Source organism: Parambassis ranga, chromosome 12, assembly GCF_900634625.1.
Source record: "Parambassis ranga chromosome 12, fParRan2.1, whole genome shotgun sequence".
NCBI classification, from domain to species: domain Eukaryota; kingdom Metazoa; phylum Chordata; class Actinopteri; family Ambassidae; genus Parambassis; species Parambassis ranga.
In genome coordinates, this window is record NC_041032.1 from 7230304 (window position 1) to 7792182 (window position 561879).

Consider the following 561879-nt stretch of genomic DNA (forward strand, 5'->3'; position numbering starts at 1 on the left):
GGCAACTTGGCCTGATGGGTGGCTCCACAGCTGTACATGAGTGATTCTTTAAGGGGCTGTGGTAAGAGGAGGTAAGAATTTTCATGGTATGAGTGGTTAAAAACCATTGTCTTACTGAACTTTAAGAAGAAACATACTATAGCATGTTTTTGGCTTTTGACGTGTACATTTATGACACATGATGTCAAGAAATATATTGCCCCCGACCCTAACGACCTACTGCATCATGCAACACCATGAAGCATGGGTCTCAAACTTGCGGCCAATATTTTGTGGCCCCCCACTTGACATCAAAGTTTAGTGTTAGTGCGGCCTGCACATTTTTCTCACACACACTTATTTGCTGAGGCTTGCCCTGTGTGTTTTATATTGTTTTATCACTTATGGGCTACCATAGCTCAGGCACGAGACAGCTTCTGGTGGTGTTTGTTGACAAGTTAGCCAACTTGGTCAGGTGGTTGGAATGCGATTATCTAAGAAGTTCTGAGGTTCTATGTTCTGAATAACTGTTCATGTTCTGACCTGTTTTTAATAAAGATTGAGAAGATTGGACCAGTTGTACTTTTTTTTGAAATATTTGAAACCTTTTTTTGTGGATTACTTGATGTGGCCCAGCCTCACCCAGACTCTACCCCCAGCGGCTCCCCAGGTACATTGAGTTTGAGACCCCTGCAATAAAGTGACTCACATAAGGCCTAAAATTTCATTTAAGGACATGGCACGTGGTTGTTGACATGGTCTCTGAGTAGAAGCCTAAAGGTGATCAGAACATTTACAGAGTAAAGTGTAAAAGGAGTGATACAACATAATTGACAAAACATGTAATAAAAGTTCAGGACTGTTTTTCCCGAATGTACGCATATCTTACGCAGCTCATACTCAATAAGTTAAATATATATAAAATATATAAAAATGCAATAACTCTTGAGAAATGGCTTGGCTCTGCACAGAGACACACAAACCATGAAGAGAGAGTTCTGTGATCTGTGATACCCTAAATGCAGGAGCAGATAGTGAAGCTCAGAGATGCTTCTCTGCATGAAAACCTGCCACACATTGTATCTGACCACACCTGCTGTCAACAAACAACCTCTGCCACCATACAAAACCACAAAAGGTAAGTGTTTGAGTCTGAACAGATTTTGTGTGGAGTATCACTTTAACCTCATGAAAAATGATTTATTGTCTTGCCCCCTCACTCGATTACATTGTTTGTACAAAGCAGCGAGCATATGGTGTCTCTACACAGCTGATGCTGTTGGGAATATTCAGCTGAAGAATTCATTTAACACACCGGTTCAACTCTCTGTGACAGGCGTGAAAGCGGGTTTCGCACCGTAGAGTAAAAGCGATGGAGGTGAAGTTAAGCTGTAATGCTCTGTGGCAAATTGATTATATATGAGCTGCAATGAGGTACCTGTTCAGAGTATTGACTGGGAGACAGTTGGAGTCTGTTCAGTCCAAAGTAAGCAGGCGAGCTGGCTCGGCTTTAATGAACTGACAAACATTTAGAGCCCCGAATCCTAAATCAACCCGTAGCCCACGTGGGTGGAATAATAAGACAAGAGTTCAAGGTAGATTTTCTTTATCTGGTTCATCTAATTGTTTAAGTGTCACATGAGTTGTGTGGCCACATACTGCTTTCTCTATCCTTGCCTTTTTAATTCCTCTCACAGAGAAAATTGGAACTTGGTGTTTCAAGGTAATTCGGTATTACACAAATGCCTCTTTGAATCTCATTTTAGGTTTCCCAGTCTGTTGAGCTAACATGCTTTGTCATACAAATAATGTCTCCAAATGGCTTCTGTAATTTGTTATGCAGTGCAATTTGTTTGTTGCCCAGCTTTGTGAAAATGACATGCACATTATTCTTCCCATTCTGTTTTAGAGCAACATTGACAGGCACAGATGTGAGATACATTGAGTGCATTAAGCCTCCAGCCGCAACGCTTTCTCTTCTTCCTTCACCATCACCAACAGCTTGGGAGAAATGATCACTTGTGAGGATTGGTGCCGGATGCTGCAAGGCATCATATAGACGGACTAGTAATGAGGATATGATTCCACAGTCCACCACCTGGGCTGGGAGAGGATGGGTAAGAGGGAGGGTGGAGGGGGGGGGGGGCTGAGTGAAAGGAAGACAGGGATAAGAAGATGAGAGGGGAACTGAAGGAGGATATAATGGTGTTTGTGTGGAGCCACAGTTCCCCAGGCTCTGTCTGGACCCAGAGGCAATAGAAGTAGCATCTGCTCTGGGCTGCAGGAGAGGCAGAACATAACGCCGAGGAGAATGAAAAAAACACTATTGATTAAATCCATCAATTTATCCTGTTTATCGTACTGTGTTTTGCTACAGTAGTAATTATAGCACAGAAATGAGAAGTTAACCAGTCACATGGGTATCTGATGTATCTGTCTTATACATCAGATACCCATGTGACTGGTTAACTTCTCATTTAAGAGGAGTGCGTATTAATATGTGGCAATAACAATCAAGCAGCGGTGCTTTATTCCCTTTCAGCTACAGGAGCACAGGGGAGGTCATGCACGGGTTCTGCTGACAGGATAATGTGTCTCCATTGAAAGGCTTTAATATACTACACATACTCATGATAGATTGCTACTGCACATGCATATCGTTTACAGAAGAAGCATAGATAAGAGATGATGGTATAGTATAAGATGCCAATATGGATGAAAATATCAGATGAAATACTGACTGTCAAAGACAATTAGTGGATTTTTTTAATGGCCTGTGTGGCCTGTGATGATAAAGAGATCAGTGTCCATAGCAACAGTCTGGTATGTATAGAATTCCTATTCTATTCCTCATAAATTAAATCACAGAATGCCATAATTAAGGACTAAATTCATAAACTACAGCATGCTGAGTTATTAAACAATGAGTTAAGCATGTCACTCCAAAGACGTGACTCCACTAACCATTGGTACAAGATAGCAGCAGAGTTAAAGCACCAAAGAAAAGAAAACTTAACCAAAAAGACTTAGAGAATAGAATAGAATAGAATAGATAGGTTCCTCAGGGAAATTCTTGATATCAAGGTGAAGGTGTCTGTGTTCTAGTATAGAATGGTCAACGTCAAAGGGGTCATCATTATCTCAGTGAGAAACAGAAACTAAGAAAGAATGTCAAGCAATGTCAGACTATTTTTGGATACATGATCTTCCCAAAATATTCCATATACTGTATTTTCCGGACTACAGGTCGCACCAGCCAAAAAAAATGCGTAATGAAGAAGAAAAAAAGAAAAAGAAAAAAAAAGCAATCAGTCGCACCTGAGTATATAAGTCGCATACCCAGCCAAAGGATGAAAAAAAGTGCTACAGTAACTGTTAGTATAGAGACAGACAAGCTCAACCTCTAATTCGGTACAGACATTCCTCTCTGTCCACATTTAGGTAGGATTTATTTAAACATTTATGTTAGAGCTGCTGTGATAAACGGCTCAGAGCATGAACACATGATCAAGTGAGCAAACACTGGAAATACTGTAATCACTACTGCCTACAGGGAGTCAATCAGTCAGAAGATCCTGAGGCCGGCGCCTAAGCAGCTGAATATAGCTGAATAAATCACCTGGAATAAAGTCAGGTCTGCATTTTCTGGTTTTCATTCTTCAAAACGACACAAAGAAAACAAGAGTAGCAGTGATGATTAAGCACACTGTAGTCAGATATCTGATAGATGAGAGAGAGGGCAGAGATGCCCGGCGCTACACAAACAGCTGATGTAAAATGTGGGGAACCAAGCCAGAAGGCTGTGGAAGTCCTGATCACCGTTGTTGTTGGCGAAGTGTTCAGCCATGACAACCATGTGCTGCCCTCCATTTCTTTTCTCCTTTTCAGTACAGTTGTATCATTTCTGTCTGCCCCCTGGCAGCACAGCAGCTGCCCCTGTCACAAACTGATTTATGAGTTAATTCTGCTGTCACTGATGCATATTTGAAATCTCCTTTTAATAGAAGCTAGAGATCAGACGTTTGATTGCTGCGTAATTACATCTTTAGAACTGCAAAATGTTAAGATGCAAACATAAATTGTGTTCACCATATAGAACACTGACATTTCAGTGTTTCTAACAAGAAGGCGAGCAGGCTGCAGCGTATCACAAACAGAAAACTTGCATCAGACAAAATGACAGCAACATCTATCATTAAACTGCATTACAAAGAGCCCCCATATGTGTCTGTGTTACACACGCAAATCCACCATGTTCTCTTTGATCAAGCAATGCGCTAAATTGAAATATCATTTCTAACAGCTGTTCTGCACACATTTGTCCTCTGACTTGGACATGATGCGCTGCCTGTCCGGTCACATTCAACCGTTAACCTCCAGAGCTGAGAATTCAAGCCAGCATGAAAGAGCCAAGCTATGGCCACCATGACAGCCAAGAAAATGGCAGACAAGGTTGTAGCAGATGGGAGAAGTAGATCTGGTCTGTTGCTATACAATTCTTCAACACTGTATGACAGTCATTGTTTGTCAAAGTTAAGTACTACTAGATAGTAGACAGTAATCTTAAAGCCATTGAGTGCCACACACTGTAGATGCCTGTTATTTCAACACATACTGTAGCAGTACTGTACGTACAGCCACATGCAGGATGGAAGATTAAGGTAAAACCCAGCTGGCATTTCCCTGTTACACTCTTGACATCTGACATCTTTGCAGCAGAAGAGACATGAAACAGACAGACCTAAAAAAGATATAAAACTCCTTCATATCAGCTGGGTGTCAGATGAAACGGAAAAAATAAGACTAGCATTCTGTGTTTTTTTTTCTCGAACTGTCATTTTTTTTTTCCAAAAGTTTCTTTACAATTCACTGAACATTGTTATTTCAATGTTTTTTTTCCGTGTGTGGATTGCCTCTTCTTTTCACTTTATATGTTTGCAGTAATCACTGCCGTTCACTGTCTCAACATGCACTTGAAATGTTGAAGACAGAGACATTATCTGCTTTTTCTCTGCTTCAAAATGTCCCTTATATTTTTATTGCAGTGTCCACCCTCTTTATGAACTTAAGTAACTTAGAAAGAACTACAAAAACCTACACATTGATGGCAGGGTAGGATACGTGTTTGCCTCCACAGGGGCCTGTAAGGCAGTCGAAAAGGTGTCAGAAAGCACCCAGAGGGATTTGGGCTCATATTTGTTTGACAGCATCACACTGTTCCCTGCAGAAATCTCACTGATGCATTCATGCTGTGAAAATCCTATTCTACTTTATCACAAAGAATCTGTGTCCAGGTGAGGCCTTCTATATATATAAAGTAACACCTTTGTCAGGTTCTTGGAAACAATGCACACTTGGTGAGTTATTGTACAGAAAGTACACAATGACTGATGAACTTCACATGATGCTTGGCTGGTATTGGCAGGCTAAGATTGTGCTGCACTGTTACCTGAGCACCAGTTTCAGGCAGGATGGATGAGTAAATCCACTCTGTGTGCTGCTGGCTCCTGCAAACAGCAGGCCGCAACCAGTGGTGGAGGAAGTACTGAAGCTTGGTACATAGGTAAAAGTACAATTACCCAGCAAAATATATACTTAAGTAAAAGTAGAAGTGCTACATCAAACCATCCTACTTAAGTAAAAGTCTTACGTACTTACTTTTAAATGTACTTAAAGTATTAAAAGTAAAAGTACTCATGCACCGAATATATATGATTGATTTACATTGAAAAGGATCTGAACAGATTAAAATAATCAAAGACATCATCTTATAATTAAAATTGACAATGTGTAGTTAATGTACATGTTCAGTCCAGAAGCAGCTATGGACAGGTCTGTGTGTCATGAGGATGGATCTGTGTTAGCAGACAGTAGCTAACTAGTTAGCTAACTGAGCCAGAGCACCGGCATCATGACTGAGGCACATCATAGAAACACAGCTGGCAGCCTGACACCACCTCCATGCAGAGTCTGACCTCACATCAGTCCAGCACTGTGTTCATCAAATGGAACAACTACAAACACTGTAGAAATGTAGTGGAGTAGAAAGTACAGATAATAGCTGCAAAATAGAGTAAAAGTATAAAGTATGCACTATTATTTTTACTCAAGTAAAGTATAAAAACATAAAAATGTACTTAAGTACAGTAACAAAGTACAAATACTTGTACTTAAAGTTTCTTTAGTAATTCATTTTCTGTCTTCAATCTAGTCCGTCTACCTTATTATCATCATGTGTGTCCTCATATACCTCTAAATATATTAGTGTCTGTGTATGGAGCTGATTCAGCGTAACTGAAACAATCATTTGTGTAAACAACATCAGTGTACATCCCTGTCCAAGAAAAAACGTTCCAAGCAATTTGCTTGGCTTGGTTTTGTGTGAGAGCAAGTATTAAATTGTAAACAACCAGACCTGTTATTTTGTCTACCCTCTGATTTCTATATTAAGACCTTTATTTGAAAAGGAAAATATAGATGAATGCCAATTTTATTGTCATCATACTAATACACAGGTAAACGGCGTATTCTCATCACCACATCACATTGCACACAACACGCTGCACCACTGAAGACAAATATCTTTTGACCTGCTTTCAACCCATGTGAATGACCACTGATATCAAACGTGTCTCTACCCTCTCTCTGTTTCTTCTCGCTCTCTCCGCTGTTTGTCTCCCTCTCTCCCTCCCTAATGAGCTCCGTCTATCTCTCTGTACTTCAGATGAAATGATATTCTAAGCATCTTAATTACGCTGCGAGTTGTGGAGAAGTATGCAGAAAACAACTATGAGCACAGTTTCTGAAGGTTTATATATCGTATGCATACATCCAGCAATACTGTCAAACTATATCTCCGAACGTTGTTAACATTCATGTTCCCCTCATGGCCACAAAATTAAGTGGGACAGTCTTAATGGCACATGGCAGCATTTGTTATATTTCTCCACAGGCAGATCACTAATGGTTTTTCTTTGATAAACCTTATTAATATACAGAAGTGGCTTATGAATTAACATTGACGGTGGCCCATTTCCTCTTGATCATCTTACTCTCTATCTCTGCCTGTTCTGGTTTTAAAGTGAATCTTCAAATTGTGACTTTTGAAGTTTAACAAGCTATGCTCATTAATTTAGCAGTTCTACGGTGCCCTCGAAGTCACATTGTGAATCCGGAGATGAAATTTAGTGCGAGGCATCCGATCATCAAACCAAAAAAATACAAAAAAAATCCATTACATGAGCTTGCAGAAAGCAAATAGCATAACAAAAAGATGTTAAACACACAAACGCCACACCTTCCTATGCTTCAAACGATTTATTATGGTGAGAATGAGCAACAAGTTTTGGTGCACATGTGATGGCACTTTCAATAATATGAACATGACAGGCTGATATGAATTTAATGACAGGTGTCAAATGAATGAAAGGGAAAGGACGCCTACAGTATTAAATCCTAACTCACGCCTTCCATGCTGTCCTGCTCTACGATGGCCTCCTCAGCTAAAGTTGATCGCACAGGCTGTCGCTGCCTTGGCTATAAGTGTGAAGATAGACTTGTGCAAATATTACAGTGTGCCTTGCATGACTCTTGGGTGCGAATCCAGCAGACACACAAGCTAATAATAACAACACTGACAACAGAGTTGGCATTTCCTCCTGCTGTCATTCCATTGTTTTTTTTTTTTCTTTTTGTGTCTGACAGCTTTCCTCACATGGGTGATTCGTAAGTCTGTGATCACAAACTGCTTTCAAAATCTGATCAGGCAGAGGTCACATCTCCATGCATATTTATGACGACAGTGAAGTGTGACTACTGGCTGTCACCTATGTTTCGCTCATTGGCACCAGCGTGAATGTAAAACATAGCTTTGAAATCTAGTTTTTGAATGTGCTTACAGCAGCACACCCTCATACATTAATCAGAGAATTTGGTTGAGTGTCGGTGACATATCACATATGACAGTGAGCTGTAAACATGTTTATTTCTGCTGGAAAGTTGAGCATTTTAACACAGAGTTCTTTAGGGATTTACTTGCTTTTGAAGACTCAAGTGGCCTTTTGAGGTTTTTGGCGCTTCCATGTTGGCTTCATTTCTCAGCTCCGGAGGTTATCGCTTGGCATTTACTCCCATAGGAGCGCACATAGTTACATAAACACCAGTCATTTCAAAGGCCTTCAAAAAAAGATGAGGTTTTCCCATGATATTTACAGTCAGCTTGTGAAACTTCCTTCTTTTGTCCTTGATTGTCGTGTTCTCACTGATGTCCAAATTATGAACGCAATTCAGATTTAAAGGCAATAATGATACTACTGTGATGATCTGAATCTTAAACATTTGGGTCCTTGCACTTAGAAAATAAGAGGAGATTAACCTTAGATGAAATGGAGAAAAAAGATGAAGAAGAAGTAGGCAGAGCGGGTGGAGAAGTGAGGAATACAAAGATGCATTGTGCTTCCCATTTTTTACTCAGGGGAACAAATGAATAATTGATAAAAGAAAGAATTAATGTGAGGGCGGGCAATGATGTATATTTCCACAGCACATAATTACATTAAAGTTTAAATTGGATGTGTTAATAAAGCATTCATTAAAATGAAATGCAATACTTGTAAATGTTTATCATTTACTTTGTTTTAGCTTCTATAAGGCATCGGGCAGAGTTGGTGCTTTTCCTGTAAACACTAATGTCAGGCCGGGTTGAGCATGCAAAGGTGCTGGACTGTGCAGTGATTTCATTATACTAACCAATTGCCATGATAACCTCTGTGTTCTGAGACATGATGCATGTTGTAAATAGAAACACAAATTTAGCCCTTGAACATCAGCAACAAGCTTCCGTCAACGTGCACAGTACAGTCCTTATTCGTTTTTAATTGCAGTCATAGATCTTTGTCTAAGTTCAGGAGCTTCATTCTTTGAAAACTGATTTTGTTTGTGGCCCTCAAAACACTTCCAGGACATCAACAACAACTGCAGATACAGTCACCTTGGTGGTGGGAGCAGGTGCCCCTGATCTCGCTGTCAATGTTCCCTCAGAACCACTCCTACATTTTATTTGGGGAGTTGTTTTTTATCACGCTGCAGCATCTCATCCAGGTTATGTATGCAGATTTACTGCTGCACTTACAAGTCGAGATGTTGTTGCTACAGCTAAAGATTGTCACTGTATGTGAGGCCACTGATAGAAAGTCTTTACATCACACTCAACAGTCAATAGGTCCAAATCTAAAAACAGCTCAAGTCAATCTGAATCGGGTCAGGGTTCAATTGGCCCTTTATACTGCAGAAAGGTCTTGGAGCAGAGGTGAGAGCATTAGAACATGTAGTGTGTGTGTGTGTGTGTGTGTGCATTTTACAAATGTGTGTAAGACTCGGTAGAATTGGCTATTATACAGCTACATTCACAGAGTGACTGAGTGACAGGACAGACCGGGAACCATTGACACTGTGTGTGAGAAATGACTTGTAATAGACTATTACTGCACAAGAACTCATCTCCAGCACCTTGCCTCTGGGATTCTCACCACAGTAAGAGAATACAAAATACAGAGAGAGAGAGAGAGAGAGAGAGAGAGAGAGAGAGAGCAAGATTGAGATTGATTGACTGGCAGCAAAAGGTAAAGATACCAGGTATCAGAGACGGACAAAAAGTCTTAAGAGGGTTGTTGCCGGGTTGGAGGGAGTTAGAGGGATTACATTGCCTTTTAAAGGGAAGAAAGAGATCTCTACACTGGGCACAGCATATATAGATAATTCTAGGGCTTATTTACCACCATGTTCACCCTGTTCTAAGGCCAGAGGTATAGATTCACAAAGCTTCGAGTGAAATTTAAAAATTCTTTTGAAAAGCCTTTGAAGCCATTCAAACAGCACGCATTTTAAAAATAAAATTAATACCAAACTACTCAGGAATCATCAAAGCCTGTGAGATTCTTCTTATTTTTTTACAATTTAACTGGATGTCTTTGGACACTGGACTTCTCTTTATTCATTTCTTTTAAAAAAATAAAAAATTCAAAAGCGTAATGGGTCTTTGATGAAAATGTTTGGCAGTTAGTGGAGCGTAAGTCCTACTAGTTATACACAGCTTGATTTTGTAAAAAAGATTTGTACACTAAGAGAAAACAAATAAAAGATCTGGATAGCAAAAGTCAACATTTCTAAAAGTCAAACACATCAGAACATTTCAACCAACATAGCCACAAAAGTCCAAGTAATGAGGTAGGTTTGGGATGGTAGCGGTCTATGCAATGCAGTGGACGTCGACTCACATGTCCAGGGTTTGAGTCCCCTTCACACCACAAGATGTTTTGTTTTCACCTGTGGTAAGTTTTGTTTTTACCCATGTCTAAATGTGGCATAAAAAACACGGTTAAGCTTAAGGATTAAAAACAGGGTAAGGGGTTAGGTAAAGATCATCTTAAAATGCATGATTTTATAATATTAAACAGATTTGACAAGGAGAATCGCTTCTGTGCCGTTGCCATTTTTGGCTGCCATTGCGACGAGTCCTCCCCGTAAACGCATAGCACCGTGTATTTTCCATGTAAGGATGGGTTGAGATTTTCAATACACAATTATTGTGGCTAGAAGAATTACCCCCGTAAATAACCAAAACAGAGCACCACATCACCGTGCTCAATGTCCGGTTATTCCTTATCCCACGGCTGTTTTCTTCAGCCTTACATGCTCGCACTGGTGGATTGTGCTGACCATTAAACCTAAAACCATTGCAGAGCAGAGGCATTCACAGTGGGCAGCTTTCTCCTGCCTGACTGAGAGTCTGTCCCACAGTGTCTGTGAGTGTCAGCTGCAACACAAGTGAGATTCCTAATGGCAAACCATCAGAGCAAATCATCAGAGAACCCTTTTACCTGGCTGCGATCCTATAAGCGTCTTATTCTTCCTGCTTCTCTGACAATTGTGAAATAAAGGAAGTAATTAAAAGAACGACACCATGAAAACATGGACATATAGTGGATGCATTTCACATGTAGTGTAAAATGTCTGATGTTTTCCCATCTTTCTACACTCAGTGATCAATAATACATTTTCAGTACTTTACTGGAACCCCTCTGGCAGCAATTACAGCTTCAGCTTTTCTCAGATGAGTTTGGTTTATCTCATTCATTCTGGCACATCCTCTCGAGCTCAAGTCAGACCGGATGATGAGCAAACCACCATCTTCAGCTCTCTGTGAGGCTTAAGTCTCAGCTTTGGATGAGCCACCCAAGGAGAGTCAAGACATTTCACCGGTAGCCAGAGGGTCCTGGCCTGCTATACACAGTCAACCTGACCAGCCATTGTGACAACACAGCAGGAATGAGCTGACAGACCACTCAGTATGCATGCACAAGACACGACTCTTGCCCCAGTGCTCCTGTGTGAGGATGCACATACCAAAATGTCTCTTGGCAATGCTCATAATAAATGTCTGATTCCAAATATTCCCATTTGCAGACATACTTTTATAGATAAAATGAGGCTGTATCATGTAAGGTTGTGTAAACCTCAGACGTCCATTATGTAGTGACAAGTACATAGTCACTCTGACATGGTGCAAAGACCCATAGTGTTATCATGGGACTAACTTTTATGTAACTTTGACAAAGCTCATTATATCACAACGCCTTTCTTCCAGATCATGAGCAGGAGAAGTTACAGACAAGGATGCGTGTAAGAATGCGCATACAAATTAGACATGCTGACAATAACGCAAATGAGATGATGTTAATTGTGATGAATTATGTGCTGATGTCTTTAAACAATCCATCTGGAAAGTAAACTCTCAAACGCCTGACTCCTGTATTAACAGTAACATTATTGACTGTGCCTGTCACCTGGGATGACCTCCCACAGGGCAGGAGGACACAGTTAATAGTGGATGGGAGCATGTGAATGCATAATGTAGCAAGCTTCTCCTCTTTTTAAAGAAAGTACAAACTGGGTGAGGAACATGGTTGATTTATACTTTCCTCTACTATTCTACCTGCATCTATTCGTGCAGGCCCCCAAGTAAACAATAACAGCCCAATATGATCATGCCCATACTGAGATATTCTCAAACTAGTCAAGTCCAATGGCAACAATCTACCCTAAACCTTAAACACAATTGCTCTCACAAACAAAAACAAGAACTTTAAACCTAATATTAAAAGCAGTGGTGGCAGCGCTGCCATTTTTAACATAAAAAAACTGGAAGCTGGTTCCATCTGAGAGGAGCCTAATACCACGTTTAATGGTCACTCTCCTTAGCATTCAACTGGCAAAATCTGGGGTTTATTAAATCATAAGGCAGCCACAAGAAGCACAGCAGCTAGCTAACCACAGTTATTCATCACAAAAAAGTTCACAGCAAGACTAATGGAACAATGAGGAGCAGCCACAGTGAGCTGTAAGAGATGAGGTGCTGCAGGCAACTGACTGCTCAGAGAGGAAACCATCTGCAGTGTAACATACTGAGCTCCTACAGTACAGTGCTTGAGCAATGCATGGTATGAAACCAGATCTTTATTGCTCCTTGTTGTAGAGGTTAAATAATAATAATAATAAAAAAATAAGATACATTGAATTGAATGTTATTACAACAGACTACAATAAACTATTCAAAGTTGTTGGCATGTTTGGATATGGGAAGAGTCCAATAACAACCAGAGAGGGCAGCTGCAATCACTTTGAGAGAAAGTACACAATAATAATAATTTCATTGTGATGCTGTTTCATTGTTGTGTCCATACAATACTGCATACATGAACATGCAAACTCATCAAGGCAACCCACTCATGTGTGAATGCTGAAATTGTGTTTTGTCTCTAGGTGCACTGCTCTCTGCATTTGTGTATGTGCTCTGTTTACAGTAAGTAATTATCTTGTTTTAACCATGTAGCACATATGTTGTGCTTCGGGTCCTTCTCAATGCCAGAGAATCATTTGGAGTGACATGATAATAATGAAAATAAAGCATTCATCGGATCAAGTGCATATTGTTTAGCTACACACAATATTTATTAATAGCTTTCTTTGTTTCTTCTCTTACATTTTAGAGTAAACAGACAGATAAGCGATAAAAGACATTTTCCTGTATCTAGCTGATTTTTTTTTTAGTTCAGGAACTCATAAACCTAGATTCAAAACTGTGCTGCAAACAACAAGCAGACTGTGACAGTAACAAAACCTGTCTGCCAATATTCCGAAAATCTGTCCATGTTAGCACGATAGAAGGCAAAACAAAACGATGCCAGGGCCCTGTCAGTTCGCATAATGATGATAAGAAAACAAAAAAAATGGCAGCTGGTCTTCCATCAGTGTCTTGATATCAGACAGCCATCTGTATGGGGAGTGATGCAGCGTGTCTGGTTCCACTCTCCCTGCTAGTTATTCCTCTGCTCAGGTATTTACTTTCTACAAAATGATCAAGGATTTGATTGCTGGTGCAGGAACACCAGAATTTTAATACAGAGGTGGAGTTTGTGAGTGGACACCATCTTTTAATTCACCCATCCTTTTCTTAAAAAGTAGCTACACTGTGGCTTTTAATATTCCACATCTGGAATTCATATTTTAATGCACTGTGGAAAGTTAGATTTGGCTAACACAATGTCTATGAGATTTTAATGGTTGTTCTTTTCTACTAGATTGCCCACTCCATCATGACTTTTCCCTACAATATTAACAGTGTGTTAAACATCACTGCTGTCAATGGTTATAGCCTGCAGTATCACACTGAGCTGATGAAGGAGGGCCTATCAGCAAACAGCAAAAAGCCAGCCAGGAAAATCACAGGGGTTGAAGAAAAGTCTGATATTAATCTGTGGAAATCATCATCAGCAACATTAAATAATAATGTGTGGAAACAACTCATTTGTTAACATGTGGTGTAAAGATAGGAGATAGGTATAATAATGTCATCAGGAATTTGCATCATGGGAGACTGGTGTTACTTTCCAACACCAGGATATCTTATCAGGATATCTACGTCATTTTTTGTCTGTCCCTCATAAATCCCTGACTTCAAATCACTGGAGAAGCACCTAGCTGTATTGAATCAAACTAATTTAATAATCATGATTATTGTTTTGATGATTTTATCTACTTTATCTATACTTTATCAATAAGGAACAAATCTTCTTCCACAAAGCCAGACATGTTGCACTGCCATATATCTACAGGAGCCCAGAATGGACAAACCAACTACTGCCTACAGAGAGGGCTTTTCACCTGGTGGACACAGAGGTGGGCCTTTGTATCCTTTTGTATTAGTATACAACAGAGCAATAAAGAGAAAACATTGATATATTGATATCGGTCATATACCTCTCATCCTACGTCTTGATGTTTCTGTGTTGTTTATCTCCTTCTTGGCGACTCCTTGTGTAACATATGGTTCTACTTCTTCATCTCTCTGTCCCTCTTGTATTCTCTTTGAGCTTCTTCTCTTATTTTTCCTCCTTTTCACTCAGTATGTCCGTTCTCAGTTTCTCACTAAGAGCCCCACCAGCAGCTTTCCTCACAAAATGAGCAGATAATGAGACACGCTGTGCCAGGGTTGGCCACCGTGTCACCGTCTCCTTCCTGTCTACTCAGCATTTGGGATTATGTTAATTGCTATGCTGCCTCTATGTCCCCTCCAAATGTAGGACACAGACAGACATGCATACACACACAGAATAGAAACAGTAAACGTTTACTTACTCACTCTGAGTGTGTGTGTGTGTGTGTGTGTGTGTACAGCCAGCCTCTCTCTCTCTCTCCCTGGGTCACTAATGCAACCATTGGAACTTGCCCATGCCTTCCATTTCACAAAAGGCAAGTGTTTATCCAGTGTTTACAACCTGCTCATCCCTTCACTTTCTGAAGACACTGTCTTCTCAGTGTCACTTTTTTCAGTCATTTCAGAGTGCGTGACTTCTGTGTGTGTGTATGGTGTTTTGTGTCGAGCAGTCACACAGATGAGAAAAGACAAGCCCTTTAGTTCTCATTTCTATTCTATTAATTATATAAAATGACTGCTAGAGCAGATGAACTTTCTGCAGACCATGTGTGTTAACACTCCCAATCCAACAGATAGAGGATGTGGGAAATATCTAGTAGTGCTATTCAATATTACCACATTGACTCTGGGCTGTGAGCATGACACTGTTTCACTTAACAATTCATACAGGGGGATGTGATGGATCATAAAGGAATGGATTGATATCATATTCTTAAAATCCTTTCAACTTTTTATAGGCATTGTTTAAAATATAACAACTGTAACACATCATCTCATCTCAATTAATGGCTGTTCGGTGGATGGGTGTTTTATCTAAAGATGTCTGTGCTAGCAATAACAATGTGGCAAGAGGGTCGACTTTGATATGAAAGTTTTTGATGATTGCTAATTAATTTGCATGGTGTTGAAGTTATGTTGATGTGTGTAAATATGACTTAAATGTGCTTGCAGTAGAGTTTCTCCTGTTTAATTTGATATGCAATATGTTTATTATTTTTACATGGTTAGTACCTTGTTTTATGGCTTTTTATGTTGGGTGCATGCAAAAGCCCCTGAAGATGGGGGCTGTGGGGTTGAGAACACTCATAATTAATAGCTTGTTGTGTGTGACTTATAGAAAAATACGGCAATAAAAACTGAATGATTATTGAACCTGTACATGTGAATATTTCATGTATGCCCATAGGCCTAAAATGATGGCGCCACATGACTGTACATACAGTATACAGCCTGTGAACTGTACTCGTGATGCCAGATAGCACACTTACACTTACACCCTTACACACACAAAGTTTTGAAGAGCACATGCACTGAAGCAGAAAATTGGCAGGAACGTGAGAGGTTTGTTCAGATATGATCTATGAGATGAAGCAGTGAAGCTTGTCACTCCATATAATCTAACATGACAGCACCAACTCTAGCCACCCCTAATCCATTAATCACACAAAAACAGTCTCACGCAGACACACATTGTTATGCACCCAAACATGAATTCCCACAAGAGCAAAGAAACTCACATAAAGTCACTCCAGGGCAATTAACTGATAAAAACCCTACCTGTAAATAGAATCATTTCTTATATCCGGAATAATCAATGCTAACATCACATAAAGTAAAACTTTTGTCTAGTCCCTGCACTATCCAAACACCATTACTTACAGTGAGCAATGAGCAACCCTGGTAAACTTACTCACAGCTCAGCTGTAAAATGCATCTTAATTACTAGAAAATTACTTCTTAACAACTCAAATCCTTCTATGTACTCAAACCTGCAATTATACAAAATTATGTAAATGTGTAATTCTACTTCCTGGTGGGATTTTTCATTCTAAAACAAACCAGATGTATGTTCAGATAAAACGAGAAGCAAATTTCAAAGATTTCAAAGGTGGTATAATTGCACAGAAACTCAATAGGAGGATAACAAAGAACACAAAAAGATTAACTCTGAATGTACTATGGTATGAAATGAGTCAAAGTTTGTGAATTGGAAATGCATGAGCAATACTTGCACTTGAACTGTATGACTGAGATGTAATTGGAAGAGTTGGGGTTACAGCACTAGTCTCAAAATGCCCCATATGCCAGACCTGTTCTGTTTGCAGATGCGAGATGTAAGTGCCCTCTTTTAGCCTTTTTCTGGGGTCAGTGCACGGTAGATATCACAGCTGAGGCTTCTTTGCCTTCATGAATACGATAGTAACACTGTCTCTCAAACTGAATGACAGGAGAACTTGAATAACCTCCACGTCAGCAATGGCTCAGTAGACTGATGCATTTTTGATCATAACACGAATAGCTGCAGAATTGTGTTCAGGTTAGTTAGCGTGCTGGTTAGGTAACAGGAGCAGGAATTTTTTGTTGATGAATCAGGACTCATCTGACTCAGCTGAAGTGTGAGTGCTGCAGCTTCAACAATAGCGTGAGTCAACATTTTCAGCACTGAGGAGATGATGATGAAATATAGGGTCAGGTAGGTGAATGGCCTTAGGTTCTGCAGATTGAAAATTCCCTCTGAAAATGGAGACAACTTCACTTTTAAAGACTTTCCTTTGATGGATACAGATGCTGCACATACAGAGGTACTTTACCTTTTGGAGTTTGGCAATTCCCCCTGCACAGCAGAGAAAGCAGCAGGATGCAATTGTGCACTCAGCCTTCAAAAAAACATGAGCTGTGAGCTGACTATCATCTGTGACTCCAGAGAGACCCACATTTAGTGTAAAGGAAGTTCACAGAAATACAGACAACTTTTTTTAGGAAAGAGGCTCGGGGCATTCAAACTGAAAACTATTCATTTCCACAATAGCCAACACATTGTGGAATACTGAACAGCTACCCAGCTGCTGCAAAGCAATATAAATTGTATATAAAATAAAAACTTTTCTATTATCAGGTACAAAAAAATCCAGTACAAGAAAAGACAGTGATCTACACACATTCAACTTGAAGGGGTCTTGGCCCATGAAGTCATCCTGGCTGGATGGCTACGTTAAAGTTTGTTAAAGTTTATTTCACACTAAGTGCCTCAATTAACATCATGAATGGAATTTAGAAACCAAAAAGAACTTTCCTGCAGAGAGCTGACACCCCTCAGTGGGGAAACTTTGACCTCTTCTAACAGCAACAACTGAATTCAAATGTATAAAAGTTCTAGACTGGTAGACAGAGCCCTCACAGACTGAGACTTTATGTATTCAGGTGTTGACTAAAGTGCTCAAAATGGATACGTGAGTTCACAAAGGAGCAGAGGTGCGAGACTGCAAAGGAGGAGATGAATGTGACAGCCTCTCAGCTGCATTCTTTCCCACTGGCACCAGTAATGCAAAATAAGAAACAGAGAGCTGTCAGCAAACAGGTACATTTTACACTATAAAATAATTTGTGATATATTGAGTAATTATGAACCACCGTGCACAAAAGCACCTGTTAAGCTGAGCATAACATCATTAGCATAACAATAACCATTTTTAAAAGACAAGCAAATACAACATATAAGTATGATAAGTATAAAAAGGGCAAAGAAGAAGTAAAAAAGGGTAAAAAAAATGTGATTAAAAATAGAAAAAACAGCACAGCATTCTAGAATACAACTCGTCTAAAGCATAAAAACCACATAAAGATAATGGGATGATATTATTTAACTACCACTCCCAATGACTACACACAATCCTCCCATTCTGTTGTTTGTACAATGTTAGATACCATGCTACATAATCAGAATCCAGATCAGTCAACCCATTAAGCTGCTAATGAAGGCTCAGCTGCTCTTTAACCACCTGATTAGCAGCGTTATATAGGAAATACTGGGAACAGTCCAACCATCTTTGCACCTCCTACTGCCCAAGTTATGGTTTAATAAGCATTTTTATATCTTCAGGGTTATCGTCTGGTCTATCTGTTTCTAATCTGTTAGACTGTGTGCTCTATATATGATAATAATACCAAATATCAAAGAGTTATTTGCAACAAACAATAAAACACTGCTGACAGAGTGTCAGATTGAAGACAATATCATAAATTTTCTTGTAAGCAGGGAGTAATGTGTGAAGTGTCTTCCTATTGATTTCTTCGCAGCCCTGTGTCTCCTCACCTCCATTACCTCAGGCCACCATTTATCTTTTGGCCAAAGAGGTCAATGCAAGACCAGCAAACCAAAGAGTCATCTAAGTATATTTACACCGATGATTCAAAAGTTGATTTTAAGATCTTCCATGTCCTTAAAGAAAGGTTCAGTCTCAACTGGAGACTGCTCCACATCAAACAGAGCTAGAGATGAATGCTTGGCATGCAGTGCTTCCTCTTCCTCATCTGCTCCTGTCCAGGGAGAGTATCCAAGTGAGGGTTTGAAAGAAATGGTTGAAAGAGAATGATGAGAAAAGATGAGAAAGGTTGTGTGAGCAGGGGTAGGAAGATAAGGGATGAGATCATTATTCTACTTTTTTAGAATTAGGGAAATATAATAATTGTTTAAGAATAAAACATCAGAGCCAAAAGTGATACCTTCAACTGAGAGAAGCAGCAAACTGTCACCTTTGAGAAGCTGCAACAGGCCAGTGGTTGTTGTTTTTATGTTTTTTTTCTTTACTTTTCACGTTTGAGCAGAATTCTGCTCCGTTCTGACAAAACCTCCGGGTCTGGACAGAGCTTGGTGAAAAGGAGCAGACACCAGAAGGTGATTTGTTTGTCTTTGAGGCATTGTGCTAAGCACCAACCACTTTCTGGTGGCACCCCAAGGGACTAGTGAGATGAGGAAGAAGGCCCTCTAAGCCTGGATTGGACAAAGCACACTTGAGCAGCAGAGAGGTGCTGCCAAGGAGGAGAAGCTGCAGCTGCAGTATTTGCCCCTATCTAGTTACATAATGCAGAACATGCTTCCAAACTACCGGAAATTTCTAATGCCCCCCTTCGAATTCTCAAGCGTATCATACAATCTGAACAAGTTTGGGTTAGTTATTTTCTAATCAAGACTTCATTTCCACTTATTAGTAGATTTCTGGAGAGTTAAGAGGCTAAAGCTATGCCTGTCAGGATCTATCCTCTTGAGTGATACGGTGTGTGGTGAGTGAGCAGGCAGCCGTGACTGTACATGTGCATGTGTGTATTCAGGCATACTGTATAATCCTTTAATAAATGTTTGTGCTACTGGGAGACACGTCATTCTGCTAACCTTGCTGTTACTGTCCTTATGTGGCCTCAAGGTTGTCAGATTCTGTTCAAAAGCTTCTTTGTTTGAGGCAGAAATGTTGAAATAGGGTAAGTGCAGGGCACAGCAGATCTCATTTGGTGTCGTTAACTTCATTGCTATAGTTAAGTTAGGATATTGTGTGAACATTAGCAAAGTTTTAATGATTTTGGCAACATTTTTTAATCTGACTGAATCCTAAATTCAATCCTAATCCTAAATCTGATGCCATTTGCAAGCTAACTACATTTCCAGCCACAAAAAAATGACGTCATATCTGAAGAGACTTTGTATGTGACTTTGTAAGTGTTGACAACAACAAACCGACTGGACATCCATGTCAAAAGTGGCATACAATCCCTTTATCAACATGAAAAAAACATCACATTTCAGTGATAATACACCTGCCAGATTCACATGGTTAAGTTTATCTTAATGCATTATATTCAGGTAGTGCCCACTGTTTACATGAGGGGAATATGTGACTGTATTGCCTGTCATCATCCAAATATGGAACTGATACAGACGCAAAAGTCAGAATATGGAAGTAAGTTGGGGATGGAGGGGGTATATGCAACATGGCAGACTTTGTCTCAGAAGTCGGAGGTTCAACTCCCCTTGACACCTTATTTTGTTTTCACATGGTGTTAAGTTTAATTTATGCAGTGTATAAATACGGCCTTGTCAGTTAACAGTAATACATTTATTTGACACTATATTGGAACCCAACAGAGGGTAAAGCCTGACACATTTCCCACTGTGTGTGAACTCATTGTGTGGAAGTTTATTCACACAAAGAAAAAGGTATAACCTCTTCTTCCTTTTTCTTACCTTATTTGACACTTTCTCTGACTGGGAGAGTAGGAGACAGACAAATTGGACTGTAAACATGTTCAAAGTCCTGTCACTCAACAAAGCCGGTTTGCTCTGAAGTCGGTGAAGAGTCTCACTGGCTTTAATTCCACTTCACTCCACCAGGCACCATGAATATTACAGGTTTGATGTTTAGTTTCTCCACCAAGTTAGTTTCTTGTTTTTGCTCCCTGAGGCTACAATTTTTGACACTGCTGGACCACAGCTTGCCAATGCAAAAAGTTTGGATTACACTGAAATTAGGGTTTTCTCAATATATAGCAGATACAGTTCTAATATTGAGCCTGTTTATTTGGCTTCTTGTTAAACGATCTTTATTGTTATTCAATGTAAATAAACTGCTTTTTAAAAATGTTCTGGAAATCACATCTATCATATTTCTATTCTAATGGTGCACATAGAATAGTGTGTAGTTAATACAGGAGTGTAATTATGCATGTTGTATTTGGCACCAACACACAACAAGACACACACAAAAAGCTGAATTAGCACAGTGATCTTCAACACAAATGAAAGCTTCTGTCTGATGTACACTGAGGTTAATAGGATGGTGCCACTGAATGGATTACAATGTGGTCAGCAGCCAAGGAGTCGCCATTCAAATTGTGTTTACTTAGTTTTTTTTTTTTTAATTTAGAGTAAAGTACTTTACTTAATGAGAATATTGTATATATTTTCTCCTGCTCTTAGCCTGGTAAACAGCTGCATGCCATTAAGAATGGACAGTAGCAGAGCTCTTACTGTTAAGTGAGATAGACTGTTCAAGGTAGCCACTCGATTATTGATCACTCCTGTAGTCTAAACTCTCATATATAAAACAGATGAGCAGTGCGCAGTTTTCGATTCCCATGTTAGCTTCTCCAGTTTTTGTCCTGTTCCAAAGGCCTCAGACGCTGTTTCTTACATGGTATCATTCTTCACACATGTCAAACCTTAGCTCCTTTCAATACCAAATGTAAGAGCCTCTTTACATTCTGTTCTGCAGGACAACTGCATGTATGAATGAACAGAATACAAATGAGTATTATTCTGCTCCGTCTTCACTTATACCCTCCTTCCTGGCCATACCATTTATCAAAAGGATGTGTGAGGTGACCAATGACAAACACAGGATCCACATGGCCTGGGGGGAGGGGGGGTGCACACTGTCAGCGTGGGTGACTGAATACGTGCAGTGAGGTTCTCTATTCATGCTACAACATCTTCAGCTGCATTGTTTTAAGAAGATTCAATGATCTGTCATTAACCTTTCTAACCTTACACAAATTATGGTTTCTGTCCAGTAATTCCACAACAAAGGCCTAAAAAAAGCATGAGATGACCAAGAATCTCTAGTGACTTGTGTGAACTTGTGACCATTGCCTAAAATAAAACAAATAAAAAAATAACAAATAAAACCATCCAAGACAGAAATCACAGCTTATACATACAATCACCTATTTAAGGAGTACCAGGCCAAAACTGTGAAGAAGATAGAAATAGATTGGAAATATGAAGGGAGATCACAGTGTAATCCCTGCCACAAGGTGAAAGCAGAGAGGAGGATGGAAATCAGAATTAGCTCCTCATCCCTCTGGGTCATAAAAGTATCACTTTGGGTGTTTGTATCAGCCAAAGTTACTGCTGACACTGATCTGAGACACAGACACCTAACCAGACAGCAATGAGACCCAAACTGATCCAGAGTGTTTAACATTCTTTGGATCGCTCTGGGACTTATTTCGAGCCCAAAGACAATGAAAGCCTAATAGGGTTTCAGAGGGAGGCAAACTTAGTTTCAATCAGCATCACAAAAACCAAAGTAAACAAAAGCAATTAGAGTAATTAGTGGTGGTTAAACTGAGCTGAACGCACACAACACTGCCATCTTCAGGTAAAACCCACCCACACAGCAAGGCTAGATTCTGATTCTCGCTTTGGATGTAAGAGGTCCCCGGTTAAATTCCGGGATACGCCCATTCATCATCCACTAAAACTCCAGCTATGATTGACATGACATCAACATGGGATTTATTTTATAGAGTTAGACAACAGCAACAGCTCTTCACATGTATTCCCAATACATGTGAAGAGTTATGAACAATGGATTTTGATTTAGTACAATAATGTGGATATTATGGAACCGACAGCTAAACTCCCACATAATGGCAAAGACGGCCAGTGGCTTTGAGGTTGTGTGGCTGCCAGTAGCACAAGAAACACTGCACTGATAGAGACGTGTTTCACTAAAAAGGCTGCTTCTAACATGACAATCCAAAAACCACCATATTAAAGAAACAGCTCCACACTCCACTATCCTGAACCTCCCTGAAATGTCATACTGTGTATGAGTGAGTTAAAGATTTCAGTCCTTTTCAGTGCTGTCACAGCTGTGATCAGCGATGCTTCCAGAAGTCGATGAGGTTCATCTGCTGCAAACCTACTGCACCTTGTCAATGTCCGTCAGTCTTGGATACCAGAGGAGCCCTGAGCCACACTTCATGGCTTTCTGTTATCATTTGCCTCAGCTGAAAATGTTAGAATGTGCTTAAAGAGTGCACATCCTCCTGGAGCATCTCGAAAGAGGATCAAGTCCTGCTTTGTAAGTGCACGGAGAGAAAGCTGTCCATGTTGCAGTGACAGTTGGTGAGGTTGTCAATTATCCAGTGAGAGCACAATGTATCATAACAAGGGACTTGCTTGTATTAATGAGATTTAAAACCAGGACATCCTCTGAGGTTTCATCAGCGAGAAGTTTAAGTCTCCATAGTGTGTCACACTGTGATTTAGAGTTTAAGGTCGACAGAGTCAGCTCTGTTGACCTGATTTTCTCAGGCAGTGTGTGTTTCATAACTCCAGGGCTCTCACCTCTAGCTTTCAGCCACATTATGGATCTGAGTCTTCAGACCAGGAGGTCATATTTGAATGATGGATGGAAAGGCCAGGAAGAGGAAATTCAACACTGAGATCTTAAAACCAGCTCAACATGGAGGTTAAAAAAGGTATGATGTCTCTTCTCTTGGTTCTACATTGGCAAAGAAAGGAATATACATATATAAATATATATATATATATTACAGAATACTGCAAGGCAAAATGGTTCCTAAATCTGATTTCTCATTTATTTGACTGTATAATTAAAACATGGCAGGTGATTAATGCCCCAGGTGTAAGATGGAGGACACATACTAATAAATAAATAGAGAACATCTGCAAAGGAAGCAGCTAGAAAACCAAACTTTAATCAAACTGATTTTTTTCCCCTCTTATCTCCTTATAAAAGCTCTTATCTTTTTATTTAGATCTGTGCAGGATGTCCTTCTTTCAAAGTAAAAATGTCAGTATTTTTGATGTGATTTTCTTTAGTTAAGTACAATACCAATAGCAAAGGAAGAAAGTCACCCTTTTGGCACATTGGAGCCTTGTAATGTAAAATAACCGAGTTTGTGTCATTTCTCTTCATTTCCTTCCTAATCATCCTCCTCCAGGTTTGTTCTGCAGCTATTCGTCATTTGGAGCCTTCAACTACAATACATCATGATAAATTATGAAAATTACTGTGAAAGCCTAGATGGAAGAAAAGCTATACTGTCCCCTTGTTGTCCTTGTGAAACTCAAATGAAAGCACAAGAAATTCAGCAATTTCCTGCAATGGATGAAATCCTGAGCCATTTACATAAATGGTGTTCGCAGCTTGTTATAAACGGTAATGAATCCAGTTTGAGTAAGAGGCTAAAGAGAGCCTGTGTACCTTTCTGTACTAAATCTGTAGTTCTAGCAGGAAAAACAAGCATTTAAAAAAAATCATTTAATCTAATTACTTATGTCTAATTATATAGAATAGCACATATAATCAGGCACTGTATGTGTATCATTATTGATAACCATTTAGTAAATTATATAGATAAGAGAGAAACCGCTACTCACAACAAACAAAGTGAAACAGATAGAAAGTCCAATAACAGCTTTCATCTCCTCAACATCAAGGCTGTTGATATCTGCCTCTGCCCTCCAGCGTGACTGAGGCCAACATAGCATTTTGCTGATTTATTTTTCTGTATACAGCATCACAGGGTAGATTTGGCCGCATACTTGCAGCCAGACTTATTCCACATTCACATCACATTCTGATACGGCGTAAACAGAGACCTTGCGACGTGGCCTTGCTTTTGTAATTTAGACTGTATGTCTCCTTAAATAGGACGTGATAAATGACAAGGCATCAGAATAAGGTTGCTGGTTGCTTACTTTAATAAGAAATGATTAGATGTCATGTTGGCGAGTTCCCATTTTACTTCAGCTAAATATTCTTTTTTCTTAATAACTGTGCAGTGCTTCATATTTACTGTGACTTCAGGTAAGATAAGAAGAGTCTTGTAATTATTAACATAGTGACATAACGCAGTGAATGCAATTCAATCCACACAATTGCAAGAATGGCAGAGAAGTTAATGTGTGTGCTCTGGTGAAGAACACCCAAGGATACTACTAATGTTAATCAGAACAAATGAATGTAGTTCATGGTTTATTTAAGTATCTTTTCTGATGATAGCGCTTTCAAGAAGTAGTTGGTAGACTGGAGTCAGTGGGGTGACTGTGAGCTACTGTTTACAAACTCAGCTTAGTGAATCAGAAACACAGCAAGTCTCCTTGTATCCACCACAAGGCCAGAGAGAGATGTGACACTTCAGCATAATATATCCTTTAAAAACAAACAGCCTTATGAGAATGGGTGACACTGATGTTAATGAAAGTGTTCTAAAGATTCTTAACTGCAGCTCTAACCCAACAATACTACATTGATTTGATAGGTTGTTAAGTTGAAGCTCTATCCAACCTTCAAATAATGGTTGAAAATAAATACATTTAATCAATGACTCACAAAACAACATGTATGACAGACACCTATTCCATCTACAAAAAGCTTTTCTGCCATTTTCCTGGCTAACATGCTCCCAGATTTTACATATACTTAGTTAGTTCACACTGGAAGTATTTTCAAGTCTAGCTATCGCACACGTGTGTCTGCGCTCAATCCGGCTTGTTTGTTGTCCTCCAAACCGCTAGGTGGCGCCTCGTGATATACACACTCCGTTGTGTGCGCATGCGAAGTGCGTTTTTTTCATCCCGTGTTGCTCTTTCCTTCATTTTTTTTTGGTTCAAAAAGCAGTTTATTCTGTTGTAGTCGAAAATAAACTCGGGGAGAAGCTGTCGTAGTTCAACGGTTGTTCACATATGGCTTTTGTACAAGACCTGGACACTGTCCCCGTGAACCAGAAGTTTTATCAAGTCGCTAGCGGGATTCGCTAACCGCATTTGCGTTCAGACCTTAGCCAGATATAAGCCAATCCGGCTAAATCCACCTACGAGAGGTGGACTGAAATCAATCCGGATACATCCAGATTTGCGTTGTTCATACCCAGAAAAAAACTATCCGGATATATCCAAAAATGGCCCGAACCCCTCTCTAGCCGGATTGATTTCCCCAGTGTGAAGGTACATTCACGCAGGCACACACACACCAACCGTCTTTGCTAGGCGCCCTGTACATGATCTGCTGTTTAGAACTGTGATCTAATTCTATTACATTTTCATTCTGTAATAGAGGTACTGATTGATCATATTTTTATGAAACAAGACTAACATAAAAAGTGAGCATGTAAAAAAACCCTTAAAGTCTTAATTGGTTCTTTTAAGTGAATACAGCCTCAAAATGCTTCACATGACCAGGCTAATTAGAGAATCTGCTGTGCCAAATGTGCCAGTGTGGATGGGTTTAAGTAATTATCTCTAGAAATGTGTTCAGACAACATATCTTCCTTTTCCCTGCTTCCCACATTCACCCCATGAAGCATTTGTCAGATTTTTGCAGCAGCGAAAAGCAAGATTAACAAAACAAAAAGTCAGTGTGTTGACTAATTAGGTTATTAATTGTGACTCATTTATTAGTAATTAACACACATTAATCCGGAGCATCAAAGTTTATGGACTTGTTATTTGCTTATTCTCTGCTGACATTTAATGATCATAAGTGTAGAATTTTGACAAAAAAAGTAATTTGAGATATTGAATTTTGGTTTCTTTGCAGCTGTAAAAAGGTTGTATTCAGGGGCATAAAATGTTTTATCTCAACTGGAAACTGTCATTCTCTTGTCTAGGTAAGTTCTCTGTGAGATGCCGGAGGTCATTCTGGGAAATATAGGAAGTCAATAACTGAGGCAGAAGTAGACAAGAGATAAAGTGGATAAAAAATACACATATATTACACTGTCTTATCACAAACAACTCTGGAATACCCTGGACATCCCTGATTTATTATATTTACCATTGGAAGACGTGCCCCTGACTTTTCCATTTTACAGCAAAGCCTTGGTTGAGTTTCTACTTTTTTTTTCAGATGTGGGAACTCTGAGCTGAGTCTTAGCCCTGATCATGTCATTTCACACTACATTAAACTACAGCGTTACATAATTATACCAGATCCAGCTTTTAATTATGAAAGAGACAACAATTATGATCATAAACTTCTACCTGTCTGGTTAATTAAGATGGCATTACAATTAACTAACAGTGCTGGACAAAATCATAGCATACCTCAGGATGGAATTTTAATACATAATAAAAAAGTCTCATTTAAAAATAGCAATGTGGGGAGCGGAGTTGCCCGGTGCCAGGAGTATAGGAGCAGCAGAGGTGTGGATACATTGAATTATGCAAGCTTTTGTGAAAGAGAGAGAGAAAGGGCTAAAATGGTGTTTCAGAGGATTCTCTTTCACTGACAAACACATGTATCATTCCCTGATTGTGCTTTAATGCCAGGTGATAGTCATACTTCTAGTCATCTCTGCATCGATAAGTTTACACAGACCGTTTGCCTGTAACATATTACAGCTGGACTTCCACCCCCCCACTGGGTTCCTGCTGCTGCTTCACCAGGGACTCATCATCAGCGATGTAGCAAAATTGCTTCCCAGCTGCCTGCCTCCCTACTCCTGGGTGTACCAGTCCACGAAATCACTGCTAAGCACTGCTGAGCCTGCCAGCAAGCATGCATTATTGATTTACATTGAAAACTCTTAACAAGAAAAAGTGTAGGCCCGTTACTGCTCCACATCATGGGGGATCATGGCATCAAAACAGGCAGGTTTGGTTGCTACATTTCCTCTGCGGCCACTGCTGGATATTAATAATAATAAAAAAGTAATAAAAGTATTTAAATTTTTCATTTTTTCATTTTTTTATTGCTAATATGTAATTCAAATCACCCCAATTTTAACATTTAATTAATCATTTATACCTCGACAAAACTATAATTTAGATATTCTATATTCTATAACCAGGATTCAAAAGAACAAATATAATATATAATAACTTTTTCATGACGGCACAGAAAGCAGTTTAAAGACTAAGCTTATATATAGTGCCACTATACAAAAAAGTATCCCTGCAGTCAACCTCTGGTATTACAATGACTCAACAATCTCCATCACTGTTATCCAACAGAGCCACATTGTCTTGGATATAGAGGCTGGAAGAAGAATGCTGGCAGAGAGTCTTGGCTGGTATGTCTGTACTTTAGCTTTAGACTAGACAGATTGCTAATTAGTAATTACCAGCTCATTATAGCCTGGGCAGGACACAGGCCAAAAACAACAAAATTACCTATGAGAGATATTGCAGGTGTTGCCAGGGACGGTAAAAGACTGTGTACAGGAAAAACCAGCTATGTAAAACTCATTTATGAGAAGCTTACAATGTTTTCATAAAGCATAAAAAAAACATATTTTGCGTAGTGTCGTCATCACAAAAACACTCAATCCTGTCTATTGCCGACTCAAACACAGAGAAAAGTGTGTGATCTGCTTAAATTGCACAGTTGACAAGTTGTTATTACATTTAGGACTTAAAAAAATAAAGTGTAATTTAGTTGAACTATGCTGAGAAACAGATTTTCATAGTTAAAGGGCAGAGGGAAGAGAAAATGCACTTCCAAGATTTAGATTCTAATGTTAGAGGGACCTCTAGTGGTCAAAACATGTACACCCAGTGATAGGACAAAGTAAAAAAAAATACTATGAAAAGTATATTTTATTATTGTGTAACAAACATGCATTAAGCATTTACTGAACAACAGCAATGCAGTGCAGCAATTACAAAGTTATGTTGAATAGTTGTGTTAAAGCCTGTATGAGGACAACTCACACCTTATTGATCAGTACGAATTACCCTATAAGACTTAAGGAGATGCTCATAAAGTAAAAAGTAAAAATTAAGAATAAACATCATCATACACTAACTGAACACTAGTTTAGGTTTGGTCCAATTTTATGTTTTTACAATCAGGATCTTCCGCCTGATAAGGACATGAATTATTAGCTTTGAACAGGTGACAGTGAGGTGAGATAAAGTCGACGCCAGTTTGTAGAGCAAACATCCCCATTTTCCTTTTACTAGCATAAAGGGACAATGTGGGTAGATGTTAGACACATATAGCCACAACACAGCTGTATCACAGCTGCCATAAAACTTTAAGTTTAACATCAACTTGCATGCAAAATTATGGACAAACTTGTTATTTAAAATTTATTATTACCTTTAGGCATGGCTGTGTTGCTTTGTGTAAAACTGTGGGGTGTGCACAGATAAAAAAAAAGTATCTTTGAACATGAGTTATTGGCCCAGCATTAACAATATGTAGATTTATCAGTGCTTTGCTAATTTGTACACCTGAATCTAATTCATTTTATTGGCTGCAGCTGTGTCCCGCCCCTACTGTGATTAAGGGTCTGCCAAATACATATTGACACAGAAGTGTGGGGATGTGCTTTTAGTAAGTCAGCATACAGAGAGCAAAAGTGCTTACATTCATTTTTAAAATGCAGGTGAATTTCTAGTGACTGTGTAATACTTTACAGTTGGTACTGGTGCTGGTGTTTATTCCATGTTTGTCTTAAAGTCATTTCATAAGGATAATAACCAGAACCCCTATAGTATTATTAAGCTGAATAGGCCTATCATTATACTTACATTTTCTGCATTACCATGTTGCAACTTGTAAATATTTAACACTGCATTAAATTATAAAGCAGATTAGAAAACTAGTAGTAACTGGGTGTTTTAACCAAGCCTGAACCAATAAGTATGGTTGTTTGTTTCTCTATAACTGCCCATCACCAACTTCATTGACTAGTTAAGCATATCCAGTATACCACAACTACTTGTGAAATACAATGTAGAGCTTTGCTTTAGCTGATCTGGGTTCAGCAGGATAGGAGGGAAAAGTGGTTGTAAGACCCTATAATCTGGTTAATCAACGGTTTGCAACCTAAGTAATACATGTGTTTAGTAGTGCACTTTCCCTAGGGCCTTGTCATCCAACCACACAGTGATCCCTTAATCTTCCATAAATACGAAGCCACTGTTACATCAGACGCTCCATCAATAGAAGAAAAGATCTGCCCCACTGTGTATCAAAATATGGTCAGATAACTATAAACGGTCACACAAACTGAGGTTAGCTATAAATCAGTTTAAACATTTGAATTACCGTAAAATTAAAAATTAGTTAGAATATTTATTTTTTGTCATATCTTACCAATATTTTGTATAAGCAGACACAGTCCTTTATCTCACAGATTACTGTTAAAGAATATGAAGTGTAGTAGTGTTTGTTTTCCATTGCTGCAGTGATAAGTATATCTGCAATCCTCCCCCACAGAAACTTATTCCACTGACTGTGAGAAACTCTGGTGTCACAGCTGTTTCCTTAAGCCTTCTGGCCTATGACTTTGTGAGGAATAATTTCACTGTTAAGGACTTGTTAAGGACTTTCAAGGAAACACACAGAGGCAAAAAAAAAATCAAAACACCACATTCTTGGACCAGGTAGGAAGAAGGCAAAATTGAAATAACAAATGAGCCATTTCCAACAAACAAAATCAAAATCCTCATCCAATAACAAATCAAACAAGTTCCTAATCTGCTTCATTTGTTCACAACTGTTCCTCCTATGCTGTTTCCAGTAAAAGAATACAAACTCAACATCCATTTCTATGCTGACCATGCTGGCTTCTATGAGCAGTTACTGGTTGTCATGTTTGAATACAAGCAGCGCACGCTTCAATTTGAGATCATGCACCACTTGGAGGTCACATATCCAACATCCACATACCCAATTAAAACAGCCTCCACAGAAATCACACAACTCCAGGACTACTGCCAGATAAAGAAGACAAAGGTACAACCTACTGAATGTAAAATAATTCACAGTGTGCCCTGTGTTCTCTGTTGTTCCACTCTCTGCAGTTCGTTGTTGCCTGAGCCATTAATATTCTTGAAAAAGGCCCGGAGATATACATAACTTCAAGGAAGCAGACAGGTCTGTGTTGTCTGATTACACCACTTTCATTGAGAGGACGAAGTTGATCAGTCCTAAATGTTACTTGTACAACCAGCTGAGAAGTCAATATCAAACAAACCCATCATTAATCTTTACAAAAACACAATGTGTGTTTTCTGTTCTCCAAAGCTCTATGCATAAACTAGTATGTATGCATTAATAATGTAGATAAATTTGCATGTGAGGGATGTTTTTTTTTGGCTTGTTTATGGAAATTGCCAACTATGAGAGAAAGTAAAGCTCCAAAATAAATTCCTAGTTTGTTTGTATAGCTTTGGATAATTCAAAGTAAAAACCAACATATTCTGTTGTTTATTTTCTGGAGAAAAAAGTATATATAAATATAAATATGTTCTTTTTTTGTGTGCTGACAGATGGCTAAAATCAAAAAATGTCTTTCAGACAGACAAAGATCTCATTAAGGAGAATTTAGAGAATGTGGTGGTATGTAAGTTGTCTGTTGTGAGCAGGTGTTTGAGAAATTAGTTACACCCAAACATACATCAACTTTGTGTTTTTACAGGTTGGCACTGTGGAACACTTTCAGGGGAATGAGGTCAAGGTGATTCTGGTGTCTACAGTGCGCAGCTATCTCAAACTTAAGCCTTCTGGCCTTTGACTTGGTGGGGAGTCATTTCACTGTTAAGCACTGTGACAGTCTCTGTGGCAGAGAGTCAAAAAGTTTTTTTTTTCTTATAAAGCTGTTTGCTATGAGAGCAAATCACAATTATACATGCACACTTACTGACACTAAAGAATTTAGGTTAGGTTTATCCATTACTGCTCAGCATGGCATTACACTCAGTTATGAAGAGGAGGAAGACCTATTGTCTTTTATGCAGACACTTCTTGAGTGGTAAGAAGCACAATTACAGTACTACATGCCTGTCAACTTACAAGTGCATCTGTTTAACTATGTACTACATTCTATAGTAAAAAGTGAGGCAGCAACAGCTGGAGCCCGAGGGACCAACACATTAATCTTAAGATCCAGTATTTGTCATCACAATAAGCATCTTCACTTAGCATTTCTTATTGTTTACTTTGCTGGTTGCACAGTTAAATAAGAAGCCTGAAATCCTTAATAATATTGTAATAATAGCTGTGTTACAACATACTACATAATAATAAACCAATACTAAACAACAACAAAACTGCTAAGGAAATGTAACAGTGTGTAAAAATGTAGCAACACTTGAGAAGTGGTTCAGCTGTTAATAAAGTATTTAAAAATAATCTGATATTGACGGTTATGGTGACAGTAAAAAGCAAAATTACAGCTGGCTAAATATAAACTACACAATTACAAAATGAGGGTGGAAGAAGAAGCTGGAGAAACCCACGAAATAACATCCAAATAGCAAAGAACTGATAATGTACTACAAGTAGATGAGATTACTTTAATTAGGTAACACCAGACAAAGAAGTATGTTCAAGCTACTTCATTAATAATCTTGTGTTAATCCATGTTTTATATGCTATCAGTCAGAGCAATTTCACTGGTGTGTATATATATATATATATATATATATATATATATATATATATATATATGTGTGTGTGTGTGTGTATATATATATATATGTATATATATATATATGTATGTACACAGTTTGTGAGAGCCCAGAACTGTGTGTCTGACCTGCTCACCTGTAACACGGGTGCCCCTCAGGGGACCGTCCTGGCCCCCTTTCTCTTCACCCTCTACACGTCGGACTTCAGACACAACACTGACGGCTGTGTGCTGCAGAAGTTCTCTGATGTCACTGCGATTGTTGGTCTCATCAGAGATGACGATGACGCGGAGTACAGAGGACTGACGCAGAACTTTGTGGACTGGTGTCAGCGAAACCACCTCCTGATCAATGCAGGGAAAACCAAGGAGATGGTGGTGGACTTTCGCAGACGACACTCAGCCCCCCCCTTACCGGTGAACATCCAGGGAATGGACATTGAGCAGGTGGACTCTTACAAATACCTGGGTGTTCACCTCAACAACAAACTGGACTGGACTCACAACACAGACGCACTGTACAGGAAGGGCCAGAGCAGGCTCTACCTGCTGAGGAGACTGCGGTCTTTTGGAGTGAAAGGGGCACTCCTGAAGACCTTTTATGACTCTGTGGTGGCATCAGTCATCATGTATGGTGTGGTCTGCTGGAACAGCAGCATCACTGAGAGGGAGAGGAAGAAGCTGGACAGAGTCATCAGGAAGTCCAGCTCTGTCCTGGGCTGCTCTCTGGACTCAGTGCAGGAGGTGGGTGACAGGAGGGTCCTGGCAAAACTAACATCCATGCTGGACAATGAGTCCCACCCCCTGCAGGACACCCTGTCAGCCCTGCAGAGCAGCTTCAGTGGGAGACTGCTCCACCCTCGGTGTGTGAAGGAGAGATACAGAAGGTCTTTCCTTCCTGCTGCTGTCAGACTCTATAATAAACACTTCTGATAGGAGCAATACTTACACACCACAGTGTGCTTTTATTTTACTGTTATTTATTTAGTTGCACTATGTACAGTTTATATACCATTTCTACCTCCACTCACCTGTGCAATAACTGTTAAATATGTAAACTGTTTATAATGTATATATCTTTTATTGGTAGCCTATTTTATATTGTATATATCTTTTTCCTAACTTATCCCTTGCTGTCTGTATGCCGTTGCAAAAATGCAATTTCCCCATTGTGGGACTAATAAAGGTTTCTTAATCTTAATCTTAATCTTAATTTGTATATGTGTATATATATATATATAGTAGTATATTCCTTAAATATATATCCTTTAGAATGTATTTTGTTTTTGTCCCCTTTTAAACATTTATGTCCCTTCCAGGATCCCGTAGTAAAGATGACTCATTTTCCAGTGATCTGATTGGACAGTAGTGGTAGGTCTGTTTTCAGGTAAAAGTTTGCGTCGCCAAAGGCAATAACGCTCCCAAATTACACGGGGTAAAATTACGTTGCTACAAGATGTTTATTTAAAACAACTTAGTGGTTTAAGGTGTGACAGCTGTATCTGTAGTTTGGTGAGTAGCAGCGTCTTTGTTTGCGGAGTCTGACGGGCCGCGCCCGTACGTGCCCGCGCCTTTTATTACACAGGTGCTCTCGGTGACCTCATCTCACAGGAGGACATACGGCAGGTGAGGTGTTGGCTTATCATACACAGTGACCGTAACATAACGTGTGTGTCTTGTTTTCTAAGTTTGCATGATAATAAGGACCGCGCAGCAACAGGTGTTATCAACAGCAACCTAAAGGTAAAGATGCTGCATAGATGCGGAAGGCAAAATGGTTAACGCATCCACCTTCCAGCGCCAGAGGCTCTATCAGGACAACTTTTTGCCTAGAACCGTCAATGAAACACGTTTAAGTGTCTGTTTATCTGGTTTAAAATGCGGCGTTTTCAAACTAACTTGATACATTTCCTCTCTTCTAGGCCGCCAGCAGCAGCTGTTGAATCATATGACAGATATATCAAAGTCAACATGGAGGATTTTTTCCAAACGGTAAAGTTCACACTGCTTGGGGCTGCAGGGCAGGTGAAACAACTGTGGTTCAAAATAATGTGATGAATAAAATTCCACTGTTTGAGGGTTTACTTAAAAAAATAATTTAATAGGACATTTCAACAAATTTATAGGCAAAACTAAAACCTAGAACATATACAGCCAGTTGTCTAGAACTGTCATTTTAAGTTATGTGTGTGTGTGTGTAGGTGGGGGAGGTCAGAAGCCTCATAGAGAAAATCTCCTGCCAGACAGATGAAGTGGAGATGAGGCATAGTGCCATCCTCTCCTCTACAAACCAAGACAAGAGTAAGTGCTGCATATGTTTTGTTTTTCCTCATCATGTGTCAAATTTACTGAGACCTAAATGGAAAAATAGAAGTTTGCCTTCGCTGTAAACTCCTTCAGGGCGTACAACACTGACAAAACAAACAGAACTTTAACAGCCTTTGTCAAACACACCTGTTTCTGTTTGTAGAGAAGACACTGTGTGAAGTACTGATATGCTGTTATATAGAACCATGTTTCATGTAATTTCTGACTAAAATTAAGCTACAGAATCACACTACATACCCCCGTGAAAATAGTATCAGTACATCCACCAGCCTAACATGATTGTTATTTAGTCATGTTAATCTTGGATTAACTAAATTCTGCTTAAATAATGTGGTCATGTCATTGTTTTTTGCAAACAAAGATCAGCTGGAGCTACTGAACAACGAGGCAAAGAAGAACGCCAACTTGGTCCGAGCAAAGCTAAAATGTAGGTACATGTAGGTATATTTATTAGTATGTGGGGCATCAGACTTCCTCATACTGAGACTGTGTAGTTCCTTACACAGGATTTGACTTGCAAATTAATAGACTGCTGTAGAGTGAAGTGTGAAGTAATCACAATCACTAAATTATACACTGCTATATACTCTTAGTTTTGTTTTTTTAAGGTTTAAACTTGTTTTGTCTCATACTTTGTTTTTTAGCAATGCAGAAGAACTGGCCTGTGGATGAGAACAGGATTAGTTCATCAGTAATCCAACGCATTCAGAAGAACCAGGTCTGAAAGTGTTCTGTAATAAGAGAGTTACTTAGTGATGTCCAACTGTGTATTACTCAGAGATTAGTACTCTGAGAGGCACTCCATCTTTACACAGTAGATGAAATCATTACAGACAGCAGCCTCTTTATGGGATTGATGTTTACATTGATTCATGTTAATCTGTCTTTCAGTAATCTTATTTTGAACTCTGCTGACTCTGTTTCCCCCAGCACTCACATCTGACACGCTGGTTTTCTGAAGTCATGAGGAGGTACCATAAAGCACAAACCTCCTTCAGAGAAAAATGCAAAGCGCAAATTCAGAGACAACTGGAAATTGGTGAGTTGCTAAAAGCAAATGGAAGCAAAACATAAGCACTGGTTCCTCCTTTCATTTGGGTCAGCAAAAATAGAAACACCAGGATCTTATCACAGCAGCACAGTTACTTTGTTTTGGGTATAGTAGAGCCTCTGTTCATTTTTCACAAGACAGAAAAATTGTAGAGCATTACAAAATACTGTGTTTTTTTATAATACCTGTGCTTCTATAATAATCAGGTAGAATGTTGGGGAGTAATTGCGCCACCCTGTGGTGTGCTTCTGAAGTTAGAACTTGTAATGGTTGCCATGGCAGCACAATAATGTTGTCCATTAGGAGGAGCATGTGATGACTGCCTCTGCAAAAATGGCACCACCATTATCACCTTATACTTTGCCTCTTTTCTGATTATGAGATTTCTCTTCAGATTACTAAATGTTTTAAGACGTTTAGGATGAACAACTTTCTCTACTGTGGGAATTATCTTATTTCAAACTGAGTACAACATGCTAAAACCTCATCTGTTCTGTGTCTTTCAGTGAATAAAGTGACTACAGATGAAGAGTTGGAGGAGATGCTACACCGTGACAATCTGGCCATCTTCATATCTGATGTTAGTGTAATTTCTAATGCAATGATTAATACCATCTTCGACAATTATTGATCCCTGACATATGCAGGTAAATTAAGGTTGGTGATTGTAAAAACAACTTTTCCTTTCACAGATTAACTCTGACAACCAGATTTCAAGCCAAGCACTGACTGAAATTGAATGCCGTCATCAAGACATTATGTGCCTCGAATTGAGCATCAAAGAGCTGCATGAGATATTTGCTGACACTGCCATGCTGTTGGAGATTCAGGTAAAGCATTTACCTTATTTGAAAATGGTTGTTGAGAACTGTTCTTAAGGAATACTCATAGATCAAAACCTGTGTTTTTCTTCCACCAGGGGGAGCTCATCAACAACATAGAAAAGAATGTCACAAGCGCTGCTGAATATGTAGAGGTCTCAAAGGCAGAAACCAATAAAGCTGTCGCATACAAGAAGAACCGGTACAAGATAGCGTCACTGCCAAGCTTCTTCAAGACATTCAAGAAAGAAACCACAGCTAAAACCACCGCAGACCAAAACACCTCTGATTTAAACCACAGCTGAACTTCTGAACCTGTATCAACTGCACCAAATATCCTGATCAGCATGAAAGACTTTCATGTGACCATCAGTGGTGGTCTAACATTCAGACTGATGTTTCAGTCTAATAGGATTAATCTAGCCAAAGGACATTAAAATACAAGCACATAAAATGTCTCACCAGACTCTCAAAATTAATTGATTCAGAACAGTTATTTTTCATGCAAAAATAATCCCTGGTTGATTTGACTCAGTCAGCCAGCAGGTGGCATAGCAACCTTACTGTAGATGCAGTTTCCAAACCCATCTTCCTCTCTGCTGTCCTCCTGAATTCTGGCGGTCTTTGTGTCTGTGATACTGCACTGATATGTTTTTTATTATATAATATCTCATTGTGCTAATCCAAGAAGAAATTTGTATGAAATAATCAAGATCATGTCAATCCTGTAATAAATGTGAAGAATGGTACATTACATTATTAAGTTACTTTAAGGTGACATAAATGAAGGAAGAGGACAGATTATAGATAATATGCGAAGTTCAAAGAGGTCCTGATAATATCGAGTGTGTGAGGATATAGTAATAAAGTCAAGTTGTAACATATGATGTACAAAACTTTTAGAGGACACCACTCCCATCAGGACAGATATATCATCCAGATTAAGGCAATAAATTTGCATGAATCTGTTCTGTCGAAGGGGACAGGTGCACCCTCACAGTGCCAGAAAACTGCCCCTTGTGTGAGAGTATATCTTTAAAAATTATTCTGTGGCTCACTCTTTCCTGCATCATGGGAGCTGTGCCAGGATGAACCCATTGACTTATCTCAGACAGAGTTGCTCGCTCTCTTTATCCGCCTCCCCCCCTCCGTTCCTCCTGTATTAGATTTCACAGCACCTTTTGCGCTTTGCTGAAACCACTGATTTCCAAATGGGAACCGAAGAAAAAAGGGAGTGAGAGATAAGGATGACAACGTAATTTTAAGACAAGAAGACCAGGAGGAAACTCAAACAGAGACAGATGTACATAAAAATATGGTTTCTTTATTGGTTGTGCCAGGGTGGTGGGACCCATAAAAATAGGTCTTGATTGCAATTTAAAAGGGCTGAGTGACTTGTGACTGCATAAAACCACAAGGGCCTGACTGTCCGCTTGGATTAACAGGTCATTCCTCTATTTGCTGTTTAAACAAACAGGAGGCTAATGTGCTGAAAGTGGCTTTCCTCCAAAAGAGCCATTAAAGAGTTGGAATGGACTACAAGGATGGACAAATAGATAGGTGGGAAAGGCTGAAGGACAAAAGGGAACAGTCTGTTTTTCTGCCTCCTCATGGAGCCTCCACATCAGGCTTACTTCTTGACTTTGCCCTGGGCAGCCACAGCCTCCATGGCTTTCTTTACAGTTTCCTCATCACCCAGGAAAGACATGGGCTTAACAGGCTTCAGGTCTGCATCCAGCTCATATACGATTGGGATTCCAGTGGGAAGGTTCAGCTCCATAATTGCTGCATCAGACATACCTGGACAGACCAGACAGGCAGACATAGAGATCAGCAGAAAGAACAGAGGGAATGTAATTGATACAATGTAAATTTGTCTGGAGCCTAACTATGTAGACAGGAAGGACAATCGTCTTACATAATCAAAGTAGTAAGCTGAGCAAGTTTTCTTCATGTCTCTATTTTAATTTTATTTCAGATATATGATCTTCTTCTCTTACTCACTCCCATATCTGACATTTACTGTTGCACCTGAGGCCCTCTGGATGTATAATTTCCTTATTCATGTCTGACCACTCCTTGAAAAACCACAACCTTTCTACATAAAGGTCATGACTGTAATGGGAACCTATCTCATGACCTCTCACGTCCCTGAGTTCTGGTTCCTGCATGCTATTTATATGCACTGTAATCCACAACTGTGTGTGTGTCTGTGTAAAGACAACTGTCTGACTGTGACTACACAGGTCTTGCCTTGCATGCAAATGCAGTTTGATTTGACATCAAATCGAATACATTTTTCAGGATTTTAAGTGCTAATCACAACAGACATTTATGGTTTTTCTTCTTTTCTGCTCACCTTCCAAGTGTTTGACGATGCCACGTAGGCTGTTGCCGTGGGCAGCAATGATGACATTCTTCCCAGCTTTGATTTCAGGAGCAATAACTTCATTCCAGAAAGGCAGGGCACGGGCGATGGTGTCCTTCAGTGACTCACATGTGGGCAGCTCACCGGGCTTCAGGTTCTTGTAGCGCCGAGACTAGAAGAAAAGGTAGTTCACTTACACAACTGCTGTTACATAACACACAAGAGGGTTAAGCAAACAATAGCATTTCTTTACATTTGTTTATGATAAAAACCTACTTTATATTTTAATTGGTTAATGCTTTAATAGTTTGTTGTTTTTTTTAAATTTAGCTAACAATCTTTTTTCAGGATCCTCACCTCACTGATGATTTTGTGGTAAGGGTGGTCCTTATCCATGGTTGGAGGTGGGATGTCAAAGGAACGACGCCAGATCTTCACCTGCTCCTCGCCGTGCTTTTCAGCCGTCTCTGCCTTGTTGAGTCCAGTGAGGCCTCCATAGTGGCGCTCATTCAGACGCCAAGTGCGAATCACAGGCAGCCACATTTGGTCTGTGCCCTCCATGATGGTCCACAGGGTCTTGATGGCACGCTTCAGCACAGAGGTGTAGCAGATATCAAACTTCATGCCTGCGTCCTTGATAGCCTGGGCTCCGCGCTTCGCCTCCTCCATACCCTTCTCACTGAGGTCAGCATCGAACCAGCCGCAGAAGCGGTTCTCTTGGTTCCAGGAACTCTCTCCATGGCGCACAATAACCAGACGATGGACGGCAGTCATGCTTAACAGTGTTTCTCCTGGGTTTAATCTAAACCAGACACAGTGCCCTCAGCCCTTCTAAGTTGCACAAACACACACACTGGCTGACCAACAGTGAGCCCAAGCCAGCATACCACACTCTTTTTATAGCTACTGGGGTAGTGACTGTGCATAGCAGACAGGCCTTCTTTACTTTCTGCCTGTAAGGGGCTTTCATGCTGTGATGGACATGCAAGGCAGACCAATGCAAACAGCACTCTGCCAGGCTGGTGGGACAGGCTGCGAAGGCCAGAGGTCAGATATTGGGCCAAAATAGCAACTTGACTTTTAAACTGACATCTGTGCAACAAAAGTGTAAAGATCAGAGTTGGCTGCAAAAGAGCCTGACACTGAGATGAACAGGTTCATCACTGGCAGAAAAACATGTACACTGTAGAGTGTGAGGAGTTATTTCCTTTGAGCAAATATTACACTTGCTCACAGGGCTTTTGTTGTGTGGTACAACAATGAGAGTAAGGGCTCATGTGGGTTGACCATTTTACAACACTGGGAAGATTTCAGTCAAAATATTGCCAAACACCTGAGTTGACAGTTTCATTCAGCTGCTTACTGTAAATGTTACTTGTTAGTGCCAAGAAAGGTGATGCAGATGATACTACTAAACGATTTTTTAAGAAGTAAGAGAAGGGTAAAGAGAGATACTAGAAAGTAGGAAGTTCAATGAGCATAAAAAAGGTGTTTAAAATCGACCTAAAGTTCTTGACGTGAAACATGAAGCCATCATGACAGCAGCGACATTTATGTTGTTATTTCAGTTTATCACCTCTAGGTGATGCTCTAGTATTATACAGACAAGTCACAACTTTACAGTTATCACAGTTTCTGTGAGAAAATTGTAAATCAACATATTTAATGTTGCTACTTACACAAACTAAAACTGGCAGGACCACATCAATAAACTGATTCTTTTTGTGTCTTGAATTAATTCAAAATGCCTAATGACCCATGCAGAAATATGATAAACGGTATATGCCACCGAGACAAGTGACTGAAGTCAAATATTTTGCAGGATCTTTAGTGAAATGTGATCCCTGGAAGCAGAAATGCACTGAAGCTTACGGTACATACATAAAAGAGCTGATGAAGCTTGGAAACTGAGCTCTAAAGCTGTAAGGGAAAGTCGATGTCTCCTGCCTCTCACAATGATCCATAGGAAATACAATAGTGCAAAAATATAATATTAATGGAACTCCAGGCCTGATGCCAACCTGCATCATGTGACCATGACACTAGGGTCATGCAGAACTAAAAATAAAACAATGGATTCATCCTGATAATGAACCATTTTAACAAACACACTACTTAGCACCAAAGAACTGACTGACAAGGTTCCACAGCGAGTGCTCAACAAACTACTATGACCAATTGACCTGTTTAAGGCAAAACAACACCTAATAAATAGATATGCTTATTGGACTGGAAGTAATAGTGGTCAAAAACAGATTTATGCAGATTAAGAAACACCTATAAACCTATAAAGCAAACTCACTCAGCAGGTGAAATATGGTTAATTAAGGCTGGAAAGCATGGAGTGCAGTTGCCTGTTTTTGCCTAAAGTGTAATGTTGTAATCATTTTATCCCTAATACTGGAAATGCCTAGACATGTTACAAGTATTAGTGGATAAGTTTTAATGCTAATTTGTCTCACAGAGAAGAAAAGCAACAACTTGGAAATTAGGATTATAAATGATTTAATCAGGCTGGGAGAGAAAAGCTAATGATCTACTTTCTCTGTTTCATTTCCCCGGGTCCCTTAAGCATCTTGTCTGCCAAAAAAATCGCTCTGGTGCAGATTGTCAGACTGCTGCTAGGGTGGGAAAAAGTGTACACAAGGGAGTTTGTGTGATCACAACTGTTACGATGACTCAGCCTGCAGCAGAGTCCATGCAGTTACCACTAAAGTCCCCTACCTCCTAACCCTGCCTGCCTGCCTGCCTGCCTGCCTGAATGCCTGCCTGCCTGCCTCACTTTAGTTTGGGCACAGAATTGCCTATAATTACTGGGGGGGAGTCTTTGCCGCAAAGGCAAAACACGCAAGCAACACACGCTCTAGATCAGTCACACCAAAAAAAAATTTAAAATAATAAATAAAATACACAGATATTGCTGCAGAAACTGCATTTATGCATTGAGCTGGAAGAAAAGACAGGTCCAGGACACACACACACACACACACACTCACTAGTTACACACAAAAAGAAATTGCCTGTCAGCAACTAGGTGTAATTGACCTGCCTGTGTACCTGTGCTGCAGATGAGAGGTACTGTTTGTCTTTTATGGAACAGGAGACAACAACCTGACAGAAAGCTCAGTGACTTTTCTATCCACTGGCTATCTATTTTTTGAGAAGTGATATAGTAGGGAAACATCCTTTGTCATAAACTACTGCAAATTTATAACATCACCAATGCAATGCTGTGTTCTCAAGGTGAGCACAACCCTTTGTTTCGACCCATAGCATGAGCTCCGACAGCGTATGCATTTAGACAGCCTTTCTGCCCACTTTAAATTTCTACACAATATAATAGAAAAGAGCAGAGTGTATTCATACAAATAGGTATACTATTTTTCTCCAGTCTTTACTATATAGTGCTATCATTTTATTGTATTAGTAGTAATAATTGTTCCTAGATAATCAGAATTTTGTTGCTCTGTACAAAATGTAACCGCTTACCTTTTATTTGGGTGGGATGGTATCTCTGGAGGTCTTTTGAGGTCACAGCTGTAGTTCTGCTCTACACCAGAAGGAGACATGCTGTGTCATGATTGTTAAATCAGGACATACCCTTCTCTTTCCTGCAGTGAAAGTATGTTTAAGCCATGTTGTTTCACTTACATACACAATTCATAAAATATGGACCTCCTAACAAAATTCACCAGCATCACCGAGGGCGGTGGTATAAGGTTTCATGTTAAAAATCACAGTGGGTGAATTTATATATATATATATTTATTAAAGACTTTTTATGTGTTTGCTGCACTGTGAAAAGAGTAGCTGTTTAGAAGTGGTTTAGTTCAAAATCACTGTTATACCAAAATCAGGACAGACACACACTCATTTTCCTCCCACACTTATTCCCATGGTTCCTCTCTCATTTCTTGCTGTTGCAGAGTAAGGCTATTGAGCCTTCATTGTCAGACTGAGGAAAGCGCTTGCGTCAGACTGCACCCTCCTGCTATAAAAGCAGAGGCTGCTGCAGCAGCAAGCAGTTGAGGCTTAAACCTGAGCCCTTCATACACCTCCTCACACACACAACGAGGAGAGGGAGAACAACCTTTCCTCCCAGTTCGCAGCCATGAGTAGCATCGGATATGACCCCTACTACTCCACCTCGTCGTACAGACACTTCTATGTTGAGCCTGCCCCTCGTCTGGTGACCAGAGGGAGGACCCACTCCACCTACTCTTCCTATGCACCCCCAAGGTCTTCTTCTCGTCTGCAGTACTCCTCTCCTGGCCGGGTGCTGTTCTCCTCTACTTCACCTGCATCTTCTTTAGAGCTGGAACTCAGCCAGGCTGCCCAGATCAGCTCTGAGTTTCGAGCTGTACGCACACAGGAGCGCAGCCAGCTGCAAGACCTTAACGACCGCTTTGCCGGCTTCATAGAGAGAGTGCGTGAGCTAGAACAGCAGAACCGTGCTTTGGAGGCAGAGCTGCTGCTGCTGAGGCAAAAGCACACAGAGCCCTCCCGCCTGAGAGCACTGTACGAGCAAGAGGCCCGCTCCCTGAGGGCAGCTGTGGATGAAGCCCGAGCAGAACAGCAGGCTGTCCTAGGCCAGAGAGAGCGTCTGGAACAAACTCTGAGTGCCCTGCAAGGACGATATGAAGAGGAGGTATTGGCTCGTGAAGAAGCGGAGGGCAGGCTTATGGAGGCCCGTCGTGAAGCTGACCAGGCTGCCTTAGCCAAGGCTGAGCTGGAGAAGAGTGTTGAAACTCTGCTGGAGGAGTTGGCCTTCCTAAAGAAGATTCATGAGGGAGAGGTGGCTGAGCTCCAGGCCCAAATCCAGCTGGGAGTCCAGGTGGCTGTGGAATCTGAGGCTGCCACTCCAGACCTCTCTGGAGCTCTCAGGGATATCCGGTCCCAGTATGAGAGGCTGGCTGCAAGGAACATGCAAGCAGCTGAGGAGTGGTTCAGAGGGAAGGTGGGCTCCCTGACTGAAACCGTGGCCCAGCACAGTGATGCAGTTAGAAGCTCGAAGGATGAAGCAGGTGAATATCGACGCCAGCTGCAAGCCCGACTGCTGGAGATTGATGCATGCAGAGGACTCAATGAATCCCTGGAGAAACAGCTACATGAGATGGAGGAGAAGCAGAGTGCAGAAATAGCTGCTATGCAGGTCAGTGAAGGTGTCGTAGTTCTCCTCTAATTCCTTTGTTATGCCCTGGAAATCTATTTATATTTAAGGATTGTTGGCCTATTTAGGCCAACAATCCTTAAATATTACTTGAGGCTTTCTTTTTATCAGATTTCCTGTCATTATGTCCTTGTGTCATTGTGACTTGTATGACAAAACACTTGACTCCTATTGGCTTCTATTTAGGACACCATTGGGGAGTTGGAGAATGAGCTGGGGGGCACCAAACAGGAAATGGCACGCTACCTAAAAGAATATCAGGACCTTCTGAATGTCAAGATGGCTCTGGACATTGAGATTGCTGCATACAGGTGAAGATGAGAAACTTTGATATTAATTTGATATTATTATTGTTGAGCTGAATGGCTGGTTTGTGCAATATTGGCTATTTTATTGTCTGTGGTTTTAATTTATTTAACCTGGATATACCATAACATTTACATTACATGTTTTTAGGATAGCATAGAATAAAAGGAGGATGTTATGCTGCCCTTTTTGGTATATGGAGCTCTCATCTACTCAAGTATTCATCCCGTGTGTTTTCACCAACCTCAACAGGAAGCTCCTGGAAGGGGAGGAGTCCCGTTTCAGTGTAGGAATGGCTGGGGGGGTGTCCTCCTTGTATAGCCACACTTATTCAGCTCCCTCCTTCAGCCGACCCGTCTTCTCTAGCTTAAGCTCTGGCACCTCCTACTTGATGACATCACGCCTGCTCAGCTCCAGCGTCAGTACCACTGAGGGAATCATCTCTGCCAGTCACACCCAACAAGCAGAGGCCAGCCCACCTGGAGAAGAGGAGGAGGAGGAAGAGGAGGTAGACGAGGAAGAGCAGGAGAAGGAAGAGGAGGGAGGAGAAGAGACAGAGGAGAAAGGGGAGGAGGAGGAGGAGAAGGAAGAGGAGGAGGGAGGAGAGGAGGAAGAAAAAGAGAAAGAAGATGATGAAGAAGAAGCTAAGGAAGGAGATGAAGAGGCTAAGGAGGGAGAAGAGGGTTGGTGCATGTTTCTTAATCAAATTCTGTGATTATGCAAATTATTAACAATTATGATTGACTGACTATAAATAATTAAACACTATCTTTTGATACAGGTGGTGATGAGGAGGAGCAGAAAGAAGAGGTAGCAGAAGCTGCTGGTGATGAGGGGGATAAAGAGGACAAAGGTGAAGAAGAGGACACTGAAGTCAAAGAGGAAACGAAGAAAGAAGAAGAAAAAGCAGAAGAAGTCGATGACAAAGATGAGGATGCAAAGGATGAAGGAAAAGAAGAGGAAGAAGAAGCTAAAAAGAGTGAAGAGAAAGAAGACAAGGCTGACACCAAGAAAGAAGCCAAAGCTGACGACAAAGACGTCAAAGCTGCCCCGAAAAAAGACGAAAAAGCCGATGCCAAAAAGGAAGAAAAAGCAGCCAAGCCTGAACCTACTGACGAGAAAAGCACAACGGGTAAAAAGTAAACCAGCAGCCTCAGTAAACCTCGTTCAGAACTGTCCATGTGCAAACCATATATCAATAACCAGTAGAGGTACCAGCGCTATCCTCTCAAATTTGCTTGTTAACATGGTGCTCAATAAAAAAGTCAGATAGCCATTTACAGCTACAAATCAAGGTTAACTGCTTGCCAATATCCAGAGCAATCCATAAAGTTCTGGCTGCACACTTCGTGGTGAGTGTATATGTGTAACTGTTGAATGCACAAATGAATGAGAAAGGTTCAGAGGTGAAATAAAAGATTCTCATAGCTATGTTGTGTCACAGTGTTATAATTTAAAGTTTAACCCAGAAACAACACATGTTTTACAGCTCGTGTCTTGGGGCACCTGTTGCTTGACACAGGTTTTGGAGAGGGGTGAGGATGTCACATTATTTATCCCACATGATCTGACAGGTTACAGTGACTGCACTGTCACAACATTGGTTCTCAGTGTCCTCCTGTGTCCTCCTGTTATAGTGAGTCCTGCTGTGTTTTAGATATTTCTGAGAATTTTGAAAGCATAAATACAAACAAAACTGATGAGCTATAAACATCTAGCCTTAATACACTTTTGCTAGGCTCACCTATACTGATGACATGACTTAATAGCTATGCTAATGATAACAAGCTTTTAAAAAACATATTTAGATGACATTATATAAATATAATATTGCATTTTGTTGCAGAAATTAGCATATCAAAAATGTTTTATCACAAAAGCAAAACAATTGAACTTACCGTGACAGTGGTGTTACTTCCTGCTTTTAGCTTCATTGAACTCTCCCCTTCCAGACAGAACAGAGCATAAAGGAAGCTACACCCTGCGTGCTTAACTCAATGTGACGCAGGATTTATGATTCCACTTTCCAGCGGCCTGGCATTTAACAGGTAAGTTTACTGCGTAACATTCCAGAAACTTCATAAATTTGCAAATGTGCACATCTGAATGCAGCTGAGCTTAGCTAGCATTAGAAACCTAGCAAACACACGTGTCCACTAGATGAGCGTAACTTCCGGGTTCGGTAACCCGACAGATCCATGGGATTCACCTGGCACACCACTGATTCACTGATTGACTCACCGGACACAGGCGATTCAACGTGAATCAAAATCAAGTGTTGCCATTAGGTGTCACCGTCGAGTCTCTGATTCAGTGAACAATCTGCACATGCGTAGAGCTGACGAGTCGCATCGGGTTCGGTAACTCGGCGGATTCATGGGATTTACCTGACACACCACCGCTGATTCACTTAACACAGGAGGTCAAGCGTGAATGATACTTAAGGGTGAAACCGGCCCAGGCACAAGTACCTTAGGGCATTGTGGTTTGGCATGGGATCTTAAAAAGCTTGGGGAACATGAAGATGTCTTTGCAGAGTCTGCATTAAATTCCAAACTGTTGAGCATGTGTTGATGGACTGCTGGATATATAAAGATCAGAGAGAGCAATTATTTTCTGCTCTACTGGAAACTGGAATTAGCAGAATATCACTGTGATGAATGTTAAATCCATCTGAAAACAGGAGTTCTCTTCCTCTGAAATGGATGCGCATAAATCGAGCCATTACCAAACCTGACCTGTGAGAGGCAGCAATATGCCATATGGCATCTAGTCTGCCGGAAATAAAGAAGAAGAAGAAGAAGGCCCGAACCAAAACCGGGTTCATGTGACCTACGTGCCTAATGTAAGTGTAAGTGTAATTGTTGGGATTATTCTGAACTCATTGTTGCAGTATTGATATAATTCTGATCACATTTAGAGTAGGTATTTATTATATCTATCGTTTTTGTATCACACTGGCTGTTTAAATCCATTTGATAATTTAAATCCATTTGTGTGCACTGGTATCCCATGTCATTTAGGCATTGTCACACACAGAGACTCAAAAATCCACGGAGTGACAAGTTTTTTTTGGCAATTAGGCAACACTAATTCAAGTGACTCATATGACTTACTGATCTGGATCAGTTTAGTGAGTGAATCAGAGGAACCTGAACCCACAAAAAGATCCAGATGTACCACTACTATTCAGGTTAACGTAAAACAGCATAAAAACAACCCAACATTTTTATAAATGGTAATTAAATTTAATTACTATAAAGGTAGGGTAGGAGATTTCCTTCTGATGCACTTTTTGTTAAATTAGTGTAACTTCTCTTTACAATCCGATAGCAACCGAGTTCGGCAGATAGTTAAGAATATGAATCATCTGTGGAAGCTATAAAACGCTAAAAACATCAGCCAATCCTCCGGGTGGACCCTGCACGGAGTATTGGCTGGTTGTCACTCTCTTCCTGCTCTGCGCGCACCAGAGAGGTACATGCATGATGGCCGAAGTCACAGACCGCAGCTCGTCTTCAGGTAATGCGCGTCCATGTGATTGGGAGGCGTGGCTTCGGGGTGAGCTCCGAGAGAAAGGGGCGTGTGTTTACTTTCGAAATCTGGCTGACTCTCACTGAGTTTTCTAAATCTTCTACCCTACCTTTAAACTCTCAACATAACTTTTATTTATCACTAATACCTATGTATAAATGCAAACCACATTGGAATAGAATGATAATAATAAAATGACAAGAGACAGTGCTTTAACTTCTTTATGACATTTATTGAGCAAATGCTGCTGGGAAATCGTTCATGATGAGTAAAGTCATGGGATTGCAAACAGTAGCACCTCATTTATTTCTGTATTTAAATTCAAGTCCATCCTATGCGTACAAGAATGCACATGTCTACGCATTTATAGATATATATTCTTTGTCAATTGCACTCAGGTAAACATAACAGACACTGATAAAAAGCATGTTTAAGGCTAGGAGTTTCTTCAGGTTTGTTAAGCTTTAACTGCTTCAGTTACTAGTTGAAATATGGTCATGTGTTTATCTTATCGCTGCCCCGTTTCTTTCTTCTCTGTAAGTTTGTGTATTAATTATTATTAGTTTCTTTTTGGCTCAGTTGGTGTCTTCACATGTCAAGTAAGGCTTCTTCAGTAGAGTACATGTCTGCTTTGAGGACCATCCTCACCTGCCTGCTCCCCTCATCCCTCCCCCCACCCCCCCGTTCCCATTTTACTTAAACTCAAAATTCTTCTCAGCGTTTAAATGATTTTCACTCGCCCACCCGTATTGCATTTGTTCCTTTTACACATTTACTCTTTTTACAGTGTATTTCTACCAAACATACAGATAAGAGAGGAAATGACTCCCCTCCCCTGAGCTAGCATGCAGAGACCCCCCCGCTCCCTCCCACCCATGAAGTCACCCATGAACTGCAGAAACAAAGGAAAAAGAGAATAAAATGTCTCGGGTGCTTGCTCCTGACTGCGTCCGCAGTGAAGCCCATTTAAAGCTTTCACTCAACATGCAGTTTTGAAATTTGTAGCATTTAAGTTTTGGCTTGTTTCTATGACTTTTTTGTATGTTTGAGAGTCGTTATCTTTAATACATGGCTCTAGCTGTATGAATTTGTTATGTCTTGTGTTGATTGCTTGTCAGCTTCTCTCCTCCCGTCTCCCCGTCCTCCTCTTCCTCCACTTGTGCCAAATGAGCCACTTGGATCCTGCTCAGTCAGCCTCTGTCACCTGCTTGATGGACTGGGTGGACTGCTTCTCAGTCTTCTTGGTGGAGACTAGCTTCTCCTCCTGCACCTCCTCCACCTCCTTCACTGTTTCAGTCACAGTGATGGATTTGGTGACGTGCTTGGACCCATCCTCTCCTGTGGTGATGGTCTCCACTGTCTTGGTAATCACCACCTTCTGGCTGCCATCTTCCTTAACGGGGCTCTCATCTACGCCGTTAGCGATCACATCACCTTCTTTGCCCTCATCCTTCTCTTTTTCTTCAGGGCTGCTCTTGTCTATGTCCCCATTCATGGCAACATCCTTCTTTTCTACTTTCTTCTCTTCTGTTGAGGCACTCTTCTTCTCTGATTTGTCTTCAGCAGCTTTAGGAGCCTCGGTCTTGGTGATCTCTTTCTTTGGGGACTCAGCTTTCGGGGAACTAGGCTTAGGGGATCCAGCCTTTGGTGAGCCTTCTTTGGGAGATTCAGGTTTAGGTGAGCCTTCTTTGGGAGATTCAGGTTTAGGTGATTCAGACTTGGGGGAGCCAGGTTTGGGGGAATCAGACTTTGGAGAACCAGGTTTTGATCCATCAGTTTTGGCAGCCTCTTCCTTTTGGGCCTCTGGCTTTGATGCCTCAGTCTTGGGAGCTTCTGCCTTGGCTACAGCTTTGTCTGATTTGTCATCTGCTTTCTCATCTTTTGACTTCTTCTCATCTTCTTTTTTGCCTTTGTCAGCATCCTCCTTTTCCTCTTTCTCATCTCCACTTTTAGATGCCTTGTCACTACCTGCCTTTTCATCCTGATCGCCGCCCTCTTCTTCGTCAGCAGCAGCTTCCTCCTCTCCTCCGCTGCCCTCTTTGTCTCCTGCCTTCTCTTTGTCAGGAGAGGCTTTAGACTCTGAAGCTTTGGAGCACAATACTGTCTCCTCAACTTCCTCCTCCCCCTCTTCCTCTCCTCCTTCCTCTCCTTCATCACCTCCCTCAGCATCACCCCCCTTTTCTCCCTCATCCTCTCCCTCTCCTTCGCCTTCTTCTTCTTTGTCCCCCTCCTCACCACCTTCTCCCTCGCCCTCATCTTCCTCATCACCACCATCCTCCTCTTCCTCCTTAGCAGGTGCGCTAGCGCTAACTTTGGCTTCAGTGGCTGCTACGACTTCCTCTTCTTCTCCTCCCTCTTCGTCTTCTCCACCTTCTCCCTCTTCACCCTCACCTTCTGCATCCTCTCCCTCTCCATCCTCCTTTCCTTCTTCCTCCTCTCCCTCCTCTTCACCTTCTTCTGGCGCAGAGGACAGCTCTTGTGCAATCTCTGCAAGGGCCTCATCCATGTCAGACTTGTCATCCTCTACCCTGGTCTCCTCAATGATCTCTTCCACAAACTTGTGCTGCACTTTAAGTTTGGGGGCCTCTGATTTAGACTTTGAGATTTTGGTGGAGGTGACCTGGCGATAAGGAAAAGTGCTAAAGTGGGTCTCCTCACCTTCAAGAAGTTTCCTGGTGAGACAGTAAATGTATATATTACAATTTTAAAACCCATACTGAAGAGAATAATTGTGGGATGTTGTTGCTATATTTACCTATATGCAGCAATCTCAATGTCCAAGGCCATCTTGACATTGAGCAGGTCCTGGTACTCACGCAGGTGGCGAGCCATCTCCCATTTAGTGCTCTTAAGCTCATTATCCAGCTGGTGAATTGTCTCCTGAGGAAACAAACAGCAAACACAATAAAACAGGGTTGATTAAATACAGCATAATGCAGCATAAAATTCTCATCTGCAGAGTCATGCCAGCAATTAACCGCTGCAGTGAAATCCAGCCCATTTTAATTCAGCTCTCTTTTATTCTCCAAGGCCGTCGCTCTAATAAATTCTGACGCAATACAGTTTTCTAGATATCTCGTATGCCTCTGTTTCAAGGGCAGCCTCCACACTTTTTCAATACACCCCCACCCCCTCCCAAAAACTCTCAGTGGTATGATGCAAGGACAGAGCCAATGAAGGCATCGACCCATGTCTCTGACTCAGCAAGAGAGAGAGAGAGGGGGAGAGAGAGAGAGACAGACTGCTGCAGTCTGCATTTCTTAACACTTGGAAATCCAGTGAGCTTGTAAAGAAACTCACAGTACTTACAGTCATTATGCACCAGAAAATTAAACAATAAAAAAAAAAAAAAAAACATAAGGAAAGTTTTTCCCCTCAAATAAAGTCCTTCTGATCTAAACTGCGTCATTATTGCAAAAAAAAAAAAAGATCCTAACATACAGCAAACTAACAGCATTCTGAAGAAAAACACACATATTAAAAGGTGTATTCAGCGACCAGGGGGTTTTCCTACCTGCAGGCTGGCCAGATCACTGTTGTGGCGGTCCTCAATTTCATTCAGCTGTCTCTCCAGTGAGTCTCTTGTCCCGCGCACGGACTCCAGCTCCACCGTCTTGGACTGCAGCTGGCGGCGGTAGTCTGCTATCTCATCCCTTGCGGACTTTATGGCGTCCTTGTTCTGCTCCGCAGCCTCGGTAAGCTTGGCGTAGCGGCACATGAACCAGTTCTCCACCTGCTGCAGGTTCTGGTTGGAGTGACCCTCCAGCTCGCAGCGGATCTCGCGGAGAGCCTCGGTGATGTCCGCCTTCTGGAGGTCTCTCCTCTCCACGGTCACCTGAGACGCCTGAATCTGGGCGATGAGATCGCTCACCTCTTCCTCGTGGTTGTTGCGGATGAAGGCGATCTCATCCTGCAGCGACTGAACTTTCTTCTCCAACTCAGACTTCACCAACTCCGAGTCGCCCATGTCCTTCTTCAGGACGCGGATTATTGCCTCCGTCTCCTCTCGGATGCGAGCTTCTTCGTCAAAGCGGTCCCTGAGCCGCTGGATGTCCTCATCGATATGGTCAGTGTCGAGCTGGATTTGCGCCTTGTCATGGTGGATCTGCTCCAGCACCGAGCGCAGCTCCTGCAGCTCCTGGTTGTAAAGGTCGTCCAGCTGGCAGCGCGACACCTGCTTCTGCCGCAGTGCCTGGATCTCGTCCTCGATCTGCTTGTTCTGCTGCTCCAGGTAGTGCACCTTGTCAATGTAAACAGCAAAGCGGTCGTTGAGCCCTTGAAGTTGCTCTTTCTCATTAGATCGCTTGTAGTCTCCGTTCAGGAGGGAGGTTTGACTATAATCAGCGCTGTCGGCGGAGCTGAGCACCGTGGAGCTGTATGCTCGGGACACCGGCACATTCACGCTTCTCTTATAAGAAGTGGTCATAGTGGAGCCAGGGCTTGCCCGGGACCAGGACTGAGAGCGAAAACCGCTAGAAGGGCTGCTTCCGGAGCGGCTGTAGCCATAGCCGGTCGTTCTGGTATCCATAACTCTCCTGAAGGGACTCGCTATAGTGTCCACCGGGTAACTCATCCGGTCAGACTAACCGTATAGTGGATGGTGCGCAGGAATGGAGGGGGACGGTGCAGGAGGCGTAGAGGCGTGCGGCGAGAGTGTGTATGTGGGGGTGTGTGTGTGTTATGTATGTATGTGTGTGTGTGCAGGTGAGGGGTGTACGGCTCTCACAGCGTGTGAGATCTGCTCCGTCTGCTCCTTATATATCTGCGGCTCTGTCGCTAACAAGGCAAATCCAAGCACTTTTGTTTCGTCCATTGATGGAAGAGAGGGGAGGGCGCATCCCCCTCAGGCCCGCAGCTAATGGTCCAGGGTCCCGGTCAGTCCGAACCACGTGGACACGTGGGTGTCCGATTTAAAGTAAACGGGCACAGACAGACAGATGATAGATAGATAGATAGATAGATAGATAGATAGATAGATAGATAGATAGATAGATAGATATTTTGTCAAAGTGTGTGATGTTGAGTGAGATCAGCACCACGGACAGCGACTAGCATCATTAAGATGGATTTTTTTGGGGGGTGGGTAAACAAGTGGTTTTCACATATTGAAGTGAATTTCTATCACAATCACTACATGACATCAGCTTCATGTTTCTGCTCAATAGTGCTGACACAAAGTCTATAGTTGTTGTGTTTGCCTGTCATTTTAAATTAAGATGCATCTTTTCTTCTAATTCTCCTTAAATTTAAAGACAGTTATTACAATATTATTTATTGTGAGTGTCAACATTTTTAGTCTTTCTTCTAAGATCAATTTAATTTAGGTGATAGATTTTTTTGCTTGGTCATTCTTTGGGAGGTTGGAATTAAGACATTTTATACATTTCTTATTTCACTGCAAAATCCATTCTAATTACTAAAAAATGAATTCGTCATTTTAAATAGCATGCGTCCCCAAAACTGGACTATTAAGAAAATTATGCGTATGTAGGTGAAAAGTTGTAATATCTTTAGGTTTTCCTTCTGAGAGAGTATCTCTTCAGTGATCTGTCTTTGCTGGGTGCAAAGCTATCCATGCATTAGATGAGACATGAACCCCCCCAACCCCAAACAGTGCAACCTCACCCTGTGTGTGTGTTTGAGCTGCCTGTCTGGCTTCACCAAAGGTCTATTGAGCTCCTATCAATCACGATGCTTCTCTCAAATATTGGATGACTTTGGTCAATTTGAATCGATTACCAATGCTTGGAGGTAATGTACCAAAACAGCTGCATCAGTGCTTATAAACATCATTGTTAGGTGCATTCAATTCTGCCAAAATCACCCACACGTCCGTCTACAGGTACAGCCACGCTGAAAGTCACTCAAAGTGAATGCACACAGCAACTACGCAGCACAGCTTTGCAGATATATTGCATATACTGAAGTGGCTCTTCCTCACAGATAATAATAATCATCTATCTAAATTTTCATGTCTTCCCTCATTGGCTTTCTGCTGCAAGCTTTAGTCACACACAGAGCAAATGCATCAAGCATGGCCAATTTTAGATTGCTCCAGAGACAGAAAGGCAGACAGAGAGAGAGAGAGAGAAATAGAGTGCTAGACAGAGAGGGAGAGACGGTCACAGTGACTTTCTCATCCTGTGTGTGCGTCAGCCTATTTTCAGTGCTAACATGTAGTGTAAATTATTATTACATCCTAGGAGCCACACCCAGATTCTCCCTGCTTGCTGACGTTAGTGTCCTTGACTGCTGTCCTGTGACTTTTCTGTTCAGGCCTGTTTCTGGCTGCTGGATCTCGAGATATTATTTTTCACTGTCAGGCTGTTCGCTCAGAAGATGGAGGTGCTTTTGGATGCCCTACCAAGGCGGCGGTGGCGTGATGTACATAATGGAGTAAGGGTGCGTGGGGGTGGGCAAAAACAGGGAAGTCATTCAACATCAGTTCTGGGCTCCAGCGCACTGCAGAACAGTTGGAGTGTTTTCAAATGGCACTGCAGTAGAAACAGGCTCTAACAAGCAGATAAGCCTATATCCAAGTCAGCCCCCTGTCTGTCCTATAGGCCGCAGCCTGCAGGGACCTGTATACAAAGTGCACTTCCCTTTGAATGAGGTCAAGGCATAGGCATCTTTAGGTGGCCGAGTGCAGAACCATGTTGTTATATATACTGCAAAGTCAGCATGACCTCTTATTCAACTGGTACACTGCTGAGTAACACGTATGAGTAGCAGTATTGCAATATTTGGTAGTAATGGACCAATAGGAAAATAAAACTAACATGATGTCATAGGCCAAAAGCGCTATTGAGTTACTGATCTGTATATATATATATATATATATATATATATATATATATATATATATATATATATATATATATATATATATATATATATATATATATATATATATTTGCTTTATCAAACATTCAATGCAACTTGTGTCATGCTCATAAGGACAAGCTGAATGGCGTGAGCCAGTGAACAGGAAGGACACGAGACAAGAGACGAATGCAGAGAGCTTTAATTAAGATTTATGTTGGTGATTCTTTGCTAATTGCTCACATGCCCTCACAAGTATGCAACTTGCATACATGTGTGTGTGGTGTTGGGGTGGGCCAGGCCAGACACTTGATGATCCATGTTGCTGCTTGATGTCATTGCACACACCGTACACATTGTGTTATTTAATATAAGTAAAAGTTTCTGTCTTTCTGTCTGTTTATCCATATCTATATTTTGTGTATTCAGTCATCCATTCTCCTTCTTTCACATTCTGTTGTTTCCATCTGGTCTTCCTCCATTACTTTGTCTGGCTCCCTCCCTCCCAGACGCTGTAACGATTGCCTCTTGTTGTTCAGCATGATAGCATTATTGCTTTTTTGCCGTCTGAAATATTAGCATCCATCTGCTACATCTGGCATCAGTTATCAAGCAGCATTATCACGCAGGTGTCCTCCACATCATAATGTATGTAAACACGCCAAGGTCATAGCGACATACTGTATACCTTCATGTCCCATTGCACCAGAAGCAGCCAGTGTGCTTGATGCTCTGGAATAATGAAAATAATAAAATACTGTCGAGTGATCGTCTAAAATATGATGCTAGCAATTTGAAATCGTTGGTTTAAATAATTCCCAGCTTAAATTACATAGTCTGTTGTTCATGTGTGTCAGTGTACACATTTGCATATCTCCACATCACAGACACATGGATCATTACTGGAGGATTTACATTATTGCACGTTCAGCTCCTGTTTGAGGTTTGTTGTATATTGATTAACATGTTTTTCAGAGGATTTTTTTCTGATGCACTCACCAAGGGAATGAGTGTGTGGGGGTTGTATTTTGGGTTAAGAAAAAAAAAACAGTTGTGTGGCCATTTAGGCTTTGTGAACAGCCAACATAATAACATTGTATGTTTTATTATTTATATATATCTGTTTGTTTGTAGCTGTAGTCATTTTTGTCCGAGGGCATTTGAGCTTTACGCGGTATAACCTTGGAAACTGATGTTACAATAGTTTAAAATCTTCTAAACGGAATGTGTTTCAAAGACTTCTTTAGTACCAAGTGTAGAAATTCACATTTTAAAGTGAAAACAAACCACAAGTCAGCATCAGAGTCTGTAGAAAGAGTGACTCATTACTTATTTCTGAAACAATCCTACGTTGTGCTGGAGCTTAAAGCTTCCGACTGCAGCACTCTGCAGAGGTTAAAGCTCTTGCTCACCTCCAGAGATGGATGGGTGAGAGGTGTAAGGGTAAAAGGATCAGATGGTGAGGTAAGCAGGGTGTGACAGCTTGTAGATGGGCTGTATGGGGTGTTATTAGTGGGAGGTCTGGAGGCGGTGATGTCACATATAGTGGCAGGGCATAAAAAAAGAGCATCAACAGTGGAAGGGGGGGGGGGGGGGTGCATAGGGGAACAAAAAGGGAGGGGATCTGCAGTTTATCTGCAATGCATCAGTAGCTGCCCCCTCTCTCCCTCTCTCTCTCCCTGCCTCCCCCTCTGTCTTCCTATCACTTTCTGAGTGTGTAGATCGACCAGATGTGTTATCTTTTCTCATAGGTGATCCTCTGTGGATGGTCACAAAGCCACAGGAATAACACTGTTACACATTCTGTTCACACTGGAGGACTGGCTGGCGTAAACCCAAGAAACTGTTATGTTACACACATCGATCCATTACAACACACACACACACACACACACATACATAAGCAAGCTATCAGACTGGGCTTGTTGTTGCCCCACAGGTCTCAGGAGTTAAAATTCTAATAATTAATCCTAAGGAATTCCTAATCAGTATAAATTATGTCCACAAATCAATAATGGAAATAACACTGGAAAATAAGCTCTAGCATAACAAATGAGAAGCAACCTGTAATTTAGCAAGTTACATATATTTCAGTAGAACGTCTTCAACAGCAGCCTGTCAATAAAACATAAACATTAGCTTCAATCTCAGCACCTTCTAATACAGTTACGCAACGGAGTATATGGCAAATAAAGTGGGGAGAGGTGTATAAATCTGTCAGCCCGCTGAGTAAATGTGTACACACACACACAGTCTTAATATTCTACTGAACTGTTTCCTTATGTCCCAGTGATGAAAATACAAACTCATTTTCTTGTTGCTTTACCAGTGATTTATACTGCTGTTTACACTCTCTGCAGCATTCCATACTAAGATAAATGAATTAGAGTCAAGTGTGATTTCCAGACTGCTTATTCATGCTATATATTATATTAACATTTGCTCTGATCTTCAGTTAGACCACCATCGGTTACCATGAGAGGGTTTTTTACTGAGATCCAGGTGATGTTTATAGTTGTACAGTGAGGAGCAGTACGATTAGCATGAGCTTGGTCTTCATCTCAGAGTAGCAGCCTTTGTATATCATTATTGTTATTATCATTATTTATATCTTCAAGCCTACTGACATATTGGAAGCCATACATTTATACTACAAGTCCACATTCTATACATTTCCAGCTAGTAGCTTATACACATAAATATACCACCAAAGCAGGTGCTGCATGGGGGCCAGTGGTGGGCCATGTTCTTTTATATGTATTGCTTTCATTATAGAAACTTACAGCACTGCCTTCAGCAGTGTCCTCTTCCTGACGAGGTGAACCCTTGTGTCAGCACGCATTGTGAGGCTGCATACCTTGTCAATATGTCCCTGCCCCAAAGTCAACCAGAGAAATTCATTTACACATGTTGTCGTTTGCAAACATGGCATCCCATCCCCCACACAGGCCTGAGGTGGTGCAGCTCTTCAGGGTCAAGACAGACACGCACGGTAGATCAGATCGGTGTCTTTTTTTTTCTCTGTTCTTCACACAAGCTGACAAGTCCTTGCTTCATGATGAGTCTTAAAATAATTAAAGCTGTGTTAGCAACTTTTGTTGTTTGAGGGATGAAGCAAAAGATCAGCGGAGGCCACACTGAACTGAATTACCCCACTGAGGATGAGCAGAGACCCATATTTAATTATTTCTTCACTGCTGAGTTTTTCCAAAGTCCTTCACCCGAACATTTTAGGCATTTTTAAAGAGAGAAACCAGGTAGACCAATCCAGTATCCAGGTGGGTTGGACCCAGGCAAGTCATTCTTACGATCTGAAGGATTCTATATAATGCCAACCCATTTAATAAAGCTATGTAAAGGCAATTTTATGACATAAAACATGTCACTGATATTTAATTTTTAGTCATCTATCTCCAATATCCTGGATCATCCATAAAGCTTTGGCACCTTGTTTTTAATCTGCAGAGTCACTCATCCCCCTCCTTCTCTGCAACCCGCCTCCCTCCCTCCTCCTCTGCTGTCTCCACCTACACAGAAGCAGATTCACCGTCTCTTTTTTTATGTCTCCATCATTTTTTAAGACTTTTTAATGCCATGCCCTCTCAAAATCGCCACATTATCAGCGCTTGAAGTTCAGTGTCATCGATGTTTCTGTGGCAACACGGCAAAGGAAAAAAAAAGTGAAAAGGAGAATTTAAAGGACATTTGAAGGTGTTTAGTTTTTCACATGTCATTTTAATGAGTGACATGTTAAGCATACAATGACGTATTGACCCTAAACCCATAGAGAAATCTTTTTTTTGTCTATCCACAAAAAAAGATAAAATCTTATACAGTCTTTATTGTCTTGCTGTTTGAATTGTAATATATTGGTATTAGTTTGTACCTTGTTTGAATGCCTGTACAGGTAACAAACAGTTGGACTCAGTAACACAGGCTGAATCACTGACCAGAATATATAGGTATAGCTATTAAGAAAGATGAGAAAACTGCTTCACTTTTCTAAAGAAATCTCGTTAAAGCAACTCTTAAAGCACAAAAGAATGGCGAATTCTGATTATTTGGTTTCAGCATATTAAACATCTATTTTTACCTCGGTTTGTCCTTTGCCTTCATAAACTCTCTTATAAATCTGTGTTTTTTTGTTTTTGTTTTGGCTGGGGAGCTCCATGTAAAGAATAAACAGAGGTAAAATTCTCACTAAATATGAATTGTACTGTCAAGAGATTATAGGCAAACACTGATAGAGCGGATGCGGTGTTGTAACACAAACATTTCAGTAGGACTGCTGCATATTTCTGCTGGTGCATGGGAATCTTTACACGAGCTAATATCTGCACACTCTGTATCTGCTAAAGTACCACTTAGCATGAGTCTGTATTGTGTTTACAGAAGAGTGTGCCGGAACGAAACTTCACAAAACGTGTGTATATGTGAACTGTGTGTAAAACAGGAGGACAGAAAAGTGAAAGTGTTGAGGTCTGCCTCGGGTTATTTTAAGCTCTTCTGTTAAGCTATTTCTCCTAGACTTGTAAAGCAATTGCTGTGGAGGCAGACAGAGGTGCAGAGAGGACAGTGGAGTCATGCTGCAGAGGCTGAGCTGCAGAATCATGATACAGCTGAATTAGGGAGGGAGAGAGGAGGGTGGGGAGGGGAGGGGGAGCAAAGAGAGTGAGGTAGAGGTCTGTGAAGAGGCTTTGGGGTTTAGAAAGGTGGGTTTTGATGTGTGTGTGTGTGTGTGTATGCTCTGGGGATGCTAACTATCCATTTGAAACTTATTACGTAACTATATCTGTTGCTGCGGCACAGCAGAGGACTGTTGCAGTGAGGGGGGGGGGGGGTGCTGCTGCACTCCACAAGTCCTCGTCTACAATATTTACAAATTGGTCATGGCTAGAAGAAAATAAAGGTCATCATTAAAAGGACTGAGTGGAGGGATGGAGTAGATTGTTACTAAGAGCGACTTTTTTTGCAAATTCGCAGTTTTTTGTCTATTTGATTGACTCATGTCCTCTTTTCATACTTGATTTAGCTCACTGTACCACCTGCAAAATGTTGATTCACAGAGCTGAAACTGAAATCGATGCCAAGATGAGTGTTGACAGTGTACCAAAATAGTAAAGCTGTGAAAGAAAACAATGAAGAGATAAGAACTTACAGGCCCTTACATTTTACACACTTTAACTAGAAATAAAGTAAACATGATTCAGTGGTGTTGTTATGAGGGGTTTTTGAGAGTCTGTGGGCAGAGTAGAAGCATCCCTACTAGCCTAAAATCAAACCCTCAGGTTAGAGCTTAAACTTTGTGTTCAGAGCTAAGGTTTAGGGATAGTTTGTTGCTTTATGACAGTGTTTGGGTTTCATGTTGTGTTCTTTATGCCGGTGACTGACAGTTATTCCCATGGTAAGCAAGTTAAAAGCCATAGATGACGGCTGAAGTGGAAAAACGCCTCTCTGTCTGTCTCCCTTTGTCTCCATGTCTCTCTCTGTCTGTGCTCCTTTTGTTCTTCTCACCTCTCTCTCTCTCTCTCTCTCTCTCTCTCTAGGCTCCTATATGATTAATAGTAGCTAAATAAATAAAAATAAAAAATAAATAAATAATAAAAACAAACTTGAGGCAATTGCACATATTGTAAAAATTTCAATTTTGTATTTCAAAGTGCTTTTCACACAGTCTATTTTTACCTCATGCAGCATTGTCTTTGCACTTATTCTTTGTACCATGCTGTGCTACTTTTTGAGCTCAGCTTCTGCAGCATTACGACACTGCTTTACATGTTTCGCTTGTTGAGCGGAGAGCTCACTGTAGTCTACCCAGTATACGTGCTCTCAGTCAGGACAAACTGCCATGAGCAGAGATGCATTAGGGGAAAGGAGGGAAAGGCGGATGGATGGACAGAAGGAGGGGGGGGGGGCTGCCTCCTTAATGGAGATGACTCATGGTCGTTGGAGCCTTACATCAGCTCTGTGCCTCAGCTTACATGAAAATCCTTGAAGCTAGTTTTTTTTGGAAATGAATAAATCTTGCTTTACACCCGATCTCACAAGCACCCCAGTTTGCCATTGTAAACTGCACATTACTTTTAGATTAAATTCAATTTTAATGATTTATATCTGTGCTCCATTGTTTGCCATTGTTTTCCTTCAGGGATAGTGAGTCTAAATATAAACTTACTGCAGCTGTTTAGCATTTCAACTTACTGTAGAGAAACTCTCAATCTGAAACAGGGCTGATTTACTTTTTACTTGTTTCAGTTGCACTAATTCTGATCCTTTCCAGATTTTGAACATTTTTTTATCCTTTAAAGTCTACTCTAGTATACCGTAATGCAGAGTAGTATCACGGATGAGTAAGCCGTCTCTTTGGTTTGGGTCGTGAAACTCAGGAGTCACTCAACCCCAGCTAGTGAATGGCAAAGACTGAGCTTAACTTTGCATTTTTCATGAGACTGTCACCAGCTGCAGAAAACTGCTGTGCACCAGAAAAAAAATGTGGGTGTGTGTGGAAGGAGAGTTTGAAGAGTAGCTCTGCAAGAAAGCTGTATACATCAGATTCAATAATCAGGACAGGAATGTAATTAAGTTCAGGCTCAGAGACAACATTTCGGTGCATGCACACTCATTTTTTTGTTTGTGTGGAAGAAGACTGGCAGAAAGGGAAAAAATCTCAGGCTTCCCTCCCTCGGGCAGCATGGCTGACTCACTCTGATGTCTCAGAATGCTTTGTCTTAGCCATGAGAGACCTTTCATCAGCATATTTTCTTTCCTCTGAAGAGTGAGAAGGGGTTGAGGATGTGAGGTGTGTGTGTGTGTGTGTGTTGTTGGGTGTTTATGAATTTTTGGATGTGGCAAGCATGAAGTTTCTTCCCTACTTTGTTGTTCTTTGCAACTTTGATGTTTTTGCCCCACCCATAGGAGGATTGCGTAGATTTAACTCTTCAGAGTCAGAACTTTAAACTTGACTGTGTTTGAGGTCAGCCAGTATATGCTTACACCTATGTTTCCCTAAGTTGCATATTGAACAGCTATATCCGAGCATCCAGGGAATGACCGTAAGTGCAGGGACATACAGTATATGAACTATATATGTATATATAGACAATTCATTCTAACACGAGTCCACTGTGAGCCTTGGTTTAGCTCAGGAGATCTCATCAATATTTAAACAGTCAGTAGTGAAGCAGGTCTGATGCAGTCAGGCAGCAATGCTACGAACCGTGAATTATAAACTACTGTATCAATTCACACAGTCACTGTTTCTGTTAGCTTGTGTTTAATTAAAGACTCAGAGTCGTCTGAGAAATATGAATTTACTTTCATCTTAGTGAAGTTCAGAAATACAAATGAAATCATTTACTTGCTTTATTTCACTGCAGGATCAGATGTCATGTATCAGATTTCATATGTTTACCTTTGCTGCCTTACAGCATTGATAGTTTGTCAGTCCTGGATTACACTGCCAGTGTAGAAAATACAAAACATTAAGTAAAAAAAGAAAAAGTTCAAGTCTGCACAGCCCCATTGATAAATTATTATTTTTAATTTATACAGCTTGAGGAGTTAATGCAAGTAGTCTTATCAAAATGTAGGCTTAGCCATATGTGCATGTCTGTTCAAGTTTCTTCTGTACAATTTGTAATATTAATTTTTACACTAGCAAATATTAAAATGAAGTTAAGGCAGAACATGTAGTGTGACAAAAAGCAACTTTCAAATGCGAAAACATCCTAAACAAAACCATAAATTTACCAACATTTTGTACATCTTTTATCCAACTCCTAACTCAGTATCTCCCTCTTTGGCTGCATTTCTCTCTCTCTCCTTTTACACACTTTCATCCCTCTCTTACTTGCATTGCATCTGTTTCTGTCTCAGTCTTGTTTCCTTTGAAAGCAAAAACAGCACCATTATCAATTACTCCCTGTCTCCTGCACCAAACCCCCCCTGCAGACACAGCACATTTTTCTGGCCTGGAGTGAGAAACCAAAGAGAGAGAGGCGGAAAGACAAGATCAGAAAAGGACGAAGAAAGAGAGACATGGGGAGAGAGGTAGAGAAAGTATGAAAATAGAAAGAGATAGGTGGATACATATAGTGAAGGGGCAAAAATCCTTACAGTATTAAACAGTATATTAAGTTTATTAAGGTGGGTGGTGATAAAGGACATATACTTGCCCATTATGGCTTTATATATTACAGTGTGACAGCTGGACTCAGTGTGCGTGCTTGGGATGTCCTCCTTTGACCTAGCCATTAAACAGAGGCAGGATTGCAGGATGTGCTGGTGATCATCATTACTGTGGCTTCAACAGGACTGTGAGCATATGAAGATTTAATGTCCCTTATCCCAGGTCCAGTTATTGATAATTTAATAAGCACACTTACTCTAGTCTTGCTGCATTAGGGAAAAATGCAAACGATGACAAAGCACTACATGAATTCAAGTCCAACTAGAAGCAGACATGTTTGCTTACTATAGCACACATTTTATATTGTCACTGAGTCGACATAAACACGCTATCTCAGTAAACTTTACTGCATTACTGTCTGTATGAAATAAGACTGAATGGCAGCATATGGAACTTTGCCAGGTTTAGTAGAGTATTATCCAGGGAGCGAACACTGGAGAGCAGAGTACATTGGTTTATTCTTAGCCAAGCATAGACCAAAAGCATTCTCTCCACATATGAGATTAGCTTCTCCAGCACATCAGAACACAGATCAAGTGTTGGATGTTTTTTTTTTGTGAGACATCAACATCACTTTATAAAAGCCCTTCTTCTTCTGTTCTTAAAAAAGCCATTCTTCTTCTTCTTCTTCTGCTCTAGAAAACCCTTCTTCTTCTTCTTTTGCTCTAAAAAAGTCCTTCGTCTTCATGTTGCAGATTTGATTGCTAACTTTATTATATCTCTGATAAACCAGACAAGGTTGCCTTTGGCATGACATTATTATGCGGATGTTTTTTTGTCTTATTTGGAATAATGTAAGTAAAACTCTGCATATTTGTTAGCTAAACGCCTACATAAAGTAATGGTATTATATGTCAAATAACCCCTGCACAGTATTATGTCAGATAATATATCCTGCTGATCATCTGTTTTGCTGGGAAAGTCTGACTTCAAGGAGTTACTCATTGGTATAGGTGGCACATAGAGGAGAAAAGGAATATACACTTGAGACATAAGCAAGATGTTTCCACATCAAAGGATTTTTTTTCCTTTTAAAAGCTTCATGCAATTCATCTAACACTCTCCCCTGCACCTCAAGCCTCTCCTCTGCCTTTTTCAGCTTCCTTCCCTGGGCTGAGCCAACGCCCAGTTGCTGCAGTGCAGCTCGCTTCCCCACTTTTCACCCCTCCCACCCCCACCCTCTCTCTCTCTCGCTCTCACTCTCTCTTTTTTTAAACAACCAGCTCAAATCTGCGTTGCCCTATAACCAAAAAAAATGTGTTTTGATTTAAGAAACTTTGTTTTAAGGATGTGACTCATCTTGACTATTAAATATGTGTAAAAGAAACAATGCGACGGACAAAAATAACATTAAACACCCTCCCTGCCCTCCCTTCCTTATGAACTTAATGACCCTAAACAGATTTATTCAGATAATCTGATAGCCTCAGCGTGTGTTTAATTTGTTAGGAAGGTTTGGGTTTTTTTTCCCAGACTTTAATAACTTTGCACTGTGTTATCCCAGAAGAACTGTTAACAGTATTATGTAAGTCCAAATGGAACCGGAGGGAGTGATTGAAAAGTGAGCAAGTTTAGATTGCATCTTCTGAGGGGGGATGAGGCCATCAAAATGAGCGAGGAATAGTTTGGGAGGTGGATTAATGATAGAAAAGGCCACGAAGAAACTCTCCAGACAGCAGCATGGGTGTCTCCCATTTATGCCCAAGACAGATATGCATGTTGCCCATAGGTTAAAGAGTGGTTGAAGCTAAGGAAGATGGGTGATTCCAAGGAATAAGCCAGCGACATGTGCCGGTACCCACTTGTCACTCAAAGGCAGGTTTCATGGCTGAGGAAAAAACATTTTCCACAGCAAATAGTAACTTTTTAACAAGGAGGTCTGAGAAGACTGAGACATTTTTAGAGCCAGCCTCAAGTGGCCATTTGCGGAACTGTTAAAAAAAAAAAACACACACACAAAAACCAAACCACAAATGTGTAGCAAAAACTGTTACATGGCAGCGTAACTATGCCAGATTACAGTCATGACAAACTCACAAAATCATCTAAGGGCTTTTTAGCATCTGTAATTGTTTTGGTTGTTCAACTGTGACACACCAGGTTGTGTCCAGACGCAGCAGACAGACGGATACCACTTTGTAATCTCACAGCTGTGCAAGAGTAAGAGCTCCTGTTGCTTTTAGCAGATATGATGATGGGGTCATGTCTTCATCTTGTCCTATCTTATCCATCATATCTTATTATATCACATTCCATCAAGCGCTGTCCACTCTCATGGCATTATGCCAGGTGGCATCATGCTGCAGCATGACATAAAATGACGATTATAGCGACAGGCGCCTGCTTTGTCATACAATGGCCGTCTTCGGAACAGGATCAGACCTCTACAGCTGTACCTCCTAATCTATGGAACAAGCTGTTTGCCGTTGCAGTTTGCACATACTGCAAAGCAAACACATTTACTGTAATGTTACTCTTGTTAAAAAAAAAAAAAGAAAAGGAAAAAAGCTGAATCAATGCCTATTGATTAGGAGCAAAGCGAGACCTGTCCTCAAGTACTCTGCGCTGCTCTCTCAGGTCTTGCCTGTAATCCTAGCCTCAGAGGTCAGCGAAATTCCCGGCATGTTGAATGAGGGGAGGCTGAAGCTCCACAGTGAAAAGACTTGTGTTTTTAATATGCACCTTTTAATGTGTCATATTTTTCTACAAACGTTTACAACGTGTGCTGTTGGAAGGTGTAAGTTTTAGGAGACAATAAATAAAGCTGATAAATATACAAGCTCTACCATCATCAGCTGCTTTCTGAAATGGCTTTGACAATGAAAAAGGAGACTGTATTCTAACCAGTGCAGAAGTGCTATGTGTGTAAGCCTCCTCATCAGCATTTCAGACGCAAAGAGAGAAAGTTTGCATTATTCTTCTCCTGGACAGGAAGCTGCTCTGCAGTATTGTGGTGTCTTGGCTTCAGCAGGGGTGACTCTGAAATAATTTTTGGGCATCTGCCAGTTGCTCTTCGCCCCCCCTATCCCCCCGAAGCACTTTGATACTCACAGAGTGGGTTTAGCATGCCCAGCTCTAATGATCAATGGTTCCTAATGGAGGAGAGGTCACGCACAGCACAATTCTGTTCTTTTTTTCTGGAGCAATTTTCTTTATGGAAGGATAAATGAATTGAATCAATTAAAGCAATCTAATTTTTATGATCCATTCAAATGTGACTAGTCAACCCGAGAATATCTTGTAAAAGTTTCTAAACTTTTTCTTGACTTCTCTTGACATTCTTTATTCTGATGTTTTAGGTTCCCGGTTCGATTCTAACTGGGGCCTTTCTGTGTGGAGTTTGTACGTTCTCCCTGTGCCTGTGTGGGTTTTCTCTGGGTGCTCCACCTTCCTCCCACATTCGTTAGGTTAATTGGTGTCTCTAAATTGCCAGTAGGTGTGAGTGTGAGTGTGAATGGTTGTCTGTCTGTGCATGTTGCCCTGTGATGGACTGGTGACCTGTCCAGGGTGTACCTCACCTCTCACCTGTAGCTAGCAATGTGATAGGCCCCTGTCCCCCCATGACCCTGCACTGCAGGACAAAGCGGGTTCAGATGATGGATGGATGGATGTATTCTGTCGCACTGAATGATCAATGTCAGTCCGATGTAAAAATTAGTCATTATATTGCTAAGAAAACGGCAAAATGGTTGCATGTCTAATGCTTTGAAAGGGTCTGCTGACACCTCATCAGTCATCTTTTCATTACATGCTTTTGCTGCCAAGTCAAGCATCGAAAAAACAAAAAGGATGATCATATATTATGCATGTATTTTATAGTATATATGCATGTTTTCATTAATTTAATAGATCTATACCAGATCATAACTAATTCATATGTTATATTGGATTTAGAGAAATTACTGTGGACAAATATAACTGTAAATCACAGTTCCTGCCAAACAATAGTTTTGCATAACCCTGTCTTTTTCCTAAGCTATCTATACCTATCACTTTATATTTAACAAATGTTAAATATAGGTTTAGAATGTAAAGCACACCACCCCATTGTCCTGTGGTGCAGCAGCTGAAATGCTGAGCAGACTAAAAAGCTTGTGTATCTGCATTGGTACCCTTATACACCAATATGCTGTTTCTATCCTGCTGAGCACCATTTAACGGAGCCAGCAGTGCAGTTCTACAAACAGTTACCTCATACTTCATAGTCATGCTAAGAGTCCTCATCAGTTACAGTCTGTTATAACATTATCACAGCATCCCTGCACACCTATATTCTTTTTAAATTTGTATTTCTATGTCCCTACTTCAGTTTAAAGCACCATATGTTATTTGGCATTGGGTCTTACATCCATGATGAAACCAGTGGTTTGTGAGGTGGGAGATAAAATGTATGTTATTCTGGGATTGTTGCTTGCTTTTTGTTGTCCTGTGAGGAGTGTTAAATTGTGTATTCCTGCTTTCTTCTGTCCTGCGTGATAAAGAAGTTTGTTGAAACTTTGCTGACACCTGGTGGTATAAGTATGATAAAGCACCAGGACACAAGTAACTTAGAAAGCTAAGAAATACTAAGAAATACATTGCAGTTAAACACACTGAAACTCTGGATAAAGGTGCATTTGCATCTTTTTTATGAAGCTTAAATGTTTAGATTTTTAACGGCATCAATAAACTACAAACTGTAATTCCCATTATCATTTAGAAAAAGATAATTTAATCTACCTGAAACAAGCAGTTAATCTTACAAGAACAGCATGTACAGAATGGTTACATCAAGGTGAACAGAAAGACGTGCCCTTCCTTTTAACACCCCCTTTTCTTGTTTCATGGCTGTAGATGGCTCTTTATGTTGGACAGAACAGTGCTGGCTGAGGCCCAGAATGTTTTTTTTTCTGCTGAGAGAAGTGCAAGTCATTGTCAAGGGCAAAGACCAACAAACACACAGTCTGTGTTGGAAGTTGGGCCAGATGGCACGTGGCACACCTGGAAAGACACTGTGAACTAGGAGGTCATTTCAGGGACTTTGTGTACATCCCCATCATATTTAGTATACTATTATATTAAATAATATTATATTATATTATAAGTGGCAAAACAAACACAGAACTGATAGGAATACTATTAAAAAAACAATAAAACAAAGAACAAGAGAAGTGCTACCACATGCTTCCTGTTAAACAGAACTAGGGTAGGTTCTCTATAACACACAGCTGTTAAGTTCTCTTTCTCTTTGGATACATCTCTGTTCATTATCCTGTGTATTTGTAGTACCTAAACAGAGATGTATCCAAAGAGAAAGAGAACTTAACAGTTGTGTTATAGAGAACCTACCCTAGTTCTGTTTAACAGGAAGCATGTGGTAGCAATAGCAACCTCTTGCCACCTGATGGTGCTACGACACAGTGAAGGCAAGAAAGCTGAAGATGTCTCTGTGTAGTTTGAAGCGTGAATCGTGAATCACCATCCAGTGGAAGCAGTCTAATCTACTCAAGAATGTAGAGCGTGACATGCTGGCTGTAAATATTATACTTTCACGTTGCAACATACATCACTTGATAAACCTCTGTAGCTAAATAAAGCCAATGTGTAATTCAATTCTGTAGCTGCACCTTTAATTTACTCCTCACATCCTGCACTGCTAAAGTGTTAAACAGTTTATTTATGGCCATGCTATGTCCTTGGGAATCTTCTACTGCGTGCTAAACATTCCCAAAAGCACTTAGGAGGAAATTGGATGAGTGCCTTTATTTTGCTTATGAAATATGTAACACTACGTCCAAAGATATTAGAAGGGCTTACACAGCAGACAGTTTGAGCAGCTAAAAATATTCTTTTGACAACTCCCTTTAGTTCTTGTGCTTGGTTTGTATCTGGACTTTATGTGTAGCTGTCTCTGAGATCAGTTTAGAGTCGAGTTTTGCTGAAAATCTTTAGACTTTAGTCTGAATGTCAAGTTCATTTAAAGGTGTGGATGCTGCTGCACATGAGTCTGAAAAAGTGCCGCTTCATCATTTTCTATATTTGGCACACACACATAGTGACATCGCTGTTGTGAGCAGATTTGGAGTGTGTGTCAGAATGGTTACATGACACAGAGTGTCCTGATCTGATTAATGTAACTAATCTATAATATATAATAACATATATACATCAAAGATGATGAGGCAGCATAAAGACAACCTGAAACTGAACTCCCACTGTGCTTTATTCACTTCATTGTCTAAATGCCTGCCTGCCTGCCAGACACTACTCGACACATAACAAAATAAACCTCTAAGGAAGCATCAATCTGGTGCCCAGCAACCCTTTACCTATTCAACTTCTACGATATGTACACATCTGTCAGTCAGCAGTCATCCCTCTGAGGGTAGAAGTAGCCTAGTTTGTCTAACAGCTATTCCAGAGGTGGACATGGCAAACATTGTGTTTATTACATTTAACTTAATCGCATCAAACACAGTGAAATACAGACTTAAATGAATGCACATTTAAAATATATAACTCACAAATACAAGAATCAGGGCTAATGTCTGCTTTCAGATACGGGCACAGCGATTATGAATGATTTTCATGCCATACTTTTGGCTTGATATTGATGTGGTGGTAATGCACTGGCAGATGGCCTATATTAATATGAAATGTGTGCATTCTTAGTCTCGTCACATGGTGTCTTTGTTGCAGACAGTGCTGCACTTTACATTACATTACATTAATTTGCAAGAAGATGATGTCGCAAGAGTGGAAGGGAGGAATAAATAAGCTAAAGAGAGAGAGAGAGAGAGAGAGAGAGTTTAATATCAAGTAGATCTGGCGCTGAACTGTAGTCAACAGATGGCAAATGTAGGATATGACTAGAATAAAAATGAATATTGACATTTGTTTTAGTAATTTTATGTGATTAACATACTTATTACATTAAAACAGAAAATAAATAAAACAACGTAAATTCCTGAATTAAAAACTATATAAAATGTATTCACAAATCAAAACATAGACCAGTCACTTTGTGTTACTGCTCTTGTTTACTCATCTGCGACTGACTTGCTGCATCAAACGTCCATGCAGACCCTTCTGATGTGATGGAAAAAGAAAGGTGGTGGAATGAAAGGGGAGAAAGAGGACATGCAGTTTTTATGAGGCGTTCATGTCAATGTTTTTTTTTTCTTCCCCCTTCTCTTCTGCTTCAGACACTAAAACATAAAGGAGGCAGGCTTGTAAAGATGCTATTATGTTTCCAAGCCACCTTTATATTAAGCCACTTAATGACAGAGCTATTGAAAGGGTCACCCCATAAGCTCTGAAATGCTTGAAATCAATTTCTCTCTTAAACAGGCTTCTATTCTCTCACTTCTTTTCTTTTTCTCCATCTGTTTCCAGGAGGGAGGTGCCATGGAAAAGCTGTGGTGAGAGAGAGAGAGAGAGAGAGGGAGAGAGGGAGAGGGAGAGACAGAAGGTGTGAGGGGAAAAAATCATTTGAAGGCACTCCACAGTCTTGGTGCCCTCATATTTTGTACCCCACTCATGGAAGATGCAAAAACAGCCGTTGTGTAAGAAGATAACAGAAAAGATAACTGGAGAAAGAGGCAGAGCGGCATGAAGAGGAGGACATTTGACAGATAAAAAGAGGGAGCTCTGCAGCAGGATCCCCACTGTGCTAAACACAGAACTGCGTGACTGGTCTCTGCAAGCAGAGGGAGAGGGAGGAGAGAGGAGAGAAGGGAGGAAGGTAGGAAAGAAAGAAGGGGGAGGGGAGGCAATTCAGTGCAGTACTAGCTGACTGGATGAGTAGCAGCCGTGGCACAGGCAGCAGCATCAGCACCACTAGCTGTAGCATCTTTCTTTGTAGCTGCTGGAGGCTGAAGTCTTGTGGCTGGCGTAGCATCCACATCGCCCACATAAAGAATATCTGGGCGCAGACGTTCCCACTGCTTGCCTTGCGCACACACACATGTCGTGGTGGCCACCAGAGAAGAGGTAGTAAGTGACGGTGGCTCGGGGGACAGAGGGACACAGGAAGAGGAAACGAGGGACGGCTGGTGGTAGTGCAAACAAGAGGAGGACTGGAGCAGCAGCAGCAGCAGCAGCAGCAGCAGTAGCAGCGGCACCATGGCGCAAGCCGCCAAGCAGCTCCGCAAGACCAAGGACCTCGCAGAGGCCGCCGCCCAGGAGCAGAGGGAGAAGGAGGAGGAAAAGATAAAAAAGAGGAATCGATCAAGGGACCGCAGACGCAAGGTATGGATGGCAGTCTCAAGAGACAGGGGAGGTGACAGTTATTCTTACATCCAACTGCCTGGCTCTCTGTGTCTCTCTCACCACCTCTCTCCCTCTCTATTGTGCATGATTAGTCAGGATGCAATTACACATGTATGATAACACAGTTGGTCTTATGGCCGCAGCTGGTGCATGTGCCTGTGTGTGTAGGTTAACCAGTCAGGCACATATGCTGTGGTACAGGCTGTGTCTGCTCTGTGAGATATTTAGCTTTGGGGGGGGGAGGCAAAGGAGGCTCATGATGACCATTGCCACTGATGGCCACTGAAAGTGTGACCACTATATGCTGTTGGTTAAATAAAAGGCGATGTCATCTCCTTTTTTTCGGTAGATCCCAGCCTTCCCTGGGTGCAGCTTATTCATATTAATGAAATGCAAGTTGAGTGTACGTCACATCCATGTATTTTTATGCAAGTAATCACATCTCCATTAATGTTCCTTGCATACTTTGCTCTCTCCCATTAAGCTGTCTTATTCTTAGATTTTGTGTCTTCCCCCATATTACAGTTTTTTTTTCATTGGGGGTGATATAAAATGGAGGGGGAAGATGGAGGTACACTCTAATAATAGATGCAGTATTAATGCATCTGTGTATCTTCTGGGGGTATGTTTGTGCTACAGGTATAGTTCAAAAGAGGAATCTATGGTCATTTTTTTATATGAAATCATTTATGTCAAATCATTTATGTTGTGTAGAGAATGAATGCTCACATATGTTGCCACAAACTAGGCAGAAATCATCCGGTATAGGCATGAGAGGTCTCATTCACCCCCTGCTTAACTTCTCTCCTGCACTCGTGTGCCATTAGGTGCACATTGTATTGAGGTTGTGATGCTATGCAGTGATTTCTGAAATGATTCTATAGTAGTGTGTGGAGGCTAAGTACCTTTGTTTTCTGTTGTATATCAGTTATGTGGTGAATGGACAGGCATTAATATATTTAATACAATACAATACAATACAATATCTAAATTGTAAAATTGAAATGTTTCCATAGCTACCTGTCAGCAACACCAGTGCTAGCAGTAAGTAATAGCTCCCTAGGGTCACAGCGGTAACATAAGCTGCTGATGTATGTGTGTGTTGCTTGACCTCAGTTAGTCAACTGGTCAAGTATTAGTTGGATAATGACAGTAGTAGCTGATGATAATGGTGAAATGAAATTTAAAAACTCAGTTGTTCACAGGCCTTCACACAACTCCTGCAGGCTGACTCTCATTGTAATAAATGGAAAACACTCTTGATTATTGACCTCAGATATTTACTTATTATAAGACATTCTTTTTTATACATACGTTATTCTGCAAATACCATTTTTATGTAGGTCAGTGTAGTAGTGTATATTGTGTGTAGTCATTATGGAGTTTTTTTCATTATTGGACAAATTATGCACAGCAACATGTGAGGGCCCATCTCTGCCTCAGTGCTTCTGACTGATTGGCCATCCCTCTCTCCCTTTACCTCAATCATCCACCATGCCTCTTCACTGTGCATCTCTGAATGTATCTTTTTTCCTCTAGTAGATCTTTGATATGCACCCGGAATGAGTGCAGAAGCAAGTCAGAGAAGACAGAGAGGAGAAAAAGAGGCCCAGGCAGGTCTTAATGTTCTCAGGATGTTAATTGGCTCCACTCGATGTAAATCAAACTCGGCAGTATGGGATCTCTCTTCCATCGCTCCTCCCTTTGATCAAAGGTTATCCACTAGAGTGCCAGCAGAGATTCTATCACAGCTCTGGACAGGCCGGACAGTAATGTAGTTAGGAAATCCTTATAGAAAGTAGCTCTGCTGGCTAAGGACTATACCATACATTTGCAGAATAGTTTGGGAAGGGACCTCTGTCATCTACTTCACCTCTCTCATCCATTTTCTAAACTCCTAATCTTTCCTGTCTCAGGAAAAATAAGAAAGCATATGTATATGTATGTGCATGTGGCACACTGAAATAAAATCTGCAGACTATAGAGCCACATCATTTGACATAAGATATGTCATCCAACGGGACAACCAGGTTTAAGGTTATTAATTCCCTCTTAAATTATTCATGTAATATGAATGAAGGTTTAACCGGTGGATGTGTCTGCTGAAATTAATGTGACACAATTATCTAGTGGGAACATGTATCACTTGGTTTTAAATTTTTGAAGCTACATAAACTCGCAGCTCTGCAGAGGTGTCTGGAGTGGAGACAGAACACGTAAATCAGATAAGCCTGACATCTCTGGCCTGGTATCAAGTTACTCAGGGAATTAACAACAAAGGTGACCTGCGGAGCCTTCTTGTAAACAAAAAAAAAGCTTTTTTGCATTCCATGTTACTCACCTCAAATACTAACAAACACACCAGATGCATGCCCTTACCCATAAAGCATCCCTTGCATTTCTTCTTCTCTGCTTTTGTAGCACACAGGTGCACAATTTGGCCTATAGCAGTAACCTCCTGGATGAAAAACTGCAGTACCTCCAAAATTTCATTCAAAGCTAGCTTCAGATACGAGTCTGCAATGCTAAAACAGCAAACATATATGTGAAATAACCATTTCTGATCTCTGTAGCTAAGTTCCCCCTGCGAAGGAAGGGTTTCCTGAGAGACTCAAAGTTAAGCCTGTGGTTGTTTTGTAAGTTGGCTGTCTTGTTGTTGTTGGCCACCCTAAGCTCTAAAAGCACTTTTCAGGTAACTGGTGAGCATTTTGTTATATAATATTTGATTTCAGTATATCAAAATATTGGCCTGGGTGTCCAATATGGTGGAACAGTATGAAGAAAACGTATAAAATCCCACCAGCGCAGGTTTGGTCTTTGTCTGAATGGTAGTAACAAACATGCAAATTGGTATTTAAGGTCCAATAAATTTGGATAATTGGAAACAAACAGTTCTTGGACTTTAGTCAACTAGATTGCACCGCATACCAATTGTCCATTTGGGTACATAATTACACAGATTTGATTAAAAGAAGAATGCATTGGTGTGATTTGTTCATGAAAATGCTCGGTCATCTTCAGAGTGCACTGGTGTCTTACATGGTTCACTCTCAGTTGTCTGTATCCAATGAGATCCACTAATATCTGCCAGGAAACCTCTTACCATCTCAGCGTGAGGCTTCTTGGGCCTGTGCATTTCCCTGTTTCCTCCAGGCTTGCACTTAATACAATGGGTCCAAAGATCTGTTAATGGATAGTGTGTGGTCTTTGTATGTATGTGTGTGCTTGTGCATGCTTTCAATTAGGGTTCTGTGTGTGTGTGTATTCGGCTATGTGCACATACAGTTTGTGTGCACGCATATGAGTGAGGCCTTCAGGGTATCTCATTCCACTTTTATGTAACCTTATGGATACACCACACTAATTAGCCAAATCTCTCTCTTCCCTTTCTTTGCCTCTCTGCCCGTTTTTTGTGTCCTCGTACACAAACAACACATGGGATAATGACATCAGACTTTTTCAGTGATGACAAACTTTGCTAATTAAAAGTTCTATCATCTGCACAGATAAATAAATCAGACATAATTTGGGTAGGGGGCAGAAATAGTCCTTGTTTGTGAATTTTTGTATTCCAGAGCTGTAGATGCAAATGAACTGGCCATTTAGATAAATCATTGCATTGCAGTGCAACCTCATCACACGGTTCTGCATCGATACCCATACCACTTTGAACTGCACTATCATTTACATTTTAATTGATATACTTAAGGACAGATTATTTAAAAGATGTGTGTAGATGTTTACAGTTTATTTTGGATACCTCCAAAACATAAAAACATACTCTGTCTCTTTAGATATGTGCTTAATGTAGTGTTTTCTTCCATGTTAATCACATTTACAGTGATCGATTAGCGGAAGCTGTCGAGATGTTTTGGAAACATTTAACTCGTATAAGCATAAGTCTGTTGGCTGGTGCCTTTTCATCCCCTTTAAGGGAAAGGGAGGGTAGGATGAGCCAAGGTCGAGCACAGCAAAGCAAAGCAGCACTCTGCCCAGCCCGAAGCAGCCACAGGCTATATTTACCTGGCAGCCTAGGATTACACTGCATCTGAGACCGGAGCTACCCATCCATCTATACACACACCACTAGTGTGTGCTATAGCCGAGCACCTGCTCTGATACTGTATCTGACGTTGCCCCGGATCTGTACCTGCTCAAACATCGTGGATGATTCCAGAATAGCAGCACGATGGCCGATATTTATCAGAGCTCTCCGAGGACTTATCTAGGACTCGACTATGTCACATAGTTTGATCTGGAGATCAAGATGATTATAGATAAGCACGCCTTGTCAGAGACCTTTGATGAATATCAGCAAAGTCATTTTGCTCTTTGCAAAATGCAGAAATGTTGGTTCTCACTGTGGGTTTGTTTTCCTGGTGTTTGAATAGAACAATGTGAGTATTCTTTTTTGAAACATTAGATCAATCTGCAAAAACAGTTACAGCTCATCTGCTAGCTCGCAGTGCTAATCAGAGCATTCATCACTATTGTTAGCAAGGCCAACCAGTGTGAAGTACTGGCATCTAGAGGGAGGGGCCGCAGCTGTAAATCTTTCAGCAAAGTGTATTGTGGTCCTGAGGTCACCCAGCAGGCGGTCTCAGGTGACTGATGTTACCATGGTGATTAGAGTTTGACAGTGCACATGGAGTGTATGATAAAGAGATGAGGAGAGGAGATGAATGAGGCCATGCTTTGCTTGGTGATGAGAAATCCAACTTGCTCTACAGACTCTGTATGTAGATGCTGAATTAATTTCCAGATTTGTCTGAAATGCATTTTACCTCCTAAGTAGTTAACATTTCTCATCAAAAGAAACATCTGAAAGTTACAAAACACATCTAATTTTCATCATTGACCTACATACAGATATACCTCACACTAATTGTGCATTTCACTTATCACAGGCCATTAGCCAAATCATGTGAGCACTGTTAATCCCAAAGAATCATTAGAGGAAAAGTGAAAGTGATGCAGACTGGCACAATGCCACTGATATTCAGACAGAGAGCACACACACACACACACACACACACATACTATAGCTGGCCATTATGTAATGGAATTAGTGCTCCTGAAGGTTTACATGGATCATGTGGCCTGCAGAAGCCCACTAATGCACTGAAGCAGCCACTCTGACTCCATCATGCTCCCTTGCTGGTCTAAACACATTTTACAGTAAGGGTGTGCTGACTAATGGACACAATGCTTGATCAAAAATCAGGGAGATATTGCACTATGTACATATGGCACACTCATAGTACACACCTAATTCTTGATATGTTTTAATTGTGAATATCATAGAGAATTAGGGTCATACAGATATGTAGCTGCAGTTTTTGGCATGGTGTGATGGACAGGAAGTTTATTCCATACTCTGAAGCATGCAATTGGTTGATTGGCTTTGGGCGTGCATGCATGTGTCTATGTGTGTGCACATAGTAAGGAGCGGTGTCATGTGTCACTGGGATTGCGGTCTGATGGCAGATGTAATGGCTCCTCTCTCTTCAGGCTCATCACTCTCTGCTGCTCAGAGCGATGAGAACCAATCTCTGCTGCTGGTGGGCATCACTCATGTACACACACACACACACACACACACACATCCAGGTAAAATCAACTGGATTAGGTCAATACTGTAAATAGTATTGGTTGTGAATTGAATAGAAAAAAAAAGCAAAAATATAACATCAGCAGTTTCCCAAACATCCCTGCCAAGACCAGCTGCCATTCATTCACTGATATCACTTCACACTCTCTGATCCGAGAGAGCCTGCATCAGCACTGGGTGATGGCAGCTTGGCTGGGAACAAGACAGCTAGGGGAGACAGCTCGAAGCAGACTCAGTATTTCTCTTCACTTGACTCTAAATCCGTGTCATCCTTCTGCTACTTTGTTCCTTTTCAGTATAATTCTTCCCCCTTTCCCCCCCACTGAGTGTGATCTTGTGTTTCTGGCTGTAAATATGTCATTGTGGCTGTTGCACGTATGTAGAAAAAAAAACAGAAAAAGATACCAAGCTGCTGCCTGTTTTCTTCCTTTATACTCCTGTCCTGTCTACTGTGCCGAGGCATTGAGTTAGAAAATCTACGCAGCACTTGTATAAATACTTCATTGCTAATTCAATTTTAAACTCTTAGGTGGAAGAAGGGGGACGTGTAGCAATGGTTTGTTCATCTGCTCTGCCCTCAATGCTTTTCACTTCCAGCTCCATCTTTCTGTCTGCTTACTACTGTATCTGTTTCTCTGCACCCTTTCCTCTTTGTTCCTCCTCTCTTTTTCCTTCTCCCCCTACCTCTCTGTCCTTCCATTGCTTTGTCTCCTTACCCCATCCAGGCCTAAAAATACTTTCTTGTTTATCTCAATTTCAATAAGAGCATTCTATCTCAGTGTAGCCTCTATATATAATTTGCTCCAATAGCAAGAAGTAGATTTTGTGCTTCTTGTCAAACTTGTACCTTTCAGTGGTTACATAAGCACAGCAATATGATCAGGAGCCCAAAGAGACACACGCCAGGGTCCTCCTCCCAAAAGTCTGCATTCACAAGTGATTGGAGGGCTTTCTCTCACAAAGTGGACCCACTTCCACTGCAGACCTGGCTACTATCAACTGTGTATAGAAACATGATGTGTTGCCATGTTTGTCGTGACATTCATTAGTATTTCATTTCATATATGGGCAGCATCAGTGTATGAAAATAATCTTCTTTTACATGTGTGTCTGAATGCTTCACAGCTGTGTTGCTATTGACTAGTAAGGATGCACCACACCATACCAAATGTTAATTTATTGCTCAGTGTGCGGATCCAGTCTCATTATCTGACATGGAGATTTTTTTGTTTGCCATTTTTCCCCTGTCTTCTATCCTTCCACATGTCTGCTTCCATCCATCCATCTACCCATCTCTTTATCCTCCCCTTACACCACAGAGATATTGGACATTGATCCAGTATTGATATCTGTTATTTGACAAACTCAGACCAAGGGGCCATGGGACACATTTATTCATTGTGTACTCTCACAGTCATTCTTCTCATTTCACTTAAAATGTGTAGCTGTAAATAATACTAAAGCACACATCATCTATAGGACACATGTCCATTTGATTTCTTAGCACAAGAAAGGCTAAATATGCTAAATGTTAACACCATCCTGTGAGTGACAAAACATGATTTTCTGTCACTCAGATGATCATCGAGTTAGCATGAGCACAGGAACAGATGGCAGCGTAATATTGCTTTGAAGGCCCAGAGTGGGTGTGTTTTCATCATTTCAACCCTTCAACCCTTCACTTGTACTGTTTCCAAAATAACTGTGAAGCCAAAGAAGCTCTAAATTATAAAACAGCAGACGGCATGATGCAGATGAATCTTGCGTCCTCCCTGAAGATTTATCTTTATCTTGGCATCTCGTCCTCTGTTTTGTTTATTTCCTGTTAGATTGTGTTACTGAATTCACAAGAGCGTACGGCAGAGTAACACAGAGACCCTCAGAAATCCAGACATCCTCTGCTGAGTCAGTCAGAGTCAGAGCTGCGTGGTTGGTTAGCAAAAAGGCTAGTCTTTGAGTATCTCACTTTGTCAAACTGCACAGGCAACCTTGAATTATTGATTTATTGCATGTGTGTCTTGAATTTTTGCACCCTTTTCTCTGCCTGAGACACACAGAAACTGAGCTGTGTTGTACATCTATGACTCACACAAGCAAAAAATATTAGTGGCCTGATTGTAATGAAACAGTCTGACTCGGCTGTTTTAAGGCCTTATGAGTGACACGGTGGCTGCTGGCTCCGCACCAGCAGTCCCATGGGGAAGTCCAAGGTGAAAAGGAGCAATGCACAGCCTCTCCAGTATGCATGCAGCATACAGTAAACACACGCCTTAATCCTAAACCTGGGTTTAGTCTGCATCATTACCATTCAGAGGCATCACTAGCAGATGCATGCTGAAATTTCAAGTGATTGATTAGACTATAATTTGCATCACCCACAGGAAATAGAGAAAAAACAAGTTGGCACATAATCTTTGTGTCAGTTTACAAATCTGTGTCTGGTTGCTGTATTTGCCTGGGGACCGTTCTGGGTTTAACCCTTTTGAGGCCTTAGGCTTGACCTTTTGGTCATCTTGTTTGTTGTTTTCACTTTTACATAAATTATTAATTAGAAGTAGAATTCTTTATACATAGGTTATCCTCAAAAGTAGATGCTCATGTTTTCAATTTGAAAAGTTTGTTCCAGTGTAAAAGGTCAGTCTGTTTAAGTGTCCAAAACGATGAAATATGAGTCTTGCTTTCAAAAACAGTGATCTGCTCTCAGGTAATACAATCCCCAAAAAGCACCTGGTGAAGGCTGAGGACGACTGATGGTGCTCTGAATGAAGACCAACCTTCTACAAATGCAGTGTGTCGGCTTGTCTAGCCCATATTTTTAGCCCTCCCTGGTGCATAGGGTTTATTATAGCATGAGCTCAATGACTTCTCATTGTGGCATCATGTGACATTGTCATGCTGCCACCCAATTTGCATCAGGGTTCGCCGGTTTGTGAGATATGTGGACTCATATTATTTGTAAAATTTAACTGTTAAATCTCTGTAAGTAGCGAGATAATCTGAAGAATGTGGTGCCAGAAGCTGTCTGATTTCTGCTGAAAAGTATTGACTAATTGCATGTGAGCAGGCTCAGAGGGCAAAAGAAGCAGCAGCGCCACCCCCATTATAATGCCATCTGAAAAAAAACACTAATCTTGCACAAACAAAACATCATTTCTCAACTCTTGTCATGTCTCAAGTTGCCTATCAGACTGTAAACAATGAGTGATACATGGAACAAGCAGTCCTGGCCCTGACAGCCATTGTTTTGATATCTACTGGGTACTACAGAAGCCCAGAAACACTTACTGCTGCTGAGAGCTGATGGTTCCCAGACTGATGTTGACTTATGCTGAGAGGCATTTTGTTTATTCTGTATTCTGACTTCTTCTCTGGTAATGCCACTGTGATCTTAGACTTGAGCCATGGCACCATGCTACTCTATTTAATATGCTAATGAGTTCAGATCAGGATTTATTTAGCATTCCAGTTTCTCTCATTTCCTCACTCTCTGACTCTCAGATTTAGGCAAAAAAATACATTTTGCTTGGTTTTTATTGCAGGAGGCACTTTCTGTATTGTTAAATTAACGGGCCGTACTTTAACCCCTACCAGACCTTGTGTTTTAGGGCTGACCCTGGTATCAGAAGCTCCCTGCTTTGATGAATAGCTCCTTGTGGGCTAAAAAAAAAGCCACTTGTGAAGCTGTGCAGAATGCTGAATCATAAGGTGATGGCTCTATTGACTGGCCCCGGGGAGCAGTCACAATCCCCTGAAATTCATCACATCAGCAATGGAAATTTTGCAGCACCATTTTTCTTTTTTTTCCCTGGCATGTTAATAAGATTTGCCACTGTGATTCTGCTTTTATAAGTGGTGATTATGTTTCTTAATACAATATTAATTTTAATTTGAAGTCTTTTCCACTATATTTTATTCTGAGTTTAACCATTAAAATGATAGATTTGTTTTAAACTAACATTATGTTGAGGCCTTAAAGAAATGAAGACAGGGCTTGACACTCTATTAATGTCATTGCTGTATCTCTGCTATTTTTAGAAGCAGTAATTGTCATAATACACATAGCTGCCGTGCCCCCTGTGATACTGCATCATGTCTTATGTTCGTCCTCTGTGACTTTTCATCCACCATGCTCCATCATCCCCTCTGTACTCCCATCCTTCTTTGAGCATGTTGCGTACTGGTATGACTCTACACCTACTGTGTGATTAGTGATGACCTGCTGTCACTGACACAGACATTCACAGTGGGGCCACCTCATTCAGTGCTCAGTCTACAGCTTACAGCTGCTATACCTATGCACAGACATGCATAGGGGCATGACAGGGCAGGTCTATTTCATATTACTAAGAATATATCACTGTATGGTTTTTAACACGCATGTAACATGTAGCGTGTAAGGCTCAAACTGTTTTCTCCTTGCCTTTTGTGAAATTTGAAACCATTCTTGAGTGTGTATGCATCTTCTAAATTGTGAAAGGAAGTGAATTGTATTAAGTGGATTTGTATCCCCAGCAGTGCTGATTCCTGGAGATTAGCTTTTAGGGCTGAGTGTGGTTTTACACATGAGGAATCAGTGGTCTACATTTGTGGTGGAAGAATGACATTTAAATACGACTGTGGAACCTTTTGAATAAACTGTGTGGTCAGGAGCTGGTCTGTGGACTGGGCACTCTTTGACCAGTGTGACGTGATTTGTGTCTTGCTTCATGAACGGTACAAACAGTGGGTACAACATATTGCACTGAGCTGACACGTGCAGGCCTGTATGTGTTGGGAGTCTTTACATCCTGCAGTGAGAGGCATATGTCAGCTTCTGTGACTGCCTGTTGGCATCTGAAGGCAACGTAGCACATTACACTGTGTATATATGCATGCATGACTGCACTTGAGTGCACAGGTACACTTTGTGTAAATGCGTGCATATGAACCTGTACATTTTTTCAGGCCCACATACATATGAAGACACATGTGTTTGTCTTGTTCATGTTCCTGCTGGTGTGAGTTAGTATGTGTCAGCTCCAGAGCCCTCTGCAGTCCTGAATCATGACACGGGTGATTTGGTATTCAGTCATTCAACTTCACGAGAGTCAGTCATCCAACACCCATCGCCCTGGCACCCCCCCCCCCCCAGACCATCTATCTCACCGCAGTCACAGATACTCTCACATCTAACATTCAACTGTGCCTTTAGCAACTGAGTCACACTGCAATGACATTATAGTGACAACCCTCTTTTGAGTTCATTTACTTGTTTAATGTAGCTGTTGTTAGGTTTGGGATATTGATCCTTTGTTTGTTTGTATGCCTGAAGTGTTTATGTAATTAGCATGCACAATTTATTCTTTCCTTTTCTCCTGGGATAGGCTCCAGCCCCCTGTGACCCTGCACTGCAGGACGAAGTGGGTTCATAGATAATGGATGGATGGCTGGAGGTTACAATAGGCCTTTTGTTATAGTGACTGTTGATCTCTTTTCCATCTTATTTTCTGGACTTCATCAATGATTCGTTTTCATATAATATTAAATAATAGATTGAGGGGAGCAGTTGTTCATTGTTTGCATGATTGGCAGTTCAGTCTCCGGCTGTTCTGTGTGTCAGAGTGTCCTTGAGCAAGACCAGAGAACCTCTTAGTTGCTCAGACTTGGTCAAGATACTTATGGAAATGTAGAGATATGTTTCTATGTGACAATTTGCCAACGTACTGTAAAATATATCTTTAGACAGGATGCACCAAAGCCCATAGGCCCATAGGCATCAACCTCCGTCTTGGCCTGAGATCACCTCAAAATGAACAGATGACAGATGGAGGGTGGAGTGATAAACTGACGCTGCTGAAACTAGAAGTGTGACAACAGTGTATCATCTGCTGGGACAGCAGAAGCTTTATGTGTTTTTATGCAGGATTGTTTTGAGAAGATGAGAAAAACAGAATATCTTTTTTTCATTGATGTCCTGCCGTCTCATTCAGCTCAGCACCAACTGACAGATGATGCAGACAGGCTATGTTTATAGGCTGAATCACTGTGTTTACAGACATTATCAGTCGAGAACGCGTCGAGTCATGGAGTTTAAACCGGTCTAGTGTGATGATTATGCAAATCTCCTTTCATCTAGAAAATCACTGACCTTGCCTGAGTGTCTTTGAGCAAGACACTGCACCCCCAGCAGCCCCAGAGGTGCTGCTCTGTATCTGACCATGACCTCTGACTCCTCTCCGTCGAGAGAGTGGAAGCAAAAAGGAAATGTCTCAGTGGGGATTCATTGCTCTAAGACATCCATTTCTCCCATCACACAGATAGGTTGCTTTAACACGTGACTTCTCTCACATCCCATTTCTTTCCATCTTCCTTGATTGCACCTGACCTCTATTTCTCAATGCGTTCCACAAGACTTTTACAGCACATTTGTTTCCACTTCCACGTCCTTTCATGCAGGCTCAGTGGTGTAGCCACCCCTTACAGCCCCCAAAACAGAAGTCTGCTTTGTAAACTGAGATTAGCAGCATGTGTGATGTTATTATCCTATGTTTCTTGTCTATTCAGCATGGTCCTGTTTAAAAAAAGGCACTCACGCAGAGGACAAAGGTGGATGTAGTGTACGCATGCTGACTGACAGGCTGGTAAATAGATGATAATTTAAAAAAAATCCTGATTTTTACAGTGTATTAAGTGTCCTGTAGCTTAATGTTAATCAGTGTGTCATTGTTAGATGGACTTGTGTTAGCAGAGAGTAGCTAACAAGTTAGCAACCTAATGAGCCAGAGCACCAGCATCATGATTGAGGGACAACACAGCACACCTTCACGCTTCATCCACATCCAGTCCGGCATTAGGTACAGTCCTATGTACAGTTTATTAACATGGCCCCAAAACTTCTGTGTTGTTTAAAGATCTTGTAATAACATTAAGAGATCTCACTCCTTCGATTATTCATGCTACCTCATACACACACAAACATGCAGTGATGCGGGGGATCAGGACAGAGTGGGACATCTGTGTTATTAGATCTTTGCAGCACTGCGAGATGATAGAAACATGTTTGAAAGGCATGCAGGCTCTGCTGCTGCAAACCCTATCAAAACTACCTCTTCTCTGCCGGCTGCCATGCTGCTTAAATGCGTCTCTGTCTGATACAGGTGAGCCCACTTTGAACTACGGGTACCCAGGGGGGTGCGTCGGTCTGTGGTAAAATTGATTTTCATAAAAGACCTTAAGCACAAATTCAAATTAATCAATAAAATCGATTGATCATCACCCCCACCCCCACCCCCTCCTGTTCTCTCCTCTGTACTGTATGTCCTTCCTGTCTCCCTTCTCCTTGCCTATCCATCACTCCTGATCCTCCCTTTGCTGACTCCCTCTGTCACAATGATTGTATATTGGCGTTATGGGAGGTAGTGCAGTCATTGGCCATGTGAAGCTGAGTGCTTTGCATTAGTTATGCACACATGACTTTCAGACATAGAGGCTCCCAGCCTCTCTCTGTCTTCCCTCACACAGCCTTGCTTTTAACATCTTCCATCCTCTCAGTTTTTGGAGTTTGGCACTTCTTTAATGCACCATTTATGAGTTAGATTTTCTGTTTTCATGAAGGACCTTTATAGTTTAAAATACAGTCGTATTAAACCAAGCGTTTGGAAGAAAGACGGAAATATGCATTTCAGGTCAGTCACACCATCGTGGGTGATCATCAAATGTTTTATAGCACCAACCACTCAAACCTGATTGGGCAATCACAGGCTGCAGTGAACCAGGGGAACTTTTTTCAGATGAGCCACAAGCCTCATGTAAGAATGTATAAATGAGGAACATGATTGTCTCAGATTGAAAGCGAAAAGTGAAAAATGATGCCAGATGCACACTGAGAATGAGTATAGCACTTTTTCATTGGGTATTCTTAAAAGTATGGTTATCTGCTTGTCTGTATATTGCTTTACACAGACACATACAATTCACCGTATCGATATCCACATACAGTCATCATTACTAAGGAGTGCCTTTATTGATTTTTCTTCTACACCATACATTACCTAAACAAATGGAGCATTTCCATTAGGTGAGAATGTGCCTGACAGCTGCAAGTTAGTTCAACCAACTTTCATTCATTGTCACACCAAAATTGATTATTATTGCTTTAATACGTACTGAATCTTGAGGTACAGTGACCTACATTACAGCCTGATTTTAATGGCGTCATTCTGTGCACGCAACACCCTGTTTGAGTGTTAGTTCATCCCTGAATTCCTTTGTGACACAGTACTTCCTGCGCTCTATTAAAATGTGTTTTTCTGATATCAGGTGTGCTGGCAGGGCGCTTGACTTCGGTTCTGATACTGAGACGGGGCAGAGAGCCCAGAATGTCAACACACACACACACACAGTGGTGACGTCAGGAGCAGACTCTGAGGGACAGCACTACCCAGCATGCTTTGCTAGTAGCATTTCTGCAGTGCTCATAAATATTGAAAGGTTATGAAAAGAGAGAGAGAAAGAGAGGAGGCAGACTGAGAGGGTGAGAGAGAAAAAAGAGAGGCTTCACAAAGCTATAACAAAAGTGTGACAGCTAGAAAGGAACAAGAGAGAGAGAGAGAGAGAAGTTAAAGGAGCAGTGACAAGAATGAGTGGGTAGAAGTGTAGCAGAGCAAATGAAGACGTGCTTGTGAATCCAGGAGTTCAGGGCTGCCTCACCTTGTCAATTTATTGTTCTCTTTTTTTCTCTGTGCCGCGGGCAGCAGCATGTAATAGAGTATTAAAGAAAAAGGGAAGTCATGGAGAGGCAGAACCAGGTGGAGGTGCAATTTCAAACAGGAAATGGGACAAGCCGAAAACAGGAGACAGTAGTTTTAACATGAGTAAAATTTCAGTAGCATGTGTAATGATGATAATATGATTATAATCACAGCAGTAGGCAGGCTGTGCAATATGAATCATGTACATATGTGTGTGCAGTAAGTAGGATTTCTTGTGTTTTTAGTATGTTCGCTGCTAGCATTGTCAATAGCAGCATGCAGGAGGTATGTGTCTGTGTAAGATGTGCATTTAGTCAGGCATCGATATATATATATATTTATAAAAAATGAGGGAAAGCATGCTTGATTGTAATGGGTTGCAGAAGCAGTGGCCTGACGGAGTCTATAAATATTTCAGAGGCTCTGTTTTAGTGCAGCAACAGAGAAGACAACAGGAAGATCCTCGTTTTGATGTGTCTCATCATTTCAGGGGAAAAATAGAATTTAGTGAGAGGCAAAATATGCTCATCGTTTAATCTTTTATTCGGTCTTTCTTTCACTGTTCTTCTTATTTTTAAGATGAAGGGGCAACTAAACTCCAGATGAACACTCCTGTACGAGCAAATGTTAGATTGGTCTACTGGGCTATAGGCCAGTGATGGAAACTAAATGCTTTGACTGGGACATAAGCTGTGTGCACAGACACTTACAGTTTGGAGCAGCAGTTGTTTGGTAGGTGTTTGTTCAATCTGTGCTGTGCAGTCCTGATTAATTAGCATGTGGATTTATTTGATATCAAACATCTTTATGAACGACCCTCATTAGAAAGCTCTGTGCATATGATTAACTAGCATACAAGCTAATCTGACATCTGAGTAACTGTTAGCCCTCTGAGCTGAAGGGCTGTCTTTCTTTGTGCAATCTAAAGTTTCAAAAAGCCAAGCTACAAAGTGTTTCTCAGTGCATTCTGCACTTGTGTGTATAAATCTAGCTAAATTTCAGTCTGGCTGTCATCTCTTCAGGAACAGGAATGTACGCACAGGCCTGTATCTGCTCTCCTCTGACACTCTGACCATCCGTCCATCAATACTGGATCAACTCCCACTCCGTAGTGCCTGCGGTACTATTGATTTTTCATTCTGGAGGCCGTGACTTCATCTTGCCCAGCATAGGCATGCTGTTCAATTGATCCTCATTTCCCTGGGTGGATATGTAAAAAATATGTCACCCCACTAATGAAGTGATCCTACTAATTTAATGTTTTACACTTAGTATTTTCAAAAGATTATGTAGCTCTTCTCTTGCTAGTTTACTTTCATTTATTGACATAGAATGATGTTGGGAGTTAAACTGATATTACTTTTGTTCATTAATCAGCCTGACCTTTACCAATATAATCCATCCATCCATCTATTATCTGAACCCGCTTTGTCCTACAGTTCAGGGTCATGGGGGGCTGGAGCCTAGCCCAGCTATAAGTTCATGTTTAATTGTAACACTTGAAGAGCAGAAAAGCACACAAACAAGGATGTATGACTGAAAAAGTCAGTAGTCAAGTACATCAAATTTTCTCATATTTTCATCACCATCTTTTATGAGCTTCACTGGGTCCTTCTACTAAGATTATACACATACCCACTAAAAGTAAATTATTATCATAAGGCCCCCTATAGGCCTGTGCTGCTCGCAGCAGTCACGATGCCAGGTGTGGAGGTTTCTTCGTCTTTGTAAAACAACTCGCCCATATGGCTTGTGCATATGTTACTGCATCTAATTCTACTTATTGCTGTACAATATGAACATACAGATTGTTGTTGTTTTTATGGTGCTCATATCTATGTGCTGCACTTGTCAACCAGGGCCTGCGAGGCTTCTCGTCTTGAAAATCATGTGTGCCGACGCTTTGTGTGTAAATCTACCCCCCTGCTCTGCTTTGTTATATTTTGCGGCCGTCCCTGTTTTCAGTGTGTGTGTGTGTGCCTGGGAATCTGTCTTCTGTGGTGGAAGTGGGTCTTTGTTTAAACCCATGAGGGTTCATTACTGTGATCCATCTCCCTCCCTGTTGGTGCCAGCGCTAACATACTGTGGCGTCTGTGCCGCTATTTTTAGTTTGGGTTTTGTGCGTGTGTTTGAAGGTAATTTGTCTTCATATGTATTCTTTTATTATTATGTGAATAGACCACTATTTTTCTATCCCCAGTAGTAATCAGCTTCTGTACCACCAGTATTTATCATAATAGATTCAAAATGTGCTGCTTCAGCCTCTATAGCACCTGGCCTCTTAGCTAATCTCATTGAAAAGATCGACAGTAACATGTGTCTCTCTTTCTCCCACACTAACCTATAATTGGGAGACAAACTGTAATGAGGTTGAGCAATTTATGTTGAAATAATGAGAAATTTGTCTTGGAATAGACTTAATGAGTGGACATGAGTGTTTAAATATTTTTGGCGTTCAAATTATATATAATTTGTTTTTCATTGTTATGTGAACATATGTTCTACAGTCTCTGTGTGTATAATTTTACCATAAAATAAAAATTTGAAAATGAAGTTTAAGTCTTAAAAAAACTAAAAACAGTCCCACATGTAGAAAAAATGTAAGAGTCCTCCTGTGTCCATTTCAGCCTCCTACTAGAATAAAACAGATCAAAGAAGTCAGCATCTCACAGTTATAGATTCTTTACTGTTATACTAACACATTTTACGCCGTCGCCCTGTGTTTCTGTGACACGTTCCGATGTGAGACTGTATATTCCTACAAGCCACCTACCAAGTTACAGTGTGAAACGAGATGAGATGCATGTTGAACTGTGAGGAGAAGTCTCAACTTGAAGTGACACAAGGACTCATTTCAAAATGAGAAGTGACAGGAGCTGTCACTACAATAAGTACACATATCCAGCGTTATGCCAATGACTTCTGTCAGAGGAGGCCCACGGTGCAGGAAATCTTCAAAAGCTTCCAGGATAGAGGGTTCACGGTGCCGTGACTGGCTGTCATACAGAAATCTGTTACATATGGAAATGTTGCCAGACCAGCTTAAATATAATTTTAAATATAATGTCTCGCTTGTGTCAACATTGTCATGCAAACTTTGCATACATGCTGCCTGGTCTGCTTCTTTCATTAACTGTGTGGTGGTGTGGTGCGTTGAGTTTTAAGCTCTTGTGGCTCATTTCTCCTGCAGTATTGTGGCTTCTGAGAGGTTTGTGCTGGAGCCCGAGGATTATGGTTCCATAATAAGACAGTAAATACAATCCCTGCACTCTTTGTTTGTGTTTGACCATCAGGGGCATCATGGGATTCTTGAGCCACAGCCTCAGAGTGAATACAAACACATTGACTTTCCTTTGTTACATCACATTTGTAGATTTGATTTTGAGAGAGAATCAACATAACATACTAGCTTATAAGTTACTTGCAGTGGCAGTATGGTATGCTCAAACAAATTGTGGTGTCTCATTGCAAATTGACCTTGGTTGGTTTTGTTTATGTTGTTTATTTCCACAGTGGAGAATTACTAAAAATAAAACACTGCACATGAAAGTTGAGCATTAATGTTAACATGTAGTCCTCCAGCTTGATGGGTAAATGTTTGAAGCTGAAATGTGCCCTAGGGTGGAGAACTTCGGTTACTCTTCGTTTAGTCCTGTGAAATTTGAAATAGGAAAAAAAGCCTACACAGAAATAAGCAGTAGGAGAGAGAAAATAGGGACGTGCAGGTTTGAGTGTGTGCAGTGACGGGTTTGAGTAATTTGATTATCTAGTGTAAATGACAGGATGATTACAAGTAAAGGAGAAGAATGAAGAGAAGGAGGAAAGGAGCAGTTAAAAAAAAAAGTAGGAACTATAGAGGCAGCAGTGCAACGTGGAGGAAAATGGATTCCAGCCCGACAGCAACAACAACAAGTTTCTGGATGGTAGTGCAGGATTTTTCATTTTCTGCTAAATGTGGCTCATGTTGTCTTTTCAATACTTTCTCTCTCTCTCACACACACAAATATAAACTGACCAACATTCATAAACAAATACATATTGCAGATTATAAATGCACATAGAAAACTGGTTCATGAAGAAGAGTCATGGGGAAGAGGAGAAGGAGGAGGGATGCAGGTGGAGATCAGTAATACAGCTCATGAACACACTGCAGCACAAAAGAATGGAAACATCAAAGAAGCGAACTGTGAAGTCTGAAATGGCTTTTGGCTCTAAAATGAAAGTCCGACATATAATAAATACATGCAGCCAACACACACACAACAGCTTCAAAAGCTGCATTGTGAGGACAAGAGGAGCGTTAAGTTAACAAGTTACCATAATAAATAGAAGCACTTAGTTTTCCACATTAAGGGCATTAACATTCAACACACATTGGGTTGTTATGCAGGAAAGGCTACTGTCACTGACACTGTTTGAAATCTCTCAGTTCTCTTATGTGGAGTCAAGGCTAGTGCTCATACTCAAAGCAAAGACACCAGATAGTGACTATTTTAGGAAGAAGAATTGATAATAGGCCACTAGTTCCCAACACAAACTGGACAATGTATTTACAAAAACAAAAATCAATGACTACAGATGGCATTAACCCATCTTCACAGTCTGATCTAGGAGACTGAGGTTCATCTTTGTGTCTTAATGTGCTTTGTGTACCTTGTTGGTCCATCACTGTAGTGTTAGCACTTAAATGTATGCATGATTGTACTTGTGTTTATTTGCTGTGTCACTTTAAACGCTGCTGTTTTATTGGATTTTATAATATTGTTAATATGAATTATGGTTGACCAAGAGTTGATTTGCCATATTTTACTACACTGGCATATTCACAGTGATCTTGAGTCATGTAAAAAAAAAGTAAACAAACAAAACATCTGAAGAAACCTATATGTTTGTTGTGACTAGTTACAGGTTTGCTCATATGGCCCATTTATGTAAGATGACTCAGAGTATTCCATGAGGACGTGACAGAGGAGAGGCTGCATGTGACAAGAATATAATGGGGACAAATGAGAATGAAAAACAGGGAGTGAATTCAGCAGTGGTGAAATATATGGAGGAGGTTGTTCAAAAGAAGAAGAAAAAAAAAGAAGCTTGCATGTTTGCTGGATTAAAATCTAATGTGTTTTTTTTTACAACAATACAGATTGTTGGTCCCTGAACATAGAGAGATGTGAGAAGAAAAGAAAATATGACTCAGTAATTTGAGAAGGGCTTGTGCATCTTTCAGCAGTTAAGTATAATTAAACCACGTGGGAATAACAGCTCCAACAGATCAGTAATTTTGCAGGTGACAGGAGGTGGAGCAGGAGCAGGAGGTGGGTCAGGAGCACACAGCATTTCCCTTTCAGGGCATTGGAAATGTCTCATTGTGCAGGTCAGTTGTATTACACTATTGGCTGATGAATGAATTCAGAGGTGGGCGTATAAACACGTTCAAGCACAAACCACAGGAGCTTTCCTGCCTGAGATCACACAGGCAGACAGTGGAGTGCTATGAATGCCTGCCAAACAAAAGTGTGGGCGTAACTCGCCTGAAAGGAGTCTGACATTTAAAGGCTCTTACAGAGGGCAGGGAAACCAATGACTCCACAGTAGTATCATATTTCCTGCATGCTGCCTTGTGTCTTGCCTTAGAGTGATGTTATAGTATTATGATGGATTTAGATAGGCAGCCTGACTTGGGCTTTTAGTGTAAGTACATCCTGATACTGAGGTGTTAATATTGAGAGCATATGTGTGGATCTGCTGTATGTTTCAGGCCATTTATACTGGTACAGATGCAGTGCAGTGTAACCTTGGTAGTGGGCTAAGGCGTGGTTGTGTTTTACATTCTGTGTTTACCTGCATGTTCTCTCCGTTACTCCCGCAGGCAGATGCAGCCACCAGTTTTTTGCGTGCAGCTCGTTCAGGGAACTTGGACAAGGCTCTGGATCACATCAAGAATGGGATTGACATCAACATAGCTAATCAAGTAAGATCGTTTCCAAGATCTTAAAATCTGCTTGTGTGTGTGTTTGTGTGTCAAAAGGGTGCCACCCACACATTTCAATTAACAAAACACCAAATTAAATTGTGGCTTATATTAAATCCATTACAACGTTCAGTCAGTATTCACATTGATTAACAAACAGAGCACCTACACAGCAATACATAAGCTAAGGAGCACACAACATGAATTCTTACTTAGTATCAATGCCTGATATTATACTTTATGTTCACTGAAATGCATTCTGGGAAAAAGTCAACCATCTGTGAGTCAGTAGGACTGCAGTGGATACTGTAGTAGCAGAACAAGAGTTTTATGGCTTTATAGTTGTTAATGTTTCTCTGGAGAAATTCACAGAAATTCATGACTCTATGTGCTGTATGTCTGAGACCACCCTCAGGTCCAGTAGTTCATTACTTGCCCACAGGCACCATATTAAAAAAAGTTTTGTCTGGTTGCAGTGGAACAAAATAGAAAGTGAAAGTGAAATATTACTCCAAGAGTTTAACCACTCTCCTTGGAATAATATATGTGGCCAGTTACAAACGGTGCCTGTGCAGTCCTACAACTTTTTTTTTTAGTTCCAGCCTGATTCCTGACAGTAAAAAGCTCAATAAGTTCAAAAGTCACATGATCATTTATTTTGCCAAGCTTCGAGCTATGTACCCCACCTCTCACCTGTAGATAGCTAGGATAGGCACCAGCCCCCTGGACAAGCAGGTTCAGATGATGGATGGATGGATGGATGGATGGATGGATGCCTGCCTGCCTGCCTGCCTGCCTGCCTGCCTGCCTGCCTGCCTCTTTTGGAGAAACGTTTGGCGGACCCCCCCCCCCCCCCCCCCCCCCCAAACACTGTGGGAATAACAAAAGGCTTTCACCGCAATTATGATTATGAAACATGTTGAACAGAGAATGGTGTTATATTCAAGTGAGAAAGACCACATGTTTGCAGAGTTTGGTTCTCAGAGGTACACACCACATAAAGTTATCTCACAGTATTCTCAATGGAAGGCTGTTTTTGCAGACTCAGCTAAGGACGAAAAAGAAAAGACCAAAAAAGAAAATTAAAAATTCATTGCTCTTAGACCCCCCTGATTCTCTGTCTTTGTGTAAAGTAGTGTAGATAAATAATTTAGTATATTAGATTATGGTTTCCTCAATCTGCATGCCCACTGTCTGCTCTCTTACAGCATGTTGCATCAGGATCACAACACAACAAATCCAGGCAATTAAATATGCAGGGACACAATAATGAATGTTTGTGGCTGTGGCTTGGTCGCAGTGTGTTATATCTAGGACGGTTGTGTGGTGGCACGATGTCAGTGAATGAATGGATTAAAACCCTCTCGCTGATATCCAAACTGTTATGCCTCCCAGTATGTGTTGTACTTAACACAACACATGCACCAGAGAGATAAGGAGACACAGAAGATAGATGACTATTAAAACAACAGGAAGGTTTTACAGGTTTTAGTTAATGTCTCGGTATGAAGAGCTATCAGCTAAATAATAACCTTCGATAAGATCTGCAATAATTACATTTAAGATCCAGAACTAACTGTGATAAATGTCCTAACATGGGTAATTTACCTCAATTTCCTGCTGCCTTTTTGTTTTGTTTATGATGATATTGATGGAGGTTTTTTTTTGTCTCATGGCTGAAGCAAGGGCAGAGATGATATTTATTTTTATATGTGATTTATGTGATTCTGCAGCAATAACCTGTCCTTGATATAGCTGCAATCCTTCAGCCATGGTGTCCTCTGACTCTCACTCTCTGACCCTCATGTATTCAGATATCTAACTTTCCTTCCATCATTGTGCAATTGCCTGTGTGGCTGTGTATACAGGTCCTGATTGTTTATATAGAGGAAGTAGATTAAAATCAAAGTTAGTAACAGTAAAAACTCTGTTTTAATCAGATGTGTAAGAACAGGCCTTAATTTTCACAGTGTTTTTAGTTGCCACTGATCCTCGGCGTGTTTCCTACCTCCATGTGCGCATGCTTGCAGAGAGGCTGTGCTCCCCATTTGAATTGACTGACACTGCAGTATGATGTGAAACTGGAGAAGAGTGTGGCTCACTGAGACTCCTGGTGGCCAGTTTGATAGCAGCATCTAAGTCTTTAAGACAGACACAAGAGGACAGACAGACAATCAGACAGACAATGCAGAGATTAAACAGTTGTCTGCCACCAACCACCCCCACCACTCCTTACTCATCAGTCTCGGTCCTCTCATGCTGTCGCTGTGGCTTTATCAGCTATTTTTAGAGGTACAGTAAGTAGACGAGTGGTGTTCTGCACAGCTGGAGAAGATGGGCATATGTTACAGTCCTCTTAGGAGTGTGAGACAGAAGGATACAGTTTCTCTCTCTCTCTCTCTGCTTGTTCTTCCTGAATTTCTGTCAGTAAAGAAGATGCATTTAGTACAGTTGAAGTATGGGTCTGAGCAGCAGCAGAAGTCAAACACATTGAGAATACTAAATAAGGGCAAATCTGAAAGGTCATGAGGTACTTAAATGTTCAGGACTGAGGCAAAGACCACTTCTAAAGGCCAAGGAGAGGACGGGGACATGTGTGATTACAGTACTTATTCTACCGCTGGTGCAATAGTGTTGGCAAACTCAAGCTAGTAAACACATTTCTGGTTTATCCCATATATTTGTTCTGTTAAACTCTAACTGAATCTCTCTGTGTTCTTCTAAGAATGGTCTTAACGGGTTACACCTGGCCTCCAAAGAAGGTCATGTCAAGATGGTCTTGGAGCTACTACATTCTGGCATTGAGCTGGAAGCCACAACAAAGGTATTTTTTTCTCTCTCTATGCTGCTATGCTTCTTAACTCAAACACTTGAACGTTCCCCATAATCTGTGAGCCTTTTAACATGGCAGGGGAGCTGCTGGTCAGCACTAGCTCATGACCTAGACAATCTAAAAGTGGTGAAGGCTTTGTTGAGTATCAGTCCTGAATCCTTTCACTGCTGGGTCTTCGTATATCTAACATACATAAAAAAACACATGCACACAGAAAAATGATCCAGGTTTCAAAGATCCTCCACTGGCTAGATGGATTTCAGTGTTGAGTCCGCAGTGTGGAGATCAAGACCATTAGGCTGTGATAATTGTCCTCTCATTCACTTTAATTTTCTTCTCTGTGTGACCTCCAGAAAGGGAACACTGCTCTCCACATCGCAGCGCTGGCAGGCCAGGAGAAAGTGGTGGCTGAGCTTGTCCACTATGGTGCCAATGTTAATGCCCAGTCACATGTGAGTCATCAAACAAGGATGGATGAGAAGTTAAACATCTTAATGGTGTTGTAATATGTAACTATACATTATGTATATATGTCCTAACAGAAAGGGTTCAGTCCTCTCTACATGGCAGCACAGGAGAACCATTTAGAGGTGGTGAAGTTCCTGCTTGAGAACGGTGCCAATCAGAGTCTCCCAACAGAGGTATGTGTGTCTCTAACAGGCTGCTTAATTATTCTGTCTGAGGCTGTCCTGACCAGCCACACTGATGATGAGTAATTGCATCCTCAAACATTAGGAGTGTCTGAGCTGTGAGATAAATAAAGTGCCAGGAGTGTGAAAATCATGCCATCAAGTTGTCTGCTGCTGTTTTAGTTTTTTTTTTTTAATAACCATGAAAAGCCACAGCTGGTCCCAATTCATTCTTTTTATGCACCAAAGACATTTTATCAGGAAAAGGTATTATAACTCTACTCAGATCTGCTTAAAGAATATAATATCACCTAGAACACGCTTGCTCCCTTTAACCTGCCTCATAATCATTTCCTTTTTTATATCCTATTCTTACTTGCTCCCCTCTTAACCCTGTCACAATTATGACCTAGTGGAAATTCTTCCAGTGTATTACAGTTGGAGTTAGCACATTCTGCATATCATTTGAAAGTACACAGTCTGAATTTTCATACCGTTTTAAGCAACATATGGTCAATAATAAAAACCTGTCCTGATTAACCTCCTCTGTTTCTCAGGATGGCTTCACTCCTCTCGCGGTGGCCCTTCAGCAGGGCCACGAGAACGTCGTGGCACTGCTCATCAACTACGGCACCAAAGGCAAAGTCCGCCTCCCCGCACTGCACATCGCTGCACGAAACGACGACACGCGCACCGCCGCAGTCCTCCTGCAGAACGACCCCAACGCTGATGTACTCAGCAAGGTACATAGTTACTAAAGTGTGTGTGTGTGTGTGTGTGTGTGTGTGTGTGCCATCACAATGCAGCTAAATGTAAATAATTCTATTAATGAGTAATAAATCATTTTGTTACTATAATTTCCTGAATTGTGTGTAATCTGTCTAATGATCTTGACCCTGTTATTCTGTAGTGATATAAATAGATTATAATTGTCCCTTTTATGCTTGTGTGTCTTTCTCTGCAGACTGGTTTCACACCTCTCCACATTGCAGCTCACTATGAAAATATGAGTGTAGCACAGCTGCTGCTCAACAGAGGAGCCAATGTAAACTTCACCCCCAAGGTCAGTTCATGTTAAGAGAGTTAAGGGAATAATATAATAATAACATGAACACATTGTACCTGTATGTTTATGAACAATACATGTAGCTACCCATTCTACTTTTGTTGTGTTGAGAGATACCCCCTTTGTTACCCCTGCTTCTCTAGAATGGCATCACACCCCTTCATATAGCCTCCCGGAGGGGCAATGTGATGATGGTGAGACTCCTGCTGGACAGAGGAGCACAGATTGATGCCAAAACTAAGGTAGTGTGCAGCCCAAATGTTCAATGTTGTTCTGTCTATGCATGCTTAATATTGTCCTATTATATACTGGATTTGTATGTTTCTGTTTAACATGTTGTTAACACCTCCTCCTCTGTCTTTCTTTGTCTCTTTCTTTGCAGGATGAGCTCACTCCTCTCCACTGTGCAGCCAGGAATGGTCACGTTCGCATCATTGAGATCCTGCTGGAACACGGTGCTCCCATCCAGGCTAAAACCAAGGTTGATGAATTCAGTGAAATGCTGCATTCACTCTGGCTGTCTTTTGAAGCCTGTAATCACCGATCATCAAGGCTTCTTGTTAAATGCTGAGTTTAACTTCTAGAATCTAGTACTTAGCGAATTAAATCAAATTAATGACTTTGATAACTAATGACTCTCTTGTCACATGAACGTGCCAAGATTATCCACACGTAATTGTAACACTGTTAATTATAATTTCACCCCCGTACAGAATGGTCTGTCCCCCATCCACATGGCAGCTCAGGGGGATCACATGGACTGTGTCAGGCAGCTCCTGCAATACAATGCTGAGATTGATGATATCACACTGGACCATTTAACCCCTCTTCATGTAGCAGCCCACTGTGGCCACCATCGCATGGCCAAAGTTCTACTGGACAAGGGAGCCAAAGCAAACGCACGTGCTCTGGTGAGTGACATGTACTTGCATGTTAAATGTTTAAGTACAGTCTATGCTGCTTGTTTGTTTTAAAAAGAGGTTATTTGTGGCAATTTTTGCTTTACGGTTCCCTCTGAAATTATGATTATAGTTAAATGATTGATAAACTTATAGAGAGTCTTTGTACGTAAAGATCCCAAACTCTCAGGGATATTGATATATGTGTGTTCTAGTTGTGAACTATTTCCTCCTCCTGTGTCTCCAGAATGGCTTCACACCTCTTCATATTGCCTGCAAGAAGAACCACATGCGGTCCATGGACCTGCTGCTCAAGCACTCTGCTTCCTTAGAAGCTGTCACAGAGGTGAGACAGTGTGACCGCGAGGGAGAGACTGAGATGAACAAATATCCACTCTGATGTAAAAGAACTCATGAAGCAGTCTCTTTTTGTGTGTGTGACAGATTACCGTATATTATATGAGTGACATCTATCTTAATATCTTGAAAACTGACCGACTTTAAAACCAATCTGCTGGCACCATCACTGAGAACAGTCATGTCACCCGGTCACATGTAACTAATGACCTGACCTTTGTAGATGTTGAGTTTCTCTTTTCTCTTTGTGTGCACAGTCTGGTCTGACTCCGCTCCATGTGGCATCGTTCATGGGTCATCTAAACATTGTAAAGAACCTGCTTCAAAGAGGAGCCTCACCTAATGCTTCCAATGTGGTGAGAACTATTGCTTTCTTATAAATCCCGCCAGGTGTCATAGCCTGAGGTGCCACTTGGCAGCAGGCAGGGGAAGGCAGCTGCATGGGGGTCAGTCAGGCTCCCCTGAAGTGCTATGAAACCCTAAACTACAGCCATAACAAGATTTGAAATGTTGAAATGTGCTACAATGTACTTTAAGTGATTGGTTTGTGTATTTTTCTTCATCAGAAAGTGGAGACACCCCTCCACATGGCCTCCAGAGCAGGACACTGTGAAGTGGCTCAGTTCCTGCTGCAGAATGCAGCACAAGTGGACGCCAAGGCTAAGGTACAAGCTGCTTTATTTGTCACAATATTCAGTCAGTCCACATAAACTAGTTTAAAACATGAGTTAACCTCCATTTCTCCACTCTGTGTGCTCAGGATGACCAGACCCCCCTACACTGTGCGGCCCGCATGGGCCACAAGGAGCTTGTCAAGCTGCTCCTGGAACACAAGTCCAGCCCTGACTCGGCTACAACTGCAGGTCACACACCCTTACACATCGCTGCACGTGAAGGACATGTCCACACCATTCGAATTCTACTGGATGCTGGAGCACAGCAAATCAAGATGACAAAGGTAGAGTAGAAATCTCTCAGCGAAGTCCACAAAAAAGTGAATGCTTCTTAATGAACTTTTGGTATGGTAAACATCTCTCCGTGTACTTTTTCCCCTGTTGAGCAGAAAGGTTTCACTCCCCTTCATGTGGCTTCTAAATATGGAAAGGTGGACGTAGCAGAACTCCTTCTGGAGAGAGGAGCCAATCCTAATGCAGCTGGCAAGGTGAGACGGTCTGTGCACCAGAAACAACGAAGCAGACTTAACTAGCCTGTGAGAAGCAGGATTTTATTTTAGTTCGCCAGATTACCATGGTATGTGTTTCATATATTTATGTCTGTGTGTGGTGTTATATATGTGTACATGTGTATGTGTGTGATTAACAGAACGGTCTGACACCCCTTCATGTGGCCGTCCATCACAACAACCTGGATGTTGTAAAACTCCTGGTCAGCAAGGGAGGATCTGCACACAGCACTGCCAGAGTAAGATCGGCACTATGTTGGCAGACCAATATAATGCCGGACACAACATGCCACCCCGTCAATTTAAACAAAAATACACAAAACAGGTCAAAAAAGTGTGTGACACCTCACTTTAACGGTGATGTAAAATTCTACATGGACAGTTCTTAGAGGAGCAATGCCCACTCTGGTTTGTGTCCTATTTTCTCTCTGCAGAACGGCTACACCCCCCTGCACATAGCGGCCAAGCAGAACCAGATGGAAGTGGCCAGTTGTCTTCTTCAGAACGGAGCGACACCCAATGCAGAATCCCTCCAAGGCATCACGCCCCTACACCTGGCTTCACAGGAGGGAAGGCCTGATATGGTGGCTCTGCTCATCTCCAAACAGGCCAACGTAAATCTAGGCAACAAGGTGCAGTCCTGGAGTAGATCCCAGAAAGTAATATTTGATGGATGTATCTTTCCTTCTTCAGAATAAATTGATAACTCACTCTTTCTGTCCTTCAGAACGGCCTGACTCCTCTGCATCTTGTAGCACAAGAGGGTCATGTGGGTATTGCTGACACGTTGGTCAAACAGGGTGCCTCTGTTTATGCTGCTTCACGGGTAAAACACACCACACTGGTTTAACAAAACGTTTAAAAATGATGTCCAAACATGACAACATATGCTAACAATGAAGCTGCTGTCTCCTTCTCCCAGATGGGCTACACACCCCTTCATGTGGCCTGTCACTATGGCAACATCAAGATGGTGAAGTTCCTTCTGCAGCAGCAGGCTCATGTTAACAGCAAGACGAGGGTAACATTCCATGTCATCACTTTTTTTTTTTATAATCTCATCGATGGAAACGTTGCTCTTTCATCTGACTCCTATTTTTGTGTCTCCAGATGGGTTACACACCTCTGCACCAGGCAGCTCAGCAGGGCCATACAGACATTGTTACCCTATTATTGAAACACGGAGCCCAGCCCAATGAGATCACTACGGTGAGACACTGCATAACCTTGCTCCAACACTCAACATTCACATGGTATTTTCTCTTAGGAACCAGAAATGTGTGTCTATTTTAGAGACGTTCCTCTGAGAACATGTTCTCTTTTTAAGCTTATCACCACTAAACCATAATTATTACAGTGTATGAAAATAATCTTTTCCATTGACAAAATGACAAAATGTTGTTTTTGTGTCAAACTGGTTAAAGCTATGCAGACTTTTTAGTAATGTTTCTCATCCATCTTTCTGTAGAATGGGACATCTCCCTTGGGCATTGCTAAGCGGCTGGGTTACATCTCTGTCATAGATGTGCTTAAGCTGGTTACAGAGGAGTCCGTCTCCACGGTGAGCAATACATCATGCATGGTTCACATGCGCACACCAAGAAGTAGCCTTGACACGCCATGACTCAGATCTTCAGTCCTGTCTTAATCACGCTCAGCTTCCTCACCTTCTTTCAAATTCATTTGCTTCCTGTGTGCCTCCTCACAGATCACCACAGAGAAGCATCGGATGAGTTTTCCAGAGACAGTTGATGAGATTTTGGATGTTTCAGAGGATGAAGGTAGGCTATCTGGTAAAACTCTGTACATCTTGGATCATTTTGTTTTCAGCCCTGATTTGCTATTTTGCTAGACGAAGACTGTATGGGAAGCACACGGACATATTGACATGTGGCTGTTTATAACACCTTTTCTTTCCATTTGTTTTGTAGGGGTTGCCCAGCTAACGTTAGGTAGGATTGTGTCTGTATCTCTCTGCCTTGTCCGGTCCGGTGGCTATAGTGAACTTGTTCCTTCATTGCCAATTGCACTTTTCTCATTTTCTCTGTCTGTCACTAATTGTCTTTCTAATCAGTTCTATTCTCAACTCCAGCAATGTTTACTAGTCTTCTCATCTTTTATTCTCTCCAACGTGTTCAGAGATTTATTTATAAAAAAAAAAAAAAAAAAAAAGTGTCCGTTTTTCATCAGCATGTAGTCACAACATTTTCCTTTTATCAGCGTATCTGTTTGTGGGCTTATTGTTGACAGAACTCCAATATTTCTGCATTTTTAAAAGACAAATGACTCCAACTTTTCCAAATTAGCATTGCTGTCACATTTGCCTTTTAGAGCCTAATTGATCCATAAACTGATTAAACACATGCTGTGCTGCAGCTGCGGCTCTCTCCTGAAAACAACACGCACAGTTGCTGTTTATGCAGCAGCATTTATGCTTAAAAAAAATGAATTAGAATTAAATTACTACAATTATTTAAAAAAATAAATATTTGGAGCTTCATTTCTTGTTGTTACGTAAACTTAATTTAATTACTTTTTTCCTTTAACATTTTTCTGTTTTCCTAAACAGCTAATGGATGTCAAACTGTCTGTGATCATCTCTGTCTCGTATTGTGTTTACTATTGGTATTATTTCAGTCTCATTCCTATTTATTAATTGAGGTATTTTCTCCTACACAGAAACAACCATCACCACATGTGATTTCATCTTTAATGGGCATGCTCACTAAAAAAAGCTGTCACCAGGTGCCTTGCAGTTTGCCGTCCATGCAGTGTCCTCAACTGTGTTTAATACTCACTGTCTTTACCAGTCTTCTTTCACTCCTTTGGTTTCCATCAGCTCTGGTTGTTGTTGGTTTGACCGCATTGCTTGGACTAAAAATTTGAAAAAGCTCTGTGGCCTTTTTTTTTTCCTGTGATGTCATGAAGGGATGGGAAGGATAGAGGTGTAATGATCTGAATTATTTGATTTGAAGGGAAAGAATGTTTAAAAAAAACAGAACAAAAGTCAAAAATTTTATTGGCAGATATTTTGCCTTGATTTAGCTTGTGTAGTTCAGATGATCATCCTTTTTTGGCCCGTATTCCCCTGTTCTCATCCTTTTCTTTCTTAACTCCTTATGTGCTTTTTTTGCAACCTGTTCTTTTACCAGATTTTTTTTTTGCCTCTTCTTCCACCTCCCTTACCGCTTTATTTTTCCCCACAGGAGACGAGTTGCTGGGGATGGACGGCGCGCGCTATTTGAAGCTTGATGACTTCAAGGACCAGGATGATGACTTTCTCTCCCCAAAGAAGACCCTCAGAGACTTTGAGGGTGGCATGGGTACCACGTAAGTATATCATGAGCAGACCAGCTGCTAAATTAAGGCTTTTGGCCTGGTTTTGATTTATTTTTAAGAATAATAGCCATGTAAAATGTGACGGATCTTTCTTTTTTTAAGATAAAATTCTTCTTCTTCTATCGCAGGCCCTATTCTCCTGCTATTCCCAGGATCCCATGTGTGTCACCAGAGACAGTTTTGCTGGATCAGGTATGCTTAACTCATTTACAGAGTGAATTTTAGGCAAACATGACCTTGACAACTAAAATTTATTGGGGCAGCAAGATACTTGTAGTAGTATGTTATGATTTCTGCTATTGTCTTTTAGTTGATTTGCTTTCGCCCTGTTTCTTTCATTTCACTGTCTTATCTCTTCTCTGTCCATTCCTACCATTTTTCTCTAGCTGCATCTTTTCAGTCGTGGTTATTTAACTACCTCCCGGTTTTTCACAGCTTGTCTCCCTTTGTCTCTCTTTCTCTCTGACCTCAGCACACCCCCATTCCTTTGCCAAAAGAGTATGATGAAGATTCTCTTATCCCAAGCAGTCCAGCTACAGAGACATCAGACAATGTCAGCCCTGTAGCCAGCCCTATTCACACTGGGTGAGCTTTTTGTCCTCTTTGGATTGTTATTACATTTTGGCAGACTAGAGACAAAGTACTCAAAATGTGTGTACATACACTTTTATAACACCTATACGGTATATACAGCGAAAGCTATATCATAGCATTATAGTCATGCTTAGTCATAATTAAAATGTGAGTCACACAGTCAGTCAGCATTTAAGAAGTAGACATTAAAGTGAGGGATGAAAGATGAGAGTCAGCCCGTCAGTCACACACAGTCATTTGTAGTAAAGGTGCTGCTGTCTAATCCAGGATCAAACAGCTATTTCTTTTTTTTGGTCTGTCATTCTTGAACTTTGCAGTCACTCCACATGCTCTGTTTTTCCCTGCATTGCTGAGACAAGCAAATGAAAAGTGCACCAGGCAGTAAATTGACGTCCTCTTCATGAATAACATAATGCATAAACTGATCAATTCCAAACACTGCTAAATGAACCGCAAATGTTTCCTGTGTTGTATTTGTTGTTACATTCACTTCATTAGTATGAGCTCTGAATGTAGTTTTTATTAAACCCCTGCGACTTCCTCAGCTTCCTGGTGAGTTTTATGGTGGATGCTCGAGGTGGCTCCATGCGGGGCAGCAGACACCACGGCCTGCGTGTGATCATCCCTCCTCGAACCTGCGCTGCACCTACACGTATTACTTGCCGTCTCGTCAAGCCCCAGAAACTGACCACACCTCCTCCGCTGGTGGAGGGGGAGGGCCTCGCCAGCCGGATCATCTCCCTGGGTCCATCCAGTATGCAGTTTCTTGGGTGAGTCAAACATGGACTTAGTTAGCTTACTGTATTTGATTATAACATGTCCCTATGCTTGTTTCAACCTGTATTTAACATTATTTCCACAGACCTGTCATAGTGGAAATCCCTCACTTTGCCTCACTGGGCCGAGGTGACCGAGAGCTTGTGGTCCTCCGTAGTGAAAATGGTTCTGTGTGGAAGGAACACCGCAATCGCTATGGCGACGAAGTGCTGGAGACTATTCTGAATGGCATGGATGAAGGTCAGTGTGATGATGATGGATGTCACTGTTCATGAGGCTTTGCAGATAAGTCAGTCTTAATCTTGATGTATGACCCTGGAAATACATAGCAGGAGTGTTTTTTTTTCAATGTTTGTGTTCTCTGTTTTACGTCTTCACAGACCTAGAGAGTCACGAAGAGCTTGAGAAAAAGAGAATCCGTCGAATCATCTCCACCGACTTCCCCCTGTACTTCGCTGTAGTGTCTCGCATTCAGCAGGAGAGTGATGTCATCGGCCCGGAGGGCGGCCGGCTGACCAGTAAACTGGTGCCACACGTCGAGGCCATCTTCCCAGAAACTGCTGTCACCAAGAGAGTGAGGCTGGGGCTACAGGTAGGAATAGTAATGAAAAACAAAAGGGAATAGCTGTTGTGCAGATCCACACTTTTTCATAAGAATCTCAAAACAACAGCTGCCTTACCCGTGGCCTCGCTGTTTGTTTGTGGATGCATAACACACTGAGAGGCATTAACTTTAACTACTTATAAATTAGCATTTGCAACACGTGTTGTCGGTCCTGCCAAACAGGAGCTTTTGGCAAATGTGCGACAGACTGTTACTCATCCAGACCTCCACAGACACACATATGGGAAGTTGGCAAACACTCATGCTGACTATCCGTTTTCACTCAAACACCACCGCTTGGCTTTGTTTTCCATGACAGAGAGATTATGATGGATTATAGGCTCTTCATTTCAGTTGTTTTGGTCACTTCAGCATGTTTACGTTGTTGTCAGGACACTGATGTAAGGAAATGGCATGGAATCTTGCTTTACCTTAAGCTGGTCTGTTTATGTTTTTCCTTTTTATCCAGCCATCCATCACTCCTCAGTTGCCTGATTTAAGTTGTGAGCCACACTGACCGAGCTGAAGCACTGATCTGAGCTGGGTCAGGTGTGAAATATGAATTTGTTGCATGCGTGAGTATGGCAGTGAGTTTGATGCTTTAAGATGTTGCATGTTTTTTTCCTTTTGCACCTTGCCTATGCCCTTTTGGATTTAAATGCAACGCTTTGCTTCAAGTTATCCTTCACATTTTTATGTACTCAGCCATTTTCAGCTCGCGTCCTTTAAACCGTGTTGTCTGCATCTTATCAATGAGTTTTGTCCCTCACCACTTTTTAACTCAGGCACAACCCATCCCTGATGAATTGCTGACAAGGCAGCTTGGTAACCAGGCAACCTTCAGCCCCGTGGTTACCATCGAACCACGCCGACGCAAATTTCACCGTCCAATTGGATTGCGCATTCCTTTACCGCCGTCTTGGAGGGAGAGTCCTCGTGATGCTGGCGAGGGTGATACCACCAGCTTGCGCCTCCTCTGCAGTGTCATCGGTAGGATTAACTTGACATTTTTCCCCCCTGTACTTCCATATGGGAATCTGTGAAATTGGTCACATGATGCAGTTGTTGTGTCACAGGTGGAACGGCACCAGCTCAGTGGGAGGACATCACTGGAACTACCAAACTGATGTACGCCAACAACTGTGCCAATTTTACCACCAATGTGTCTGCAAGGTGAGCAACTCAGCAGCAGTTAAGACACATGTAGGAGTCCGCTCTCCTTCACAACTCCTGTTGAACACACCTGAATATTATCATTATCTTCTTCGTCTCCCTTATCCAGATTCTGGCTGGCAGATTGTCCACGTACAGCTGAGGCAGTGACCTTTGCCAACCTGCTATACCGGGAGCTGATGGCCGTTCCATACATGGCCAAGTTTGTTATTTTTGCCAAGATGAATGAAGCACGGGAAGGACGCTTGCGTTGTTACTGCATGACCGATGACAAGATGGACAAAACTCTGGAGCTGCATGAAAACTTCACTGAAGTGGCTCGCAGTCGAGATATTGAGGTCAGAGTTAAGTCAGATTATACTGAAGATAATCAGATTAGATTATCGATACTCATGGTTGAATAGGACAGATGATGTTAGACTTTATGTGATATATTAATACTCATTGTCCATTTGCAGCTGCAGAAGCTGTATTTTTAGTCTGTGGAGCTGTACAGTGTCCAGCTGACCTACAGGTTTAACCTTCAGTATTTCCTAGACAGATGTGTTCCATTGTACCAGGGTGATGCACGAATATATTAGCCTATAGTTTTACAACTTTCAGTACTTAGCATGTTGCAGCCATAATCGTGACAAAAGCACAACCATGGCACAGCCACAGTGTCAGCTGTTTAACCTCAAGGCCTCAAATGCAGCTGCAGTCAGCAGGACAGCTGGTGACTCAGCCCCTTTAGTTTAGTGTTTTTAGTGCAGTGGTGCTGGAATATCCACAGCTGAGGACTCATCGTATCATAATGCATCTTAGACTGTCCCCAGGGGTCAGAGGGGTTTTTATTTGAGGACATCTTAGTCCATTTAAGGCATTATCTTTCCACAGAAATCATTATTGCGGTTCCTGTAAACATCTTAAATATTAAAGGACGATAGTATGTCTCATCATGTTGGACATTTTTTACAGCTAATGGAGGGCATGCCGCTGCACCTGGAGTGTTCTGGGAACCTGGTGCCCATCCGGAAGGCCACTCAGCAGCCTCGTAGCTTCAGCTTCCAGGCCTTCAGAGATAACAGACTTCCTGTGTCTGTCAAGGTCTGTCCCCATTCAACTGTTCATATATGCCTGCCCCTCTTTCACTTACCATGTGTGCATAGAGTATTTGGCTTCAATTTTACGTGTCAAGGAGCCATCAGTTCAGAACCTGCTGATCACCAGAAATTCTCACTGTTAGCATGTTAATGTACTCATAACAGTCCAGCTCTCTCTCTCTCTCTCTCTCTCTCTGTTCTCATTCAGTACACCACTACAATAAAAACACAGCTGCAGAAATAGAGTCTTATATATTCATAAAGTATGAAGGAAATGTAGATGTCTATCATTGTCGAATCATTATTTCTTAACAAAACAAGAAGTAAAACAAGAAATAAAATGATATTTTTACATTTTATTCTTGCACGTGTGACAATAAACACCCACTGCCTTAGTCCTTCTTCTTAATCACATTTATTCATTTGATTTTTCTGCATTTTAATAACCCTCTAGATGATATATCTGTTCTCATACTGTGCATATATATGTTCCTGTTCATGTCTGCCCTGTGACCATATTTCTGTGTTTTACACTTTTGTTTCTCAAGTACTGTCAGCGTCTCTCTTTCTCCGTCCATGTGTGCTAGTCATTGTGATGTACAGTACTGTTCAGTATCAGCTAGATGATTACTTTCAGCTGAACATCAAACAACTTACCTAATTTGCTGTCGACTTTCCTGGGTAATTGTTTGCATGTCCTGTGACTCCCTCACTTTCTTTGCCTGCCTTCCTATCTTGCGGCCTTGCCTGTCTGTATGTGTCTGTCTCACTGTCTTTCTTTCTCTCTCTCACGGTCACTCTGTTACTGTCTGGTCTGACAGATGTCCAGGTAAAATGTGCAGGTAAATCTCTCCCTATCGCCTGCCTGTGGACTGCTTCCATCCCTGTTTCCCCCCCTGCTTCTCCTCCCATGTTAACTGCGCCACAAAACTCGAGACACTGTGGAGGGATCTAATACCTGTGTTGGTCTGTTTTCTCTTCCTCCTCCTTGCTCTCTCTTTTTCTATGTGTCTTTACTTCTCTTCTCTCTCTGTCACTACATTATTTCTCTTCTTTTTTTCTTTCTCCGTATCCTTCCTCTGCTCTTTCTCTTCCTCCATTTCTCATGGTGTAACTGTAGGTCAGAGATAGTAACAAGGATGCTGCAGGTTTTTTGTCATTTTTGCGGAAGTGCACCAAATATGAGGACACGCAGCACGTACTGTGCAACCTAAACATAACCATGCCACCTTGTGTCAAGGTAAGGACACAAAAACATACATAATAAGAAACTCATATTGTATTAATTTTACATGTGAACTCTTCAAACCTTTTTTTAGGTTGTTGGAAGTGAGGAACGAAGACGAACTTTAACCCCTCTCGCCCTGAGAGAGCGGTACAGCGCGCTGAATGAGCCCGGTGTAGGTGAGTCCTCACTGCCTAACATTCAGCCCTCTCCTGAGAAACATGCAGCAGAGACGGGCGCTGAATGTTGCACTGCCCCTTTTACCCACAGCCCCTGCTTCTTACTCTGCCCCCTCTACTCTCCCTTATCTGTCTCGCGTGCACGCATGGCACAAAGACTGAGCCTTGGATGCAATGCACTGCTCCACAGTATGCCCCCAGAGTTACTTGCAGTGCATTTTAGAGGAAATCAGATTGAATGTGTGAGCAGAAGACTATAGCAGCAGTTCCCAACATGAACCAAACTGGCTCCAAGGCACACGGCAACTTTTCTGTCCTGAGTGTCCTGGTAGCTCTGACAGTCAATGAATGAGTTCTGTGATTGGTTTTGCATGGCGCTGGTATCTCCACTGCGATTTCCAACGGCATGGCGGCAGATACTGTCAGCAAATGCACTGTAGCTTAGCACTGAGAATGGGCAGGAGCTCGCAGTGGAGCTAGACAGAGGAGTCCTTACACTGGCCTGTGGTAAAGGAACACAGACAACATGACCATTCTAGTTTAAATGATGCTTATGGTGGGTGGGGAACCACCGAGGGAAAGGCCTTTTCTGTCTATCAAGTACACAGCGCTGCTACATTGCACCTCAGTACCTCTGTAATGATTAATGAATGCTACTGTGGTTATTGGGACTAGCACCTGAATGAACCCCAAATTCTAACCTCCCCCCCCATAATGAGAATTGTATGGATAAAAGCAATGTGGTGGGTGTTAATCATTTTCTCCTACAGAGCAGTGCTCTTTCTAAGGTAAGTATTTGTACTAATCTTATAGCAGATGAAGCCAGTGTCATGTCTTTGATCTTGTAAATGATATGTTATGTATGGAGGATATTCTTTATATTTGGACAGTCCAGTCTGTAAATAAATAATAAATAAATAAAAAAGTCTTCCATGACACTGGCTTTGAATGCATCGTTGCTAGTTTCTAAACTGGCTGTTTTCATCTTCTTCTTTTTAGCTACAGTGAACGCCATGGAAAGGACCGAGATAAAAATCAACATCATCTCTGAACAGCTGGGTCTGAGCTGGGCAGGTTAGTAAGGAGCATTTGCAGCAAAACATGGAATTACAATCTGGAACTGCTGTGGTTTTTCTGTAATGAGTCATATATCTTCAAACATCAGAAATAGGCACTCGCATTTTGTATTGATATATTCATTCATTTTTATGATGCTTTCAGTGTAAAATGATTACTCAATTTTTGTAATTTCATTATAACCCAGGCAATTTTTCTTTTTTTTTCAGAGTTGGCTCGAGAGCTTCAGTTTGGTGTGGACGACATCAACAGAATCCGTGTGGAGAATCCAAACTCCCTGCTGGACCAGAGCTCTGCCCTGCTCAACCTGTGGGCTAGCAGAGAGGGCAAAAGAGCAAAAAGTGAGTCCAATAGAAAGGAATGGCTTTGCTCTCATGTGTTTATTTACCAAATTTCAAATTCTTGGCTGAATGCTAATATTTCTTCCTTTCATTGATGCTTTTCTACCCTCTGATTTTCTGTGATTCTCCTGTTTGTGTCACACCCCTCCTCTGCTGCCCCCCTATTTGTCTCTCTGTCATCCTCCATGTCTACTTCAGTGGAGAGCCTGTACTCAGCTCTAAGGAACATTGATCGTGCAGACATTGTAACCTCTCTTGAAGCTCAGGCTCCACAACCAGCACCCGTTTCTTGGAGGAGGGTGCCTGCCGACTGGGTGACCGCGACTCCACCCTGCTGTCCCCCAGTGTCATTAATGGTAAGACACACATCAACAATAACACACAGACGAGACTCAAATTAATGTATTAATGTATCAAAATTACCCCTCAACTATTAAAACCCAGTGAATTTTATGGTGAGGCTAATATTAAACTTGTAGTAGCATTCACCACAAGTGCTAAGACACAAATCATAAACACAAAAGGATGACATTAATGTGGTCTGATGCTTACGTAAACAGATGTATTGACCACCATAGCTAATATAGCCATCACTGCTCAAAACATAAGACAGAATTCTCCAGTACAACCAGGTGAGCTGTGTTGTTTACTTTTCCTCCTCCCTGCTTCCGTTGAGTCTGGGTAACAGCCATTGTGCCTTGTCTCTGTTGCCCCACAAGAGATCACGGACACGAGGCCATCACGCCTAATGCACAAGCCTCGAGTTATTAGACCCCCGTTTTTCAGAAGGGGTAAGTTGAAGGGAGCTTGGGCTGCATGGTGGTTTGCTGCTCATGACATGTACATGATGAGGATGATGATGATGAGTCTCAAATGGTGTTTTTGAGGACTGAGGAATGGTGTCATTCTTCCACCATAAACCCAGCCTTTTGCAGCATGCACTAACATTGCTGTGCATTCCTCACTGGGGCACAAGTCATTTTATTTTTTTAGTTGCACTTTTTTACACCTCATACATGAGCCCTGAACATGATGGTTCTTATATTACTTATATGAGAGATGAGGATGTAAGAGAGTAAATGAGACATCAAAAGGCCAAACATTTAATATACTGTAGGGGTAATTCCTCTTGTTCTATTAATGAGATTGTTTAGAGGACAGATGGATGTGTGTGTGTGTGTGTGTCTGGGATGGATGCACTAGTTAAAAGTAGTACACAGATGTGTACAGATGACAGTGTGCTCTGGGCCTTCATACCTTGTTTCTATCTTTCTCTATCTTTCCGGAGAACAAGACAAAATTTCACCTGTCCCATTATGCTTGATTGACAGCAGGCATTGTCACGTCACTGCAGTGTCCTAGCAGTCATGAAATTTTGTCTTCTCCTCAGGCCTCCTATTTTTCTGTCTTTTTTTTTTCTCTGAACCTGTGACATGTCATATCTGCTGCCCAGTCGCCCCCTGCTCCTCTTCCTCCTCCTCCTCCTCTTCCTCCTCCTCCTCCTCCCTTTTCCTGCTCTTCTTCCTAACAGCTCTTCCTGTCCGACCTCTGACCTCATATGACCTCATGTTGACCTCTGGGCCTCCTCTTCTCTTGTCATCTTATTTTCCCGCGCTCTCCTCCCTCGTTTCAGTCGAGCGGGGACCCTCTCCTCCTCTTTAAATCCAGCTCTGTGTGTGTACTACAGTTTGTGCACGTGCATGCTGCATGACTTGCTGTTACTGTATCTGTGTGTGTGTGTGTTTCAGACCTGGGCTTTAGGAAGCAGAAATTTTTCATCAGTCAGTGAAAGACATTTTCTTTATTCAGCTTGCAAGGAATTATATTTTTATGTTCACTTATTTATATTTAACATATTTTATACTTAAATAAAGTATCTGTTTCTACACAAAAAAACACCTTGACAGATAAATTGAGTTTAGCATAACAGTTTTTAAAATACTGTAAAAACTCATTTTACCCAGGTCTACCCTAGATGACAACATGTACAGAGACGTGTGTGTGTGTGTGTGTGTGGAGTTTCATGAAAAAAATAGTTTAAAAGTTTGTTGTTTGTTGTTTTTTGATTATGACATCTTTATGTGCATGGCATGCTTTCAATGTATGAAGTTATCCTCACATTGTAAAATGTTTTTTCTCTGTTCAATGGGTGTATTTCACTCTTGTTTTTTTTTTAATGCTCTATTAACAAACAACTGTTTTTGTTCTTTTCCTGTAAAATAAATGGTGTGTTTTCTTTAAATGCTGCTAATGCTGCATACTGTAGCACATAATGTTCAACGTACAGAGTTGATGTGATGTCGTGTCTTTCATTCATGGGCAAAATAAGTAATTGTAGTGATAGTCCCAGGGTCTGAGAAATGCCACTGACTCTTCTATGGGGAAAATAAAATTAATATGGATGAATATTAATAAGAAATATCATTAAGATGATTTTATGTTTCTTATATTGGCACATAGTGTAACAGTCCGTCAGTTGTTTTGCCCCTGTCTGATGACAGACTCACTGTTAGGTTTGTCTGAACATTATCTGCAAGCAGGGGTATTGCTGTGAGGTGTGTACGTTTGCGTATTGGTTTGTGTGTGTGTTGGTGTGTGTGACGTGTTCTATACTGAGCCTCACTTTTGAGCTAAAATTCTGTGTCTTCATCTGTTTTTTAAAAATATTGCAGCGTTGTACGCTTGTGTGTGGTGAAGTGAGTAGCGTGCTGTGCAGTGTGTGTTCATTTCTTTTGTTGTGCCATGACAATCTGTGGAGTGGATTTGTGCTTTCACTACATGTCTTTGCCTTTGACACACCTGTGTGTGCGTGCTTGTGTTTAAACAGCAGGAGTGAAGGGAAGGGAGATAACCCAGATTCACCTAACTCATTCTAACCCTCATTCTAATTCTGACTCATTCCTCCCTGTTCACCTCATTCTGATGCCACCTCTCACCATCCTGGCCCTGTACCATCCCAGAAATACACACACACACACACGCTTACCCACGCAATGGTCCATTAGCACATAAACTCTGAGAGACAGTTACTCACACAGTAAAGAGGTATTTTCACCCATCGTTACAGTTACTGTGCAGAGCTATAAAGGACATAAATCTATCATGAAACATTTAACATGAACAAAATACAGTTTAGACTTTTTTTATTTTAGTTGTTTATGCTGGATCTTAATAGATATTTATAGGATAGTTTCTGCAGAATTACATAATGTACAGCAGTGTATCAATATGTGCAGACCATGATGTTGTGTTAACATTTACCATTCAGTACAGTGATACAGTAAATGATCAATCTTTTAAGTTAATCCCTAACCCTTGTTATACCTTTTATGTGCTTATTTTTGCCAACCTCTTTGCTCTTAGATTTATTAAATAACTGTGTTTTCTACAGGATTTGACTGCAAACGTAAACATCAGAACAAATATGATGGGTGAAATGTTTCTTTACTGTTTGATTTTGCCTTGTTTCATTCATCTAAAACTCGGGCGGTGCAGCAATATCTTAAAAAACATCTTACCCACATTATGCTCTGATTAACCCCCAATCCAAACAGCCACAAGTGCCAAAATCAGATCAATTCCTTCTGATTCTTTAAAAGAGTAAATTCTGATAATAAGTATTTATCACATCTTAAAAAAAAGGAAAAACAGGCTAATAAAGCAATAGGGTTCGAATTCAGGAAAACAAACTTTACTTATTATTCATTAAAGAATTTATCATACACTTTTACACTATTAAGGGATACTATCTCTTATCTGTCCAAAAAATAGGCAGATTTTGTGTTAAATAAGCTCAATATGATGTATGACTGTGTGTCTTTGTATGTCTGTGTCCTAGTCTTGTTACACTCTTGGTAATCGAAACAATGAACAAAACTTTATGATAAATATTCACATGCAATTGATATTCAAGTCCAAGTAAATTAAAAGGGACTGATGTCATTTTAAATGTGTGTGTGTGTGTGTGTGTGTGTGTGTGTGCACATTTATGTACATGTGCCTGCGTGCGTGCGTGTGTTTGGATGTGTGGCGTACAGACATATAAATGCATGAATGTGGAGAATGCATCAGCAGTAACTTGCATTTTCTTCTGCCGAAGCTGCAAAATGCTGCTGACTCTCACCCAGGGACAAAGGGTTGGGACGATGATTAGATGTCTGATTACAGCTTTGGTCGGAATAGTTTGCAAATTTACATCAACCTTTACCCTGATTGGAGAGTGATTCACGTCTGATTGTTTGTCAGTCAGTCTTCCCTGACTGCTCTGAAAGATAATTGGAATATCTTTCCCTGTTGTTATTGAGATCTCTTAGCCCCCCCCCCCCAAAAAAAATTATCGTGCCAACCCATGTGTGACTCTACACTGACCTTTGTTTTCTCTTATGAAGGAACCGCTACAGTATGTTCTGCAGCTTCACTTTCTCAAACGAGAGCCTTGCATCAATCACCTCACAGACAGCAGATGATAACACCAAAACCACTTTGACCCTTACCTCACACACATTTTGCTGTGTCCCAATGACAGTGGCCTACACTATGAAGATTATTTATATCTTAATTAGGCAAAGTAACAGCAGAAAATAATAATGCTGTATTTACTCAACAATCTCAATACTCAATTATCAACTACACTCCTGGTATATTGGGACATGGCTCAACCCCACTGTTTCCCTTATAGGCTAGAGAAACAGTCGACCCACCACCTCCCCCCTCCCTGTCCTCCCGGCTGTGCCTGCTTGGTGTTAGTCTTTCTCTTGTCTCGCCCCTGTCTTCCCTCTAGGTTATGGGCTGGTGCAAGAGGAGCTTCTGTCCCCGGCCTCCATGCAATACAGCTTGCCTTCTCCACTGGGGGTGGAGCCCTACTGGCAGGAAGTCTCCAGCCTGGAGTGCGCGCCCATTGCAACGACGGAGGAGGACACTTTAATGGAGATGTCGGACGTTCAGGTGTGGCCGGCAGGGGTCAGCCCCTCGCTTGTTACGGTGGAGGACTCGTCACTGGAGGGCAGCAGTCGTGCTGATGACTCGGAAGGCGCCACGCTCTCCTTACCCTGTAGCTTGGGGCGCCCAGGCAGTGGGGCCAGCGGGGCCAGCGGTTCTATCATGGAGCTGGAGGAAGAAGAGGAGGAGGAGGAGGAGGAAGGAGAGGTTGAGGAGGAGGAGGCGCCACAGGAGCCAGCAAGCGTACTGGCGGAAAGGGACAGGGTGAGGGCAAGTGGCGCCGTGCCCAAGGTCAATCTAAATGGGCAGCTGGGAGGTCAGAGGTCGGACGCGAGGAGAGGGGAGGCTGTGGCAGTAGGAGGAGGAACAAAAGGAGGAGGTGTAGGTCTGGGCTCAGTGGAAGGCATTTCTGTTGTTGCAGGCCAGCAGGTGTATGCTCAGAGGTGTGAGATGACGGGACTGAGCCGGGCATCCGAACACAACGGAGACAACCGGTAAGCTCGTCATATGTGTTTGGTGTCTGCTGTCAGCACACAGAATAACTGTTAACATTTCTGCCGTGTTGTTTGTTTTTGTGTGTGTCCTTTTTTTCCTGTGTTCTGCCTTACAGAATGGTTGGAGGTGGAGCATTTCAACCCTACCTACCAGACAGGGACTCCCTGCAGGGCTGGGTGGGCTCAGTGTCATCGGGACCTGACGGCAGCGTGCCAAGCTTTCATGTGGCCCAGGAGGCTCTGCTGACTCCGGTGTGTGACACGGGTTACTCTCATGTGCTGCGTGGGCGCCTGCTGCAGGGCACACAGCCCTTTGACAAGGGGCTGGGCTTCTCTCACCACGATGCAGGCCTGCGAGCCTGGAAACAGGAGCACAGGCGGGGCCAGGTCAGGTTGCCACGCCAACCAACCGCCGCTTCCTGCGCCTGGAGAGGGGGAAACATCTTTATTTTTTTTTTTTGAATAATCAAATCAGACAACTCATGTTGTCTGATTTGAACAACATAAGTTGAAAAACACTGATTATCCTGAAGTCATTCAGTTTGAGTTTTGATTGCAGTCATTGGCAGGTTTAGACAACAATCATCAAGACTGATGATTGATCATTTTGATCGTGTCATAGAATGACGACTAGAGTGATGTATTGTGAGGCGCTACACATCAATGGAAATAATCAGCCTCTATGTTAAACATTTCAGATTTCTATAACAAAATTGTTATTTATATATGATTGTGTCACTTTTTAACAGAGAGAGGAGAAGGGGACTCTGCTGCTGAGGCACAGTTCTGGACGAACGCGGAACTGTCATTGCTAGAAAGGGCGTAAGCTGTGTATATCACTCTGCTGAGTCACACACAACTGTAAACATGAGCAGGCAGCTTTTCTACTGTCACTCAAACTGGCACACAGGGTGGGAAATTAACAGTAGCCACCAGCCGAAGTGTTTTAAACATATTCAAACAAATGCGATTCAGACTTGATTCTAGAAAATTGGCGACAACCTTAACGTAAACCAGTGACGGGTGGTGAAAGTGGAGCCGCAGTGTCTGGGCGGTGGACACACAAGTTAGTTTCCTGCTCTGGTTTCATGTAGAGGCTTCAGCAGTTAACCGGTCCGAGTGTTGTTTCCCTCCTCCCTCCCTCCCTCCTTGCTCCAGGTGGGGGTGGATGTGAGAAAGGGCGCTCAGTCAGGGCAGCGCACCAGTCTGCGGAGAATTAAACACTGAAATACACATACTACCCAGTCCTCCAGGTATGGGACACATGACAAGCACTTGTGCATCCCAGTGCTTGGATAGAAGCCACCTATTAAGACTTATAGTCCCTATTAGTCCCTCACATCCACTTCTGTTTATTGATTAGAACCCAAGGTTTATCATTAAGTTTAATTTTTATTTTTAAAGCCTGTGTTTGTGTATATTTTTGCATTACTGAATTAATTTCTGTTTCCTAGGATCGGAAATCCACTGCCAAACCATCCTCCACAAAACCACGACCAGACCGCAGAGGAAAATGAGCAGAGAGGAGACGACAACAATGAAGTGGAAACTAACAAATGTCAAAACAGAATCATCCTCAAACCTGTGACCATGGAGCACCACCAAACAAAGAAGAGGAGAAAAAAAACTTGTAGTTTTATAATATTTGTAAAGAAAAAAAATCAACTACACTTAAGGCATGATGATACTTTTTATAAAAAAAAAACAAAAACAAAATGTTAAATGTTAAAACAACTAAGAAAAAAAAGCAACAAAGTGCTTCCTGTGAACTGTAATCGCATGATGACTGCTGGTGCATGCCCTTTGACCTTTTGAACTGTCATTATCTACAAACTGAAGGGGTACAAGGTACGGGGCTGGCCCACACATGGGGCACAGGCCTTTTTAAGGACCTTATTCCCTCCCCCCCCCAGCTGGAGTGGTTTGTCAGTGAGTCCAATAACACTACAGCCAAAAAAAAAGAGCCTCATTGGAAGGTTGTGTAAACAGCTAAGCCTCTGCTGAGCCTACTGATGCTTCTATCACTGGATCCTTTCCCCTCTATTATTCTCAATGTAATATATGCACTCTATGCTACGTGGACACGTGTCGGTGTGTGTATGTGTGCGTGCGCGTGTATTCTTCTCTAACCGCATGTGTTTCTTGCTTCCGGCTTGGCGCTGAGCCCTGCCCCAATTGGCTTGTTGTCCCTGTGATGTCACGGCGTGCTCAGTGCCGGAATGAGAAAGCCGCTGTGCTCCCCCTGCTTGTGAGTTTCTTGTCTGCGTGTGCCGACGTATTTTTTCCTTGCTTCTTGTTGTTTTCTTTGGAACCTTTGGATTTCGACATCATTTGACTCTGACGGAATCTCCATCTCCACCCCTTTTTCCCCCCTCTGGTTTTTTTTTTGGGGGGGGGTGTTCTCAGACAACGGGAATGTTTTCTTTGGTTGCTTGATTGCATTGCGCAGCAGCTCTACAACACAAACGCTTGACTTCCCCCCTCTCCTGTGACCTTTTCTACGTTCTTCCATTGTCCTTCCTACTACTGTGTGTTATCTTGATTCACAATCTTTATCAGTAGCCTCAGTCTATATGCAGTAAAAATCACAAGCATCTCCCATCAGCACCTACAGGTCCTCCATCCAGTGTTTAAAACTTTTCGTGCACCCTCTTTTATCTGTTTGCTGTAGAGCCTCCCTGTCAGGTTTTTTAGGTCATTCATTTGAATGAAGAGGAGAGTCCAAATAGGATGTAATCATGTGGAGGATTTTACCACTACTACAGCATGTAATTGTGATGGGAAGTGTGCAGACAGGCAGCACTGTGATTGTCTTAATATTACGCTGACCCCAGACTCGTGAACTGTCAACACGCTATATTCATATAGGGACAAGCAAAGGCACACACATACACACCTATAAGGACATATCCAGAAACACACACGGTTAAATAAGTATTGCCTCGTCAGAGTTTTTGAAGTTTGCCGCAGCAATAATACCTAAATAGAACGAGAGACGGAGGGTTTAGAGAGAGAAAAAAAAGGCAAAAGGTCTGAACTCCTCAGTGATGATAGTAACTCCAGCATTTGAGTTTGGCATTGCAGCTGTGCCTGTATCTGACCTTGAGGTAAATGAGTCAGAAAGGACGTGCTTGCTGGTGCAGGATCCGATGACTCAGCTGTAGGAGTGTGGGACTGACTGTGGAGGCCTCAGAGGGTTTGTTTGTTTTTCAGCACTTAACGTAGCAAAAATACAAAAAACCAGGATATATCCACTTTAATACCTGTTTAAGAGGTTTGCTGCTGCCATAAGGTGGAATCCACCTGACTTTGTTTTCTGTCATTGTGAGTAATTTAAGTTGTTCACGCTGGCATCGCTGTCTGTTGTTCATCATCTGAAACACTTTATGCAGAAACCTGACGGCAGCACCATGAAGGGGGATCTTTCATAGTAGCACTCATTTCTTTAGAGAATCAGAACACACTATTTATCCCATAAGTACTGTAAATGCTATTGTAGCCTGAACGAATGAGACACAAAATGAATGAATGAACACATCACACAATGCACATATATTTCCCATGCTCAGTCTGTGCACGAGAACCTCATCTGATATAGCACATGTTTTCTACATATCACGTTTTCCACTGTTGCTCCACTCAGGTTTTCAGTTCTGCACTTTGTCAGAAACAAAATGTTTGGTTTTTGTTTTAATTTCAGAGTTCTCCTCTCAGTGATGAGTTTGGTGTTGAGGGCCGTTTAGTAGGGGGTAGGATGAGCGTGCATGAGTGTGTCTTCGATGGATGTATGAAGCAGGGTGTGTTTGTTTTAATGTGTGTAAGTTCATTCTCTGATTCACATAAGACCAAATAGGAGTATGGAGTGTGTGGTCGGTAACCACATGTCTTCTTAAACATCCTCTCTGGTGCTCAGCTACTGGGGGGTGGACAAGTGACGCCTCTGTTGAGTTTATCTAAATTTCTTTTTTAAATATACCAAACAGTTTATGGATGACGGAGATCAATGGCTCAGTCTTATTTATTAATTTTAATTTAAATTCTTGTACTGTATCAGCACGGGAGAGATAAATTTAAGGTATTTTTAAGAAAATACATTACTTAATCCCATGTTAAAGTTATAATCCTTAAGGTTAAAGATGTAAAAGGCATAAAGATGTAAAAGGCATAGAAATGGATGCATCCTTTAATCATACTGATTTAGATGGCTGAAGGAGCTTTAAAGTAGTAGTTACTTTTCTTTTGTATGTGAGGAAAGCTTTGACCATTATTATTATTATTATCAGTAATAATACATGGGTGATGACAAATAATTTCTGAAGTGGTGGCTACTGTATAGCCCTTTTACCCTCTTAAATTCAAATCAAATACACATTTTATTTGGAATAATTTTAGAATTTTCAAAAATTACATTTCTGGCTGGTTGGATTCTACTGAAACATGTAGCTCTTTCACTCAACCTGGAGGAACACTGGCAGGAATAGCCTTTCATCTTCACCTTCAAAGTATGTTTGCTGCCCCCTAGAGGTCAAGACATACCTATACAGACAGACTATTATTAGTAAAACACACTTGTGTTTAGCAGGACTGAATTCTTAAGGATCATAGCTTTGATTTGATGTTTTCTCTTAGTAGCTTACAGACAAGGTGTCAGTCATGTTTCTGATCTTTAAATCTTTAACACTCCACTAAGTGAAGTGATGTATTAAGTCGTTTTATGTTCTGCGGAGGTGCAATTTTTACATGATTTTACGTAATTTGGAATTACCATCTGAATTACAGTAATCAGTGATCATCTGTTTGTGACAACAGTATATGTGTGTGTGTGTGTGTGGTGATGCTTGATTCCAAACCTAGTTGGATCGGAGGGAAGAAGAACAAGAGAGAGAGAGCATTTTTACCGGGCATGTGACTAGTGAGGACGTGTAACCTATGACAATGTATTAAAAAAAAAAAAAAAAAAGACTATTGTAAAATTTTAACTGTTGCAAAGAATAGAGATCACTTATACTCCTTTAGAATGGATACATGACAATGTAAACGCAATATCATATTACTCTATCCTAAGGAATGCAACTGCGCACATGCACAAAAAAAAAGATGTTTTTATGAAAATATATGTATAAATATATGACAAAATATATTTAATTAGAATGCTATGCACCCTCATAGAGTTGTTATGGATGTTCTTTAAGCATTATCTAGACTAGGCCGACACCCACATCATGGGGAATGTAGAGGCTTTGTAGCTATGACCACTTGTTTTCTTTTCTTTTGTATTGTCCTGGAGAGAGGATAAACAAACGTGAATATGTATACAAGCCTTTCAAACTGAATCATTCTGACATGAAGATATGTATAGATCATCTTACCCTGTACACCAGCTCAAACCATTTACAAGACTTAATAAACAAAGATGTGACATAAATGTGGTGTCTTGTTTTTAAAAATGTGAAGTTATTGCTGCCTTTTATATTTTATTTAGCATTTTATTTATTTTATTTAGCATTTATTAGTAGTGCAATTTGTTTTAGATATATATTTGTATTAATTTTAATTTGTGCACTCTGAGTTTTATTGATATTATTATCATTGTTGTTGTTGTTTTATCTTCATTATCGTGTTTGCAAATCGGATCATGGGATCAAAAACTACAACTTCCTCTCTCCTGTGACGCCCCCTGCTTCCAGCCAATCGCAGCTCCCCCTTCCACGTGTTCCTCCGTAGGAAGTCTCTGGGTTGTTTTGGGTTCGCTCAGACCACGTGGAGGCACAAGGTAGCTTCTGTGGTCGGACTGCAGCTTCGCAAACAAACAGAACTTCAGCCTGCCGCCTGTGGTGTTTTGTTTTTGTTTGTTTGTTTTTTTTAGTAGCACAAACCGAGGAAAAGATGTCAGCGGGAAGTCAGACAACCAGGAGCCGGGAAATACCAGCCGTCAGGCGGATCGCCATCCACGATGCTGCTCACATGCCCCAGGAGTACTCCTCGACTCCCGGAGGAACTCTGTTCAGCACCACGCCAGGAGGTAATATATATATATATATATACAAGGCGAAAGTTAGACTGAAATAACAACAAATAACAGTTAATATGTGCACAGACATGATGATTATAAGCCAGACAGACACTTTACAGGCTGAGCCATAGGATAAACCTGCACTGTAGCCATGTTAGTACACTTACAGTGTCTCTGACCAAGAGTAAACTCCTAAAAACTGTGACTTGAAATGGTTTTTAGGCCACAGTTTAAAGAGCTGAAGTTTGTGACTGGTGAAAACACTTCATGGTATGGGAATCACGTCTGTCCTGTTAATGTTTGACATCATCTTGTAGGCTAAAGACCACCACAAATAAAACAAATCTGCTCCAGGTCCACTCCTGCCTACACACTGTCCTCAGTATACATGCATGCAGTAGCTTTATTTTGTGCATGACCCTGCTTGCTGCAGAAAGTTTTACATGAATGAAACGATAAGATCTGAGTGAGTACGTGTCGCCCTGCAGCTCACACAGTCACTGTATAGTCAAATATACCACTCTACACAGTCACATCCTATTTATAGTCTTGCTTTTACAGCAGCGTGTTTACTAAATGTGAGCTCTGTTAGACCACACCAGTTGTATTCAAGAAGTACAAGGCCCTTAAATTATAATTGCATCATATCTTATAATCACAGCCTATCTCTTCTGTGACTATATAAAACCTTTACACACACCAAAATTAAAGAAACCAGTGTGAAAAACAGGGGGGGGGTACCGTAATATAGTTATTGCTTTGAAAGAGCTTCCAACACACTTGTTGTTGAGTTATTATGCTGAGGCCTTGGGAAACTTCCAGAGTGGTGATAAAAGCAGAGAAGCTTGTGAGAAACATGCCGCATAAGCACATGTCCATTCCAACTGATACTGTGTCCTGTAACAGTAACAGGTGGGACAGATAAAACTGAATTAGGTCACTGGAGTTGTATGAGCGTCACTGAAAACAATAAAAATACATTATTGATATGGAACAGTTCACAAAATCCACGGTTCGGTTTTGAGGTCACGATTTACAGTTCGGTTCAGTTTATGTTGTTTTTCTATGTTTTTTTACACTACCATAGATCAGCATAAAATATATGGCGTAATTATTTAAACCATATTAAACCATTAAACCATATTTAAGAATCGGTTATTACCATTGTGTTGCTGCTGTAGCCCCATTCTGTCACTGCTTGAGATGCTCCAGTGTTGCCAACTCCTCTGTAAGAAAATTAGCTATTGGCTCTCCAACTTAATTACATCATAGCATAATTTGCATAATTGAAAGTGTACACATGTTGACACATTAGTCACCGGTATGAATGACACAATAGTTTTAGGTGTAGTTTGAAATTTGCCCATGTGTATATGAATGTTATATAATAGGCACAATATTGAATGCTTCCTGTGCATTGGCTGCAGGTACCAGAATCATCTATGACAGGAAATTCCTCCTGCAGTGTCGGACGTCTCCCCTGACTCGTACGCCCCCCAACCTGCCTGACATCCCAGGAGTCACCATGCCGCTCAAACCAGACGCCAGTGACACAAAGCAGCCTAAACAGGCACGCATCAATAATGCTGAGCACAGTGCACATACAGAAGAGAGTGCAGGTAACCATTTCTGCACACAGTATCATGTACTTTACTTTTTGTGTGTATCCCTTTACCTAATATGTTTGCTTTTCTTTTTTAGGGGAGGATGCCCAGTTTGAAATGGACATCTAAAGAAAAGTCGGCTGTATGCATAAAAATCATCCTGTTTACTGTGATTAAAAAAGAAAACAAACAAAAGAATAAACAACAGCAGAGAAGTCCTGCCTCACTCAGCAATCTGCTCTCAGATATATTCTGAACAAAACTACTGTGTATTTTTGTCATGCCTATAAATGTTGCTCTCTAACTTCCTACACTTTGATGAAACTTGACTTTGTATAATCTGTGATGTATTTGACATATAAGTAAGTCAAATCTTTGTTAAATATGAAATACTTTATGGGATTTGACGAATTTTATGACTTTACATACATGTCTAATTTTTTACACTAATAAACAATATTGATCTTCATTCTTTGTAGTTGACAATCCGTGCAGTAACCAAATGTGGCCACTTGGCGGCAGCAGAGGCAAACATCATTCCCATCAAGTTTTTCCTTGCCTCACCTGACTAAAAGTTGGCAGCTTATTTGTTAATACATACTACAAATATTGTAATAAAAAAACAAGAGACACTTTTTGAAGATAAGAAATAATTTATTGTATTAGCAATAACAATACAAATACAAATGAGTCAATGTGACCCAAACATCTCTGTAAAATCAAAGCGCTTACACCATCCTGACATTTGCATAAAACAGTTTGTACATAGGGGTTAGTGTGTACAGCTGTTCCTGAGAATATTCTAGTGCTTCAGTAAATTTGTTAATCCTTGATTCAATAAGCAGGATACACTGCTTTCTTTCATGCCATGCATCACAGCAGCAGCCTCTGTCCCAGTGTTCATCTCTGTAAAGTGCCTGTGGAAGTGTATGTCCACGTTGTGCCTCTGAGCAGCTCAGATCTTGGGGCTGTTGCCTCCTCTTGGTTCAGTGCATACAGTCCCTCTGACCGTGTCTAAAAGGCTTTTCTTTCAGTGGCAACCACACTCCTCCACCACCATGTTCTCGTGATGCCGCATCACCATCTGACCGTTCTCATAATACAGCATGGACAGTGGTGCCAGGCGTGTGGGTACACAGGAGACACACGGCACCTTGTCTGGGTGATGAAGCTTCAGCAGGCTCTGGAGAGAGAGAAAAAAAAGGAAAATCAATGATTAGAACATACATTTTCAAATAGGATTTTAGAGTATGATCAGTTGGCATATTGTGGTCATGATGATGGACTGTAGTCTTACCTGCATGTATGCATGGTTAGTTGGGGTGAAAGTCTCATCCACTGGTGTAGGACAGCTCCCCTCACAGCGATAAGCATTGTAGCGCTTGGGATAAACAATCCACTCACTCCAGCCGATCTTCTCAAAGTCCACCCACATGTCCACCTTCCTGCAGAGAGGACCCTTTTTCTCCTCCTCTGTGACCTTGCTGGCAGGAGCAGCTCCAGCCACTCTCCTCCTCTGCTGCTGGGCGTGGTGGTGCCTGTTATCTCTGCGGCTCCTCGGCTTGGAGGCTGGCATCACCCGCTCCCTGTCCAGGCTGACGTACTTGGAGTGCTCTGCTGTGCGAATCAGAGTTGGCTGACTGTTTGGGTTCTGCCTTGAGAAGACGACCATCATGACCCTGTCAGCTGTAAGGTGCTGGATTCCCTCCTGCTCCACCACCTCAGCCTCCTCCATCTCCTCTGTGGAGGGTTCCTGCTGCAGCCAGCGACTGAGCATCTGTGTCATGTTGAACACCTTCCAGGAGGAAGGCGACACCATGGAGCTGGGGTGAGCTCTGAGGCGGCCCAGGAACATCTTGCTTTCTGAGCAGTCCTCGCCGGAGCAGTGTGGGTCCCTGTGGGAGTGGAAGATGTCAACAGAGGCACTGGGTGACTCAGCAAAGGCAGGAAGGCGGATGCGAAGCTGTGCCAGTTGGATGATGTCACTTGCAGACATGGAAGACAGGTCAAAGGTGACGGACCACCTCTTTCCAATCTGCTGGCAGCCTGAAAGAAATAATAAAAATATGTTAGCTTGATTCTGCAAAAGACGCATACACTTGCGCAGTAAGCTGAGATAAAAAGCCCTCCATGATTTAAATTATTATATTTTGACTTACTCTTAGCAACGAGGCTGACCACTGAGTCGGATTCGTGAAGATCTGTGTTAACCTCGTTCCTCTGGATCACGCTGGCAGACGGAGTCTTGACGCGGTCCTCAGTCAGCATGGTCCGGTAGAGCTGCATCATGTAGAGAGGCAGTCTGCCGGTCTGCTGTCGCTGCACGGTGCGCTTGGAATCGCCTGACCGAGCGTTCATCCCACGGAGCAGTGCGTCAGGGTGCATCCCATGGAAGAGCTGAGCTGTCATAGCCAAATCCACCAGGAGGAGAAGCGCAAAGGCGAAATCCACTGATAGTCCCTTCATAATTTCTAAGTGTGATGTTGTCTCTTGCTCAGGCAAATCCAAAATGCTGGAGGTGAGATGATGAGGCTCGGATTTTTATACCAACACGCCTCTCCCCTGACGTCCTTTGAAGAGAGCTGTCAAATGGTTAAAGGGCGTGTGTGATCCAAGACTTAGATGTGACAATATCGTTATGTATCGAAACCAAGAAGCCTTTGTAGTGGCAGAGGTGTGAAAACTGTAAAAGCCCATCACTGATTGTTGTTGTTTTGTATATTAGAGATCCCTTTGATAAGAAGCTATGACAATAATGTTAGTTAAGGAGATTACGAGCTGCACAACTGGGCTGTGATTAATTGGAAAGTAACACAAGAGTTAATCAGAAATCACTTTCTATGTTCGGAGGAAACCTGGGAAAACACGGGGGCAAGTTGAGGTCAATAATAGAGGAGGGGGGAGTGGTTATTTTCAGTGTTGAACATCATTTACTCTGACCTCTAATTCGATGACATGTGCCTGGAAGATTCATTTAATTTTACCATACTATAAATAAACTAGAAATCTGTTGCCCTTCATAATAAAAGTGTTTCGAAAAAGTGATATAAAGTAACCGAATCCTGTTTAAACATGAATTCATCCAGAAACCATTAAAACATCTTTTTAATACATTTAATCATCAATAAATCATTGTTGACAGTTTTTGGAGATATTGAATTCAAATATATCATCTGCATCACATCACATTGAAAGAACTGCCGTGATAATTGACAGCAACGGTGAAACACGCTGATGGCTGCCCATTCATAAGACAAACTGCACACTTGGCCTCAAAGGAGACAAGAAAGAGGTCCTGTGAAAATACAAAGCCTTTATTCTTTTGATGGGAATATGTGTCACTGATGTGAAATGAGACCAGGTATTTTAATGCTCTTTTATGTGGGGCACATCAAACACATTTTTTTAAAGATTTAAAAGGAAGAAAACACCAAAGAAAGACTTTGGATTAATTGATTATTTTGAAGTTTCAGTCAGATCATGGCATCAGAGTGGTATTATGTTGTATTCAGTGTAGCTCAATGGAAGGCTGTAACTTCTGTGGCAGCAAAGGCAACGAGACATACAATTCAACTTTTAATTAGGCCTATATGTCACCCATAGACTGCAAACTTCCGTTTTTTAAGAAAAAAGCCACCGTAAAGCTGTTGTGCCGTGCGTAAAAGCGCCGAGTCTATCCAAGTGCGCACGGCTTAATTTGCCACTAGGACAGTGTAATGATTAAGATCTATATTTCTCTTACACTTAAACTGGATGTGTTGCACGAGTCTTCGCGGCGAACACGCGCACGTTTTAGTGTAAAAAGCAATTATTGATCTCTGGATCTGTCTCTGCGCTTGTGCCAACATAATGAAATGAAAAAAGTAGTGATAAACAGGAATGTTCTGGGATGTCCGTTTTTCCTGATCAGAAGCTGCTGCATGCGCACCTGCAGCAGAGGAAGTCATTAAAGCGCTTCCTCTCAGCTGACGCTGTTTGTCCCAATTAGCCGCGCAGGACGACATGGAGTTGTCTCTGCTCGTTTGTTTGAATTTACTGGCGAGTCTGATATTTTCCGGAGGTAACGATATGTTTTTGAAATATGCACTTGTGAATATTCACACACCAGTGAAATACAAACGACGCGCGGCGTGGTGTGAACGTTTTCTTCGGTGGGCCTGCAGCCTGCGGTGTGGAATCCATTGATTCTGTTTAGTTGTGTTCGCCATCAGATAAATGTTCACTGTCACATCTTTCATAGGAAGCAAGAGTGAATATCTAATATGATTCATGTTCCCTTCTCACTTCCTAAGGTGGCTTTAATTCAAAAGTGGTTGAGGGGTTTACCATGTGCTTGGCATTTGTTCCATGTTCTCCTAATAAAGAGGTGTTTTCTCATTATTCATTGGAAGTGTATCATCACGCTATCCATATCAGTTTTATTGTTAACAAAGGGGTGTTTGCTTTTAATCCAGCCTGTGATTCTGACTGTTACTCTTAATGACTCCATCTTGTTTTTGCTTTGTACTTTTGGCTTTGTGTCGCTAGGACAAACTCTTGAGTGCCATCAAGGCCAGTGGCAGTGTGACGATGGAGGCTGCATCCCTAATGGGTGGAAATGTGATGGCCAAGGAGATTGTCTGGATGGTTCTGATGAAATAGACTGCACTGGTAGGTATTTCTCTCCCCACCTTAACTGTTAATTATAATTGCATGTGTTGCTTGGCTTGTTTTTTCCCCTACTAAAATTATAGAACAGAAGAAATTATAAATGACACACCCCTGCTGTCCCCAATACAGGGCCACCAGGTTCTATTGATTGTCCTCTGGGTCAGTTTCCTTGTGTGGATTCTGTTGGTTGTGTTGATGTGTCGGCCCGCTGCGATGGACAAAAGCAGTGTCCCACCGGCTCTGATGAGGAGAACTGTCCCGCCACTGAAGGCTGCCTGGACTCTGACTGGACTTGTCGAAACCGCATCTGTATCCCCAAAGAGCTGCACTGCAATGGGCAGAACGACTGCATGGACAACTCTGATGAAGAGGACTGTGGTGAGAAAGATGTGTAGCTCAGGTTCACGTTATGATTAAGATACTAACTGTGATTTATATGAAGCCTGTCTTGACACTGTGTATTAGTATAAAATGTTAGAGCCTGCATCTGTCCTCCTCACAGATCTGTGTGGTGAGAATGGCGTAAGGTGTCCTGAAGGGACGTGTGTGTCTGCAGCAGAGAGGTGTGATGGACAGGTTCACTGCTCCGATGGCAGCGATGAGCCCATAACTTGTGGTAAATGTGAAGAAATTACCTGTTAAAATGCAGCTTGTTTAAGTTCTGTCATGCTCACACTGAATTGATGCACTATATGTCAGGTCATATGTGTTCTATGAACAATGGAGGATGCAGCCATGTGTGTACTGATGAACCCTGGGGAGCTAGGTGTACCTGTCCTGCTGGATACAAGCTGTCTCCTAATGGAGCAGTGTGTGAAGGTATGAGGGGCATGAGGATGACTCATCCTAAAGCACTGTGGATTTATTATATGGAACCCCAGTAGTATTTTTATTTATTTTGTGCTTATGAAGCTAAAACTCACTCTCTCCTCAGATTTGGATGAATGTGCTGCACCTCTTTCTCCCTGTGTGCATCACTGCAGCAACACCATTGGATCCTACTACTGTCACTGCAGAGAGGGATTCAAACTTAATGGAAGCTCCACATGTCTGGCTTCAGGTAATGCAGGAACATTTTCTTTGTTTATCCCTCAGCTAATGTGCATATGAAAACAACACATAATATGCTTCCAGCTTCCAGTGTGCTGTTCCTGAGTCAGGGTAAATGCAGATAAGTCAGAATATTTTAACTAGCAAATCCTGGCAAGTGTTTAGATTTTAGTTTCATCCTGGAAAAAGATCAACACTAAAAGCCATGAAGCGACACGGACAAAAGATCATTAATATGTTAATGGTAACTTTGATGTGAACGAAAGTAAGAAGGAATAATTGATTCGACATCAAAAGGAGATCAAAGAAAGTGATATTGTCACCTGAAGGATAATTTTAGAGAACATGAGAAAAAACTTGTCACTGAGCTTTTATACACTTATCAGAGGAGAGGTGAAAATTCATTACATCTTTCTGACTCTGTGTATAGGTAACAATACTCAATTGCTGATGGTGCAGAGGAGAGCTTTAGGATTATTGAACGTGAAGTCTCGCCAGGTTGAAGCCATCCAGACCGCATGGTTTGACCCAGTGGCTCTGGCCTTTGACATTTCCAGAGGATGGTATTACTGGGCTGATACCCAAGGCAGCATTTACAAAAGAGGTGGAAGGCAAACCTGGACAGTCTATACTGGTTAGTTCACCCCAAACCTTTTTTTCCCTAAAAAAAAAAAAAAAAAAAAAAATCAAACCGTTCATTAAAGCATGTTGCTTTTTTTTAAAAAAAACAGGAGAGCCTGGAATCAAAGGTCTAGCTTGTGATTGGTTAAATGGATATCTGTTCTGGACCAATCAGAAAACGGAGTCAATCTACATGCAGGCAGCTGATGGGAAAAGTTTCACAACTCTGCTGAGCAAAAACATCAGGCCGTCAGAGCTGGTGCTTCTACCTGTGGAGAGGTTGGTTGTCTTTTTTTTTTTTTTTTTTTGTTTTTTACAGCGGGTGTGATACATTTTGCTGAAGGACAGTTCAGTTCAAATCACAAGAAATAAGCGTTTATATTAACTGTAACTGTTTTGTCTCCCAGCTTGATGTTCTGGATCAATGCTGGTCCAGGTGACAGGGTGACGTTGGAGAAGTCATGGATGGATGGGTCAGAAAGAAGCACTCTGGTGGTCATCACTGCTCAGTCAGCCCACAGCCTCACTGCTGACGTGGCTGCCAGGAGACTGTACTGGATCAGTGACTTCAAGAGGGTGAGTTGTCTGCATTCCCTCTCTGTCCAGTGAATGCTGACCTTTAAATGGTAAGACACAGGTGATAGGTTAAAAGCTTGTTGGTTCAATCAACTAATTATCAGCTAACACATTAATCCTACGTTCTAAACATGAACTTGTTTCCTTCAGTCTATAGAGACTGTAAAGGTGGATGGGACTGGTCGTACCTCGTTGACAGGACTATTCGGCACACAACCGGCTATTGGCCTGGCTGTGTTTGAAGGTTGGATGTACTTGGCTGATGTCAAAGGACTGTGGCAGGTTCCACAGAACCAACCAAGGCAAAAGAAATTTATTCTGAAAGCTGAACTGCCATTAATAGCAGCTTACCATGAGCTTCAGCAGCCTCAAGGTACAGTGTAAATTTGATGCTACTTGTTTTTTCCAGGGTTTTGAGTTGATAAATGTATAAGAGTATAAATATCCTTCTTGGTCCTCATAGCTCAGTTGTCATTGCTCAGGTTCTTCTGCTTGTGTGAAGACTCCATGTCATCTCTGCCAGCTGACTAAAGGAAACCCTCTTGGGTTCACCTGTGCTTGTCCAGTCTCCAAAGTGCTGTTACCCAGTGGAACATGTGAGAGTAGGTTTACCAAATCTTCATTTCATCTGTATCAAATGCAGCTTTTTTTCTACATTGCTACCATGACTTGAAAACTTGTCCCTTTTTTATAGTCCCATGGTGCTTTATAAATAAATGAAGTGGAAATGTGTCATTAAAATCTGTTTTTGTTCCACAGATCCACGGTTTATATATGCCACCAGTACAGACATTTACCTGTTGGAGTTCAGAGGCAAGGACTACACTGAAACACAGCTGTTTACCGCAGACGATGGCGTCCTGTCTTTTGATCTGGACTGGTACAGAGGCTGGCTGTACTGGGCCAACCATACTGGCCACGTCCAGCGCACCAGTCTGACCCAGGTCAAAACCGAGGTGGTCCAAACACCTTTGCCAGGTTGATGCATTTTCTTGGATTGGATTTTGCCATAGACGCTAGAATGGTCAAATTGACAGCAGTAGTTTCAACATTTCCTTTATGGATGCATCATTTCCTTATTAATTACTTAGTTGATAGATTCAATTTTATATCATTATCATATTGTTAACAAATGTTTCAGCTCTGTGTTTTATTGAATTATTTCTACAGTGGACCAACTGCTTTCTCTCTTTTTAGTTTGCCTCATAAACTTAGACCAGAGGAGTGGAAAGCTCTGCTGGGTGTCATGTGACCAAAACAGCATCGGCACCACCTCTGCTAATTACCCACAGCAGCTGTATAAAACAACGAAGAAGATTCAAGACTTGTACGTAGACTGGCTGAGAGGAGGCATCTTGTGGCTGGAGGATGAGCAAATCCTGAGCATGAGCGTGACCAGAGGCAAAGCCAAAAACCTGATCCAGCTGGCAGGAGGGGTCAGGGGGAACATCGCCTTCGACCTCAAGGCCAACAGTCTGCTCTGGAACTCAAAAAGGGGAGGTTAGTTCCATCCACCGGCCACTGATTAAAATGTGTTGGCATGCTTGTGTCAGCAGTGAGTGCCAGGAGTGAAGTGTTTGTCAAGTTTTGGTGGATTTCAGGTTTTTGCTCCAAGTTTAATTAACTGAAAGTAAAGTAGTTTCTTTAAAAAGAAGTACACGCTTGGTTTTTGTCACTTTTTATTGTTCAAAAATCCTTTAAAAGTACTAGTGATTACCACATTTGCCCTGATTGAATGGCTTTCCATGTCTCCTGTTCCAGGCTTGACAACACTGAGTTTGCTGCAAGAAAGAAGTCACCAAGCCGGAAGACGATGGAACATTTCAGGATCCATAGAAGCAGCCATTGAGCCTTTTCTGTTGTCCATGTCTGATGGCGTAATGTCTCTGTGGGATCGACGGAACGGGAACCTTATTCAAGATGTAACTGTGAGAGGCAATGTGTTCAGCATAATCGCTGCATTCGGGGATGTTCATCCAGGTCCGACCAGTTCATTTTTCCACAGAGGAAATGATGTATATGCTGAGTTGAAAAAAAAAATCTCTCATAATTCTTGTACTGTAATGTTTTTTCATAGTGCTCAGACCTGTACACTGCAGAGAACCATCTGTGTTGTGCCGACACTCGTCAGTTTGTCTCTCACAAGCCCAGCTGTGTGATGGGAAAAGAGACTGCCCTGATGGAGATGATGAGGAGTTTTGTGTTATCACATGTCCATCAAAAGGTAAAATGCCAATCCCATGTTAAATTTATGCTAAAATGCATCACTGACTTTTCTTGCTTCTTCTAGTTTCTAGCTTAAGTAATGAGCTTTTCTTGCTCTGTCAATCTCAGAGGATTTCAGGTGCAAGGACCGTAGGAATTGTATCTCCAAAAATCTGGTATGTGATGGCCGCTCTCATTGCCGTGATGGCTCAGATGAGGTTGACTGTCCAATCATTGCATCTCCTGCAACCCGGGCAACCACCCTGAAGTGTCGCACAGGATCAACACAATGCAAAGATGGCAGAGAGTGTGTTTTATACAGTCATGTGTGTGATGGAGAGAAGGACTGCGAAGATGGATCAGATGAACTGGGATGTGGTGAGTTTCTTTAGAGAAAAATTATTAGTCAAGTGTGTGGCTGTATGATGTATGTACTGTGTCCTTTTAGATGCCCCACAACAGACTACACAACAGATGATCTCCCTATCAAATGAAATGACGCCAGCTACCACAGCTCAGCCGGGCTGCCGCAGCCCGTCTGTCCTCTGTCCTTCTTCTCCTCACCTCTGCATTACTCCAAGCCAGTTGTGTGACGGGCATGAAGACTGCCCTGATGGTTCTGATGAAAAGTGTGTTAAAAGTTGTCCCTATAAGAGTAAGAAAAATTATTTCCCATCTGTTTTTAATAATAATTTATTGTAAAGATGTGTCATGGTGTCAAGATACAAAGGTTTAATGAAGCATTATTTTCCCTCATTAGCTGACTTTCTCTGCAAAGATCGTCAGAGCTGCGTCTCCAAGAATTTAGTGTGTGATGGCCGCTCGCATTGCCGTGATGGTTCAGATGAGGTTGACTGTCCAACCATTGCATCTCCTGCAACCCGGTCAACCACCCTGAAGTGTCGCACAGGATCAAAGCCATGCAGAGATGGCAGAGAGTGTGTTTTATACAGTCACGTCTGTGATGGAGAGAGAGACTGCAGAGATGGATCAGATGAAGAAGGATGTGGTGAGTTTCCTTAGAGAAAATCTTCCTTAATTAAAAAAAAAATGCACATTATTAGTCAAGTGTGAGGTTTTATGGTGTGTTATTACCGGTACTTATCTTTGAAAGAACTTTACACTGTATCCTTTTAGATACTACACAACAAATGATCTCCCCATCAAATGAAATAACACAAGCTACCACAGCTCAGCCGGGCTGCCGCAGCCCGTCTGTCCTCTGTCCTTCTTCTCCTCACCTCTGCATTTCTCCAAGCCAGTTGTGTGATGGGCATGAAGACTGCCCTGATGGTTCTGATGAAAAGTGTGTTAAAAGTTGTCCCTATAAGTGTAAGTAAAATGATTTTTACATCTGTTTTTTTAAGTATAACCACAGCTGACCACATAATTTATTGTAAAGATGTGTCTTGGTACAAAGGTTTAATGAAGCATTATTTTCCCTCATTAGCTGACTTTCTCTGCAAAGATCGTCAGAGCTGTGTCTCACCGAGTCTAGTGTGTGATGGCCGCTCTCATTGCCGTGATGGCTCGGATGAGGTTGACTGTCCAACTATTGCATCTCCTGCAACCCAGGCAACCACCCTGAAGTGTCGCACAGGATCAAAGCCATGCAGAGATGGCAGAGAGTGTGTTTTATACAGTCATGTGTGTGATGGAGAGAGGGACTGTGAAGATGGATCAGATGAACTGGGATGTGGTGAGTTTCCTTAGAGAAAATCTTCCTCAGTTAAAAAAACACACATTATTAGTCATGTGGCTGTATGATGTATGTACTGTGTCCTTTTAGATGCCCCACAACAGACTACACAACAGATGAGCTCCCTATCAAATGAAATGACGCCAGCTACCACAGCTCAGCCAGGCTGCCGCAGCCCGTCTGTCCTCTGTCCTTCTTCTCCTCACCTCTGCATTACTCCAAGCCAGTTGTGTGACGGGCATGAAGACTGCCCTGATGGTTCTGATGAAAAGTGTGTTAAAAGTTGTCCCTATAAGAGTAAGAAAAATTATTTCCCATCTGTTTTTAATAATAATTTATTGTAAAGATGTGTCAAGATATGATTTAACGACGCATTATTTTCCCTACTTAGCTGACTTTCTCTGCAAAGATCGTCAGAGCTGTGTCTCACCGAGTCTAGTGTGTGATGGTCGCTCTCATTGCCGTGATGGCTCGGATGAGGTGGGCTGTCCGAGTGTCACTCTTTCTGCAACTAGGAATGATGACTTTAAATGTCGTGTGGGTCTCAAACCTTGTAGAGATGGGACAGAATGTGTCCTTTTCAGTCACATCTGTGATGGAGAGAGAGACTGCAGAGATGGATCAGATGAAGAAGGATGCAGTGAGTCAGACTGTCCGTACCTAAATTTGCCTGCCTATTATATACCATTATACAGTTCAATGATAATGTAACTGCTGTGTTTAGATGCTTCTACAGAAAGTCCACGCCTGACTGAATCTCCATCACACACCAAGCCATTCTGTAGTAGTCCTTCAGCTTTGTGTCCCGATTCATCTGCCTGCATCAACCCGACACAGTTTTGTGATGGAAAAAGAGACTGCCTAGATGGCTCTGATGAGAACTGTGTGAAAAAGTGTGCTATAAGTAAGTAATCAAGGACTAATTCAGGTGCCCTCTGATCTCTTTACCATTAAATATTAATCTAATAAATCCTTTCCTCCATAGCTGATTTTCTCTGCAAGGACTGTAGGAGCTGTGTCTCTCAGAATCTGGTCTGTGATGGACACCCTCATTGTCGTGATGGATCAGATGAGGACAGCTGTCCCAGTGTGGCTCCTTCCTCATCTCAGGCTAATGTTTTAAAGTGCCTTATGGGCTCAAGACCCTGCAATGATGGCATGGAGTGTGTTTTATACAGCCATGTTTGTGATGGAGAGGACGACTGCAGGGATGGATCTGACGAACAGGGGTGCCCAAATACCTGCCAGCAAGGTAGTTCTAGTTTCAAATCTAGAACGTTTAATTACATCTTGGAAATACAATGCTGTAATTATAGTCTACCAACATATAACATCTGGTTTTTAGAACACTGATATACAGTATATTCTCCACACTAGGTGAGTTTCGGTGCTCCCATGGGAAAAAATGCATCCCTGAGACTCAGGTGTGCGATGGCAGGTCACAGTGCCAGGACCAGTCTGATGAACTGGACTGCCCGAAACGAACAAAGAGCTGTCAGCATCAGTGTGCTGATGGCAAGCGCTGCATCCCAAAGAAATTTCTTTGTGACGGAGAGAAAGACTGCCCAGATGGCTCAGATGAAGTAGGCTGCAGTAAGTCCACCTCACAGCTAATTCATTAAGTCATGATAATAAAATCCTATGCTGATATTTATTGGTCCAAATTTGAGTGGTGAATGTAGTCAACTATTTGCTTTCCAGACTCCGTCACTGCTGCACCACAGTCTCCTGTTCTCACTTCTACATCAGCATGCATCACTCCTTCAGTTCTGTGTCCAGGTTCAGCACTGTGTATCTCTCAACAACAGCTGTGTGACGGACAAAGAGACTGTCCTGATGGGTTTGATGAAAAAAGCTGTGTAGTCCAATGTGAAAATCCCAGTAAGAAAGAATCATTATGCAAAAGAAACAAATGCTTCCATCACACTTACACCTACTCTTTTGTGCTTCAGATGACTTCTTGTGCGGCGACCAGAGAAAATGCATCCCAAGGAGAGAAGTATGCGACGGTCGAGCCCATTGTCCAGATGGCTCAGATGAGAGGCAGTGTCAGTCAGCAGATCCTACTGCCACCTGTAAGCCAAGAAGTACAATACAGTGAAGCCACACGCCCCACCTATCCACCATTGTCATGTCCTACATAGTAAATCAAATGACTTGACAGTCTTTGTTCAGCTCAAAATCTAATCTGGTTGCTCTTATGATCAATTTGATCCACTATTCTTTTCTCTGCTAAGCTCCCACCAGTGTGTCTAATGCAAGATCAACACTGTTGAAGTGCCGCCCAGGTTACAAGCTCTGTAGGGATGGCCTAGACTGTGTCATGTACAGCCACCTGTGTGATGGAGAGAAGGACTGCAAAGACGGGTCAGATGAAGAAGGGTGTGCTACACAGTGCAAAGAAGGTTTGTCTTGGCTGCAGAGCCTTAAAATTTAGCTGAAGTAAGTGTGTAGAAGTGGGATAACTATATCTTTTAAGTCTATATTCTCACCTTCAGAGGAATTCCAGTGTTCTCACGGGAATAGATGCATCCAGCAAGCTCAGCTGTGTGACGGGCAGTATGACTGCCAGGACCAATCTGATGAAGCGGACTGCTCAGCTCTGAGTGAGGGCTGCCATCATCGCTGTGATAACAACACTCGCTGTGTTCCAGAGACCTTCCTGTGTGATGGAGAGAGAGACTGTGCCGATCGGTCGGATGAGGAGAAGTGTGGTGGGTGACACAACTTGGATCAACACAGTCGCAAACATACAAGGATCAGATGATTTCCATGGTGCCGTTTTCCTCTTCCCTGTAGTTGGTACCTGTTCAATTACCCAGTATCGGTGTGCTAGTGGTCAGTGCATTTCTGAGGCTCTGAGATGTGATGGATATGCTGACTGCGCCGACCGCACAGATGAGGCAGACTGCACAAGACCCCCGCACTGTCCGACACAGCTCCGATGCCCACACAGCCACGAGTGCTTACAGAAAAAGTGGCTCTGTGATGGCGAGGAGGACTGCAAAGACGGCTCAGATGAGAAGGTGAGGTAGTGTCTTTATCGAAGAGTAAATACTAGAATGTAGTGACGATAGTGTAACTGTTAGAATTTCTGTCCAGGACTGCAATACTCCTCCAGCAAAGTGCAGGGAATATCAGTGGCAGTGTGAAGACATCAGTCTGTGCATTCCACTCTCCTGGAGGTGTGATGGGAAGGAGGACTGTTACAGTGGCGTGGATGAGGACAAATGTGAGCATATTTTTAACGCATTGTATTGTGGCTTCTGTATGAATCCTGTTATATATGTTCTGGCCCGCTTTCACAGGCAGCCAGAGAAAATGCCCCTCTCACCTTTACCAGTGCGGCAGTGGAGAGTGTTTAGACCCCCATCTGGTGTGTAACAGCTTCACCAACTGTGCTGATGGCTCAGACGAAGGTGTGGGATGCGCTCAGCGTAACTGCTCCAGCCCATCAGCCCCTCAGTGCGACCATCACTGTGTCAGCACCCCATATGGAGCGGTTAGTGCGGAAATGATGTGGAACTGCATGCTCTTAGTCTTAAGCTTACCTCACTTTGTGTTTTAAAATAGAAAGTCAGGCAGTGCTGGTACATATTCTCAAATGTTTTTTAGTTATCTTCATTTATTACAGCTACAGAACAAGGCATCCAACTTGAAAGTGTCTCTCGGTTTTTGCAGAGATGCTACTGTGCTGCAGGTTTCAGACTGCAGCCCAGAACTCTGTCCTGTGTGGACATTGACGAGTGCAATTCATCGCCTCAGGCTGTATGCAGACACATTTGCGTGAACACCCATGGCTCCTACACCTGTCAGTGCCACCCTGGCTTTTACCTGGAGCCTGACAACAAAAGCTGCAAATCAGAAGGTTCTGCTGGACTGAGACAGTACCCCAAAATTTGCTCTTCATTTTTTGTGCAGTCGAATCAATTTAGGCTGCATACTGTGGAAAGACGTATTTACAATGTATATTTATTTCCATCTTTAGAGGAGCCTTTGCTTCTGGCATCTGTGCAGTCAGAGCTGTTGGTAATAGGAGTCCACCGTGGTGTCTTGCGTCTTTTGTCCTCTGCCAATCGGCCCGTCTTCTCACTGGATTATCACTGGGCTCAGCGGAGAGTTTACTGGCTGAGCCCAGACTACCTGAGCATCCGCTGGGCTGACATGAAAAACTCAAACAGCAAAGGGACACTGATTAAAGGTACGTCTCACATCACTGCCACAGATGTATAATCAGGTGCTATTTATTGTATCTTTTGTATTTGTGCATGTCCTCATATGCTTTTTTTTTTAGGCGTGAAGTCTGATTTCATCGCAGTGGATTGGATTGGTAATAATCTGTACTGGGTGAATGGACTGGTTGGTCAGATTCTAGCAGTGAAGCTCAGCAACACTGTAGTAAGTTCTCAGGACTACACTGTGGTTCTGGGTGAAGATCTGGAGCAGCCAAGCTCATTGGTCCTGCTGCCACACAAAGGGTAATGTTCTCAGCCTCGTATAAAAAAAAGAAAAAAGATTTTAACCCTGAATCTTTCATCATATCATAATCCATGCTCTCAGGTTGATGCTGTGGTCTGAGATCGGCAGCACACCTCAGATCGAGCGCTCTGGGATGGACGGTTCAAAGAGAAAGGTGGTGGTGAGCCGTGACCTGAGCTGGCCAGTCAGTTTGTCCTACGACTTCCTGGATAAGCGGGTGTACTGGGCTGATGAGAAGTTGCGCTGCATAGGTTCAGCATCTCTGGATGGAGACAACATTAAGGTAGAAAGATATTTGAAGGATGAACCACAAACAAAGTCACTTCAAATATGTTAGTGTTTGTGTAAGGAACATTTCTTACATCCTGTAATAGCGTCGCTATATTTGGCCTTCTTTTACTAGATCCTCCAGTTGGCTGAAACTCCAAGCCCCTTCTCAGTAGCAGTCTTCAATGATCGTGTTTTCTGGTCTGACACAAAGAGAAGAACAGTCCGCTCAGCTGATAAGAACACAGGCAAAGATCAAAAGGTTCTTCTGAAGAGACCAGGGCAGCCATTTGGACTGAAAGTGAGTTGGTCTTGTTTCCATCATTCTTGAAGACGCTTGTATTCTGTGAGGTTGCTCACCTGAAGGAAGCTGTAACAGCTTGATGTTCTCTCCCTAGCTGATGCATGCCCTTTCGCAGCCAACTGTATCCAGCCCCTGTGACCACCTACACTGCTCTCATCTGTGCCTCCTGGCTCCAGAAGTGAGAGGCAGATCTGGAGTACCAGCATCATCGGCCAATCCAGTACTGAGTGGACCCACAGCAGTTTGTAGATGCCCAAAGGGGTTGCTACTCTCCCAGGACAAGATCACCTGTTCTCTGCCAGAGGAGTCATCTTTCATCGTGCTCCTGTCTCAAAAGACAATCTATCAGGTGAATGTTCTTATTGCGATGTTAAAGCAGTCTGCAGGCGTTTGCTTCTGACAAACACTTTTAAAATGTGTCCTTTTATCTTCTAGATTAACCTGCACTCAATGCGTCATGGTGGTGTGTCTCTGAGGAAAATGCCAGATGGTCGGGTTTTGGACCTCCCAGGTGGAAATGAGGCCTCCGGACTGGACGTCTCCATGCAGAATCTTTCTTTTTATGTGTCTTATGCTGGACGAGGACCTGTGGATGTGCTGAAACTAAGCAGCTCCAGGTCCACACCAGGGCTAACACCTGCTGGACAGATACTAAAGCTGAAGGTATGATTTGTAAAAGCAAGTTATAACCCTATTCTGCCTTTAACAGAGTAAAATGGTGGAATTTTCAACCCTTTCTGACCCACAAGGATGGTACAGTCACAGCTATGGCGGTAGACTGGGTGACCTCCAACCTTTACTGGAGCAGCGCCGAGAGGCCAGATATCCACGCGACTTCCTGTTACGATGGTTACACCACATCACTGCTGCAAGGATCACTGATGGTAAACGGCACTGATTTCATCCCTCTATTTAATTTGGTCTTACATCATTTGCAGACAAATTAAATGAACATTTCTTATTCGTAAATAAAGCTTAGTATTCTGGAAACTGTTGTGTCTGTTTAGGAAACTACATCCATCGCGCTGCACCCATCCTCGGGCAGGCTTTGCTATGCAGCGGTTGTCATGGTGGGTGGCAAAAGTCAGATGGAGGTGTACTGCGCCTGGATGGATGGCCGTAACAAAGCAGTGCTGTGGAGGAAATCCAGCATCCCCACCTCCCTCGTCTTTTCCAACGATGGAACTGTGATCTACTGGGCTGACTCTGGTGAGCAGATTTCACATCCAACACAATGTCTTTAAGTGGGCTGTCTTGACTTCTTTTTCCCCTGTAGGTGAAGGAGTAATCAGCTCCATTGGAGTGGATGGATCGGGATACAAACAGTTCTATACTGGACCTGAGCTGCTTATCTCCTTCACACATACTGCCAACATCCTCCTCTGGGTCACCCTGGACAAAGGTAAGGATGGACACTGTGTCATGTAAATTAATGGAAACAGTTTATTAAGCTTCTCCAGAGGTGGTGGGTCAGCAGAATAACACTGGTGTGCATCAAAGCTGAAAACTTGCTACATGCTATGACATTATGAATTATAGCCAAAACTGTTTAAAGATTGGTTATACTCTACTTAGTCATATTTTTTTCCCTGTTCCTCTCCAGTAATCTATTCAAAGCAGCTAGCCCCTCCTCACCTTTACTTCATCTGCCTTCATCCCCTTTATGCAGCAGATGGCACCAGAGACTAATTACTTATTTAGTCAGCTTATTCTCAGCAATCTGTACGCTTTAAAAACCACCATCTTTTCTGCTCTCCATCAGGCCTGTTTCCCTCCAGTACATGAAATGTTTCCCCACTACTGATTTTTTTTTTTTTTTTTTTTTTTTTTTTTTTTTTTTTTGCACTTTAAAAATCTGCACAGCTGTTTGTGATCCCTTTTGATAAAAGTGTTGCTTTTCAACCCGTGTAGCTACAACAAAACTGTGGTTCAGCGACGGCCTCCAGCCTAAACAGCTGTGGTTTGAGACAAAGACCAGCGTCGTGGAAGTCAGAGCCTACAGCAATAACAGCCAGTCGGGTAGGTATCTGTAAACGCTTGTTGCTGTTTTTAAGCCTGACAGGAAGTAGGAAAGAGTGAACGCAGAACAGGCAGAATCTGAATAGGGAGCAGGAGCAGGTATCACTGTGACAATGACACCAAAAAAGTAATATAACACAACTCTAAGTTGCACAGACAATGCAAGAGAGTCTGTACCGTCATTACTTTGTCATGTTGATATCCAGTTAAAAGTCAATGTCTATAAGAATGATGATTGTATCGTACGTGTGAGGCATAAAGAGCCGTAGTAACCCATCTAACAGTCACTTGGTTGGACAATTTCCCAATCGCATTAGACATACAACTAACGTGTGGTCTAATTGTGTTTATTCATGACTGGTAGAATTGTGTGAAATCCCTTTTTATATAAAGACACATGGCAGTAGTTCCTTTAAGGTGTGTAATGCTATCCAACAGGCTTGCTGCAAACTGCCAGCTTAATGTGCAAAACGGGAGCGAGTCAAACTGGTCTGTTAGTCATAAATCAGGAAGTGCACCAACCACATGCTTAATATCTTCCCTTCGACTCTTCTTTCTCTTTGAGGGGAACGAACTGATAAAGTGTGTTATCGGACTCTGCAGGCAGCGTGAAAAGGCTCCCTTTGAGCTGAATAGATGGCAGTGATGTGATACCTGCAGGGAGATGGGGCTTGGCAAGCCGAGAGAAAACCCAGTCTGTGTGCTGCAGTGGGAGAGAGAGCAGTGTTGAATGGAAGTGACGCACACACTATAAAATCAGTTAACACTCCCTGTTAAGCCAAGGCTCACACTCTAGGAGTCTAAGCACATACAAGGAAACAATGGTATGCAGGGTTTTATTTTTCCATGTGATGCCATAATACTGTATGTTTGCAACATAGTCACATTAGACTGAGATTATTTTAACTAATCTGAATTAAAGGTTAAGAAAAAATTATCATCACACCCCCCATTTTAATCTTTTCCTCCAGGAAGCAATAGCTGCTCCAACAACAATGGCGGATGTGTCCACCTGTGCTTGCCCTATCCTGGGGGTCGGACGTGTAAATGTGGACAAGGCTTCTACAGCATCAGTGTAGCTTCCTGTGTCCCTCTCCCTCCCTGCCCATCTGGAGAAGAACCGTGCTTTGACAGCAGCAAGTGTATCAGCAGCAAGAAGTTCTGTGACGGACGCGTGGACTGTCCGGACCTGTCGGACGAACAGGACTGTGAGTTTCAAGCGGTGAGAGGTGATCTCAGCTTGGTTATGGTCCAAATAAAACCAATCGCTTCTTTATCTTTAGGCTCACAGTCAAACTCTGCCTCTTTTGGGACCAAGTCCAGCAATGGCCGTTCGTCGCAGCATTCCTCTTCTTCCTCCTATTCTTCCTCTGCCCAGAAGAATTATGTTATTCCAGTTGAAAAAGACACAGCATCCTGTGATCTCCAGCGCTGCAACAATCAAGGCAACTGCATCACAGAAGGTAAAGTCACTCGCTGTCAGTGTCTGGCAGGTTACAAAGGAGAGTTCTGTCAAGAGAAGGAAAGTGGACAAAGCCATGTGTCTGTGATCCTGGGCGTCTTCTGTCTTCTGGCGGTCCTGATGGCCGCTGCTTATATTTTCACTAAAAGGTAATGGGATTAAATTCAAATTTTCTGCACTACTGTTGATAATTTATAGCACTCATAGCCATGTAGAAAATAACAATGGCTTCTGTGACTTTAACAGGAGAGAGTTGGCATCTTATAGAAGCAGATCCACAGAGAAAGACACTCTGATGGCCAACATGGGCCTGCCCTGCGAACAATATGATTCTGACTCACAGGTAAAACACTCATGCCAGTAGGGAGGAACTTATGTGCATGAATTACAAGATATTTGTATGTTAATTGACCGGCTACTACTTTACTGCTGAAATCCAACTGTATTAACATTTAATGATGAATATGGAACTGCTGTAAGACATTTCTGTCATATGTATGTGGACCAAACTTCTGTTCAGTGGTCAGATTATATGTTAACCTTTTCTTCCCCGTTTAGGAGCTGGACTCTTCGGTAGACGCAAAGAACCTCCCACTACCATTAACCACTTTACAGCACAGTTAGATTATTTGACATGTGCTCTGCTGGTGTGGACTTTCTAGCAGCTCATAAATGCTTTTCACCGATTGTGGATTTTTAACATGCCGTGTCGACTGCCTTTGTTGTAATAAACAGAATACAAAGTCAACCAGCCTCTTGTGAGCTCATTGACAGAGAGTAACTTCTCTAAATTATCAAAGATAATTTTCTGCTCTAAAAAGTTGAAGATAATCCTCTGCTTACTAGGCCCGTTTCTGATTTGTTATTTTGAATCCCAGACCTGGAGCAGAAAGACTGCTCATAACCCTGTCTGTCACTTTCTGGATCTGCTGATCTTTCTGTGGAGTCTATATATATGTGTGTGAACAGTGTGTTGTTGTGTTATCTTACTAAAGCTGCTCTACTTGCGGTGTTGTCAGATTGGTGTTTATGCACTGATTACATGCCTGTGTTGTCTGAGCAGACTTACCCTAGACCAGGTAACCAGAATCCTACACTAGTCTGGCAATCGGATGCTTGCTTGTGTCCTTAATTTTATATTAATGTAATAAATTCCCCCCTATCTTATGTATTTCCACCTTTGTTTTTGATCATTTATCTGATCCTTTGAGTTTTAGGGCACACACTTCTAAATGCAAATCAAAAGTCTAATTTGCACCAAACAAATGCACGTATGGGCGGAGGTATGTGTGCTTAACAAGTCTGATACACGATCCTCTGGTCTCCGCCTTGTACTCCAGAGAGAAAGCAAACATGCTCTCTGTAGTGCCTTGTTACATATCTCCATATATGAAGAAGGTAATGCTCTTGAGGTAAGCTGTGTAGAGAATGCAGGGCTTAAGGATTGAAGTGAGAGGGCATCATTTAGATTATACTTAGTCAATAAGGATTTGCTCTAATTGCTCTTTAAATGTATCATTTTAACATTTAAAATGTGTTGTTCACTTAACTTGGGGAAAATTGTTCGTGTGGCTTTAGCCCCAAGAAAATTAATTTTAGTCTGGCGTTAAGCCTGGAAAGTGGGCTGTGATTGGCCTAGCTCTGCCTGAAGGTGACAAAATGCACCAGCTAGAAGAGCACTGGTCACTTAGACCCCTTTGATACAGTTCATACAGAAACAGGAGTAAACATGGAGTAATGGCTACTTCCTGTCATCTGTGATTGCCAAGAAATTAGGTCAGGTAACCAGGTTTTTTTTTTTTTTAATTTATATATGATCTACTTATTTTTTATGCATCTGGGGTTCAGTAAGGCTCACTGGCTGCTGCACTGTTTACTACGAGTGCTTGAAAGAATTGCTACCACACAAAAAAAGTTCTGACTTTTTTTTCCTGATTTTAAAAAAATTACCACAACTTTAACTGAGCACTGTGTGTACCTTTGTTTTGAAATTCACATGTTGCTTTTGATTGGCACTCTTCTTTCGATATCAACTTCCTCCTGTTGACTTGATGAAACTGTTTTGTGTATTGCCTGTAGACATGTTATGGACATGTTTGGTGGGCCTACATGCTATAGACTTAATTCATTTCAATACCCATCCCCCGGTTTACTGGAATAATAATTATCATCCTCAAAGTGGGAGGACATGTTCAGGCTAAATACCTCTGCAGCTTTGTTGTGTGTCTCCACCTAGATGCCCAGAACCACCTAAACCAGGAAGTGGTTCTACACTAGACTTCAGCTCTTATGTGTTGCAGCTTCTTTCAATGCATGAGATGAATTAATATAACTGTCTGCTCAGGATGAGTTTAAAAACAAAACCGTGGACCCTTTAGCAGCCACGCTGCAATGACCACAAGGAAATGACTGTGATTTGTGCTTGGTAAGAGCCGGTCAATGATCGGTTATGGTAACACAACAGAAAATATGAGCAGTTGTACTGGTATAATTTGTTGCTCAGTCTGGATTGCACAGCGTGACTCACATGCATGAATACCTGCATGTTACACATGTCAGCCCTGTCTGGTCTTGTCAGGTGAGTTCTGTTTCAACATGCCTCCTCATTCTCCTCCCTCCCCTCGCTGGTTTAACAAACAGCTCCAGTGTTTTAGACCTTAGGTAAGTGTGCACAAGGCACAAGGTACTTAATGTTTTTTTTTTTTATTACCTATCAAATATGACACACAAAGGAAACCTGTTTGTTCCCGGGGATGTCGGGGTGATACGTTTTGTGAGTCATAGTGAGTCAATAATTAAGTGTTCTTTCTGATGGAATGTTGTTGCAGGGATGTTATGTGTGTATTTGTTTATGCATGACTCAGCCCATGTGAAGATAAGCCAGATAAAAGGGAAAGTCAAGGAGATTGTATGTCTCGTGTGTGTGTGTGTGTGTGTGTATGATGGGGAGATAAAAAACAGACAGGTACTTACAGGTCTCAGCTTTCCTCCTCTCCCCTCCTTTTGCTGCAGACTCCCTCACTAGAAGAGGAACAAGAGCCAGGACATTGTATCACCTGACCCTCCCTGCAACAAGAAAGTGAAGATATATTTAGGACTGCCCTCTTTTTCTGTGAGTAAATGTTGCTTTTCTCATCATATGTTGCCTTCCTCGTTTACTGTGCCCTGAAGCCAATGTGGAATTTGTTGTTTCAGAGGGGAACCTGACAAACAAGATGCTTAGTTTGTCAAATTGCTGTATCCTCTAGTACAATCATTTTTGCAGTGCTTTTTTCACAGAGGGATTCTACATTAGGATGCGTTTGGTTTAGCAGCCACATTGGATTTATATGGGATGCAGTAAAAACAGAATTGCATTGTTCAGTATGGTAGCAATGACTGTGTGATGTTTAGGATCAGCATTTTATATAGATGATGATGCATCTTTGAGGGGACTTATTTGCTGATTGCAGCATCCGCTCCTGCTTATTCCTATGAGTTGTGTACTAATGTGTTGTATTTTTATTGTTTCTTTACTTTTTGGGTTACGTGTGATGATTTAATGTAATGTCATTTAATAATTAAAGATTTGTTTGTGAGTGGCTTCGCTTGACAAGCAGCTTCTCTCTGCAAGGAAGCTGTTTCTATTTATACACAATATCTTGTTATTTGTAGTTTAATCTGTACAAAAAATCAAATTTTTTGGACCTTAAGGATCTCTGATCATGCTTGGTTATTACACACTGAGCTGTAATTTGATATATTCACTGAGACGCTGAGGTAGAGCAGCACTAACTTCATCCAACATGTTTGTGAAGTCATAAAGATGGTCATGAAATATGATTAATAACAAAAAAAAACATTTCTGTGAACAAACTACGTCTGTACAGTCCTCATTGTTGAAGGAGTCCTGTGGTTTTCAGAGCAAACTGAGACATGGCTTACCCAACCCACCCTCAGGCCATTCATTGACACTTTTCCTCCTCTTGTTTACCTTCTGTGTTGTAGGGTGTGTCTGTCCGCTCATTCACCTCTCCTCTATTCTCTTTCCTCCCTCACTCCAGTGTGTTCATCATTCCCTCTTCCGAGATGACCACCCCTGTCCATGCTCCCCAACCAAGAGGCATTGATTACAGCCTGCCAAACTGTGGAGAGGTTCAGTGCAATGGCCGGGGCACATGTGTACCTCCTCCTCCCGGCGTTGGTGTAGATTTGATGTGCAACTGCAATTTGGGCTACCGGGGAGAGTTCTGTGAGGATACAGTGAACGGAGCCCTAAGCATCCCACTGACCCTGAGTGTGATTGGCATCATCATCGGCTTGCTGACCCTGGCTTTTGTTCTTGCAAAGTTGCGGCAAAAACAAAACAAGAGGAGGAGGAGAGAAGTGGCACAAATGGCTACAACATAGCTGTATAAAGTGCAAAAACTATGCCTGAGGTAAGCATGTCATTGATGTTCAGTCCCAAATACATTAGGACTATAAGTAATAAAACATATACTATAATCTCATAAATATTGATAGAGGGTTTTTCAAATATTTAATAGTGAATAAATTCTCTCATTCTTGTCCAGGCTGTGGTTCTGCAGACAGGGAAACCACTAAGCTTCCTTCAGCGGTCCTCTGAGGGGTTTACAGTGCAGTTTAAGTATTGCAAGCAGATCTACTTTTCTACCTTAATGGCTGACTTGTAGCTTCACCTGCCTGACTGCATCCCAGAAACTCAGATACTGAGCTGATAGACTGAAGGCTGATGGATCAGTGTGTTCTGTCCGCTCCTGCTGCAGGCCCTGCCCTGATTACACCCTCTGTTTAAGCTGTTACTGCCAAAGGATGAAAACGGGCTGACAGTACTGGAAACAAGCATAAATGACGGCATCACATCAAAACCAGAAGGGTTTAGAATACAAAATACAAATGTGTAGTACCAGAATGCCAGGATCTGTCTCTACTACAGATCCTGGCTACTACTAAATCCAAACCTTCCTTGATCACGTTTCTTCCATGCAAAAGTGTGTTTCCATAGACAGGCTGATTGTGATTTCTAACCCACAACATAATGCAAATCTTCACATACAGTATTGCTGCTCTCTACGAGGAAGGCTCCATTTGAATACAGCGAGAGCAGGGCTGATAAAATGACTTGAAGGAGTTCATACAGAATTTAATGATTTAAGGCAAATATCATTTGTTTAGGAAGAATTTTTTGCCAGTCCCTTCAATACAATCTAAGAACCAGACCAATTGATTTTGGCACTTATGAGGCTGTGTACCTCCAAATCTACACAGCAGGTATAGCAGGTATTTTATAATGCTATGCATCAGTACACCAATAATAACCACAAAAAGCAAGCACTTAGAAAGAAAATTAGAAAGTTGCATAGACCTATAGAAGATTGACTTCCTGATATATAAGAGGAGCATTTCTGTGTATAAATGAAGGTTGTGTGTGAACAGTTTGTCATTCTGCTCTGCATTTCATTTCTTAAAGTGACAGTAGCCTGGCCTAAACACCATCAGTTTAAATGTAGGTCAAACTGTTTTCACTATGTTTTTGTACTTTTGTTAATATGATTACTCTTTCTGTAAAGATGATGAAAAGATGGCTTCTCTTTCTAGTTTTTGTCACTTTTCTCTGGCTTATTTAAGAAAAAAACACATAATGCACTGTGCTCTTTAAAAACCCCTTTGAGCAAGCAGCTTTATTTAATTTTCTAACTTTTGTCTGTCAATTTGTTCCTAACCTTAAATGCACACACATTAACATCATAATATCAGCTTCAGTGTTTACCTAACTAAACTGACTTCTACCCTGAGTGTCTTTGAAACGTGAGGAAATATGTGTCTGATCCAATGAGAAACAGGAACGAGCTGACACGAGGGTGGCGGTGAGCTAGCTGTATTTTCTGATTCCAGACTTTCTGGTTTTGGATCTGTTGCATCATGGGTAATGTAGGCTTCAACATTTACGCTCTCTGTCTATATGCTGTGATTATGATTATGTTATTGCATTAACTTGTCAAACCTCACACTAGGACTGGTGCATTTGTAATAGTTTGATCCAAAGCACTGCATCCATATTAAAGGAGATAAAACATTAAGAGTTTAGCTGTTGCAGTAAAAAAAACATTGATTGGATTCTGAACCATAATGCAGCATGCCATTGTGCAGATCAGTTCAGGGTGCACAACTAAGAAAGAAAACAACTAACAATTTAAAACCTGGATGATCTGTCAAAAAAAGAGGGATAACAGGGTTGTCTACATTGTTGTGGTGCACCTGGAGGAGACTGACCACCAGGTGTCTCCCTACATGCACTACTCCAGTCATTCCAGGAGGGAGATCACTCTTCTGTGTCCTGTCCTGTATTTATTTTTACCCCTCCCTATGTTAAATGTTTGCCGGTCCCATGTTCCTCTTCCAAACATACAAGCATTTGTTATGCAGACTACCATCATGGTGGATGTATACCTCTGTCAGTTACAGCTTATATTTATGTCTGTCCAGATATTTATTTATTTAATCCCAAAAGACTTCCCAGGAACTCATAAAAGGAGGCATGACTGCTCAGTACAGTGTCGCCTTGTTTCAGAGGTAACACCAGTTTGAACTGAAGAGATAATGTTGTCAGAAGAATAAGCAGCTCCTTAGACCGGTCAGACTACATAGTCTGTATACTTACAAGTTTAACACAACAAACTGGGCGAGAGAAGGAAAATATTTCAATTGTAGCCTGTGTGTGTTTGATTAGTGTCTTTCACAGCACAGCAAAAAGCCATAACAAGGTTTACACAGACACACACATACACAGACATATAGTGCAAATTTAATAAACAGCACTTGTATCACAGAGTATATTGATCACTGTAGGGAGTTTCTTACAACAGCGTACAAGGTTGGCCATGATTTTAAAGTGCATGATTACAGTTTGTACAACAAAAAGAAGAAAGAAAAAAGGGGTTTTGCATTATAAAATGTACAAAGAAAAAATAAAACCTTCCTTAAAGTGTGGAAGATTTACTATATTGTATTTACATGTTTTAAGTATCCATTTCCTTCAGACTTATACAACTGATTTTGATCTGTGTTTCAATGTAATTCTTCATTTACTGGACTCCTTCACAGCAAGCTCCTTCCATTCTTTTTTACAATTACAATTTACATCACACCTTTGCCTTTATCTTAACAAGTATGCTGCACAAGGCACACAAATATAATGTATGTTATACTATTATTGTTATAGCTAGGCTATTTTTTTTTGCAGCCAAGGCCTTGTCACTCAAACATTACACACACTGTTCCATAAATACACGTATGCCCACTGATGGAGCACTGTTAACACTCTTTTAAAGTGATTCTCCTTCACTTCAGGTCATCATGGTGAGTTAACTGATACTATGTCATCTCTTACCGGGTAAATATTCCTTTTTGACAGTAGCCTACTTCTACATCAGTCAACAATGGGTGTAACTTCAAAAGTACTTTGTGGTGTCTCCTATACTACAATACTACATTGTGGTTTTCTTGGTTCCCTTTTGCAAGTGTCCCACTTCACGTCCCTTTCCTGTGCGTCTTGGAGCTTCTCATAGGTCTGCATCGTAGGGTCTGCCGTTGAAGGAGGTGTTGGTCGACCGGGCTGCGGGACTCTTGGCCCGTGGGAAGGACACGTCATCATCCAATGAGTCCTTGGAGTATGGGACGCTGCTGCTGACGCTGCTCCTGGCCCGGTCCAGGCTTGGCACGACAACGCGCCTAGGTGCCGGCTTCGGTTGGCGGCTCGTGACCTCTTCAATCCGCACCTCTCCTCGGTTCTTCCCTCCACAGCAGCGACAGATCCCGATGAACATGACGAATCCGCCCAGGACTTCAAATATCCCGCCGATATAGCCCAGGACGATGCAGTAGCCGACGCGCACATCTATGAGCGGCGTCACGGTTTTGACGTTAGTGAGGATGTGGGTGTACCAGGCAATGGGTATGATGGTCATTACGCCCGAGCAGAAGATCAGCAGTCCCCCCAGGCCGGCTACCGTCCAGTTAGGCCTGTCTCTCCAGCAGCGCACCCCCGGGATGGCCACTGCGAGCCCGAGTAGGGTAACGACGAGAGAGGCCACCATCAGGCCCTGAGCGATGTCTATGATCTGTTCGTTGAAGTATGTCGTGTCCTGCTGGTTGCACTGCCTCGATGAGGAGGTGGTGAAGGATTTGCAGATGTCCCAGATGCCTTGCTCGATGATCTGATCAGATGGGCTGTTAGGGACGCTGTGCAGAGTCCTCCAGTTTGGGGCCACGGTGGCAGTCAAGTCCAGGATCCAACCGCATGGAGCCATGACCATCCCAAAAATAAAGATGCCCGGAGTGCGCAAGGACATCCGGACCCACTCCTGCGCTGATCGCGGCATGTTTGCTGCTGCTGCTGTTGTTGATGACGCCTGCTTACAAACTCAGTGTATTAAATTCAACAGGAGCAGACGGGTTTTGACAGCCTCGGCAGCTGGTCTTTAAAAACAAGTCGGACTGAAACTTGGCAGTGGGCGTGGCTGTAGACTCACCTGTCTGCCGGCACAGTCCCCAAATAGGACAGGTGTGGCGCTCCGTGCACAGGCGGGCGGGGCAGCTTTTCATCCTTATACTTGCAGCAGCGAAGAAGGGGAGAGGGGAGTTTCGATGAGGCTGATCTGTCATGCAAATGTGTGATAGGCTTGACAGCAAGTAGTGATGTTGATTTTTTTTTTCAGTTCAAGGTCCCAGAGTGGCACTTCAGCAGTGAAAATAACAAAATAAATGAAAAGAAAATGTCAAAAAAAACAATTATAGGTCTTTTAACAATTGCAGTTTTTAAAACAGTCTCTAAGGTTCCCTAAACTAAGTCTAAGTCTAAGGTTACTGCATGAGACTGAACTATTTTTTCCTTATCATGGAGATTTTCCATCAGATTAACAGAACATGACATACTCAGAAATTGTTTTGGCTTCGGTTTGAAAAATGCCATTGTGGCTGTGTGGGAAGAATGTAGCAGCGCAGGAATCTCCTGTGAGCGGCTCAGATACCTTTCTGCCTCATTGTGTTTCTGTTCTTTTCATCCATCTCTCTGTTTATCTGTTTTCTTCCTGCTTATACCCTTCCTCCTCTCTCTATCTGATTTCCCCTACTCTCAGGTCAAGCTGATCATCCAAAGAAAGAAGACCTAATAAAGAAGGCGAGCTCATTGACCCCTGTAATGATAATCAAAGATGCACAGTTCTCTCGAAAGCAGCTGAGATGAGAGTGAAACCCACATCAATATTATTGATCCTAAAGGAAAGGTATTCAGAGGCTTAACAGATACTACAAGCCAGGGACGGATTATGAGTCAATGGGCCCCTGGACCCAGACCCCCCTATCCTTATTATTATTATTGACAATATATAATACTATACAATGCTACAGGACCCCATTATCATATAAACATAGTGCACAGGCTCGGGCTTCAGGGATCCCTGAACCCTTGGTCCCCTTGGTCTGGGCCCAGGATGATCAGCCCATGCAGTAATCCATCCCTGCTACAAGCTAAAGCCTTCTAGTGTTCATCACCCATATTATCTCATTTTATTCCTGCAGATATGTGCTTCAAGTTCAAACCTTTGAGACCTTCATGGTAGAAGCCATTCAGGTCGTTGTTGTTTTTGCTCTAAAATGTGTGTACTTTGACACACAAAGAGCCGTTGAAGAAGGAATGACAGGTATGTCAACCAACCGATCAGACACACTTTGCATACCAAGCCTCTGACACAGCAGTGTTGTGTAAATCGCCCTTTTTAAAAGCTGAATCACTGCTATAAACTTTGTGGTCACACTCAACAGCTGCCACTTCCGATCTGTATGTAAAAAAACAGTTATCACTAACACTAACACTATCTGTAGTATACACTGTTTGACAGGAAAAATGACATTATTACTATCCAAAATCATCAAGTGTGTGGGAGAGCTTTCAGGATTCATGTTTTAAATCATCAAGGTCGTCTCTCAGGCAGAGATTTTGGCTTTCAAAACAAAACTGTCTCTTAAAAAATACTCAGACTACTGCTGCTTCATCACAGACTGAAAATCTGCCACAGTTCCTCAAGTGTTTTTCATTCTCCATCATGGTGAATAAATTCCCTTTTTTAAAGCAGATTTAGAAGATCATATCAGTTTATGAATAACGTTTGTATTCTTTGATTCCATCTGAACTCATAGTTTTTCTAATCAGGCAATCGAGGTCACTGTGACCTCACAACACATTTCTCCAAACGTGGACTCAAGAATGAACTGATTAAAATTCAATGGTCAAAGTCATTGCCTATAACTCAGAGATGCATGAACTCATCTAGATGTGACATTTGTACTGCACACTGTTTGTTGCTTGTAATGTTTTTATAGGGTGAAATCGGTGATTCATAGTTCACCAACGACATGAATGTCACGTTCCACTGATGGAACTTCCTCATGTGCAGCAGCTCTCTTCCTTCAAGTGCTGGGTTCTCAGTATCAGCATAATATGTAAAAATTTCACATAATAATATATGAATTCATTTTAAACAGAATTGTCATACATCCACATTCTGATGAGTGAATAAAAGACCAAAACATGAAGAGAAAGCCTTGAAATGTTGACTGAATATAAGAGAGAGGCTGTGTTCATTGTACCACCAAATAAAACATTTAAGTCTAATCTTACAGGGCTTCTGCTACTATCTGGTGGCCAGTTAATGAAGCTACGGTAACATTTTGTCAGGAGAGCATCCGAGGCGTAGTTAGGTTTTCCAAGAATCTGCACCATGCTTCACTTGTTCAGTGTAAAAGAATGTTTAAATCTCTGGTTCAGTTTTGTTGTTTTCAGAGTGCTCTGCACCCTCAACACTCTCCACTAGGGGGCAGAACAGGCATTTCTAAACCAAGCAGCAACCATGAAAACTATATTGGCAATGTGGAAGTGTCTCAAAGTGCAATACCGCCGTTGGCCTGCAGGGCTTCAAAAACATTTCATGCACACATTGAACAAATATGCAGATATACATGTATGTGTGTATATATCCTATTGCTGCAGTATATAGCAATATACTATATTAGCTGGCATTACAGTTAAAGCCCAGTAAGTGCAGTAGTTCTTGTGCAGCATGACAAAGCAATGGTGGTACAGTGCATGAAGCTTTGGTTAGCCTTGAGCCCTGTAGGTGAGCGAGGGTCCCCTGGTTCCAATATGGAACCAAGGGGCGGGGCTTTGGGTCCCAAAAGTTCAAGATGGCGACCATTAAGTAAAGAAACGATGTTTTTGACACTCCACAATGGGCTAAAATGATTCATAATATTCCAGAGCCAGCAATATATATATAACAAACATCAGAGCTGGCTCTGACATACATAATGAATAAATAAAAAATAATAATTATTAATTTTACATCTTAATGTGGTTCTTTATTTAATTAAAAATATAATAAATACATATTTTGCTTTCAATTCCTAGAATAAAATCAAAAGGTATTTTTTTCGGCAAAACAATCAACAAACAAACGTGTGCAGTCTGAATAAGAAGCCCCATCATAAGATTTTAGTGAGAACACACATGAAGATGTTGCTACTTGGAGCCTTGCTCCAGGGTTTTGAGGTGCAGCCTAAACCAAGCGGAAGTTTGTCTTTTCTGGCAGGAAACTGTCAGCAGTGTTTTTGTTGCTAGTGGGGACTGTTGTGTTGTGAAAATGGCGACGCCTCGTCGCTCCTCTCAGCAGCAGCAGCAGCCAAGCACCCCGCCCCGCGGCTCCTCTCTCTCCGTTACCCCGCCTGGCTCTCCGCCTGCATCCAGCGACGATGCCACCTCGTCTCCTCGCGGAGCCGCCATGGAGAGCGCTCCTGACGGTGAGGTATCCCCGGCCTCTCCCACTACCACCTTCCCAGCTTCGGCCCTCTCCGCCAGTGGCAGCAGCAGCAGCACCAGCAGCTGCAGCACTAGTAGCAGCGCTAGCTCTCCGACCACCACCGAGGACAGCGGGACCAGTCCTGGCTCGACGCCTGATTCGGGCAGCGGAATCCCGGGCAGCAGCAGCAGCGTTGCTAATGGGGCTTTCAGGGATCTGTTTGAAGCCTGTCGAAACGGGGATGTTTCGAGGGTGAAGAAACTTGTGGATGCGGTGAATGTTAACGCTAAAGACATGGCTGGACGCAAATCAACACCCCTGCATTTCGCTGCAGGTAAAGCAAAGCATCTGGTAGACAGGACTTGTGTTAATATCAGCAGGTTGTGCAGCAGTAGAGCTGCATTTTATGAGGAGATGAGTAAACACGAGGCTTTACCACAAGAATCAGGATGATGCTAGCGCACACTGTCATGACATGCACCAACATTTTCAGTGCATCGTCCAAAATATTTCGGTTTCCTGTCTCATTCTCATTCCTGCCCTGTTGGAAAACCAGTAATTAATCAGCTGACTTCTCTATTTATTAATATATCATGATATCTAAGAATGTAAGCCGTGTACAGGTTCTTATACAACAAATCAAATGCAACATTTGAATAGAAGTAACGATTTTTTACATATTTGATCTGCTTCTGATAAAGTAGAAAGTAGTTATTTTTGGTTTTCAATTCATTTAGCAGTGCAGGAAAAAAGAAAAACACACACACACAGCTGTTTGTTTATACCCTCTGCCTTCTAATCCTTGTCAGCTTGAACAAGATGAAGAGATTCTCTGGAGTCACACTGTTTTATACTGAGGACAGAACAAGCTTTTCTTGTACAACTTTCCTAAAGCACTTAAAAAAAAAACAAAATACAAATAGAAATATTGATTCTATGTTCAGGATTAGTTTGGTGCTCTGTTTACTGAAGTAATTTTTCTGCTTTTGTCTCAGGTTTTGGGCGTAAAGATGTGGTAGATCACCTCCTTAAGACTGGCGCTAATGTGCACGCCCGAGACGATGGAGGTCTGATACCGCTACACAACGCCTGCTCCTTCGGTCATTCTGAGGTGGGACTTTACACAGTAACATTTTCATATGATTGTTTTTTTTTTTACTCAACAAGCCTCAAACAAAACACTTGTTGAAGTGCAGTGAAGTGTGTTTACATAGAAGCCATCAGCAAAAGATTATTCTGTCCAAACATGCAAATGTGTCCCGCCTCTGTAAACATTAATGTACACACTCATCCCTAAAGCTCACATTGAGAATATTGACTCTCATTCCTACTTTGATATATTTGGCTCATGCTGAAACGTCCTGCGGATGTTTGTGGATTATCTGTGATACTCTGTGTCCTTATGATCCGTGAACAACAGTTTCAGATGTTTTAGAGGCTCTCAGAGCTTTGTTGTAGGCCACTTGGTGATGTTAATGTAACTGTATAATCGAGGTGATGAATAGTATTTCTGATGAGAGATACTGAAACCAATCACCCAGACAATACACAGATGGAAAGTGGCCGTTTGGCTACTTACCAAGTGTCACTTAAACACATTTGGCAACATAAACTGTAGTAAGTGTGGCAACAAATTGGAGCAGAATACAACGTATGCTTTGAATTTATGCATATTTATTCCTTCAACATATTGTACTTTTACATCTTTACTGTATTTTTTGAATTGTGAATAGTGCACTACTGTAAATAAATGTACAGTACAGTGGCTCGACTTGTCTGGTTGGGTTCGACGTCACGTCTCGGATTGGATCTAATCTGGATGTGGTTTCATTTTTTTTTGTTGGTACTAAATACATAATAAATGCAAATGATGTGAATCTTGTTTTTAAGGTGGTGTCCTTGTTGCTCTGCCAAGGGGCTGACCCTAACGCTCGAGACAACTGGAACTACACGCCTCTACACGAAGCCGCCATTAAGGGCAAGATAGACGTCTGCATAGGTGAGCGTGCAGAAACACACTCGGCGGAAGTGTTATATCGAGAACTGTATAATTGCCCTGTGATGTGTGTGTGTGTGCATACCTTTCCAAAGTCACAACCTGGGCTTTTATATAATCACAAATTAATATTAGACACTATAAAATGCCCATTTGCCATTAAGTGTAAAGCAGCAAATAACCTATAAAGTGCATTTACTGTGTTACTGCTTACTGGTGTGACACACAGGGGACAAAAGTACAGCGGATTCCTTGTCATGCTGGATATTTAGTAGAGATGCACATGATGCAAGGTGATACTGATTCAGCCTTAAGGAAAATGTCTTTAATTGACACAGTTTTCTACACAGAAATAGCTGTAAGTGGGCTGCACAAAGAAAAGAACACTCATGTTTATGTATTGATTTATTGATTTTATTTCCCTGCTCGTTGTTGTGGGTGTATCTGCCCACAGTGAAACTGGTACACAGGCAGTTTTGATCAGCCACAGCAGAAACTTTCTCGATGAAGCAGGATATTTGTGCGATTTGAACGGCTGTGTGTGAACATAACATAGCACATAAGCCTGATACACTTTAAGCTTAATAAAAGCTTTAAGCTTTAAAAAAATCCATGTATCCGTCATTGATGTGGATTTTACATTTAAAAAGAACAGAGTCTATCTGCTGGATCCCTGAGGAACATATCAAGTAGACAAGATTCACAGTATGGAAACAGTCTGAAACAGTCTGAGCTATAAGTTAATTTTATTGATTGTTGTAGAAAAAAATGTCTTAGTGTGAATAAACATAAGAAATGGATAAAGTAATGGTAAAGTGAGAGCAACAGTGAGGGAGAGTTGTGTTGTTTTGGGCTCTGAAAAACTGCTTTGTGGTACAGTGATAAATCCTGAGTGCATCCTAAGTTGCTTATTGATTTAGCAGTAATTAGAAATCACATAAAAGTTGAGGTCTAACATGCTGGATAGAGTCAGAAGCTGATGCCAAGCTGAACTGTGCACTATGTTCTTGCAGAGACACTCGGTGTGGATACATAGTAAATGAAAAAGGTTAACCTAACTTGTCAATAAGAACTTGTGGCCTGTTGTAGACATATGATTATTCAAATACAAAATACTGTGGCTCTGATCCTTGTCTGTTATGGCCTGATCTTTCAGAGTTAGCAGGCGTTATAGGAGATGTTTAATGGATTGCCTTTAGTCCACAGTGTGTGGTCTCATGTGGGCATGTGCAGCTTAAACTGCTGTCACAAAGATTTTGATTGGTCCGTTTGTGAATATGAATGTTTCTACTTCCAGAAAATTAAGCCTGATAATAGCTGGTGGATGATAAATGCGTCATTGGTTTCTTGTTTAAAAAGAAAATACTTCTCAGGCCATATGGCAGTGTTTTTAGATGCAACTTTTAGCACCTTCACTGCTCCTCTTCTCAAGACACACATCTCCTGCGTGTCTTTCTTCTCTGGCACAAAGGAAAACTACACTGCTTGTTTCCACTCATCATTATTCTCCTGGGTTTTAATGTCCTTGACTACAGCAACAGGGATGTTTTTCAGAATTACTACATGATAATAAAAAAACACATTGGATAGCAATCATACTGTACGGGTCTGAATTAAAAATACTGATGATAAATGCGGTGCAATTTATTTTGTCAAAACAGATAATTAAGCAATTAATGTAGGTTTTACTATGGAAAACAAACTAATTTGCTTTGATTGGTGATAATCAATACTCTGTCAATAGCTATAAGGGCATTCTATTCCATAGTCAAATTACACCTTCCGTTTGTTTTTCTCGCTGTGAGCCACAAAATGCACACTGACTTTGTTTGGTTTGGTGTCCTAAACTGCACAAGCAGACCAGCACATGTAAACAAAAGTCACATGACGTGTAGTGGCTTGTTTATTGGACAGAGTTTTAGTAGCCTGTCACCCTGCCAGGTTTAAAGATTTAACAGCAGAATGAGCTTCGAATGAACTCGGATGCAGCTCATCGTGATGGACGCTCTGTCCTTTTTTGTGTGTAAGAAATTAATCTCTCATCAGTACCAGGCCTGCATCTTTTTAAGCTCCAGCTTTGGAGGCAAACATGTAATAAAACTTAGGATAAGGAAGGTCTGTAGAATTGAAAAGCAGCCAGATAAATGGCTTGGTGTCTAAAAACATTGAGAATGGCAGTTCTGTGCATGCAGGTTAATGAGTATAGATCACTGACCCTCCACCTTTTCTGGGTGGATGTTTACTTTCCCTTCCATTCTCCTTGTGTCAGTAATTATTGAGACTGAGATGGAATGATCTGTTATAATTACATCACAGACGGCAGGGTTGTTGGGTTTGAATAAACCATACTGACGTCTGTCTTCTTCTACCCTCCAGCTGCTTTTGTGGTTTGTTTACATGTCATGTGATTACACATCACAGCAGAGGTGGGACTGCTGTTTGTTTCTGGTTGGAATCCATGTGTTGATGTGTGAGATGTCTCGTTGCAGACCAGGGGTTATAAATCTAAAAAAATGCATTTAGTTTGATGGATGGAGACAGTTGCAGCAGTAAATCTAATACATATAGGGACTGCCCTAATGTAGGACCTATGCACTATGTTTTGTTTCATAAATTATAGACAGTGTTTTTAGGATTTGAAAAAACGAGTCAGTCAGTCTGTCACTTAAGAGCAACAACCACGTTATTTGCAGGTGTTTCATTTATTTTCTGCCGAGAAAATTCAGATGATATTATTCTAAACTTGGTAACCGCAAATGCTCTGCTGATCCGCTCATTTTTTACTGTGTTACAGGAAGTGGAATTTATTTTCCTCCAGAAAATAATAATATACAGTGCATCTTACTCCTTTGAAACAGTACTTGGAGAACATCGAGAAACCCTGGACGCCTCTTGAGTTCATTGCGCTCATTGATTGGTCACAGACATTGCAGACAGTTAGAAGATAACTGTTGCAAATCTGACATTGTCCCTGAAAACTAATCCTGTACAAAAAAAGGATTGGGGTTGCTCAGAGAGGGCTTTTGCAGGTATTAAAGGAAAGCCGCGTCCATAAAACTGAACACAGAATCAGATGCTGACGACTGTGAATGAATTAGAAACTGGTGCAGGCTAGATTTCAGAATTTATGAGCAGTTCAAACCTGTATGTGTGTGAGATTGTGTGGTTGACTGTCATTTCACCCTCTGCCTCAGTACGGTCTTTATTCATTCGCTACTGGGTGTCAGTGTCAGTGTGTGTATGTGAGATTGGTGCAGAGCTAAATCATATTTTTTGTCGAGGGGTGAGTGGGTGACTAAGGTCTGCATCAGTGCCTGGGCAGAGGCATGCACATGCATGTGCTCATGTATTCACAACATGCCGGGTTATCTCATCCTCTTCTCCTCTTCATGCAGGGTAGTTTGAAGTGTACATAAGTCATGGGGCATGTGTGCAGGGAGCTTCTCAGCAATCACAATAGTGGGAAGTGAGGTGGAGAGGAAGGCAGTGAGAGTATTGACATTAGTGCCCTCAAAAGAGCTAATTTACCAAAAAACTGAGCGCAGGGAGAGTTTGATATTCAGCTCATACCTGTTCAGCAGTCTCACAGCTCTCCTCTCCTCTCCTCTCCTCTCCTCTCCTCTCCTCTCCTCTCCTCTCCTCTCCTCTCCTCTCCTCTCCTCTCCTCTCCTCTCCTCTCCTCTCCTCTTCCTCTTCCTCTTCCTCTTCCTCTCCTCACCACCTTACAAGGTAAATAAAAGCATAGTGTAATTTTATGGTGTGGCTTGTTTGTGTAGCCAAACCAATCAACAGATGTGGGATGATTCTAGTTGAACATTATAAAAGCGGTTTGTTACCCTAACCAAATGTGTAAGTGAACAGGGAAGTTTAAGCCCAGCATACTGCGTGAAAGTTGTTGGTGACCTTATAACCACCATCCCCCTGTTTCAGGACTTTATACGACCTCAGCCAAATGGCGTATATCATTTTAGCCTCACTAAATATCACCTTATTCTGTCGTTTATGCATAGGGACGTGTTGTTCTTTTCCTTTCTCTTTGTTTCCTTCTGTCCTCTCTTCCTCACAGCCCAGCTCCCTTGTTTTGATTTTTCTCCCTACTTTTCGTCCTCTACCTCTCCTATCCTCTCTGACTCTCCCTCCCCCTCCTCCTCTCCTATTCCATCCTTCCCCCTCCTTTCCTCCCCTCTCTCATCTCGCTCTCCGCTGCATCGCTCAGTCAGTTGGAGAGGCGAGAGTCTCTCCACTCACACTGCCTGCCCGCCCGCCTCGTCGCTGTTGTTGTTGCTGCCGCTGCCGCCGCCGCCGCCTCTCTCTCGCTCACTCATTTTTAGTTGTCTTCTTAGCGTAATCACAGCCGTCCCTCCTGCGTCCATGGAAGTGTGATGTGTTCTATGAATTGTCACGTAGCTGTTTTGTTAGGTCTCCTGTTTTTCTGGCAGTGTGGTGTAGCGTAGCTTTCGCTGCTTTTGTTGTGGCATGTCTGTTTACATCAGCAGCATGGTTCGCAGGGCAGGGGCAGTCAGGGGCAGCCGAGGGAGCAGCGCTAGCAACAGAGGAGGAGCAGCTGGAGGAGGAGAGAAATGTGAACTTGCAGGAGAGCTGCCAGGAGAGCCAGGAGAGACAACCAGAGGAGGAGGAACAGGAGGGATAACAGAGGATCAAGTGGGAGAAAAAGGAGGAGGTCAGGAAAGAGCCATGTATGGAGCAGGATGTGGTTCAGCAGCAGTAGCAGCAGCAGGAGGAGGAGGAGCAGGAGGAGCAGGAGGTGGACTGGGAGGAGGTGTGTGTCGGGGAGTTTGCATGTCAGTCCAGGAGCTCAGCTACTGTCTGTGTCTGCCCTGTTGTTGTACAGTGTTACTGCAGCATGGAGCCGACCCCAACATCCGCAACACTGATGGCAAGTCCGCCCTGGACCTGGCTGAACCCTCTGCCAAGGCTGTGCTCACAGGTCAGTTCGCTGTCTGTCAAATGACACACACACACACACACACACAGTGACACACAGATGCATATTGCTTTTACCTGTCCGGTTCTCAGTGTCTTGTGTGCTTTCTGTGCTCCAGCTCTTTCCATGTACACAACTTTCAACCAGCATTCATCTCCTCATTTTGTGCAAGGCTGCAGGCAGCGTCACCTCTTTGTGCCTCCTCTATCTATCACGCTCTCGTTCATTTTTGTGAGGCAGTGCTGCTCATGTACTCACCATGTTTGTTATTCTGTCCTTGCATCCAACACTGTACACACACACACACACACACACACACACACACACACACACACCGGTCACTACATTTTTTTTCTCGTTCTTTCTAGTCAGAGGCATTTGTGTCTCTGCTTTTCTTTTTTGCTCTCATTTTTGTTTTATTTGACTGCTTTTGGCTGAGAGTGCACTCATTGATCAGACACTCAATAAACCACTGTCTGTTGTTTTTTTGGTGTGCTTGCCCTTCTGTTTTTTACTTCCTGTTCTTTTTTTCTCACCCTTCTTGGCAGAACACAACTGCAAATAATGAAAAAAAATATCAATACAGTTTGTGTCTATAAGAACTTTTGCACTATTACCTTCATTAGGTCTATCAGGTGGATGTAGGTCCCGGGCGAGCCATCATCACAATCATCAGATATTGAAAGCCAACATTTGTTTTTACAATCACATCATGGAAATCTCAACAGTCTGTAAAGGACTCTTTTTATTGCAGAATTCAATTCATACACATAATTGTTTCAGTGCAAACAAAATAAGTAAGTAAATAATGAAGTAATAGTCTTAAATTCAATCAAGAGTTGTAGTTATCCATATGGGACCCTGAAAGTTTGCAGTCATCCTTATTACTGGTTCTGTCATTGGCTCACAGGCTCATAAAGGCAGCATGGATCATTACACCTACTGGGGACACAGTTAAAGCCTTAAAATAAGGGCTAATTAAACATATATGTCTGTTAAATAAATCATTTTTTTTCAGTTTCTTCTTAATTGGACATCTGTTTGTACAGATTCTAATATTTTATCTTTATCTTTTGCTTAGCAAAGCTAATCTTCATCATTTCTCCATATCAGTGAGTGCTTACGTCACATTTCTTCATAATAAACAGATTGAAGAAAAGGTTTTTTTTTATTGAAGTTAGTCATGTTTGTTTTTGCAGCTGTGCATGAAGAGAATTTTAAATGGAATAGTTCACTATTCATTCTTACTTTCTGACTGCGTGTGTTGATGCAGACTCTAAATCAGTTTTTGCAACACTACTTCTATGTTTACACTGAATTACATCATCAATTCCCCCTTGTTCAGCCTCTGTGGTAAATGAGACAAATTTGGAGATACCATAGCGTGGAGCTGCGCAATGTCAAAACATGACAGTGAATATGAATGAGGCTGCTTGGTGCCAGAATTATTGAACGTATGTTTTTGCCACTGAAGCACCTTTCACACAGACTCAGGTCTGGTTGATGTCAACTGTGTCTGTTAGCACATGTACAGCGGGTGGCTGTCAGTGCAAGATATCCAGAGTAGCGACTGTGTTTTTACTTTGGGTGATTTTCTCATGGACTTAGCATTAAATATTTAAATATTTATTTATTTTTAGAGTCAGCGACGTTGCCCCTTGCTGGCCCGATCATTTACTTCGTTACCAAAATGAAATAGATCATTTATCAAATGATAACCGTATGCACGGGTCCTGAGCATGCGACAACATTGTTTTTGTAAACAGGGGGTGGCAAAAATGTCGGTTTAATAAAGGGTTAACTGGTGGAGCCTGCTACAACAGATCCTGGTGTCTTACAGTCACACAGTGTGACTGAGTACTTTCACTCAGATTAAGCAGATGGGTGTGTTTAGACATTTTAATGCAAAAGACAACAGTGTACAGCTTAACGTTTATCCTCCCATGTTTTAACATCTGCCGTTTCCACTGATGCATCCAGGTGAAGAAAAAACGTCGCTCCGTCACTCCTTCAGCATTCCGTCGGCGTTCACGAACACACTGATAGCGACCTGAATTATGTTTTTAATAGTAAACACTAATTACCAAAAATTATCGCTGTGCTACATTCTCTTTCCACCTCGTTCCATCCTGGAGGGATTCCACTGTAATTACTGTAGGAAGTGATGCATTTAATGCCACGCTCAGACAGTTTTATTACAGACTATATGGTCAGAGGAAATTTGAGCTTGGCCTCTTTAATGCTCTGTCCAGGAAAACCCTTTCAAGAGTGTAATTGTGAAGAATTGTGTGTTTGTTTATTTGTAGCTTATGTTTCTACAGCAATGTCCTGCCTGAGTCCTTTCCTTCCGTGTCCTTCTTTGTCTACGATTTAAAGGTTCTGCTCTATTCCTCCTCTCTGCCGCAGGCCAGCGCAAGCTTTCAGCTTCAGTCTGTGGTGATGGAAGTTTATATTGACCCATAAATTAGATATACTCCTCTGCCAAATCCAACAGGCGGCCTCTCACAAATGATAAACTGTTCCCTTTTAGCAGGAGATGTGGAAAAACAAAGAAAACTATGTTTTTTTTGTTTGTTTTTGTCAGACAACCCCTCACCCTGTTCTATTCACCCCTCACCCCTGTGTTCTAATCTGTGGGTTTGACTTGTTAGTTTACTCTGATGTTCCCCAGATGCAGGTTTGTACTGACAAAACAGAGGTTGCTGCTTCCAGTCTGTTGCGAGTATCAGACACTGATACTGTTCATATCCCAGCAGGGGGCTTGGCTGTACACGCACCACTGTGCTTCATAGAGTGTTTGACGGACGCTTGTTAGGAAAGATGCTGCACGCAGCGTTATTGATATATGTGATGGATTACATGACTCCTAATGTCTTGGTGTGTGATGCAATTAATGTGACTTGTCATTACTCAATGGTAATTTGGTAGTGCAAAAGCGTACATGATAGCAAGTTAATTGTATTGTTCTTATCAGGTTGTAAAGCAGGCTCCATGTGCGATAAGGCTATCACTAAATGGTCAGACACTCCCAGCTAATTTTGGATGACCCTCAGTGTTTATCAAATGCTGGAGTGAAGCTTGTTTGTTGGGCCTAGTTTAAAGTTCTGCATCAGTGTGAGGCATGTTGAGGAATACTACCGTACATTAATTTGCATGTGGTGATCAAGCAAAGTCATTTTCAGCACAACCTGGAGGCAGTGCTTTTTTTGGAAGGTGAATCAGAATGCTAATTCTGAGCAGCTTATTTAATCAATTATGCAGAGCTTTTGATGGACAAAGTGTTTCACATTCAATTCCCTCTAAAGCCAGTCAGCACTAGACATAAAGCAAGACTAACCTTTACCATGGCTTCAAGTGTCAAATAACAGGATGTGGAAGGTTAACTCTGTACCTATTTTTTTAATAACATTTGTAACCACAGGCTACAAGTAGTTGTTGCAACAGAGCACAGTTGTAGCAGGAAAATGTCTTGAGTGTGTTGACATTGGTCAATGCCTTTTTATGGCTTCAAAATCCAACTTTCACTTGTGTTTGATTCTTCAAATGTAGCTCTTCTCTGTTGCATATAGAAGGATCTGTTATCAGATGGATCATGAATAACATCACCTGTAACAACAACACAACCGTTTATAGTTACATATAGGGAGAAAATTCCTAATAAACCAACCAATCAGACCTCTACGTAGCAGCCCATTAAATGTTACCATCCAAATTCACTGAACAAAGAGCACTGTTCTACCTCCTGTGCTGTTTCCCACCACTGTCATCTTGTTTCAGATGCCACTGGCTAATTACTTAAACTACCTTTGCACTCAGTCATGTTTGTTTGACTGAAACTCTGAAAAGCTTTCATATCATCTCGGTTCAGTGTTTTGATCTCAGCGGCTTTAGATCTTCCCTTGAAAGCCACTTTTTAGAAAGGCTTACCTCCATTCATCGCACAGTCCCCTTGTGTAACACTGAACTGCTTTCCAGACTAATGATAAGCAATACTTTTAAAAACGTGCAATAAAATATTCCAGCTTTAAGACAAAAGTCTTGTGACTTAAAGCCACCAGCAAAAGTTTAAATTTAAAATCAAAAGCTTGTAATAGACCTTTAACAGACTGTCAATAATAATAATGGGAAGAAACGGACATTAACGATGTTAAAGCCCTAGTGGAGCTAACGTAGGAACACCAGGCTTTTTCTTTATATCCATCTTCCCTGATGTTGATGATTGATCTTTTTCTGGCCAGTCGTGATTAGGACACTCTCATCAAGTTGCGTCTGCCCTTGACAACTTTTCCTCGTGTCCTATCATTTCTCTGTCGCGTTCTTTTCCTGGCTCATCAATTACTGCGCTGTTTAATGAGCTTGCAAGTACAGCATGTGCTGCATCCAGCTTTCATCCTCGCACCGGCCTCAGTGCTCTCTTTGACACGTCGTCTATATTTTGTCCTCTCGCATCCTTGCTGTCTGTCACCATTTCAAGCTCTATACCAATCAGCCCCTCTCTTCTCCTTCCTGATGCTTGTCATTTATTCCCCCCTTTTTTTTTTGCTCATCACTTGAAAATGTCTCACACCGTCTCATCTTCTCAGTACTATGTACTTCACAGATATCACTGTAGAGTGTGCATAATTAAGCTGCATCACAGACATCAGCAAGACCCAAAAAATGTTTTTTACATTTAGTGTCAACTTCACAGCCAAAACATGGTGAAGTTACTGTAAGGACTAAGATGTTAGTCCACTAAATTTCCATGTGGGGCTTTGATTTTACTTGTTCTCAGTCTGCTAAAGGCAGTAAGGCACCTAACTTCTGGAGGTAAAGGATGTGCTAATCTCTCTTCTCTGGTAATAAGCTCTCATTGTTGATTTTGAGTGCATCTTTTGTATTAAGCTCTCAAAGCTTTGTTTGTTTTTATGCCTCAAAAACACAGTGTGCATAGACTTTGCAATGTAAATACACATGGATTTTTGTAAGAAACACCTGAAAGAAGGGGAAGCTTTATAGATGATTCCAGCTGGTATTCAAAACAGTCACGCCAATAATTATGCAAAATCTTATTATCTTATTTCTGCTGTGAAGTTGGACAATTTAACATGCAGGTCTGTCAGACTTTTGGAGACAGTTCTTGGAGGCCGCAGAAGGAACTGCGGAACACACTCCACCATTAAACAAAAATCTGGCATAAACTCTTGAACACAGTAAAAAGAAAAAAATAAATCAGAGTTTTATGTAAACAGTTATTTATATAAAATATAACAGAAAAACCAGTCATTTGAGAAGCTGCAGTTAGCAGCTTTGTGGCATTTTCACCTCATAGTCAAATGAATAATGGATTAATCCTCCCAGCTTTACAGACATTGTTTTCAAGGTATATTTTCTGTCTGAATGCTCCAGTATAAATTGACTTTTGCACTACCAAGGACATACTTTTGTGTCATCAGACTTCTTTAAATGCTGAATTTATCTGTGACAACATTCATTCTGAGGTGTGACTGGGGTTACAAACACCCACACACAGAAACCCACTTAAAGTGAACAGAAGTTTAAAATATCTGCCTGTAGCTGATGTCAAAGAGTTTTTTTTTTAATTGTATATCATTTGTATGCACAGGTTGCACAATACTAATAAAAAAACAGACAGAAAAACACTGTAAGGAATAAAGAGAGACGGAACAGAGGCGAGAACAGAGGGAATGAGAGTCCATTAGCTGCTATTAATTACCTCTGATTGGTATTCACAGACTAGCTGCTTCTGAGCCTCAGAGAGATCAATTCTCCACTCTGGACCTCCGTCAACACACACACCTACACACACTAAAAAGACACACTTATTCCTTTGGCCTTTCTTGTTTTAACTCTTGTTTGCGCTCACGCTCTTCACGTCTGACCTACAAAGATCTACTATGTGAATGGCAGCATTTGTTCTAGCACATAGACTTTGTCATATTTGATGACTCCCACTGCTGTCAATGTGACACATGCAAGGAAAACACACTTTCTTATTTAAACGTACCTCTGTGTAGGCTGCATTGTGTCATGCTGCTGTTTAATTGTACAATATTTGGCGGGTTTCAGTTTTTTGTATTATATTAAAAGCTCTTTGTAATTGTCCTCCTATGCTCCCGTCCTGACCTTGTTTGGGATGTGCCCAGCATTTCTTTTCAATAGTCTGTTCTCTTGGGTGAAGTAGAAGAAACTGAAGTGTTAAATGAAAGAAATTACTGCAGATAATCTGAACAAAAAAATCAGTGGACCTTGTAGTTTTACTAGCTGTCTTGCTCAATGCAGGTGTATTCCAATGTCAGCATCAGCTGAGCAATGTGAGTAAATCCATACAGAATCAGCCGATAATAGAATAGTTTGTAAGAGTAGACTCTAAGCAAAATGATAAATCTGTTAAATGTCGCTTTTTTCCCCCATTATCTTTCCTTAATGAAACCTATTATTTTTGCTAAAGCAATGACCCAGTTGCTCCACAACTGTCCCATTTTTTTTTTAAAATTGATTATTTTTCAGCCTTGGATGCTAATCAGTTACTTGAATTAAATAAACAGAACATTAGTCTTACTTAAATAACCACAATGTTCAAAATTGGCCTCAGAGGTGGATTCCAAGAAGTGGTTTGAACAAAATGTTCCAAACGGCAGAGAGCCTGGAAGATGTCACCCCCCCATTCCTATCGCATCCCTGGAGAGCCAGTCACTGTCACAACACAGAAGATGATTAACAAAATCCATGACATGATCTTAACCAATACATAACGCATTCATACATTGCCAAAGAGCTGGATACATCCCAGGAAAACGTGTCCATGGAGTTATCTACCAGAAACTCTGACTGAGAGGTCGGCTCACTGAGGTGTGAAACCCATGTCAGGGGACATTCTGTCATTTTTGAGGTGGATCCTGAGAGATTCTGCAGCAATCTGTAACCTTGTGTTAAGACTTGACTCCCAACTTGACATGAAAGAACAGTCAGAAGGGTGGAAACTCCCACTCAGAGAGCTAAATCAGTGGGTTCTGCAGTCCAGGTGATGACCTCTGTTTTCCAGGAAGGAAAAGTCTGTAGTGGACTACCTGAAAAGGGAGACACTTGTTTTGTCTCCAGCTCCTCAAAGCTGATGAGGTAAACTACTTTGAACAGCTGCACTTATTCTGAAGAAGAATCCGATGTGTCATCTTGTCACAGTTAGCTTTTCATCTCCTAGAATGAGTTACAGATACAATAATAGGGTTCCACTGACAAAGAAATGGTGGCTGCAGGGATGTGCTGATATGAGATGGACAGTAAAAAAAATGAATGAAAAGCCTTTCAATCGTTTTTGTATGGTATCCCTGTCGTCTTGTCGGAAGTGGAACTGTTACTAATCAGATTCTTTTCCTCTGCCAACCTGGTTTTCATCCCTTGAAATCAATTGGAGCTTGTGTCCACCCTGCACTGCTTTTCAAGGTAGCAGCACTCAACAGAAGCTTTAGGAAGTGCCGTAGAAAAAGAGCATAATGTACTTTGACAGAAATAGTGTTATGTGGCTTTCTATTAAGGTTTTGTTCCCACCATTCAGGGAACTGAGGACAACTGTCAGCAAACACTTCTAGTTCATTGTAAATAAAGAGAAAAAGAAATAGCTGCTTTGAGGAAAGGTCCGTGGCAGGCAGGCAGGCAGCTTTAACATAGCAGAAAATTAGCCTGTGAGCTCCCACACAGGCTGGCGGAAAATGATGAGAGATTTAAGAGAGCGACTGAGAACGACTGGGAGATGGAGAGGATGTGGGGAGGGGAAGGAACGCAAGTAAAATGCTGAGGAGAAAGAGCAAGGCAAGACGAAAGGAAAGGAAGCAAAGGGAACAACTACAGAGTGTGAAGAAAATGATGAAGATGCTTACTGGATCGGATGACAGATGGACAGAGAGATGAATAGATGCGACTTCAAATGCATATAAAGAAACTGAAAGACAGGAGAGGGGGGGTCATTGTGTGTATGTTAACAGCCTCATCACAAAGACAAAGAACTGCTGGCTGTACCTGCTCTGAAGGCTTCGCCCTATGAACGCACGCACGAGCAAAGCCAATCTGGCACCTGTGTGCACCTGTGAGTGTATGCGTGGGAGAGAAAGTGTGTTTCCCGTGGCTACAAGGCACAAGTGTGTTGCTTTGTACCCCTTATCAGTGACACGCTCATTGATTACCTTGATGACTGCTGTTCGATTGGTCCTCGGTGATGAATGAGCCTGATCCTTATTTCCCCTCAGACTCTCTTTCTGTCTCTGTCGTACGCACTTAAAGCTCACTACATTATTGTGTTTTGATGTCTTTGAATCTAAAGTGACCGAGCAACAGAATCAAAACAAAGTGACAGTTTTTCTTATTTTTATATATTGTGTTTGTGTGTGTGCGATGCACTTCCAAGGTTCACTCACCCATTGGGCCATTTTCCTGCAGCTGAAATTGCCTAGTTTTCCACATGGCTGCACAGCTTCCCAACACTGAGTAAGTTAGTGGACAGCAGTCGGCCAGTGTGCAGGAGTTAGACCGATAGAATTTGGTTAATGAACTCAAAAAAAGTAAGTACACACTAATCTGTTTCTCTTGGGTTCGTAAATTGTTTGGAAAAGTAGAAGGCTCAGAAGACACGAGCAAATGGCACTGTAAGTGCCATGAGTTTTGGGCTGTTGGTCCCCCACGATGCTAAAAAATGTTTACTGAAATCAAACGGATTGTAGCCTGATTTGCCTGCCAGGAATTGCTTTACACTTTCACAAGTAATTTTCTGTTAATAATTGAGGAGTGCAAATGAAAAATGAAGCTTGTTATCCTCGGGATAGGACCCGCTGAGAAATTGTTCTCCTAAACGCTTTAAGTGGGTCAAAAATAATGCAATAGCTATAAAACACAGAGAATATGTGCGGCTGCTGATTAAAGTTACAACATGTCCGTTGAGTGCTGCTATAATTTATTTTCATTATCTCTCATGAGTCACTGTGTTGAGCGGGGTGCGTGGTTGGCCAGCTGTGGATGACTGCTGACCACAGTTTGTTTTGTTCTTCCTTGGTTGTTGCGTGACTCTTGTTTGCGTGCAGCTACACCATGATCTAATCATATCCATACTCATTTGCCCACAGTCAACTTTGCTGTTGTTTATATTCCTGTGCATGTGAAGGAGGGGTCTATGCTCTGGCTTTAACTGTCCTTTGTGTTGTTTAAGACGGTCCATGCTGATGTGTTGTGGCTTTGTGACTTGACTCCTCATTAAAAATCATCAGCCTTTTTTAAGGAAAACCTTAACTTGTCATTATTAGCAGGAAAACTTTTTTAAGGTGCTCCACTGCAGCTATTAGAGGTAGCAGGTTAGGGGGGGGAACCTAAAATAGAAGGCCATGGAAGGCCTCAAGCAAGGAGCTCAATTCATTGATTTTACTGGACATTTAGGAAGGAAAAATCAGAGTATATTTCTGATATTGCCACAAGTATCTTATGATGCAAGGCAGGATTATTGACCTGTGCAGAAGGGGTTTATTTTGTCTTAAAACTTACTAGCAAAGACGTATTTACAGCGTGCCAGATATGTGCCATCATGGCAAAATAGGGACCTTAAAGGTAGGGTAGGAGACTTCATTCTGGTGCACTTTGTTAGTGTAACTTCTTTTTACAATCCGATAGCAACTGATTAGTTCAGAAGTTTCGCATTAAAACGAATAATATTAATCCTCTGTGGAAGCTATAAACCACCTCCGGGTGGACCCTGCGCAGAGTATTGGCTGGTTGCCACTCTCTTCCTGCTCTGCGTGCACCAGAGAGGTACGTGCATGATGGCCGAAGTCACAGACCGCAGCTCGTCTTCAGGTAATGCGCATCCATGTGATTGGGCTGGCGTGGCTTCGGGGTGAGCTCCGAGAGAAAGGGGCGTGTGTTTACTTTCGAAATCTGGCTGACTCTCACTGAGTTTTCAAAATCTCTTACCCTACCTTTAAGATTCTTTTCTGCAGCCATACCACGGTGGCAGCACATGTGTCTCTGTCTGTAGACAGATTTGGGCCTGAAACTTAGTTCAATCAAAATAATGTTTATAATTTATTTTGAAAGCTGCCTTACTTTGTTGTCTATAGGGTAGGTAACAATACAATACATTTTAGTGTAATAAGGTTATTTTCATGCATGTTGTGTCTTCCTGTAACAGTTGAATGGAAACGTCTTTTCACGGCATATGTTGTACAATTTTTGCCATTGATGAAGACATTTCACGATTCCGAAAAATTATGAAAGCCCTACCTAACAATGCCATGCTCACCTTTTGCTGTGAAGGGTAATTGCCTTAGAACGTCAATTTTAAACACAGTTTACACGGGGTGATTTGGCAGTGCCCACTCAAGTGCAGACGCATCCGAAGATAGATTACACGTTAGTGAGGTATACACACACAAATATCTATCTAGAGTTGAACTTTTACAAACCTCAGCGAAAACAGGTGCAAAAAAAAAAAAACACAATTAATGCAGAGCAGCCTGCTTTGGTGCACTATGCGAAGCAATTAATCAGACAGCATAAGTGGTGAGTGTGTATGTAAAGTAAACCGAGCCAGGCAGCAAAGTGCCCCAGCAACCTCTTTTATAAATTTCCATCCACTTTTTTTTTTCCTCTACTGCTTTGATTGGTTTCACTGTGCACAGATCCACTTACAACCTCAGCAGTTGCGACCTTGCTGAGGTTATAAGTGGATCGCTCAACTCCTGACTCAGAGCCCGTTGTTGTATAACAGCAGATAAACTGCTTCTGCAATAAATGATATTTGATTTAAGCACACAGCAACACACACAAACACACAGGCAGACAGCTGGGCACTGAGGCGACTCATGGTCCAGTCAGCATCGGTCAGCGTCATCTGTGCTTCTACAGCCACTTGGTACACACACACACACACACAGTATTCTTGGGCCTTGCCGCATGGATAAGATATATATAGGATCATGACTGTTTGACATTGACTTGTACTCACCTGTGCACAGCCCAGAAGTCACACACACACAGAGGTGCATCCACACACAGGCAAAGTGATACAGGCTTTCAAGCACACAAAAATTAGAATTCCAATAGTGATCGCTGGTGTCTACTGCACTCTGCGGAGGCAGTGACACTGAGACTCACACACAAACATACATAATATCATCATTCAGGAGGCAGCTAGCGTGTCCTGATCTTTAACATGTCCTTGTCTCTTCTGTTTGGAGTCAGCAGGATGGCCAACATCACACTCACACACACTCTCACTCACACTAAAAACGCATACAGCCATCCGTCCTATTCCACATAGTTGCATGTAATTTGTGCAGATGCTGTTAAACATGCATGAATGTTTTCTGATAAAAATGTGACATTTGAAGTATTTTGCTGACTCTCTGACTCAGTATCACTTATCGCGAATGAGCAGTCATGCTCCAGTGCAGTCTGGCTAAAAGGGAGCCGGCTGTTAGCATACTTTTTTTAATCCCGGTCCGTTAGTATGTGAACATATTTTTTTTTCTCGTCCATGTATCAAGATAAGCAAGATAGGCTTTTTCACCTTGATTTTCTGTTCATTAAAGAACCACATGTGGAATTTTGGACGTTTCTTTAGTGACTCCTAGTGGTTATATCAGACAAAAATATGAAATTACAAAATTTGCTTTACATACTTTTAGAATAATAGTTATGTCTATGTATTTTTGCCAACTTATTTTTTCTTTTATTGATAATTGCAAACAACATGAAGTCTCTGTTGTTACAATATTAGCATATTAAGATGTGTAGTTAAATATATTCATGCTCAACACTGCAAATAGCTGCTCTCATATCAGTGCACATCATTGTGCATCCATCCATTTTTCCTTAATGCCTCGTTAAATGGCTGATGAAATGAAGCTAATCTGTTATTGTTTTTACTTCATGTTTATTTGTGTGTGTAGGTGACTAATCAAAACTACTGAGTCACAGCTGGCTTATTATATTATTGCCTACATTTTACTCACACAATATATGTTTGCATTCAGGTGTCACTAGTCTGCTAACTTTTGAGACTACAAGTGAAAGGTGGTGTAACTACACTGAGGTACATATATTTATTTGTGAAGGGTGAGAAGTTTGGGAGGGAAACTAATGAAAGTTTTGTTGTTAAACAGCATGGCAGCACATAGAGGTTAATGTGACTGATAACCTCACCCACAGTTGTTATCAAAAGCTTTGAGCAAATAGCCTAGAAGCTTAATTTTAAACCAATCTTCAAAAAAAACAAAAGCTTAACATTTCAAGTGTGACAAATGTAAAAGAGTTCTGTTTATTTTTTCATTTGCTAAGAAATGTAATGGCATATTAGTCTTTGTCAAGAGGTACACACACACACACACACACACAAGCGTTGAAAGAAACAGGCAGATATCTGCGCAAGATGGTCACTAATAGACATTTTTCCATAGCGATGACACACATTAACATAATGCACAATGGCAGTGAGGACAGTGACTGTCAGGTGTGTAACAGAAGAATCTGTCTCAGCACATACATTGGTTCAGAACTACAGCCTCTAATTTAGTTTCTTGATCTCTGCTTACATTTTTCCTCTTTTTCTCTTTGTGTCATATTTTCCTATAGCTCTGCATGTCTCAGCCTCTCTCCATCTCCCCCCTTTTTCTTCTTCCTCTCTCTGTTCCGCCTTAGCCTCCCTAACACCAATTATACTGTGTCAAATCCATGCATGTCAGTTTCCAGATCCCTAATCATCCCTTCTCTCTTTCATCTGCAAATCCTTTGTTCCTCCCTCCTCCCCCTTTCCCTACTCTGTAACCTTTCTTCTTTGCTCCTCACCCTACCCCACCCTGCCGTCTGCTGTGTGTACACACAGCCCGTCCTCCTTGTCCTCTTTCCATTTATCCATATCGAAGTTACCTCTCTATCTTCCTTTGATTTTTTTTTCTTTTTTCATTTCCTGTTTCAATTTTATACTTCTTCTCTTTCAATAGCCACTCTTGGATATGAACTTGGTTGCATAAATATGCTGGTGTATCCGTGTTTGAATTATGCCTCACTTTTTAGTCAACACTGCAAAGGCTTCCTGCTAGGCTGGGCCTCGTAGAAATTCTTGTTTACACTGTTCACTGCGCTTCTTTGTTCTTGTAGTATTCCTCCATGCAACATTTAAAAGCCTGGCATCAAACACGCACTCTGTCTGTTCTGAGGATTGCTTTTTTAGTGAAGACACAGCTTAGCTAACAGGGTCCTGCTATCCAGCTGTGATAGCTGAAAATGCAATTATGAAACAGACCAATGGGGAAAAATAAGATCTTACATTTCAGTGACACATCCTGCATGGAATGTCCAGCCCATGACTGGTGTGATGATAACAACGCAATTTAATCGACACTCTAAAAAGCAAAACAAGACACCATTTGCTACCTGGTTGCTTCTTGTCTTTATTTGAAACTGAGGCTACATTGTACTACACTCCTAAAATATGGCACATCATGTAAAGTCGAACATGCCACAGGATAGAGACAGGGTCACTATACATTTAATGTTTTTTTATGTATGTATATCATGTGATAAAATGTAGATTTACATGGTTACATCTCTGCCTATTGTCCAAAAGTAAAGCCTAAATACCTTACTTATGAGTGCTAACAGCAGCTTGGTTACTCCATTGACTACTGACTGCGATGTTAGTTGTTATTTTTGTAGTCAACAACAATAACTAATTCAATATGAGTGTTTTGACAGAATGAACACATGAACACAGATTGGCATGAGAAAAATTTAGAGGAGTGTATTAAGGTTTTAGTTAAGTCTGTGTCCAGTCTGCTAATAGAGAGGAGGCGAGGTTAATGACCTATACTGCAGCCAGCAAACAGGGGGACAACCAGATGTTTTGGTCTCACTTTCGGGGAGCTGATATGACATCTATCGTCTGTGGCAAGGGTGATGTGATGGGTTTGAAACATGATGAGTCAGGAAAGGAGACTAGACTGTCAGACCCAGATGTAGATTATAGAAACCTTTCCAAAAAGTTATTTTACTGAACCTTGTAGTAATATAGCAAAAAGGCACGTTTTAAAAAAGAAAAACATGTAATTAAACTTTAATTAATGATAAATACTAAATGATTTTCACTCCATTTTGGGAGTATGGGGGTTGATAATAGAGGTTGACAATTATGCTACATCTAGATAAGATGCTTTTGAGTTGCACCTTGTTGGTTTTGGAGTATTGGGCTTATGTTTATATTATATTATATTATAATAATATAGATATATATATATATAATTATTGTGTTTATTGTTATAGACTAATCAGGTCTGTTTGTATTCATAATTATTTTATTTTGAAGTAAACAATAAAAAATCTTGTTTAGGTAATTTGATTGTTTAATTGTGCTGCCTTAAAGGAATTTTGTATCCAACAATATTGCAGATTTCATGTGCTTCCCCCTCCCATGGCTGTTTCCTAGGCAGAACAGACACATATGGGAAGGTGTTGTGACTGTAGTAGCAGGGAGGCAGGGCTAAGCGAGGGAGAGAGAGCCGGAGAGAGGGCGAGGGAGGTAGGGGGAGGGGTTTGTTTATTTCTGTTGTGTTTTTTTAATGGTAACTGCGCCTCCTGAGCCCACAGGAAGAAAAAAAAGCAGGGAGACGGATACAGAAAGAGGAGAGAGATGATGATGATGATGGAGAATGAGGGACGATCTTTAACAATATGAGCAGCATCCGAGACAAACGTGGCAAAAGAGAAGAAAAAAGGGATGGACGGACACACGGACGGATAGAGGCAGAGTGCGTGTCAGTCCAACGCTCGTCGCCCAAACAATGAACGTGCTGTGGTCGCTGCCGGCAACACATCGTCACGGCAACCGGAGCCAGAGGGGTGCGCACTGAGTGAGAATGGCAGAGAGAGAAAGAAGAGGAGGAGGAGGTGGAGGAGGAGGGAGGGGGGCAGGAGAGGGGGAGAGAGAGAGAGATAGATAGGAAGAAAGATGGTGTCTCCCCCCCGATAGATGTGTGCATGTGTGGGTCCTAACATGAAGGTTCCCTCTGCCTGATCATGTGTGTCTGTGTGTGGTTGATGTGTGTCAGTGGCCAGTTGTCTGACACTATGATCTTCTGTAACCATCTAGGTGAATACAAGAAGGATGAGCTGCTGGAGGCGGCAAGGTGAGTACCAGACTCTGCATGCTCTTTGTTTTGGTTTCCTCCCATCCTTTTGCGTCCTTGTGTTTCTTCCCACTTTGTTAACATGGGTTTATCTTCCCTGCTCACCTGTTCAGTTCTTTGCCTCCCTCTCATCCCATCATTCCCAGCTCCTCTCCTGTTGTTTCTGCTTTCCTACTGCTTCATGCTTCTCCTTGTCTCATCTTCTCTCGTTTCATCCCACTCCCCTGCTTTTTATAATTCCCCCTGTTTATCTCTTCAATCTCAAATCTCTTGTTCCTCATTTCCTGTATTTTTCCTCTTTCTCATCTCCTCTTGTGTTCTCTCGTTTTCTCCCTTTGTTGTATCTGTTTCCTTTCATTTCCTTTGCATTAACAGTAGATGTTCCTCTCCTCTCCTCCCCTTGTGATTTTTTTTTCTGCTCCCCCCTTGTTTGTCAAACACACACACTTCCAGCTCACACACTAAACAGGTGTTTCAGCTCTAGAGAGCTTGGTACTTGTGGGCCAGTGGCACTTGTGCTTTTTGGAGGCATGTTATGGTTGCAGGCAGTGCATGTGGACTCGAATAGCATTCGTACGGGATTGTGTGTGGGTGGCTGAATGCTTGATGCCTCAACACCCCCCACCTCACCCCTTTTTCAGCCACACACACACACACACAGAAGGAAGCAGCTGGCCTTGCACAGCGGTGCCTCAGTGTAGTCTGAGGTCAGTAGGCTGTTTAAATGTGAACTGTGAACCCACTGTGGCTCTCTCACAGCTGAGCCACTGCATGGCTGATCACACATATCATTTTTCAGAAGAAATTATTTTATAGTGTTGCAGTGTTTCAGTTAAATACCCACACACATCGTTTTGGGTAATTTCTCCACCTTTTTTTTATTTTTTATTTATGGGCTAGATAACATCCTGGCTGGAAGTGCTGGAAGAATAATAAGCAGAGTGAGTGAAATGGTTACACTTAGTCTGAGAGGAATGCAATGACTCAATGCATTGACAGGAAAAAGGGGCATTGTTAATGTATATGACGGTAAACAGCTACAAAGGCAAGGCAAATGTGTCCCTTTAAGGCCATCAGTGAGCTGACGACAAAGTCTGTTGCTTTTCTGGGAAATGGTATAAAGAGTTTAATGTTTCTAAAGCATCCTAAACTCTCCTCTGAGTTCTTACAGCTAAATAGAGAGTAGTAAGAAGTAAGAGTAATGCCTTGTCTCTGCTGGCAAACTGCTGCTAATCATAAATGGGCATGGCAAAGGTGATACCTTTTTTAATACTAATGAAACTCTTTAAACATTTAATTACATTAATTAAGGAATTAAATATCCCACCTCATGCTGCCACTGGAAAACATACACCTGTTCTTATTGGATCTGGTGTTATGTAAGGATGTAAACAACTTTGGTAAACACAGCAGAGGCCAGTGATTATATGCTACAACAGATATTATCACCACTACAATAGTTTTAATGTCTGAGCACTGCTTTAATGGACACAGATCTAATGTGTGGCTGTGGTGGTTAACAGTTGCTGAATTTACAGCTGGATTTGTGTCAATAAAAGAACAAAAATGGCATGTTATGTTCACATTGCTGCTTAATGCAGCTGATGATTACTGTTATGTTTTGTCTAAAAGCCACATTGATGTTTTTCCCACTACATTTAATGCAATTAACTATGAATATAACAATGAAGTACCCTATGCTGCCCACAGCTGCAGGGTGTAGCTTCCACTAACATAAGTGAGGTATCAATCTCTCCAGAAGAGCAAAAACAAGTTCATAATCTTATGCCTTTAATGTTTTAGGGTGATGGGTCCCAAATAATGTTGTCAAAATAAAGTAGAGGACAGAGAATGGGAAGGGTAATGGTGGAGAAAACAGGCAGGACTGAGCAGAAGGATGGAGAGGATGTGAATGTTTTTGGATGGAGACTGACAATTATAGAAACAAAGAGAAGGAAGGAGAGGCCCAACCAAAAAACCGGAGCAAAAAGGAAGAGAGTGAGCTGAGGGGAACATGGAAGAATAGGACAATAATCCTTTTTTTAACCATCTGACAGCTTCTTCCTTCACGGCTGTTACTGGGATTGGCCAGTGCCCTGGCAACACTTCCTGGTGGCCCTCCAATGCCAGGGCAGCGAGCCGAAGAACCAGGAAACAATGATAAACAACACAGACAAAATCTTAACTCCTCTATAGCCATTGCAGTCAGTTTACAGAACAATGCAGATACACAAACACACACAGTCCATCCATCCAGATATTTCTTTGTGTCAGTCTCGTCCTGCAGATGTCATTTCTCAGGATTTTCCCTTCAGTCTCAAGCTTCTTATCTCATTTTTCCTCATTTTCTCTCTCCCACTCTCTTGCTGAGAAACAGCACTAATCCTCTGTGGTGGTGGTTGTTTTTCTATCTAATGTGTGTGTTCATGTGTGTGTTACAGAAGTGGAAACGAGGAGAAGCTAATGGCATTGCTTACACCGCTCAACGTCAACTGCCATGCGAGCGACGGCCGCAAGGTAAAAAGCACAGGAAACATAAACGTAGTGATACAATAACAAGCTCATCACTGGCCTTTTCTGTTTGACTGCACCTCAGGAAAGTCATTATTTGTATTAAACCAACTAACTGGTGGATTTAGTTATTTATTTATTTATCATTTTTTAACCAGGGACCTGAAACAAATGCCATTATTGGGCAGCTGTGGGGGCCCTGACTATCAAATAATCCGAGCACTCACCAACAGGCATTAGCAGCCTTTCTTGGCTGTCAGTCATTAAAATGAATAGATGGAGACACAAACCCTTCAGTGAATAAATTAGTGCTTGTGCTGAACAATAGCAGCACATAGCAACATGCAGAACACTGTCAGACTCAGGGACAGCTCTTTTACTGCTCCTGAGAGACACACACACACACACAGATAATGGGGGAATAATTCACTTTGAAGAGTGTTTTTTCCCCACTTTTTTCATTTTTATTCAACTGATTGAGAAACATACAAAAAGTGGGAGATGCTCTCATGACTTGTATTTGCATATAATCATTTTTGTTCATGCATTAGTCTCGGGCGCACAGGAGTTGTAAAGATCTTGGTGTTTGCATAAAATGCAAATGATCGAATTCCTTCAGCTTCTTTGTAGTGAAACGCTTTCATACACAGATGGAAGAAGCCTTTTGTTTTGCAGCCCTTTATTAGGCTAGTTTCTTAAATATGTCTGTATTTCATTAAATATTCATGACTAAATTAGCAACAATTAAACCCAAGGTTCAGCATATTACTCTATATTAGTCTAATCTAACTGCCTGCCTAACTGTCTGACTGGATGTATGCTAGAAATGCAAAACAAGACCTGAAAGGACCTAAAGGACCGAAGCGACGCTTTCAATCAAACATATTTCATTAACATTTCACCAACTGAGTTCTTGAACTGAGTTACCTATAAAAAATCAGTCCGAATTTTGTATCATATGTGATCGTGACCAAAAAACTGGATGAATATTTTATCCTTTTTTAAGAAACTTAATTAAATGTTTGAAATTAACGGTGGGTTGACTGTATGGCCGTTTTGGAACAGCGGTAATACATCCATAAGGGAGCCAGGGACTGTCTAGTTAATTAAGAGCAACCCAAGTGTGGGTTCATTTCCACTGCAGCATGAAGCTTAACATATTGAAGTCAGTTTAGTGAAACAGAATGACAACCTACAGCTCCTCTGAGTCTCTTGTGTTGGTGACCTCCATCATTAGTGAATATTGTAATTGCAATTAAACTGTATGCTGTATTTAGCTGAAGGTTAAGTGAGAGTCAGCTGAGGTTTCAGTAGCAAGTTCATTCTGGTCACATTGCATTGCAAAAGGTAGACTGGGTCTTTAGGGTTTTTAAAAAAATACCCAGTATGCTAAATGAAATTCCAGGTGTAACATAAAGTGCACTGGCCTGCAGAGGAAATTGCTGTATCCTATCCTGTTCAAATTATTAGAAATTATTTTGTCACTCTCTGTGTGTGCATCCACAGGGAATCCTGAGCCTCCGGTTGAGCTTTGCTGCATTTCAGCAGCACGTCTGGCTTAAGAATGATCAGTCCCTCATATGACAAAATGTGTATTTTCTGCCCCTAGTTGAAGTTGTCTCTTTTTCCCCAATGTAATAGAAGTAAAGGTAGCTGGATTGTTTTATTTTATTTTTTTTCTTGAGAGCAGAATGAGATTGAAGCTCAACTGTGCAGCGTGAGGTCCCACTGTGGTTGTCCTTAGGTTTTAGTCAAAACATTTGTTCCCTATCAGTTTAGAAAAACTTCTGAAACAATATTTAGATTACCACATGAAAGTAAAACCCAAGTTATCCAGGTGCGGTGTCTCCATCTAGTGTATGTGGCCTCTGCTTTTTAATGTATTTTTCAAAGCAAAGTGAGCTTGCTGTATTTTACTGGTCACTAAACCAGAGCTCGTTGCAATTTATTGGTTGCTATGACAACTGTTGGGAAAACCAGTGAGCCAAAAGGGAGCCTTTTTACCCCACACTCTTAGTAACTGTCATCTAAATGCTCTAACAGCCTTGAGGAGGCTCTTTCCTCTAATTACGGGTACTTCGGCGTTGTTGATGATGCTCAGCTGCAGCTCATATTCATCATACCACTGCCATATCCATAATTCTGAGCAAACATCCTCTAGCTATTATCTGTGCAGGTGGCCTGCTGGGGTTGTGATACCCCGAGGGAAAACCGTGCAATTTAACATTCTTTGGAGATGCAGGAGAGAGATCGTTGAGAAAAGCTGAAATTTAATTAACCATATGCAGATGAAAGCAACCATATCCAGGATATCAAAAAACTCAGACTGATACCGAATGACCTGTCCTGCACAGTCTGTATTTGTAATGCTCTTTAATTGCTCAGACCGAAAGTGGTCATGCACACTAGATGAAATGGATTTTCACACCAGTGCAGTTTTCTCCTCGTTATGGTCATAGGAACATTTCATGTGGTACTGCTAACAGAAATTATTAAGTGGCTTCTGCTTGATAAGTATAGATACAGGGCGAACTTACACTTGTCAACTTTCTACATTCACTAATGCAACTAATGTGTGAACTAGATGAATCCAGAAAACATGCTAATGTACGCAGTTACATAACTACACACAGATGCAAACAACATGCAAATATATTAATAACAAAATCCATTTACATCTAAAACTCAGTCCTTGTCCTTATATAGGCACGTCAGACATATTTTGTGTCAAAATGTAATTATATAAATAAATTCGACATCTATCTTCACAAACGAGAAACCATCGCTAACAGTGCACACAGACAAATTGAGGATGCTAATGATAGTCACGGGCAAAACAGAGCGCGGCAGAGCCCTAATGATTGATAATAATGACTGTTCTTTTACATGTAAACAACAGCTACTTCCTTCTTTTTCATTCTCTCCCTCCTCTCCTACTTCGTGCTCTCTCAGTTTCAATTTAATTAGAAATGACACACTCTCATCCACACACACACACACACACACAGTCATACAAACAAACACAGATCTGAAGCATGAATGTTGATTGGAGCTGGCTGTTGGAGAATTAAAAAAAAGCTTTTGCTTGTGCATATCATACATGAGAAGGAGAGAGATACACTAGATAGTCAAAAGTGTGTGGACAGTGTAGAAGCAGGTGATTGGATTAATGAGCTGGCAGTTTCTGTCTGAGCCAGTTTTACTTATGTCAGGTTTGGCTGAAAGTTCCTGTTACTAACAACAAATAGCTTATCACCCTCAGTTAGGGTGTGCAGTCTTTATTTTTGTGCACACGCGCACACACACCCACACACAGCTGCGTCTGGCATGATCCCCTAATCCCTATATAACTCACAAGGGACTATTAGGACAATTTAAAAAAAAAAAAAACAGGAAGCAGAAACCATCACAGGAGCAGACAAGGATGAGCTGGTGAAGAGAAAAAGAAGCAGCGTCCAATATGTGGGCACAGTTTGGCTTGGGTTTACATGAAAAAGAGCAGGACAGAATCATAGCAATTACCAGCTGAAATGCTTCAGGTTATGCATGTATCCCTTTTCCCTCCGCAGCTCTTGTTTTAACACCCGTCTAAAGTAAAGCTGCCTCAGTGTATGAGTATATGTGTGCATGCACACTGAGATGATTGAGAACCTATCCGAGTGGGATATTATTAACACAGCTAAGTAGAGAGCATTAATAAGCTGCTTCTGTTGAAACCCACCACACAGGCCCATACACACACTTATCCACACACCTACCTTTGACATGGTTTCCTCCGGAAGAATGTCCATGCTTTCTGACTGCCCACTACACACTGCGATTTGTCATCTTTTTTTTTTCACCTCACAGATTGCTGTTCAGTTTTCAGGGAACATTTGAAGTTTTGTCCTGCATTTTTGTGTTGGATCCATAACTTACCAACGTGAATCCTCACCCACTCGTGCCCTTGTTGGCACGTATATCAAAGAAACAGACGACTGAAGAGCAAGGCTGAGATTCAGATTCACAGAGAGAGGAAAGAGAAAAGACTTTCATTGAAGCCCTGTTTAAATGTTGATTAAGAGAGCTCGTCCTGCTGAGAGCACCACGCTGACTGATGGTGTTTATCCTCCCCAATTTTAAAAAAACGTTGTGAAAAAAGTGAATTTTTCAGAAATAGAATAGTAGATCTTTGACTTTAGTTTTTTCTTATAAAGTCCTCCAGTATTTTTTATTATTTGAAGATCAAGTTGTAGTTCAGTTTGAGTCTAATAGTGTGTACTAGGAAAAAAAACTGAATAAATTAAGTAAAAACTATTTTCACTATGTACATGTGCAGCTACATTTGTACGGCCCTGATTTGCTTTCTATTGATGTAGACTATGTGCCAGTATGTGGCCTCTGTAGTAACATTAACACAACAGATAGAGGTGCATTTCATTCTGGAGTTGTTGTCTCAACTGAGCAATGGGCCTCAATGGGGACTCTGCTCAGTTATTAAGCTCTCATTTGTGGATCTCTTCTTCAATCCTGACTAGTCTGTAAAACAGAATATGGACTGCACTGGCTTATGTTAACAAATCCAGTCAAACATGTAGGTATGACTGTGAATTCAGCTTGAATGGAAGATTTTTCACAGCGGAATCAATGTGTCACTGGATACACCTGATCCAAGTGAGATTACCGGTACAGTACTGCCGCTCTGAGACATTACTGAACTGTTGTGATGATAAATAGGGTAGGAAAGGTTTTAATAAACCTTTGTCAGTGACAGATTTAACCATTGTGTTTTCATGAAAGCCTGTGGCATGTTGCTACTGAGGGAGATGTATTGTTTTGCTGGTGCACACACACACACCAACCTTTAAGCAATTAAATAATAAATGCACTCTAAGGAGCTTCTATACATAAGAGGCACAACCAGCCGTTCTATAGGGATGTTTTAAATAGCAATTGACAGACTCTGAAATGGCTGAGATGGAAAGTAAGAAAGACACTTTCTGTTGTTTTTGAAAAGTGTTTTTCTGAAGTTACTTTTCCAACTGCTGAGCTTTAAACTATCTACGGAGCCCCGAGTTCCTCGGAAAAAGTCAGCGTTTCTAGCTGGGAGGCAGAGCAGATAGACAGGTGATGACTGAGATATCTGTGTGTGTGTGTGTGTGTCTGACTGTGTGAGTGTGCACAGAGAGCCGAAGATGAGAAGACTAGCTGTAGGTTATTTATCTTCCAAGACACCAACTGGGCTGAGCTGTCAGCACATTATAGTGTGTGTGTGAGCATGTCAGTCAGAGGAATAGCACACAGATTTGCTAATATGTTTATTGATCCAGCCATCTGACACTACTCATCTTGTTAAAGCGTTCACCTACTGATGTGCAGGCCTGACCTGAGTGCTAAAGCAGCTGAAATCTAGTCAACACAAGACATAGGGGGGCGGTGAGGTTTTTAAAGTTATATTTTTGCTGCTGTGTTTTAAATGTTTGTTTTTTTTCTTTGGACATGTTTTAACAGCAGCTTACAGAGTTGGTACAGCTCTATAAGAAATTGGAGAACGTCGGATAAATGATTAAATTAAAGGTTATCTCAGTCCAATAAAACATATATTATTATCGTGTGCTTAAACTTTAAATGCAGCCTTCAGCAGTACCTCAGATACCTTAGAAATATGTTGTAGTCTGCAATGTGAAGCCAAGTCCTCATTATATACCTGAAACTTTCTACTGAGGAACTACAGAGACTGTGTTAGCATCCACAACTGACCTCTGCATTGTTAAAGCAATCCATGGCAATGACATCAAGTGAAGGGATAATGTGACATTATCCGGTCATTATTATGAATTTAACCCTGACAGACTGATGTCAGACTCTGCAGCTTATTACACAGATAATTACTAAAAGAATCAATTATTTTACACATATTGGTATATAATGAAATCTACCAGACTTCTTCTGCAGAATGCACACAGTCCTTCCTGGTGATCAAACAGTACTCTGTTGGGTTGCACTTGACCCAGCAGAATCAAGCATTTAGCTCTATGATAACACAGTAAATGGTATCTAAACCAGTTTAAACACAATAGGCCACATCTTAGATTTGAGTCAGATTATCCAAACCCACAGGCAGAATATATTTCTGGTTTTAGTTTTGTTTTAAGGTATAAAAAAATGTTGGACAATGTTGTTTTAGTGTTTAGTGGTAAGTGGGAGAGCAGTAAGTCTGAAACCTGCTGGGCAGTTAAAGAATAATAGCACACACTCTGAAACAACACCAAACAAAATGGTCCAAATGCATCCGTTCACCCTCCCCAATAGATCATGCCTTATTGCTATGGCAACTGCTGACAGCTAGCAGTCACCGTTGTCATGGGAACAGCTTGACAGGCCCGTAAAGAGAAGAGGAAGAGAGAGAGAGAGAGAGAGATGGATGTAAGAGAGGTTGGGGAGAAATGGAAACAAAGAAGGAACTAGCACACCATCAGATTACACACGCACACAGTGGTGTTTTTTGAATTTTTTTTATTTTAATTTATTCGTCACACTTTCTGTGATTATGTGGCTGCTCTTTGATGAATCTAATACCATTTTATAATGGACTCTGAGTTTGCAGTTTCATATTGGTGTGCATAAACTTAAATTAAAGGCCATAAAAGGGGTAAAAGGGGTGGCGAGGATGAAAGATTACGTGTGGTATTTTCTGTCTTGTTTTGAACCGACCCTATTGCATCTTTCTCCGCTTCCTGCCTCCTTCATCTTCTTCCCCTCCTCCACTCCAGACTCCCGTCCACCACACAGAGAACCTTTTAGATGATTAAAACTCAACAGAGTGGTTTCTTTTTTTTATTGCTATTGTTCAGTATCACTCTGCCACTCTAAGGGTTGATTGCTTTGAAATACAGTGTACTTGGTTTTTCACTTCTGGGAGTATAATTTGTTGAGTCTTTTAGTGGCGTGATGCTGAAGGACACGGGCAACAAAAAGAATCTGCATCCAGTCGATAGAGTAATTACTGGGTTCAACAAGTTAACAGTCACTCAAAAAACAACCACTGAACTGTATTTTAAGAAGAAAACCAGCCAATGAAACAAGGATAATGTTTCATTTGTACTAATTTAAAACACGCAGTATTACTCACCTACCAAATGATGTCATTTCTAGTAGCCTCTCTTATGCTGAAAATAGCAGTACACACAGCTAACGAGTGGTCATGGGAGTAAGTCCCTGTAAAAACAGCCAATGATGTGAGGTACAGATCCTGAATACGTTCTATACTCACGTAAGATGGAATATTTTTAGAGCAGGAAATTGTGTAAACAACCTAATCTGACCCTCATTTTTGCAGTATTGGCACCTGCAGTATTTTAACACTTATGCAAGCACATTTGAAAGCCTTCATTTTTCCTCATAGAGCTCCTGCTGCACTGTTGTGTGTCTTTGAAGAGATTTCATTAAAAGAAAGTCATCTTTTCCCTTTTTTATTCTCTTCTTTCTGAACAGGTACAAAATCTTTAGTTGTAAAATTTAGACTGGTAGAAAAAAAGGAGGAGGCAGCAACAAAGAGCGGATAAAGGATGGGTCAGGCGTCGATTATTAGCATGATTGGCTTGTGGCTCTAGAGGATAGAAGTTTCAGATTGAGCTTTGTGTGTGTTTTTTTTATGACTTCACTCCAAATAAGCTTCTGTGTAGAGGATTCAATAGGAGCTCAACTGAGCCAGTGATGGGTGTTATGTGAGGCAGCACACACACACACAGGGTTGACAGATTGAAGGAGGTGGAGCTCCAACCACCCAGTCTGACCCTGGCAAAGACATCACGGTGATGCAACAGCACATGCACATGTGTGTATGTATGAGGCCTAACTGATGACTCACTATTTGCTTTAAGATGTACCGAGGACCTGATTAAGGCTTTGCACTTTTGATTTATTTATATCCACAACAATTTGCAATAACGAGTACATGGGCACAGACACACACTGCATTTCAAATGAGGATGATGACTAACTGTGTACCATGTCCCGCTCCTTCCAAATGCTGCTGTCACATCCTGTAAATACGAGTGTACCATCTGTCCACCCAGCTCTGCCCTCTGCCTCTCTGCCTCGCTGCTGCTGCTTCTCTGCTGAACTCCTAAGTGAGCCACAGAAATAACTGAGGATGGATCTATTTTTTCAAGATGCCTCTGAAACTTGATCAATAGCATTAACAGGAGATGGGAATATAAAGATTTTTACAGAGATCTCACTTTGTAAACAATCTTCATATCTTCAGTGTTGCAAGTTTTGCATCACAGCTTATGAAATAATGTTGTAATCTGACTTTTTATCTCTGAGTGCCCTGTGAATGACCTCCTAAAGGGATGTATTTAGAAGAATGATATATGTACTGCTTATACTGTAGCATTTCTGAATGCTGCCATCATGTTGTGATTTCTGTGCCATTTTTGTTTTGTTATTATTTCACTTTATGTTTTGGCGACATTGTTAGCAGTTGACATCCCAAAAAATGCTGGTAAGTTCTTTGTTTTATGGCTGGCTTGCTCTGTGCAGATTGATGCACTCTTTTTTTGGGGGGGGGGGGGGGGTTGATGTGGATGCAGATCATGCTGAAGTTTTTGTTGTAAAGTTTGCAGTCTGTCGTACCACAGGAGCATCCAAATCCTTCAGACACAAGTCACAACCTTCCCTTCACATTCCCACTGCACCGTCAGCCTGCTGCCGCCCCTTCAGTCATTACCTGCCATTCTTCTCTCAGAGCATAATGCATGATGAGGAGACATCTTTAATGATTCACACCTGATCCCAGGTGATCGCCCAGAGAGGCATTATCTCATATTTAGTCAATTAACATGCTAATTCTCATTATATATGTATGCATATAGTTCATATCCATATGGAAAAAGATATATTTCAATATGGCTTACATGGCCCTTCTTTCTTAAGAAAAAAAAGTTAATCAGACAGGCAAGGTTATACCTCTCTTCTATGCCATCACCTCTTGGGACCTCTGAAGTGTAATATGTGCAATGCTGCTACCTCATGCATACGTTATTAGATTTGGGAGGAAGGTTGATGCCCTTTTCACACATGAGTCTAACTGTCATTCTGACATTTTCTCTCTCTCAGGCTTCATCTTTAACATTTTCATTTAGAGTTTGTTATTCCTTCACTGAAATTCGGCTTGCCTTTTATAGCCTCATTCTCCGAGGTGAATTGGCCAACCCTGAGTGATAGCTGTGATTCAGCTCTGTTTATCTTTTCTTTTTTTTTTCTGCTGCTTACCTACTACAAGCACTTGTTTCCAAAAATACCTCAGTTACCCTTCACAAGCTCTCGACCTCCTGTGGGACCTGAGAAACAGTTACAAAGACTTAAGGGGCTTTTTTGTTTTGTACCAGAAGGATTGCTTCAGTAATTAGTAGCTATTTGTAAGAGGAGACTATGGAGTAGCTGTTTGAGACACTCTTGGTATTTTTATTTAAAATGCAGCAGATGTGGCGTCACATAGTGTTTACAACTGCGAAGACTGAAGGTCTTTTTTCACTTCAGGAACTTAGGTGTGATTGTTGACAGGAACTCCTAATTGGCCCTTTCAGCCAATCTGTTTCCATTGTGGTGTAGGATCCAACAGACCCATGAGGTGACGAGATGATGAATCAATATCTCAACTTTATCTGCAGCGTAATAAGTCAAACTTTCTCTCTTCACTCGTCCATTCTCACTGTTCCTTTCTGTCTCCTCTACCTTTGTTTGTTTGTTTGGCTAGTTTGTTTGTCCTGCTTATGATCTTATTTTTAGTTGTTGTTTGACCAATCATCAGCTATACCCCACCTCAATGGGCATTTTTTTATTTTTCCCCCCTTAAAGAGTCCCTTAAGGGGGATATCTTACTGTACGAATGCCCTAAAAATCTGTCATAATGCATAAATAATGCACAAATGCATAAACCTACAATCAGTTTGTTCTCATTAGCCATTCTGGTGCTGTAGTATTAACACCTAGACATCAATCCAATACCAGAATAACTCAAATATATCTGAAGCAGGTAAAAAAAAATGAAATTGGAAATCAAAATATGGAAAACACTTCAGGAATAAGCAGCAAGTGTTTTTATTGCATAGATACACATTCCTGTAGTTTAAAGGGAACCATTGTTGGGTCAGCCTTTATGGATTTTTTGATTAACTCCTAGTCATACAGTCACTATGCAGTAAGCATCTTAGAGGCCATATACCATGTGTGAAAGGGACTTTGCTGCACTTTGTGGCATTTATCTCTGAAGCGTGCAAATGCAACACTTTGTTTTTGTCATAGTGTACTGCAGTATTTATAATATCTATTGACTGCATGCAGGCCCTTTAATCCCAGTCCTATTCACACTTTTCTGTATAGTACCTCCAGTGCTGTAAAATGACTTTTTATATCATCATGACTTAGAGGCAGGTTTTCCATTACTTTTTTTTAATGCAACAGATTCATTTTTGACTGAATAATGGGGACAGTCTCACTCATGTAACGTTTCTTCACCAGTTTGAGTGTCACTCCAGCTTTGAGAAAGAATGGCTGAGAGCATGTAGAAGAAATGCTGCATGAACTGCTGTGAAGCAATCTCATCTCGGTCCCATCTTAATGCATTCAGAGCTGCAGCTTTTCATCAGCGTTATGGAGGAAATTATAGTCAGACTTTGTTAAAGCAGACTGATTCGAGGGGTGGAAAAAGCCCTTTTCGCCTTACTTTAAGACTGTACAATCTGGCTGCTCACTGACAACATATCCACATATGCACTTCCTCAGAGCACTCTCTGTATACAGGAATGATAGTTATGAAATCATGATGATAGGCTGTCACACCGTCGAACGATGTGGACTAACATTTGTCCTCTTTTTTTCTCTCCCACTCTCTGTTCTCTCCTCTCTCTCTTTCTCTCTGTCTCCAGTCCACTCCACTCCACCTGGCAGCAGGATACAACAGGGTGAGGATAGTTCAGTTGTTGCTACAGCATGGAGCAGATGTTCACGCCAAGGACAAGGGGTAGGTGCAGCAAAAATGAACTGAATTAGTTTCCATATGATACGGTGCAACACGGATGTGGCTCCATATGATACTCTATTTTACCAAGTTAATGTGTTACATGTAGCTTTAAATGCAGATGAACTGCAGCTTCCTCTTCCGGGGGAAAGAGGGTTGTGGCGTTCATACCAGACAACCAATATTTAACATCAATGACATCATAAAGGGTTTCTCTTTTTGAAAACAGAAAGAAAAGAAACAGGTGGTGTTTTCTGATATTTTAGGAATCTTTAGAGACAGTGGTATATGTAAATTGCCTTAAAAAATTGTACTAATACTACATAATATGGCACACTTAAAAATAAACCTTCATTTATATATTTCAGTGGTCTGGTGCCTCTACACAACGCCTGCTCCTATGGACACTATGAAGTTACTGAGCTTCTGCTAAAGGTATGCATGCTATATGTATGTATGTATGTGTATATATATATATATATATATAATATATATATATATATATATATATATATATATATATATATATATGCAGGTAGTAGGGCTGGGCAATTAACCGAAAATATATCAAAACCGACATTTAGACCCTCTAACCGACGTAATTTTACTTGTGAGTAATTTGGTTATTACTTTTCTGTGATGTCCCATTGCTGTAAAAATTGAATCAAAGTGCTGTTACATATCCAGAGAACAGAGAAATCTGTTCGTGTTCCAGGCAAGAACAATAACAAACCACCAATAGATTTCTCTGTTCTAGTGGAGTACCGTAAAACTTCAAATAATAGCCGAGTCCTGAACTGACGCCGGTCCCTTTTACAGGCCGGGTCCGATTATGGATTTGGTCATATAAAGGCCGGCCTTAATTATAAGCCGGGTCTGATTTTCTCATAAGGTAGGGAGCAAATATATAACTATAAAAATATACGTTATATATAAACATAAACGACAACAAGAATTTATGCCAACGTGTGACGTTGTCATGGAGACACATAAACACACTCGCGTCAGCTACAGCCTGCCTTTGTTTATTGCAAGGGCCACTATATCGACAAAGAAAAAGAAGTACGATAGTAAATTTAAACTATCAGTTGTCAAATATGCAGAATAAAATTTAGCAGAAGCAGCGGCAGGACGTTTTTTTGAATGATCCAAAGAGGGTGAAAGAATGGAGTTAGTGAAGACCTGGAGGCAAAAAAAAGTAATAATCCTTCATTAATCGTTAATCATGGAAAAAGCTTCAATTAATCCTGATATCGATTTTAAGTAATATCGCCCAGCCCTAGTAGGTAGCGTGGTTCTGCTTTTTGGTGTCATAATTCCAGTGCAAACAAGAATACACACATTAAGCATACGTCAGACTGAGTTTCTTCTTTAATTCCCAGCACGGAGCATGTGTGAACGCCATGGATCTGTGGCAGTTCACTCCACTGCATGAAGCGGCATCTAAAAACCGAGTGGAGGTGTGCTCTCTGCTGCTGAGCCACGGGGCCGACCCAACACTCCTCAACTGCCACAGCAAGAGCTCCGTGGACATGGCACCCACCCCTGAGCTGAAGGAGAGACTTACATGTGAGTGTGGCTCTTTATTTAAACAAACCACAACAGCGTGCTGTATACGACTGAATGAATACATAGGGTGTTTTAAGAGGCTGTGTTGTTACAGCAGTCATGTGCGGAATTTATCTGATAAGTGAAACGTTGGAAAATGGTAATCTTGGATGATTTTGAAGGAACTAGAGGGGAAAAGGTGACACATTGATGGCCAGTAGTTCCACTTGCTTTTCAAATTCAAATCAGTTATGCTTCCTCTTGGTTCGTCATCTTCATAGCTCCTGCCTTTTAATTTCATTCTCTAGTCGTTCATTCATAAAAGAGCTGGCCTTCACCTCATGTGTGGATCAAACTGTTTTTTTAAAAGCTTTTCTGTTGAATTCCCTGAGTGTCCCATTCTGCTTTGATTTCAAGGTTTTTCATTTTTTTTTATAAAGATGTGCATTTAAATATTACAAAACTCTTCCACGTGTGACATTTAAAGTGATTTTAGTTATTATGACAAAACTTCAGTTGTGTAAATCGAGCATTTTAGAGATGCATGATATGTCAAATAAACAAGTTTAATTACTATTACTACGTGCGCTGTGAGCCATCTGTAGAATAGCACTCTGTCGTCATCACCTACGTGAGATTTGGTCTCCATATTCTTCACATTGACTGGTTTGCAGCATAGCAGTCATCTCTTTGTTTATTTTCTGTTGATTATAGGTTGAGAAAAATTAGAATTCTTCATCATTCTTTGTCTTGACCACGTCCCTTTGAAGATGTGACTTCTCTGTGGTGCCCATACCATTTATCTATATGTCTATGATCTATGATTATAAATGCTTGAATGCTGCTGCTCAGTCTGTAGATAATCTTGAATGAACTCCTTTTACGCAGCCTGAAATGCTACAGAAGCAAAATAGTTTGTAGTTTGTAATTTTCTGTCCCCCAGCGATAATTATTTGTTTCCACTCCAGCTCCATATACATAATCTTTCTGAAGTATTTCTATGCTGCAGGGTCAATGCAAGTGGTTGAATATGTTGCAGTAGTCGGGTGAGAATATATTTATATTGTTAATATTTTATGTGTGTGTGTTTGTGTATATGTTTTTAGATGAATTTAAGGGCCACTCACTGCTTCAAGCAGCTCGAGAGGCTGACATGGCCAAAGCCAAGAAGACCCTGGCACTGGAGATCATCAACTTCAAACACCCTCACACACACGAGACTGCACTGGTGAGATTTACAAATATTTTGTTGCCTCGGATTAACACACAGGTGTAATTTTGCTATGATTAATTGTGTGTGTGTGTGTCTTCTCTCTGTGTGTGTGTTTAAGCATTGTGCAGTAGCATCACCTCACCCGAAAAGGAAACAGGTGACAGAGCTGCTGTTGAGGAAAGGCGCCAACGTCAATGAGAAGAATAAAGAGTGAGTGCTGTTTTGTCTTTTCAATTCAAAGATTTATTTTCGAATATTTTTTTTTTAATTCGAAGATTATAATTGTACAGAGAAATTCAGTGGAGGATTTATGTGGTTCAAAGCAGACACATGACTGTTCAAATCCACATGAACACTCTTCTGACCAGAATAGAAGCAGAATAAAAACATCGTACACAAGGTTAATAGCTGTGAGTAATTGGACAGTGATTAGTCCTGTGGACCTGTGTTTACATGTGTTTTTAATATGGATGAATCACAGCTGAGCTGAAAATGGGCCACAGCAGCCTCACTGCTGAAAGCTACTGATTTGGTCAGTGACCATGGCGATTCAGTCAATTTGTTGATAAAAATTTGCTCAGTCACTACAGAGAGGCTCGTACTGACAGGGACAGCAGAGATGTTCGGGTTAATTGTAAGCCAACAGATGACGATGTGAATATGTAACGCTTATGTGACCACAGGGAAGCAGACATGCTGGTACAGGTTTTAATTATTTAACTTTGCAGCCCATAGAAAAGTATTACATTAGTGGAAAACAAAACAAAACTTTTACAAGTCATGTACAGTTCTTGCGGTATTGCACAGTAATGCCAAGTTGGCTTTTACCTCCAACCCAAATTAAAGATTGATAATCAGTAGGTATGTAATAATACACTAATATTTATTCAAACGTGAAAAGGAAAAAATAACAAAGACAAAATGATATTGAAAATGCATGTTTCTCTCCTCTCTCTTCCCTTCACTCTGTAGTTTCATGACTCCTCTCCATGTGGCAGCAGAACGGGCTCATAATGACATTATGGAAGTGCTACAGAAACATGGTGCAAAGGTAAATAATTCATCAGATTTGTAATATCCTGATTTTAATCCTCACCTTTCTCCATATACTTCAAGTTCACTTTCAGCCTATAAATAATATGAAATTATGCTCAATTTGAAGTCCAGCAGTTCAAAGAATGAATATAATTGTCCTAATCTAAAGGTCTTTGTGTTTGCAGGTCAATGCCCTGGACACACTGGGTCAGACCGCACTGCACCGTGCAGCACTGGCAGGCCACCTTCAGACCTGCAGGTTGTTGCTAGGATACGGGGCAGACGCCTCACTAGTGTCTCTGCAGGGCTTCACTGCTGCTCAAATGGGAAATGAAGCCGTTCAACAAATACTCAACGGTATACCAGCCTTTGTGTGTGTGTGTGTGTGTAAATGTGAGTAGGCAGGTGTGCAGATGTTGTGTTTTGGTTGCTATGCACCGGCTACAAATAGTAGAATAACAAGGATTCTTTTGTAAAGGTCAGTATTGACATTTTCAGACTGGAAGGTGCGGATTGGTGCATAGAGCCAACTCACCTACTCAGTGGAATGAGAAACTGCACATCACAATATATTTTGGCAGCATTTCCAGATTAAATGTGCCTGTAAACAAAATACGATACCTGTTTGCTCTTCCTCTCTGCAAAACCAACCTCAGAATGAAAGTTTGAAGATCTCTGTCTTCTCTTTAGGGGCACCTTTGGCTGTTGACTGTACATATTCATGTATTATATCCATTCACAAACAAACCATGTGTGTGTCATCACTGTGTCTATAGGCTACATTGCTAACAAGAAAATGTATGCCTGGTTTCATATCCATCTTTATACTCCTTTTTTGCCAGATACACTCTTAGATTGCATAACAGAATTGTCATGTTCTCTTTGTCTCCTGTGTTTTCGGCTCTGTAGAGAACGTCCCAGTGAGAAACTCTGATGTGGACTACAGACTTCTGGAAGCTGCTAAAGCCGGAGACCTGGACACTGTCAAGGTAGTTGACCAATAAAGGCTGATATTAAAGGGTTACAAGATATTTTCTTCAAACTCCTAATAGTGCCTTGTTTAGATATATGGAGAACAATGGGAAAAGAGGGGGGTTTCAGTAGACACGGCCTCAGTAGATTTGGTCTGTTCAATGACATTGATCAGGGGAAATCTAATAGAGCAGAAATCTTTAATTGCCTCATTAGGGGTTGGAAATAATATCCAGAAAATGACCCACAGTGCCTAAAGTTGCTACAGTCACAGCAACTCGTATAAAAACACAACAAATAGCTCCTAAAAGCAGTGCTACACAGAAGAGGGTGATGAAACACAGATGGAATAAAAACATTATACAAGCAAGTGGTCTATTTTTAACAGAAAATGTCCTGACCTTTGAGACTGTTTTTGTTGCTCTTATTGAGTCCTGGTCACAGTGATTTCTGTTAAATGTCAGGTGGCTATTGTTTGCTGTGCATTCAGTGTTTTGTTTTTTGTTGCCCTCATTGATTTTGATAAAAAATCTGCGTTTTTTTACTTTCTTGTTAAAGGCCACATTTTTCGTCCCTCAAGATTTTCACAGGCATCCTCTGCAGCTCATTTTTTTGCATTTATGGTATAAATCATAGTCAGTCATGATCTTATGTGCTTCTCTGTATAAATGTGAGGGCCTGGTAACATTTGCTCAGAGGTGCTTGACTGCTTACCCACACAGTCACAGGGCAGCTGTCAGCGTGATGCTTTGACAGGCTGGCAGAGGATCGTGGTGTCAGACTCTTTTATTTTTTTTTTCTTTACCTGATGCACAGGCCCGTCACATACAAATTGGGGTTAAACGTTTGACTCTGTTACTGATTGACAGGAATCGTTGGCCGATTGCTATCATCTGTTCAGATGTGGAGACATGATGGGTCAAATACTGAGACAAATTCAGCAGCCAGCAACGTTTTCCGTGTCTTCCAGAGCTGCACACCATTATTTCTGGCTTCATTATATAGAAGCTTAAACTACTTTGTGTTAATAGTATTGGTTTTCTGAATTTTTTTCAGAATGTGCTAGTAAAATCATTTTCCTTTAGGACTGTATGATACATTATTGCTGTTAATATGCACCAGATTCTCAGTTTAGATATGGTGAAGCAAAAAAAAAATGCAAAAAATGTATTGCGGATAGACTTCCTATTGTTTAACTAAGGAATTAATCGACTGCAGCTCTAAATTGGTTGCTGCTGATGTTGCCTAATACAGAGTCCTCTTTCCTCTGCACATTTGCACATCTAATCTCCATTTCGTCTGTGTGCAGAATTCATGGTCCACTCAACAAGTTTTTGCTGAAAGCAGCTTTCATAAACAGCAGCAGTTGATGTGAGGGATAATGGCTTCAGATTGTGGAATAGGGTGCCAGCAGGATGTTTTCAATTTATTTCCTATAGGAAAATATGCCAGAGAGAGAGAGAGTGGAAGCTTTAAAATAAATTTCCCCACAACTGAACTAAGGTGAAATAACAGAAAAACAGAAAGTGTTATTCTACCTGAACAGCAGGCCAAAGACCACAGGAGCTTTATTTGATCACATTCACTGCCCAAAAAACTTAATGTAACATCATATTTTACTGTGTAAATCATGGCGAATGTAGCTGCATTTTATTTATTTTCATATTAATGTTTCCTGCAGTCACTGTGTACGGCTCAGAATGTGAACTGTAGAGATCTGGAGGGACGGCACTCCACTCCTCTTCACTTTGCTGCTGGTTACAACAGAGTGTCAGTGGTGGAGTACCTGCTGCACCACGGGGCCGACGTGCACGCAAAGGACAAAGGGTGAGACACTCAAATGATGTGCCAAAAGAAAACATGGAGGCAGATTATAAGTTAACTCATCTGGAATCATTTTTAAATTCTCTTTTCCACAGTGGCCTGGTCCCCCTTCATAATGCCTGTTCATACGGTCACTATGAGGTGGCCGAGCTGCTGGTCAGACACGGAGCCTCGGTCAACGTGGCCGACTTGTGGAAATTCACACCACTGCATGAAGCTGCTGCAAAGGGCAAATACGAGATCTGCAAACTACTGCTGAAGGTTTGTCCTGTTTTTTTTTTTTTATAGGTACTAACCTGTTTTGGAGTGAAATATGTGGTGCTGTAAATAATGTGCGTTACTTACTCTGCACAAATCGACATTACAGATCAGATTTTATAGTCGCATCACAGGTCATATGAGTCATTTAACTGGGAAATCTAGATGGAAATATTCACTAAAAGATGGCACTCATCATTCTCTCTTGTCAACCCAGCTGAGATAAACTCCAATCATATTACAAAGCTGAAAACATGTATTGTGTAACACCGAGTCGTCATGCCTCTGTGAGTCTAAATGAGTCCTTTGAAATGTTGCCATTTCGCAGCTGAATGCGTTTTGTTTTTCCTATCACAAACACCTCCAGACAGGGTTACATCACCACTTTGTTGATGGCCATATGGGTCTGCATAAATTATTATTAGATCAACTCGCACAGGGTGCACAAATACACACACATGCAGAGACGGGGAGTAGCAGGGGGTATGTGTTTTTTCCAAGAGATGATTTAAGATATGAATTAATTATTTATTTATAATTATTTTATTATAAATTAAAATCTTATGTATCGTCATCACCAGTGTTGGGGAGTAACCAATTACATGTAACACGTAATTTAATTTCAAAACCGTAATTGTAATGGTACAGCGCCCCCTCTCCAAGTACTCTCCAAGTAGTCACTGACCATTTAGAGACTAAAATGGAGGAATGTTGCCGGTAAAAGTGTGATGATGCACTGATGATGGTAGAAGTGAGTGGGTTGTAGAGGGAGGACAGTGTTAAGAAAAGGTGACATCTCTTGTGGGGAAAAAAAGCTGCTTCTCAGTCTGACTGTGTGCAGGCACACCGAGGACTAGAGAACAAACATGTCCTGCCTGAGGAGAGGCAGTGAATGCAGTCAATAATGTAATACTGGATGTTACAGTGATCTAGTTTTGTATAAACTGATGGCAGCTCTGATAAAACTTTGCATTCATTAAGAAAGACATGCAAAATACTCCGTGCTTCTGGAAGAAGGATCACCTGCTTCTCTTTCATCTTTCAGTTTGGAGATGTTTATTCGACAATTAAGCAAATAAATAGATCCAGCTCTTGAAAATTTGAATGTTTTCTGGCGTTTTTAATAAAAAACAGACCTTTGATCAATTTAAATAATACTGATATGTGAGTCTATGGTGTAAATTATGCTGTTAGTCAGCATAGGTGAAAATATGCTTCTGTTGGAGACGCTGTTTTCTTTTTTCATGCACTGAGGAAGTCCTTTACCTGCTGCTGGTAACTGCCCTGTTTGGTCCTGTGATGGTTATGTAATCTGCATACTTTATGTTGCTACTGACTACAGTTATTTGTTGGAAACAAGGTGAGACGAGGACCCAGAATGCACCCTTGTGGTGTTCCAGGATATTCTCCACCAGTTGTGAGTCTGTGTTGACATTTGTATCTCTCCGTTTCTTCTTATTTATGGAGATGCTTACATTCGATAAGTAGGGTCTTGTATGGTCAAAATTCTCATGAATATCCAAAAAAAAAAACTGCCTTCATACCTTCATGTAACTCTATTACAAGTGCATCCTTGTCTGGTATAAACTCACAGTTTTAGTTCTATTCTGCTTAACTGGAAGCTGTCTTTATCACAGGGGCTATTGGGGATTGTCATCATAACATTATGCAGCAGCAGATTAAACGTTTTCAGCATGTGGGCCTTTTGTGTGCAGATAAATCCCACTTAGTGCTCTTAAAACAACTCTATAGTTCAGAGATACAGCAGCTCCCTCAGACCACGCTCCCATTGATCTGATGCTGGGTTCAGCTCTTATAATGAGAGGTCTGGATCTGAGGGTTAGAGATGCAGACAGATGATGGCTTGTCCATCATGGTGGGATGGTCCAAGCGGTAGTTTCTGTTTGTTTTGTTTTTTTGTCAATCCATATAGTGGTGAAAATTGGTTGTATTTTAAGCATGTGGTTGTGGCACGTGGCAATATCCTTATTTCTCCTTTAACAGAAATCACAGAGTGTTCCTACACGCTGGTGTTAATCTGACAGGGCCTCAGGATATAACTGTTCTCTGGCTTTGAATTGAACTGTTGTCCCCTTTTTTGTGCTGCATTTGTACTCCTTGAATAAAACTCAGATTCTGCATGGATCGTGTGGGATTTCCTTTGTTAGGAAAAATGTGTACAAGCATAATGTATGCCTGCTCAATTAAATCACAATCTGTCTTGTTAGCACTTGGCGTAAAACATGTGAACTTGTACGACTTATGATCTTGGCTGAGTCATCATCTTGCAGGAGACTAATTCTCGGTCTCACAGTGTGTGTGTGTGTGTGTGGGGGGGGGGGGGGATTTATGTCTGTAAAGTTTCTTTAGTTGACTTTTTTTCCCTTGTTTAATCATGAGAGCGTGTTAACTACTTATGATTGATACCCATTCCTTTTTCAGTTATTAGCCTTGTTAGCAGCATGGCTCCAGGGACAGTTATGCTTCATTACAGACTGAAATATTAATCAATGAATTGCTATCAGTAGATGTAGAGACATCTGTGGTTTCCAGAAGATGATCTAATCATTTAAGTCATTCTTTGACCTTCTCACTGATACCAGCATGTAGTTTATGGTTACATTTTTAAAATTGTAATGTCTCTGAAATTAGTTTCATATGTTCCGTCCTCCAGATAAACATCTTGAGGGGGAAAATCTTGATTTATTGTCTATGAAATGGCATTGTTGTGAATGAGATAATTATTCATAAAAATAGCTTTAAGATTCCAGCATTATTGATATATTATATTTTTTTTCTTTGTTTATATGCAAATGTACCCATTTTTTGCTATTCTAATTTTCCTAGATAGCGAATATGTCGTTGTGATTGGCAGCAAAGAGATAATAGAAACTGAGGAGGACAGGAAAAAAATCCTTACAAGGATGGGTTCAAAACGACTATAAAAAAGGGGGAATGCAGTGTTGAGGGATGCATAACGGACAGTTTCAGGCCAGCAGTGGATACCCAGGGGAGTGGTCCCGCAACATCCAATTTTAATGAGCGGATTTGAAATCTTACAATGAAAATGACAAGTTAAACCATAACCTAGGAGACAGCTGAGCGATGAAAATGTCTGCTTTCCCCTCATCCCTAGGGTGTGTGGTGTTTTCCACTTCACTGGACGTCCTCTCCTCACCTCTATACCTCCTCTCCTTTCTCCCTCTCTTCTGCTCTCCGGTGAATTGCCGTCATCCTCTACTCTTCACTCATCACTTGTCATCATCGCCTCCTTCTAAGTGAAACATGTCCGGCGGGATTTAAATGATTTGGGATTTTGAGGGCTGGTACTTTTCAGATTTAGCTGAAGGGTAGTGAATGATTTACAGTAACATTCATTGTTTTCAGTTTTGACAAAATGGTTATTCCAGATGTTTATTTACTAAATACTGTTACATGCATTCATGTTTGCATTTTGATCCCAAACACTGCACTGACAATACAGCAGACCCACATAACTCATATCTGTGTTTGTTTCCCCTCTCTCCAGCATGGAGCAGACCCCACTAAGAAGAACCGAGATGGAAACACTCCTCTGGACCTGGTGAAGGACGGGGACACTGACATCCAGGACCTGCTAAGAGGAGACGCCGCGCTGCTGGATGCTGCTAAGAAAGGCTGCCTGGCCAGGGTGCAGAAGCTGTGCAGCCCCGACAACATCAACTGTCGGGACACGCAGGGACGCAACTCGACTCCGCTGCACCTCGCAGGTAACACACAGAAACAAAAAGCTGTGACTTTGGGTGTAGAATATTAAATGGTGCCGGTCTCCATTATGCTCCATCATGTCAGTAAAATCCAACCTTGGATTTTGGCACAGTGCTCTGGCAGAGCAAGTCAATAAACACATTCAGGGCTGAGGACAAAAACACCTTGTTGATGCACGGGCCGTCTGATACAACTCGGCTTGTAATATTTTTTTTCAATTAAAACATTTACTGACTATCTGTATCCTCTGTTAAAATGGTAATCAAAAGATGCTAGTCCGGTTCACCTAGAGTGACCTTGGCTTTCACATGAAACTTTATACGATCTTTAAATCTTGATAGCGGAGATAATGTTTGTACCCTCAAAGGTACATAAACACACTTTTATGCATATATGCAGTATCTGCAATCACCGTGGCAGCATCCGTTTTCAGAGATAACAACTGATACACCATCCTACTCAAGCACCTCATAGGCATAAACACAAACACACACGAGTGCCTAATGAGATTCATGCAGATATAATCATCCATAAATTTACATCAAAACATTTCTTTCTCTCCGTATAAATCACAGACCGTTCTGCAAACTTGATGCACAAAATGGAACAAATGCAAATGTTGAAAGGGGAGCGTTAATTCTTTAGCTGCTCTAATATTCAATAATGGTGGTAAATGTTATCACAGTGAGGGTCTGTAATGAAACATTTTACTTTCTAGTGTATGTTTTCATACTTTCATTGCCAGTGTTTGTTTTTATAAATAGTGTGAATATACAGTGCATACTAATGCCACCTGTTCTCCCACTTTAAAGTTACAATTACACCACGCTGTTATGAATATAATCAGGATCTGTGTTTTGGAAGTAAAAGTCTTATTTGTTTCCACGTTTGTACGTAAGTAAAGACACTTTAATGGAGAGGAAAGTTCAGGTGTATAGGTGGCATGTATATATTGAAATATATATCTTGAATTTTTTAGAGTAAAACTTGTTTGATTGAGCTGCTGTTGTCAAAGTTGAAGCCAAATACCAAGCTACTCGCTGTTTTACTGGCAGTGTTTCCTCATTTATTCTGTATGATGAAACTGATTTGTCCCAGTTTTCTTTTGACAGAACTTCTTCTTCTCTACATTTATATGGGCTGTCTGGCTTTTTCTATGATGTTAAAACATACTGTATCTTAATTAGAAAATGTTTTTTGGCTTTGACTGCAGCTTTTAAAGTTAAGAGACTGTTAAGAAAACACTTTGAACGTCTGTAATTTCTTTCCATATCTGACCACTTAGACATACACCCACCAGCCCTCTGCCTTCATGTAGTTACTCATAAAAGGAAAAGATGATTATAAGTGCTGTCAAGCTGCAGCGAATGCAGGCTGACGTTCTCTCTTTATTTTTCCTCCTCTGATTACCTGACTATATTTCTGTTTCTGTCTCTCACCCTTGTCCTACAACACCTATGATGCTCTTTAGCTGGCTATAACAACCTGGAGGTAGCAGAATATCTGTTGGAGCATGGAGCCGATGTAAATGCACAAGACAAAGGAGGGCTGATACCTTTGCACAATGCTGCTTCATATGGGGTAAGACCCGCACACACACACACACACACACTACAACAGTCACACTGCAGTCTTTTAATTCTGGTTCAGTTTTATTTTGATATCTGTGCATGCATGTGATCTGCAGCCCGTGTCTCTGAATGGAACAGATCTGACAGCTAGTCAGCAGTCTGCTACTAAAAGAGTCATGAAACACGTGTTTGCATGAAAGCTTTATGAGCTGTGCATTTTACAAACACATACACACACACATACACATTCAAGGATCTCTGACTGTTATTCAAAAAACAACCTACACTGTGTTTGACACTGAGACAAGAGCTAGAGGCAGACAAAGAGGAAGCAGAACAGGAACAGAAGGAATGGGAGAACCAGTGGGGAAAACAAGAATCATGACGCACTCAATAATTTACAGATTCTGTTCCAGAGAATCTAACATTTTACATTTTTTTCTGATCACGATTTTATAAGCACTTATAACACTTCACACATTTGCTCTTGTTAAGTGCTTCAATTGCTGCTGTCTTTCTCTCTGCCAACCACCTCCTCATTCCTCTTATCTGATCTCATTTTTGTCTGTCCTAATCGCTGCGTTACATCTTTCCCATCTATTCCTCTTTTGCCTGCTTGTGCCTTTCTGCGCCTTTCTTAACCTGTACCTCTCTTCTTCACCCCTCTAGCACGTGGACATAGCCGCACTGTTGATAAAGTACAACACATGTGTAAATGCCACAGACAAGTGGGCGTTTACTCCCATTCACGAAGCAGCACAGAAAGGCCGGACCCAGCTCTGTGCTCTGTTGTTGGCCCACGGAGCTGACCCGACAATGAAGAACCAGGAGGGACAGACGCCGTTGGACTTGGCAACGGTATGAAAAACTTTGGTATTTTTAACCCATCGGTAGCCTCAGTGTCATCAGCTAAATTGTTGTTTGGTTGGTTTGCTTAAACATTCTGTAGTGGTTCACAATGAGAAAAGATTACTGCTTTGTAACTCCTATCTTCCTAATGAGGTCAACAGATAACTGTTGATTCTGAAATTCAAGATCTGATATGTATTAGTTTGATTTTATTGGCTAAGGTTATGTAACCCCCGACAAGCAGGTGACTCTACTGTACATTACATGAAAACATATTGTATAAATATGTAAGCAGTGGGGTGCAAAAAATGGATATAAACAGCACGTCTTTGTCTGCAGGCTGATGACATCAGAGCACTGTTGATTGACGCCATGCCACCAGATGCCCTGCCAAGCTGTTTAAAACCGCAGGCCACTGTGGTGAGTGTCCAGACACACAACAAATATTGCCAGAGGGCTTTCGGCTGATGAAATGTATATATATGTGTGTGTGTGTGTGTGTATATATATTGATTTTAAGTACTATCACCCAGCCCTACCCTCTTGGCCATATTATGTGTTTGCTAGTTGGAGTCACCACAGAAACATAGTTAGAACATTTAGAAAGTTTTTTTTAATAGAGTGGAAGTTTTAACCCTTTAAATAAATCTTCTCCATCTCGTTCCTTAGGTCAGCGCAAGTGTGGTGAGCACAGGTGCAACAGGCGGCGTGGTCATCTCTCCCTCTCCGTCCCCATCCTGCCTGTCAGCAGCCAGCAGCCTAGACAACCTGACCGCACCCCTCGGCGACATCATGGTGGCCGGGGCCACTGGCACCGCAGATGGAGCGTCAGGCTCCGACAGGAAAGAAGGAGAAAGTATGTACACAAACAAAACACATACAGGTTGTTTCTGGATGGTGTTTGTAAGAGTGGCAGCTGCTAAAAACATCCATTTGTCTCTGCAGATCTGCTCGACATGACCATCAACCAGTTCTTAAAGAGTCTGGGGCTGGAACACCTCAGAGACATCTTCCAGCGAGAGCAGGTAAACAAACACAATGTTGTTGTGTGTCTGCCAGGAAAAAGGGTGATAGGTGGCAAGAATACTTGTTTTGAAATTATCTTTATAAATAGTCTTTCTTGAGGCATAGCTTAAAGGACAGCAATTGCTATAAATCTACAAACCTAAAGGCTAATCTTAAATTCCCATCAGTAATTTGTCATCTGTATGATAACAGACCAAGCTAAGATGTTATTCTTGTAAACAAGCTGCTCAGTGTCTTTAGTAGTGAACAAAAGAAAAAGAGTAAAATGAGATGTTAACAGAGAAGGATGAAGATTATAAAGCAGAGACTGTTGAGGCAGAAGTGCATAGAGGACGGATAGGATGACAGAAAGAGAAGAAAACAGACGAGATGAGACGGAGAGAAACAGAAAGTGTAATTTGAAGGGTGACAGCGGGCTAAACATAGAAGACAGTGTGGGAACGATATGAAGGATGTGTGCGTTTCTTCCTGTGTGTATGAGTGTTAAATGTATTCTTGGTCTCCCTAAAGGGAAATGAGCTTTTATTAACATTCAGATTGAGAATGATTCAGAGTGATATCGAGGTGAAAGTCAGCTGGGTGTTAATGGGGAAAGTACATTCATGGTTCAGAAAGAGCATGAAGCAAACAATGATTCAGCTGATTTAATATGTACTTCTATTACTGTAAATATGTAACCACTGTGAACCATACATTTATTTGTTTATTCTCAAAAATCTGTTGACAAAGTGGTTTAATTAGATTTTCTAGAACATTTGGTGCCAGACAAGTTTCTATGCTGCTTATTTCTCCTTGAGTTAGTGTCTCAGTAAATTCCCAGCGGAGTATTTATAGGCTGTGATGATTTACACCTGTATCACCCATCACAGCAACACAGAGCACAGTTATCTCTGCCTCCAGGATGAATCTCATCTCTGCTCTCCCTGAACAAACTCAGAGAGCACAGATGACTTTGCTGTCATCAATTTGCATATCAATCACTTGATTGCTGCACATCTATTCATTGACCTTTTCTTCATGCCGCATCTGTTATTCATGGATATTTGTCAGATCCATTGTCTCTTCAGTATGTCTTAGATCATTGAACTCATCATTATTAATGCCTGGCAATATTCAACATTAGCTTTAGCATAGCCTGCTTTTACAATTTAACATAAGTGTGCGTACAGATAGGTATTTTCATATCAACTGACTATTGGAAGGAAGTGAATCTGATGTGACTCACTGGCTGTTTCTGGGCAGATTTCTCTAGATGTGCTGGCAGACATGGGTCACGAGGAGCTGAAAGAGATCGGCATCAATGCTTACGGTCACAGACACAAACTCATCAAGGGCATCGAGAGGCTGCTGGGAGGCCAGCAAGGTCAGTAAACTCAGAGACAGACAGACACACACTTACAGCATTAAGATTAACCTGGGCAGATTCAGCAGTTTATATCTATTGGCTTTATCAGCAGAAGGGTATTCAGTCATTTTCAGATTATGTTAAAATTAAATGTTAGGTTATGAAATGAAAAAGCATGTGGTTCAGACAGATTTCCACACACCTATCAATTTGATATGCAGGTAACAAGCTTAGCGTGGGGGAAAAAACAATTTGGACCGATTAATTCCCAGATTACATGTCCTCCTGTCAATAAAGACATCTGCCCTTACACTGAAATTCAGTCCAGATTATTTGTTTAGAGTTAGTGATTCAGTTTTAAACCACCAAACTGTTCACTCACAAACTTTTTTCTTACTCCCAAAGTCTAATCATTTAAAACTGTAACAGGCCATTTTAAATGTCAAACCTGTGTGGGGAAAACTATATCCTGAATTGTTAGAAATGCTATCCACACTTTATGATTAAACATAACAAAGCCTCACATTGGCTGAGATTACAAATAGTCCGGATATCTTAAAGGTCAGTGTCATCACTTTAAATTCGTGTTTTTACAGGGGCAAACCCGTACCTGACGTTCCACTGCTCCAGCCAGGGCACCGTGCTCATCGACCTGGCGCCGGACGACAAGGAGTTCCAGTCTGTGGAAGAGGAGGTACGCAAACACACCTTTACACACAACTTACACAGACATTTTCTGTAGGAGAATATATACATTTAAATGTGTGCCTGAGCATTATCAGTCATTTCTGCCATCTGGTTAAAGACACACAGTGTCACCACAGATACAGATTGAACATAGCCTCTGTGTCAGTAACTGCTCCACTGACTGTAATGCTCTTGTAAATGAGCAGCAGTGATTGAAGAAGACAGCAGAATGAGCAAAAATTAATGAGAACCGTCAGATCTTAACAGAAATTTAACAGGTAATTTCAACTGTAATTCTTACTTCAAGATTTGAAAAATGACTTACCTCAGGCCTGCACTTTGCTTTAGAAACAGTGGTACAGTAATGTGTGCAGTAATCCCTCCTTTCTTCCTCACAGCTACAGAGCACGATCAGAGAACACCGTGATGGAGGCAACGCAGGCGGAGTCTTCAGCCGCTACAACATCATTAAGGTGTGAACACATGCAGATAGCAGTTAACTTTAATCTGGATAATAAATAAGGAGCTTATGTTACTTTAACACTTGGTGTCATCCCTTCTTCTGTTCCTCCTCGTGGCTGCAGATTCAGAAGGTCGTGAATAAGAAGCTACGAGAGAGATACGCACACAGACAGAAGGAAATTGCAGATGAGAATCACAACCACCACAATGAGCGCATGCTTTTTCACGGTAAGTCAATACAGATGATAAAACATAGAACAGCATGGAGGCCATGGAGATGTATGCATAAGATCAGGCACCACCCCTGCTGGCAGAAGTGTTTTTGATTAAGTCCTCCCCTGCAGCTTTGGTCACTTTCTCTTAGCTGACGGAAGGAAAGTACAGTTTGGTCTTGTGCATCGAGGTTCAGAAATTTGCGTGCTCCGAGGTTACCTCCGCTTTAAACCGCAATGTTTTCAATCCAGCAGCCCGACTGTAAGCTTAAATGAGTCTCATTAATCTTCCGCCCCTTTCAACCTCGCGGCTTGCTTCCAAACACAAGCCGCAGGACTGCAGCCCCGCTCAGCTTCTTTAAAACTTTACACACTGTGGAGTAGAAAATCCCAAGATGGGTTCTCTGATGCTTGACACTTCTAAGATCATAGATTTTTCCTGTGATAATACTGAGTCAAATAATGTCTAGAGTCATTTTTGAATTGGTATTATTATTTCTGATACAGGTTCCACTGTCTGAAGCCGTTTGGTCCTTACAGAAAATGTCCCTATTTTTAGTGTGATTAACATAATTGCATCTTCTCCCACTTTTCTCCTGCCAGGCTCTCCCTTTATCAATGCGATCATCCATAAGGGCTTTGACGAGCGTCACGCCTACATCGGAGGTATGTTCGGCGCGGGCATCTATTTTGCAGAGAACTCCTCGAAAAGCAACCAGTACGTGTACGGGATTGGTGGAGGAACAGGATGTCCTACACATAAAGACCGATCCTGTTACGTGTGTCAAAGGCGAGACATGAGATTCATTTACCTTTTCTCCTCAGAAGCCTCAGAATTTTTTTTTTTTTTTTTTAAAGATGATCATTAACCTTTGTGTGTCTTTGTGCCTGCAGACAGATGCTGTTCTGCAGGGTGACGCTGGGTAAGTCGTTTCTTCAGTTTAGTGCGATGAAGATGGCCCACGCTCCACCCGGACATCACTCCGTTATAGGGCGACCCAGCGTCAATGGGCTGGCGTATGCAGAGTACGTCATCTACAGAGGAGAGCAGGTCAGCACACAAACATGCACAACACTTTTGTAATTAAAATTTTAAGTTATCTCATGGTCAGATGGTATTACTCACTCTTGCTTTCATGTATTCTTCATTCTTAGGCTTATCCAGAATACTTGATCACCTACCAGATTGTGAAGCCGGAGAGTTTGGCCGCGCCTGCTGCCACCGCTGAGCAGAAGTCATAAAACACAGCTGGTTCCAGACTGTAATGGAGATTAAGACTCATATGAGAGGACTAGAAACATTTCAAACCTCAGACTTAAAATTTAAATCTCCAGGGTTTGAAGTATGTGTCGACTGGGCAAGAGATGACCCTCAGAAACTGAAGTCCTGAATGTGTTGAAAAGGAGGATGAAGAGACGGTGTCTTTTAGTTTTGGGGTACAATACCTGTCCAGTCCAAAGCAGCCGAGATAGCAACATTTTTTTCGGTTATTAATTGGTTGTGGATGCGTACCAGTAAGCTAATTTGCAGACTTGATCTAGAAATTAAATTAATTACCACAGAACAGTCCAAACCCAAACACCTTTTTGCACTGCTCATGTATAATATGTTGTTTTAATATCATGTCCTTTTTTGGCTTTGTGCATCATCCTTAATAACAAAACAACACCCATAGGACACTTCCAGAGGCAGAAAGAACAGAACCACAGCACATTTTATGTTTCAGCTTGCCACATTTTAACCAGTGTGGCTAACTCAGAACGAGATACTGTGAAATGCGCGTGAACACAGATCAATAAAAGAGATTACTGTGGACAAATTCCCCAGGAGTCAATAAGCAAGAAGGCTAACCATACACTACACTATACACTGCTGCTACTGTCCAAAGAGGGACCATCCATCTTTTACAGCCACCAGACCGACCAAACATCATGCACATTCACTGACCATTGTTAATACCACATAAAATGTAAAGGGATATTTGGTCCAACATCTAAGAAAACATTGGCTCAGGCAGCCTGGATGTTTACTAAAACTTTCCATGTTTTTATCAGAACCACAAATGATTGTCGCCCAAAAAGACAGAAGATAAAAGTCAAGTTTCTCTGAGGTTTTCTTATGTAAAGGAAGAACTGAATGTATGAAGTCAAAGTTCTGATTTGAGGGGCAATTCTCCTTAAATTCACAGATTCACACAGCTCATCTACACTCACATCTTTAGCATTATTTTGTATGTTATTGTCTCTAAGATGGGCCCACATTCACCCTGTGTGGTTGTTTACATGAACCTGCTGCCTTCTCGCCCCTTTCTGCTCTGACTAATAGCCACTGATGCTCCCTAGTGGTACAATGAAGAAACTGTCTGTTTGTGCTGCCGAGCTGAAAGGTGCATCTGAAGTAGTAAATATCAGGAGAGCATTTATGTACGTTTTACAAAGCTGTTTGTCGAATTCTGAGCCATATTCCATTTGTGTTGTCTGACCTTCATCTTTTTATTTGATGTTTTTTTAAACTTTTATACTCCTGAATTCTGAATGTGAAATGTTTCACTCTATTGATATTTATACAACCAGATATCTGCAGGTTGACTGACTGACTCACCCACCATATACAAATGTCATGAGCACTCCTCACATTTTTCTGTTTATTATTATAAATTATGTTAAATAATGTCACTGCACATTACATGGGACCACGCACGATTTGAGTTATTTAGTTGTCACGTCTGATGTCTGTCAGTAGCACTGGTTGTATTTGAGCAGAAAACTGATGACACCTGACTGCTTGTTTTTACCTTGACTTTGCAGCAAGCAAGGTTTATCCCAATAATATAAACTATATGACACATTTCAGAAAAAAACGAATCAGTTAAAATTGGTGTAAATAAACAATGACTGAAGCAGGGATGAGGAAAAAACGTCATGTCGAAATGTCATCAAATGGAAAATTCAAGTTGCTGCTGTCATTATAAGGCCCCTATGTAAAGTTTTCTTCACAACAAACAGGTCTGTTTTATCACCTTTTGTTCTCCCTGATCAGCCTCAGCACACTGGATTCAGGTGATTGGTACATCACTGTTGGCTCTTTTGGTTTCTACAGAACGTGTGGAGTTTACAGCATTGACCTCATTAAGGTCGGCGGCACTGTGTGATTTATCATCACAGAGCGTTGTTTTAATTTAGACTGTAAATAAACTCCAGATGGGCCTTTTATCGGCTCTTTTATGGATGATTTTTTTTTCTTGGAAAGACTTTTCAAAGACTTTTTTTATGTGATAACTGTTCGAGTTATGTTCTAGCTGGTCTGTTTATTTGACTCAAGGGCCAGTCAGCCATCTTGTTGTAAATAGTATGGAGGGGGTGTGTGTGTGTGTATAAAGTCAATCCATACTTCACTTTCTGATCTGCCTTCGACTGAAAACTACCAATATAATTAACACATTTCCTCAGTTGTTTGACCTCCTGTTGTACAGAGCTGCCAATCAACTAACTCACAGAACAGAAACGACTTCACTCCTGTACAGAAGAAAATCCTTAATAAAAGAATTTAAAGTGTCTTCTTTGTGTTGGAATTCAGTTTACTTGTGAGTTACTACACAGGAAAATACAGCTTTGAATGAGCCACAATGCTGCCACCACTGAGCCAGCTAACTTTTTAACAACACAGCCGTCATTGTGTTTGAAACAATAGGCACTGACTCCTCAGCCCGCCCCACTGGGCAGATCTATTACAAAACTCTCACAAATCATCAGCTAAAAACTACATTTATTAATGCAACACTATTCTAACTACAGTATTGAGTGTGTTTTCTGTAGGTTAATGGTATCACCAAGTCTGAAACAATCCAAAACCATTTTAATGCTAGTGCAGCTTCACACTGTAACATACAAATTTCCCCACAAGAGGTCAGTCTGCTAACTGTGAAAGGGACAGTGTCACTGAGAAATTATAAACATATGAAGAGGAGGATTTTTTTTTCTCTTCTATTGGAATCTAAAGGTTTATTTGAAATTTTTCCAATAATAAAATAACACTATTAGGGCTACTATAATAACAATAACCAGACATAGATAGTAGCTACTACCTATGCACTGTGGTGTAGATCAGTCCAAATAATTTTTATCCAGCAGACTGCACAGCCAAAGGTTTTTTTTTTTTTTTTTTTTTTTAATTTGTAAGGTTATCTCTCACTTCACTAACACTTTCACTAACATAATATCAGCTTATCATCATAACCAAGTGGCTCAAAACCCCACACCCTAAAACTAATAAAAACCCTAATGATATATATATATATATATATTTTAAAAAGTATGTAAAGAAATTAATTTAATTATTGGGTCCATTTTTAGCCTTTCTGAAGTTAAATATATAGCCTATAGGTTGTTTTCATGCTTTACTCTTACAAATCTATGCAAAAACAAACAAACAAACATGGAAAAGGGCCAGGATTTAGTATGACCGAATAATTGCCGGTATCATTTTTTCTCTGTGACACTAGTCTATTTGTGACTAATGAGAGGGAATCACCAGGCATTAACCAGCTGTCATTCACAGAGTGCTGTTTCCCCTGAAAATACTGTACTGAAAATCTGTATATCTGAGAGACACGTAACAAAAACCTCTTCAACTGCAGCCAAACAAAACTGATGCAGTTTCTCCCTGCTTTGTTGCACCTTCATGATATCATATTTATGCTGAATGAGAGCAAGTGCATGTCATCACCAGAGGATGGCGCTGCACGCTAATATTCAAAAGAGTAGCAAATAAAGGTGATCACTCACTGTCTGGTACAGCAGCCTGATGTCACCGGGATTCTCCCGGCAATTGGGATGAGATGCCGTCCACACAGCGCGTCCTCTGGCCGGCAAACAACACACAGTCTTCCTTTTATTTTAACAGACTTCCCCGCTTCAGTTTGTGTTTTTACAACTACTTCGGTAAACTGCTAGTCAGCAACCAAAACGTGAACAAAGAAGGGGTTTTTAACAACGTAGAGTAGCTGCAGTCCTTTAACTGGCGCCACGCAGTTCAAAAGTTTGTCTCTTCCCCGACTCCCACTTCCGGTAATCAGCTAAATGCACTATGATGGGCGGGGACAAGCGGCGGCAGCCATGTTTCTTAAAGAGCCCCTACCATACATATTATAGCAGCGGTCTGCATGAATACATGAACAAAAACAAGAATTTTATAGCCTTAAATTCTGTAAGTAATGTATTAAGAGCCGCTGTCATTATGAAGCGACACTTGTGATGTCATCAATATTTGATTATATGAATCGTTAATTGATCCCAGAATGCCATTGACACATTTGTGAATACTGGTGATTGGTTTTTAAATTCACTCACTCACAAATACACAAAACCAGATACAAGTTAAGTAAGAACATTGTTTATTCAACAGTGGATTCTCAGTAATAAATAAATGCACAGATCATTCATTCCACAATAAAATCCAGGTGAAACTGTTTTGTTTTTTTCTCTATATATATATTTATATAAACGTCCAGGTGGTGGATTGATATTGCCATAATGGGTGATCGGACAGAGACACAGTCAATAAGAGATGGACTAACACAGAGAGGCAGACGAACAGACAGACAGACAGACAGATACAGACCACATAAATGTGTACAGTATTGCATTTTTCACTGATTGGCTCTTCTCTCTCTCTCTCTCTCTCTCCATGATGTGCAAATCATAAATAACAAATACAGTATTGCATCACTTCAAAGTGCTACAGAGATGGGGGCTGACAATCTCAAAAACAGAAATTATTGTTTTGTTTTGTGTGTATGTGTGTGTCTGGATTTAAAAGCCCCGGTGATTGGATTTTTTTTGCCTGTACTGTATGTCCATCCATGTGCTGAATAAATACAAATCTCAAATTGTGATGAAGTAAAATGATGTTTTCTTGTGTTGTCCTAAAAATGTTGTTGAATGCATGAATTAAAAGTGCTATACTATATCATGTATTTTGTGTATTTGCATTTTTTAACATTCTTTTTCATTTGAATGTCTATTTCAGCCCTGGGGGGAATTTTGCAGACAGTCTGCCGACAAAAAAAGAACTCAGAGGGACAGAATCTGCACTGCATGTGGTTAAAACGCTTTTAGAAGTCTGACCAACATTCAGTGATCTGTTATCTAGCAGCTACAAAAAGAAGAAGAGCACTACACTGTTAAAAAAAAACATGGGATACCTTTATGAAGAAGGCACGAACATCTGAAAGGACCAACAGCCAGTGGTGATGCACATTTTAGCCCATTATAGTATCTAAAACAATCATTTTTCTTTTCTCAAAAGGTTTGATTTTGGAAATAAGAATACATGATTCATAATGGATTAAAAAAGCCACCAGCACGGTCCTTTAAGTAGTTACTATCCTCCTGGGCTACTGTGCTATAATATCTGCACGCCGTTTTGCATCTCTTTTCCAGCCCTTTTACCCAAAATGACCTTTTTTTGTGTGTGTGTGTGTATCAGGGGCCTTGCAGAGGGGTTTCCCAATCTAGGGCCCTGGCCTTTATTTAGCATCTTATTTTATTTATTTAGCCTCTTCAGTGCAGAGTGGACGAGCGGAAGATGAGAGGCAGAGATGAGAGGATGAGGAGGAGGGAAGGAGGGGAGAATTATAAAAGGATGAAAAGGAGATGAGAGGAAGGTGTGTGTATGTGTGTGTGTGATGGCGGGGGCAGAGAGAGGAAGAGGACGTATGAAAGACAGGAAGCTCCGGTCGGATCGCCAGCAGAGCACCTGTCACTGAAGAGGCTCCTGCTTTCTATCACCGTCTCCTCCCCTCTTTTTTCCATCCATCTCTTTTGTCTGGCAACAGGAGGGACACCCAAAGGGGAAAGAGCGGGTGCTTAAAATTCCTCCTTCCTTCCTGTGTCCATCTCCTCTCCTAAAGACCTGTCGTTTCCATAGCAACAGCCCCTGTCTTCATACTGAGCTTATTCAGTCAGTAGTCATGAATGTGTGTGTGAGTGGGAGAGAGGCAGAGAAAAAGAGGGAGAGAGAGAGTTTTGCTGTCGCCTCTCTGTATCAGTGTGCCTCTGTGCGTGTTGTTGTTTTCAAGGAAGATGGTGTATCTTGAGTAAACATCAGTCCAACACTCCATCTGAACATGAATAAAAAGTCATTTAAAACCAGTTCATTTTTGGTCAGTCCGAAGAAATCTTGTTTTAAAATGGAAGGAGCGTTGGCTGGTTTGTGAACTTTAAAAAGTTTTTTTTTGTCAGTTCAGAATCAGGCACCGTGTCGCTTCTCACCTTCCCACCCTGGAAGCATGTACATACTGTGATGGTCTCTACGACCGTCAGCTCCACTAGCCAATGGCAGCCCAGCCTGTGCTCACTTAGTCTCAGCGGAACAGCCGTGATCGACTGTTCATCAGCAGCCGGGGGATGTTGTGATGGGACTGTGATGCAGGTAGGCGGGGTTCACCACAGAAACCGGGAAGTTAAAGATGAATGGAGAAGAGGGCGTGGCCGTCGTTGAGTTGGTGGTTGTCGTCGACTTGGGTCCGAGCAGCGGGCTTGCTGTGGCGGCCGCTTCTGCGGCGCATGAGGTGGCGAGGAGCTGCGACTCGAACTGCAGGAGCTGTCCCATAAAGCTGAAGTTGGGAGAGATAATGCTGCGGCGTCGGCGTACGAACTCGAATGCTTCGTCCAGACGCACCCGTTTCCTCTTCATCAGGTAGGCCAAGCAGATGGTAGCGGAGCGGGAGATCCCAGCTTGACAATGGACCAGAACTCGCCCACTGGAATCCCGCACTGAATCTAAAAAAACAGACAATATGAGATTTTTAATATATAATCCATTATATAAGCATTTCCATAAGTCAAGGTTGTTGGTTTCAGTTTATATTAAAGGACCAGTTTGTGGAATATTATGGCCTCTAGTGGTGAATTTACAGATTGAAACCAGTTTATTAACCCTTTCCTATTTAAAAATGGCTCTTCTTTAAGCTAACAGAAAATAAAACATTACACAATCTTGTATAAATAAAACTATTCCTATTCAAAGATTCCCCTGAATTCTGCATACTGGTACTTTAAATGTAAAAGAAGCCTGAGTTGAATTCCCTTTATAGCTGCAACTAGATTATTAATCTAATGGTTTCTGCTTCTCCAATATGGTTCTTTTAATCTGGACATTTTTGTTTTACACCTGAGAGAACCATCAGTTTTCAATCACTATTCAGCACAGACACACATTCACACCAACAAACCAAGTTACCAAGTATTCTTAAACACAACAGATGCACAGTGGCGCTGTGCTTCATTTCCTCCCCCCCCCTCCCCCCTGCACAGTCAAACCCGCTAACTAACCCCAAAGTGAGAAAGCAGCAGATCACGTTGAACTGAAACACACAAGTGCAAAATTTGAGTCATCAGTCTCTCCTTCACACATTCCCCCCTCTGTCCTATTTATGCTTCTGCCTCGAGATGCATGCTAAAACTTCATTACTGATAATAAAAAGATTTTAGGTAATAGTTTGATTAAACCATTTACAGTAATTCAATTTCCCATAACATTTTGCATCATTACTTGCACAGTCAAGATAATGGAGGTAATTTATGGGTTTTTTTAAAAAAAAATACATATGATGATGAATTAAATCTAATCTTTCTATGGCCTTGCCTCCAGTTGGATATAAAAATTAAAACTCAAACTCTTGCAGATTAACAGACAAAACAAAATGATCTGTGCCGTATCTCGCTGAATCTCTTTCTTTCACACACAGACAGATTTCAGGTAACTCCACCACAGCGTCTGTTCACTCAGTAACAGTGGATGAGTCAGACTCTGGTCCCACAGCAGCTAACTATGACGCATACCAGCACCTACACACAGACACGCACACACACACACATCACAAACATACACTGGCAGCACAGAAACCACACTTTTAGTCTATACGCACAGCATGGATATGCAAAGCTTAATCTATACACACAGACACAGGATCGTGTTGCAGAGAAATTATTGATGGGAATATTTGATTACGTCATTTGTTTGGTTCTTAGGCTTTGTGTCTCTTTAATATCATGTGCAATACCTTAAAACAAGAATTTGTCAAAATCCAATGAATTCAGAGTAATTTGTCATCATCTGCCTGCTACAGTGCACAGCAGCTCTCTAAAAGCTTCTTTCTGAGAAAAAAAATCCCAAGACCAGAAGATTTGGGATGTTTGGGATTATGTCAGAGATTAATAGGAGTGTTTATTAACACAAGCATGGGTGAGCCACTTTAAAAAAAAAAGAAATTCTAATGACATCAACAAATAATACAAAATAAGATTCAGTTTTACTGACAAATTGTGTCAACTGAAAAATATTCCAGGATTTTAATAATTTGAAAACTTGGATTAATTTGCCAACTAACTTGAGATTAATTAAAGGATTTATCGGGAGATTAATGAACACAACTTCAGAAGCAACAAAATATTCCACCAAATAATTTTAGTTAAAAACCGCATAACACACAACACACAAAAAAAGCACAATGACAAACACACACACATGCATGTCACACACTGACCTATGAACTCGATAGCCTCCAGGAACCAGCAGCTGATGTCCTCTTTGTGGTTGTCCTCCACAGGGATACATTTGTACTGGTAAGTCCCCTCAAAGTGGTTGGGACAGTCAGCGGACACATTCAGCAAGGCAGAGATGCCAATGGCGTCCAGAACCTCCTTCTTTGAAGCGTGGAGTGCACTGCCAAGGTAAAGGAACGGAAGGATCTCAACCGGACCACCCTGGATAGAGAGAACAGATGGGAGTATGATAATTAATTCATTTGTTTCTCAATTAATCAGCAGTGAAGACAGATTCCCTCTATTTATTTCACTGCACTACATCCTTTGACCCAAGTCGGCCATGTTGGAAAGACATAAATGTAAGCCAGCATACACGATGACACGAAGAAGACAAAGAACCCACTGTGTTAGTTAGCAGCAGAGGTCAGACACCAGATGACTTCAACATAAGGCGTGACCCCGCTTAAATATTTTGTTAATCACATCAGCCACGCTCCTCATCGGACAGGAGCAGCTTATTATCTGTGTGAATAATGCAAACTCATTCGATATGGGCCATTTAGTTTGTCAGAATCTGTTTGCAGCAGGGTTACTTTCACATATGGAAACACACACATCTCACTGCAGGGGCCGATGTGTCTGATCAACGTGCTGAAGTCTACAGCAGGAGGACGTTTTGCCTTTTCTCTCATGCAAACAGAGCAAAAACGCAGTAATATGTCAGTTTGACTCAGGGATGTGTGTTTGCAGCTGCTACTGTGTAAGTGCTGCTGCTCAATGCACACAGGAAGAGTGTTAACGGAGGACATAAACGGAAGAATCTGAAGGGCCATAAAATATCTGGGTTAGGTGTTTTTTTTAAATCATATCAAATATGATTTCATTAAATCATAAATGTACACACATGCTGGTGGGGAAAATATATTTGTACCCAGTGTATAAGTGGAGGTGCTGTTTCAATTTTATTTGGACTGAAAGGTCAGCCAGTCGGTAGTCCATATACCGGTAGTGCCACTTATTGACAAGAGCTGTGTCTGTTTATGTCACTGCTGCTGACGAACTCAGTACTAACACAGCGTCAGGAAATGATCAATACTGCTAAGAGATGTAATGTGAGAGTGGGGGTGGAAGAGAGGGAAACAGAGAGAGGGACTCGGCTTCTCACGCCGCTACTAGAAGTTGCAGTATTCTTCAAATTGAAACAAAAAAAAAGTAAAAACATTTGCATGTGACAGCACGGCAAGCATTTTTCGTAGAAATCACACACACACACACACACAGTCACTGAGTTTGTCTGTGTCTCCTCCCCTCTTGCGTTCCGGGGGAATTTGAGCCAAAAACACATGTGACCATGAGCATTGCATCAAATCTGCCAGGCTCAAAGACAACACATCACTGACCAACAAAAACAAGGCCACACAGGTCACAGGAAGTGATGCACATGTGAATCAATGGTAACTTTCCACGCCAGCTCATTAGAGGGTAGATGACTGATTTAAACAATAATTAATTACATTTTCACAACACTTTTTGCTGGTATGATCTGGAAGCCACATTTGAGGATTTACACAGGAAGTGTGGTTGAGAGAACAGTTGTGTTTGCACTCTGGGGCCTCAGTGTGTCAAACATAAGACCGACTGACAGTTTACCAATCAGGATATTAATTTATATATTAAATATCATTCTTAAAAGTTATTGCCTGTGTTACACCACCAAACACATGATATTCCTGCAGTTACTGTTTTGGATGAGGTTAGATTTAGTTACCTGGTCATTGTGTGGCGTTCCGCACGATGAGCAGGAAGAGTCGATGCTAGACTGGCTGGTGAGGGACGGTAAGGATTTGTTTTTTAAACAGAACTCTGGATACTCTGTGAAAAATCTGTCATATCCACCTATAATAAAGAGAGAGAGAGAGAGAGAGCGGGGAGGAAGAACATCAGTATCAACAACTGTTTTATTGTAAAGCACGGCAGATTAAATCCGCAACAGACTGGATAAACATTACAGAAATTGAAGCTATCTTTAAGGCCCGAATGCATTAAAAACATCACAGATGTATATGCAAAGGAAGCACAATCTGCACCAGGATGTTCTCTATTAAACCGACCCCTGACCTACTCTGTTCTGTGTCTACTAGCAGTGGATTTGAAAAACAATTTTCATCATCCCTCTGCTTTTACTTACACATCTGCAGCTTGACCGCTCGCCCTCCACACCTCAAGTATCAAATCAGATTTAGTAGGAAATGACATCTTTATTGCACTGAATGGCATCTGCATCATTAGGATGCACACGAGGGAAAAAAAATAGAAAGTGCGCCACAGCTTGCAGCAGCTTTGCTTTTCAGATTCCCCTGCAGTCTAAATATGAGGTGGTGGTGGGGGAAAGAGAAATCGAGTTTTCGAGATTTTACTGCATCCCATCAGAAATTTTACACAGAGGGCTACTTATGAAAAAAAAAAGGTCATGTGTGTCCTGTTAAGTCCCTCCGGTTTGATGTGGCTTCTACGCATCAGCATTACCTCATTCTATCAGCTCACAGTCATTGGTTCTGTGTGTGTAGCTGTGAGTGAGTGTGTGTAGCTGTGAGTGAGTGTGTGTATCCTTACAAAAAATACACAGGGGCATGGAAATAATTTTTCATTATAAGCCAATAATATTAATATCTATCAATCCATATAGTGTTTTTATTATTGGATCTGATTTTAAGTCTCAATGGGAATTATTAAATGATAACTAAATAAAATAGTAGAATATTCTAAGTAAATATGAGTAAATTCCAATTGCTATTATTCTATTTTTCCTGATTTTTGTGCTTATAATTTTGACATTTTAAGCATTAACACTGATTAAAACATAACTTGAATCCTGAACCATAAAGAGATGGTGTACCTTTGAGCAGGTATACGTCTGTGCCCGAGGCGTCCCTACACAGCGCGTTGAGCACCAGAGCCAAGGTGCTGTCCTCCTTCACCATGTCCGAATCCGGAGTCCTCTCATCGTACAGCACCACGGCGGAGTACATCCCACAGCGCAGGCGGCCCCGCACCTCCTCATCCCCGGCCAGTATCTGGTCCAGCCTCAGCACGGAGCCCTTTGCCCTGCGGCGGACGATAGTGTTACAGCGGGCGTTGACGGCGCCCCGGATGTGGCCGGCGCTGAAGGCGAGGAAGGAGCGGCAGTCCAGTAGCAGGCACTTAGCGCTGTCGTCCTTCAGGAGCCGCTTCAACACCGAGCAGTCCATCTCGCACAGATCCTCCATGGTATCGGGCTGTGTGTGTGTGTGTAAATATACTTCACTGTGGTCAATCTTTTCTCTCCCACCTCTCTCTGTGCTCCCACCACACTTCAAACCTGGAGAAGGCGCGGGGGTCCTGCTGTGGATTCCCTGTGCGCCTCTCCTCTATCCGCGCATCATGTCGCGCATTGTAACCGCACTACTGTTTATGTTCAGTCCGGTCACCTCTCCTTTCTTTCTCCCTCTGCCTGTCTGAGTGTTTCTCTTTCTCTTTTTCCTTTTTTTATGAATGGGTGCATCGCGTCACGGCGGAGGTGACGTCAACCAACAGCAGCCAATCAGAAAGTATCTAGTTTACCATGCCCTTTCCTCCTCTGTCGTTCATTCATAAAAAAAAGAGACAGACATCAATGAAAGGAAAGGCGATTAGATTGAAGATTAGAGCCCAAACAGAGGAGCTGGGCACATTGTTAGAGTAACCTTTTCCTTTGTTTAGCCTGGTAACTGTTTGTAACAGGCGTTATTGAGATCGTGAAATTCCCGCAGCCTATTAAAAAAATTCCACAGTGAAAAATACTAAAAAATCACTGTAAGTTTAAAACACAACTGTGGAATTAGCCACTGAGATTGTCAACACATTTTAGATTTTTTTTTTTTTGCTAATTGTATAATTTTTGCTAAAATAAATTCTCATAAATAAAAATATAGACCTATTATATTAAAAAAAATAAAAACTGTTGCTAGCCCTTGTGTTGTGTTGTTAAAAATTAGCAAGTAGCAAGAAGCTAAGCTACTAGCATAGCAAAGCATAGCTGACTACTATATGATTGTATTAGTGAAAAATGTGAAATGGACATAGCTGTGTCCATCATAAACACTAAACAGCTGCTTTATATATGTCATATGTATGTGGTTTCATGTAATTTACACTTCAGTACTTGAACAGCTGCTTTACCTATATCCCTCATGGCTGTGGTGGACTGCAGGTGGGAGTGCTTACGCAGTATGTGCACGCACGTGTGTGCGTTTGTATACGTCTGTGTGTGCATCTGTGTGTGTGGGTGTGTAATCCTACAAGCGGATGCAATTTGCATCTTCTATCACACAGCCTTAGTGAGCGTGCTCAGGTATTTGCATGTTGATCTCATTTCCATGGTTACAAGAGGAAAAGAGAGCAGTGCAGCAGACGATGACAGGAAGAAAATGCAGACACACTGACACAAACGGACCGAAAGCAGCTAAAGGAGACAGACAGACAGACAAAAAAATGTAATTTGTTTATGTATGGGTTAGGAGGGAAATAGTGTGTTTGAGTTACAGCTAGACAACCCATGAGAAAACTTTATGGTTTTATGATGCTTTTGAAATGTATATTGTGGTGAATATTATGTTGAATATTATTTGTGTTTAAAACAAATATTTGTACTCAGCAGTGAGCTACTACACTGTTTCCTACATTTCCCATAATGCAACTTTATGGTCTCGCTCGTCAGACCTTTTGTGCCTTTTAAAGCTTGTGAATTTTCCCTCAAGGCCAGGCAGAAATGATGACATCACTTGAATTATGTGTCAAGGTCAGAGTGACATTAGCAATTTTTCACATCTTTGCCACTCCATTGGAGGGATTGGAGTTTTAAAATATATTTATGTGATGGTAATGGTAGATGGATGATGAATACATACATGAAGAAAATGCATGCATGAACATCCTGGGTGGAAAAAGTTGGCATAAGCACTGCAGTAGGACTAAATTATAAATGAAAAGGACTGCGAATGTTAAGAGAGGTGAGAGAAGGTGAGATGGAAGACAGCGACAAGCAGAATGTGAAAGAGGAGGTAGAGATAAAAGGAGACAGAGAAGGAGAGGAGAGGAGGAAGCAAAGATGGATGACAAGACAAAGGAAGGGGTGATTACTTGCGTTGGACTGCAGCCTCTAGTCTAGTGTCCCATATTGAACACACATACACACAGACACACCATGCCGCATTACTATCAACCCTAAACAAATGCCTCCAACAGGCGGGATGGTGCTGCTGCCGTAGCAACAAGGGAATTGTGTGGGAGGGCGGAGAAAAGCAGACAGGGGGCTGTAAAGGGGATTGGCCAGAAAGTGACTCTGCGCTGATGTCATCCCTCCCTCCTTCCCTCCTCCTCCTCCTCCTCTGGTGTCCATCCATTCATCCCCTCGCATCACATCCCCCGGCTGAATGTCGTCATCTATCAATACAGTGAATGAGGAAACCAGAGAGAGAGAGAGAGAGAGGGAGAGAGACCGAAGGGGATGTCTTGGAAAACCTATCATCCTCATTCATTTATTTACTCCATCTCCCATCAGCCCTTATTATGTGTAATGCTGTACAGTAATACATGGCTGCAAATATAATAGAGACAGCTAGAGGATTGCTCTGTCCCTAACAATCAATACAGTAATAAAAGAATGTGTTTATGTAAAAGAGGAGCACAATCACATGGCAGCAAACAGCAAGGTAACAACGGCGTCAAACAATTTCCAGCTGTGCCTCAGGTCATCCATCACAAGGCCAGCTTCTCCTGTCCACACGTCAAAGTGTCCTTGAGAAAGACACTGAGTGATAGTAGCTCCTAATGGCAAGGCCAGCACCTTGAATCAAGTCTGTGTTCTCACATTTGTACACAAAACATGGAGCCAAGGCAAGAGGAGAAACGACTGGCCTAGCTCTGTCCAAGGGTCAGGCCATCACCAGCAAAAAGAGATTTAACAAATTAAAAATGCTTCGTTTGTTCTCCCCAGGTTCAGGAAAAGATCGTGGTTCAGATTAAAGCACTCATGTTACACACATTTCTTCTATCTGCTGCAAGCCCAGTCTATATAACTTCAAGAGGGTGCACAGCTATAAACAACAACTCAACTACTCTCTATTTTCTAGTGGGCTGATGAACAACCAACAGGACAGCAGGATCATTTAAACAACAATATAAACACCATAAAACACAACGCACACTCACAGACTGGTATCAGTGTGTATGATGCATACACACTCTAAATCTGTCCCTCTCTCTAATCTCATAATCCAGCGGTTAAGCCTTGACTGAGTGCTGCTACGTTTTCATGAATGAGTTTGTGTCATCTGTGAATATGAGCGTGTGTGTGCGTGACAGAGCACAGGGAGAGAGTGTTATGAGTGAGCTATAAAAAAAAGAGAATGACTACAGCATATGAGAGTAAAATTAAGACAGAGATGCTGTAAGGACACCAGAGAGAAAAAATAAATAGTAGAGGTGGAGAGAGAAAGAGGGCGGAGGAGAGGGAGAGAGAGAGAGGCAGGGTGAGTTAAGCAGCGGAAGTGGGCGAGTGGTGCCATGGGGGTTGTTACTCTGTTTGGAGCTGATCTATATTTTCTTTCAGACATGTTGATGCTCCAACTGCACAGGAAGGTTGAAATCATAAAAACACAACAGTACATTTTTCTAAACTGTTTTTTTCTTGTGTGTCAAACACAAAAGCACAGGGCAGAACTGATGTGTCTGTTAGAAATGTGACAATTTAGTGTGGATATTCACACCCTGTGAAGGCTGCAATTATAACCCATTAAATTAAACAGACACCTGTGTAGAAGAACCAAGACAAAACTACAATACAGTCAGCTCAGTATGTGGGTATGCCGAGTCTCCCATTCACTTCCTGTTGACACATTTAATGTCATGTCAGACTTTGCATACAAAACCTGCATTTACATAGGAGCCACCTTCAAATCTTTGTGTCTTTAAATAGTGTAAGAATATCATTACTATTCTGCCTTTATTTCAGATAGTTGTCCATCAAGGATGGTAGATGCTGCTATGACATCTGCAGCTTCTGAATCACTGTCTGTTTTTGGGCTGATCTAATGTTTGTCCAGAGCTGTTTGTGGAGTCTGTGTGGGTTAATGAGTAATAACAGGTCACCACCTACTTATCCACATTTCAATACAACTTACTAAACACACACACACACGCACACACAGGTCAGTGCACCCAATCCCTTCTTGTCTGGACCTCACATGCTAACCCTTGAGGCGGCTGTAGACACACACGTGCCTTATTGCTTGTTTACTCATACCAGTCTCCGTATTTGTACATTGTGTTGCCCACTTCCTTCATTCGCCTTCGACACAGACACAGTGAGTTGTGGAAATGATATGTTTATTTTTCAGTTAATCTTTTGTTTGTCTAAAGAAAACTAATGAAGAACAAATGGTGACCTAACGCACAAAACACTTACTCTTCATTTAAATGTGCCTTCATATTTTGAATAGTCAAAGCAGCACAGGATGAAACGGTGAGATCATATTCAAAGTTATTCATATTCTGCTCAAACATCAGTAATCTGGGTGTGCATGTGTGTATAGCCAAACATTCCTGTTAACGTCTATAACGTTCAAACGGCATTTTCAAACTATCCTGCTAGTACAAATATTGTGTTAGTTAATGAGAACAGGAGAGGAGTCTGTGATTATAGCCAGGAGGAAGCGCACGTTTTTTTTTCTCTTCCTGTAATAAATACTGTCTTCCAGTTTGGGCACGCATCCAATCTGCTTGCTTTAATATTTGGCAGTCTGGATAATATCAACAGGCTGGTGCTGGGATGCCAAAGACAGGTGATGATACAAGAAGTCATCATATTTGGATAACATTAAACAGAGCTTCTCTAATGTTAATGCTCACATTTGTGTAAAACGTATAGCGATAACAATGAGTAGGGATCACAAGTACGATATCTACATGGAATATGCAGAATGGAGGTGAAAGATGCTGATGCATGCAAGCTAAATAGTGTGTGTGGACAGTAAAAGAAGCACATGCCCCCATCATACCCCGCTGGCGAGGGAGGTAACACATCATGTTTGTCTAGCAAATATCACTGTATTGGTTTTTAACTGTCATTTTCATTCTCACATCTCAAGTTGGACTGAGTGATTCCTACTAATACATCTTGCATAGATACCAGTAACATGTTAGCAGCCCATCCTCATCAGGAGAACATGACATGCGGTCAACATTTTAGTCTTTGAAAATGGAAAGTGTGCACATTTCTCCGGTTGCATCTCTTTGTATTCATGGTGGCAGGGAGTCATCGCGATGGTAGCAAAAATGGCGGCCACGTGTTCCTAACCCCTTACCCTGTTTTTATGTCAGACTCTAATTAGTCATTATTTGTTTGCACAATTCAGCCATGATTAAAAACAAAACTTAGCAGCAGGAGAAACCAAAACAGGTCACAATGTCAGGGGGACTCAGACCTTGGACTCTTGAGCCCCCCCCTGCTGTGACTCCTTATTCAGAGTGCTGTGGTTGTATCATTCCCATGATGGGATGACATCTGGTAAAATATTCTGTTCGCATAAAAGTAAAATAATGTATTATAAAAATGTCAATATGTTCCAGTAGGAGTTGTAGAGCAGCATGACTGATAGTCCACAGGATAAGGATGCATGTTCACAAAGTTCACAAACTATGTATGATAAGGGTCAATATCCGGGATAAAGAAACAACAATCAATATTCTGTGGTTCAAGTATTTCGGTGCCAACAATTAGAACATATTAATGATCTTTTAAAAAAAATGTTTTTCATTTTTTATTCTTTACAACAGGATCAGCCGTTTTCAGTGTGTTTGTGAATGAATGACTGAATGAATGGAGGATTATCTGCAGTTCAAACAAAGCACGACTTGTGTGTGTCTGTCAGTCTGTTGACATTCACAGTCACAGGGATTAAAGACAGGAAACAAACTGATGAGTCCCTTTCCACATCTGCACACACACACACACACAGGCTCCATACAGTATGGCCCTTTACTTTTGCTGTTGGTAAACAAACCGTTCATTTAAGAATATGGATAATTAAACAGCGCTCAAACACACAATCTTGCACCCCATTCGTTAGTAAATGTGTGTCTGATCTGACACGCTTTCTGACGTCATCAGTCTGTCATGTTTTTGTTTGAGAGACTGTGACAGAGCCAGAAACTGTGGTTACTAAGGCAACGAGCAGGGCAAATACGACTGGCAATGACAGGTAGAGACGCACAAACACATATGTGCACACACTCACAAGTATATCAGTAAGTGTAATACTCCTGAAGCTCGCATATAAAGTGAATCAAACTGAACTCCTGTTGACCCATGCCTCATATAAAGTGCTCTTTTTGTGTATATTTTTTTTATCTGAAAACACGGCAGAAGAAGAGGAGACGAGAGGGTGGTGGTGGTGGTGGGTAGGAGGAGATGAATGGGGGAGGAATGAGAGGAAGCGGAGTGTCCTTGTTAATGTGACATAGTCACATTTAAGTGATTGAATTTCCTCTGTGTGAGTGTGCGTGTTTGTGTGTGAGTCAATTGACCAATTGCTTGACAGCCAACATGAGTGGAGTTACACAATGCAAAGCAGAGACATTTCCCTCCTCGCCTCCCTCTGATACCCGCTGGAGACTCAAAATGAATCTAGGGGCTCGAGTGGTTATCACAATTTGCCACAGCACAACACAACTGAATCACACTGTGGAGCAAGTGCATGTCAAGCTCGCTCCTCCTGCTGGCTTACTGTTCTCGTGTCTTACTCATATGTACAAAATATATAAAAGTCAAGATGAAATGTACGATTTTTACCGACCTCTTAACATTTACACCGGTAAACTGTCTTCTGTTTTTACACCTACACACCAAATTGATTTTTATAGCCTCACTACCACAGGGTAAATTTTGACATTAAAAATCTGCTTGTGGCATGTTGAGGAATTGGACTTGCAGCTGGAAGATAACAAATCTGAATCCACGGAGCGATAAAAATACTAAGACGATGGAGGCGAGAGCTGCAGAATCATGGCTCTGATGTAAGTGTTTTATTTTTAATGCTATGAATCAATGTTGTTTTTTCCAGCGCATACTGTCTAAGAAAAACCCACAGTGGTGTATAGGGCACCACTGAATCACCATGCAGAGAAGAGTTGATGAAAAGGTCATTGACGACTGTTTTCATAACCACATTTACATTCTGGGAAATCAAAGATATGGTGTCTTCAAATACATATCTATATTAGGCTAATCCGCTGCTAAACTAAGATATATATCATCCTGGGAATCATTAGCAATTGACATATACTGTATTAATGTGTAGCTTGATGCTATGGTGACAAGGTATAAAAACTGCACATGCATCTTAATTTAATTTCAGTAGTATTAAAATATGAATCAATGCACATTTTGATGTGTCTGGGATGTTATGTGAATGCATGCATTCCAGCATATTTTCAATTTTCATGGTGTTTAGACCCATGCTTCTGTGTACATGTTACATAATTTTATAATAAATCTATTGTCTGCATTTTCACATATAAATATAGTAAAATAATGAATCCCACATAAGCCATCATTACTACCCCTACTAATGATGGCTGTTTGCACTAAAACAACTCATTGCACATACCAGGTCAACTGTAATGGTCAAATTGCTCTCTCCTGTCACAGGTTATTGTGACCTCTTTCTGCAATCATAACTTCTTATCAGACCACTGAATGGTATTTTGTTTCAGAGTCTGATGTGCTGGACCTCTCAGCTGATCTCATTGTGTTGTGGCTGATATGATGTGATATTTTGCTCTTTTAAAGCACACTGCACTATCCTCTTTGACTTTACCATGGATACCCGATGTCTGTTTTTGCTGCAAGCGATGCTGCTCATGCCCTTTGCTTCAACACATTGTCTATAAATACCTGCCCCCTGGTTAAAGAGCGACTTTTGGACAATATTTACAGGCGGGTTAGATAAAGGATGTTGCATAATTTTAGGGGCAGGACCCAAAGATAGTCTGAGTGATTTTATTTTTTAAAGGTGACAGTGTTGTAGTCGTTTCAAGAGAAGTGCTTCAATATGCCTTGAGCTTTAATGGCACTGAAACCTGTGGTTGCCTGGAAACACTTGATAATATTTTGGGCCTACTACTGGGAATATTTCCAATCTACGCCGCTTTTGAGGTTCGCCTTGTTTATCATATCCAGGAGGACACTATGGTGGGCGGCTTGTTATGTCTTCAACTCTGCAAACCCCCCCCCCCCCCTCGAGGAACATACAAGAAAAGTTTGCTGGAACTCGCACTCTCAACTCCTACTCAGTCCATCAGCTGCAGCCAAACAGAGATCTTCCTCCACTCTCTAAAAATATGTGTTTTCTTTCTTTTTATTTATTTAGCTTTACATTCTTAGAACTGAAAGAGGACTTTTGCTGTCTCCAAATGTTCTAACTGCTGTTATATTCTCTAATTGTACAAAGACAAACATCTCCTCCCACGCTCCCACTGGGACACATTTTGAGGAGAAAAAAACAGCATGGAGGACGCACTGAAATATGAAACCTCACTAGCATAGAAGACATTAATTGGGTCTAATTACCTCAACAGCAGCTAATACAGTACTGTCTGTTTATGTGAATGAATGGCACTACGTGCATGGTCAGGAGTGAAAGGTGGACTGTTAGAAAAGTGTCCTGACCTCTTAATTCAAACTGTGTGAGCAGCAGCTAAAGCTGTAAAAAGAAACAGGCCTACTATTGTTGTCTCCATATCTGTGCGTGTTGGGCAGGCAGCTTTCCTAACAGCTGAGGATAAACATGCTTTTCACAGAGCTCTGTAACACCGAGCAAACAGCATAGATTTAGGGTAAGAATGCAGTGTGTGTGGATGTGGTCCGTGTCTGCTGGGCTGCTTGCTCACTGATAACTGATAAGATTTATCACTCTCTTATTATTTAGGTACTTGATACAAAAACTTTATTTACATTATCTGGTTTGTATTTGGCATCAATTCATGAAGAGAGTCCTGAAAATTTTACATTTTAAAAGTTTGAGTTAAAGCTACAGTGCACACATTTTGTCTCCCCCTACTGGCAGTGAGCATAATGACACAAATGCCTGATTAAAGATGAAAAGATGGGTAATATTTGTCTCTGCCTGTGGAATAAGAGCTACTAAATCAGCATCACAATAAGGGAGCGATCATCAGTTAATTTTGATTATGTAAGCAAGTCAGTCTTGGCGCCCATATACAAAGTATTAAAGGCAAAGAGTGATGTGCTTTCAGTAGTTCCCACTCCCTCATGTTCTACCTCCTCTTATTCTCCCATGCTGACGTCACAAGAGAGACAGACATTACCCCGACAGCTAAAAACAGGTCAAGTGTTGTTCCGTGATGTTGAAATTAATGACTGCAGTCCCAAAAGGGGGGTGGGGGGTATGGAGTGGCTGGGAGGGAGCTGTTACTCAACTCTACTTCTAACCACTCATCTGACTCCCTTCTTTCCTCTTCAGCTCACCCACTCTCACTCTCACAATACGATTGCAACATCATGGAAAAGCAACACTTGATTTTAATTTTGAAATTGTAATGGAGGAGGAGGACAGCTAGTCCTGAAATAGTCTGCATGCGTAGTGTCGGAAGTGCTTGGGTCAAAATCCTGCACGCAAAGATGTGACAGGATTAAAAGTAGCTGTTTTATTGTTTAACGTGACATTAATAAATTGTGTAGAACTATTGTTAGAAAGAGCCTTTTACTTTATTGGATTAGCTTCAATATGCAGGTTTGACTGTTGTTCACTGAAAAAGCAGACCAGTAATAAAGTAATATTTCCAAAATCTGACACTGAATGTGGATATTTTAACAGATTATTTACTAATGAGTGCCGGCCCTTCGTATGAAAGTGCATTGTGGTCTTTTTTCTTGCACAATTTACATCATCAACACAAACACTGATACATTGCACATCCTTAAGGATGAGGGAAGAAGTATTAAAAGAGGTGAAAACGGTCTACATGATGATGTCACTTTAGTCTTCTACTAGGTGTCTAATCAAGGCTAAGTCATATAGCTTCTGACATGAATGCATTCATTGCTACCATCTGAAGAGAGGAATTCCACGTGGCCATCAACAAGTCAGAGGAAGTTCATTAATATTTCGTGAAGCTGAACAACCAGAAACTAAAGTGATGCTTCTAGATGACCACCTCTCTTGTGAGATATGGAACCATTTGCTGCAATAAATGATAACATACTTGCATTCGGTGGAGTGGCGCTTAGAGGGCTCCTCCGGTGAATCCGAGGAGTGGCGCAGGGTTGAGCAGCAGAGGGAAGATAAATGAGACAATTAAACTGAGCTTGATGGCACCTCAGTGACTAATGGCTTTTCCTTCCTGCCTGTCTGAACACAGACAAACACAAGAGTAAGCAGCAGTAAGCAAGAGAAAGTGTGAGTGCTGTGTTGACAGGCACATGCTGTGTATTCTGACAGTTTGTGGCACACTTGTATGGCCTTTAAGTTCTACTCGGTGTTTAATTTTTAGTATTGTGATTCACAAGTAAATATGTCAGTTAAGTAGCATTTAGTTATCAATATAACATGTCAACCTGATGTGTGTGTGGTCGGGGGTAGGGTCTTCCTGCTTTTACTTCCTGTTGTATACACTATTACAGGCCAGCAGTCCACTGGGAGTGGACAGATACAACAGTCATGTGGTAATTAGCTCTGCTCATTAAAGCTGACCCCAGGCTTTGTTCTGCCATCTGGATACACTGTCCTACCTCCTGTCTGTCTGTCTGTCTGTGTGTGTGTGTGTGTGTGTGTGATTGACATAATTTCTCTTTGTACACAGTCCTGGTCACCACCTAGCGTGTTGTTTATTTCTCCCCTCCCTCTTACAGCTACTGATCTGTTCCTTCATAAAACATCATGTGGCAGACACATTGGCAGCTCTCTGTCCTTGGACAACAATAAGCCCTCATCTCTACAAACTGTGAATGTGATTGTGCGTCGTTCATCTGTCTGTTATAACCTCCCACGCTGTGAAAAACACACTGTGAATTGTACTGCAGCATCTTACCTACAGAATGAACACTTCAGCTTCCACTTAGCGAAGGAGAAAATATTCCACTACTGCTCATCACATTCTTGAAATTCATGCAACACAAACTCAGAAGCTCATTGTTTCAGGGTATGCTGTCAGCTGATTTTTAAATTATGTCTTAAAATGTGAAAGCACCATCTGGTGACTTTGCCAAACATGTTTCTAAACTCAGCAATAAGGTGTATTTACAATAGACAAAAACCCTAGTAACACCTACTAACACAAGGTTCTTGTCTTCAGTGGTCACTAAAAAATTATAATCTCCAGCTTAACTGGCATTATCCCATGGAGTTCATGTCGGCCCCTGTTGTATTATCTGCAAGGGTATTTTAAACTATATAAATACTCATTGTTTTTGGAACAACTAAGCAGCCGTAGGTACCGGCAAAGACGTGAAATCAAGGCCTTACGCCTGCCAGTGATCTAGACCTTTTAAAGCCATGTGTCCTCGTGTATAAGAGGATTCCCTGTAAGTTGCTTTTCCCCATCATAAATTGTGGCGAGCAGGAGCATCGGCTAATGGACATGTGCAATGAGTCATATAGCAGTCTGTTCAAAAGAAACTCATCTCTGCCAGATCCTCTGTGATGTATGTCGGTAGTGTGTGTGTGTATGTGTGTGTGTGTGAGAGAGAGAGACAGAGAGTGACACAAAGTAAGATGTACAATGCTGCAGCTTAGCTGAGTGTGTGTGTGTGACAGAGAGATGTGTGTGTGTGTAGACAGAAAACAGTGCAGCAAAGAAAACAGTGTTGTTCAGCATCTCTTCGCACACTGTAATTCAGTGTGTGGCAGCTCAGACTGAACAGACGTCTATTTAAAAAAAAAACACTACTCAGTACTCTCTCATATTATTATGTAATACAATAAAACACCATTGTTATTATTTAGATGTATTCCTAACTAAATGCTTTAAACTGGAAATAAGGTAAGAAAAATGCATTTAAAATTACAGAATATTTACCCTTTTGTTTAAATAAAACTATTGAAGCAACTATTTTTATTTATTTATTTGCAAAAAATATTTGCATGCACAATTCCAGAAGTTGCCACAGCATGCGATAAACATAAAAACCCATATACTTTGCATGACAGCAGAAAAGACAATCACTAATATTCAGTCTGTCAGTTGTAGATCAACTAAATAAAACTACTCTTCATCGATGTGGTAGGCAGTGTAACGTTTATGACCATTAGTCAAGGTATTTAAAATCCCTCTTCTGAAATGCCTTCTGGCATTGTTTACATGGGGTTCAGATGACGAGCCCAACTGAATGCTTTCAAAAATAACCAGGTTTGTGTGTGTGTGTATGTGCGTGTGTGTGAGACTTGCATACTAAAAGGAGGCAAGTCAGTGTCGGTATGACGAACTGTTGCTAAGCAGTGGTGGTTGCTAGGTGGTAGAAGGAGGGGGGGAGGGGAGACAGGTTTGCAGTCAGTGATGGAATCTGAGGGTTTACCTTGGTTTTCAAGTGTGCACGTGTCTGTGAATACTGATATCGCGGTGAGAAGAAAAGCAGTTTTACAGGTTGTTTCAGTGTCTGTTTACACCTTAATACTGATGAAATAGGGTCAATTTTAAAAAAAAAATGCTACGTATATGTCAGATTATAGCAGTTGAATTCAGGTGCAAATCTTTTTTTTAAGATGTAGCAATTTACTAATTGAAAAAGGCAGAACAATATCTGTCGAGCAGTGTCAGTCCCAACAATGGAAGATGACTCATTTATCTTTCATTGCAGTCATAAAGGAAAGCTGCAGAATATCTGGCAGAGGAACAGACAGTGAAACCGAAACCCTCCCTGCTTTCCCCAGGATGATTACGGTATTATAGGCAGCAGGGGGAACCTCTGAGTTTGCTGGCTTCCTTCTGCATGTGGGAAAGACATTTTCTAGTTTTCCCTGCACATTCTAGACAGGTACATTTGCTGATCAGAAGCAACACTGTGAATACCCTTAGCTGGTGCCAGAGTCGGTCTGATCCAGGCAGGAGAAGGAGACGGTGGGGGGGTTCGTGGGGCGAGACACAGGCAGCCATTTGTACTCGAGGTCCTGCGACGGGGGGTCCAAATGCCAGGCGTAGTGCTGTAACAGGTACGTGCACACTTCCTGATGACAAAATACACACACAAAAAAAAAATCTAGTGTGTTTTTAGTATCACTGAATTTACATAAACAAAAGTTACTTAAGAGTGAAGAGCTGTGGGGGTGTAAGTGACAATTTCCCAATTTTACAGCAGAGCAAAAACAAAATGTTAACGTAGAAGGCTCTTGGCAGAGCTGGAGCCTCCGCCAACGCTGAATCAGACTCCAACTTGCAAAGCTACAGCCTCCACAACACTTTACGCCTGTTTGTACGTGGCTTTCCAGGTTTAGAAATAGCAATGCATCACCTTTTAGTAGCCAAGTTTTAATGGAACATTGGGTCTTTTGGAGGCAGCAACAATTACTTTTAAACTCTTAAAATTAAAAACCAATTTTAATGTAGCACAGGCCTATTCACTACCTATTACATACTAAGAACACTTGGAGATCTATGACTGGGAACGTCATAGCCAGCATTCCTCATTGGCAATATCCTCCAGTCGCTGTGCTAACCAATCACATCCACCAACACGCACATACACATTTTTCCCTGCCTCCCTCCGCTTTATGAATGAAGATTTTCCCTGGTGGAGGGGGAGGAGCAGAATGAATGAATGAACGGGGAAAGACGGAGGGAGGATGGAAGCGAGCGAATGCAGGGAGGATGAGGAGAGTGGGGGTGGAGAGGAAAGAGGGCAGGGGGAAGGATGAAGAGAGGCGATGAGTCACACCTCTGACCTAGATCCCCGCGGTCTACTTTTTACTCTGGTCATGTACTCCTCTGCATGTGTGGTGGCATGTGCAAATGGTCGGCCTGCATAAAGCCAGTCAAATGCACCAGTCACAGTGACGGTTAGGCTCAACGCATGCTTCACAGCAAGCAACTCAAAATTAATACCTAAATTTAAAGACAGCATTGCATAATTGAGATACGGCATGTTATTATTTTTCAATACTAGTTTTATACACGTATACATACATTTTCATAATGAGAGCCCTCATAAGTTTAAATGAGGGCACCTTGTTGCTAAGGATGACATCATCTTTCCTAATCAAATCACTTAACTGCAATAACAGGGTGGCAATCTGTGTTAATGTACTATAATATTCAATAGAAAAAAATAGAAAAAACAATAGAAAAAAAATTGCATGTATGTTGTTCTGTTTCATCAAGGTAGCATCAACGCTTCTTTATACTGTTACAATACAATGACAAAGTTAAGCTGAATATTATCATTATGCATGAGCAGCTCTATGCTGTGGAGCTAATTTACAGCTGGCTGACTAATGAAAACAGCCTCACATCACCATCATGGCAAGCTGTTCACTGACTGGCAATGAGTAATGAGTTAATGAATAATACAGGAACATATTCATGTATGTATGTATGTATATCCATCCCAAGGACTGCGTGTGTGTGTTATTTGTGTTGAATTATCCATCACTGTTGCCATCTGGAAAGCTTGTGGTAACACCCCCATGTGTGTTTCGGTCTGTGCTCCTAAATAATCTGGGGAAAAAACATATAGATGGTGTCTTGGTGACTGTAATCTGCCAGCGTAGGTTAAATAACGTACTTTGAGCTTGTTGGGTAGAAACAGTCTGACACAACGGATGTGGACTGCTGAGATAAGCCTCTCATTGGCTGACTAGTGCAATCTGCTTTCTTCCTTCTGCTCTCTCATCTGGCCTTTACTGCTTATTCATTGAGAAAAAGCAGCAATAAGCAGCTGACCTGGTGCAACATGTGCCTGCTGGCTCCAAATAAAACAACTTTTTTTAAATTTTAAATATACAGTTATTTTATTTTTTATGTGTTCTAAAGGTAGGGTAGGAGATTTTATTCTGATGCACTTTTTGTTAAATTAGTGTAACTCTTCACAATCCGATTAGTTCGGTAGTTTCGCTTTAAAACGAAGAATATTAATCATCTGTGGAAGCTATAAAACGCAAAAAAACATCAGCCAATCCTACGAGGCGCACCTGCGCGTATAGTTGGCTGCTCTCCTCCTGCTCTGCGCGCATCAGAGAGGTACGTGCATGATGGCCGAAGTCACAGACTGGTTGGGAGGCGTGGATTCGGGGTGAACCGGAGAGAACTGGGCGTGTGTTTACTTTCAAAATCTGTCTGACTCTCACTTTTTCAAAATCTCCTACCCTACCTTTAAAATCAGTTCAAATCAAAACATTACTTTATTCTAAATGTTAATTCTAGATAGAGGATATCATCTGTGAAACACACTTGTGTAGATTTCCAGTTTAAATCTTGGGATTCTCTTCACACAGTAATTGCTGTCATGTTGGCGTCGCCCCCTTGACACTCTATTGTCAAGGCGCCCAGCATGCAGACCTGTTTCCGGAGAAAATGCTCCCACATGGGAAATAAATGCCTCCTTCCTGTTGTCACACCTGTAACACACCTGTTCTGGCTGTGTGTGTGCGTGTTATGTAGACAATTGTGGCTATGGTGAATGCCGCCATGGGGATTGGGAGGCGGGTAAAATGGGACAGCGAGTGCCCAGTTCTTTCCCTCTAGTTTAGCCAATAAACAAACACACACACACACTCGGCCAAGCATTTCATCATTCCCTTGAGTTGTGCTCTATTTACTGAATGTCTCTATTTTTTTCGTTGTGGGGAGGGTTAGATGCACCGAGCCCCGGCTGCCAGGCACAGCTGGCTCACTCTGAGAACACCAGTGCACTTCAGAGAATGGTCATTAACCTGATCTGCTAATTAAGCTCTGCTCACTCTCTAATAAACATATTACATTTCCTGCATCCTATGACAATAAAAGAATTCCTGGTAGAATACCCAGTTACACTTTATTTTCAAAAATAATAAAAAATAGAGTTGCCCAAATCCAAGACTCCCTTTTCAGCCCTATTGACCAACTCACTTGTTTTGGTTGTAGCCCACCAGGTCAACCCAATACCCAGGAGCCACCGCCCTGTTTGCCTTGGGAAATCAGACATTTTATCCTGACAACAGGAGATCACCAGACCTCATGGGTCCTTGTGCCTTAACAAGGCCATGAGGGCAGGGGATCCCCAAGGAGGAGCTGGAGGAAGCTGCTGGAAACAGGGAGACCTGCGTATCTCTGCTACCCCCTCAGTTAGTTGGCTGATAGCTGCTTTGGTTCACACTAAGATAATATCCAATCTAAATACCTCTATTTCTCACCGCTGATCTTCTAAATTTAGACCATATTTGACATTCATATCAGCTGAATCCACTGTTCTATCCCTGTAGGACAAACAGGAGCATCAACAGCAGATTTCTCTCCACAAGTGAATAAGAAGTTCTTAATATTAAATGCATAGCTGAGGTTGCTAAACCAAAAATATCTCAATACATCATAAAATGCATTTTTTTGTAAGACATAAAAAAACAACCTTCATGAAACTATCTTCGCTTAAACAAATGAGAAATGGTAATGATTTAAGTGTGTGTGTGTGTGTGTGTGTAGGGGTGAGTAAAGTCACCTTGAGGAAGACATTGGTAAGTTTAGCCCCGATGCAGCTCCTGGGCCCGCTGCCAAAGGAACACAGGAAGTGCTCCTGCCCTGCATTCCTGTGCATGTAAGAACGCACAGTTACATAAATGTTACATGTGTCGAAGAAATCACAGATGCACAAATCAATATTCTGACACAGACCATAAAATCTGTTGGGAGTTTTTTTTTTGAGGATTTTCTAGAACCAACGTGCCTGTATTCAGATGTGACATCATATGATGAAGACATGTGATCAAATCAGGCACTGTGGGCACAGTGTGGTATGTAAGTACTTTTTTTAAGCATGTAAGCATTTTTTACATGAGTTACAGCCCAAAATGTGATGTCTCAGTGACCTTTGACCCCCCCAGATTATTTAAACAATTCCATGTGTATTTTCCAGATCCCCTCTGAATCTTCCTCATATACTGTATATGACTGATCTTCACTCCAAGCTGGCTGCTGATTGAGAGACATGACACAACAGCATTTATTGTTCAATGATGCTTTTGACAATCAAAACTTCTCAAGATACTTTTTAGGTTTAAAATTAAAGACTACAAAACATAAAATTAAAAAGACCAGAGAAGAAGGCACCAAAACATTCTGACAGCCCGTCTCCCAGACTCCATCGCTGTCATGTGTATGTCTATCTATGTAACTTTCCAGTATAACACTCTAAAAATACACTTAAAATAAATGGATGCTGGTCATTTCCAGCTGTCAGGCAATAGCCTGCTGATGCAGACCATCTCATGTCTAATGCATCCTGTCTTCCTGAAACCTGAGCTCTGATTAAAGGCAAACAGGAAGCATTAGTGGTGTGTATCGTCTGGGTCCAGTGTGTCACACTCTGTGTGTGTGTGTGTGTATATTATTAGTGTTCTCACTAACATCTGTCTAATTATTTAATGTTCTTTTAGGTCCATCCTGAAACTCTAAGATGTGAAGTGAACAATGTAACACTGAGACGGGTAGTGAGAGAGGAAGCAGCAAAAAATATGCTGAGTGGATGGGAAGTGAATCAGAGAAGTATCATCTAGTCTACTGTGTAATTAATTTTTCTGCAATAAAGTATAATGAGAGAGCAGTTTGAAGCTTTGTGATGGAGCTCTGAGACCCAGGGGACACTTATATCATCATATTAGTTTGCATAGTGGATTTTGCTTTTTACTGAAGGATGAAAAATAGCTTTTAAACACTCAGACATCTTTTATTTCTGTCTGCATGTTGGTGAATGTGGAGTTCATTTGCAGAGAGAGTGTTGCAATGCTAGTGACCTAGAACATCAACAGAAATATATGTCTAACAGGGGACATAAAATATAACATAGTTTCATAGTAGGTGTGGGTTCATTGGTTGAGATATAATAACCTACCTTGTTAGGTTTAGAAAGCTGCTCACTTTCTCTTCTTCACTGCATTTGTATGCTGAGTGGTAGGATTTCTAAGAAATTAATTCCAACTTCAGAGGAAAACAGATGTTTGTCAGTACTTCTGTAAGAAGGAAAGTCCCTGTTGTCAGATTTATCTGAAACTAGCCACACAATTAGTCTCACTAGCTAAGATTGCGATCTGTGCTCGGTAGCATTTCCGCATGCTATGCATGTATCCAGGGCCGGAGTCTGTGTGGGCGTATGGCTGATAGGACACTAACTTGCCAGCTCCACTATTTGCTTCCAACTGGAAAAGCACACACAATCACACACAAAAACACACACACACACAATAGCGGGATGCTAACACCAGATGATATACCTCAGCTATCGCACAAAAAATACCGTACACAAAAAACAGATGAAACTGTGGTGACTGTAGGTGGGCTTGTTATATAACAGGACTGCAGTCATTAAATTAAACAGCCAGGTGGTAAGAAGAGCAGCCAGGCAGACAGAAAAGCAGGAAGACTGACAGATGGAGAGGTAAGGTAGGAGGAAGGAGAAACAGATCGGGTGATAGAAAGATATTTATAGGCAGACATTTATTATATAATTCAATAAATTGATTCAATGCATGGTCGCCTCAGCTTTAGCAACAGATTGTAGAACATCAACTCTAGTTTTGGTCTTTAATGGACAAATATTAACAGCAAAAGAAATCTTGAATTTCATTAGTGTCTCCTCAAACACACAAGAGTCCTCGCTGGCTTTGAACTTAGACGACACTGAGATATGAAGAAACTTTTCATCACCTACATTTTTTTTTCCTCTTGTCTCCAGGAAAGTCATCTCTGACTCATTCCATAACCCCAATATCTCACACACACACACGCAGAGGAATCACACAGGGAATCCCCATTGGTAAAAACAGGTGTGAGGTGGCCAGTTACCATGGCAGCAGCTACCTGTCTATTCATTCATAGATTTCTTTTCTTTTCTCAACTCAACATTCAGTAGCCATTACACATACAGACATCAGTGCATTCAATATGTAGAAAAACGATTGCGTCAGAACCTTCACTATGTCGCGATGTCTGTACATAAAATGATTTATAAGAAGTGGTATGCTCAGATAAATCCTCACATTTGAACTCTTTCATTTGGACCATTAATAAACATTTGTTTTACAGTCATTTGTTTTAACTAGTTTTCCTCCATTTTCTTCTCTAAAACACACATCTGATCCAATAAAAGATTTCATTTTAGAGGAATCACCCACTTTCTGCTGCATCTGTGTCTGACTCATTTTTCCTCTATCCTTCTCCTGAGGGGGTCATGGCAGAAATAACAGCCTCTCCCCCATCCTGCACTCACACATGCTTGCAGGGAATCCCTATTGGTAAAGACGGTGACAGGTGACCCGTTTCCATGGCAGCAGCTACCTACATACATACATTCATAGATTCTGCTCCCTCAATCTGTTCTGTCGGCTGAGTGAACAGGCATGAATGAGAATAAACAGGTGAATGAAGGAGGTGGGTAACTAGAAGAAGGGTTGACTGAGAGAATGAATGAATGAATGAAGGAATGAATGAATGAATGAGCCAGATCAGGTTTCATTTTACCAGAGCAGGCAGTAGACAGAGAGTCTTTGTGCATCTCTTTTGGGGCATTTTTTTTCCTCCTGTCTGAGCTGTATGATAAATATATCCAAGATGCAGTGAGATTTGTGTGTTTAGGAGCTGTTAATTTATCTGCATTGGTTGCTATGGTAACGATGTAGGGATATGTATTTACAGAGCTGCAAGCGGATGTTTTTTTTTTTTTTTCAATATTTTACCACAATATGGAAGACCCGATCAGAAAATAAGTTTAAACCATCATCCTGCTTCAGTGTGGTTTTACATAGTCTTTATTTTTCTCCTGTATTTGACTAGAAAGGCCTCACCTTCCACTCCATCTCTCTGGCAGGAAGCTGTCAGGCTGCTGGAACACCTCAGGGTCACGATGGACCGAGTGGCTGATATAGATGACGCCATAATCTTTAGGCACATGAAACCCAGCGAGCGGAGAGTCCTGAACAAGCAAAGGAACACATCACATTATCACAATGGAAATAAGATGCAATTATTACCCTTTTCTGCACCTGTTCAATCACACATAGAACAGTTCCTCTCAATACCCAAGTTAGTGTAACATCATCCCTAAAGTCTTAGTCCAGCTCCAACAAAACAAGCCCTCTCTTTCATAGTTCACTTCAGAGAGGGGATATTATTTCTGGGCTGCAAAGAAAGACAATAAGTTTAAATCATATATAAACTTCTATTGGAGCATCGATCTGAGTGAACGCAGAGTGCAGTGTTGAAATATCCTGTGCAATCTGGGCGTTTCATTAGTGCTGAAAAGTATGCAGACAAGAGTCATCGAGGCAATTCCTTGGAAAACATTTCCTGACACAGAACACCTACGTAACAGGAAGTTCCAGACTTTAAATCAGATCTGTGCGTGGTGACACCGCACACCACCTGCATGGAAAGAGAGCTGGAACCACGGAAATGACACAACACACCTCCACATAACCCTTTAAAGCAAAAATAATGAGGCAGACGTTTAACCCTGTAAGACGACTCTAACTCCCTTTTAAACAAAATATTCTGAGCTTCTTTTTCCTCTAAGCTTCTGGTGAAAAGAGCCACCTTGGGGCAAAAATAGACCACTAGACCCATTGTTGCCCTTTCTGTTCACCTTTTCACTACATCCATTAGTAGCTGCGGCTCTAATGGACTGCCACAGAACATGATCACCGTTTCTCTCTCTCCTCTGCACTCTGTCATTTTTCTCTTGGTGGAGTGGAAAATCTTTTACAAATCTTGTCTTTCACCCCATTCTCACTGAAAGATGCTTTTGCTGACTTTGTTCTCTCTCTCGCTCACAAACCAAACCATTCAGTTTGCTGAAGCTACTGCATATCTTAGTTCCACCTGATGGAGATTATACTTTTTCCACCTGATTGTGAATACTAATAATCTCCTGCACACCTTCCCTCACACACACACACAGCTCCTGAGAGCAGACACTCAGTAAGTCAGGCTTTATTAGCGTCTGACTTTACTAGTCAGGCTAGAGCAGAGGCAATATGTCACTAATTAACTGTGGGTTGCCTTCAAAGAGCCACTGAACTGGAGTAAATAATTTGATGTCTAGTTGAGTATTCTAGTAAACACCAAATCGTGCTTGTTGTTTGAGGCCACAGGCTCTGTGGAGTTCTTTTAAAATGTTGTGACACAGTGTCAAAAACTTTCCACTCTCCCTCATGGCACACATCAACCTCGCCAAAAAACACTCCCTTCCTTCCGGTGGAACGGAGGCGATCAATCAGAGAGAGATCAATGCTTCTGATTGGGCAGTTGCATAACCCCGTTTGATGAGGTCATAGTGATCATAGATAGTTGTAGGGGTGAAAGGCGGATGCTCTGTGTGCACCCGTCCTTCAGAGCCGGACAATCAGGAGATTGGACTCTGAGTAAATACGGGATTCTATTGGCTGTTGCTGCTGATGTCAAATCAGAAGTCAATGCACTCATTTTGATGAATGAAACTATGCGTTGTAGTGTATACAGTACAGGATGTAAGATGTATTGATTACATTTCACTAGACTTTTTTGACTGCCTGCTCACAAAAGCAACCGAATCAACTCACATGTTGTTCAAATGCTTCTAAAAAATACAATGAGAAGAAAACGCCTCTAGCAGTCTAAAGATAAACTGAACATTGTGAGCTTGAACTTTGTATTTATCCTTCGTATTTATTTGACCTTTGTATTAACTTCTACAATGAGTTCCATGTTACCATGTTCAGCTGCAGTAATCTGTCGCCATCTAGAGGACAGGAGGCAACTTAAAACATTGAACAAAATCACGTTTACATGTAACAACCACTACAAATCTTTCAAATGGATAAACATGGAGACAATTCCGGTCATTTTAAAATACAAATGTTGTTGGAAATAACACATTGTCACATCTCAGAGTAAAATAGCCTATTAAACATATTCAGAGACACATACATGTAACTAGTTTGTAGTCGATCAGTCCTACCTGATCAGCTATTCTCCGTCCACCAATGAATGGCGGCCATAGTCTCTGCACCTCCAGCAGAACTCTGTCCAGGTAATCAGGGTCTTCTAACGCTTGATGACGGATTTCTGCCTGAAACATGGAGAAAAATGTGTATTTTGTACTTATGTAGTTATGTAGTCTCTTTTTGCGTACCCCTTCATTTCCACTGAGTCCCACTGTGAAGGAGGTGAGCAACGATGCCAGCGCTTTGGGGATGAGCGCTGAGATGAACAGCAGGAGGTGCTGGGCGGCAGCACTGGAGTCAGGCAGCGGCAAAGACCGGAGAGAGCCGACAAAGCTAGAAATGAAAGACATAATGAGATGATCATAATAATGTGCAGCAGATTTTTAGTAATTAATCACATGGTAGCCATAAACAAAGGAGGACAAAACAGAGAAAGAATCCAAGTGACTAAACAAGGGAACAAGAAAAACAACGTGGTGGTTCCGTCTCTATCAGTACAAAATGGTAGAGTGTGGCTGAGTTGTAAAACACACCCATGTGTTTCATTCTCCAGCTTGTTTTTGATGATGTCCATCAGTTTGTCTCTGGCTTCCAGAGCAGTGGAGAAACCTGACGACCACAGAGGAACCTTCAGGTTTACTGGAGCAGAGATCAGACCTGCAGGTGTCCGACAAACACACACACAAACAGGAAGTGGGAGATTGAGCAATGCTGTATTGCACATAACTTACTTCAAGTCTGCAAGAATGTGCTATCACACCAATGTGGTGTCAGTCTAACTGATGGTGTGCGTTTGTGCTACCATGCCAGTGCAGAGTGCAAAGCTGGCTGATTTCCTGGAGAAGTTCAGGCTGCTCCTCTGCTCGTACGTTCAGAAAAAGGCCTAAGACCAACTCCGTCCCCAGGCCTTTAAAAGCCGAGTACACACACTCTGGCTGGCCGCTACAAACACAAACACACATTGATTAACATCCTATATCATCTTTAATACAGCACCACATGTGGTGTAAATACTGTGAGCGTTACCTGCGAGTCAGCTCCGTCAGGCAGCGTTCACATACGCTGCAGAGAAACACACATGCACAGACATGAAGTTTCCATGGAACAAACACAAATCTCAGTCACACAGTCTTTGTTACCCAGAGATGTAATCTCTTGTTGATTCTAAACAAGGTCCTGTAAACAGGCTGCTGAGAGACAGACGGAGAAGACACGCCTCCTCACCTAAAAACACACAAACATAACTTATTGAAAATCAAAATATAACTGATTATATATGAGCAGTGAGGGTCATATCAGAAGCTGTGCATGTTTACCATTTGTTGTAACAATGGTGTCACCGTACATGTTTGTCATCAGATCAGTTGGATCCTTCACAAACACATTGGACTTCTCTGGAACACACAATTACTTAATTACACACAGTTTTACACACGATCCAAGTGTTGCTTTGAGTTGTCCTTGCAGGTGTGTGTGCTGAAAACAAAACTGGAGGTAGACAATGAATCAATATTCGACATGTAATCAAACTTGGAGATATGCGCACATTAATGGGAGCTGTGGTCCCACAGTTAAACCAGTAACCCCCCCCCCCTCAAAGCCCCATCACGAGTTTTTCCCCATGAGAGATCAGACACATCACGGGCTGCATAATTACCACATTTGAGAAATATATTAATTTCCTTATTATTGCAAACCTTGAATTACCAGTCACTATACAAATACAATTATTTTAAAGCTTTACTGCATAAAGTTCCAATAACTCACTAAGCTGCCAAATATAACTGATATTAATTAGTGATTGTCAAAGGAAATTAAATACAAACATTTAGACACACACACACACACACAGACCCCTGAATTGCTGCACAAACAACCTACCACACAGCAGCTCTCTCATCCCCTTCACGGAGCAGATGAAGGCGGTTGGTCTGTTCAGCAGGCGGCTCAGGAACACTCTGCTTCGATGTTTTTCGATTCTCCGCCGGCAGAAACTTACCGGATCCCGGTAGAACTCCAGGGACTTATCCCCGAGCACCGACACACCTGCATTTCCTGGTAGTTTGGCGGACATTCAGGGCAGAGTACGCACTAACGCGTGCGTATTGTTTTGTTTGCGTGCAAAGTACACTTTTTGCGCAAAGAGTGAGTCTAACTTTAATAAAGTTTGGGTCCAGGTTCAGACTAACTCCTGCTGTCCTCGCCTGTTAATCCCTTTACTCCGTGTGACACAGCACCTGCACCACATTCATGCTGTCTCTATACTGTCACTGCTTTGTCTGAGGGAACCCAAAGTATCCGACTGCCCCGGAGAGTGATGCGTTCAACGGCGTCCGTACATTACGCCTAACAGATTAATTACTGCCTATTAGGCCTACATCTAGCACTGTTGGTCCACAACATGAAACCGGTCTACGTATTGCCATTAGATTAAATGTGCACGTCTTTTCTGTTAGCGCCACCATGAGGCTGATATTTGTAGTTTTGCACCCAAACTTTGTTCCAAGTGGATTCTTAAATCACTGCGGGAGTAAAATTAATTAATTCTCTTAAGAATATTCAATTAATTAATTAAATTAATTATATTAATAAATGCGTTTTGTTTTCGGTTATATGATTAATAAGATGGTCAAAACTTAAAAAATAGCAATGTAATGAAGTAATATGTAATTACAAGAAATGGCCAAAAGATGGGGGCAACGATCACCCACAGCTCTCTCTCTCTCTCTCTCTCTGCCTCTTTCCCTGCCTCTCTCTCTCTCTCTCTCTCTCTCTCTCCCTCTCTCTCTCTCGCACGAGGTGGGCTGTCACCCAGTGTCAGTCATCTGTAGCTCGTGCGGACCATACTCTCTGGGCACGCGGCAGGTTTTTCCTTTCAGGAATACAAGGAGCCGAGAACGCGCACTGGGTCGTTCTGATCCGAGGGAAGGAGGCAAGGAGCCCGACACAGGTGAGCCTGTTACACGTTAAAGTTTGACAGATAAAAACGAAAGAAATATGTTTATAATAGTGATTTCATTCTTTCTTTTACTTTTGAATTAGAGAAGGGAAGTTCATGCAGACTTGCTCAGTAATAGTAATATTATAATAGTAATATTTGTTTGAGTGTTTGAGCCTCTCTCCATCCTTAGAGTGAAAAGCCATTCATTTGCTCTAAGTATCGATGTAATTATCATCAGTCATGCCTTAGGCCTAATTGCTACTATTTGCCATGTCATTAAGTGTCCTTCACTTGCTGGGTTGTAAAATGAATTTTATAAAGATAAATGATGATGATTGTTTTGTGTAATTGATATGCACCATGAGAAGTAACTGTGTTACAGGCGGAGAATTTAGACATGAAACCTGGCCCCGGATTAGGTGCTTAAACTTTAGTTGAACTTCCTTTGGTTACAGTCTGAAGGCTTGTTTTATGACAGGACTTCTACTGTGTCATTTAGGTTGGAGGTGTGTCGCCCTGGGTGTATGGATGATGGGTAAACACACAGTAGATGTGCGTAAGAGATGAAGGAGGAAGAGAGAGTCTGTGCAGTCATTCTTGGATTTTTGTGTTTTGGCTTTTGCTGTGATGTCCTTCAGAAAGATTACTGAGACTTTCACAGCAACCTCACAAGAAAAAAAATCACTAAACATTTGCTGGCTGTCAGAACACATGAAAAGGTCTGCTGTTGTTCCATTATCGAGTACATGGTGAACTGATTACTGGCATTCTCCTTTTGTTATTATAATACAGTATAACATGAAGCACACGATCACTACTGTATCATCACACACAGCGCTGATAAAGGAAATGCACTAAAGCAGGATAGGCATCTGCTGCTAGCTGCCTTTTAGCTGATTACGTTTTTAATTGACTGTAAACGAGATGGCACTGTAGATACTGTTTACACCATGTCAGTGTGTGTGTGAGACAGACAGAGATAAGGGGATGGATGATGTTTTTGTCGTGAACAGTAGGACACTCATATTTTGTCATGTTCTAGGGAGGGGAAAAAATCAAATTTAAATGAAGGATCAATTATTATCTACTTATTGTGGGAATTTATTTGTCAATCGAACATTTAGTCATTAATGGTTAGTTAATGGAGGATGAAAAAGTTCAGGTGCAAAGAGGAAAAGCACACTGACAGACGTCATGACACGACAGACTGGAATTGAAACCGGCCGCTGCCACAGTTTATGTAGCATCCACTCTACCAGGTGAACTACCAGGTGTCCCAGTGGCACTTTTATTGAGTCGTTTCCTTCGACAAGCATGTTGTGTCCATGAGACAGCCAGGTGTCAACATGTTCTCACACATTATGACAACAACAGGTTAATTGTCAGTGACAATAAAAATGGCACATAACCCTAACCAAACATTTTCGATACATATGTACAGTATCTGCTGTATATCTACTGTTGTGAAACTGATCGGTTTCATGTTGTGGACCAGCAGTGCTATGAGACTGGGTTGGCTGAGGCCAGTGGATTTGATGTCTTATTTATTGATCTCACTTGGAACATTTCCCATTTCAGTAATCAAACATGATCAGCTGGGCTCAGCAGTCCTAATGACCCACAGCTCACTCCTTCTGTTCTGACTGCTTCCTAACACTGTTCCCCAACACATTGAAAGAGACTTTCCCCCCCTGTTTCATTAAACTGTTGCATATCTAACTTATTCGAGGGGATGTAACATCTTCAGCGTAGTTTCTTTCCTGATCTCTGATAATAATAAAGAAATGACTTTCTCTTGTCATGGCTTATTTACTCAGGAATGAGTCCTGACCAACTTTAGCTTGCCAACCTCTTTTGGCATGTCCACACGTACATAACATTCTACATGTAGTCCACACATGCGTAATCAAACTCAAACACACAGCGCTGTCATCACCTCCTCTTACCTCCTCCTGCCTCCAAGTGAATAAATGGTCCCAAATCTGTAACCTTTGGCAGCATCTGGAAAGAAACTAATCATAAAAACTGTGGAAACAAACAGTCACAGGGACTTTTCTTTCCTTTTATTAGGCAATTTATTACATCAAAATTCGAAATATGGATGAAACTTTAATCTGATTTTGATTATCCAGAAGACTCCTGCATCATCCAGAAATTGAAACCTTAAGCAAGATACAAATCCAGGGCTGGCCAGCACCCAGCTGCCTGCTGATAGCCCAGACCAGCTCCCAGGTATGTGAGCATCTGTAAACCAACCAAGCAGGTGAAACAAACCGGTGTTGAGAGAGTGTACTTGAGTAACCCTGTCCCACAGGTAGAAAAAGGTGATTTAGATGTGAGGATCAGCCGTGCTCTCAGAGACATGGCTTCATGTCCCTGCCATCGCCTGCTGTGCTGTCCTTATTAACCACTCCCTGCAGACATTCAGGAGCGAGCCACCACCTTCAGGCTAATTTTAGGCCATCTGTACCAATGCCAACTCATTAGCCTGATTCCTAGCGCTAAACCAGGACTTTATTTATTATCAGTGTCACCCCACCCATGTCCGTCTATATTATACTTTACAGCTCGATTATTTACAGAGATAACTTATCATGTGTGTAGATTCAACACAGCGCTGTCAACACCGATGCAGTTACCTCTGCATGCTGCTGATGCAGAAATACTCTTACGTTTCAGACATTTGTTTATGCAGCTTCGCTGACTGACATCACTTCGAGATTAGTAAAAAAATTCTCACTAAAAAGACCGTGACCTTTCCTCTCTATATAAATACACACTACAAAGACTATTTATATCCCGCATTCTGTGGGAAAACATCTCTAACCTGCCCCCATCACTCTGCTTTGAGGTTTTATTGGTGATGCCTACACATGCACCAGTGTGGCAGATGCGATATCTGCAGGTACTTCTTCATTTATAAAGGCCTTAAGAGGAAAATCGCCATTTCAGATTTGCAGACCTGGTGTCACGACTGGCTTTAATTTTCCACAAGTTAGGTCCAAACTTGATAAAGCAGCTTTTAATCTTAGTGCACCAGACTGCTCTAAAGTCATCATTTGGACAGTTTCTACATTTAGATAAGGTGGCTTGTGTTATCACACACAGATGCTTCTGAGGAGCAGATTTTCTAATTTGTTCTCATTCTTTGCTTTCACACTATCAACAGAAAAGAAAGAAAGAAAAGTTGTCATTGATAGTAATTAAAGTCAGATGTCCCCCCTTTAAAAAATATCCCCATCTGTTGATGATGTTTAGCCGTCGCTTTCTGGGAGTATTTGTTTGACTTTCTCTGCCTTCATAGTGATCACACTCGAAGCTTCTAAAACAGATAAAAATCAGCTGTGGAGAAGTGTGTTTGTTGCCATTTGTGTTTCTTTCATAACAGGCCTGTTATGTGTTATGTAAAGTACTTTGTAATGCCTCTTTATCAAAATCTGCCACACAAATAAACTGGCTCGTAGGCCAGCACGGATCCAGCTATGAGAGCTGTGCAGTTAGCAAAATGCAGGACAGGAATGTGGAGCTTCCTTGTGGATAGTTAATAAATGTTTAGCTAATGAAAGCAGCAGGTGAAAGTGGTTAGGAGCTGAATGAGACCATTTATTCTGTCAGATGATGTAAAGTGACCTAAGCTCCAGTTAAACATTATCACAGTAAAATTGTGGTGAAACTTCATATGGACTTCTGTTAAAATATTGAAGAGAGGGACACATAAGACAAGATTTATCTGTGAGAATGAAAGAAAGTCCTTTTAAATGTTTGCTCTAATATTGTTTGATTCCACATCCATGTAGAAAGATGCTTTAAAAAAAATTGATTTGATAATTGTTTCCTTGAATGAATTCGTAACATGTTTGTGTGCCCGGAAAGAGATATTGATGCAGACACTGGTGCTATGAAAAAGTGGAAAAGTCCACAGGAAGGCACACAGTGGGTGATGGTAGTAATGAGATGAGATGTCTGCATGTCTTTTACATTTGTCCATGTGAGCGCTCAATTACCCTCTCAGAACCCATTACCCTCACTTTATCCACAATATACTTTACGTTCCATTTACTCAGAGTTGCTCCAGTCAAGCATTCATTGATGGATCTCGTCACCAAAGGGAAAAAAAACTGAGGAAAGTTCAGGGTGTGTTGGTGAAAATATGTCTTAATGGCCTGATCAATGCAGTTTTCAGTCATGCTTGCATGCATGCGTCATCTTGTCAAGAAAGAAAGAAATTAGCAAGCAGAGTGTTGTATGTGATGTCTACCTGTGGTTTGTGACAGCTGATGCTTTGTCGACCACAGTTATTCCAGTCTGGTTGTCCTTAGAATGTTGTCAGTTCACCACAGACAGGTCCTGTCTTACACTTATGGATCATTTTTCCCTCTCTGGAGCAGCAAAGATCTTTCCCTCTCACAAATCTTCAATTTCAGAGACTGAGCATTGTTGGCAATCTGTGCATCTTGATGATTGACAGGTGATCCCTGAGTACTGCAGTGAAGGAGGCATTAACAAGTGAACTAAAGAACAACTATAATAAAACAAAAATAAGGATGTGAAGCCACCACTTAATTTGTTTTCATGCAGTGTGTTTTAGTGACATTCAGTACCCTTTCCACTGCAGATTTATGCGTTTAATGTGTTTTTGTGTCCATCAAGAATCCAATGTTACCGAAGAGGAGCAACAAGTCTTTATATGTGTGTGTGTTTTGGTGTGCTGGCTACTGCCAGTTGGAGGATATTTCATGGTTTGATTGCCAAACCAATTGGTTTTTGAGTCATTTCTCCAGTTCCTCTGTTTCCTGCTGCTGCTGTCACTTAACATAACACCGCTGCTTTAAAACTCTTTGGGATAAAGTTGTTTATTTTTTTGCTTTTGGCCGATCATTGCTGAGTTGAACTGACAGGAGCTCTGCTTTCTGTTTGACATTCTTTAAGTTTTAAATATAGCAACCCGATATGTCCATCATCTTTCCACCAGATCACTGTCAATTGAGGTGAAGGATGTATGAGTGTGTGCAATGTGTCCGTCTTCATTTATAATGCAGTGTGACTTTAATTTGAGAATTCAGTCACACAGTCTGAAAGGTTGAAAAGTTCTCGAGTTTCTTATAACATTCGCCTTTTCACTTAGAAGTAATACTATAAGTAACACTGAAAACGTACAACACGTGTGACATCACTTCTTTAATCTGATTATGTGGTAGTCACAGTCAATAAAATGTACTTTTTAAAATGCATCTTGGGCATAATCCATTTTTCCATACTTTGATTCTTAATATAATAAAATTACTAACACAAAAATGTTTTGGGTCTTCCAATTTTTTATTCCAAGTTAGACTTATTTTTGTAGCATGTCCTGGTTAGGACATGAAGAATATGCTAGTAGGAGTTTTGTGTACACATGCATACAGTTCATACAGTATATGCAACAAGATCAGCTCAGTACATGAACCAGCTGGTATGTTTAGGAGGAGAAACACCAACTTAAGAACAAAAAGGTTGGACATAAACAGGTGCAGATATTGAAACTTTTAATAAACTCTCCTACTAATATCACATTCTTGATTTCCTCAGTTAACCAATTCCTCTAATACTCTGCCTTTTCTTGCATTACACTTCCTGAATTGTTCCATTATACAGTACTAGGGACTATTTTTAACTGCCTTACAGCAACTGTGTGGTTCAATCATGATGCTGCTTCCATTGCTGGTTTTGGAAATGTGCACAGTGCAGACACTTTACCGCTGTATATGTAACAAGAGACAACCTTCCTTACTCAAACATTAAAGATTACAGGAGGATATACTGAAGAGAATGATATGTCTCCTTGGCAACAGTACCAGAGACTCCTCCTCCATGTACAAACAAACAAATGTGCATATGAGCGCGCACACACACAGTTCAACCCGCTCACAATCTGAGGTGTGAGATTATGTGAGAAGTATTTACTTCCCACCTGACAAGAGAAGAAGTGAGAGTTAAGGAGCATTTAATTAGCTGCGGTTATTGTGCTATGTGAGCAATGCAATGGTGCAATCAAGTTAATATGATTCACAACTTTTATGCTTTTTACAAACACTCTCTGTACTTGTGGGAACAATGGTGGAGATTCCTGGTGGAGATTTTTTTTGTTTATGCAGCATGAAATATCCGTGTGTGTGTGTGTGTGTGTGTGGAGAATCTTGTACCGCCCCTTGTAAAAGTGTTTCATCACATCTGCAGATTGTTTAAATCATTTTTCAAAGATGTGACATTTTGCTTTTGTGCATGTCCGTGCAGGTGTGTGTGTGTCAAAATGATGAGTGATTATCATCAGGACCAAAGAGGAGCAAATTCCCTAGAACGGGTTAACATTATTAAGGTGTACACTGGCTGTCAACAGACACTTGGCAACACAGGGAAAACTATAGGCAATATAAACTTTCATTAAGTTTTCAGATGTGCGTTAGAGCCCTGTAGATCAGGAAGACATCCAGATGGCTTCTAATTACAGCTCACTGTAGATGAGTCAGGTCGTCCTCCTACGTCATGTCTGCCTGTTTGTTGTTGTTTATCAGTCAACCTATCTATCTATCTATCTATCTATCTATCTATCTATCTATCTATCTATCTATCTATCTATCTATCTATCTATCTATCTATCTATCTATCTATCTATCTATCTATCTATCTATCTATCTATCTATCTATCTATCTATCTATCTATCTATCTATCTATCTATCTACTCTAATGTATCCGAATGACCCCCACTGACATGTTTGATTTTTCATATATAATGCAAATAATAACTTGTACTTGTACAGCAAATAAACAGACAGAAAAGCAGCCACCATCTTCTTGCCCCTTGCTTCAAAGTTCATCCTGTTCTATTTAGCTCTGTGTCAGTCAGATGTGAAATGAACACGGTGAGCTGTGAAAACACGCCTACCTGGATGCGGATCACACAGAAGAATCACAGCAACCAGTCAGAAATATTGCTCCTCTGTCTCATCTCTTTCTTTCTCTCTCTCTCTTTTCTTTTCTTAGAAATTCAGATTAAGCAAAATATTATCTCATTTGTAACAGCAGCAATGTGAGGGTGTGTGGGGAGTAGCTGGATGGCCTGTGTTAGTTTTGATGATTTCTGTGTTTAAGTGTGTGTGTTTTTTTTCTTTGAAAGAGGATAATTCTGATTACACTTTGCTCTGTGCATCATTTAGGATGCAAACAGTAATCAGCAAATTCTCTGTGTGCTGAACGCAATCCAATCTGTGCACTATTGTTGAGCTAAATTATGCCTTCAGAAACTTGACATTTAATTATATTTATTGTGTTTATAATCAGGTTTGCTTTTCTCCCATCACTGGGACAAACTCAGTGAACACAGGGCCCACTACAAAATGGGTCAGGAACCTCTGTGTGTATCAAAATATACATTTTTTTGCACATATTTTTTAAGCATTAAACAGCTCCATCACCCTCAACATTACATTTGAGTAGCCGGTATCTGACCTTTGACCCCCAAAAAAGGAAAATTCCCTTGGGGTAATCATTAAAGTGTGGCATCAATAAGACAAACAAATATGCTGATTTAATCTGGCAGACACAGCTGCTGCCTGGTGCAGACTAAATTATTAGTCCAGGCCAGTTACACTGCACACACTCTTATTATACTACAGTACAGTATTTTTGATGTAGTCAGCTCGGAGGGCATGTTCCGGAGACATACTTTCTGAGCAGTTTCCCATCATGGGTTATTGTAATAGTTGCTATTATTAACTTCTAGTCATTTAAAGATAAACACAAAGTGACCCCTCAAGTGGATATTTTCAAGAAACACTCTCACTATATATAACTTCAGCGCAGAGGCCTGTGTATCAGTCTAACACCCATGTGCACACCAACAGGGCTCTAATCCAGGACTCCAAAAAGTTTGAAATTATTCATCCCACCATCCCTGCAAGAGTTACACAGAGTGAGAGTAAGACTAAAATAACACAGAATTTAACACCAGGCACCAATAAAGGTGACATAAATCAATGTCACCCTATGTAGAAACATGCAAGCATGGAAAGTACAATTTTTATGCTTGGTGTCAATGTGCATCACAGGCTTCGGAAAATAATAAAAAGTCTGTGTGAATATCCTCACATGGTTCTAATGTGTTCAAACAAAAAAAGATGATGCTATTTATTTTATTTATGTTCTTCAGCCAAACACACTCAGCCTGTATCTGCCCTTCCCTGAAGAAACTAAGCCTTTGACAGAAAAACTTGGAACTTTTCTTGTCACATCGGTTTCGTTTGAGTATTTCCACAACAATTTTTTTTTTGCAGGATATGCACGTCTCTTGACACACGTCTGGACAAGTCTGAAAAGCTGTGATTACAGACTTCTCGGCCTTTTTTGGCTCTGAGGACCTGCAAACAAATGAAGACCAGCCTCACAGAGTCAGACTGTAACTGTAACTGTTTTTTCATGCCTTGACACAGTCAGAGCAAGTATTACTTACATTGGAAGTAGCAAATGTTGATCTGCCCGTGTAGGTTTAGTGTTGTTGATGGGTTGCTGTCAGGTGATGATTGCAATAAGAGCAGACAGCGGTCATAAAAGGGCAGAGACACAGATGTAGCAGGAGCTTTAAACTGATAAGGATTCTGCAGCTGCACCAATGAAAAGTGCATGAACAGACGTTTAATGTATCATGAAAGACGGCATGACTCAATGGCAGCTGATTGGTCCACCAATGGTTAAAAATGATCATTCAGATTGAGTATTGGAGTTAATGTACCGCCCACCACTCTCTTAATTTGCTTTCATTTTAATTAACTTGCCCACCATTAGACTATTGTTGTTTAAAAATCAGGTTAAATAGGTGGTGCAGATTGGATCCTCAAATTCAGAGAATCAGGACAGAAGTGGCTGACCTTTGACCTCCCTTTACAAGAGGCAAAGAAAGGAATTTCCCTTGCGTCGCTCACCGAAGCATGGTATTGCTGTAAACTAAAATGCTGATTTATTCTGGCAGACACAGCTGCTGCCTGTTGCAGACTATTTCCCTTATAAATATCACACATATTCAAGCTGTGATCCAGTTACTTATTTGAAAAACTAATATCACATTTTTGGCGCCGCAATGCTGCCACAAGATAGACAAACAAGGAGGAAAAAATGCAGCCAGTTTGTACACGCAAGCTGGATACTATTTTCAGCTGAGTTACTGCAAGAGCCAGCACATTTACACCATGACTGTGTGTGTTTGTATTACCAGGGCTGTAGCATGGGGTGATGAGGACTCTCCTCTGCTGATCTCAATGCAGATGACCAGTGATGGCCACAGCATCACCTCCACTGTAAGTCAGTTTAAAGCTGTGGCGTACAATTAAACTACAGTTTAAACTATCTCCACTCCAGCTCCTAAACTTAATTTAAATATATCTCTCCTTGTAGTTTGTTGGATGACATAATAAAAACACAGCAGCAGCAGCAGCAGCAACAGGACCAACAGAAGCAGCAGGAGTTCTTGAGCTCCCTGGAGTCTGTGGTTCTCACCATCTTCCTCTCCATCATCATCATCATGACAGTGTTTGGCAACCTGTTGGTCATGGTGGCACTCTGCAAGGACAGACATCTACGGTGAGCTGGTTGTCTTTTCTGTCCACACTGTTTGAGAACTTGATGCTGTAACCTTAAAATCTGTCAATAACTGCCTGCAAGGTTAGAAACTGATCTAAAAAAGTTGTGGTGTGCTTTAAAACTTGGTGAAGACATATGTGACAAAGCCACAGCCTGTTTGTCTCTGACTATTTAAGCTGGAAACACACATATTGCTGAGGTTTTCTAAGAGACTGTTGAAAAAAACATCCACATGCAACAAATAAAACAACTGAGACATTGTCCCAAACCACTTGTGGAGGCAATCGGGGACACATTTGCCCCTTATTTGTTTCATGTTTTGAAAGTCCAACAGTGACAGGTGTGAGTTCTTTAGATTAGAACTGGCAATTATCCAGGGTTGGGTTGCAGAGGCAGCAGCCTAAGCAGAAAAAATCAGACCTCCCACTCCTCAGCTACATCCTCCAGCTCATCCGGGCAAGATACCGGGGGATTCCTAGTCCAGCTCCGAGATATCATCCTTCCACCATGTCCTCGTGTTACTAGGTCTGCCCCTGGGCCTCCTCCAGGTTGAACATGCTCAGAAGACCTCACTGTCTGTATATCGCCACCTTCATGGGGTGGAGGTTTCCCAAGAATTATGTTGTTGGGGCAATAGCCTCTGGTAGGGTCAACCAAGTCAACTTGGACCTATAGGCGAGAGCAATTCAAAATTCCATCATGTGTATTCTTAAAGTGTTATTGGTTACGTTTTTTTCTCTATTTTCCATAACAAGGGTTTATGTGTCTGATAGAGCAGTGGTCCCCAACCACCGGGCCGGGGACCGGTACCGGTCCGTGGGTCATTTGGTACCGGGCCGCACAGAAAGACTGAGCAAAACATATATTATTCATTATCTGAGTCTGAAAGCTGTTTCATTTATAAATCGATCAGATTCATCCGCCTGTGCCTTTAAGCACCTGTCCAGACGCTTGTCTCGGTCACGGGATATGGCCCCCAAAATTAAGCCCACAAGCTAGCAAAAATGAATATAAAACAAACGTCTTTGGAGAGCTTCTTCGGAAAGGGGAAAAGGCCTAACGAGGAGACAGAAGAAGAGGAGCCTACCCCTTCAAAGAAAAAGAAACCCGCATTTAAAAGACTATATCAGGAGTCCTATTTAAAATACAGATTTATTGCAACAGGTGAGTCTCACACACCAAGTCCTCTCTGAGTGATATGTGGCGACAGACTCGCAAATGAGGCAACGAAGCCTTCAAAACTGCGAGATCGAGCACCCTGCATTAAAAGACAAGCCATGGAGTTTTTTGAAAGAAGAAAACATGAACAAGAAGGACAGAAGCAATTAATGACGGCCAAAACAAAACTACGGAATGGACTGGACATAAGAAACGCACTTCTGGTGTCATTGTCTCCCATTATCCCCAGATGGGATCGCCTCATTGCTGAGAAAGCTCAAAGGCTCCCACTAATTAAGCATAAGAGTAAGTAAGTAAGTCTGTTTATGCGCTTTGTTTTTATTTTTTATTTTTTTCTGTGCCGGTCCGTGAAAGTATTGTTTTACATGATACCGGTCCATGGTGCAAAAAAGGTTGGGGACCGCTGTGATAGAGAATATGAAATGCTAGAGCACTCAGGTGCAGCCTGTTCTAAAAACTCTTCCTGGTTGGACAGGTAGATTGCTATTTGATACTTGTCACAACTTCCCCAAAATCCAGTTAAAAGGTCAGTAAGTAATAAAAAAAAAAGTTTGAAGCACAATGGTAAAACACACCTCAATTTGTTGTCTTTCCTCTCAGAAAGAAAAAGACCAACTACTTCATCGTGTCCTTGGCATTCGCTGACTTGCTGGTTGCGTTGGTTGTGATGCCATTTGCTGCGATCGAGCTCACCACCGGCCAGTGGCGCTATGGAGAGATTTTCTGCCTGGTGCGAACATCTCTGGATGTCTTGTTGACTACAGCCTCCATCCTGCACCTCTGCTGCATTGCACTGGATAGGTTTGTGAGAGGAATCTATAAATACAATGCAGCCCAAATCCTATGTAGACTATTGTTGGTGTTGTTTTTACATTTGTGTGCATGTGTGTTACTCCAGGTATTACGCTATCTGCTGCCAGCCGCTGGTCTACAGACACAAGATGACCCCGGTGAGAGTGGCAGTCATGCTCAGCGGCTGCTGGCTCATCCCCACCTTCATCTCCTTCTTACCCATCATGCAAAGCTGGAATGTCATCGGGATTGAGGACATTGTGAGTCCTTAAGATCAGAGGCGAGAGACACAGTAATGAGCTAAAGGAAAGAACGGTTTCTGATCAAATACCAACCCAAACATGCTGCATATTTTATCACATGAAATAGTCCATATACAGAACTATGTCCTTTCTGGGAGGGCAGCATTTACCTCTCCAGTGCAATATTCAGGCTTTCAAATAACATTTAAAATCCCTTGAACAATGATGCCGTAATGCAGTGATCAGAAAACAATTTCAGTCCCTCTGAAGCATTTCTTGCTGCGAGCAAAGACAGCACTTCAGCGGGGCAGTGTCCTCTGTTTCAGATATGTTTCGGTGTAAGGTTATTTCCGAGCTGCCTTGAAATGAGCAGCAGGACTCCCAGAGGCAGGCGAGGACAGATAAATTTATTCATCCAGACTTAATGAAATTCGCGGCTCTTTTCTCTGTCTTTCCCAAACAACAGTGCTCTGTTTTGACCAGCTGGCTGGCTGGATGTCTAGAAGTCATATGTCACACCTAAAATTGCACGGCATGTGAAAAGAGTGCATTTAGTTCATTATTTGTGTGTTTTTTGTCTCCTCTGTGTGCCTTTCTGTTATCATTGTACTACTATACCAAAAAAGGAATTGTCTGAAATGTTCTTCTCACTTCAGCTGTTTCAGTAACAGTGACATAAGTTAAACAATATGGTACAGTATGTCTGTTTGGTTTGAACCGCTTCTGCTCCATTTTCACAAAAGAAATAATGAGCCTCTACACATTTGCTGGTGTGATGTTTTCTCTGCTCTTTTGAAAGCACTTCATGTGTTCTAAATAATAATAATACACCTAACATCGGGTTTACTGCTCAAAAAAACGAACAGTTCATTACCATGCTGTATCCAAGCAGATGTACTCCATCAGGGGATGATGATAAAATTCATCTCAGAGCTTGAGGCCCTTCTTCCTGCAGATTTTTAATTTACTTTGACCGACTCATGGTTTCAATTGAGGACAAAGATATGGGCAACTGGCCAGATAGAATAAACTGTGTTTAGTAGAAAGGGATAACACAAAGCACTTTATTATTGCAACATTTAGCATGCTACCGCTTTCTTAAGTGTACCTTAAAGGCTGGAGGCAGGAGGAGTCAATCAGCCTGTGTCTTTCCAAAGTTTAAAAACTCAACAGCTACAAGAGTGTGGTCCATGCACATACCACAAACCACATGGGTTTTGTTTCTACGGCATTGCCAAGCTTTGGAGTGACAGTCTTCCTTTTTTCCTGAGAATTTTCAGCTACAGCAGTCTACATGCCTAGCATGGGTGCCTGTCGTCACCAGGAAAATGTCAAATAAGTTTGGCTCTCAAGGCCTACAGAGCAACTGGTGTTTACATCTTTGGCACCCTGCTGGAGTTGTATGACTTTGAGTTGTCTCCAATGTTAGCCAAGAAAATGGCAGAGGAGGACCTAAAAATAAGAGAGGCTGAACAATTGGTGAAGCGTCCGCCATGCACCCCACTTTGTGGACATCTTGGCCTAAAACTTACAACAAATATAGATTCCTTATTAGACAGTTTCATGGTAGTCCTTTCCCCTTTTCTGCCCAACAAGCTTATCCTCATGTGGTTCCAAACACACAAACCATTTGTTAATTCTGTCTTCTCTCCTGACAGATCGAAGAGAGGCGAGCATTGATAGGAGCCAACGACACAAGCTGTGTGTTCATGGTCAACCGTCCGTACGCCCTGATCTGCTCCGCAGTGGCCTTCTACGTCCCATTGGCCCTCATGGTCCTAGCCTACCAACGTATCTATGTCACTGCCATGACACATGTAAGGCAGATAGAGACGCTTCAGCGTGCCGGCTCCGCTCCTGTCAGCGGGACTGATCCAGTCACCACTGTGAGATCATCCACCTCTTCGGATCCATTGGAGCACTACCGCCTTAGGACAACAACGGGTTCCTCCTCTTCAGAGCAGGCTCCTATGGCAAATAGCCGCATGCGCATTGAGACTAAGGCTGCCAAGACTCTGGCAATTATAATGGGGTGTTTCTGCCTGTGCTGGGCGCCCTTCTTCATCACCAATGTGGTGGATCCCTTCATCCACTACTCAGTACCCTGGCAGCTATGGACAGCCTGGCTGTGGCTTGGGTACATTAACTCAGGGTTGAACCCCTTCCTGTATGCCTTCCTGAACCGGGCTTTTCGGAGGGCGTTTCTGGTGATTCTCTGCTGTGGGGATGAGCGGTACACCCGGCAAGGGAGCTGCTCCTATGGGCACACCCACAGAGCATACTCAGCAGCATCAGCCAACGGGACTTCCATGGCACTGAGGTAAACACACTACAAAGACACAGTCACATCTGCACCAAGCCAAAAAAGATATTTAATCTCATCCTTTGTCTGTGAACTGATGAAAAAGTTTGGTGTGAAAGAGAGTAACTGCATGTGTGAAAAAGTCATTGTAAACGTGTGGGTGTGTTACAAGGCTATCACAGAACAGAAATAAAGTTTTCGGGCCGGTAACAAGGGCAACATGCCTCTTTCTCTTCAAAGGGACCGAGACCTACATTCAGACCTACATTACCCTCCTAGCCTATGCGAATACCTGCTTTCTTTGTATTTGTCTTGGTGCATTTAACTGTGGACAGACTGAACTTTTTTTTTACTAATTTCTCCTTCTTCTTGAGCTGCACAGATTAGATATTTTTTAATCCATGTTCATGGTCAAAGCAGCTGGGAAGTCCAAGAGATGGAACATTTAAAAGAAAACTGTGAAATTACTCTAACAGTCAAGTCCTCTGGAGCACACTGTGTACTTGTACTGGGTTTGATCATGAGCTGCACTTCTCCTTAGAAGAATATATGAATATGAATATATGAAGCTAACATTTTAGCTTCAACCTAGATTTTTGTAACACTCTGCTTGCACAGTAGCAGCCTGAGAGGTGATATAAATAGAGAGATAAAGAAATACAAAGGCAGCAACAGCAAGATGTAGCAGGTAGGAATGACATACTATGTCATGACATCAGGATCCAGTCCAGTGTTCTACTAAGAAAAGCCTGGAGCTGCTAAGGTGGCTTTTATCAATGGGAAATCCCAAACACAGGACACCGACTCAAGGAGAACATTTATTTGCTGTCAGGGGAGTCCCTATGGGTGGAGGCGAGGATAACTTGCAGGCGATGGTGGCTCCTAAAGAAGCATAGCAGAAGTGGTGTGAGCGTGACTGGACGACTGATCTCAAGTTTAGAATGCACAATTCTAATTGTCTAGTGATATGCTACAGCATTTGACACAATCTGGTTGGTGGGTGAGAAATGAGTTGTTAAATTTCTGTGAATTAAACTTTAGGTGCAGTCATATAGTAACAGAACTGGAGTGGTTACACCAGGAAAAATAGACTGAATTATTCTTTTTTCTAGTAAAAAATGAATAATAAATTTTATTGAAATTGATTAATTGAAACAGATTTTTGGATTGGTTTGATCCTTGACTTTAAAGTGTGTTGCCATAGAGAGGCCCTCAATAATAATAAAAAAAAAGCTAAAAGTCAAAATGCTTCAGTGCTTTTAATGTTGTTGTTTAACATATACTCGGTCATTTCTCCATAAAAATCTGTCAACTTGCAAAGAGACAAATTACATTTTTCCAAATTTGTCTTTTTTTTGGAATCTTTAATTTAATTATAACATATTACAGTAGTAGTCGAGCGGTATGTTTGTCTTTTTCACAGCAGGGCTTGTGTTGATGTTAATGGGGGTGATTTAGTTGACGGCTGTGTTTGTGCTCTCAGCTCCTTCGAGTTGGGAGGATGATAGAGGAGGTGACCTGCTTGCGTCTGCACTGTTTAACTTTAACACAAGTGCTTCACCGCTGGAGAGAAACAAAGGCGAACACAAATGACGCACAAATAATCTGTACAAAATATGTGCAAAGTGTCTGAAAGCCTGTGCATCTTCTTACACTGCAGGACTGAGTGAATTATATGGAGTAATCAGTCCTTCTATACGTAAGAAACGTGCTGATAATGTGTGTATGGTGGCCTTCTTGTCTGTTTCTATGGGCTGTGGGTGCATTTTTGCACTCTTGTTGTGTGTGTACAGCAAACAGTGTTAACTTCAATCTGATGTCCTCTCTTTTAAAATCCTTCTCGGACAGAAAACAGACTTAGAAAATCAGATTAGAGCTGACGGGATACTGGAAACTGAAATTACTGGAGGAATCCTGTCAAATTATTTTGTCAGCGTTGGGGCGGTCTCTGTGGGCGGATGGTGTGTTTGTTCGTCTGGCTGTTAAAATTACCAACAAATGTCTTTTGTCTTTTTCTGTTCCTGTGCATATGTGTTCCATGGCAGACATGCCAAAGGCAGAACTCTTTGGTCTATTATTACATTGACATTCTAAAAGAAAACAAAAAAACATTTAGGTGATTTTTAAGCGATTGCTTTTAGTCAGCCGTTGATTAATTTCTCTCCCTGCACTTCAAAAGCATTCATGCTTTAGTGGATTGCAGGTTTCCTAGAATTCCTGCTCCGTTCATTGAAGGATGATATGATTTTTTTTTCCACTACATAATTTCTGGGGCTATTTTTTCCTGACACACTTTAGACACACACACACACAGCTCCGGTAGTGATTAGAGTCATAACAAAGACCTTGTGTTGTGCCTACTAGTTGTAGAAAAGACATCTAGAGCATCTGAAACAGATTAAAGCTGTTGAGTAAATAAAGCACCGTCCCTCACGTTCTTGTGTTGCAGCAGTTAGAAGATACTCTAACACGTTGTTGTTGTTGTTGTTATTCTATTATTATTCATTCAATCTGTCTGCTGTTCGAAAAAAACTTAATCAGAATGACCTGGATTTGGAAGCTAACTTTCCATATTACTCTATCCATGTCTAAATGGCATCAAATATTACAATACTGTACTATAAATACTATGATGGTTTGAGGTTACTTAATGAAAACAAATACCTTCTTTTCCAAATGAATTCTTTGCTGCTATTTTAACACAAATCATGTGCCAAATAGAAAAACATGAACGCATGATGCATATTACAAATTTGTTTACACTTACACTGTCAGACATCAGGATTACATAGATTTGTTTGGATCATGGACGTCCCAGTCGCACACTGAAAACTCTTTGATCAGTTGATTTCTTGGCAGTTAGCATAAGAGCTAGCCAGGTTATTCTAAAACAGTTTTTCAACAATTTGTATGTATTTATCTAGGTGAAATCAATTTTTACCTTCTAAAGGTCATGAGCTGTAGTGTATCTGAACTTTAAGCACAAAACAAACTTCATTATTGGACAAAAAGAGAGCAGCATGATGTCTTGATTCATAGCTGTGGCTGTAAAAGCTTCAAGTTTACTCCTCTGGATTAATTTTATGGTATTAGTTTTTCACACTTGATCTCACCTCTCCTCTCCTCTGGTCTTTATCTCAGTCATCATTATCTCCCTTGGAGCAGCTGACACATTCAACAGTGTGGGCTGCATGTGTGAGCTTAAAAAATAAAAGCATGAGAGTCACACAAAAAAAAGAAATGTGGAAGCAGATAATGCAGGCTTTTATTGTACCCAGACTCCACTTTGCAAATCAGCTGTGAAGAATATTTATTAATACAATAGTCTATATAGTAAAAGTGCTGTGAGAAAGCCAAAGTGTTATCATGAGAACTTGTCCCCCCTTAAATATCTGGTGGGAAAAATAACAAGCTACATCTCAGAACGTCAAACTCTTCCTGTAACAGTTAATCAACTTCAGGGTGATCTGTCCCGAGTTCACCTTCAGCTCCTCATAGAGATACAAGCGCCGCTGAATTCCATCCAAGCAGCATGTGTGTGTGTGTAGGTGTGATTTGAGCCGGCTGTCAGTGCCACAGCAGTTTGTTTAGCCGTTTAAAAACAGCAGAAATTGAAGTCTCTCTGGAATGAATGTCATCTGGGAGACGACTGCAGGTGGAGGCCACACTGCCACACACACACACACACACACACAGTGCATGAATCTCTTCTGTTTTTCCACCCTTGAATGTTTCGTTGTTTTGATTATTGAGATAAGGTGAAACTTTCAGCTCCATTTATGGAAATTAGGTCTATGCACATGCACTCAGGAGGGAAGAAGACAAATGAGCTATGAGAGCATAAATATACAAATACTACAATAACAAAACCTGGAAGGTACAGCTGCATTATCCAGAATGTAAATGATTGTGGGGCATGTTAAAGGGAGACTCTACTGATTTTACACACGCAAGATCAATTTCATAGAAGTTAGAAGAGAGTGTCTGAGGTGAAAACATGCTTATGCTTATGTTCATGGGCATGACAATGCTGTATATTAATGTTTATACACTGAGATACGGCAACTGAAAATTGTTAAGGCCCTATATCAATCTGTGGCAAAGATGAAAATAAGGATATGAATACATAAACATTCTGCTATATCTATCCATTTTTGCCCCTTTAGATGTTTTCACATGCATTATGGGAAATTAATATATAAGGCTGCACAGTGTTTACCTTTCAAAGCCATGTCACACTGTGTTGCACCTCCTACTTGAGCTACATGCTTTCATCTTCCAGTAATTGAAAGCTTGCTGTACTCGTCGATGCTCAGCTGTCACTCACACATGGTTTGTTCTTCATATCGTCAGAACATCCTCATGTCGTATACGTCAAAGCGGCATCAAAACATGATCATGTACCTTCCTAGTCTTCACCCTTATTTCCGGGCTTAAACACTGTCTGCGGGTGAAGAAGGTGAAAGAGAGCGAGTTTAAGTCAACCACAGACACTTAGCTTATACACACAGACCAGGGAAGTGTAAACACTCCAGTCTGTGATTTATTATGAGACTTGTATGATTTATTATCGTTTGATTGAAACCTCAGATGCTCCAGCTGCTCCTCTCATCCACATCCCGCTTTCTGTCTGTTAGCACTTCCATCTTTTGTTGTTGTTGTTGTTGTTATTGTTGAATTTAGTGTGAAATGTTTTTTTTTTCTCTGTCACTACCTGCCATTCTTTCCTGAAAGCATTTTGAGAATTACCTGCCCTTTTTGTGTCACCCGCAGATGAGAGGTGTCTCTCATTTTAAGAAAGGAAAAGGGCAGTGTGAGTAAATCATGAAACTGTTTTAGCAAAATAATCATTCAAAAAAACAACATTATGAAAATATCTAACCCAGACTGCCTTATGTCCCACTTTGGCTTGAGGACATCAGCTGCTGTCAACTTTCTGAACTCATCTGGGGCTCCAAATGAAACACCCCCCCCCTCCCACCTCAGTCTGATGTATCTCTGCTCTGCTGGGCGATAGAAACCGTTTGCCTGGTGACGAATTGGACGCTGAAGTGTACCCACCTGGGCTAATCAGCTCTTTGAAATCATATTAGGACATTCTATTTTCTGAGAGGGACCAAAGGCTTGCTTATTTTTGTACATGAAGAACCCATCCAGCTCAGCTCCATCTTCAGCCAGCCTTTGAACATTACAGGAACTAATAAAAATAAATGTCCTACACAGGATTGCAAATTTAAGCATTAAATACTATTAACCTCAGCTGACCCTTGGTTTAACAGATAAAGTTTCATTTCACTTGAGTTAAACATCATGACTAAACCATGTGTGTAGCTGATGGATTTTCTGCAGACCGTCATGGCTTCTCACCTCTACAACAACAACATCAAACCCACCCAGCTGTACATCCTCTGTAGCTCGTGACACAAACAGCACAAGCCAGACAGTGGATAAATACTGCATGTTTTGATGAGTTGAACGTGTGATCACACCAACAAACTGTCCAAAAAAACCCTGAAATTGTTGGCCCTGTCACTGTGTTCCGTTACGTCTGGTGGTCACGGCCAAATTTTAAACAGATTAGGATTGGTAAACAAATATCACATTACTAAATTACTCACTGGACGTTCTCCTGACCTGTTCTGTCCTGCCAGGTTTGCAACTGGTTCCAACCAGGAGCACCTGCTGTGAGTCAGATCAATGATTTGGACATAGATAGCTCTCATCACATGCCCGGCAGTTTAAAGCCTTTATGAGATTTTGGTGCTGAAGTCAGCGCTGTCTTAAAAAGGACACAAAACAAACAGTGTAACTGTGTACATTGAATTGAATACATCAATACAGCATTAAGAGTGTAGGTAGGAAAAGTATGTGAGACTAATGACATCAACAAAAGCTAATTTTTGAGTTTGCTATGAACAGAAGCATGTGACTTAGCTCGAGCAGATGTGTAAGGAATAATGGTCCTGAATGTTGTGCAGGTCTGATGTGCAGCTACAGGAAATGCTTGTTTGAAGTTATTGCTGCTAACGGAGGTTCAAACGTTTATTAAATCCGCGGGTTCTCCTCTCCTCTCCTCCTCCACTGGGATTTCTTAATGTGTGTGTTCAATAAAGACGCAAACGATAATTGTTTGTGCTGTCACCGTAAGCATATTGTGCTTGGCATTTCATGACAGATGAATGCAGAGGATGTTTGTCTTACAACCCACACCGCGCAGTTTGTTTTAGCTTCAGGTGAATCACATACTTTACATTTCTCAGTCCATCCAAATAAATAATGAATTTGTGTCTGATACAGATGATAGAAAGGCTCAGTTTAAATCTGATGGAAGCACGGGCGGTGAGCATGTGGATGGAATTTAAATTCGGGGCTAAGGTTTTGGACATTCTCTGGATTTGTTTTTGTTGTTGTGATCATCTGTTTTGATTTTATAGTCTCCGCAGAGCAAATTTCCCCCTCAAAGGAGGACAGAGATGTAATTCAGTTCAATTCAGGTAAATTGTTTTCTAGGAAACAGGTTGTACTCTCAGTGGCAGCTACAGTAGCCCCTCCTTGTGTGCTCAACATTAAATACGACTTTACTGCCCCTTGTTGCTTGATGAACTATAAACTCTGTCTCCGTGCTGTACGTGTGGGCGTAGATGATGTCTGGTAGCATACTGCTGCGTTTTATAGGTGGGATAAATGATGGGGAAAAAATGTTTTTGAGAATGAGTGAGAAAAAAATGATGGCTATCCTGTTTGAGGTCAAAGTGGGAGCAAGAAGTAACGACAGAGCAGAAATCAGATGGTGGCTGAAAAAACTGAGAGCTCCTCTGATAGCCAAACAAGGACGGAGACCCCTCATGGTTGCCCCTCTTCCTCCACTGATGGTAGTCGCAAATGGTCATGTGTTGTCCCCGTAAACAACTTGGTCATCAGCAGTCAGCGTGAAGGCATGGTACTGTGAAAAAGGACACATGGTCAGAATGAATATTGTTACTACTTCATAGCCCAGTCGGGTCGTGCTTATTCTGTATTTGCTGCGTTTGTTTCATTTCATTGTGGTAAAAGCTAATAAATGTCATGAATACAATCATCAGTACGGCGAACAGGCATTGGTGAAGGTCTTGGTGTAGCCAGACTGTGGTTAAACAAGGTTACTTCATAAATCTCATTAGCATGTCATACTTCCTCCATTACACTGGTCTTTGCACACACTCACTGACCTTTCTCTAATGTGTTTTTGGTGTGTTTATTCGGGGTTTTATTGTATATTTCTGCAACAGGCTACATCAGCTCAGTTTAGCCTGGGGGGCTCTGCTGTTTGGCTGCAGAGCCGCTACACTCCGTGGTCATGCACTTTGACAACTCTTCAAAAAGTTCTTAAAGGTTTGTGATTCAAGACTTTCCGGTATAAAAAATGGGTCACTGACGGATTAGACTGTAACATAGGCTGGTTGGTGGATAATTGAATAAGAGAATTACATGTGATAGCCTGTTGACTGCTGGACACCTTGGGTGTGTGTGTGTGTCTGTGTGTTTGATTGACAGGAATATATCTGCATGTTTTTTTTGTCTGAGTTGTAGAGTACATCAGTAGTTTCAAAGTCCTCAGAGATTGCTCCAACATTTCTGGTGCAGCCAAATAAAACTGCAACGCTCGATCTGAATCTTGATCTGGCCTTGATCACTTATTTTAGTTTAACCAAGTTTTATTAAAGAAAAACATGCTCCCTCTCTCTCTCTCGCTCTCTCTCTCTCTCTCTCATGGGTATATATAGGCAGATACAGCAAGCAGGTTTCCTAATCTATAATGCAGGAGAAGCTTTATAATAAAAATACAATGGCTATAAGCAGATACACACACACACACACACACACACACACACACACTTTAGATATTTTTAGATCAAAACAGTGTGTATATGTAAGAAGTGGCAACTAGGATTTTACATTGATTCCTATTAAGACAAATCCTAATGTTTGAATAAGTTGTACTAGCATACAATTGCCTGGATCATTAAAAAAAACATGTCTATACAAACAAGGACGTGAAAGGTTGAGACATAATGGCTGGACAAGATATCATCCAATCTACAGGAAGAAGTCAGACTGATTAAACAAATGCAAATGAAAGACAAATGTGTTCATTCTATACTAGGTGCTCCACATACACACAATATGAAGTTTAAAATAGCAGCACCATCTTATTATCAAGTAGCCTATCTTTGACCAGGAAGTGAGTTGGTTTAACTTCAGAGGTACCGAAGAGGATCAGGTCCAAACCCAGATGAAATCATTTTCATTCTTCTAAAACAAAGCGTGCTCTGTCTGGAGAACGCGGTGGATTTTCTCTGTTTTCTTAAAGCTGCTGCTTGGTATACGATGGCAGGCAGAGCTGAGTGATAGGAGGGAAATTAATCTCACATCTATTAGAAGAAAATGTAATATCACATCCAGAACCACATTAAATATTTAAAGGGATCTCATCCCAATGTGGCCAAAGAAAGAAGGATATTTATAAATTAAACAATGTTATATCTATCTGTCTATAAATATCTATAATTCTATAAATATTTTGGTTCAGTAGCATACTGGCATGTTAGTGCAAACTATGCATGCCTTATATAAAGACACGTTGGTAACAATTGGAGGCGGCGCGGCTTCTTAACAGCATGGTGAACAAAAAGGAGGCTGATGAATTGAAAGCAGCCTGAAGGATGACCGCAGCTACACTCACATCACAAGCCAGGTTTTTAACATTTTATCAGATCTAACATGAGATATTTATCCAAATTCTGAAGTGACTGGTTACAGTCGAATGATCCAATGATTGTGTTTATATAGACCCAAAAAAAGTGTTCAGATCTGAATCACTTCAGCCAGTGATTGATCCTACCATTGTTGAGGTGGCTCCTGAGTGATTTCTCTAGCAATCTGTAACAACAGATGAGACTTGGGTCCACCTTTTTCAATCAGAGAGAAAGAACAATCAAAACAGTGGCAATGTTCTGACTCCTGTCACCCCCCCCCCCCCCCCCCCCCCCCCCCCCATCCCAAAAAAAAGACAAATCTATGAGTGGGGCCTTACTACGCCTCCTGAGACTATCGAGACAACATGAGAGAAGTGATATTATGGAAAGACGAGTGCATTTCCACCACAATAACGCTCCAGTTCCAACGTTCCACAGTGATGGTGGATCTGAACTCATCTTTGTTCACTTGATACTACACCCTCAGAATTTTAGCTCTTCGTCAAGATTTTAAAAACAGGAGCTATGTGCTTGCCTGTTTGCTGTGATTTCTGTTTCTCAGAGTGCAAATATACCCTGGGAGACTATGAGGAAAAAAATAAATGTGACTGACTCCTACCTGAGAGTATGATGCTAATGAAAATTCACACCTTAGATCCACCATATATATATATATATATATATATATCATCAAGGTTGCACTCATTATAGGATCTGTCAAGCGATATCTCAGCTCACTGCATTGGACACACGATCATCCATAGATAGCTGAATGTGCAACATTCAGCTATCTATGGATGCTCTGTCCTAGAAACCCAGAAAAACAGCACGAATGTTGATTCTGTTTGTGCTTCAGTCAGTCCACCCACAAGTCTGTGTGTATACTTGAACTTTTTGGGGGTTTTAATAATGTCCTCATGATGCTCGTGTGTTAGTGTGTGATCAGTGCATTTGATTTTTAAAGGAGCAAAGACTCCAGTTGCTTCCTTATAGCTGATGTTTCATTTCTGCTGTTTTCATTCGGTTTGGCCTCAGGAGCAGCAACAAGGCTCTTCAGAATCATATATATCTATATATATATATATATATATATATAGATATATAACTCTGAAATTAGAGGGGCCTGGGCTCAGGCAGCAGATATCTCATGTATTTACCACCAGGGGCAAAACAAATCTCAGAGAGTTACTAATACGACCAGGCGACTTTTATTATGTGTGTAATTTTTACATATTGTGTTACAAAAACTGTTTTCATCCCCGATCAGAGGCTGAACTTCTGCTTCCTGTTTCTTTGAGTGGGTCTTTGTGTTGTTTGGAGGATCACATGTCAAACGGGTCAGCTCAGGTGGCGAAAGGGGTGGCATGAGGTTTTGGCAGGGTGCTGTGGGAAGGCAGTATGTGAGGGATTCTTTTCTCATTTCCTCATCTCTTTCCTCTATGGCTTAATTTGACTTACTTGGTCTCTCCTCTTCTTTTCCATTTCCCTCCGTGTCTTCTTTCCATTTTTTTCTCATTGCAGGTCAGTTCACTCTCAACTTTCTACTCAAGATGTAAAGGGATCCTGTTAGAATCCATATATTCTAGTATGCTGTAGCAGCAGCCGCACTATTTCCTGTTTGTTTCGTATTATTGGAACACTTTATGGACATTATGCAGGACCTAAATGCAGGACTAGCAGGTGTGAATTATCATTCACCTCCAGTAATTCTTGGATTTTGGGTCGATGCATCTTCTGACACCCAGATGATCTGTCCAACATATTTGTTTTACTGGGTTAGCCTTATTGGCCCAGATTCCAGTGTATCAGAATGAATTCACACTGACGATTAGCCAATGTTATTCCCCCAAGAGTCGGAGCTTTTCCAAGTGGTGCTTCAGCCTGTACTTGTTGTTCTTGTACTAACTACATAGTGTGTGAGAACGGACAGTGACGAAAAAAAAGTGGATAATTTTATAAAAGTTCCAACTTTACCTTGTGACCTCTGTTGATCAGAATGGTCAGTGTTTACAAGAAGTACAAAGAGTCTCACTCTTTTAATAGTATCTGTATCTGTCCAGCTAGAGGATGTTAAAAGGGCAATCCACCAGCCACACGCTCAGTTTCAGACCAATTTGCCACTACATCGTGCCACCCTGCTCCTCAGCATTCTTATGGGAAAAAAAACGTCTTATCTTCTCTCCCCATCAGCACTCCCTCCTTACTACTTTGGCTCTGGAAGTGAGGAGATAAGAGTGAAATGTGATTATTTAATGTCCCTGAAAGATATTAGCAGAAAATGAAAGGAACACAAACCTCTCCTCTCTGTCGTGTTGATCTCTCCTAAGGTCACATTTACGGATCAGATGATGTTTTTTTTTTACACGAGCGACTTGGTGTCTGTCTTAACAGTGACCACAGTATTAGCAGCAGGAAGAAGGGAGCAGCTGGAGTGGCCTGTCCAGTAGAAATATGAGAAGCAGCATGGAGTATTTGACGGCAATGAGAGAATAGCTGAAATATGTACTCACAAAAACATACTGTGATTAATGATGGATAAACATTAGCATTAGCATTCAGTTTCAGCCTGATTAATTCTACTCATGTGGCTCTTTTATTTTATTTATTGTTTATTTGTCAAATATCCACATATCAAAGCCAGAGCAGTAGACACCACAGGAAATTTACAGGAGAAAAACCGAGGCAGTTTCCCATCAGACAACAATCAATAGCCTGAAGCAGTAAACACTGTTGGCACCACACAGTCAAAGGAGTCAAAAGAAAAGGCCAATATACACAAACAATCATGTGAAGAAAGAAATAAAACAACAAATAAGAGTTTGAAAAATCTCCTCTCAAATGCTGGCTGTCCCCGTCTTTCCCCAAAAGAACCAAAATCCCTTTCAAAATTTGATCAAGTGGACCAAATTCCCTTCTTTCTCACGGGTCTCTCAGTAGCTTTTTCATGTGTGTTTTGATCTGCAGTTTCAATTTGTCAGGCTGGAATTCAGCCACAGATCAAACTAACTGACAGATAAGAGCAAAGCTGGCAGCATATAGACGCCAGATGCAGCGATAAAGTGTACTACACTGTACTGTTTTTAACTGTTGCTGCTCAGGAAGGTCATATTTACACTGAGAGATCCGGACAGTGTGAATAAACGTAGGAAATTTATTTAAAGCGCACATGTTTAAATGAGAAAATTTATTATCAAAATAATGGAGGACGTACATACAGTAGGGTCAGGATGATATATACATACACATACTTGAACAGGGAGAGAGAGAGATGTTGAGGTGGTTGCAATGTGGAGCACCACCACTAGATGCCACTAAATTTCGCACACTGGTCCTTTAAGTATTTAAGTATACTATTAAATCATGCCAGTCCTTCAGTCTTATACATCTGTGGCTTCAGCTTTTGCAGTCCTGCACAGCTTTCCAATCCAGTTCCTGTTCATACCATCTTTCTTTTTCTTTTTTTATCTCATCTGAATATGTAAATACACAAACATTTTCACAGTGATGTGAGTAAATGAAAATCTGATCTGATCATCACAACACAGAGGAGGCCATCTGTGCATACACAACATTGTTTACAGACAGCCCAAGCTCTTATGGCTTTTTTTCCCTTTTTTTGGATGATGAATGAAGACTACTGCCACCTGCTGGTATGGAGACGCATTTCCTCTTACATAGACAGAAAGTGTGGCCACTAGATTTTTTTGGCTAGTTTTTAATTCTATTTTTGTCTTAATACAAACAATCCAAGAAAAAAAACACATCTAGGTCACTTTGATTTGTGTGTGTGTTACATTGTCCTATTTGAATCATCATATCCCCTGATTTAATTTCAGTTCAGGTTAATTTGATGATATCCGACCCAACTTAAGACGTTTGGATTGCCTGAAAACTAAAGACAGAGGAGCGATTGTGAATCTGTTTACTGCACAACGAAGGAAACTCACATTGCTTTAATAAAGACGTCTGTCAAAAATCATTTCTGGGGCCGCCTGATTTCATGCTGCACACAGTTTTTTCCACACACCAGCAGGGCAAGCTGGAGGACTCACAACCCACTGTGGTTTGTGTTTTTATTTAATTATTACTGGCTGCAACATGTAAAAAACGATCTGCTTTGTGTACTTATTAAATGCTTTTAACTGTAGGAAATACCCACAACTGTGAGAGGAAGAACGCTTAAGTAGTGGTGGCTCTGCTGTCCTTTCCCCTGCAGTTCAGTTCAGCTTCAGTTTTCCACTTTTGGAGCTTCCCATGAGACAAATTAGTAAAATACCACAGGACCTGTCTGTTTCTCCCACTAACATGTAGTACTACAACTTTTCATCTTTATAATAATAGACAGCTCACACAGCAACAAGGACATATTTTCCTGCCCCCAACACAGAAAGAACACAAAGAAAAAATGGTGGAAAATCACCAACATGCTGCTCCTTTTCACCTTTTCTTCGTATGTCAGCTGTCAGTGAGACAGATAATAAGAGACAAAGGAGGGAGTCATTGTACTATCACTGGACTGAGTGTTAACCCTATGGCTTCTTCATGTAACTGATGCTATAAGATTAAACTTGTGGGAAAGTTCCAGCACTCTCTCCCTCCTAACTCTGGGATTGTTGGAGGAAACAAATGTTTAAGATGTTTAAGATTTAACAAATTGAAGCCCCACAGAAGGGTTAAACGCTGCCATATATACACATACTTTAAAAGTCTCCAGTAAAAGCATTTGCCTCAGCCCTACATGTTTAATTTAAGGTTAACATATTGCTTATGAACATCACCATATATGTATAAGTCCAGTAGGATGGGCTGTAATTTGCAGTGATAAGGCATACAAACAATGTAGTCGCTCTGTCAGCTGTGCTTCGGTCAAACTGTACATGTGAATTTTAATGTGAATCAGTCCTAAGCTGCAGGATGAACTTGAATCCAAAGCGCCCCCAGATGTCAAGAATAGTTTTCATTTAATGATGCCAAATCTGAGCATGGATTTGTTCATAATGGACCTTTATCCCTGTTAAGACGTTGCATGCAGGTTGCTCACATCTTCCAGGATAAACAGGGTTTTAGTCCGCCTTAAAAAACACCAACAGATGAAAACCCATTGGAGGAGGACCTGTACAGCTATTTTATTCTGATAAACTGCTGATAAAATAAATATCTAATCTTCCAGTGTTGAAAAATGCTACGAGAAATCTGTGCTTTATACTGATGAATGCTTTGCAAAAAAGTTGAAAAACAGCTCAGCCTATTTGTCTTCATGTTTATTAATATGAACTGTCCCTGTTCAGTAACCCAGTTAATAAAAAAAAAACTATTCTGCCTGCTGTGGCATGTTTTTTTCTACTTTTTTGTCTTTTTAAAAAAATGTAACTTGAACTTTCAATAATGCATTCATCTACTTTATCTTAAAACTGAATGCCTGATTCTCCGGCTTTAGACAAAAACATTTGACTTTAATTCTGATCTGAATACATTGTGACAGTGTTTGGTTTCTTTAAAGACTTGCTTTGAGGCAAACTAAATATATAATTTTGGCAAGAAACAGATAAGATAGAGAACTCAAATGAGGTCAATGAAACAATGAAATCTGTTATGTTTTTATGGACTAACCATGAAATGAAAGTTATTTTATTTAACTGATGACCTATGCCGCAGCTAGTGGTGTACTGTAATTTAACAATATTCATGTCCATCCGTCTCCCTTCTCTTCTTATTTATTTATTTATTGTGGTTCGGGGGGAGGGTCCTCTCTTATTATTCAGTGTCAAATAATAATCTTGTGGCTTTTTTTTGTCAGCATTTCAGAGTGACTTTGTCCAGTACTGAGACCGATCCCTCTCCCGGCTGGTGTCGGGCTGGAATTTCATCCAAATTAGTGTGACATACAGACAGACGGACAGAGACAGGGCTGTGTTTGGATAGTAAACAAACTTGCCGTACAGAAAAAACACACAAAACAGAAAAGCAGAAGTCACAGAACATTGATGTTTATATTTCCCCCTCCTCACCCAGGACATGCCTCCACATGTGTGTGCATGTGTGTGTGTGTGTGGTGACTGTGGTGAAGGATCTGATTATTATAAGTGGTAAATTTACAGTTGGCACTGAGAAGGTTATTTATGAATCTTTTATTTTGATTTTTGTTTTGTTTTGTAAGCTGTCCTAATATTAATATTATTATTGTTATTGTCATTATGTATATATTTATTATATTATGTAGTTTAAGAGCTAAGAGTCTTAGTCAAATTTCGATTCTGACCACTAACAAAGGCATGTAGCCTGTCATTGCTGTCATTGTTGTGTATGTTTTATGTAGCTTTAAAAGCAGTGAAATGTTTTTTCCCTGTGGGCTAAGACCTCAATTTACAAAATCAGTTTGCCGTGACAAATTAGAAATCTGTTCCAGCTTCGCCCTGATATGAGTTTGGAGGAGGACATAATCTCATTTTATTATTAGTTTATGAAAATCCTCACTGTATATGCACAACAATAAGTCATGTGTTTGCAGTTAGCACACTTAGAATAAAACAAAAATAACTTCAAGAAGAAGCAGTTATGTTTAAGTTACACTGAATAATTTCGAAGTTGCTACTTGATAAATAAACATGTGACCAAATTATCAAATTGTTATATTATAATAGTGCTATAAACTGTAAATCCTGCTCAGTTTCTATAGTAAAAGCATGTTCTGCGGTACTTTCCTGCCCTCTCTCCTCCTAGTTATAAACTATTACACATGTTCACTTTTTCTATGTTTAACATATGATTTGTACTTTAAATAAACATGTTCTGAAAAAACTAATTCTCCTTTTACTGTAAGCAGAATGCCAGCATCAGTTCCCAGTCACTTTATTCTGATTTCCCATGATTCTTCCTTTTCTGTTCCCACTGACTCTGCACAGAAGCTCCTCTCGGCTTGTTTCTGATAAATTATTTTGTGTTTTATTTGTTTAACCTTTGATTAAGAGATCATTTTTGACGCATTGGATTTCATGAGGACAGAAAAAAAAACTACTGAAAATTGTCTGTGTCTCTCTTTCAGATTGTCTTTCCTGCCAAACCGCAGTTACAGCGACAACGGGCGGACAATACTGGCCAATGAACAGGAGTCCCAGGACTCTCTTGGACCGCTATGAGGATGACTTCATAGTAACAGAACTGTGGCATTGTCAGCTGATGTGTGTGTGGGGGGGGGGGACACCCCTGAGCTGGACTTCTTGGCCTCTGTGGTGTCAGCAGTCTACTGTGAACTGACCGGACTGGTCCAATTGTGAGGATGCTGTCTGCCTCCTGTATCATTATTCATTATGTTGATGCTCCAACAGATTAGTGCAGAATCTACTCCTGCATTCCAAGGAAGTGTTTGCAGTCCAACAGCAAAACGTTTGCAAACTACAAGCTTGCAAAACCAGACCACTTCTTAAATGACCTATAAGTATGGATTGATTTATTGTCCAGCCTTTTACCAGCATTAACTGTGAAACTGCTGGATGCAAAGTGGACATTTTTCTCTCCCACATTATACTTTGACACAGCTGTGAACAAAACACCAAAGACTGAAGGTATAAAACCAGAAATGAATTTGATTTCCTTAGCAGCAGCGTTGTAAAAACGTCTTTAATGGCACATAAATCACTAATTGTGGCTCGTCAGTTTCTAATTTGTTGCAGCTGAACACTGCTGACAGTGAAGTTGTAGCGCAGCTTTACATTCAAGTAGTGTAAAATGGCTTCTAATGGACGGGGATTGTCATCGTTTTGAGAGGAGCGACACTGATGTATGTAAGAAAATACTTTTGTAAATTGATTTTGTAAATGTTCAAAGCACTGAAGGTACATACTGTACATACTATACGACCTCTGGACAGACACTGCCATACATGTATCTGAGAAAGTAAAAGGAATATGAGATAAATTGTGTGATTATTGTTTGTTTAAACATTAGACTAAATTCTTTTTTATAGTTTTTTTCAATCTTTATCATAATTCTATATAATTTTCTCTGCAACAATCATTACTTATGATAACAGGAGAGTTAACAAATACAAAACTCTTCAGCTTCTTGAAAGAGAAATCAGCCCAAAAACAGCCATCATATTTTAAATAAAAACTTTTGTTTATTGAAATTCGTGGTGGATGATGATTAATTTCAACCTCATACATTTGGAATTTTTGATAATATGGCTGCTGATGTTTTCATTCATCCATTTTCTTAACCCACTACAGGGTCATGGCAACCTGCAGCCTATCCCAGCTATCAACAGGCAGGAGGCAGGGTACACGCCTTGGACAGGTCGCCAGTCTGTTGCAGGGCCAACACAGATAGACAAACAAACCATTCACGCTCACACCTGCAGCCATTTATGGGTCACAAACATCCAAATGATCCCTTATCATCCCTTAAACAGCTTGGCACAACAAAATAAATATATATATATATATATATATTAAGAATGTGCTGAAGCGAAGTATATAAAGCACACAGCAGAAACAAATATGACACACATGAGTGAGAGTCAAGCAACAGAGCAAAATAAAGCAGGCAGCTATATAAGCTTGTTAATTAGTGACTGGGTTCAGGTGAGAGAGGACGGCCTTCATGTGCAGGTGAGTCTTATTAAGGAGTGGAGTGTAGAGTTTTTCTCTGTCCAACCACTGAGAGTAATGAGTCCAGTTTTATTGGACTGAGAACATTGTAGCTCTTAGAAACCAAAGATGGAAGAGGAATAGAGACAATTTAAACAAAAGAAGAAGAAAAACAAACAAACAGCTAAAAGCTGGAACAAAAACTGTCTCTACAGCAGTGATCTTCAGGGTTTTATGCTTACCTTACATTACAAACTGTCCATCATGACACCTTTCTAAGAGAAAAATGTGTGAAAGCGACTCGGCCGCCCACTGTCTTCTGCATTTTCATTTTCCCTTCTGCTTCAGATATCAACTCAGATAATCAAGAATCAAGCCTGAGCCATGCATTTCATGCTAATTGTGCGTGTTAGAGATGTTAAATACACAATAAATGCTGTGATTTGGTTTATGATGATATTTCTAAGCTGTCTTAGAAGCTGTTTGTTTCCAACTTGCAGCAAGCTGTAGGACTCTAATTCTCAAATTATTCTGAATGAACATCTAAAATCATTACCACCGATGTTCCTCTTGTGACCACCAGGAGGAGCCCAGGGTCCACTTTGAGACCTGCTGCCCGGCAACAGTCACATCCCATCAGATGATGCTTTATGCAAAAAACATTGTCCCCATTTTAGGTATTACTTCAGTCCATCTTCTGTTAAAGATTACAACTTGAGCTCTGTGATGTGCTTTTGTCTTCACTAAGACAACATGACCAGCAAGCACAGACTAATATTATTCTGTGTGGACCTGAAACATCTTTAACAAGCCTTTGTTATTGCTGGCGGTGGCAGGCGGCAATTACACACAAAGCCCCTCGTCAGAGAGCCTGTTTGGTAACGGCCAACACGATTATCCCCAATCATTCCCTCCCCGGTGAATAAAAAAATCTTTGAGCTGATTTGCTGGGTTGATTGGCTTTGACCCTGAATCTGCTGGCCATTAACCAATCAAGGAAAATCCTAAAGGAGGAATTCATTATTCTGTGATCCTTCTCAAAACTCTCCGACTCCAGCACGATCTCTCTGGGATTATATGCTGTCCAAAGGCTGAAGATCTCATGGCTTTGTCTCACAGACCTGGCCCTGGTTTTCTAAAAGCACCTTGGCTCTGAGATTAATCTGAAGCTAACACGGAAACAGAAAATTATTTTTAACCCCATGAGGGGCATATTCAGAACTCTGTCCATCTATGGACTCAATATCAGTGAGTGTTTTGCACCTCTGCATTTCCAACAGGTAAGTTCAATGAAAAGACAAATTGCTTAGATTTGAAGTGTGATGTCTTTGAACTTATTTTTGGATTTATTACTTATCTTTATCCAGACCAGGAGGTCAGCCTCGACTTCAAAGCAGTGCCCTGAGATTAGCCACATTCAGTATGTGTGAGACGAGCCCACATGGTTCCCATAGAAAAGCTTAAGGAGACAGCTTTGAGCTGCTCTTTATCGCCATCACCAGATCTTCATCTGACAAACCAGTCGCTTCTCATCTTTCTCATGTAAAAGTATTGGTAATAATGGTTCTTTGCTGCCCCTTGAGGGCATTAGATGAATTCTGCACTCCTACTTTAAGTGAAGCTTGTCACTAAAAAGATGGAGCTGTCACAAATTGATTTGTCTAATTGGTTAGAAAGGCAAACAAAATCCTGAAACACTGTAGTTCCAGTAGTTGCCTCCAGGGGCAGCAATGAGCCTGTTGTACAAAGATTTGAGGTTTAGATTTCAAAATATATTTTCATTTTTTTCACAAAAGTAAAAACACTTTTATTTTTATTATAGAACTATCAAAAACCGATGAGAGCACCAGCAGTATGACATACAGGTGTGTTTACAGCAACACGTGGTCCTACAACAACAAATACATGTATTATATCCTACTAATGTGGCAGGAAATTATCAGTTCTAGAGGTGCAAAAAAAGTACAGAGAAAAGAAAACAGCACACTAAATCTAAAATACTTGCCTGTCCTCTTTGCTGCCACTAGATGTAGCTGCATCCCTGGCAAATGAAATAAATAAAGAGTTGCACCTATGAATTATGAATGATCATTATTGTTAGGCCATTATCAGTGTTGCTAGTGGGCATTTCCTACTTTAATATTGACTCTAGTTGTTATTCATGTTTAAATTGCAGGAACAGATAATCTGCCTTGCAGTTTCATATTCAAATGATTCCTCCCCTCCTGCCCTGACCATTACAGGGCTGGAATAAACAGGCATGTGTTTGGTTATAAGCTGATATATTCATGCTTGATCAGCAAAACTATTGATGCTTATAACTATTTAACTAAAATGTTATTACTACTCTATGACTCTCAATGAAGCTGCTGCGTGACCAGGACACATGCACACAAGTGATCAATACACTAAATCCATATTTATCAACCTAACCACAGTCTTATCCAAGGCAAGTCGTAAAGTGAACATCTTGGTCCTTATGTCACAGCTAATCATTCTTAAACATTTGCATTCCTGCCAGGTAAGTAAAGTTGTTAATTCTAAACCCGGGGAGTTAATAAATAGAAGATGAGGCCTTCACTGTCTCCTGTGAAACTGGTGTAAATTCCCTGAGAAGGTGAAGAGAAGGTTAAGTGGTGTCATGAGGTTAAGAAATAACTTTTCAAAGCTTGTCGGACGGTCAGATTTTCACATGGACAGACAAACACAGGGATGTTTTCTTAAATTAAATCCTTACATGAATGAGGATATGTTGCATTAACTAGCACTGAAAATGTATTTATTTGTGAGTATTAACCTGCTTATAAATAAAAGAATCTGGATATATCTCGGGTTCCTATGAAATCCTTGTCAATATTGTTTCATTTAAGATCATCAGTTACATTGTGCTCAGATTGTGTTAATGTCATGCTTTTTATGCACATGATCAGCCATACTGAAGACGTTTTTGCAATAAAAATGTAGTGTTTGTTTCTATAGTATGATTTCGATGTCTTACTGATGTCTGTTCACACACACCAGACGCAATAGTAACCATCATCATTAGCCACCAGTCCCTCCCCCCCTTCCTCCTCCTCCTCCTCCTCCTCTTTACTCTCCTCCCCTCCTCCTCCTCCTCCTCTTCACTCCCCTTCCCTCCCCTCTGCTAGACTTGAATGCGCAGACAGGAACCAGACAGGGCTTCCTGTTCCCATCATGCTTTGCAAGAGGAAGCAGGAAGATGCCAGAGGCAGGAGGCAGCGAGCAGTAAAATGAATGGAAAACACAGTGATGGTGAATGAGCAGCAGCCACTCAGGGAGGCATGGACGGTGCTGCCTCCAGCTCCTTCACTTTGGGTGAGTGCACCCCCCATTTTAACTTGCTCTAAAGCAACACTGTGGCCAGAAATGGAAATGAAGCTTTCAGACAGAAAGAACAGAACAGATTTGCAGGCAGATGGATGCTGCCGGTGGATTTAAAGGGGCAGTGCAGTAATCCTTTCAGTCAGAGCAGGGTAAGGGGGGGTTTGCTTGTTGTTTGCACTTTTGTCTACATTTTGTAAGCAGGAAGTGACTGTGCAGTTACATGCACTGCCTTAAAGAAGAGGCTGCAGTCTAAAAAACATATACTGCTACATCTAACAATAAATGCTATTCAGTCTGCCTCATAATGCATACAGTGACACATCCAAACCCTTGCATGCACAAGTACACAGAGACCCACTGTCTTATAGTGAATTTGAACCATAGCTGTTCTCCCTCACTCACTCCACATTTTTTTAGTCACTCAGATACTCCATCTTTTTCTTTAATCTGGTTTAAAGAACATGACACACATTTACATGTTTCCATGGATGTTTCCTTGATAATGAAAACAGGCTAACGGCATAACAGTTAAGATTTCATCAGTACAAATCAAAGGAAACGAATTCTTCAGCAATCAATAATGAACAGGAAACAAAACACAGATTTCAAAATAAAAGACTCTAGCAATAAACATGCATTGAATGAGCATCCTGAAGTAGACAAATTAGTGCACAGATTTTCAATGAAATACCATGCTGGATGTGCTGATGTGATATTGTTTGTCCATCTGTTTTAACAAAATGTGGGCATGGTATCAGTTAATTTGAAACTAGGCCCATGTAAAGGGTCAATTTCCAACCACAAATGGTAATAAATGAATCCTGGAGAGCTAATGATGCGGCCCATTTCTATTTCCGAGCAGTAACATCAACATCTAAACAAAAAATAAAATTATAACAGGACGAAAAGCCAAAGGATGAGCCAGTGGACCAGGAGTCTACAGCCTGTGTACACTTTTCTATCTATCCTTGTTGTAGGAACAAAACATTGCTTGTTCCACTTGTTATATTATACAACAATGTTTATCTCTGAGTAGAGAGTGAGATGTTGCTTCCCTTGCACAGTTCCCATAGATAACATTCACACCTTGTAGCTTGTTACACCTCAGCCATGACTTATCTTCTGTTTGCTGTGTAATCCAATTTGTCTTTAAACAGTAGGACATACAAGTATGAGCTCATTCTGGCTTTGCAAACACAATCGTGGGCCCTGGGGATCCAGCAGGGCAGATAAACACTTTGATTCAGTAAAAAATTGACTTGATTCAACACAAACACAGAGGGCCTGCCCATTCCTTTTGACCTGGCCAATCAGGAGCAGTGTAAGGTTGAGCAAAGGGCTATGCTTATCTTACTATATATGCAGAGATCACACTCACATCTCTGACTGCTCAGATGACATCTGAGACCTGGCAAGAGACACTTACAGACACATGATAATGAGAAGAAGCTAATGCTGTCAACACAGAGCTGACTTTAAAACCAGACATTAGGAGACTCCTGTGTGTCCCTGTGGAATTGACTCTGCAGGTGAGTGTCATCACACTTCACTGATGATTTTTGATGTGCACCAAGTAGTTTAGTAATATAACAAGATGCATAAATTATGTGTTTTTGTCTTGGTGAAGTGCAGGCTGAAAAGATGTCACATTGTATTTTAAGTGTATCTATAATGATCAATGTAGCCTAATTAGAAAGAGTTTAAAGGTTTTGATTCTGTGTTTACACAAACTGCAGTTTATAATGAAATGACAGCATTTTTAGAGACAATCTTCAAACCAACAAATGCAAGATGTCTAATTTCAGGACGAGTCACCTTTCTGTCACAGTTAACTTTACACGTTTAACATTTAATGGAAGATATCTGATGAGTAAATGAAAGCTGGGCTTCCCTCTCAAAGGGCATTTCTAAACAGCCATGGGGTACTTTTATCTCACATGACCACAGGCAGAGAACATTGATTAAAGATGGCTTTAATCAGTTGCTCTCTGTGCTGTTCATGGTTGAAACGGTGAAACAGGTTTTATTTGTTTGGCCTCTAAAAAAGTCCTCAGTGTGACTCCTCCCATGTCCTGCTGTTAATCAGGAGAGTTTCTAAGCAAATGTAAGGTGGCTTTTCAGGAGACTCAGGTTTATTTTCTCAGTGTAAAGTGTCTTTAGTAAAGATGTCAGGTGAAATTTATAAGACCCACACAAACACAGACTGGGCTCTGTGTTGGCTTGTTCAAAAGGGTCATTTTTATGCAAAGTAAAAAGGTAAACAACAAAGAGACAGTGTGTAAAGGTTCAAAATGTATATAGGGAGTTTATGTTAATGAGTATAAGGAAGTGTGAAATAGACACATAAATAAAGTGATTAAACTTAATTTAACAATCACAGAAAAATCAGTCATATGCCAAAAAAACAACTATTATACTAATATTATACTAATATAATGTGTAATGTGTAAACAAAGAAATCCCTCCTCCTTATCCCTTGTCATATCAGTCCATTAGAGCCTAATGTCTAAATCACAGCACATGCCAGTGTTGTGATAGAGAAGGCTGATTACATGTCATTTACAGTTTTATGGTTTCTGAAGCATGGTTATCTCTGCAGCGACACAGCTGCTACTGAAAACTATTCACCTTGTAAGAAAGGTCTCCCGCAACCTGCCAGACAGGAGCTTCATCACTGAGTGTCATGCACGTGGAGAGGAAATAAAGAGCGGCCACTGATCATTGATAAAAAAACAAAAAAAACAATCTGTCCCTGCAGTTTTTCCCATATGTTTGTATAGTGGGTCTCATTTTGGACTCACATAAAATTAAAGCGCAAGCAGCATAGCGGGCCCTCCTTGCGCAGTTTCCCGTCCTATGCTCTCCTGTCCTCTCATTTCCAGAGACGTACAACGAACACATGTTTACAACAGAAATTTCCTCCTGCTAGTAGGTGGCATTGTGACGGTATCATCCTATTAGCATATATATCTGTTCAGACTCAGGTCCATAGCAGTACTGTAAGATTATGTCCATTGCGTGAAGTATGTTGGTGGTACTGCAGAAAATACAGTGTTTCTCTGTAACACCATAACACTTTTGAAAGAGTTTTGGAACGCGTTTTGACATCAGTGGACTGTTGACATGGCAACGTTCCAAGCTCGAACAAAGGGGCTATGCGTTAGGGGGTGCTATAGAGCCAGTTTCCTATGTGCATTTCAGCCGAATGAATTTTTCTACCAAGTTTCTACCAAAAAAGGGGAAAAAAATAATAATCCCTAGGGTTTCAATAGGGCTCTCGCATGTTTCATGCTCGGGCCCTAATGAAACATGTTGCATTGTTTTCCATTTTTAGATTTCATACGAGTATTAATACATAAAGCTGCAACAGGGTGACTTCATTGTGACAGAGGTCATTGTTATCTTATCATCCTTATATACACACGTGCTTAGTTTGCCCAGAACTTTGACAACTTTTGTAATCACGCTGTCATTCCTCAGATGTCAGACAACAGCTCAGCGCAGAGAACCAGATAAACAAGCAGTGGTCAGCATGTGCTTAAATGCTGGAAGGAGAACAGAAGCTTAGATCTTTGTACTCAGACAAGAAAAAGCACCACATGTTTCCAAAGGGAAGGTTCAACGGCACTTCAATGCTGGGAAAAGGAACTAATTAACATTTAGCCAACTGTTACAAGAAAGATGCTGCACAGTGAATCTGTAATCCTGAGTAAATGATCACCCAATGGGGCTGATTCAGAAACTTAAAGGCTGATGAAACAACCACAAAGAATCTGAATATGCACGAAGGCGGCATTAAACTACAGTAGGAAATGTTCAAGGAAACGGCGTTAGCGTCTTGCAAGAACTTCCAGGAATGCATAATGATTGACAGCATTTAGTTTGTCTGCTTTGCTTCAAGCTTTGAAATTCCGCTGTATTGTTTAATATCTTATATAGATGATGGTGAGGAAGGCTGCAAGTGCATGGATGTGAATATTATAGTCTAAACTTTAGTTGAAACTTTGCCTTTTTAAGTGTTTCATAAGAAAAAAACTGCATTGTTTAAAAAAAATAATTAGTAGTAAGTAATTCTGTTGCCTTTTACAGGAGCACAGCTGACCACTTCATCCTCCACCCTTCCCTCTCCCTCTCACCATTCTGCCTCCTCTTCCTCCCTGAGACCATGGAAGAGTACCCCAAGGTCACAGAGACCCCAGAGGCCCCACCTCCTCTCTTGGAGCGGTGCGTTCGCCAGCGTCAGCCCACAATTTCTGTCCTCAAATCCAAGCTGAAGCAGGGTGCAAATTGCTCTGGGCCTAAAGTCCGGTCCACCCTGACAGGATTCTTCCCCGTCGTGCGCTGGCTGCCTAAATACAAACTCAGAGAGTACATCTGGGGCGATGTGATGTCTGGCGTTATTGTGGGGATCATTTTAGTGCCACAGGCCATTGCTTACTGTCTGCTGGCTGGAGTGGACCCCATCTATGGCTTATACACCTCATTTTACGCCAACATCATCTACTTCCTCATGGGGACATCCAGGCACGTGTCTGTGGGGATCTTCAGTCTCATGAGCCTTATGGTTGGACAGGTAATAGATCACACAAGATGGGAGGGTCTTCCTATTGTATTGATTAATAAAGGTGTCTTCCTGTTTTCCATTGTCCTGCAGGTGGTGGACAGGGAGGTGTTCCTGGCAGGTTTTGACCTCAATGAGGACTCCACGTCATCTAGTGCTAGCAATAATGTTTTTAATGGCACACTGGGGACAAACATCACAGAGGGCAAAGTGTACACTGTGGAGCTGATGGGCATGCAGTGCGGAAAGGAATACTATGCCATCAGCGTTGCAGCTGCTGTTACGTTCTTGGCCGGCGTCTACCAGGTAAAGGAATAGACAGACCTTACTGTCCAACAGCTAGCAAGGAAAATTCCCCATTTTAACCTCTCAGTCGGCTGGGGTCTGCAGGCGTTAGCACAATCTCCCTATGCCTGTGTGGGTTTTCTCCAGGTACTTCCTAGGTGGGGTTGAGTTTTTAATGCTTAGGATCCTCAACCATCAGCCCATTTATGACAGTCCTGCATTTGTATCTTATGCCAATTGGTTTACAAACTAACTTTCCTTCCTCTACAACCCACTCCCCTCACCAGGTTATGATGGCAGTATTTCGGCTTGGATTTGTCTCTGTGTACCTTTCCTCCCCCATGCTTGATGGCTTTGCCACCGGAGCCTCTTTCACCATCCTGACTGTGCAAGCTAAATACCTGCTGGGTCTAAAGATCCCTCGTCACCAGGGCTATGGTACAGTGGTCGTCACCTGGATCAACATCTTCGCCAACATTCACAAGACCAACTTCTGTGACCTCATAACGAGTGCCATTTGTATCTCAATATTAGGTCAGTCATTATAACTACTTCAATGTACTGGTCTTGATATTAAAATGTTTTTATGATGGGGCTGACTGGATATTTACTCTTATATGGATTTTGATAACAGTTGCAGGGAAAGAGATCCAGGAGCGCTACAAGGACCGTCTAAAGATCCCTCTACCGACTGAGCTGATTGTAGTGGCAGGAGCTACACTAGCCAGCCATTCTGGGGAACTGAACAGGCGTTATGGTTCCAGTATTTCTGGTCACATCCCAACGGGGTTCATCCCTCCACAGGTGCCCAGCTTAAGTCTGATGCCACGGGTGGCACTGGATGCCATTCCTTTGTCTGTCATTAGGTATGTAAGTATGACCAAGGTAACTGCATGTTGGCTTTGTATAAGCATATATCTCTTATCTGAGATTAGAAGCATGATTATGAAACCATAAGGACATTCCTACTCCTCCCCCTATGCTCTGCATTCTGCAAAAACGGAAATAGCTCATTTTAAGTTGTTAAAACTGGTGAAAGAGACCAAAAAATAATTATATCATTTTTTTCTTGTAGTTTTGCCTTCACAGTGTCGCTGTCTGAGATGTTTGCCAAGAAAAATGGCTACACCGTTCGCCCCAACCAAGAGATGCTGGCGATCGGCCTCTGTAACATCATCCCCTCCTTCTTTCACTGTTTCACCACCAGTGCAGCAATGGCAAAAACCATGGTCAGGGATTCAACAGGCTGCCAAACCCAGGTGAAGTTCAAAATTTGCACTTGACTAGGATGGATTTACCATTGATACAAAAAAACAAAACAAAACACTCAAAGTTTATCCCATCATAAACACCCTCTCCCCCTTACTCCTCTACCAGGTATCGAGTCTGGTCAGCGCGATGGTAGTGCTCCTTGTCCTCCTCTACCTTGCACCTTTCTTCTACGCTCTCCAAAAATGTGTTCTTGCCTGTATCATCATCGTGAGCCTTCGGGGAGCACTGAGGAAGTTCAGGGATGCTCCGGCTCTGTGGCGTGCCAGCAAGAATGACGCCATTGTTTGGCTGGTCACCATGGCAGCCACGTCTCTGATCAGCGTGGAGCTGGGCCTCCTTGTTGGAATGATCTTTTCCATGAGCTGCATCATCTTTAAGACCCAGAATCCAAAGGTGTGTAAATAAAAAGAGAAATGATGAATATCAGTCTATTCATTAAAAGTCTGCATTTCTCTTTATCCCATTGATCACTAATCTGCTGTTTGCTGTCAGGTTGCTCTCCTTGGCCGGTTAAATAGCACTGATCTTTACGAGGATTTGGATGAGTACAAGAATCTCACACCACCTTCTCGGGTTCAGATCTTCCGCTTCCAGGCTCCTTTGTACTACGCCAACAAAGAATCTTTTCTCAAATCCCTCTACAGAGCAGTGGGAGTCCAACCATTCTTGGAACTGACAAAGAGGAAAAAGGCAGAGAAGAAAGCCAAAGAAATGTCCAAGAAGCAAATCAAGGCAGAGCGATACAACGATGATGTCATTGTAGGGTTCGTTCAAAGAGACTTGGGGTTCCACACAATAATTTTGGACTGCTCTGCCATACCTTTCATAGACTCAACAGGCATGGGCACATTTAAAGCGCTGGTCAAGGAATATAAAGAGATCGGCATATGTGTGCTCCTTGCCAGCTGTAACACCTCAGTCATTGATACCCTGCAGAAGGGACAATTCTTTGGGAAGGATGGCAAAGACATGAGTAGCCTCTTGTTTCACACAGTTCACGCTGCAGTTCTTCATGCAAACATTGCATCTGCAGCATCAGAGATCAGATCAGAAGACTCTGTGGTATAGGTCAGTCGAGATCAAAAAAGTTTTTGATGATGTATATTTTACTTAACTTACTTTTAACTCTGTGCCCTTAGATAAAACTTAATTCACCCAACAAGCCTTCAGAGATCACAGCCGCAAAAGCTTCACTCCTATCTACCTGAGCCTGACATAGAATCACTGATATCAATAAGCATTAACAATCACTTACAACATACGTAGGTCAGTATACCAAATGTTTTTTTACTACCGTTAGAGCTACCGGTGTTTATGCTACTTAAAGCCAAAGTCCATAGTGGCTTTAATCCAGGAGTCCATAGTACAGACATGAAGATGCAGCCATTATCAGTGAAATTTCCAGAACTGCTAACTAGTACCTTGAACTTCCAATCATTTCCAAAAGGCTAGTTAAACTCTTTACGGAAGAGCAACCCATGCATGAGTTTTACGTGACTCACGAGGACTTTGTGTGCTTTTTCCCAGCTTCTATTGCACAGAGAACATCATGCCTTCAAAACAGGGCTCATAACCACAAACATGTACTCTGATCTTCCGACAGTAAGAACACAACAAAGGGTTTGACATTTTTTTTTACTAAATAAACTGATGGCAGCAGGTGATGCCAAAAACACAAACATATTTTTGACAGCCAAAATAGGAGCGTGCTCTTTGATAAATCAGTGTTAGTTAATGTCCTATATATTAGCCTTAGTTTGAAATCAATGATTTCGTTCTAAACTTAATAACAATACAAAAAGAATGTACATATTCATTTCAAACAATGTTGTTGGAATACCATTTAAGCATGATTGTTTGTAAATTTGGGAAAACTTTGATACATTTATTTTTGTCTGAAATTTTTCATTCATTCATTTAACTTCAATGGGAATAATATTTTTAGTTTTAATGTTTACTACTTGAATTAAAGTCTTTAGTGAAGTGCTTGTGTGTGATTTATCCATTATTAACGTTATCTAATGTTAGGAAGAGATCTTTTGAATAAAAAGAAAACTGAACTCACTTGTCTTGGAAAAGGGGGGTGGGGTTGGAGCCTATCCCAGCAGCGGTATGCTTAGGACAGATCACCAGGCATCACAGAGCTCAAAGGAAAAACCTGTTTAAATGATCACAAATACAATAAATAATTCTCAACATAATAATAGTAAAAAATGAAATAACTGACTTGCAAGTTTCTACATTTTGCAGTCATACTCCTTCAAAATCATTAGTGTGGGCACCCTGCTCTGCACAACTATCCATTAGTCCATGAGGTAATGTATGAATGCCTGTCTTTAGCAAACACGATAATCATAATTTCTGACACTGACATTATGTCTTGTTCTATAATGAAAGTTATTCTGAAAGATGACACTTGGAAAAAGGGATTTTATGTTGCTGAACACACATGCTTATAAGAAGTACACGTGTCTGTCTTTGGCATAGTTAAACAAGTATATATATTTAAGAGGCGATCTTTTACTTATTACTAACTATAAACTTGCAAAAAAATTAGCTGTTTGTCTTTTGATACACAGTCGATGTTTGAATATGTTTAAGAATAGAATGTGTTCAAAATCTGTTGGTTACAACAATCAGTCAGAGTGTTAACTATGACACAGAGGTGAGGTGTTATACAGTCTTATGGTGTAAGGCTGGAAAGATTTCCTATAACAGTCCTTAGGACTACGAAGCTGTCTGAGCCTTTTGGAAAAGACATTCTGTTGTATGTCTAGTACAGGGTGGAGAGGGTGATCGGGATTATCCAAGATAGATAAGTTTGTTCAGTGTCCTCCTCTCCACCACTGCTTTCAAAGTCCCTGTCTGCAGCTAATAAGAGCCAGCCTTCCTTATCAGTTTGTTTAGTCTGTTGGTGTCGCTGGCTGCAGAGGGGCTGCGATGCCATTTCCTTCCTCCTGAAGTCTTTCACTATCTCTCTGGTCTTGTCCACATAAAGCATCACGTGATTCCCTGCAGCCCACTCAGCAAATCTGTCATTTGAAGGTGTCATTTAATCAATGACATGTATCATAAAGATACAATGTGAAGCTGCATGAGCTGCTGAGTGTAACTAGTTAAGTAAAAAACAACAATGACAAAATAGTTAGACTGTCTTTAAGTTGAACATAGCTAGTCTAAGCACCTGCAGGGCCAGTATACAATGTGTATTGTAGCCTACTTCCTTCTTCCAGCTGAAGCAATCAAAATCTTACAGCATAGTCCTCCTAACAATTAATTCATATATAAATATTTAGTACCTGTGCTTTGATAAAGATGGACAGTAGACGTGCACATGACACTGGCATTACAAGCATGCGATGAGCCTTGGGACCAGCTGAGTCATTGGGGGACCCTGTTTAACAAACATGCAACACTCCAATTACCAACTGAAGAGAATCAATGAACGCTGCGATAGATACAAATAAAACAAACAGCTACAGAATGTGAACCTGTAACCTTAAAGGTAATTAAAATAATCCAGTCAACGTTTTTTCAGCATTCTTTATTCATTCAAAGTGTCTAAAAATATATTTTTCCACAGAGGCACTGAAATAAATATTGTACATCTCATTAGTCAGTGCCACTGCTTTATCATACAAATCATATTCCACAAAAACACAGAGGATAAAACAATCATGAAAAAATATCGAGCAGTTAATGGTCAAATAAAGTCACTTCTTTATGCTTTTTGTTGTTGTCAGCATTGCATCAGGAGCAGTAGGTGCTTCCAGACTGAGCTCATATTAATCTGTGTAATATAAATAAAAATAACAAACCATACTGGCCTTGTGGTGTAACAGATCATTCTGCTTCTGGATTAGGTTAACCAACAGACTGTAACAGTAAGTGCAAATACAGTACCGGTACATGTAATCAAAGATAATAAGGCAAATGAAGTATGGTTGAATCTATGTACAATAAACACAAAGTGTAACACTAAACATTAAAATACGCTCCTCTCCCTTGGTGTGCTATTTGTAGATGAAACACTGCGCGAGGATTTACACAATCTTTATGACAACCGATAAAAAGAGTTAATAGCTGATAACCACTACAGCTAATAGCTGATAACCCTCAGGCTTTGAGTTTAACTGCTACTGCTCACTGAATTGTGAGCGAAAGAGATGTAATGGCCTGAATAGATCTGACTTTCTCCCTGGGTCTTAAGATTATTTTAAACCAAAACAAAATCTGAACAGTTGAGACTTTTTAACATGTAAATGTAGCACATAATATCAGAAATATAGGCATGAGGTAAATGTACATTTATAATGTGGATGTCCATGTTCTACAGTATAAACCAATATTACTAGTATGAATTGTGTTAATCTGCTATGGCAAATACCCCTTTAATGTTATTGTGTGGAAACAATTCTTTTCTTATTTAATGCTCAAATAACCGACAGATTGTACACCTACATAATGAGAACTACAGCATATGTTGTGTGTTTGATTTGATGAGGTGTGACTTAATTTTTGCCCCTTCACATGTTCCCAAGACAGAGTAAACAACAACAGAAAATAAAAAATATAAAATAAAGCACTGCAGAATAAATATGTTTCAGATTTGTACCCTAGGTATCACTGATTGAGCCGCATCTATGTGTTCACAAGCTTTGAATTCTCTGAGCCATTTACATTGTCCACATGTTGGCTTTCCAGTTATCGCGATTCCCTGTCATTCCTTTTTTTTTTTTTAAATGAGGACATTTCACACAATTAAATATTGTAGAAACAAACAGGCAAAAAGGTCATTGTTCACACAGGTCATTATGTTTGATTAAAAACAACCTCTACTAATATTTTTGTTCAATATTCTGTACATAAAAACTCCATAATACAACACATTTATCACTTAAAAACATCCAAGCATAATTTCTACAATTCATGCATTGATCTAGTGGTCATGGATGACCATGCAAGAGGGATGCTTGTTGTTGGTCTATCAAGGGGCTAAATGTGGTGTGAGCGCTCATGTTTGACACCAATTTACAATAACAGTAAGTCATCATTGTCCCTCTGTGAGTTTTTCTCATAAGTTAGTAGTCAAAAGGATCGAGGATTGACCAGATAATAAGCAGCAGCTGAAGGCTGGTAATGTGGGGATTTTGCCTTTACATGATGAGCGTAACTTAGCTTCTGCTGGTCCGTGCAGGACAGGGCTGACTGTGCCTGAAGTGCATGATGTACACAGCGGTCTGATGCCACCAGTAGAACATCACCACCACAAGGATGTGCCACACCTGATGGCTGGCGCCAAGGTAGTTCAGCTGGCCTGGAGGCAAAGAGGAGAAATTGAATATCAGTATATATATCAGTATAAAGCTGTGTGTCGTCACTTACTGCTGTAGTAGGAACTCAAAAATACAGATTTAAAAATCACACATAAGACTCAACTGCTTCTAATGGTCCATACATGCATCTTGTGTAGCATTAAGGGTAAGATAAAATTATGATTTACTTTATTGATACCTATGGGGAAATTAAGTGTGGAAATTATTATGGTTCCAACTGACAACTGAAGCAAAACAAAGCTTAGAATCATGATGTGTCATCAAAACATTTTTTTCAACAAAACTCAATTAAATTGTTGTCCAAAATAAACTATTTACAGTAACAACATTAAAAACATTGCACTTATTATTTATAGCTTTAAATCTGTTATACTGCACCAATTATATTTGAGCTCACTCTACCTCTAGCCATGTTTCTTTAATTTCAATAGATGTACAAGACTTAATAAAGTAAAAAATAGTTTCACAGTGATTAGTAATGTAACAGAAGTGAAAAGACGGACTTGAAATGTGAATCTGCAGAGTTGCAGTGACCTCTAGTGGTGATATCAGGCACCGCTATTATGGAACCAGTTACCAATCTGGGTCCGAGAGGCAGACACTGCCTCCACCTTTAAGACTAGACTTAAAACTTTTCTGCATGCTGACCTGCAGTCCGGCCCCTGAACTCTCCTGTGCTCATTGACTTCATCAGCCCCTGCTGCTCATCTTTGCTTTGATTACTATCAAATTACTATTACTACTTATGGACTGGCGATATATATAGATATCCATTGTAATATAATCACTGTTTCATCTTGCTTGTCAAGTTTGCTCTGTACTGTATCATGTTCTCTCTCTCTCTCTCTCTTTCTCCTGAAGTAGACGGGTCCTGCTCAAGGTTTCTTCATCTTAAAGGGAGTTTTTCCTTGCCACAGTGCTCTTAAGGGGGTTCAGGTTCTGGGTCTCACACTCTGAGTTTCTGTGAAGCGCTTTGAGACAATTTCTGATTGTAAAATGCGCTATATAAATAAAACTGAATTGAATTGAATTCCTCCCACAGCAACTAGGTTTAGACTAAAGCCAGATCACAACAGCAATGATTTTTATTTCCACTATCTCACTAAGCTCTATACTGAGAACTTAAGAGACAGAACTTACCAGGGAAGTAGCGTTCTGGGATTTTGGTGACGTAGAACAGGAAGGCAGATCCAGCAATCATGTACATTACTATCACTCGAGGCAGAAACAACTGCAGGGGTAAAAAAATACATTAAAATCAAGACCACTTAGTAAACCTACACACTCCATGGTGGAAACAGAGCTGTCATTTGATGGGCTTCTTTAACATTACTGTGTATTCAGACCTGTACAGCATCTGAGGTGAATCCTCCATTGAGCCAGACCCAGTGGCAAGCAGGAACCACGCTGATACCCGCCACACAGCAGAAGATTGTCATCCGTATCCGCTTCCAGTCATTGCTGAGGTAACGTGGGTGGACTTGAGCACAAAAGACAGCCAGGATGAGGGACAGCACCGTCAGCAGGTAGACCTGACGCCAAAACTGCATAAAGTGAGAGAAATTGATCAGGAGGGGAGGTGGGGGGGGGTCCAAAAGATCTAAAAGATGTCGATTTTATTTTGCACTCACTGCATTACAGTAGAAAGCGTAAAAGATCCCAGGTACGTAACAGCCAAGGATGCCAACAGAAATGCCTGCGTAATCCAATGCCAGCCAGCGACGGCAGGTCTTCTCTGATCGGTGGCACGAGAACAGGTGATAACCCACTGAACACAGCATGCACACCTGAGGTGAAAACACACAATGCAGTTACACAGTAACATAAAATAACTGGAAGGTAGCAATAACACATAAATTTACCTCATTACATCATCCACAGTATAAGGCGTTACTTTATAATTATATACAAGTTTCTAATCCTACTATCAGCTGCTACACAAACTACACACAAACAATACACAGCTAATATAAATATAATTCTTCATTTGCCAACAGAAACAATTTAATGTACAGCTACTCCTATTTATGGTGCAAAACACAATGTTTAAAACAGTCGTATCTACATGGAACTTACACACCTGAGGAGGCAGAGCTGATTGCACCTGTGGCAGGGAAGGGTGTTTGGACTTATAAATGAATTCATGTTGCAATCAAAGCCATGGAAATATGAGGTGCAGCTATCATTGTGAGCTTTACAATAACAAAAAATATAAAATCTAAAACTGCGTCCACCATCCCATTTTACACACACACACACAGTCAAATGGACTTTTACCTGGAAGCAGAAGAGTCCTATAGCGTAGATGACATAGTCCTCTCTGTTTGCACCAGAGGCTGGCAGTACAGAGGAGAGGTCATTGACCCCCAGAGAGAAGAAGAGCAGGAAACCCAGAAGGTGGCTCCAGATATTCACTGTCTCATTGGAAAGAATAAAAATACTGCAAAAGATAACAGATGCACCAATGTTATCTTCACATAAATACCAGATATTTGCATTAGTTTAAGATTGTGTTAGTCCAATACGATTCCAACCTCTTTATGCAGAGTTTGGAGGGCAGGTGTGCCCTGTAGCCATCTGTGATATAGGGGTTTTCTTTGAGGAAGAGGGGGATTTGTTCGTAAGTGTACAGTCGTATCCTTTGGGGTATCAGCACAGGCCAGTGCTGGTAGCTGCCCAGCTCTATGTAGTGGGCAGTCTTCAGTAGCTTTTGGGGCATCTTCAGCAGCATCTTGTTCTCTTGCTCTTAATGGTACAAGGCAAGCTGGGGAGGCTAAGGCTGCATTAAAAGAGAAAAACACTGGTCAGGCCAGTGTTGTGGTAGTTATAGTTAAACAATCTAGGAGACAAGATATGAATTCAAGATCATACAACGCTACTATGTTATCATGAGTCCATTGTTTGGATTAGGTTTACATGTATGCAACCTAAAAGACGGCGCTTTTCCTGTTCCCTCCTTCATCCTCTCAAAAGCGTTTATTCTTTATCTGCATGTTAAATCCATTGACATCCCGTTCACTTTGAGACAGAGCTTTTAAATAGTAACACAGTACTACCCTCGACCTGGTCAGTATGTCAGGCCGTTTAGTTATTGTTGTAGACATGTTAGCTAACGGCGATGCTAACCTTGACATGCACTATTTAAGCCTGCTAAACTGGCGTAAAACGGGGTTACAACACTCACCATTAGTTGTTCAGGCAATTCAGCCATATCACGATGGCTATCAAGCTAGCATGCCGATCAAAAGTCACATTTTGGTGCATTTACATACAGCAGCAGCTAGCTGGCAGCTATCTTCCTCTTGTGAATGTTATGATGATAAATCAGGAAGAGGTACGCTACTGCATCCTAGTGGTGACTAAGGAGAATTGCACATATAAGCCATTAAATCAAAACAAAGGGATTTCCTACATTTTCCTGCAACATATCTCTTACCTAAAATAATTTCTCAAGACAAAGACATTATAGGCTCAACAGAATGTTTAACTTTGTAGTAATTCCTGGTGGATATCTCATCAAAGCTGCAGATAACAGTTTAATTGCACTGTAATTTTTTACTGACTTGATGTATTTGATAAGCCACACTCTAAAATGTTAATTACTTTTAGGGTTGATGGGGGTGTTGACTGTGGTAACACACCAGCATAAACAGTATGGTTTCTAACCCAAGGCAACCCTGTGACCCCTGTTTGGGAGCCTTTAGCCTGTAAGAAAGACCTCCTGTACCCACCTGCAGCTCATCTGAAAGTAAGATTTATGTGGGTGTGGAGAGTGTTTGGCAGCACATTTTGTGTTTGTCTCCCAGTATGGGAGTCTTCTGTTACATTGCTTATGTCAGCATTTCAGATTTAAATTGCAGGGGACACACGAAAAGAGCCACACCCACAAATGAAACACAGATCACATAATCCACAATCCATTACAGTCGTTCATAAAACCAAGAGGGGGTCCTAAGATAGCACAAGATTACACAGCAGAGATGATATTAGCTGACACAATGACTTTGGTATGTTATTATTGGAGTTGTTTACTGTCATGCCTTCATCCTCTTTAAAAGCTGAAATTGAACCGCAGGCTGTGAGGGCATTACATCCCCACTGAAAACACAATGAAATATGTAATTACAGCACTGCACCACAAAAGAAGCTCATGAATGAATTCAATGTGACGATAGCTTTATGAAAGGAAGTTTATTATTATAGCTTTAGTTTCTGCAGCTTCTGTGTATAAACATGTTAATGCATGTTATGAGTTGAAACCTGTTCTGTTTTAGAACAAGAGATGATTAACTTTCATGCAAAGCAGCAAATCCCTCATGACATACCAAGGTTGTTAGAGTGTTTAATTCTGATTTCCATCTGCAACAGATTTACAGAAACATGATACCTTCATGACAAACTATTAGGAAAGTATATATGAGTCAGTGAACTGAACTAATCTCTCCCAGACAAGCAGTTTTTTATTAAAACTAATAGAACTCTGATTTAATGTTTCACATTAAAGGGGAGGAATTCATGTCTATTGACAGAGACAGCTGCCAAATTTCTGATATATGTACTCTCATTTCGGGTCTAGTGAGAGATGTGAAGCATCAGTCTGTCATTTTGTGTCTTTATTCAGCCAGCTGCTCAGGGAAGAGATGCCTGAAAAGTCTCAAACAACACAGGAAGAGAATACGTTTACCTTCAAAATAAAAGCCAATGAAAATGTCTTTTTTTACACAATTTTAATAAACTGCTTGTAACATTATTTAAAGAGTACCACGAGCAAAAATACATCACAGCATTGTGTTACAGTGTATATCGGTGTGAACATGAGTGAAAACAAAGTAGTTGCCTAAATTATAATCTGCTACCGGAACTATTGGTACTTTATTTTGAAGGATCCGGAACGGAAGAGAAGCGGAAGTAGTGTTTGTATCGCCAGAGGTTTGACAGTGGTGCCTGCAGCTGTGTGTGTGCCCTGCCCCGTTCATTACCAGGCTGCTGCCTCCCGACCCACACATGTTACACTGTCCATTCACACACAGCAGTGACCCAACATGTGAGCAGCCGGGCTGAAGATGAAGCATTCTCTATAACTGCACTAAGACTTATTCTTGAAGAAAGAAAACACACACTCACACACACGCACATTCGCTGCTGATATGTAGCCTAACTCATGGAGTACTATGGCTCGGATCAGTTGGATATGTTGCCAGATCCTGCTTGTTGTTACTGCTTGTGTGAGTTCATCATTGGATGATGGCGACGAGGCTTCCTGCGATGGGGCGTTTGATATTTATTTTGTTTTGGACAGGTAAGTCTTATGTTTTTTATTATGTGCTGTAATAAATAATTCAATCTTGAATACTTGTTACCTCAGAGCAGAGACGGTCTTTGACTCTGTCCTGTCCATGTATGGCTGTGTTTTGTCCCCTTCTTCCTCTTCTGCTGCACTGCACTTTTTTCTTTTCTTTTTTTTCCTGGCTGTCACACAAACGTTTTTGTTTATTGTAACTTCATTACCAGACTTTGATTTGAAAAAAATCATCAACTAAGTGAATCAGACTTTTTTTTTGGTGTTGTGTGCTTGCATCTAATTCACATTTTGTGCAATAACACTTTATTCATGCTGCTTGTATAGAAAGAAGCTTTATAAATAGTTTTAATAGGTTTTACTGATTTATTCATGGTAAAACAAAAATGGATCATGATTATTGTACAGATATAGAGTTTTAACTCATGGGCTGCCTTTTTATTTTGCAGGTCAGGCAGCGTGTGGGGACACTGGGATGAGATCTATGGGTTTGTGGAGCAGCTCACCAGCAGGTTTGTTAGGTAAGTAAAGTTTTGCTGGTGATGATGGTGAGGTAATGCATCTCTCCTTCCTTTCCCTCCACCTCAAATATATATATATATATATATATATATATATATATATATATATATATATATATATATATATATATTTAAAAAGTAATTCAAAAATTTATATTGCACATTAGAAAAGGATGCCAACACTGAGCATAAACAAAGCAAACCGAGGCTACTTAAGCACCAGTGTCTATAAAGATTTTTAAATTACAGTAGCAGTGAACAGAAAGTAGGGCATGGCTATTTTGGGGCAGGAGATTTCACACAAGGCCACCAACTGCTCCAAAACTCCTCTGGGTAATGGTGCAGAGGGTGTGTGTGTGTGTGATATCTTTAGGTTTAATAGCAGGCTACTAAATATGAGAGGCACACACACACACACACAGCCAGATGTTGAAGGAGGTTCTGACCACAACAGACACTCCTGCCCTTTCACAGCACATCAACAACACTATGTTATAGCACTTAGCTCAGTGCAATCACAGTGCAAAAAGCACACGTTTTATTGTGGTTTGTCATGCTATGTCCTGTCATAAATCATGTATTATTATACAAAACATGCTTTCCTCTGTACTACCTTTGTGTTTCAGTCCCAGGATGAGAGTTTCCTACATAGTATTTTCAGGCCAAGCAGCTGTTATCCTTCCTCTGACTGGAGACAGGTACACACATTAACACACAGAAACCCGGATGACATCATTTTTCTTTAAGTGCTGTTGTGTGTGTTTTGACCCCACAGGACAAAGATAAACGAGGGGTTGACAAAACTGAGCGAAATCTATCCTGCTGGCGAGACGTACATGCACGAAGGTTTGAAGGCGGTAGGTGTGCTCATGTAATGAGCCAGGATTTCTAAAATTGATCAGATTTAAAGGCCACAAATTTATAAATCACAACGTCCTTGGCAGGTGTCAGAGCAAATGAAGGCGCAAAATTCGCCATCATCCAGCATCATTATTGTCCTGACTGATGGCAAACTGGACGTCTATGTCAATGAACTAAGCATAAAGGAGGTAGAATATCTCCTGTCATCACATAAACAGTGATTTACTGTGTTAAGTATATTCTGAACATCCGTTTTTGTGTTGTGTTGATTCCCAGGCTGACACGGTCAGAGCGTTTGGAGCTAGAGTGTTCTGTGTTGGAGTCATGGACTTTGAGCAGAGCCAGGTAAAAAAGACTTTATTCTGTTTTATTCTGCTTGACTGAGAGAGAGAGAGAACTCTCTGTGTCACTGATACTCTCCCTTGTTCAAACACTGAGCTTTTATTTGTCTTTCTGTGTGTGTGTGTGTGTTAGTGTGTGTTAGGTTGTGGTCAGAACTTCAGTCGGCTGTTGTTTCTGGCCTGCCTTTGTTAACACACCTTGACCTTGTTGCTTGGTCTGTTTGAGTTTGACTGAAACCTCAGAGGAGACTGAACAGCAAGCAGCTGGCTGCCTGTTGCGTTTGGTTTACATAAAAAACAGTGAATATATTTTGGATGGGGGCTGATTTTGAGTTGACATTATCTGGGTTTCTTTGTTTTGGTAATAAAAACATTCATGTCAGTACAGGGGATGAAATATAAAAGTGTCCTTAAGTTAGTTTTTCATGTTGAATAAAGCTTAGATTTACAGTGTGGCGAAAAAATACATACATACAATAAATAAAAAACAATTTGTGGAGAATTGGTTGGATCTGTATCTGTGCATGTGTTGCGGCAGCACATTATTCTCTGTATTAAGTATAAACTGACATAACTTATGACCTGTCAGCGGTTGAAAGTTGGCGCAGAAGTCGCTCTCTTGTGCCCAGCTACTGACCGACACTGCTCTGCGGTCTAAGGGGGAAGCAATTACCTCAGTCTAATTAAATAATGCCAGACAAACTTCCTGTGCTGCTATCATTAAAGGAGGAGATGAAAGCTGCAGCCATCTGTCCAAAGCTTTCATTTCCCAGAAACAGACTATTCCCTCCCTAAATGCCCACTGAAGGACTGAGCAGCATCACAAGGCAGACCTCCCTGAGAGGCAGCAGAGCACTGTTAAACAATTATATATATGTATTGATTAACAGTGCTATATGTATATATTTAATAATATGTTAAACAACTGAGCTCTAGTTGTTTTTATTTTGTTCACAGCTGGCTGAAATCGCAGATGGCACAGAGCAAGTGTTTCCAGTTCTGTCCGGCTTTCATGCTCTCAGAGACATTGTCAACTCGGTGAGGTCACGCTCACTGTGTGCAGTGATATGTACAAAGATCCATGTGCACAATACGACACGCCTAATCTGGATCTGCTTGTATCGCAGGTCCTGAAGCAAACGTGCAGTGAAGTATACACAATAGAACCTACAAGTGTTTGTGTAAATGGTAAGTTCGATAAGGGCAGTTTGTTGTATGGGTTGCAATCTATACTGGCTTCTAATGACAACTGCTCTGTTTAAACCTGGTGGAGACACTCATGACTCTTTTAGATTGACTTATTAGACACTGGTGGCCCTCTGGCTTCTAATCTTGCACAATTATCAGCTCAAATTTCACTTTACTCCTAAATTTACTGACATTAGCATTCATACTCCTTTAATTCATGCAGCATTAATAGTTATTGTGTCGTTTTGTGTTGTTGGTTTTTCAGTACAAAAGTGTGTAATGTGTCTGATGTTTCCCAGAGTCCTTCAACGTGGTGCTGAGGGGCAGCGGCTTCAGCGGGACCAAGAGGACAGACAACATACTCTGTTCCCTCACCATCAACCAAGTGACGCACAGTTAGTAGTACCACTTGTGACACAGTGCTCAGCTAATTTACACTTTTATCATTCTAATACAAGACTGATAACCCAGTGCTACACTAATGCAATAACATGGACCGACACATTAGTGCGATGCTCTCTGGGACGGAATCGTCTGTGAAGTGAAATGTGAGACAATGTGCAGATCTGTGTGCTGTGGTGGAAAGTCGGCGTCATGACATCCAGAAACAAACAGTAGCTGCTCTTTATCGACCTAAGCCAGAGAACAGAGGAGATATTATGAGAGGGAGCACAGGGAGGAGGTGCTCTATCTCATTAGTCTATTAACAGATCGATAGCAGGGGGGGTAACAAAGAGGACAGGAAGACACATGACTGTAACACAGCTTCTTTTTCTGACTTGTTGTTGTGTTGCATTGGTTCTATCGGTAGTGTTAGTGTTAAAAAACAGAATTATATGTTTTGTCAAATAACTGTGCATACACAGAAAAAGTAGCATACTGACAGCAAATATAGTTCTATTTCCTAAAAGAAGTCAAACCATGAACACTATTTTTATTTTTATGTGTCCCCTCTTTACAGCCGTTGGCAGCTCTTTCATGGTTTCTTTTTCTCTGTTCCTTTTTCAGATCAGAAGCCAACAGTAGTGAGAGACGGCTATCTGCTGTGCCCAGCTCCTGCTCTGCAAGAGGTTGGACAGTAAGTCAACTCACACACACACACACACACATTTTTAATTACATTATTGTGTTGACATAGCACAGTTGCAAAAAATGAAGCAGCAGCCACAAGATTTCTCATCATCCACAGCTGAGATACCACAATCACTGCCGGCAGGATGCTTTGTGTGTGTGTGTACAATGATTACAGCGCAATTGTCCTAAGGTGTTGGAGCCAGTCTGACCAAAATATCTCTGTGGCATTTGAAGAGTGAGCCAAAGCTGACTGGACTTTACTTCAAACAACACACTGTCAGACACCCCTACCCCACCCCTTCTGTCTGTCCCCACAGTCACCTCTCTCTTTTTCTTAAACAGTGAAACCAAACAGCATTTATGTGAAATAATAAGGAAACCTGGTTAAATATGTGATAAGAATACAAATGTGCAGTGACTCCCTTCTTCCTGTTGACAAAGTTTTGTTCATTCAATCTTTAAAAAATGACAAGCCAGTAAAGACAGTAGTTCTTTTTTGTTGTTTAACTTCCACCACCACTCCAGTGAAGATCACCATGTTTTTTTTCTGGTTCTCATTGATACTGGCAGATCCATTGAGGTACTGGTTAGCCTTAACAATGGACAGTCCTACATCTCAGGTCCCATCACCATCTATGCCACAACATGTGTGAGTATCGATGCACTGATACATATTTTAGGTGTGATTGTGTTAGATTCCTCATGAGTGATACGGGTGTGACGTTTGCAGTCAGATGGAACCTGGGTGCTCTGGTTACTGTTGGCTCTGTTGTTGTTATTGGCCCTGGGTTTACTCTGGTGGTTCTGGCCTCTCTGCTGCACTGTGGTGAGTTTTATATATGCTCTTATAACAAAAGCTTTAAAAGCTATAATCCCAAACTTCACCTCACATTTCAAATTTTTGCATCATTTCCCCACAGGTCATCAGAGACCCGCCACCCTCTCGGCCCCCACCTCCACCTCCGGTCTTTGTGAGTACAGCCCAAGCTGTTACAGCAGATTTTCTGAAGAGCGTGAAGGGCTCTGTAGGGACAGTTTGAAGGCTGAATTTTACCACTCGTTGCCATCTTGGCAGTGATGAGAAAAATCCAAATTTGGGTGAATACAGAGGGAGTGTGGGTGGAGCTGGGGAGGAGGACAGAAGTCATTTTGCAACAGATTTTGTTTGTTGAGCTTGAGTTCCCTGCTGCATGTAACATTTATTTTCTGACATTTAATAATTGGTCAAAGTATGAAATATCAGTAAATGGCTAAAGTCCCCGGCTAAAACCATTGTTGCTTGTTTTTTGGTTTAATTTGCGGTTAAAGGAGCCAGATGAGGATCCTTTGCCCAAACACAGGTGGCCTACAGTGGATGCTTCATATTACGGAGGCAGGGGTGCTGGAGGAATCAAACGCATGGAGGTAAATGAAGAAATGTTTTCACCAGCTGCTTACATTGATAGGCAAAAAATAAGTCTGTGTTGTTTAGGTTCGTTGGGGACAAAAGGGATCCACTGAGGAGGGGTCGCGGTTAGAGAAAGCCAAAAATGCTGTTGTCAGCATGCCAGAGGAGGTGGAGGAGCCCATCGTTCCTCGCCCCCCGCCTAGACCTCCTCCAGTCTACAACCCCCCATCACAGTCCAAATGGTACACTCCTATCAAGGTGAGATAGAGACCACTGTGATTGTAGAGTACTCTATGACTTGTGCTGTGCCATGTCAAACTTGATGTCATGTGTTTTCAGGGGCGTATTGATGCTCTGCTGGCATTACTGAGGAGGCAGTACGACAGAGTGGCAATCATGAGGCCGACTCCTCAGGACAAGGCAAGAAACATCTATGACATTCCAACACAAAAACAAACAAACTCTAAGTCAGAACATAAAAAACAAGGCTGCATATCATGTATCAATACATTTTTAGTTTGATCAACGTCCAGGTGAATGTACTGGTGCCTTGAATTGTCATTAGTCCAAAGCAATCCTCCAGCTCTGCCCAACACTTCAACAGCTTGCTGCATCAATTGGGTTGTTATAAATAACAGCGTAAATGTCAACGCCTGCACAGTGTGTCATCAAGCACAGCTCAGATTGGCTGCAGGCACTCTAATCTTTTCTTATAGAAGTGTTCTCCTATTATAGAGATGTACTGAGAATTTATATCTACATGTCCCTCACTGGTAAGTGTTCCATCGGCTGAAGGCTTTGATGCAAATTGCAAGGATTCTGAAAGACCTTGTGAGGAGTTCCAAAGTAAAAACTGGACAATAACAAGCTGTCATCATCCCATTCCTCCACACGCTACATTACTGTAAATGCTTTTGAAGGGTGGAGACATTATGTTTTTGGGTTGTCCGTTACATTTTTGTGAACAGAGTTTCTCAAGAATGCCTTTAGGGAGTTTGGTCACTTATACTCAAGACGTTATTTGTTTAACTCACAAAACAAATTACCCTAATTAGGACTAAATTCAACACAGTTGTTAAAAGAGGAGTCCATCCTTTCTGTCTTTTCTCCCTGTAGTAAAATAACTTTTTAAATCATTTGATCATGTACGAAATGTTTTATCAGCCCTTAACTCCTTTAGAGTGAGGACAGCATGTTTCTCACTTGAGCATGGACCCTGTGCTTAAGTAATGCAGGGGTTAATGAGTGATGAGCTGCAGGTGAGCATATGGAATGGTGGGAACACAGGGTCAGGCCCAGATTTAAGCACGGGTAACACAACATTAAAAACAACATTACCTTGAACATAAAGTAATACTGTTTAACCCCCTTTTTAATATAAACAGGCACATGTACCACATCCGATTTACTCTTATGTCATTTCCAGGGTCGCTGCATAAACTTCACCAGAGTTCAGAGTCGCTGATCAAACACGAGGAACAACTTTTCACCTTAATCTCATGTCATGACCAAAGATAACTACCATGTTGCAATTGTGTGTATGTAAATAAATATATTTCCTTATAATGTGGTGTTTGAAGCAGCATTCAGATGTCGTATTACCGGTTTCATTCTTTGTGTTTGTGAGTCAGTTAAAAACAAACCAAAGAACACGTTGAACTTCAGTTATTCTATTTATTTGAAAGAAAAAAATATATATTTCTCTTTTCACAAACACCTTCCGTACAAGTACCCTGACAGGTGGCACAACAACAAAAAAATACTGAAAAATCTTATATGACAAAACATGTATAAAATGAAACATAAACATATAAGTGTCTTTAAAACATAAAAACTGAGCATCACTTTCACTCACAGCTAAAGTATCACATCACCACACATGAGATGAAGAAGAGGAAGAGGAGGTTCCTGTTTGCATTTAAGCTGCACACACACACACACACACTAAAGTTTGAGCTTCAATCAGACCACAAACATTGTTATTCTGTTATTAACTGGTGATTAATAGCTTACCCACACAGAGCCAGCCTACCAGCAACAAGCTCATGGTGAAACTTCAGAGAAAGCACATAAAAAACACATTCTGATACAAAATACCAGTTAATACAACAATATAGAAAGACTATGATTTTTTACACAAGAACACACTGAAGTGCATTTTTAGTTTGCATGATTAGCATGTTTTCGCCGTCACTCACAACAAAACGAGTCAAAGTGCACACAATCACATGTGGCTCATTGTGAATATGTGGATATCTGATGTGCTGATTTTATGTGTTGTAAAGGCTTGAGCAAAGATGTACAGCTCCTGCTCGACACATTTAAAGATGAAGCACTCAAAACAAGCAGTTGTTACCTGTTATTTATAATACATATCCATGGTAATCTCCTTTGGATCTTACTCTGGTTCTCAGGCAGCATAGCAGTGGAGATTATGAAGTTAGTGTTACCATGATGGACGTCCACAGATCAAATCTGTACAAGATGCTCGCAAGCTTCTCGTAAGAGTGATGGCTGATGATTTATTCGGGCTTTCTTTAAAGTCACAAGGTTTGAAACTGATTCCAGTCTGAGAATGCTGGCCAGGACAGACAGTTCTTTGGCACTGGGTGAATTTCCTCATGTTACAGTGTCTCATTTGTAAATCATTTATGGTCCATGTGATCTCTCATCCCGAGTAATATTCTGTAAAAGATGTGGTCCCAGCTATATTTACAGTCCAAGACCTGAACTTTGGAAATGTTAAAATGCATCCAAGTGAGCAATAGGGAGGAATGTGTAGCTTTACAACAACTCATTCATTCAGAGTCTATACGATTGTCTTTAGGAGCGATTCTCTCGATGGAGAAGGGATGATCTGCAAAAAATGAAAGATGAAGATTTTACACAATGGATAATGTAGATAAACCAGAACGAAACAAGTTTTTCTACATCACCACTTAAAATTCAAACTTCATGTAGGATCTTTATTGTTGACTGAGAATTTTTACATTGTTGTATTAGTTTCTACCACTAAGGTGGCTTTCCAGTTTTTGATTCCGAGTGTGTGTACATGTGTCTACACCCACCTGAGGGACCTACGGCTGTCCTTCTCCATGTTGTTCTCAGGCCCTTCACTCTCATATGAAGCCAGATGCAGCTCTGCCACAAGAAGGCAAATCGAGTTTTAATTAGTTTTCTCAGACCCACACCCGACAGTTACATAAATGCAGAATATTAAATACTGACCATCTTCACTAAAAACAGGAGTGGTGACGAGATACTGAAGGATCCGACGGTCTCTGTCGAACGGACAAACAACCTGACGCCAAACCAGGAACTCGCTCACCTGCTTTGCAAGCTCCCACAGTTTCTGTTGAGACACAGTAACAGCATACCACCTTAATACTGATACTAATAAAACACCATGCTTCTTTGTGTGCAGATCCAGAAAATACTGAGAAAAAAAATGCTGGCAAGAGAAGAGCATACAATAGATTTTTAGCCACAAGGGGGAGCTAGAACATCACATAACCTAAACAACTCCTACATATTACATAATTTCACAAAGAAATCCAATAATGTCAAACTTGGGAATCTGTCAAATGCTTTTGAAATACATTCTGTGTGGTTGACTGACCTCAAAGTTGATGTGTCCGTTGGGCAGTCTGCTGGCACAGCCTTCATTCAGGAAGTAGATGTCTTTAATAAGGAGACTGAAGAAAGGAATCACAATCTGCAGGAGAAGGAACACAGTGGTTTTACATTTACATTTGCCATTTTAAGTCTTTTTATTTTAGATGATTCCTGCGTGCCTACCTTCTCCTGGCTGCTGTGTGCTGTCTCTGACCTCTGGGTGGCGCCACGCAGTGCAGTGCGATAGTTACTGAAGTTACTGGATGGGTCCATCTGGTGCTAAATAACATTGCACAAAGCAGACGGTCACCAAACAGAAAGCTGCAAAAAAGTCTGCACACAATAGGAGGCAGGCATTATAGAATGAACAGCAAACTAAATCATTCTTACCTCCAGGATTTCAAACTTGTCAGTGTTGACTTTACCCCAGGTTTTCTTTAGTCTGGAGACCGGACTCATGTTCATCCCAGCTGCAGGACAGAGGAAGTGTGAGTGTGCAGACTATTTACAAAGACAGATATAAAACAATGAGGAGGATGGGCAACTTGCAACAGGCCTCCACAAACTCTGTTTGTACTTCCCTCAACTGATTAACAATAAAAATAAAATCAAGCTGCCCTGCATTTGCTGAGTTTATTCAATCAGTTGGCTCTTTGACAAAGAAATGAGAGGAACTGAGATGTCTGAGATGCATGAAGATACACATTAAGTGGACAGAGCAATGTTATTTTAGTCTGTGGAGGTGGTTTTCCGTTACAGATACTTACTGATGATGGCCATGAGGGAGTTAAAGTTGCCAATGTTAAAACACTCCTGAGCCACGTCGATGAAGAACTCTATGATCCTTGCTCTGTGTTTCTTCTTCACTGGCTGCAATGAGAACACAGAGACATCTATCAAAATATGTACAATATTAACCACACAATTATGTAAGTGGTGGTTTATCAAACCTGTATGTTATACAGGGACAGGACAGGTTAGTAAAACGTACCATGCAGATCTCAGTAGCCACCAGGTAGCTCAGTCGGTTGAACCAGTTGACGTAGGCCTCCAGGTTGCTGGTTTTACGCTTCCGGAAGAAACCCTGAAACACAGACGAAGGAAGGGGACACTGTCAGAAAGAACAAAAGTTTATAGTTGTTGTATTTATCATCTTTAAACACTGAAGTGTGTGATCTGATGGTAAGCCCCCTACTTCCACCTGAGCTGCTCCTTTCTATGCTGTGTCTGACAGGACAAGGTTTAATTATGTCATCTTAAAGTTAACACATAAATAATTTCATATAAAGGAATAAAATGAAATAGAAGGCTGCTTCTCTATAATTTTCTTCACTAATGGATCTTAAAAGGTTTCACACCCACACACCCATCTGTGACATGTCATTTTCATCTCATTTACATCAGCCTTTTTGGTCCTCTAGGAGATATTTCTCTGAGGTGAACCTGTTTGTCAGAGGCCCTTTTATATAAATAAACATTATAAAAGCTCTGTATAAATAAACTTGACTTGGCTGTGATGATGCAATCCTAGAGATTCATGGCTCTATTAAATGCTTACACAACACCAGCAGCCCACTCCACTCCAAACTTCCCCTCTATACTCTTCTGGACCCCTTTCGCTGACTCAACCGCTCTTTTACACAAAGTGGGTCTTATATAACTCGCAGCACCGGGTAAGAGCGTGGTTGCAAACAGCGGGTGAAAGCCTGTTCTCAGCAGCACTGATTGAAAACGACCCTTCAGTTGACTTACAGGGCCACTTAGGCTGGAAAGAACCCCTCAGTTACACTTAGACATACACAGAAAGGCTCTTTTGTACTGTGTTTGAGGCTGTTTCAAGAGCTATGTTAAAAATAAAGCCACACCAATTCTCATCTATCTGCCAGTAGCTTCTATTCATGTGGTTCCTAAGGTAAATTAACTGGAACAGAGGCAGACCACTGAAGACACAAGACACTACTAATCAGAATAATATAATAAAGAAAGATTTAAAAATAACTGCAACATGCTCAAAAGCAGTGATTATGTATGACGTGAGAATATCCAAAGGTTTTAATTAAAGATCAAATTGAAATATGATGAGCTACAATGTCTGAAAAAGAACAGAAAAGCTGGAGAGAGCTGAAGCATGTTTATTCAAAACACATTCTACCTTATGGTTCTCCAGAGGATCCTTCATGGCAAATGTCTGGATGAACTCCTCAGGACCGATAAAACTCAGCCTGTCCTGAAGGTAGAAAGCAGCAAGAGAAAACAGTCAGGACAATAACAACATAATGATGAGGACAATTAACAATAAAAAATGATATAATTATTTGCACAGAAATGAAAAACAGCACAAGTGAAAACAATCTGCCTTTCCATAGTAACACTACAAGATCAAACAAAGGGTGATGGAAAAAACTATAAAAATCAAGTTATTATAATAGGACAACTTAGCCTTTTTATATACAACACCGTTATAAAAACTTGAACAGAACCAAAACTATTAATGTGCTAAACAGGGTTCATTAAAAGACCTATAAAAGACTAACCACACATAATATTAGAAATGCTACTGTGAAAACACATTAAATTCAAACACAGCAACAGTCTGGTTTACTAATCTCATCTTCAAGTGACTTGTGATTCATTAAAATCCCCATGAGAACAACTATTTGAAAATATCTGCCCTACAATGACTAAAAAAAGGATTTTATAATGAAACAAAATACACTTAAAGATGTTAATGACTCATCGTGCACTTGGTGTAAGTACTTTCTTGAATGTTTTGCTCATGTGTGTTCACAATTCTGAATGGTGGTGATGTCTCCCTTGGCCTGTGGAGGTGACTTTAACCTTAGCACACCTAAATTCTTACCAGTTCGATGTGTGTCAACTGCTGAGCGAGAATAAAGGGATCATCACACACGCTCAGTACGTCGCTTCGCTGAGCTGAAGCCTGCTTGCTTTTCAGGGAAGCAGGTCGCTCCATCGCAACAGCGTTGAGCGCAGCGACAGCCTCCTCGTACTGGCCGAGGGCGGACAGGCGTTTGATCAGGCGCTGGGTCATCTGCTGCATAGCTCGCCATGAGTACTAAAAGTGTGACAACCACACATAAGAAAACAGTTCATAAAACTAAAACACCATTTGGCAAAGTTCGTTGCTTGGACCAGGGATGCTAACCTCATCTCCTCGGGCCACGTGGTGAGTCATGTCCTTGAGGCAACGCATCATCCTCTCATCCCTGAAGTCATATGGAAATGTCTCCGTCCACTCAGTCAGAAGCTGTACGAGCTTAGGTGCAACCTCACGGAAACGGATCTGAAAAGCATCACATTTTAAAGCTCCCATGAATGAACACATTATAGTATATATTCTGTTGTTATCCTTTTTATTCAGACAATGTGAAACCTTTTCGCCTATTTTATTCTGCATTGGGTGTGTGGGTGTTTGTGGATTTTCTTGTAGGTGTGAGCTTGCGTAGGAGCCACAGCAAGTGCTACATAGAGAAAAAATAATTATACATGCACAGTGTGTGTGTGTGTGTGTGTGTGTGTGTGTGTGTGTGTGTGTGTGTGTGTGTGTGTGTGTGTGTGTGTGTGTGTGTGTGTGTGTGTGTGTGTGTGTGTGTGTGTGTGTGTAATCAGCCCACCTTGTCCAGCAGAGCATCTCCGGACCGCTGCTGCTCCACACACAAGTGACAAACTCTTGTCATGAGCTCATACGGGTGCAGGAAGAGGCGTGAACTCAGCAGGAAGGTGAACACATATGACCTCTGATGATGAGGAGATGAAATAGCCTTTAGTAAAACAGCAGAAGAACAGGAAAGTTGCCAGAGAGGACATTCACAGTACTTACATCAGGATAGTAGTCCACTGTGGGAACCAGATGCTGGATCAGAGCCTCAAGAGATGCTGAAACCAAACTGTTGTCATGGTAACACATTTCCCCATAGCTGGCGGTGATGCCGTGCCCGTAGAGCCGAGCTTTTACCGCAGCCGCATTGTTACGACAGGACTGCTCGCTGCTGCTGCTGCCGCTAGTGTGGCGACTCGCGCGCCCTGGGCAGGAAGTGCTGTGCTGGCGTGGGCTTCGAAGCTGGGGCGAGGAGTACGGGTTGTCCGAAACAAAGCAGCCGCTGCTGTAGTGATGCTCCCTTGCGGTCACAGAGGACACGGAGGAGCTGCGATACACGCAGTGAGGCTGCGGTACATCGTAGGGGTTTTCCGCAGCGATGTAGGCTCCATTGTAGACGTTCTCCCTCGCAGGTTTTGGAGCTGTGTTGCTGCGGTATGGGCTCTGAGGCTGTGGGTGGTTGTTGTTGTTGCTATAAGTAGTGCAAGAGCTGAACTTCCCGGCATAGGGGGTTGTAGGAGGCATGATTACCTGTAAAAAAACAAGACAGTGATAAATTCACTGTTTATGTGATTTGCTATCATAATTGTTGGTCAATTATAAATTAGGTCAAACGTCAACATTATTGCTCTTAAAAATGCTCTTCAGAACAAACAGTCCTTGAGTCACAAACTCATGACAACAAACGTCATGTTGCTGTTTTAGCTCTGTGAAAGTGTTGTGAAAATATCTGTTTGAGCAACTGCAGACTTAGAAGTGTCTGTGAAAGTAATTACACGTAATCACATAATTTCACCCCTCCTCTGTTTATTCTTTTGGCTTTGAACACTTGAAAAATACCTCGTGTAATTCACTTTCTCTAAATTGTTATTTGTTGGTTAAACTTCTACAAATCAGCTTTTACATACAGAATTTCTCCCCCACTACCTTCTGTTTTATCACATTTGTCACATTCTTGAAGCTCACATGCTGGGTTGTGTAGCATGTGGAAAAACAACAGCCTGACAGATGGATGATCTCAAGACGGCAATTTTCTTTTTTGTCTTAATGGTTAAGATAATTGGATCTGAGGTCGGTAAGCTGATCCCTGATCACCACCAAGGCGTGCTTTAACTCTGGAGCCATCTTTATCCTGCTACCATTGTCTGTCTAAGCACCACATGCCAGCCTCACTCATACACACATACCTCACACAGTGACATATACATGCATGCATTGTGCCAGAAAACAAAATCCAGCAGGACTCCAGCAGACTTCTGTTTGTCTGTCACAGTGCCGACAGAGGAGTGCCCGTCTCAGCCGACGTCTTACACACACCCTTGTGTCCACCGTGGCGCCTAGACCCATACCGGTATAATCCAAACACACATAAACAAATGATGGCTTGAGCGACACACATACACTTGTGTACCACAGTGCCTGGCATCTTGCCAGTGTAAGCCAGTCCAGTGCCAGACCGTCTTCTGAACTCTCTGATCTCAGCCTGCTGTTCTCCTTCGAACTCAGTTATAAGATTACAGTCTATAAACTCCAATCTGGACAAGCACAGCTGTGGTGGTCAAGTTGAGATAAAAATCCATTCACAATATTTACTACAGTTTTCTCATCAGAAGCTTCTGTTTGCACTGAGAAGTGACCTTATACCAGAGGAAAACATGTCTAAAAATTCAAAAGCAATCTTGGTTTTTCCAGACTGCCTTCCTGAAAAGTTGACCCTTTGGATAGTTGTGGCTTTCATGCTGCAGCACTGAAATTGTACTCCTTCGAAATCATAGGTTGGACTCTCTGTGGATGACTTAATGATGGTATTTGGAGCATAATTTCATATTAAAAGCATTGTTTATACTCCCCTGTTTGTAAACTCTGAAGATTGCAGCCTAAGTGAGCAACTTGATGTGGTTTTAAAAATACAGGAAAAGACAAAAATGTATAGTTGTGTAAGAACATTGTACCGACAAAACCACACTTTGTTCTGGTACTAAAACTTTTAAAGAAGCACAGCACGCTTTCGGTGCATTTTCCTTTCAACTGGAGGCATTTTTGTAACACGACAATCTCTCCTGTGCAGACAAAAGGCACAGAATGTTGCATGTCTTGTGTCTAATGTCATTCCCTGATGATTAAAGCGTTAACGTGTTGACAATGTTTCAGGCAATCTACTAATTGATTTAAGGCAATGAAAAACAACATAGCTGTAAACACCTTTGGCTGCCATAAGATGACACAACTATGTGTTTCCCATAAAAGCAATAAGCTGTGGGCAGACCATCCCCAACCTCTGATTGGTCAGATCTACAGTCATACAAGAAAATCCCAGGAATATCTGGCAGTGATGGATAATGAACAACATTTAAATACACCCAAACTATTCTTTCACAAATCATTTATTGTGGTTTCCAAAAGCACACCTAGCTACACTGAGCCCAACATGAGAGAGGGGGTGATGGCAAAGGGGGAGGCCTTCAACAATAGTGGTATTATCTATCCTGTCATGGCATTAACAACCACACAAAGACCCCGAGGAAGAGATCAGAGCAGATCAGACGCACATAGCAGCGTTCACACACTCTGTTCACTGCTGTCGGGCCGTATGACGCCCTGCCACTGCATGAGCCAAAGGCTGGGATCATTTTTACATCAGTCAAACCAGTGAAGCAGAGTTTTTTTCTTCTGGAAGGTGTGAATTCTTATTATAGCTCTTTTACTGTGAATGGATCTGAACAAAAATATTTTATATTTTTTTTCTCTTTGATCTTGGTAAAGGAGCATATCGAAACTTGTTTATTGACATAAGAAGATATCCTACATGTGCCTTAAGAGCCTCAAGGGCAGCAGCAGCTCAGGTTCTGTTGTTGTTCTATGTGGACAGTGACCAAAACAGTGCAATCGTGCAAAATGATGTGCAAACACTCTGTGGCTAACGTAGTCATTCTAAATGCACAATTGAGCCAAGTAAGCATCTAAGTACTCGCTGACCCAAGCAGTGCAGAAAGCCCCCTACAATGGTGAAAGTAACCAGAGCTTTGTTTGACTCTGGCTTTTTGTAACGTCTAATCAAATCTGAGGTCCTTAACAGGGTCAGTGGCTAAAAAATGACGATCATGCTGCAGTTAAGTTATCTTCAGTAGTGTTGAAGAGCTGTGAGGTAAATTATTGTCCTTTCTTGACCGGAACATTCTGACATTATTATGCAGTTTATTTAAAAGCAGCGGTAAATTAAATCAGCTCCCGATACATGCAAAGCTTTGTTAACAGCACTACCTTGTGCAAAGTTCAGCAGGCTAACACAATTTGGGCATGAGTTGTCCATAGAGACAGCTGAAGGAACAGCCCACCCCCGATAAGAGGACGTGCAAAACGATTTGTCAGAGTAGTAAAATGCTAGTGTAACGCAATGCTATCTTTGCTCAGCTTTGAACCTCATGTACTTTGTCACCAATAAGTTGGGCAAGGAATGTGAGCAAGAGACTCAGGTTTATTTCTAGCAATAAATGAGACTGAAGTCCAGCCTGTGCTTATATCACTTGTAGCTGCATACTAGATAGATCACCATGTACGAGTTAACCCTTCAAAGGGACAGATTTTTTTGATAAAACATATTTTTGTCAACAGAGCATGAAGGAATAACAGCTAAGGCAGCATGTCAAATATGTATTTTGGTCCAGAGATATCTCATGAAGTTAGCATGCCAAGGAGCACCACAAAATACCACTTTGCGCCACATGATGGAACACTGAGTGAATGTTGGGTGCTGTCTGCAATTTTACAAAAAGCCTGTGAAGTGCAAAATTAAACTAATCTTTGAGGTAAAGAAGAAATAACATACAAGACAGACAATGTTATTTTGTTCAGCTTGAAGGTCTGTCAAGTCAGGCTTCACTGGTGTATCACCTAAAGAGACTCTCAAAGGAAACACAAAAGGTAAAAGCACCATTGTGCTCTGCCCTGAGTTCCTTTAGCGGAAGAACACCTAATGTACCAAGGAAAAGTACCGTACCATACTAAAGATGGAGGAAACAGCAGCCTATATACAGCCTGTATAAGTGGCTCCACCCTTGAGGAACCATGCAGGTCAGCCACTGTCAAAACACCAGAAGCTGGGACCTGGTGACCAGCTGAAAAAGCTGCACCTAAATCTAATAGAGAGCCTGTCACAGAGACCAGACTCAGATCCACCGCACTGATAGGTGGAATACAATTCACCCACTGATGGGCCTGTTTTTTATCTGTTTCTCCAAGGCACACTGTATTCATGCATTTGTATGTGCAAGGAGGTACACAACCACACACTACACAAACACACATATTACCTGGTAGGCTAGTACAGTATTAACCTAGAGCCAGGAAGGATAAAGACCCATTATCTCCTCCGCTGCTAGGATATAATCGACCTAAGCTGTGTGCAAGGGGGTTTTCTCTCTCTCTCTCTCTCTCTCTCATCCATACACACATACACACACACGCCCATTTGCTATTGTCTATAGACCTACAGATCTTGTAAACCTGTGAGTGAATGTTGTGAGTGTGTTCAGTGACTTCAGTGTAATTGTCTTTAAGTCAGGTGAGGTCCAAACGGTGCATGCACCTTTCAAACTTCCACAATAAATGGATTTTAACAGTGCTGTAAAAGCTTGCAAAGAACTGGCATCAGTTACAGTAAGTTAAGGGACTCTGGGTTTGTGTAGAGGTGTGTAGAGGGAATAGAGCTTTTAAAAGTGGGTTTGGTCAGACTTTAAAAAAAACTCTTCACACACTCTCCTTATTTATTCTTCTTTCTCACACACACACACACACACACACACACACACACACAATCTGTTATTCTCTCTCTTTCTCTTTCATACGCACAAACACACCAGGCCACCATGCCTGGTCTACATTATGGGCTTCTGACTGAGTCACAACGCAGTAAAAGTAAAAGCTGACTGTGAAAAAGCCATGCTGTGCAACCACAGTCTCATCACAGGTGCTGGTGAGTAATGTTTGGTTGTGTCTAATTATAAACTCATATAGGGTGGTAAACAATAACAACAAATACACAAAACCTAAGAGAATAATGTTTGGCAAAACTGAGCAAATTTCTTTTAAGGCAACATCAAGTTTAAATTGTTATTGCGTTAGAATAAAAGAGTCTAGTCATTACATAAGCATAAATGGAATGAAATTAGACAACATAAACACCATTTTGTGAGTCTGAAGGTGGATTTAGCTTCATAAAACGTACACAGAGAGTTACAGGACATATTTTACGTCACTAAAATAGTTGAATAGTTGACTGTTTTTATAAATAACTTACCTCTTCTATGGTGCAGCTCAGTGTCCCAGCACAACCTCTCTCGCTAGCAGAAAAAGAACTATATCTGGAAGGTCTTCTCGCACCTGTGTGAGGACGCGCGGTGTGTAACACACAGATTAGCCTTTCAGCAGTGTGTCCGTGTCGTACTCTCCTCCATTGTGTGTCTCCGTTCTTGCTTTCAGTCAATTATTTGAGCCAGCAGCAGCGCTCTGAAGTAATGAGCCACAAAGCGAGGCGTATTCAAATGACTTCCATAGAGCCGGGAAAACCAACCTATCACAGCACGGGGGTGGGTGTCTCCAGGGAAATATTGGCCAACCATAAAGGAGGAGTCAAAAAATCGAAATGTATCGAAGCTCGGATTGGCTGGCTCGCCCTCCGTCGACTTCTCTCTTTTCTAGTGCGGCCAAAACAGTGTTTTTGTTGGAGAGCTGGAATATGGAAGGTGTAAGGTTTCCTCCCGGAATGTGTTTGTGTGTGTGGTTGTATGCTGGTCTTAGCCTGTAAGATCTACGGCTATTAAGTTAATACGTATAAAGTTCTTTGAATTACTGAGCTAAAAAACTAAGCTGTATTACTAAAAATTACAAATGTTGCTGGAAAACAAATAAGAAAAAAGCTTCTGCTACTATAGTTTAAGTTTTATTAAATCAAAAAAAAAGTTTGTGCAATTTAAATCATTCTTTATAGTGAAAGTGATTCACTTTAAACCTAAATGGACATTATTTGTGTAGAATTGTGTGTCATCTGTTGGTGAAGGTGCAGATCGCAACTGAACATCATCACTTCACTGCTTCTTTTCTAATCATGAGCATCCTTAGATTTGTCCCGAACTATGGTAGAAAATAACAACACTACAGCTACAGGTGATTATACACAAATGAAAACAATTATGATTTCTAAGAGGCTCCACAGCGTTGAAGATGGTTTTCTGTAATAGATTTTTCTGTGATAATTTTTTTGCAAATACTCTTGTTAAAGACAAAAAGTCTGTGCAGTTCAGCTAAGCCAGTAAATTGTACCTGATTTGAGTAAATCCATAAGCACTGCTGAGTGGTAGTATTTACTGACTCCTGTACAATAGAGTTTTGAAAGGGGATTTACAACCCCACACTGCACTGGAGACATTACACAACTCATAACACAGTTATCCTTAGTTATCCTTAAATTGAAGTAAGCAGGTCATTGCAATTACCATTTCATGTAACAACAGGAATACACAACTGCTGCTCTGCAGCAGGGTTAAAGCTTGCCAGGGAGACTGTGGATTTTGTTTTTACTTTGTCAGCATATAAAAATACACCTCATCTCCTTTTGTAAATGTTTAGAATATACTCTAAATATATATACAGTCCACCCTCCAACAGTTTAATTTTCACTGAAATATGGTAATTAAAGCAAGGTGGGTGCACACCATACCCCCACCTCCCTGCTTCACCACAGCATGGGCCTCACCTCAGTCCGATCCAGTTTCATTGCATAAACGTCATATTACATAAACAGCGTGTCAGGTTTACTCTACAGCTGGATCCTCCGGTTGTGGGCGGCGCTCATTTTTTGATCACTGACGCCTCTTACAGTCTGACACATCAGCGTTCAGGCGAAAATAGCTGGTTTCTGAATCTCTCAGGCTGCAGGGTCTTCTCATTTCAATAACCCAACTCCTACATGAGGCACCAGAGCGCACTGCTTCCAGGCCACCCCTCATCTGTGTGCATGGATCACAGATCCACACAATAGAATACCAGTTCACGCCATACACATGTGTGCACATACGTCTTCTTCCGGTGGCACTTGACCTTTGTAACCCTCAGTAAGCACCATTAGGGGAGTTGGATATTTGATCGACTACTTGACGCCCACATTGAGGAAGACTTCTTGTCTGAGTGGTACAGGAAATCTAGGATGTTTTCAAGCACTTATTACTCTGCAAGTAGAAAAGAAAGAACATGATTAAGTGACAGGCAAACAGAATGGAAGCCAAACATAGTCATCATAAGTGAAACAAGGATGTTTCACTTATGATGTCAACACAAATTCACTAAGCTGATGTGCATTGTTTGCCTCACTTCTATGTGTGTAGCATGTTAAATACACTTGATTACAATAGAATTACTGCCTGCATGTCTTGGTCAACATATGGACTTCATCTTCACATTTTTCTGCTAATGAGTTGGAATTTGACTGCAAAAGTTGAAGTTTGATTTTAGTGCAGATGTACCTTGAGTCCTGCATTTCATATGAGTTTAAGCAGCAGGCCAAACATTATTTATATGGCTGATTTGGCCAATAGATGGTACAGCAGGGGTGTCATGCTATACAGGTTACACTTTAATAAATAAAATGTTATAGTTAGTGTATGATAGTGTTGTGTTTTAAATGTGCAGCAGTGGCAGTGGTATAGCAGGGTGGTTTGATCCCAACTCCTCCCTAGTCACTGTTGTGTGTCCTTGGGCAAGGCACTTTACCCGCATAGCCTCCAGTGTACTCACTGGTGTATGGTACTCTTTGCTGGGCTGCCTTAAGCAATTTCCCCATTGTGGGACTAATAAAGGTTTCTTAATTTAATTTTAATTTAATTTAAATGATTTCTCTTTCTTTTCATTCTCACTTTAGTTGGCAGTGAGGCACCTCAACACTGGCTGCTATCAAACTCCCTGCTGATTGACAGCTGAGAGCGAGACAGGTGGTGCCTGCACCTGAAATCCAGTTGTTAAAGACACCATAGAAATACTGATCGACCACACCGCCAGCATTTTTTTTTTACCTCCATCATTCATTTGACCACCACAGAGTGAGTGCAATAAGATTTATTCAGTTTATGAAATGTGCCTCAGTTGTGTTGCAAACCTAAGATAAGCCAAGATAACTCTGTGACATCACTATAAATTCTCTTGTCCACACTGTCTTTAATCATGTCATGAAACTTTTCTAGAGCATTTACAGAGCACACATTGCTCAAGATTAAGTGGCATTGGTTCAACATTGCACCCTAAAAACCTTGCGTCTGTCAGTGTGTTTGGGATTTCAGGGAAATGATGAGATGGACAAAACAAATGATGTCAGGCGCCAGCAGCAGCAGCAGACCTGCTGCACTGAGTGTGGGTGGGATTACAGGGTGACAGCTGGGTGAGATCATTACAGTTGGGAAAGGGGGAGGGAGGGAGAGAGGGAAAGGGGGGAGAGCTCGAGAATCTGGGGACAAGGGGGTGGGGTGCAATGGGGGTAGTGGGGCAAGAGGCTTTTGTAGTGACATTCCTTACTCTGTGGAATCCACGCTCTCGTATGCTGGGGAAAGAATTCTGTGAAGAAAGACATAATCTGCTTGCATTACTGGAACTCCAAACATGCATCTGATGTTAATGTGTAAATGCACCGAATCAGGTATAAAGGAGTCAATGAAATGTTGACGAGGGGAGAAGAGGGGTGGATCAAGGGGGGAGAATAAGGCGTGTGACTCACAGGCTTCCAGTAAGAGGTCTGAGTCAGCTACTGGAGGCCCCCTGACCCTGACTGGAGACAATATGTGGGCCATAATAATCTGTGTTTTCAACTTTGCTGTTGAATAGATCACAGAATAGGAAACAAAAAGGAATGCAGATAGAAAAAAAATCCTGAAATTAGGTGTAATGCACAGAAATTGGATAAATGATGATCCCCAGAAACCAATAGACTTGTTCTAATAATGTGAGTGTGAGTCATCATTAGGATGCCTTGATTCACTCTTCATCACTCCCCTTCACTATAAAAAGGACAAAAACAAAACCCTAACACACTACCCCTCATTCATTCATGTGCTTATTCTTTCATCCACTTACTACTTAAAGTGATCCATCTCTGCTAAACCCTGCGACCCCTGACAGAAAGGGAGATCATTTTCACTGCAACAGCAGCCACGAGCTGTGACTTTCATTATAAGGGAGGTTGGCAGACAGCTGATTTGTGAATACATGCTGCCTTTCTGTTCCTTTTCTTGCTGTGTGTTCTTAGTTGTGGTCTTTGTTTGACGGAACAACAGGAAAAATGCAGGTGTTTGATTATATAATTGATGACTAAAGGTTCACACGTCAGTCGTCATCTGTGTGTGTGCTTTCTCCTGCTGTCAAGTCACAGTTACAAACGCATGAAGAGAGAAGACCTGATGCAAACAAACCTCCCCATCATGCTACTAATCTTTTGTGTTTTTTGGATCATGTTCTGACTCCTAGAAAACTGGGAAAGAGGTCCATTGTTGTTACCTGGTTATATAAGCTTGACTAAAATAGGAAACCAGGTTTTTCCAAATGTTTAATATTTAAACAATCTTCTTCCTCATGGTTTGGCCTGTCCCCCACCTTGTGTTGGACTCATGTGATGGTCGCTGATGATTGATAGTAGTAAGACAGAGGGCCTGTTTCCTGGATGTGCCCCTGACTTCCATGTCACACACGCAGATATCCTCTGAGGATGGGAGGTATACACACACAGATGACCCACATAGACGCACCTTACATCCTCTTTGGAGAGAAAAGACAACATTCCTTACACTGACCTACATCTGCTTTGCATTAATGTAAACCTCAGACACTTATGTAAACATGAAAATGATCGATAAATGAACACTTAATTTTGTTGTTTTTCCCTATGGAGGATGAGTGCCTGACATGTGGGTGCATACATTTATGTCAGCCAGCACATAAACTATGGTAAGTATGTGCGAAAAGACAGAGGAAAAGAAAGTGAACGTTTATGTAACTTCTTCAAAGTCTGCCAAAAAATACAAACTGCCTTCCAACAAATGAAAAACATGTGAAATACTGCTGGAAGATTTTTCAGGGGATTCAGTAAGTGACCAGTCATTTGCAGTTTGCTCACTCTTCCCTGGTAGAGGATGGCATTTTGTGGAAACTTGTCTCCACAATCTTATATGGGTGAAATCTGCAATAAGTGTATGTGGCCTTGATTATATATAAGCGTGTAGGTGACATTCTCCTCATGTCTAATTAAAGCCGACAGAACCACGAAGGGTAAATATTTAAAAGCAGTCAGTGGAACACATGTAACCTTCCTCCTTTTTAAAGATGCAGCGTAGGCCCTCCTGCTTTTCTCCTTTCTCTATATTTGTATAAAATGCCCACTCTACTGCCTCTTAGTCCTACCAATAAAGCGTTAACAGAGGTCTGAGGTGGGAGGTGAGCTGCCCACGCTCTTACTAAAAACAAAAGTAAAGATACATCTGGGAGTGAGTGCAGTCTCTGAGTGTTTTGATTTACTTCTGTAATTTCACTGTAGCTCCGGTGGTTTTACTGTAAACCACTCCTACACTGTCTGCAGATGTGGCACTGGATTTAGTGTGTGTGTCTGTGTGTGTGTGCTCTGTTACATGTCAAAAGAAATTTTGGGTGCTTTCAACATGACTTTACTGCAAGGTTGATTCATTTCTTATGGAAGATGTCCTGCTGACTTCTTACGTATACACATCTTTCAAAATACGTCAGAAACACACACAGTTTTGTGTGTGGTCTATATACAACTATTTCTGCACTTTTAATACAATGAAAGTAACATGAGGAATGTTTTTGACAAAAGAAAGCTAGTAAATCTGGTCAATAAATTGATAGTCATCAGCATATCCATTCAGACCTGAGCAGTACAATAAAGCAGCTCTCAAACACAATGTTAGCAAACAAAGCAAAGCATTTAACAATTAAAATGGGTCCTAAGGAGCTGGTGGAGACCAAAAAAGTGTATATTTACATAAGGGTTGCTCCATACTATTTCTTATGACTATAATCAGTGTGGCTTATTTCTTATGACTGGATACAGATCCCTCTGTCTGACCACTGTACTTAACCGTGACCCAGAATCTTTAGGAAAGAATGGAGCAGCTGCTCACATTCCTTTCATTTTTCTACATAATAAGATGGATATAATATCTATATTCATCCCACTGACTGAATGTAAAATGTCAACACAGACCAAGAAGAATGCAGAAGAATCTGGGGGCGTCCTGGACTTGCTATTGTCTACTGTCAAGGATCAGTGAAAAACAAACATATTTTCACCCAGGAGTCGCATTGTTTCTGCACATGTTGTTGTGCAGCTGATGAATTTCAAGCGTCCAGTCAAGCAGCTAAAAGTGTTTGTGCTGGCCTTAAGGTGCAGGTGCACAATCAAAACCCCAGTAAAGGAAATGGAGGGGAGGGGTTTGAATGTGACACAAACAGGAAACAAGCTGTGTTCCCTCTCGCTCAGTGGTGCACACGAAAGGTTTATTCCAAACTCTGCCTTTTGTGCAAGCTGTTTTGTTAGCTTTGCCAGGAGCTTACATAACAGACCCTAGTGAGGGTATATTAAACTGTTCTTTTTTTTAATCTGTAACTGATCGTATTTTCAACCTCATCCAGACTTTTCATGCGCACAGATCTGAGTCAGTTATTAATGAGAGCTCTGGGCAAAATGCCACTGGGAGTTAAGGACCGAATTAAAAAAAAAGTACTGGCAAAGCAAATCCCCTCTTACCATCGCACTCACATCAGATATAGGAGAAAACTGAGATGAGTCCTCTGTAAGCAATTCCAACAGAGAGCAAATATGTGAAATATATCTGGCCTGAATACTTCAATATGTAGGGTGTGTTTTTTTCTGCCTGTGCATATGTCCTACAGGTTGTGGGAACAGATCCTTCCTCTGTACAGGAAAGACATTAAGAGCAACAAGAGTGATGGGGGAGGAAGGGGTGGGAGAGGGAGGGAGGGCGGGAGGGAGTGAGAGAGAGCGAGAGGGTGGGGGGCTTTTCAGGGAAGGGAGGAAATGAAAGGAGAACACCCTCCCACTCGGTCTCCCAAACAAAACCCCTCCCTCTGTCCCTTCCCCTCTCCCCTCTCCCCTCTCCTTCTCACCCAACAAGTGCAAAGTGTCCCTCTTCTTTAACAATAAGTGCACTGCAGCGTGGCACAACAACAAATAGTGCGTCACTAACAAGTCACAGCAAAAACATTCCTGCCTGTCTGAGTTTTTTTTTTTTTTTTTGCACATTGTCCACTTATTCCCGCCACTTTGTCCTGGATTTAAAATGTGTTTCTGAGTTCTGAGTTGTTATGGGAGGGGTCCACTGTATGTCCTCTGAGTGGAGAGGTCTGACTTTATTGTTTGGCCTAGATATTACAAAAATTAAATTAGTTTGATGGCAGCATATGAAGCATTTATAATAGTAACATATCCTCCATGTCTGCTGGAAACATTGCAGCACTGAAATATCAGCTTTTCAGTGCCTCTGAGTTTTTCCAGTTTGATGTGTTTTGTAAGACTTAAGACGGCGTCGGTGCCTGTAATCCTTCAGTTGGCTTATTTTCACACAACTATCAATGCAAGGGGACATGAGGTTTTCATATACCAACAGTAATTTGTGACATGAATCATGGGCTGCAAGCAGCTCTTGTGCCAAAGGGAGCGAAGGGATTGCTTGTTTTCAGAGTGGCACTCCAGCTCCACTCATGGGAGTGATTCATGGAGCAAAATAGAGAGACAATAGGAGAGAAAAAGAGAGACAGAGAGAGAGTGAGAGAGAGCAGGCAAATAACTGAATGTTTTGTATTTTCCACGAGACTTCAGACATGAAATACAGTCATGGATTTTACTGGCTTTAATTCAGCAAAAATAACTATATGTAAGAGTGAGAAATAAATTGTGATGTTGGCAATGTTACACCATAACCAGGCAAAGTGAAGCATGAGGAGACACATGCAGGGAACACCCAAGAAGATCACCGTCTACAACATGATGTGTTTGGAGTGCATTCAAGCTCACTTTGGAAGAGTAGTGAGACAAACAACATGATGTAAATCACAACGAGACACACTCAAATTTGAAGGTTTGCATGGCAACAATAGCCGATACATATCTCCATAACTCTCTTTACAAGCAGGTTGCAGCAGTGTGACCTTCTGACCCACGTTTTTGTCCATGATTCTCAGTCATGGACTCCTAATTAGTTCAACCTTACAATTGGCCCTTTCATATATGGCTCAGACGCTCCCTGTCTTCCCATGCTCGCTGTTGTTTTTTGAAAAGACAAGACACTGTGGAGTCGTTGTACTAGTCGCACTAGTTTGGTTAGAGATAAAGGAATCTCTAAAATCCAGGTTTTAAAGCAGTGGGGGGATGGTTGTCAAGGTGAAAGTGCATGATTTTCTTATTTGATACATTAGTTGATCCCAGTGGGATTTCCCAGCGACATGCGCAGAGTGTGATGAATTCAGTTTGTGCATAGTTTAACCATGTAGAGTTTTTTGTTTTGTGTTTTTTCCAGCATGTTATTTTTGTTTGTTGTTGTTGTTCCAGGAAAGCTACACGGAAATAGCTTTGGGTGAGTGAGTGGTACACTGAGAAATTGTATCACCATGCATAATCCAGTTAGACTTTGCATGGGAAAGATCACAGCACAGCTTTATTGAAAAAGACCAGATATTGGCTTCGGCCGCAGCACATGAAAACAACTGTATTTATCTGTTTAAGTCACATCTGTATTTAAGGCCCACCGACACAGACATGTCTGGAAGATAACCACAAAGCTTTCACAGCATATCTCACAGCCAAACTGCCATGTCGTGTGCATGTCATCGATCACATTTGTACTGTAAATGAATGCAGCAAGCCCAGTTCAGTGAGCGACATGATGACCCATGTCTGTCATCTCTTGTTGTGAAGAACACAGAAGCCGTGACTCAGGCGATGTTTTGCTTAGAAGTCTTTAAACGAAGTTAAATTGTCTGATAAGCTGCTGGGTCAAATGGTTTGGCAGTGAGTCAGGCCACCAGCTGCTGGCCGCCATTGTGTTTAGGGACTGACCTTTGTCACAGCGATGGAGAGAGGAAGAGTTGAAATGGGAACAAAACAATCCTCAGCTGAAAGTGTTTGTGTGTGAGAGAAAGAACGGACTTGTACGTGTGACTTGTAATGTAAGCCATTCATTTGAATTTATACACGAATGCATGTTATTTGAAAGTTCTTGTAGGTCTGTTTGTAGAAAATTCAATTCAATTCCTCGTTGGCAATTTTTGGAAATGATTCTGAAAAAACAGTCACCCTCTGAACAGGGAAAAAACAACAACACTGGAGTCGAGGCTCTTCTGATGTCTGACCATGAGTTTCTTCCATTTCTTTAACTTTCTTATAGTTGCCATTTTGGAAAAAGAAAGAAAGGTTATTTCCTCTCATCCTTCCTCCCATGCACCATCCCTTCCCGTCACTCATCATTATGAGTGCTGATCTTGCAAAAGTTGCTCATCTTTGTTTTCTCAGGACTTTGTTTTATGGGTTGAGGATGAGGAGGAAAGTGAAAGTACCTGTGAGATTTGGACACCTGGGCTTTCAGCCACTGAGTGTTAAACGTTTATTACTCTGCATCAGAGTGTATGAATGCTGTCTAAAAATCACCAAACATGTTTTAAAATATTCATATTTTAACAGTGTGGGTGTGCCAAACATAGCAGGGGTAACACTAATGATGCATTTTAAAGCTGTTAGCATAGTTAGCATTAGCTAAGAGCAACCCCAGAATCCCCAGAATCAAACATTTTGAAGAGATTATGATTATTATGTCTGTTTTTCTCTTCCAACAAGTGAGCTAAGTAAAGTAATTGCAATGACTCAAAGTGACTCACACCTGAATCACTTTCTTGTGCATGTGGGTGCTACACACACACACACACATATACACAAAGACTCTAAGGTGTCCCAAAGCAAAAGCGCCTGCTGTTCTCATCGCATCAAGTTGCATGTTTTGACCAAGAAATATCAAATATCTGAAAAGTTCCCCTAAACATCTGAAGAGGTGCCTTTGGACACTGAATACACACACACACACAGACACACATCAAAGTGTGCAAATGATGTGGCATATTGTACCAGCCAATTCGACTGTCAGATGGCAAGGATAGAGAGAGAAAACTTACTATAATGAATGGTCAAACTCAGGTCTATGGCACACAAACACACTCTCAGCCCACCAGACAGGATCAGATTTCCTGAGCGTTTTTTGTTGAGTTTTGTTAAAAATGTCATGATATTTAAGCTAAATGATAATAATGCCCAAAGCAAAACCTTCTCTACTTGTTCAGCATTCATCCTTCTGTTTGAAACAGCCTTTTCCTCTCTCTGCTCTTACACAACCTGCTCATAAATAGCAAATGGATGTGTCACTCATTTATTGTATTTATGCTGGAAATGGGCAAAAAAGGCTTAGGTAAAGGTTTGTACAGAAGCCCACTCAGGGTTTTAAGCCTTCTTCCATTAACTTTATTTTTACTCCAGTATCAAAACAGAGTGACTCATTCATCTCAGCTGCACAGGTTGATAACAGGCTGGGCTTTTTATATCGTGTTTAGCAGCTCAGAAAATCGATAAATCCGCACTAAACACCTCACACGTGTAACCCTGTGCCAACACATGTAGGTGAGGAGGGAAGGATGGTGTGCATGGGGAGTAAAGGAAAGACTGTCGTCTAAGAAAGAAGCCAGCATCTGTTTTGTTTAACATGTTCACTCACAGCAAAGTGGTGATCGAGCAAGAAGCAAGGACTTCTAAAGCTCATCCAAATCCAGATGTGTGATGTGTTTTTTGTTGTTTTAGCTGCTGCTGGATTTAAATCAGGCCCAATCATCTGTCTCTTCCTGCTCCATGCTGTTTGTCTTATCCTCCGCCAGGTGGTTCCTGTTCTCTACCTTGTAGTAGCTGTGGACACTAAACTCACAGAGCCACCAGCAATTTTCATGTCTTTTAAACAGATATTTGCTATAGGGTGAGTTTTGACACTTTTATGTGGGTGTTGAGTCAGAGATGTAATTGTAGTCTTTTAAAGTGACAGGTTTGTCATTAGTAGAGCTATGGCAACAGAGATGCTGAAACAACATTTTCCTGGAGGGTGGCTGCATTTGCTTACTGAGAGTTGCTCAAAGTAAAACCTCTGCTTCTCCTGATGGGAGATGTTTATGCCCCATGCGTACCTTCCTTTAGAGGTCTTGCAGAACGGGGATCCTCAGGAGGAGCAGTAGGAAGTTGCTAGAACTCGTACATCCCTGTTCCACCTGTAGTTACCCCGACCTGGATGGATGGATGGATGGACGGATGGATGGACGGATGGATGGATGGAGTTTTCCATTATTCTTTCACCTCATTTCCGTTTTTTTTAATGTCTCAAATATGTGAAGCAAAGAGTAATTTGAACAGATGACAATAAAAAATAAAGACTGATTTGCCCTTTTATTCTGTCAATGAGCTTTAAAGACATTTCCAGCCTGAAAGACAAGACGGTAATCCTCTCAGCGTGGGATCCAGCCTCATTAAAACACACCAACACTCTCATCCTGAGAGGACCCCTCCACCAGCTGAACTGTGACCCATTTTGGGTGTGACCCTTTCGTTTAAGAAACCAGGCTGCAGAGTCTATTATTCTGCATCCTAGGAACTAAACCTAAACACAGCACTCCTTTCAAGTGGGAGCCACAAACACAGTCAGACATTTCCCTCAATCTGCCCATCCATTATCTGCACCCACTTAACCTTTTGGCAGGGTCATAGGGTAGCTACAACCTGTCCCAGTTTTTACATTCAGGGAGAAGCACTACATACATCATTATACTGGATTTTTAATTCAACTGTATTAATAAATATGTTCTATGGGGCAGTTATACAAGATATTATGACACCATGGATATTTAAATAAACATACTTAATTAAAGCAGAACACATATTTTTCTCTTGTTGTTCCTCATAGTTTTTGTTTGCAAAAAGACTGAAAAGGAATATACTTGTTCAAACACTCTCACAATCTCTCCACGTGAATAGAAACACCACTTACTCTCCTGCTATCAAAGACTGTCATCCTCCTTTGTCTCTTGATGCTGCAACACCTCCCTCTTGTGTTCCTTCTTGGTACTGGACCCCCTCACAGGACAGGCCTTCTGATTTTGAAGGGAGGATCTGAGGGTGGAGCTCCACCTCTGCTCGGCTTGGGGCTGCACACAGACACAGGTACATTTTTTTAAGGCTGTAATCCAAAGCCAGCAGAGCAAGTACACAGTTTGCCTGTATATTGTGTGTAGTTAAAAGGCCATGCAGAGCTGGTGCTGTACAGTAAAGATAATGGACTGCATGGCCAAGCAGCCTGATGTTGCTTAACTTAAAAAATCATTTGAAATAGATTCAAAGAGCCTGACTGACAATGGGACGTGCTGTGGCTGATCTCTTTTTACTCCTGCTGATTTCAGGCCATGTTTGTGGAGGTAAGGTGCTGCACTGAGGAAATCACTCCTCTTTACTATATTATGATTAGTGCATAGTTGTGATAGAGCTGCTCAGGGTGTGAGAAAAATACATTTTAGGAAGAAGCATGTTTGTCAGTATGCATATATTAACAGTGTTTATTATCTTAAAGTGAATTTCACCTCAGAGTTCAAACAGTTTTAATAGCAATGGAATTTTTTTACAACCTTTGATTTACTAAATGTGTCTAATATTTAATCCAGTCTAGCATGGTAGACTTCTCAAAACAACGAAAGTGGAAAGTTGCTGCATGAGTCTGAAAAGTCATCACTGACCATCAGCATTGCTTCATACATCTGCACACATATAACATGTTAATAAGAGTACATAAGAGAGCGGCATTCGTGTTGGAGGTGTCTGCGACTGTAGGAAGATTACTAATAATCCAGTGTTCACTGCTATCATAGAGGCAGATTACAGATGCATGGACAGACATGGGTTATACTGACAGCAGGCTTATAGGCTTTAGGCAGAGCGGCATGCTGGGCCAGCCTGCTGACTGAGTACTTCTCACTGGGACCAGTCTCATAACTCATAATAACAGCTTTGATAACAACTTATTATGTGTATATGATTTCTGCAGACAGTGCATTTATCAATAAGAGATTTGAAGGGATTTAAAGGCAATAAAAGTAATAAGCCATTAAGGCAGGCTTACATACTGAACAAATGGTCAAGATGTTCCTACAACCAAGAGTCCTTTGTTGTGTGGTTAACTGACTTTGTTCTTATTTTTGTCACCCTCTTGCCAATTAGATGTTTTTTAAGATCTTTTGTTTCTTTTGTAGTAACTGTTTTGAGACATTTAAACATTTGAAATGTTTTAATATATCACTTGTGGTCTCTGCAACGGCAACCAATTACACACATAAACACACACACACATCCTACACTGACTTGCCTCTGACCTCTATTAGCAGTTTCCACAAATGGACCATTTTAACAGAGCACTCAATACATCTGCTTTGTAGGTTAAATCAATTAAAATAAAGATGCCTTTTTTTTTAATCAGGTTTAATGTTTTTATTGCTAAATACACATGTAAATAGGACACACATATTACAACACAACAATTAGAATAAGTGTTCGTATTTGTATATGACCCACATGTGATGGATTAATTTCATGTTTAGCTGATTAATTTAACCCAAAATTATTTGTCTATGCTCAGCTCTGGGCTTCATTGTGAAAACTTGCAAATGCTAGCATGCTAATACAAAATGATGATGACCAAGGTAAACAGAGGCTACCTGCTGATCATCAGGGTTATTATGACCTTGTTAGCTTTCTAAATTTAAGCTTAATCTGCTGTTCAGTGCAGCCTAACATCATATAGCTATGGGAGTGTGATATGAAACACAATGACTGAATGAATGAAAGAAAGATTTATTAACAGCTTATAAAACAAGACCCAGGTATTGATTTAACCTGTAGAGCTAAAGGTTTCGTCATCTAGGTCAACATTGAAGTCTAATTAGCATCAGAACATCTCTGGACAACCCGCTCCAGAATGCATTAAATGTCATTAATTGGACACGAATAGCAGGTGCAAAGTGCAGAGCAGACACCATATTGACAAAAGAGTCAATACAAATTAATGGAACAATGGTCTTTGCTGTGGGAAAGGCTTTGGTCAAACCATAATCAATACTTTCTAACACAGAACTTATGGCATAATTACATTCTTTTTGTTTCATTGGTGCAGTTTCATTTTACGGTGATGGCTACATCCACCTGCGGACAGTCGAGACATCTATTCAGACACTGATCCATGTACGATTCCGAACCTCTTCCCAGTCAGGGCTGCTGTTTTTGGCAGCAGGAAGCAGAGATTTCATGCTTCTGGAGCTGATCTCTGGGCGTCTACAGGTGGGTTATAATGTATTATACATATAAAAACAACTGACTTATGAGTTAATGAATGGGAGCAGGGCAAATGTACTTATTTCATAATGAGTGGAGATAAATATCCTTTAATTTCAGTAATATGCTTATAGTGGAATTTGTCTAGAGGCTCTCACATAAAAATGCCAAACACCTTAAAAACAAGGCAAAAAAATTGCCCCTCGGGCCATTTTAGCTCATAGGTGTTGGCATTTACTATCCAGAGGAGGGCCCAGAGGAAGACTTGACACTTACACGTTGGTGTCGGATTTCTCACAGAGAGAAAAAAGCAAGCCTCCTGGCATTAGCTTCATCTCGGAACAAGTTCCTTCATGACTGTGGTTAAGAGAGAAAACCACAGTTGTTTAATGAAAACCACTTGTACAAGGCAACGGAACTGCTAATGAAAGAGCTTGATAATATTTGAGTTTATGGAATTATCCTTTCATGTTCAGACTTAGGAAGTCTAATGTAATTCATTTGAACTGCCTTTCTCAGCTCTAACTTTTAGAAGTCTTTCCCTTCTCTCTCTTGCCCTTACCCTTTAGTTACGTGTGGACCTGGGATCAGGTGAGCATTCCCTACGTTCAGAAAAAGGCATCCATTTTAGTGACCTGGCGTGGCACACTGTGGAGCTGATCCATGCCCGCCATAACATCACCATGACCGTGGACAGAAACTTTCATGCCAGCCTTCAAATGCCTGGACCAGATCTGGAACTCAGAGTAGAGGATGGACTCTCTGTTGGTGGGACAGCTGGACTGAACCATCCTTACCTTCTCAACATCTCCTCTGGGTTTAGGGGTTGCATGGATGAAGTTGTCTTCAATGAACACAATCTACTGTCCAGCCTTAGGCCATATTCAGGGTATAAGAGTGTCCATGAGGTGTCTCTGGGCTGTAGTCCGCAGTTTTCCGCAACAGAAGAGGATCCTATCAGTTTTTTCAGCTCTAAAGCTTTCATGTCTCTCCCACCATGGGAAGTGCTCCAGGAGGGCGTGTTTGAATGTGAACTGCACCCATCAACAAAAGAAGAAGATGGTTTAGTCCTGTTTAGCTCTGGCAACAAGGGAAGGTTTATAGCCATCGAGGTCAGAAATGGTCATTTGGTGACAAAGGTAGGAAATGGAGAAGGGAGTAAAACTGAGCTGCATTCACTAACGCACATCCACAGCAATCACACTTGGTACCCTATCCAGCTACACTTGCTGCCTCACAGTGTCCAGATGAAGATAGGCAGGGAACTGGTGAGGGCCAGTCTGAGTCAGGAGCTTCAGGTCATTCAGCTCAAAGGACCTCTTTACCTCGGAGGGATAAATGAGAAAGCTTGGGGAGAAGCAAGGCCAGTCAGTGTGCCCTCTGTTCCATCAGGAGGAGGCTCCTTTAAAGGCTGCCTACGAGATATTAAGGTAAACATGCAAAAAACAGGCCTACCTCATGCCACCATAACCAAGGACATTACTATTGGCTGTAAGACAGGGGAACCTCCTAAGATAATGACCACAATAACTCCAGAAGATTTTCATGTCTTTGAAGTCACAACCACGCAGCCAACCACCAACAGTAAGAAGAACCCGAACATATTGTTTCTGAGAAAGCTAGAAGTTGCTGAAGGAGGCCGGGCACCACTGGAACCCAAACATATGAAGGTAGAACCCATTGTCTTCTTTTTTTTTAATGTACATATTTTGAGTCTATTGAGTATGTGTTTATTAATCTACTTGCAGGTAAATTTGGACTTCCATAAACTAGGCATCCATCCATCCCAGGTGATGTTCCGCATTGAAGAGCAGCCTGTTCATGGCCAGCTTCGTTTGGACCTCAGTCCTGACCCTGATGGGATGCTGAATGTGGGGCAGGAGAGGACTATCACAATAGGAACTGAAGATAAGGGCCGGACTTTCAGCATGCTGGACCTGTGGCAGGGCCGTGTCATGTACATTCACAGTGGCTCGGAAGATGAGACCGACTTCTTCATGTTTTCAGTCTTCTCAAGCAATAAGAAGGAACTTCCTGCATCTCTGAAGGGCAACCGTCTGCACCGGTTTGACGTTAACATCAGTCCTGTAAATGATGCACCGGTGCTTAGCCTGCCAGAGGGAAACCTTTTTACATTGCTAGAGAAATCCAAGCGACAGGTACATATAACAGGAATATTTGTGTTTATTGAACATTAACATTACATTTACTGGATTCACAATGTTTACAGCTGACAACAGATGTGCTAAGAGTGTCAGACCCAGACAGCAGCCCGGAGGAACTGGTTTTTAGCTCACTGGGAAACCTTTACACAGAGGCAGGATACCTTGAGCACCAGGATTACCCCGGCAGGTTGGTCCTAAGGCTGGTTAAGTTTTACAGTGTGGGTGGTCAGCTGCAGATAATGTAATATGAATAAAATCCATGATGTTTTTCTTAACTTGACCGTATCCTGGCCAAGCAGCAGCTGCACGTGTCAGAAAACAGATAAAGTTGAACTCATGTCTTTCTCCAACCTTCTAATAGGGTCTTCCGTTGGCTTTTGTAGCATGGTACACACCCTGACAAAAGAAAATAGAAACCACAGAGACTTTATTCAGAACTACTACATGTAATGTTGTAGATGTTGTTATACATTTTAAGTAGATATTAGGTTGCAGCATCTGACAAAAAGCAGTAAGACAGCAAACACAGTGGAACACAGTGAATAACCGTGTGTGTCTATCATCCAGGGCCATCAACTTATTTTCCCAAAACGATCTAGAGGAGGGTAAAATCAATTTTGTCCACACGGGTATCTCCACCTCCAGGCTGGCATTCAGGGTCAGTGACGGGCAGAAGGTGAGTGATGTAGTGACTCTGTCATCCATCAACTATATATCGTCATACTTCTCTGTGCTATTTGATTTTTTCATTTACTTTTTGCAGGTGAGCAACACAGTAGTTTTGAGGATCATGACGGTGGCACTCGAGCACAAGCTGGTGAATAATACAGGACTGGAAGTGAACCAAGGGGAGGCTTCTGTGATCACCACCAATCACCTTGCAGTACAAGTAAACGTGGCAGATAATACAGTAGACATCTGGTATGACGTCCTACAGTTGCCACAGTATGGCGAACTCCAGAGGTTGCACTCAGATGGGGACTGGAAACCGACCACCTCCTTCTCTCAGGCACTCTTAGAAAAGGAACGGATCCGTTACCTCAGCACGTATCAGGGCCTTCAGAATCATTATAACATCACTGACCACTTCAAATGTAAAATCCGTATTGGTTCCCTGACTACAGAGGAGGTTGTTTTCCCCATTGTGGTTCGCTGGATTCACTTTAAAGTCACAAGAAGCAAAATGGAGATCAGTGGCCTTCAGACTGCTGTTGTAACCTCTGAGGACCTCCACGTGATTTCTAAGGGGGTTAAACTTAGTCAGGGCGACCTCTACTTTAGGCTCATGTCAGTGCCAAAGAAAGGGCGACTGTTCCTCAATGACACAGTCCTACAAAGGAACTCAACTTTCAGTCAGAAGAACATCACAGATAGTTTGGTGAAGTATGAGCTTCTAAACAGACTGCACGATGACACAAGAGACATGTTCAGCTTTAGGGTGTTTTCAACGCATGCCAGCTCCATGACTTATGACTTCAGAATCAATATCAGAGCTGAGTCAAGCACAATCACAGTTGTAAATAAAGGCCTTTCAATCCTAGAGGGAGGGAGTAAAGTAATTACCAGGGATGTTCTGTTTACTCACACAGCAAGTAACCGGGAGGTCCACTACAACATTACAGTGAGTCCCAAGCACGGGCACATTAGGAGGATAAACCTCTCCAATTCAACTTCAATTAATGACAACATTATGACATTTACGAATCAGGACATCACAGAGGAGAGGATCATGTATGTTCATGATGACAGCGAGACCAAGCAGGATTGCTTCACATTTCAACTTGTGGTTTACAAAACACACAAACACACAAAGAAAGAGGACAGAAACACAGCTGAGCACACCTTTAATATTTCCGTGCAGCTCGTCAACGATCAGAGACCTGTCAGGGTTGTCGATAAAGTTTTCCATGTGGCCCGTGAAGGCCAGAGGCTGGTGACACTAACTGACCTACGTTATCGGGATGATGATTCGGACTTTGAGGACAGCTGGTTGGTGTACACAAGGAGAGGAATTCCCATGGGTGAACTGGTGCTGGCCAGTAATCCTAGTCACAAGCTGTACGAATTCACACAGCGTGACATTGAACAGGTTAGCATGATACACTTCTTTTCATATTCGTTGTGCACAAATGGAACAATGTTCCCATAGTGTTTGAAAAGTACATTATTATTTAACCATCACCTTAACTGTTCTCCTCTCAGAAAAAGGTGTTGTTTGTCCATCGAGGGGTGAGCTTTGGGCGTTTTGTACTTTTTGTTTCTGATGGGAAACATTACGTTTCAACACTGATGGAGGTGACCATAACATTTGTTATTCTAATTATTTTAAAAGTGCCATTTACACTTTAATCACAGACTGTCTGTTGCTTACCTGATTTAGGTGATGGCCCAGGATCCTTACCTGCAAGTGGAGAACAACACAGGTCTCATTGTCCAGAAAGGTGACATCATGACCCTCACCTCTGCTAACCTCAGCGTATTTAGCAACCTTGACATCAGAGACCCACAGCAAGTGACATATGAGGTCTTCCTTCCACCTAAATATGGCGTGCTCTGCTTTAACGATGGGGAGACTGTGTCAGAAGCAGATGCCATTTCATTATTCACCCAGGGAGATTTGGTGGCAGGGCGTCTGGCATATTACCATGACGGCAGCAACGAGTTGTTAGATGGCTTCAATGTGACAGCAAGAGTGAGAGAGAGAAGCACAGAGAGGCAGCTGGAGAGAGGGAGGAGGGAGGTTCATCTGGACATTGGAGTAACAGTGAAAATTTACCTGGAGAGTCATCAGAGGCCGCCGACGGTCATAAGCAACCAGCCAGTGGTGGTGGCAGAGGGACAGAATGTTTCTATAACCAAGGAACATTTAGAGGTAAGTTAAGGCAAGATGCTCAAGCCTTGCTCTTGCAAATGCAGGATTTAATTTATTCTGTCCTTATCACTTTTTCATTAGGTGGTCCATGAGGACAGCCAGCCTTCAGAGATAGTGTTTACTGTCCAAAGACCTCCCATGTTGGGCATCATTCAGAGATTATTTTCCAACAACAATCACCAAAACATCAATGAACGACAGCATCATCTCTATGGGGTAGAGCCAATGACAATGTTTTTGACTGACATATGTGGAAGAGGATTGTCCTTTATGAGGGAGCATTCACAGCATTTTAACTGTGCTCTATTTCTCCATGCAGGGTGTCAGGGAGCAGCCAACAACCTCCTTCACCCAGGAGGATCTCAACCAGGGTCTGATCATCTACCACCAGCTGGCTGCAGGGAGCACCAATGATTCTGTTGTGATGGAAGCAACAAATGGGGTGACAAAGGTCGGACCAATCAGGCTAGAGATTGATATCATCCCAATTCTGCTCCCTTTACAGGTACTAAGCAATGAAGAACAATTACATGGAAGGTGGCTTACCAATTCTGATTAACCCAGCAATGTTTTCTATTTATTGACTCTGCAGGTGTCAGACTTGACCCTCGATGAGGGCTCGTCCCTCCCGCTGACCACTGACATCATCAAAGTCGCCAATCATCACTTCTCAGGGATGAACTTCCTGTACCAGGTCATTATTCCACCACGATATGGACACCTAGAGCACAGCCGGATCCCGGGAATGCCCATCACTGCTTTCACACACACAGAGGTTTGACTTAGCCCATATTTGCCTCATCACTGTTGAAATAAATCCTTACACTACAGTAAAAATCTGTTTCCAGGTGGAACGGGAGTATATCTCCTACATCCATGATGGCAGTGACACACTGAAAGACAACTTCACCATTGTAGCCAATCAGACAGAAATCAGAAAAAACAGTCTACCCTGCACTGTTCACATCAGCGTCACGCCTGTCAATGATGAGACACCTGTCGTCACAACCAACCGTGGCCTGAAGGTGGGTAATCTCCCATTAAATAGATTCAAAGGAAGAGGAAGTGCAAGCAAGTGCAGCCTCTCCTTTCTGATGTTTAGGTGTGGGTGGGCTCAGTGACGGAAATAACAGTTGATGATCTTACTGCCGAGGATTCCGACACGCCACCCGAGGGGTTGGAATTTGTCATCACACCACCCAGCAATGGCCACTTGGCTCTGAAGAGCGCCCCCTCCAGACACATCCTGAACTTCACTCAAAATCACATAAAAAACAAACAACTGCTGTTTGTGCACAGTGGTGAGCATACATTCTGTTTAAATTTGTGCTTTCTAAAGTTCTTCTCTTTGATGCTATTTCTGTCTTTGTGCAGGTGCCTTGTCTGGTGGATTTCACTTTCAGGTGAATGATGGCGTGAACTTTGCCCCTCGCCAAATCTTCAGCACAACTGCTCGCTCTCTGGTCCTCACCCTGCAGAGAAACCATGCCATGGAGGTGTACCCAGGTATACTCAGCTAGAAACATCCTACCTAGTGCTTAAAAATCTCACTCCTCTTTAAAGATGAAAACAGAAAAAGAATCTTCATTGAAGAATTGTAGTATATGACAATACCACTGGGTGGCCTCCAAGCACCACAGTATGTGTCTGCACACACACATAAACACACTTATCAGCACTCTTCCTGACAAGGTAAGAAGAGCTGCTAATATTGCCTAATAATTTTCTGCCCCTCTTGAAGGTTCAGTGATACCAATCACAGAGCAGCATCTTCAGGTGGTGACCAACAACGTCAGTGACATCAGAAGAAACCAGTCCGTGGTCTTTGCAGTGACATCTCCACCTAAATTGGGCCGCCTTGTCCAACGAATGCCAGACAATTCTACAAGAAATATTTCCACCTTCACACAGAGCATGGTATGGTGAAAAATGTCTTTTGTTTCTAAAATAAAAACAGTTCTCTTTCTCCTACCTAATACTTTGCATTTGCATTCACATTTTCCCCCAGGTGAATGATGGAGTTATCCTGTATGATCAGAACAAGCCAGAGTCAGTGGGGTGGTCAGCTGCAGACTCCTTTTCTTTCACAGTATCTTCTCCTCCTGCCTTTCTTCCGCCACAAACGTTCACTGTCCTAATCTCCTACCAAGCCAATGAACACCATGACAACTCCCAACACAAGACAAGACTTCTAAACAATGCAGGTACTATCTCTGTTTCAGCTGAATGAGCCTTTTGGACAAGGACAAACTTAAGTCCATGAGTGTCACCAGATCTGCTGTCTCTATCTGTCACTCAGGTGCTGTGGTGGCTGAGGGAGGCAGGGTGACGATTGACAGGTCAAAGCTCGATGCTTCTAATCTACTGGGAAAAGTTCCAGAGTCTCGACGGAAAGATCACCACATCATGTATCGCGTGATATCGCTGCCCCGCCACGGAGCTTTGTCTATACGAGGACATAACCTTACCCGGTGTGTGGCTCTTTTCTTGGAGATAATATAACTCCGGTCATTGAAAAACCAGAAAACAGTCCAGATATTTATACTCATTGTCCTTTCTCAGGAACCAACCCGATTTTTCCCAGGTCACCCTGAATAAGTACGGTATCACATATATCCATGATGACTCAGAGACGACGAGCGACAGTTTCACCTTCCAGGCCTGGGTGGCATCTTTGGATCTCACTTCTTCCTCCTCATCGTCCTTGTCTGCTTTTTCCTCAGACTCCTCCTCCTCCTCTTCCACTTCTTTCTCTCCTCTTTATCCAGCCTCTTCCTCCTTTTCATCATTAGACCCCGTCTCCTATCGTCAAAACAATGTGGCAGTAACTGAAATGTTTAACATCACAGTGACACCGGTCAACGACCAGCCACCACTAATCAGGAGCAGAGCCCGCAGTATGAAGGTCGTAGTTGGAGAGAGAGTTGTACTCGGACCAGACACTCTTCAGGTGGGCTGATTTTGGACATAATTTGTAGAAGTTCAATTTGAATCTCTTGATATCTCGATTGACACTCACATATACACACATACATATTCAGGTTGAGGACCATGACACCCCACCAGAAGAGCTGCATTATCTTGTAATCAGTAAGCCCAACAATGGTTATCTGACACTTGGGGAAAGACTAGAACCAGTGACTTCCTTCACCCAGTATGATGTTAACCATGGCCGGCTGCATTTTATACAGCAGGTGAGGAAAAACTTAGCACAATGGTATTAGTGTAATGTATAAAATATGTTCATTCCATTTTTATGATGTATTTGTTGTCACAATTCAGTGTTTTCGCCTGCAGGGTGAGCCATCAACAGGAGTTTTCTACTTCAACGTAACAGATGGTCATCACCGTCCGCTGTACAAGCTGTTCAGTTTGGAGGTAATAAAGCCCGCTGTATCCATGGTCAACAACACAGGCCTGTCACTGGTTCAAGGCAGGACTGCAGTTGTCCTAACAACCAACCGACTTGCAGCTCAAACCAACGGTCAGAGTCAGGCTAATATCTCTTACACAGTTACCACACGCCCTCGCCATGGACGCATCGCTATCAACGACCAGGAAGTCACCACCTTCTGCCATGAGGACCTCCAGTTTGGTCGTGTTGTCTATCACATGACAGATCTCAGCGAATCAGAGGATATCTTCCAAATCTCAGTATCAGCCTTGTCTCCTGGTGTTGACTATGGAAATGTGACAGCACAGATGGTGAATGTAACCGTGCTGCCTCTGATCTACCTTAGAGAGCCGGTTAGAGTTCCCAGTGGTATTGCTGTAAAACTGGGCAAAGCCATGATAGATGCCTCTGAGTTAGCAAGAATCAGCCGAGCCGACCCAGTCTTTGAGGTTCTCTCTCCACCAAAACATGGAAAACTAGTTAAGGTAAGGCTGCTTGTAAAACATTCAGTCTCCATGTGTTGAAGCTTGTCAAATAATCAGTGTGCAACTTTCAAATCTCAAGTGTGTGCCATGAACTGTTCTTGACTTTCTCCTCTATGTGTGCATGTATGCAGATGACCTACAACCCTAACCGAGCATCAGAAGTCCTAAAGTCCTTCACGTTTAGAGATGTGGTGCAAGGGCGAGTGGCCATCGAGGAGACTCTCAGTGACAACGACAACCAGCTTCCTAATAATAAATCCACACTCATAACATCCCTCGGCCACACACCTGCCACACCTCTCAACGATTCTTTTGTCTTTCTGCTGAAGGCTGGAAACGTCCAGCCAGCAAAGGGCGAGCTTCACTTTACCATCTTACCTCACCACCAGATGCATCATGGTGTGAGTGGTTTCAACAAAGTCGATGGTGCAAGTCGTGAACATACAACAACCCGTCTGCCAACTCACAACAGGACAACTACTGGGGGAGGAAAAGAAGGTGGGCGAGGTGGATCCACAACACAAAGTGAGGTCAGTGTAGGTTTACACCCCCACATTTTGTTACATAAGAACCACAACAGGACCCAGCATAAATCAAGGGCTCACGGTCGCTGGGGGAACCACACACGTGGCCATGGAGGAAGATCAGGAAGCAGCACAGAGGGAGGGCGAGGAGGTCACGGCCTTGCCCCACAGCCCAACATTCCTTCAGTCCAAGAGAAACATGTTCCACCAAACCCACCTGACATCCAGCCTGTTCATGTCGAGGTTCTCCCTCGCCCTGCCTCTGACCCGCTCCTTATTATCCTGCCACTGCTGGCCTGTTTGCTCCTCATCATAATACTTGTCGTTTTGATTCTGGTGTTCCGCCACCGTAAGGAGAAGCAGGCCCGACGGCTGATCCAGGAGCTTGCTGCAGTGCCGTTACCCACTGAGGACAGCCCTTACCTGGGCCGGCCTGAGCGGAGCATGGCTATGCCCTCTGTGGTGGTCACCCCGCTTGGTTCTGCCAGCTGCCCCACTTCCCCTAGAGTACCTATAAGTCCCAGGAGGAGGAGTCTTGCCCCCGAGATGACCTTTTGGGGGCCATTCGAAGCAGATGGACATAGTAGAGCATGTAGCAGTAATGAAAGCGATAACTTGACTTGTGTCAATGAAATGCCAGTTATTGGTGCAGGATATAGAACCCCTGTGAAATGTAGGTCCCCTACTCCAACTCTCAAGGACAACCAATACTGGGTGTGAGCTTCGAGAGACACTGTGCCTTAGTGGTGTAATTTATAAGGTAATAAATGCCTGGTCATATAAGGCACATTTAACATGTACTTTTTGAAGAGGACAAAAATGGCCATCATATTTAAGTCATTTCATAACTGATGAAATGACTATGATTGTGATTGTTTGTTGTATTATAATAACAATGTACTGTAATATTTCAGCAGGATATTACCAAAGAAAATTACTTAAAGTATTTAAAGCATGGTGTCAGTCACTGCTGCTTAGGAAGCTACTTGATTGTGACTACCACACTTCCTTTGTGCAAAAACATTTCATTTCTGTGATTCCTGAAAAAAACTGTTAACATCTGTTAATAGTACTACATAGAATGATATTTTTGTTGTGAATAAGGAAGCGAAAGTGTCTGGTTATTACATTTACAGTAAATCACATTGAAAGCAGCTGCATCGTGCTCAGGCGTAAATTAGCAATTCAACACCTCTCACCCACAATGCCCCAGTTCAATTTTTCTCTACTTCAAAACCATTTGTAAGCTGGTAGATTATAGCACATACATGTTTATACAGTTCACCTATATGGTACTAAGCTTACAAGTCCATGTATACAAACGTTAACACATGTTTTTCCCTTTTCTGCACTTTTCTGTGATATTTGCCTGACTGTTACTGCTTGAGGCAGTGATCAGCCATTTAACTGCTTCACATACAACAACGCTGCTGCACTGTGAGATCTAGACAGGGTTAGATTCCACGGTTCTTGATTGACTTCAACATTTTTTATCCCTTATATGCCGTTCACTGTGAACACCATACACAACCATTTAATAAAAATATTTCTTAAAAACATGTGTTAAAGAGGACATGTTTACACTCCATTAGATAATCATATCTCCCTAGAGTGTTTAAGGACAAACACAACTGATCAAAAGGAGCGCGTTGAATATTACATTCAGGTTATGATGTCATAAGTGACTGGAGGCCTAGTTTAAAAATCATGGCTGAACCTCTGTGTTTGTGTTTCTAACCAATTTGGGTTTTAATGGAATGTTCTCCTGGGTATTCTCTATGCTGCTACCAGGAACGAACCAGGTGTGGTCGGCAGCAACCAATTAGGATTCAAAGCTGCAAGAAACTGAAACAGTCTCATTTAAAATGGCGTCAAAACCATTCTTTAATGTAGCTGTCCATCTGTTGGTGATAGAGGAAAAGGCACGTTTTATAAGCTGAGCAGTCTAACACATAACAAATGTGTGACAATTACATAAGCCACCTTATAGATTTTATGTAACTTGCAAAGTAGGCCTCAGCCAGCAGAGCCTCGATCAAAGATAATCGAAGCCTTTAGCCTACATGTTCTGTAGATAAATGTTTGCATTCAGATGTCTACTGACCCATTTACTCAGTTAACACTTAACCGTAAAAAATGATCTTGAACATTTTCACTGAAGAGTAACATTTCAGGTTGTCATGTATATAAAAGTCTACTTTAACACTATTCAACACATTTGTGTGCATGTGAATCTTTCAAATGACACCATGGCCAGCATCATCTCTCTGGTATAAAGCATTTAGAGGGCAGAGAAGGGTTTTTCCATAGACAATTAAAACCACAAAAACCTAATCTAACTACAGTAAGTATGAAGTGGCCAACGCAGAATAATGAATATTAATAAAATAAAAACACATTAAAGAGGAAAATGCACACTGAGTGGTGAGAAGAGAGAAGAAAGGCACATCTAAATAATGAAGGGCTTTGCTAGTAATCTGAGCTGACGTCTGTAACCTCTAGTGTCAGATATCAGAGCCTGGACTGCTGCTGCCTGCACAGAAAAAACAAGCGCCAAGACGCTTTTGGGATAAATTGACTGAGCACAGCTGACTACAGATTTTATTCTGCATGCTGATATTTCTAAAAACAAACTACAGTTTCTTGAGGTTTGGGTGAAATGTTATTTGTTGTAAAATGTTTTGTAGGTCAGGGTTAATGGGTTCATCTAAATAAGTACATTTGGATTCATTTGTTTTGGATTTAGAAGAATACAGACCAGATGAAAGGAGGAGACATGAGACAGATCAAATAGAACTATAAATTATATTCTGGAAAAAGAGTCAACAACAGTCAACCAAAGAGATCCATAAATGAAATTTCATTTGTTTGCTGAAATTTTGTCCCATTGTGTTACATGAAAAGTATTTAAATACACTTCTATGGATCCTAGAAACTGCTAAAACCAGCCAGCATAGTGCACTGTCCCAGAATAAACCTTTAAAGGGAAGAGAATGTAATCCTGAAATTTCCACACAAACTGTAAGCAGTTGTATGGTATTGAGTTGTCATTTATCTTTTTTTAGGAGTATTTTGTATATTTCCCTGTACATATATATATATATATATATATATATGTGTACATATATATATATATATGTGTACATATATATATATATGTGTACATATATATATATATATTCTGTCTCAAAACCCTCTGCTGAGATTAGGGGTTTTTCTGTTGAGTCAGGCTCATTAAATCAGTACAGGATGTCTCTCCAGGATTCTAGCTTGTAAAGGTCTGAAAAAGTCCAGCAACAAAAACACATCTAGTGATCACAACAAAGTTAGCATACCAAGTAGAGGCTGTTATATGTAGCATTTGAAGTTTAAATGCCACAGGCTCAACTCTGAGATGAATTACATGGATTTCCAAAGAAGAATTTCAAATGCTATGATCACCTGAAATCCACATAATCCTGGTTCTGTGTTTTAATGTAAGGACATATCAATCATATTGAGGTGTCTGACCTCTGACCTCTCCAGAATGAGCTCAGAGTTAGCTGTGAGTTGCATATAACATCTAGATAGAAAAAAGCAGAACTGAGAAACTGTTTCTAAAAGAAAACACAGACATCAGACATGTAGGTCAAATTTCAAGCTATAAAATGAAAATACTACTAAACTGATTCAGCAGAGTTTTGACTATGACTCTTTACATAGTCAAAAACTAACATACAATACTGAGTAGGTCATTCAAGTACAAACAAACATACAAAGATTACAAAAATCATTCCTGTCTTTCATTAAACCATCTAGTTTAATTGATTTGGGGAGTGTCCTTATGTTTGTGTTATACATTTTTACCTGATGGAGGGCTTTCACAAAGTGGTGCAGCAGTGGAGATGGCCATATGACACTGAGACCGGGAATCAAACAGCAGCCCCCGCCACACCGAGAACAGCTGTTTTAAATATCTGCCGCTGACTCGCTGAGTTGCAAGATGTGCAAAATGCCTGTAACTGGTACATTCATCAGAGCTGTCCAGTTAATCCAAGAAGTTGTCATGCATTCTATATTTTTTTGAAAGAGTGCTATATTTCTTCCAACCCTCGTACCAGGAGCAGGACTCACCGCAACCCAAGTCTCCAAGATATAAGATGTCCTCCCTAACCAGAGGACGAAGCCATCCATCACCACCATCAGATTCCCACTTCAGGCTTCCCACCAATGCCCTTGGAGGCTTTTGTAGTCCAGCCTCTCCCTTATCTCCCTCTTGTCCTACTGGCCGTCATCATATCTCTGAAGTGCGTCCTCTAGCTTGGCGGTGATCTTCTGGAAAAAGCCGATCTGCTGGCGGAGGTGGTGCTGCATCTGGGAGCGGAAATCACGTACACGTGTGCGGTGGAAGTGCTGGATTTCTGCCAGCGTGGCGCATGATATGATGTTGCAGCGGTCATGCAGGTCACCTTCTTGCTTGGGACAGTCTTTCACCTTGGTCAGTGCACCTGGGAGAAAACAGAAGAGGAACGAAGATGAAATATATTTTAAAGGTGAAGAACTGTAAAAATAAATTAATATTGTTACTCATGTAACACTTCCTAAACCTATGGGAAATTAACTTATTTACTATGATTTACAATATGTTGCTACAGCCAGGACATAGTTAGCATAGTTAGCTTAGCTAAGCACATATGGATTGAGTATGGAATATGGAAAACACATGGTTGCTACAAAGAAGACTTGTTTGAAACTGAAGGATGCATTCCTGTTCTATTCCCAGATGATTTTTCCGGATTATTCTGACCTAACATGAGCATGCAATAAGCAAACAAGGCTGTTCATCCCTAACTCACAGCAAGAAGAGTAGAAAGTTATGAGAAGCTAAAAGTGAGGCATGATGAAGAAAGCAATTTTCAGAAAAGCTCTTATTACTAGCTATTAGCTAATACTTATTTACTAAATGGAACTGGCCTTAATGTAAAAATGACTTCTTTAAAAGCTACCATGGTAAAAAAAAAAAATAGGCTCTCTATAAGGAAAGAAAACTCCATAAACAAACTAATGTTACAATGCAAGACACATATATCCAGTCCAGTTTATTTTTTATAGTATGGAAAGGATTGGGTTACTGCATGCTTTTTTAACAGTTTCCCCCAAGTTTCCCAACGCCCAGTCATGACTCAAGAGTGTTTAGTGTGACTCAACTTGTGTGAAGTGGTACAGTCTGACAGACGTGACCAACGATAGACAGAGGAAGAGGAACTCAGTGAGAAAAGCACTAATATGGCAGCATGTGGAGGAAACGATGAGCGAGCTGGTCCTGACCTTGTGTCTCTATCAGATCTTTCTCTCTTCCACACTCACATTAAGAACACAGCCAAGGTGATATTACCTTGGACTTTGCTCTCCTCACTGCCAAGGCGATTAAAGAGCTGTAATCTGAACTCTTGTACAGCAGTGTTGGTGGGAAACTTGTACAGATCTGTGACCCGCTGCACCCACACACACAAAACCAAGAAGAGGAAGGAAGAAAAGAGGGGGAAGAATACGAGGAGGAGGAGGAGGGGGGAACCTAATCCTCCTTCATTTTGCATTCCTGCAGTCCCAGGGCAACACAGGACAAGAGGCCCAGGAATCTCCACTCATTCGAATCAGATGTAGCCTTTGGACCTCACAGACAGAACTAGCAGAGACAGTTGATAGTGTACAGACATGTAGGTCAGTGAAGCAGTCCACCTTAAGCGTTGAGCAACTGCTTTTTTTCCAGCATATGACAGCAGTGCAGACTTTGCATTATGGCAATGAGATCATAGTTGTTAGTCAGCAGACTGTTTCTATCTGTCTGCAGCAGTCTAGAAAAGAGTGTTACTCAACACGATTTGCAAGATATTAATGGATTTCATGTGACTTCATTTGCATAACTCAGAACCTAATTAATTAGTTTATCACATGTTACTTTTATTTGCACAACAGCTGAGCTGAAGGAGCGACACTTTGGTGCTTGCCAGGGCATTAACTGTATTTCAAGAAACTTTGTATGTTAGCAGGAACATCTGACAATGGTGTCTATAACTATTGACCTCATGGCGACCATACAACATGCAAACCAAGCCAATACATTTTCAATGTTTGGCTACTTCCTCAAAACTCCAGGAACAAAAGTGAGAAAATGTCCACTACTTCTAAAGTTCTCTTTCCAGGAAAAAAAAATGTTTCAATCACACAGTCCTGTCAGTCACTGGCGATTCAAAGCTGTTTCCAGTTTGATTGTTTTTATTGAACAGAACTGAGCGGACTACAGAAACTGTGCCTCTAGGTTTGGCAAATGTCTGGTCTTTGTGTGCCAGAAGCGACTCCCTCCTCCCAACCTGCAGGGAACTAACAAGCTAACTCCTCTGCAAATCCTTTGTAAATGTGTGTATGTGTTTCTGTGAGCATGCACAGGCCCTCACAGTACAGTATAACAATGGACCAAGGGTTTCAGTTTTCGACCCAGATTGACACTGTAAGTCAGTAAATGAAAACAGATGTTGCCATTGGTTGGGAGAAGCTCAGAATCCTGGTCTGTGTATATTCTCTTAGTTTATATTGACATGATTTATAGATAGGGAGGATACCGTCTGCAAGGCCTTTGGAAACATCATTATTTCTTAATGCAAATGAAACTCCTGAAAGGTGTTTGTCTTTTGTTCCATGCATTCGAATTGAGAGGACTTCATGTCTTTAGCTTATCCTTAACCTCCCTGCAAAAGAAGAATACAGCATGCTTGGTCCTGTATCTGCATGCTTTTTTTACAAGAATGTTTCTACTGCATCTTTTTGACAGTGTGAAGCTCCTACTGTGAGCCTCTTTTGCTCAGCACAATACTGTATTTCCAAGAAACTGTGATGGCACAATATTTTTTTACTTTTGAATTATTTGCGTATGCTACTTCACCAACACTACACTTCACACAGACTTTCTCACCTTTCTGCACGTGGATAACATCAGGAAAATTGGCCAGGTGTCCCCTGTAGAGGTCTAGCAGGTCAGAAATGGGGTCTAGGTCCTGGCGTGGCTGTTCAGCGAAATAATCTCCTATCACCTCGTAGGCCTCCCCGGTGTAGGCGATGGCCTTGTTCAGGCCTGCCGAGTAGGCCTGCTGGTCCAACTCGAATGCCTGTGACAGGAGTTTGAAGGACTGTCCGACCTTCTGGTACTCCTTCTTGAACCCTGCCATCTGTTTGCGGGCAAATTCATTGATGGTGGTGTTCACAGCAACTATGTTCTCGTCCATCTTCTTTGTGAATGTCTTGAAGCCTTCAATCTTGCTTTCCACTTCCTGGAGGTCCAGAGGGACAGCAGGCGTGCTAACCAGAGAAGAGACAATCAATGTAGACCTTTATTTTGAAACCCTTTCCATTCAAACACTACGTCATCTTTGTATGTGAGAACTGACCTTGAGATCCGCTTATCTCTATTACACTATCAGACATTCCTCATGGTGAAAGCCTTCAGTTAGAGCACATTAAAACAAGGAAAACTGATAACTACTCTGTAGTTAGATCTACACTGTTACAGAGTGTGTTGGCCATAAAAATAAAATATTAAACACAAAAAATGAACATATTAGATCAGGTTTCAGTGTTAAGAGTGTTTAGTGTCAAGCTTAAGGAAGGCTGTGATCATTAAAGACTGCATATTAGTGAATTTCCTCCTCTTATTGGTGAAGATGTTTGTCTCTGCATCCCCTATAATGGGCTGCTCCTTGTGTGAATCATGAATGCTGAATGACAATACCAACTTCTGAAAGAAGCCCTTGGTCCTGGACTCAAAGCAATTTCCTTGAACTATCAAGTGTTTCAATCTATTGAAACATTCCTGCACCTCAATCAGTGCCGCAGGGAATATCAGGATGTGATGTCATTATTTCTTTGTTTACCATCTATAAACACTTGGCAAGTAAAAAGTGTTCCATAGTCATCCAGAATTTCACAGACATTCGCTCCTCCCTACCTGATTGTGAGGAAAAAATTGGCCCCAACCAGCTCGTCCCTCTCTGCCTTCCTCTTGCCCTGTTTCCAGGCCTTCTCATCCGCCCCGCATGTTAGGAAATGCTGGAAAACGTCACAGCGTGCCAGCACAGGGTGGCTGGTCATGTGGTTCATCCACCAAATCAGACCCTTCCTCCTCTTGGAGATGAAATCCTCCTCAAAGCGACCAGTGGCCTGCTTCTCAGGCAGGTGGGGCACTGAGATGACAGGGAAACGCTCCACGAGCCGGGCATAGAGCCAATCGAAATGTTTATACCTGCAGGGAGGACGGGAGAGAATAAAGTTGCAGAAGAACATGCTTGGAGGGATTTAGAAAAGTGTCACGTAATACTTGATATCCAAATCAGCTTCAAAAATTCAGTTACAGTCAGGCTAAAATATGAAAGAAAGTTCGGCGAGTGAGAACAGATGGTAGAGAGAACAAAAACAATGGTAGAAAAGGAGTGAAAGGTAGGGAAGATAGGATATGAGAGGAGAGACTGGATGAACTCCTAACAGGTTAAAGTAGGATTGAGATGTATTCGTAATAACTTGTGACAAGGAAACAAAGTGAGAGGTGCTCGGGGACTCTCAGACAGGAAAGAGGACTCAGCTCTGTTTTCACCATTTTGTGGGAACAACTGGCGGTCGAGGAAAAGCCAAAGAAACATTTGTTTAAGAGTATGTGGGCTGGTAAAGACATAAAGACAAAGAGGAGGATAATGTTAGTACCTGCGGTTGACTTGTACATTGGTGTGCGTTGGTGTAAGCCCATAAGACATGTAGCTCTTCATGCCTTTGAACTTGGTCTGCTTGGTGGGGTCATCAATAGTGCACGTGAATGGATAGGGGTCCTCCTGCCACTCTGGTCCATGCTTTCCCATCACCACACAGATCCTGTCCCCGTCTTTCACAAAAGCTGAGGCCTCCCCGAGCAGAAAGGCTTCCCCTCCGGACTTGACGAAGGTGGAGAACCTGTTGAGGTTCCTCCCCACTGTGGCCGAGCTCTTGGCCTGCTGGTGCTGCTGTTGGGAGCTGCCGCGCCCTGGCAGGGAGGTAGTGACTGGGTACAAAGAGGGGGTTGTCCCAAGACCCTTAGGAGCATCTGCAGCAGAAGAACTGTCATCCCAGTCATCGTCCCAATCATCATCGCTGCCCTGGCTGGTGTGGAAGCTACTTCCGCCACTTCCAGCCTCAAACCCTTTCTGAGACTGGGAGTCTGGGGATGTGGAGTAGGAGGCATGGACAGGGGTCTGAGGTTTGGTTTTGGGTGAGGAGAAGCCGTTGTTGTTGGTGTTGGAGGTGTTTTGGTCCCTGATGATTTCAACATAGGAGGCAGGGAAGAGGCCTGCCTCCCCCCTGCTGTTCTCCCCCTCCAACCAGCCCTCCAGCTCCTGCTCACTGAACAAAGTAACAACCTCATTCTCTGCTATTGAGATCTCCCCTGGGTTTTCAGAGTTGAAATCATACAGCACTCTGCCCCTTAAAGCCATAACTGTAAACTTATTTGTGAGTCTTTCTGGTTTTCACTGCAGTCTCCCCTGTAAGTTTTTTTTCCAGGACCTGGGTCGCTCTAGAGCTTAAACTGGATTGAGAAGCTGCAGCGATCGTGAGGCTTTTCCACTTCTTCACTTTTCCACTTTTGACCAAGTTTCTTTCAATGCGCAAAAGAACAAGAAGAGAAACACACAGCCTTGTATCCGACACCCACCTCCTCTGTCTCCGCTCCTCTCTGCGGGTTCAAATATCATCTGTTTCCATACAGAACTTACCCAAGTCGGAGAGAAGCAGACAGAATCTGTCTTTTCTAACCATAGAAGTTTAAAGTTTAAGCTGAAAAACTTGACGACGGCTGCGTAACCGTTTCATTCCTCCAAATAAACGCCGGGGGAAAGTCTTTTTTGCCTCTCTGCTCTCTCTCCTTCTCCCAGATGCTTGTAAGGCACCAGTCTTAACACGTAGTAGACTGGTTGACTAATAGAGGGTGGAGCCAGAAGCAAGTTCACTCAAGACACTCAGTTCATACATGGCAAAAAAAAAAACACACATGCCTTAGATCCCTTTGTCACCTAATAGTCTGGATGGATGTTTGTCATCTTTATTGTGCGAGTAAGTAACAATAGAAAAACATATATAAACCAGACACAGTATTCGAAACATTTTTATTACTTATCTGAAGAAGAATAGCGTTTGTACTACAGCTTTCATTTTTTTCATTTGGAATATGCAATGTAATAACCCTCCTAGAAAAATTTCGTGTTTCCACATATTTTATTTTATTTTATTTTATTTTATTTTGCTTTCTGCATTCCCAGTTCTTCCACTAGGTGTCGCTGTTGTATCACTCGAAAAGAGCTGAGGGCAGTTCCTCTTGTCCAGCTGCTAGCAGCGTGCTTCTGTCTGACTGTAAATCCCCTTAGTCAAAGAATATAGATTATATTAGAATATTGCATTATATACATGTTTTTACTCAATTAATATCTATTGAAATTCATATATACATTTAATTGGGCTCCAAAATGAACAAGCTAGTGAAGCAGCATCAGAAGTGGAGAATTTTAGCAGCTGTCTCTTTGACATTGTGGCCTGTGATTCGTCAGTAGGAAAGAAGGTCAAGCATGAAGCCAGGTTGGCATCATTGCCAGCACAAGACTAGTGGAAAGAGATAGCGTTTCACAGGCTTCTACCACACACTCTTACATCCCACATACACTGTTTTTCAACAAGCTCTGATGTAGGACATCATCTTGGATGTGAGGGATTAGTGAACCCACAGATGTGAGGAGGCAGATGCACAACAGAGACCACAGAGAAGCCTGCAGGTTTGTCATTATGTTTGAAAAACATGCTTTGATGGGATATTTTGATGTTGTGATGAGAAGTCTTTGTATAAGCGTGGTTTCCTGTTACTTATTGGGGTTTTTATTTTTCTGTGTGTGTAGCTGAACGGGTACTGCTGACAGAATGCAGCTGTAACCAGCAGATGACTGACATGATCTTCAGTCTGATGCAGGACAAAGATCTGCTGCAGCATGTTTTAAAAACAAAAACTGAGCCTTTAAAAAACAAATAAGCAGATTACATCTACATAATTTATGGATTTCTTGGGGTGAGTAAAGTGACCAACTAATTAATGTCTACTCCAAATTATTACACTATTATTATACATAAAAAGAACAAATGAAAATAAAAAAAAACTATATTGGCATTTGCAGCAGTAGTTGTGTGATTGATGGCTGTATTCCTGTAGAATGATTAAGGATTGAAAGCATTAGTGTATATGAGAGCAGGTAAAAGTAAAAAGGATGTAACTTATGTAACTTTTAAAGTGGCCACACGGTGGCAGCATTACAATGTTAATGCCCTTATACTTACAGTCTACATGATTCCAGTTACTTATTCACCTGGTAAAGCTAAAGGAAGTAAGCACACATCACTTCCACACATTTCAAAATTAAACTTGGTAAAATATGGCATCTATTTACATAGTTTTGTAGTTTAAAATAGTTTTATAGCATATTATATAGGCTAAAGACTAATGGCAGCATGTCCATGTCCAGGAAATTTCACATAAATCACATCATATTTAAAGAGTTGTGGGATAACATTCAGCTGCTTAAATCACATTGCACACATTCTTAGCAGGCTAACAAAACATTGTTTTATAACTAAATAGTAGCAGTACTATGTAAATTGACAGTAGCCTCATCATAATGTGCTGTGACCTATGTGACTGTCACGTATGCGGGTAAACACTCACGTCAAATAATGGTGGTGAAGAAGTTAAGCACTTCCAGAGCAGAGCAGTGTTTATGTTTCTCTCAAGGACACCACAACAGGGAGTGATACTGGCTGCCAACAGGCCTAACTATTGACCTTTCCTTCTCACTCTGCATGGGATGTCCTCACACAATTGCATTTTTCATAGCACCTTATAAGGTGATCAAGTAGTTTTCTGCTTAAAAGCAGTGCCAAACATAGTCACGCTATGGGAACATGCCCTGGGTTGCCACAATTCCATATCGCATAAAGCACATGAAGGTTTTTCCAACAGATGCCAATCTCACTGGATGAGATCTTATCAGTGTAAAAGAATGATACTTTAGATAAACACTAAAAATACAATTAAAAATGTACCATTCAGATGTACTCAAATGGTGGCTTAACATTGTGCAAGAGCATTGTCCGTTTATAATAGCCTGGAACCCATTTATTGTCCTCTTAGTGTACTCTTCACCGATCTTCATTCTTCAATTTTATGTCAAGCTACTATGTGTCTCAGCTGCACAGATTTTGTCTTCCCTTGTCAATGAGGGGAAGTTTCACTGTGGCAGCGCACATTTATCTCAGTGTCTTAAAATAACTTGTCTTTCAGATTGACAGTAGATACCGCACTCTGCAAACACCCGGTCCTTTGTCACCATCTTTGGGGGTTTGATTTTAACTGGTAAAGGATTATATTTATTCTGTATGGAGTGAGTTATTTCTGAATGCTTTTCCAAAGCAGATATGGCCATCTGCAAAAAACTGCCTACACACGTCTAACCCATTGTCTGCATGGTACCATGTCAAAGACGACTTTTAGGATCCTTGATAAAAGGCCAGAGAACAAAAGATAAGGTGACTGTGTTATATCACTGACAGGGATAGTCTGCCTGCTGACAGTGACTGGGATTCTTCCCTGATAACTCTGACTTGCAATGTATATTACAATGCATCTTGGACTGGAAGAATGATACATAGCAGGAATTGTTTTAACATATATGTCTTACAGTTCTACTCTAATATTGTCCATTCAGAAATCGACCTGGTAAACATTATTTATATTGTTATATTAGTATTATATATAATAATATGTAGAAAAAATCATTTAGATTAATTAAAAAAACAATATCATAACAACAAATCGCAGCTTGTGTGAACCGTCTATGGTTATGACACACACAACAGGCGTCGTGGAGAGAGAGAGAGAGAGAGAGAGAGAGAGAGAGACTTCCGGTGTCTCCAACCAATGAGCTGATTCCACATGCGGACACTGAACACCGCATTCGACGAAGAAACGCGATTGGTGCCGATTAGGACGCTGGTGATTCCGCAACACACAGCCAGGCAGAGCGGGCGACAGGATCCGAGCTGCAACTTAACCACATGTTTAAATCATCTTTTTGGATAGATTATTCCGGGATTTACCGTAATAGAAGGAGGACAACGTTACAACGTCCAGCTGAGACTGCGGTGTTGATATGATTTTTTTCGTTGAAGGTCTCACTCAAAAGCTAGCGGAGAACCGCCGGCGAATTCAAGCATAGCCAAAAGGAACAGTTAGCTAGCTTTAGCTTGTTAGCTCCCTGTTAGCTCAGGAGCCGCTAATTCGTCCACTCTCACTATACACCTGCGCGCTGCGCTGACCTGTGTTACAGCTACTACAGCCGGCAACAGCCAACACGTTGGGCTTCTGTATTTCCCAGTATTTTGTTTTTTTATTTTAATTACGCAGTGACAGTGAAGGCGGAGAGGACCGCGGAAGGTTAAGGTTGGGAGCAGCGAAACAAGCCGTGTCCTCAAGTGGCCGTTCATCATGGACAACGCACACACAAAGACGGTTGAAGAAGTTTACAGCTATTTTAACGTCAATGAAAGCACGGGTCTGAGTTTAGAGGAAGTGAAGAAACAACGGGAGCGATATGGCCCAAACGGTAAGGAGCTGGTTTCCGTGTGTGTTCAGAAATAAGGAGCTATTCTCCCAGTTGTATGTATGGCCCACGGCTCCCGATGTGTAACGGGCTATGAGCCGCAGCAAAAGGACGCTTGCTGACGTCAGTGTGTGTGTTGAAATACAGGAAATCATCACTGTGGTGACTGAATCAATAGACACGCAAACTCCATCAGTGCTGATGTGCTTCAACACTGCTTGAATTGTACATCATTTATCTAACCAGCTGTCTGTTTCTCTTTTGTCTGTGGCCTGAATGGGATGATGTACAGAGCTACCAGCTGAGGAGGGTGAGTGGAGCCATGTGATACACAGGGCGAACCTGTAGTTAAAGATTTTATTCCTTCCTTCACAAGGTATGAAGATAATTAAAATGAATCCATTTTGTCTTGTAGGAAAATCCCTTTGGGAGCTGGTGGTTGAACAGTTTGAAGATTTGCTTGTGAGGATCCTTCTGCTTGCTGCTTGCATATCCTTTGTAAGTATGACATGTTTGTGAGCAATGCAGATGATTGCGAATAGTTCAGTCAACCAAAATGGACCACCTAGGACTGGCTTGGTAAAACAAATCCAGTAGCCCGTATCTGACTTGTGTACTGTGTGCAACCAAGTGGCATACTTCCTTTGCCCTGGTATCAAGATTACAAACAATAGTAATAATAGTGTGAACAGGTTGCAACAGTTGCATAAGTTGTGCTCATTTCTCAAGATAACGTTGAATATAGAAAGTATTTTAGTTTGAGGTTAAGCGTAATTACAAGAACCCGCTTCACTTTCTATCAAAAAGATTATTCAACAGTAAAACCTGGCTTACAGCCAGTTGAACTTTGTTAGTAATGAGTTCGTCAGACTTTTTTATTTTCTCTGTGCTGCTCAGTCAGCCTACACATAGCATTTTCTGATTCTGTGCAGATCACAGCTTATCAAAAAAAAGTTAAAAAGAAAGGTGCCCAGAATCTGTCTGCTGACACAATACAGATCAACATTTTTTTTTAAATTATGTTTTAAGGTGTCATACATCTGTACGAACATGCTTTTAGTCTTTCAGCAAACCATAAGTCACTGCATCCTCCTCAAGCACGTTATTGTTGTTAGAGACTGTCGAAAGCAACAGGATGTAATACAAAAAAAAAAACAAATAATGGTCACTTAACATGCTTGATGATTACCTGGTGTGTTAAATAAAGTAGGTATCTCCTATGATTTAATTTCCTCTCTGTAACACACTAAAGTGAAAATGAAATTACTGGTCTTGACATTATTTGTCATATAATATAATGTTGACATGATAAATACAACATTGCATATCTTTTATTATTTGAGTTCTTATCACCACCAAGTGGCAATCCTCAGCATACTGTATATGTGGCACAGTGATGCATTTAATATCCTGTGGCCCTGTTTCTACTCTAGGATTGGCTGGTGGCCCACTAGCTTAGAATGTCATCAGTCATCAAAGCATGGTGGTAACAGCCAACTATGCTCACAAAGCGTATTACTCATTGGCTGTAGTATACTGGGTGCTCTCAAACACACAGCATGTGCAGATAGGGGTACATTCGCTTTAAGGTGACAACGTATGATTACAAAGTTGTGTACAAACATTTGTTAGACCCCATGTTTACATGCCCAGGAACTGTTGATGTGCATCATAGATTGATGCGTTTGATGGAAAGAGAATTACATTTGACTTTTATTGGACATGCCTAAATAGGTTAACAGAGAAAAAGAAGTGTTTGACATACTTCAGTCCTGGCACAGATTCTAAAAGAGGAGAAAGGGGTTACTACTCTTTTTCTAACACACTTGGCCCAGATTGTAATACAAGCAAAAGCTGGCTCAATTCCTATCATGAATTATTTAGTGGTTGTTGAAAGTCCAAATCATTGTTTTGTAGGTTACCAATTACACAATCAGCTGAAAATGGCTTTGACTATTCCACCCTCTGTTTGTTCTATGGATGGCATAAAGTGGGAGGAGGTATTATTCTGTCTAGCATGTTGTGTTAATTTTGTCTATTGTTGTATTTTTTTTATAATGTGTGATTCTTGTTAATTATATTCTCTCTGTTCTGTGTGCAGGTGTTGGCCTGGTTTGAAGAGGGGGAAGAAACAGTTACAGCCTTTGTGGAACCTTTTGTTATTCTACTAATTCTCATCGCAAATGCCATTGTTGGAGTCTGGCAGGTAAACGAAAATTACATGTTGAATCTACCTTAGAAATTGGTCATGATAGTAGTGTCAAATAGTTTCTTTAAAACTGGAGACAATGAGTCATTTTAAATGTACAAGATGTTGAGCTTGTAGGAGTCTTACAGAAACAGGAACTAATTGAAGAAAACCTTTATCTTCTTTTACTAGCTGCCTACAGCATATTACCAGATATGACCCTAGATAAGTTGTTTGAATCACCATTTGGCTGCTGTGTTATATATGGGGAACCCCTAAGACATAAACTGTGGTTACTATCTGCATGTAAATAAACTTCTACCCTGGAGCCAGGTGTTGAAAGACCAGGCACTGTGTTAGGCACAAGTGTTGGGCTCATCAAGACCACATGCAAATAAATAATGCAATTCTCCAGAACAATTCACTTGAGTGTACTTCACTTTGTAGTTACAGTCAGTCAAAGAAAACACCTGGTGTGGTGGGTGGATCTTTACTGGATTGTCTTGTAAAGTAAATGCTAATTGAGGGTCCTGTTTAGGCTTGTTTAAATGTGGAGTTGTTGAGTGGCTATTTGCAGTTGTTTCCACAAACAATGCCACTATGAATGATGTAAAGATCAAGGTGGCTGTATCTGTTTGATTGTACTGATTTGGCCCTACCTATTGTGAATTTAAATTGTCCCCCAGATTACCAAACAATTGTAGTTTTGTATGCATTTTTCTAGCTTTCTTTAACCGCGTCAGTCCTCACCTTTACAGGCAATTAATTTTCAGAGCTTTGCGTCTGTGGGTATTGCTTTAAAAGGTCCATAATTTCCAGGAATTGTGTGCTATATCTACTCGTGTACTGCCTGCCTACCAACCAAGCTGGAAGCCTTCATTAATACCCCATCCAATCTGTGGGCTATACGCCAGACAAGGAAAAGTCAAATGACTTAAATAGTAAACTGAGCAAAAAACAAACCAGGCGTAAAATAACATCTGGAAAACTGAAGTACAATGCTGCTCTGTGTAGTGGAATAAAATTTCATATTACAATTCATATTTGTTAGCCGTCCATTTTTAATTACCGAAGAGTGTTGAAATAGACATTCTGAGAAGTCGCTTTGTTTTCATCTTCGTCTTTATTCAGAGCCCATGAATTATTTTGGTGTTTGTATAAAACATTTTAATTTATTTTCCCTTTTCTACTCTTAAGGAACGAAATGCAGAAAACGCAATTGAAGCACTCAAGGAGTATGAGCCTGAAATGGGGAAGGTGTACCGCCAGGATAGAAAGAGTGTCCAGAGAATCAAGGCCACGAACATTGTGCCTGGGGACATTGTGGAGGTGGCAGGTAAGATGAATAATATTTGGGCATACACAGGGTGAGAGGATGCAATAAATACTTAAGCTGTACTGTACTGTACTGTACTACTGTACTGTAAGCTGCTCGTAAGTCAGCATAATAACACAAAATGTAAGTGAACAAAATCGGTTATGAAAATTCGTTTTTTTTGGTCATACTCATTGTGATGAGTATGTTCATATTTGTCTATATCAGTATCTGTTAACTGGACTGTGGATGGAGTATCTAAAGATTTTGTGATAGTGATGAATCTATAGCAGATGCTATTGACGACCATTAAAAATGTAGTTCTGTCAACATCATCATCATCAACTATGATGTATTCTTTACATAGCTGTGAACACACAGCTGATCCCTCATCCTGTGTATCCCCCTTGACAGTTTCAGGATAATGGCAGTACCGAGTAAGTGAAGCGGTTATGCAATACAAGATCAGAGGCCCAGTCTGTTCCTGAACATTTCTTGGCTAACCCCAACTTGCACAGGGCCACATATGTTTATGCCTTTTGCGTCACTGCATCTCATTTTCTGAGACTTTATTTAGCCTCTTTTTTTATCTTTTATCTTATCTGATTTTGTCATTCTAGTTCTCCATTTCTGTTTATTATCTAGCTTCCCATAGAAATTAAGATTCTTCATTCCAGAGCTTATTGAAATATGACACAGAAAAGCAGTTTATTTGCTTAAAGCTTTCAACAAGTCAAAAAACATGTTCTAAAACCAGTAATGTAGTTTCTGCTTGTTGATTACTGTAAGTATTTGGCCCTGCTGCTTCAAACACAGTTCCAAACACAGGAGTTCCTGTAAGCAACAAAATACACAGTGATAGTAAAACAAAGCATAATGACTCCTAATTACAAATGGTAAAACCTTTTCTCTATTGTTGTTAAAACACAGTTGGTCCTTTAACCTGCTACCTAACAATCTGTGGAACAGTAGCAATATTAATCAATAAGATCCAGTACGTTTTTTCTATTACACTTGATGTTTTGTCATAGCAATAGCTGTTAAGAGGCTTTTTTAATTACTGTTGTTTAGTGTTTCTATTCTTTTATTTATACACTTTAAGATTTATTTAAGATCTTACTGACTTGAATTGGATAAAGTCAAATATAAAGCCTAAGCTGCTTAGAGAGACATCAATGATCATAAGACAAGTTCCATTAGCAAAGATTTCGCAATCAGATGTGTTTTTGGCTCTGTGCGGCTACTTGATACTGTTCAGCTCTCTAAGGAAATTGTGACGGTTCTTTTTCTATTGGCCCACTTTTCACGCTGCAGAGCCTTTTCTGACATGTGAAACTTATCACCTCTGTTTTTTTTAATCTTAGTAATCATCAATAATGCTGTCTTAGACAGGATTTAACCTGTAGAGAGGATACAGATTCAATTCGAGAAATAATTTGTGATCCAGATGGCCACACGGCCAGATTTCCCCTCTTGTGTTTAAGAGTGTAGGATAGTCTGTCTATTGTCATCAGCCATGCTGTTTGTCTCTGCCCGTCCTCTTCTTTTCAACTTGTATGTGCCACTTGTTTTATTTCTCTGTCTCTGTCATGTTCAAGGTATTGCTCTTTCATTTTGACACACATGTATGGATTGTAGTGTTTCATGTCTTTAGGTTTGGATGTTTAGCCTTTTTTATTTTTCTATTTATAAGAAGAGTAGAAGGATCCCTCGAGGGATGTCGGAACTGAAAGGTCCCAACAGGCTGTGATCCTACGTGCTAGCACATCTTTAGCCACTGGGAGAGAAAATATACAACCCCATAAGGCCTCTACAGTTTCACTGGGCCCCCCATGATGAATAGTCGGATGCTGGGTAGCCTGCTCTAGCTCAAATCTAAAATGCAGTGTGTGCTGTTTGTTTGTAATGTTAAGTAACACTTCTGTAGTTCACATTTTCTGTGATTCTTTGCAAAAGCTTACTTGCAGTCACAAAGGGTATAAATATGCATCATGGTTCGGGGGAAAAGTTGAAATACAAACCGCAATAGTGTTTTAAAAGGCTTTTAGTGTTTACAAGCTGATTTAGTTGTTAGCAGTCAAGAAGTCTGACATTTGTACCTTACTCATGGGAACAGATAAAATCCTTTTTTTCACAAGGGAGAGGGAAAGGTCCTTATCCCTGAGGCTGTCCACTCTGTCCCATGAAAATCCGAGCTAAAATGAGCATGTGCTTGAAGATGAAAGGCAAAATGACTGCTTTTGTAGTTGAAACATGCAGCTAATTTTAGTGGCTATTGTAGCTTATGCATAGCTGTTTAACTAATGACAAATGCATGCTTTGGCTTTTTTGCTTCATGAGAAGGTTTGTCATGACTGAACATGCATGAAAATCATTACAAATTAAAGATTACAGATATACACCGCGTTAGTTATGATAACGGTATGATTATTTTAAAGGTCTTAAAATTGATTAGGTCTTTACCACGGGCAAACTGCTTTTCATTGGCTGTGAAAATAGGTTAGTCTACTTGCGGTGACCTTATTCATACTCTACACCAGTGGATGGAAAATAGCAGTCTTTCACTTACCCCATGGTAGGAGGTTTTCTAATTAGTGATTGTGTGTGTGGGAGCCTTTCCACGGGGCTTTGAGTTTTTAATATTTCCAGAGCATGATGTTCCTTTGTGTCCTCCCTCATGCTAGTGTAGACTACTTCATCTCCATCACCTTCTCTTGTCTGTTAAGAGGGATCTAGTTTGAAGGCAGGCAGGTGATGATGAAGTGTTTTGACTGTCTGAAGTCAACTGGAGGACCAAATTTGGTATTGCAGCTGTCCACAAGCATTATCATTCACCGTGAACCCTGCAAAGCCAGATGTTTCAGTAATAAGATGCTTAAATGACGCATCATGGACACAGGATGTGAAAACAGTCGCTTGATTTGCTTATATTATTAATAGAAGTTCTCACTTCAGTCGCCATATCTATGACGACAATGGTCAGAATGAATGAACTATCGGTGTGCAGGCATACGTCATACAGTTTCTATTTCAGCTCACGTGAAACTGCGGGTTCTCCTTTGCTTAAAACAGAAGTTTTTTTAATCACTCCCCTCCCCCAATTCCAGCAGCATGTTTTCAACTGATCAAAATAGTTTTCCCATTTTTGGACGTGTGTTTTGCGGGACTCATCTAATCCCTCTTCCCATTCTCTCCTCTCCTCTTTTCCCCTCTCTCTTCCTCCCTACTCAGAAGGGCACTGCAGAGGCCCAAGGGTTGGTTTACATGTCTGTCACCACTCTCAAGAGTCTCTGGGTCATTGCTTTTTACCTTTACCATTTTAACATTATTCTAAGATGAATAATATTTCTTTACTGCTTTGCGTACCTCTAGCATGAAAAGCTTTACATAACATGATAATTACCGTACAAAATACTATCTGACAAAATGTTTACTGGAGTCTTATTATGGATTTATCCTTCAAATGGGAAACGTATAGCATGTTTGTGTTTTCAGCCCATTCCTATAGTATAAGAAAGAAAAGAAAAAGTGAAAGAAAGCAGTGCAATTTGTACTTTTTTCCTTTACTCCATTCAGAGAGACAAAAAGGTTTATTTTTCAGCACTATCTGTGTGGTCAAAGTTGTCAGTGTGTTTCCTAACCTTTTAAGCACAGATAATAAATGCCTGTGGCTTTAATGGTACTTAGGGTCTTTGTACAGGGAAAACACTTGTTAAAAATTTTGTGTTTATTTACATTTACATTTGTTTTACTGGGGTTCAGTGGAAAGAATGAGCAGCAATCTGTTTACATCTTGTGATGAGGGGAAAATTTATAATTTTTAAATGCATGACTCCCTCTCCCACTTGTCCTACTTGTTCAACAAGTAATTGTTGGATTATTTTTCCTACTTCAAAGGGACATGAGTTGTGATAACACAGCAGTTGTTACTATATGGGTTTTGTATCTGTGTGTGGTTATTGTTGCTTTTAATCATAGTATTTTATCTTTTCATACTCTTAATTTGATCGGTGTTTTTTACATGGCTTGATACAGTATTGTGTCAAATTACCACTCATCTGCATTTATGGCTTGATTTCTTTGTTTTCCAAGTATTCCATCTCCTTGCCTTTACTGTCTTTTACATAAGCTTTAAAGAGGTACTTAAGGTGTCTCCTGTGCTTTGTTGGTTCTGTCCACAGTTGGTGATAAAGTGCCTGCAGATATCAGGCTGTGTTCTATCAAGTCAACCACGCTGAGGGTAGACCAGTCCATTCTTACAGGTAAAGTCATTTACTCAGTAGTTTTACATTTTTGTGTGTGAGCTCTATGACATATAAATGTGTACATATTTCTAGCCTTAAATATTTTGCCAATTTTTATTCATGTAATAGTTTCTTTCATTAAATTATTCTTTGCCTGCCTCTGCTACACAGCCTTTCGTTCTTTTCACCAACGAAGGTATAACAAGAATAAGCAATTTCTGCCTCCTTTAGACACACGTATCTTAATTACACCCAGTAGTCATGGCCGCTCAGTAAACACCAACATGAAATGAGTGATGGAGATTAAAGGTAAATGGATGGAAAAGGTTTAAGGGGAAAATATTGAATGATGGATAATGTACAGCAGAAGAGATTTAAGTGAATCAAGTCCTTAAATCTCTTGTCTTGCTCTGTTGCCTTAATTGGTAGCAAATTCCATGGGATATTTCAGTGTTTGAGCTATTTTCTCCCCTCTTCCTTTCCCCATTCATGGCCATGCTGCTCTGTCAAATGCTCCCTGCCTTACTCTATCAGAAGTGTGCAGTCCTTGCACAGTTGATTACACACAGACACACAGTGGAAGCACACATCAGATGAAGGGTTTGAAAGGCAGTGGCAGGGCAATGTTTGATAATTGTCAGCCCCGCTCAGTCAGCTGAAAAGTCTTTTCCGCACATTTCTGCCCAAAGTGTCAGCCAACCATCACTGCTACATGCTCCACTATGTAGAAAGTCTGCCTCTGCTTCCTGTTCACTTATCTCTTGTTTCCTCTTCTGTAGGAGAGTCTGTGTCTGTGATCAAACACACAGACCCAGTGCCTGATCCTCGTGCCGTCAACCAGGACAAGAAGAACATGCTCTTCTCTGTGAGTGACTCTCAAACCATTTTAGGGTGTTGGTTTGAATTTGTTGCTGCCTTCAAGGAGTTGTTTGATGAAAATAATATTATTTGTACAGCATGTTGACTCATAACACACATCTGATTAGTTGTTCAACTAGTTTTACCCCTTTGCCCTGAAGCTTGTTTTGGTTTCTAATGTCTTTTTTCTCCCCCATTACAACTCCACAGGGTACCAACATTGCCGCTGGTAAGGCTGTAGGCGTGGTAGTGGCAACAGGTGTCAACACAGAGATTGGCAAAATCCGAGATGAGATGGCAGCAACAGAACAGGAGCGCACACCACTACAGCAAAAGCTGGATGAGTTTGGGCAGCAACTATCTAAGGTTACTGAAGTTACATTGTTGTACTTTGTATTCGTTTTCAATTTGTTAAAATATAAATAAACAGTATGATCATCGTCAAATTAAAATATTGTGTCATTTAAGGTCATCTCACTGATCTGCATCGCTGTCTGGATCATCAATATTGGACATTTCAATGATCCTGTCCATGGGGGATCCTGGATCCGAGGTGCCGTCTACTACTTCAAGATTGCTGTTGCTCTGGCAGTTGCAGCAATTCCTGAGGGTAGGTCAATACAAATAACAGCCATGTCCTTGATGTGTTTGCTCTGAGAGACTCCAATAGAAAATCCCACTATGTTGGTTATTTTTCAGTGCTTGACAATAGAGCAGAAAAAGGACACAAGTGGAAAAAATCTAATGGAAGTCTATCTTTGTTTCTAGAAGTGTTTATATACTCCCAAATGTCTTAATAACATTTTTCCCCTCTCTGGTCCCATTGCTGTTGTCACCTAGGACTGCCTGCTGTCATTACTACCTGCCTGGCTTTAGGAACACGCCGTATGGCCAAGAAGAATGCCATTGTCCGCAGTTTGCCTTCTGTGGAAACCCTCGGTTGTACATCTGTCATCTGCTCTGACAAAACTGGCACTCTGACCACCAATCAGATGTCTGTGTGCAGGGTAAGAAAACAGCCGAGAGTGAATCCTCCTGCTAGAAACTCTATACATAATTAAATGCAATACTTTCACCTGACTATTAAGAGTTTCAAAGGGATAAAGCCAAGGTTTTCTATGCATTTAATTTCACTGAATGTCTGACCTCTAATATTTCCCTGATTCCCATAATTACACCACAGACACTCTTTGTTGTCTGAAAAGCAAGAATTAAGCACATCATTAACCTTCTATTCTGTTCACTTTAAAATGACACTTATCTATCAACATTTACAAGTAAGGATCCCTGTTAGGCTATGTCCATTATAATGTATGTAAGATAATATAAGTTCACCTTAGTTTTAAATAAAACCTTTAGTTTGTTTTATAATGTGACTCCTAATTAGCATACTGACAATGTCACAGGCAGTGTATGGTTGTGTGCATCCTCTTCAGATCCTAAATAGAATTACGTAGGTGATGAACTGAAACCTGAACTATAAAGGCTAAATAGCTAATAATAAATGATTAAGTTGTTTTGTTATTTTATAGTAGCATTAGAACCTTCATGCCATATTAGTTTACTATTGATCATAGATTGTGTTCCAACACTGTATGTCTCCTTCCTTTTTTTTTTACTTCATCTATCCCAACACTTTTCTTCAGCCCCCACTCCCCATTCAGGCAGCACACTGATCAGTATGCAGTAGTTAGTCACTTGCAGCAAAACCAGTGGAGTTGCATAACTGACCTTGTGTCTCTTTCTGTTCTATTATCTATTCATCCCTTGCTCATCCTGCACAATTTAATTTAAATCAAACTGATGTTGAACCAAATATTAACTGTTATTGCATACAATAGAATGTCATCCCTGTCTGTTCGAAGCTTTTGACACATCTGCATATTTCCCTGTCCAAATAGGGCACTACTAAAATTAGTTCCCCTCAGTGACTTAATGTTTCTATGCAGCTGAGCTTCCTTTTATTTTGGATAGGACCGCCACTGACATCACTGCTTTTTGTAGCCTTGCTTGTGCCCAAGGGCAGTGCAGCCATAATGCCAGCTCATCATTTTATTCACATATTTCTATTTTTATCCTGTGCTTTTCTGTTCTGCGCCCTCAGTTTTGGAATGACAGTATACAGTATAGTTGAAAGAAATGGTGTCAGATGTTTTAAATCAGTGTTATCTGTCTTAAAGCATCAGTTTATACCCTCATTTGTTGAGACTTTTTGCCATCTCAGTATAATCAATTTGATATTTAATCTACTTTGAATATTAGTGTTAAACAATCTAAAAATACCTTGAATCATCATGGTATTGGTGACACTATTTCTTGCTGTCTTCCAGTATTTTCACCTAGATTGACTTTTATTCAGATTGTGTTCATGATGTGTGACTGCCCACTGAGGAATTGACATGACATTTATGCATCCTCTCCACCCTAGCACTCAATGTATGCTTTGGGTCAACATTTTATTCTTGTACTGTTTTGTGTCGGTGTGGATTTGTGAGATGAGGATTGTAGTGCACTGCCACCTGCTGGATGCAGTCCTTGTTCATCAGGCCCTCTGATTTCCCTTTTAGCATATAAACCCTTCAGCTTTGACAAAATTGCTACAATACATAAGACATTGCACATAAATGTTAATTGTGTCAGAACGCATTTACCTACAGTCAACAGGTATGTTGTATAGGTATTAAGTCTGCAATTTTTATGTCTCTAGATGTTCATTATTGATCGGGCAGAGGGTGATCACTGTTCTTTAAAGGAATTCACTGTCACTGGCTCCACATATGCCCCAGATGGAGAAGTGTGAGTATTCAGTATGCTGAAAATGCTAATCTTGATTTTTTTTCTCTATTTTCTTCTCCACAAAGTCTGCACAGTTGACTCAGTTGTTTCCTGCCAACCTCTGTCATTTTTTTAGGTTCCATGATGGGAAACCAGTCAAATGTTCCCAGTATGATGCCTTGGTGGAACTTGCCTCTATCTGTGCTCTCTGTAATGATTCCTCACTCGACTACAATGAGGTTGGTGGTGTTTATCCAGGAGTGCCAACGTCTTGTCTCATTTAGTTATTGATTGACCTCCCTGTCTGTTTCTGTCTGTCTAGACCAAAGGTGTGTATGAAAAGGTGGGTGAGGCCACAGAGACAGCTCTCACATGCCTGGTGGAGAAGATGAATGTGTTTGACACCGATGTTAAAGGCCTGTCCAGGATTGAGCGTGCCAACGCCTGTAATTCGGTATGTACCGTAATGTTACAAATCTTTCTTACAATACAATGTGTTTGTTCCATACTATTTTAAATCAGTTGCCTTAAAAATTTAACTTTACTTTTAGTAAGTAAAGCAGTAGAAGGTCCTTATTGCTGCTTTGTTCTATCACATGTTTAGGTGATCAAGCAACTGATGAAGAAAGAGTTTACTTTGGAATTTTCCAGAGACAGGAAGTCTATGTCTGTATACTGCACTCCAAATAAAGCACGCTCCTCTGTTGGCAAGATGTTCGTAAAGGTAAAAATTGCACACACTTATTCTTGCCATATCATATGAGACAATGTCATGTGTAGTTCTCTCGTTTTCAATTTGAGCATATTCTTCTCAGTCTTAACCCCTTGTCTGTGCCTTCTTACAGGGTGCCCCAGAGGGAGTGATTGACCGGTGCACTCATGTCCGTGTAGGAAGTAACAAAGTGCCAATGTCCCCTGCAATCAAGGATAAGTTGATGTCTGTGGTCAGAGAGTATGGAACTGGCAGGGATACCCTGCGTTGTCTGGCACTGGCCACCAGAGATAACCCCATCAGCAAAGATCAGCTGGTGTTAGAGGATTCCACTCGCTTTATTGAATATGAGGTAAAGCCGGAGCTACTTGAGTAATTTAACCAAGTTTTTTTGTTTCCAGGTTTCTTAATCTGGTCCAACTTTATACAACTATTGTTTTTAATATGATCCTCCAGACTGATCTGACCTTTGTGGGCTGTGTGGGCATGCTGGATCCTCCCAGGGCAGAGGTAGCAGCCTCCATTAGGCTCTGCCGTCTTGCTGGCATTAGAGTAATTATGATCACAGGAGACAACAAGGGTATGTAGAGAGAGTCCTATCTGAAACTAGAAACATGCATTTCAGAAAGCCTGAAAAAGTAAATGCAAGTTTGTTACATTCTAGGCACGGCAGTGGCTATTTGCAGACGTATTGGTATTTTTGGAGAAGAAGATGACGTTTCCAGCATGGCTTTCACTGGCAGAGAGTTCGATGATCTATCACCAGCCGCACAAAGAGATGCTGTGGTCAAGGCCCGCTGCTTTGCTCGTGTTGAGCCTTCTCACAAATCCAAGATTGTGGAGTATCTGCAGTCCTATGATGAGATTACAGCCATGGTAAGAAAACAAGATCTGCTTTTCAGTCATGCTTAATGGCATCTAAAAAACCTGGTGCTCTTTTGTGCTGTTATTGCTCAAAGTTATGTCATAAGAAGTTTATCTTATCTCAGTTGATGTTTTAAAAGAATAAGATTAAAAAAAATATGAGAGAAAATGCCAAATGATCCATTTGTTTTTAATCCTCACTTCAGACTGGTGATGGAGTAAATGATGCCCCTGCCTTGAAAAAGGCTGAGATCGGCATTGCTATGGGCTCAGGTACAGCTGTGGCCAAAACCGCTTCTGAGATGGTTCTGGCTGATGACAACTTTGCCACTATTGTAGCTGCAGTTGAGGAAGGCAGAGCCATTTACAACAACATGAAGCAGTTCATCAGATATCTTATCTCTTCAAATGTGGGCGAGGTTGTCTGGTAAGAAACATGCTTCATTCCCCGCATAAATCACATATCATGGCTTTTTACTGTCATAATCATTATCATGTTACTTCTGTGTGCAGCATCTTCCTGACTGCAGCACTTGGCTTCCCTGAGGCTCTCATCCCCGTTCAGCTGCTCTGGGTCAACCTGGTCACTGATGGTTTACCTGCTACTGCTTTAGGCTTCAACCCACCAGACTTGGACATCATGAACAAGCCCCCACGCAATGCTCGTGAGCCCCTCATCTCTGGTTGGCTCTTCTTCAGATACCTAGCTATTGGATGTAAGTTGGGACAGTCAACACCGTATGCCTTCTGCTCTGATTTAAACAATCAGCCATCATGTATGAATGACGTGTTTTTGGTTGGTGTCACAGGTTATGTCGGTGCCGCCACTGTTGGTGCTGCTGCCTGGTGGTTTGTTGCTGCTGAGGATGGACCGAGAATCACTTTCTACCAGCTGGTAAAGCTTAACATCTACTTTCATGCTCATTCAGTAAACTTCAACTCGGCTTTGATTGTTGGCAGTAACCATGTTTTCTGACTTGCAGAGCCATTTCCTGCAATGTGGTCCAGAAAATCTCGACTTCAAGGACATGGACTGTAAGGTGTTTGAGTCCCCTTACCCTATGACCATGGCCCTGTCTGTGCTGGTCACTATTGAGATGTGCAATGCCCTTAACAGGTTAGTTTGAACAAACAGTTACTTTGTACACACACACACACCCCTACACAGATCTTGTGTTACACTACATTGTTTGTGAGTTGGCTCTGAAGTCAGTAAGAGACTTTAACAAGTTTGTCTTTGTTGTTGTTTCTTAGTGTGTCAGAGAATCAGTCCCTGCTGCGAATGCCTCCCTGGGAGAATGTGTGGCTGCTGGGAGCCATCTGCCTCTCCATGTCTCTTCATTTCCTCATCCTCTATGTGGAGCCTCTTCCAGTGAGAACTTTTTTTTCAAATACATAATGACATACTGTGAATTAGAGGGCCCACACTACAAAAGTATCATTGTCACGACAGAACAATAGATGATCTGCTGAAGTGCTGATCCTGGCTGTTCCTCAAAATGTGCTTCTCATGATGATTGAACTGTAGTTTCACCCTTCTTGTGTGATTCTTTTCAGATCATTTTCCAGATCACCCCTCTGAATCTCACACAATGGCTGATGGTGCTTAAGATCTCGCTGCCTGTCATTCTACTGGACGAATTCCTCAAGTTTGCTGCCAGGAACTACCTGGAGCCTGGTAAAGACCTGGAGAAGCCAGCCAGCTCCAAAGGCTGCTCCCTGTCTGCATGTATGGAGGGCATCTCCTGGCCCTTCGTGGCCATTTCCCTCCCCTTGGTCCTCTGGATCTACAGCACCGACACTAACATGGCCGACATGTTCTGGTCCTGACTGACTTGAGCACAACCTCAACTTTTCCATTCCCCACCCACTGCCATCACCTCCCTCTTTTCTCTCCTCCTTCTCTCCCTGCCTTCCTAAATGTGCATAGCTGGTGCGTTTGTAGAGTTAGTGTGTGTGCCTGTGTGTGCCTGATGTGTGCATACGAGAAGGACCAACTTTTAACACATAAAACATAACAAATAATATAAAATGTTAACATTGAGAAGTCACCTGTTCTGAGTTGGGATAGGCTTTGTGAATGGGTGAGGCTTTAAATATGAGTGTTAGAAAACCATCACTCCCATAGCTGTGGACTGGGTTGAAAAATACTGTTGCCAGTTTTTTTTTTTTTTTTTGTTAATATTGCCTTTAAGGTTTATATTTTTAATAATGTTGGGAATAACTTGTGTCCTATGTCACTACAGTAACATCAGCAAATTGTTTTGTTTAGCTTCCCTCTTAATGAAAAAAGAAATTCAAGATATCAGAAATCATTTGATCTGTACAGAGAACACTATTTTATGCAATTTTTTTTATGGCTTTGTAAATTGTTTGACCAGCGTGGCTTAGACATACCGCCTTGATTTATTTTCTAATGTTTACCATTGTGTCTTTAGTATAAACACCAGAACTCTTTCAGAGAGGACAAAGCTCCATGTGGCAGACAAGGACAGGGAAAGGTTTGGGATGCTCAGCTTAAACAAAAAAGAAAAAAAAAAATCAACAGCCGCATGTCCTGTGACCAAGCATGAACTGTATGTGGTTTCTCATTTCTAATTTAATTGTGTATGTTCCCCCATGTTCAAGCGTAAATTAACTAAACATGGATGTTTTTTATGATATTAATTGAAAATGAGTTCAGATTTTCTGCACTGGGCAGAGCACAGCTACCTCAATATGATAAAAGATTTTTTTTGCTCATCTCTAGATGGTTTCAACGGTCTTTAGCTAAAGCGTAACATCTGAGGTGTGCCCCTATTTGCTTGTGCAGAAAACAAAATATTTCTCCCCTCTAACATTTTTAAGGATATATTTGTGTTTGTATTGATTTTTGACATTCCTTAACTTTATTTGTGTTTTGCTTTGGAGACAGAACTGGGTGGGGATGCTGGATGTTAATTATCATCTCCATGGCGTTTGATTCAAAGGATAGTGACATTAAAATTTTAAGAAAATACTAATACAAGAAGTTCTCCAAATGAGGTTGGATTGCAAATAAAAACCCAAAATGTTTTTTTTTTTTTTTTTACTTCAAAGAGAAATACACTCATGAACCCTTTGAATCAAGTGTTTTCTGTCTTTATTTAATACATTTGAAGCCGTGGATATCAACACCGTTAAGATCCAGTGTTTTTCTTTTCTATGTTCATATAATACTTGAATACAATCATCATTTCAGACATATGAATGCTTCAGTTTTCTTGGCACAAGATGGCAGATGGCAACAGACAGAACCTGATCTTGTATATCTTTGACCCTTACAGGCTTTAATATTTTGTGGTATATATTGGCTCAGAGCGTATACAGTCAGCTGCATTAGATTTAAATATCATTTTTTTTGTATGGAAATTGTTTGTGTGTGAGAACCCCATCTTGATGCATGTCTTTTGGGTTGAAGCCTGGGGTTTTTTTTTTTTTGCACTGTGTGTTCTACTTAACAACTGTGTGCTTTTCTTCCTCAATGCCTTCCAATGGCTCCCCTGTCACTAGTGTGAGTATACATTTGTCTTACTATTAAATACCAGTGTTATTATTGCAGAAACATGTGAAAAAAGAAGAGAAGAAATGTTTTTATTTTACAGAAACATTCCCTAAAGTATATTTTCTGCCACTGAATTGAGTTATATTTGACTATGTATGGAAGGGACTTCACATGATTATCACATGTCACCATGAATGTCACTGTGTGCTGTTCTTTTCACCCCCTCTCACACTTGCTTATTTTCACAACAACTCCTGATAAGATGTACAACTGGGGGGGGGGGGAAATTAATTGAATGTTTATTATTACTAACTGTGTTTTTCTCTTTTTTAGGTTGGCTCTTGTAAAAGCTTCATATAATTTAAAGTCGGAGATGTCACAGCGTGTGCGCTCACCACCACCATGACAACCAGCAGTACGTACCCTTGCACAGACAAAAAGGACATGTTTTGAAGACAAAAGGGTATACTTTAATAATGTGTGATGGGCTGGGAGCTCACAGTAGTTACTTTTGCCCATTTGCAACACAAACACATGAACCACAGATACACACTTCTTAATACACTTTTACCTCTGTGTGCGGATGCTAAATCAATATGACACAGTTCCAGTTTTGTGTGCAGGGAAGTTCCCCCTTAAACATCCTTCTTGCATGAAGATCCTGTTTCCATCTTCCATGGTAGCTCGTTACATAGAAGAAGACACTGGGTTTGAATGGTCTTAGCTTATACATCAGTGTACAAAACATTCATGCATGCGTTTCTGCTGTATGTAGGCTTTGCAATTTGTATTTATAGATTCTAATGTATAATACTCAAATGACATATGAAGATGAATATATCATAGATACTGGGAAATCACTGTTTTTGTTGTAATGGTTTGGGTAATTTGCACAATATTAGAGATGGAGAAATGACTCATGCTAAACTTGACTGTGCTCTTTGACCCCCCCCCTCCCCTTCTCCCTCTATTAGTTGTAGGTTGATCCATTACTTTTCATGAAGTAGTCCTTTGCAATGAGTACAACAGACAGACACTGATTCATTAGTAATCCTGCAATATGACAGTGTTCTGTTTTCTTATTGCTTTTGCATTATCATCATATCTTCATCAACTGCTGTAAAACTGTGATCTAATGATGTGAAGGTTCGGCCTGTACGGTCACCTTTGCGACACCTGGTCGAAGAACAATATTAACCATATGTAAAAAATAAAAAGACGATCATTATTGAAGAGTGATAATGATTGTACATGCATTACTGAGGTTGTGGTTTCAGGTAAATAAAATAATCTAGTATTTGACTTGTGATTGTGTATTATTTATTTTGTTCACAATTAGTCATTTTTGAGTAATTTTCTTATATGAATGACAGTCTAGTAATCCTATACACTAAAACATGAAGTTTTTTACACTACTGTGCAATAAGTTGTATATATATTTTACGCCACATGGTGGCAGTGTTGGGTTGAAGATGGAAACAGCGCGCTTGTCAGGTAAAGGTTTTAAACATGGCAGCTTTGATTGGCTGGAATTCTAACAATAAATAAATGTTGATTCAAATAATACTAATAATATACAATAAAAGGCGGGTGATAACGCAGAGTTTATTGATTTTTTTTTAAGGATTTATTTGGATTTGATAGGTTTTAATGAAACGAAATAAAAACAGATTGGCCTCAAATGAAACTTTAGTAAAAGTTTGCATAGCCCCACCAGTGAATGAACCTTCATGAACAATGAGGTGAAGGGTGACTGCTGCATCCCTGCTCTGTCTCTTTAACCAGCAGGCTCCCTGTCACTGTGGTCCCTCCCATTCTTTGCAGCCCTACAGTGCTGCTGGCCTGTGATGGGAGCGCACACAGCAGCAGCAGCGGCGGCGGCGGAGGAGGCACCGTCACGGCCTGAAGAAACGGGATCAATCTGGAAGGGGAAATACAACTACCATTTAGATGCCGTGGGAGGAGGAAGAAATAAACAAATCATGGGATAAGGAAACAAACTGTTTACACACACGTGGTTCCGCCGTCCTTTGAGAAACTCAGATGTGTTCGTCGCTCGCATTTTGCGCTTTTTATCCATTCTCATTGAGCGCTGCTTGTACAAAGGCGCTTGGTCCGGAACAGCAGCACCTGGGATTACAGCCATATGAATGGACAAGAGTGAATGAAGCAGCTTTCACGGACATCCCTGGCATAGTAAAGACAGACAGTGAGTAAATCGGGCAGGATTAAACCACTTTTTCCTCTTTCCTTCTTTCCTTGGGAAGCAGACCACCCGCATCACCCCCCGAAGACACACTGTCATTGTGTCAGGGATGATTTTTCTACAAGAAATATTCAAAAAGTGGCTTTTTGTGGAATGATGCACGAGAAAAATAAAGTCTGTTGCAGCTTTTTATTGATTTGTATGTCTCATACAGTCCCTGGTTTTCCTCTGACTGAACAGCCGGTTTCTCTTGTTCAGAATGGGATGTATTGTTGCGACTGCGCAACCTACGACAAGTGTCAGCAATTAGACTGTGTGAGCGGGTTACCTAAAGGCCTGTTATAAACACGGCTTTCCAGCTGGAAGGTGGCCATTGTGGATAAGAAGTCCGTGGCGAACTGGACAAAAAAAAGGTCGCACAGTGCGTACTTGACATCATCCAGCCCCCCCCGCCCCCGTGTGCGTAAACTAGGCAAATAAATTAGGCACAATATGGTGGAGCCGGTGGGATTCATCGAGGCGTGGAAAGCGCAGTTCCCGGAGTCAGAACCCCCGAAGATGGAGCTGCGGTCTGTTGAGGGAATCGAGCATGAGCTGGAGAAGTGCAAAGCATCCATTAGACGCCTGGAACAGGAGGTGAACAAGGAGCGCTTCCGCATGATCTACCTGCAGACCCTTCTGGCCAAAGAGAGAAAGAGCTACGACAAACAGCGGTGGGGCTTCAGGAAAACGCCGCTGAACGAGGGGATGGACCCTGCAGCCATACAGGGTGCAGAGTCCCAGTCCCAACAGCCCCACATGCAGGAGACTGGTGGAGTTGGAGTAGTTGCTGGAGGATATGGTAGTTCTCGTTTTCAGCCTCTTGGAGATGGAGGTTGCAGGTCCAAACCCAGGCCTCCTCCAGCCAGGAAGTCATCCTCCCACGGTGATGGCCTGGAGTCAGCTTTTGAAGTACCACAGCAAGCTGAATCGACCTCCTGTGACAACCTAGACGGCTTGTCGCCGTCCAAGCAGAGAGGCGGTGTCTCTGTGTCACCCCGCAGGCCTCTTCCACCCCCAGACAAGGAGTTGCCCTCTGACCCCAAGGACAAGATGGGGATGGGACTTGGTGTGGCAGCTCTTAGATCCAACTTTGAACGGATCAAACGGGCCAATTCTCACTCAGCAGGTGATGTAGCTAAGGGCCAGGAGAAGCTTCCGCCACCACCTCCACCACCGTTCTACACCAATATGGAATTCCACCATGAGAGAGGTTTGGTCAGGGTTAATGACCGTGATGTCTCTGATAAGATCAGCACCCTGGGCAGCCAGGCCATGCAGATGGAGCGGAAGAGATCTCTGCACTCCCTCCCAGGTAATCTGGCTACAGTGGCAGGGGAGCTCCGAGCCAGACCAGTGTATCGAGGGCGGTCCACTGAGAGCACCTGTGGCTATGATGCAGAATATGAAGATGGAGAACCCAACCAGCGTCATTCAGGAAGGGCCAATGGGGGCAAACCTCCTCCCCCTCCATGGCAGCCCTCTGAGTTCCAGGCCTACTCCAGTGTCTATGTTGGAGGGGTGAAGATGGGTGAAGGTGGAAGCGGAGATGGACGAGGGGGCGGTGGCAGTGGTGTCACAATGCGAGACCATGGAGGAGGTGACGACCACTTACTGACCTGGCCACGCCGCTCCTATTCCCCGGGTAGCTTTGAGGACATTGGTGGAGGCGGCGGTTATACACCAGATTGTAGCTCCAATGAGAACCTGACGTCCAGTGAGGAGGACTTCTCTTCTGGCCAGTCCAGTCACGTGTCACCCAGCCCCACCACAGCCTTCCGTCGTCCCTTCAGGGAGAAGAGTCGCTCACCGTCCCAGAACTCCCAGAACTCTCAGCACTCCTTCGACAGCAGCAGCCCTCCGACGCCGCAGTCCCAGAAGCGTCACCACCGGCAGCAGGGAGGCCATGTGGTCATGTCTGAGGCCACTATTGTGAGTGTTCGCAAGACTGGTCAAATCTGGCCACCTGCTGCCCATCATGACCTCATGCCCCATGGCAGAACATCACATGACAACAGTTACCATGGAGATCACCTAGGTGAGTGGTTTCTGCTGTTTTTAATCTGTGTTGTAGTGGAGGACAGGTGGGCTGATACAGAAGACACTACAGAGCCCGCCTGGCTGTGTGTGGAGGAAGGAAAAATAATGAGTGTAATATAGTCATGCTGGAATGTGTTCTTTTGCATTTTTCGACCCTTCCTCATGTGATTTGTCTTTCCTCTTATAACCACAAAGCACACAAATGTTCAAGTGATTGATTCCGTAAGCACAAATGTGTACACGCAGTGCTGTGTGTCCTTTGGATGGCCTTGCGTGGGAGACAGATGAAAGATCCACCTCTGCTTGTTCCTGGAATGTCAGTCGGGTGGGTGAACAATAAATGTGGTCAGTCTGGGTTGAAACTACAGGTCTAGCCTTTCTGAGACGTCTCCTGCGGCTCTTAGTATGGAATTCAAATCACAGGTGTCTGCCTGTTTGTCTTTGTAAAACGTTACAGTTGAAGACTCTTCCTCAAACACCCCCCCCATCAGAGCTGAACAAAAGATATCCGCTCCAAGAGCTATCTGCATTATGCTTAGCCACTAAATTGGAGCCTTTGGGCAATGTAAAAGAACAACACATACTGTAGGTGTGTGAGCCTGCAGCAGAACATCATGAACACTGGATAACTGAGCAGCCAGGCTTAACAACCGGAGTGTGAGTTTACTTTATTTGTTCAGCAATGTTTCCACTGTAGAGGCTGTGTTGCATCACAAGAAGTAAAAACCAAACACTGCTGTGGTAGTTCAAATATTTGAAATAATTTTTCATAGACTAGATTGTTGTTTACTAATGTGCGGTTAGCAGGAGCTCTGCACATTTTGGCATGTTGAGTAGTTTAGTAGTGCTTTAGCGCACACTATATTGTAACAGATTTTGGAACTGGTGCTCTGTTTGACCAGACAGGCAGCAGGGTGCTGGCATCACACACCTGCTCCACTGCCAGGATGAAGTGGAAAGGCGGGAGGAGGAATTCAGATAGATAGTGGAAGGGAGAATTAACAGCGTAAGATAGGATGATGAGGAAAGATAAAGTTTAAAGCACAGACAACTGCACACATTACTGTCATTCTCGGTCGCATTACTGTCTGCAACCCGACACTGCCGCTCATTGCCTAAATATCCTGAACAGTGAGCAGGCCTCTGTGCATCTATAATTCATTTGTTTGAATAGAACCACTGACGCAGTGGCCCTGCTGGAACCAACCAAAATGCTCCTCTAGATGGATGGTAGGATGGAAAACCTAGTGAAAGTGCAATGCATATTTTTTTAATTAGCATTACCAATAATAGCATCAATTATTAACCCTTGAAACAATTAAGATCGTGTGTCGTTAGCTGCAAAACCAGAAAGTGAATCCCCAGCTAGTGGCTAGCTAATTCTCCAGCTGCTATGTTTAGGATTATCACTGCACTGTCTGCTCTCTTTGTTTTAACATCTTTTCCACAACAATGAGCCCTGTGGGAAGTTAGGCGAGCTGGAAAAGCAGGGGCTGGAGATGGAGGATTGGGGGGGGGGGGTATAGTGATGCATTTAGCGGGATAATCTGGAATTTGTGCATAAGATGTTAAATGTTGGGTAGACACCCTGCAGAGTGGTCTTGTTTTCTAGTTGGGATTTAAGATGAGGTCAGACGGGCCTCAAGCGGAAGATAACAACAAACGTTGCATCATTGTGGTGTTTTCTTTTTGTTTCTTGCTATTCAGAATAAGATAGTAAGGGAAGAAGAGTGTTTTCAGTGGGCGGCTGATAATAATGAGGAGTGGGATGGTGTTGTGAGGAAGACTGAGGGAGGCAGAGTGCACAAGGCAGAGCTGTCGTTTCTCGCTTCATTGGTCAGGGATGCGGGGGCTGCAAAGAGGCACAGATGGGAAGAACTCTCCCGTTGTGTAACAGAAACACACAGACTGAGGCTCACACACAAAGACACACATGCTTGATGTTTACTCTCGTACCTCGAGGCTGCTTTGCCTTCAGCAGTAGGTGCACACGTATGGTGTGTGTCAGAAAAAAAGGCAAGAAACTCTTCTCTTCTCTTCTCTTCTCTTCTCTTCTCTTCTCTTCTCTTCTCTTCTCTTCTCTTCTCTTCTCTTCTCTTCTCTTCTCTTCTCTTCTCTTCTCTTCTCTTCTCTTCTCTTCTCACCAAGTGAAGGAGAAATGTTTTTGTTGTTATAGATAAGATAAAGTAACAATTTGTCTGGGTGTCCTTCATGGGGAATATTAGGGACGCCTTTGAAGTTAAAAACAAAGCTCAGTGTTTGGAGGCAAAACCTTCATCTGCCAACTTTTCATTTTTGATCTGAACTGTACAAATATGAGCACAGCAGTGTTACATGAAGTATTCATCACCATGACTCCATTTTTCATCTCTTCCTGCAATAGTGTGGAAGGATCTAAATATTGACCTAAAACTGGCAAAGGACAACAACAACAAAAAAGGTAGAGGTAATATGAGGTCTTGTTCCACTCACGGGCCTTTTAGAGAGCAAGTTCGCCACCCACTGAAAGTTTTCATGAGGTCAGTCCATCGAAGGAAGGCAGCTTTCTGTGCCTTCTGTAATAAAGTTTTGGTTTGGTGGCAGGTCTTTCCATATGTTATTTCCATGAATTCATTAGAATGGAAAGCTCTCTGAACCTGTGAATACCTGTGGGTTTGTGTGTGACGACAGAGATGCCAAAGCAGGACAAACCTGAGAGACTTTCAATGGCTGTATTGTCTGCTGACTCTAACTTCCTCAGCTGAATCTTGTCTCTGTTGCTAGGCAGGTACAACCTTTTGCTTCTCAGCCCGTCTGGTCTAAAAGGTATTTGGTATATCATTTAATTAACTTTAAATTAAATGAAGGTGACTGTGGCTTTTGCTGTGTACTATGTTTAGCCACCCAGCTAGCAGACTTGATGTTTTCCACTTATTATATGCTGCATTATAAGCATGAAACATAGTTTTTTTTCCACAAAAGTCACATATTTACAAAGGATATTTTATGTTATACACATATATACGTATATATTATATGAATTTGTCGCTCACAGTCATGTTGTGAAACATGCACTTAATTCCTAGGAAATCAAAGTTAAGCGTGTCTGCTGTGTGTGTGTGTGCATGACTATCTCAGGGTTTTTCTTGGCAAACATAAATCCTGCGAGAAGCAGGAATTCAGCGGAGACATCTAAAGATCCTCCCAGCTTAGAGAGGATCTGAGGCTGTATATGTGCAGTTCTGTTCTTTACGTCATGTGATTCAACATGTGTATGTGGAGACAGAAGATGAAAAGGAAAAGCTTGACACTACTCTGGTGTGGTACAAGCAGCTGACTGAGTTTGCTGTGGAAGTGTTACCTGTGGTTTACCTCTGCCGGCCTGCAGCACTGGTGGAGGGAAGTGTGGAAGGATAAGAGGTGGAAGTTAAGGGGAGAGGGGGGGAAAGCGGATCTGCTTTTCTTGCCAGCTGGGTGCTCGGCTCAGCCTTTCATTGAGCACCCTGTTGTGACTTATTACACAGGCAGAAAACTGCCCCTTTGTTCCTATTTCTGTGATCAGGTATGGACGTTTTGAATGATTTGCATCAGCTGAAGTAATGACAATGAAAATGCAGTCAGTTTAACTTATGCTGTGGAACATGGCATCTGATTTTTGTGTGTAGGTCTCATGGTTTTGCAGCAGAAGCCCAGCCTGGCAGCGAGGTTGCCACGGCGTTGCTGGGTTGGCAGTGGGCAGCAGGGTGGAGCAGCTCCAGCAACTCCCCAATGAATGAGAGTCAAACTGCCTGGCTCGGTTTGTGAGGCTTGAGCCGCCAGTTTCAGACCTACACTCAACCACAGACCTGTGTGTGTATAAGAGAGTTTGGGTAAAGTTGTTCTGGACATAAAGGCTAACTTTAGGGTGCAAAAGGGAACAGATCATAACTGGACACTGCAGACAGGCATGCAAATGCAAACACACATAAACACACACTCATGGCCCTCCGAAGGGTAATTACTCTTCCCTGCTCCTGTTTATTTCTTCTCTTTTTTTGTTCAGCCACAGTCTTTCCTCTGGTGAATGGCAGCACTCGTATAAAAGAAGAGAGAAAAAAAACAACAAATTAAGTTGGAAAATCCCTCACATAAATCCTGGTGACTTACTTCTGCCCTCCCTTTTGAACAGCGGCCATCTTGGCTCTGTCTCACATGGCCCGTGTTGTCGCTGTCACAGAGGTTGTCATCTGGATTGGCAGGAAGACAATGCTAGTTAGCGATCAGCGCTAACTGCTTACCACAGGCTTTTGGCCTTGTAGTTGAGGTGCTCTGTGTTCCTGTGTATCCTCGGTTAGCTGCATCGGTTATTAGTCAGAGCAGCTCTTTAAGGGACAGAGTTAATGTTGGGGGTTCGGGCGAAAGACCTGGTTATGGTTTCTGGTTGAGACCACAAGGCATCTATGAAGATTAATATTGCAAGGAGGCTCTTGAGCTGCACTTCACTTTATTTGTACATATATACTGGCGCTCCAGTCGAGGAGCCCTCCACTTATTTTACAAGTCACAGCCAATTTGCTTATCACAGGGTGCACTAAACCGGGAGTGCTCACATCTAGCATCTTGCTTCCTGATTGGGTCTCAGTAACTTCTTGAGTGCCCTGATTCATCATGTTCCTGAAGACTGATTTTGGGCTACTGTTTACATTCATTTATTCGTTGTTACATTTAAAAAGAAAAAAATGTTTGTAGTCTTCTGGTACACACGTGTTAAACTCAGAGCTCAGTCGTTTCTGGATTAGGAGGCAACAGAAACCTGTCCAGTTATGCCATCATGTAAGCCTTTAGTCTGGGAATTAAAAACTGGCTAACAATCAGAAACATTATTTTCCCCCCTCATGTAACACAGCTTGCACTGCACCACACTCATTACGGCACTAATGCACTATGTAATGTATTTTGCACTCTGGATTATATTGTGCATGTGTGTTTAACAGGAGTTTTCACATTTCACAGGATTATAATCATATGTGCTGCGGCTTCCTCCCACATTCTAATAGACGTGTTTGTTAGGTCAATTGGTCACTCTGTATTGCCCGTAGGTGTGAGTGTGAATGGTTGTTTGTCTGTGTATGTTGCCCTGTGATGGACTGCTGGGTGTACCCCGCCTCTCACCTGTAGATAGCTGGGATAGGCTCCAGCCCCCCCTGTGACCCTGCACTGCAGGACAAGGTGAGTTCAGATTATGGATGGATAATCATATGTGATTGGTAGACTTTGCACTGCAGTGTAAACATCTAATATTAGCTTTTATTTGACTTTATCAAGCATCTACTTTCTTGTTTCCCCACCTTATTTTGCCCTTTCCCCCCATCACTCCTACCTTGTGCCCTTCTTTATCTCCTCTCCAACAATGCTTCTCTCTAACAGCTGCTTCTAGTTTCCTTCGCTTGGAGCCAATTAGAGGTGCATCACCTTTCTGTCTTTGTTTCCACGGGTTTCCCACCAGGCAAAAGGGGAAAAGCGGAGAGACATCAAAGTCTCGACGCCCCCCCACCCCCAGCAGCAAGCAGTGCTCTCTTTGTAATTGACGAAGAGGGGTTTACCTGATGAATCCTTATAAAACAGCACAATCAATGCCAACTGTCAGCAGCAGGCCTTGTTACAGGAGAGTATGGACCTCAGAGCCTATTCCCACACGCCTGCTCGGCTGATGCTATTGGAATCCCCTTCTGTTTGTTTCTGTTATTAACTCTTACTTATCTTTATGTCTGTATTTTCTCCTTCAGGCTGTTCGCACTCTCCTCACACATATACTGTACACCTTCCATGTTTTCATAAAGGGGTAAATGCCCATAAATGTCCTTACAATACTGCTGTTAACACAAACCAAAAGAATCCTCTGTTTAAGTAAGCTTAAGCAAACTACATGTCAAGGACTTTATGTTTGCAAATACACCATATTGGCTTATTTCCCACATGGTGATTGCTTGTGAGTGTCCACATTTGGAAAGGTCCTTAAACACACTCTGGCCTCCAGAAGACTTTTAAAGATCAAAAATATTGGCTCATTAAAAAAAGCTTGTCATCCAGAGTGGTGACTGTATCTGTCTCCATTTTGCTAGCAGAGTACCACAGGAGACATCTCCCACAGGGACAGAAAAATGCCTCACGTTGTTTCCAAGCCGAAGAGCTGGAAAAAAAGAGAGAGAGAGAGGAAGTGCATCAGACCTTACTGGTTTTCTGTAGACGACGAAGAGCAGCAGACATCTTCCTGTTGTGACGTGTGCCAGACGGGGCTCACGCTGTAAACGTCCGTAATATTATCTGTGTGGTATCACCAGGGATGAGTTTATAAAATATAATTAGTCAGTTTTCTTTGGATGAAAGCATATTTTTTACATCTGCCTCAAGACAAAAGTGCTGCTGACTGTGCAGTGGCTCCACTGATTTTGAGGGAGAACAGGCACTTGTTAAATGCGAATGGAAGTTTGATTTCCATTATGTTTCTCAGACTCTGCCTCTTCATTGTCTTATTTGTTGGGCTGCTGCTTGCAGAGGGAATGGATAACTGTAGGCTCCTGGGGAAGATCAGATTTCATATTGCGATCTCTCTCCCTCCCCTCCCTCCACCTCTTCCCTGAATGCCCTTCGGTAACATCCCTCCTTCTGTGAAATCTCTTTTATGTCACTTAATATCCCTTTCTCAATCCCCCTGACCATCTCTCTCTCTCTCTCTCTCTCCCTCTCTCTCTCTCTCTTTCATTCACTGCCTCCCCCTCTCACTCAGTGCTGTTCAGCCTGGAGCGCACTACACACTATAAAGGCTGATTTTAAGCCCAATTTGGCCAAAACAACTGCTTTTAAGTTTGTGGAGTGACAGCAGATGTCTGCTCCGGTCGTCCGGGTTTTCATTCGTTTCCTCAGTTCAGAAACCGTCATGATGATATAAAACTCTGGTTAAATCTGAATGTGATCCTGGGCAGGTTAACAGAAATATGAATGGGAAAGCACTTATCTGCAAAAATCTGTCACTAAATGTGCAGTCTTTTGTAAGCTTTTTGTCTGCAGCTGCATTCTGCGTTCTGTCTCTTTACTCCAGTCCATTGTTAGTCTTCTTTTCTTCTCACAGGCAACAGCATCCAAGCCAGCAGCTCTCAGGCTCTCTGACTCTCCTCCTACACGGTAGCAAAATAGAGATGAGAAATCCAACTCCAGTTTTTCCAGCTCGACCTGTGCCACTTAACAAAGCACTTAAAATTTTCAATGTCTCAGAGGTTCAAAAATGACTTGACAACCCCTCTGGATAGCTTCGCCTCGGAGCAATTTTCTGGTTAGGCCTGGAATCTGTAAGTCTTCAATAGAAACCTTGTGCAAATATAAAGCACATTTATGGATGGACATAAAGCAGACATATAAAGCACATTTGGAAACAGCCTCTTGTTTAGGTTTTTACTTTGAGTCATAATATAATTTAAAGAAGTTAGTTACATAAAAGTTTGCTCCTGTAGAGGTCATGAATGAAATGATAATCTGCCACCGACTGTTACTTTATATTTGGACATTTAACATGGACATCTGATATGTATTTGCAGCTTGCCTCAGGTGGCCAGTTGAGGAACTGCAGTTTTTGGAGCCTTTCATTTTTCAGCCCCTGAAGTTGCCTCCTGTTTGTGACACACAGCCTCAGTGACAGAGTTGTATATGGATTTAGAAGAGAGTATGAAGTGGTTCCACATGTGCTGCTTTGTTGTGGCAATCAGAGCTTCTTCTGTAGTGTCCATTCCCAAAGCTTTTTATTTACATTTTCATCTCTCTCTCTCTCTCTCTCTCTGTCTGTCTGTCTGTCTGTCTGTCCCTGTCTCACTGTCTTTGTCAACTGTTGGTTGTTTCTTCTCTGTGTTTCTTTTTTGTCTCTCTCCGGTTGCTCCAGTTTTACATATCATCCTGTGTCATTGTCACTCATTTGGCCCACTTTATAGACCTATAAATGGCAGGGCGCACTCAAGGCAATGTGCCTGTTATTGGCTCGGAGTGACAACTCAAGAAGTGTTTTCTCTGTTGTGCATCTGTAAGGAGGCCTTACAGTAGCTCTCTTTGCCAAGTTTGTACTGCATTTGTGTGTGTGTGTTTGGGTGCGCTGCCTGACAGCATACATTAAACTTTTGATCGTAGCAGTGAGCTGGCATTTCCCCAATGTAAACATTTCCAATTACCACTCTGTGCTTTACATGAGTCTCTGTTGTACATCACTTCTCGTGCTCGGGCTTCCCCACTTGAACAAAATGCAGATACAGAAATTCAGAAACAAACTTAGCGTCTCGTACAGTTGGAGAGACGCATACCCTCTAATTGACTGTTGCATGTTGATAAAAGGGTGCGTTCGCTCGCGTGCATTCACCGCTCATCCTCTCTTTCCTCATCATTTTCTTTGTCATCCATTATTGATGCTGGAGCCCAAAACTAATAACTCAGTATCATCACACAGGGTGTCCTATTACTCATTCCCGTCCTACTAGTCAGCCTACTATGTCTGCATATCCTCCTAAAAACAAATATGCAGTGTAATGTCTGCACACTTACCCCAATCTAATATTGACAGAGTCATAAAATTGTAGAAACGTAGACTTCCTCAAAAAAGGCTTGTTAAAGTTGCATCATCCGATCTTACAACTGTTACATATGTAGTTGCAACTAATTGTTTTGGTTATTGATTACTTAGCTTAGTGGATAAGTCGTGTCTAAATGTCCATCTATGAGTTAAGGTCAAAAGTTTCACTACAGGAAATCTACAGGATTTCCAGTACTTTACCTCTTTGAACAGCATACATGTAGTAGACTCAGTGTTAGGTCTTAGCTCTCCTTACAAGCAGCATCTAGTAGCAGCAGATGACGCAGCAGTGTAAACAAGTCTATGTTAGGCGAGCCTATAGGCTCAGTCACATGGCTCAGACTGTCAGAAGAAATTTAGGTTAGTCACCAATCATGTGAAACGGAGGCGGAGAGCTTGAAGAAGTCTGTTCTACATCGACACAGATGGCCTTTTAAAAATATTTATTGTGCTTTCATTTTTATTATTTGGGTCTCTGTTTTGAATGAGGTGACGTGGTGTCAGGATGAACGACTGACATAACACTGCCTCCGCCTCCACCTCTCCCCCTCTCTCTCTCTCCGCAGTGGATTGGATGATTGCCAGAGGACAAGGTGTCTCAAGGAATCCCTGTGTCACCAGAGAACTCTTGGCTAGCACGCACACTCACACAAAGATAAACACACCACAGAAATCCTCACACCCTGTTCTATTTACTCTACACACACAGCCTCCTGCGTGTCTCCTACGTCTCCTCTCATGTGTTAGTGGCCGTAGAGTGATGCCACTCCCTGCTGTTGATGTGTGGGCACAAATATGTTCTTGTATTTATTGCGTGTGTATGTGTGCTTTTGGCAATTTGCCTTGAGAGTGACTTAAAAACAGAAAGTGATCTATATGAGGATGTGTGGTGCCCACAGTCTGCTCTCCAGGCCAGAGGAAAGTGGAATAATTTTATTACTGCTGCACCACGCTGAGAGATATTCATAACTCTATTGATTATTTAAGTGAATCCCGAAGGCGCCCATCAGAAGACGGCGTTGAATCTTTCAGCAGATGATGTCTGAATGTCTGAATGTGTGGCCGGTGGCAACTGTGACTGTCTTTTTAGTGTGATAAGCTTCACACCCTGAAGAAATTGTTAAAAGGCGCCACCCAACAACTACTGATAATCAGCACAACAGTGAACTACAACGAACGCTCGGCCGTCTTTACTCTGTCTTATGATGAGTGAAGGTTTCCAGAAACAGATGGCTTCACATCATGACCCACATCGTGGAAACTTCCAGTGTTTTACACTGACACAATCAGCTGTAACAAATTATATTATCCTGCCAAGGTAGTGATAGATTCAGTCACATGCGGACAAACAGAGATTCACCTCTGGCAGACACATTGTGGCATCTCACTCCACGGCCTCTGTCGCTTCGGATGTGTTTGTGAAAGTGTGTGTCTTTCGACCTGAGTGTTTCAAAGCCCAAAAGCAGCATGCCCTGAATGAATCCATAAATAACTCCTATTTGCTGTGTGAAAACAGGAGACTTGTGACTAATAATTGTATAATTATCACTCTCAGCTGCCACTTATGGCTTCGCTGTCACCTTGGTGACGCACTGTACAGTACAGAACACACTGTGTGTGTGAGCACGGTGTAATGAGGGATGTAAATGTCAAATCAAGTAAATTGTTGTTGTTCTAAAGCAAACAGGCTGGCGGCTAATACATGAGAACATTTTAGGAGAGAAGGAAACAAATAAGCCTTCTCCTGGTCTGCAGTATGTGTGCGTACATCAGAGGAAAAGGTTCTTGTTAGCTCTGATTAGCATCCAGTCGATACTGTTTGCCCTGCTGTCAATTGGCCTGTCGGTCTGCCTGGTAATAGGCCGGTCACAGAAAAGCAGAAGTAGTGCATTGACTGCAGGGTCAATAAGACTGAGATCAAGAAAGATGTGTGTGTGTGTGTGTTTGTAGTTCTTCAGTGTCAGACTAAAAACTAACCCCGATTGAGAAAACCTCTTCGTGTAAGAAGGACGTGGAGTACAGTGATTCTCTGTCACCAATTCAGGAATAAATCTAAAGTGTTTCCAGAAATACTGCAGGAGAATTACAAATGTCCCTCTGCTGCCGGCTGGAGTGTTGATCTTACTAAATCTCCATCTGTGTGTGTGTGTGTGTGTGCTAAAGATGATTTGCTGGAGAAATCTTCACAGGGCGTCTGAGAAATCCACTGTGATATTAAAAAAATACCCTCAAGCATATAGTATATTTTAAAAATAATTGCAGTGTAGATTATGTTTTAAATCATCCTCATGTACAGGCAGTCATACAAAGGACGATTTAAAATGCACAACCCTGCAACAGACAATAACTGACATTTCTCTGCCTCCTGCCGAGATGCTTTCCTGTATTTATTCTTTATATTTCTCTCTTCTGCAGTGCTTTAAAATTCATGTCCCAGTTGAGGCTCTTATGTAAGTGAATTAGCAGGCGAACGTAGCATTTCATTTTTGATGTGCTGTGCTGTTAATCAGAGACTTTCTGCCTTATTTACTGCTTTCAAGCTAAGGAGAAAGTTAGAGGTTTGTAATGAATTTGCAAATCTTTCATGACTTGTGTTTGTGTCTCTAACATGAGCTGCTTCTGTCCATGCGTTCAGCACTTACTGAAGGATAGTGCTGTCACCCTGCCTCACCTGGGCCTCATTTATGTCTTCATGCATACATTATACATGGAATGATAAAATGTATAGAAGCACAGGGGGCTCAGAGTAACACTATTAATCCATCAGACTCAACAGCCTGCACATTTTAAAGCATCAGAGGTTAAATGAATGTGAAAGTGGCCATTTCCAGGTTTAAAGGTGTAATTGACTGTTGGCTTGTTTGTTGCTGTTTTTTAGTGGTCAGACCTCTTTGTGGGGGAGAAGCTATATGCCAATAAAAAGCCATTATCTTTCTTTATCTCTGCAAAACAAAAGGGGCTGTTTCCACTCTATTTTCATTTACCGGTACTAATTGTGGAAACAAGGCAAGATTGGAGAGGAAGTCATGAGCAGAAATTCTTAAATAATGTAACTGTATTTAACCTATTGCCATGGGATGGGGAAATATTAGCGTTTATTAGTGTGTGTGGTTTTTTTGCAATCTAACATTCACACTCTTTACTGCTTTTGCCCTTTTACTGACCACCCACCTGGTTGGTGAACACAATAAATATTAATTGGTGCAGCTGAAAATGGTAGCATGGAAGTTGTGAGAATTAATCAAGATGGCTGTAAAATCAAAACGATGAGCTTAAAGATACTCACAAGCCAATTTTCTACCAGAGTCCATGTGCTTGTTTTTTCTGATAGCCGGTGTTGAACTGCAAAAGCTGTAGCACTATGGTTCAAAGAATCCTGAAGAATATCACACCACTAGTTTCTTTTTAGCATCTTGTATTAGTGCTGCAAACATAAAACACACATCTGACATGATTCAGAGGATTTCAGTGTCTGTCTTTGGAACATGCTTGTGTCTAGCCGCGAGCGACCATGTACCTTAGGCTGTATATTTGTTATATGGGTGTATATGTGGTTCTGCTACTGTTTTTATGTCAAATGCTGCTATATTTTGACATTGATGTCACTGTCACTCCTTCTGTCTAAGCGAGGCTGATTCATGGATCTCCGACGGAACATTTGACTGCAGGGACAGCAGGGGTGGGACATCACATATTAGTGTGTGTGTGAGTGTTGCATGTCTTCATTTTTGTTCGCTTGAATGAGAATGAATCTATTTTCAGTCGGGTAGTGGGTAGTAAGGCGGTGAACATTGGCTGCTGAAGAGGGCAAAACAGATTTTTAAATAAAGTCATTGGATGAGTAAGGGCCACAAAAGGCTCGCAGCCATGAGAGCGACCATCAGAAGGAGCGCTCTGAAGTATTTTCAGACCAGGACAAAACATAAGTGCAGTTAATTTTGCTCTGGAGGCAAAGGCTGTTAAAACATATTTAAGACATGTGCCACTTGGTGAGTCAAAAAAAACAAGCCTGGGTCCCATATGGTTGTAAGAGAAACAATCTGGATAATGCAGGTACTAATTTGAATCTCAGTCACATCTGTTGAAGTGCATTGCTGGGCCTTTTCATATTCCTCCTGTTAATTAAAGCCCGACTTGTCCCTTTGAAAACACGGCCGGATTGGCTTTTCTGTTAAAATAATACAAGCTGAAGTTTTACAGATCTTCAGGGCAGAGCAGATTAGCATGAGGCCACATTTTAAAAAGGATTAGCAGACGAGCTGATCATTTATGAACACATGCAGAGGCGAGAATGGAAAGAAATGATTTAAGGTGCTGGGTTATCATATGTAAGCCTCTGTGTTGTGGCTATTGCTAAAAATTGTAACACATAAAAGTTATATTTTATCGGATTTACAAAAAGCCATCAATTAAAGCAAATAAATACATAAGTTGATGGATAAGCATGTTAAAATTGGAGTCAGTGCTGCAGATGTGACTGCTTTCTGATAATAAAGTCTAGATAGTAGCTGCAGCAAACAACAAGGTTATCAAAGACTGGACCATGTTGTGCACTTATACTGGCCTCTGAGGGACTGTGTGTGTGTGCGGTTGTGTGTCCACATTTGTGATAAAGGAGAATTTGTGGAGCACAGACAGCTTGTCAGCTACCTGATATAGCAGTGAGACCTGTGTGCTGGGTTATTGATGGCTTCAATTAGGAACTGGCTCTCCATGAGAAGCCACACTCACCTTGTTGTACCTGTTTAATATTTCTTCACTTTCTCATGGGGAACGTACTGTAGCGCTCAGGGTGCACTGATAAATGTAACATGTTGCTTAGAATGCAGGAACCAGGCTGATATTTTGAGTATCGAGTAAATATACTGCTCCTTTGTGTGGTGTGTTTGTGGATCAAAAGTCACTTTTTGCCTGTTTTCACCATTTATTTTCATTTCTTTCATTCCTAATTACTGTAATCTACAATCAGTAGAGTTTTCGACTGATGTTGCAGTGATCAGAGAGGTAGAAAGGGGGAAAAGGCACGGCTGATACAAAGTGGTGAAGATGAGCTGAAGCACATGCTGCTTTCCCACGCCCCTCCCTATCTCTGTTCACGCATGCACATCTTTCTCTCCCCTTTCTCGCACACAGACACACACCTACAACCTCTCACAGCTCTGGGTGACTTGCTGTTCATTTTGGTGTGCTGTTGGAGTATCACTAGACGGTAAAAAGTGGGTCACTCATGGGTCTTGTCCCATCTTGTGGGTAGCTATTATTTGCTCTCACTCGAGTGTGGCGGGGCCCCGCTGTCCTTTGTCTAACAGTTGGACTCTAACTTGTCAATGGATAATGGTTTACTCCCTCTCTTTTTGTCCTCACTCTTTCTCTCTCCATTCTTCCGTCAACCACTGGTTGACTCAGTACTGCCTAAGGCTCACTGCCAAAGGCTCACAACTCTGTGCTAAAAGGTTACTTACGTTGGCCAGTGCAGCTGAAGAGGGTGTGAGATCATTCAAATAGTTTAGCTCACTGCACCGGGTCAGTTTGTGTGTTCCTGCCTATTAACGTGTGATTATTTTTAAATTATGTGGCTGTGAGAACTACTTTATTTACTCAAGAGCTACAGTCAAGGATACATTCATCCATTTTGAAGAATGCTTCCTCTTAGAATAAAAGAGGAAGCTCCACCACCAGACGTAGGAATCTAAAAATATAACAGTGTAAATACTGACCATCATCCCTCAAAATATGTCAATATTATTTGATCTAGCTTTAAGTACTGTGTGCTCAAATACTTGGAACTGCTTGTGTACGTGCTCTCTGGATCTGTGTAATAGTAAAGGGAATGCTTCATGCCTCTGCAGCACACATTAACATGATCAGTTTTGACAACAATGACTCGCTTCTCCCACAGCTAGAATGTTTGTATATGCATGACATAAAATAAATAAATTGCTACTTAAATATAGGCCAGTGTTTCATGCCGCATGGAAACTTGAAGGGCTTTTCAGTCTTCAGTCCTGTTTATAGAGGTCTGTACTGGAAACTGTGAGTTTCTCTTTGTTTCACTTTTGAGATGGAGCTCACAAAACCACAAGTATAAATACTGCTTGTCTTTACATTTCTGCCACTAATTAGGGTTAATTGTTTCCATGCACACAGCCGAACCAGTGCTTCCCTGTGTGTATCTGAGCAGAGCCTGTCTGTCAAGTCTATTGACAGACACACAAACACACACACACACCGCCACAGCATATCCAGTGCTCCCAGTCAGGTCGGACACCTCCTCTCCCACAATAACTCGTGTGTTTGTGTGAAGAGGTCCTGGCTTTTGTATCCCACTGATATCCCAACAGTAGGTGCTATCTGTCTCTGCTCATTGTCAGTGAGACATGTCACCTGGAGTGTTGTTGTATCGGTTGGCTGCTGGTGGTTAGTAGTTGCACACACAACGTGCTGAGGAGACACTCAGTAAATGTCTGGTTCACGATTTATGAATTCTTTGCATTGTGTGTCTGTGACACTATAAAAATGACTTTAAAAGTAAAGACGCAGTTTCACTCTTGATCTCTAGTTTCAGAGTTTCACGAAGGATGGGGTTGATAATCCCCACTTTAAAGCAGACAGATCAAATCTGTTTCTGTGGCTGGATCGTGTTTGTCTGAATGTGTGTATAAGTGTGGGAGTAATATTACGGTAACTCAGACACAGTGTGTCTTATGACTCATTGTATCTGTCCAGTGAGTGTTTATCTTATTGGCTGCAGCACAGGTTATCAACATGGTATACCCTGCTACAAAAAGAAAACATGGTCATGACTTGAATATTTTTCAAAGGTAAATTCTCCTTTTCATTCTCTTAGAACATGATTTATACTTCAAGTTTGGAGAAGAAGAAGAGAAGAGAAGGAGTACAGCCCAGACCCACCGAAAACATATGTAATCACTGCTTTAGCTTGCTGTTTGACTGTCCTTTGTGGCAGCAAACTGAAGCCAGCATGTCAGTCTCTGCAAGGCCACCAGACTCCATTCATGAAAAATAAAATTTTACCTTGCAGAACATGGAAATTGCTGGTGTCTGCTGCTGTATAACTGTGGTGTGTTGACACATTAGTTAACCCTAAATCAGTGTGTTACAGCAGTGATGACACACATTAACACAAGCAAACTAACCTATTGTTGCAATGGTAGATCAGATGCTGCCTCGTGTGCATTGTGTAGTTGGTGTGTGTTTGTATCCTCCTTCATAGTCTAAATAATGTTACTGATAACATCATATTTTCAGTATTGTCTATACAGGGATACTACCACCCAGTGAGCCTCATCTGTGTGTGTGTGTGTGTGTGTGTGTGTGTGTTTGTACGCGTGCTGAGGGTGTTTGTTGGCGTAGTGTACTGATGCGAGTACTCATTAGAACAACAAGGCTGACTGTACTCGGGTAATCCAGAGGACACATCCAAATAAACCTTAACATGCTTCATGTCAGACATACAGTCACACAAACACACACACACACACACACACACACACACACTGAAGACACGAGTGGACCTTCTCCTGTCATCTACCTTCTTTTTTTCTTCCTCTCCCTCCTCTTTCTTCCTCCGTCAGACGCTCAGCTGGGCAGATTAGTGGAGCGCACGTTGCCCACAGGGGAATGCAGCATTTGTGGCTCTGCAGAGCAGAGTTTATAACCTTTGGGAAGCCTATTTTGAGACAATTTCTGCATTTATTTTGGTTGTAATGTCTACACATCAACTCTGTGCTTCTAGATAGGCTTTATTTTCCTACTGTACTTGAGAAGTGCATTGCGTGCACACTGATTATAAACTGTGAGAAACAACATGGCTGCCACATGTCTTCTCCGTTTTGAGACTTGCTGTGCTTGTTTGTCGGCCTCCGTTTATCTGTGGGTGGTCATAAAGGCCAAAATGTCAGAGTTGAGCTAAAGTACAAACAAAGACAGTGTCTGTGATAACAATAAATATGATCTTTATCTGTTCTGAAGATTCAGTTCTGACCAGTAACTCAACTTTTTAACAGAGCTGTGGCAAGACTTAGTGTTTACTTGTTCCTAGGACAAATACAGAAAAGTAAACATTTACACATAGAGACATAGAGACCTAGGATAGTGTGGTTTGATTTCATATAATAGTGATCAGATTTGCAAGACCACCACATCTCATTTAGAAATAAAGCTTTTTATTTTGTGTGCATTTGTTTGCATCTGACTCATAACTTGTTCTGGTTTTCAGGCAGGAAGTGTTTGAATTCAAGGGCAGCAGGACATTAGGGCTTTTGTTAGGGGAGCTGTTTTCAGTTAGCTGCACTGCACTGCTGTTGTACACTCGTCACACATCTCACACACACTCATGAAATGATGAGACTGGCTTGATAGACACACACACCTCATAGAGATGATGACCAAAACGACTCCTTTGTTCCTCCACTGAGCTTCCACATGCTCTCTCTCTCTCTCTCTACATTCCCATCTTTGTTTTTTTGGTTGCGTTTAATGTTTCTGTACATTTGTGTGATGATGATTACATTGTTGTCAGGCTGATACAAAACACACACACACACACAGCCCACAGATTCACCCAATACACCTCAGTGTTGATAGATGGCATTCATATGTCCTTGTGGTGCATTCTGCTCTGTATGAGATCATGCTAACCCAAGCATCTACCTCTGTGTGTGTGTGTGTGTGTGTGTGCAGCTGCCTTGCCCTTGGTATGTAATAAGCATGTGAGACTGCGGCTCTTTGCACATCTGTCTGGTGGTTGAGAAACTGTGCAGTGCACCATTTTCACCGGCAGCTGCCCCACCCCCACCTGCTATACCCTCCCAGTCACATTGTACACACACACACACCAAAGGAGGTCGTTTCCACAGAGTTTAAGGACGCCTACACTCCATTGGGAAATCTGCCTTTGTCTGAATGAGCACAAGAACCTGCTGTGCTTTCATCATGTTTCCCCACTCGTCTCTTTATGTACAGAACTGTAAAAGTTTTATCAAATAGCTTCATACAAAGTGCAGTAAAAACACAACTCTGTCTTTAGCGAGACCACTTCTAACTATAAAGGAGTATCAGTTCTTCTGCCTGCCAGTACACTTGTACTGGCAGGTTTTTCTGTGGATTCAGGGCTATGGATGGCAGTGACAGGCCTGACAAGTCATGATTTGTAGAGAGACCTGAAGTCCCTATGCCACTTGAGGGCAGACCTCTGCTCCATTAACTTCAGTGGCACACAGTGGATTTCTTTCATCAATCTTTCTCAAAAAGGAATCTCATTTTGGTTGACATTACATTTCACACTCCTAGATGCACTGCATTGTTTTTAAATGCTGTTCCACAAAAGTGTACTATCACATTGTTCATAAGGAGTTTGTCTAATATTAGACACCAGTCTTATTTTTCATATTTATAGAATTTGAAGCACTATTTTAGTTTCACTTGATGTCCCTATTCATTTGCACAAAAACAGGCTGCGGCTTATCATACAGCGAGTGCCTGTTTTTGAATATTTTGAGTCTAATCGCTTGGTACAGTTGTGTAAAACCAACATTATCTTTTTGATTGCCTGCAGCAATCGAAGCTTTAAACATGCTTATATGCTCCCCTGCTCTCTTATAACTGCACTGAAGTTAAATGACACCCGTGGGCGTACACCCATGCATACATATGAGGCTCTACAACCTGCGGTGCCGCGCTCCATCCCTGCTTGTAGTGTCTTGTTACATAAGCGGGCTAATGTTACCCTAGTAGGCCGAGTAACTGGCACCTCAATATCAGTCATCACCCCAGAGAGACAGAGAGGAGAGATGAAAGGGGAGCAGAGGCAATGAAATGATAACTAGAAAGTTTGAGATGGGATTGAAAAGCTAACTGAGTGGAGTTAGTGAAGGAAGAAGAATGAGATGAAACCACGGTGAGATGTTCTTCCTGCACAGCTCTGAGTGGCAGACAGATGCCCTCATGGCCATGTTTGTAGTTTTCAGTGACAGCTTGTATCCTTGATCTGGCTCAGTAAAAGCTCCACTCTTGAATCTCTCAATTACCATCCTGCAGAGAAACACAGAAAAGGCATTAATCCTCCCAATTCATGTCTTGTATGCACTCTGGGCCTATCGGAGTGTTTCCTTTCTAAACACATTCTTTTAACCCAAATTGAATATATCATTCCTCCCTCGAGGCGCCAGAGAAGAAAGGCTCTAATTCATACAGCCTCCCTCACCGTCTCTCTCTAAGTAGTTAATGCTTTTGAGAGGTTCCTATCTCTTCTCATCTCACTGCTGTTGGTTTTTTTTCTCACCAACTTTCTCTCAACCTGTTTTTGCCACTTTTGTCACTTTTTCTGCCTCAGAATGTGCTCACAAGGGAGTTAGCTTTGGAGATGGAGACTTGTTCATGCCACCCCCATACATTGTGATGAAGCAAGCAATCTTCAAATCCCAAACCCTTACAGATAGGTACAATCAACATGTCTTGCAGCAGCTGTTTTATGTATATATGAGTATGTGTGTGTACACATGCCCTTGTCCTTCCATGTCTAGTTACAACAATTATTTGATTAGTTGATCAATGCACAAATAATGTAACAATATTCACATTGTTTTTGTAGTAGAAGCAAAAACCAAATGTCATATTTGTTGGGGTTTTATTAAAAGATCCATCATTTGTTCGATCAATAATCTGTAATCTGCGTGCGCTCGTGCTGCTTTTGTTTCCTTGTTTTGAACGCATTGTGAACACATGTGTTAGCTTCTGTTTAGCTCATGACTGTGTGTTTGACTTTGGGTTATTATGAGTCGTGTCCTTGAAGAGGACAGCGCGCTGGCATCATTTCCAGAGGGAAGCAGAAAAAAGAGCACACATATGCTTACACAGGTCTACTCTGAGTTTTGAGTAGTGTCTCTCCGCTTGGTCTTGTTACCAAGGAGACTGGGCCTGAGGTGAATGTATTCAGTAAATACCTAGGAGGATTTAAGAGAGAGGTGAGGGGTTTGAGAAAAGGTTGATCAGGCAAACAGGCCAGTTCATCATGTAGCTGTAAAATGACTACAAAATGTCATAGTATTGCTGGATTTATTATCCAAAATCTTTCATTCTTCATAAGACCTAAGAAAAAAAAATCAATACTTTTTTCTGTTTTTCTGTTTCTGTAAAAAACAATATAAGTTCTTTGCTTATTGCTGATCTGCCACTTTGTAGACATGCAGTGATTCTTTAGAATACTGACTTGTAATGTGTGGAGGGGGATCAAATAGCAAGCTGGTCCTTTGTGACCCAGTCCCTTAGGACACACTGGTGAGCTGAGCCCATAACCTTCAAGAGACAAGCAGCAGACTGTCAGCCAGAGGAACATAGATAATTGAAAAGCAGAAACCTTTTTTTTCATCTTCCTAATTATTCTCCGTCCTCATTCTGTGAAAATGTGCATGTGTGTTCATGTGAATAGAAAAATGTCTACTGTACAGCTGGTTTAGAGTGTGTGTAGGCCCTTATGAGTGTATTTGATTGTGTGAGGGGGAAATGCATGTGTGTGTATAGGTTTTAAAGCCATCATGGGAATGTGTGAGTGCTGGATTCAGGTAATTGATGCTGCGATGCTTGAAACTGGCAGACAGTCAGACTGGCCTGGTGCCAGTGTAAAGAAGGGGGGGAGGAGGCGAGGGGGGGGGGGGCGAAAAGGGGAGGAGGAGAAGATTAGAGCAAAACTGATACAGTTCACAGAAATTACATGGCAACCATCAGATTGACCGGCTGTAAAATGACAGCTAACCTTATGTTAGTTTTCTTCTTGTTTTTAATGGAAAGGCAGGTTGGATGCATGAGTTTGCACTGTTAACTAAATAAAAATAACCTTCATTGGATAATTCACCTGAAACACCTCTGGTTACATTTCCTAATGTAGCATGGATAAAAAGCCTCTTCTGTTTTTTTTGACACATTACCTAATCAGAAATAAAATTCTCTTCCTGTTGGCTTCGGTAACCCGGGCAACAGTTCCCCTGGAGACAGGCTTTTGGGAAAATCTCTATGGTCTGTTTAGCAAAGTCCTAACGTGTGTCCCCCTGAACAGCTCCGGCATAAAGCAGCAGTTTACTGCCCTAAGCAGTGATGATGCTGTGGCTTGTGTTTGACCAGAGATTAAGCAGACGGGGGCCTTTTGTGCTCATTCTGCTGTTTGTGGATGATAAGCGCTGCTGCAGGGTGTAATGTCTGAGCCAGGAGCTGTGGGATGGGGAGCTGAGGGTTAAGGTAAACTGAGTAGTAGCCATTTTGGTTTGTTTTCATGCATCATTAATTCATGATGTTTTTTTTGTTTGTTTGGATGCAGTGCACATTAAACATACAGTGGAATAAGCATATTATATTTAGGACTTAAAGGGACAGTCCTGACAGTTTAACAGACATAATAATGATGTTGGCACAGCCTCAGGTCAGGGATACAGTGAGTTTATTTCATTGACGATGTTCATTATGGGAAGATGCCAGTATTTAATTTTAAAGCTGCTCTATACATATTATGTGCCCATACATTAATATCAAGATGACAGTTGTGTTGGTTAACTGCACTGTATAATGGAGTGGCAGAAATGTTTGGCACTCAGTGCTGCGGCATGTTGAGAGAGCTTGGTTTGGTTTCTTAGAGACAACCTCGGCAGCAACAGCAGCAGGAGTGCAGCATTACCTGCGTTACAGGACTCAGGGGATTGTTGTTGGCATGATATGATGAGATGCCAGGAAAACGCACACACTGAATGCTGACCTGTGTGAAGTATATAAAATAATTGCATGCAAATCCAGGAAGATTTTTCAGTTCAGTAATACACTGTGATGGGCTCACTGTGGGGCTGAATATCCACCTGCATACGCTGCTGTATGCTGAGTTAGCTCTCATTTCATTTTTAACCAATTAGTGAGCGTTGACATTCTTTTACTGTACATTCAGGAAAATCAACAAGCTTCTTGTGGATGCAGCCTCCAGCTGGCTGATGCTTCTTTGGTATCTGCTGTGCTGCCAGGCTGAATATCCATTATGCAGGACTTTTGCAGCTCCGTGTCAACATAAACAGCATAATCCCATTATAAAACTCACAAGCGCTGCACGTTATAGAAAACTCCCATAGAAGCATTTCTCCTGGGAAACTAACAAAAACATACATAGTTTGTTGGTCTGCAGTGAAAGTAGACAAATGTTTGAGCGTGGTCATTATATTATTAGAGTGATGAGTAATTAGACCTCTGTTGTATATCTGCCTGTGAGATAATCTGTTGTACATTATTACTGTTCCATTTTTGCTCACTGTTAGCAAATTGTAAAATGGAATCTCTACAAAAATTAAAAATCATCCCTCATACGTCAGACTTGGGAATAATTAGGATCAGTCATCAATCACTTTTGAGTCTTTAGTTTTTTCTGAAGGGGATGTATGTGTTGCCAATATCTTGAAATGGCCACTGTGTGTTGTCTAGCTGGTGCTTTTATTGATTGGAGTAGTGATACTGTTTGGTAATTGGATTCCAGCTTGCCTGCTCTAGGCACACTATGACTCATGAAGACACAGTAGCCGAACACAAAACCCGTGTGACCTTTGTCCCCCTGCTCCTCCACTGCGTTAACCTCTAGCCTCTAACCTTTTGCTCTGCTTGGAGCTCCAAATGCCTCCAGCTTCCAGCAGCAGACACACAAAAACACCTGTGATTGTGTGTTACATATTCATATTGTCTTGGCAGCATGTCAGTGCTGGTTAATTCCCATCAGGCTTTGCTGCACTGTTTTATGTTTTTTTTTGCAAAAACTGACCTGTTTTTATCAAAGATGGATTACAAGGCTTGCTAAACATGGTGATGATCGCTGGCGTAATATTACACTGTGTGAATGGCAGCATGCTAACATTAGCATTTACTTTAAAATGTGCAGGTAGCTACCAGATGTCAGAGTGAACTGTTTGTTTTTGAAAATAGTGTGTGTCTCATTTTCAGCCCCCATTTTAACCCTTTAGTCGCACATTCTGCTTCTGTCATCATAGTGAAAAGAGTTGTGATTGTGATTTTACATAAGGTTAAACTGTTGCAATCAAACTTTGTTTTGAAAGCATGCAAGCTTATTCAAAGACAAAGAAAAATGAACATGTGTCTGTTTTACTCATTAGAGCATTTAAAACCCACACATTACTTATGATGGGCCGCAGAGTGTTTTCCACAGAGCCATGGAGATTTAAGTGCCAGCTTCAGTGTAGATAAATTAATGAGGCTGCTCTCCGCCCACACAGAAACACACACGCAATCGCCACGGTGCTCATGATGCATTAAAGAGAGTGTCAGAGGGCCGGGGTCTGCCCTCCAAAATTTACCACCGCCGTGAGATCGTGGACTGGCTCCTGCAAAGGGCCAGCTCAGAAAGGAAACAGGAGTACAGCAGGCAGACGGAGAACAGATAGTGGACAAAAGATTGTGTATAAACACCATCAGAAGCAAAGACAGACAAATCACCACTCTACTCTGACGCTCCTACAGCCTCTTGCTGACTCAACAACCCAAAACCTAGCATGTTCTATTTTTTATCTCACATCCCCATCTTTGCCTGTAAAAGAACCACTTTCTAATGAACGCCTTCCATATTCCAGACTGGAGCTGGTAATTTAGCATGCTGTATTATTAATCACAGTCTCCGTGTGATTTTGCAGCAATTTGAACGCTGATTTCCCCCATAATGCTTCAGGGGTCTGGGAAATGAGTCTCTTTCCTAATGACTTTAGCATTTGACAGAAAAAAGACGTGACAGGCGCTTATGGAATCAAAGGTTTGTCTTGCAGGATAAGGGTAGAGCTGTGCGTGCGTCTTTCTGATCCAGCATCCACTGAGACAGGAGACTGCTGTACTCCAAAGTCCTGCGTGATGAAAGGACGCTGCACAGATAGAATAAGAAAGCTGTAGAAACAGAGAGATGGAGGAAGTAAAACACACAGCAGCACAGAGGGGAACAGGACACACAAGATACAGCAGACTTTGTGACTGATTGGTTGTGTAATTATTTCTGTGTGTGTGTCTGTCTATACTTCTACAGCAATTATCTTTATTTGTGTGTATGGGACATTTTCTATGTATATTATCTGCAACCTGCCCTCCCTGTCAACATGTCACTTTTTTCTGTTTTTTTTTTTTACATCATTTTCTGCTGCACTGCTCTGTCCTTGGTTATCTACACACTATACATATTTTATATCCACCTTACAACATTGATGCAGCATTATTGATGCAGCTGTAAGTACGAGGGGAATTCAAACATCTATAGTAAGGCTGTATCCTCCTGGTTCAGTCGATAGATCAATATGCTTTCATCCAACCAAATACTCATCGGCTCAGCCGGCACTCTGAACTCACACACCACACTGGAAACTGCTGGAGCTTATTTATTTTTATTAAAGCTTATGGCCTCCAAAATAAATAGCTGATGTGTTTTTCCTCTGTTTAATACTACTCGCTGTGTTGTCATAGGTGATCAACTTGCCTCCTTCCACATATGGAGTATGTATAACAAACCCTTGGCGTCTGTGCTGTTGTTACTTATTCAATATTACCTGCAGCCTGTTTTAGTGTTAAAGTTGCTTTTTTGGCTAAGCAGCAGTCAGTGCTGCAGGTGAAATAACTCATGACTGATATCTGTCTGACATTCTTTCTCTGTGACAAAGATTTATGACATGGAAAAACATGCTCAAACAGTCTGCATCTGTTTCCACGAGGAAAATGTACAGAAACACATGTGAGAAGTAAAAAGCTATTCCAGTCTGTGAGGCCACTCCCTTCATCCAGTGGTGTGATTTCAGGCCACTCTTACTTCCTCTTTTGTCCCGGTTTTGTCTTTCATCCCTCCATTCTGAGACAAAGGGATGATCAGATCGCTGCAGGGGGCGCTGTTAGTTTTTAAAGGAGCAGCATTTCTGACTTGGCACTCGCCCCAGCTTCTATAACTGAAACCGGCTGCTGCTGCTGCTGCTGGGTTGTTTCCACAGAGATTATCAATGCTGAGGCAAAGAGATTACCTCCAGCAAACAAATTGGTTTATTATGATTTCTCAACTTGACTATGTTAATAAGCCGGGAACAAGGAGATAGACATCAGGACGACTGTGATTGTTGGTTCAATTGGGGGGGGGGGGCAAAGATGGTCGACAGGTCATCAAACTGAGATTGTGTAAGAAATGCAAAGTACTCTCTCCCTCCTGAGCTGCTGAAAGAAGCCACGTCCAGATTTTTTTTTTTTTTTTTGCGCCTAAACTGTAAATACACAAGAGTTTAAGAATAGAGCCCTGTGCAATTTATGACACTACGTCAACCCTCTAATGACAAGATACCGACATTTATCAAATTAACTGCTGTCAAGCGGCTGTGCAGTGGCAGGAGGATTACCGGAGAAACGCTGCGCTCAAGTTCATTTGGCGGCATGTCTGTCCCCTCCAGCTATGCTGTGGCTGAAGCTTCACTTTAATTTCCACAGCTTTCCACATTTACTCGCCTATACCAGCCCCCTCTCTTCTCTGCTAAATTGTCTCTAAATTGGATATTTAGGGTATGGAGGAACTCAGGGGATAGGTTGGCCTCTCTGCTTCACATCCTCTCTACAATGCTTCATCATATATACTGTATATATCTAGCAGTAATGAAAATTGCAGCATTATTCAGGAGAGAGGATGCTTCTTATTTATCTCCAGTATCCAGACTTGCTTTCTTCAATAAGCCCAGCCCTTTAAAACCCTACTAGTTCACTGTATATGCATTAGATTTGGGGTGGGGGAATTAAAACACACCATTCAGCCTCTGATTACATTTTCTCTCATCAAATAGCTGGATTAAGGAAGAAGGATCTGAGTGTTGTAACATTAGCATCGTATGGGGCAGGGTGGGGCTTTAAGGTATGAGTGTGTGTGTGTGTGTGTGTGTGTGAGAGAGAGAGAAAGAGCTAGAGGTGGGGTTATATTGGCAGTGTTAAGATGACAGACCTCTTCCCCAGGTCCAATAAAGGCGTCAGCAGCCGGGGCAGATTTATGACTGCCATGCTGGGTGTTGAACGCCTGATGGGGGGGATGGAAAGGCTGCTCACTATCGAGGATATCTTATGCCTCCTTTGAGAGTCACTCCCCTTCTCCCTTTAATTTAATGGCTCAGTCGGTTGCATTGTCTCTCTCTGTCCTCTGTCATGATTACTAGTTGTCATTTTCTTTGTTCGTAATCATTTTTAGAAATTATTTTTGTCCGAATGCTGCTTTTATGTTTTGTTTTTTTTTTTTACTTTCACCCCTCCTTTTTTACTTTTGCACCAAACACTGCATTGTAGGGCTTTAGGCAACAATTGTTTCCTTTGTTAGTCAGCCACAGCCTTCTTTATCTCAGACAAGCCTTTAATTCCTATGTGTGTATGACAATCAGTGCGACACACAGTCGATGTTTAGCTTGCCTTTGGACTCTAACACTGTGTCTAGATAGTTGAGAGAATAAAAAGTTGAAGGAGAATGAAGCATGAGACAAAGCCCGCTGTCAGCCAGGTGGTTTCTTGGCACCGCTTCCTTTGTACAGCTTTACTCACTTTATATGAGTGTGAGTGTGTTATTCTCAGAGGTGATCATCTTTTTGGCCTTCTCCAGTCTCCTCATTGAATTTTAGGCTTAAACTTGAGCGTGAAAAGAACTCTCAGAGCTTTGCTCTTATATACTGGCTAAAAAAAATCAATGCTATTGCAGCTTTAGTATGTAAGTTTTCGTGCTAAGTGAAACTTAGGAGACAGCAGAGGTTAAATGTGAATGTGGTGCAGCTACAATGTTATGCTTAGGGTGGGAGTCGTCACCACAAAAAATAGTAGAGAAGCTTATTGTAGAGGGGATGTCCTTATTAGAAGAAGGAATAAATGTTTCTAAATAACACAAACTTATTATAAAAATAAAGACCTGCTACCTGCTGCAGATGATTTAAATTCACCATTTTAGGAAATATTGACTGAAAATAATTGATTGACATGATTGACTGAATTTTTTAAACAGTTGTTAACTTTCAGGCTACTCTTAGGTTTGATGCAGTATCCAATCATACAGGACATCACATTAACAGATCAATGTCACATGACACCCTGATACCCAGATATCCCTGCCCTTCCTTTGATATTGTTTTGGAAAGACCCGTGTGTTGCCATAGCAGCCAAGCAGCAGCTATTCCCAGGGTGATTGTAGTTTTCCACCTGCAGTAGGAAAAAGACCTGTTCCCCTCCCAAACAGTGTTTCCATGTAAACATTTTACAGGAATGTGTGTGTGTGTTTATGTTCATGAGTGTGTGTTTTATTTTTATGGCTTGAAGCAGAGTTTGGCTGTTTTGTTTTGCCAATAGCTCCAGGAAAAAAATCAATGGGTTGACTGTTTTTTGGAGAATAATCTGCCCTGCTCTTTAGGCTTCGGTTGCTTTTTTTCGTCATGTTTTTTTAGTTTTCCTTTGGGGGAGGATAGTTTAAGATGCTAGAGAGGAAGGGAAAGTGTGCAGCAGCAGCTGAGAAGAACAAGAGGAGGAAGATGCTGATCTGTGAGCAGCATGAGGATGAAGAGGCCAGCTGTAGAGGCCACAAATAACACAAGTGTTTGGTTTAAAAGAGAAAAAAAAAAGAGTGTGAGAGGCTGAGAGAACAGAAAGTGACTCAAGGCGACGTTAGCTGTGATGAGGTCAGACGTGGACAGACTGAAGCCTAGTGTTTGATGACCACAGGCTATAGTGACCCATTAACAGACTTGTAAAACTCCCTGCCCCCATCGAAAATGCAGTTCACGCACACACAAACCATCATTACAGGTTATGATATAGAGACAAATGACGAAGCCTTTTAGCAGACTAGAGTGTTTTTTACTATATCATCAATTTGAACTGTGTTTATATAAATCAGAAATGTTTGGATTGTCTTGTTTTATTCATAAGAAGTAGATAATTTAGGATATTTGACTTGTTTTTTTCATCTTTATACACATAAATTCCTCAGGAGGCCCTTTGTTTAGTCAGTTTCAGAGCATGGATGATTAATTTGGCATTTCATGTATTCTTATTTCATCCACACTTACTCATTATTATTCATGATTGTGGTTTTAGTGCTGTGACTATGCCCCCCTTTTAACCAGGAGGTGGTTACAGTCCAAAAATTTTCTTTAAATGCTCAATATGTTTGGCCTCAGGGTGGTGCGAGTGTGTGTGTGTGTGGGCACTGAAGGCATTCCGCACAATACCACACACACATACACACACATATACACAGTGTGTTTCTATCAACAGATTTTCCAAAAGAGAGGTGTGATTTATTTATTTGTAATGTGTGCCATTACAGCTGGAGGAGGGATTCCTTCAAATGTCAGCTTGAGACAAGCATCCCTACATGAACACACACACACACACAGGGGGTGGGGTTAGAAAAAACAAGCCAGGATGGTACTCACTCATTTCCCCACTTGGTGTTTTTCATATCCACACCCTGTATTTTTTTAGACGAGCAATGAATCACTTCCAAAAGTGCTGCTCCTTTTTGTCAGCTTTTTGTCTCCTTTGAGTTGTAGGATGTTGTTAACACAAAGTGAATATATCATTTAAAAGTGTTGCAACTGTATAGCATATTTAGCCAGACTCTGTGGAAGAAAAACACAGCTTGTTAAGACAAAAAAATGAATGAGGAATTCTGGTTTTGCTGAAAGGTTTGGTATTGTGGGAAGAGACTGTTTTCACCAAACACATACACACATAGAGCCTCTATGTTGGTCTTTGTCTGGCAGAACGCCATTGGTCAAAGTAGGCGCAGCCACACACAAGCAGCAGTGAGTACACTTAGCAAACGGTGGGTGGGCTGAAGGTCAGACGAGCCCTGGACACACTGGCATTATTCTTCCTCTGACTTACACTCACTCCCTGTGAACATATGTCTGCATATGTGCTCATACAAACACAATAAAAGAGAGACAGGCAGATCAGAAGTTAGCATGAGAGGTGATGCGTTAAAATGAGGTAGTCTGTGGACAACACTGTGGCGTGTGATTGGTCTGAGTCAGTGCAGAGCCACAGAGCAGCATGGACAGCCCTCTGAGAAGTGCGTCTCTGTCTGTTAAATGTAGAGGAGTGGGAGGAGGTGATCAAAAGGCCCTCAGTGACATTCAAAGTCGCATCTTTCCATCAGCTGTTACGCACTACATTCTCTAAACGGCTTGAACGTCTCATCCAGAGAGAGCATGTTTTGTTGAATCTCTCACTGAGTGTGACATTATAAAACAAGTCCTTCCCAGTCAACAGTTTGTTTGCATCCAGTTCACTGACCTTTGTTTCTTGTTCTCTCCCCCTCCTCTCTCTGTGAACGGCAGCTCTCATGATCATAGGCAGAAGCGTGTCGTCTGCAATCTCTCCCACAGAGAAAGCGACAGTGCCCACCTCAGAAGCAGGTCAGAGGGAGGTTGTTGAAAATTTCCCTCGAGAGGCTGCACTCCACGCTCAAATTATTTGAACCTTGACCCAGTTTTCAGTCGGCCTTTCCAAGTGTTTCCTTTATGTTTTTGTGGTAATGCATGAACAAAGATGCAGGGGGGAAAATTCATTTTGTGTGCCCCAGTTTCCCGGAACCGCTTTAATTAGTGTTGGCAATTAACTTCGCAAGATTTGGCAACCTTCTGAGAGCATGAAGCCAATCAGCAAGTGTAATACACGACCCTGCTCAGCATGCAGGAGGTGCATCTCTGCTTTTGTCTCAACATTGAATGCCATGTAGAAAATTCTTTAGTGGGTATGAATGTGTTTTTAACTGCAGTTTACCATGTTGCAGAAATGAGGAATGTATACGGTAGCATGAGTGGTTGGTTGGGTGACAAAACTTCTGCTGGTTGTGCGTAACAACAATGCCACAGTGTTCTGCTGCTGATCATCTCATGACACTAACCCAGGTTTTGGTTTTCTCCCTTTACAGACGGGCATTTCACTGGGACCCCTCCAACGTACGGTTACGATGCAGACCGAGCTGAGGAGCAGCGACGGCACCATGACATCCTGCCGTACATCGATGACTCGCCGTCGTCTTCGCCGCACCTCAGCTCCAAGAGTCGGAGCAGCCGGGACACCCTCTCCTCTGGATCGCTGGAGTCTTCCAAGTCGGTCAGTATGCCAAAATCTGTGCATGACTGGCATCACTCTACAATGGCAGATTGTGTCAGTCCTTACATATACTTTGACCTCACTGCAGCCCAGGAAGTGGGCTAATCTATTCTTACAGCAATCCCCTCCTCTGTCAAATCCATCAATCGAGAAATCATATCTGTTCTTTGAGTGTATTGATAAATCACTGCCTCATAGCCTCAGAAGCAGTCAACCAGTAAGAAAACCTATCCACCTTAAGAGTCTGGTTTTTTTCTTATCCAGAGTATTAGGCATAATTACCTACCACCTTCACCACCACAGTACCGCCTTCATCCTCTTACCGTCACTCCTTCACTCCTTTCTTGTCTGCAGAGAGAAAACCAGTGATCCATGACGTCTGGCGCTCTTCAAAGGTTATTGTACAAGCATGGACACATAGTCAGCAATGATATAAAAAAAGCATGGGTACTATTTCTATTCCTATTATACTGAAGCATTAGTTTTGCGCCAAAAATCCTGTATGAACCAGATGAACACGCTGTAGCTATACATTCAATTAGAACAGAGGGGTATCATGGGAGAATATAACAGGGTAATGCTGCCTCTGTTCACTGTGCCCTTGGTGGAAGTAATCGCATCACTGGTCATGGAGCTGTATCAGTCTCTCTTCCCCCTTAGTCTCCACCTGCAGTGGTGAATAGGCACCTGTCAATCTGATTGATGGCTTGAATCTGCCAATAAATGATATGTCCCTTGACTGCATCTGACCTTTGACCTGTGAGCTTTAACTCTCACTGATTTAAATTTCTACACACACACACACTGCACCGTCTTCTGCTGACACATCTTTTCCTTCCTCAACCAGATGAAGAATGAAATTTGCTCTAGAAGGGAAGGAAGGGGCTTTGTTGGGTAAACCTTCATGTTTAGAGTCCCTGAGTGATGACCAGGTAAAAATACCATGCAGCACTTATAACAATCATCCATCAATGAACTCCCTGCGTGGCCCGACAGGCTTTCAATAACTGCCATCTAAATGGAGGTAATGTTGTCCTTGACTTGCCCTTGGACAGTCCCTCTTTAGACATCATCCCAGTCTGCATCTTTAATCGATGAGTCAGAGCAGAGATATGCTCTGATTGGCTCAGTGGGAGCTGATGGTTTTGTGATGTCACAGTGATGAGTCATCACCCACCATCAGCAATACTGCTGATTTAATTTTCAGCTCTGGTTCTCTCATAATCGGAGTGCTTCCTGATCTGGAAAGGAGCAATAATGATTTCTGTAATGTTACTCACCCATAATAAAACATCTTTCACTATGTATGTTAATATTTTTCTAAAATAAGAAAGACCTGCTGCTTGGTCACCTCCAAAGTTACCTCAGGTGCTGTCACTTTATGATACAAATGAGTAGCCACACCCCTCTCCCTAAACCAGCATAATCAGTGGCATTCTCTGCCATATAAATCCTTCTGTCTCACTGGCGATGGCACTTTTATGAGCTACTGGCAAGCAGGCTGTTGTGCTGAGTGTGTCTAATAGTAGACAGTCAGACACTTGACATTGATCCACTTGTCTGTAGTGTTGACACTGCATTGTCTTTGCCACCTACAGTATGAAATCCCAAAAAGAAATATCCACACACTGCTACAAGGAAGCTGTCACAGGCTGTGAAATAAGAGCGTGTCTTATTTTATTAGCAATCAGCCTATGTGGTGATTATTTGATAACAACCCAGTACATTACAGTACAGTAACACACTTCACACTTTAAAAACAAACCGTCTCTGAGACATCTTCATTACATAGCTTCATCACATTTATTAAAAAAAAAAAGAGGGAGAGTGTTGGCAGAACAATATGCTGAACAGATGAGATGAAGGGTTAATAAAGTGTGGAATGGAGCGTGCGTCCCGGTCCTGAGTATTTATGAGGGCCAACAATCTCCACGGGAAACACACAGTGACAATAATGTTGTTTGAGTCTCCTGAGCTACATTTCAGCTCTTCTTGTGTGTGTCTTCTGCCAGTTTTATGCATCCATAAACAAATCAGAATTCTTATATCATGTTGGGTTGAAACCCTGTAGAGTGATGCTTTGTGCAAATGTGAAATATTAGCATTTGTGGGCTCTGTCGCACATAAACGGATATGAATACATAGACGTGGAAACCTAAATAGACACCCTTTTAGTGTGAACCCAGAGATGGGCTCATTAGTTGCCACGGCAATGAATAAAAGATGATATGTCTGCAGATGTGGGTACTTCCTACGGGGAGTCGTCTGGGGTCTGAAACGATGAATAAACACTTTATATCTCCCCTCACTAGTTCAGAAAAACATGGCTTGGATGTTGAAGTTCCCTCCTCAAGATTCTCTCAGCCTTCGAGTGTTCTTCTGTTATTTGTTCGCCCTACAGGCGTTTTCTGTCGGGGTAAAGTGGCATAGCTCATGCCAGTACTAGTCGCTCAGCAAGAATTTTCATTCATTCATTTTTTATTAATTCACAAATATTCTGGAGGCTTAGCTGCTGCCCCAGGCTTTCCCTTTTTTAAGTCTGGGGAGACAGACAGACAGAGAGCTGCCACAGCAAAGAGCCATCATAAATCATCGTTATATTACATATTTACTGCCAGTACCACTTTATTTGCACTCATAATTTGCAAAGATAAACACTTTCCACACTTGGTTGTGTCACTGTCTATATACATAATGATCAGTTACCTGGAGATCTGTACAGTACTGCAGCGGTATTAGACGGTTTGATGTAATACATAATGCATATCTGTCAGAATCAGCCCTTTATCCATTGTTTAAGAAAGAAAAACAGACAGGCAGGCAGCTGAGTGATACTAAAAGCATGCAAGATAAAAAAGATCAAATAAATGAATAAAGTTAACAAAAACTTGCATAAATGCTTAATTCTGCCTCTGTTTGCTAGATTAGACCAAACCATTGCTATTTAATAAAGAACGCTGGCAATAAATGAGTCACAAAGTTGATAATCTGACATTAAATAATAGTCTTTTTTTTTTTTTTTTACTTAATACAGATTCATGCATATTTATCCCAGCAGTAATGTACTTCTGTGTAATGGAGTCCATAAGAATTCTATAGTGTTTCATAATTTTCTGAAACCCCTAGAGATCTGTGGCAGCATCTGCTTATGCAGTGGCCATGGAAACAGGTTTCAGACCCATTTACCCCATCACTGAAATAAATGCATGTACACCCACAGACACCCAAGTACTCGCAGTTTATGTATCCATGTAAATGCAACTCATAAGAGGTAGCATGTACTATTGTAGCACACATATTCATGCAGGTGGTCAGGAGGAATTTCGAGTCGACTCTTGGTATTGGTAATAATTTTGGTAATAATTTATTTTAGAAAAAAAATATCTCGGTGAGATATACAAAAAATAAAAAGTCACTGAACTGACTAACATTTCTGCAAAGTGTGTTTGACCTGTTTCAAGTAATATGTATACAGAGCTCCTTTATCTGGACATTTGCTGGTCCTCTTTAATACTTCAACATGCTTTGTCATGCTTGCCTTGTCCGTCTCTTCCTCTGCCCTTCTTTCTCTGTCACTTCTCATTCTTCTTCCCTGTTTCTTTCTTCCCTCTTCCTCCTCATTGCCGAAGGGACTGGATGCTTCTAGTCCAGTCCAAACCTGGGCTGTATGTGCACTTGACACTCGCGCTGCATGCACATATTTATACCCCGACCTTTCTTCCTGCCATGGGAGACCCTGCCTGTTTGAGTTATTTCAGAGCTCATGGTTAAACAAGACAGCCCGAGGATCTCCTCCGTCTCTCTGTTTTCTTTTATGTCAGTGCTCCTTGGTGAGCTTTTGAGGGATTGAGGGAAGCAAAGGAAGAAGGTGTCTGTGGTGCTGTTTATTTTTTTACACGCATTAAAAGGCATTTGACACAACAGATCAAACACATTCAAATGTCTTTTAGTTGTAAAAAGAGGTGAAACTAACTAAAAGATGCACATAATATTGTAATGCTGGATGTTCCCGAGACTCATTTTATATCTGTGTGTTTGTTACAGACTGAATGTGATCTGGAAAAAGGTTTGGAGATGAGGAAGTGGGTCCTGTCTGGGATCTTGGCCACAGAGGAAACATACCTCAGTCACCTGGAGGCACTGCTGCTGGTGAGAACACATACAGACACGCTGCATAAAGTATGCCCATATTATCAAGTATTATTGTGTTTTCCCCTTCCCTTTTCTAGGTATCGGCGTGATGCACAGTGCAGCATGCTAACCTTATTTTACAGTCATGCTTTTTACTCAGAAAGGGATGACAATCAAAGTCATAAAAAGTAGTCAAACGTGTCTGCTCTGTTTGTCATGTCAGCCAATGAAGCCTCTGAAGGCTGCCGCCACGACGTCACAGCCCGTGCTCACAGTGGCCCAGATAGAAACCATCTTCTTCAAAGTGCCTGAGCTCTACGAGATCCACAAAGAGTTCTATGATGGACTTCTGCCTCGTGTGCAGCAGTGGAGCCACCACCAGCGAGTCGGAGACCTCTTCCAGAAACTAGTGAGTCTGGGATATATTTTTTCTTTTGCACAAGTCCACCTTCAGAGTAATAGCTATAGGTATTATGTACCAATGACAGTAGACCCAGGGAACACAAGGAATATTCTTTTCTGACCAGTGGACATGGTCTCAAACAACAAATGCTGTTATTTCTTCAATTAGGAGGCTTTCAAAAGCACAGTTGATAAACCCATAAAAAGTAGATTATATTTTTGTACTGATGCTCTTCTTTATCTTTTCTAAATTGGACAAATTGAATCTGAATTCTTCCTGTTTCCGCCTAAGCAGACACTCACTCTCTGTCTGTCCTCCAGTGTTTCCTGCCAAAGATGTCTGGGCCAAGCGTACACTCACTTTGTCTGTTTAATCATTTTCACAGTGGGTCAATTAACCTACAATGAATCATTTGTTAATTCTCTCAAAAATGCTGCTCCTCTCCCACTGGTGTGTTCTTCACCCCCTCTTTCCCCCTCAAACTCACTGATGCACACACACACACACAGAGGTGCCGGCGTGCTCCACAATGCCGTCTTTCTGCCTCAGGCAGCTGAGGCCATCACAGCACTGTGTGCTTTGTGTCTCGAAGACACTGCTATAAATAGGAGCCTCTCTCACTCGTTCTTTTGCTCTCCCACACACACACACACACACACTTATCTCTAGGTCTCCTCTTGGGGCCCTGCTAAAAAATTGGGATTTAATTTGTATCTTTAACTGTTAAAGAGTCAGTGAAAATCCTGCATCTGTAAAATGTTCATCACTTCATCATCCTCACTTCAAAACCCCATGTCCCATAATTTAGACTGGTGGTGTAGCATTGTAAAAAAAATAATGGTACACCAGTAGAATAATGACTTCTCCACTGCTCCTGTAAATTTTGTAGGACAAGGTTGTATAAAGGTGACCTCTGGAGAAACAAGAACTGAACCTGATCTGAACCTAGACTGGACAGAGCAGTGAATATTTACATCTACATTCACCTGTCTTCTTTGTCTGGCTCAACCATTACATCAGCCAAACCTATTTTTTTGTTTCTCACTCTCTCTGTATTTACATTTTATGTTCTATCATCCTCAACAATCTGCCTACACTGGCCATCTTTGTCAGTCTCCCTGGCTAACGTGTACACACACATGTTTATACTGTACATACACACACACACGTTTCTACCTCCCTCCCACCAGACAGTCAGGAGAAGAAGGCGCTGAGCTCACAAAAAGAAAAAAAAAAGAGGAAAAAAATGCTACATGACAGCCGTTCAGTAAGGAGGAGTGAGGCAGTGCGGGAGAGATTAGATGGGAGTAGGGGAGGTGATACAGACAGGGACTGCGGGTAGAGACGATAGGAGTCGACTAGGCAAGTAGATTTAGGCTGCTGCAACTCTGATAGAGCTGTCTCACCATGACTGTGAAATCTGCGAGGCTTAGGAATCATAAAACATCAGAACAAGGAAGGAGAGAGACAGTGAGAAAAGAGGAAGAAGCAAAGCATCAGTGACAGGTTAAGAGCATGAGTGTCAGAAAGAAGTGTTTGAAGGCTGAAAATAGGGCAAAATCACACTCATGTTTCTGCTCCCTTTAAAACACTTACTTCATAGCAGCAAAGTGAAGACAGACAGGATAACTGATAGACTGGATGTTACAAAGATGGGAGAAAAAAAAGGGCCTCACACTCTCTGTTTTAGCTGTAAATAAAACACTTTTGGGAAAAAAAAAACAATTTTTTTTTCATATCAAGATCTCATCGAAGGCAAACACTGCTTTTCCCTCTTTGTAAGAAAATATCCGAGTCTTGCTGGGACGCCTTCCAACCCTAAATCCAGCCTTCTCATATAAAGGCCGTAGTCTGTCATGAGGCTGTTTTCTTAATGTTGTTTTCCGCTCTGGATTACACACACATACTCTCACAGAGGACAAATCCTGAACTGAGAAATCCAAACACCCAAGCACTTTCTTTCACCACCCAAAGCCATTTTCTGCTGTGATATTGTTGCTGCGTCCGTTCGCTCTGTAAGCCTTCATGCTGCTGTGTGGATGCGACTGGCACAGACTTGCGGGCACAGTCAAACTGTCACGCTCTGAATGGCCCCCGCTGTGGTGCAGATTGTGTGGCCCAGGGCGGGACACAGGATTGCAGGATATTGAAAACTACTTTACTTCTTACCTTCCTCCTCCTTTGCTTCTTTCTGTGGTCTTTTAAAGATCATTTTTTTGCAGTTTGGCTGCCTGATATCAGAATTTCATCTGAGAACAGATGCTTGTTATAAGAAGCCACAAATTTCAGTCTTTGTGTTTCTTCTGTTTTCTCAGACAGACATGACGCACATCCTCAAAGCTGACGACTGCTCACAAAGGCAGATCTGTCACACATCAACACATTGCAACTGCCAGTGATAATAAAATAACTGCAAACAATGTTTAGAAAACTTGTGACTATACATTCCTGCCAGAATCAATTCCCACACACCCTGTGACAGCATAGATCACAGAGTCATGTCAGGGAGGTCAGGGTCATATCTAAAAATAGGATGAAGGAGCTCAGATTAAGACCGTAGTAGTTTCAGGCTTACAGATGTGTTGCAGTTAAAAATCAGATATGAAAACTAGACATTCTAACAAAATTAGTATCCACCCCTGAGTGCCATTTTGTGGTTTTAGCCATGTTTTTGCTTAAAAGCACATACAATACAACACAGCAGCAACAGGCAGAACAATATGGGATCACAATGGATAGTTCCTGTGACAGTCTAACTCTGTTTGAGGCTGTAGTAGCTTCTTCTTTACAACATTTTTTGTTACAAGCATAACTTGTAAAGTAATATTCAAGCTGTAATAAACCTGAATTATCCTTCAATCCCTGGACTCCGGACAAAAGGACGTCTTTCCAGTTCAGTGAAGCTCATATGTGGCTGAAGGGTTTGAAATACATGCTATGGGTAATAAGAGCGTTAATACCAATAATTCATGTTCAGTGCACACAGGTAGGAGATGCTTAGGCATATAGTATTACAGTGTGTGTGTGTGTGTGTATGTTACCATTACATGCAAATCCCATCTCCACTGTGCTCTCTCCTCCTCTGGCTTTTGTTCAGGAGAATTGATTGTCCTTTTGTTCGCCGGTGAGATGGATCGCAGCGCTGGCTGGCAGTATTCGGTAGAGTTTTATTCAGGCATCCAGCTTCCTGAATGTGCTTTCATAGCCTCTGTTACACTAATCATTAATTACTCGCCCCTGCAGAGTGCAGGTCTCGCTGGTTGCCAAGGCAACGAGCTCCGAGGACCACCGTGGTTACGTGCTTGTTGTTGTGATCATCTTTTCCATGTTGTTGGTTGTGTGTTTGGACTGTTGTGTACAGTCTCGCAGACACTTCTGACTGGACTAAATCTGCTGCCTCAAATATGACATTTCAAAATCAATTATGCATATTGCTATTACAGTTAGGTACTGATCAGAGTGCACCTTGTCTTCATATATAGATTTGTGATGTCCAATCTTTTGGACATCTTCAGTTTTGAATGTATCTCTTGAGTGTACTTAGCGTTGGACAGGTTGAATGTCATTGCATTAAAAACTTCTTCTGTCTAATCTGTTAAAATGTGAAGTTTACATCCATCTCCTGTTTCTTTCTTTCTTGCTCTCCATCAGGCCAGCCAGCTTGGAGTTTACCGGGCATTTGTGGACAACTATGAGCTGGCTGTGGAGACGGCGGAGAAGTGCTGCCAGGCTAACACACAGTTTGCAGAAATCTCTGAGGTAAGAATAAAACGTTTGTACATAGTCCTATGTATATGTACCAAATTTGGCCCATTCATGTCAATTACAATTTTGAGGTCAAAGGTAAAATGCAAATTTTGGGTGCAACTCATCAATTGATGACCTCTTGACTTTTGCCAGCATGTAATAACTGATTAGGTGCTCACTAAACTAATCACTGATAGTGTATTTCACTGTGAACATTACAAAGCGGTGCAGTGTCCCTGCTACTTTTACATAAACAGCTAAACTTCTGCTGTGCTGCAACTGGACAGTTTGTGAGAAGAATGACAGGATGAAAAACAAGATACAGAACAGGGTGGTGTATTATGTGTTATTATTATTATGTGTAATTATGTGTTTATGGAAAAGAACAGTTTGGGAGAGGTGTCGTTGAGTCAGAAAGAGTCAATTTTCTGCTGAACAATTTTGTCCCTAATGTCCTGTACTCGCAAAACACACTTCCATTATTCACCCACACAGCTTTTATAATTCCCCTGCATTTAATGTTGTGCTGAATATTTTCTATACAAATGCACCCAGAGGCAATTTGGTGTGTACGTCCATGCGTGCGTGATTATTGTTTGCCTGATATACATTTAAATGGAGAGTGCAGAGGGGGTGGTAGGTGGTGTTTTCTGCAGGTTTTTCTCAGGCAGACCTCATAAAACATAAAGCATTTATTTACCCTAAACTGCAGGTTTGCCACTCAGAACATTTTCATTTCTTGTTAAAAGAAATGTAGTGAGTGAACTGTATGTACTGTATGTTACAATATAGCTAATACTCGCCTTTGGTATTTGGTATTTTAGGGTAAAGCCATACGATAGTCAGCTGTTTTTTCCCTTGGTGGTGGTTTCGGATCCATCATCAGTCTCTGTCTTGTGTTTTACGAGCTCTACCAGTGAGAGTTGCGGTTGATATCTACATGCAGGAGAGGGAATTCAGCATGGAGGGTTGTTAATGGTCTAAGTAATGATGCATGACTCTGAGCCATCTGAGCAAGATGGTTAGGGGAAAAAGCTGCTGAGGATGGCATAATTAATTTGGAAGTGGATGACCTCAGAGCCGAAGCAAAGATATAAACATCACTGTGTTTCTATGTTTGTAATGGATTTTTTAAGGAACTTGTTTTTTTACTTCCTTGTTTGCACCTGTGATTTGTATCCAAACAGAACTTGAAGGTGAGGAGCCCTAAGGACTGCAAGGAGACAGCGAAGAACTCTCTGGAGGGTCAGTCGTCTTATGATGGTTTTTTTCTTCAGACGGTTAAATTATATCATTATTGAAGGGATTTACATACTGCATGTAATATTAATTCATCCGCATCTTATTTCATTCACAGCTCTGCTGTATAAACCAGTGGACAGAGTGACGCGCAGCACATTGGTGCTTCATGTAAGTAAACATCTTATCTTATCATTAGTATTATTTTTCAGCACAGCAGCACACATTCACACATCCCATGAGATCATAAAAAGGTCACATACACTATAAAGTGTAAATGATTGTATGCATGACCTTTTAATATTCCAATAGTATGTATGCATGCTTCTGTATTCATAATTACCTGGATATGTGTGCTTTTTAAACTCAATATTTCTTCATCTTCCACTAGGACTTGCTCAAACACACACCCCCGAGCCATCTGGACCACCCGCTCCTGCAGGACGCCCTGCGGATCTCCCAGAACTTTCTGTCAAGCATCAACGAGGAGACGACTTCCCGGCGGCAGTCTGTGACAGTGAAGAAGGGAGAGGTGAGAACTCAGAAGATTTAAAAAACACACTGGAAAAGCCTTTCCTCACACAGCATGTGCCTTTTTGTGTATTATTTTGCATATGTGTAGAATTCAATTAAAGGCTAAGGGCACTGCAAAGTCCTCCTATGCCATTCACTCATTCCATCTCTAAGGTACAGCACTTAACTGTTCTGGATGATATCATGACCCCACCCTCTCAAATAACCTTCGGGTGTTGTGCACAGGGGCCACCAATCTGCAGCCTAAAGCAGAGCCCATGTCCTTATATGGTCATACTGGGATTGCCTATAGTTGAGAGTGATCCTGTGTTTGCTCTGCACCTCCACACAAAACCCACCCCCCACTGTCTCAGTCCTCCCGGGAGACGACTTGATGCACATGAATGGATCCCTCCTGATTGATAGCTTGCGTGACACTGCCGTACATAAAGCCTTGTAATGAGCCACCAGTCTGCTCTGACTGGCAGATTCTCAGTTAATTATTCATAAATGGAGGGTGGGAGGGAGCCAGTCCAACATGCTCCTCCTCCTGCTCACAGGGGGGTCATTACCGCACCCTTTCCACACACACGCACACACACAAATACACGCTTTCCGTTCCATCCTCATTCTCCTGCTCTTGTTTGCCTTTGAACACACAGTCACACACACCTCCTATACTATCCCCACAGGCCTCAGTTTCCATCTCAGTCTGTCCAGACCTCCACACCAGTCATCAAATATTTATCATGGATACATGAAAGCATCACATGGAAATCAATGAGGCTCATTATATTGTACCTCACCACAGATGGCGTATATACAGTACTAGACCTGAGTTTTTTTTCACCAACACATAAGACACGTCTATGATCAGAACAGATGTCATATCCTGTAGAAGTTGATGCTTGCATCCAGGATGATGGGGCTTTAAAGAAGAGTGTCTCAGAAAAGTAAATTACTTCTAGTAGACTACATACATACACTTTCTGTGGTATTGGTGAGTGTTGGATAATTATTTGGCTGCAGACAGGGCTCCTAGCAGCTGTTCAAACAGTCAGTAGACAATGACTATAAGTCAGGACACAGTACATGCACAAAGGTCCTCTTATTTGTATTTCATATCCACGATCTGTTCTTTTCTAGTAGTAGAATCTGTTGAATTGCAGGATTCAGCAGTGCGCTGTTTTATGTTCTTGAGCTGTCTTTTTTCACAGAAATAGAAGTATGCTTTTAATGTAGTAATGATGAGAAGGAGCAAAAGCAGCACAATCAAAAAAGGAAAGAGGTCACAGTCCTCATTTAGCACCTGACCTGAAATATGAAAAAGTCAGCGTTGAGTTTTCATAGTTGCACTGTCATTGTGAGTTAAACTGTGGTTTGGTCAGTGGAGGCATGCAGAAGTAGAGCGGCACAGGTGGCCCCCAGAGGTCCCGCCCTCATGAGGGGAGGTGACAAACACAAACTGCTTAATTAAAATGCAAATGATGGCGCTCATGTCCTCGCTCCGCTTTGTTTGCATTTGGGAAGGATCTGCTTCTCCTAAGCTAGTTGGAATGTACACACTCATCTACATCCTTATCAACAGACAAACATGTTCACAATATGCACACTAGTGCAGAGGCTCATATTCCAAATATAAACATGGCTCCTTTGTAAACTGGAGCCATTACTTGCACTTTCAGCAGGGCTCTTCCAGGACTTGGTCAATATTTAATCTGCGTTCTGTGCTGTTGGCGTGCTTGCCCTCATGTCGCTCTCCTTCAGCACTGGTGATGCTGATGTGCCGGTCAGCTATTATGAGAAACAGAGAAAGCCATATTTCTCCTGCTGGTTGCTCGATGTTATGAAAATGTCATTTGATGCGCTGAGACAGCTGGTTTGTTAAGTATTTCTTTTCCCCCAGTAGCAGAGAGAAGCACAACATATGCACATTTTTAAATTCATCAGATTTAGAAAAGAGCCTCAACTGGAATTTACCTCTTCATTCTGTGTTAAACTATTATTTTCTGTAGCTTTTTTTTAATCCACCCCCGCTTTTATTATATATCTTAATTATGAGATCAGTAAAGAAGAAAAATTCCATGGCATTATGAGAGATGTAGTTTTATTGATCATCTCAAGATTTGCTGGCATCTTGTTGTGAACAGTCCATATTTTCATATCTTACTACTTTCAGGCTCTTTCAGCGACAGGGGAGACTAAGTCCCTCCAGCCTAGCCTAGCTATACTTATACCTGTAGACCCCTAAAAGACATGCATCCTTATGAGGGTGTGAGAGCAGACCACATCTTTACATTCGTCTGTTTAAGCATGCTGCTAGCCAAGCAACTCCATGCCAACTCACCCATCACGTAATCAGACTGATGACCGATGTGATTTTAATAAGCATGTGAATATCCACATTAAACTTGAGCATCCCTTTAGTGTACTGACCAGTTTGAGTAATATACTAAAACTGAATGCAGCAATGTGACTGATGTCTCATTGAAGCTGCTGTACAGGAAACATCCTAAATATAGACTGACATGACAGCATGTAGACTGACATGGGTTAAGGCAAGATGGAGCTTTGTTTCATAGAATAGTTAGAAAATATCCTCAGGGGGCTTATATTACACGTGAAGTGACTGTGCAGATGAGCCATTCCTACATCCCAACATCTAAGTCGCTACACCCAAAGATGAAGACTGAGAAATATGCATGTACAGCGGCGACTTACCAGAGGCTTAAAATAGTCTAGCTTACAACAAAAACATGAAAACAGGAAAGTGCATTTGAAGACAGAGATTGGAATATGTTTTGTGTGTGGATTGACAGATGTAGGTTGCCGCTGGAGACAACTGACAGAAAGCAGGTTATCTGGAAGTTATCTGTCACAGGCCGTCATCTTCACAGTCTTCATTGTGCAGCTAGTAATAAATAATTACAGCCACCAGCAGGAATTAGGTTCCTATTAGATGCTTATTTCAAAGATCAGAGCATAATCTGCTGTGGGTTCTCTACTGTGCAGTAGTGTAGTGCTGCTCGGCATCGATTTACAATTAAAAAAAAACCACTATGACGTCTCTCTGTCATCCTCTATCATTTGTAGACATACACACTGACCGACAGCACGTGTCCAGTTAGGTTATAGGAACATAAACTAGTCTTTTATTGTGTCAGATTCACTTCTGTGTTTTCTGACAGTAACAGTGTGGGGAGAGGAGGAGTGCGATGGCGAGTTTTGTAACTTTGCTGCACAGGAAGTTGTAGGAAGTTTGGAGGCGGGCTGGTGGTCTGGCCCCTGGATCAACATGGAAGTGAGTAGGAAGGAGGTCAGAGGTCATACACAAAGCCATGACGACCTGTAGAGAAAGTCCCTAATGTCTGATGATGGCACATTAGTTGATACAATTACTTACAATTATTAAGTTAAGACTTTCAGAATAAACACAGATTGTGATGTGTATAGTCAATTCCGTTGTATTGTCTCATACTTAGGGTAAACCTCTGCTGTCTGTTTATTAAGGCCCATGCCACGAGTAAAACCACCATTATGACCATTTTAAAGTGAGTCATTTGTAAGTGAGCTGTGGTTTGACATAGTTTGCTCTCTGTTTTGTTTCATTCTTCATTTGTCTCCCTGTCTAGAAAAAGACATTACTGCCCCCTTTTGGCAAAGGGCAGTAATACACATCTCATTATGTAGTCTGACATCAGTGAAAAGTCCAGAGCCCCAAATGTCACTCTTCCTTTCTCTACCTCATTCATTCCTCTGTAACCAAACTGTTGACTGAATGCAAATCACTCAGTTTTCAGTACGTGTTTTCCTAATGTGTACTCTATATGAGGTTTTATATATAGGGACTCGGTATACATTTCAGTTCTACTCCTTATCTCTTCCACTCCTTCTACACTGGTTAAGCGAAGTAGGAACATGTGAGGAAAGGAGGAGGGAAACAAGCTGCAACACAAAGGCTCTGTAGTACAGCCAGAAAATGTGCCAAATGTGTAGAAATGCATTGGTTGCTGATGTTATATGCTGCCACAGTGTATCTATATATATATGAATTTATTAGATTTTTGTGTTTTTACTTTTTTACTGACTCTAAGTGGACATTTCATCAAGCTGAATGTTGATCCATTTTTATTATTAGTGACAACATTTTCTTGCCGACATAAAAGGCTTTGTGTTCCTGACCCACCGTTGTTGTCTTGTGTTGCCATAGAACCGGCAGCTGCTGAAGGACAGTTTCATGGTGGAGCTGGTGGAGGGAGCCAGGAAGCTGCGACATGTCTTCCTCTTTACAGATCTGCTGCTCTGCGCCAAGCTGAAGAAACAGATCGGAGGGTAAAAAAATAGTCTGTTTTTATACAGCGACGTCACTAAAATACAGACAGACATTTTACTATCCAACCAGACAGGCTTGTTTGTGGTCACATATCAGTATGTTTGTTCTGCCGATACAAAGCACAACCTTTGCTAAAAATATGTTTACACCAGTTCATCATCAGAGTTGACATCTACAGGAGAATGATACAGTAATAAACACTGTTAGCCTGCATATCTCTGTCAGCCACAAATTGTCATTGTTTTTATGCTGTCTATTTTTCTTTCCTTTCTTCTGTCTCCTTTCCTCCTCGACACATCTGCATCATTTATCTTTATCATTTCCCCTCCTCCTACATGTCTGTCTTTCATTATTCCCACATCTCCCCTAATTTTTCCATCTTTCTCCTGCGGCCTGCAGTAAAAACCAACAGTACGACAGTAAGTGGTACATCCCACTCACAGAGCTGACCTTCCAAGGACCCGAGGAGACGGAGCCGCTTACCATCCCCCAAGTCCCAGACGAGGAGCTGGATGCCATGAAGGTCAAGATCTCACACCTCCGTAGTGAGATTCAAAGAGAAAAGGTGATCACAGATATTCATAGAACTATCATAGTGATGATCTAATTGGAAACTCAACAGCAGCCATTTGCTTTATGTCACTATTCTTTGATTTCAGAGAGCCAACAAGGGTTCAAAAGTCATCGACCGTCTCAGGAAGAAGCTGTCTGAGCAGGAGTCTCTGCTCCTCCTAATGTCCCCAAACATGCCCCTCAGACTCTACAACAAGAACGGCAAGGTGATGATGTTCTCCACCTTAAACTTCCTCTGTTTCATCTCTGCTCCATCATCCCTTTCCTCCCACTGCTCCCTGCTGTAAGCTCTGCTTTTCCATATTTAATCTGTTCTTCTCATTTTATTGCTTTTTTTCTCAGAACTGTAGTTCATTCCCAGCACAACTTCCCCTCCCTGATCTTCCTCCAGATTAATTCTCCTTCATCTCTCCTCTTTCTTGTATCAATGTGAGGGATTTGCTCTCTGATCTGGTACATTTGTTAAAGCTGGCCAAACAACTGCAGGGCTGAAGATTTTAAAGTTTTATTGTGTAGATTTGCACGCATTAACACTGTTTGTGTGTTTCAGAGTTACAGTTTCCTGATTTCGTCTGACTATGAGCGGGCAGAGTGGAGGGAGATACTCAAAGAACAGCAGAAAAAATGTAAGTCATGTCTGGTATTGCACCTGGAAAACATCTTGTCCTCCTAAATCATTTTTTTCTAAATCAAAATTTTTTTCCCCCCTAAGGTCTGAAAACCACCTCTCTGACTTCCATGGAGCTGCAAACGTTGACCAGCTCTTGTGTCAAACTACAAACTGTCCACCACATTCCACTTTCTATCAATAAAGATGGTAAGGGGGTTCTTTGTGTATTATAGTAATAGTTGTATCTTAAATAATAGTCACAAAAATGTTGTATTATTACAGCATGTCCTCTTAATTTCATGCCTTGTCTGTGTCTTACAAATTATAAATTGCCCTCAGAATCTGTATGTTAATGTTATATATTGTGGGTAAAATATGGATGAAATGTCAACATGGGTTAAAGCCACATGTTTTGCCGTTTTATCTCTTCCTTCCATATCTGATTCTGCTCCAAAACAAACAGAGATCTGCGTGCTTTTCTAATCCTCCTCACTGTCTTTTTTTTCTCTCTCTCTTTCTGCTCGCTGACTGTTTTTCCAGAGGATGAATCCCCCGGTCTCTACGGGTTCCTGAATGTAATCGTCCACTCTGCCTCCGGCCTCAAACAGAGCTTGAGTGAGTCACAGAAAATGCAGTAATCTCAGCTTTAATGTGACCACAGAACAGTGGAAACTGTCCTTTTTGGCGTAACATTTAAATTCTTGTGTTTGAGGAAATTTGATTTGTTTTTTATGGATAATATCAGACATGTAGTCTTTTGCTAATGTATTACATTCACTAGGATAACTTCTCTTCCATATGATATAATGTAATATGCTGATTTCCCCCTGTCAGATCTCTACTGCACATTGGAGGTTGACTCCTTTGGCTTCTTTTCAAATAAAGCCAAAACGAGAGTGTATCGATACACCACTGAGCCCAAATGGAACGAGGTAAAAATCACAGACAGTAAATGGACAAAAGTATGTGTGGATGGCAGGATACCAGATGTTTTTGCTAGCCTCCATTTTTCTTGTTTACTGTTCAGCACAGGCACGTTCTTTAATATTAAACTGGAAAGAAAGTTGAAACAGGAAGTAGACAAACACACAAACCAAATTATATGCACATAAGATGCAGTAATTAGTCAAGTTGGAACTGTTAGTCTGGAAACAGGAATTGTCCATTGGTTTAGTAGAAAAATGTTGGAGTATATACGTGACATGGACAATCAATCACTGATGCAAGCAATCGTCAGCTGCAGATCTGCACATGGTGTCCATTTACTTTTGGTCACATAGTGAATCACCAACTAAGGCTCGAGATGATTGCCACATTGACAAACCATAGTTGTATCTTTATTTACCTTAAGCTCAGGAGGACATGCATGTACACACAGAGTTTATGCTGCCTATAATGTATCTGACATCTGGTCTTTTAATCAGTTAGCTATCCATCTTTGAGTACTGACAACACGTCTATGAAAAACCTACACAGAGCATCTGCAGCCCCAGCAAACACACGGTGTAGGCATGCAAGCAGGCACACACACACACACACACACACACACACACACACACATATGCACACAGCTGGATGAAGGAAGTAGAGGGTCACACTAAGAGGTTGGGTTCATCTGTGGTAGTGTATTTTCCACAGTGGACCCATAGACTCTTTGAGGATTTTGCTCAGCTAAGTGGAAATAATAGTAACTAATGAGGAGCTGCTGGTGATGACTCACATCTGTCCAAAAAGCTAAGTGAACCAACTCAGTGTGGGCCTCGAAACAATGTGCAAACCATATGCAGAGTGCTCCTTTACATAGCAGCAGTGGAAGTAAAGGGGATGTATATTGTTCTGAGGGTATCATCTCTGTTTTTCTTTAAGCAACATAATATCTTTACAACTACATTTTTTTTCTTCTCCCCTCCTCTCAAAGGAGTTTGAGATTGAGCTGGAGGGCTCTCAGACCCTGAGGCTGCTCTGCTATGAGAAGTGCTACAACAAGACCAGGCAGAACAAAGAGGATGGAGAGAGCACAGACCGCATCATGGGAAAAGGACAGATCCCGGTATGGCATGACGTCACCCACCATGACTCATTACTGATAGGCAGTTATGTCACTATCACTTCCACAAAGCATGAAATCCATATTATAGCTCATCAAATGACTGTATAATGGATGGGTTAGCACTGAGAGTCATAAATAACAAGAAGTGTCAGTCTGCACAGCGTTTTGACACAGAGCTGTAATTTTCGTGCCACTGACCTGCCATGGTGCTGCCAAGTCCAGCTGGTAAAAACATTCACCACAATGCTGCACAGGTGCAAGTGACATCAGTGCTGTGAAGTGCTTTGTCTATAAAAATACCAAAATCCTGACACTGCCCTGACCAATCCTGCTGTATGACTGACTGACCGTAAGGATGATAGGTGGTGATAAGGTTGCCAAGACAACCTAGGTCTGTAGGATAGGGCCAAGTGTCACTCAGGAGAGAAAGAGAGAGGCTCCTGCATTACTCTGCTCCTGTGTGAGTGCGCACATGTGATTGGTTAATGCTGTTTGCCTGTTTTATTGTACAAAAAATACACAAATCTGCTTTTAATGATTCAAAACCAATACATAATCACAGAATCTGAATTTTATATTAGTGGTAATTAAACATCCTGTAAGTATCCTGGTTTACTCAGTGGCTACCTGCCTCCTCCCTGTCTATTTAAATGATGTAATTTTACAGTCACATACTCCACCTAGTGGTTCTCTCTGGTACTCCTGAGGTATGATCCCTTCTTGACAGATGATGTCATTGAAAAACAAGTCATTGAAAAACAAGCCACCGCCAGAGTGGTGAGAAAGTTGCTCAGCAGTATTTTTCACAAATCCCAGTCAAGAAACTGCCACTCCTGTCTGCAGACTAAGTCACGACGGTTGATTAATCCCACACAATCAGCTGTACGTTTAGACAGTGGGGCTTATACCAAAGCATGATTTCCATATCAAACATTTATTTAGTTTTATCTTATATAGACCTTTTTAATCATTTTTCAATATTTTGAGGTAGCCCTTTCTGCATTAACAGCCTAATGGTTTGCCCTTATGTAGAGGTCAGTATACTCTATATGCCTGCCTTGTGTGCTGTACAGTCTTCCTCTTCAGTCAATATGGTTTGGGCTGCAGATTCTCTGATGTATTGGAAAATTATATGTTGTTAAACAGAACAGGCCTCGCTTCAAGCCGAGGAAGATAACATCATAAACGTTGGCTGAGCTTTTAAAACATTTTCAACAGGAAGCAGGAGAAGCTCTGACAGCTCTGCTGGTTTTTAGTGGAATGTAATTCTTTATGGATAAAGCAAGCGCTCTGAGCAGTGAAAGATTCACTTATGAGAAACATGATCGAGCTTTGCAGGCAGCCAGATGGGGCTTAGGCTTGGTAAACATACAACATACAGGATACTGTGTCTGTGTGTGTTTCATTGTGTCAGTTGTGTGTGTGTTTGTACTCAGCCTTTATTGCCCCAGATGGCATGTGAGTGTATTTGGGTGTGAATTCAGTCTCTCTAAATGAATCATATGTGTTTGTCATGTTGCTAAAAATACAGTGATGGGATGTAAACCTGTCTGCAAACCACGTTTCAAAACATTCTGCTGCAGCCGAGGGAAGCTTTGTGCAGTTGATTCATTTATGTGTTATCTGAGGAGGGCATAATCAGACAACAGTATGAAAGCTCAGTGTTAACAAAGCAAACAAGCATTAAGAATTTATGACGCTGCAGGGGAATGTGAGAAAATAGTGCAATTGTTTCCAAAGACATCAACCAAACATTTTTTAAATGTTCTTAGAACACAGTCTGTACGAATTTAATTGCTTGTACCATCGTTTAAACTTAAATTAAGGGAAAAGCACCACTTCATCATGCTGTAAAAACAATCCTTCCTACACAAGTTTTATCCACTCTACTGTACTTAAAGCTAAAATAGGTAGTAGTAGTAGGTGGTAGGTGGAGTAGAGTCGAACATACAGAGGTTTTGTAAAATGTACATCTGCAAAAACAGCTTGCTAATAATAATCTAAAAAGGTCAGTAGTTTTTATAATTTAACATACTGTGGAATGCACATAAGATGTTAATATACAATGTTTGTGTTTCCTCCACTCAGCTTGACCCTCAGACTCTCCAAGGCAAAGACTGGCAGAGGACAGTTATTCCCATGAACGGGGTGAGTGCATCACATTAACATGTCTCTGCTGTTTCAGAATACTTGAGTTAGGAGTCACTGTTAACTCGAACTAGGTACATCTTAATGTTTAGCAAACAGCACTAAGGGATGCTCTAAACAGGATGCAGTTCAGCTGATTTCTTTGTGTCTACATCTGGTTCAAACATGGCAGGATTTCCTCAAGATCACAGAAAGCTATCACAGAAGGATTCCAGGCTTGTACACTGGCTTCTCACTCCGTAAACCTGTTTTAACTTTAAGCGCTTTTTTCCTGTGTCAGATCGAGGTTAAACTGTCCATGAAGTTTACCAGCAGAGAGTTCAGCCTGAAGAGGATGCCCTCACGGAAACCTATGGGTGTTTTTGGAGTCAAGATCTCCACAGTGACCAAGTGAGTTACTTCTCACCTCCTCTCCTACAGTCTATAATATTTACTTAAATATGTTCATCATAAACACTTTTGTTTATAATTTCTTTGGTCGAATTATGGCAAAGGAAGACAGATTCTTGGGTGGGAAAGAGGCTGCAAGGTAGCCATTGTTGGTAATGAATGACATTAATGACGATGATTAAAGTTAATAAGTGGGTTAACTAAAATTACCAGTACAAATCTATTATTGCTGTAATCAATTCAACCGAAGCACATGTTAAAAAGCCACAGGCAAAGTCCTTCCACTAATCAAAACAATGTGGAACACGATAATTATCCTGGCTCAGTTTGTTCTTTTGTCTCAGTGAGCAAAGCGTTGTTTACAGCATGTTTGTTTGTGTCCTCATCCAGACGAGAACGCTCCAAGGTTCCCTATATTGTCCGGCAGTGCCTAGAGGAGATCGAAAGGAGAGGGATGGAGGAGGTGGGCATCTACCGAGTGTCAGGAGTAGCCACGGACATTCAGGCCCTGAAGACTGCCTTTGATACCAGTGAGTACAGCCTTCATCCATACTGCGCAAGGTTGTGTTGTCTTTAGCAGTTGAGAGGCATGTTGACGTCTAGCCAAGGTGTTTCCCTGTCTTATTCTGTCATCACAGACTGCACCTCTTCATGTTGTTCTCGCTTTTCTCCTTTAGACAACAAAGATGTGTCCGTGATGATGAGTGAGATGGACGTCAACGCCATTGCCGGGACCTTGAAGCTGTATTTCAGAGAGCTGCCAGAGCCACTCTTCACTGACGAGCTCTACCCCAATTTTGCAGGCGGCATCAGTAAGACACTGGGTTTGATGAAGAATTAAGAATTAATTAACTAATAATTATTTTTGATGAAGCAAAATAGAACACAGATCATCCATCTTACAAGTAATGCTTTTTTCTTTTCCCTTCTATGCAGCCCTGTCTGACAGTGTTGCCAAAGAAAGCTGCATGTTAAACTTGCTGCTGTCGCTGCCAGAACCCAACCTGGTCACATTCCTGTTCCTTTTGGATCACTTAAAAAGGTATGAAACTCTTAAAAATGTATGATTAAATGTCCAAAAAAAACACGTCACTTTACCAATACTGTTTTTGTACCGTGATGTCGTCACAGCAGTGGGTGCCATCCAGCTGCAACAAAAATTGCCCAGGTTGTCATGGTGAGAACCTGGGCAATAGGGGGAAGTAACATGTTTGCTGTGATTTTGTCAGTGTGTTTATAAAATCTGAATTTTGCACAGTGCAGTGCATCAGTTTTGACCTCCTTTGCCCTTTAGAATGTAAATACAAAGAGAAGGCAGGCAGGATCTACTCACTATCAGCCCCAGAAATCTTCTACTGCTCTAATTAAGATTATCATCTCTGTTAATCACATATTTGCACACAGAGCACACACATATCAGTGCTCATTAACAACACCTTTATCCATGTTGTTGTCGATCTGTGCCTCTAATGGACTTGGCTCTCTCCAGGGTGGCCGAGAAGGAGTGTGTCAACAAGATGTCTCTCCATAATCTGGCCACAGTGTTCGGGCCGACTTTGCTTAGGCCCGCTGAGAAGGACAGCAAGATCCCTGCTAACCCTACGCAACCCATCAGCATGGGGGACAGCTGGTCCCTGGAAGTTATGGCGCAGGTGAGACACACATATTGTCCTCTCTCTGCTCCCTCTGGGAACTAAATAAAAGATACTAAGTGGGAGTTGATGTTGGTTTTTCAGGTCCAGGTGCTGCTGTATTTCCTTCAGCTGGAGACGATCCCCACACCGGACAGTAAACGGCAGAGCATCCTCTTCTCCACTGAAGTATAGAGCTGACACTTGACTCTGTTCGCCTGAGACTTTATGAAAATGAGACAAACGCTGGCTCAAAGTGAGCCTACTGTACTGACTGTCAGCTGACTTGTCTGTGGCTACGTCTTGCTGTGCTTGAACACAAGAGGGTGCCACTGGGCCTCTGAAGCTCAAAGGATGTGAGGTCCTTGTCATTCATATGTCTCATTACCTGATACATAGTATGATTCCTTGTACCTTAAGTGATTTTTATGGGTACATCCTCCACCTGCATCTCTCCACCTAGCTTTTTGTTGCCTGTGGTTCATAAATCAATAGGGTTGGAATCAGACTGCAAAGAATGACACATACCTTTTTGATTTATAGAACTGATTTGCCAACAAAATCACAGTTTCTGTTAAATTTGGGCATTGTTTGCTGTTCATGTTTATTTTGGACAATCATTCAGTGTTGACGCTTGCAAAAGGGCGTTTCTCCATCTCAGATGTTGCTACAGTAGGAAAGCTGTGTCTTACATAATCTCAGTGCATTCTTTCAGACAAGAGGAGACGTTTGTGCTGTTAGTGGAGCGGCCTCCATACTGGCTTTTGTTTTGTTTTATTTTTCTGCGTCACTAAAGACGCAGGAAGCCGACACCTGTAGGTTAAAGTGTTTACAACGTAAACAAACCCGGTTGGAGTCAAACAGATTGGAAAAAAGAAATGAAGGAAGGAACACAAGGTTTAGTTATATAGTCAGACTGTCTGTGGATTTTCCAAACATTAAAGCAAATTTCCTCTGTTTGTGTTGTTTGTGTCTCGAGGTAGTCTACAGCTTAAATACCCAGGAAGCAATATATTTTCTAACATAGGATTTGTCTGTGTTTCTTATTGTAACATAGATCTTGCCAAATTAATATGTTTGTTTGTTTGTTTGTAGGACAAAAAGGAAGGAGTTGTATTTACAGACACATTTCATGTACATAATCTTAAAGTTGTATTTTTCTTTTATGTTAACAGTATAATCATTGTTGCTGTAATTTATTTTTTTTCTGTGTGGGGAGGGGGGGGGGCTCTGGGAGAAAATGTTTTTCTATGTGAACTTTTATTTTCTGAAAGTGGTAGGTTTTAGCCTTGACTTCAAGTCTTGCAGTAAATAAGCAAGATTTAGCCTTGTTCTAATAGAAACTACTCTACTGCTGTTCTGTCCAGCCTATTGACAACTCGTTCAGTTATGACTATGAACACACACAATAGTAGTTACAAACTGTATGCTGCTGTGGAAAAGGCACAAGCTCTTTAAAACTGCTGCTCAGCAGAACGTCTCCCATCCGGAGACCGTCGCCTGTCTAGTGTACACATTTATGCAATGTCATAATAATACAGCACACACATACATACAAACATACACATGATATGACATTGTCATTTTGTTTTTTATCATTTCATGTGTGGCTGCAAAAGTGCACTCATGTAAGAACTACTGTTTTACAATTCAAGTGACCTGAGCACTTAGCATTTTTGTCCAATGTCCAGCATATCTGTTGGCTTTAATGAAGGATTATTGGTTTGCTTCACTTATACGGCACAATGTCACAATAAGAGTTTGTCAACAATTTATTGGCCAGATTAGAGAAGTTGGTTTGTTAATTCTGAAATGACATATGTCTTCATTTAACATGCAGGCATGTTTTTTTTTCGTTTGTGTCCTGTTATTTTGGTCTTCTTTACAAATGTGTCATCATACTCTTTGACTGTTTGATCTGATTCCCATTTATATTCATAGACATCAAACTAAAACCAGTGAAGGACCTAACCCTAAAGGGTTCTTGCATGACCACATATGAGATACTAGCACAGGAAGGCATACAGAAAGTAGTGTTTGTTTTTTAATACATATCAACCCCCTTAATGTTGAATTACATTCACTTTGTCCATTTTTTTAGTGGCCTATAATCAGCTTAGATTAAAGCTAAAAGACCGCAGCCTTATATGGGATACTGTCACACTTTTATTCTGAAAGTCCTCATGCACGGTCATTTTATGTAATTCCAACTAATTTTGGCCTTCTGTAGCATGCTTACATACTTATTTTTACAACCCTATATTGTGAAAATGGTTGGGATGCTGTACAAAAAAACAAATTTAAATCCTACACATAATTAAAAATAGTGTAGCATTTAAAATATTGAAACACATACGTTTCATAATTTTTTAAAAAGCATATGCTTATTTGTAATTTGATGCCAGTAATATGGTTATAAATTTGGACAGGGACCTCAACATTGGTAACATTGGTCAGACTTATAATAAAACAGTGAAAAAAACTGTTTCTCATTATAAATCAATGTAATTTGCAGTCTACTGTTTCAGTTCAAAATAGGTTTAATTCATTTTCAAATGATGTTTTTATTTTCATTTTGCACAGCATCCCAATCTGGTGGTTGTACAACAACACTCACTGATATAGCAAGTCCCCATTGCCTGCTCGACCCTCTCGTGCCTGGACTCTTTTTGTTTTGCGCCTGTGCTCCTCAGTGAAAACGGTCATTCCCCCGTTGCCTTTGATGAGGACAGCCATACATCTTTCATCACTTTTAGCCTCAGACAGGACCTTAAACTTAAGCACAGTCTTAGCTCATACTATTCCACTTCATGTGACTGTGATGCTGTAAATGAAGTCGGTCTTTTTGGGACAGAACTTCTGTCCCACATCCTTTTTTTTAAGCTCTTAAAGTTTCATCTCCTATAAATGCATTTTATTTTGTATTTATTTCCTACCTGTTTAGCCTAAGGCAATTTGCTGGATCTATTTATTTACTAAAGTTAAACTAATGTTAGAGTATGCTTTTTATATGGTGTGCTTTTTTTTGTCTTGCTATCTTGATAAGGTTTCTCCCCAGAATCACAACCACTGTGTAGAACTGCAAACAAATGAACCCCAAAGTCAGCTCATCTTTAGTTCTTTGTGTACAACAGACTGGCCACTGTGATTGTTTCATGATCAGACCTAGATAACTGAATAGTTAGGTGCAGGTTCTTTGTCCATTTGAGTCTGTGAGTTTGCACAACTTAAACGTCTCCCTCTCCACAGAGTTGTAAAATATGTATTATACTAGAGAATACATAATTTGGTTTTCCTTTAATTTATTGACGTACGAACGTTAAGGATTGAGCTGGTGCACCTCTAGTCGCTTCTGGACTGTCAGTATGTGGTAGAGGAGAAAAGAGTCTTGTATTACTCTGCATTGTTTTGGTCTGTTGATTGTCACTGTAACTGCATGTAACCTCCACAATACAGTCCTCTACATAACCTCAGTCCCAGACAGGAAGGTTTCAGTTTTCTGTGTCGTAGCCTGAAGAATATAATGCTCTATATGAACGTTACAAATCTTTTGCATTTCTTGTTCACAAGCCAGGTATTTATCACTGCATTTCCATGCATTTGACCCTCTGCTGCCACACCATGCTACCATTAAATGAGGCTACCTTAACCTTTGGGAAAAAGTTTTGTTTTTAATTCAGCATATAACAATGTAAAGCTGAGGATGAGAGTTGCCGACCGACCACAAACACGTTTCTCTTTTTAGACCTCAGTTTTTTTAGGACTCTTGTTCCTGTCAAATATTCAATGTTCTGCTTGTAGAACTGTACAAAGGAATACTGTATTCTGAGGGCAAACATGTTTGGAAGGCATTTGCAGCCTATGTTTGTACACAAAAATGTTAAATAAAATCTCCTGTATCTACATAGACTCGTGGGATTTGTAGTTCACGTGATCCGCAATGTTGACAAGCGAGTGTTGTTGTCGATGCACTTCCAGTAAAATGATTGATTTCTTTAGTAAACAGCCACATATAAGGAGATAAGTCTGCAACAAGTCAATGTAAACATATTAGTCTGGCAACACTGTTGACACTGTTTTCTATTACAGCAACAGTACAGTTATGAAAAATATAATGAATCTATATGCAAAAAAACCTTAAATGTAACAACGTTGTTCTTTATCTTATTTCCTCAAACACAGCGAATGGTCAACATCACTCAGGTTATTTGGATGAGCACTCACCTGGACAACCTCACCTTATTCCAAACAGGCATTGTTTGAACAAGTACTCCATTAGTTTAAAATAAATAAAAAGAATCTGTCATATGGAGGGCCCCAGCAAAAACAAAGAAGCCTCACACTGACTCCTACTGATTGGTCTGAGGTGCTGCACATTCAGTTCATCACTGGGTCAGAGTGAAACACATTTAAGTCTCAGGAGGAGTCCTTAAGCATGAGTGAAATCATAAAAGTGCTGCTGCTCTGCTGTTTCTATACATAACATAGCTTGAAGTTGTGTCACGTCATGATTAACAGTGTAATTTGGACAAGCAAGTCTAAGCCATATATTCAGTGTCCCTATAATGACACAGAAAAACATATGAATTTGGTGCAAAAGTCTCAACAGGAAATTACAAATTAAGGCAGGCACACTTTAACATGTTGCATCAATTTGACTGCAGACATTTCAAACTCTGCTCTCTGTTCCCCTGCTGTTAAAAAAAGTACAACTATTGATTGAAAAAAAAATGTTTGCTTAATTCGCATTAATAAGTGATGAATGTGAGAAACAGTAAGATCTCCTGCTGCATGCTGCATAAACCACTCAGATTGACTCCAATTTGTTGAATATGATCTAACAGCTGAGACAGAAGTGGGATCTGAAAACTGGAAGTATTCAACTGGTTACACATTAACTGAGTAAAACTGAGTGGTCGTTCTAATGCTACCTTATGTCAGCCTTTTGTCTGAAAGCATGGCAGATGTAAATGCTCAATGTTTAGACGGCAGTAATACATTAGTTATTAGAGATGGGATCCAGACACATAAATATCATAAAATAATAAAGTGGCACAATGGATGGCACCAGGCGGTGAGAGTTTACGGTATGTATATAAAGTGCATTTAAGCATTATACACAGTTTACAATCCTATTTGACTGCATTACCTTCAAACAGCCTAATAAATCCCTCTTCAATGACATTATAGTGACACAAAAGCAGGTGTAATTTATTTACAGTGTATTTTATTCATTTTTTTATTTTTATGTCTTCCTTTAAGTCACCACTGACCTAAAAATCAACGTTTTGTCCCCAGTTGCATCAGCTGTCCTCGCTTTGCTGGCCTCTGTCTATGAAAAAAAAAACACATACACACACACACACATAACTTCAACCTAAATAATATAACGTTAAACATCTGGTTGATGGGGAATTTCTTTGGTCTCCAAAAAGAGGCGGGTTCAGTCAGAGTGACTGTGTGACAGCTTTATGTCCCCACAACACCAGTAACATAAGAACACACACTCACACATTGCAGCTGTAATCTTGTGACCGCGCGTTTTCCTGTTCAGGACGCATGGTAGCGCACCGTGATACTTCTGAGAAACAGAACACTTAACTTGTCTGAGGGTTTTTGTAGTTTTCTTCAGTTTTACCACATTCAGGCGCTTAGCACCATCACCTCTACTTTTAATTTTACGCACGGATCAAGCCGGTGGAGTGAACAACTTAACCGACCCTGGAAACGTTTATTGCGTGAAGGATGTGCGTTTGTACAGTAAGGTAAGAAGACCTGTTGTTTTCTTCCTGTTTGGGGTTTTCGTTAATCTAATAATTGTATTATTGTAGTGCTCCCAGATTAACGCGCCAGTCAGGATTGTGTTCTATAAACTGAAAAAAGCGCACAGGAACAACATCAGTTACTGGTTATTCTTTAACCTGTGAAACACGCACTGTAACAGGAATGTTGACTATTTATCTATTTACATCAGGTGGTTTACTGACTATCAAACAGAAGTAAACAGTTGAATATGTGATTATTAAACTTATAGAGACAGCAACACACACCTTGCCATAGAATAGTGTGTTTTTTTATCTCAGTGTGTGTATCAAAACATGCATGTAGACTTAGTCCATCACTGGGTAACTATCAAAACAACAGGTTTTCTTTTTGTTTACCTCTTTTGTTTTAGCTGAGCTGCTTCATTGATTGACAGGTCCTTTCCAGCAGGATGCGTATTTTATCACTTCCTCTAATGCTGCTCTGACACATACATCTTCTTTTTTTGCCAAAGCAGTCAGCTGGAAGAATGTTAAAAAAAACACATTCAGTGATGGATTATTTGTTGCCTGAAAAGCTGGGAAAACTGCATTATTGTGTGTTTTTTTCCACTTTAACACTGAAAGTGGCAGCTGAACTATGGTGGCTCTTGATGTTTGTCGCTTTAGCTTTCACCACTCTCTGGATAAACTCTGATTTTTAAATTATTTTGGCCTAAAAGAAAATTAAATAGCAGAATGTTAGGACTTTGGCCTTCCCACTGAGATTAGAGCTGGTAGAACTACATGGGTACACGTTGCCAATGAAAAATATGTGAAAGAGCAGCAAATGGATTCTGATCTCAGAGCTTTTTGTTAAAGACAGTTGATTTTTGGAACCTTTACTCTCATTAACATACAAATGAGAACAGCTGTCATTTAATTTAGAATGTCTTTTTTTCCAATAACGCGATCTACTGTAATCAATATTTAAATCAATTTCTCAAGAATCACTCATTGAAATTTACGAGCTGCACAAAATTGCTGCAATGGTGTCACCACATAAAGACTAACTGAAGGCCTGTTATCTCATATATGCCAACATAAAGCACCTAAAATAGGTCTCAGCATTGCTCCTATAGTGACCACATAGCCCTGTCCTTATCACTGAATCATTTGTTTGTCTTGCATGGACTATTGTTAAATCTTATCTTTCTCACTGTATAGATTCTCAGTAACTGGGTCATATTAACTGCATATCTTATTGCTTTCACAGTGGTAGGTAACTACCAGCTAACCCTTTTTTATTATAATGTCTGCTTTCTACCTCTTAATCAATGAATTAGGACAGAATAATACCTTTGACAGATTTATGGGTATTATTATTATAATAACAAATAAAGCATTAATTAAATAATGAATGCAGCTCATCTGAGATGATCTGGAAACCTGTCTGTTTATCCCCTCTGTGCTGTTTTGCCCCAGTAAACTGAATCACTTGGCCTACATTTCACACCACTTATTTCTGAAGGGTATGTGAGGTTGTACCAGCTTTGTATAATAAACCCTAATCTCCTTACACAGCGTTGAGGAATTTAGTTAAAGAACCTGAAAAAAAACACAGTAGGAAATAAGTATTCCGGCTACAGTACACATCACTTTGAAATTTATGGGCATTTTGTTTTGTGTAATTATCAGTGATTATGGAGGAAAGCTGGTCGGTAGCAGGAATGATTAGTGGAAGAGGTTTTGGAAAACCTTTCCTGAAATAAAAGCCCCATTGTTTCATTGTCTGCTTTGGCCCTGTATGTCAAACTGTCCCCTTGTCTTCCAGAGATAGATGACCTGTGTGTGTGGGTGTATGTCCCTGTGATAACCCGCAGTCTGTTTATACAGCCTAATACCACCCATATCTTGTTCTCTCTCTCTCTTTCCTTTCCAGATCTCTGCTCTTAATTTGGCAGCCAGACTTTCCAGATGTTCCATCCTTTACATTTTACTGCCATATGTGACGTTTTTTCTGAACTGAACACAGAAGACGCAAAGAGGAAGATAAGATACTGTGACAGTAAAAGCTCCTAGTGAAGTCACAGAGTGTGATGCCTGTGGTGAGAACTTCCTGTATTGGCTTTCCTCCTGTGGTACAATCAGTTTTTTCTCATACTGTACCATGTGGTTTGGCAAGCTGGTATTTTGTCTAAAAACATGTCAAGCAGCTGAGTGTGTGGGATGAAAACACAAAGAAAGAATAAAGAAGGAAAAAACAACCGTGATGAAGAACCAGCTGGTCTACATTGGCCTGGAGCTGGTGATCGCGTGCCTGGCTGTGGCTGGGAACATCCTGGTCTGCTGGTCTGTCTGCATCAACACCAACCTGCAGAGCATCACCAACTTCTTTGTGGTGTCACTGGCAGTTGCTGATATTGCTGTGGGGCTGCTGGCGATTCCCTTTGCAATTGCTATAAGGTATTGTTTCTTTTGGGGCCAATTCAAACCTAATAATTCCCCCGTGGACAAGCTGTTAGCAATAGTTGGAAGGAAAAACATCTTTCTGTATTCTCAGTTCTCTCTTTTACTTTTTTCTTTTCAGCACCGGTTTCTGTGCCAACTTCTACGGTTGCCTCTTCATCGCTTGCTTCGTCCTCGTGCTTACTCAGAGCTCCATCTTCAGTCTCATGGCAATAGCTGTGGATCGCTACATTGCCATCAAAAACCCACTTAGGTAAGAGGAGAAAAGACAAGGTCACATCAGCCAAGATCTCTCTTCCCACTGTCTGACTGTCCACCTCTTTATGTTTCTTTTTTTAACTGTTGTCTCTTGCATAGTTTAGCTTTAGTCCATCCAAAAGAGGCAGCAGTGTAGCAAAGCACAGCGGTGGACAGACACTGCTATGTCTCCATGGAATTTAGTTACTGTTAAAGGAATTAAATCAGCATTGATCAGTCATGTAAATCAACACCATTCTCTTTAAAATGGCTCACTTGTGTAGACAAAGTTCCTGTTCAAACAGGTATTGAGCCACACACATTGACTCATATTGTTTATGTGTGTGTGTAAAAGAGTAACTAAATCTGCTGTTATTTGGCCACCGCTGCATTCTTTTCCCCTTTCATGAAAGGGTATTTCATCTAGTAAGCCATAGCAGGTGATGCATTTTGCATAAGCGGTTGCATAACAGCATCTCAGTGTGTTTGTGCACTCGCACTGGTGCCACAGCCCTGACTCTAAAGAGCTAATAATGCTTCAGAATTTTAGTAAGCTTAATTTACTGTATCCTACTCGCTGCCAATTTGACTGTGAAAGAGTTCAGTCAAAAACACAGGAACAGTTTAAAGTCAGTGTATGTGAGGTTATTCATGCTGGTTGTGCATAAGCGGTTGCACACACTGACTACAAAAGTTGTAATACTGGACTTTCACAGTCTTAAAATGCCAGCTAATGTTGCAATAATTATGGAAAGAGGAACTCATTTGGTAAATCTAACTTAGTGTGGATTTACATGTGGTCAGAATACACTTATAACACATACTAAACCATAAAGCCAGTCTATAGTTGAAATAACAAAGCGGTTACACAATGGTTGCAGTATATTTTTTTATGACCTACATGTCTGCAGCAATGTCTGAGCTAAAACATTGTATATTAAATATATATTAAATTATATGTGTTGATATACTTAGATATTTTGAGTAAGGCAATTGTAGAATTATTATGTAATGCTGTGTCACTACTGTTAATAAAGAAATGTATTTAGACATGATTATTTGTGGTTTTTATGTAAGAGAGTCTTGCTCAGACGCTCTTACATAACTAGAGTGGTTTATATGTTTTCACTGTTTGAGTTAAAGAGATGAAAGACAACTGTGCCAGTAAATGACTGTGTAGAAAGGAAATGACCTTTACTACATATTCATGCCCACTCAGAAGTGCTTGCAGTCATGCAGAGAGGGATGTCACACCATGTCTGCCCCTTTACCTTTCACTAGTAATAACATCTGATACAACAAAATCGAAATATGGCACAAAACTACTGAAGAGGTGATCGTATTACTGACCAATTTTTTTTAAAGAAGTCTGGCCTGACACATCTTATATTTATTCTTCAATACACAACCATTATATCCTCATTTAAACTGTCAAATATTGACTTGGCCTCAGAGGGATGCTATCACAACAAGATTCGATAAAGCAACTAACCCTGTGATGTACTGTGTTCAACCTGTTTAGGTACAGCAGTCTGGTGACAGGGCGGAGGGCGAAGGCCATCATCGCGCTGTGCTGGGTTCTCTCAGTGGTCATCGGCCTGACACCGATTTTTGGCTGGAACACAGGTGAGATGTGTGTTAATGAAACATAAGGAACATTTGGTGTAAAGTGCATTGTCTTTAGGTTTGAGAGGAGGTAGGTTTTATATTGTCAGACACTAGAAGGACGATGCCACGGTGTTGGTCCTGTAGTTCTTGTGAATGTCACGTTGCTATTTCAGCTATTACCGGTAAATAAAAATGAGGATAAATCATCTTTGTCTCTGTTGCCAAGGATGGAACTCCACCACCACTGTCACCACAAACAACAGCTGTCCTGAAGGCATGACCCAGTGCTTGTTTGAGGGAGTGGTTACCCTGGACTACATGGTCTATTTCAATTTTTTCGGCTGCGTGCTGCTGCCCTTGGTAGTCATGCTTGTCATCTACATCCATATCTTCATGGCGGCCCGGCGCCAGCTGCTAATGATAAGCCTGAAAGTTGCGCACATACCTGCACCTGGAGTGAAAGCCCCCTCCTCGGGCTCATCTCGTTCGACTCTGCAAAGGGAAGTACATGCTGCAAAATCTTTGGCCATCATTGTGGGGTTGTTTGCTCTTTGTTGGCTTCCGCTACATATCCTCAATTGCTTCAACCACATTTGTAAGGACTGTGAGCGCCCTCACATCTGGGTGATGAACATAGCCATCATCTTCTCTCACGCTAACTCTGTTGTGAATCCCTTAATATATGCGTACCGCATTCGAGAGTTCAGACAGACTTTCCGAAGGATTCTCTACCAGCACATCCCTGGGCACATGTTTGGCAACCCTGATGGCAGTGGTGTTACAAGCAACAGTATCGTGCGTACCGCCTCCCGTATTAGTAAAGAGGGTTCATCATGCAGCACTATTGTTAATAGTTATGTCCTGGACCACAGTCCTGACCAAACTCAACCAAGAGCTCCTCATGAGCCCGCTTGCCACTGGACATCAGATTTAGATGCTACAGATAGCAGCAAGATAACTAATGGACACCAAACAAAGAGTGGCACCCTGTCAGCTCCACGCCAGCCAGCATGCATCATGGACTTTTCTGCACCACAGTCAGCCACAGATGTTCTGGAGGGCAAACAAAGTGGAAGCTGCATTGCTTTTGTGAATGTTCACACTTTTTCACAGACAGACTGTGCACGCTCTTCAAAACTTACAGAGGTGTCATCATGACAAAGACGTTTATGTAATGTCACAATAATATTATGGACAATTGAAATCACAGCAAATCTGTTTTTTTTCTATTCCTGGAGCCATGTAAACGGTGATCCAGGTGTTTGCAAACATACAACACAAAATTGGTGAATATGAGCTGATGCTTATATTTGCATCACATACTGTACAATGGCATATAAGACAGTGTATGGCAAGATACATTTTCATTTTTTAGATTGTGTCTGTTAAAAAGTGTGCATCTTTTCATCAAGAAAAGAAGATGCGGTTCACTTTAAGCTTTTTTTATTAAAATTTATTAACTGCATTGTTATAATGATTGTATTTTTAGCTGTGGTTGCTTTCTACTGCACAACTGAATGACCCAGCTAAGAGATTCACTGTGAAGTCAACAGTCCATTCATCTATCTTCTGAACCCGTTTAATCCTGTTGTACAGGGTCATGGGGGGCTGGATCCTATCCCAGCTTTCTACGTGCGCGAGGGGCAGGGTACACTGCAGAGCAAGCCGACAGTCTCCATAGATAAAGCTTTTATTCACAGTGTACAGACTGAAGTTTTAGTGCTATCCACAGTTGTCATAATCATTACAGTCCTCTTTATCATGTTGTTTGGTTTGCACCATCTCCTTTATAAAGGTCATTTGAAAAGTAATTCCTCAAAGTCCTGGATAACTACGCAGCAGATGATGTTGCTAGCTTCATTAGTGATTTGATAATTGCCAGGCAACACACACCTGCTGCCAGTTCAATGTCTAAGTGACATACTATATGAGTCAAAGGCACAGATGCAGCCATCCAAAAAAAAGAGCTTGTTTAATCTATCCAAATATCATGCCATACACCTGTCATGTAGCAACTCTTAAGAGTCAGGTTTGCACTTAAAGTACAAACACATGACCACAGACTACTCAGCATGAGGTGTTTACAGAGTAGCCTGGCTGCTGACGCCAGTCAATGAGCCTAATGCAATGGAAATCAAATGAAGGTTCATTTGATGCTGTCTTTTATTATCCCATTACGCTTTCTCTTTCCTCATTAAAAAGCCCATCCAGTACAGCAAAGACCTGCATAAAGCAATTTTTATGTGTGTTTATGTGACATGTCTCAAGAAAACATACATAGGCACTGTATGTCTGTATGTCTAAACTATGCACTGTAGTACACTCTGTTTATTACACTTCGTGGTAATGTAGGGGGTTATTAAAATTTATATAACAGTTCATTTTAATAACTTGTTTTTGTGTTGTGCTCTTTTGATAAGCATGAGATAACAGCCAGGAAAATGTTGTGGTTTTTGGTTATTCAAATTAACTCCCAGAGGAAAACAATAATAAAAGATGGGCCTTTTTACTACAAGGGAAGCATGACATATGCAAATACTTTGTATGACTTTTGAGTATAACAAATGTTTCTTATAGAAGCAACATCAGTGTTGTTATGGGATTATCTTGTTTTCTTTATGACCAATGCATTGGAGAAACACAGGTAAAATAAAATAAAAACATATTAATACATAAATATTCAGGTGACAGAAAGCAGCACATTTTCTGGTAAACAGATAATCATGTGGAAGAAAACATTTTAAGTTTTGCATGGGAGTTGCCTTCATTCTTTTCTGAACAAATGTAAACTTTCTGAAACTGGGAACATATGGTTGTTTAGCTATGTCAGTTAAAAATACAAGTCCCACAATGCACCGCCGACGCCACAGGAAACACTCCGTTGAACCACTGTTGCATTGTGGGTAGGCGGAAAAGGGCTCAAAAAGGTACGCGAAAGCGTCAAGCGCACGTTGCAGAGTCGTCAAAGAAGAAACAATAAAGAAAACATTTCTGAAAGCCCGGGCTAAGGTAAACTCAAATTCTTAATCTGTTTTACACTATCGATTTTTTTAGCTATTTCATTACCTGAATGTCTGTTCGCCTCTGTATGCTGTTTGCGCTCATTCAAAAAGGTGCATCATGGCTCCGTCTATTTACCGAACACAGAGTTTCGACTTCAACAATTAAGTCACATGTTGATGTGAATAAGTTTTTGTTAGGTTTTGTTTGTCTCATATACCATAAATATCTGTAGAATATTTTATGAAGACTTTTATTTTTGTTTTAAACGGTTATTTTTTGTTGCGGTATCCTTGTTAGCTAATGTAGCTAGTTTAGCTAGCGGTTAAAAGATCTTTGGTTTACAATGGACGTGGAAATCAGTTTGATCATGTATGAACCTCTGTATAAATTCGAAGCGCCAAAATACTTAAAGAGTAGGCTACTTTACGCAGTTAATGAATTAGGCATAATATTTCCAATTTAATTCATTCCCAAACGATCAGAAATGATCGGTTATCTGCCTTAAATTGTCTCGCTCATCTTAAATATGACATATGAGCTAATACACTCATCGTTTTCACTGCAGTTCACTAGACAAAATGTGGAAGTATGGTTTAACACAATACACAGAGAAATTTGGTATTGAGAGATGATGCCTGTGTTTGCAGCTGCTGCCAGTCTACTGTTACATGATTTGGTGTGGCACAGCATAACGTCCCATTGTTTCTATTCCATTTTGTTTTTCAGACGGTTGAAAAATGTCCATTGGTGTACCAATAAAGGTCCTGCATGAAGCAGAGGGTCACATTGTGACCTGTGAGACTAACACTGGAGAGGTGTACAGAGGCAAGCTCATTGAAGCTGAGGACAACATGAACTGCCAGGTGAGATCACAATAAAAAAAGATTCATATATTAAAAAAACAATGATGGAAGGATCATAACTTTGACTTTGGATTACGAGGCTTTTAATATTTTGCTACAGCCAATATCCTGACTGATTTCTGTCCCCACAGATGTCCAATATCACAGTGACTTATCGTGATGGCCGGGTGGCACAATTGGAGCAAGTCTACATCCGTGGCAGCAAGATCCGCTTTCTGATTTTACCTGATATGTTAAAGAATGCTCCGATGTTAAAGAGTATGAAGAACAAGAATCAAGGATCTGGTGCAGGAAGAGGCAAAGCGGCTATTCTTAAAGCACAAGGTGAGTGAGAAACAGGAATTGTAACCTCATCACATCCCTTGTCTTGAGATGCTTTCATCATCATTTGAGTACAAAACTTTTCTCCTCCCTCAGTTACAACAAATGCTTATATACAATTATTGAGTCCTCATTCTCTCATAATCTTAAGCTACATTATTAAAACAAGTGAAATGATTGAGATTTAAGCTTCAGTCTGATTCATCTGTAATGTACTTTCTTTGTTTTCTGCAGTGGCTGCAAGAGGACGAGGTCGTGGTGGAATTGGAAGAGGCAACATCTTCCAGAAGAGGCGATAGGTGTTCCAGCTGTGTTAACATTGTTGATTGTATAGTCCTTTTTTATCTGTTTTTGAATTGGATATCTTGGATATTGTTGGCAATCGTAAGATTGGCATTTTCTTGCGTTAATTTCATTTTTTTTTTTTTATCAAAATAAAAATTTCATTTTGATGGGTCCTGGTCTCTGCTTGCCTCAATTGATATTAATGAATTTATGCAGTTTCCCTTTGGCTACTTAGCATTCCATCAACTCATATCAACAGGCCTCCTATTCAGGTGTTCCGGATGCATAAAGACTGGGATTGCTGGGTTATACAGAGGTTACAAACTAGCAATTGTGATCTGAAAATACACAATTATATCTGTTGTAGCAATAAATGCAAAATCTGTCTTTTATAAGGTTTCTTATAGATCTTCTAATGCAAGTTTGACACTGACACACAGTGATTAAATCCGAACAAATAACTGAATGCACCCAGAGCTTGTGAACATTGTAATGGAAAGTAGCTTAGTATCATTATTCGATTTGAGGTATTTAGCATTTACATTACATAAAGAAAACTCAAAGTACTCATAGTATGTGCAGATTATATAAGTGACACATAATGTTTAAATGATTTAATATGCCTATTTCCCTCGGTGCAACTCTTTTTTTTGTACCACCAGGGGGAGCCACTTGGCTATAAAGTGTTTGCGGTAGAAATCCCCCAAGAACAGTGAACTGCTTCATTTTGAAGTCGTGAGTTAAACGAAATAGAGAATAAAGGGCGACGTGGGCCGCCTGTGGGCGTAACAGGCGTTTTCAAGTAGTATAACATAACGGTAGGTGACTGCAGTTCACACTTCCTCCGTGTATGAAGCACGGGACCTGCGTGCTCAGCTGGATTGGTCCATCACAACATCGGTTACCAGTCTGCTACATTCTCCGCTTCTTCAACAGCTAGCTAGCTGTCGTAGGACAGAAGCTACTCACATCGCGGCAGAAGAGGCAGGAGGAATCTCTTTTTAATTGTCACTTGTAGACCTAATTTACATATTAAAGGTAAGGATTTAGGGTTTCCCCCACAGTATCTGTTATTTTGTCATGTCCTGTGGCTTCGTCTTCGGGTGTACTCTTCACGGTTCTGAGTCGCACTAGCATCCTTGACTCCTGCTTCTACAACATCTGTATCTTAACAGTTGAGGCAGTTGTTAGCGTTAGCTAAGCTCTGGAGCTCGCAGCTTTAGCTTGGTGGGACCTTACAGAAACGGTAACACTCGTTTTCTTGCTGTGACTTTGTGACAACAAGGACGTTTAGCCATTAAAACGTTTACACTCAACGCATAGTAGCTCCGAGTAACGGGTGTAAAGTTAGGTATTACTGAACTGAGGAAGCAAAACATTGTCACAGCTGCTGCATAATTATGTGTTACTACTTCATTTTTAACAGTAATTTGTGTGTCTGTGGAATTGCACTTGTCTCGGTCTAGTGGTTTAAATGCTGCAATGGCTGCCCCGCACTGTAATGGAAACAGTTTGGTCTCAGTTGCTATTATGTAATGTAACTGCCTTTTAAGAAATTGCATTTAACACACTGCTAACGAGTGAATGTCGACATTTATTTACAGTAGTCTGGTGGAGAGACCACTGTTGATTTCACAAGATGATATTTAAACTGATACTAATTACAAACAATACACACAAATAAGGCGTGCCTTGTGATACTGTGAAATACACATATCACATTGCACAGGAAACTGATATGACCTTTTTAGATTCTCACATTTACCCCATAATTCTTTGGATTGGCTGTTTTGGGATTTACTGACATGACATGTCATAAAATGAAAAATAATCTGCAGCTGAATTGGTTAATTAACCAGGACTATATGTAAAATTGTTCAGTGTAGCAGTTTTGCTGTGACTAATGAAATAAGGTTTTATGTCATTTTGAACTACCTTCTGGCAATCAATTGAGAAAATAATCCAGTCTTAGCCTAAGGTTAGTTGTGTTTTTGTTATTGATCCAGACTGTACTCTCAAGGCAGTAGTGCTTTTAAGAGTTAAACATCTTTGCTGTCACTTTGATTTTTCTCTTTAAAATGTGGCTGAGTGATAATACTGCATTTAAGTTGATCGAGGACATTTATCCCTCCATGTACGGGGGCTTATCTCTTGCACGGCTTCGCAGATCACTGACAGTTTTGAGTTGATCTTTTAATGAAGCTGGGGGGCGGGGGGGATCCTCCTCTGCTCCAGATGGCCCTGTGCTGTACTGTGATGTCTATAGGACCATGTTTGTGTTGTCATTAATGCTGTACATGGCTTGGACCCCCAACAGGCTTTAATAAGTCCTCACTGCCCTCCCCTCCTGCTCCAGATAGTTAAGGTCAGGTCATGTGACTTTTGTTATGGTAAGTAGCGCAGAACGGCATCTGGAGCTGCATCTGTTTGTGCTCAAATTCAACTCCTTGACTCCATTGTGTGCTGCTGTGATCACCAGGGATCAGGGAAGTTCTAGGCTTTAGACAGCAATACATTTATAATAAACAGTATCTTTTTTCCAGGGATGGGATTTGAGCCTTTGGTTTTTCAATCCACCACAAACTAAGGTATTCTTATCTTTAGTGCTTTAGTCTGGCAAGAATTTGGCATTTCATGTGTCTTGGATATGCATAGTTTTTATCCCTTTACACTTAAAGGTAGGGTGGGAAATTTTGAAAACTCAGTGAGTCAGCCAGATTTCGGAAGTAAACACACGCCCCTTTCTCTCGGAGCTCACCTCGAAGCCACGCCTCCCAATCACATGGACGCGCATTACCTGAAGACGAGCTGCGGTCTGTGACTTCGGCCATCATGCACGTACCTCTCTGGTGCGCGCAGAGCAGGAAGAGAGTGGCAACCAGCCAATACTCTGCGCAGGGTCGTCCCGGAGGATTGGCTGATGTTTTTAGCGTTTTATAGCTTCCACAGATGATTCATATTCTTCATTTTAATGCAAAAACTGCCTAACTATTTGGTTGCTATCGGATTGTAAAGAGAAGTTACACTAATTTAACAAAAAGTGCATCAGAATGAAACCTCCTATCCTACCTTTAATCCGTGTTAAAGTTATGTCTTAACTTTCTTAGTTTTAAGCTAAAGGTGCTGGGTAGTGCAGGGCTAATCCTTAAATGAAATATCAACATAAACCAGCTTGCTATTCCAAACCCTACTGATACTTACTGCTGACATTATACAATGAAAAATCAAATGAAAGTGCGCCTGCTTCTGTACATCTGGGCAGAGACTTTATTGAAAGAGTCTAGCAGGAGCAGAGGAAATATGAGAACAGGGTTCATAGAGAGGCAGGAATAAAGCCATGCAGAATGCACTGCAGAAGGAGATGCAGGAGTCTCCGCTTCCGATCATCTGCATCTGGCAAATATCATTCTTGTATCTTCGCTCTGTTTGGCTGGTAACCTAGAAGTTACAGAATGCCGCCACTTCAACAGACTAATGAAGCTACCAATGTTATATGCCTCATGTCTGAAAGGGCGTAATAAGTGCTAATGTCATGTAAAAATCTATTATCATCAGTGAAGACACTGTATAAACTGTGTCTTAACATTTATCTAATAAGTAGGTCGAGGTTGGTAAGTAGCCTGTCCTATCAAGATATAAAAAGCCTACAGTGGGAGTCAGAGATTTATTTGGGGTCATGTCTGTATTTTCAAGCCTGAATACTCTTTTTAGTTAAACATTGTGGAAATCTGGTGGCATGTGTTAAAAGTCAACCTTGATTTCAAGAGCTTTATATTCAGCTGAATGCCAGTAGGGCCATTTTAATAAATGCCAAAAGAGGAAACACTTAAGCCATAAAGCACAGATGTGTTTGGTCCACCTTGAGAAGGAGAATATGTGTTCTCTATGGAGATGAACAACACTACATGTTTGTTTTGGAACAAAAGGTAAAATGAGTATTGCGCATTTTTTGAAAGAAAAATATTAAAGGTTGGTGTAATATATGTCAAAAATAATGATAGGTGAATACTTTTTGTAATGGCCATTGAATAATGATATCCTCTTCACAAAGCAATTATTCAGTGTAAAACTGGCAGTTCTTTCCTTTTTGTTAGTTTATCACTATATATAGTCTGGCAGTGGAGGTAGAGAGGCCACCTGGAGTAGGTGTCTCTTCCTACACATGGTCCTTGTTCTGAACTTGGTTGAAGCTCCCACTCACTGTCTTATTTACCTCATGGCTTCCCTTTGTTTTCCTGTATCTGTGAGGTTTACCCAGCTCCCACACACATCCATGCTGACAGTGCCACAATCATGTCAGAACCATGACAGAAATCAAGGATTGCTGTCTATCAGTTTTCTCTTCCTCTCTGCCATTTCCTGTTATTATCCTGTATTCATTCCTGTGACACATAATGAGGAGATGAAAATCTGAGTGCTTGCATTAATTACCACCTAACAGAATGTGTGGGAAAAGTCCAAGCTTCACTGATGGTTCATATGGAAAGAGCTGTGTCTGCTTATGTTCCAAAACTAGTGAACAGCATCTCTGATTGTTTTTCCCCACACCTTTTCATTACACCCACAACTTGGTTCATGCTGCTCCAGCTGTGTAGGTAATTAAAGCTTAGATGTAGATATTAACTTTGTCATACTTTGGCACAGGATTTATGCCAGCCTGAAATTATTCTTGGCTAAAAAGGTACAATTATCCTCTGTTTTTTTAATTCATCTTGGCTCCCACTTCACAGTTGCTTTAAGTCTGTTCCTGTGAGACACTAAAGGGAGCATGATTCAGAGAGCTATTGTCATCCAGATTTATTTCTCCTACTTGAATAATAATGTCAGTGAAAGTATTATGTGCTGAACTGAAATATTTACAAAAGCAGGAAGATAGTTTTGGTTAACTATATAATATCCCTCCTTTTAATCCTCTTCATGATATAACAACTACTAGTGGTGGAAATCCAAGCTAATGTGTACGTGTACCCCGTAAAGCAAGACTTATTTTTGTAAATAATGGTTGGTGACATGGCTTGAAAGATATTCCAGGGTATTGAGAGTATGTGCTGGAAAGGATTTCAGACAGAGACATGCTCCTCAGGGAGAAGGGAAAATGCATAAAGTGATGCACCATTAGCCGGAGCCTGAGAATTACCCATTGATGGTGCCCAGGAAAAAGCTTTGCAGGAGAAGATGGCAGGAGGTTTTGATATTACTACGTAATTTGAGAGAGATAGAAGAGCAGTAGGCTTATATAGAGTAGCCTTTTAATGTGGATAGATGTAAATCAGAAAATAACTACGAAATAATACAGTGTTTTGTAATTTGTTTATTCTACAATGTGCTGTTGCTTCTTTTTCAGCATTCCTCTGAGATTCCCTTCTGATGGAGCAGTGGATGTTAAACTTCAGGGAGAGGCAACATGTATCCCTGTCATGTAACCCCATGGCCCTCTGCTGAGCCCCCGGCTTCCTGTAGCAGTCATGCTCCCCCAATTCAACCCACGCAACCCCTTCCTGATCTCCTGTGCAGCTGTCCTGCTCCACCTTTAAACACCCACTCTGAGACACCCTCCCCAGACCCCATGGAGTCCCTCATCGTCGTCACAGAGTATGAACCCAGCAGACCACCTGGAGAAGAGGAGGTAAGATCAAACATACCCAATTACCTCTGAGTACAAGAGATGGAGCCTTGGTTATTTGGAACTTAACTGAATGTGTTTTTTTTTAAATACCGAACACAAATTTAAAAAAATTGCAATAAGGTTAATGAAAACATTTTAAATGTATCCACCTCAAAGGTAGAAGGAATGGACAGCTCTGAGACACCCGAGCCAGCTTCCTCTATAGCGGCACCTTTCCAGACTCCTTCCTGTGACCTGCTGTCACATACAGTTGGTCGGCCAGAGGTTCTGCTACCTGAAAGCCAAGAGCAAAGGGGAAGATTAAACATGTCAGACAGGAAATTATCTCTACAGGAGCGCTCACAAACTGCAATCTCACCCTGCAGTTCTCCAGGACTCAATGGCCGCTATATTTACCCGTCATTACCTTACTCCCCCATCACTTCACCCCACTCCTCTCCTCGCCTGCCACGCCGGCCCACAGTGGAGTCCCACAGTGTTTCCATCACAGACCTCCAGGTATGTTCAAGGCCAATATAATTCTACTGTTCCAGCTGAATCAGGTCAATTCTAAGTTGAAGCCAGCATAGAGATAATTTTGCGTCTGTACACCATCTGACACAGTGTTTCCTCTGAAGGATTGCATATTACATAAAGCATTACACACAAATGAAATAGAACCATAGCCCATAGTCTTGTAGAGGTGCTCTTTTTTGTCATTATATCCCATTTGTTTGAAAGTAAGCAGAACTACATGTGCATTTTTCTTAAAAGCAGCTGAACACTGGTTTAGACCAGGCTTTGTGGATGCAAAGGTAAGAATTACAGTGTCATATAAATGTAGATAATAGCTTTGATCCCTATTAGACATAGGTAGACACTCTCTTAGGTCTATAAGTTGTAGAGGTTTTCCGTACATGTAGATAAAGAGGTTATTCTCTAACAGACTTTTATGTCAGGTGATAGAAATTACCAAGCTAAGGCCACCTGTCATGTAGCTACTAACCTAGAGACCAGAAATCAGATAAGTATGAAGATAGAAAAATACATGATAGAACTGTGTTTTCTTCCAAATGATCATGAATCATTGGATCATTACAAGAAAAAAAGCAAAAACTATCTTTCTTACTACTTTCTTTTAATATAATAAAATACTGCAAAAGGAGTGTTGCTGCAAATCCTCCCATTTATCAATGCTTATTTTTGATGAGTAATTCTGAATAACTGCTCACCTCGAGTAATGCTGTTTTGCATTAGTCCTATATATTCTTGATTTTGAAGAAGTTAAAAAAACCAATGTGGGAGAAAATGTAAACTGGCTTTGTTATGGAAAGCAGTCTTTGTAAGAATACTCATTATGTATCTAGGGTGAAAATCAGGGATGTGATTTCTCTTTAAAATTAACCATTTTCTCCTCTTCTTTTTGCTTCCCCCTCTCTCTTTTCAAGGACTGTGTTCAACTCAACCAATACAAGCTGAAAGATGAGATTGGAAAGGTACCATCTGAGACAACTCGCTGATTGCTCCCTTTCACTGACTCTTCCATTTTCTTCTCCCCGCCGCCTACTGCATGTCTGTCAAGTAGCGCACATCATCAAGGACATGCAGTAACAGTCTCTGATATCCTTTCTCCCGGCTGTCCTCATTTCCCAAACTCTGTGTAAACTACTGGGCCATGGGAGAGTTGGAAGATGGATGAGAGGCTGGTATAAATAGCTCTCTAAGGGTTGTGCAAGGCTTAGTGAATACAAGTGTGTGTGTGTGTGTGGTGGTACATGTATGCATGTTTTAAAATGTGGATTTTGTAAGGCAGACTGTGGATGTTTGCATATAGGTAGACATGGTAATGTGTGTGGTTTTGAACCCAGTGGAGACAATTAAAGCCTTTTAGGATTGTTGGAGAGGCTCTTGTTATCAGATCATCTATGGGACTGTAGGATGAGCTCTGTGCTGCCTCTCCAATCTGCAATCTGCTCCCCCAGCAGGAACTAATCCTGCCCTCTCTCCCTTCTCTCTGTCTGTTTGTTTTTTGTGCATGAATTTGTGCACACAGACTACTAATTGGGCCTACTTTTTTATCCTGAATTTCCTGTGTGTGGGCAGGGGTTCTTGATAGCATAAACCAGATCCAGTTTCCTTAATTAGCCTGAAATCAAAAATGAAAGAGAGAGGGAGAGATGATTTGAATTTCTCTGTTCTCACTTTGAAGCAGCTGGTACTCTTTCAGTGTACACTGTCAACCCACTCACTTCCCTCGTGTGTGTATGTTGGTGCATTGGTCCCTGTGTGTATTTAAGTGCATTTTGAATGTTTGCTTTGCACATATTTTATTGTGTCACAATCTCTGCAGTCAGCTTCATTTTCGGCTTCTTTTCCCCTTTAATTGTTATCATACCTAGGGCTCCTATGGTGTTGTCAAGCTGGCTTACAATGAGGATGACAACACATACTATGTGAGTTTTTTATACACACACATACACAGATGTGATTTCTTTCTAGCTCAGTTTGTCTTACTTGTCTCTCGTTCTGTGACTTATCACACACCCTTCATCCCCAGGCCACCCTCACCATAATCAAACCCCTTTGTCACATTTGATGGTGTGACTTTATGTGAAACCTCCAAATGTCTCCAGATAATTTAGCTCTCTGAGCTAACATAATAACCCATCAACTCAAGCTTTTCTGTTTGCTGTTTACGATTATTGCTACAATTCTCATTAAGCTCCATGATAGTGACTGACAATAACATGGGGATTATTTTAATATTCCCCCCAAGTGACGAAGCCCACATGTCGCATTTAGTAATCATACCATTTCCATTATAACTGGAAAAATATGCAGAGAATGATGTATCTGTGCCCTCTCTGTAATGCTGACAAGAAGTAATAGTCAGGAATATCAGTTAACAGCTTAACATTTGAATATCCTCTCCTCTATAGTTAATACCTTACTATACTAGATGTGTGTATACACACACCAAAAAAAGTCGTGATGTAGATATTCCCAATAGTATTTCTGAGTTTTTCATTTCCTGAAACGTGATAAATACAAGTGAATGACTCATCCTGCAGTCTGAAGTATATACTAATTTCACATCCAATTAAACACCTTTTTTCAGTTTTTACGGTTTCTCTTTCTCTTCCCCCCCACACCGCAAACCTTTTCAGTGTCATTCCAGAAATATCACCATAGTTTCGTCTTCTAAACTTTCTCTATATTGTCAGTGAAAAATCCTTTACACACACCTGTTCTACATAGGGCCTTTTTCTGCTGCAAGAAGTTTGGGCAAAGGCAAACTTAAATTGTGTGTTACTGGCAGGTTACACAAATAGTACCTCCATATGCTGATGCGAGGGTAAGACACGTAGCCCTCAGTTGCTCCTGATGGCTGCTCTGCATTGAGAATATGACTATGAAACCGTTGCTATTTGATGTTAAACCAGTTATTGAATTTAAGTTCAACTGACATTGATCTTAATCCCCAGTTCAGGGCACACGTCTGATAAAATAATCAATGTTAAGTTTCAACAATGATGTATTGAGCATTGTTTTGTTCGTTCATGCATTCAACATTGATTATGTGTTGTTCTGCTATCTAGGACAACACTCTATTAGCTGTTTCATGGCTGGTAACATTGGTTTTCATATAACAGTTAAATAATTATCATTCCACTCCTCTTGGGTAATTTTTTGTGTACAATCTCTTGTACTGATGACACAGTTAGGATATTAAAGGATGTCTGTAGAGTGGGCGCACTGTAAAATATTTTTAACAAAGTTCTGTACCTTATACTCCTTTTTGTCTGCCTTTTTGTTCAAATTTTCTTTGGATCTACTGCCCACTGGACTTGCCTACCCTTCTTCCTGTTTCTCTTATCTTCCTTCAATCTAAATCCATTTCCCTTTCACTCCATAGGCGATGAAGGTGCTGTCCAAGAAGAGACTGATGAGGCAGGCAGGTTTCCCACGTAAGTCTGGGGCAGATGGTTAACACAGCAGAGAGCAATATCTAAAATGCTTCAGTGGTACATGAATGTTCCTGCCTACACCTGTCATTCCTGCTTTTCTACATTGTCTCCCCTATCAGGGAGACCTCCTCCTCGTGGGGCCAGAGCAGCTCCTGAGGGTCCCGCTCAGCCTAAAGGCCCACTGGAGAGAGTTTATCAGGAGATTGCCATACTTAAAAAGTTGGACCATCCTAATGTAGTCAAACTGGTGGAGGTCAGTAATGTTTAAACATGCATTATTGTTAACCTGTGATATGCATTGTGCCTTATTCTAAACACAAACACTAGGAGCTCGAATATAAGTGCTCAAGTCAAGAAATTCACATTGTGTAATTTATTCTTCTCATATACAAAAGCTGATCTATTTTGTGTGAGTGTTTACACTCTATTCCATTCCTCTGTGATTTGGTGCCAGGTTTTGGATGACCCCAGCGAGGACCATCTGTACATGGGTACGTTGTGGCCAGACAGTCAGATTGCAGAACAACACATACACACATCACACAGTCACACAGGCTTGCTCAAATCAAGAATTTAAGAAGGTCATTTACATTTTATCTTGAAAGATGTTGCTTTTTAGTTTCTTTGTGTCTTGGTAAAAGAAAGGCTGTCCTCACTAACCTCCTCTGTGTTTCTGTCACAGTGTTTGAGCTGGTGAAGCAAGGGTAAGCTAAGCCTCTTTTATGGTAATGATTGTGTCATTGGCATGAGCTCAATCTCATTAGTTATGATTGCTAATTGTGTATGTGTGTACCTGTTTGTGTGTATTCAGGGCTGTGATGGAAGTGCCGACAGATAAACCTTTCAGGGAGGACCAGGCACGCTTTTACTTCCAGGATCTGCTCAGGGGAATCGAGTACTGTGAGTCTCCCACACATCTTCTGATTATCCTGCATTAACATTGAGTCGGTTAGAGCATTTTAAATGTTGTTCCAGATTATTTATTACCTATATATAAATACTCAGTTGTTCAGTACAGATTAATTGCATTTTAATGTCTTTAAAAATCAAAAAAAGTCAGTGTTTTATGTCAACTGTGTTACCAGTATTTTGGCACAACTATTGGTGGTATTTCAGAGTTTATCATTCTTTATCATTTTTCATCATATAAAAAAATTATGACTCATCCTTGCAAGAGTAGAGTAATTTCGCATCCATGGAAACATTTTCTCAAGCACTGTACCCGCAAAAAGTTGTTATTATTATTATATAGTATAATAATACAGTACCAATTATATGCTTGTAATAAGTTAGTAAATAATTCTGCTTACAAATCTCTATTATAAATGTCTAAATCTGAATTACATAATTGCAGTAACAAACTGAAGCTCTTTCGGCGTTATCAAGATCTGTCTGCGTCCTATAATTTTTCCTTGCCATTTACACACGACCTTCATCTGTGCTGTTCTTGACTCCAGCCACCCACAAGGGTTATTTCACGTCCTCTCAGTGGCTCTTAATGTGCTTTAGCTTTAGCTTTTTTCACTAGGGACACAACAATAGTCTGGATCCATTCTAAGTAATCATAGCAAAAGAAAAGTGCCCATCTTAAGGTAGTTTGGCTAAAAATACAATACAAACACAAAACCATGTTTTTTTCTTGTTTAAAAATCTTAAACTGTGGGTGTGTTTTTCTTTATTGTAGGGAATAAATAATCCAATGTTTGTTTTTTAGAGATTCCTTCTCATGAGTCCAAGCCACTGTCATTATACTTAGGAAGGGGAAAAAGTCTCCTCATAGCAACACAGATGTCCCCAATTGCTGCTTTGTTGCTGTATTAATGATTTTTTTTGTTTTTTTGTTTTTGTTTTTTATAGTACATTACCAAAAGATCATCCACAGAGACATCAAACCTTCTAACCTTCTGGTGGGAGAAGATGGTCATATCAAGATAGCAGACTTTGGAGTTAGTAACCAGTTTGAGGGAGCTGATGCCCTCCTGACCAGCACAGTGGGAACACCTGCTTTTCTCGCCCCTGAAGCGCTCTCTGAGACCAGAAAGAATTTTTCTGGAAAGGTAAAGCAGGACTTAGCTAACCAGTGCCCTCTGGGGGTAGTTTTCAGAAATGAAAGTTCCTGGGGCATCCCACTTTTTTATGTTTTCTTAAAAACAGGTGTATATTCATGTGTAGAGTGTGCACAATTACATAAATGATGTTTCTTTACAAAAGGCTTTGGATGTTTGGGCCATGGGAGTCACTCTTTACTGTTTCGTCTTTGGAGTGGTGAGTGTGTGCATTGGCCAAAATTATAAATGCTGCTTGCTGTTTTCTTCCCTAAATGTCAAGATGCTAGTCATTCAGTAAAATGAACCACGTGTCTTGTATTGACAGTGTCCATTTATGGATGAGCGCATTCTCAGTCTTCATCAAAAAATCAAGACGCAACCTGTGGTGTTACCAGAAAAGTAAGTCCTACCTCTCCTTTCATATGTCTGACAGATAATTACTTCATTAACAACACAATGTTTATTTGGCTGTGTGCTGTTTAATATGTTTTGTTTTCAGTACGGACATATCAGATGATCTCAAAGATTTGTTATTGAAAATGCTGGACAAAAATCCAGAGACCAGGATATCAGTGCCACAGATAAGGGTAAACACTCTTTCACTTATGCTGTTAATCATGTTTAATATTAGACAAAGGGCAGTAAGCTACTCAACACACAACAGTTGCGAGGAGGGAAAAATGTGAGAATAACGATGTCTAAGTCTATCTATATGTGACACCTGTGTTTATCTTGGTTTCATGTGTCCAGGTGCACCCATGGGTAACAAGGCACGGCGCAGAGCCTCTTCCTCCTGAAGATGACAACTGCTGCATGCTGATTGAAGTGACCGAGGAGGAAGTGGAGAATTCTGTTAAACATATTCCCAGCCTGGCAACAGTGGTGAGAATTTGAACTAATTTCTGCTTCACAAAAATATTAGCAAACATCTCAGTGACACGCAGGATTAATTTGTGTTTCATTAAATGAAATATGACAAATGGATACAATTTATTTGCAGTTCAGCTGCCCTGCTAGAGTGAGGAGAATGATTACACTGTCTGGAGCTAGTTAATAGCTAACACTTAATGCTTTCATGTGTATTAGATTAATATTTTGTAATTTATTTCTGTCACAACAACCCACAGCAGGTATTTACACCTACTTTATTTCTCTCTTGTCACGTTGTGCTTGAGGAGATGTGTGACTCATTCAGTCTTTCCAATTTATTTTAATTAGTTACATTAATTAATGCCAAATGTTATGTAAGACAGATTGAAAAAAAAAAATGTTCTTTCGAAGTTTTTCCAAGTATCAAGGCCAGGCACAGCTGCTCAGTTGTGAACATGCCTGAACATGCCTGACCACCTTTTCAGTAAAAACAAGCTCTGATTTTTATGAAGTGTATAATTGCCACCTGTTGTTGTGTTGGTTGAAGCAGACATCTTGGTAGTGTTTTAATGTTTTTTCGATCTGCTTTTTGCAGATCCTGGTTAGGACTATGTTGAGGAAGCGCTCCTTTGGAAATCCCTTTGACTGGGGCCGGAAAGAGGACCGCAACAGTTTGTGTGCTCCAGGACAAGCTCTCGCGTAAGGATTGTTTATATAGACACACCACAGACTCTACATTCTGTCTCTAGCAAAGGGTTTACAACAATATTTAGTTGAAGTAGTTAGTTAGTGGCATCTTCAGCCAGCCTCTGTTTGTTGATTGGTGTTAAAACCCAGCTAAAACACCTTGCTGTATGTTATGTCTGTTGGTGTATTTTGTTTTTGGTGGGAGAGGGTACAAGAGTTACTATCACATGCTTGTCACTACAGCCTTTAACGTCTTCCTCTGTCTTTAACTGTTACCACAAATACCACCTATCTCTATTCAGTAAGATTGTTACTTTCTACTCTTTACCAATCCAGTATGTACGCCCAGTATATCCAGGATGTTTCTGTAGTTGGCACCTTGTCAGAGAGGTGTTGACACAGTTTCCAGCAATTTGTGGAGCTGTGTTGATTGTTTATTAAGTATAAAATTAGAACACCACACTTCTACAGTAAAGGTGATACATTTTCTTTGCAGTGTCATAAAAAAAGCATTTTTGTCAGAAATGACTGCAGCATCTGTCATCTTGAAAGGTCATCCATTCCTTGAAGCACATTTAAAAAGGAAAAAAAAAAGAACATGACAGTGTGCTTGTTAAATAATATAAAGGTTTTTAACCTTTTCTTTATGAGTTTCCCCTGGTACAGTGTGCAAACTTTTTCTATTCCGAGCATTATGTAACATTTAAAAGGCTGCTTTCATTTCCAAAGCAGGGTTTAACAGTAGCTTGTTAGTTTGTTCAATGAGAGAGGAGTGACAGTAGGCCCACAGCATTGCTCTAACTAATGCTGAGTCCCTGGCTTGTTACTTAGGAAACAGGAGAGTGGTGACGGCATGAGAAGTATGGACCTGCCCTACGTGGGAGAAGACGAGGCTCTTTCCTGATGCAGAGGGTTTAATATGCATGTTGGTATCTGCCTGCCTGCAACCACACAGCATGACACCCCTTTACTCACAGTTTTATACTGGCAGCATACATCTATGTATCCTGGGAGGTGGGCAAGTGTGGCGGACGCTGAGAAAAAGGGAGATAATGATCTGAGACTCTTGACAGTTTTATTCCCTTTTCTCCTGAGCATTTTGGGGTTTTTTGGGGCCTTCTAGGCGTGGATCCTTCCGAAATGTGAAACTTTCACCACTTTTTTTTTTCGGCCCAGCCCACTCTCCTCCTCCTCCCTATCCTGCATGCATTTATAGTCCTTAGCATGCTTCTTCTCAGGCTTCAACTGTACAGTTTTATCATAGTTCAGACACTGGCGTTTTTCCTTGTCTTTACTTGACAATACTTTCAGGTATACAGGGCATGTAAAGTGATAATGGTGATAGTTTACATGGCAATCACCATCATCATTCTTTTTAGCAGAGCAAGTTTCATGTTTGGTTCACTCTACTTCAGAGTAGCAGTGTCCGCCTAGTTTTTGTGTTATTGTTAGAGTGAAGCATCTGTACAGTTTATCTGAAATGAAACGGGAGTGAAAAAATGTTTACTTCATTAAATGCATGCGTTTACTTTCCCAATGCAAATACTGTATAAGCTATTTATAAACATTCACATGTTTATAGACACTTATGTTGGATGGATTTTTTTAAAATTTCCTCATTTACAACGTTTAATAGAAAGCATTAATTAAGTTGTTGCTTTGTGGACAATTTCCTTCATCATTACTGTAGAGGAAAAAATGGAAGGTTTCTTCTGACAGGATTTTTAGACTTTTACTATAAACTTTTCAATTCATGGAGCTGTAAGACATTGAGTAGGGATGTACTACTAATACAATTATCCTGTATCTGTAAGTAAAATTAGGTTAAAAAATAAGATTTTAGTTTTATTTGCGAAGCTGTTAAAACGTTTGTGTGGTGATATAGAGGAACATGTCACTTCTCAAAATGTCTGTATGTAGACTGAAAACAGGAAATGTTGAACCTGAATGTTTTTACTTGTTTTGCATCCTAAGAATTACTGACTTTATTTTAGAAATGCACATTTCAGGACACCAAAAAATCTAATTGTGAATAATTTTGTAAAGTATAGAAATGGCTACTGATGTATGGTTAAGACAGAAGCATAGTTCAGATGCAGACTTTTTTGTACAAATCTATGCATGACATATCTGTAGCGGTGTTGGATTTAAAAAGCGTCTCCGGTGGGAGGCGTAGGCCACTCTTCTTTTTACTTATTGATGTGATTTATTTCAGATTCAAAAACAAACAAATCTGCATTTTTCATCCATGTCTGTTCCTTTTGTTTACACTTCATCTGTGTCTCTCTTTCTCTCAATGTCCACATAGATTAGCCAATTAGTATGTCTCTACTTATCCTAGAATATTGATATACAAAATGTAAATGCTTCCACACAAAAAATCAGCACGTAAGTGTTGAATGTATTTAAAAAAAAAAAGGGACTGGATTTTTATGTACTTACTACTTGCATGTCACTGAACTGTACCTATTGTATATCTCTTTTTAAAGACTAGTACTATGCACATGATGTGTCTTTATGGTGCAATTGTACACCCTTTCAGATTGTCATGTGCAGTGTGCACACTCTGTGGCTGGATACAGAACACTGTATGTGGTTGATTGTGGCTAATTTATTTTTCTTTCTTCTTTTTTAACTTAAAATAAAATTACTTTTTAGTATTTTCAACATACTATTAATGTCCATAATCTGATCAGAAAGTAGAAGGAAATTTTGTACTGTGAATTGTTAACACAATGGTGAAAATATTTGACCAACAAGTATGAACAGAAGGACCATTTTAAGGGCACGATTGCAGCGCCACAAAAAGAAACTATCATAAATATTTTATACATATAATATTTAAACTTGTAGTTTGTTTCAATGCACCTGCCCATTGTTGGCCAGGCTAAGTGATTGACCTTTTATTGTTCACATGGTTTTGCATTCTATAGTGTCATTACTTTTATTAAGAGCTTTGGGGACTCTTCCTCCCCTAAATGCATGCCAACATTACTGAACGCATTACCATTGTATTGTCATAGCATGAGAGGTCCTGGACAACAAAGTGAGACCTTAACATTAGTTATTATACACATACTGTACCTTGTTATTTGAATAAAATATTATTGCCTTTCTATAATGTTTTGGTCATGTCTTTGGTAATATTGCTCTCATAGTGTGATTGCACTTCTACGAGTAGACCACTGGTCTGTGCTGTGTACCATAATATTTGTAAAGCTGCAGGGTGCTCCTGAGAGTCTGAATATTACATTTTTAGGGCCCAAGCACAGAGGATCAGTGCGAAACCCTGATGAAACCCCTAGGGCTTTTTTTTCTCCACCCCCCCCCCCCCCCCCCCCCAAAATCACCAAACTTGGTAGGCATATTTGTTCGCCTGAAAAATTTGTAATTTGTTGACATTGGCTCCATAGCTCCCCCTAACTCATAGCCCCTCTGGCTATTTTGATGTAGGATCATAAAATTGGTACTGTGGGCCACCCCCCCCCCCCCCCCCAAACCTAACATAAAGTCTGGCCTGTTGAATTTTGTACTCATTTTTGGTGATTTCTGACTTGTAAACATGGTTTTTAGTGTACGTCTCTGGAAATGGGAGAAGAGGAGAGCAAAGGCGAAAAGACTGCGGTGGCCCCCTACTTGCAGCTTTAATGTTCCTGTTGTATTTGCTGCAACAGCGTATTTTTAACATCTGACATCATCTTGTAGGCTGAACTGTACAGAATAGTCAGGTTGACATTTAAAGAGGAAACATCACCATCATTTATGCTTATGGGTCATTATGACAGACAACAGTTGATATACTTTTTAACGTATTATATGTACACAAAAAAACATGAGTTGAGGCCTCAGTGTTTTCCTCTGTAGTTCCAATAAGTGCAAGCAATGCTAAGTCCTATACTTTATCTAAACAAACATTTTCCTGCTGTTTAAACTCATCTAAGCATTTAGTCTCCCCACTGCAGGTCTAGCACATTTTAGAAAATAAGGTGTCACACTGACCTCTTGTGCCATATTATTTGTATTGCAGTTAATAAATTCATATGAAGCAGTCATCCTCCTGTGTGGGTCAAGTCAATTGCATTGGGAAATTGTGCTTGTGCTCGTCAGCTTTTTTATGATATAAAGTCTGACAGAGGGACACAAGTGTACAGGCTGAATTTAAGCATTTTACATGCAACCACAAATATCAAAACATCAGCATAAAGAGCAGCTTGGGAATGTTTCTCTGGGGCTAACATCCATCACAAATTGCTCACTGCAGCACATATGTTATGTTCATCATATAAGACACAGTGTAAGTGCAGTTCAGAGGCTGATTCAGGTCTTGAACTATTTGGTGGGTTTTGCTCCCTGCTGGGGTATAGAAGGAAGCGTAAAACCCTGCATCAGCAAAGGATAGATGCTGATTGTTACAGAATCTGAACCTTTGCTCAGATTTGTCAGGATCAGTTAATTGTTTACCAGCAAAAAAAAGCACAACAAGAAAGTCCTTGATCAGCAAAGGTGCATGCTTAGATCTGCTTCTGCAGGTGAGACGCTGTAGCCCTTCTTTTCCTAAACCCAACCTTATTTCTTCAGTATCTTTACACTGCTAAATTAAAGCTGCTGCAATCTCTGGATCTCTGGCTTCTAAAGGAGCAGTTGTGCATAATATATATGACATCAGTGGTGTGTCAATCAAAAAAGAGTTGTGATATGTTATATCCATTTTGTCTGAATAAATAAATAAGTGTACTGTATAGCAGCTGTGCATGGGTGCGTACGGAGTACAGCACAACCTGTTTGGTTCATGCGTTACTGATGGAGATGGATGGGGTGCAGACCTGACTCAAGTCACCTTGGAAAATGTGCTGATGTTTGCTTCTGGGTCATCCAACATGCCTGGGATTCAGGGTCATTCATGACAACATGGATGGCAAAAAGTGAGTTTTTAGAAGTGAAAACTCAAGCAATTCATTGCTGGTGGCTGTGGTCAATCATCACACAGTCCTCTGTGTTTAAGGCAAAAATTTGTAATTGTTTTAAGCTTTACTTATAATTTTGGCAAGATTGGCCTAAATTTTACTTAATGGACAAATATGATTTAAAGTCCATGTTTTGCACTGGATGGTGCCTATAAATCTATAAATCATTTGCAAGCAGTAACAATTTAGAGGTAATAATAAACTTAGGTGTTGTTTCTTATTGATAATTATTGTTATTAAATATGTTATTGTTATTAATATTATTATGATGCTGATTGTGTGTTTTATACTTATGGTTATATTAACGTTTTTTTAAATAGTAACATATTGCATTAAGAATATATAATGTAGATGTGTCAACACAAACACACCCAGGGAAATACTAAAAAAAAAGTTAATATGCGACTATTTCCTACTTCCGGTCACCTGTAAGTTCAAAGTTTAAATAAACGCGGGGTGGCGCATGCGCTGTTTTTACGTTATCCACACGGCGGTCAGTGCCAGGTTATGGCGAGTTTTTGGCAACATGCGAAGATGTCATGTCACAAACAAATAATTCCGAAGATCCTAACAAGTTTAACTGCCATGCTCGGAAAGTAAGAAGAGAAGGAACAGCCAGGAAAGTCCCGCTGTGTGAAAACGCCAAACCGAAGCCGGGAATGGGAACTCCACTCAACAGATGCACGGCCTGGGACACCATGGGGATGAAGCACCTCCTGGTCTTACTCAGGACAAACGTCTACGTGATGTCAGTCAGCTGTGGTTCTGTGGTAAGCATTGCTGTTACATTACTGCATGCAGGCGAGCATCTCCAGGTCTGACATTTCTATAGGCTCTGCTTGAATGTTAAGTGCAAGTTGAACTGAAGAAATTATGTTGCAGCTCACTTGTTGCCAGGTAACAGTTAGCCTTAGCTGCTACCTATTCTAATGTATGAAAGTTATAGTAGGCACATGATCTGAGAGCAACATGTTTTAGTTGGTCTAGAGATCACAGTTTTCTCCACCGAATGAAGGTTTTTGCTAGACTACTACTTTCACTCTGAGTAGTTTGCTCTTGTTGTTATGTGGGGTGATGCCTGTGCACTGTGTTTGCCATACTTGTTTTCTGCTTACAGGCTGCTTCACATATGCATGGACTGCAGGTGTAATGTGATGCATGTTGTTAGCTCATTATTGGCTCCTGTTTGATGCTTTCATGTTGCTTATTTATCATGGATAAATACAAATATTCATGTTCTAGTGTTACAGGCTAAAGTGGTTTTATGGCATGTTTCCACCTTGGTTGTTGCCTTTTGATCTTGTGATTTTGTGTTGGCTTAATGGAAAACTCCGCACACAGGCTTGGTCAGATTGGTAGTTGCAGCTGAGTGTTAATTCACAAGCAAAGTGATGCTAAGTCCTGCTACTGTATTAGCATTTCAAAATAAGAGCTTGCTTGCTCCAAACCATATTTTGTAATTTTCAGTATTTCAAGTCCAGAAACCAGACACAACCTCTAGAAGCACTCTGCAGCTTGTAGCCCCAGGAGAGCTGATGCAGAGCTGCATTTTGACCTTTTTTTAAAGACTCAGTGGATATCTGCTTTCAGCTGTCTGTTAACATAATGTTAGTCTCATCAACATTTCACTCTGTCAAACAGCTGTCAGGTTTGCATCCACTAAGAGGCAGATGAAATGGAAATCTATGAAAGTCAGAGTTGGCGTTGGGGAAAGAAGTGGACTCTAGACAATCAGGACACACTGCGGGTTGAGTTAAATAGATTGCTTTTGAATATTAACGGTCTGTGATGTTTTCAAAACTCTGCTTTGCATATCAAACCTAATGCTAATCCACCATTCTTGTTCAAGTGGAGACAAGAAAAGGGGAGATGGAGGTGGGAAAGCAGTGCACAGAAGGCAGAGTGTGTGAAAGGCAAATGCATGGAGATTAGGGATCCCAGGCATTTCTGGGACAGAGAGATAAAGCACATTAAAACTATGCGTTTGAGTATCAGGACTGCCTTATCTGCACAGTTGCATAATAAGTTACACCTAAGACAAAATAATTCAACATTTATGTTGTTTTGTTGACATATTATCTGATCGACATATTATACTGAGGCTGAACCAGGTGTGGTTTTCCTCACTGATTCTCTTTGCATGAATTAATATAGAAACCATTTTGTTCAGACTGTGCAGAGTCAGTAGTATGAGACTGCCCTCCAATTCATTATGATTATGAAGCTGCACCTGATTCCTGCTGCTTGGCTCAAAAGTCTTCAATCACAAGTGGGATACAAACACACACTTTCAAGGAAGACTGTAACCTGAATGCAGTACATGAGGCTGCACATAAAGCAGCTGCAGGCCCTATACTGTAAGCTTATTCCAGTGTACGTCAGGCAGATAATGTTTTTGCACAAAAAAGTAAAACACCCTGACAAAACTACAGGGTGGAGTTCTTCTTTGAATTTGACATGTATATCGAACCCTTGCTGACCACAGGCAGGAGTTCAAGTGGTCTAAACAGACAATTAATCCACTTAGAATGTGTCACATCGCCTTGCTGTTGCAGTGACTTGCAGTATCCTTGCAGTTTGACTCGAATTAGTTTTTTTTTTTCATTTTAGGGTTGTTAAAGCCAAAGTTCACAGCACTCGTGTGTGAAATGAAGAAGAGTATTGAGGTGCAGAATCGTGTTCAGTGTCAGCTTCAGTCATGTGATTTATAACTAGTGCTGACAATTTGATAGAATTTCATATTTGGAAAATTGAAGGGAGTGAAATTCATTAAAATAAGACATTTGGCTGCAGGATTTATAGCTTGCCAGTTCTATGTTTTATCCTCTAAATATGTCAAATGAAATAAAAAGGCAACAATGCATCACAGACAAATAGACACGTTTGCATCTTTAATTAGATTTCCAGTGAAATGTTTGCTGAAGAAGAAAATGGGAAAAAAATCTCTCTCAAACTCCTGAGTCAGAGTACTCTTCACATCATGTTCTGTTCAGCCCAGTAAATGCAGACAGTATTAGGATGAATTCATTACTAATTCCTTTTTAGACTACACTACTGAGATTTTTTTTCTGTAGCTCATTTTGACAAAATACTGCTTTTGATTATAAATAACCAGTGTCCATATTTGTGATCAGGAAAAATTAGTCCAGGATAAAGTAAAGAAAAAGAAAATCCAGCAGCACTTCAGGGCAACTTCTTTGAGAATTTGGCAGCTTAATGCTTTTGCTGGAATTAAAGTGGCTCAGTGAAATGACAGGTTGCGTAACTGTTGAATTTTAAATCTGCAGTGAAAACATGTACTGTGTGACTCAGGCTGCCAGACAAACTGTAGGCCAGTGTTGCAATGTCAGAAAGGGCGAACACAAACAAAACCAAACCAGTGCTCTATCTGTGCTCGTACACAGATAGAGAGCACTCCAGTGGGATTGCTTTACGATAACACAAAAAATTCTGGACACAAATATTAACACATCCACACAAATGATGACAAATGGAAAAGTATGTACCATACACAAATGTAGAACATCTGTCTGGTGTGTACATGTGTGTTTGTGTGTGTTCAGGGCTGGGACTTGATCATACTTAGCTTACCTATGTATATTTCCTCACCACGGTCAGCTATGTATTGCTGCTACATTTAGAAGCTGTTATTGTGGGACTGAGCTGTCAACAGCCATACCCATTTACTCCATGAAAATTCTCTTCATGAAATAGGTCTGGAATCCCTCCCCATCACAGCTAGTTGTACCAATCATAACCAGATTTCAGTCATTCTAACAACTCTAGTTCGAAGCGTCAGTTAATGGCGCACTCCGTAAAGTCGAGTTTAAATCAGGCTTGGGCTCATAATTATAGGACAGGACTACATTTAGAATTGTAGTTGTGTCATTGCACATTTCGTCAAGCAGATCTAAACAACAAATCCATTGTTGACGGCATAGAATAGTCTTCAGCACATGTAGTACGCAGCTGATCTACGCATGCTTCATTTGTGTGGGAGGTTATAGATTTCTTAACTCCTTATAGCTTTGTTTGTTACTATGTGCTTCTTTTGATAATTGCTTTTGCCAACACAGCACTCAGGAAACACAAAGGCTCATTATTCAGGTCTCAGCTAATTTCTAAAATTGCCACATTCAGTCATCAGAGCCTTTTACAAAAACAACCTGAGAAATTAAATAGCACAACTAAGGCCAGAGTATTGAGATATTTGTGCTATTGGAGTGTCTGCATATATTAAAATTTAGGGTGAGGATTTGTCTATAAAAATTGTCTGCCTTTAAGAGTCATTTAATGTATAGGCGGCAAAGGCCAATAGATGCTGTCAGCTCCCAAATTCCTAATGAATTAGTCTTTCTTCATCTAGGTAAAACACATCACCTATTTGTAACTGAGTAGTCATGGACTGTGTTCTTTTCCTAGTCATGTCCTGATTTATTAATTTCTTAGAGTGCATGTATGTCCCAGCCCCAGTATCTGTATATGTATATTTGTGAATATGTTAAATCCATTTTAGACACTCAGGTCTCTATGGTAGTGCGACAGTCTGGGACACAGACGCACACTCAGTGCATATTTCTGGCCTTTTTAACCAACTGACACCTGGCAAGAGGAGCAGCTGTTAACAGCCTAAACTCCTGGCAGACCTGTTTAATTTCGGAGAGCTCTGGTCCTCAAACTGGATCACCGCCTAGTGAAGTGAGAGGTGGTGGAAGCTCGTTTGGCTGCCATTAGGTGAAGTCAAGAGTGTTTGGCAGATATTGAGAGCAGCCAGCACTCTTGACAGGGACCAGCTAAGTGGCCTGAACCTCCTGCAAGAGAAAAGGAGGGATCAATAGGGTGACTCCTACTCTGCAGGAGCAGGAGCACTTGGATGGCTGTTACATCCCTCTTGACATCATGATTCATACTAGACTGCCATGTGTATGGATGACAGATAGGTGGTGGTGGGCATTGTGGCGATAATTATTTTTGCTTTAACAGAGGAGCAGTAAGAGAACATTTTTTTTTACATGGAAAGCACACACACACTCTCTCTCACACACACAAAGTCAGTCAACATTACTTTCAGTTCCTCAATCTAAAGAAACATCTCTAGAGAGGTAATACATTCATTCCAAGTGATGAAGATGAAGATTACAATATCTTGATAGACAAACAGATTAATTACTTCATGGCTAAAACCTGAGTTATTCCAAAGTATTTTCATATGAAACTGCACAACAATGCACATCAAAAATAAATGATGCATCATTATATATTTCATATAGAGCATTATTTGCATGACTAAAGCTATGCTAACATATTCAGGTGATACATACACACATCGACGTATGGAATATTAATGTGTATGCATGTCTGCTGCGTCTGAGAATATCTGAGAGGTCCGGTCAAAACACAGAACCACATTATTATGACAAGATGAGTTTCAGTTTCTTTTTAGTTTCTTTTTCTTTTTGAAGCACATAGGCTTCAAAAAGTATGAGAGGCGGGACTAAAATGGCATTTCTTTTTTTTTTTTTTTCACATCGACAGATTTTGTGACTACAATGTGGATAGTCCAAGTGTCTCCAGCTTCTTCCACATTTTTTTGTACTGTTTTTTGCCTTTGTGTGTCAGTCTGGAAATGAGAAAGAACAGAGGCACAGCATTTGTTCTGCCACTGCCTTTCCTCTTCACATAGCCCTCTCCAGAATGCAAGCAGGTATTACTGTTTTTATATTGAGTTGACGGGCCGAGCACTACGGTTGAGCAATGGTCATTCGCTGGAACAGTTTTAACAGGTTCCTCATGGTACTGAAAGGGGTCCATTGCAGCCATCATCCAGGTGTGTTTGTCACAAAAGATCCTCATAGTCCAAGAGTTTGGAGTGTTGGCGGGTCTTCCAAAGGCGGTAGAGACGAAAGTCAAAGTACATCTCAATCATTTCTTTGCCTTAAAGAGTGAATGAGACAAAAAAGATTGAATTATGCCAACAATAATAGAAAATATGAATGAATTCTGAATGGCTTTAAATTCTGCTGTTGTGTTGAATTTCATCTATAGTCGGCTTTGCTCTTTTAGAGACTTTGATTAAATACGGTTGTATTTGTGCTTTATGCAATGATTGTTGTGCACAGTAAAGTTTCCAGGGTGGAAAAGGAGTAAGTAGTTTCTTCTCTGATAAGCTTTGGATTGATTAAGCATAGCCTAGTTATATTTGGTTCCTTAAATATTGCCCAGTATCCTATAAATCACTTTAACCAACCGATTTTTATAGAGTTCACTGCACATCCTGACCTCTTTAGAAACCCAGTTTCCTGGTAAACATTTTGAGTTATGTTACTGCCAATATTTATTTTTGGACTTTATAACCTATGTCGACCATACAGTCATATGTCAATGTTTATTGGCAAAGTAAGACAAGGCTTAAAATGCATACATTCTCCCTGAGGTGGAGCCAAGGTTAAATTAGCCATGTTGCCAAATACAAAATATGCTTTTCTTTGCCATTGCCATTTCCATTAATGCCAAGCCACCTCCATTTAATTGTTTATTCAAAAGTTTATTTATTTATTTATTTTGTTTGCCTAATGTCTTTGCTGGTATAAGAAGCTTCTCAGAGTTTGTAAAAAAATAACCTTGATAACCACATATTGGACATGGCCTCATTTAATAAAAATGCTATACAAAGCAGAGGTGTGTGTGTTTGAGAGAAGTGGGCCAAAGTGGGCAGGAGAGGTCTGATGAAAGATTCTATCTCTGTTGTTTGGAGCTTGACTCATATAAGAGTCACAATATCTCAGTCTCTGCTGCTTTGATTTTTCCTTTTTGTTCGATACACCTTGTTTCTATGTACAAATACAGAAGAAAGGCAATTTTGGAAGGCACAGGCTTAATTAATGGATTGTCTGTTGTTTTTCTGTAGTGTAAAGTAATCAGGGTTGCACAGGGATTTAAATGGACAGAAGGGAGGATGTTTAGTTACACTAAATGAGATACACAACATGTCTGAAAGGCTAAGGCTAAGGTCTAGATCTGGGTGTAACAGAGAAGAGTCCCAGTTTTTCCTGGAATTGAGAGCAAGCTTTTATAAAACAGCCTATTGTGCTGAAGAGAGAGCACTGTATGTTCCTACTCCCACCTGCGGCTATGAAGGATAAGTGGGAGTCTCGATTAAGTGCTAAGTAGCATAACTACTTTGTCTCCTGTAGGAGTGGGTATTTTGCACAACCTGCAGTCTAAAATCCTAACCAATCAGTTGCACTGAAAACCAAAAATACACCAAAACATTTAAACATCATCCAAAGCAGGTTTTAAATGTGAAGAAAAAAGGAAGTGATGAGATTTTTATTTAAGAGTGAACAGCTGTTTCAGTAATCCCTCCTGCAGTTGTCAGTGCTGGACAGATGGCACGAGTCTGCATCATTTCACATGCGCTGGTTATAGCATGTGATTATGTATGTATGTGTGAGTCACAATGCGTGTTAGCCCCTGCTTGCGATCTGTGTATTTTTGAATGCGTTTGTTGTTACCCACCCTGCGCAGACAGCTCCAGCGGTGACTCGAACTCCACAGAATAAGGCCTCATCAGATTCTTCAGTTTCTGGAACAGCTGTTGGGCCGAGATAAGAGAGCAAAGACCAATTAATCCTACTTCACTTGGATACGCTCGCAGCAGGGGAGCCTGCATCATCAGACACAACACAGACACACGAAAAAAACATGCAGGAGGCCGGCAACAACTTCAGCTTGTTACTGTCAGAGAGACAAATGCACATTTCTCCTGTGCAGGTAACAAGAAAGACCAAAAAATTCATTCTTGAAAAAGACCCTTGTGTCTCTTATTAGGATTTACATGTTCAGGGGATGTAAAAACAGGGACCTGATTTGTTTTTTAAGAACAAACACAGGCACAAGCAATCCAACCTAAATGTAATTAATTAATTTCTCAACCTTATATAATAGAAAATGCAGTGACTTTTGGTTTTTAGACAGAGGAGCAAATGGGTTAAATGGAGATGGTAAAGAAAGAGCAACAACTATTGTGTTTGCAGACCTTTGACAAAGATAAAAGAAAATGATGTTGGATGCGGAGGAGCCAACATTTGAGAATACACAACCCGTGTGGCTGAAAGAGCTGGAGGTAGCTAACAAATCTAAAAAATAACATGCTGCTTGTTGGTTAGCCTCCTGTCTGTGCTGGCTGGCTTTGCTGCCAAGACGTTTTTCTGCTGACGGAATCAAAACACAGGAGCGAATTAGGGATGCACCGATCCACATTTTTTCACTTTCGATCCGATTCCGATACCTGAATTTGGATATCTGCCGATACCGATAGTATTCCGATACCATAGCTCTATTTGCTTTTATATCACTATGATTATTATCATTATTGTTGATTTTACGAGGCTGTAATAAACTTCTCTCCAAAAAGCAACTTGAGGTAAGTATGAGGTTAGAAAACGGCAGAAATCCCATCCTGAAAACAAATATGCAACTTTAAGGGTTTAAATGGATATTTATTTAAATTCTATGTGTATCTGAATCAACCCAATGCACTGTGAGACTTATCAGTGACATTGGGCAGACATCTGAAGTCCAAATATCTGTGGTAAAGCTCAGGGCTGGAACTCCTTTTAGCTTATCGGCTAACTTGGTTGACACTCTGTTGTACAGTTCAGGTAGCGCCGTCTCTGACAAATATCTCCTGGACGGTAAACTATACCTGGGCTGCAAGTGTTCAATCAGGCTGCGAAACCCCTCGTTTTCCACCACTGATAAGGGTTGGTCATCAAGTACGATGAAGTTGAGCAACTTCTCTGTAATCCCTTTGGCTTTTACGTTGTCTGCTGGAAGTTTATTTTGCCTTTTGAATGATTCCAGAAGTGATTCTTGGCGGCTCTTCTCTTCTTTCTGCCCCCTGGTTAAAAAGTCCTCGTGCTCTCTCGAGTGGTGCTTTTTCAGGTGTTTAATTATATTTGTAGTGTTGAACGTCGCAACGGAGGTTCCACCTCTCGGAACGATGGCTTTGCAAACATTGCACGTTGCTGTCTTACTTTGTGGCGTTTCGACCGTAAAATATTTCCACACAGCGGACATGTTGTATGGCGCTCAATGCTTAAACTGCTACTTGCAAACTGCAGAGGATTTCCTTAAAGGAGGCGTGTCATCTCTGTCAGTGTCTCATTGGAGCACAGACACGTCACCTAGCCCGGGATCACGTGTGAGTCATTAACTCTGGATCGGAAATTTCTCCAGGTTGGATCGGAAATTTCCGATCCGTTAATTAAGCTGGTATCGGAACCCGATACCGATACTGGATCGGATCGGCCCCATCCCTAGAGCGAATCTGAAAACTGGGTCATGCTGCCTCTGACCTGCTCACCTATTACTCTTTGTTTTTACTTCTCCATCCCACAGAGCTTTTTCAAAACAACCATTACATTTTCCCCAGCTCCTCTAAAACAACAGAGAGATGATGACTGCACAGTTCATCACATATCAAAGACAAAATTACGATTACAAAATCAGAAAATCCCTTTCATCCTTGCTGCTGTTGTAATATTTATGTGTTTACCTTTCAGACATGGAGGAGGTGGGTTTAATTTTATCACAGTGAATCTGCTTTCTACATGTACTGTTACAGACATATTCGTACACATGTCCCTTTTTCAAATATAACTCTTCGATCATAGAACTACACTAAACTCTTGGATAAAAACAGAAACCAGCCTAGTCTCTTTGGTTGGATTCACGCACACAGGAAACAAATGGATGTGTGTGTGTGTGTGTCTGACAGGGAAGAGATATCACTGATGTGCAGTGTGTTCTGCAGACTGTCCATCAACCCTGGAGAGATCCACTTTTATATAACAAAGCATTTTTTGGCAGACATGACTGGAACAGACAGCTGGGTCAGACAAACACCTCTGGCTATAGAGTGTGTGTGTGTCTGCCTGATCTGAATTTGTGTGTTCAGATATTGTCCATGTGGCTGTGTGTCTTAATTAAGTTAATGGTAGGGAGAGGTGCAGCATCATTCAGCATGTAGTACGTAGTTTGCTTTGTCTGTGTTGTGTGTTAGTGTCACAATACCTTCTCTCCATTGGGGTTGCCCAGCACATAGCATCCCATTATGTGGATCAGATTTGGTTCTGGGTTGACTTTACTCATGAAGCGACTCAATCTCCTCCAGAATCTGAACAAACACAATGAAAGACTTAAGTTTTGCCCTCCTATGATATAAATTACACAAAGGAACTTTTTTGTTTTACATTGAGCTATCACAACAGGTAGAAAAGATGAAACTATGTAACATTCATTAAATCAGAAGCAGAATATTGTGTTTGGTTATCTTAAGTTAACATGGCCTCACTTTGAGAGAGATGCAACTGTCTGAATAGCAAATTTAATTAAGTGGGAGAGCATTCACAGAAAGAGCGTTAATGTCCTGTAAATAGAGGAAATGGCTTTTAATTTGCCTTATGAGCTGCGGTCCTTTGAGTGCATGATTAAAGGTTTAACCTCACTGCTTTAGAGTGATAGACCCTACAGGTTATTTGTCACATGAGGAAGATTTGCTTTAATTGAGTCCCTATTTTATTTGTTGGAAAAAATGGCTCAAAGAAATGTAGATAAAGTTCTCCTCTTATTACCTCTACTTCTTCTAAAGGTCATGTTTATGGATAACTGTATTAATGTCCATGCTCCTGGTTGTTCTAGTGTGTGTATAGCATAAATAAATGTGCTAAACATGGATCTGACAGCAGCTTACTGGCTCATGTCCTCCTCCTTCTCCACCTTAGCAAAGGTTGCCACTTTATTCTTCAGTAGATACAGATGACCCGGTCCTCCCTATAAGACACAATATAATGAATCAGTGCATACACATGTTTATTACCTCTTACATTCCTTTTAATTCATGCAGCAGTGCTGCCTTTATATGGGGTATTCTGTATGCACAAGGGTTAAGCAGCAATGCATACAATTCTACAAGGAATATTGTCTCCCTGTTCCTCACCTGACAAAAGATGAGCATCCTCCAGAACTTGCTTCCTCTCCTGTAAGCCGTGAGCTTCTTCTCTATTTCCTCTGTACCGGAGGAAAAGGGTAGGATTGATGTGAATAGCAGGGACATAGAGGGAGGGAGGAAAATGAAGAGACAAGTAACAAAGGAAATCTCTGGAGGGCGAGTTCAAGTACAGGTGTAATAATAGATGGCTGAGACACTAACAGAAGATGTAATTTAAATTGAACTCGACAGTGTGTACTTGAGGCAGCAGGAAGTGTCACAGTAAAATAAAACAGATCAATGACAAACAGGCAAATTAAGTCTGACATCTTTGTGTGTAAATATGTTCGCTTTCAGCTGCTCTTTGCGAGCTACGTCCCATGCAGAGTTCATTGTTGTGTCGCCACACACTCCTGGGACCATTTACAGTAAATGCTTTTGTTGTGAGCATAATTTTCACAGAAAGCTGAAACAGTCATTTATTTAATGTGAAAAATTGAACTAGTTCCAAATATTCCAGCATAACAGAGCTGAGATTTGATTGCAGGTAGGGTTTATCCTTGAGCTATTTTTCTGACCTTTAATTCCCACACCACCATATGAGTCAGAGTTCAGACTCAGCTCCTCAGGCAAACTGCTGAGCCTCACGACTGATGGTGACTGCTTTTCTTTTCAGATGAAGTTTTTAAACCATTTTACTGAAATGATATCTCTATTTTCCTTATTTTGTGTGTTTAGCTCATATTTTCTATCTGAGATTTCTTTTATTCATAGCCTTACAGTTACAAGAAATACTCACCCAAAATATCATCAAATGTTGCATGTTCATGGTCCTAAAGGAAGCAGACACATTTTAGCCAGTTAGTTTTGACGACTGTAGAATTAACTTAGAAATTTGTGACCCTCTTGTATTGTGTCTGATTGTGTTTGACTCACATAGAGGATGGGGATGATGGAGGGGTCGTCCCTGCGGATTATGGTGGGAACGTACTCTGCTTTGGGGACCTTAGAGGAGATCAGCTGAATGTGAAGGAGAGGAAAGACTTGTTAGGCTAGATGTGTTTTCTGTAAACAAATATATGCTCATGAATATGCAGATATCGGATATTACTTACCGCTTTCTGGTTTGTTTAAATTGTATTGACCTATTAAATCTAAGGCAGTTTCCTCCTATTTATTAAAAAAATATATATCTATGAATCAATGTCTTACCATAATTTTGGGAGGTACAAAGTCATCTCCCTCGCATGCCAGCCTCTCCATTTCTCTTTCCTCCTCCCAGTCTATAGTGTCATCAAGGCCTCCTTCATCAAGGGTGCCACAGGAGGCCTGCAGGTCTCCACCTATATAAGAGAATGTAAAGACAGCATTGAGGAAAAAGATCTGAGATAATGGGGTGTATTCTGAGGTGCTGGAAGTTGGGTGGGAGGCGAGAAGGGTGACACAGAAAGAGAGGAAAATCTCGGAGTGAGCGAAGAAAGGATGGGCGGATGTGTCCAGGAAGCGCAGAGAGGCGACTGCGGGGGAGAGAGGGAAATGGATGGAGCTGTTAATGATGGCGGTGACATATGAAAATAACAGATGGAATGGGAGAAAGCAGAGACAGCTGGCAGAAAACAGAAAAAGAATGACGGATAGCGAGCATGGCAGAAGGATTTCAGGTGTCAACTAACAAGAAGTGCTATAAAAACATAACTGCTTCTCTCAGTTACATTTTAAATTAATGTTGGAGGGATTGTTTTGATTATAAGTCACAGCTTGGATTTACATGTATTTTATATTTGTTAAAGCAGAATGATGTCATGCACATATTCTTGTTCTTTAACTGGCGGGATTGATGGGTTTGGCTGGTAGTTGTGTTGACCACCTGAGATTTTTGCTTGGAGCTCCTTTGATGTCTGACTAGACGTTGCGAACTTCTTCAGATATGTGATTGCTTTAATCCACCTTTAAAAGTATATTTAACCCTTTCCATTCTGAACATCTGTGTCCAGGCTTATCTTTCGCACTTCTTTGTGGCACATTCTTGGAGGTCTTACTTCGATTTGATTCCATTTAACAGAGTTTCCACTGTTTTTCATATCTCCCTCTTGCCTGGTGATGGTCCTAGGAAGACTTCTTATATAGTCACAGTTGTTCTTTGTTTTGCATTACTGACTAAATATGTGGATTTTTTTGAAAGACCAAACATATTTGAGGCTTAAGGGTTTAATTACAGTGTGAGCTGAAACAGGGAGATAATGCCAGTATTTCTGGTTGCCTTCTGTGCCATCTTGATTATAATTCTCTCTCCAGTTTGATGAGTTCAGTGGGGCTGTATGTAAGTATGGAACTATAGATTATAATGTCAATAATGAACGCTCAGGAGAGACTTTCACTGCATATGATGTTTCACTAAAACTTTCCACATATGAAATGACATAGTTGAGTTGATTGTCACAATAAGAATTTTGTCTATTTGATATCACATCTCTATTTGTATTTCTGGCTTCTTAAAATCCAGTAATGACCTGGGCTGTGTACAAAGGAACCATTACTCTTTGCAGTGATGGTGAGGGGGGTGGAGGTTTATGTGGAAAGAGGAGATGAAGAAGAAGATGGCGAGAGGAAATGACAAGCGAGATTGACATTTAATGTCACCAGAGAACCTCAATACCTTTCCCAGAGGAAAGAGGAAAAATGAGGTGTCAACCACACCATTAGACTGTCATCAACAATTCATTTATCTTTCATCATACTGAAACACTGATGGAGGTGGAGGGGGGGGGTCAACAAAAAAAACACAAACTCGGACATCAACGAAGACAAACAGCATGCAGACAGTGTGTGTTGATTCAAAGCCTGACACACACACACACATCCTCGCAGTAACATTATTACCAGCTGACACCCTTGGACTCAGACATACACACCGGTTTGGAAGACATACTCACAGAAAGAGCATCACAAAGTTGGAGAAAAACCCACGGTCATAAGGAGACAGATGGACAGGGTCAAAGTCAACAGCAGAGACAGTCAGTTTGTACGTGTGATGTTGTTGTGCCATTTTTTTTTTCTGTGTGTCAACTGGCCTTGATCTGCCAAGACCAGGAACTGAGCTTTAAAACTGTGATGACAAAATGTCACCCTATTGCAAGAGGAGAGAGATCTACAGCACAGACTGTACGAAACACTGTTGCATCACAAGTATGTGTTTGTCAAGATTATAATTCAAAGTGTTGAGTATCAGACTTTTTCTTTAATCACGGACAAACACTGCTGCTAAGTGGCTTTGGACTTCTTGTGAGCCACCTGTGAGTGAGTGAGCACGGTGCCAACCTGAGCTGTAATCAATCTGTCAGTCAAAATGTGAGCAGTATTAATGAATGCAGAATTTATGATTAACATCTGTAAAAAGATTTTTTGTATGTGACAGGCAGAGTGATTATTTAATTGTCAGTTCACTGTAGTGTGATGTGCAGAAGATGAGGTCCAGATTGAGAGGGGTATTGGTTTGGGACCTCATACTTGTCCGATGAGTTGACAAAAGCAACTCTGTGGCAGGTAAGTCTTGCTGTATGAGGTTTTTTTTTTATCTGTGGTGACATTCCATTGGTGTTTATCATTGTTTAGTAGTATATATATTGAACTCTAATGATGTGTTTCAGAAGTTGTAAGAGAAGTGTCTTTGATTTGGACATTTTTGCGTGTGTTTACTGTATCAATATAATGAATTCAAATGATGAGTAATGAAATTTCTTTATTTTATTCCTGTCATTTGTGAATATTTTCAGTCACAAGCTGTGGACCTAAGTCAACCCTGTGACATGGCAACCACAGTGTTACCATTACCGCTGTATTGTTTGTTATTGGGCACATTAAGTGCAGGTTTTCATCATGTAAAACACTAATTATTACTACCCTTGAAGAGACCAGTATTAAGTAAGCCATGACCATATTTTTGTCTACCCTCTGCAGGAACTGTCAGCGTCTGTGGCTGTGTGTGTGTAGCTGTGTGTGTCTGTACATGCACACAAGTCTTTGTTAACTCACTGTCTTTGGGTTCATGTGGAGAGTCAGTCTTGACAGGGGTGGGGTCACTCCAGGAGCGGCTGAAACTCTTCGATCTATGTTCAGCGAATGCTAGTGCAGGCGGGGAGAGATAGTCACACACACTCGTACACACACACACACAGGCTGCGGAGCCTGCAATCTGGCTGTTTCCTCTATGCACTAACCTCTTAATACACACCAGTGAAAAGGCGGATACATGTGCACAAATATAGAGTACATACAACGCCATTACTCCTCTGCACAAACGCACAAGCTGCCTACATGTACGAACCACCACAAAAGCGCACACATGCACAGTACACAATCACCCTGCTGCTTGTTTTATTTGTCGTATCAGCATAGATTAAACAAGACTTCTTGTTTTACAGATTTTTCAGCAGTTCTATGATACAATCTGCTCTTCTTTGAACAGTAATCACTGTGTTCTTAGAATATTTTTAGACTACTTGAAAGTTCTTGACACGGTTAATCAACACTGTCCCTCAAGGCGCCATAATTTTTTGGCCTCTGATGCTGGAAGAGTTAGTGGGGACAGTATGCGCCTATTTCCTATGATGTGTCCAACAATGTGCAACGGGTCTCAGTTCTCTCAGTTCTCTAGTGAATCCATAGTGAAGACTTCCAGTAACACATGTAGCAATTGTTACATTTACAGTCAGAGATGCCTTTTAACTTTTCTTCTATGCAAAAGTCGATGTCTTTTTGGCCTAAATATTCTCTGGACCTGACTCTCAGTTGTATATTTCCACACACACACCATCATTTCTGTGCTTTATTTTTTTAATGCCTTTTTTTTCCTCTGAACTGTACACATAAAATCATTCGAAGCGATATCACAGAAAACCACCTACTGTACATCTTACACGCTCATGCGTGCACAGACTCGTATCACCAGCTTATCAAACACACACACTAGTGAATATATCATCTTCACGGAAAGACCAAAGGGGTGCTTAAAAATCCCATGAAAGCACACACACACATGCAAAAACACATCAAATAACAAAAGATGTAAATAAATAAATAAAAAAAAAACACTGATGATGGCAGGATGAACAACATTGCAGTCAATTTGAGCAAACATATCAACCACACACATGTGACTCACTCTGTGCTTTAATCCTTCTGCTGCCCACCATCCGAAGATGCTTCCGGAAGTTCCTGTGGGTAGTGAAATCAAAGCGGAGGAGGGGTAACCGAGGACAGAGGAAGGACCAAAATGTAAAGAAGAGAAAAGAGAGAATGGGGTGGGTGGGAAATAAAGCAGGCAGGACAAAAGGAGCAGAGTTTAGTGTCAAGCTGCTGTTTCTAAAGATGCTAAAAAAGAGATAATAAGGTAAATATGTGCATTTCCTTGTCACTGTGAGTAGAAAATAGTGGTCACAGAGGTGCTGTGGGTGTTATGTACCACACTGCAACAATACCCTTTTTCATCCTTTGTATAGTTATGAGACACAAGAGAGTCATTCAAAAACAGCCAAAAAGGAAACCCTGTTTTTGTACTTGAATGAAAGTATAGAGACTCTTGATGTAGTGGGGAGGACTAAATCACAATATTGGTAGTTTGGGGATTTGGGTCATTTATAAATGAGACTATGTCATAACTCAGAGTCTTAATAGTGCAAAGATGGTTTCGTTAGACTGTTATTCATGCCTCCATTTACTTCCATCTGGACTACTGCAACTCGCTGTACTCATGCTTATCACAACCGAGTATACAAAAATTACAACTGATCCAGAATGGAGCAGCTAGACTCCTCACAAGTCAATAGCAGAGAACACACACCCCTGATTTTCGTCTCGCTTTTGATTAAATTTAAGGTTTTATTGATGCAGACTACCTTTCTGCCTTTTAAAGCCCTTTTAACAATATTATAATGTGTGTGCTTTTGCTGGCTTTTAGGTATAATTGTTACCTGGTTAAATTGACTCTTTGTAACCTTGTTTTGATAAGTGCTATACAAATAAAGTTCATTGTTATTTCTCTCAGGCTTCTGCTGTGATTGTGTGGAGAGATTAATCATGGTAGCACTGGCTCAAAATATTCTGATATTACTCCTAAGTGCAGATTCAGATGAGTTATTCTTGCATAGTGAATTAGTTTTCTTTCCCCCCACTGACTGTGTTTAACACAATTTCCAAAGATGGTGAAAAAGCAATAATTGGAGCAGTTATTAGAGGTCCTGCGGTGTGATAACTCAGCAAAAATACTGTACTATTTTCATTATGAATAAGGTTTTGTGACATAGTATGTGTGTTTAGACTTATCCCAGTAAATAGGGACCATTCATTGCTGCTGTTGCTTGTCTGTCTGATGGGAGAGGAGGTTTCGGCCTGCCTGATCGCACACAGTATTCATAATTCTGCCAACTGAGCTATTGAACATGATATTGTTGTTTCTCTTTGTTTTCATTTTGCAGGGTTTTGATAATTGTATAAGCCACTTAAAAGTTGACATAAGATTTTACATCTCCTAGCAACAGTAAACGCTCTAAACTATGCATTTGTCATCTATAAGTAATTAAACATACATTTCCACTTGAACTCCATTGAGTGTCTTTAATAAGAACAAAGCATCTGGGTCGGTGTAGTTTTTCCCTGTGACTTGCTGCCTGATCCTGACATAATGTTCTATGCAAGAGCCCCAGATAAACATCCTTTTATCTTCCTGAACCTCTCCCATGTCGCCTCTACGCATAGTACCAGTACACCATGCTACAGTGAACACTCATTATTAATGGTCTCTGCATGTGGTTGCGTGTCAGCAGAACAACAATTGACTTGCAACATCAAACTATTGAATTTCACCTCAGCTAATTACATCATGCAAAAATCATAAAAAAAGAAGCAAATATAGTACACAAACATCACCAGCTTTGTACTTGGATAAAGAGATCTTTAACACATGGTAGTGCAGTGACTCAGACTTTTCACGCTGAATGTCATGTGCTTTAACCTGCAGCCCACAGAGCAGCGGTATGGAGACAGTTAATGAGATTTACTCAGAGGAAATTTGAGAAAAACCACATCCACCTCCAACTAATGACAATCTGACAGGTCAGCCCACTCTCTTCCTCAGCTCTGTTTCTAACTATGTGTGTTTTCTTCTTCTTTTTTTTGCCTTATCTACATATAGAGACAGTTATGTTTTATCATATGCACATTTCTTGTATTCTTGTTTCGTTCTGCAAACGCCCTTATAATGTGTGACAATTTGAAATGTCTAGACCTTTAATTGAATAAGCAGAAGCTTGAGATCTCACCTGTAGTGTGCACAATAACAGAGATGACTGTCACAGACATAACATTGTGATGTCATCTTAATGAATAGCGAGAACAAAAAAACTACTTCAAAAGGTTTTGAAACCCACTATGACACTGTTGTATTTACATCAGTATAAAAACAGCAGCAGTCTTATACAAAAAAAGACCATCCTCTGCCTGCACACTGCAAAAATAGTCTTCTCTGCACCACACTGTTATAAATTTAATGCAGACACATTCTAAAATTCTGTTTATATGTCAGAAACATTTTTTAAATCCACAAGCTTACTTTCTTAGCATTCATACCATGCAGATTGAACAGGCACGTTAAACATTGCTCTCAATCTCTGACCAGTGGCTTTTGAACATTTCTGCAAAGAAGCTTCACATGTGGTTACATAGAGGGACAAGAGTAAAGTCTTGTTTTTTTAGCTAAATATATTTTAAAATGTATCTATAATAGAGTTAAAGTAACTGGATTTTAGTGAAATCTACACGTGTCACTTTTAAGTGTTAAATCACTCATTTTGATGCAATAACACATGCACTGTTAATGACGTTGACACTGCAGATGGATGACACTGAGATGTCATAGGAATTGAGATGTACTGCCTAGTGGCACATCCACCATCTGCCCCTTTGTGACAGAGCATCTGGGCCTGAGAGGGACACCTTCTGAACTGAAGTCATTACTCTTCCAAGTGTTACAGAATCTAACTCTGTCCTGCCAGAGGATTTTAAAATGTGATTTACCCCTCAAAACCCCAACCAAATCATTTTTAAGGGGAAATATGCTAATGTTTGGAATGCTTTACAGCAGTTTGTATACTATGGGTTTAAATTCTTACATTTTTCACATTAATCCTCGGAGGATTGCACCTGCCTTATCAAGTAATAGCAATATATTTATACATTATACAGTATGTCCCTGTTTTGATCTTTTCAGTTTTATCATGCAATAAATGTCTGATTCACTGTGGCTGGCAGCACAATGCTGGCCTAGAAATTGACGCACTGTAAGCAGATCCTTTTTGGTCCTTTTGAAAGCTGCCGACATCCTCACACCTTCGAGTGCCACGTTCTGACTCCTTGGCTTAGTCAGATTTGCTGCGGTTGTAAATAAACAATAACGCAGCTATAGCTAGAGACGAGCGCCAGTGGCTCTCAGGCAAAGCGAGGCCTGGCATGGGGACGCTCCGTACCTCTGGATGACTTCTGCCGAATCCTGCTCCCTTTCTCTCCTTTTTCTCTGCACAAATCCCCGGAAAGCCCTGCTAGGATGTGGCACAGTATTAAAGGGATGAGAGAAGGAGAATGCTGGCATAGCGAGGGGGTAGGATAGTACAGAGAGGCTGATGCCACAGCTTTTAGCTGCAGGGTTTATTTGGCTGTGAATGGGACGCTGTTGTAGGTAGGCAGCAGATAGCTTTGACCAGAAACTCAAAGCAGCTCAGATCTTATTTTCTTTTCACACGAGCAATGCATGTGATGCAATTCATCATCTGATAGCTTTTGTGAGTTTTCAGTTATTCCAATTTAAATTTTCAAAGAAAGATGGATTGTTTGGGGGGAATTTTTGACTTTTTCATACTTTTCCAGAATCTGTCACACTTGTGTGTTCATTGTGTGTATCTTATGTTGAGTTTAGAGCTCATTTTTTGGGCTCAAGAAGCAACTCGCCAGAGCTGTATGTTTAATGCTTCTTATTCTTATTCATTTGATAACGGATATATTTTTGCTATAATCCACCAGCAAACAGTCTGCAGTACAGACAGCAGAGTTGCTATGAAAGCCTTTATTTACATCAGCCACTGTGAAACTTGTTCTGACGAGCCGAAAGTGATAGCACAAGGCTCATGCAGGATTTTTATGTGTCATAGTGTGAAAAGCATCACCTTCAATGTGTGATTGTGTCTTCAACAATTGTTGTTAACCAAGAAAGATGCAACTGAAGGATTATGTGAGGCTGATTAACATTTGTCTAAATCTGAGACAGAGCTTAGAGAGAAGTTTGTGCGTTCAAGGATTCTTCATTGTAGGGACTTAGATTCTGGTTAAGTAGAGTAAATGAGCTAGTAAAATCACCCCAAAACGATGTGTGAACAGACTTATTTAATTTTAGTGTCAACAAATCCCATAAAAGACCAAAACCAACAATGTGCCAGTCCATTTCTACTAACTGTCTGAAGTGCAGTAATAAGCCTGAGGCCATAGAGTTTCTCTATTTCAAAAGCATAAGCAATGCACAAAGACACTCTAGTGCACGCTTATGTCTCATGTCTGCGGGATTGATTGAAGGCACTGACTGTAAATAAAAATGAAGGAACCTTTGCAGTCCCAGGTTGTCTCCATCGTGCCTAATCTAAAAGTGGAAGCATGAGCCTAGGCTACAGCTACCCTGTGAGGGCATCCACCCCCCACTAAAAGCATTCTAATGTGGAGGGCTATAGAGAATGCATGGCTCAATATTAATATAAGATGTTTTTCAGCAGCATCTTTCTATTGTAATCATTAGTGAATTGTTGGTTTTGGTCTTTTGATTGATGAAAAATGCAGAATATCCCATATTATTTTTAGGATAAACCCCAAACTTTTACTCTGAGCTGGTAAGTCGAGATCAGTTTGGTCCACGGCAGCTCAGGTTAGTCAGGCAAATGTGTTGGAGCAGGGGTTTGCAGAATGGAAACGTGAAAGTTATATAGTATTAGTGTTACCAATGTTTGCTGCTCTTCAATTATACACGCAAGTTGGTGATCTGCACACTTTTTTACTGAAACATTTTGTGGAACCTATTGAACACATGGTTAAAAATGATGGATTGTTGACTTTGCGTTAAACTACAAACAAACAGATGACACAAGGGGTCACCATTTAGCACAATTAATACTCAAACCTCTCCTAAGCCAATAGTATTTACAGCCAGCACAGTTAGCAGTAATAATTAGGACAGCTGTGGAGTAACATGACTGCCACAAAAGCCCTAAATGGCACCGCTCCATCTATTCCTGTGTCCTACATGAGGGCGTTATTGTGCCAAACTGACAGAACTGCTGGCCGGATGTGAGCTGGCAGGGTTTAGGTCAGCCAAAACAGAAAACAGACATTTTCTGGACAGGAGGGTGGCAGACATACTCTGCTGCAGTGGATTCCACTGGACTTTATCCCTACTGTTGCAAATCCTGTAACTCAATTTTTCTCCTTTTAACCTGATTTAAAAGACACCATTTGTTTCAACAGGACAGAGGAAAATATGAATTGATTCATTCATTCAAAATACTGTAAGCACTTGCATTCTGTCTGATTATGCAGTGGCTTGTAAAGATTTGTTTTCTGTACTTCAACATATGCAATGCAGTAATGAAGGTTAAATGGTGGACATCAAAGTTAAGGAACAGCTGTTAAAGAGAAGAGCTAAGCAAGCTAAGGAGGAAAAAAAGCAGGCAGGGAAGAATACTCACGATATCCTGTTTGAGTGTCCCAAGATTAATTAGCATGCAAGGAAAAAAAAGAGAAAGGGGGAAAACTCAGTTTAGACACCAGTGAGCATTAAGTCCAAAACACACAGAGAGAGAGAGAAAGAACCAGAAGAAGCATAATGAGACAGAGACAAAGAAAATGAATAAAAAGTCAACTTGTATCACCACTGAATGTGGGATGAAAGGTGAAAGCACAGAAGATGTGCTATTTAAAGAGATACAATGATGGACAGTGATGGACAGGAACAGATTGCTGGAGATTGGCTTGTTGATGTGAAGTGGAGATATCTTTTACAGCTGCAGGTGATCTTTGAGACAGTAATTTGTGTGGCTATCACACTCACACAGATACTCACAAGTGTTTATATACCAAAGCTTAAAAGAAACCCAGTTCCTTTATGGGTTTTATGAATTGAAACTCAAACAATTCATGCACATGAATTATTAATCTGACAAATAAAAGAACTGACAAAATATTCACTATGACTGATTGTCCTCCTCGAGCTGTTTTTTAAGGGTCGGTGCACCGATGTTATTGCTAGCTGAAATAAAAATCAATGTCCACCTGGAAGGTGGGTTATCAATCTAAAATCCAATAGCATGCTTAGTAAAATGGTTGGCGGCAATGTTAAGTGTGCAGTTAATGGTGTAAAACATGCAAACACACCAGTGTAGTCTTATCTACTGTGACCCTTCAGACAGTATAGACAACGTGAATGTAATTATGTATAAAGTGTACACGCATGCTTAACGGTTGGACACTCACGCCTGCATGGTTGTTGTGGCTGTTTGAAAGCTGAACATGTTTTCCTTGGGAAACCAGTTGGTGTCATCTGCAATTAAAAGGGGAAAAATGAGTATTCCAAGGTTAAGTGGACAAAGAACAATCTATATATAAAGCGGTAACAGCACCAGCACTTCACAGTCCACCACTCCACAAATGGAGAGAGGGAGACACAAAGGAAGAGACAGCAGAGGAAAGAAACGGGGAGACGAAGAGTCAGAAATACAGACCACCACGTCACATCCAACATCAAACCCAAACATCAGACCCGAGAGGAAATAGATTTGAATAATCTCTATTTAAAGACATATTGGGATGTTAGCTAATTTAAATATATATTAACTTATTAACTCTATGAAGAAAAAAACTAAAAGATTTGAGTCAGATTTTTCTTTTTTTCCTCACATTCCACACTAATATAACTGAAAGTAAGTTTAACATGTTTAGTAGTTTTTTGTACTGGATGCTTACTAGACATTGAGATTTGTAAAGTAACAAGTTTTCCTTCTATACAACTATGATTAAAGCTGTATTGGCTCCCCTTTCTGGGAGAAAGAATAAAAACGCAAACACTAATATGTCAGTGAACCTACTTGTGATGGGTTACAGAACATGGTACTCTGGGTCAGGGCGCTGAGGCTGTCTCTGCTAACCTAGTTTGGAGCTACAGTAAGAGAAAATGTGTTGCCAGACCTAAAGGTTTTTGAATTGAAATCTAATAAATAATGTTACCTAACCTGCTACAATGGGTTGTTGGAGAGCACTGAGAGGGCAGACACGGATGTCGCCTTACTGCTCTATGACAGGTTACATCTGTGTAACTATTACATCAAATACTATTTCATCTCTGGTCTCATACCAATCCCAGCCACAGGGCTTTCTTGCCACCCCCTTTCCCATGCTTGCTTGAATTTCAGTGCCTCTCCTTTCCTCTGTGTCGTCCGCCCTCTCACCTCTCTCCAGCCCAGTCACCCGGTCCACACTCCACATCCGCTCTAGGCGTCGGTGCTGCTTGCCTGCCTCTCGGGATGTGCTCTCCAGGTCCAGGGATCCCTGGCTGCGAGAGGGGGCGCCGCTGCATGAGTCGCAGGTCAGCCCGCTGCACTCTGCCTCGGTTTTTCCACTCTCGCCCCAGCTACGAATGTTGTGGGCGCTGACGGATGTCTGCAGCGGGGGTTGAGACAGGTGATGGTGGTGGTGGTGCGATGCATGATGGGAGTGGGACCCGGCAACAGTTAGCTGCTGCTGTTGTTGCTGCTGCTGCTGCTGGTTGCTACTGCCGCTTCCGCTTGAACCGCTGCTCCCTCCACTGCTGGAAGGTACATTCATGCCCGAGACGGTGTGGTGGTGGTGGTTCCCGTGGTGATGATGGTTGCTGTGATGGTGGCTGCCACCACTGCTGCTTATTCCTCGACTGCTGCTGCTGCGGTGGTACTGGGTTGGAGATGATGATGCAGAGGAAGGGGAAGTGGAGGGCTGGATCGAGCCACCTCTTGATCCTACCCCACCACTCCCCGATTTTTCCTTCAGGACGTCCAGTTCTAGGCTCTCTTTGCTGCCCCGGCCGCTGCTCATCAGCATACCGTGCTGGGTGGTGATGGTATACACGCGTGCTGGCTGCAGGGTGCACTCTACACACTTCTGCTGGTCTTCCTCTGCTGAGAAACTGCGTTCCAGGGAAAGCCGAGGTGGCTTGGTAGAAATAGTGATGGAAGGGGGAGGTGGTTGGAGTAAGCCCAGTGGTTGTTTAGCTAGAGTCAGCTCCGGTTTATCCTCACAGCCCTTGTTGTTGGGGCAGGGATGTAGGTTGTTGTTGTTGGGACCAATTGTGTTACTTGGCGACTCTGGGTCAGGACCCACCACGGTTTCACACAGAAGATGAGCTAAAATGTTGGAAATTTAAATAAGGATAAATATGAGAGATAGAACCAAATAGACAAAGGAGAGAAGAAGAGCTAAGGATGACACTGAGGATTATATCATCTTTCTTCTGTTATCAGTTGTAGTGACACTAATGAACAAAGCCTGGCACCTAAATTGAGGATGAGGTGTGTTAGGTGAAAGAGGGAGCAGAACCACAGAGGAATACACAGCAGGAGAAACAGACAAATGGCAGGATGGCAGAGATGCTGACCTGATCCGTTTCGGTTTTCAGGGTGTGTGTGGGACAGGTACTCTCCAAATGCTCGGGCTGCTCTGTGGGGACACACATACACATGACACACATAAGGACATTAATTCACGGGTGGAAAGGATGGATGAGTGAGAAAGGAGAGACAATGGAAAGGGAGTGAAGGGCAAGGGAACTGTAAATTATAATCCTAATTGCCTTCTTTGTAGGCTTATGCCACCCATAGATTAAGATGAAGCTGTTTTATCTCCTCACTTCAGGCAGCCTCAGACTGAGAGAGAGAGAGACAGCAGGAGGAGATAGAGTGAGGGATTGTTTTAGGTAGACTTAATTTTTCAGTTTGACCTCAGTTGAGTTGGTGAATGTAGCCAGCTGACTGTAAGTGTGTTTGCGTTCTTGTTTCACACAGAAAACGCATGTCTGATTCAATGCATCAAGACAAATAGTTAACCTTGACAGCAACAGGAGAGGAATGCTTAGAGATGTGCTGAAAATAGATGCTCCACAATTGCACTACGGCATCTGGTGCTAAACTCATTTTTCTTTTTTACTCACACAAAAAAAATACTACAGACACCCATTCATCCACATATAGCTGCAACTCAATATCACAGAGGGCTTCACCTTTTAATATAATGGCCCAGGGTCTCAGTGGGAAATGACACTGACCTCCCAATGTTCCTCTGGTGTGTGTGTGTGTGTGTGTGTGTGTGTGTGTGAGACAGCAGTCATAAAAGAACAAAAAGGATAAAAAAAAAGACTCACAATGCTGCAGATGTTCATACAGTGTCAATCTGGGTACTAACTGCAGGGGAAATGTACTGCAGAAATACCTATTAGGAATAATGATTTGTGATGGTAATTATGAAGAGAGAGAGGAGAAAACAGTCACTTAAAGACTTTATGCTGCTAATTCATTTATTGTGTGAGTTATTTAACCAGCTTGACCTCACCAAGAAAAACTTTAAGTTTAAATTCTTAGGGAAATAAAAAAGACTGGTGTCCAGTATTGTGGTTTTGTGTATAAGTGCATGTCAAGTCTTTTGGTTGAAGTGTGACTTGTTATCATGGTAGCCAAGAAAAATGTGATGCAGAATTATGTTCAGAATAAGAAGAACTTATCACTGTATGTTGATGTGTTATAGAACACACTGCTGAAGCTATCTAACTAGTTAGCATGTGGACCATACCACTGCATACTCCCACTTAGTATCATAGAATGGGATACTGAGTCAGCACAGTCTCTCTGTCCAACAACAGAGGACGAAAAAGCACAGTAAGCTTTTTCTTTTTTAACAATTTTTAATTCTAACCTCATGTCAATCGTGTCGATGGACAGGATTTCAATAACTGAAATGGTCGATTGAAACTAAAGTTCTTGCCAGAGACAGCAGGATTAACAGAACAGGTTTAAATCTAATACTGAGCTTTTACACACTACAGGCTAACTCAGAGGTTATGGGTAGCTTTTCAACTAATGTGATCATGTGAAAAACTACCGCATGTGTTTGGAGTGGCAGTTGTACTATTGAGGGCTAACATGGCCTGAATGCTCTGCTAATTATGTTTTCAGAATGTCAGGGGTGACTGCTGACTGCTGAAGAACCCCTAGTGTACAGGGGAATCTGTGGGTGTACACCTCCCCCCGGCAACTCTGTCAATTATTAAAGCCCGTCCTACACACACACAAAGCAGGAGAGACATATTTCAAACACTTATCTGATGCACCCTCTTTGCTGTCTAACGCATTTTCTTTTTTAAACTCAGCCCTGTATTTCTAACCCCCTGCCTCCTCCTACATTTCTTGTAAAGCAAGGTTCCTTTAGAGACATCTTTGGTAAACAAAACTGTTGGAACAGCCTGGTCAAAAATGACCTCCTGTTAGGAGTCAATCATGGTGAGATATGGATTTTAAGAAGAAGTATTAGTCCTTTCTAATGCACCAAAACGCTTTGTTTACACGCAAGACCTTCGTGAAAGCCCTGTTGTGATGGGTCACATTTTACCCAAGGATAAGCTATAAACTGAACCCTCGATTAAGCAGGGTGTCTCATTGTTACACTGAAAAACATTTAATTACAGGACCTCCTTGGGTAAAAGTGCATTAAATTACAGTTTGTTGGAACTTTTAAATCCATCTAATATTTATGTTCTGTTGCAGTACAAATGTTGCTGCCTGCAGAGTCGGTTTGCCTCCTGCATTGTTTACTCTCAGTGGTGAAGACCATAGCCAAAGTAAATCAGACTGCCTGAGAGTTTTGGGGGTGCTATTGGGGACTGAGAGGCTCTGCACGTGCTGCAACACCATCCAGCTCCCTTCACTACATTTCCAAAAATAGCTCTCCATGCCGCTGCAATTCTAGACTGTGCTGCACCTTCCTCTCTAAAATTCTTTTCTTCCTCCTCCTCCTCTGTTTGAGTACATGTGTGTGTGTGCACAGGAGTGAGATTTAGGAGCAACAAAGAAGAGGGAGGGAAAATATATTTTTGTCTGTTTGTGTGTCCGCATGGGGTGATGTAACAAGCAACAATCCCCATTAAGGACAGGGGTGATGAATGTAGTCTACACTCTAATCAGCAGGTGTCCCTCAGAAGCTCTGAGACATTTTCATTTTGGCTTCCCCATTTTATTATTCAACAGGCTGGGCTCTCTGATTAGAATCAGCAAACAATGGTGCAAGAGGCTTGTATCATCCATTATACATGAGAGGAAACTGAGTTGGAAATGGATAGAGCAAAACCCCTCTCAGTCTGTCCATTACTTAAAACCTCTCTTTGTCTCATATTACTGTATGGTTCTATATGTTATGTGAGTGCAGCACACATCAGGGACACAGGTGTGTAAGGAGGGAGGCGGAGATGGTACTTCGTGAAAAATGAAAGAAAAGGACAGGCAGATATAAAATTCATCCTGCATGCTCTCAGACATGTGAGAAGGATTTTGGGGGAAAGTAACAAGTAAGGGAGGGGTGTTTCTGAGGAGGAAAGACAGCGGAGAGGAGGAGGAGTGTACAGAAGGAAAAAATAGGGCAAATTAAAATGGAAGGTGGAGTAAACTTGAGGGAAAAAGGCAGACAGTAAGAGCAGTCAGGAGTCAGGACAATGAGGAAGTAAAAAGTTTAGCTGGTTTAAATTGCAGGTTCATAGAGCGAGGTTTAGTTTTATTTCAAACTTTTCTACATTTTTATACCTTTTCGTGTATTTTATTCTATTCCTGATGAGGTTGTTGCTATGACACTGCATTTTCCTATGAAATATCAATATCAAGCACCATCTATCTATCCTAGCAATCCTCCATGGCGATACATACCATACAGCCATTCAGTAATTATTAGGGCTCACTCACTCAAAGTTGTTAAAATTACATGAACCTTCCTGCTTAGTGTCCGGTGTGTGAGTAAGAGCAGGTTGTCTTTGTCTGGGTCTACAGTTAAGCAGATTGTGTAGCATATGTAGCATCTCATCAGCTGAATGAGTCAGACAAAATTACACACTCCACTTTTAGAACACATTTTACAACAAACTCCACTAACCACTTTACACACACACACACACGAGAGCCCTTAATAACAGGAAGATGCACCTCAACTCTTCTAGAAAGAACAATGCATAACAAGATACCTGACAGGAACATCACTAAACTGTAAACATGCCCTTTTCCTTTTGTTCTCTTCTCGTTTGTGCTTACTAATGGACTTTTTTTCTCAGATTGTCCTGTTTTTGTGTTGTTTGTGTGTGTGTGTGTGTGTATGGGGGGGGTTGCTTTTACAGCTACATTTTTGACGGCCTATCGATCAAACCTCCTTTTTTTGTTTCCCCTGGTTGGGTTTCCTCTGTCACTTTTAAATTGTCCACCCACATTTGGATATGCGCTAAGCAAGTAATTCATACTAAAAAACAACAGGGGACCCTGCCAAGGGCCTGGAGATGAATTAAAGTAAATGTAATGTGTGGATTGTTTGCACAAATTATTTCAGTTGGATGTGGAAAATGAAATGCTCCTTTTGAATAAGAAAAGAAGATAAAATGGATCGTTTTAGAAAAGAGAATGTTTGTAATCCCTTATTTGACTATTTTATATGGTTTTCTTATATTACTGTTTCTTATATTACTGTTTTTGATTATTTATCCACTTGTTTTCTGAATTATTTAACAGAACGTGTTCTTGAGAATGGTAACAATAGCAATCGGTAGTAATTTTAGTCAAGTCATTTCCACAATGGAGAAAATAGACAATAATTTGCACATTTATCTCCAAATGGTAAACAAGTTCCAGTTATCCCCTATTTGTACGTACTAGGTTTGGTGTATAGTGCAATAAGATGCCTTTACAATTTTGGTGTGTAGTGTAATGAACTTATAGTGTCTACAATGACAACAAAAATCCATGATCTGACATTTGTGGTTCTCAACATTTTTATGATGTTGTTGTTGAGAGATTAATGCAGGTAGAACCTCAGGCTAGATCTAACTATGGACAAAGCATTGGAGAAGCTATCTGGAACCTCGCTAATCTGAAAACTTGCAACCACTTGACATGGTCTATAACACAAAGACATACTGTGTCCATGTGGATTCTCAGACCATTTGACCCAGTGTCCATACTGTGTCTCTATAGGTGAAGTGTCTCATGGCTGAAAACTGTCTCCGGGCAGTGCTCCCACTTGTCTGAGAGTCAGCAGAGCTCATCTCTCTCTCCACTGTAAACAACTGTCTGCCAACAAAAGAGATTCCTCACTCTTAATGCTACTTAATCGAATCCTCCTCTCAGATGCACTAATTGAATTGGGTTCCCTACAACACACACAGACACACATGCAGTGGAGCACACACACAAACACACACACAATTGGAGTAATGCACAGCTGGGGTGATGAGAAGTACTTGAGAGGCTTGTTGTGCGTGCTGAGGGCCAAAGGGACTCAGGAATGTTAATTGCAGTCTTGAAAGTGCGGTGCATTATGGGACATGAGGGAACCCAACATCGGATCCAGGAGCTGATTAAAATCAACTACTCTGACCACATACAGTGCTTAATGATGCAACTGATCAGGCCATGAGATATTTAACATTCAATATGTTGATGAAAAAAATGAAACCACTGCTGTCTAGTCATAGAGTCTCATATGACCAAATGCTTCTTATCAGTTGGAAAAAAAAATCATGAGCATCTACAATTCTGTGACAGCTGATGAACAACTGACAGTTTTAACAAATTAATGTTAAATAAACGATCCTGACGCTCTGCAAGTTCCAGTCTCTGTTCAGACTTCAATCAATGAAATCTGCCTCATTCAGCATATTAAAGGCAAAGAACAACACTGTTTGACTGAACAAAGGATGGATGAAAGAGATGGAGAGGGAGGTGGATGTGATTGATAGAAATTTGTTTTATGCAGTGTATGAATTTCAACTAAATCTAACTATATGAATAAAAAGAAACAATTAGCCGATTCTCAGAATTTCAGGAGAAAGACGATCTCTCTTCTCTCTCTGTTGAGTAAATCTGAATTAATATTCAAAATAAAATCTGTTGCATAACAGAGCCCATGCAGAGCCCTTCATTTGAGTGACTGCAGGCCGACAACAAAGTCGCACCTGACTGTCCTGAATAAACTAAGACACAATATTTCATTTGCATCCGTCCTTTCATCTTTCATGCCATTTCTCACAGCTCTGAACGCTCTTGTCCACTGCCCTTCAGCCGAACCGCAGCACAGCCATCCTCTTAGGCTGATCGACAGATCAAAGCGTTTGCTTTCTCACTCAATGTCGCAGAATTCTGGTGTGTGAATTAGAGGTAATCTCCCCCACCACCACCCCACCACCACACTGAGTCGCTAGCTTCTTCTTATGAGCTGCTGGAGGGGAGAGTGTGACCTGTTTCATAACCAGCAATAAACATGCGTAAGATGACATAGGCACAGTTGAGCACTGAGAACAGAAAGAAAGTGTCTTTCATGTTTTTGTATTGCTATATTTTTGCACATTCACACTTCTGCAGCATCATTATACCTTGTGACAAAAATCAATCAATAAGGTCAAAATGACCTTAAGTAGGGTTTTTTAATTCGGCATTCGTCACATCATGCTGCTGGTAGGGTTGCAGGTGGCTTTATAGCTTAATGGTGAAGACATACTTCGAGTTCCTGGTTCGGTTTCTGTCTACATTATCAGTTGTGCATCCTCCATCTGCTTTCTGCCCCATGGCCTGTGTCTTGCGCCACCATGTCTGTGAAATAAAATGTATGAATGTGCAGTCTTCAGTGAAGAAAACAACAGGTAGTTTTTGTCTCCTAAAAGTGTGCCGGTAGTTTTTGCCTTCTCTCTGGCCTTCAAACAGTCAGGTTGTTTCATAGGTTTGTAAAATGTGGGTGAATTTGATGATGTACATAAGTGGTTTGGGTATAAAACAAATAATGAGGTTTCTGTATGGAAGTGTGCAAAAACACACAGGAGAGAGGAAGTTACAATGGAAGAGGATATTTATTGACATATTTACTGTCTCTTGTGCTCCTTCGTGTGGAAATGAGATGTAATGTATGTGTGTGACAGCTGTGTGTGCGCCTATAGCCTTGTTGCACATATAATTCTTCGTGGATACGGCCATATGGTCAACAAATACTGCAGTTGCTCAGAGGTGCATGTGAACCTGTGTGACCTGCGATAATCCAGACTTTGTTTAACACTAAACATAAATTTTCCTCATCTCTTGCAGCAAAGCAGCAATAAATAAACCGTTTAAAGCCTCATCAAAAATTAGCTGTCTCATATCAGTAGAAGGAAGTCTCACTGAGCTGCTAATACCAAATGTTTTACCCAAGGGTACAATTGGGCATTTCAGTATTTAAAATCTTGTGTGAAGACATGGCAGACTATTCTACATCAGCACTAAATTTTACAAAACAGATCAGAAAAAAACTAATTTAGTATAAACATTGCTGTGTGAAACCTCTATCTGCAGAGAGGGCTCCAGCAGTCTGTCCTTCAGACAGCATGCAGGTAGAAATGAGTTATGTCGATGAAGAAATGGAGAGTATGCATATGTTTATGTATGTTTGTGAGGTGGAGAGAGAGAAGCTTTTGCATGCATCCACATTTCTGGGGTCATGGGCAGGTGAAAGGCTGATAAATTTTGTATATGTTTTAGCTGCATTTTCCCATCCAAGGTTTACTTTGCCATTAACTCCAAAAAATTAAACTCTGAAGTGTGAGTGTGTGTGAAGAAGAAGGGGGCCGTGTAAAAAATGGAGAAAGATGGATGAAGAGTAGAAATAACTACATGCATGTGAAACCTGATGTGTCAGGTGTGTAATAGTAGGTAGCACTGATAAACTCTCTCTCACACACACACACACACAGCCTTACAGTCGGCTTCCTGCCCAGGAGGACACCCTCTTGCCATTGAGCATGGACATCATATTGTCATCTTTTCAAGGTGGCACACTGCACTGAAAGATATAGCGTATAGCTGAGAGAATGACGTAATAGCACATAAGCCCACATCTGTGGATGTGGGGAATCTGTACAATTCAAGGTCATTCATTGACTGAATTACAATCACGCACACAGAGCCCGGGCCTGCCGCGCACGGGATGAATTAGTATTCCGATGCCACACCGGATTGTAGCTGTAGCTACTGTCTGCGCCTGATGTGTGGACATGTGAACGCAGTCACACACGTGCTTTTCGGCAGCTCATCCTCGCTGTGCGCACAGCAGCTGGATGCGGCTCTAGTTAATAAATATAACATCTTTTAATAGTGAGTCGTTAACAGCTTGAAGCAGACTGGACCTGCGCCAAACAGTCCTGCTGAATACATTCAACAGACTCTTCCCCGGTACTGCTGACCCACTGACTGATCACCGGGATTGGTGATCAGCGCGAACGACACAATCGATTGTGGTGATTGATTAATTGACAGCCGGTTGAAGCGCCCGCCGGGGTGTATGTTTGGAGGCAGCCGCCTCAGCGCCGCTGGGTTCACTGCGGCCACAGACAGAAAGCTGTTTCTGTTTGGATTGCAGTTAGTGCATTAGGGTTTACTGTGAGTCACGGCAGCCCCGCTTTGCCTCTGAATGACTTTGGTTATACAATGATGCTTCATTCACAACATCAGTGAAGCAGCGACGCGCGTCACTTCATCCAAACCGATTGGAGCACAGTCACAGGGAATATTATGAAGGTGAGGCGCCCTGTAGTTGCAAATACACCATTTTCTGATTACATGTGCAGTTTTAGAGAATAAAGGGACATTGTCAGGACAGCTCAGTCTTACAAACACGGACTGCACGGGACAGTCAGCAGCGCAAAGACTCTCTCTGCGCATTACTGTCTCCGGGATAGCGCAGTGGTAATTCACCAAAACACTGTCACACCTGCTAACTTTGCTTGGCTCACACCAAACACACCAAATACATGGCAGGACTCCCCCACCGTGCTCCAAAAGCAGAGATCACCCAGTGTCACTCACCTAACTTTTGCCGCCACAGAAGATATCGCATCGTTTCTTAAATTCTTCCTTTTGGACACGGCAGTTCCCATGCTGACATGGAAACGACGCAGGCAGGGAAGCAGCTCATTCCAAAGACTCGTTAGGACGGAGGAATGCGCGGAGGAAAAGAACAGTATAAAAAAAAAACGCAAAAAGTTGAAGGGAAATCCGAGAGCAGGTGGGTCACGCACGCGTCTGCAGAGCAAAAAGACGGACGTCAGCCTCTCCCCTCTCTTCTCCTCTCTCTCTCTCTCGCTCTCTCTCTCTTTGTCTCTCCGGATATGAGCACGTACGTGGGGTATAGCTGCACAGCTGTCAGAGTGTGGCTGAAAATACACAGACCTCTCTCCCCCATTGATCTAAAAATGCAATGAGAGAGGATTGGTGATATCACCATCACCATCACCATCATCATCATCATGCTCACAAAGGGAAGAGGGGGCGTGGAGGTCCTGCATGGGGGGGACACTGCTGCTGACATCCACCTCTGCCATTCATCTAGCCTATTATCTCTGTATCTTTATTTATTTATGGCCTGGTGTTATATAATCGGTCTTTTTTTGTGAAAGCTGCCCCCTCTCTCAGACACACATTGAAATGAACTGTTTTCCTCAGCCAAGGACAGAGGGAGAGCGTGGAGGTTGAGGTGCTGCAGTGCTCTTCAAACAAAAAACAGGAGCTTTGGATTTCTGCTGTCCATTTTTTTTTCTTCCAAGTGATGGAAGGACCCTGAGTGTTATCAGTGTTCAGAGGAGAGCCTGAGACTGGGAGATTAGAGAGGTCAGTTCCCAGGGGCAGATCTTGAAAATTTAACACAGTGCTGGCACAGTGACACAGGAGAGCAGTATGCACATATCAAACACACTTTTTTTTCCTGCAAAACATCCTCACACGTGAATCTTCTCCAGAAATGATAGATGGTTACGTTTTGATCATAATCTAGGCATGGGGCTGATGGTGGTCAAGGGATAGATGGTGGATTCAACTTTCCTTTAGACTTTCACCTAGGCTGCGGTGAGTTATGACATTAAACAACTAAAAAGCTGCTTAATAATTGTGTCTGGATATTATCAAACAGGACAATACTTTTGAGGAGGTCAGTTGTCGTGGATGTTGTGCCACCCTAGCAGGTCTGTACTCTGTCTTGTCATTTCTCATGTTAAAGTATTCCCTGTCAGATGAGGTCTTCAGCATTGTTGTCTTTCCTGTAATAGCATCACAGTGTGATGTTCACTGCCCTGCTGTGAGCGTGCGAGATGTCGGCATCCAAGATGCAAGATTAGATACAGTATAATTCCACATTTCCACATTTTAACACCTTAATTGATAGCTGGCATAATAGAAAACAGGTTTAAGATAAACCTGCACAGCACCTGTGCTTTTATAGTTAAAAAAATCATCCAGAGAACATTGCCTGATGAAATTATCTGTACAGATCAATACTACACGTGAACGTCTTAATTGTTAACCTAATGCTGTGCTGCTGGCTTACAGCTTGATTTTCCCTTTCAAAGAAGTCAATGTTGGTGAAACCTCAGGAGTAAAGAAAATGTGTTAACTTGCACTGTTCACAGATGTTTAATCAGTGTAGTCAACAGACAACAGACAGAAGATAGCGAGTGTTGTTCGTTACGGTTTGCTCACACTTAAACACACATGTGCACATGCATACATCATATAAAGCACAGACAGCAGGCGAATCACCCAGTAACAGCCGATTAGCCTTCAAACATCAAATCAATCAATCTTTCAGTCCTCAGGTCATTTCACCGGCAAATCCAATGTGCAGCATGTCCTTGGGCTTTTTATCTTTTAGTGCGCGCTTGTTCTGCACACGCACAGTCACTGTCAGCAACACACACACACACACACACACACACTAAGACAAAAAGAATGAAAATCAATAAATAAAGCAAAGTACCGCTGGGCTGGTGTGAGGCTGCTGTAAGCCATTAAGCAGTAAATAATTCCAGGCAGCGCTCTGTGTGTGTGTGTGTGTGTGTCTGTGCATGGACTGTAGATGAGGAAGAGAGAAGAAGGGATGAATGAATGGAAAGATGGGACAGCGGAGTTTCTTGTACAAGAGAAGACAAATATGATGTAAAGGAGGAGGGTGCATGAAAGCATGAATGAAGAGCAGGACTCTGCTGATAAAGGAGTGCAGCTATGTGCTATCAGTGGGATAGTGATGTGCTGGGATATGTTGTGACAAAATAGACGAAAATGGGAGGAGGAGGAGGACACGTGCAGCCATAAATCTACATCTGCCCAAGATATCAGTGTCTCCCCTGACCCTGACAAGCACTCGCCATTTGATTGATTGCAAAGCAGATCGATATTTGAGTCTGCAACACTTACAAATCAGCAGCTAGCCAAGTGTTGCGATCTTCTCTCCGAGGGGGATGCACTCACACTCAATTTGGATTGTTCACAAGTACGCATTTAATTAAGGCAAAGCAATCATTCATGAACAACCAAAGGGGAAAGAAACAGAAAGGAAATTTCTGTATAGACTTCTTATGTATAGTGTATTTTAAGGCAAATCAGATACAGTACACTGTTATTTACAGGTGCTTTGATCAAATTTGTGACATGAACAACCTCTTTGCATGGCTTTCTGTGTGCTGGGAAGTGTAATGGTTTGTTTGCATTGTTATGAATCATCTCAAGCCCCCTTTACAGTGAAAGCTTTCATAGATTTGGTCCTCATTTGATGTTATTATAGTTCGCGCGAGTGGAGCTGAGGCATGTGGGCAGTCGCAAAAGCCGAAAGCTCACGCCCACGATTATGCATAATTTTAAATCTAAATATGGTCAAAATGAGTGACTATAAAAATTTAAAAAAAATCAGTTGTCACAAAAAGGAACCAAAACAGTTTTTTGTACCAGACTGTAAACATGTATATTTCTGCTATAAAGTTGGACATTTTAACATTGGAGTCTATGGAGATTGACTCGCTTTTAGAGGCAGCCTCGAGAGGGTATGTAGTGAACTGCAATTTTTAAGGCTGCGTTGCTTGTCTCAGCCCCGGAGGTTGCTGCTTGAGATGAGGTGAAAGGTAATAACAAAGAATTGTGACTTGATTCCTGGACGGTCTGAATATTGAACTTGTACCCAAAACGCAAATTTGGAATCTGTGAAGTATGGCCTGTTTTTGAGGAAATTGTAAGAATAACACTAGGGAACAAGAATAATGAATGAATGTGTATAGTGCACTGTAGTAAAGCTTAAGAGTGGATTAACATCCTAAAAGCTAGAAAAGCTTAAACTGAGACCAGTTTGATACCCACCCAAAGGAATGTTAACTCCAAAATCTTAAAATCCTTGTTTCCTTAAATATACTGTTTAATTTAACGAGGGTCTAACACATTATAGAATGATACTTCCCAATGGTAATGAACTTTGATAGTGCATTATAATCTCATTTGCTATATTTTACTGCTTAATTAAGTCATACACTCATGACCATTAGAGAGGACTGTTGAGCACAGTTAAGTAGTTCACAACCTTTTTATTAACATTAACTGAGACATTGAATGGATGCTCTCAGTCTATGAACGAAGCATATTTTCTTCTTGGACCAAACCGGTGGTGTGAGCAGCGACACAGTAAACATCGAATCATCTTAGTCAGAGAACAAATGTTAAACTTATTGTTCTGTGATGCTGCAGCAAATGTAAAACACAAACTTTTTACATGCTAAACCTAAGCATGTGTAATTTGTCATTATGGGCCTGCTGATGTAAGCACTGCAGTAAATATGTTACACGGCTGCTAGCATGACTGTAGGCAAATTGTAGAAAGATACCTTTCAAACACTTAACGCAAATAGGCCACTGACTTGTGCATAAATCTGGCCCACGGTGCTGTGTTGCATTTTTGTTAAACAAACTTTATATCTCACTCCATGATAACATCAAGGAGTTAAGCAGTAAACCCTGTCTCCTGAGGCTGGCAGGCTGTCTAGAGATGAGAGAAAATAAAGATGGTGATAGGATGAAAGTAAAGAGGTATGCATTTGAGAGCAAATAAAGAGTCGTATATATAGCGGTGCATTAGATCATTTGCCAAGATTTTTTCCCTCTATCTCAAAGAGGGACGATCAAAAAGCACAGAGGCATGCAGCAGGCATGTCTCTGTGTAAGTGAGGACCCTGCTCACCTGGCGTGGCAGATGGGGGTGAGAGGAGATGGATGGCAGCAGTAAAGTGACAGAAAGCCAGGCACAGAAATGAAGTGAGCTGGTGGAGGAGGAGTGATTTTCATGGGCAGATGATGGATAGTGCAATCCGTAGGCAGGAAGAGGGAGAGTATGTTCTCTGTGTGTGCATGTGTGTGTGTCAGTCAGGTTTAACCTGGGTGTAACCCGGGAGGCGTAGTAATCTCCTCTCTCAGTTTACAATGACTCCAAAAACATCATATAATTAAATTGCAGTACTGCAAGATCGAAAAAGCATGTAGATATTCCTGAATAAGTCACACCATTGAGAGTTGTACTCTAGTTCCTTGTAAAGACTATATTCTTGTCCCAACTCCTGTACATACTTCCACAAACATGAGAAATAGAAGTATCTGAAGCACACATTTTTTCAGCTACAGTCTCTTTCTCTGCTCCTCTGCCCTCTAAACAGCATGCTAGAGCCAACGCAGCTCCTGACAAATAAACTAACAAACAAGGTCAGTGGAGAGCCATCTTTCCCCTCTGCATACATGAACCAGCCACCACCACAGAGAATACATCACAATGGCACGCTGATAAAGAGCCATGAGCTCTTCCATATGCAGACAGGATTTGCCTGGAATAAGGTCAAAGTTCCATATCAAAGTGCAGTGAGCACCCAAATGTGTGCTTTATATCTGTGCCTCATACTCTTTAGCTAAACAGAACAGACAAGCTGCCAGCAGCAGGTTAAATGAGCTGTTTGGTCTGTCTAAATTGGAAATTATGTTAATGCAGCTTTTGACAAATTATTAAATCCAAAATGACAACAAGAGTTAGATGTTATTCAATTAAACATCAAGCAAAGGAGGCATACTGTTTATTTTGATTCTAACAGTACAATTTGGGTTTGACAGCCTCTCAAATAATGGAAATCCAGTCCAACTATCACTTCTTATAAATATGATTAAGTAATCACATATATTTACAAGAGATGTAAGAATGAGTCAGTACATGTGTGATGTATTCAGGTACCCTTGCCTGTAATGGCTCACAGAAAAATGGTTTGACAGGAGGTTTTCAGCGTCTGAGAGACATGACATTTTTTGTTTGAAATTGACAAACTACGGCAGCTAGCTTGCTGATGAGATGATATTTGTGTGACTTTTTGTGACTGAGAACAGATTCAAATAGTTCTGTGGAGTAGCCTGTGGATGATATTTGCTCCTAAATATCTCTTTATTTTTGTAGCTACTGTATGTGTGAACATAAATTTCTAGTGCTGTCAGTCACTTTTATTTTCAGACTGTTATCCTTCCTCTGAATTCTGAATTTCTTTTTTTATCAGGAGCATCAGAAACTTTTTTTGGATGCTCCGTAGGAATTTTGGCCCAGAAGATCCCCCCCACACTTTTAGTTTCGGTTCCTTTTTTTTTTCTTCTCATTTAATAATACAAGTTGCTTCTCTTTAGCTCTGATAAACTAGTCAAAATAGATCAGTGAAAGAATGTTGCCACAGAAACAAGATTTAAGAAATATAATTGCAGCTTTGACAAGAAGTCAGTTAACAAGTCTGGCACTATATAGGCAAGGCTAAAGAAAATGCAATAAGTGTAATGTAATAAGCATTATGGAAACTTTGTTTGCAAAACGAAAGCTACCAAAACACAAGCATAGTGCAGATTATTAGCTGTAAATATGGCACACTGTGTTATTATGTTAGAAAGAACTGCATTTCAGTTGCTGTTCATCATTATAATGATGTGCGTACATTACAACAATGTGGCTCACTTGTGTGTTTGATTTTGTTGTTGGATAGCAAAGAATAGTCTGTCGGAAGCAGGATCAATACATTTTCTTTTCTTGGGGTTTTGTTACAAACAGGAGTAATATAGAATTTTACTGCACTTATCTTTTGAGCATTTTTGTATTTAACAGTTTTTTAGGCATACACCTGCACATTGTGCAACAAAAGACTTGGCTTCTGGAGCTTTGTTTGTTTGTTGTTGAAAATTACACATGAAAGTGGTGATTGTCAGACCACTTTTATGCGGCACATTACAATCACTTCAAATTTCTCACCCTTATATATTCAAAGAGAAAGCTAAAGGGCTCCACATGCTGGGAAGTAAATTACAAATACTGGGACTGTGTGATGTTTTGTGCCTTATGTGAGTACATCAGACCTACTAGAAGCCTCTTTAGTGTTTCTGGTTCATCACCAAGTGTGCGCAAAGAAGTCAAATGTGGATTATGCCCAAAAATAAAAAACGTTGCTGTCAAAGCAAAGCATTTTCTCTGTCCATGTTCCTGAACACAGAAAGCAAGAGTATGCTGCTGTAACCAGACACTCTCCAGGACTGGAAGGAGAACCACTGAGGCAAATGGCTGTTTTGAATACTAATGTTTAGAATGACCTAGACGGAGCATTTGGCAGAGCCTTGGAACAAGATGGCTGACCCTAAAAGGAGAAAAAACAGAACAGAGAGAACAGAGACTGTAGAATAGAGGACAGTAAGTGGGCAGACAGGAAACAGGAATTTAATAGACAGAGAGGGCCGGATGTAAATGAAACCCACTAATGAAAAAAAACAAAAGAGAGACCGGGAACATAACTGTCCTCAACAAATAGGGTGTCCATGTCTGGTGCTTAAATGTGTGCACTGTATCTAAAAAGTAAACCTGCGTCACACACACTTCTACCGCTCCCTCTTCACCTCCCTAGAGACTCAGGGCAGCCCTCATTATTTATCACCGGTGGTCATAAGCTTCATTAGACAGCTAAACAGCAGTCTCTCTCCCACTGACTCATCCACTGTCGCTCACCGTCACCACTTCCCTTCTCTGGGTGGTAATTGTCATTCTCCGTGGTTAGCGGGAATCCCGCGGTCACGTCGTCCACCCACGCCCCTGTGACATTCAGGCAACTGCAATAAATGAGCTGTGGAATCCCGGAGATGATGTGAGGGATTAAAGGTCTTAATTCATTCGCATGATGAGGGGAACCTCTACACAGGGAATTATAAAAAGCAGCCTGAGTTATGCTCACATCATCTATCATGTGGTTCCCTCATATTTTCAGCACTCCCGCTCTTCTGGCCTCCACATCAGATACCTACAAAAACTAATTATTTAAATGCTTAAGGCAAGTTCTTGATGCCAGATATCCAGAACCTCATAAAGCAGCCTGGGACATTGTTGACAGTGATGAGGTGGCCCTTCGCTCCACAAAGGCAGTTGTTACTCTTAGCTCTGTCATCTGTGCGATCTTGAACAAAAGCAGCCTCTCTTTCTGGTGATGAAAAGAGATGTTGGGCAGAGCTTCCTCAGCTATGAGGTCAGACTCATGTCTGTAGGACGTGTATATATATACAGCACTAGTTAGTACAGCAGTTGTAGGGCATGCAGGTTTAGTGCTCCATCTTAGCTCCATCATCGCAAGGGAAGATGATGGTAAATCAGGTGAATACTGCATGTGCTGAATGAAATCCACATTCCCAGATGACATCCATCAACACTGTCGGCTGGAGTGTTGTTCCGGGGTCCAGCTCTAGTGTAGTCATCCATCTATAAAGATCCTGTCAAGACTGTGTTGTCAACAAGTCCTTGAACCCGACCCATGACTGGAAGTCCATTTTCCCACACTGCTGACTTGAAAGTTTTAATTTGCCCAAACACCTTCAAACTTTCTGCATGATCATTCATCAAGAGTTATAACAAGAGTCACCCTTTATACATGAGATGCCTGCTGTCTCACCACATACAGCTCTGACTGAGACGCTCACATCAGAGGACATTATATAAATGGTATAATTTGACAGATCATCTCCACTCTTATTGGTGCTCTCTGTTGGCCATAGCTGCTGTGCAGTAACACCCCAAAGGATTCCACAGACACAGTCAGTATCACAACACAGCGGGGCTGTCATATCACAGTGCAGTAATGTGTAATTAGAAGAGGAGGAGGTGTAAAGGGGACAAATCATCTCAGAAACTGACATAATTTGCAAACAAAAAAGTTACTGGTAACTGATTTGAGTGTGATTAGCCTGTGAGTAACCTCATTTCTGTTTAATATTACATTAAATAAATCGGTTATTATCTATTTGGTTAATCTGTGCGTAATCTTTATTGCTCTAAATCTTGTGTTTTTTAATCCTTCTACACACAATGATGGATCAATACATTGATTCACTGGCTCTGTGTCATAAGGAGCAATGAGGTGGAAAATAAAATAAATCTGGTCTAAGAAAATTGAAAAAAATGATTCACTCTTTTTCAGATATGGCAGGAGGAGAGTTGTCATGTAAGTCTGCCCACTGCCGTGTAAGCAGGTGGATTTACGGTGTTGTAAAGGGTGATATAATTCTAACAGGGCAGTCCTCCAATCTCATTACTGCTCCAGAATCACCTCTGAGACTAATGGCATTCATGGAAACCCTTAAGATTCCACCACTGTGTGTGTACTGTTAGCAAGAGAGTGAGAGGGAAGCGGGAAGGCCTCCTTTCTACGTGACACCCATGACTATCTCCACCTTGTCTCACCTTGGTACTGCAGCACACCTCCCCTCTTTCCATTTCTCCTCGTCTCCATCCTTCCCTCCCCACTAAATCGCTCGTAACGTCGGCTCCCAGGTGACATATTTCCACTATGGTGCTTAATAGATTCCTGCACTCTCTGGTTGGCTGAAGAGCAGTGGTTTGATTCTCTGAGAGGTAGAGAGAAAGAGAGAGGGCAGGGAGGAGATGATGTGGAATGTGGACAGTGGAAGATTGGAAGAAACTGAGATAAAACAGTTAAGGGTGATGTGTGGTGGGGAAAAAAAAGGTTGGAGGATCATTTGTACAAACATGTGTGGGACTGATGTGTTTCGCTGTGTGTAGTCTGTGTTGTTTATGTTTCTGTGCTAATTGGACTTGACTTCACACAAAACAGCAGGGCATGTAACCAATCGTAATCTCAGGTTCATTTTGATCTGCTGATGCTGCTAGATGAAACGTCAGGTGGTCTCCTAAGTCATTAAGATTCATCCTCTGGTTGTGGGGATATTTCACAGTTGTAAAGATATTTGAGTCATAAATGAGAGCTCATGTTGGCACAAATGAAAAAGTCGGTTATCTTGTTAAGCAGCTGGTTTCTCATGAGATTTGTGACATCACACAATAATCCTAATCTTCCCCGGCTATGCACTTGTGTCTGCAGATTTTTGTATTTCAAACAGTGAATAACCAACAGAATTTTCATCTGAATCATCACAGCACAGCATTCTGGATCGTGTTAAGTTAAGTAGGGAAAGGTTTTTTTTTTTTTTAAACCTTATTTTGGATTGGACCTGAGAGTCAATGTGCTCTTTTATGTCTTGTTGAACCTTGAAATGAATTACAGTAATGGCACTTGCTGTACTTTCTGATAAAAACAAGCTGTAAATCCTTACATTTGAGATGCCGGTTATGATTTGGGAATCAACAGCTCCTGTCAGAGGGCCTTTGAACCTAAGCCCTCTGACATCTGATGTTTGCATGCCAAAAACACTGACTTAATAAAAAATGTTCATTGGACCACCAACAGGAAGTAGTATTACTTCAAGACAATCACAGAACACTTGAGGTGCCCTCTTGAGTTAACCAGCTTTAAGCCTCAAGGGGGTGCTTACAACCTCACTAAGCCCTAAAGAGGGGGAATAGAACTTCTCTTCCAGGAATATGAGGCTCTAGATGTGTGTCTGCATCATGTAATCCTGGAAAACAATCTTAGATGCCATAAACAGCCTTATTATTTTGTCAATATTTCTGACAGCAGCATGGATGTGTTATGTGCAGTTCTCTGATCCAGCATTACTCCCTGTGGATCTTTCTCTCCTGTAACTCCTGCATACTTAGCAGGTATTTTAATGTAAACAGATTAGAATCATTCCTCGGAAGGGCTCCACTGGGTACATTTAAGCTTTGCCTAAGGTGAATGGGGCTGTACTACAGTGGCGTTACTCTGCAGATGAATGAGAGTCAGGGCTAACGTTGGCTGTCCTCCTAGAGGCTGAATGATGAATAATGGAGGCCCGTTTGTCTCTCTTTACCCAGACAAATGTGTCCTTGCTCAGTTCATTCACTTCCAGCATGTATTTGGAAGAAGAGAGGAAAATGCTTCTCAGTCTGGGAACTCTGTTGTAGTGTACCATGACCATCATCACGATCAATGTGTCCTTTGCAGGGAGGCTACTGATCTCCCTGCAGCCTGGGGACATCATGATGAAGCTGAATGTGGAGTCACAGTGGCAGACAGTATCTGTCCATCCATGCATGTCTGTCTGTCCAAGAGACATGCATGTAAAGAATTATGAAGCTGATAAAAGACTGATGTCTCTCTGATGCAGGATGGATCTTAACATTTAAAGCACCAGTCTGATGTTGGATAATTAACAAGTACTTTACAGTACTGAAGAAGTTGAACATGACAATTAAGGCTGCACAGGCTAAACAGATCAAGCATGTCTAAAGATTGGCAGAAAGAAGGATGAAAGCAGATACACTCTGGAGCCAGCAAACAACAAACAGGCAGACAGATACAGAGACTGACAGGGCAGACGGTGAGATGACAAAGGGCACATTGATCTGATTAAACCCCTTTGCTTCCCGGCTTGCTGCTCTTTCTCGTTGCTTGGCCGAGAAAAGGTCATTTCTCTCTGGCTCACTGTAGTCTAATGCTTTTCAGGGCAGCCCCGCCAAAATACCTCAGAGATCTGTGAGCTGGCATCAATGCAGAGAGAGTGAGGATGTACTGTAGGAAGAGGGGTTTTCCTCCAATAGAAGAGAGGCAGACAGGTACAGATGGAAAAAATTGGAGGATAAAAGGAACGAAGGCGATGAAAGGCAGAAGGAGAGTAAAATCCAGTTCAGTGAGAGTGAAGCGGAGGGAGAGAGAGGAAAGTGATAAATGAGTGTCCATCGGAAAGCTGCGTCCGTGAGCTACACGAGACCCTGGTGTTGACAGACTGTCTTAGGCTCTGACACTGATACACACACCAGATTTGAGGAGAAGGACAAAGCTGCAGCACTACTGCTGTGGCCAGGCAAGTCATGTTCATTAACAATACTGGACACAGTCTGCAGAAAAAAAATGGGGAATTGGTAGCATCTCTTTTTTTTGTCCTGCTGGTTTTAATAGCATAGGAAGATTTTTTTGTTTTATGCTTTGTGGTTATTTGTGTGAGGTTTTTTTATTCTGATATTGTCACCTATAGTGTCATGCTATTATTTTTATACACAGACAAAAATATGTTCTGTCTTTTTGCCTTCAGTATAAAGCTTGGCTATGAAAAAAGTTTAAAAAGCATCAGTTTACAGCTTGCAGTCACTCATTCACACTCGATGTGAGGTTAAAGTGTCTATATTTCCACTTTTACAGCTGACTGAAGGCTCTGGCAACTAGGTGGGTGTATCTCAGTGGTGATGAAAATATTCAAAACCCGTGCTTATGCTAGTGTCTGGGGGAAAGTGTCTCTCACCTCGTGTTCCCAATCAGCACCTTTAGCAGGATATTATCAGCCTGGCAGAGAGAGCTGACAGAAGCAGCCGCGCTGCCTAGACCTTCTGCTGGATCAGCCAGCAGCTGTGACTCCCATCTTTATTTTCATTCTGACCTCCATTGATGTGTACTGATGTATTACACACTACACGACACACAAGACCACACATGCAGTATCTCTAGCTAAAGTGAATTATATGTAGGTTCATATTTGAATTTCGACTAAGAATAATATTCCATACTTTTCAGCACCATGCACCCTACATGGAAAGTTGATTTTAATAGTTTAAGCGCTGATGTAGAAACACAAATGTTGTTGTTCCACCAGAAGAATGTCAAAAAAGAATGAATTATATTCAGTTTGTTTGTATCCTGTTCGCACCTGTCTATTATTTTGCCAGCTTAGTAGTTTTCACTATTGCAATAGAGTTCATAGACTTTTGCAGCTTAGTTTAAGAGTCTAGTCTTGTTTAGAGTGTGTAACCAGTCCACCTAAACTTCACAACGCTGAAATACCACCGTGCTTTTGATTTCTGTCAAGTTGTTATTGTGTCTGTGTTTGGTCCCTTCAAACACTCTTCCTTCCCAGTGATCTTAGAAAATGCAGAATATCCTGTAGTTGCACAGATGTTGTATTTTCGTTCCCACGTTCATGCATCCTGTGCAAATGATCTCATTTTCATCTAACAATTCATTCCCTCATGCGGAACGATGAAATGCTTACACAGGTGGGCTGCGTTTTATCTTTAGAATAATCTGTGACAGTTGGCAATGTGTGTGTGTGAGCTTTTTTTTATTAACTTTCTGTAGTGATGTGAAGGCGTTTAAGTGGTGTATTGCGCTGTATGTATGAGAGCAGTTACGCTGCGCAGAGACTGAAGTCTCTTATGTATAGGAGAGCTTCAGAGAGGTGTTGACATGTAAGCGCTACAACACATTTACTGTATACACACATACAGTAAATGTGTTGTAGCGCTAGCGAAGCATTGTATTTATGGCTGAGAGGCAAAATGCGGGAATTGCAGAGAAAAATATGAATCATCTTTTCTGTGGGGCCACATGGTAAAAAGCAGCTACCCCCCCCCCACCCTCCACCCTCAATGCAGTACATAGTCTGTAGCTGCACAACAGACAATCTCATTTTCTTCTTATCGCTTCATCCTGTACAGGCCTGCGGCAGTGATCAACGGATTCACACTGAGACAGATTGAAACCTAGACAAAAAAAAAAAAGGAAAAAATGTAGAGATAACAGACAACCTTAAATTACTGGAGCCTACTGAGCTCATGCTGACAAAGCAAGCTTTTCAAAAAATGACCTCTGCTGGATCGTCTGACTCCCACACAAAAAACCCCAACTGATACTAATGCATATTTGGGGGAATTTTTAGAAATGTCTCTCTGGACACCATCATCTTCGTCACTTACTGTATGATTCAGCCATAGTTTTTTACACTTTATAGACCAGTTAAGAAAGCCAACGTACACTGGTTGTTCTTCTTTGCTTCTTGAAACAGTGTGGAAACAAAAGAACAGGATAAAAACAATGGATTTACAAAGGAAAAAACACACGTTCTTGTATTTTAGCAGTCACAGGTGGCATATGTTGATGTTTTTTATTGATAAATGGACATAATGGACAGCCAGCGATGAAACACAATCCCATTGCAAACTCTGCTGTTCTAAACAGTACCGATTATAATAATCTGGTTGAATAAAGCAGCTGTAAACATCAAGGTTTTGCAGCCTTGTGGAGAGCTTACCACTGTTCTTCATCTATAGCAGCTTCTCTCTCATGTAATCCCACACTGACTTTATGAAGTTTACATCAGCTTTTTTTTTCTTCTGTTGAAGAAGTCCTTGCTCTTCTTTTAGCTAAAGTTAAATCTTTATGTTTGGAGTCATGCTGCAGAGTGAATTCAGGAGCAGTCGGGCTCCTCTTTTATGTTCTGCATTACATTACATAATATGTGTTTAAGCTGCCATTCTGTGTCACAGCTGCACAAACATGCAAGAACAAATTCTTTGTGAAAATGTTCACTTTGTGCTAAAATACAGGCTGCAACATAAAGGAAAAACAAATAATGTGTTATTATTTAACATCCACAGACAGTCCTCTGATGCCATGGAGGCAGTTTTTTACTGAAACGATGCAGAAAGCAGAATGATATCTATCAATGTTTGACAGTTGTCTGTTTCCCTCTCCCTCTTCTGGAACAAAGCACACGTTATGGATGGCAGACACATACAGTATTTGAGGGTAGGGTTTACACAAGTGGTAGCTGCAGGTTGACAGAGCAGTGAGGTGAGATGACTGCAGCAGACGGATTTCACCTGCGGGGCCTCAATTTAGAATCAGTCGCATATACTTCTTTGTAGAGAATCACAAACTGACTGTCGTTCAAACTGACATCTTTTGTTGAGACTGCACCTGTCTTTTCTTCTATATGGTAGTAAACCAGTATATTTATTGATTCATCTTTCCATTGGAAAGCCCATCTACCTGTAAGGAGGGTCCATAGGAAATGATGGTGGCAGAGAGAGACTCAAGGATGGTATTGAGCATCAGGCAGGCTGCACACTGATGATGAAATCACCTTTAATGTGTTGAGTTAAATGGAAGGAAGGAGTTCTAATATTCTTTTGTGTTCAGGGGACCTTTCAGTGTGTACTAACACTATTTTTGTATTCACACGTCACAGAGGTGCTTTCATTACAGCAACAAAACGTGTGACCTACTTACCTGTTTAAGCCTGTTTTGTCCCCATTTTCCAAAAACACTTCAGGCAGTGGATGAAGAATGTAAGGCTATGAAATGAGAGGAGGAGGAGGGGGGGGGGGGGTGCAGAGCTGTATGGATGGGGAAATATGTACACTGTGGGTGTTTGACCTTCTATAAATCAACCGGTCTGTCTGTTTAAGGTCAGAAACTTCCCCTTCGCCTTTTTTCGCGTAAATGGTTCTCCAAATCTCCTGCTGCCTGTCACAGTATTCAGCCCAGCTGGGGTCATTGTCCGCCAACACACCAGAGCTGTGGCTCCTCTTGTTCACTGTCAACCTTGTCTTTTCTGTCAAAAGACTCCCAATTTCCAGGAAGCTCGTACTCATTCACCCAATTTTTTTTTTTCAGCCCTCCACTTTCTTGCCTTGTGATGTATCGATCGAGGCGAGTGCCACTTATTCCCCTCTCTTCTCTCAGCTCTCCTTGTGACCTAAATTCCCTCTTGTGTGCTCATTAATTAGCTGATGCAAGCCTGCCTTCCCCAGGGGAAGGCGGGAGGCTGGAAAAGCTCATTATAGGACACATCAATAAGGTGGGATTAATCATACATAAGAATGTGGGATCCATCGTTTTGTGTGTGTGTGAAGTAAACAATCCCACAGGTGTGACAGCACCTAATTTATGATAATCTCTGTTTTGCAGTTTGTGGTAGCTCTGTGAGTGAAATGTATGATTTTCCTTTCCTATTTATGTGACATATATTAACAATGACGTAAAGAAGGTGTGATGGTCACAATTGTTACCTGTAGGTAGAAAATAGAAGGACAATTGTATCTAGAGATGGATTAACATTGCATTCCTGTACAGTACTATCAGGTTTAGGCCTGTTTTTATGCATGTGGGTCAGCACTCCATTTTACACTACTACTATTACTACTTATGGAATATATCCCACTAAACATATTTATAGCTTTCACCCTCCAGACAGTTTGTTTGTTTGGATATTTTAACATGGACATCTATGGGAATTGACTTTTGAGCCTGCCTCAAATGGCCATTCATGGAACTGCAGCTTTAGGCAATTGAACTTTGTTTTATTGTTTTTTTTTTAATGGAAAGCTCTTTTGCATTAGCAAACTTCAACACTAGACACCACTAAATGCTTCTGAAAGGGACTTCTTTCTGCTTTTCTTTATTGTTGTTTTTATACTATAACTATAACACTGGGCAGCAGTGGCTCAGTGGTATAGCAGGGTTGTCCAGTAACCGGAAGGTTGGTGGTTTGATCCCAACTCCTCCCTAGTCACTGTTGTTTGTCCTTGGGCAAGACACTTTACCTGCATAGCCTCCAATGTACTCACTGGTGTATGGCGCTCTTTGCTGGGCTGGCTTAAGCAATTTACCCATTGTGGGACTAATAAAGGTTTCAAAATTTAATAATATTATATTTTGTTAGATGATTTTGTTGAGAGGACTGACTGACTTGAAGCAGCAATGATTGAAGACATGGGCTAAAACAACATAGAGTCGTTTCTTCGTAAGAACTGATCATCAAAAAACATACATAGAGGCAAATAAATGAGGTAATGTTACAGGTTTAATGGTAAACATACTTGTAAAGAATAATCATCAAAATGAGAACCAAACAAAGGCAGGAGTGGTTATTTTGTCCACATGGGTCATCTAAGGTCACATGGGTCTTGTAACATTAACTGCATGGCACAGTTCCACACATTACATCAGCGCTTCATCCATTACTGTGTTGCATTTAATAAAGCAGTGAATCATTCATTCTGTCAGACAACATCAATTCATTTTAGTAGGTAAAAAACACACACACACACCATCACCTCAACAACAAACGTCTTGCTCCCACTTTTTCTGTCCGAACTCTATCGGACTCCTTTTAATATTGGACCCCCCTGTCTTACTGTCTACACATGTGTAAGGCTGCAGGTACTGTAGCACCAGTGTGAAGATACATACAGTGACGATCACTGCGGACTTTCAAGAAACAAACAAAGTTGCATTGGTTATGTATTGATTAGAGCTTGGATGGGCGTTGGAGTTAGATCATTTTCATCTGTAAAATACCACACTGTGTATATATTGAGTTAGAGTTAAGGGTGCCTTAGCACTTTTTTTTGTTAAATGCTTGTGTCAGTGGTAAAACATCTGGTCAATCAACAGAAATAATTAGCAAAGGTTTTGATAAAATAAATTGTTACTATATTTTTTTCCATTTCATACTTTCAGCTTCAGAAATGTGTTGTTCTTATATTAAAATAAACAAAACCTCCATGTTTTTTTCAACTTTTTTTCCTCTATTGACCAAACACTGCATTAGTTGTTAGAGTTATTGATAATATAAATTAGTGCTGAACAATAATCATCAGTTCAGTCTGGATTACGTTAACTCTTTATAAATGTTAAAGAGCGAGGTTAGTTAATCAAATGTACATTCAAAGATTAATACAATTGTGCATTGATCTGCATTTCTGGAGTGATTGTCCAGCTTTGTCTCCTGTGCATAAGATGGCATTTTCTATGGCTGATGTCACATTCTTGGCATAAATATAAAATTCAATGACATACACTACCTTTTAGATAGATAGATAAATTAGGTCCAAATTCTAAAACACAAGTGTTACAACATGTTCCTGTGATGGTCCCTGTGTTTAAACAGTTCAAAAATGAGCTGAGTTCACCCAACAGAATCCACACTGTCTGCCGCTCAGTCTGTGTCTGATAGATTCAAGCCAGAAAACAGATGGGGAGGAGGTTTTCTCGCCAGCCGAGAGGGAAACTAGTGCTTTGAAGTGGATTGCAGTCATTAATTCCCTCCATATCCCTGGCACACTGGGTACGACAAAACTGTGCTGACAGTCATGGCCGTGGAGCATGCTGCTTGTTTTGCTCTCACTCTGTTTTTAAATTAGTGTTGTTTGGCAAGGAAATCTTAGTGAGGATCATTACATAGACATAAGTGTAAAGAAAAAGTTCTTAACCTTTTTAGGGGTTTCACACTTTTGCATATTGGTCACCTGCTTTTTAATTTCTTACATCATGCTACAACATGAGCAGCAGTGGCTCAGTGGTATAGCAGGGTTGTTCAATAACTGGAGGGTTGGTTGTTCTCTCTTCCCTAGTCGTTCTTGGGCAAGACCCGCACTGCCTCCAGTGCACTCACTGGTGTGTCGCTTCTAGTTTAGTGAAGGTCAAAGTTGAGTGACAGCAATGTTTGTGCTCTGATTGTTCATGCCTATGGATGGATGTGCACTAATGAGTTCAAAAATTCTTACTCATAATGAGCTTAAAGTAACATCTTAGTCTGTTGTATACATTAAATCGATGTTTTCCCCTTTCAGGATAGCAGCTCCAAAATTCAGAAGTCCCTGTTCATATCATTAACATGTCTCAGATTATGCCAAGTGAAAAGGTTCAAGTGTGAACTCTGCCAGGCCCTTTTAGGTTGTCCTGACCACATTTGGAGATGCTCTGGGCCTTGGCTGTGTGTTGGAAAATATCCGACCTTTGCAAAAATCACACCAAATCTGTCAAATGTGTTAGACAACAGAAGACTTAAAATAACTAGGTGGACTGACCTTTTAATTGTATGGTAGTTAGAAATTCTAAAATCTGTACAATCAACGATATCAAAGATTCATAGCTGTCACCTGGCTGGTAAATATTTCATGGAAATAGTATCTCCTCACCAGCCCTGCCTATTGTCTTCCACTGGACTGGTGTGATTCATGTGATCAAGCCACCAGTAATATTAACTATCTCAATATGAGAAATGATTAGTCATACATGTGTGCTGATGCATACTAGATGCTTGTTCTGAGTGCGTGAAGGGACTGCCCACGCAGCTAACGAGGCCAGGGTGCAGAGGTCGAATGGTGATCACAGTCACTTACGATCAGGTAGTCACACCGGACACACTGGAGGAAAAAATGTGGCAGACAGGCAGGTTAAACTGTGATGACCTCTTCGGGCAGAGACTAGTCTTCACTTAGTGGACTGTTTGGAATGAACTCGCTGGTTTGACGGCTCGTCCAGCATGCTGTCAGGGACGGCGGGAGACCGCGTCTGGCAGCTGGTGAGTGGGTTAATGGAGCGTGCAGGTCTCCCCTCTAGCTCTTCATCCTAAGAATCAGAGGCATAGTGAGGCACAGCGTCAGAACTGAATGTGTTGGAGATTCTGAATTTAAAACTGTCATGTGACCAATAAAAAGAAGGTCTTAATCATTTCTTTTTATTGTCCAATTTATTTTTTCTGGCTCAAAGTCATAGCTCTATATCTTTCTTTAGCCTTGTCTCTTAACTGCAAGTAACAGGTATCATTTTAATTTCATTAGCTGGCCTTGTAGTGTCTTCTAATTAATTTCAGAATACATTTTATAGTCCTACGGATCTTGTTTGGACCATGATTTGGCCTCTCTCCATGAACTTTCATCGTTTTTTGGCACGCAAGATACTTTAAGAAAAGTGCACCTTAACAAGAAATCAGTGTTGTGTGTATAAAACTGCTTTCAGGCATGACTAAAGTGAAATGCCTACTAAATGCTCTGCTTATCAGAAGTTAGCCAACAGTGTCCAGTCTAATGACCAGAGGTTTGTACCGTGTCAGCGGTCTCCTCCCCTTCAGTGTGCTCTCCATACCGATTGTACATCTCCATGTCAGACAGAGCACTCTCCAGAGCCTCTTCTTCATAGTCAGTGTGGTAGTCTGACTCCTCTGATGAGGGGAGGACAGGAAGCACAGAAACACATTGTGGGTGAATAAACCGAAACATGTGGAGTGGAGAAGAGGTGACAAACACAAGTGGGCGTGCAGGTGAGTGAGTCAGAACGGTAAAAAATGTGCTGCATTGTGAGAAGTCAAACAGGGCATTTTGAGGAGTGATGCATGACAAATGGCTTATAAATAGGCAGAAGAGGATTAAATATATAGATGGTTGTATCAGAGAAGAACAAACATGCTGTTTTAAACCAGTTCACAATAATAACAAGCTGTGTTGTCGATGTGACGCTTATTTATTCATTTTAAACATGTAAGGATCACATGTGTGTCTGTTACCATCCACCAGAGGAGGTTTGACCGGCTCGATGCGGGACACAATTTCAGCCAGGTCAGTGAAGGAGGCGTTGGGACAAGTCACCACCTAAAACACACACACAAGTACAAATGTTTAGGTAACAAATAAAGATGTAATGTTTAGTTTTGACCAGCGCTACTAAATGTATAATGGCACATATACTGGAAGATATACATTATTCCCCAGAGTGGCAAGTGAAAATAGACTCTCATTAACTGCCAATGTGGCATGACTATTGTTTTATAGAATGACAATGGAAGCTGTTTAAAAGACATCTTAAGACTTACTGGTCCATACCCATACTAGTATCTCCATCGTTCTTTCCGCTCTTGTTCAGGTGCATTTGTAAGTTGTTTGCTTTGGTGTTATTGTCATAATTCTTTCACTATCAATTTGTACCTTCACCTTCAATCATGTACCACAAATGAATGTGGAGTCAAGGCATACTGAACTACACAAAACATATTTTGTGCATTTTGTTCTGAGTTACTTGATGTATTTCAAGTTAAATGAACAGCTTTGTGTCATTTTGGCCACATTCTGTTGTGTGTTATTGTGTGTTGTGCTTTTAATGACTTTGTTGTCATATTCTTTTCTACAGTATACATGTTCCTTTCCCCATCCTTACGTTGTTCTTGGTCTGAGTGTTGCAGAACTCCTCTTGGTGCCTGTCTTTTAACATATTTTCCACCACACCACTGCGACTCCATACATCAAACACAGTCTTCCCGTGCTGATATCCCACCTCCTGCATTACATGAACACACACATAAGGGCCTGACTCATTAAAACACATTCTGACGCAGCAAAACAGTGTAATGTCTGTTACTGATAAACATTTTTCTAAAATAAGTTGAGAAGAGAACAGTTTTAAACTTACAGCAATCTCATCAAACTTGCCAAACTCCAGAGTACGGTATCTGTCGATTGGAGGTCTGATGTACTCGCAGTAGTCACTGTTCTTCACAGATTCCAGCTGCCTCACACAGCACACGTATGCTAGCCGAGTCTGAATCTCTGCCATGTTCAACACCTATAGAAATGAACTTATGGATTACTGTAAAACACCTGCAAAAATATCCTTGCTGTTATTCATAGCACTCATTTATTTTTAAAACTTCCCCACACGGTATGTTGTCTTTTTTTTTTTTTTCTAAATCGATCCATCACCTTTACTTTCTCAGCTAGGGGGTTGAGGCGTTTCCATAGCAACCACCAGCCTGAGAGTGAGTCGCCGTAATTAGTGAGGTTGGTTTCATCCCGGCTGCCCACGTCAATAGCTATCACCACTTTGGCCCCCATGGAGCGTGCCACATCAGCTGGAAGAGACAGATGAAATCAAAACCATTGGTGCAGGGGGAAGAACAGGGCATCACGAAAAATCAAAATACAGGTATGGTAATAATAGAAAATGCTCTGAGAAAGAAGACAAACTTTACTTTCTCCCTTGGAAGTATGGCAACTAAAAAGTGTGTAACAAACCAGGCAAGTTGTTGATGTAGCCTCCATCCATCAGTAGATGTCCATCTTTGGGGTCACAGAGAGGAGGCAGATATCCTGACAGAGACATGCTGGAACGAACATACCGCCACAGAGAACCTCGAACAGCAAATAGGCAATTCTGTAAGTTTTTACGGCTTTTAATTATGCAGTATGTCTTTAATAGAAAGCAATCATCCTGAACAGATTGAAAATTAAATTAATCAGTGGAACTAATTAAAGGGTCGGTTCACCAATGAGGACAATGACCATATGCACCCTTTGGTTAGATGGGTCTTTCCACTGTCACTGACCTTCAAAACAAAACGATGACACAAACATTACACCTACCATCAGTGTGTACTCTCATGGCGGAGGCAGTGATGTCAGTTGTGATATTGAAATATGGGATCCAGAGGTCCTGCAACAACAGATAACATCAAGTTTAGGTGTGTTGGATGTTTATCTACTCAAACTGACATTCATGTGCTCTCATTTGTGATACCCATTCAAGTTCTGTTATTTGGAGAATCCAGCTCACCTCTATCTGTTTGCTTTTGAAGACATTGCTGATGCTGGAGTTGAAGGCAGCGCCAGAAAACATAGAGGTGATAGGATATGTCAAATCCAGAACCTTCTGAAACACTGAAGTCATTTCCTACAGTAGAAAAGTCAGGGGAAAAAAGCTCTTCAAATCCTTCATACAACTCCAAGAGGTGTTTTCCTCAGGCACAAAGAAGATTTTTTTTAAAAAATCCCTTAAAACCATTAGCCATTTAAAAAATCTTGACAAAAATCTTTCCTTTTCATTACTATTTTCACTTTGTTCATCCGACTTTGCTGAGGACAAACTCTTTTTATGGCACAGCGGCTCTTTTTTAATTTGATACTAAGGAGCAACAACCCAGCCAGCTGCTTCTGCAGGGAAGGTTCAGAACCAAGGACAGAGCCAGAAGGGGAGGGGCTCTATATATGGTGGAAACAAAAATCATACCATATGCTGTGCCTGCAGACCCGGCGACAAAGCAGGCGTCTCAAATTAGCCATCATGGATGATCATGGTAATAACCTAACTAATTCCACATGGAAAGTGTGGATTACAAAAGAAGATTATTTGAGGAGCACATTCATGCAAGACTCGGTGGCAAGTGTAAAATCTCTAAACCCTTTTGCTTCTTGAGAATATCAAAACTATGAAATTTAGGGAACAAACACAAGGTCCAATCTGTGCACCTATGTAACACCTAAGAGATGTATCAAAGGTCATGATAATACATTGTAAAAGATTCCCCAAATCCAACCCAGAACCGTTTATTTATAGTAAGTCATTATGTGATTGTTCATAATGGGATTTTGTGTCTAAACACTACTGTGACTCTCACCATTGCCCATTCTCTGGCCCTTATCCTCATGCGGCTGTGGCTTCGGTCTTCAGCATATAGTGCCCCCATCAGGGAACCAATTGAAGTCCCTCCAATGAGGTCCACTGGGATACCAGCTTCACAGAGTGCTCGCATGATGCCCACTTGGGAACAACCCCTGATCAAGAGGAGAGGAAAATATGGGTTATAGTGAGGATTTTATAGGATATAATGAACTGTGGGTAAGAATCTTACCTGGCTCCACCCCCTCCAAGGATCAGAGCAATAGCGTTTCCTGTAAGAACACGAGCCAAGCGGGAGAAGTCTGAGTGTCGGTCTGCTGGCTTCTCAAACACACGTTGGTACAGCTCCAACTGAAAGAAAGATTTATGAGAATACTTAATGACAGGTTAATAGTAGATCAGTGCTTTAGATTTTTAGATTGATGCCCATATTTGCTATTCTGACCAGTTTGGGCAGGCTTCTCTTAGAGAAAACCCTTCGAGGACAGGAGAGGTGTAGGTGTCTTGAGATCCAGCTTCGCATGTTGAGCCAGTCCACAGTTCCTTTAGGTGGGGGGCCGTCTTCTCTGTGCAACAGCACCAGCTGCTTCTGGGCACGCACTGCGCTTCCTTCCAACATACGCTCCAGCTAGGGGGAAAGGCAGTGAGCACAATGTTGTAGAACATATCATACACCTGACTTTCTTCAGAGAGGCTCCTGAGTCATGCTTGAACAGATATAATGAGATGAGAATTTTGAGTTCAAGCCCAGAAAAAGAAGTACTAAAGAAAAGTGTTAGGATTAAACAAACAAAATATAACAGCATGTGTACAGGTATGTGATTGCTCTTGCTTTCAGAGACAAATGAAACCAGAAGGATTATTTGAACAAGTACAATGTAGCTAATAATTGTTACAAGTGGGGAATTTTGGATAGCAGTTTGAGCAATAAGAGCAGAATGGAAGGATATTTTATGAGACGAGTTTTAATTAAAAGTCTACAAGAAAACTGAACTGCAATTTCCTTGATTAGGTACTTTTATTATGCAACATTTCTGAATGAACATTCTAATAGAAAAAGGAAAATAGTCTGAGAGGAAGGTCAGATCTGCAGCCTGGTTGACAGGCCCTCCCTACCTCTGGTGAAGGTTCAGTGTCTGTGCAAGGTGAGTGTGTGTGTGTGTGACCTGAAAGATAAAATCAACCCAGAGCTATGACTCATTCTGAGGCTGGGCAAATATTGATCCATCTTACCATTTCTATCACCAATGCCTGTTAAACGGGGATACATTCTTTTCTTTTCTATCTGTAAAGGCAATTACCTCTCCTTCAACGGCTGGACGTGCACTTTTTCCTCCACAACCTGCCTCCCTTTCACAACATCCAGTCTGCCCTTTGCTCATTTCTCCTGTATGCTCAAGGGTCAAATACAATGTGTTCACAGTAGGTCTGTCCCTTGGTATATCCATGATTCAGGAGCATAATGATCAGAACTGAAATTTGCTGGACAAGAAATTATGTGTATAATATTATGTGACTGCTCACAGCTCATTTACTAATTACAATAATAAAGAACAAAAACAAAACAACATGTGTGTTTTCTGTTTCAGCTAACAAAACTCACATTGACAAATACAGAATGGGCCATGAAGCATTTGACACTTTGGGAAACTCACTTTCATGTTCAGCACTGGATGATAAGAGGGGTACCACACTGATGTCAGCAGAATAAATGAAGCAACAATCAGTAATTTTGATGATCAGGCACAGAGACTTCTGGCTGACACTGTAAGGTCACTGAAAATCCAGCAGAGACTTTAGGAAGTTGGTAATGTGGTTAAACAATCTAACTGCAACTTGACTCATAGTACTGTGCAAAAAAACTAATTTCTACTATTAGCTTCTGTAGTAAGGGTGTGTTTCTCTCCTCTGTTACACCCTCACTGAGCAGCAAGAGCAACCTCTCTTCACCTGTAACACTTTCTACCACCTCACCTCTCCCACAACTGGGTCCTGCTCCCCTAGTCCCACGATAATGATGCAGTCAGCCTGACGGATGCACCGCTGTGTCCATGGGGTCAGTGTGTAGTCAGTCTGGTACAGAACTATGCGATGGATGTCTTCTTGTTGGCCTAGCCAGCTAGACAGACGGTATTCATGAACACTGAAGAGAAAAGGAGTCCATTAATGACAGGCGGCACTGCCTTGCTGGCAGCATACTGTAGATCCATTTTCCAGTTGTGCCAGCAGAGTGTACTTGAACAGAATTTAATAGGTAAGTAAAAAGAAAGAAACCTCAAACGGCAGTTTGACAAAAGAAAAGATTAGATGTTGAGACACGAAACGTACCTGTCTAGAGCTGCAGCTCCAAGGCGCTGTTTGATGATATCACTGGTCAGCAGAAGTGTGGGACCTGTACAGTTAGAAAACAGGTCCTGACTTGACCCTTCTGACCAAATATTGGCAATTCACAGACAGTTTGGAGGCTAGCCATAGTACATAATCAGGTAAAACTTAAATATAAATATGAAACTGAATATAAAAATGTGTCATTTTCTTACCTATTGCAAGGAGTGCATGCTGCAGCTCCAGGGTGAAGGCAGTCAGAGGTACCTCTTCTGACACAGGCAGGACTGTCACAGTAGACAGGTTGGAGGCTTGGTTCCCAGCATCCCACTTACTTCCTGGAGTGTGGAGGGCCAAACTGCGAGCTGAGGACATATTACAGATTTAAATCTTTCATCAATACACAGTTGTGTTAAATACTGAAAGCAGTGAGATAACCCAAAGCCAAACCAAGCACTAGTGAGATGCCGTGTGCATACAGATGTGTTCTAACAAGATAAGCCAACTCAAACATTGTAGATGCACACACCTGTCAGAGGGCCATTGACCTGCTGGAGGATCTTTTGTCCTAGTAAGTGGATTAATCTGGTGACAACCTGAGAAAAATATTGAACGATTCAGTACATCATGATAAAGCAGTGTTTCCAGTGATCTGACCGACGTGGGACATCAGTTATGTTTCTTGTTCAGATTATTTAACATTATTAGTAAAGTCTACCTGTGGGAATTTTCTCTTGATGGAGCTGAGAGCTCCTTCTGGTAGCTTGGCCAGCTCAGAGTCTCGTACAGCATGTACTGTGGTGGCTCTGTTCTGATGAGTCAGGGCCTCCACCTGCAGACATGTATGCCACATCACATCATTGTTCACTCAGACAGAAAGTGAGAAGTAAAAACAAAACCCAAAACATTTCAAAATATGTCAACAAATAGCATATACTAAAACTGAAATCCATTTAAAGTTTTAATAATCAGTGGCTGTCCAGGAGCTATGTACTGTTCCAATAGTTTCTGAGCTAACAAGTAAGTGCTATAAATAAGATCTCTCAATCTCATCATCCAGAGCTGACGTCAACACAGCAGTGCTAAATGCGTCTCACAATGTTAGCCAGCTCTATAACAATCTTATTTTCACTATCACATAAGCTGCAATGACAGCTTTCCTCCTCCAGGTAACAGTAACCATAGCATCCATCAAGCCAGGTATTATTAGAAGCCTTGTAGCAGAGACCAACCAAAGGAAAGTATGTGAGGTTATCAAAATGAAAATGCAAACATTAGTATTCGCTTCAAGTCCAACACTAAGGAAAGGAACATAGATATATCTATTTATACAGAATATTATAGAAGGCCTTTCATCCCAGATGCATATTCAGTCTACTTCATAAATTATGTTCACCACCAAGAGACCCTAACCACTAACAATTTTAGTCCTACAGCTTTTGTGCTTCAGCACATTTAATTTGAAATTATTTTAAATTCTGAATACCAAATTAAAGCTGAGACTTTGCATGTTAATGCAATAAACCAAATTTTATTGTGTAAGGGAATGTTCTGAAGCAAAGGGAGACTGTAACTGTCTTAATACTATCACTTTGATTGTATATTATTTGTAAATGTATACAAGACTTGGCCTATCTACTACTTGAAATTGTCGCTGCCTAAAGCATAATGACAGTGATGAAATAATCATAAAATGTACTTGGTTACATTTTTAATTCCTGGCAGTGAATAGTTTTATGGTCATACTTGTTGAACTGTTGGTCTGATTGGGAAACATTGTGTATTGAGACTGAATGTGCTTATCTATAGATAGTAACATTTCCTAATGCATTATTAACTCTCGATTTTTAATAGACTTTATCATGCCATGAAGCTAATGATTTTGTTGCAGAAATTTAAAGGAAAACTATCCTCCCCCCTCTCTTGCTGTCATGATCCTTACCACTCCAATTAGGTCACCACGTCCGTACTCTCCGATCAGCTCCTTCTTACCATCCTCCTTCATAATTACAGAGCGCAGTCGACCACTCAGCACTATAAAGGTGCTGTCGGATTTCTCTCCCTGCCTGAAAAAGAAAATGTACAAAGGACTTCAGTTCATTGCAATCAAGTCAGACAACTAAAACCAAATGTAAGAATTTATTTGCCTCCAACTTGATTTTATAACTCTTCTCCCGCTCAAAAACGATGTCTGTACAGTTGACAAAAATATTTTCTGAGATCCATTAAATAAAGAGAATACCTGTACACGGCCCTGCCAGCTTCCACAGCCATCCAGTCCAGAGCAAAGTCTATCTGTCTGACAAAAGATGACATCCTCCTCACCACTGTGTGAGCAATGTTGAGCACTACTTTTGGTTCCACACGCATTATCCTGAGGAATAAACAAAAATACACAGAAAAAGTAGGTCAAAGAAAGCACACAGATCATTCTTGTTTTAACTAAAGCAGTGGTAGTGAAAGTGTCCATGGGACTGACTCATAGAAGTGCGTTTTGGAAATGGAGAGGAAGCTGCAGTCCCGCTGGGCTCGCACAGTGAAGATAAGGGGCTCGCCAGTCAGGACGGCAAGTTGACCAACAAGCTCTCCGGGATGCGTCACAAACAGACGAGTCTCTTCTTCACGGTCTATCATTCGCTGGTAAACATGGAGGAGGCCAGAAATCACAAACTGGACGTTCACCTCCTAAAACACAGACAGGGGGGCAAATAAGAAGAAATCTATGCAGTTTAATTTGTTTGTGTTGTGAGAAGCCTCCAAAGTTAGAGAGACAAGTTTTTCCAGTTGCCATGCCTTGGTTTCTATCAATGTTTCATCAGAAGATTTTTGTTAACTGTCTGCACAAATACCAAGAAGTATAAACCACTGTTTTCTAACCTGGTCTCCCTGACGAGCTACCACAGAACCAGCTTTGACTTGGTGAAGGGTAACTCTGCCCTCAAGTAGGCTGGGATCCTGCAATAGACAAGAAAATACAACATTTAATTATTTATTTTTAAATGATGGAATCACTGAAATACAGTATTCACAGGAGCTGAAGTAAATATTCTCTTATCAGCCTCCCACCTGCAGCTGGATGATTGACAGCAGGTCCCTCTTTGCAGCTTGGAGGATTGTGCTGCTTTTACTGAGGTGTAAGGTATCAGAGTGCCCTCCACTGTCTGTATAGTGAAACACTTCTGTCGGCGTGTGCTGCATCGTCACACTCTTCTTTAGACTGGACTAAAGAGATGGGCAAAAAAAATATGATTTGTAGTGGATAAACAGACAGGAAGCAGCATATGCTGAAGCAGATGCGCTTTGTAGTGTTACATCTGCAAGCCAAATCTTACTTTTTGAGTGACAGGACTGGGCGGAGCCTCCTCTATGGTGACTCGAGCTCGTTCACAAGCCATGTTCAGGTCATTACCTGTACCTCGGGGGGGGGGGGGAAGATAAGGATTATGTATGTACCCTTGTTTTCGGATCAGTGACTGCGATAAATTTCTGCAGGAAATGAATACAGGCATATGCCATTTGGTGACCGCTTATGTCCAAGACACACCTGCACAGTCGGTGGTCGTTGAGATGGAACGGAGCTTCCTGTAGCTGTTTGAAGGACTGTCCTTCACACCATCTGTTTAATGTAAAAATAGGTGCCAGAACAGGATCAGTTTGGAAACAACACAAAGCGAATGTGTGTGGAGTGTATGTTTAGAATAATACAGCAAGTGTGCGCAGTTTGACCTGTCTCCATCGGGCTCTCTGGCGTCCCAGCGGGTAATTCATCCTGGAAGTGAAGGCGACGAGTCGTCTTTGCAGAATTTGCCTCTCCCATCACATTGTTAATATTGGTTAAGGGAACTGCCTGGCTATCCTGCCAATCAAGCAAGAGTGACAAAAAACGGGGGAACTTTATTATGTTCAAGTTACGTTTGTTTAGCTTTATGTTATTTTACAAAATCAACATTCATAGTGATAGGGCACAGACACTTATAATGAGGGACTTATTATTTTGGTTAGGGCACATGAGAATTAAAAGTAGTACGTAGCCACTGGTTCAAATAATTTTATACTCCTAATAAATATTTTTTTTAAATATTCAAGAATTAGTAAAGCGAACACCCCTCCAAATATTTACTTTTCGATTAAGGACAAAATTACGGAGTATTTTCGACACCAGGTTATACAGGTTACTGCCTTCCCTGTTGCTGTGAAAGGGGTTATTTTTATTCATTTTCACTGAGCTTTATGGAAGACTGAGATATGATGCTGTGCTTAATGTTGTGTGAAATTAGCTTGAGTGTGTGACCAAGTGTGGATGTGCCTCTCTGTCAGTGTTTATGTACAGTTTCATTTAAAGTCATGCTTAGGTGTCCAGCGTGAGCCTTTCTGCAAGACACACACAAATATGCGTGCACTAATTAATTCCCCTCCTACCGGATTGAACAGCTCGGTTGTTAGGCCCAGGTAGTTATGTAATGCCAAAAAGGTGACTCTTTGGAGGCGCACCATAATTATCTGCAACACAAACAAAATAAAACACTGAGCGACACAGAGCAGAACATATACATTTGGTTGTAGCTGCATTCAAATAACATCAAAATGGTGGTGTTTAATTTAGTGTTGTTCCATAGGAGCAGACAAAAACATTCTGCATGCATTATTTGCCATCACAACAATCTCTTACCTGAATGACGCGCACAAGTGTTTCTGGGTATTTCCTAAACACTGACTCAAAGGCTGATGCAGGTAAACGCAGGATGGTGGAGCGAACTGCAGCCCGTGCCGATACAGTCTTATATGGAGCTGGATAACCCTGTGAAAACAGTATTTACTCCAGTTTTACTCCAGTTTTTACATCCAATTAAATAGAACTGTTGGTTTAAGTCTTTTTGTAAGAACTTAGATTTAGTGCTTACAACATTTTAATCATGTGGCCTCAATATTAACAAACAATACAAACAAATACAAACTTATGGTAATTCCGTCTTGTGATCACTGATCAAAGGTACATTTCTGAGCTTAACTGATTTTTTTGTTTGTTTGAATTAATCAGTTAAGCAATGATAAGCACAATCCCCAACAACAGGCTAATTGAGACTAAAAAACTAAACAAAATCACCCTGTTTTGCCAAAAAATAGCTTTAAGTATGGTAATAACAATTCACTTGCACAATGGCAAAAAATAAAGAGCGGAAATAGACCACAGCATGGGACTAAACAAAAAAGCGTAAATCTGCTGGCTGGAACATGGGGATATAAAGGTAATGGATAAACAACTTACACAGACAGATCAGAATGCAAATGAGCACAAGCCCTAGTGTGATGAGCAAAGAGAAAAAATAGGAGCTCACAGTGATAATGTCCAGAATACTGAGCAGGCTGTGGACGCTGTCCCCTGGGTGCACATCCTTTACCACGGGTTCTGTGCCATCCTAAAAAAAAAAGAAGAAAGAAAGCGTTGTGTGTTTGTTCAGTCCTGAAGCCAACATGATGTCTTGCACTGGGAATCAACAGAGGTCCATTAGGATGAGAATGATGAGAGGTCAAGTGATTCAAACAGTTAAATAGGATGCCACTAATTTCTTGTGTGATTTTATGGCAGAATACATCTGGTTAAAAGCTGCTTTACTGCACTCTTCTGTTTATATATTCATGTATCTAATTTTGAACTCATATTATATATTACATCTTATTTCTGAATTAGTCTGACAAGAAGGCGACCTTGAGCTCAAAAAAGCCTTTAACATACATTTTCTTGAATGCACAGTTCAAGTCGTCCATCCTGGACCACAAAGATGCTGTCATCATCGTTTCCAGGCCTGAACAGAACTTCACCCTCCTGCAGCTCAACAAACACCATGTGCCTACACAGCTCCAGGAACAAAGGCTTCTCAAAATGACCCAAGACCCTACAACAAGGTACAGAACACACGCATCATACAAATACACAGAAAAAAACAACAGGAGGATAAAAACTACACGCTGTATATTTGTCTACCTGACATTTTTCAGCATGTAGAGGACCTCAGAGGGCAGGTTTGAACTTTGCACATCAAACTCTGTTAGGTCGGCCTCCAGCAAGGAGGGAGGGGGTTCCTTGTGCTGCAAGGTGGGAGGATCTTTACGGATCCTCAGGATTCTGTCAGCACACAAAAAAACACAAAGTTTACAAAAATTAAATAATGTACAGGAACACAACATAAGCAAACAAATTGTGTTCAAATGCATGAACGGTGCATACTTGCGAGCTATGCTCAGCACTTTGGTTCTTTTACGTATGCGCTGCGGCTGCTTTGACACTGAGGTAGAGGAGGGAGGAGGAATTGCAGACAATGTCTGGACCTTAGAAAAGCACATACATACTTAACATTAGGTTTAATCCAGAGGCACAAACATATTTAATGTGAAGAAATGTGTAGACAAAACCTTTCGCATGATCTTCCTTCCATAGAAAAGCACTTTATCTCGTTTTCTAAAGCGATAATGAGGTACTCCAGGCTTCTGTTCACCTTTTCAGGAAATAAAACAAATAAATTGCAGGTTAGATTGGATACAGAAATATATATTAAAGAGCAAATGGTACGTTTAGAAAGGGGGTGAATGACTCACGAGCAAGTCTGTATCTCCTGTAAAGGAGGAGCACCACAATCCCAATCAATGAGACTGCAACTGCAGCTCCAATCAGTACACCAGTCAGCTAGAAGAGCAACGCAACAACAATATGGTTACACAAGAAAGGCATATGGTGTTGTGTAGCTGCAAACAGACATTAGGGTGCTGTTCTAGAAACCCTATCCACCAAATCACAGTAAATATTGAAAGTACATTTTACAGCCAGCATAAAACAAAATGTATCCATAGATACACAGTTAATCAAACCAAGCCCAACTGTGCAAACAACCACAACAATCTGATAACATTTTATTATTACAGCATGAACTAAGTCATATCAGTGCCATGTTATTTCATACCATGGTGGTCTGCATCCTCTCCTCCACAAACTTTTGCAACCGTGCGCTGAATTCATTTTTGCTGTTCATCAGCACCTAAACATTAATTAGATAAGCACAATCATTTTCACAACTGCCTGTTCTTTTCCAAGTGACGCGCATTGCCTTAAATGAGTGCGCTGTTTACCGAAGTGGCCCGTTTGCACAGATCTCCGTCATTCTCTTGACAGTCCATCCTGTAAGGCAAAGAAACGATACGACCCAAGCATAAACTGAGACTGTGGCGTTACACAAAAATAACTCACAGTTCATGGAGCGATCACAAGTTGTGGACAACTAGGGAAAATATGAAAAGGGGAAGATGGATTTGCACGACAGCAGCTTTCACCCGCCAGACATTTTCGTCATCTAGCGTCGTGAACAGCTATAAATACGACTTTATGTCACAGCGACTAAACAACAAGCTTGTTAATGGGCCAGCAACATTGTTAATACCGGTAATGTTAGCCGTAAGTGCTTAACTTATTCTATTCTTAACGTTAGCTTGCTAACGATAGCTACAATAACGTTAGCTAGCAGCTCTCTAGCTAATGTTATTGTTAGCCCTCTTGCCTAGAACAATACGTAACATCACAGTCAATCATTTTAGAACTGTGAGCGAACCGAAAACACGCGGCTTACTTTTAGATGAGTTCTACCTTCACGCTAGTGACATCGTTAAATCAGACAATGGAGTAAAGTTAGCAGGTGGCTAACAAAGTTTTCTGTATGCTGTCACTTGCTTAGCCCCGCCCTTAACTGCGGTTACCTTGGTACCGCTCTCAGGACTTATCCAATCAGAAACGGCGAAGGGTACTCGTCTTCCTGTTTACATCTGTTGTAGCTGATGTATACTTTATATTTTCACATAACGCAGACATGCTTTGTATTTGTGCTACACTCACTCACTACATTCAAAGATCTATGAATATACATCCTGACATATGACGAATAGATCAGCTAAAATCTGTCTGCGTGACGTGTCAGCTGTAAGATATAAAAATGAATGCTTTAACTATTACTTTCGTTCTATTCTTATAAAGAATTGTCCTGTTATAATTACTAAAACATCAAGTGAAAAAAATCACAGGTCACACAGTATATGGTGTTTTTTAATATTTTCAAATATGCATGTCTTTATTTCGTTAAAACAATTTATTTTTATCATTTATTATTTTTTAGAATACAGGTAGAAACAAAAAAATGATGTTAAGTTATGTTAAAACAAAAATTATGTTGAATATAATGTTCAGCTGACTAATTGCAATCAACATTTTATTATGACAAAGCATATGCACAAACAATGAGATTTCTCATGGACGTTCTGTGGGATTTACAGTGCTTTCTCTCTCATACAGGGGCTGAATAAGAAATCCACAACAGTACAATAGCGCATACATACAGTATATACAAAACCGAGAGCAAATTACTAATTGTGTAACCGCAAACATTTTTTTCCAGACAATATTTTATCTTCATTTTATATATCATGTACATTTGGACCAGACATTTTGCCACCTTTTTCAGCTTCTCTCATTTTTTCCTCCTTTTTGTTTTTATGTCTCATCATTGCCTCTTGAGCTACTTGTTCAGGTACTTGGCCACAGAATGATAGGCAATGAGAACCTCTGAGTCATTCGGGCAGGTGTAACGAAACTCATCTTGTTCGTAGGCATTTTTCAGGTAACGTGTCAGACCTTTCAGCTCTGTAGGTATGTCAAAGTTACGATACTCCTTACACACCACCTGGAAAAAGGAGGGATTTTACAAAATACATCAATGATGGAAATCAAGCCTTTATTCTGAATGCACTGGGCTGTTGATCTATAATCACCTTAACGATGTTGAGTTTGGGGAGCAGGTTGCAGTCTGCTAAAGTGAGTGTGTCACCATCCAGATAGAGGCGTGGGGACTCTGCGATATCTGGGTTCTGGTTTAGTTCGTGAGGGAGCGGCGTCTCTAGGTACATGTTCAGCTTCACCAGAGTTGACAGAAATGTCTTCTCTAGCACTGAAAACAATGTTACCATCAGCTTGTGTTTTTCCATTATGTGGCCATATATACAGTTTAAACTCCACTTACTGTCATTTAATCCAGGATTTGGGTTCTTAATATAGGCTGAGAACTTTCTGAAGATGTCTTCTCCAGCACCATTGGACTCTTTGTAACGACAGCACAGCTTTGGATACCTTAGTTAATGTGTGTTGATACAGTCATGCATTAAAATATGTTTCAAAAATTAGAAACTACATATATTTGGAATAAAAATGGAAGCTCTCTGCTCACTGTGGTGGGGCGAGGTTCTCCTCCAGGAACTCCTCAATCTTGTTAGTGTCTGTTTTGACTTCATCATTGTAGAGGAGGAAGGGAGGCTGTGAGCCTGGAGCTAAAGCTTTTAGCACATCCGGTGCCCTGCAACATTAAAGATTATATTACCAAAGTTATTCGAACAATAAATAAATAAACATATTCATATATTTCCTAATGTGTGTGGTGATCACTGTATTTTCAGAAGGCACTTTTGTTATTATTTTCTTTTAGTTATCTATTCTACAAGTATTATTTCTGTCCTTTCTGCCCTCCACCAAATATTTTGATCAAACAACTTAAGGTTGAATTACACGTCTTGTCCACTTGGGGGCAGCAAAGGTATGTTGTAAACACTGACTTACTCTATTCTCTCTATTCTCTTTTACTCTATTATTAGCCAAAGTTTGAAGACTTTTAAGACGGATAAACGAAGTATAATATCTATTCTCACCTCTTCATGTCAACAGTAGTGAGGGTAAAGTTGACCCCTTTCAACCAAAGAATCATGAAGAGTCTCTGACAGAAAGGACAGTTCCCCACACTTTCAGCATCAATACTGGCCTGTAAGGCATTGAGAGGTCACATTATAAACACACAGCACTAACCACAGATGGAAAAACAATACAAGCTAATATGACTGTTTTTTTAAACAGCACACCAGTATTTTGGTTGTGGCATCAGTGCTGTAACGTATCTGATCACACTGCACAGGCGTTCCTGTCGAGCCTGCTTGGCTCTGACGGTTTAAACCAACTGCAAAGGAATTTGAGGGCTGATGCTGCTTTACACCCATCTGTTATGTATCTTTGCTACATCATGCTGTGTTTTATTCCACTACAGCCTGATCATATCACTCTTCACTTCGAATACAGGTTTTACAATGTTACTGATACTAAGCCAACAAATGTCAGCAAGATAAAGTGAAATATAACGACAATAGTCACACCCAAAATAATAAATATAGTAAATACTTTAATTACTTGAAATGGACACAGATAATAATGTAAAATTGCTTTTATATTATGTAGTTCTATCAATGCATTTGGTGTCTCACCTTAACGAAGAGTTCAATCTTCGGGGCCTCGGCCATCTTTCTGTCTGTCTCTCTATCAGTAATGTCCACCTGTCTCTCTGCAAAGGTAAAACAGAGCAGAGATTGTGAAGATGACATATCTCATTCTTTCACTCATACACTCTGACAGTTTTGCTGAAACTTGTAGTAAGATGCATCATGGAGAGTCATACTCACACAGTCCTCACTGGATGTCAGAGCTGCTACTTTCTCCTCACCCAACCTGGATAGTAATGAATTCCTCTCCTCCTGCTTTTCTCTTGACTTCTCTTCACGGCACCGGTTTCTGTTTTCTGTTGGCCTCACACCACACCTCTCAAGCTTAAAGTGGCAGCCCACACCCCCCTCTGGCCTTACCAGTCAGACCAGCAGATCTGGTTCTGTCTCCACAGTCTCTCTGGTCTTTCCAGCAAATTCTTTGAAAGAAATGTGTGCTCGTTCTGTCCGTCTGTCTTCATTGGTCTGTACGTTTATTATCTGTCCCTGTTTGGCCCTGATCTCCCACTCTATCCATAATACAGTTAGTGAGTTAGAAAAGTAAGAAAATTAAAACTTTTTGAATTGAAGTATAAAAAATACTACTTCAAAAAAATACTATGTGGTTTCCTGGATCTGTGCAAACTAAATTGTTTTCAGGTTAAATTAATCAAGTTACTTGGAGTTAAAATGTCAAGCAGAGTACTGTTTGCTGTGCATTTAAGTACATTATACTTAAAAATCAAGCTGTAACATTAATTTAAATATATAAATGCACAACACTGCCGGTAGGATTTCACTTCTTTTCTACTTATATTGGCCAAGTAAAGCATTTTCTGATCTTGTCAGATGTCACATTCAGGGCATTTTGACACTTTGATCTCACCTGAAATGAAACCTTGATCCCCCCTCTTGTCAGTAGTGTTTTAGTTTGGTTGTGTCCTGATCGTTTCCCTGTCCTCCTCACTGTTTGATTTGTTGACATTGCGTTCGTCCTGCAGCCTGCTTCTTAGCTGTTGATCAGCATTCAAGACTTGACAGAAACTGTTCTCATGGTGCAGGTATTTACTGAAGACACTGAGGTTTTTGTGATAACAGGATGACAGGACGAAGAAACACCCCCAAGCAAAAAGAAACAAGGCCGCATGCTGAGAGCGGTGAGATAAACCAAACCTGAAAGAGGCAGATCAGGAAAGATAGTGTTGCTCAGCAGAGAGGAAGCCCTGGAGAGGAAACCTTAAGGGTGTGATCTGTGTTTGTCATTCATATGTGGTTGCTGTGTGCTCTGGATTCCTCAAGTTGATTTATTTATGTATTTTTAATTTAGTGCAATTTACAGCTTAGTTTTTTATGTGGTTGTGCTGTTGATAATTGGTTAGTTATGCCAACAGTAAATCTAACATGTGGTAGCATTTTATTTTTTCTACCTAGGTTAGAAACAACAACAAAAAAACTTAATTCCAGAAAAATGGAAAAATGTGGGGGAAATGTGCAACATGTAATCAGGATTCTGAGGACATCTGGTGGTCAGGTGGTGAAGAGGCTACTGAGGATTGACTGAAGCTAGAGGCAGGGCAGCAGCTGCAACATTAACCTAAAATAGTTTAGTGTAACCTAATTATAGTAAATATAGTATGTAAGTTTCTATCAATGCACAATGAATGTGTGTCTTTCCATTGCAATGCATTAACAGCGTATGATGCCCTCTTGTGGTGATTTAGGATACTGCAGTTAATGATGAATGAATTTTAGTAAATTACCATTGCACATACTTAGATTCCATTTCTGTGCAAATTCACAACATGCGCACTAAGCTGCACTGGTTTTGTCATATTATCATCACATGTGAATTATCACTCTCCTATTTTACCAACCATGTGAGGACCAGGTAATGAAAAAATGCTGACTGTGTGATTACAATATATCAGCAAATGCATGTGAACCTAATGTTGTCATTAGAGGAACCACCTGCCTGCCTGGCTTCCTGTTTTTAGAGCCAGGTTGCACCACTTACAGGAATCTCTACAAAAAAAAACCTTTTGTTAAAGAAGTGGGGCATATTTTCACCACCACTGATAATAAAGGAACCTATAAATTCCATAGTTTTGTCAATTCAAGCATAAATCAGCACCAGCATTGGACCCAGAACTCCAGTATCAGTCAGGCTCATATTAACAGCTCCTTTATAATGGCTTATGTGAGAATGTGTAAGCCCTTCTTCACTTCCTCCTTGCCCATCGGTGCACATGTGCAGCAGGAAAACACCTTCTCAATGTGTTTAGTTGTTCTTGCAGAGTGCGGTTGCCACAAACATAAAGGAGCATGACACTAGAAAACAGATATTAATGAAAACGTGGACCTACAGACAGGATGAGAGCATGAACAATCTTTCAGAGAGCCACACCTACTTAAAAGGATCTGTGTTCACCACTGTCATGTATCGGCATCACCAACACTGGTTTTGGTGGTGACAGAGTGCACTCATCTCATGCTCAGGTTAGTAGGGGAATGTATGGGGTTTTCTCTTTCATTTCTGGTCAATGTGGTCTGACTGCTTGTTTTGACCTAGTTTTTTTATCTCTGTTACAAAGGCTTTATGTCACTTACTACTTACACACAACTTGTCACAACTTAGTGCAGTCAGTGAATAAATACCTACATTCAGGATTGAAGTGATTTGTCTATGAGAACAGCACAGCTGCTGAAATCTTTACCACATCATGGACTTTTAAGTTTCAACTAATGAAATCCTGTTGAAAAAAGATGGAAGTTCGGGGTGGTTCTAGCAGCCTAAGGTGCAGGCTGACTGCATTTTTAACAGTTTTAATAATGCCATACTGGAAAATATTAGTGAAATTCATTTCGAGACTGGAAGCTGTTTACATTCAGACATTTCATTTAAAGGAGGAAAATAGGTATGATAATACTGCAGTAGTATTTTAGATTAAAATTTATTTTCTTGTAGCCACTAGGATTCTAACCTTTATGTTCAATGCAAATATACTGGTCTGCATGGTTAACATGACTCTAGATGTACTAGCAGAATCCATAGCATCAGCATTCTTATTCAAACATTTGGTGCTATTTCTGCAGACTGACATAGAGGCAGTAAATTCTATTATACATTTTTGCATAAAATAGTTCTTTAACATTAAGTTTCTTGGTGTTGGCAACCATACATGTCATACATCCTGTCTGATCAGTTCCTTTTTTTTGCCCCTGAGTTCAGTTGTAAGTCTTTTTCCTGGTCTTATATGTTATATTATCTGTGGAAAAAGTTTTGCTGTGTCTCTAAGTGAGATTTCTATGATGTCTTATGACATAATATTGAGTTTTATTTTAGGATTCAACATATTATTTATTGACCAAATTGTTTGCTTTGCATTTATTTGACTATTCTCCCACCTGATCAGCTTTACATCTCCACATATTTTTAATTATTTTTCTTAGATATGCAGTAAAATAACACCATACTGGGTATGTTTACTGGCTTTCAGCAATCATGCCGCTGAATGTTCTCTTTGCTTTACCTACATAGAAAAAAAGGAAGGTCACACAGAGTTCTCTTGAGTTGCATTGTGCAGAAACAGCTCTCAGCTCTCAGCTGCGTTTGTGGTGAATCCCTGTCATACTCTCAGCTGATGGTAAGTCCTAAATGTAATCATTACTGTCTTCTAGAAGTCTTCTATGTTTTTAAGCATATTTAATGATCTATCCAGTTATAGACAAAGTACAGTTGCAGGCGTATTGCTTGCACAAAATTGTATTAATCAATCAGGAACTCTGAGGAGGTTCACTTTTCATACATTAGAAGAAAAGGTATATATAACCATCATAACTGTCACACCCTGAACCCCCCCACCCCCACCCCACCATAGATGGTGTCTTCCTTGTACAACGGCTACGCTCAGCAACCGAAACCTCGAAACCTTAGAGTGGGTTTTAGATGGCATTAAAAATAACATGAGATCTTATGAGTTTGCTTTATTAAGTCTGATTGTTTGTCCCCTGGATTCTGTTTCTAATTCTCCACTGTCATCCCAGAGATTAGTTAATCTTTGTTGTTTTTAATCCCTATATCAAGGATATAGGGATTAATTTATCCATTTCTGGCATAAGTAGCATGCTTCTTTATCAGCATACGTCTCTTCTCATGTTTTGTTATTCTCTTTTATGACAGGGGTGGGCTAACACTAAAAAGATATTCAGGTCAAAAAGATGATGAAGCACCGCCTCTTCTTTGTTTTATGCATATTATCACTGTGCCTCCTCTATGGATGGCAGACAAGCTACCCGGCTCTGCTGCCTGTAAGTCCCTCCTCAGGCAACAGTAGAAATGTGACCATCCTGCTGTGGCACTGGCCCTTCAACAGGTCTCTCAGCCTGAGTGGTGACATTTGCTGGGATCTCTACCGCATCCCTCACTGCAGGGTAGTGGACCAGCGCTCATTTTTCCCTTTGGCTGATGTGGTGGTGTTCCACAACAGAGAAATCATAATCGGCCAGCAGAAACTCCCTCTTGACCTCCTGCGACCACAGGGCCAGAGGTGGGCCTGGATGTCCCTGGAGGCCCCTGCTTTCAATGGAAAATTACGGCAGTTTGCAAATATCTTCAATGTGACCATAACCTACAGGAGAGATGCTGACATCACCGTGCCCTACGGCGAGCTGCTACCTAAGGACCCCGAAGACCATCTGGTGAAAGACATTCCTCAGAATAAGAGCTTGCCGGTCTGCTGGGTGGTCAGCAACTACAGGAACAGCCACAAAAGAAGCCGAGTGTATAGAGACCTCAGAGCCACAGTTCCTGTGAAGGTTTATGGGAGGCTGACAAAGACGCCACTTCTCTCCACAGACCTCTTACCTACAATCTCTCACTGCTACTTCTATTTGGCTTTTGAGAACTCAGTCACTAAAGATTATATCACAGAGAAGCTGTGGAGGAACGCTTACCAAGCCGGGGCCGTGCCCGTTGTGGTGGGACCCCCATTAAGTGACTATAACGCAGTGGCTCCCCCTCATTCTTTTATCCATGTGGATGAGTTCACATCAGTAAAAGAAATGGGAGAGGTTCTTAAACAGCTGGTAGAGGACAAGAAACGCTACAGTGAATATTTTACCTGGAGACAACGGTGGAAAGTGAAACTGTACACCGACTGGAGGGAGAGACTGTGTAAGATTTGCACTCAGTACAACATTTTACCTCAGCACAAAGTTTACTCAGACCTAGAAGCCTGGGTCTTTGCTAAAAAGGTTTAGGTGAGCTGTGAAGTTTGCTTTATTTATGGAGTAAGTAAAAACTTTAAACTAAACAGTTCTAGTCTTTTTTTCTAATACACATACTGACTATTTCCTGTTAGAAACTAGCACAGATAACAGGCCTCACTAAAGCTGTTGGGAAATATTAAGAATTAAAGAGACACCATAGTAAATGATGTACTTTATCAAGCATGTGCAATTCTGCTTAGTGTTTAAATGCTCAATTTTCTGTTTACCACTGTAAAAAGCACATTTTAATTTATACTATACTGAATATGGTTTAAATGTCATCTAGTGTTTGATCTGTTACTTCTGTTATGTTATATTATAACATATATATATATGTCCTTATATAAAAATGTTATATTTGGAAGAAACTGTCAGTCCGTTTTAACAGGAAACGCACAACTTCCCCATGTAAAACACATGTTTTGAGCTTTGGTGCAGCCTTCTGTCATGCATCAATTTCACTTCCTATATGTCTCAACTTATTTAAAATCCAGGCCAGAGTGCAAGTGTTCAGCCCATTTATGTTAACATCTAACAATTGTGATTGGCTTTTTAAAGTGACACCTCTATTTATGTCACTTCAAACTTGAAGTATTGAAGATGTGTATGTATGATGATCACCAGACTAAACACCAACAGTCTTAAGATTTGACATTTAGTAGACTATTCAATATAAAATGTCTTAGAATGAAAACAGAGTTTGGTGTGTAGTTTGTTAGCAAGAGATTTAATCTCACTGGTAGAAAACACAGTGTACAGCAAGATGAATTAGCAGCTAACAAAACATTTGCCACATTCCCATTTAAAAATATTACTTTGAATCTCATCCCTTCATTGATGCTAAAAGCTGCGATTTGGTAAAACGGCACATTTTTTAAAGATTCTGTTCATTACAAAAGTATATGTGCAAAAACAAAAACAAAATACATCCGAGTCAAATTCCCTGGTCAGACGAGATGCCAAAGTATTGCACAATAGATGAATACTGATTAAGCAGGTAAAATCTCATTTCTTTTCATAATCAAGGTTCTTCCCCAAACTGACCCACAATTTTGTACAACTGAGGGGAACACTCTGGCTCGTTAAGCCTGTGAGCATCCTCACCATTTACTGTAGCCTCTAAACTTTCTTCCAAATCTGCAGAGATTATAGTTTATGGAATAACTTAATATGCACAAAAATCTAAACACAAAAGGCACATTTAGTCAAAAAAAATCTTTGAAGTCAGAGCAGCAGGTGAGTTTCAGGTTCGTGTTAAAGAGGTAGTCCGTGGTAGTTTGGTTAGTTTCACCATCACAGCAAAAACACACTTTGATCCATCTCACTCATTTAGACTGCTTCTATCCCTTAAATCTGGTTGCCAGATGTGGAGCTCATGTCCAGCTTGGGTTGAGCGGAGGCTTTGTTGTGGGTCCCGTAGCTGCCGCCAGTTTATCCAGTCAGGTGACTAACCAGTCCTGGTTGCAGCGCTTGTTGCAGGATGATAGGCCGGTGAAGTTGGGGCATGTAGAGTGTGGGAGGAGGGGCTCCGGGGTAGCTGGAAGTCGGGCAGCCCTGACTGGGAATGGGGGAAGGGGCCATGTTCAATGGGGAAGGAGCCATGTTCAGTGGGGAAGGACTGGGCTCATAATACTGGCCGTCGCAATCCTCATCCAGGGGCAAGGCAAGGCGCTTTCCTTTCTGTCTTCGATTGCAGAACCAAACACGAACAACCTGCCAACAACAGCATGTTACTAGAAAAAGGGGCAACCAAATGCACAAAAACAGGCCGACTTGGAGTCTGGACTTACATCTCTCTCCAGGCCCAGCTCATTTGCAATGTGTGTGATCTCCTCTGTGTTAGGTTTAGGACATTTGATGAAGTAGGTCTCCAGGGCCGAGCGCACTGCTCCCTCCAGGCAGGTCCTCCGCTTCCTCTTTCTGGTGTCTACAAATACCCGCTCAATCTTGTACATCTGAAAAAGACACAACATGCAATGAATGAATATTTGTCCATCAAGGTCAAGTTTCAAATAAGGTTTGAATATTTTGGCATCTTGGTGGCGTATTACACATCACAGGAGCAGATGGCCTCAGTTTGAGGTTTGCTCAGCAGGAAGTTTAACCAGGCCTGAAAAGACCAACAGATCCCATCAAGCCTGCTGATCGTCTGTTGTCTTGTAAACTAGTTGGTAGATGTCCCCGAGTTGCAAACTTACATCTTGAGGATTTTCCGAGTTCTCCGTCTCATACAGCCACCTCTGCAGCAGGGGCTTCAGCTTGCACATGTTCTTGAAGCTCAGCTGCAGAGCCTCAAAGCGGCAAATGGTTGTCTGGCTGAACATTTTACCTACAAACACAAAGCATGCCATTTTAAACCTGGCAACAGATTGCTGGATTCAAAAACAAAACAAGCTTCACTAAGACAGAGTTAGACAGTGTTATACAGATATATGACAACTACATATTCCAAAATTGCTTGGGATGTAATGCAGCTAGGTTACAATACTAACCAGTCTCAACATTAACCTGAACTTACCATACAAGTTACCCAGTGCAAGGCCTACATCTGCTTGGGTGAAACCTAAGGTAATGCGTTTGTGTTTCAGCTCCTTGGCGAACTGCTCCAGCTCCTCAGTGGAAAGGCTCTCCTGCAGAACAGGGGAAAAAACTATTAAGAAATTTGGACACATTTGTAGATGGCCTGATGATTCCTGCAACATGTGACATGCAGAGAGGTAACTGATGTTACTGTGTTTCTTTGGATCATCTTACCTCCTCAGAGTCGCTGCACCCGCAGCTCGAACCCCCGCTGCTCTGCGTGGAGGAGGCCTGGTTCTGGGTTGGGGTCTCGTTGGCAGCCTGGCTTGTGTTGACGCCAAAAAACGCGTTCCCTGGAAGCCCGTTGCTCGGGGGTGAGGGGGACAAAGATGGGGAAGATGCCGAAGATGTTGACGGGTTTTGGTTATTGCTACCGGGTGGGGTGAGATGAGTGATCCCGGGCCAGAAGGATGGTCTCCAGGTAGCCGAATATAAAGCTCCGTGGGGCATAGCGGCGGAGACTGGCGGGGTCTGGTACGGCGGAATCTTAATCTCGGTTGTGTAGTCATCATCGACGTCCTTCTTCAGTTCTAGTTTGATTTGCTCCCGGGTCTCTGCTATGGGGGGACTCAGGTTTGTAGGCTGGGTGGCTGCTGTTACACCGGGTACCTGGCCGGTGTACTCGGGCGCAGCGAAGGGATACCAGTGCTTGGGTTGCATAAACTCTCCAACCTGTGACTCCGGACCCCTGTAGTCGCCGGTGACTGGCGCAAACGGGAAAAGGGTTTGCGCGGATGTCGGCGTGATACCGCTATAAGCCGATTTGTTGTAAACGTGACTCGGGTCATGCAGGACTCCGTGAGGAAGATGGAATGACGCAGCGCTGCCCAAACCCTCCTGACCCAAAACCTGGGAAAGAGGGTTGTCCCGGCTGAAGTCATAAGGCCGGCTTTGGCACTCCGGACTGAGCGACCTTTCAGACATCTTCCAAAAAGTTTGAAAGCTTCTTTAAAAAAAAGCGCGCTTCGAAAATAAGTCTATTAAAAGAAGTTAGCGGTGACTCGTGTCAAACCTGATCATCAGTGGAAAATCAAACCAAAGACGGATGAGAGAGAGGCAGAAATAAACCAGCATCCGAGGGTCCTTTTTGGAGTAAAATGCGCAAAATACAAGCCTAAGCTGCCGTTTAGATGCAACATAGCCTTTCCACCAACAACTCTAAGGCCTACTCCATGAAGTCCAGTCTGAAGCACCACCACCACCACCACTCACCTCACTTTCAAGCTCTGCTCTCGTGCCTCTTCTCCACAGGTTTTCCTAATCACAGCTGCGGGTGGAAGAGATCGCCCTAACTCTTCGCCCATTGGCTGGCGCAGACAATTACGCACAGCTGATGGTGAATTTGTGAATGACCTTGATTCTTCCCACAGTAATGGGCGTGTTCACTGAAACTTTAACGCCAGATTTTGCTGAGGATTACCTTTTCAACGGCAATCTGTTACTTGCAGTGGAATATTTTAATAGTTTAGTTCAGTGTAAAAAAAAGCATATTTACAATGCTAAACAGGCACGGGCCACTGCTCCTGCAAATACATACTGTAACACCATAACTTGCTCATGAATTATAATGCTGGGTTTGTTTAGATTATTCCTTTATTCCTTTAAGGAGATGCTTTGATATTAAAATACTTGTCATCTATCCATTTTAAAATAACTGTGCTTAAACGATTCAAGCTATTTAATCAGGCCAAATGTAGTTAGAAACAAATAAGGGCTCGATTTGTTTTTGTACTTTAAAAACAAGTTGAGCAACACCTGACGGAAAAATAGCTTTAAATGCTGCTTTAAACTTGTAAACACTTGATTGCAGACGAAGCTTCTTTTTATTTACTTTTCTTCCATGCTTTTATTTTGAAACATGTATTAGGTGTGCTTAAAATTAAGGTTATTAAATCTCTGATCGTTATTTTACTTCAAATTAAACTTTTTTTAAAAAAAATAATCCTGATTAAGCTCTGAGGCTTAACATTGCCCTGCAAAAAAAACACATTTGTGCAGTAGCGAGGTCAAAGTTTGCTTTCACTAAACTAAAAAACTAAAAAAAATCCTATGTTAATCATAAAAACACCAACAACATTCCTGTGAACTTCTCCCTTTCACCCTTGATCGGAGGCCATTTAGGACCCTGGATGGGTCGGAGCACCAATACCAGGCTACAGATGCACCCCCCCCCCCCTCCCTCCCTCCCCCAGTGCGCATCGTTGGCCGCAGATTGCGGCAGGAAGACGCACTGCGGGAAGGTAGAGGGGGTGCCATTGTACGACCAGGCCCCGGGGCACCCCGTGGATTTCAGATCCCGAGTTGCGATGGTCGGCCATTAGCTCCTTTTCACGTTGGAACAATAAGTCTCATCCCTTTGATTCCGCCCCACACCCACCTCCCCTCCCTTCTCCCTCTGTCATCTGAAACAAACACAGACCGAAATTTCAATCTGGTCCTTCTGGGTATCCAGTCTGAAGGTCCAAAACTGGTATGTGGACCACGGTGTCTGCTGCAGGTGCGACAATCAAGTTGTGCAGGAAGATCCTTTGCATTGCAAAGCATGAAATGTAGACTCATCATATTGAAGTGTTTTTCTTGCACAGCGGCTTTTACAAACTAAACATAATTTTCGTATTTCTGCTTCGTTATTTTTAAGAAAAGACTTTGGCACACACTCTCATAAGAAACGGTGGAATTCCAAAACACAAGGAAATATTTAGCATATATTCTGTGATTTGTTGCACCTTGATGGTCCTGGTTCTTCACAATTTCTCCTTCTCAACCTCAGCAGCAGGTATAGCAGGCATTTGTAGGAAAGGCCTTACTCTAACCCTGGTCAATGGCTTAAAAGACATCAAACTCCAGCCATAGATGCATTGTCCTGGGACATGGACTTGGAAGAATAATTGTCATGTAAAAGGAAAACAGCAAGAGTGATAGTAGACTTTTGGCAGGGCTGGGGAGAGAAAGGGACAACAGAGCACAGGGCTCTCAGGGTGTCCAAAGGAGAGGAGGGAGCTGCTGCTGCTGTTGGTAAGTGTTGAATAGCTTGGTACAGTGAGGATTTACTTGAAAACCCCCCAGATGTCTCAGATCTTGTCTTTTGTTCTTTGTAAGTGGCCTCTTCAAGAATCCTCAGAGATCTTCAACACAGGTCCAGTCACACAGAGAAGGGGAGAAAGTTAAGAGATAAAAAGAGAGTCTGGTGATGCAGTGTTGGTGCATGCCTCAGCCAGACATGCTGGAACCAAAACCTAGGTTTAGTTGTCTATATATATATATATATATTTATATTATATGTGTCTCACCATAAATGCACTGCTGTTTATTGTACTTCTTCTTCTTCTGGCACTGCTGTGTGCATTCAAGGAGTGAAAACACTGGCCATTCACATGTGTCAGATTAAGACGTGTTCTTGTAATGACTATTATATGCCTTCTGCAAGATACTTCCTGCGATAGAGATCTCACTTCTGAGCAGTGGTGCAAGTGATAAAGTATTCGTAACCGTCACACATGGAGAAAACTGAGTTCATTCACTTATGTACAAATTTGAGTCTATTTTTCCCATAAGACTTTCTACATTTACCTCCATGCGCCTTTACTGTATGCGAAATATAGTACAGTATAGGTTGTAGTATTTCTCCCTTTCATGCATTAAAAACAGCAACATTAATAATGTGTGATAGCAAATTTATAGTATCTCCTCCTTTACCCCCCCCCCCCCCCATTTTCCATCTGATAGTTCTGTTTCCATGAAGAATTTATAAAAGTTTTTACTTCAATTTTATAAATTCTTTTGAAAAAAATAGTAATCATTTCAGTTGAGAATGCACAGTACATGTTACCCTTCTGTTTAATAACCTCACGTATAGTCTTATATTTGTAAAATAGAAGTTTTTCAACTCAAGAGTTGACTAAGAGTTTCACTCAGTGGTTCATGCGGTTACTGTGGAACTTACTGAAACTGTGTATATACTTAAGTTGTTTCTTTAATTATGAAGAATGCACCATAATTGTGCAAACATAAGTGAACTTTTATCAGTACTTGTAACTGATCTGATAAAGTACCAACCCTGGACTCTTCGTTTTGCCCCTCCTGTTGAGCAGCACAATCGTCTCCCACAAACAAGTCTGATGGCTTTTTGATTTTCTTGCTAACGGCCCTGTCTTTGACACCCACCTTCACAGACCCTCCACCCACCCAGGTTTTTTTCTCTGAGGGCCAATGGCTGCCTTCCTTCTACTGTCCAACAGCACAAAGGGCTTTTAACGGCCCTTGCCATGTGGTTCAATGGGGACAGGAGACTTACCCATCCCCTCTCTAACACACATGGACATACACAAAACCCACAGAGGTACATGCAAGCAAGCTTGCTCTCTGATACCCCCACCCCCTCCACACACACACACACACACACACACACACACACACACACACACACACACACACACACACACACTTTCTGGGTGTAGTCCTGAAGGTAAAACAATCACAAAAACCTAGACAGAAAGTCAGCATGCAGCTTCAGGTAGAAGGCTGCACTTGTCAGGGTAAAAGGTGATTGTGTGATGGCAGAGAGGAGATACATTTAATTTAGCAGTTTGCCTTGATCATCCAGCGAGGTTCTTCCAGTTTTTCACTCAATCCCAGATAAATGTGGGGAGTGCAAAATAAAAAATCTTTTCTGTGAGACGAGGGAAAGCATGACAGGTGGAAACTCAGGTAAAAATCCTCAAAATTGGACATAAGTACAGCACTTGAGTAAACATACTTGATTATCTTCCACCACTGATTCATGCAGTTTACATTATTATCATGCAACTCTGTCAGTTTATTCAATTGGAAAGAAGGCATCACCTTCTAGGGTTGATATATACAAAACTCAGCTTAACAACCTATAAAATGTGTAGATTCTGGGTTGAACTGTGCAGCTGTGGTTCATGTGCTAGAGCAGTAGTCCACTGACTGTGAGGTTAGTGTTTTGATACACCATCTTGGCTGGGCATAGGGTTGAGCAAAATGCTTAAATATACGCTCCTCCTAGTGGTTTCGCCATAGGTGTGTGAATGTGTGCATGCTTTTGGGTGTAAATTAGGTAAATGTGAAGTACTGCCCATTCCATGAACATGCACTAACAAATGCACAAAATGTAGCATACAAATACATCATAATCTCTGCACAAAAATCTCACAAATCACACTTATAATATGTGTGGTAAAAAGTTTTAATTCCAATTGTTGGTCTGCATGTACAAATATCTATAAAAGGTGAAGACTTTCACTCTTTCTATGTACTATGTACATTTTGCAGCACATGTTATCTGTTAGTATACCCTTTCTCCACAATTTCCTTCAACTGTACATATAGCTCCTGCAGCTGCAGGGTGCTTGCAGGCAGGAGGCAGAATAATTCATCAAAGCATTGCCATGATTCAAACACAACAGTCAAATCATGCAAAACATCATCAAGTGCTTTCATATAATTTATATATATATATATATATATATATATATATATTATATATATTCTATAAGCTTTAAAATCTTTGTGTGCAGCTTATATGTCAAGAAAATGATTGAACACCAGCGGTAACATTTTCTGTTTGGGAGTTTTGGGAGGTATCACAGAGATTTAACATTTCCTGGGTATTTGTTAGAAATGTGGTTTAGCCACTACAGTTTTTTTGTTTACATTACAAAACAACAGAAAGCAGCAATTTGTGAGGGTGTGGTACATATTTCTGCTATTCTTTGGAAACAGCTGCAGAAATGTAGGAAAGTAACAAAAAGAGGAGGAGAGTTTGACATTTAAACAGGACAAACGCCTACAAGGACTCATCGAGCAGGACTATAAAACCTTACATTATAAGGCTGGGTCCAAACAGTGACAGAGATAAATTAAATGACAAGGAACCCAACATATATTTGTAGTATTAAAAGCTGTCCCGGAGCAGATACAGTAAAGGGTGCAGAAGAAAACAATCATTTTTATCACCTCATTCTCTTTGCATTCAATGTGGGATAAAGAGGTTTCTGGCTTTGTGCCTCTGTATATTTGTGTGTGTGTGTGTGTGTGTGTGTGCATGTAAAGTGTGGAGCATTCACTTGTGATTCTCCTGATAATGTATAGCAGAGTCATCAAACAGAGGGTTCTTCACTTCCATCTCGCCGGTCTGTTTAAAGAGCACAGAAAATGGATTATCAGTCAGAAAACATAAGAAATAATTAGCAGTTGTGTGTGTGTGTGTGTACCCACTGGTGCAAGTCCAGGGCACTCGTACACTGTGAAGTCTCCTCCCACTTCCTCTTCATCTGACGTGACATCAGTGTCTATGACTTTCTGTTCAGGTTTGTTACTGAAGTCGGCACAGAGATGGTAAGGTCAGAGGATGTGGTTGAAAATGTGAAGTCTATACAGAGACACGACAGACAAGCAAAAGGCATAGAGAGGGCGTTGCACAGCGAGTGGAGAAAACTTACTTTTCCATTGAGAGCATCTGCTGTTTCTGATGTTGATAGTGATACATTTGAGCGTTTTGGGCCAGAGTCTTATCTCCCATCTGAGGACAAATGGGAACGGTTGATGACACATGTGAAAACATGCATCATTTGGTTACATAGAAGGAGAAGTAGTACGGAATTGAAACAAAGCAGGTTCTAATAACAGCAGTCAGAAATCAGAATGAGACGCAGGCTTACCGATGCACCGTTGGCTGTGACAGGAGGCATGCTTGCCCCTTTGAAAGCAGGGTAATCCACCTTCTCAGCAAGACGTGAGTCTTTCTGCAACCTGTAGGGGACAATGCGAATCTGAGTCTCCTGCAATTCTGAGGGTTTCTGTATCTTCCATTTAATAAGTTAAATAAGTTCATAGTTTAAAATACATATGTTATCAAGACATTACTACCGAACTGCATTAGTTATACTTGTCTGTGCTAAATACTTACTTGATGTAACAGACAGTGGCCAGAATCACTGCCACAGTGCCCACCACCACACACAGTGAGATTACAACTGCAGATAGATACAAAACATTTGATTTGTTATGACACTTAGGATTATTTTCTTCAACAAGATGATATGAAACTTAAATGTAAACAGACACACATAAACAATAATACAGCTAATAATTGTGTTACTTAAATGATAAAATCTTGCTGATATTCACGGCAACAACCACATTTTGATAGTGACTGGTCACACCCTGATACCTCATCAGATAAAACACCTACAGCATAAAATAATACTCACTGACAATAATGTTGTCATTTTTGGGGGTTGGCACAGCTATAGGACCAGCTCGGCCGTCAGTTCCTGTGACTCTGGGCTTAGGGGTTGGTGTGTTAGGAGGGTCGGTCAATGTAGTGTGTGGGGCTGCCGTGCTGGTACCCTGGTGTCTCTGTCTGAGTTTGGCAGCTGACAGTGAGGTGATGGCAGCTGAGGAGAGAGAAAGAGAGAGTTCTGTTTGAGAACCAAATGGCAAAACCTGTCTTGAGAACTAACACAAACCAAGAGCAGCAAAACAGGATATACTGTGTTTGTTGCCTGTGTATTACTGCATGTTCTCACTGTTGCAAGTTTCTTACCGTGATGTTTGGTTTGCTGTTGTGTTGTTTTCAGATCTGACACTTCCTGTTTTGCAATGATAGACTGAAGGAAATCAATTTCTTCGTCCAGGTTGGAGTAGGAAGTCACTAAAGAACAGATTAAAAAAAAAGAAATTCTCAGCTAAACAAGCACAGATAATATCAAACAGGAAACTTAAAACAGGAGGAAACTGCATTTCAACTCTTTTCTATTTATTATCAGGACTGGATGCATATGGTAAAGGCATGCATACATGAGTTTAAATGTGTTTTCATGATCTTGCGTCTGTAGTGATGGACAGGGAGTGTGCCCATGTGTGTTGTTTGTTTGGGGTGACTGGTAAAAAAAGGAGACAATATAAAACTGTTGTTAACAGCCCTTCAGGCCAGACAGTGATCCACATTCCTGTAGAACTACTGAGGTCTCCGGGGTGACCGGGGTTGATAGTGTGTGTGTGGCCAGAGGAGGAAGCACTGCAGGGGGGCAGGAGCAATCAGCCAAATCTCGGCTTGACTGGGCCTCAGTTGCTACTGTTACAATGGACCCCATAGCTCACAGCTAATGGAGGTGATCAATGTGTTATTTCCCTCTATAAAGTTCTCCTGCAATATATTTTTAATCATACATTACCTTAAAAGACATAGAAAAAGTGACTGTATAAAAGAAGATAATGAATATAATGTTTTAGAATGACCGTTCACCATCCTGGGCCAGCATATGAGCAGTTGTTTTGCATGACATCCAAAAGCAGTGTGAAAAAAACATAAATGACCAGCACCAGCAAACTAAACAAATGTGTTATTACACTTACATTAAATTAATGATTACAGTGTCACTTTCACTCCAGAAGGCCGGCCATCTGGCTCAGCTAATGTGTATGATATGACATGCCAGCACTTTCACTGGCTGCTTTTGTTATTTTCTTACCCCCCTCCACTAACGGCCATTTAGTGCACTCCATAGCAGGTGTCTGTGGAGGCGGGATGCACCATCTGTACTTTGCAGGTGGCTGAGAGCACCAACTGTGCCTGTGTGCCAGCCAAGGAGCATGTGCTAATACAGGTTTTCTTTTTAAAGGATGGTGGTATCTTATGCTGAAAATCTGCAGCAAGAGTAGATGGGACACTAGTGTATGAGGAGAAATCTCACCTAAAAAAAAGTGCTGAGTGTATGTGCACGTGTGTGGATTGTCACACACTCACTGAGCTTGCACACCTCTCCTTGTATAGGAGAGTTTTGTCACTGGCTTGATAATGACCCATAGCCTCTTGTGAGCACCCAGGGGGCAGTTGGGTACAACAAACAAACACTAAAAGTCTCAACAGGGAATGTGTGTCACACACATCTGTGCTGTTTTCTTTTCCCACTTAAAAACCATTCACCTCTACTCCTCCAAACACACACACATACACACAGTCACTTCCTCCAACTTTTTCTTTTGGATCAAAAAAGCAAAATATCCTAACACTAAACTGTATATATTACACTGTTGGTGTTTTGCATCAGAATTCCCAGATAGATCACACTCATAACATGAGTTACAGATCTTTTCACAGTAAAGCTGCAACTACATTTTTATGTATTGTGAAGGCTGCTGTTCTTTTTTTATTTGGATCTATGGTTGATAAAGTTCAATATAGTTTCCAGATTTGGCCTTCTTGTTTATTTTTCGTTGTTGAAAAATATTTTGTATTGTCAAACACAGGTATAGTACACAATAATTATATACACCTATATCTCTTCATGCATGTTGTGTTGGCATATTTGGTTTAATCTGAGAACATCTGTTTTTGAATTTTTTTATTATATGATATTTAAATGTATTAAAAATGTTTTCAACTCTCAGCACTCAGCACAGTGCCTCCTCTTCAGTTAGCATTTATAATATATGTCTGTGGGTGCTGTCATCCATTCAGGTCATGTTCTTGGACTCAAGGATCCAGCTGCCTCAATGTAAACTCTTGGCTATGGATAATGTACACTCTCAGTGTACCCTGCTGCCACCTAGTGGGCAATTTGGTACATGCAGGAAGTGAGAGATGAGAGTACAAATTAGAAGAAATAGTCTGAACAGGTCACAGTTTAATAACAAACTTGTATTTACTTGCTGTTTTTTGGAATGAGGAAGTGCTTTAATTGCTATTCAGCCAGTGAAACAGTTTAGATGGTTCGATCTTAGTGTACCTTATAATTGTAGCACTGAGTCACCCTCCCACCTGTTATAAAAAGTTAGTCACGGCTGAATGAACAGCTTTGAGTCAGTACATGATATCTCTTAACCAACAAACAGTCCCACCTGCCTTTCATCCACTGTTTTGGAAAATGAGTGGCCAATAGAAACAATATGAAGCCTTCAGGATGTTTTAGGCCAGCTGCAGAGTCATAATATGAATGCAATAATCAGAGAAAGATGATTATAGGTAAAGTAAGTAAAAGGTTGGGCAGTAACAGTAAAAAAATACTTCAACAAATACAGCTAAATAAAAACAGCCCTGCCTTTGGCATACAATTTGACTATTTATACATAACATGCATGTTTATGCTCCATAAGCTCAAATGACATGGCTTTGGGGCATACAGTGTGTTTACCAATGGCAGTGCACACCTGTAAGTCAAATACAGGCAGGCCCTGAGGCCCTGCTCTCAATAAAAACAGAACTGCCTGTCTAAGTTATCCATTTACTGTTTGTACTGTACTGTACGCTCATCCACTCTGACTGCAGCAAATATCAGACCTTTTAGACACCATAGTGCTGGGATTTTGATGACAGGTTTATTTTACATTGTGCAGGATGGTATGATAATACTAATTTTATTGAAAATAATTTTGACATCCTAATGCCTGATTCAGTAGGCTGCAGTGTAGAGGCCAAAGTATTTCTTGGCCTTATAGCTGTAGCTTTAGCAGCCTCGCACACTACTTCCAGGTTTTTTAAATGTGACGCAACTCGCTGCAGGCAGCCGAGGATGACAGCAGCATCCTGGATCAGCTGAACAGCTCTTCTGTCATCTTTCGTTCCACCCCGCTGCTTTAATTCAAACATCGTTTCTGAGAAATCCCCACCGTTAAGCTAAATCAGAGATGTTTCTGACATGCATGACATGACTGCCTCTTAAGCTGAAAACCGTGAAGAAAGTGCTTTCTGACATCACCGTGATTAACATTTAAAAGAGTAAAACAGCTGACAGACTCAAAGGCACAACATAAAATCACATAAAGTGATTGCATGATATTTTCATTACAGTTCATTGTTCCTTCAATAAAAGATAATCTTCTAAAATATTAGGATAACTACACTTCAGCCTCACCACCACTAAACTTACTGCATCTGACCTGAACCTCTATAGTCTCATTAGCCACTTGTTAGCAGTTGCAGAATGATGGAACCAGATTTCACTACCAGCTGGATCGCAGCTCTTAATTGTGCATGTTATTGATATAATACAAGTGATGTACATAAGTATATAAATGAAAATCGTCCCATTCTGTGTATCGTTTAATGTATTTGCATTCAGTGTGAAACAACACAGTCAGCCTCCTTTGTGGATCATAGTGTTCCCCCAGGGCTTTATGTAACCACTTCAGGGAGTTTATAGGCCTACGATGCACTGCGTCCCTAAGACCACACACGTGTGCATGCACATCAACAGTTCAGATCAGACAGATTTTTTGGATACGGTGTAATGCTGAGGATCCGAATAACTGATGTGTCCACTGAGAAAAAAACCTCTCCTCTTCTGCATGATGTGACCTTTCTCTCTTTGGCATGTTTGCTTCCCTCTCTGATGCTGCAGCCAACAATTTGAGCCAAGTTTGCTCTGGATCCTCTCCTGCCGCAAACCCATCTAAATTATTAATCCTGCAGAAAACCCACATGTGCCATCCAACATAAACACATATACACTCACACACTCCTACTGAGGCAAGCTAGTCACTTAAAGATGTTTTCTCTGTCTAATTTGTTTCTTGAAATATGCTGCGTGTGCCAGCAGTTCAGTTCCATGTCACAGAAATTGGAAAAATTTAAATTTATTTTTGCAGCTTGGCTCGACATTCACATTAGTGATGGAGATGAAGGGCAACAGAGAGAGGGAGAGAGATGTCATCTCAGTGATTAAGGCCGCCAGCGCGGGGGCGATGCATGTGTGTGTTGCAGACACAGCAGGGGCAGGGGCGGATTAAAAAAAAAAAAAAAAGAGGATCAGACTGAACCATAGTTGTCAGAGCTGGGTGGTAGAGAAGGACCACAACAAGGGTGTACAGTGAAGATATTAGAGACGGGAACAGAAAAAGAACAACAGTGAGTCAGTGTAATTGTTGTAAACGTCACATGGGTTATTTAACTGAGGGCCTAATTAGAACAAGGATGAGCAGACTAGTCATCGAACTTCAACTTTTCTGTGTCATCATTAAATCAAACACTGTGTGTTTGCTAAAAAAGCATCAGGGGAGAATTTACTAATTTTTTCTTCGCTCCTTTATCATTTAGTTGAAGGCTATTATAATTTCCATAGCTGTAGTGCTCATTGAAGTAATGTTTGTATTACAGAATAAGTGTAACATTGACTCAATTAGAGAGATTAATCCTTTGTTATCACCATCTACCAGGTGATTCTTCTTCATTTCAGATGTGTGTGTGAGGGTGGGTGGGCGGGTGACTTGATTGTATCTTCCTACCATATTGCATCTTGTGCTTACAGAGTCCTTTCTCATTCTCCTGTAATGGGGGCACGCAGGAACCACAGTAGGAAGAACCAGGCTTGCAATTGCGTCTCAGTTTGGCACAGTCTATAGGGCAGGGAGCCCTGAGAGCTGTACAGATAGAAAGACAGAGAGCGCTAAAGGTGAACAGCTCAGCAGGGGTTCATGCTGGCATAACAGACAAGAAGGTGGTGTGAGGTGAGAAGACAGAAAGGGATGCAGCCAGTATTTTAGAGGGATTAAAATATTGGCTGGTCAGGTCAACAAGTTACACATCATTGCTGCTAAAACACTATGAAAAGAAGTCATGACAGACCAAAGAGATTCAATGTTTAATCAGCTAGGCCTATTCCAATAAATGGTGCTCAGAACTCCACACTAAAAACCCTTTTCTGATTTTTTTTACTACACAAAGGAAGTGAATTAACACAAGGTCAGTGATGTCAACAAAGATGTGTTATCAAAGGAGAACCTGTGCAGAGAGGGAGTGCTGCAGAAGGGCGGAGGAATGGTGCTTTTGCGCTTGTGTCCACATACAAGCATATGCTTGGTGTGTTAATCAATATCTACTGACTAAAAAGAAGAATCAACATTTAAACCAGTAGTGTTGGCACTTTTAATGGAAAATCTCTGCTGTTTCATATGAGGAAGAGGAACCAGGCTATCTGCACCTAATGACAATTAAATAATTAGGTTCAGATTAGTAGCAGATGTATGACATGGATATTAGATGTGTAGAAACAGGACTGTAACCAACATAACATTAATTTAAAAAAAATGATCACACATTCTTACGTCACTGACTGGCCTGCGTCTGTGAGTGACGCATGTGTAACCTGAGAACTTTGTTTTTCTTTCTACAGTATTTGTGACAGAAAGATACAGAAAGGGCAAAGGGTTGTGTGAGAGGGAATTATGAATTATTTTTCTGAATTTTTCTAAATCTTTTGTGGCTCATGGTCAATTCTCTATTAATCTATGACTAGAAAGGTAAATATTTACCTGAGTCCTGTGAATCACACAAAACTAACAAGCAGGTAGACGACTCCCCGACCATCCCAGATTGCTGCTGGCTCCCTTTTTTTCTCCTGTTGCCATGGCAAAGTAACAACTCTATCACTTATGTATGATTGCCGCCTAGCTCCTGGAACATTCCTGGCATTTGTCTGATGGAATTAATATTACTAACATTACCAGATGAATTAAGTTCTCCCTAACATACATCCAGCTGTAGTCGCTGCCTTTGCTTGTCCCTCCCCTCTCAATCTCTTCAGCTCATCCATGAGTGCTGCCATCAAATTATTCTCCTGCTTATTTTTTATGCATCTGTGATCCCAGGCAAATATCGGTCAGTCAGCTTGCCACTGTGTTTTAAAGAAATATCTCAATTAATACATATAATGCATGAAACAAGAATTATACTGGGGATGCTACAAGTCTGTATCATGTATAATCTTCAATGCAAAATTCTACAAAAAAAACATGAGTGTGTGTGTTGATAGTGCAGCTAAAATCTCAGCAGCACTCATCTGCACTTCATCTGTTATTCATCATTGTGAAACGTTAATGTTGTGAGTGCCGATAATTATTCTCCTCACACACAAACAGGCAGGCACAAACCTTTATGTGCTTCATTATAAACATGTGAGCCTGGAAACAGTGAGAAAATGGTGAGGAAAAGCAAGTATAAATCTGCATTCATTACCATTCACAGCAAGCTGGTGCTTGAGAAAGTATAAACTGAACAGATTTTGTTACGGTGGCCCTGACAGCTCAATACAATAAAGTTCAAGTCGAATCCAAATCAACGTCTCTACTTGAGCTCTCAAGGCTGCCGTACAGCTAAACAAATAAAGACACTCATCATGATAATACAATTACAAAGCAGCTGAAATCTATGTAGCAGCATAACAAAGGAGCCACAGAAATGAATGTCAAGTCACACACAAAAATGGCCTTGCATCCTCCCACACAGTGTTGTCGCTAATTAGAGAGAGCTCAATCAAGGAGACAAAGGAAAGGAAACACAAATCATGAGACAGATAAAGAGGCTGGATTTGGAAATGGATTTCTTGCATCACATCAGTACGTTCGGGCCTCAGCTAATACAGAGGAGGTGTGAAATAACATTATGTAACTCAGGGACTCACAAAGTAGTCCTTGGAACGAGTGAAAAATGACTTTCACTAACCATCTGTTGCTGCTGTTGCCAGGCTATGTGCTCAGCAGCAGCTCTGCCAGCAAGATATGTGAGAGAGGCATTCTCACACAGCCCACACTCACACACCGACACATGCAGTATGTATACACACACACACACACCAATACATACCAACTATAGTTTCATTATACAGATACAATACAACAAATGTCGCCCAATCTGTGATTATGTGTTTGTGTGTGAGAGAGATTTGGAAATAGGAAATGGGTAGACCAGGAGGGTCATACACTACCATTGTGTACATTTCCGGACCCTCTGATAGCAGACAGGAAGTGAGCCAAACACTCCAAATCAAGTGGAAACATTAAAGAGCTCCAGCTTGGTGGTGTCCAGTTGATATATAGCCACAGTGCTTAGTTCCACATGGATAAAGAGGGTGCTTACATGTTTGTGTGTGTGTGTGAGACTTAGACTGAGTATAACAAATAATGGATGGATCAGAGGTTTTAGCCTCTTTCCACATAGACTTTTGCTCACCTCTGAGACACCCTAAGGGAAAATTCTACCACGTCAACTGCACACTTCCTTCAAAAAAACCCTTGAAGACGTAAAATATAAAACACCAAATATGTGGAAATTGTCAACCTTATCAGTTTCAGTTATGTAGGTGTTGGTTTTCCACCACAATCTGAGGCAGTCTGACATTTATAATGGAAACTGGGGCATGAGTTTGCACCTGTTTAACTCACGAGCAAGCAGCATACACACACACACACTGGGTAGACATGAGCAGGAAATACACCTGTGGTTATGCAAGTACAGAGAGAAAAGGAAGTGAATAAGAAAAAGTCAAAAAGACTTTCCACCTAATGGAATGTAAGCAGGCAGAAGAATGAGGTGTAACAAGGCTTCGTCTTTACCTTTATCTACAACACTGTCTGCCCTATCTCATCTTATGACTGTTCTGTTGCAGTAACTTCTGTCATGTCAGAAAATGATGAATCAACTCATTACAAAGGTGGTCATTACTGGCATGTCATCATTATTAGAGTGCAGCAGAGAAGTAGACCCTGCAGCAAACAGAACAAAGGTTAAAGCGATTTAGATCATGTCAGTGGGTAGGCAGGTAGCTAATTTTAGCGTCTTCATTTATTTTAATTTTCATTATCGCTGTGTTAGCTGTGCTTTGTATTATATGCGGCAATTTATTAAATAATATTAATTATTGTGTGTGAGTCATTGGATGCTTTGGCACACAAAAACCTTTCATTAGTTTTTCCTTTTGTCATCAAAAGCAGCTTATGTGATTCTGTGAAACACTGACACAGCTAGAGGCAGACCTCATGTCAGCTTTCGACATATGTATGTATAGCCTAGATAAAACTCCGTCTTAGGTCTTAGGTAAAACCGTCACCTTTCTTGGTAAGGATGTGGCTACATGCAAATGCAACCCACTGCACTTAAAACCTGCTGACAAAGAAAAATGTGATTTTCTGATTTGTCACTTTTCATCACAGAAAATGGAAGAGTGACAAGCGAAACTGAGCATTAAATGGATTATTTCAGCTCTGACTGTGCCGACTGGTTTGATCAAATGTCGGTAAGCTCTCTGTAAGATGATTAAGTCTTCTCATTTCCTGCAGAGTTCTGGTAAGACCCAAAAATAAAGAAGCCTGACAAGACAGTGTGAGTGGTGGTGGCACTTATATTGAGATACCCAATTTGAGACAACAAAGGCCTCTATGAGGAAGACCAATACTATTTGATCAAAATGTTTTCAGGCTGATGAGTCATTTCAAGTATGACGTTAAACCCACTGTATAGTTGGGTTGTCATTTTCTCCCCCCAGACACCACAGTGGCTACAAAACAGATCCCTCTGAAACCAGAATGAGCACTTTGTTATCTTTGACCTGCATTTCCTGAAAAGCATTGAGATCATATGATACAAATACATCCTCCTTTCTTATAGGTGATCATTTGTGTCTACAGCAGGTGGTTAGCGTTGTATTATCAATCTATTGTCCCAGTGTTTGCAAAAAAACCCCTTTCAACATTCACTAGAACCACAATCTTATTCCTCATTCCAGCCACATTGTTGCTGCAGATGTTTCCTGAAGTTTCCTTAAGAGGTTAAGTGATTTTCTATGTAAGAGGCATTCCCATAAATAGACCGTATAATAGTCAACATGTACTCCGAGGCTTAAATGCCAGGTTTCTGCCTGAACACTGATGAAATAACACAAACTTGGTCTTTTAACTGCATATGCTTGTATTCATTTGTGTTAATATCTACTCTCATATATCGCCCTTATCCTCTTCTACACATTATCTCCGGTCTCCCGTCATCAACTCAGTGGCTTTTATGTCCCCTGGCAGCAGACGTGCGTCGTTCAGCCTTACTCTCTTAATATGCTCTACAACACAGTTGACTCATTTTTGCTGCAGATGAAAAAAGAGGTGGTTGACTGTGTGTGTGTAAAAAAGAGACCAGAGTGTGATAGTGTAGATATGAATGGTTAAAGCTTAACCCTGGCAGAATAAAAAAGGCCTGAGGCAAAGGCTTTCTGAATAACAATCACTCTAAGGTGGGATTTGTGAATGACAAACTTGGCATTTAAACGTGGCAGCACAACAACGATCAGGCTCAAATAGAATACTAAGAAATAAAACTGTTTTGTAATTGTCTAGAGTTATAGTCGGGAGACAACATTTGACCTTTCTGGGTGATGCTAACTCAACGTGCCTCATTTGAACTTGCATTATACAACATATTCTGCATGTTTAAGTGATTAATTCTGCATCTTGGCTGGGGGAAAAGACATAGTTTATATAATCAATTGGTTAAATGGAGATTTTGGATTACTTCTGTGCCAAGAAGCTAATGTTCATTAAAAAGCTTTTTGGCATATTTACACACACAAGTCAGTGTTTTACTTCATTACCGCAGCCATTAGAGTTTTGTGGCTGCATAAACCTTTGCAGCAGAGAATCTGTTTTTTTTCCTGGATGGAGAAAAATATGACTGCAGTTAAATTATGCAATTCCACAGTGAAGGAAAGAAAAAAACTGACACGTCTTATGATTTCAACACACCATAGCCCACATACTGACACACTGTCACACGTTCGTACAAACAAGATGCATTCAAATGTAGCAGGTGTTGTCTTAGAAACTGACTGCTGGTGAGGCCAAACATATATTCTTTTCAGAATATGAACAAAAAAAAGAAGCTCCTCACTGAGAGAGAATGTGTTATTCAGGTAGAATTTTAACATTTGAGGGGACTTCTCAGTCTCTGTGTCCCTGCGTCTTCCACCTTTGCTACACATCATTTTGATTTCATGACTTTGTCAGACAAGTGGGCAAAGACATTCGATAACTGAGTGGATAAATGGTGGAATAAATTCACAAAAAATGTGTTCACTTTAGTTTGTTAATACGCAGTGCAAGCACAGAGTGATCCCACTATTATGGGTTCATGTTGTGAAGACATAAACCTGTGGGCTGTGGCCATTCCCCTCCAGTTCCAGATAACCTATCAACCAATCGGCTGCATTTGATCTGTACATACTGTCAATAACCAAAGGAGATGTGTTATTGACATACAAACACCCCAAAGCCTCAATATTGGAAATTCCTCATTCGGAGTAAACAGACTATAACTTGTCAATGCAAGTCCATGTGATGTCCTCTGAAGTGCTGGTTACACGCCTGTGTGTGTGTCTCAGATAAAGATTGTACAGCTGTTGCTTCTCCCACGGGTGTTCTGTGTTAAAAGCTGAGAAGTGGATTATCTTCCTGGCACGCATCAACAATTGCTGCGTAAAAACCCATAACACACACACACACACACGCAACCAAATCTGTACCCTCAGTGCAGTCTTTATGATAACCAGTTCCACCATTTCTATTTTCAAAAAATTCTAATTTGCTTGGATTATTAGGATAAAGCTGGGAGGGAGTTAGCAGCATTGTTTATCATTGTCATTATCATTTCTGTCTCATAGAAATAGTCCTTTATATCTGTAATAGTTCAAAGTCTGACCTGTACACAAAGAAATGTATGAAGGAAACTGACAAGGATGATTTTTCTCACCAGTGTCTTTTCCTTGTGCACTTATATTTGTTCTCACCTGTTTAACCTGTCCAAACTGCAGTCTAAACACACGGGACGTCCCATACTAACAAGGAACTAAACTGACACCACACACAACAACAACAAAAAGTCTCACTAAAAGTCTGCACCCTGTTACAATCCTTCGTTTATTATAAATAAAAGAAGGAAAACAGCCTCTGTTGTCTGGCTGTCACAGCCTTTTCAAAGTCAGGTGCCACAGCAAGGTAACGAAGGGGGCAGACGGTGCTCTCATTACTGTGGATAACAGGCTCGACGGCTTACCGTGCGTGTGCTGTGAGTTTTACCTGGTAGTCTAGCACTGACGGAGACAACACAGAGCAGGACAGCGGCGAGCAGCAGCAGCGAGGCCCGGCGCTGACGCGCGTATCGCGGGCTGGGGAGCAGCAGCATCCTCGGGTCTTCTCGGGGTCGGAGAGTCCGGGTGTTGTTGTCATTCCCCCATCACCTTTGCTTTGTGATGTTTGTTTGTTTTGTTTTTCAATGCTCAGAAGCTTCTGCGCAGGGTACACACCGGGATAAACTGAGCAGGTAGCACCGTGGAGCGGTCTGTCTGTCCACTCTGCGCACTGTAATCCGTGGCAGGGCTAAAGATAGCGGAGCTTTAGGCGGGGGAGGAGGGGGGTGGGGATGTGTGTGACGTGCTGCCTTCAGGGGCTCCTCGTAAACGCTTGTGCTGCAGGCTCCCAGTAATTTTTACTGATCAATTACTCAATTACTGATCAATTACTATTATAATGAACCAGTTTTCTGCTTTTTGAGGTAACACAATGTCGACTAAGCCTTTCAATTAAAGAATTAAAAAGTGGGCCTGTGATGACTAGGATACAGTTACCTTTAATGCTTGTGTAGTGTTGAATATCTTTCAGCGACAGAAATTAGTGTGTGTGTGTGGAAAGAAAAATCAGCCGAATAATTCACTGGCTAGAGAGAAAAACATGTTTATAAAACATCAAAACATGGAACTTTTCGGCTGTAATTTAATCATTTATCTTTGCTGTAACTCCTCTCTTGCGACTTACAAATTCCCACATCAAGGCACATGACACATGAAGGCAACAGTTTACTCAGTGATTAACCAGGGACCAACGCAGGAGTGTCTTGAGACGTGATGACGTGGAAGAACAGGTTTAATAATGTGCTGCTGGGTTTCACGTATTACATGTTTTGGAGTGTGATGTGTGCTGGTAACAGCTGATATTATTTTAATACTGGAAACGCTACACTTTGTCAAGTAATCATCTCTTATTAGTGGATTTATTTTCATTCAGGAACATACATTGTGTTGTGTCATAGTCTGAGTTAATGGGAGGAGGCTGAAAACAACAGCAGGCTGCAGCAGGTGCAGTAAAACGATGCCCTCTATTTTAACTTGAATGAATACACCTAAAAATAAATAAACATCTATTGTTTCTCTGTATTGTTACCCATTCTGTCCATGGCAGCTGTTATTATGCCTGGTCTGTTTGCATGCTTAAAAGTCTTTTATAATATAATAAGGTCTGTCTCATCTTCTCGTGACAGTAATGTTCAGAGAACTGACATTTTGTTTATCTTACATAACTGCCTCTAGCAATATGCAGCAATATGAATAAAGACAGTAGGAAATATTGATTTTATTGACAGCCTCAGCACACATCCCAGACAACCAAACAAAGAAAAGATGCTGTGAATCTTTACTGATACGTTTTGCACTTCCGCCACAGAGATCTCAGAGAACAGCTCTGCAGATTATTAAATAGCATGAATGAATAATAATAATTAAAAAAAAAACCCTGTTTCATGGTCCTTTTATCTGTGTGAAGAATGATGTACACAGTCCTGAGGTATACGGTTTGGCAATGCCTAATTCAAGGCTAAACAAAATTTAAAAAAAAAAAATAATGTTGGATTAAGACTTTAAATTAGCTCAGCAGCAGGAAAAGGTCCCATGTATGAACATATTCTGGCAAAGGTTTTTCCAGACCAGCATCAGCTCACATGTGACACAAGTTAAAAAAAATCTGGTATGGGAATAAAAAACAACTGATTACAGACATTTCCATTCAAAACATTGCATAACATTATTACACATATTAATGTGTGGAATATGTGAGAAAGAGACACCAAATACCTACATATAAGTCTTGATAAAAAACAAAATGCATCAAAGAAATAAATCAGGCTTTGGTAGTAATTAACTGAATTTAACTAGCCTTTTCAGTTTGCAACTAAATTTTACCAAATCTTTATGAATGTACCAAAACATTAGTTTTTAATTAGTTCCTCATATTAAGGTGGACATAAACATTGCATCATTGCACAGTGTTGACACAACAATAAATGACAGTTGGCAATTAAAAATAGTTATTGCAACACAAATAAATGCAAAAAGTGGTCACTTCTGTTTCCATCTGCCATAGATTAGATTACACAAAGTGCATAGGCCTGCAGAACAACTGCAACAACTTCAAGTCCTTCGAGTCATCTGTAGACCTTACTTCTAAATAAACCTCACAAAACAATTTTTTTTAACCAAAAAAACACTGATTTTAAAGATTCATGGTGGCATGACTTTGTAAATAAGAGAAGATTTAACTGAGATGCGAGCTTCGGTATTATATTATTACACACATTGCACACAGACACTCACATGCTCTCATTAAAGAAAACGGAAAACACACCCAAACATTTTTGAAATGGGCCAAACATGCATTCACACACTTTAAATTCCCTGAAGTTGTTGAATAGTATGAACTAAAATAAACTTCCTAAACAAGTTTCTCTCCTTCATCTACTAATATGGTTTTACTGAGAAGTTAGGGTAGCCAACACCACCTACTGGCCGTGTAATATTCCACTCACCATTACTGAATATTCCAACAGTACTTGTTTAAGTGAAAAGGTGCAATCTAAATTAACAACACATCGCATTGCATAAAAATGTAGCAGGGTACATTTCTGCTGCCTTATCTATTGTTTTATCTAGGCCACTCTAAGTTCTAGTCTATGTCATCATCATCAACAACACAAACACCTTATATGTGCCTACAACAGCAACACTAGAGGCTGGGTTTAAGGTTTAGGCAACAACAGCATATTTCCACTAACAGCATTTACAACCCCTCATTCCTTGTGCTACACAGCACAATTTCACTTTGACTATACTGAGTCATCTTCTCAAAGTCGTGATGTGAGTGAGGCCATCACTCCCTGATGCTCCTCCATCAGTTGTAAACATGCAGGCTGTGTCTGTTAGAGCTCCATGTGCTGTGGGGCAGTGAGGGGCTCTGAGGCACATGCCGTTCAGGAACTGACAAGGGAGCAGTGTCAGCGGTGGTCAAGGATTTGTGTCTGGTCTGATGTTAGTGTTTAGGGTTTGAGCTGATTTTGCTGAACATGGTTCAGTCCTCTCATTCTCTGTTGTGCAGAACTGTTGTTTTCCTCTGAGCTCTTCTTCCTCCTCTTCTTTAAGCAGCACCTCTTCATTCTCTAAGATAAACTCCAGAGTGGGCCCTCTAGCTGGTCCTTCCTCAAGCTCCCCCTCCTCTGCCAAGCGGAGTTTTATGTTCATGCTGACAGGCTTTTCTGTTTTATCTAAACAAAGAGAAAGAAAAAAGTTGAAGTGACTCTGACTTTTGATGGAATTAATGAAAATATCAATCCGTTATCACAATTGTATGTAAAAAGAGGAGGTTCTCTGCCCTTGACACCAGCTTTTCACATGGTTTAGCATCAGCATCAGCTGATTAGCTTTTCAGGTTAGAAAACCAGTAAACAACCAATTAATTTCTCTTTGTAGAACTGTAAATTAGCTTGTAATTAACAGCTGGTTCATTTTAAAAGGATAAGCAACTGATACATTTACATTAATTTTAAGTTATTGCGACTAATGATGCCTGTTTAGAAGCCAGAAAGTGACGTTTTTTTTCCTAAATGTGTCCTCTTTTGATGAATGTAATATAAAATAACTTTTAAAAGGACAGCAGTGAGTCAATAAATGCTGAACACAGGTTTATTTTGAGAACATTTTACATACATATATCGTTAAGCTGCCTTTAATATGCTTTTTATTTACCGGTACTCTAAAACACGTCCTCAATAGAATAGAAGCATGTTACAAGAAATGGCTTCCGAAAGAGACGTAGCAAGTCATAAAATTCGCCCAAGCCATCCTTTTTTTGGCCTTTTCATGGGATTTATTAACCAAAAACAGAGAACATCACTGGCTTTCTTTGTCTACTTACCCTGTCCAAGCTGCCTCTCTTTGGGCAGCAACAGCACATCAACATTGTGATGTTCCTGCAAGGCAGCTGTAAGTATGGCCCCCTCACGGCTGAATAGGAAGACTAGTGGCAGTGTGATGTCCTCAGTGAAGTCGCCATCTCCTACCATCTGAAAGAGGGGAGTTTCCTCGCTATTGCTTCCCTCACGGTGGTCTAAAGAGAAGGGGACCGAAGGAAGTGGTTAATTTCTGTGAGGTACAGACTCATCGTTAAATACACAACCTCTAGTTTCAGTTCTTATGGTTATGATCCTCACCTATAAAGATGGCTCCTATTGCTCCTGCCTCCTGCAGCCAGCGAGCCTTTGCAGCAAACATGCAGTCACCACGCAGAGCCAGAGCGATCCGGCCTTTTAGCTCCACTGTATTTTCTATGGGCCCACATGCAGTGTAAGGAGAAGCTTTCACTATACTGCCTTTCACCTGTGTCACAGGAAGTCGGTATGTTTTAGTGAATGAGACAGAGATGAAACAAACCTTATAGATGGAACAAGAACATTATGAATGCTCTCTCACCCCATGTTCCTGCTTGGTGAGGTCCATTCCAAACTTGGCAGGCCCTGCAGTGAGGACTGTCCTCCCCAAGAATGGGGGGGATATGAGCTGAACAACATGAGGCACCACCACTTCCTCCTCTGGTGTCTGGCTGACTTCTGCTACAAGTTTTACCCGGTACACTCCTTTATGCTCCTAGTACAACATTTTGAAGACAGATTAAAAACAGTAATCATTTGGGCTGTTGAATTTATTGTTTTTCCATTAAATGTCAAGTGTCATGCATGCATTTGTAGGACATGCAATCAGGGAATTTGTGGACATAGTTTATCATAACCTTCCTGAAATTAATGGAATACAATAATTATATTATATGACCTAATTTTCACTTGACTGAACTAGTGTTAACACATTTCTTCTGAAACATTTATGAAATTGGTAACGTACCATAAATATAAAACACACACAAGCATCAAACTAATCAGATGATGATAATTGATAAATAAACTTATCATATTATAAATATATACTGTTCAATGCAATGTCATCAATGACATCTGATCTGTATAATTTTACCGTGTAGACAGATCCTTCAGAGGATGCTTGTTACAAAGTCATGTATAAAAAAATAAGACATGTAAGAAAACGCAATGTAACTGAAATACCCTTCCTGTGTCTCCTGCCATGACCTCATTTAGTGGAGTGAGAGAAATGCCCATGCTTTTCAAGAACTCCACTGGCTCCATGCCATTATCATGGAGCGGCAGTTCAATTTCCCTGTAAAATTTAACACACACACATTAAAACCCACATCAACTGTGCTATAATCCAAAAGCCCCGTTATAACTAAGCACACCTGATGGGTAGAGGGTGGAAGGCTCGCCCCACTCCGGTGAGGTACTTATAACCATCCCGAATGGTTTTGGCAAACGAAGGGTTGTTGGGGAACAACGTCTCTGTGCTGGGACATGAGTGAGTAAACAGATCCTCTTCTTGAAGAACGGGAACAGACTCCTGGAGCAGAGGGCACACAGTTACACGACAACAGACCTACGTTCCTACTATATCTCAGTTAATGTGATGTACATACATCACACTCTTAATTCAGAATATTATACTGCGGCAATACATAATAATTTGAAGCAATGTAACTTAAGTATGTTACCAACTACATTATCTTGTTAAAACTCTCACCGTATTGTTTCCATTACAGGGCAGCTGAGTTGTGGACAGAGAGATCGGCAGAAGATGAGCCTCTGTGGTGAAGATGTAGTTATCAATATCAATGGGTAGCTCGCTCTTCTCCGAAAACAACAAGTACAGGTATTTAAACATCTCAGCCAGAAAGAACGAGTCCATCCTGTACACACACAAACATATACACAAAAAATTCATATTTATAGGTCAATTACAACAGACATTCTGTTAAAACAGGCAAAACTTCGATCAGTCTATAGTTGAGCTACACTTAGCTGTGTTTATTGCTTCTTTACAACTATTTTCTATAGGCTTTTTTAGCCTTTCCTGTATGATGACATGAGGTGGGACAATACTCCCTGACTATCCTGTACTTTGTGAACATCTTTGTCTCTAGCAGTACCTGTCTTCATGCATCCCTGTGCGGACATCTTGCACCGCTGCAAACCCGCAAGGCACTCTGGCATAGGCATTGAGCTTTTCCACTATGGACTGTCCCACTCTGAGGTAGTAGGGGTCGCCAGTGGCCTGCACAGAACAAAATAAAATCTTGACCATGCTTGCTTAAGACATAAAGAATGGTACGTATAATATTGTTTTGTATACATAATATAGTACAAAAAGGAAGTCATTTCTGTCGGTGTGTTTTTATACCTTGTAGAGGTAGTAGGTGCTTTCTGCAAACTCTGGTCTCAGTAGGTGTTGGCCCCAATGAACTCTGAACTCAGTAGTAAAAGCCTTCAGCAAGATAGAGGAATTTAGTAATTTATTTTATATTAGTATAGCATCACTTAATTTTCCTACGGGGATTAATAAAGTTAATCTTAATCACGGTATTTACCTCTGGAAGAAACTTGTGCTGCTTAGTTACTTGGTAAAGCATCTCATGAGTCTCAATGGCTGGTTTCAGATCTCCTCTCAAAACCTATTAAATAGGAACAATAAATGTCATGGTGGAAATGTAAAATAAATACTATGCCATATGTTTTAATTGTAGTAAATGTGATATTATAAGTTCATCTTAAGACAAAGACCTGTAAGCCAGGGAAGAATGCCAGAAGAGAGTCCATCCAGCTCCGCACGCTTACAGTGGGGTTGTGCATGTGTACATTGAGGAGCAGGGGAGGCTGGCTGATGTACTTCATAATGGCATGGTAATGCTATTACACACAAACATCATGCAAAAATATATTAGTAAGGTAAGCTCAAAAAATATCTACGCAGATAATGCTAAAAACAAGCAAAGTTTCTGAATAGATGGAAGACTTACAACATTGAACCTCTCCAGAAAAACATTGTCTCCTAGCAGAATGTACGCCTTCATCAGATACTCATAATATGAGTCGATACCAGCACCAACTCCACTATCTGCAAACACAGGGAGAGGTCCGTGTGAGAAACACCTGTAGTTGCAGGATGCATCTCTTGGTTTTGCACTTTGCATGTTTGTGTTCAAACCATCTTACCTTTTCTGACCCACTCTCCATTATGGATATTAATGATTGTTCCCACCAAGTCACTTCCTCTCTGTCTCCTCTCCCAGAGGACATCCAGAGCTTTCCTTGCATGTTCCTGTAAGAAATAATAATAATTACATACTAAATGTGTTAAAGGAAAACATCACTTCCCATCAGTTGTAGCCAGCTACAAAGCCACCACAAAAACTGGTGAAAAAGTTTCTTGAGGCAGAGGAAAGTAATACCTCAAACACAGACTCTCCTGACAGTCTGCTGAGGGCAGCAAACTCCAGGATCATTGTTCCTGCACATGCAGTGCAGGTGTCTGATTCAGTGCCTGTGCGTGACAGTGGGTTAAGAATGCCATACCGCAGATTCACCTGGTAAACCAAAAGAGAAAATAATATCTGACTGAGCACAAAATAGTTCAGTTAGTTTATAATAATTACACCATGTGATATTTAACAGTGAATACCTTAGGGTAAGGTAGGCCACTTGTGGTGTTGAAAGCAGGCAGTAATCGATGGCCTAGCTCTTTGGCCATGTGAAGGAGCTCACCACTGTACCACTGCATTCGTTCCCCACGCTGCCGTAGCAGGTCAGCCATTATGTGGCCTCCCAAAAGCCCACTGATAAGAACAGACAGATGTAAAACGTATGTTTTTTTTTTTAAAAAAAATGCAGGTTTGGTTGGCCAGGGATTCTTTTTAACACCAGATTTCTTTCTAGTAACAATTGCTGTGCAGTATAAATAGAACAGAAAAAAGTCGGAAAAATGTCATACCCTAAAACTCTGATGTTGGTCTCAAACACCGACACAACCACATCATTGTCCAAGCGTACATCACTCATAGCCTTCCTCACTGCATCTTCAAACTCATCGAGCTTGTTTAACACCTGTGCACACAAACACACAGGTTTTAATTCAAAAGTCTTGGGGGGAAATTTGAATGCTTATAAACATAGGAAAAGCAAGTACTTACCACCAGGGTATCAAGAGTGTCAATCAGAGTGAGAGAAAACCTACAGAAAAGGTGGAACACATGTTAAAAACTGCTGACAGCTGGCACAGCACAGCAGAGCTGTCCCACTTTTCATGGTCTAGTTTAATTTGTACAAAACTGTTGAATTTTCATCCAAATTACATTATGCTGTGTGTGGTTCATAAATTAGAAGGCTATGATGTATTGCCTTCTTCAAAGGGTAATTAGCCCCTGCCTACTCCGAAGATGAAAAAATGTTGCATGTTTGCAACAAAATATAAAATGTTTGCCAATGTAATCAAGGATATTTTAAGAGTAGAATTAAAGTATTTACAGTTGACTAAAGTTGTAATTAAAAAAAATGTATTTCACTGGACTTTATTGAGTTTAATGAGTTTGTTCTGATCTGACACAGGAAACTAATGCTGCTGACTATTTACCTGAATCTTACGATTTCAAATGTTAAAGGATAATGAACTTACTTTCCGAGTGAGTCATCTATGTCTCCCCTGTTGGGCTCCTGACCGCGAACCCTTCCTCTGCAGCTTAGCGGCATTAGCTCATCAGCTGGATAGGCATATTTCTGCACAGAAACATCCGTAAATAACAAGCCTTCTTTAACACTCTACAAGAAAACATGTCATTAAGGAAAATGCAAAAATCACTATAATAACAGTTGTGCCACACTGTCGTACATTCAGCAACACCTGCCTCCTAAGACAATCATTGTCAACAGTGTTTCCACCAATACCCTTACATACATACAGCTACCATTTCCTCTTAACTGATAAATAACCTACATATTATTACAACTAATAATTACATCAAATTGAAAACCTTACCATGTAACTCCCATAAGCATGGTCAAACATTTCTATGATCTGGTGCCTGCAAAAAATATATACATTAAATATATATATAAATATACTGAAATACCTTTTCATTGTCACTTAATTAAGAACCCACATAAATATTATTTATATATGCACATCTAGAAGTTGTACCTGATAGCAGTCTTCTCCTCTGTCGTCATGCTCTGGCTTTCTTGACATGTTGCCCACCCAAGAAGACAGCTGATCAGAAGTATCTTTAGCATCAACCCTGTGCCTGGAGGGTAGTCCCGTTTCCTGGAAAGATTCTCTCCCATTCTCTTAATGTAGTCTGGCAGTCTTAGGATAATATGGACAGCTACTGTTCTTTGTCCAGCGCCCACACAAAGTCAAACAGTCCAGCAGGCACAACTGTCCTGTGGAGCCCAGGTCATCCTCTCCTTGGTGGACAAACAGCTAACGTTTTGGCTAACGCCTGTCGACGTTAGCTACCTCCTAACTCCATTTCAACACATCCACCCTGGTTGGTCTTTATAGTTTGATTCCGTCCTCTTTTACAACCACCACATGCCCACAGAGCAGTTCAGGTGACCGCTATCCATGTAAACAATAGAGGCAGCAAGCTACAGCTCTGCTGTTGACGTTAGCATTCTAGTAAATAAAAATAACTGACTACGAAGCACCGAAACCCGAAACAAGACTATCGGTACACTACTTATTAAGTGCTAAACTGCTAAACACTATTAGGAAGTCATTAAAGTAATAGCATATATACGATACAATGGCCAACACTAGGAGGGTCCCTGTTGCTAACCGCTATCAAGTTGCTAGTTCGCCGCCAGCAATGCTAGATAGTTAGCAAACGAGCTAATAAGCTAAGCATGAAAAGTAAGGTAGTTCAAAACATCACCTGTGTTAAAAAAAGAAATGGGCCCCTCGCCGTGTAAACTGAATGACATGCAGTGAAAAGGACGATGACACGTAGCCAAGTGTCACTACATACCGAGCTGTCAAAGCTTTGTTGCTACCCGGCTAAGTGGGCTGTACCCAGGGTTGCCAGATCTGAGTGACAGTCTCCAGCAGGGTTGCCAGATCTGAGTGACAGTTTCCAGCCCAAACTGAACGTAAAACCCGCCCAATGCGAAAAAACAGCCCAAATCACAACCTCCCTAGAATCTTAATGTTAAGACTGCCGTATGCAAGAAAAACACGTCATAAGCACATGTAACTTTGCTGCTGCACTAAATAACTAAACAAAGTAACACAAACAAGCAAAGAGTGCAATCAGGCAACAGTATAGACTGGCCAAGCCTTCCTGATTGGTGAATCTGCCAATCTTGGTGTTCTCTGGCAAATGTCAATCACCCTGCACGGTGTTGTGCTATAACAACAGGCCCCACTTGTGGACATCGGGCCCTCATACCACCCGCATGGAGTCTGTTTCTGACAGAGCAGAAACATGCATATTAGTGGCCTGCAGGAGGTCATATTGCAGGGCTCTGGCAGTGCTCCTCCTGTTCCTCTTTGCACAAAGGAGGAGGTAGCGGTCCTGCTGCTGGGTTGTTGCCCTCCTACAGCCCCCTCTACGTCTCCTGGTGTACTGGCCTGTCTCCTGCTATCTCCTCCATGCTCTGGACACTGTGCTGACAGACACGGCAAATCTTCTTGCCACAGCTCTCATTGATGTGCCATCCTGGATGAGCTGCACTACCTGAGCAACCTGTGGTTGTAGACACAGCCTCATGCTCCCTCTAGCGGTGAGAGCACTGACAAAATGCAAAAGTGATCAAACCTCAGACAGAAAGGATGAGAGCAGAGAACTGGTCTGTGGTCAGCACCTGCAGAACCTCTCCTTTATAGGGGTTGTCTTGATAATTGCCTCTCATTTCCACCTGTTGTCTGTTCCATTTGCACAACATCAGCTGAAACTGATTTACAATCAGTGTTGCTTCCTAACTGGACAGGCTGATTTCACAGAAGTGTGACTGACTTGGAGTTACATTGTGTTGTTTGTGTTCTATGTATAAATCTGAAAAAAAGATGTTTTTAAGATGTGTGTGTGTGTAATGTAGCTAATAAACTGTGACTGTGACATCTGACCTGTCTGGCTTTTATGCCTAAATGAACAACACTGCGTCTCTATAAAGTTACAGTGCCAAGGTAAACTAGTTTATATGTTTTTTGCACACTCAGCTAACATGCTAGCTTATTCTAATGCAGTGGTTCTCAACCTTTTTTGAACAAACGCCCTCTCACTTAATCATGAGCCTCCGGGTCCATAGCTGTGATTGTGCTTGTGTACATTTTGATTGGATGTGGAATTTTAACCCTCGAAGCCGCCTGCTTTCAGCCGTCAGGAGCTACCGCGTCATGGGACATTTTCCCTAAATTTTGTCTTTTAGGCAAAGTATATGCCACATAAGGTACGAGGAGCAGCATTCCATTTGACAAGAGATCTTTCTTATTTTTATTTTTTTACCACCCCTGCATCTTTAATTACTTACAATCAAAATTACACATTATTTATTACAAACTGAAAATGTTAAGGGAGCGACCCTTGCAGACTGTACTTAGGGTACAGAGGTAGGTGGAGTCAGGGCAGTGCATTTTGCTGCTTAACCTAGAATGATGATGATGATGATGATGATTATTATTATTAGACACTGAAGCCACTGAAACGGCTATTCTACCAAACCGTATACTTCCTTATAATGTAGTATCTACAGTTAGCCACAAGATGTCGCAATAGTCTCTTTGAAGATATTAGTGTACCGTACACACATGTTTACATTGACATTTAACCAGTCACAAGTGAATGCTAAAACATGATCTCGTGTCTTTTTCTTTTGAACAAATGGTTTGCCATGCTATGCTATCGCCCTTACATCATACACATGTGAATATTGTGCCTCTTTCTGAGACCTTTGGCTG

The 561879-nt window shown here is 41.1% G+C and overlaps 32 protein-coding genes, 2 long non-coding RNA genes and 1 pseudogene across 43 annotated transcripts; 19 read left to right on the forward strand and 16 right to left on the reverse strand.

The window, feature by feature from the left end:
• Positions 1 to 33805: 33805 nt before the first annotated feature.
• Positions 33806 to 37214, forward strand: LOC114443764 (syntaxin-2-like). Its single transcript, XM_028418070.1, has 9 exons — positions 33806 to 34048; positions 34345 to 34414; positions 34624 to 34723; positions 35112 to 35177; positions 35395 to 35468; positions 35681 to 35789; positions 36308 to 36381; positions 36494 to 36631; positions 36721 to 37214. Exons 2-9 carry the CDS (start codon positions 34394 to 34396, stop codon positions 36925 to 36927), a joined length of 789 nt encoding a protein of 262 aa, XP_028273871.1. The 5' UTR covers positions 33806 to 34048; positions 34345 to 34393; the 3' UTR covers positions 36928 to 37214.
• Positions 37215 to 37981: 767 nt separating this feature from the next.
• On the reverse strand, positions 37982 to 39874 carry pgam2 (phosphoglycerate mutase 2 (muscle)). The gene is made up of 3 exons (XM_028417796.1): positions 39348 to 39874; positions 38982 to 39162; positions 37982 to 38422 (listed from the first exon to the last, which is right to left on the reverse strand). The coding sequence occupies exons 1-3, from the start codon at positions 39762 to 39764 to the stop codon at positions 38253 to 38255; spliced, it is 768 nt and encodes a 255-aa protein (XP_028273597.1). The 5' UTR covers positions 39765 to 39874; the 3' UTR covers positions 37982 to 38252.
• Positions 39875 to 43027: 3153 nt separating this feature from the next.
• nefla (neurofilament light chain a) lies at positions 43028 to 45886 on the forward strand. The gene is made up of 4 exons (XM_028418124.1): positions 43028 to 44142; positions 44347 to 44471; positions 44719 to 45149; positions 45248 to 45886. Exons 1-4 carry the CDS (start codon positions 43102 to 43104, stop codon positions 45607 to 45609), a joined length of 1959 nt encoding a protein of 652 aa, XP_028273925.1. The 5' UTR covers positions 43028 to 43101; the 3' UTR covers positions 45610 to 45886.
• Positions 45887 to 48866: 2980 nt separating this feature from the next.
• Positions 48867 to 52747, reverse strand: nefma (neurofilament medium chain a). The gene is made up of 3 exons (XM_028418123.1): positions 51515 to 52747; positions 50756 to 50880; positions 48867 to 50672 (listed from the first exon to the last, which is right to left on the reverse strand). Exons 1-3 carry the CDS (start codon positions 52571 to 52573, stop codon positions 49187 to 49189), a joined length of 2670 nt encoding a protein of 889 aa, XP_028273924.1. The 5' UTR covers positions 52574 to 52747; the 3' UTR covers positions 48867 to 49186.
• An 18366-nt stretch (positions 52748 to 71113) lies between these two features.
• On the forward strand, positions 71114 to 119786 carry LOC114444099 (ankyrin-1-like; annotated as a pseudogene).
• A 307-nt stretch (positions 119787 to 120093) lies between these two features.
• Positions 120094 to 122447, forward strand: LOC114443812 (eukaryotic translation initiation factor 4E-binding protein 1-like). Its single transcript, XM_028418143.1, has 3 exons — positions 120094 to 120383; positions 121802 to 121993; positions 122076 to 122447. The coding sequence occupies exons 1-3, from the start codon at positions 120248 to 120250 to the stop codon at positions 122105 to 122107; spliced, it is 360 nt and encodes a 119-aa protein (XP_028273944.1). The 5' UTR covers positions 120094 to 120247; the 3' UTR covers positions 122108 to 122447.
• A 561-nt stretch (positions 122448 to 123008) lies between these two features.
• On the reverse strand, positions 123009 to 124363 carry ndr1 (nodal-related 1). The gene is made up of 3 exons (XM_028418328.1): positions 124138 to 124363; positions 123276 to 124024; positions 123009 to 123161 (listed from the first exon to the last, which is right to left on the reverse strand). Exons 1-3 carry the CDS (start codon positions 124361 to 124363, stop codon positions 123009 to 123011), a joined length of 1128 nt encoding a protein of 375 aa, XP_028274129.1.
• Positions 124364 to 125980: 1617 nt separating this feature from the next.
• On the forward strand, positions 125981 to 129595 carry LOC114444101 (very low-density lipoprotein receptor-like). Its single transcript, XM_028418504.1, has 12 exons — positions 125981 to 126038; positions 126506 to 126628; positions 126758 to 127006; positions 127131 to 127244; positions 127328 to 127447; positions 127563 to 127688; positions 128109 to 128312; positions 128410 to 128578; positions 128707 to 128875; positions 129026 to 129248; positions 129358 to 129477; positions 129570 to 129595. Exons 1-12 carry the CDS (start codon positions 125981 to 125983, stop codon positions 129593 to 129595), a joined length of 1701 nt encoding a protein of 566 aa, XP_028274305.1.
• A 1160-nt stretch (positions 129596 to 130755) lies between these two features.
• LOC114444102 (sortilin-related receptor-like) lies at positions 130756 to 131895 on the forward strand. The gene is made up of 5 exons (XM_028418505.1): positions 130756 to 130855; positions 130953 to 131099; positions 131210 to 131458; positions 131529 to 131709; positions 131859 to 131895. The coding sequence occupies exons 1-5, from the start codon at positions 130756 to 130758 to the stop codon at positions 131893 to 131895; spliced, it is 714 nt and encodes a 237-aa protein (XP_028274306.1).
• Positions 131896 to 131921: 26 nt separating this feature from the next.
• On the forward strand, positions 131922 to 133015 carry LOC114443824 (uncharacterized). Its single transcript, XR_003671473.1, has 4 exons — positions 131922 to 132089; positions 132218 to 132412; positions 132531 to 132779; positions 132870 to 133015. It is a non-coding gene; the product is annotated as an uncharacterized LOC114443824 (long non-coding RNA).
• A 5-nt stretch (positions 133016 to 133020) lies between these two features.
• LOC114443823 (low-density lipoprotein receptor-related protein 2-like) lies at positions 133021 to 142058 on the forward strand. Its single transcript, XM_028418157.1, has 27 exons — positions 133021 to 133076; positions 133171 to 133419; positions 133504 to 133683; positions 133765 to 134031; positions 134157 to 134372; positions 134481 to 134660; positions 134732 to 134854; positions 135017 to 135184; positions 135278 to 135493; positions 135579 to 135805; positions 135882 to 136011; positions 136088 to 136281; positions 136461 to 136647; positions 136768 to 136980; positions 137074 to 137257; positions 137340 to 137541; positions 137662 to 137826; positions 137924 to 138178; positions 138265 to 138492; positions 138579 to 138713; positions 138837 to 139038; positions 139106 to 139231; positions 139741 to 139848; positions 140820 to 141056; positions 141132 to 141459; positions 141557 to 141653; positions 141869 to 142058. The coding sequence occupies exons 4-27, from the start codon at positions 133911 to 133913 to the stop codon at positions 141932 to 141934; spliced, it is 4308 nt and encodes a 1435-aa protein (XP_028273958.1). The 5' UTR covers positions 133021 to 133076; positions 133171 to 133419; positions 133504 to 133683; positions 133765 to 133910; the 3' UTR covers positions 141935 to 142058.
• Positions 142059 to 148121: 6063 nt separating this feature from the next.
• LOC114443455 (claudin-23-like) lies at positions 148122 to 149793 on the reverse strand. Its single transcript, XM_028417494.1, has one exon. The coding sequence runs from the start codon at positions 149689 to 149691 to the stop codon at positions 148873 to 148875; it is 819 nt and encodes a 272-aa protein (XP_028273295.1). The 5' UTR covers positions 149692 to 149793; the 3' UTR covers positions 148122 to 148872.
• A 3196-nt stretch (positions 149794 to 152989) lies between these two features.
• Positions 152990 to 209085, forward strand: LOC114443454 (poly [ADP-ribose] polymerase tankyrase-1). Of its 2 annotated transcripts, XM_028417492.1 has the most exons (29): positions 152990 to 153496; positions 154158 to 154273; positions 155053 to 155161; positions 160011 to 160106; positions 175228 to 175264; positions 177706 to 177781; positions 188689 to 188783; positions 189149 to 189215; positions 190163 to 190349; positions 191435 to 191556; positions 191660 to 191751; positions 192514 to 192592; positions 192762 to 192933; positions 193486 to 193565; positions 195230 to 195375; positions 195468 to 195633; positions 199160 to 199379; positions 200849 to 200958; positions 201618 to 201806; positions 202137 to 202217; positions 202467 to 202653; positions 202743 to 202822; positions 204066 to 204186; positions 204765 to 204862; positions 205254 to 205328; positions 205440 to 205545; positions 206133 to 206319; positions 206424 to 206580; positions 206685 to 209085. In XM_028417492.1, the coding sequence occupies exons 1-29, from the start codon at positions 153007 to 153009 to the stop codon at positions 206769 to 206771; spliced, it is 3828 nt and encodes a 1275-aa protein (XP_028273293.1). In that variant the 5' UTR covers positions 152990 to 153006; the 3' UTR covers positions 206772 to 209085. The 2 variants fall into 2 exon arrangements, with proteins under 2 accessions (XP_028273293.1, XP_028273294.1); XM_028417493.1 differs by lacking the exons at positions 152990 to 153496; positions 154158 to 154273; positions 155053 to 155161; positions 160011 to 160106 and adding an exon at positions 174729 to 174977.
• LOC114443456 (uncharacterized) lies at positions 203590 to 210577 on the reverse strand. Its single transcript, XR_003671445.1, has 7 exons — positions 210315 to 210577; positions 206712 to 206789; positions 206400 to 206564; positions 205392 to 205463; positions 205181 to 205312; positions 204779 to 204848; positions 203590 to 204104 (listed from the first exon to the last, which is right to left on the reverse strand). It is a non-coding gene; the product is annotated as an uncharacterized LOC114443456 (long non-coding RNA).
• A 328-nt stretch (positions 210578 to 210905) lies between these two features.
• On the reverse strand, positions 210906 to 218577 carry dusp4 (dual specificity phosphatase 4). Its single transcript, XM_028418576.1, has 4 exons — positions 217975 to 218577; positions 216847 to 216974; positions 215078 to 215297; positions 210906 to 213311 (listed from the first exon to the last, which is right to left on the reverse strand). The coding sequence occupies exons 1-4, from the start codon at positions 218342 to 218344 to the stop codon at positions 212923 to 212925; spliced, it is 1107 nt and encodes a 368-aa protein (XP_028274377.1). The 5' UTR covers positions 218345 to 218577; the 3' UTR covers positions 210906 to 212922.
• A 9762-nt stretch (positions 218578 to 228339) lies between these two features.
• On the reverse strand, positions 228340 to 242621 carry LOC114444108 (putative cytochrome P450 120). Of its 3 annotated transcripts, XM_028418511.1 has the most exons (12): positions 242153 to 242609; positions 241588 to 241665; positions 241411 to 241495; positions 241298 to 241333; positions 241074 to 241213; positions 240805 to 240928; positions 240460 to 240604; positions 240286 to 240396; positions 238136 to 238263; positions 234799 to 234886; positions 231183 to 231337; positions 228340 to 228526 (listed from the first exon to the last, which is right to left on the reverse strand). In XM_028418511.1, the coding sequence occupies exons 1-11, from the start codon at positions 242343 to 242345 to the stop codon at positions 231185 to 231187; spliced, it is 1281 nt and encodes a 426-aa protein (XP_028274312.1). In that variant the 5' UTR covers positions 242346 to 242609; the 3' UTR covers positions 228340 to 228526; positions 231183 to 231184. The 3 variants fall into 3 exon arrangements, with proteins under 3 accessions (XP_028274312.1, XP_028274313.1, XP_028274311.1); XM_028418512.1 differs by lacking the exon at positions 228340 to 228526 and having other exon boundaries at positions 230280 to 231313; positions 242153 to 242621; XM_028418510.1 differs by lacking the exon at positions 228340 to 228526 and having other exon boundaries at positions 230280 to 231337; positions 242153 to 242608.
• A 469-nt stretch (positions 242622 to 243090) lies between these two features.
• On the forward strand, positions 243091 to 273265 carry LOC114443773 (5-hydroxytryptamine receptor 4). Its single transcript, XM_028418082.1, has 7 exons — positions 243091 to 243221; positions 252458 to 252539; positions 252637 to 252822; positions 254602 to 254802; positions 254900 to 255053; positions 256694 to 257355; positions 273115 to 273265. Exons 2-7 carry the CDS (start codon positions 252517 to 252519, stop codon positions 273206 to 273208), a joined length of 1320 nt encoding a protein of 439 aa, XP_028273883.1. The 5' UTR covers positions 243091 to 243221; positions 252458 to 252516; the 3' UTR covers positions 273209 to 273265.
• A 4598-nt stretch (positions 273266 to 277863) lies between these two features.
• slc26a1 (solute carrier family 26 member 1) lies at positions 277864 to 286042 on the forward strand. 2 transcript variants are annotated; one of them, XM_028417907.1, is made up of 8 exons: positions 277864 to 277993; positions 282092 to 282575; positions 282657 to 282869; positions 283136 to 283382; positions 283483 to 283714; positions 283924 to 284107; positions 284226 to 284513; positions 284613 to 286042. In XM_028417907.1, the coding sequence occupies exons 1-8, from the start codon at positions 277935 to 277937 to the stop codon at positions 285186 to 285188; spliced, it is 2283 nt and encodes a 760-aa protein (XP_028273708.1). In that variant the 5' UTR covers positions 277864 to 277934; the 3' UTR covers positions 285189 to 286042. The 2 variants fall into 2 exon arrangements, with proteins under 2 accessions (XP_028273708.1, XP_028273709.1); XM_028417908.1 differs by lacking the exon at positions 277864 to 277993 and adding an exon at positions 279389 to 279531.
• A 2782-nt stretch (positions 286043 to 288824) lies between these two features.
• On the reverse strand, positions 288825 to 292775 carry paqr3b (progestin and adipoQ receptor family member IIIb). The gene is made up of 7 exons (XM_028417917.1): positions 292641 to 292775; positions 291991 to 292235; positions 291734 to 291896; positions 291088 to 291243; positions 290803 to 291000; positions 290597 to 290687; positions 288825 to 289437 (listed from the first exon to the last, which is right to left on the reverse strand). Exons 2-7 carry the CDS (start codon positions 292185 to 292187, stop codon positions 289295 to 289297), a joined length of 948 nt encoding a protein of 315 aa, XP_028273718.1. The 5' UTR covers positions 292188 to 292235; positions 292641 to 292775; the 3' UTR covers positions 288825 to 289294.
• A 1670-nt stretch (positions 292776 to 294445) lies between these two features.
• LOC114443541 (anthrax toxin receptor 2-like) lies at positions 294446 to 301693 on the forward strand. Of its 2 annotated transcripts, XM_028417677.1 has the most exons (17): positions 294446 to 294755; positions 295205 to 295276; positions 295903 to 295974; positions 296052 to 296133; positions 296221 to 296325; positions 296414 to 296482; positions 297436 to 297516; positions 297606 to 297666; positions 297966 to 298061; positions 298675 to 298744; positions 299311 to 299389; positions 299471 to 299566; positions 299661 to 299711; positions 300049 to 300144; positions 300212 to 300385; positions 300467 to 300547; positions 301554 to 301693. In XM_028417677.1, the coding sequence occupies exons 1-17, from the start codon at positions 294628 to 294630 to the stop codon at positions 301590 to 301592; spliced, it is 1452 nt and encodes a 483-aa protein (XP_028273478.1). In that variant the 5' UTR covers positions 294446 to 294627; the 3' UTR covers positions 301593 to 301693. The 2 variants fall into 2 exon arrangements, with proteins under 2 accessions (XP_028273478.1, XP_028273477.1); XM_028417676.1 differs by lacking the exon at positions 301554 to 301693 and having other exon boundaries at positions 300467 to 301523.
• A 94-nt stretch (positions 301694 to 301787) lies between these two features.
• LOC114443540 (ras-GEF domain-containing family member 1B-B-like) lies at positions 301788 to 313089 on the reverse strand. The gene is made up of 14 exons (XM_028417674.1): positions 312877 to 313089; positions 307584 to 308111; positions 307378 to 307500; positions 306909 to 307046; positions 306603 to 306818; positions 305895 to 305969; positions 304734 to 304826; positions 304510 to 304612; positions 304133 to 304212; positions 303926 to 304021; positions 303747 to 303842; positions 303356 to 303479; positions 303196 to 303268; positions 301788 to 302984 (listed from the first exon to the last, which is right to left on the reverse strand). The coding sequence occupies exons 2-14, from the start codon at positions 308103 to 308105 to the stop codon at positions 302951 to 302953; spliced, it is 1773 nt and encodes a 590-aa protein (XP_028273475.1). The 5' UTR covers positions 308106 to 308111; positions 312877 to 313089; the 3' UTR covers positions 301788 to 302950.
• Positions 313090 to 325078: 11989 nt separating this feature from the next.
• On the forward strand, positions 325079 to 337202 carry LOC114443907 (chondroitin sulfate proteoglycan 4-like). The gene is made up of 22 exons (XM_028418271.1): positions 325079 to 325139; positions 326885 to 327048; positions 327612 to 328712; positions 328791 to 329201; positions 329273 to 329394; positions 329775 to 329883; positions 329971 to 331296; positions 331410 to 331502; positions 331588 to 332079; positions 332161 to 332295; positions 332399 to 332584; positions 332672 to 332854; positions 332928 to 333104; positions 333182 to 333380; positions 333454 to 333585; positions 333821 to 333996; positions 334088 to 334283; positions 334379 to 334550; positions 334642 to 335029; positions 335121 to 335273; positions 335377 to 335958; positions 336090 to 337202. The coding sequence occupies exons 1-22, from the start codon at positions 325079 to 325081 to the stop codon at positions 337200 to 337202; spliced, it is 7671 nt and encodes a 2556-aa protein (XP_028274072.1).
• A 2071-nt stretch (positions 337203 to 339273) lies between these two features.
• LOC114444195 (sorting nexin-18-like) lies at positions 339274 to 346396 on the reverse strand. The gene is made up of 4 exons (XM_028418638.1): positions 345210 to 346396; positions 344461 to 344754; positions 343432 to 343814; positions 339274 to 340969 (listed from the first exon to the last, which is right to left on the reverse strand). The coding sequence occupies exons 1-4, from the start codon at positions 345968 to 345970 to the stop codon at positions 340743 to 340745; spliced, it is 1665 nt and encodes a 554-aa protein (XP_028274439.1). The 5' UTR covers positions 345971 to 346396; the 3' UTR covers positions 339274 to 340742.
• Positions 346397 to 349517: 3121 nt separating this feature from the next.
• On the forward strand, positions 349518 to 367951 carry LOC114443378 (sarcoplasmic/endoplasmic reticulum calcium ATPase 2). Of its 2 annotated transcripts, XM_028417323.1 has the most exons (24): positions 349518 to 350173; positions 350463 to 350480; positions 350586 to 350668; positions 352272 to 352376; positions 353556 to 353694; positions 357855 to 357935; positions 358697 to 358782; positions 358986 to 359141; positions 359244 to 359385; positions 359616 to 359782; positions 361483 to 361571; positions 361687 to 361789; positions 361873 to 362004; positions 362155 to 362274; positions 362396 to 362614; positions 362719 to 362842; positions 362927 to 363138; positions 363333 to 363553; positions 363640 to 363842; positions 363936 to 364021; positions 364110 to 364243; positions 364381 to 364498; positions 364684 to 364804; positions 366983 to 367951. In XM_028417323.1, the coding sequence occupies exons 1-24, from the start codon at positions 350056 to 350058 to the stop codon at positions 366994 to 366996; spliced, it is 2991 nt and encodes a 996-aa protein (XP_028273124.1). In that variant the 5' UTR covers positions 349518 to 350055; the 3' UTR covers positions 366997 to 367951. The 2 variants fall into 2 exon arrangements, with proteins under 2 accessions (XP_028273124.1, XP_028273123.1); XM_028417322.1 differs by lacking the exon at positions 366983 to 367951 and having other exon boundaries at positions 349519 to 350173; positions 364684 to 366230.
• Positions 367952 to 368507: 556 nt separating this feature from the next.
• LOC114443940 (breakpoint cluster region protein-like) lies at positions 368508 to 423535 on the forward strand. The gene is made up of 23 exons (XM_028418324.1): positions 368508 to 370932; positions 400463 to 400647; positions 404692 to 404796; positions 405002 to 405187; positions 408833 to 408940; positions 410116 to 410173; positions 410286 to 410338; positions 410559 to 410699; positions 414891 to 415012; positions 415413 to 415578; positions 415673 to 415792; positions 416137 to 416212; positions 416299 to 416403; positions 416737 to 416811; positions 417031 to 417128; positions 418115 to 418246; positions 420335 to 420394; positions 420675 to 420784; positions 421175 to 421314; positions 421462 to 421596; positions 421721 to 421826; positions 422274 to 422436; positions 422521 to 423535. The coding sequence occupies exons 1-23, from the start codon at positions 369348 to 369350 to the stop codon at positions 422608 to 422610; spliced, it is 4119 nt and encodes a 1372-aa protein (XP_028274125.1). The 5' UTR covers positions 368508 to 369347; the 3' UTR covers positions 422611 to 423535.
• A 4407-nt stretch (positions 423536 to 427942) lies between these two features.
• adora2ab (adenosine A2a receptor b) lies at positions 427943 to 433935 on the forward strand. The gene is made up of 6 exons (XM_028417530.1): positions 427943 to 428180; positions 430099 to 430264; positions 430373 to 430622; positions 430747 to 430878; positions 432385 to 432488; positions 432697 to 433935. The coding sequence occupies exons 3-6, from the start codon at positions 430429 to 430431 to the stop codon at positions 433626 to 433628; spliced, it is 1362 nt and encodes a 453-aa protein (XP_028273331.1). The 5' UTR covers positions 427943 to 428180; positions 430099 to 430264; positions 430373 to 430428; the 3' UTR covers positions 433629 to 433935.
• Positions 433936 to 435346: 1411 nt separating this feature from the next.
• snrpd3l (small nuclear ribonucleoprotein D3 polypeptide, like) lies at positions 435347 to 437119 on the forward strand. Its single transcript, XM_028417531.1, has 4 exons — positions 435347 to 435479; positions 436200 to 436336; positions 436468 to 436660; positions 436892 to 437119. The coding sequence occupies exons 2-4, from the start codon at positions 436211 to 436213 to the stop codon at positions 436954 to 436956; spliced, it is 384 nt and encodes a 127-aa protein (XP_028273332.1). The 5' UTR covers positions 435347 to 435479; positions 436200 to 436210; the 3' UTR covers positions 436957 to 437119.
• Positions 437120 to 437628: 509 nt separating this feature from the next.
• camkk2 (calcium/calmodulin-dependent protein kinase kinase 2) lies at positions 437629 to 452526 on the forward strand. Of its 3 annotated transcripts, XM_028417528.1 has the most exons (18): positions 437670 to 437760; positions 437879 to 437980; positions 442287 to 442568; positions 442725 to 443066; positions 443996 to 444043; positions 444947 to 445000; positions 446464 to 446515; positions 446635 to 446768; positions 446970 to 447006; positions 447198 to 447219; positions 447327 to 447415; positions 448373 to 448572; positions 448727 to 448780; positions 448889 to 448962; positions 449063 to 449150; positions 449314 to 449445; positions 450029 to 450132; positions 450952 to 452526. In XM_028417528.1, the coding sequence occupies exons 3-18, from the start codon at positions 442347 to 442349 to the stop codon at positions 451022 to 451024; spliced, it is 1725 nt and encodes a 574-aa protein (XP_028273329.1). In that variant the 5' UTR covers positions 437670 to 437760; positions 437879 to 437980; positions 442287 to 442346; the 3' UTR covers positions 451025 to 452526. The 3 variants fall into 3 exon arrangements, with proteins under 3 accessions (XP_028273328.1, XP_028273329.1, XP_028273330.1); XM_028417527.1 differs by having other exon boundaries at positions 437629 to 437980; XM_028417529.1 differs by lacking the exons at positions 437670 to 437760; positions 437879 to 437980 and adding an exon at positions 438071 to 438188.
• Positions 452527 to 460854: 8328 nt separating this feature from the next.
• On the reverse strand, positions 460855 to 488329 carry LOC114443821 (NMDA receptor synaptonuclear signaling and neuronal migration factor). The gene is given in 15 exon segments (XM_075353420.1): positions 460855 to 461018; positions 462603 to 462678; positions 465162 to 465264; positions 465841 to 465920; positions 466087 to 466157; positions 466877 to 466910; positions 467014 to 467097; positions 467290 to 467420; positions 470110 to 470199; positions 471239 to 471291; positions 474597 to 474665; positions 477631 to 477703; positions 478608 to 479537; positions 479789 to 479850; positions 488259 to 488329. Coding segments are annotated over 15 exon segments (2025 nt in total). The 3' UTR covers positions 460855 to 460920.
• Positions 488330 to 504260: 15931 nt separating this feature from the next.
• Positions 504261 to 520718, reverse strand: pnpla7a (patatin-like phospholipase domain containing 7a). Of its 2 annotated transcripts, none has more exons than XM_028417686.1 (36): positions 520588 to 520718; positions 520094 to 520142; positions 519928 to 520002; positions 519566 to 519653; positions 519383 to 519465; positions 519198 to 519298; positions 518955 to 519095; positions 518706 to 518865; positions 518308 to 518388; positions 517641 to 517769; positions 517391 to 517471; positions 516698 to 516827; positions 516516 to 516587; positions 516304 to 516380; positions 516038 to 516193; positions 515849 to 515926; positions 515451 to 515656; positions 515214 to 515345; positions 514914 to 515037; positions 513690 to 513803; positions 513501 to 513567; positions 513187 to 513336; positions 512975 to 513038; positions 512621 to 512789; positions 511092 to 511274; positions 510879 to 510997; positions 510645 to 510801; positions 509804 to 509920; positions 509614 to 509683; positions 509266 to 509382; positions 508954 to 509102; positions 508664 to 508816; positions 508412 to 508531; positions 507765 to 507849; positions 507307 to 507422; positions 504261 to 506830 (listed from the first exon to the last, which is right to left on the reverse strand). In XM_028417686.1, the coding sequence occupies exons 2-36, from the start codon at positions 520139 to 520141 to the stop codon at positions 506693 to 506695; spliced, it is 4050 nt and encodes a 1349-aa protein (XP_028273487.1). In that variant the 5' UTR covers position 520142; positions 520588 to 520718; the 3' UTR covers positions 504261 to 506692. The 2 variants fall into 2 exon arrangements, with proteins under 2 accessions (XP_028273487.1, XP_028273486.1); XM_028417685.1 differs by having other exon boundaries at positions 516304 to 516386.
• A 502-nt stretch (positions 520719 to 521220) lies between these two features.
• On the reverse strand, positions 521221 to 523658 carry clic3 (chloride intracellular channel 3). The gene is made up of 7 exons (XM_028417832.1): positions 523505 to 523658; positions 523310 to 523386; positions 522707 to 522816; positions 522232 to 522357; positions 522028 to 522134; positions 521780 to 521955; positions 521221 to 521691 (listed from the first exon to the last, which is right to left on the reverse strand). The coding sequence occupies exons 2-7, from the start codon at positions 523343 to 523345 to the stop codon at positions 521527 to 521529; spliced, it is 720 nt and encodes a 239-aa protein (XP_028273633.1). The 5' UTR covers positions 523346 to 523386; positions 523505 to 523658; the 3' UTR covers positions 521221 to 521526.
• A 1951-nt stretch (positions 523659 to 525609) lies between these two features.
• Positions 525610 to 528667, forward strand: fut7 (fucosyltransferase 7 (alpha (1,3) fucosyltransferase)). The gene is made up of 3 exons (XM_028418231.1): positions 525610 to 525799; positions 526842 to 526947; positions 527484 to 528667. Exon 3 carries the CDS (start codon positions 527522 to 527524, stop codon positions 528560 to 528562), a length of 1041 nt encoding a protein of 346 aa, XP_028274032.1. The 5' UTR covers positions 525610 to 525799; positions 526842 to 526947; positions 527484 to 527521; the 3' UTR covers positions 528563 to 528667.
• Positions 528668 to 529366: 699 nt separating this feature from the next.
• Positions 529367 to 532390, reverse strand: pou5f3 (POU domain, class 5, transcription factor 3). The gene is made up of 5 exons (XM_028418042.1): positions 531326 to 532390; positions 531090 to 531201; positions 530770 to 530900; positions 530362 to 530526; positions 529367 to 530284 (listed from the first exon to the last, which is right to left on the reverse strand). Exons 1-5 carry the CDS (start codon positions 532073 to 532075, stop codon positions 530003 to 530005), a joined length of 1440 nt encoding a protein of 479 aa, XP_028273843.1. The 5' UTR covers positions 532076 to 532390; the 3' UTR covers positions 529367 to 530002.
• Positions 532391 to 536814: 4424 nt separating this feature from the next.
• npdc1a (neural proliferation, differentiation and control, 1a) lies at positions 536815 to 550305 on the reverse strand. Its single transcript, XM_028418684.1, has 8 exons — positions 550010 to 550305; positions 538722 to 538829; positions 538387 to 538572; positions 538083 to 538149; positions 537835 to 537925; positions 537616 to 537695; positions 537392 to 537491; positions 536815 to 537308 (listed from the first exon to the last, which is right to left on the reverse strand). The coding sequence occupies exons 1-8, from the start codon at positions 550113 to 550115 to the stop codon at positions 537237 to 537239; spliced, it is 810 nt and encodes a 269-aa protein (XP_028274485.1). The 5' UTR covers positions 550116 to 550305; the 3' UTR covers positions 536815 to 537236.
• Positions 550306 to 551331: 1026 nt separating this feature from the next.
• On the reverse strand, positions 551332 to 560000 carry LOC114443869 (ER degradation-enhancing alpha-mannosidase-like protein 3). Its single transcript, XM_028418215.1, has 20 exons — positions 559123 to 560000; positions 558961 to 559006; positions 558601 to 558701; positions 558119 to 558158; positions 557920 to 558032; positions 557611 to 557764; positions 557381 to 557515; positions 557145 to 557250; positions 556949 to 557046; positions 556713 to 556838; positions 556520 to 556603; positions 556333 to 556416; positions 556082 to 556206; positions 555676 to 555841; positions 555338 to 555495; positions 555147 to 555258; positions 554503 to 554676; positions 554244 to 554409; positions 553949 to 554140; positions 551332 to 553298 (listed from the first exon to the last, which is right to left on the reverse strand). Exons 1-20 carry the CDS (start codon positions 559263 to 559265, stop codon positions 553042 to 553044), a joined length of 2580 nt encoding a protein of 859 aa, XP_028274016.1. The 5' UTR covers positions 559266 to 560000; the 3' UTR covers positions 551332 to 553041.
• Positions 560001 to 561879: the final 1879 nt, after the last annotated feature.

Bases quoted from the DNA above. Each gene is read 5' to 3' on its own strand.
- LOC114443764 (XM_028418070.1), top strand. From the start codon at position 34,394: ATGGAGGATTTTTTCCAAACG. The intron at 34,415-34,623 runs GTAAAGTTCACA...GTGTGTGTGTAG, and splicing joins TGGAGGATTTTTTCCAAACG to GTGGGGGAGGTCAGAAGCCT. The intron at 35,178-35,394 runs GTAGGTACATGT...TTTGTTTTTTAG, and splicing joins GGTCCGAGCAAAGCTAAAAT to CAATGCAGAAGAACTGGCCT.
- pgam2 (XM_028417796.1), bottom strand. From the start codon at position 39,764: ATGACTGCCGTCCATCGTCTGGTTATTGTGCGCCATGGAGAGAGTTCC. The intron at 39,163-39,347 runs GTGAGGATCCTG...CTTTTCTTCTAG, and splicing joins ACCACAAAATCATCAGTGAG to TCTCGGCGCTACAAGAACCT. The intron at 38,423-38,981 runs GTGAGCAGAAAA...TGGTCTGTCCAG, and splicing joins CATCGTCAAACACTTGGAAG to GTATGTCTGATGCAGCAATT.
- nefla (XM_028418124.1), top strand. From the start codon at position 43,102: ATGAGTAGCATCGGATATGACCCCTACTACTCCACCTCGTCGTACAGA. The intron at 44,472-44,718 runs GTGAAGATGAGA...CAACCTCAACAG, and splicing joins ATTGAGATTGCTGCATACAG to GAAGCTCCTGGAAGGGGAGG. The intron at 45,150-45,247 runs GTTGGTGCATGT...CTTTTGATACAG, and splicing joins GGCTAAGGAGGGAGAAGAGG to GTGGTGATGAGGAGGAGCAG.
- nefma (XM_028418123.1), bottom strand. From the start codon at position 52,573: ATGAGTTACCCGGTGGACACTATAGCGAGTCCCTTCAGGAGAGTTATG. The intron at 50,881-51,514 runs GTAGGAAAACCC...TTGTTTCCTCAG, and splicing joins GTGATCTGGCCAGCCTGCAG to GAGACAATTCACCAGCTGGA. The intron at 50,673-50,755 runs GTAAATATAGCA...CTGTCTCACCAG, and splicing joins ATTGAGATTGCTGCATATAG to GAAACTTCTTGAAGGTGAGG.
- LOC114443812 (XM_028418143.1), top strand. From the start codon at position 120,248: ATGTCAGCGGGAAGTCAGACAACCAGGAGCCGGGAAATACCAGCCGTC. The intron at 120,384-121,801 runs GTAATATATATA...CATTGGCTGCAG, and splicing joins GTTCAGCACCACGCCAGGAG to GTACCAGAATCATCTATGAC. The intron at 121,994-122,075 runs GTAACCATTTCT...TTTCTTTTTTAG, and splicing joins ACATACAGAAGAGAGTGCAG to GGGAGGATGCCCAGTTTGAA.
- ndr1 (XM_028418328.1), bottom strand. From the start codon at position 124,363: ATGCACCCTGACGCACTGCTCCGTGGGATGAACGCTCGGTCAGGCGAT. The intron at 124,025-124,137 runs GTAAGTCAAAAT...TATTTCTTTCAG, and splicing joins GGTCAGCCTCGTTGCTAAGA to GCTGCCAGCAGATTGGAAAG. The intron at 123,162-123,275 runs GTAAGACTACAG...CTCTCTCTCCAG, and splicing joins CTAACCATGCATACATGCAG to AGCCTGCTGAAGCTTCATCA.
- LOC114444101 (XM_028418504.1), top strand. From the start codon at position 125,981: ATGGAGTTGTCTCTGCTCGTTTGTTTGAATTTACTGGCGAGTCTGATA. The intron at 128,579-128,706 runs GTTGGTTGTCTT...TTTGTCTCCCAG, and splicing joins GTGCTTCTACCTGTGGAGAG to CTTGATGTTCTGGATCAATG. The intron at 128,876-129,025 runs GTGAGTTGTCTG...TGTTTCCTTCAG, and splicing joins GGATCAGTGACTTCAAGAGG to TCTATAGAGACTGTAAAGGT.
- LOC114444102 (XM_028418505.1), top strand. From the start codon at position 130,756: ATGTCTCTGTGGGATCGACGGAACGGGAACCTTATTCAAGATGTAACT. The intron at 131,459-131,528 runs GTGAGTTTCTTT...GTGTCCTTTTAG, and splicing joins ATCAGATGAACTGGGATGTG to ATGCCCCACAACAGACTACA. The intron at 131,710-131,858 runs GTGTGTTAAAAG...TTCTCTGCAAAG, and splicing joins CCTGATGGTTCTGATGAAAA to ATCGTCAGAGCTGCGTCTCC.
- LOC114443823 (XM_028418157.1), top strand. From the start codon at position 133,911: ATGGGCTCAAGACCCTGCAATGATGGCATGGAGTGTGTTTTATACAGC. The intron at 134,373-134,480 runs GTAAGTCCACCT...TTTGCTTTCCAG, and splicing joins CTCAGATGAAGTAGGCTGCA to ACTCCGTCACTGCTGCACCA. The intron at 138,714-138,836 runs GTAAACGGCACT...GTGTCTGTTTAG, and splicing joins TGCTGCAAGGATCACTGATG to GAAACTACATCCATCGCGCT.
- LOC114443455 (XM_028417494.1), bottom strand. From the start codon at position 149,691: ATGCCGCGATCAGCGCAGGAGTGGGTCCGGATGTCCTTGCGCACTCCG.
- LOC114443454 (XM_028417492.1), top strand. From the start codon at position 153,007: ATGGCGACGCCTCGTCGCTCCTCTCAGCAGCAGCAGCAGCCAAGCACC. The intron at 205,329-205,439 runs GTGTGAACACAT...TCGTGGCTGCAG, and splicing joins GCCGCTACAACATCATTAAG to ATTCAGAAGGTCGTGAATAA. The intron at 206,320-206,423 runs GCGAGACATGAG...TTGTGCCTGCAG, and splicing joins TCCTGTTACGTGTGTCAAAG to ACAGATGCTGTTCTGCAGGG.
- dusp4 (XM_028418576.1), bottom strand. From the start codon at position 218,344: ATGGAGGATCTGTGCGAGATGGACTGCTCGGTGTTGAAGCGGCTCCTG. The intron at 216,975-217,974 runs GTACACCATCTC...TCTTTATTATAG, and splicing joins AGACGTATACCTGCTCAAAG to GTGGATATGACAGATTTTTC. The intron at 215,298-216,846 runs GTAACTAAATCT...CTCTCTATCCAG, and splicing joins GAACGCCACACAATGACCAG to GGTGGTCCGGTTGAGATCCT.
- LOC114444108 (XM_028418511.1), bottom strand. From the start codon at position 242,345: ATGTCCGCCAAACTACCAGGAAATGCAGGTGTGTCGGTGCTCGGGGAT. The intron at 241,214-241,297 runs GTAACGCTCACA...TTGTGTTTGTAG, and splicing joins CTGACGGAGCTGACTCGCAG to CGGCCAGCCAGAGTGTGTGT. The intron at 238,264-240,285 runs GTAGGACTGATC...TTGCTTGTTCAG, and splicing joins GACGGAGAATAGCTGATCAG to GACTCTCCGCTCGCTGGGTT.
- LOC114443773 (XM_028418082.1), top strand. From the start codon at position 252,517: ATGGCCACAGCATCACCTCCACT. The intron at 252,823-254,601 runs GTGAGCTGGTTG...CTTTCCTCTCAG, and splicing joins TGCAAGGACAGACATCTACG to AAAGAAAAAGACCAACTACT. The intron at 257,356-273,114 runs GTAAACACACTA...TCTCTCTTTCAG, and splicing joins GGGACTTCCATGGCACTGAG to ATTGTCTTTCCTGCCAAACC.
- slc26a1 (XM_028417907.1), top strand. From the start codon at position 277,935: ATGAGCAGCAGCCACTCAGGGAGGCATGGACGGTGCTGCCTCCAGCTC. The intron at 282,870-283,135 runs GTAAAGGAATAG...TCCCCTCACCAG, and splicing joins TCTTGGCCGGCGTCTACCAG to GTTATGATGGCAGTATTTCG. The intron at 283,715-283,923 runs GTATGTAAGTAT...TTTTTCTTGTAG, and splicing joins ATTCCTTTGTCTGTCATTAG to TTTTGCCTTCACAGTGTCGC.
- paqr3b (XM_028417917.1), bottom strand. From the start codon at position 292,187: ATGCTGCTGAAGATGCCCCAAAAGCTACTGAAGACTGCCCACTACATA. The intron at 291,897-291,990 runs GTTGGAATCGTA...TATCTTTTGCAG, and splicing joins TCCAAACTCTGCATAAAGAG to TATTTTTATTCTTTCCAATG. The intron at 289,438-290,596 runs GTAAGTTCTGTC...CTTTGCCTCCAG, and splicing joins CCCAGAACGCTACTTCCCTG to GCCAGCTGAACTACCTTGGC.
- LOC114443541 (XM_028417676.1), top strand. From the start codon at position 294,628: ATGGCTCGGATCAGTTGGATATGTTGCCAGATCCTGCTTGTTGTTACT. The intron at 296,483-297,435 runs GTAAAAAAGACT...TTTTGTTCACAG, and splicing joins TGGACTTTGAGCAGAGCCAG to CTGGCTGAAATCGCAGATGG. The intron at 300,386-300,466 runs GTGAGATAGAGA...ATGTGTTTTCAG, and splicing joins AATGGTACACTCCTATCAAG to GGGCGTATTGATGCTCTGCT.
- LOC114443540 (XM_028417674.1), bottom strand. From the start codon at position 308,105: ATGCCTCCTACAACCCCCTATGCCGGGAAGTTCAGCTCTTGCACTACT. The intron at 306,819-306,908 runs GTTAGCATCCCT...TCACACTTTTAG, and splicing joins ACGTGGCCCGAGGAGATGAG to TACTCATGGCGAGCTATGCA. The intron at 303,269-303,355 runs GTCAGTATTTAA...TTCTTGTGGCAG, and splicing joins TCCTGTTTTTAGTGAAGATG to AGCTGCATCTGGCTTCATAT.
- LOC114443907 (XM_028418271.1), top strand. From the start codon at position 325,079: ATGGGACGTGCTGTGGCTGATCTCTTTTTACTCCTGCTGATTTCAGGC. The intron at 332,296-332,398 runs GTAGAGCCAATG...TTCTCCATGCAG, and splicing joins GACAGCATCATCTCTATGGG to GGTGTCAGGGAGCAGCCAAC. The intron at 335,274-335,376 runs GTGAGGAAAAAC...TTTCGCCTGCAG, and splicing joins GGCTGCATTTTATACAGCAG to GGTGAGCCATCAACAGGAGT.
- LOC114444195 (XM_028418638.1), bottom strand. From the start codon at position 345,970: ATGGCTTTAAGGGGCAGAGTGCTGTATGATTTCAACTCTGAAAACCCA. The intron at 343,815-344,460 runs GTAGGGAGGAGC...TTCTCTGGTTAG, and splicing joins AATTTTTTCCTCACAATCAG to CACGCCTGCTGTCCCTCTGG. The intron at 340,970-343,431 runs GTGAGAAAGTCT...GTTTTCTCCCAG, and splicing joins TGTTATCCACGTGCAGAAAG to GTGCACTGACCAAGGTGAAA.
- LOC114443378 (XM_028417322.1), top strand. From the start codon at position 350,056: ATGGACAACGCACACACAAAGACGGTTGAAGAAGTTTACAGCTATTTT. The intron at 359,386-359,615 runs GTAGGTCAATAC...GTTGTCACCTAG, and splicing joins AGTTGCAGCAATTCCTGAGG to GACTGCCTGCTGTCATTACT. The intron at 361,572-361,686 runs GTGAGTATTCAG...TCATTTTTTTAG, and splicing joins TATGCCCCAGATGGAGAAGT to GTTCCATGATGGGAAACCAG.
- LOC114443940 (XM_028418324.1), top strand. From the start codon at position 369,348: ATGGTGGAGCCGGTGGGATTCATCGAGGCGTGGAAAGCGCAGTTCCCG. The intron at 404,797-405,001 runs GTGAGAACACAT...TTGTCATGTCAG, and splicing joins ACCTGGAGGCACTGCTGCTG to CCAATGAAGCCTCTGAAGGC. The intron at 415,013-415,412 runs GTAAAAAAATAG...TGCGGCCTGCAG, and splicing joins CTGAAGAAACAGATCGGAGG to TAAAAACCAACAGTACGACA.
- adora2ab (XM_028417530.1), top strand. From the start codon at position 430,429: ATGAAGAACCAGCTGGTCTACATTGGCCTGGAGCTGGTGATCGCGTGC. The intron at 430,879-432,384 runs GTAAGAGGAGAA...CAACCTGTTTAG, and splicing joins GCCATCAAAAACCCACTTAG to GTACAGCAGTCTGGTGACAG. The intron at 432,489-432,696 runs GTGAGATGTGTG...TCTGTTGCCAAG, and splicing joins GATTTTTGGCTGGAACACAG to GATGGAACTCCACCACCACT.
- snrpd3l (XM_028417531.1), top strand. From the start codon at position 436,211: ATGTCCATTGGTGTACCAATAAAGGTCCTGCATGAAGCAGAGGGTCAC. The intron at 436,337-436,467 runs GTGAGATCACAA...CTGTCCCCACAG, and splicing joins AGGACAACATGAACTGCCAG to ATGTCCAATATCACAGTGAC. The intron at 436,661-436,891 runs GTGAGTGAGAAA...TGTTTTCTGCAG, and splicing joins GGCTATTCTTAAAGCACAAG to TGGCTGCAAGAGGACGAGGT.
- camkk2 (XM_028417527.1), top strand. From the start codon at position 442,347: ATGTATCCCTGTCATGTAACCCCATGGCCCTCTGCTGAGCCCCCGGCT. The intron at 446,769-446,969 runs GTCAGTAATGTT...ATTTGGTGCCAG, and splicing joins ATGTAGTCAAACTGGTGGAG to GTTTTGGATGACCCCAGCGA. The intron at 448,573-448,726 runs GTAAAGCAGGAC...TCTTTACAAAAG, and splicing joins GAAAGAATTTTTCTGGAAAG to GCTTTGGATGTTTGGGCCAT.
- pnpla7a (XM_028417685.1), bottom strand. From the start codon at position 520,141: ATGGACTGTCAAGAGAATGACGGAGATCTGTGCAAACGGGCCACTTCG. The intron at 515,927-516,037 runs GTGGGAGGCTGA...TGTCTATTGCAG, and splicing joins TGTCAATCATCCAGCTGCAG to GATCCCAGCCTACTTGAGGG. The intron at 510,998-511,091 runs GTCAGAATAGCA...TCTTTCTTTCAG, and splicing joins AGAGAAGCCTGCCCAAACTG to TTGGAGCTGTACCAACGTGT.
- clic3 (XM_028417832.1), bottom strand. From the start codon at position 523,345: ATGGCCGAGGCCCCGAAGATTGAACTCTTCGTTAAG. The intron at 522,358-522,706 runs GTGAGAATAGAT...TTAATGTTGCAG, and splicing joins ACTACTGTTGACATGAAGAG to GGCACCGGATGTGCTAAAAG. The intron at 521,692-521,779 runs GTGATTATAGAT...TCCTTTTTCCAG, and splicing joins CCAAACTCAACATCGTTAAG to GTGGTGTGTAAGGAGTATCG.
- fut7 (XM_028418231.1), top strand. From the start codon at position 527,522: ATGATGAAGCACCGCCTCTTCTTTGTTTTATGCATATTATCACTGTGC.
- pou5f3 (XM_028418042.1), bottom strand. From the start codon at position 532,075: ATGTCTGAAAGGTCGCTCAGTCCGGAGTGCCAAAGCCGGCCTTATGAC. The intron at 531,202-531,325 runs GTAAGATGATCC...CCTGTTCTGCAG, and splicing joins GGTGCAGCGACTCTGAGGAG to GAGAGCCTTTCCACTGAGGA. The intron at 530,901-531,089 runs GTAAGTTCAGGT...TTGTGTTTGTAG, and splicing joins TGCACTGGGTAACTTGTATG to GTAAAATGTTCAGCCAGACA.
- npdc1a (XM_028418684.1), bottom strand. From the start codon at position 550,115: ATGCTGCTGCTCCCCAGCCCGCGATACGCGCGTCAGCGCCGGGCCTCG. The intron at 537,926-538,082 runs GTAAGTATTTAG...TGTCCCCTACAG, and splicing joins GCCACTGTCTGTTACATCAA to GTTGCAGAAAGACTCACGTC. The intron at 537,492-537,615 runs GTAAGTTTTCTC...TGCCGACTTCAG, and splicing joins CAGATGCTCTCAATGGAAAA to TAACAAACCTGAACAGAAAG.
- LOC114443869 (XM_028418215.1), bottom strand. From the start codon at position 559,265: ATGGGAGAGAATCTTTCCAGGAAACGGGACTACCCTCCAGGCACAGGG. The intron at 557,516-557,610 runs GTATTCACTGTT...TTGGTTTACCAG, and splicing joins GTGGCCTACCTTACCCTAAG to GTGAATCTGCGGTATGGCAT. The intron at 555,842-556,081 runs GTACTGCTAGAG...GTGTGTGTACAG, and splicing joins ACAGGGATGCATGAAGACAG to GATGGACTCGTTCTTTCTGG.